Raw genomic sequence first — 487,587 nt, forward strand, 5'->3', positions numbered from 1 at the left:
GGCTAAATGGTTTAAGAACAAGGAGTTCTATGTTGTTATTGCAGCATAACTTGACTGATACATCTTCTATTCAGGAGCTTACTCTAATCAAAGAGGCAGCAGTTGCAAATCTCTGAGGCCTGGCGTAAGTGCGATGGGTCCTTAGATTTGACTGTGGACTGGAACAGTACGAAAGGGAGGAGAGAGTTCAACAGTTATGCATGTGTAATCTGTTTCTTGTTCTGGTACATCATATAAATACATTTTATTCAGTTCTTACCCCCATTTTGCTGATGTAGAAACTGAGGCTCAGAGAGATGAAGTGACTTGCTCAAAGTCACAATTATAATAAATGGTAAAAAAAAATCTTAAGAGCTGCATAATTTCTCAAACCTTTGTCACTTTGACATCAAGCTCATCTGTGACCAGTTTTCTATCCTCTCTGGTATCATTTTAAACTTAGAAAAAGTTCTCAGAATAAAGTTAGGCAGCAAATATCTGGTTTCCTTCCAATTTCTGCAAAGCCTTTGGTTTTATTCTGGCCTCAGGGGTGCTTGCCAACATCTCTGAGTCAGTCAAACCATCCCTTAAAAAAAAGAATGCAACCAATCCAGCCCTAAATGATTCATGGGACCCGGCATACATATTTATAGGTTATATCCAAGAGTGAAGTCCACTTGATACCCTCTTGTTCAACCCCCACCCATCTGTATGCCTGTATTAGGCACTTAGAAGAACCGAAGACCCTGCCACTTATTCACCCACACGTGTTTGTGATGGGGCNAAGTTCTCAGAATAAAGTTAGGCAGCAAATATCTGGTTTCCTTCCAATTTCTGCAAAGCCTTTGGTTTTATTCTGGCCTCAGGGGTGCTTGCCAACATCTCTGAGTCAGTCAAACCATCCCTTAAAAAAAAGAATGCAACCAATCCAGCCCTAAATGATTCATGGGACCCAGCATACATATTTATAGGTTATATCCAAGAGTGAAGTCCACTTGATACCCTCTTGTTCAACCCCCACCCATCTGTATGCCTGTATTAGGCACTTAGAAGAACCAAAGACCCTGCCACTTATTCACCCACACGTGTTTGTGATGGGGCTTGAACTCTCAATGAACCACCACTAACTCATGGAGCCAAACTCTTAAGTGCCCATCTGTGGAAGCAGAATTCCAAAATGAGAATTCAGCCCTTGCCCCCACCCCCAAACATTCTCTAGTCAGTTTTTCTGTGAGTTACATCTCAAGCTTGAGGCATCAGCCACTCTCTTTCCTTGGAACTGTGGGTGAGGAGGCATTGGCATTAGAACTAGATCTAGGTTTGAGAATCTGCTCCTACTTGCTCTGACCTTGGACATTTCTCCTAATCTCTTTGAGACTTACTGTCCTCTCTTTAAAATAGAGCTATTAATAACCTTCACCAAGGGGCTACTGTCATGACGAAAGTGTGAACATGGTTTAAGGAAATTCACAAGGCATAGTGAATGCCCTTGGGGCAGTAACAGAAAGAAAGTGATGCCATCCTGAAGCCTGAAACAACAAGAGGAAGAGGTGGTTGGTGGCACCTGGAGAAGATAGTAACATGGAGAAGGATGCAAGATAGCAACTGTGGTCTTCAGCAGAATGATGCAGCCAGCTCACTTATGGTGTCCGGGCAGGGAGGAAGCCAGGGGACTAAATATCTTGAACATACTCTACTCCTTCGCCCTGACTTATTCCGGTGCCTTCTGTTGGTTGAATTCATCTAGAAGCTGGGGGATGACAGGATCCAGACAATCTATACAGGTTGCATGCCAGCACACGGAGCAGGACAGAGATGGGTAGAGGGTACAACTGGAGGGGCCAATGAAGACATCCCGTTCAAGTACCAAACCCGGAGGGCAGTGTAGATAGAGTGCTTAGTGCCCATCTCTTAGATAGTGCACTTAGTGCCTTAGTGCTTAGTGTACTTAGCACGTGATATGTGTTTAATAGCAAAGTAGTTCTAGTTATTTAATCAAAGTGTGCAGAACTAATGATCTACCTTTTTGTGATTCTTTTCTGTTTCAATGTCCCATTTTATAGAAAATTTGAGGAAGTTAGTTGCCATTCTCAATGTTGTTTTCCTTGTAGATTTACAGATCCTCTTCACTCCAGTAATGACCTCTGGCCCTTTCTACCTTTCCTCTTGGGGACAGCATTCATTCATTCGTTAGCTTTCTCAACAATGATTTGCTCAGCACCTTTTGTGTGTCATGCACGGTTACAGTGTACTGAATCCGTGGTGGTGGACACATCCTGGTCTCAGAGTTTGAAGGTTGGCAGAGGGCAGTGGCACATCAATTACAAAAGAATGTCTCAGCCTGTCAGAATGGTTGTCATCAATACATCAACAAACAACAAGTATTGGCAAGGTCATAGAGAAAGGAAACCTTTGTGCACTGTTGGTGAAAATGCAGACTGGTGCAGCCACTGTGGAAAGCAGTATGAAGGTACCTCAAAAATGAAAAATGGAACTGCCTTATGATTCAGAGATTCCACTTCTGGAAATATATCTGAAGAAACCCAATACACTAATTCAAAAGAATATAAACACCCCTATGTTCATTGCAGCATTATTTACAATAGCCAAGATTTGGAAGCAGTTCCAGTGTCCATTAGTAGATGAGTGGATTAAAAAGTTGTGGCATAATTATGCAATGGAATACTATACTGCTGTAAAAAAGGAAAATATTACCCTTGTGACAGCACAAATGGACCCAGAGAATATTATGCTGAGAACAAATGAAATAAGCCAGTCAGAGAAAGACAAATACCATATAATTTTACTCATATGTAAAATCTGATGAGCAAAATAAACTAACAAACAGACTCATGGGTACAGAGAACAGACTAAAAGCCATCAGAAAGGAGGGGAGTTTCAGAACGTGGTAAAAAAAAGCTGAAGGGATTAAGCACAACAAAAAAAGTAAACAACTCATGGACACAGACAATAGTATACTGATTACCAGAGATAAATGGGGACAGGGGAGGAAGAAAAGGGTATAAAGGGAATAAATGGTGTTTGAAGGAGACTTGACTTAGGGTGAACACACAATGCAATATACAGATGATGTATTCTAGAATTGTACACCTGAAACCTATATAACTTTATTAACAAATGTCACCCCGATAAATTCAATCAAATATAAAAATTAAATTAAGTAATTAAATTAAAAAAAAACAGTGTGTGAGATACAAGATGGGGAAAGGGCAGGAGGTTGTGGCGAAGGTATGTGGTCTGGTGCTGTTACTGCTAAACCCTTGAACACTCAAGGATTAGCAAAGAAGAGATGCTTTTTGGAAAGGAAGATCAATTTTAATGCAAAGCCTTGTGGATTAGCCAAAGCAGTCGTCAGCCCCAACATTGGTGTCTTTCCAGCTCTTTGGTGTATTTCCAACTTTGTGATGGGGCATGTGTTTAAATGAATAAGATTAGGGTCATTTCTAATTGCTTATAGAAAAAAGACTCTTGTTTATGTGCTGAGCACATTCTTTTCCAACTAATTAGCTTGACAAAGCTGAACAAAGAGTCATTTCTGATCCTCCCTTGGCAATTGAGCATAAGTGTTTTATACTGTCTACAACCCTTCCACCGCCTCTGAATTTCTGCTGCCAAGGAGTGATGTGCAAGGAATGGGCACACATTTAGCTCCTGTTCTAGCAAAGGAATCATGGTGGCCTCCGGACCTCTCGTTGTGATAGCTGCCCCGCCCCATTCTCAGCCTCTTAGCTTTGCCTGTCTACAGTAGAAAGCAATTGGAATGAGAGTCTGACCTGGTTTTCTCCAGAAGATACCCAGCAGATTGTAGTAGAAAAAGTACACCTCAAAAATGGCAAGACCCTAGAATTCCCTCAGAGGATAAATGGACGTGTACGAAAGGAGGCACTAAAATCTCCAAGAGTCTGAGTGATGGGCAAAGTGTAGAGAGCAGGGGATGCTGACAGAACGGCCCTGGGTGTCTCCCTGTTCCCCAAGCCCTGAGAGAGAGTGGTCAGATGTTCCCCATGCTCAGGGGAGTTAAAAAGAGTGCTTTCACCAGAAGGCACAGGACAATTCTTAGGGAGTGCTGGCATAGACTGGTAATGACGGAAAAATATGACACTTTCTCCTTTAGCACAGTGTCATTCTAGAAATCCCAGAATTTAACTACAACCCCTTGAGAAAAAGAGGAGAAGAATCCTTAACAATCTAAGACTTAGTTTTCTCTGCTTGATGGAATTGAGCCTCAAAACAAAAATGAGGATGTATTATAGAAAAGGAAAGTCTCCTTTCTTGATATTGTTCCTCTGCCACACACATACTAAGCAAAGCACAGGTCCAGGAGTCAGAATCTCTGGGCGTAGGGCTCTCACGCTAATCGCCAAATAGTAGCTTGAAAACTCATTTTGCAGATGAGAAAACTGAGGGATAGAAAGGTTACATAACATGTGGCTAGTAAATAACAGAGGCAGGATACTGACTCAGGTCAGTCTGGCCCCTTAACTGGCTTGTTTGAAATAGGACACAACTCTGTCCTCTGAGAAGAATATATTTGAATTCATGAAATGGGGGTCGGGTATGGTTTGAAGTGACATCATGCAGCAGTTGCTGATTTCTGGGGGGTGGGGTGGGGGTAAAGATTATTACTGTCAAGTGTTTTTGTGGCATCTTCTATAGTCAGTTCATTGGTTTTTAGAAGGGAAAAAAATGCAGCAACAAATTCTGAGACCATTATATAAGCCCCAGCAAAACCGAGGAGGCACATGTTTGATGAATAATGGTCCCAAGGCCATCTACATCCTAATGCCCAAAACCTGTGACTGTTACTTCCTGTGGCCAAAGGGACTTTGCAGATGTCATTCAGTTAAGGACCTCAAGGTGGGGAGATTGTCCTGAATTATCTAAATGGGCACAAGCGTCTTTAAAAGAGGAAGGCAAGAGGGTCAGAGTTTGAGTCTGAGAAGGAGAGGTGGCAAAAGAAACAATAGGAGTGATGCAAGGTCATGAGTCAAGGAATTAGAGCAGCTGTGAGAAGCAGGGACAAGCAAGGAACTGAATTCTTCCAGAAGGAGGCCCTGCCAACACCTTGATTTGTAGCTCAAAGTAATTTAGGACTTGTAAACCTCCAGAACTATAAGATATTAAATTTGTGTTGTTTCAAGTCACTAAGTTTATGGTAATTTCTCAAAGCAGCAATAGAAAACTAATGTAGGGTGTTACCTATGGAAACATCAGCTGCCCAGATGGTACATCACCATCACCTCAGCAGCTTGTTAAATGCTTATGCCCAAGCACAGCCACAGACTTTCTGAGTCGTCAGACCCAAGTCTAGCCAGTGAGTTTGCCCTGTTAACAGCCCGACCCCTGGGCTTCTCTAGGGGCTTCTGATACAAGAAATACGTAGGGAAGTGGAGACTGAGAAGATCTAGAAGGTTGTTTTTCAGGAAATGATGATGGTTTTTGAACTATGTTTGGGAAAATCACTAAATCATAAGTAAGTTATTTATAAAACCCCAGACTACTAGAACGGGAACAGACCTTTGAGGGATGATCTAGTTCAGTGCCTATTTTTACAGGCATAGGATCAAATGCAACAGGAGGTCTAGGGTTTCTGGGGGCAAAGTCTGGAGTCCAAGTCTGGCCCAGAATCCAGAGCTGCAGGAGGAGTCCTTTTGATCAAAGCAGGAGAGAAACACTGTTTCCTCCTCAGATGTGAACTTTTGTTTGGGGAAGGCAGCATTGATTTGAAAGTGTATTTTTTTTTTAGGTCTAAGTGATTTTTCTTCAGTCTCAAGACCAATCAAAAGCAAATTAAAAGCCCAGTTTTCATGTTCATAATTAATTTTATGAACTATATGTTTGTATAGTATCTTTTCTCTTTGTCTTACTTTCTTATTGTCTATTTACCTATCTACCTAGTTCTCTGGCTTTTAAAAAAGTTTTCAATCACTTGAATTTTATGAATTCTTATAGGCCATCTTGGGTTCCTAGTGTAATGAAAAGAAAGATGTATTTTTTAAGTTCTCTAAGCAGCTTCCTCAAAAGTGGGACGAAAGGCATTAAAATCAACCATGAACATAAAATAACTGTGGGGGTCCTCCCTGAAGCAGACAGAATTGAGCAGACAGAATTCTCCTGTAAGTTGTAGTTCAGACTCTGGTTGACCAGAACCCTGAAACGGGCCACTGTTCTCAGAGATTTCTGCAGAGGTGCATTTTTTTAATAAAACAATTTTTGAAAATGTGTGTGTGTGTCTAAGTGTGTATGTATGTCTATGTATGTATGTGTATGTGTACGCTGATGTATGTTGTGTGTGCTTTTGTGTACAAATGTGTCTTGAAGAGCTAAAAGAATAATGAGAGCATGCAGGAGAAGAATTAAATATGTTTGTCCCTCCAAGGGAGTTCCCTAAATATTACTTTCTAATACATAAAGAAACCCTAAGACTCTTAACAGTGATGGGGGGACTTTGGCACCTGAAACAGAAATACAAGGAACAAGGGAGGCCCCTAAATGACTCAGGATCCCTTTTATGGTTTTAAAACATACACTGACAACATATTATGTCAAGATCCTGACATGTTGCACCTACCAGATCCCTTTATAGTTAGAGAAATAACCTGATAGCCCTGGCTGGTATGGCTCAGTGGATTGAGCACTCACCTGCAAACCAAAAGTTTGTCAGTTCAATTCTCAGTCAGGGCACATGCCTGGGTTGTGGGCCAGGTCCTCAATAGGAAATGTGCGAGATGCAACCACACATTGATGTTTCTCATCCTTTCTCCCTCCCTTTTCCTCTCTCCAAAAATAAATAAATAAAATCTTAAAAAAATTAAATGAAAAAAAGAAGTGACCCGATAGAGAGGAACAAATAGAATTTCAGATAAAACACTGAGCAGTCTCCCACACAGAAGAGGTTACATAATCAGAAAACAGCAAGTCCCCCCGAGGAGGCAGAAAATAAGATGGGGAAAAACCAACAAAATCTATTATTTTAAAATGCAGATTCCAGTTTGCATTGGGAAGTCCTTCTCCTCTTTTTCTTTTTTAGTAGAAGAAAAGGAGGAAGGGAGAAAGGTTGGGGGGAAGGGGAGTATGGGAAAGAGAGGCTTTGTAATGAATTCCACGTCTTTTTCTTCTTCCATTCCTTCTTTCACTATATGACACATAATAGTTGATTTATTGTTTACCCCAAATTTATTGCAGGTCAATCAGCTTACGTTGGTAGTCCCTTCCACGGTCATTCATGGTGCTGTCTGCTTTCTTCTGGTGGCTTATCTCGGCAGGTATATTCAGAGTTGCCACTGTGAGGAAAGAAAAAGATAGATAGAGACTGTTACTGCCTCTGCTTGAAAGTGACATATGCAACTTCACTCTTAATCTATTGAACAGTATTAGTCACAGCAGGAGGCTGGAAATGTGTTTAATGTTAGAGGGGAGGGAGAACTAAATATAGATAAACACAAATAGTGTCAAACAGAGCAGTGTTTTATGAACTATATAGGTATTTTAGATGCCAATAACTTAAAATTCTAATTTTATAAATATTATATAAATAGCAGGTACTTGTAATCACCATGCTGAACCCCTTTGACCCTCATGATTTCAGCACTGCTGTGGCAGACAGCGCCATGTCTCATTGCCAGTATTTCATACTGAGTGTCTCCAATCTGTTTTTCCAAAACTGAGGAAGGCTTATCAACTGATGAATTTAGTGGTGCACACAGATTAAAGTTCTTTCGAGCACCTCCCCAACAAAAGGGATGTGAGTCAGTGGATAAATGCCCAAGCCATTCTGTATTCCAGTAGGACAATCCTGTGATACATTTTGCATGAGTCTTTAAACAGTTCTCAGCAAAGCTACACACGGATTGTTTATAGCTGCAATAAGTTCATTAATGCACTCTTGATCATCTCTTTTCCCTACCTTGCCTCACTTTTTCCCATCCCCTTACTTCTGTTTCTGAAATTTTCTCTCAATAAAATAACTGCACTCGAGTTCTTCCCTTAGGGTTATCTTTTGGGGAAAAAACATAAAACATATAGTAAAATAAATTTGGAAAATATTGGCTTAACTGTAGTTAAACATGTTTTCTTTGTTACAGGAGTTTAAGAGCTTTAACATGCTAATGTTTATCATGATTCTTCAGGAGGGGAATAAAGAAATTCAAGCTTCACAAACTTGAATTTTAAACTTTTATCCCCAGGGAACTTGCAGAATTAGCATTCCCTGAAACACATGTTTTTGCAACTTCTCTTTTATTTGAATAAGACAAATATTTAAAATTTTAAAGGTGTTTAAGGGTACATAGGGGAAGTAAAATAATTTTAAGATGCATCAAAATATAAGTACCTGATTTTGTACCACCACCAAGAAAAAAAATTGGCTACATTGCTGACACCTAGCCCCAGGCAGGTCTGAAGAGGGGAAATTAGTGGCTAGACGGGCCATGGAAAACTTCTGCAACTTCCATTGGAAAACTGAACAATGTGCTCTTTAGTTGAAAAGAGCAAACTTCTCTTGCCGTACCACCCCCATCGCCCCTCTAATTACTGTGCTGGATGGTGAAATTAAACCCAGCAGGTAGGCAGCTCCTATACAGATTTCTGGAGCTATCTTGTGCTCTGGTTAATTGTGTCAGCTTGCAGAGGCTGATTAGCATAATTAATCTTATCTTGTGATTACCCTGAGGAGGAAGTTCTGAATGCACAGGTGGGATGTGGTGAATGAGTGACTGTGCCTACCTCCAAGTAACAAAGAAGCATGGGCTGGAGAAGGTTCCAGAAGCAGAGCTAGAGTCATTGGGGTGAGCATGGAACTAGGCTTCCTGGAATAGAAGAAAAGAGGAGAAGAGAGGCAGTTCGCACAGGTCAAGGCCCATGGGCCGGATGTGTCCACATATTTTTACAGAGCTGTGGAGTTCAAGGTCTCCTGTCTTTGCTAGATGGTTCCTGAAAGCCAGGTCTTTGTCTTCCACATTTCCTAGAGTTTTCTAATCACTGGGTGCAGTGATGGACCTTCTATTAATCTGGGGTAGAGTAAGATATTTAGGATAAGATTGGAAAACCAAATAAAAAAGATGAATAGGATGGAATTAGAGGGAGAAATGAAAGTACTATATTAGAGAAGATGGCATGTGGCACTGACCATGTGTCAGGCTCTGTGCTATAATGCACCTCCAAACTGCTTTCTACAGAGCATCTTTGTTTAATCATCACAACTCACTAGACCCACTGGTTCTCAACTTAAAGGTGCATAAGAATTATCATTAATACTGATTAAAAGACAAATGGCTGAGTTGCACACAAAGATATTATAGTTCTACAAGCTTCACACAGTAATTGATGTTCTTCATCATTAATTAGTGGCTTAGGTGGTTCCCATACAGTTGGTCCTAAGATCTCACTTGGACAAGTGCTCTTTACTGAATGAATGAGTGAATTAATGGATGAATTTGCACTTTGAAGAAGTTGTTCTAGTAATTATTTTGGAAAGGTAGAGACTGAGGGGCAGAGCAAGTGAATAGCTTGTTCAGCTCTCACTGTTCATAATGGAAGGTGTTTATATTTGCCCTCCCTACTGTAGGAGACATTTAGAAAAGAGTCTCTCCATGCTCTTCAATCCACTGTCTTAGAGTAGGAAAGGGGTCAGAGGCTCAAGGTGGATGTACCCAATTTAAAGAATTTCTTCTTTCATTCATTCGACCAGTATTTTAAGCACATACTCTGTGCCGGACATAGAGGTTATTATAATGAGCAAAAACAACAACGAACAAGACATGATTCCAGCCTTTTTGGAATTTAAAGCCTAGAATAGATGGACATTAATTAGAACAATCTCATAAATAAAACCTTATAAACTGCTCCAAATGTTTTTTTTTTAATTCTGTGTTTATGGTGTTAATAGAAGATATAACAGGGGTGCCTAATCTGACCTTGAAAGTCAAGGAAGGGTCTTTATTTTAGTTGGTGTCTTAAGAATGAGTCTGAGTTAACCAAGTGTACAGAGTAGAAAGGAGAGCACTTCGGACAGTGGGAAAAACATGGGCAAAATTCTGGGGATTGAGGGAGCCAAGGACTTGAGAAATGGAGAGGCTATGACTTAGGCTGCAATATCCATGAAGCTGCATTTGGGGGAACCAGAATATGGTCTGGGCAACTGGACCGGGTACATCTTCAGCTAAGAGGGAGCTCCCACCATGGTTTGGGGTGGAGAAAGGCAAAACTATCTGGAGGCAGATTTATATGTAGAAGATATGAAACCAGAGAAGGAGGATCTCATAGGTCAGAAGCTGGTCTGAAGCATAAGAAGGGTCTAAGGAATATGGTTTCGATGATAAGCTTGTGCATGGAGTGAGGGTATTACATACCTGCTTTATTTGATGTCCGCTGCAAAATCTAGGGAGTTAAAGGAGCCTGATGGGATTAAACAAGCCTTTTGAAAAGCCCACCATAAAGGAGCATGGAAAGGCCAATTCCCACCAGTCCCATTGTCTTTTATAATGAAAGCACCTGCTTTTGCTCCTCCACCCCAGAGCCTGGGGGCCATGTTGGCTAGTTCATCAACACATGATTCTTATATGGTGGTGAACAAACTGACTAGATCAGTTCCCATCTTCATGAAATTTACAGAGAAATGGAAGAGACTCTCAAAAATGTATCAGTATAATGAACAAATAGTTCAGGGATCTGTGTCTTAGTTAATCGGAGAAGTCAGTGGTTGCCATGGACACCTTGGGGGCATTTAAAATAAAAGCTAACAAGTGAGGGAGGGTTAGTTGGGTGTAAAGGGGATGGTAAGATGGGCTAGAATGATTGTATGTGGGAAATGTATACTTGCACAGATCTGTGATCATAGGTACTATAAACAGTACAAGGAATGGACACAGGGTATGTGTGGCAACAGGGAAAAGGTCCATTGAAAGAATAACCTAAACAGATCACCAAGGTTTGGACTATGTTGGGGCTTGTACACATGGTCCTGAGAGATTTACACCAGACAATGACAAGAGCTGAAAAATTTTAATTCTCTAGGTTACTACATCTCAGAAGAGCATAGGAGTGTAGTTCTTATTCCAACCAGAGTCTGTGCCTCATCTTGAGGGAAGGGACAGTACCTAACAGCTATGAGAAGGAAGAAAGTACACAGGGGTCACACAAGCTTAGATGTGTGACTCTGAGCAAATCACGTCCCCTTTATGAACCTCATCTCCTCTAGTCACTAAGAATTCAGGCCCATGACTCAGTATTTGTTAAATCATTGGAGATAAACATACTTGCTTTTGAGCCATAAGCTTTCTCTAGAGTGGAACTTTTATTTTCCCCTTTAAAAAGTCCCTTGAAATACAAGAATACCGTTTAAAAGCGAGATTTCACTGTAGATCAATATATTCCAATATTAGATATAAAGGGGGATGGAACCACATCCATTTAAAATCTGACAGAGGAACAGGGAGAATAAAGACCTCCCTATCTAATGGTGGGGCTGAGATAGGTTCTGTTATAATGAGTCACCACTGAGTCTCTCAGTTCTTTTGAAGGGAGATAAAACAATCTCAAAAAGAGCCATGTGCATTAATGGATTAATTTCAGAAGCATTCATAGGTGCAGTTTGTGTTGCAAGGCTTCCTTCCTGAATTGTTTTCATTTTTCAATTGAGGAGCTCTTCTAGTGGAAATAGATTAATCTGGTGTTAGATGAATAGAGAAGAAAGCAAGAAACACAGCCAACAACCCAAGCTTCCTCATGGGAATGAAGGAGTGAAATCAGACAAGCCCAGCATTTTATCTGTTCCCACAAGTTAATAGTGCTGAGGCATAGAAACCCTGCTATAACGTTAATGACTAATAGTAAAATTCTCTGTGATAAATGGTTACATTGTAGAATGGGGCCTCCATTATTCTTTATATCAAAATCTTCGATTGTCCTAGATCCCTGAATATCAACATTAGAAGGACATTATTCACCTGTTTGAGGGTTTATGAAAATCTTTATCTAGACATAGGACTTAATGAATTTCTCAAATCCTTATTTTTTTCAACTCTAAATGGAAAAAGGAATAGAACCTACTTCAGAAATTTTATGAGGACCAAAGGACATTATAAACATAAATCCCATAGTAGAATGCTTAATATATAATAAGCACTTAATCTCAACCATGATTATACTATTATTTATACTATTATTGTCATCATCATAATTATTATTTACTGCAAAAATTTCCCAGCCACTCTACTCAGGGGAAATGGATCAGCAGTTTGGGGAATAAGCTTGAGCCAAAACAAAATATAAATGATGACCCAATAAGTAATCTTTAGCTTAAGACAAGGAAGTCTGGGTCAGACTTCAGTTTTAAAGTGAATCTAGTAGCTAAAGCATCAGAACACTTAGACTGAGATAGAAAAATCAGAGTAGGGAAAATGCAGACTTCACTGGGCTTGCAGACTGGTGAATTTGGGACCAATCTTGGACTAAGCTTGGCAGCTGTCCATGAGAAAGTCATGGTGAGATAGACCAATGCAGGGTGATGAAATCCACCTAGTGCAATTCTGGAACTTTGGATTCATACAATAGATGGTGGGGAGGTGGAGTGGGGAGGGCTTTGCTAACATCCTCCTGAAAATGGGGTAAAATAACAATAAATAATAATATAGCTAATAATTATTAAACCCTCATTAAGTGTTAGGCAGTACACTCAGCTAAAAAACTTCCTATATTCCTCACAGTTACTCGACAAAGGAAATAATAGAGCTAATATTATCCCATTTTACAGGTAAGCTAACCAAGGCACATAAAATTTGAGTGATGAATATGCTGTGTAATTCTCAGAACACACATGAGTGAGGAGAAAAAAAATACGTACTTTGAATTGGGGAAGCCTGGACTTCTCTATCAGTTACCATTCCCTTAGGGCATAGGTAACTAGGAAAAAAAAAAACAACACTGAAAACTAAATACTGAAGTAATTAGATGAAAATCAATATTAACAAGCTTCTGTGATTCCAGGGACCCAAAGGCAAGGATTCAGAAGCCTCTGCCACTTAGCAATTTTGTAGACTTGTGGCCTAGAGAGAAGGATGTGACATCAGAATTAATTCTTGACCAGCTAACTAGTTGCTCCATATTTTCCCAGCAGCTAACAGTCCTGTTCCAGCCAGAACCATGAGGATGTTTCAGACAGTCATTGGCTAAATACAGAATCTGCTAAGGAAGCTCATTCTTTTAGGAAACCGAGCCCCCGGCCCTACACATATATACAAACTGTAGAAGGTGTTTTTCCTACTTTGACCTTGGCTACTCAAAGCACCAAGCTAAGGACTGATCATGACACTCAACATAGCTGACATTAAATACCCTCATTTTTGCAACTGGAGAGGGTAATGGAGCTCAAGGGAAGTTCTTCAGAGAGTAGGTTAAGCCCTCCAGCCAGAACAGGCCTGGAAGTCTTCCCAAACTTTCCTCCCTGTTCCACGACTGTTAAGCAGTGTGTCTCAAGTACCGGTGGCTCTGCTCGTGCGCCCTTTCTCTCACCCAGCCTGTCCCCTCTCTCCCCATGCAAACAGTGTTTGTTTCCACGCTCAGCTTTCTAGGACTACTGCAGCAGCTTTTTAACTAGACACCCAGCTTCATGCTCATTCTTTCCAATTTGTTCATTCATTATACAAAGCCACAGTGAACTTTAAACACTGCAGTTTTGATTTTGTCATCATCCCATTTAGAGTGTCTCGTACAATTGGGTAAAACCATGCCATGTCAAGCTTCTTCTTCTTTTTAAAATATATTTTATTGATTATGCTATTACAATTGTCCCATTTTCCCCCCTTTGCTCCCTTCCACCCTGCTTCTCAACATGATATAATATCCTCTGCAATCTAGACCATACCTACCACTCCACCCTCATTTTTCACCCTTACTTCTTACAGTTCCCCATTATATTGAATAATTTTTGGTTCTCCAAACTTCTTTACCTTAATACATGCTATTATTACCTTTTCCTACCTTCTCCAAGCTTAATAGGATTAAACAAATGGTTTAATTTTGTTCATTTTCTACAGACTCAAATCAAGGGTTAAAAATCTGAACTGAGCCCAGCACTCGTCCTTCCACATTTCTGGGGTCTCTTCTTCTTCCCTCTTGGGGTGGTTCAAACCTATGTGCACAAATTCTTTGAGGACATTTCCTTTCAAAATGTAGACACTAAATTCCTACCCATTGAATGCAGACCAAAATTAGTGAGCTGCTTCTAACAAATACCATGCAGCAGAATTGGTGATGTGTGGCTCCTGAGGCCAGATCATAAAAGACATAGCTGCACTCCACCCCCTGCTCCTTTGTGGACCATCCACTCTGGAGGAGGCCAGCTGCCATGTTGTGAGGGCACTCAAGCAGCCTGCAGAGAGGCCCAAGGAGGGAGTAATTGTGGACTCCAGCCAACAACAGCAACAAGTGTGTAGGCTGACTTAGAGTGCCAGTAACACCTTCAGATGATCTCAGCCCCCAGCCAATATCTTGATTATACACTCATCAGACTGTGAGCCAAGCTGCTCCTGAATTTCTGACTCAAAGAAATGGTAAGCATAATACATTGTGGGTTTAATGCACTAACTTTTGGGGTCATTTGTCATGCAGCAATAGATAAGGTATAACACCTCGAGAATAAGACTGTTGTTATAAATACAGCCAACCCAGAACAGATCATACCAAAGATAGGAAGTTAGTTTATGTCCTGTTATGGAGGGTTTATGGACCTTGACCTTACTTACCTCAGGCCTCGTTAGTGTTAGAACCATTAGTTCTCATGAGCTTCCCTTGTTCTAAGACACTTCCCTGATAAGCTCTGCCACATTCTTTTATGTGTCCAATGAGTCTACTGGAACTTAAACCATGTGAAAAACACCATGCTTATCCCCAAAATACTAACTACTAAAAAGACTTGGGCTTTGGAGGAAGTAAACTTTCTTGAGTGCCAGCTCCGATCCTGGGATTTACCAATTGAGTGACATTGGACAATGCACGTAACTTCTAAACTTGAGCTTTCTCATATGTAAAATGGGAATAATGTAATAGACCTTGGGTGCTTGTTGTCAAGATGTGGGAAGTGAGCATAAACTTTATGGCATACAGTAAAAAATCAATGAAAGCGAAGTCTTCATACAGGGGTGGACAAGACTAAGTTAATAATCATAATAAACAATACAATGATTAATAAATAAATGATGATACAGGAATAAATTCTGTGTTTTGCATATTTACACTGTAAATCTACTTTTCCTATTGTTATCTGTTATTATTCCCATTCCTGTCCTCCAGGCACTCACAGAGCTGACTCCTTTCGAGGTTTCTTTTAATGTGTGTTCTGCTTATGTACCAATAGACTCCCTCTTCAGGAGGGCAGGGTCTACATCTCTCCTCTGGTGTCTCCCGTGAATCCAGTGTTGCTTGATATGCAGTAGACACTCAATTACTGCCTGTTGAATATGCAAAGATACATGTTTAGGGATCATATAAATAATCATAGGGCCCTGGCTGGTATGGCTCAGTGGTTGAGTGCTGGCCTACACATCAAAGACTCATTGGTTTGAGTCCCAGTAAGGGCACATGCCTGGGTTGCAGGCCAGGTCCCCAGTAGGGGGCGCATGAGAGGCAACCACACATTGATGTTTCTCTCTTTCTTTTTCTCCCTCCCATTTCCTCTCTGAAAAATAAATAAAATCTTTGAAAAAATTATAGGAAACTTGATGCTGACCTAAGGATATCTAAGTATTCATGCAAACGCGTTACTTCTCAATATCCATTATCTTAAGGCAGAATAGCTTTTAATGCCTTTTGTGGTCCCTTTGCTTCTAAGTTAGTTGCTTTAGGACACCTCCATTGTCTCCAGACATGATATGTGTGGTCAAATGCAACCTAATGTTAGTAAACACCTGGTTAGAAAATGTAAAAATAATTTTTTAAAAAGGTACATTTTCCTCTCCTTTGAAATATAAACTTTCCCTATCTGATATATAAACTCCGGTGAGTTCAGATTTTGATGTATGGCCTGGGTTACCAAGTAATCTGGTTATGGCTTATTTGGAAAAACAAAAATAAGACACGCTGGAAAAAAAGAATAAAAAAAAATCAATATGCTGGAACATCTCCAGACAAAAGGTGAAGGTTATACACCAATTTATCTTGTTTCTCATGATGTTCCCTTTGTATTCCACTCCTCTTGTCATATGCGTGGTAACACAAGGAAAGGGGGGTAAAGTTGAGGGAGGGATAGTGGAAGTTTGCTTTATTAAGTGTTTATGAAATTCCTTTTCCCTGAGGCATGCCTAGACCAAGACTGTGCTTGACTCATAAGGCATGGGCGCATGCTAAGAATACCTAAGATCCTTTCAGTCAAAGAATCTCTATAACTTTTATAATATCCCATGACCCCAAAAGAGCCACAGTTGTTGGAAGAAGAGAGTGAACTATAACAGACTAAGTGTCTTCAAGAGGTTATTCTTATAACTCCTTGTTGTTCCCTCTAGAGACTTCCTGATTCAACATTAAAGTTAGAACATGTCTTTATTAACCATCACTGTATTTCTAGTGCCTAGAACAGTGTACACAATGTGATAGGTACCCAGTAAGTTAGTTCATCCATTCATTGAACAAATACTGAAAGTATTTGTTGAGCTTCTAGTGAGATGTCAGATATTACCCTTGACATAAATGAAGTGGAAGAAAGGAAAGAAGGAAGGAAGGAAGGAAGGACAGTAACAAGTGAGAAATTCTCCCTAAGGACTTGACCTAGAGAGGTCCTGGTCATGTTTCTTATTTCTTATCTGGAATCACTACTAGATTCCATTTTCTTCTTGTTGCTCAGGTAACAAGGATGTTAACTGGCCCCAAGTTCATATTTGGGGGCTGTCTTAAATACAGAGTGACAAAGGGAAGTTCTGGAGACTCTGTTTATTGATGGCTCAGTAGCCAATACAAAAAATCTCAGTTTAAGAGAAATTATAGTATAGATGGTAAAATGTTCAAGGTAAAAAAAAAGGACAAAAGAGAACAAACAGATGCTGGAAGGGTGAAAAGCCCTGTAGCACTGATATCTGTAGAGAGAAGCAGCCAAAGGAGGCAAGTGGAACTTGGGCTGTGAGCTGCAGGTACGTGCAGGATTTTCCTTTTTATGTGGTGACATGGGGCAGGCTTGTGGCTACAAGGGTTAGGCAGCTGTGTAGTTAGAGGGAAAAAAAGTCCCCATAGGATGCCCTCATTTCTGACACCAATTGCAAGTTCAAAGGATCCCCCCGAAACATCCTTAGTTTTGATAATTTGCTAGAAGGATTCATGGGACTCCCTGATAGCTGTTATACTCGTGGTCACAGTTTATTACAGGGAAAGGGTGCAGATTAAAGTCAGTCAAGGGAAAAAGTGTACAGGCAGAGTCCAGGAAAGGTTTCAAAAGCAAAGCTTCAATTGCCCTGTCTGCATGGAGTAATGGACAGTGTGACTTACCCAGGACGGATGCATGACCAAGGCACATAGTATTGTCAACCAGAGAAGCTCACTTGAGTTTCTGCGGGTTCTCCTGGGGCTTGATCACATAATGCTCATATGACAGCTCTTCTGGAGTTAGTTAATAACATAGGCTGATCACTAGTCTTACTTCCTTCATAGGTGGAACTGATACTCTATGGCCCAACACCTCCATAATAAATCACATATTTAGACTACCTGGTGGCCAGGTCCCCAGGTAAACAAAAGCATTGCTATAAGGCATAATATTTCAAGGGTGTAGGGATTACATCCCAGGCACCAAGGTCAACAGCTATACTTCTCTTTAGGTAGGGTTAATTTTTACTGCACATTGGGCCTTAAAAAATAGATACTGGTGTCCCAGAATTGCCCTGGTGAATCATTTATTCATTCATTTCTATGTGAAAAATGCTGTGTTAGATATTGTAGGGGAAATGGTGGTGAAAAAAGACATGATTCTTGAGCTGACTCAGACATGAGCAATAATGGGTGCCATGGGGCAGGTGGAGGTTTGAAAGTGATCTATCTAGCTAAGAAAACAGCACTGGAAAAGGAAATAGTAAAGTTCAAGCACACAGTCTAAGGGGTAACATCAGGCCCAGTTCTTATTCCAGAAAGGTGCGAATGAGGAAGTCCAATTAAGTGGCCAAGGAATGGAGCAAGTCATTCAAATCCATGAGAAACAAACAAAGAGGAGTCATCAACCAGATCTTCATCCTATTTTATTAAAAAGGAGTTTTAAGTTTTTTCCTAGAACTTACTACATCTGAAATGATCTTGTCATGTATTTGTTTGTGCATTTGTTAGGTAATTATCTCTACCAGTAGTATAAAGGGAGAATGTCTGTCTTTCTCATCACTATATTCCTAGGTCTTTACCTGGCACAAGGTAGACACTCATTCATGTGCTGATTGTATTTTGTTCCAACTCCATGTCACAGGAAGGATCTCTGAATGTTCCACCTACAGGGCTTTATTGTCTCCACATAAATCAAAGAGAAACTCATAGCCAGCAACAGAGTGTCTAGCTCCATCTCAACTCCTGCTCATTTTTTTTTCCAGCAGGAGAGTCATGCATTGTGTCAGGGGGAACAGGAAGCTGCTGGTAGTGTGGTTCATTTGTCCATTTAGTTCTGCCTGAAAGTTGAGGGGGAGTTGTAGATGCAAACCTGCTGCCTTTAGCTGTAAACACCCAAACTGAGTTAATAAAGAACTGGGCCCTTAGCTTTACAATTTTGTATCTTAACAGATGAAGGCATTTTGTAAAAGGTTGAATGAACATAATTATACATTTCCACATGCATATTATGATTGAGGTAGGGTCAGGCAAATGCTTCCTAAACACAGGTTGTTGACAATGGCAACGAGCACTTTTACTCATGTCTGTTATCCACCACATTCAAAATTATGTCACTTCCTTTTGACTCCATTTTATCAATTTTCACATAAACCCTGATGAATACAAAACATGAAAGTGCTCCAGAAATCAGTTCAGAGGGGGTTGAGGACTTTATTTTCTGTGGAGGAAATTATAGGTACCTCATGATTGAATGGGTATATAATGGGCAGAGAAAGACTTGGGAGCCATGCAAAGGAAGACAAGAAATTCAGACCAAAGTTGGGGCAGGGGATGATGCAAAATATTAAAAAGGAGGGGAATCTTTTGTTTTGGAAAGGGAAGATGTACTAAACTAAGAATATAAAGTAAATTTGGATTTAATAAATTTATAAAATTAACTTAATAAATTTAATTTATTTTTATTTCAAATTTAAATTTATTTAAATTTGGCTTACAGAGATATAATGATGTGGTGATATATATATTTGGCAACATTCTTGTGTAGAAATCGAATGGACTAAAATAGTAGAGTTAGAATATGACTCAGGCAGTAAGATTAAAAGAAAAAAAGGCACCTGGTTACATTTCTGTGACAGCAATAGGAAGGTGAGCCAAGAACACAGGTAGAATTCAACCAAGTAGAGTGGAGTGTCCTACTGAGGGTGAAAAATAAGCAAAACTCCAAGGCTGCCTTAGTAGTGAAGAAAGCCACATACCCAGAAGTACAAGGATACAGCAATCAGGAACAGAACAGCATGGGTCTAGCAGCTCCAATTTTGAAGGACAAAGATAGGGTGATAAAAAAGGTCATTTCCCTTCCTTCTGTCCATTCCTATTGATGCACATCCAATGTCTAATGCCACATAGCAGGCTACAAAAGCACAGCGTGACTCCTGTTGTCAATGCAGTGTACACACAGGCATCAGAGCAAGTCTGTCTGAATTTGAATCCTAATTCCATCCCTTTCTACCTGTGTGACTTTGAGTAAGTGACTATCTGACGGCTTTCTTCTCGTCTGCAAAAGGAGGATGACAACCCACATCTAGAATTATTGTGAGCATTAAATGAGTGACACAACACCTGGCATCTAGCAAGCATTTATCAAACATTTTTTTATTAGGATAGTTAATACTTTAAAGAGAAGACCCATGAATGTGAGTCTTGGGTGTCATGAAGGCAAAATCCCTTCCTGAAATGTCTTTCATACTCTGCCTGTATCTCTTAGTCCTTTTTTCCTTCTGCGTGAATCTTTCTCCTCTATTCCCTCCTTAGTGGTCTACATTGACTGTTTCTCCTTCACTTCCCAAAACAAGCAAGTAAACTACACACAGAGGAAAAGGAGATGTGTGCTGATTCTGGAGACTGCAACTTTTCTAACTGTGCATGGTTGGTCAAATATGTCCTGTAGGGGGAGCCATTTCCTTTCCCTCTTTCTACAACATGCAAAAGAATATTCTGTCCTTTCAAAAGGATCAGGTAGCTATCTCCTTACCTCTCACTGGTACCCTTTGAAGGGGGAAGAGTTCTTTATTTAATTTATGAGATGAGGGGATTATATCATAAGGTGGACCAGTGTTCTCTATTGGAAAAATTAACGTGTGATGGCAGTGGACCCCTCTTTTTCTCACATTCCTACTTCTGATGAGAGTGAAATATGGTCTTTCTTGCAGCTGGGTGGACAATGACCAACCAGACATAAACCTTCCCCAATGTGGGCCTCTATGCCATGTAGCCATTGGCATAAAACAAAGTACCTTAAAACTTAGTGGCTTAGCCCTGGCTGGGTGACTCTGTTGGTCTGAGCTTTAGCCCACACACCAAAAGGTTGCAGGTTCGATTCCCAGTCAGGGAACATACCTAGGTTTCGGGTTCAATCAATCCCTGGTCAGGGCATGTACAGGAGGCAGCCGATCAATGCATCTCTCTCTTTCCCTTCCTCTCTCTCTAAAATCAGTAAACATATCCTTAGGTGAGGATTAAGAACAAACAAATAAATTAACAAAAAAACTTAATGGCTTAAAACAACAACCTTTTTCTTTTTTTACAAGTCTCTGGACTATCAGTGCAGTTTTACCCATTTGAGTGGGCTCACTAATGCATCTTCAATCAGCTGGAGGGTTGGCTAGAGGCTGGTTGTTCTATGATGGCCTTGTTCTGTCATGTGTCTCTTGTCTTCCACAGGCTGGTCCAGACTTGTTTCTGTGGTGGTAGCAAGATTCAAGAGTAAACCTAGTAGTATGAGAGAACAAGAAGAGACGCATACATGCTTTCAAGCCTCAGACTTCCTGACGCTATAATTCATCTTATAAAACAAGTTGCACATCTGAGCAAGGGTTCTACGGGATGACGGGCAAAGGGTGTGGATACAAGCAAGACATTAATTGAGACCCTTAATGCAATCATTCTACACTAGTCCCAAAGTCTGCAATATGGGGATTGCAGTCGGAACATAGTTTGCAAAGTCTGAACATAGGTTGCCAAGGTGAAAACAGTCTTACCTGGGTAGGCTAGGAGAGTCTTGAGCCAACCTTTGGATGATGAGTATGCATTCTTTAAGAGGAGGGGCCACCATGAGGAAAGCACAGCTCACAGAAAGCTCAGATGTGTGACATGGCTTGGTGCATTGGAGGGACTGGCAGTAGCTAAGCAGAGTGAGAATAAAGGTGCGTCCTAAAAGCTGAAGTTGACAAGATTGAGCTAAATAGCTTAGGTTTTATCTTATAGCCTACTGAAAAACCAGCAAAGGTTTTTATACTGTTGAATGATGTGATCTGCCTTCCTTTGAAAAGATCACCCTGTCCAAGAGGTATGGTGATGAGGAAGAGCTTTAACTTCCCCTCCATCTGTAGACTTTTGTTGTCAAATGATGCTCCTTCCTCCACCCACCCCACTTCGTCTAGCTTGATTGTTCCCCACAGGAACACAGCTAAGTGGTTCTAATTCACTAACCTGGAAGCCAGTTCTTTTCATAGCTGCCAGACAATAACATATCCAGACTCTGGCCACACGCACAAAAAGAAGACCAGAAATAATGGTAGGAATAAGAAGCGAGACCCTACTTTGAGGCTCTTTCTTGCCTTTTCATCCTGAAGTATCTGTAATTAGACTGGGGAGAAATGATTTGTGTAATTCATGTTATTTCATGCACCATCACTAGTGCCATTCAGTCGTGTCTTTATTACTCCTGTGCACACTACCTCTACAACAGTTGAGAGCAACAATGAGGCTTTACTTAATCTTCAGGAAGTCAGCTTGTTCTTTTGGTGAATGGGAAATGGCCCTAGCCCCAGGTTGCCATAGACACTTGAGAAGGCTGTCACCGAGCTGCAGCACACCTATTTCCTGGTGACACACAGAATTAGAGGTATTGGGGAATCAAAGCAAAACTAGCCCAAAACAAAAGGTCCCTTCAGCTTCTCCTGACATACTTCTTTGTGGAAGCAGCCCCCCATGCTCCTTCTCCCTCTCCCTTCCTTCCTGAGGCCAGGAGAATAGATTAGAATCCTAAAAATGGAGGCAGTAACCTTGTGAATGGCTTAAATTCACGTAAAGAGCAAAGACCTCCCTTAAACTACATCAGTGGCTTCCTGCAGTTCCAAACTTCCTAATGTGCCCACAGCCCAGCCTGTATGTCATCTGCCTGTGTCTCTACATTCCTCAGTCACTCTGCTACTTCTATACTGTCCTCTTTTGAGTTGGTAAATGTGCAATGCATTTTCCCACCTCAGAGACCTTTGTCCTTGCTGTCCCTCCTTCCTACAGTGTCTCCCTCTAGCCCTTTGTATGGCTGGCTCCTTCTTGTTCCCCAGGTCTCAGTGAGGGTCGCTCTCCTCATTACCATGCCTAACCACTGTGTCTAAAATAGCTCTTCCACTCAGTTATTCTGTATCATACCATCTTGGTTCTTGCCTGGTAATTTTCATGATCTATAATTATCTTTTATTTACTGTTTGCTTATTTATGGCTGATCTCCCCCACTAGGGTGCAAGCTGCATAGAGGCAGGTGTCTGATTGATGTGTGTGCTTATCTCTGCTTGGTTTTCTCCCAAAGCAGACGCTGAGGATTCAAGTGCAGGTGGTTTATTTGGGAGATGGAGGAAATGCAGTAAGGAGTTGGGAGTCAATGAGACAAGGAAGGGAAGGCAGCCAATAATCAGGGCTGTGAAAACCAGATACCATAGACTGGGCGGTTTATAAACAACAGAAATTTTTATTTCTTACAGTTCTAGAGGGTGGAAGTCTGAGGTCCAGGTCCCAGTATGGTCAGGTCCTGGTGAGAGCCCTCTTCCAGTTATAGATAATCCACTTCTTAAGTTCTTTCATGATGGAAGGATAAGGGAACTCTACCGGATCTTTTCTTTAAAGATTTTATTTATTTATCTTTAGAGAGGAAGGGAAGGAGAGAGGGAGAGAAATATCACTGTATGGTTGCCTCTCGTGGGTCCCCTGCTGGGAACTGGCCTGCAACCCAGGCATGTGCCCTGACTGGGAATCAAACTGCAAACATCTGGTTTGCAGGCCCGAGCTCAATGCACTGAGCTACACCAGCCAGGGCTCTACGGGATCTTTTATAAGGGCACTAATACCAGTCAGGAGAGCTCCACCCACCCCCATGATGAGTCACTCTCCCAAACCTCCAAATATCATCACACTGGAGATTATGTTTTAACATATAAACTGTGCAGGACACAGACATTCAGTCTACAACAAATGTGTTATGAAGTTAGTTACCATTGGGCAACTGGAGTATAAGCCTCCCCAGGGACAGTCTAAGGCCCAGTGTAAAACACACTCAGAATTGCCCCATCTGAGAAGTGATGAAGGTGGGGTAGTCAAACACCAGCTCCCAGCAGTCACTGGAGGCTATTCCCAAGGAATGGAAAGTCCCCAGTCCCGTCAGCCTGCCATGTCCTGGGCCGAGTGAGCTCTGGAGGCCAGAGAAAATCTTCAAGTGGATGAGAGCACTGAGAGTGGGTTGTGTATACTGTTTTACAAGGAAATAGAGAAGAAGCTGATAACAGCTATTACAGTGATCCATAGACATTCATTTATTAAATGAATGCATGATAGCTATGCTTTATGTCGCGGCTAATATCTGGCTCCCAGGAAAGGTTCAACTTCATAGGGCAGACAACTAGAACACATTAAAAAACACACACAGATTTGGGGCTCAAGCAGAGCCCAAATACAGCTGTGTGATCTAAAACAAATTATATAACCTCTCTGAGGCTCAATTTCCTCACCTGCAAAATGGGGGTAATAATTCCCACCACACTAGCAGAGTAGCTCAGTTGGTTGGAGCATCATCCTGATATACCATGTTTGCCGGTTTGATACCCAAGTCGGGGCATATACAAGAATCAACCAATAATGCATAAACAAGTGGAACAGCAAAGGGAGTGATGTTTCTCTCTCTCTCCCTCTATTAAATCAATTAAAAGGTTATCAATTCATGCAGGATTTTTGCAAAAGGACTGTAGATAGTCCAAACCATGTACATAAATATATCTGGCATATAGTAGCTGACCAATAAATCTTATTTCTCTTTGTCATGAAAAGCTATACATTGTGGTAAGTGATTAAGGGATAAACTGAGCAACAAGAGTTAGGAGAACCATGAAAGCTTGAGTGGCCATGAATGACTTCTACAGGAGATAGATACGTTTTGAAGAATAGGTGCAGTTAACATGGATCCATGCAAAATGGAAAACTAGTGTGGCTAAGAATAATATTCACCTCTACTTATCAGATGTTTACCATGTCTTACACCCTGTGAGAGGCACTTGGTATATGTAATTTCTAAACTGCAAAATATAATCCTATATTACCACCTGAGGTTAATACGACCTGAGGTAGGTAGTATTAACTCCTTGCCCTCAACTCTGATGATGTAAAAAAACTAAAAGATAAGCTACTTACCTAAGGTTGCTCAGGAATTAAGTAGCAGAACATGAATTGAAAGTAAGAATTGTCTTTGGAGAGCTTGGTAGCAAAGGGACAATGTGGTTATTCCCAGAAAATGCCTACAGTATTGAGGTAGGGGTAGGACACGTGGGTGAGAACAACAGAATGGAAGTGATGGGAGCCATGGGGAAATAAGAGGCTGGGTAAAAGTACCATGAAAGAAAAACAAGTGGTGGCTTTACAGAATTAAAGGGATAAAAGGGTCAACATGCTGTTTTTTTCAAATTGAGGTAAAATTTACATACAGTGGAGTACACATATATTACCAGTACAACCCAATGAGTTTGTACTTCCACATACACCCATGTAATCACTACCCAGATGGAGATACAGAATGTCTTTATCACTCCAGAAAGTTCCGTCATGCCCTTTCCAATCAATAGCTCCATCCTCCCCCCAGGAAATCATTCTTTTGACTTTTATCACCAAAGATTAGACTTTCAAAATAATATTCCTTTGATGTACAAAAGAAAAACATGCTTGCTGTAGAAAATTCAGATAATGATCAAAAGATTGATGAGATTAGTTACATCACCCGTCATCCTACATCCTGGAAGTAACCACCTTGAACATTGTAGTCTAATCTTTGCTTTCTTTAGTGTACACTTTTTATTTTAATGTGAGGCCATACTGTATAGCCAATTTTACATTCTTACTTTTAAAGTGATCATTAGGACGCAAGTATTTTCCCAGGTTAATTCCCAATTCTTTGTAAACTTCATTTTACATGGCTTTAAATATTCCATTGACGAATTCATCGGAAAGTACTCACCAAGCCCTAAGTGTAGGCTTTTTCATTTGTTTCCAGTGTTTCACAGTAATAAAAGCCATTTTTCATCAAACTCTGTCTGGATTTGATACTGTTATTAAAATGGGGATGGAAATACTGGGTTAAAATAATATATATTTCTCAAGCCATTAGTACATCTTGCCATACTGCTTCCCCAAATCGATAGATTTACATCCCTATTATCTGGGTACACAGACTGCCCCCGTATGCTCCCCACTCGCTGGCATTGAATACCATTGGTTATTTTGAAACTTGAAGAACGATCTGGGAAACCTCAGAAAAGCTCTCAAATTAAATGCTTTGTTTAGTATCCACTCTGAAGAACAAACTTCATTTTTCCTTTCATGTTCTGTAATGTTGAGATATTTAGGATAGGTGACCTCAGAAATCACTTTGGTTCAACATCTGGACACATCAATGGGCAATGAGTAGGGAGGGCAGACAGGGGACATTTACCAGTTGCCTTGGAGCAGGGTCACAGATGGTCTCCCATTACGTAACCTCCTTCAGAAAAGCACATTCTGTTCACCTCTCATTTTGTCATGGCATGGAGGAGGAAGAAGTTGACAGACCCTGTCTGTGAACTGGGCAGCTTCAGAGGGTGCCTTTGTGAGGATAGGAGCAGTGTGAGAGCTGACAGTTACAGTGCGGGGCACAGCTGAGAGGCAGAATGATTGTGGCCAACCTAACATTTAGGCCAGGCTTGGAAATGGACTTTGAAGGCCTGTTCTGTTATTTAAAAATTACCCTCCCATCTCCAGGAAATCTGGCCTTTTGCACTGGAATAAAAGCCAGGTTATGTGTGCCTAATCTCCGTAGGACTCTTCCAAACTTGCTTTCAGGAAAACCACTTCAAGAAAAGTACTCCGCCATGAGCAGAAAAACTCACGTCTCACACTTTTAAAAAGCCCAAAGGAATGAATCTAATGATGGTCATGTCTAGGATAAAGAGGCTCATGTGACTGGGTAATCTCCATTGATTTGAAGGCACTGCTTCCTGGCCTGATGTCAGATACCCCTGACGTTAGATACCCCTGAACCTGTGCTTATTGAACACAGCTTCCCTCTCTTGGTTCTTCTGTAAGTGACTTTGGATCACACAATGCTCGCCATCATCCAATTACTTCGTACTTCTATTCTTAAATACATCCTGCATTAAAACGATGGGCACAATGAGTTTTGTTGTACATACGTGTGTTTCCCAACCCCCCAGGATACATTATTAGATACTGTAACATTTGCCCAAAATAGTAGTTAATGGCATTATTGTGATTAACTTTCACTACCTAGCAACAAAACAAAACAAAATGAAACATTTTTGTGTATGAACAGTGTGCAACTGGTGAGTTTATAGTCTCTAGGTCTCCTGAACCCTGACACTCACTTCCTTTGTGTTTCTTCTGTGTTTATAATGCATGTTCACCCCCACAAAAAGTGATTCTGATTTCTATGGATGCCTGGGTGCTGGAACTCCAGGTAGCCCAGGCCTACCCATAGTGCAACAGCTGTGGTGGGGCTGTCAGGTGTTCTTTTGCCCCATTGCTGGGTTAGCTGCCTCATGGTGCAGCCATGCTGTGAGGCCAGAGACTGGGCAGCAAGTGACCAACCTTCCTACACATCTCTTTCATTCCCCCGTGAAGTCCTGCTGCGTCCTTGGGGCACAGTGAATGTGTAGAGTACAAGTCACAAATACATTTGTAACACCCATCCACCACTTTTTTAGACTTAGGGACCCTCCTGTTGCTCCAGCAGCTTCTGAATAGAGGTACTTGGAAATATCCTTCTCCCCTAATTCACTTACTCTGTAAATGGATTTTGGAGAATAAGACTCTGAAAGGGGTGTTGTGACTGAACACACCCAAGACAGGAGGTTCACAAAAGCCAGGCTGCCTTTATCAAATGAGAGTACGGAGAGAACACAAATCACAAAACAAAACACATAAGGATTCTGTCCTTTCTGATTCTGTCCTTTCTGTCCACAGCCACACACACATGTAATCTCAACAAATCGTCCTGCCATACATATGTGTTCTTCTGCTTAACTCCTATTTATCCTTTAACCAGATCAGAATCTCATTCTCTGGGACATCTTATTTGTCCCATTCCACCAATTCAAAACAGACACCTGTCCTTTCTGCTGACCTTATTTTATTTGCCTCACTGAACTCATAACACCAAATTCGATTTGTGTTTTTTATAGACTATGAATGACTTGCAGGTAAGGACCAACTTGTTCCTCTGTAAATGCCTCCATAAAGTTTAATTCCATCTCAGGCATATAGGTGCTCAGTGATATTTTTAATTATATTAAATATTATAGTAAATATGCCTCCTAGTTTATAGAAATAACAATAATACTTACAGTGAGTATTCATTATGTGCTAGGCATTGTTCCAAGTCTCTCTCTTTCCCACTGAATACTTGTTGGTCCAGCAGGTAATATTCTATTCCCCATTTTACAGATGAGGAAATAGAGGCCCAGAGAGGTTCAGCAACTTGCCCAAAGTCACATAGATGGTAGGTGGTAGAGGCAGTGTTTGAGTCTAAATTGTCTGGCCTCGAGTAGAATCTATAAGTTTATTCTACCATTATTTTATATTGTTCCCGAATAACTCCATTGTACTGTAAATGAAGATTGAAGGATTCAATCACAGGAAAAGGGTAGAATAAAATTACTGTATTTTACCTAAAAATAACACGTCCTTTCCATCATCACTACTATGTAAACCAATTTATGTTCATTCATTTGTCCCTCCCTTTATTCCTTCTACGGATATGTACTGACTGACTATGATGTTCCAGGGATTGTTTTAGGAATTAGCTTTCACTAATACAGAAAAGGATGCAGGCTTCATCTTCACTAAACTTAGAATCTAAATTCATTTCCACTTCACTCTCTCTCTCAACAAACATCTGACAACCTCCTTTGTGCCAAGATTAGGCTGGGTTCTGGAGATAGGAAAATGAATCAAGAAGAGCCTGAGTTCCTTGAAGAACTCGTAAGGGATAGAGGAGACAGACACAACATCAATAATTGAGATGGAAAGGGTACAAAGGAACAGAAATCTGTGTGACGGAGACTGAGCCCAACAGCAGGGATCTCTAGAAGGCCTCCTGGAGGAGATATGGCTGCACCTGAATCTTGAGGGATCCACAAATGTCAACCAGATGAAGAAAGTTGGGAGAGCTCCAGCAAAAGCAGAGAAATAAGGAATTACTCTCTATGCATTATTTCTCTACAAGTACTTTGCTAGAGCAAAGTAAGAAGCAATGACAAGATAAAGTTGCAGAGTATAGGAACATGGGCAATCAGGACACGCTGGAGAAGTAACAAAAATATTTCCATAAGATCTATTTCTATTTTCTATATTATATTCAACAAAAAATGAAGAGGAAACAGATTGGCCTTTATAAAAGGGGGAGGTGTGCTTCCTTCTAAGGTGGTTGTATAAAACATGGATCTCAGGAGATAACTGTTACAGACAATTACTGCTTCAGCAGGCCAAGAAGTACTTCCAAGGCATGCCACCAGACTTCTAAGTCCAAGAAGGAAACTTCCCTCAAACAGGACTGATGTTCAGATTATTCTGTAAGTGACCAAAAATAATTTCAAGGGAGAGAGAAAGGAATAAAGAGAAACCTGAGAAGAATAATAAAGAGGCCTTAGTGGGTAGTTTATGATGCATGGCATTTTATTAATGCTAAGCTTCCCCAGGTGTGTCATATAAGTTGCAGAAGAAGGCAATGGATAAAAGTTTTCCTTTCTTGTTGAAAACAGTGAGCCCCCATGAACTAAATAAAAATACAGGGCTTGGGAGCATGGGGAATTGATTACGAGAGCACAAAAGTGACCACAGGGATATGCCCCACCAGGTAACAACAAAAACAGCCACCACCATCTTAGGTTTGTATGCTACTTTGAAGACTATCAAGTGCTTTCACGATGCATTATTTCATGGGATCTCATTTCAGCCCTGGGAAGTGGAAATTATATCATCCCTTGTTTTACGGGTAACAGAGAATGAAATGTACAAGTTTTGTTCAAGGTCTTTCAGCCAGTAAAGCCAAACTGAAATTCAAACTCAAGTTCACTAACTCTTCAATAAATCCATGTTCTCCGTATAACACCCTTCCCAAAACACCCCTTTCTGGCAAATGTCCTCTAAAGAAGGTTAGTTAGAACTTCTCCAAAATTCTAGTGACTAGTCCCCAAATCACATTTAATGGAGAACTTTGATAAAGTCTCTTCAATGTAGTGGAATTCATATATTTTGAATAGTTAGAATTTCAGTAATATTGTTCACTACCATCCTCTAGTAACCTTTGCCACAATAAATTACCACTGTCTCAAAAGATAAGCATAATGAAAGTCCTCTGGTGGGCAGCCTCAGGTAGGACTGTCCTCTCTTGCCTTTTGGTGAGTTATGACTCTGGAGGCATAAAGCAACGTCTCAAAACCGGAGGAGGATAGAATAAACTGAGCTGCCCGACCTAGTCTTATTTGATTCACAGTGTTTTGTTCAGGGTCATTTCTTTCTTTCACTTTTAACTTTTTATTTTGAAATAGTTTTAGATTCACTGGGAGTTGTAAGAATAGTAGAGAGCCCTGCGTACCCTTCACCCAATGGTAATATCTAACGTATCTATGGTAAAAGACTGTTTTAAATTTGTTTAATTTTCTCTGAATTAACAAAACTAAAGCAAAACAAGCAAACAAGCATCGGCAACAAAACTAGATCTAACATAAAAGTTAGATTCTGGTCTTGGAAATGTGTAAGACTTGGCAATGTGCTTCTGCATGGGCACTAACAAGAGACTGTCCCTTGTCAACTGGAAAGCACCCTCCACCTCCACGAAGCCTTCTTTACTTGTGTTACTGGCCTGACCTCTGAAGGCAGATGAATTTGAATTGTGTTTTTCAGAAGGAAAAGTTTTGAATGAACTTGGGGTACCCCTTCAGCATTTCCCTTATGTACTGCAATTTTATAGCTTCCGGCTCCAAGCCAGAAGACCTCTGAGACTGGGACTTCTTGACCTGGTGTGCACAGATCCTTATTGCAATTTGGTGATTCCAGGAGCCTCTGTAACATATTTTGTGTCCCTATGACCCTCAAGGGCTGAAGCATTTTTAGTTTAACAGGATTCTTTATTTTTGCTTCCATTATCTCCTATGCTTCAGCTTACTCCTTTCTTATAGACAAGCATGGGTTCCAAGCACACCTCAGAAATGGTTTGCTTCAACTGCCTTTATCTTTCCGCAGATCACTGTGAGGTAAAATCTATTCCTTCTCTGCCATCTACTGTTCCCGTCTACTCTTTTCCCAATCCTTATCACTTGATCTAATTATTGCTGTTGTGAGTTAGATTAATCTCAGGAGTAGGAACAAACCCATACCCCTTCTTTAAACAAAACATATGCAGATTTTAGAGGCTAGAAAAAAAAAAACATTCGGAAAGGAAACTTGAAGCTGAAAAAAGGAGACTGTTAACAGAATAACTAGGAGACAGGCTAAGGGATGGTCTTACACCTGCAAGTGTTCATGTCTTGCATTTGCTCCGTTTTAAAGCCAGGCAATGGAAAAGATTTCCTTTTCCCTCTCCTTCTCCAACAAAGGGGTTTAAACTCTTCCTAATCTCCAATCCAACAGGAAACTGGATAGGTAGAATTGAATGACTGATAACATTCACCGAAAGCGGAATGGAGGAAGAGAGGCAAGTTAGTGGGGAAATCAAATGCATTAAAGAGATAAGAATGCCCTGGATTAGGAATGGGAAGTAGAGGAGATACAAAGGAGGGATATTTCCCTCTGAAAAAATGGATCCCCAGATATTTAAAATGAACCCCGTCCCTCCCCACACACAATAAAGAATCCATTTGTGAATTCATAAACTATGTGGGGGTGTTTGATGGGATAATAGTAAGACTGCTTATTTACCAGGTCTCCCATTCTCCATTAAGGAGATATACTTACCAATAAGTGTAAGAATACGATGACCTTAGCAGAACTCCCATCCTCCTCTGTTCTGCCTATGTGTTAACTTAGTCCTTTAATAGCATTTCATCTAATCATAGTCACAGCTGCCCACGCTAGTAAATCGCTGAGATCACTGCCCTTCTAATGGAAAGTTTGGAAGGTCAAAAGAAGCAGAGCTGGCTCCCAACTGGGCTTTTGAGGGCTGACCTTTTATTTCCTCCATGGCTCTGTAGCAGAAGAAAGTCCTCCTATCACAAGAAGGTGCCTGTAATTGGGTTTAACACAGTGGTAGCTACCGGGAGGCTTGAGGAGGTGGAGACTCAAACTCAAATTCAAGGAATTAAGGATTTGAGAACTCGAGGGGTGACCAAAAGCCATTTGGTTCAGCTTCTTCTTTTGATTTGGACCATTCTTTTATTAAGATGTTCCAAGTCCTCCCCCTTAGCCCTCACATTTCAGCATGTCCCACCTGCAAGACAGGATTTCCTGGATAGACAATTTTAGGGTCACTTCAGGTAACCTTTTCAGTGTTCACTTTATTAAATAAAAGTGTCCCAAGAACTGTGCCTCCTTTTTCTCTGCTTTCATTTCAAGGTCAGCTTTTCTAGTTTTCTTGTTAGCTGAGATAGAAGTGATAGAGGGCGCCTCATTGTGCAAAGGGATGAAGACAGTAATTAAGTTGCTGTGTAGTCTTTTCTTTTCTGGGCTAACTAATTCCAATTATTTTTAACCTTTACACGTGGGCCCTTTTTTCTGACCTTTTAATAAATGTTCACTGTTTACCTCTGGTCCTCCCTCAGACGTTACGTATTTTTCAGTTTGCCAAAGCTTTTCAATAGTAATAATGAAATGATTACTATTCCCCTGTGCTAATTGTACTAGCAGACTCTCATATTTGAGAAATATCTAAAAACAATGAGATGCCTAATTTTCAGCTACAGTTCTGCAATGACATTTCCACCAAATGCATCAGCTATGCTCCCTTCTTTTGCAGTTTAATCTTTTATCTACAAGAATAAAACTATTGTTTAATTTTTTTCACACTGTTATTGAGACCCTACAAGGGATGCATGAGTGTGGTAGGTACTGTGAGAGATAGAAAGCAGGTAGCTATCATGAAGTCCTTTTAATATAAGCACCACAATGATGAGCATGGGAAAGTGGTACCTCTTAAGCACCAGGATGTACACAATACATGCTTAATCTCTTAACCCTCCTTGGATTCCTGCAAAAATGGATGATAATATCATTGCTACTTTCCAGATGAGCAAACTAATGCTCAAAGAATTCAAATGACTTGCACAAGTTCTCCAGGATCATTACTTGGTAGAAAAGTACTATAAACCCAGGCCTGCCCTGCCCTAAAGCCAATATGTGAAATTTTCCAGGTTTTTGTCAGTTTTGCTATGTCCACAGTTGTGACTCTTGGATTCCTTTCCCTACAAGTCAAGGGTCATCTTGAAAAGACAAATCTGATATTGGTAACTGCTATATATGACAAATGCTGTTATTCCCAAGAAGTCAAGAGGAAGTTTACAGCAGAGAGAATTAACACCCATCAGGATCTTCTCAGTGGGACCACCCTGACTCTGTTCTTTAGAGATAGCACAGAGTAGAGAACCAAAAATGCATAGACCCTGGGACCAGGCTGGTTTTGATCCCAGCCTCTCCACTGTGTAGGTTTGGGCAAAATGCTTCACCTGTTTCTGCTTCCAACTTCTTATCTGTAAAATAGAATTATTGTCAACAACCACTCATTGTGCTGTTGGGTGTACAGTAACTGATTATAGGTGAGTAGAACTAAGACTGGATTAGTAAATGTTAAGTAATTAGCAATCATCACTATCACAGAAATCTCTTCTCCCCAAGGGTGTAACAGCCTTTAATGTCCTTTTTTCTTTTTTAGTCATTTTATCTTTATGGTAACCATGGCAAACAGATGTTTCCATGACATTTTTTTTTTCTTAAGCAAAAACTTAAGTCGCATTTGAGAACCAAAGATAGCTAATTTTTCCAGGCCAGAGGGAATCTGGGTTTCTATCAGAGCCATAAAAGGCTTTCAACAAGGATATGGGAGATTAGACAAGGATGTCTCCAAGCAATTAACCACACAAATGAATGAGGCAAAAAAATTAAGTCTATCTGAAATACAAGGTCATTATGTTTAAAGATAACCTTGGAAATTTCAGCAGGAATGGTAGAGAATTCTAAAGTTTATGTCTTTCTGTTTTCTCAAATTTAAAATTTATACTGGTGTATAACATATATGTGGGAGAGGACAAAAATCTTAAATGAACTTTTACAAAGTGAGCACATAGATGTAACCAGCACCCAGATCAGAAAACAGAATAATAATAATACAAAAAGAAAAAAGAGAAAAAATGAGACAGAATATTGCCAGACTTCTTCCACTTTACTTCACTAAGTTCCCTTCATGCATACAACCCTAATGAGGAATGACAGTATCCAAAGTTGAGAAGTAAACCACTTGGCTTGAATTGTCAGATCTCTGTGATAAACCTTTTTTTCCTCAGATTTTGGCCAAGGTTGAGTCCACTGGAAATAGTTTTTCAAAGGTGTGTATAGCTGCTCATTGAAAACTACCTTTTCCCAGCTCTACTCCAATGAATATAAAATTGTTTTAAAAAATCCCACTAGAATAGATGTCCTTTTCTACCTAGTTGGGCTTAGTCAAGCAGGGTTCTGTCCTTTCTTGTGGTATAGTTTACAGTCATTTTCCTGAGGTTTTGTTATTTAACTCTGTAGTGGATATCTGTCTTCTCTTTTCAACCACATTTCATATTCCTTTTTAAAAAAATTTATTTTAACTGTTATTCACATACAGTTTTCTGTCTTTTACTCCCATTCCAGCCTCCCCACTCTCGTGCTCCCCACCTCCCTCCCCTTTCCACCTCCCCCCTTAGTTTTTGTTCATGTGTCCTTTACACTTGTCCCTGTAAACCCTTCCCTTTTTCCCCTGAAATCCCCTCCCCTCTCCCCTCTGGTCACTGTCAGCCTGTTCTCAATTTGAGTGTCTTTGGTTATGTTTTGCTATTTGTTTGTTTTGTTGTTTAGCTTCCTGTTAAAGGTGAGGTCATATGGTATTTGTCTTTCACTGCCTGGCTTATTTCACTCAGCATAATGCTTTCCAGTTCATATTCCTTGAGGGGAGAATTGTTTTTGAACTTATTCTAAGTCTTTGCAGTTCTGTGTACTTGTGACATACACTTATCTCACTATAGTTACTAAAGCAATGAGTCGAGGAATGGGTGCATCCATCCTCTCAGGTAATCTGTTTTGTTTAAATAATGCACGTTTTACTGAACAAAAATAAAACCTTGGTACATTCCTGAAAACTGGTGTTTTCATTAATTAGCATAATGGATCAAGAAATTAGGTTTGAGAAAAGAACACATTACCTACCAGGCTGAAATCTTGTCATACAGTACATTAGCTGTGTCAGTGTATTTTTCACTCTAAAGAGGGATTATTAATTAAGCCTAAAGACCTTCTTTGTTTGCAGCATATTCTGAAAAGCACCAATCCCTTCCCAAAATAAAAGAGAACCCAATTACTTTGTAATAAGAAGACCAGATAGTAAGATGGTTGAATATAACTGAGGTACTTAACTAAAGTTAAGCTAAAACCCTGAAAAGCCAATGTCCCTTAACTAATTCATTCATTCATTCCTCATTCCAGTTAGAATTATTGAATACCAATTGTATACCAAGCACAGCTTGTCTAACACAGAAATGTCACCAAGCTGAAAAAAAAAAAATCAGACATAGAGAGGCTGTCTATCCTGGGGATATATGAATAAGGCAGGTTGGCAAATTCTTTCTCCATGCGCTGCTCAAATGCTACCTCCTCTGTAAATCTATCCATGTAGTTCCCCCTGAAATCTCAAAGATTTTACCTAGTACCTTCATTTTCACTGATTTCCTTTTGTGTTATATTGTTACCTTGGACGCAGTGACTTTTAGAGCCAGATTGAGATTTGCATCCTCGCTTTAACCCTGACTTGCTTTGTGTCCTCCAACATAGGAATGAACTCTTCGGGACCTCAGTTTCTGCATCTGTGAAATAGGGATAATGACAGGTTGCCATGAGATAATAAATGCAATGTGTTTCACACACTTAAAGATGATAGCAATGATTGCTAACGCATATAGCACTAATGAAATTTTTCTAAATACTCCAGGTATATTAATTCATTTAATTCTCACAATAAGCCCATGAAGCAAGCACTTTGGTTATTTCAGATGAAAATCTAAGATGCAGAAAGTTTAAGGAACTCTCTCAATATCACACAGCGAGTTAAGTAGTGTGTCTGAGTTTTGAATTGAGGTATATATATTATCTCCAGCGTTCATGATCTTGCCACTCTGTTATACAGATTTTTCTAGAACAAGGTAGAAATTAGTAAGTGGTAGCTATCATTATCCTTATAATAAACACAATTTTAATTGTGTTTTCCCATCACTTTGTTAATAATATCTAGAAATAAAAACCATGTCATATACATCTATCTTTCTTCATCTGTGCTTTGCACATAGTAGGTCCACAACACAGGGTGGGGCAAAAGCAAGTTTACAGCTGTGAGTACCCCAAACATGGAATTTCCTCTTATATTACTATTTGTTTATTATTGCATTATTTTCCATATGAACAATTTTAAACCTACTTTGCCCCATCCTTATTTGTTTGTTGAATTACATTGAAACAAAAAGCTGAGAAGTATACTCTGTTAAATTATAATTCTGTCAATTTTTTTGATAAATGTTTTTTCAGGATCCTAGAGACATGTAGACACATAAAATGCAAATTTTTGAACCCTTTAGAATGTCACTCTCCATTTCAATCATTTCATAGCTAATTGGCTCCCAAAATTCCTTTCTTTCACTCAACTCCTCACCATAAACCATTATTAGAACATAACTCTCACCTTCCATTCCAGATTTGCAACTTCTATTTATTTGTAACCTTGCAAATAGTCACCTGCCCACTGGTCCAGGAGAATAGGCATCTATGCCAAGAAGCAAAGAGATTACGGATATTATCTAGTTTCTGAACTTGGAAGTATAGAAAGAGGAATGAAGGCCAACTGTCTATATCAATTGATTGTGTAGAGACTATGGGATAAAAATTCATAACATGAGACTTTATAGGCATGGTTACAACCTGAAGGCAAGTTATTTTTATTTTGTTATTTAAATTGAGTACATATTTTCTTACAAGTCTTAATTACCCAATAAATCTTTGACCACAAACTAATTCTCTGTTAGAAGGCAGGAAGCTGAGTCAGTCCAGAATCAGCTCCTTAAGCCAATTGATTCCCTGATTGGCAAAAACCATGCCTACTGCAAAATGGACCACTGGGCATAGTGTTGTAAAACACAGCAACAAAACAGTGAACTGAATGTTTTTTGCCCCTTTCATGCTTCAAGTTGTTGTTCTATTGCTAAATATTCAGCCCGATAAGGCATTGGTAAAAATAAGTTAGACATTTGAAAATATAACCAAGATATCATCACACATTTGAGTTGGATGGAAATTTATAGGTTATCAACTTTGACCCCTTCCCTAAATCAGAAGTCTCTTCTGGGTGTTCTGTTATTTTTTTTATTTGATATCCTCTGAGTATCTTCTCAGTTCCAGGCATTATCATGGACACTGTGGCTAAAGAAGTGAACAACAGAGTTCTTGTCCCAAATGACCTCACCATGTAGATTTGGAAAAGAGATAGGTAAACAGCTAACTATTATAAAATCTTAGGGGTTAAGTTCAGGATGCTGAATTCTGGCTGGATCATAAAGGTGATCTGGGCAGGCTTCTTAGATAGGGACCTCTGAGTTGGGTCTTAAAGGATGTGTAGGAATTTTTGCTTAAACAGCTGAACAGGTTTTCCAAACAACCCCTGCTCAATCATTTCTTACAAGGAGAGTATGTCTCCTTTTCTAGTAGTTAGACATGTTATAGTTGTTCAAAAACTTCTTGATCTGACATATGCCTTCCTGTAACACCTCTCTTGTCTTTCTTTAGTTCTGTTTTAGAAAAATTCTTCTTTTCACAGGGTCCCATCCCTTATGGCCCCCTTAACTCTCTTATCAAAGCAGACATCTTTTAATCACTCCTCATGCAATTTAATATCCAGTTCCTTCATCTTTCTAATCACTCTTTGCTGATAAAACTAAAAATTAAATCTTTATTGAGTCCTTCTCAAGGACTGTACTAAGCCCTTTTCATTTATCATCTCCACCCTCACAACAAATCCTTTGAGATACTATTTTTATCCCATGTTAAAAATGAGAAAATGAAGATTCAGAATAGTAAACTGCCCAAAGTAACACACCAGAGCTCTTGCTTTTAGCAATTAATGATATTGCTCCTGGATGCCCACTGATTTCGTTAAGATGATCAGACAAAGACTGGAGATACCCTTTGTCACCATTTAGCTGAGAAAAGCATTATATCAGAGAAGTGGGATGCATTGCAACCAATGAGGAAAAAGGAGTGAACCACCTCCCTATAATTGTGTTTGGCTTGGCAGACCATATTTGGAGCAGAAAGAATATTTTTGGTAGAAGAAATGTGATGTAACTCTAACAAGTACATGAATCCATTGTCTAAATTGTGCAGCACCAGTCACAGTTATATTTGTGCCTGATAAACACAGCACATCAGGTGCAAAATCCTCCACCCAATCCATGCAACCTAACACTCTGAAATCAAGGGACTCTGTAGGGACCATGCCTACATCCCTGTCCTCCTATCTTTATATGTTTATATGTGTTTTTTCACCTTCTGCCCTTTGTTTTAGAAAACTAAAATGACCTCTCTCCCTGGCTGGTGTGGCTCAGTGGATTGAGCAGACCAAAGGGTCTCCGGTTTGATACCCAGTCAGGGCACATGCCTGAGTTGCAGGCCAGGTCCCCAGTAGGGGGCACATGAGAGGCAACCACACATTGATGTTTCTTTCCCTCTCTTTCTCTCTCCTTTCCCCTCTGTCTAAAAATAAATAAATCTAATCTTAAAAAAAGAAAACTAAAATGACTTCTTATATATTTTATGGGAAATCGTACCGTAGACCTCAGGTGATTTTGCCCAAAAGGGGACATTTGGCAGTATCTGCAAACATTTTTGGTTGTCACACATGGGGATGTTGGGGCAGGTGAAAGCCCTGGGTGCTGTTAAATATCCTACAGCGCAGAGGCCAGCCCTAGGGAACATAGGATAACCCAGCTTCAAATGTCAGTAGTGCTGAGGCTGAGAAAACTTCTGGTGTCTACATTCACTCAATTGTCTATCATTCTCCATTCCCTTTTCTTCTTCTCCTATTTATCTTTTTTCCTTCTTCCCTTTTATTTTTATTTTTTATTTTCTCTTCCCTCTCTATTCTCTCTTCCATTCAACTTCTTTTTCCTTCCCAATGACAGTTAAATAAAACACAATTTTTCCTCACTGAGCGGACTTTACAGATAAAAACCCAAATGGTAATAATGGACACCCAAGGTAAACAACTGGTAGCATTTAAGATGCCAGGACTTGTTAGAATGGGGAGCCTTATAAATATTTCTTCCTCAAGCTTCAGGACTGCCAGTTTGCAAACCATCAGAGTGCCAAAAGGCAGCACTAAGCTTGTGCCTTGATGGATAAGAATCCAGTCACCTTGAAAGACTCATTGTTTCCCATCTCCAAGTGTTATTCCCTGCACTGGTGAGGCACAATATCTTAAATAATAATCATTACATTATAAACAACTTTATTAATTTTCTTGGGCAGCTGTCACAAAGTACCTCAGACTGGTTGGCTTAAACAATAGAAGTGTACTTTCTCAGAGTTCTAAGTGCGAGGAATCTGAGATCAAAGTGTCTGCAGGGTAATTTGTTCTGAGACTTCTCTCCCAGGCTACAGATGGCTGTTGTCTCTTTGCATTCTCACATCTTCTTTCTTCTATGCTTATCTGTGCTCTAACCTCTTTTTCTTTTTATCTAAACATGTTTTTCCAGCTTTATTGAGGTATACTTGACAAATAAAAATTGCACATATTTAAGGCATACAACATGCCATTTTGATATATGTGTACATTGTGAAATGATTACCACAATCAAGTTAATTTACATATCTGTCACCTCTTATAAGGATGCTAGTCATATCAGATTGGGGCTCATCCTAATGATTTCATTGGGGCGTTAGGAGTTCTAAAGATAGATATAACAGTTTCTGGTGGACAGCTCTTGGTCAGTGTACTTGACAATTCAGTGCTTGTCACCTCCCTGGTGGTTCATTCGTCCAGGAGGGTCCTCACTGATGGAATTCAGCCAGGAGAGGAGCTTGGTCATGAAAGTATTTGACTGCATCTCTCTCTCTTTCCCTCTCCCTCCCTCCCCGCCCCCTCACTCCGGCTGGTGATCCTAAGCAGGAGTAATTGGCTTCATTATGCTGGGTTAAGAGGATGCTCTTCCACAGAAAATTACTCACAGCAAATAAAAACAATCCCATATGGCAGCCCCATTCACTGCAAGACTAGTTAAACCTTGACCACAAAGTTTGCACTAGCATTTCATCTTTTTTATTGTCTTGGCTGTTTGCCAACATATTGGTGTTCTGTGTCATCAGTGACAAATTCAATCCAAAAAATTCCTTTTAGGGTTTCCTTTATCTCTAGGTTTCCAGAGTTCTTTCTGTTTTGTCCTCAGGGCACACTCTAGACCTCAAATACATGTCTTCTCCTGGAAATCATTAAATGTCCAATAAATACTTATTAAATACCTACAATGTGATGTACCAAGCACTCTATACCATGCTAGAAATGCTACACTCCTGTAAAGATGAGGCTTTAGACTCAGTATTCAGTGTGCTTTCAATGCTTTATCTAGTTGTGAGTTTGAGTTGCTCTAGAATAGTAGTACCATATTTTCATCTCCTTACAGCTAGGAGAACCAAACCTACAGTCTTTCTCCAGTCTGCTTTTTTACCCCATCTTTTCTGCATATCCACCTACCTTTTCTCAAGGTCCCTCTCCCACTCTAGCCACACTGCACTACAAGCCCTGATGTACCCTGTGCTCTCCTTTCTCCCTGCATTTACTTGCCCTCTGTGGTGTACCTGGAATGCAACTTTCCATCTCTCAAGATTCAGCTAAATTCCCATCTTCTCCACAAGGCTTTGTCTCCTCTATCTCAGTTCTTCTACCTCCCCATTAGAATTACTCATTCCCTACAATTTCTTCCAAGTTTCTTTTTTTGTATAAACTGTGATTGCACCTTAATCCATTTTGTATTATAGTAACCTGCTTATACTTCTCCTCTATCAGAGAGAGTGAAGAGTGAATCAGAAAGCCAAATCTGGGCTCAACTATTTATCAAGCTGCATAATTATGATAGGTTCTTTAGCTTCTCTTCCCTTTCTTTATAAAAGGTAGCATAAGAATAACACTTGCCTCCAAGCAAATATTTAATGTCTTTGTCTTTGTTATGTGACTCTAGCTGATGAGTTTATATAAAAGGGACATATGACGTGTGTAGGCTTAAACACTGAATTGTGAAGTGAGATGCTCCAGAGCTCTTTTCTCTCTACAGTGCTAGCCAGTAAAGTTCCAGATACCAACCAGGATTGTCCCGGATAGCTCCTGCTCTGCCACCTGATCTGAAAGTAGCAGAGTCTCCAGCTGACTGTAATAGGCATGTAGCAGGAGCAAGAAATATACCTTTGTTCATAAGCCTCTGAGATTTGGGGGTTGCCTATTACTTCAGCATACCCTAGACCATCCTGTTGGAGGACGAGGGTTACTATGAGAATTAAATATGATAATGTAAGTAGAATGCTTGATGATACTTGGCAGACATGAAGTACTTGATCATTAACACCATTCAAAAGGCACACAGTAGGACTTTTGCCAAGATGGAGGCATAGGTGGAAACACTGTGCCTTCTCCCACAACCAAGTATGAATACAGCTAAGGTTTGGAGAACAAAGACACAGCCAAAGAACAGAAAATTGAATTATATGGAAGTCTGACAACAACGAACCCTTCACCTGGGATGGTAAGAGGGCGGAGCCAGCAGCGGAGCAGGGTGGGGCAAGAAAGATCCCCCCACCCAGGCTTGCAGGCAGCCTGGAACCAGTTGGGGTGTGGGGCAGACTGACTGTGGTCGAACATCCATGCACAGTGAGATGGACCGTGCAGGCCCCAGCAGGCAAACCCAGTGGTGGAGGGCTGACAGCGGTGGCACACTCGAGTGCAGTGGGACGAAACACGTGGGCCTGGTCGTAGTGGCAGCTGTGGCACCTGTGGCTGCAGCACGGGAGGTGGCAGACGAGATGCCATTGTTCCTCTTTGACCCCACCCCCACGGACAGCGTCACAACCCAGCAACTGAGTTGCCCTGCTCTGGTGAACACCTAGGGCTCTGATCCTGATACGTAACAGACACGAACAGTCCAAAAGATGGCTCAAGAAGAATTCAAAGCCCCAGAGCCGATAACTCTAAGCGACCAAGAAATAGCCAGCCTCTCAGATGCACAGTTCAAAACACTGGTCATCAGGATGCTCACAGAACTGGTTGATTATAGTCACAAATTAGAGGAACATATGAAGGCTAAACTAATTGAAATGAAGGGAAATGCACAGGAAACCAACAGTGATGGAAAGGAAACAGGGACTCAAATCAAGGGGGTGGACCAGAAGGAAGAAAGAAATGACCAAACAGGAAAAAGTGAAGTTACAAGAATTCAAAAAAATGAGGAGAGGCTTAGGAACCCCCAGGACATCTTTAAATGTTCCAACATCCAAATTATAGGGATATCAGAAGGGGGAAAGAAACAGCCACGAGTGGAAAACTTATTTGAACAAATAATAAAGGACAACTTCCCCAATCTGGCAAAGGAAATAGACTTCCAGGAAATCCAGGAAGCTCAGAGAGTGCCAAAGAAGTTGGACCCAAGAAGGAACACACCAAGACACATCATAATTACATTAGCCAAGACTAAAATGAAGGAGAGAATCCTAGAAGCAGCAAGGGATAAGGGGACAGTCACCTACAAAGGAGTACCCATCAGACTGTCAGCTGATTTCTCAAAAGACACCTTACAGGCAAGAAGGGGCTGGAAAGAAGTATTCCAAGTCATGAAATCCAAAGACCTACAGCCAAGATTGCTTTATCCAGCAAAACTTTCATTTAGAATGGAAGGACAGATAAAGTGCTTCTCAGATAAGGTCAAGTTCAAGGAGTTCATCATCACCAAGCCCTTATTATATGAAATGCTAAAGGTACTTATATAAGAAAAACAAGATGAAAAATATGAACAGTGAAAGGACAGCAAACTCACAGTTATTAATAACCACACCTAAAACAAAAGCAAACCAAGAGGACAGCTAGATCAGGAGTGGAACCATAGAAATGAAGAACATATGGAGGGTTAGAAACAGGGGGGTGGGAGGAGGAGAAGGGGGGAGAAGGCACAGAAAATAGCATAGATGGTAGGTAGAAAATAGGGGGGAGGGCAAGAATAGTAGGGGAAATGTAGAATCTAAAGAACTTGAGACACGTGGTTATAAACTAAGGGGGGGAGAAGGGAGGGGGAGGGAGTGTATGGGTGGAGGGGAATGAAGGGGGGTAATAGAACAACTGTAATGGTATAATCAATAAAATATATATATTTAAAAAAACACAAAAGGCACACAGTAAAGTAGAGATGCCAATTCTACATTATCCATATACAGCTAGATATTCAATTTCAGTATTATATTTTGATGTGGGCTGTAAGATCCCACAAGTAGAGAAGTTTTATTAAATTAGCTCTGTGGTACTTGCTTCCTCCTAAAATATTGTTCTGTCTGAAATTAAGCCCTCTAGCCTGTCTTGAACTTATTTACTAGAACACCAATAGAAGTACTTTATTAAATGGCCTTGGTTATAAGAGAATGTCAAGACTCTCTGTGGTGCCCTTTATGAGAGCAGTCATTTCCTTCCATCACTTTGGGGAGAGAGAAAAGCACACCGGTGTGTCACAAGGGGACAGCCACCTAGGTGCAGAGGCTCCTTGTGGGTAGTAGCCAGAGGAACTAGTTTGGAAATCAGATAGACCTGTGTTCAGAAGTTTACTCTAGCACTATCCAGCTCTGTAACCATAGGGGAGTTGATTAACTTCTTGATACTACCATTACCTTGCATAAAATGGAAGAAGGAATAGTGCCTCTCTCACAGAACCTTTTTGACAATTAAATGAGATAACATATAAAACACTTGGCAAAGTGCTTGGCATGTATAAGCTCCCAATAAATAGTAGCTGTTATTATTATTATAGCAAGTTGCAGCTCAAACTACATTTTCTGCCAAATATTCTACAGAACCCATTGAATTGTGAAGTTCCTATTATAACAGGAAGGCAAAAACAAAAGAAAGCAGGGACCTTTGATGTCATCAAGGGAAAGGGGAGATAACTCTTCTATTGTCTGCTCCCTGCCCATTAGTGTCCCCTTACAGAGAGGCTGTAGTAAGAGAAACACAAGTCACTTGACCTTGAACAGTGCCTAAGAACTCTATCTACATCTATAGGATACACAAAACAACAGCTCTAATTTCATAGTTTCCTCTTGGTCTTTGGATTGCTTAAGAATTCTTCGCAGGGAGGAAATGAATGAATAAATAAACAATCACTCTCTTATTGGATTGTCCAAAATAATGTTAATCCAGAATGAAAATCAGGACAGTGGGAAACTAAAATTATTTTTCATGTTAATGTAAATAAGTGGATCTCTTTCTCAGAAGACTTTATATGGATGTTACAAAGTTTTTCCATTCTTCTGGTGGCCTGAGACAAGAATTTCCTTCACCTTGGAAGAATAAAGAAGTTAATCTTCAGTCCTCCTTCCAGAGGTCAGTGGGTGCAGTTGAAACTTCGAACTCTAATCATTTGCTCCTTCTGATGGCCAGCCCTATCCTGAGGTTCACAAGGATCCCACCCTAGTCATCTCACTAGCTTAAACTCAGTCATACTTAAGAGAAGCTCCAATGAATGACAAGATATTCCTACCACTCAGGAAATTCCAATGGTTTTATTCCCGTATTCCAGGAGCTGGAAACAAGACCAAACATATTTCTTATTATACCACAGCCTAGACCTAATGCAAGAGATTACCAGTGAGGGACATCTTCTGATGGAGTGTGACTTGAACTAAAGGAGCAGTAATGCCTATTACCCAGTTTCATGTTATTTGATTATTTCCTATTTTGGAATTACCCCCACTGGTTTTTGCTACTGCTGCCTTGGAGGGATGAGGTCTGTGGGGTTGATACAGAAGCGACAGGCAGAGAAACATAAAAATCAGTGACGATATGGCTAGCGGTAACCAAAGAGAGGGCAACGCCTGAGTAGCAAATGAGAATATGCTGGCTACAACAAGGTAATTAAATTCTGGGAAACTTTGAGTCACTTAAACATATTCATTGAGTGGCAGTTATGTGATGGACAATGTGACAGATAACTTTCTACTGAAATATTCAGATGTCAATGGACTTCTTGTAGCTAGAAAAAAATGAGGGATTCCTGCCCTCCCATGACATGTTTTACATAATCCTCTCGTTTTGAGAGTGGTGAGACCAATGAATGTGACTGGATATAACTCCTTTGATTTGGTTACTACTCAGCTGATTTCAAGTTAACCAAAAGGAAGATTATCTGGGTGCACCTGATCAAATCAGAAAAGTCCTGAAAAGGGACATGGTTCTTCCTATAAAGAAGGGGAGACAGACATGTGGTGAAAAATGCAGGTGACCTTCTGGAGCTGAGAGCAGCTGTTAAGGACAACAAGGAAATAGGGACCTCAGTATTACATTTGCAAACAATTGAACGGAGCCAACAGTCTGAATGAGTTTGACAGTGAGCAAATTCACTCTCAGAGACTCTGGAATAGAACATGCCCCACCAACACTTTCATTTTTGACCCTGAGCAGAGGACTCAGCCATACAGTGCCTGGACTTTGTTGTCTACCCTAAATTTGTGATGTTTTGTTATGTAGAACCAACACAAGAAAAATGAAGTATTTTATTTGAATAGTAAATGAAAAACTGGTCCCAGAAAACTGAAGAACTTAGAGATAATTTGGGTAAATGATGACTCTCACTTGGACATTGAAAGCAGATCAAGGGGGTATAAAACAAAATTTAACTCTGGGCACATCTGGGGGATTACACGAGTTATTTCTTCTTGCTTTTCTCTTCCTTTGAACACATCTCACTTTTGTAACAAGACAAAAATAGAGACAAACAGTAGAGGTAAACACAGGGCAGAAATCGGACAGCAGAGGCTTGTGGTCTTTGTGGAACAAAGACCCATTTCGACACTGTCTGGCAGGTCAAAGCCTCCATTCATCTCAGGCAAACACTTGGATATCTGACCCCATGAGCTCATGTGTGTTGTTCAGAGGAGGCACTCAGAGCAAGCCCTTTGTGTCATTGACTCATAAAACTTGGAGCTGATAAAACCCGTCTCTCTCTTCTTTACCGATTAAGGGAACTGAGTCCCAGAGGGACTAAATTATTTACCCAAGGCCATGCAACAGATTTGTAGTAAAGTTGGGCCAAAAATCGTAATTTCCTAACTTTAAGTCCATGCTTTTTCTTCTTTCCTCCAAAGTTGCCACAGAAATGCTTGACTTCAGAGCTGCAGGAACCTTCGCTCTTATCTAGAGTGAACCCTTGTTAGAAAGATGAGGACATAGAGGTACAGAATTGGTGAAATGCTAGCACTAAGGTTACTCATCAGATAGTGGAAACGACAGGATAAGAATTCAGATTTCACCACGCAACCTGTCTTCTATCCACCATTTCAAATGTAGTTTTCTCCAGTCTATTAGAATGTTAGTGGTATTAAGAAACAATATTTTTTTAAAGGCAAAGCTTGTAGCAACGAGAGGAACATATTTGCCACTTGCTTTGTGCTTTAGCCGGGGGGCATAAGTCAGATCCCTCCACCCCATATCTTTGGCACTTCCCTGAACTTCTGGACTGATTCTGGGGGTATGTTTGCATCGGATATCAAGAGCCACATTTCACTGTTGGGTGGATCCAGATTCTTGAGAGTGGTCTTTCCTATGACTTTCCTTTTCTTGTGGCCACACAAGAAAGGGAAACTTAGCAACCCTACCTTGGATTCGGCTTTGCAAACTCAGCTCTGTAGTAGTGAATGGGGAGTGAAAAGCTACATGTAGGGGTTATAGACCCAAATAGGCATTCCCCATGCTGTCACCAGGTATTTAGCTTTTCCTCTGCATCTTGCCCATCAGATATTTCTTTCGGTGAGCCTGGAAACACTGCTCATGTTAGTGGTGGAAAAACAGCACCAGGTGTTAACTTCAATTCAGCAACCTCAGTTCTTAAATTCTGGCTAAGAAAGAATTCAGAGCCAAGACTCAAATTATGTGAGAAAGTTTATTTAGAAAGTCACAGAGGTAGAAAAAGTAAGCCATGTAAGAAATGGCTCACTTCAGGAAACAAGTTACAGGAAAGAGAGAGAGAGAGAGGAGACTTGCCTTGAGAGGCAAAAGAGGGAGTAGATGTTCTGGTGTGCTTTGAGGAGGAAGAATGGGAGAGGGACCCATAGAGAACTGTGCTGGGTCATCTATTCTGAGAGCTTTTATCAGGAGGTCACAGGGAGGATCACAATAGAATATTCATTAGCTCACCAGGTGTGTCTCCTCAGGGTTGTTGTCTCCACTGATTGGTCAGTGCTAGGGAGGGTGGTCATTAGTTATTGCAGCTGGTCCTGATATTAGCCATGGTGTCACTCCCCCTGGTTTTGTTGCTTCTCTGGGACTGGAGCTGAAATACAGCTGAGGCTTAGATGTCATCTCTACCCTGGTGACCCTCTGCACTTGGCCCATTGTTCCTACTCTACTCATGGCTATCCAACTGCCTACTACACTCTGATTTGGTATTTGTTTATAAAGATGCCCCCATGGAATCATATGTAGTCAAAAATGTGGTTTATAAGAGGTTTTACGAGATTTCAGGCAAGACTTGTACAGTAGAATGGCCTGGAAGAAAGGGAGGAGAACTGATATTTACTGTTACCCGCTGTGTTTCAAGCATTGTGTTCAGTCTTTTTACACACAACACAGTAATAGCAATTAAAATTTACCAAGTGTGTTCTGTGTTCCATTGGATGGAGGTCATGTTTCTGTTTATCAGAGCCCAAGGACAGCATATTGGAATTACATGGAACACTGACTGTGCCTGTTGCTGGAAATGACACAGAAGGTATGACACTGCCTCTAGGAAATCTGAGTGCTGTGGACTCTCTCTTATCTGGCATGGACAAGGGACAAGAAGTTCCAGCCAATTCCATGTTGTTGAATGGAAAGCTCACTTCCACATGTTCTCTGGGGCTGCATTAATTGGTGCCTGTTTAATCAGTGTTGAAGATGATGTGAAAATTGACTCATTGCCTGTTGTGTGGAAAGAGTAGAATTTAGATTATTGCTCTTCCCTGAAGCAAATTTTAGCTGATTGGCTAGGGATAGCTACAACACCACCTTCCCAGGAGCAGAATTGGGTCTGGGTGAGAGGGTTTCAAGGTGTTTGTCACCTGCAGAATCTAAGCTGTTTCCAAACAAGGCTGATGAATAAACAGCCTGATGCTGGAAAGGAAATGGGAATGTACTGGGGTCAGAGGCATTTTCACACCATTTATTTCTTGGGTAATTCCAGTTTCTTGAGTCCTCTGATTTCATCATTTCCCCTTCCCTTTTTCTGTTGTAGCCATACTGAACTTTTGTTAGTTTCTCCAATGAAACACACTTTCTCTCACCTCCATGGGATTGAAACAGCTTTTTCTTCTGCATGGAACACTTCTCCTGTCCCCTTAACATGCCTCCTTCTGAAGACCATCTGACATGTGTTAAGAACCCCATTCTTCGAGTCCCAGGTTAAATGTCACTTCCTCAGAGAAGTCATATCTTCTCCCTCCTCTAAAATCAAGTTGGATCCTGTTATATCTCCGCTCCCCACCTCCAGGCTTCCCTCCCAGGCTGGGAGCTCTGAGCGGAGGATCACAACTACCTGTTCAGCTTTATATGCCATTTGATGAGCATAGTGATAAGCATACCATGGACCTAGAGTAAATACCCACAGAGTGAACAACATTTGCATCGCATCTATATCTACGATGGTAAGCTTAATGTAGACTTCAGTAAACATTCACAGGTTGGAATAGAGTGTCTAGAGCCAAGGTTAGCAAGCTGTGGCTCAATGGCCAAATCTGGCCTGCCATTAAGTTTTTATTGGAGCTGGTTTTATTGGAATAGTCAAGTCCTCTTGTTTATGGATCATCTACTGCTGATTTTGTGCTGTTACAATAAAGGCCCACAGAGCAGAGTAATTCCATAAAGGCCCACGAAGTCAAAAATATTTACTATCTGGCCAACCCCTGGTCTAGATTCTTTCCTTTCAAGTCCAGAAAGAGATACACATAAATAACCACTTCAGAATCCCTCCTTTGGCTCTGTCTGGGTAGCTGTTGGGTAGGGGGGCGGTTAGGGGATAGAGGGATCAAGCAAAAAGGCAAAAGGAATGGACATGGACAACAGTATAGGAGGAGAAGGCATAAAAGGATTAAATTGTAACAAATAAAATACAATTAAAAAAAGAAAAACATTAAACATATTTAGGAGAAAATATTGTGTCTTGCCCCAAAAGTCATTCAAAGCCATTTCTAGTTTTGAGAGTTCTTCCATTCTCTGCCTCTTCTCCGCCTAATTAAATTTTACACACTTTCAAAGCAGAGATCAAATTTCCCTCTTCCAGGAGGGCCTGCTGTTTATTCCAGCTCTTAGATTGTCTTTTTTCTCTGAGGTATTCCTATAAAACTTAATGTGTGAGCCATTTATTTGGGTCTCCCTGGTGACAGCTCTTATGTTGTCTTAGGCCAGTACTTAATATATATTAATTTTATTTTCTCAATTAGATGCTAACCCCCTGAAGGTAAGGTCATTAAGTACAAAGCTTGAACTAAAAATGTTATCCAGTGTAATTTGTATCTTTACAATCCAGTTTGTTCAAATGGGCTTATGTAAGATTGAATAGCCACATTTCACTAGTTTCACTTCAAGTACTTATGAAGAATCTTCAAGTCCCTATAAAGTGTCCCTAGTTTATGTCTGGGACTTTCCCAAGAATTGTCTAATTTGTACTTATTACCCTGGCTGTTAACCTGGCCACTGTGTTGTATGCAACATATTCTTCCTCTACTGCTCTGCCCTTTGCTGTTTATTTTGCCTCTTGGGATGGCTGGAGTCATCTCAATGTGACTATGACAAGCATACTGTCTCCTGTGCCACTAAGGTTAGATTGTGATTTGCAAGACTTAAGATGTTAGGGTCACATTGTGTGGTTGTGAAGTCATTCATAAGGTGAATAGAATCATTCCACACATGTGCTACATTGCCTTCTGAACCACAGAGCACCAGTGCTGGGTCCCACATCATAAGAACTCCTGCTGGTAGGAGTCTCTGGGTCTGATTATGGGATACATACAGGCCCCTTGTGATGTAGTTTATTTCCTCTGTGATAATAAGTCTCCAAGTATGCCTTATCCCCAAGAACCTCACTTTCTGGTATCCATGATCTTACATTGTCTCATTCCATAGCCAATCTGGACTGGCTCTGCATAACTAATAGAATGCACCAGAAAGGATGCATGACTTCCAAAGCTAGGTTCTAAGAGGCCTTGCGACTTTTACCTTGGTCTCTTTGAGCTTTTGATCTGAGGAAAGTCAGCTATCACATGACTCGGTTGAGTATCTGGAGGCCACCATATTGTAAGGAAGCCCAAGCTAATCATATGAAGAGGAAACAGTGCAGTGTGCAGTCAACCCCAAATGTCAGCCCAGAGAGCAGGCATGCCAATGGAGTAGTCATCTTGGACATTTCAGTTCTGGCAGATGCCAGTGGTAAAGAATAGAGATCCCAGACGCAGAGTTTCAGCTGAGCCATTCCAGCACTCTCCAGCCATTCACATTACCCCAGATATTGGAGAACATAGACTTGCATGGAAACACCAGCTATCCTTCTATGTGCTTTCAAATTCCTGACCCATAGAATCCCAAGCATGTGAAAATGGTTGTTTTTTTAATGCAACTAAGTTTGGGGCTGTCTTGCTATGCAGCAATAAATGACTGGAAGACCTCTGCTTTCTTCGTGAGAAATCATGCTAATAAATGTGTGTAGGTCAACCACTCTAACAGCAATTCAGACATGCCTATTCTCAGTGATGAACACAACCTAGTTTCTGGCTAGGTCCTCCACTCTAAAATATGCCAGATATCTGTTGAATGAAGGAGTAAAAAAGAAAAGAAGGAAGGATTAAATGAAGGAAGTAAGGGACAAAGAAAATAAGAAACTCATGGATTCAGTGAGAAAAGTACAAGATGGGATTCACTTAGTGTAATTTTGGCATAAACCTTCTAAAGTGATTTTCAAGTTTCTTTCAGTTTCACCACACCAGTGTTTCAAGAACCCTCTGACTCCAAGGGTTGGTAGGTAAGTCATAATGACCATGTTAATGGGACAATCTACTCTGTTCTCTCTGCTCTGCTCATTGGAATTATTTTGCCCATTTTCTCCACTTACAGAGCTGCAATGGGCTGCTTCTTAAGCAGGGGTGGCCACACATCTTCCCACCACACATGCACAGGTGCCTGAGATAGCCCGTGATGGTGAGGTATGACCAATGTGTATGATGCCCCTGAATATGCCATTTAGTCAAGCTACTTCTGGTTTAGAAATGAGGGACCCAGTGGTAGTTAGTAGGTCAACAAAACACAACAAGACTAAACTAACAGTGAAGACTTGAAGAAAGCAGGAAAGACATTATGACAGAAACCCAATGACTGACAAAAGAAAAAGTAAGTTGAGCAAGTAGCTGGTCATCCAACCTCCTGATGTTTCTGACCACTTTCTGGTTCCAATTTAGTGTTTAGGCTTCTCCCCTAGTGGACAGTTAGTCTCTGATGTTTTCTTTTTCAACTTAAAACCCAAATCACACAAGTGACAACAAGAAAAAGTTGGCTTCCATTTTCACTTTATAAGCGCCTCCACCTCTGAATTCCCCACGAGTGACAAAACATATCATAAAACATGAAACATGCGTCATTCTGTCCTTTGGGTGCCAACCACCCTTCAACACATCATCACGGATCCTGTGCTGATGTTAACAATTCTCTAACTTTCTGAAAACGACTGCATCCATCCATGTCATTTTCAGTGGCCACAGAGGGATATAAACAGTGATTTATTTAAAGGGAGGCATTGGCAAGCAGAAAGTTATACCTTTCACAATTTTTTTTCTGTGGCTGCCCTAAATTTCTGATAAACAGCCATTTTCCATCTCAGTTAATGCTGTATTTTGATTCAAACATTTTCTTTTCTTCCAGAGGTAACTTAAGGGCATTTCTCCCAATTTATTAGGTTTTCTGGGTGGTTTTCACAGGAATAAACTTGTGAATCAAAGTGCTGCTGGGTGTCCCAGGTCCTTCCAGTGTGTGAGAGGTGATGTCAACAGGATGGTTAAGATGTGGACGCTGGAGGCAGGATGCTTTGGTTTCAATACCTGTTTTATTGCTAATTTGTTGTATGGTCTGTGGTAAGCTAATTACACTTTGAGTCTTGTATTACCTTCTAAGAACTGGGTAACAATTGTATTTGCATTGTGATGTTGAAAGAATTCAATAAACTAATGTATGAAAATGCAAGACTTTAGGTGAGCCTATGACAGATTGTCAGTTACTGTCAACATTTATAAGTATTGCTCATAACCTTTGTCTTGCTTCTTAACTTTGAGTGCATTTGCCTTTTGAGATTTTATTCATGTATAATAATATATGCACAAAAGCATACACATGCCACAGGAATACAGATCGTGAATTTTGGCAAATTGATCACAGTCATGGAATCAACCCCTGATCAAGAAGGAAATATCACCAGGACACAAGAAGCATCCCCCTGGTGCCCTTCCAGTCACGCCTCCCAAGGAGAACTGCTAGTCTAATTCCTAACACCATAATACATTTTTGCTTATTTTTTAATTTTGTATAATTTTCCAGTACAGTCTCTTTTGTGTTTGGCTTAGTTTGCCCAATATTATATTCATGTGGTTCACCTCTGTTGTTGCATGTATATCCCGTTATATAATATCCCACCATGTGAATATATCCTGTTTATTTATCTATTCTCCTGGTGGTGGGAATTTGGGTACCTCCCAGTTTGGAGATTTACAAATGATGCTACAAACATTCTTGAACATTTTTTAGCATATTACTGTTGGCAACAGTAGTTCATAGAAGTAGTCTATTTCATAAGTAAATGAAATGTTATCCAGTGTAATTTGTACCTTCACAATCCAGTTTGTACAGATGGGTTTATGTAAGATTGAATATCCACATTTCACTAGTTTTGCTTCAATCATGGTAGTCCATTACTGGTGGTTCCTAGAAGCTGCATCTGTGTGGTTTCAGTAGACAGTGCCAAACCTATTTTCAAAGCCCTTGCGCCACCTCGCACTCCCACCAGTTCTGTATGAGAGCTGCAGCTGCCCCTCATCCCTGGCACTGGGAGTCTCTGTCTTTTCTTTCCATTTTAGCCACTTTGATAGGTGTGTTGGGTTTGCTTTTGAAAATCAATCTGGCAAAGAACAATGGAAAGAACACTACAGCCAAAAAAAATCTTATTTGAGCCCCTAATTCTAATTTACATGTCCACTTCCTCTTACTTCTCTGAGACTATTTCCTGGCATTTAAAATGAGGCCAACGATGTCCCCAGGGAATCCAAAGCCCTTGAAAAAATACTGTGTGGGCCTTTGTGAACTTCTACTTCATCCTGTTTTCAAGTCCATTTTCTCCCTGTGAACTAGAACTCACCTTCTGGGGCTGTAAAGCAATAACAGACTGTAATCGTTAGATCAAGGTAAGTTGGAAAATCAGGGATTAACGGGTCATGCTGCTCTCTCAACAGGACTTTTGAATACAAGATTACAACACAAGTTGTACAGGGTTTATTTTTCTCCTATTTACTAAATTAAGAAGTGAAAACAGAACTTGGTGATAATTTAAAACTAAACACATATTTTAGGACACCTAACTCTATCTCATTTGTTGGCCAAGTGTGATATCTTAGCCATAAAGAAAGCAAAATTTAACTCATGGGGAAAAAGCCACAAAAAAAACTTACCATATTCTTTCATGTATAAGGCACAATTTTTTGCCCAAATTTTTGAGGGAAAAATAAGGATGTGCATTATACATGGGTATATGCCTGAAACACCTTGTATCTGTTCTTGTGTTTTGTAATTGTTCATTACACAAAATTTCTTGTACCATATGCTCAAAAATAAATGCTAAAATTCCTTCATCATACAAACACAAGTATCTACATATAAATGAATACAAAATTGAATTAAAAATTGAAATCAAAGATTTTTTCCCAAAGATTAGGCCAAATATGTGGGTGTGCATTATACATGGCAAAATACAGGTACAAAGATGATTCTTAAATGAAGAAAATGAGAGAGAACAGGTTAATCTGGTCACAGAAATCCCCTATTGTCTCTGCAATTGCCTTCAATTCCAGCAATTGCTACAATTCCAGAGTGACTTCAGACAATATGATGAAATAACCCAGGTTCAGCTTAGAGAAGTCTTGTTTCCTCTTTTCTTAATATCCTACTAAGTCCTGGATGGTGTAGCTCAGTGGATTGAGTGTGGGCCTATGAATCAAATGGTTGCTGGTTCAATTCCCAGTCAGGGCACATGCCTGGGTTGTGGGTCAGGTCCCCAGTGGGGGACAGGTGAGAGGCAACCAGACACTGATGTTTCTCTCTCTCTCCTTTCTTTCTCTTCTCTCTAAAAATAAATAAAATATTTTTAAAAAGAAATCCCATTTTTCTAAAAAATATATCTCACTAAATATATACAAATAAGCATTCAGAGTATCCAGAATATCAACTGACTGATTCAGACATCTGGTAAACCAAATTTCCCTCACATGTATACTCACAGACTCCACAAAACAACAATTTAACTAGAATCTCAGCACGAAAGCCTCTTCCATTCATTCTACAAGCCAAGAGTCCTCAATATTTTCAAAAAAGATTCCTCATTCTTAGATCTGTAAGGAGCCTCAGAAATAGTTCCATCTGTTTGTTTTACAAATGATAAAAAGCCAATGATAAGAGAAAATAAGTGACTTCTACAAGGTTAAACTTAGTGACAAGCTGTGTTTGTCTAAATTTTCTGATTTTTGATCATGGGGTTCTCTTCAAGTTTTATGAGGAAATTTGGAGGTCGGTATGCAACTGATAGTTAAAAACCCTAATTATGACTGCATGAGGCCTCCTTCTGCTGCAGAATGTTACAACCTATTCCTCCTTCTTCAGAGTCAGAATAAATGTCTCCATTGAGAAAATTTCCTTTAGGTTTGACTTGATCCAGATGAAATTAATCCCTTCTTTTTCTATGTACCTAGAGTAATTTTGCATATTTCTCTTATACTATCTTTCTTCCTCTCTTTTTCTTTCCTTCCTTCCTTCCTTCCTTCCTTCCTTCCTTCCTTCCTTCCTTCCTTCCTTCTTTCTTTCTTTCTTTCTTTCTTTCTTTCTTTCTTTCTTTCTTTCTTTCTTTCTTTCTTTTTCTCTGTGAATCCAATTCCTAAGCATATCCCATATTTGAGTTTGTTATCCAACTATCCCTCTTATTCTTAAATCTGAGAGGTGCCTAAAGTCAGGGACCACAAGAGGTTCATCTTTGCATCTTGCATAATGACTATTACACTGAGAGAAAGAGANTTCCTTACTTCCTTCTTTCTTTCTTTCTTTCTTTCTTTCTTTCTTTCTTTCTTTCTTTCTTTCTTTCTTTCTTTCTTTCTTTCTTTCTCTGTGAATCCAATTCCTAAGCATATCTCATATTTGAGTTTGTTATCCAACTATCCCTCTTATTCTTAAATCTGAGAGGTGCCTAAAGTCAGGGACCACAAGAGGTTCATCTTTGCATCTTGCATAATGACTATTACACTGAGAGAAAGAGATGCAGAGAGATACAGAGAGAGAGAGAGAGAGAGAAGAGAGGAGGGTGGGAGAGAATATAAGGAAGAGAGAGGAAAGAAAAGAGAAAGCAGGGAATTTAGATATTATGACATCTACTGTTTTTGCTTACTGACCATCCATATTCCTTTATTCTGTCTTTAGCATCTACATCTTTAACTGGAACACTAGTCCTCTCTACTCTTTCCCAGCCTCTGTATTATATGTGGGGCTAGTCTCACAGTCTCCTACTCCAGGGATGACCATACAAGTCAGGCTGCCCATCAGTGGGTTCTACCCTTTCACCATAAAGATGGACAGGTGTAGCCAAGCCAGACCAGTGTAATTCAGTTCTGGGACTTTTGTTACAACTATTGAAAAGAGAAACTCTCTTCCCACTGTTCAAGGGAGTGGATTGTTGTTGCCAGCAACAATTTGAAACCATGAGAAGAAAAATCTGGCAGTAAATCAAACTTTATTCTAGATAAAATAAAGATGGAAACCAATTCCTGATGCTGTGAATTCAGCTCCTGTAACCAGCTGTGTTTGAAGCCTACATAGTTATTCAACTAGCTACATAAGCCAATTTATAATTTCCTTTTTCCTGCTGAAAGTAGTTTTTAAAATTTAATTTAATTTTTAAATTAAATTTATTGGTGTAACATTGGTCAATGAGATTATATAGGTTTCAAGTGTACATTTCTATGATATATGATCTGTATATTGCATTGTGTGCCCACCACCCAATGTCAAATCATCTTCTGTCACCATATATTTGCCCCCCTTTACCTTGCATTACCCACCCAAACCCTTCCCTCTGAATACCACTATACTGTTGAAACCAGTTTGCATTAAGTTTCTTTCATCCATAACGAACAGAACTCCAATTAATATAAGAATTATAAAAGAGAAGATAGAAAAAAACAAAAGGAGAGGCACTCTTTAGTTCTACTCCCCTTCACCAATTGGGTATTTCAGTTCTAACACCTCAGTGGAGCCAGTGAATGGGGCTTTTCATTAAGCAGAAGAGAAGGCAATGCCAGGACAGACCCATGGTGAAGGTATGCTTGGAGAATAGCATCCTTCAAACCCTCTGCAAATTGCTATGTTATACTCAAGAAATTGCATAACCATGAGTAAATATACTTCCCTTTCTAATATATAACAATTTTAACCACAAATTGAGGATTTCACCTATAGTTTCAAGTCCACTTCTATTTCTAACATTCCAGGTGTCTCCATTGGTTCTCCTGAAGCTTCTACTCAGCCTCATCCCTAAAGGACTCTCTGGAGCCCACTACCATCTCAGTGTCCCCAGGACTAAGGGGCATCCTGGGGCATGGGACTATTAATGATAAACCTTTTTTAGCATTTGTCACCTCAGACTAGCATGTTCCCCTTAGCTATCACAGCTCAAGTGTAAGGCTTCCTCTGACAGATCCTATATTAAGAGCCTAAAATGACTGAGACCCATCTCTGAGCACTTCAGAACTTTACAGCAGGGAGTGCCTTATAATAACATTTTCTTAAGTCTTATAATGATAAAAGTCAAACATGTTCTTTGTATAAAAGTAGATAGACATAGATAAATAGACATTAGAGAGATAGATAAATAGTAAGATAGATACATGATGGATAGGTGCATAGATAGCAAGGGTCAAATATTTCAGCTGGGAAGACAATCTAATAAGGTTTCCCAGAACTGATATTGCTTCTAATTGACTAGAGGGTGAGGGGCTTCATAAATGATAACCCAGAAAATTATTTAATGGAGTCCATTTGTAGATCTTAATTAGAAAATTACCCCTTTCTGCACTTACAGCAGAGAAGTGGCCTTATGTGTGCTAGGGTGAAACTATTCAGAAAGGTAAAACACTGTACCAGACCAGAATTAAACAGAAATGATTAATTAGGATATTCATCTCAAATATTTTTCACACTTAATGACCCTAAATAATAATAGATAATAGCAACTACTGTAGTGACCACTCATATGTGTTAAGTTGGGATATTGTGACAGAGACAGCTCTGTATCTCCCCATGTGAGTCTTTCTTCTTTCTGGCAAAGAACCCCCTGCGTTTTAGGCAGGCTCGTAGCCTCCGAGAATAAAGTCTACATGATCCAGTGTCTCTAGAAGATACAGGAAGTTTCCATATTTCATTGTCTGANGATTAATTAGGATATTCATCTCAAATATTTTTCACACTTAATGACCCTAAATAATAATAGATAATAGCAACTACTGTAGTGACCACTCATATGTGTTAAGTTGGGGTATTGTGACAGAGACAGCTCTGTATCTCCCCATGTGAGTCTTTCTTCTTTCTGGCAAAGAACCCCCTGCATTTTAGGCAGGCTCGTAGCCTCCGAGAATAAAGTCTACATGATCCAGTGTCTCTAGAAGATACAGGAAGTTTCCATATTTCATTGTCTGAAATATGTTTCAAGGAATGAAACATTTCTTTTTTTCAGACAATGAAATACGAGTAGCAGTGTCATGTGCAATTCATGAGTTGTACCCTTAAAGAAAGGGGGCATGCCTTAACTCCCCGTACTTTGCCTTCATTTGTCTTGCTGCTTGAAATCCAAATATTCTGTCAAGCCATCTTTATTGATGCATATAATAATAGCCAGAGCAACAAGGAAAGAGGATCTTGAATCCTTGGATGACCTTGTGGAGCAGAGAGACCATACTAGCCTGGACTGCTTGTCATGGGTCTCATCTTCTTTATGTTTAAGTCACTATTGTTCTGGGCTGCCAATGCACACTGGTGAACTAACCAGTTACACATGTTATTTCACTTGACCATTGCTACAACTGTTTCTGAAGAAGAGCAGTTAACTTCTCTGCCCTTGATTGTCACCTGTTTAGTTGCTGAGCTAGCAATCTAGTGCTGATAGACATACAATCTGGGCTCCAAATCACCACACTCTACAGGCATTGCCACCTTCCCTTTGATGTAGGGCCTTCTACCTTTCAAAGTGTTCTAAAATGATGCTTGAGTTAAGGGGCAGAAATTATAATTGTCCTTATTAGCCATATCAGTTCGGTAACTTTGACTAAAATCATCCAGTGAATTAGTGATGAGTCTGGGGAAAAAATACCAGTTTCCAGATTTTGAAACTTTGCCCTTTCTACAAAACTCCATCTTTTCACTCAACTCTCTCCTAGAAGAACACTAACACCTGGGTAAGCCCACCAGCTTCTCTTAGTATTTTTTAACACTGTAAACAGCTCATTCAGATTTTAATTCAAGAATACTAATGATTATTGCTTTCTTTGAATTAAGATGTACTTGACAGAAAGAAATAGTCAAACACAAATAAGTTTGTGGTTAATTTCACTCTCCTTCCTACAGATAGAATCTTTTTCCACTAGGTTTATTCATAATTTTTTATCAGTGAAAGGGAATTTAAACACCAGCTTGTTGAGAAGACAAATGATCTAATTCAGGCATAACCTGACAAGCTTTGTTTATTGAAATTTAACAGTATGTAATTCTCTTATCATCAATTTCGTATCCTTGAAACAGCAAGCTTAGCTTTTCATTACTAAAGTTTCTAACAAACACTCTATTTTTCTTGCATATTTTCTGAACTGTAGGCTCTAATTCTGTGTTCCAGTTAATTAGCACTGTCTGTAATTTTAGACAACTCCTATTTGTTAAGCACCCAAAATTCCATCTTTGTTTCCAAAGGTGGCTGTTTGTTGTGCCAGAAGGTGTTTAACTACTGAAATAAATAGATGACGTATCACTTAGGAAAAGTGCTGTTGCCTCATTGCGCAGATGTCTCTTGGTGATAGTGACTAAATATAGCATGCTGATTTTAGGGCAAAGATGTCATTTTAAAAAGTACTTAAACTATTGATTAGAAAGATGTCACTTTGATATCCTGGTCACTGTAATTATAGAGACAGTTACTCTTTTCGGGTATTGTTATCCCCTGAAAACTAAAACTCTATCATAACAAATTTCACATTGGAAAACCACCTTTAAAATGTGTACACCCAGAGGTAGAAAAGTGTGAGTCAAAAGTTTGTTTAAGTCCTTGATGACAACAATGAAGACATGTTCAGGAGGAACAACAAGAAAGCACTGTGGGAGGCACCATCTTAAATGACACCAATACTACCAAAAATATAATAGTGGCTACTGTATTTCCAAGTTCATTGTGTGCACAACATTGTGCATGGCACTTTATTTATATTATGGGTTCACATTCTCACAACATGCCTCTGATCAGAGGAGGAGGCATTTAATGTGAAGCAAAAAAAGCTGAAGTTTTAGGGCCCCCTCACTTACATGAACCTTTTCTAAGGCCCTAGCTATGTGTTGACATGATCACATATTTTTTGAAAATTTGAAAAAGTAAGACATGTTAAAATGCAATGGAATAAGTCTGCTAACTCTTTCTACTGAAAGTCATCTTTTGTTACACATTCCTTCATGTTGATTGGTGTTAGAGAGGCTGAGAGCATTTGGGAATTTGGGATTTGCAATCCAGCTATGGTAATACATTAGGATGGGGATAGGTTTATGTGGTTCTCAGTCATTTCTATGTGAAGTTGAGTTCCTCCAAACTGCCCAGGATAGGGGTGGCTTCCAGGAATATTTCTGCCACCACTGTGCATAATCACCTTGTCTCTTGGTAGAAAACAGCAGGGCCAGAGGTCATATTGCAATGAGAACAGAAGGAATGTAGATACCAGAGGAGAAATTAGGTTTGAATATTTGGAGCCAGAAGCTAGTCTGTGGGAAATTTTTCTAGGCATACAACTCATATATATAGAACAAACTCATTAGAACCTTCCCCAGATTTGGTAACAATCCTAAATATTTACATGACATTACTGATACTAATTACTAATACTAATGAGATGTGAAACTAATTTTTTATCAACCATGCTAAAAAAAGTCAGAATTATTTATTCTCTGTTAGAATAATTTTAAAAAATTATTGTCATGTAAAATTATTTTTTTTAAATAATTTTAAAAATTATTTAAAAAAATTATTAGCAGCCTGAACATATAAGGATAAAATATTATCAATGTTTATTATTTGGTTATTAATAAAAACTTATTTTAAAACATTTTTTGATGTTTGGGCATCTATCAGCTATTAAAATTTAGAATCTTCTCTGACTACCTTTTTAATTCTAAATAAACATTCATTTTTAAACCTAATTTTTGTACTTTAAATTATGTATTCTTTTACTTAGAGTGTATACAAAATAGTGTAACACTGGGATTCCACAAAAGTGTAAAAATTAGTTAATCAATAGAGATTATTATTTCTCATAAAATAAAATATCTAGAGATAGATGGTTTTAGGTAGAGTAGATTTAGCATATAAACACTCTCAGGGATGTGTATGGTTTTTACGTTATTTTCTTCGCTTTGCCCTCATTAGTGCAAGATGGCTGCTATAGTGCCAACCATCACAAAATCATACAATAACACCTAAAGTCATGAAGAAAAGAAGATGGACTTGCTCTCTTCTCAAGCCTCTTTTTTGTTAGGGAGAGAAATCTAGCCCCAGTACTCTCCAGCAGATTTTCCTTTACATCCCATAGTCCAAAAGTGGTCACATGGCCTAAACTAAAGCAATAATTGACAAATAGAATTGTTATGACTACTCTAGAGATTAAAATTCATCCCAAAGATAAGACACCTGGCTCCAAACACCTGAACAAAGACAGAATTCTGCAGACAGCAAAGATGAAATGACTGTTGTTTAGGCAACCAGCAGTACCCATAATAGCACCAATGTCTCCTTTCTGTATAAAAATAAATTAAGGCTCAATGATATAAAATGATATGTGCAAAGTCACATACCTAGAGAGAGATGAAGTTAGAAAACCCATATGTGTTTGACTGTGAAACCAAACTCATGCCTTTTACTAAGTCACATAGCCTTTCCAACACACAAGGCCATGTCCCTGGTCTATTCTAGGATGTTGTAGAACTTTGGGGATTGTGGTTAGGCACTGAGATAGAAGTATAGAGCATCAGAATACTGCCCAGAGAGTCTCACAGGATCAGGGAGGGAGAGGGTGCTCTGGGACTGAGTCTGGAGAGCAAATTTCAATAGGGACCATTACAGGTACCCAAGATACATTTACAGTTACTTTTAAGTAAAGAAGGGAATTTCAGATGGTGTGGGAATGACTTAAATAAAACAATAGTAGAAAGTGCATGGGTTGAGGGTAAGGAAAGATTGGGTTTGAATCTTAAATCTATCATTTACAAGATGTCCTTCTCTGATGAGTTATTTGTTCAAAATACCTCACATTTTCAGAGAAGGGATATCTAGCTCTGACTTGATGAAGTCAAAGATAAATCAGAAGAACCACCACCATTTTTGCACCTTCTTTTACAGGGTAGGAAACTGAGGCACATAGAGGTAAAGTGACTTGCCCAAGAATGCCCAGCCAGTTGGTACCAAAATCCTCATCTACAAAATTGGGTTTCTTATTTCTCAATCCATCTTTTCAAGACTCTGAACTGGGAAAGCATCGTTCTGTCCATAGTTCCTTATACAGCCTACTCAGAAGACAATTTAATGTTAATTACATGTTAATAACATTGTTAATGTTAATAACAATAAATGCTGATTTTTTTTCCTGGTGGAAAGTGTTATGATAATTCTTAGCTGCATCATCTAATACTGTGATTAAATTCTGATTTTTAATTACTGCCTCCTCTTCCAACATGGTGTTTCGAAAGTGCCAACCCAATGGTGATCAGGGATAAAATTCCACATGAGATTAGCATGATTGTTACTAATGGTGTATTTCACAGGGCGCAGACTCTTTCTTCAGGTCCTGCAGTGTCACTCATTCATCCAATCATCTATTCATTCATTGCACAAAGATATACCACATGCCTATGCTGAGCTCAAGCAACGACTGTAATCAGAAAGAAAAACAATAATTTTAAAGGTTAGGTCCTGAAAAGTAGTTGAAATGTATTTTAATTTCCTTCTGGTCACATAGCAGAGTTGGGAGAGAATGGACATACGGCCAATTTTGATAGGGGGAATCTAGAAAAGCACATGGAGCACTATGGGTCAGAGTCTATATTAGTCTGCTGGAGTTGATATTACAAAATCCACAGATTGTGGGTTATACACCAGAAATTTATTTCCTCACAGTTCCAGATGTTGGGAAGTCCGAAATAAGGTGCCATCAGTTCAATTTCTGATAAGAGCTCTTCCTGGTTTGCAGTTGGCCTCCTTCTCGCTGTGTTCTGATGTGGTTGAGATAGATATCTCTGATGTCTCTTCCTCTTCTTATAAGCGTACAGACCCTCTGGGGTTAAGACCCAACCCTTATGATGTCATTTTGCCTTCATCATCTCTTAATAGGCCCTAGCAGAGTCTTTATACAGAAAGGAGGTAACATGTGTGGGGCCTGCTCAGTCTTTCAGCTCCAGTGGGGTGGGAAGTGTATAACTTTGGAGCCAGATTGGCAGTTCCAATCCTGGTTCCTTTGTGTCTAGCTGTGTGACCTTGGGAAAGATTCTTAACCTATCTGTGCCTTAGTTTTCTCATCTGTAAAATAAAGCTGATAACTCTATCTAATTCATAAGATTATAAAGAAGTTAATGCATGCAAAGAGCTCAAAGAGTAACTGGCACAGGCACTCAATAAATTCTCTTTAATTTTTAGGAGATTCAGTGAGATGCCAATTACTCTGGCAACTTATGAGGTCTGTCCAGAAAAAGTCCAACTGTTGTTAATATAACGAGAACAGTTTGCATGACATTGATGTAACCTAGCAGATGAAGAGACTGGACTGGAATGTGCATATGTGCATATGATGACTTCACTGTACTCATCAGTGGGGGCAGTAAGACATCATTGAGTAAGCTTGTGCGCTGTGTAGCTTATCACATTCAAAATGACTGAGCAAGTAGAGCAACGAATCTGCATCAAATTTTGCATTAAGCTTGAATATTCCTTATGGAAACTGGTTGCACCTGCTTAAGCACCATGCTTCATGCAGAGTTTTTGCTGAAGCATCAAATCACCCAGGTGACTCAGCCCTCGACAGCCCAGATTTAACACCCTGTGGTTTCTGGCTTTTCCCAAAACTAAAATCACCTTGGAAAGGGAAGAGACTTCAGACTATTGATAAGACCCAGGAAAATACAACAGGCAGCTAGTGGCAACTGGAAGAACTGTGTGAGGTCCCAAGGTACCTACTTTGAAGGGAACTAAGTCATCATTGTCCTATGTACAACATTTCTTGTACCTTGTCTCTTCTTCAATAAATGTCTCTATTTTTCATAGGTCATGGCTGGATACTTTCTGGACAGACCTCATAGAGCAGTGTTTTCCAAAATGTGGTCAAACTCTCTCTGTCTGGGCTGAAAATAATGCATTTTTATAGCACACCCTCTAAGTGACTTGGTTGCAGGCTTAACTTGGAGAATCACCGGCTTATCTGCCAGGAAAAGTTAGTAAAGTTTGTCTGGTTTACCTGCACTCTCCATTTTGGTCTCAAACACAATGATTTTTTCTTCAGTGGGTAGAAGGAAGTCAATGTTAAGAGAGTGACTCCCTCCCTGCTTTGTACTGGTGATACCTAGTGCCTCCCAGCTGGCTCACTGGGGATCAGTGGGATCTGACAGTTGGTCACCTGCATGAAATGGAAACAAGCAAACTGATGCAGTTAGACACGGAGTGAGAATTATCAGAATAAGGGTTATTCTCATTTGCCATCTGATTGAGACAGAATTATGGGGACCTGACAGCTACTATCTCCTGTATTTGAGATGAAGCCATTTAGAAGGCAAGCAGAGCTGTGGCTGAAGTCCCCCTGAAAGACTGGTGGGTAGAGTCTGAATGTGGCCTCCATGGTCACACTTGATCTTTCTGAAAAAGAAGTGATTTTAGGCTGTGATGATTTGGCCCTGTCAAAAATCCAGAAAAAGCAAAATTAAAACAATCAAATCAATAAACAGTATTTAGTAAGAGTTTATTGTGCATATAAAAACAGTTCTGGGAGCTTTAAAATTTAAAACTGATAGAAAGCTCAGAGGTGTGACATAATAGGATGGCTTACAAAGTGAAAAAGAGGAAGTGGTTTAGACTCTACAATGATTGCTTACTGCTCTGGGGCAGCATGGGTGGGGGTAGGGGGTGGCTAGGGGATCCAGACTGCAAGAGATTGGTTAAAAGTGATTATCTCAGTCCCTCACCAAAGGAGAGATGTTGCTAAAGAGACAAACTTGCAACTAGTAAATAAATAAGTCCTGGGAATCTAATTCACAGCATAGTAATTATAGACAACAATATTGTAATATAGGGTTTAAGCTTGCTAAAAGACTAGAACTTAATTATTCCCATCACAAAAAAAGAAATGATAAGCCCTGGCTGGTGTGGCTCAATGGATTGAGCATGGGCCTGCAAACCAAAGGGTCGCCAGTTCGATTCCCAGTCAGGGCACATGCCTGGGTTATTGGCCAGGTCCCCAGCAGGGGGTACTCGAGAGGGAACCACATACTGATGTTTCTCTTCCTCTCTTTCTCCTTCTCCTTCCTCTCTGTCTAAAAATAAATAAATAAATAATTTTAAAAAAGAAATGGTAATTATATGACATGAAAGAGGTATTGGGTACTGCTACAGTGGCAATCATATTGCAAAATAAAAATGTGTCAAATCAACACATTGTACACCTTACAGAATGTTATATGTCAAATATAGTTCAATAAAAAAGTGATTATTTTATAACATTCTTAGGAAGATGAATAAAGATTTGTTTACATTTATCAGAGGCTTTAATGAGAAATAACCTAAGTTTCACTATGTTCATGAAATAAACTAGATTTAGTTTTGCTTATGTGACTATATGGTTTTGTCTACTTATGGAATTTTCAAGTCCAGTTTTCATTTTGTATTTGACAGTACCAAAGACATTGAACCTTTAGTCTCAGTTTGGATTCCTTCCAGAAGCCAGCCCAGAGGCAAGGGTTTTAGTGAAAAGAGTTTACTTGGGAGGTAGGTGCTGGTAACAGCCAGGTTGGGGAAGGACAGCAGAGAGGAGTGAGATGGGGAAGAGAAAAGAGCCAACTAATGTGGTGTCATCAAGCAAATCACTAGTGTGGGTGACTGGTCCTCTTTTCTCTGGGGAACTCTGGGAGCCCATGTAAAACACGTGTGGCAGAGTGATTCTACCAGGGGGCAAAGGAGACGGAATGTTGAGCTCATCAACATTCAATGTTTATCACTGGCTGATGTTTATTTTAGGGAACGTTTGCTATCCTGCATCTCCAGGCTTCCTCACACGATGGCCAATCTTGCTCCCATGGGTGAAAAAATTATGGGTATTTGCAGCTGGAAGTGTGGGGCATGTAGAGGTGAGTTCTAATACAAGTGGGTAGGTTACTGACAGTGTCTGCTATACTTCAAAGCATTGGCAAAATCACAGTCCCTGTGCCAGGTTCCTTGTAGGTATAAAAATCGTAACAGCCAAAATTGACTGAGAATGTACTGTGTCACTGTATCACAAATATCCTCTACATGTCACTACTCAAAGTGTGGGCCATGGACTAGCAGAGTCACCATCACCTGGAGGCTTGATAGAAATGCATAGTCACAGGTCCTACCCCAGACGCACTGAGTCAGTACCTGAATTTTGACCAGATCTCCAGGGGATTCCAATGTACACAGGCGCCCTCTTCCTTTCCATGCTGGAAGACCACACACAGCTGGTCTGTTGTGCAGCAGGGAAGTAGGGAGCTCCAAAAGAAGGCCAGAAAGACACACACCCGTAAAAGGAACCAGAAGCAGCAGTACCGAGACTGATGTGGCTACGTATCCAGGAGGCTGGGGTAAGAACATGAGTGGACTAGTCTTGGAGCACATGTATAGCATTGCTGAGGACTCACAGGAAATAATTGAGGGAAATCTTAGGGGAGGGTAATGTCATGTAGTTCCTTGGTAGGGGCAAAGAGTCACTTCAATTTAGGTATTTGTGCTAATTCGGTTCCATTCATGGTTAAGTCAGATGAATCCTGATCCATTTAAGGCATATCTGTGCATGTTTCTTCACTGGATTGTGAGCACCTAGAAAGAAAGAACCAGGTCTTGTATAACTTAGTTTTCCTAGTATCTGGTGTTCAATTGATGCTTGCTGAATGGCCCAATGAACTCCCTTCATTTGTTCATTTAACAAATCAGTGTCTGTTGTAGTTCAGGCATTGTTTTAGAGCTAACACTGGTAAATAAATCACATTGGTAGTTACCCATATGAAGCCGGTAACTTAGTGGGGGGATGAACAAACAAACAAATTAATTATATAATTAAAACTTATAAAAAGTGTGTCTACAGTATGGAATGATAGGGATTAATGGGAGCTATGCCTTCAGGCACGGTATCAGGAAAGATTCTTTTGGGGATTGATATTTAAGCAAGAACTGAAGAATGGTAAAGATGGAACCATGGGATGGTAGAAAAACATTCCAAGCCAACAACACAGCATGTGCAAAGGCCCTGAGGCAAGAATTAATAGTGTAGTTATGTGATTTACAAGAAATATAACCCACACTTAAGATTTCCGCATGCTGAACAATCACCTTATTGGGGCAACAGAAAACCTAAAAGAGGAGTTAAGTCCATCTGAGGAAAACCAGAGTATGTGGTGAGCCCTTGGGATGGATTTAATTGCTACTCCTGATAAAAGGGGAACCATCATTTGGAAGATCTGGGAGCTGCTGAGTTTGAAATTCTTCAAGACTTAAGCATCTTGGACCTCAACGTATCCTGTCTTATAAAGGCTTCTAATTCGTTATACTTGCCCCCACTCTTAATCATAGAAGATGAAAAGCATGAGTCATGAGATTTAGGATGTGTCATAGTCTTACATTTCAGAGCCATCTTCCAAATAAAAGGGATAGTTTTTTTTTCTATTATGAAAAAGTTCTAGCTCTGCTGCCCCTACTTATGTGACTCTGAACATGTTACCTAAACTTCCCACACCTGGTTTCTTCCTCTATAAAATGGTCATAGTGACATCTACCCCCAAGTAGATCATATGGTGTTTGCGAGAATTGGTTCAGTTTTGTTCAACAATAATTTATTGAGCACTTAATGGGCAATCAGTCATTTATTGATCCCCTCTGTGTGTTTTGCAGACTCTGTGCTAGGCTCTGGAGAGCTGTTAGTTCCCTAGGCTCTGGAGGCTCTGGGCTGTTAGTTCCCTTCATTGTTGGGCTGTTAACAATAAGCAAGACGGGAACATCCCGGCTTCTAAGAGCTTATGGTTTACCAGGAAAGATAGAGGATTCAAGTGTAGTGGATGTGCATTTAAAACCTAAATATGGGAATGCAAGAAATAGCAAGATATTTGTTTTCTTTTAAAAAAAGTGAAATTCTGCCCTGGCTTGCGTAGCTCAGTGGATTGAGCGCGGGCCTGTGAACCACATGATCGCGGTTCGATTCCCAGTCAGGGCACATGCCTGGGTTGCAGGCCAGTTCCCAGCAGGGGACTCACGAGAGGCAACCATACATTGATATTTCTCTCCTTCTTCCCTTTCTCTCTAAAGATAAATAAATAAAAAATCTTTAAAAAAACATATATTTAAAAAAAAGTGAAATTCTATCCTCAGTCCCAGTCATATCTGGTTGGCAGATAATTCTGTTTTAGGTATCATTAGGGCTCACTCCTTTAATGTGGAGCTTTGCAAAAACCTTGATTTCAGCCTTGGCAACCTGAGCAGAGAACTTGGTTATGCCCTGTCTGGACTCCTGGAAAATGTGAGATAATATACTTGTGTTGTTTTAAGCTCCTAAATTTGTGGTAATTTGTTATGCAGCAATAGAAAATGAACATGCTCTTGATAACTATTAGGACCAACCCACAGCCTCTCTCACTCAGCCTGTATCAAACCACCCACGAAATTCTTCAGGCCCATGCCCAACCCCATACTATTTAGGGAGCAGTTCTATCAAGAAGCAGACCATAGTCAGAGACTGGTTTGCAAATCTCATTGCTATAGACTAATTCATCCAAGACTAGAAAGGGAGGTGCACAAGCCAACATTCTGTGCCCACTGAGTGGGGGTGCAGAAGGGTTCTGAATCACCATGGACACATTACAGAAGGATGGTGTGGAATAACAATGTCATGGTCCAAATGGACAAGGGATCTTGCCTTCATAAAATACAGAAATCAGATTCACTCTGAGTCCAGGAATTAAGTGGCATTCCCCAGGTCGACGTGGAACCTAAAAAAAAAAATGAATACACATTTTCCTTCATTTTTTCTTGGTTTCTGCTGAGTGCCCTGTTGTGTGAGACTTCATTGTTCCTGCTCTCGTTTCCTTGCCACCTAGGAAACAGGCATTCCTGCTGGCTGGGAGCCCAGAGGCTGGGGCTCAACCCCTCTGAGATGCAGCAGACCTCCCAGGTCTTGTGCTGAGCACACGTCCCATTCGTGGGGCCTCTGTCCATCCTCACTCTTTCTTTCACAGCTGGATCCCAAAGGCACCTCTTCTCTCACCATTCCCTTTCTGGATGACACCAGAATGATTTTGAATTTTTATAAGAGGCAGAGAAAGAGATTCTGATATTGCTTTATGACACAGAAACAAAGGGCCCTGTAGACTTTTTGGGATTGGCGGGGAGAAGGGAGAGGAGTAGGGAGTGACAATGGAAAGGAAAGGGTTTCTATTTGTTGTTATTCATATTTTTTTCTGGTCCTTCCATAGCAGTGAAAATGAAATACTAATAAACATCTCAATATATTTTCCTACAATACTAGTAATGACATTATACTGTGACAAATGTTCTGATAGCAGAAGAACATGGTGCGACGGGAGCATGTAAGAGGCCATTAGCATTTCCTAGTGAGACTTAAGGAAGATTTACTGGTATAAGTGACATTTAGATAGAGAGCTGAAGAATGAGAAGAAGGTAGCCAGGTGAAAATGTAGTAGCAGGCAGGGAGTGGAGGTACAGAATGTGTTGTTGGCTCAAGGCCAGACAAGAACATGGCACATGTGGGATGTGAGGGTGATCTGGCTGTGAGATCTGTCAACCCATTGATCATCAGAGTTGATTCAGCTGATCTGGCTTGTTTGGTGGGAGTCCTCTTCCTCCCTCACTGACCAAATTATGTGTGTCCTCCCAAAGCTGGGCACTCGGTCAAAGAGAACAACCTTCCCTGCTAAAGGAGAGAACTGGTCAAGGGTATACAAGTAGCTGCACTCCCCTGCTAGAACCTACAAACAAGCTCTCAAGAGCAGGGCCCACTTAAAGAATAAAAGAACTCAGCATGTAGCGGCAAAGGAAGGGGATAGAGGTCAGGGAAGATGTGCTGAATAAACAAGGAGCAGCCAAGCCAAGAAAGGCCACATTAGCCCAGTTAAATAAATTATATCATTTTGTATCCGTCAGCTTTTGCTATACTAATTCTGCATAACAAAGACCTCCCCAACTCACTGAGCCATGGACACAAGCATTTAAGTTTTGTTTCTGGTTCTCTGGAGAGGCTGTGACGATTCTGGGCTTGGTTGGGATCAGCTAGGCTGGAATCTAGGCTGGGCATTGGGTCTGTTCCACCTGTTCCATTCTCTTTGGACCAGTGTGTTTTTCTCACAGCAGATGGCAGATAGGCAAGAAGATGAGAGGAAACACATAATGTTTCTTAACGCCTCAGCTGGGAACTGGCACTTTGACAGTTCCATTAGCCAAGGAAAGTCACCTGGCCTACCCAATATCAATGGGCTGGGGAAGGTCACTTTGCTCAAAATGGGATGCACTGAAGAGGCCCATGGCAAAGGGCATGGACATACAATTTCTAATTCAAGGAGCGGGGAGAGTAGTGGGAACAACAGCGTAACTTGTCACAGCATCCTAAGGACAACAGAAATCCATGCCAGGGTTTCAAGGAGAGCTGTGAATAAAATGATCAGATAACAAAACATTATGCAAATAGGAACTGGACACCGACAGCCACCCTCCAGAGTCCCAAGGGGCTCAATATACCCTCCATGCTTCTTGGTCATACTTGGTCACCTGAGCCCTGAAGCTGGACTGCCAGTTTCCAGAGAGTGAAATAGTCTTCCATAAACTGTTACTTCTTCCTTTAGCCACTCCTTCCTAATAGGACTAACAGCTTAATAAAGAGGAGTGTCCTATTTGAATTGGAATGTTCGATTCGGATGGCCAGAATAGCGCCCTTCTTCTATCCCCTCCCGCCCCAAATTCCTACAAATGATGCAAAGAATGTTATTAAAAGCGGTTCATAACATAATCGGGAAATCAAAAGGGGTGACATCAGTGAACCATAAGCTGTGAGAAATTTTCATAAGGAGGTAGATGAGATTTGGCTGAAGGAGGGAAAGTTGGTGGGAGATTTGGAGGCAGGGTTGGCTACATAACTTTCAGCGACCAATGCAAAGTGAAAATGTTGGGCCCTTGTTAAAAAATTATTAAGAATTTCAAGATGGTGACACCAGACACAAGCAGAGAAGTCTTCTAAGTGTGGGGTCCTGTGTCACATGTCCCTGAAGCTGACCCCACTTGGAGCATTTGAATCCCTCTGACATGGATACGGTGAGCACTAGCATGGCTGGTTCGGAACTGGGACAGCTGATCAGTTGGAGGCCCATCCTCTCCCAGCCCTAAAGCCACTTGGTCCAGTCTGGGCAGAGTTGTTCTCCCAGGATGGGCTATGGTATCACACTAGGGCTGCTGTAATAGTAAGCCACACACTGGGCGAATTAACAGAATTTATTGTCTCCCAGTTCTGGAGGCCAGAAGTCTGAAAACCTGGTGTCAGCAGGGTCCGTGCCTTCTGAGGGCTGTCAGGGCAGGATCTGTTCCATGCTTCCCCTCTAGCTTCTGGCAGTTTGTTGGCAACCTCTGGTGTTCCTTGACTTGTGGATTCATCATCCCGATCTTAGCCTTCAGCTTTGCACATTGTTCTCTCTGTGTGCAAATCTGTGCATCCAAATTTCTCCCTTTTACAAGACATCAGTCATACTGAATTAGGGGCCCATCCTACTCCAATATGACCTCATCTTAGCTAATTACTACAATGGCTTTATTTCCAACTAAGGTCATATTCTAAATAACTAGGGGTTAGGATGCCAACACACGAATTTGAGGGGGGCACAACTCAACCCACAAGTGTATTGTGGGTGGTTGAGCCAGAGGTGCAGAGTTATGTGCTAACATAGGCCCTTTCACTCCTAGGAGACTGGCAGGTAGCACAGCTGTCCTGTGCAAATCTCTCCTGCTAGCGCACTGCTCCTTTCCCCACAAGCACAGGTAGCAGATGGCCTTCAACAGACACCAGCCAACCAGGACCCCTAAATACTTGGGGCAAACCAAATGTAGAGGGATGAGGTAGTTGTTTTTGAAGAATATTATTTGATTAAACTGTATTACTTATTTAAAACAGAAGGACTTTAAATCATCCTCTGACAATCCTTGAATTGTTATCTTAATTACCCAGCAGGTGCAGTTTTTTCTTGAACTATCTTACTTGTAGCCAGGTTACGCTGCTCAAAAATACTGATTCAACTCACTTAGTTATGGAAGGTCGGAGGTTGTCAACCTTGGCTACAGGCTAGAATCACCCAGAGGGCTTTCAAAGTACTGATGCCCAGGTCTCTCCATTTAATCAGTCTGGGGTACCACCTGGACACTGAGATTCTGCTTTTTAAAGCTCTCAGGTGATTACCATGTGCAGCTAAGCTTGAGAACCACTGGCTTGTAACTCTCCCAGAACACAGCCATCTGGGTAACTATAATGATGCATATTGATTGCAGATGGCATGGCATGGGTTTGTTGGGGTTGTTTGGTTTGTTGCTTCCAAATGAAATGTTTCAATATCTCTATGCTTTAACTCTGTAACACCATGTGCTCTGTTTGTTTTTCTTTAGCCTAACTTCTTTCAGTTACTAAGGAGCCAGATAGTTGCTATATGGAGTTTCACTTTTGCTTGCAAAGGCAGCACCTGAACTGGAGACTGAGGCTGTGGCCGCACAATGAATAGTACTAAAAACAGAGAGAAGGATTGCATTTGATATTTAGAAGGAGGAATAATGGGGCCAGATCATCTTTTTTTGCCAAAAAATGCAGGTTGATTTTACTCTATTCAGCAGAAAACACTGGGACATATCTTCAGTGAATCTCAAACATTCTCTCTCTCTCTCTCTTTCCTTCTCTTCCATTTATCGTCTCTCTCACTGACTCTTTCTATCATCTCTTTTATTATCATGCACTCTCTCTTTCTCTGTTGTATTCTATTTTATGTTGTCTTCTGAGATATTTTATATTGTCTCTTGCAAAAAATGCGAGGGGAAACCATACAGCCAGGAGAACTAAACTGGGTCTTCAGCTCTGGTTTCCTCAGCCCACGAAGTCTCTCTCCCAAAGTCTTCTTTCTCCAATCTGCCATCACTCTGTTTGCTGCTCCCAGAAACTGCCTGGGAAGCTGGCTACACAAATGTGGAAATAATAATAGTGAATGGCTCTAACAAGCCTATTACATGACAGGCACTCTTCTAAGCACGTTTGACAGGTAAGGAGACTGACACAAAGGGACAGGAGGTGATCTCAAGCCAGGCTGTCTGCTCCAGAATCTGAGCTCATAAATGTAACTTTTTATTGCAAGATTTCAGAAGGAGGCAGCAGGACAGGGAGAATGATCACAGACAGACACACATAGAGAGAAAGGAAGGAAAAAGCAGACAAAAGACAGAGACACTGAGGGAGGCAGAGAGTCAGCCACCAAGATTCAGAAAAGCAAATACGAAGTGGAACCATAGAAACAACCACCACCACCACAACAGTGGAGCCGAGCGAGAGAAAGACCCAGTGAACACACCGCATACTGCCCTTCGGAATTGGGTAGAGCAATTTCATGTCTGGGGCCTACTTTAAACAAGAAACTCTAATTGTATGAAATGTAGCTTCGGTTCAGGTATGGTTTGGAAAACATTCTGATGGCATGGTTCACTGGCTTTGGAAAATTCATGTTTGCTTCTGGCTTATCTGATGTCGTCTGAGAAGGCAGAGAAAAGAAAAATCCCCTTTCGTTTGAGGCTCCGTCCAGAAAAAATAAATAAAAACAAAAATAGTATTTCAGTCCTGTTGAATTCAGCCTTCAACTAAGCAAGGCAAAGCATTCTGATTTTTTTCAAGTCTTACAATTTGCACTTGCCAACCCCATTAAATCAAATGCCTAATCCACTACTGTCCTTAGAAGTAGGTGGGAATAAGGAAGCCTGATGGAAGTGCATTTTCCAGATTTGATCTTCCAAGAGCACCCATACTAGGGAAGTGGGTCAGCTCTTTGGGGGTGAATGGAACTCATCAGCAATTATAGTCAGGAGAGATCTTGCATGGGTATTTTCAGGCCATTCCCAGCATCCCTAGCATGTCGGTTTCATTTCTTTAATGTCTTACTTAATACAGTGGGTGTTGTGATGTTGAAGACCTAAGACCTGCCCTTTCTGGTACATAAGGGGGACCCTGGATCATTGGGAGGACCTACTTCACTTCCAAGAGATTTTTTTTTAAACAGATATTTTCATTTTTTAAAATATTTTATTTATTTATCTTTAGAGGGGAAGGGAAGGAGAGAAGGAGAGAAATATCAAAGTATGGTTGCCTCTCGTGAGTCCCCTCCTGGGAACTGGCCTGCAACCCAGGCATGTGCCCTGACTGGGAATCGAACCATGATCGTGTGGTTCGCAGGCCCGCGCTCAGTTCGCTGAGCTACACCAGCCAGGGCCCAAGAGATTTTTTTTTAAAGATTTTATTTATTTATTTATTTTAGAGAGATGGGGAAGGAAGGGAGAAAGAGAGGAAGTGAAACATCAATGTACAGTTGCCTCTAGCACATCCCATACTGGGGATATGGCCTGCAACCCAGGCATGTGCCAGGAATCAAACCAGCGATGCTTTGTTTTGCAGGCCTTTGCTCAATCCACTGAACTACACCAGCCAGGGCCCTGGGAGATTTTTTTTTTAATTTATTGTTGTTCAGTTATAGTTGTCCTGCATTTTCCACATTGCCCATCCCCCCCACTCTCACAGTCAATCTCCCCTCCACCAACATCTGTGCCCAAGATTCTCTATTCATGTTCCCTTGCTTGCCCCTTCCACTTCTTTCCCCTGTTATTCCCCTCCTCCTCCCCTCTGGTCAGTGTTAGTTTGTTCTTTACTTCCAAGTTTCTGGTTCTATTTTGCTCATTTTTTTTTGCTTTGTTGATTATGTTTCAGTTAAAGGTGAGATCATATGGTATTCATCCCTCACTGCCTGGCTTATTTCACTTAGCATAATGCTCTCCAGTCCCATCCATGCTGTTGCAAAGGGTAGGAGCTCGTTCTTTCTTTCTGCTGAGTAGTATTCCATTGTGTAAATGTACCACAGTTTTTGATCTGTTCATTTATTGATGGGTACTTAGGTTGCTTCCAGCACTTGGCTATTGTAAATAGCGCTGCTATGAACATTGGGGTGCATACGTTCTTTTGAACTGGGGTTTCAGGATTCTTAGGATAGAATCCCCAGCAGCGGAACTGCCAGGTCAAAAATCAGTTCCATCTTTAGTTTTTTAAAGAAATTCCATACTGTTTTCCACAGTGGCTGCACCAATTCTCACTTACAGTGTACTAGGGTTCACAGCTTTGCCAGCACTTTTTTGTTGATTAACCAAGGATGCTCATTCTGACTCACTGTGGTTTTAATTTGCATCTCTCTAATGGCTACTGGTGTTGAGTATTTTTTGTCTCTGGGCCCTCTGTATATCCTCGTTGGAGACGTGTCTGCTCAGGTGCTTAGCCCATTTTTAAAAATTGAATTGCTTGTCTTTCTGATGTGGAATCATGTGAGTTCTTTATATATTTTGGTGATCAAACCCTTGTCCAAGGTATCATTGGCAAATACATTTACCCATATAGTTGGTTCTCTTTTCATTTTAATGCTGTTTTCTTTAGCCATGAAGAAGCTTTTTAATTTGATGAGGTCCCATTTGTTTATTTTTTTATGTCCCTTGCTTTAGGACACATATCAGTGAAGATGTTGCTACATGGAATGTCTGAGATTTTCCTGCCTATGTTTTCCTCTAGGACTTTTATGGTGTCACAAGTATATTTAAGTCTTCTATTCATCTTGAGTTCATTTTAGTATATGGTATAATTTGGTGGTCTAGTTTCATTTTTTTGCATGTACTTGTCCAAATTTCTCCATACCATTAATTGAAGAAGCTCTTTTTCCTCCATTTTTTGTTCCTGCTCCCTTTGTCAAATATTAACTGATCATATTGACATGGCTTTATTTCTGGGTTCTCTATTCGGTTCCATCAGTCTACGTGTCTGTTCTTATGCTAGTACCAGACTGTTTTGATTACAGTGGCCTTGTAGTATAGTTTGATATCAGGTATTGTGATCCTTCCTACTTTGTTCTTTTTTCTCAAAATTACTCAGGCTACTCAGGGTCATTATTATTCCATATAAATTTTTGACATATTTGTTTTATATCCGTGAAATATGTCTTTAGTATTTTGATAGGAATTGCATTGACACGCTCACATGGATTTAGATAGCACAAAAAATTAGAAGGGAAAGGGTCACAGAGGAGCATGTATAAGGGACCTGTGGACAAAGCCAAATGGGGGAAGAATTGAGGGTTGGAGATGGGGGGTGGGTGGGGAAGGGTAAAGTCGTGGCAGGAAAATTAAAAAAGTTAGAAACAACCTAATTTCCATCAATATAGGGCCATGATAAATTTAAATACAGCCAACCGTGGAATACTATGCAACAATCACAAAGAATAAGATAGTTTGATACTTGGAAAGGAATCTAAGACATTGTTGTGGGGGGAAAAAGCAAATAAAAGACTGATACAGAGAGTGTGATTCCACATATATTAAAACAAATAATAGTCAATGTGGAAGAAAATTATGCTGCATGTTTTCTGAGGATACATGTGTAATACAAGTAATATGTACCATTTACTACATGCCAGGCACTATTCTAACAGACTGACACGTATTAACTTATTAAATTCTCAGAACAGCCCTGGCTGCTATAGCTTGATAGATTGAGCATGGGCTGCAGGCCAAAGGGTTGCCAGTTCAATTCCCAGTCAGGGCACATGCCTGGGTTGCAGGCCAGGTCCCCAGTACAGGGAGTGCAAGAGGCAACCACACATTGATATTTCTCTCCTTCTCTTTCTCCTCTTCCCCTCTCTCTAAAAATGAATAAACAAAATCTTTTTAAAAATTCTCAGAACAATTTACGTACTATTGCTATATCCTATTTCATGATGAGGAAGCTAAGGTTACAAAGAAGTTACTCCTCCAGGACTACTGAGAGGTGTAATCAGAATTTGAATTCAGGCTTGTCTGAATTCAAAGGGCCATTCCTTATGCTGTTCTATGTATTCTAGAAGAATACACACAAACTTAATGAATAGTTATTTACCTTTGGGTGAAACAGGGTGGAGTCCATGACTCCAGATCATAACCAACAGGATTTTAGCCTTTAACTATTTGACGAATACAGAAAATAATCCATAGATCTTCCTCAGTTTTTTCCAATGACAGTGGCTCACAAACCTGTAGTAAAATATTGCAATTAGAACAATGACATAGATATAATCCAGTGTCTGGTTTGCATTTACTCACTTTCACTTGTACTCATTTGCATGTATGTAGCTCTATGCCTTTTTTTAAGCAGGACTTACTACTGCTATCTTGTTCATTATTTCCTGATTATAGAATCTTTCCCAGCCCTTCTAATAGAATCATATCTCAAATTTAATTAAGCATTCAATGCTTACAATTTAACTACTTACTCACTGATAGGTCATGACCTAGTCGATACATGTAAGTTAATGGCTGAGTCAAGCAGTGCATTTTATCTTTTCTCAGTCATATAAATGTATTGTTTCCTGGAGTTGATAATTACTTTACTTTTTTACTTGCTTAGTTTTTTATATAGAAATGACTTCATGCTCTCCATAAAACTGAAATTGTTTCACTACTATTTTTCTCACAAATGAATCAGTTATTCCATTGGTTGCACTGTTTGCCTGGAGTTTGTATATTGATATTTCTCAGATCCCTGCTCTCTTTTTGTGGCCTGTCTTTGTTGCTCTCTAGGCTTCATTCACAGCTGTCATCTGGGCGTTTTCCTTCAAAACCATTCTTGAAATAATTTTTGCCTCTACTCTCTGCTTGACTGCTTCCTTAGGAAACCTATTTTTTCTTTTGATTTATTATACTTCTTTTAGGTTGAACACATTGTCTAAGAGCTTTCTGAGAAATTACAAATTAAAAAAAAATAAGTTCTCACTTATATTTGGTCTATAGTTTGAATGGGTATAAAATTAGTATCTGGAAATCATTATTAATCAGAATTTTGAAATATGTGCTCTATTTTTTCCTAGTTTCCAAGGCCATTGTTAGGAAATCTAATACTATACTGGTTTCTAATGCTTTGTACCTTAAGGCATCGCAATTTTTTTCTTCACTTCTCTTGTTTTAAAACCTAATTATGATATGTCTTGGTTGCCATTTTTTTCACTTTTTTGTTCTGGCCATAGGGTTAGGAAGAGAGTGTATTTCAAACCTGGGACAATTTTTTGTACTTTTTAAAATCTGTCACTCTCTGTAATACTTGTTCTATTTTTTTAGAACTCTTTTTAAAAGTGAAATATTGTACCTCTTGGATTGACACTCAAATTAAAAGTATGTTTATATGGGACTGTGGGTGTTTTTATTGTTTGGTCTTATTTCCTCTGAGATGTCCTTAATTTTATGTTCTAATGCTCAGGATTATGAAGTTCTTTCATGAGATGTTTTCTTTTAAAAGAGTTCTTTCATACACTTTGAGAGTTCCTTTATTTATGGTATCCTGTTTCAAGGGTATTTCATGAGTTATACTATAATATCAGCTATAATACTAATTAAGCCAGGCAAAATTTTAAGAATTAGCTCCTTTAATCCCTAAGTGAGGTAAGGCTGTCGTTCTCCAAAAGAAAAGGAAGGCATTGATCACAGAAGGAGAGAAAACGGGTGTGGAACACCAACAACGACAGGACAGTTCAAAGAATTACATGTGTACCAGGCCCCAGGCACCATTGCAGGCTCAGAGGCTGGGAAGAGGGCGAAGGCAATGAGGCACCATGCCTGCTTCGTTCACATCCTTTAACATAGGTGGAAGATAATATCATTTGCCACTTCTCAGTCCCTGATGAATTCCTCCCCCAGTGCCTTGAAGCAGCCAGAAGCTCTGCAGGAAAGGCAGGCTGGAGCCGGAGGAGAGAAAGGAGGGGACCCAGGAGTTGCTCCTTCTTTGTGAAAAACTCTGATGGGAAAATTGTCAGCTGTACTCCCACTCTCCGTAAGCCAGTGTGATGCTGCATCCATCTTAATCACCGTCAGAGAGAGCAGGCATTTTAATAAGCAGCATTATTCATGAAAACTTTGTTCTCCTTTCCCACTTCCTTCCAAAATAAGAGAGACATGAACTTGGAATGAACTTATCATTTGTCTCATTGTGCTTGTCTTCATTTTAAAACCCACTACCTTCTTTCCAGGGCCCCCATCCTCTGAACAACTTCTGGGCAGTAGGTGAGGAGCAGCTGTCCCCCTGGACAGAGCTAGGTTGTGGCTGGAAGTCCCTGGGTCCCTAGAGGGTAGGGCTCACTTGACCTGCCACTGGGGATTAAGAGATGGGGGAGATGGGATCTCTGCTGTGATGGAACTTAGAGCTCATTCTCTCAGCCAATTGCTTATTTAACAAGTATTAATTGGCCACTTAATGTGTACTTTGCTGAGAATACAAACACTGAATCGGATATGATTTCCCACCGCAGAGGAACTATTGATTCATTCAGCAAATGTTTTTGAACTTTGGGACAGACCCCAGACTTTATCATTAGAATGCACATGGTCCCCGTAAATTCACTGCACTCTAGGAACAGTAATTGATCACACATATGTTTCGGGCTTTGTACTAGACACTGAGATTACAGAGCCTGCCTGAGAAAAAAACGGACACAGAACAAAATGGAACAAGGAGATGGGAGGAGACAAAGCCCTTATGACATCATTTGAGTGTCTGGAACCAGCCATACCTGAAGTAGCCACATCTGAATAATTCCTTACCTGTTCCCATATGTGGGTCACTAAATCTTTCTCTTGACCTAAAGCAGTTTGGGTTTTGTCACAAAATAATATAAGTCCGAGACACCATCTGTCTCAACTCTGCAGGCTTTTTAGAGTCAGGGAGGGACACATGTCAGGTATCTCCAATTTCCACGATGGTTTTCACAAGGAAAGAATTTACAAAACTGAGGCTCAGAGAAATTAATTAATACTTAATTTTCTATAGGTCACACATCCACCATGTTACAGAGCTGAGATTTGGAATAGGTATGTTTGATTCCGAAGACAAACTTTTAATCATCATGGTTGAGCCCCCTTATAACACCACTCGGAAAGGTGGTGTTATAATATCTTACCTGCAGATATTCTTACCTGCAAGTCACCAAACATTTTATGATGAATTGTGTGTGAGTGTTTGTGTGTGTGTGTGTGTGTGTGTTATGCAATGCTCACAAAATGTGTGTGAATGGAATAATTTTATGCTCACTTTGCAAATGAAGAGACTGAGGCTCAGAGAGGTAATCTGGAGACGTCACTTACCTTTAAAAGGCAAATCTTGAATTAAAACCTAAACCCTTTAGGTCCAAAGGTCCATTAATGATCTTTCCAGCAAATCAGTTTCCCAAACTCATTCAATAGTAGCTACAGGGGATCTATTTATATTCCAAAGAATGTGTACTTTGTGGTTCACAGCTGCAGCCTGTCTTGCCTCTGTCCCATAACTCTTCACCCTGTGCATACACCAAACCGCAGGGGGAAGCAGGTGATAAGTCTTTGGTCAAAATGGCATTTCAAAAAATGTCCCTTCTACCTCCACCCTCAAAAGTCATGGGGATATCATTTACTTTTAATCTGTTTTAAAATAGCACACGTGGTAAGTCAAACGATCCAAAGTATTTACAGTGAAACCTGAGTCTGTCTCTCATCTAAGATCCCAGTCCCACCCTACAGAGGCAGCCACTGCTAATGAGTCACACAGTGATTTCAGAAATGATCTGTGCACTCGGACGCCCATAGCTGGTAAGCATCATGCATCTAGAGCAGTAGTTCTCTACCAGGAATGTTTCTACACCCCTGCCTCCCCCACTCAGGTGACATGTGGCAACGGCTGCAGAACTTTTTTATCCTCACATCTTGAGAGTTGTGGGCATTGCTGCTGGCATCCAGTGGGTAGAGGTCATGGATGCTGCTAAACGGCCTGTAATGCACGGGACAGTCTCCACAGCATAGAATCCCTTGGCCCAAGATGTCAATAATGCTGAAGCTGAGAAATCTTCATGTAAAAGAATAATTTTCTAACTTGCTTGTAACACTTGTTGGACACGTTTTTTTATCAGCTTACACTGATATGTGTCAGTGCTTTAAACAGTTTCCTGGTGTTCTATTATATGGATCTGCCTTAATTAATTTAATTAGTCTGCTATTGGTAAGCATTTACATTATTTACTGTTTAGGGCAGTTACAAGGCAGCAAAGGGAAAGCTGGTCTAAACACATCTTTGTGCACAAATTAATGTATCTGTAAGATCTACTCAACCAGGGTCTATCACTGAACCAAAAGGAAAACATTTTTTGCTCTGACAGGTGTTTCCCAATTGCTCTTACAAGAAGCTAGCCTGGTTTACACACCCACATCAGTGAATGAGAGTACCCATTTCCTCACACTCTCACCCAGATTGAGTTCTATCAAACATTTGACTTTTTCTCAATTTGATAGATAAATAACTCAATCTCATAGCTACTTAAAACAGCATTTCTTTAATCATGAGCATCGTTGAACATCTTGCATGTGCCTACGTTATCTGAAGTTCCTAGAAATGCTCACTTATTGCTACAGGAGCAGGAGATGTGCCTTCTCAGAAGGAGGCTTTATTTTAACACCTTTCTTCCACTCCTGGAGCCCCACAGATTCTCTGGCAGAGATATCAGAAAGTGCAAAGATGGTGTCAACATACTCATGACTTCATGCTTTTCAGAAGCCTATGTATTAAGGCCAGGTAGGGCACCCTGGCTGGTGTAGCTCAGCGGATTGAGCACGGGCCTGCAAACCAAAGGACCAAGGTTCGATTCCCAGTCAGGGCACGTGCCTGGGTTACAGGCCAGTTCCCAGCAGGGGACACATGAGAGGCAACAATGTATTGATATTTCTTTCCCTCTCTCCTTCCCTTCCCCTCTAAAGATAAATAAATAAACAATCTCAAAAAAATAATAAAGCCAGGCAGAATCCCAAGTCAGCCCACCTACTCCCAGATGAGTCCTTATCTCTATGACCAGAAGTGATTTTCCTAGACTACCCAAGAGATGAAAGTTGCGGAAAATCAGAAGATGGACTCTGGCTGTGAGTCAGCAGATTAATTTGTCTGAGGTTAATTTAAAAACTACATTTCTGTTTCTAAGAGTGGAGCCAAGAGAATATTCTTTATTCTGTGGATGCTGAGGTCTTTACATCAAGAAGGCAGATACCCAAAGGGTAAGTACTTATAAATCAAACGAAAGCTGTAATTCCACCTTCATCCTCCCAGGAGACAGGGGAGAGGACAGGGGCACAGCATCCCACCACCCAGCGAGGGCACCATGTGCACCAGTGGTGAAGAGTAGGGTAACTGCACCTGGAATAGTCAGGGAATGAAAAGCTCTTCTTCCAGAATGGACAACACTAGAAGTCTGTCACAAGTGTATCTGTGCTGTTACTCAGGCTGCCCAGGGACAGAAAGTGGTGGGCTGGATTTGGTACAGGGCAAGTTGAGTATTGAGAGCAACAAGGTGCTCAAGGGGATGGACTTCCCAGGTGCTGGTCACTCATCAATCAATTTTCAATGTGTTGCCAGATATCAATCATTCATTTATACTTTAAACTCCATATTTGTTCTTAATTATAATGCTTCATAAACTTGCCCAAAGGAAAGGGTAAAGAGGGTTGTCCCAATATAACACCAAATTATTACGGCTTCAGTCTATCCAAAATATTATATTCTATATTCTAAGTTATTTATTTATTTATATTTTTATTGTGTTTTGATAAGCCAGTCAGAGAAAGACAAACACCATATGATTTCACTCATCCATGGAATCTAATGAGCAAACTGAACTAACAAGCAAAATAGAGACAGATTCATAGAGGGAGAGCAGGATGACAGCTCTGGGTGGGGCAGGGCAGTTGGGGGGTGAAGAGATCAAGCAAAAAAGAAAAAGGACTCTATATTTTATATTCTATATCCACTGCCCCAACCTAAGAGAGGGTTATACATTTTGCTCATTGATAGCAGGCATGGCTATCTGACTTGTTTTGGCAAATGGTATGTGAGCCAGTGATGTGAGCCAATTGTGAGAAGGCGTTTGAATAGTCACGCCATGGGTATTCCACTTCCTCTTTTTCCCCTGCAACACCAGCAGTGATGCCCCAGGGAGACTTCTTCTATGAACCTGGATACTTGTTTTAGCTGTAGTAACTTTTGAAATCAGAATGTATGAGTCCTCCAGCTTTGCTGTTTTTCAAAATTGTTTTGGCTGCTTGAGATTCCCTTGCATTTCCATGAGTTTTAGGATCAGCTTGTCTAATGTTGCAAAAATGGAAGAAGGGTTTTAATAGACATTGTGTTAAGTTTGTAGGTTAGTTTGGGGAGAATTGTCATCTTAACCTGAAGCCTCCTGATCCACGAACACAGGCTATCTTTCCTTTTATTTAGGTTGTCTTTAGTTGCTTGCAATGATGTTTTGTAGTTTTCAGTGGACAAGGGTTACACTTTTAAAACTAAATTCCCTGAGTATTTTTATTATTTTTGATGCTATTGTTAATGGAAATATTTTTAATTTCTTTTTAGAGTGTTCATTGCTAATGTATAGAAACACAACTGATTTTTATATATTGATACTGTATCCAGTTACTTTGCTGAAATAGATTATTAGCTTTAGGAGGTTCCACCTCCCTTTAGATTTTTTGTATACAAGATTATGTTATCTGCAAACAGATGCCAAGATGTCAGTTTTTCATCTTTCCAATCTGGATGGCTTTCCCCCCCTAATTTCCATGGCTGAAAACTCTAGTACAATGGTGAATAAAAGTGGCAAAAGTGGACATCCTAGTCTTGTTCCTGATCTTAAGAGAAAAGTCCTTTGCCATTAAACACATTATTACCTGTGGATTTTTTATAGGTACTCTTTATCCAGTGAGATGAAGAGGTTTCTAGTTCTAGTTTATTGAGTATATTTTTATCAGGAAAGACTGTTGAATTCTTCCAAATGCTTTTTCTGTTTCTAGTAAAATGATCATGTAATTTTTTTCTTAATTCTATTAATGTGACATATTATATTAATTGATTTTCATACATTCGGCCAACTTTATATTCCTGAAATAAATCCTACTTGGTCATGGTATATAATCCTTTTTGTATTTTGCTGGATATGTTATTTTGTTGAAGGTTTTATGACTATATTTATAAGAAATTTTGGCATGTAGTTTTCTTTTCTTGTGATATCTTTGTCTGGTTTTTGGTATCAAGGTAATTAGGGCCTAACAGAATGAGTTGGAAAGTTTATCCTCCTCTCCTTTTTAGAAAGAAGATTTTGTGAAAATTGTTGTTGTATCTTCTTTAAACATGTGGTAGAATTCACAAGTGAAGTCACCTGGGTCTGTTATTCGTTTTGTGTGAAGTTTTTCCTGAACTTGATATTCAGATTTCTTTGAGGCAGTGTTGGTAATGTGTCTTTATAGAAACTTATTGATTTGATGTAGATTTTATAATTTGGGGGTATACACTTATTCATAATATTGTTAGATTTTTTTTGGTTTCTGTGAGATTGGAAGAATGACACCACTTTCATTCCCGATTTTACTAATTTGAGTCTTTCTCTTTTCTTGGTCAATCTATCAATTTTGTTTATTTTCAAAGAAACAAAGTTTGGTTTCATTGATTTTCTTTATTGTTTTTCTTTTCTCTATTTCATGAATTTTTTTTCTGATTTTTATTATTTCCTTCCTTCCATTTGCTTTGGGTTTATTTTGTACTTCTTTTTCTGGTTTGTTCATGTAAGGGGCTAAGTTATTGACCTGAGATCTTTCTGATTGTCCCACACCCACCAGTCTGTTGTTCTGTGTTGCTGCTACTACCATGTGTTTAGTGGTTTTCCTTATCCAATTTTTTAAAAGCTGTGTTTCTTGTTATGTGTAGACATAGGAGTAGAACCAGTAAATCACCCATCCTTTGTGTACGATCTCTTTTGTATTTTGGAGCGGCCCTTCGATCCTCAGGCAGGCAGTTACAACTTTTCCTTAGCCTTCACCTTCTACTTGTGTAAAGACTCAAAGTCAGAAGCGAGAACTCAGGATCTTATCCATTCTCTCCTGAGGATGTGCATAGCCCCGGGCATGCAGTTTTATCCATATGTGTGACATCCTGGATTCTCAGGACATTTTCAGAATCATCGATGGACATCTCATCTTTCACCATTTCTTTTAAAAATATTTGGTCAGCTTTTTTGTTTGCTCAAATGTATATGGCTAACTCAAGACAGCTGTTATGTTTAACAATTGCCACTGATTGTTTTTGCCAAGTGCCTCCAGGGAAAATGTTCACAGAGAGAATGCTCTAAGTCAGGTCAAGCAAATCCAAGCTTTGTTGATGGGTGTTCCCAGGGATTGTCAGACAGGTCAATAATGACAATTACCTGAGAATGGTGCTTCTGGCGAGCTCCAGTCCTTTTCTTTCCCTTCCAATTGCTGCTAATTTGCTGGTTTTCACTATGGTTGACAGCCGCTGGTTTTGAAGACTATCCTGGGGCTAAGGAGGGAGATTTGAAGGGGGTGAGTTAAAATGCCACAAAGCTCTCCCTCTGTTCACAGCAATATTGAACTGTTTTTCTTAAATAAATGTTATTCAGATTGTTGCAAACCTTTGGTTAATTTCCAGAATTCTGAAAAAGTTGGTCTTGACCATTTTTACTGCGCTGTTTATATGGAAGAACGTATTATTGGAAGTTTCCACAATTCCATTCCCACTGATGTCCATCTGATAGATATTAAATCTGAGTCTAAAAGCTTTATTCTTATAATAATTTTTAAAGATGTCTCCCTTGTTAAACTGAAGTTTCCACAAAGGCATTAATCCAGTTTTTCTTGTTTACCATTATACCTCTCTGCTTACTACAATGCAATGTAGCAAGCATGCACTACAGTTGATGACTCAAAGAATGAATGAATATTCCCTGTAACCAGCCAAGACTTAAACCCAATGAAATCTGAAACTTTGCAGTTATGTTAATAGGTTATGTCTTCTGCTTCATTTCCTCTATTCTAAAATGCTGTAAATTGTAAGATACACCATCAGTTTAGAAACTAAGGACAAGAAAATTAACATTTTAAGTGTCTAAATTAATTGGATGTCATGTCCCAATTTGAGAAATGTTTTAAAAATGTGAAAAAAAAATGTGTATCTTAAATTTAGAAATGTGTCAGCATTCCTTGTCTTATAGAAATAGAAACTGATGTTAAGAAATTTGTGGCAATTTCCCCAAGATCACATAACCATTATGTAGCAGAGTCAGATGTTAACTAAGGTCTGATTGCAAAAAACAGTATCCTTAGCCATGAATTTATGCAGGAGGCAGTACAGGATAGTAGCGGACACCAAACCATAGAGTCAGACCAACTCAACTACCTTAGGTTTGCTCCATGAATGCTAAGGACTGGGGTCAATGGCTGACCAGAGCCTGCTTCAGGAGATCACAGTCCAAAGTTTCAATCGTCCCAAATCTCAGCAGTGTGAACTCATTCCTAACACTGAGATGATACTACCAAGATGGTGTCAGAGTAGGAGTTATGTTGGAACCATTGAGATTATGTGGCATGTGGAACATGCCATGGCCCCTTTTGCCTTAGAATGGGCTGCAATCAGGCCTAAGATTCTATGCCTGCACCATATTTACTAGAAGAAAGCTCTCATTCAGTATAATCTAAGACATAGTGGACACAAGCCCCATGGGGATGGGGCTCTTGTCTGTCTTGATCACACTTATTTTCCCAGCACTCAGCAGATATTTGTTAAATGAACAAAAAACATTGGGTATTAAGAATTCTAAGGATTCTAAAAAAGTTTTTGATAAAAATAAATAAATAAATAAATAAATAAATAAATAAAAGAAATATAATCAGTAAACAAAGCAAAAAATAACTAAATAAACAAGAACTCTGAGGTTTCCATCAGCCATCTCTAGCTTAGCGTGCCCTACCTACCGACCTGGAGACTTTCAGAAGCTGGCTGAGGGGTACAAAATTCTAGAAGTCCACATAGGAATGTAGGAACATGATAACCTCCTAATGCAGCTCTCCTCCCTAAGGACAAACTTTTCAGCAGTGGTGATATATTAAGCCACAGTCAGGTGTTCGTTCGTATAGTCTTTGACCCTGTATATTGCCTCACCAAGCTCACAGTAGGTGCTCAGTATATATATGAAATGGGCTGATGCAAAAATGAATATACAGATGTCAAGTGAGGAGCCTATCTTTTATCATGAAGGTGTATCACTGATCTTACTCCCTTTTTTCTCTCACCTCACTTTGTAAAAGTGGTTCTACCATGGGTATTCACTTGCCATCATACCAAGTGAGAGCTGGGAGGACTATAGCAGTGATTCTCAACCTTGGCTCCCACAACGGAATCATCCAGATGGTTCCACTTTACATCCAATGAACCATGACCTCCCCAGGTGATTCTAATGTGCAACTAAGGTTGAGAATCACAAAGAATGGAGATGATTTCCATTGGAGGGTCTCAAAGACTCATCAGTTTCAAATGAAGAACTTGCTAAAAAAATATGGATTTAGAGAATCCACTCCTAAACCTACCATCTCAGAATCTGGATTTTAGCCACTTCCCCAGCTGACCAACCAAGTTGAGAACTGATCTGGCTTTACTCTTCCATTGAACACAGAAGCAATAGCCCAAAGAGGAATATGGCTTCCAAATCTGTATCTCTCAAGTTTTAGTTTCCCTCACTCAATACAGGCCTTAACCACAGGAGATGCAGAATAAATGTTTGCTGGCTGAATAGTTGTTGAACAACTTTTACCTTATTCCTTAAGAGAGGTAGTATCTCATTGTGATTAAATTAAAAGGCCCTGGATCCAGACTCCCTGGGTTCAAATCTCAACTCTGCCATGTACTAGCTTTGTCACTTTGGGCAAGTCACCTAACACTCTGCCTCTGTTTTCTCATCTATATCATGGGAATTATAATAGAAGCTACCTCATATGGTTGCAAAGATTAAATGGAGCTAGTTCACTTAGTTCAGTTGACAGAATCAATAAGGAAAAATAAAAGGACTTACTCCTACTAAAAAAATTATTGTTTATCTGAAATCCAATTTCAACTTGGTGTCCTATATATTTATTTGCTAACTCTGGCAACCCTATCACCAAGAAAAGTGCTTGCCCAGCAAGTACTAATAAGTGTTTGCTGTTACTTTTCAAAATTTGTATTATTGTGCCCATTCTATTCCAAGCCTTTCCTTCAGAGTAAAGAGCCCTTCAGTACCCTACTAATTTGCTTTCCAATAACATTAATGTATGACCCTTCAGAGAGTAGATTAGAGCTTTTTATTACTAAGCAAACATTCCCTGAAAAAGCAAATAAACTTGTTAAAAATGAGATTATAGTGGGAACACTTAAAATGATAAATTAAACAAGATATTTTTATGAACACTCACATGAGTGAAAAATTCCTTTTCATATAATTACGGTAATTATAAATTATTTTCTGCTTCAGAGGAGGTCCATTCAGCACCACCTTCTCAAGCCATTTCAGGTCAACAATATTGCCACAGGAAAATAAACTCTTATTAATAGATCTTCCTTTTACTTTATTTTCAAGATGGTGTCAGAAAATCCTGAATTTTTTAATTCTGGATCTTCTACTAGTTAATTGTTTGCCTTTGGATAAAGGCATTTTGAATTTCATTTCCTCATTTTGAAAATGGGGCCACCACACTAGATGGTCTCAGAGATCCCCTGAGGGTGATTGACTCGACTCCCCATTTCCCTTGAGGTCTGTGTTCAGAGCAGAAATGGCCATAAGCAGGAGAGGCAAGAAAAGTAAATACAAGTGAGTTACTTTGGTTGTTACTAGCCCAAGAGTAAAAGCAGACAGAATGGTGGTCATGGAGCCCTAGGCTGCACTTTGGAATCAGCAAGGCAACTTTACACGCTCATGCCCGGTCTCCACTCCCAGAGCTGCTGACCCAGTTGGTACGACAAGGGTTCAGACATACTTCAGCTGCCTAGGTGTTGCTGTAGCTGAGCACCATTAGCCTAGCTGGCCCCTATGAGCTCGGTTCTTGTCCTTCTTCCATATTCCTTTCAAATGAACTCAAAATCTTCCAAGATGGGGCTCACAGGATCACATGTCACATTGCTCCAGATCACTAATTTTCCCTGGTACATATCTCTGCTTATTATGACTTAATTAGCATGAAGAGCGAATCCCAGCCAGGACCCACCCAGAGTGGCAGCAGCACAGTTTGGGCTCATCTGCACACTCTGCTTCCCTTGGCCGAGCATCTGTTTTGGCTCATCTCACTCCTGAAGTCTCTGTAGCCTCCCCACATCATGACTCACAGATCTCACTGTCCAGGATACACTCTCCTCAACCCAGCAATTTAGCACATGTCATTTCTTTGATTACTATGAAATATTCTGAACATACAAAAAAGCATAGACTCTTTTAATAAACTAGCAAGCAGCCACTTCCATCTCCTAGAGTGAACAAATGCCAATGCTTTGTTCAGACTTCCCTCTGTGGTCTTCTCCAACCTTGTGCCTTTAATTTTCTCCCAGGTGTTACCATATGCTGCAATTAGTGAGCGCTCCTCTTATTCTTGATGTTATGGCCTTTTTGTATACACAAATGTTAATATACAACATACGACATTGTTTTGCATGTTTTTAAAACTATATGCAAATGGAATCACACTGAACACATTATGCTGCAGCTTGCTTTTTCATTCCACATTTTGTTTGAGATTTATCTAAATTCAGTTTATTGATTTTAACAGCTAATATTCTACTATGTAAATACCTAACCCTGTATTTATCTGTTCTGGTACATTTTATTTTTACCAACATAACATTTAGACTATTTCCAAACACACATATTCACATATAAATGATCTTACTTGCTAGAGAGTCTCTTCACTAGCAGGAAAATGTTTGATTATACACCCAAATTATTGCATATTCATTTATACACTGTGCACTTATTCCACTGTCAATCATGTGTTAGATATCCATACAGCTTAATTTCTTTCTTAATTTCAAGGAAAAGTAAACATTATTGAAAGTTCTAATATCTTCTTCCAACTGTTCTAATCAAAAGCATTTTATGTATTTATAAGTTAACCTAATGTTTTTCCAATATTAGAGAGAATCCTCTGATCTCTAATAGTGATAGGTTTTATAAATATCTCTAATAGTGAAACCTATCGCTTTCCCACCAGCTTCAATTGTCTTTGAAAAGTCTTCCCTCAATGTTACAAGCTTACACATTCTTTTCTCTTCACCTACACTGCCTTTACCCCCCTCATCAGGCTTTAAAAACTATATAATCCAGTCTGGTCCAATTCCCATTGGTTTTTCTCCCAATAGTTATGTCATATTTTCTCCACTTGTCATGTTTCTGTATATTGTGCTGATTCTGATATAGTGTCATGGTGGCTGTCACAACTCTTGGCTAATAGTTCCATGTAAGAGCCTACCTGTGTGACCAAATTTTCTTAAAATTTTCCCTTTCCCATCTCACTGTGTCAGAAGCCACCTCTGGCTCCCCAAAGGCTAGAAAAGCAATTGCAAAATCAACCCCGTAATTCCATGTATTATGTGCACTGCTCAGAGATGGCTGATTAGAAATGCCTTTACAGGTGATCTCAACTCAGTTTTAAGGACTTGTTGATTGAGTCGGTTAATTGATCATTTGAAGCACAGGAGGGAATTGACTGTCTGTGAGCTTTTTTGGAGAAGGCTTTTTTGAATTATAGATGATTGCAGCATTTGACAGCACAGATTTGGATTGTAATTGATGCCTAATGGCCTGAAAGACTGTGGGACACCCAGGGACAAACAAGGGCTCGTTAGCAGGTTCATGTTCTCAGTTCAGATTTTAGGGAAGAAGACCAAGACCACCAACTCAGTTAGGTGTGTATATCTGTGTACATGCCTGCCTATTGGGGAGGGAGCTTCATTTTCTCAGCCCATCCTCCTAGCTGATCATTTGTGTTAGGATTGGGAGCCATGCTTTCATTCCAAGTGATGCAAATTTGATAGAAGCTGGATAATGAGTCAGCAGACTCAGGGTTCAAGATCTCAGTTTCCTACTTGATACAAATTTGTCCTGAAAAATGAGGAGAAAATAATACTATTTTCCTCTTATCTCTGTGAGGATCGAATGGGGGAATGTCTGTAAAGTACCTGTGTAATGCAGGAGCTTCACACTGGGAGCTACACTGCATTTATGTTCATGATATTCCAGAAAAAAACACCCGGAGGACCAGCAGATGCAGACATGTGGCGGACATACTATTTATTTACTCACATTACAGAGGGGTGCAGTGATGATAGCAGATGGGAACAAGAAAGACCACACCTTGTCTGCAGCCTTGGTGCTACTTACTGGGTCGGGGGAGCAGTGGCAGAAGGGAGGGAGCTGCAGGAATATGTGAAAATGCTACAGGGTTGTGATAAATATAGGGACCTGGAGAAGGCTGGGACTCCAGATACAGGCTGTTTTCATCACTCCCTATTGGTGCTGGTCAGACAGCCACCTGTTCTCTGAGGTGCTAAAGGGGCCATATCTTGAGCTACCCCACAGCCTGGCCCATAAGAGCTTAATAAATGATACCTATGGGTGGCATCTTCCCTTCCTCTGTTTTATGTACCCAGGCTGCCTAAATTCAGACCTCAGCATGATTGGGTTCCACAGAGTAAACTCTGCATGGCGTCTGGCACTCAATCAGTGCTCAACCCATGGTAGCTGCAAAAGGTGTGATCTCTGAGTGGTTGTGGCAATTATTACCGGACATTTATTTAGATGTTCACCCTAGTAGTCAGTTTAATTCTTCAAGTTTAAGTTTTCTTGATTGGAACTCCTTGTTGTTCTAGTGACAGATGATTTTTGAGGCTTTTAAAATCTTTTAGAGAGGAAAGGAATTGTTTATAACTAGTAACTCAGATTTTTACAATGTAGATTTTTGCTATATTATCACATTGGCATGACATCAAAATCAGTGTAATGTGGGCTTGATATGAGCAGAATGCAAGCCAAAGTGAAATTTATGTTTGAATATATTTAGTATTATCACTGCATAAAAGAAAAGGAAAATGTCCTAAAGATTGTAGGCAATTCAGAGAAGAATTATTAGAGATGAAAAGAGAAAGAGTCAAATTATTCTACTATATTATGAGACAGAAATGTGTCATTGTTATTTATTATTTTAGTTAATAGCACTAGCATATTTGTGGTCCCCTTTTAAAACATCTTACACTTATGTGTCTTAAATATAGCCCACCATATTTAAATATCAAAAAACATTTAAAAAAGAGTAAAAGTAACTGCTTTATGAGAGAGAACAGAAAGAAAACGTATTAAAATATTGTTATATTTTAATCACACATATTATTTGTTTAATTAGCACTACTATCAGTCATAGCAATTTGACGGTTAAATAGTCCTTTTGTTTTATTTAAATAATAGTATTTTGTAATAGTGAATGAATAATGCAACATGGTATATCACTTCAAATAAACGTCTACTTTCATGTTTTTATGTCAAAGTAATAACACACATAGATAATTATTTATCACACATTATATATATTTTAAAATGTGGTCTAGGGACTAGTGACATTGCCATTACCTGGAAGCTGTTTACACATTCGAATCTCAGCACTCCCAGACCTACAGAATCAAAATCTGTATTTTAACAAGTTCCTCAGGTAATTTGTGCAATAAAGTCTGAAATGTACTTACCTAAATATTTATATGACATGTAAAAACACACTTCTGCTCTCCTTAGACAGATGTGTCCTCTGTTTGTGCATAACGTCTCTGTCTGTAGCAGATGCTACATGAAAGTGACTGGGCCAAAGATGCAATGTTCCGTGAAAGCACTGCCCATTTAGTAATCCGCAAGATCTCTTCAAATGACATGAGACACTTAAACAAGATCCTGGATATTTTTGCCAGTAGGTGAGCAGCTGATGGCATTTCTGTACACACATTTTCACATGGCCCTTAAACAATCCATTTGCTGATAGGGGCTCTAGGCATTTCAATTCAAGGCAACATAGTAGATTTCAGGGGAGCTTCTATGTTTTATGAGATAAAGTTCTCCTTGGCAGAAATGTTTTGAGCTATGGAGTCATTCCACTGCTATCCTTGATTTTTCCAGAGGTTTAAATACATAGGTAGTTCGTGAGGCCCAACAAACACATAAGCTGAGTCATTCCTGACATCATCATCATCGTCATCATCGCCATCCTCATCCTGTTTGGAACATTGTTGTGATATCCCAAGGTCCTTGTTGCTGTCCACTTCTGCCCCCTCCTTGTTCCTTACCCCAAGTTGTTCTCTTCCTCATTCTTACCACCCACACGAGGACTGAACCCCGTGATGCTCCAACCAAAGAAATCAACCAGATACCGATGCTTTTGATGTAATTGTTACTTGCTTTTGATATAATAGTCAATCAAAAAGTGATTAATTTCTAGGGAAGGAACCCCTTCAGAGAGCCCAATTCTTTAGATATTGGGAATCAAGCCTCTTCCAGAGGTTGATCAAGAAATAATTGAAATAGAAAATAATCTTTCAGGAGCTTATTATCATTAAATTGTCTATTTAATAAAAATAGTCTCTGCTGATCATTATAATTTGGTATTGTCTGTTTAATATTGTCTATATGTATATTATCTATTGAATAAAAATGCTGAATGATGTTAACTGTATTTGGATGAAAAGAATCACCTTGCATATTCACTGAAATAGATAAACCACTCATACTCCAAAAATTGAATGAATGCCGACTGGAAAAACATCTCTTGTTGCTTGCTCTAAATTTGCTTCCCATTGTTTTCTCAGGGAATCTCCTGTCTTTGTGTGGTTCCATGTCTTCAGCAAAGAGACAACTGCTTTTCTCTCCTCCTTGGAGCATATGAACATCAGGGACTTGCTTCTCCTTCCTCCCCAGATGCTGGTCTATTTCATATTTTTGTTAAGGATCTAGTGGACACAAGTGTTTTGGAGGAATCTCAACTTAGTTCTAAAAGGCAGGGCACACTTGTCAGTGTGGTGCTTAGGCAATGGTAATAAATAAAAGAGATGTCTAGAGTAGAGGCTCTCAAACTGGGCAGATCATCAAAAATATGTTTTTATTTTTATTTTTGTTTTTTTTTTAGTATAGAATTTTACCCCCACACTTTAGAACAGGGGGTAAAATTCCCCTAACTTGAGAATGCATTAGAAACCACAAGGAATGTTTGTGAAAATACCAATCACAGAGTCCTAGCCCCTGAGTTTCTCATCCAAAAGGTGTGGGAGGGCCTGAGAATGGGCATTTTTAACAAGTTCCCAGGATATGCTAGTTTTACTGGTCTCTGGACAGCTGTTTGAGAGCTTCTGCCCCAGAAGTCCTGAATCAGAATATTCTGAGACTTGAGGATGCACATGTCTCTCACGCATGCTGTGCCACCATGCAGCCAGAAGTTTAAGAACAGCAATGCCAGCCCTGGCTGGCGTAGCTCAGTGGATTGAGCGCGGGCCTGCGAACCAGACGATTGCGGTTCGATTCCCAGTCAGGGCACATGCCTGGGTTGCAGGCCGGTTCTTTGCAGGCTAACTCCCAGCAGGGGACGCACAAAAGGCAACCATACATTGATGTTTCTCTCCCTCTCTCCTCCCCCTCTAAAAGGTAAATAAATAAATAAATCTTTAAAAAAAAAAAAAAGAACACCAATGCCATATGTATTAAATCTAAAGCCAGCACTGTGCTAGATTCAGCACAGAGGGTGCAGTGAAGGCTGGACTCTGCTTGCCTCTGGAAGTCCTAGCCTCCAGGATCTCCCAGCCCTGCTTTCTGTCTGAGCTTCACCAAACCACTTACAGCCCCCCAATTCAAAACTGTTCTGCACCTTTATGACTCTCCACGTGGTTCTTCATCTGTTCGGACTACTCTTCCCTACTTCTCTGTTTCATTCTTCAAAGTTTAATTCAAATGCCATAATCCTTAGTTTTTCTTCAGAAAAAAAAAGCTTCCTCTCTAGAAAATTACAGTCTGGCAGGAGAGCCATAAAACGAGCAACTCTCAATTGTGATACTGCCTCTCTATTTTGCTGGATCTTATGCATATGTCGTTGTTGGGCTGATCCCCTAACATGAAAATTGTTGTTTTCTGTGCCTGGTTCTCCTCTTAGACTGTGACCCTTTGGAGGGCCAAATCTACATCATATCACCTCTGAGTACCCAGGTCCCACAGAGAGGCAGTCACATGGTTGAGTACTTTCTAAACGTTTTCTGAGTTCAATACACCATAGCTCTTTTTCCCAAAGGGATAACAATCTTATGCTAACACAAGTGTAGCAGACACAAAAACTTTAATTATGTTATTAGTTGACATCAAAATTTCTTTTATACGTGGGGGTGTTTTTGCTGAGAGAAATCTCTCGAGAAGTCACTGGGGTTTGAAGAAAGACTCTCAGTGCCTGGACTTTGGGGGGAAACATAAGGCAATGAAAGAAAAGGCTATGTGGTTGTATGTGGGAAGATGAAAGGAAGGCAGCTTTGCTCCTGGGCTGGAGAAACAAGGAATATAGAAGAAAGAAAACTGGAGTGGGAAAAATAAAGAGTAAAAGGGGCTGAGAAGCAGAATAAACGGCAGGTCAGTGACAGTGGATTTTTTTTTATTACTTTGATTGGGGCCTTTCCTATGCCTGCTCTGGTACATCAACTCTCCATAAAATTCACCAATTCACAAATGCCTTCTGAGCCCTTTTGTTAGCATTTGCTTTGGGGAAATAAAGGATGAAGCAGAGTGCCTGGGTCAGATGTGGAGGACTGAAGCCAGGATTCATGGAACAAGATGATCTGTGACGTAAAGCAATTTAGTTGAATTAGGACACTGCTCAGTCAGGAAACACTTGCTGAGTGTAATTAAATAATGGGCAGTCTTCTAGAACTGGGGGTACTCTAGTGAACAAAATGGAAAAGCCCTTGATCCCATTGGGTTTATGTGCTATGGACATTTAATATAATTGGTGTGGGGGCGGCTTCACGCGAGTCCCCCCGGGGACCACGGACAAAAGTGAATATGACAGAAATATGACATGATCTGCTTGGAGAGGAGGGATGGCCAGTTTCTCAGGGGAGACAAAGGCCTGCAGCAGCCAGTTTCTCTGAGGGAAAAAGGCCCCGAGCCCCCTGCTCCATAGCCTTTTATTGGGTTGTAATACACAGGAATACAGGGCGGCAAGAATCAAACAGCAGATAACATTTCAAAGGTATCTGAAGGCTTCAGAGTCTGAGTCAGTGTCTGTCAGGAAGAGTTGCAGAAACTTTGGGAGACATACACATTTCCTCTAGCACCCTTATCATATGAAGGAAAGCACTCTTAGCAGAGCAGATTTCACAGGTTTATCAGCAAGTCTTTGTGATGCCAGATTTTTCCCCAGGACACGCTCTAGCAAGGCCACAAGGAGCTGCACCTCTCCCCAACAGGTATTCAGGCTTAAGGGGATTAGAGCCAGGAAGCTCTTCTCCCAGAGGACATGGGAACTCCGGCTATCTCAAAGCGGGGGTGTGGGGGGAGGGGGTGCGGAGAGTCCATTGCTCCCTCTTTCTTGCAGCCCCTGAGTCCTTCCATGAAGGCCTCCCAAGTGATTGAGCCTGGCTTAGTTTGCCGCTGTGAGAAGTCTTACCCGTCATTGACTTCCGACCAAGCTTTGGGGGCAGGGAGAGGAACTGAGGCAGCGTTTGCTACCAGAGACAGGCTTTGTCTCCTGTGGCTCGCATTCCAGAGGTAGTGGCTCACTCCTCCTTAAGCCACAAGGGGCAGGGAGTTACAATTCCTGAAACCGGGCAGAGTGGTCCGCAACAAATTGGCATGCTGAGTATTAACAAAGAAAATATAGTAGGGCAAGATGATGGTTTGGTGATGGTACATGATGATCCAGGAAAGCTTTTTTGAGGAAAAGATATAGAAGTAGAGAGCTGAATAAAATGAGAAGTGAGTGGTATGCTCTCTGGGGTAAGAGACTACTAGGCACAGAGAACAAGTAAAAAAGGCCAAAGATGGGGAATGCGTGGACTGATTGAGGGTAGCAAGGATGCCAACATATCTGGAACGGCATGAGCACAGGGAGGAGTGGAAGGAGAAAGGGTCAGCCAGACAGCAGGGAGCAGATCATATGGGGTGTTGAAAGGCAAGGAACCTGGATTCTACCCTGACTGGGGTGGGATGTGGGATAGGAAGCCAATGGAGGGTTGGGAGTAGAGAAGTGACAGGATCTTTTCTGAGTTTTCATAGGCCTTTTCCCACCGCTGTGTGGAGCATAGACTGCAAGTGGCAAGGGTAGAGGGGAGGAAACCAAATGACCTCAAGAATTAATGGGTATCTTGAGGAAGCCTCCGAACCTCCCCTGGATGTGGAATTGAGGTTTATGTCCATCTTTTGTAAATTAAATGGAGTTGGGGACTCTCTTGACCCCTGGATTTAGTTAGTGATACTTGTACTATTATTTACTGTTACTACTATTACTATTACTAATAATATTATACTGCTACTACTACTACTGCCATTATTGCTGCTAGTACTACAGAGTAATGAACATTTATTACGTGTCAGAAACACTGAAGAGTGATTTGTATATATAAATGATCTCATCCACTCCTCTCAACAAACCTACAGGGAAGAGTTATTTGTAATCCATATTTTATGTATAAGGAAGCTCATGCTAGGACATGTTCAAGGAGTCAAAGTCACATAACAATAAGTGATGGCAATGGGCCCTGACCTTAGGCTTTTCTGATTCCAAAGTCTCAAATTCTTTACCACTATTTGCTAATGACAAACAATAGTAAACAAGTGTTAATGCAAACAATACATATGGGAAGAATAGCCAGTTAAATGAAGGCTCATTCATTCTATAAATCATCTGTGTGAGACTACTTCATAAAACAGGAGACATCAGCATAGGTGAAGAAGCCCTGTGAGAAGGAGAGAGTGGAGATGATGGAGTGGAAAGGAACAGTGGGGGTGTGATGCCCTGGGAGATGGCCAGGTGGACAAGCAAAGTGGCTAAGAACGTGCGCTCTGCAATTAGGAACTGGATCAATACTCCAGGTCTTCCACTTTCACACTTGAACAGCCCTGGGCAAGCAAGTTCCTTGGCTGCCTATGTCTTGATTTTGCCATCTGGAAATGGGGATAAAAATAGTACCATCCCCACAGGGATGTAAATGAGATAAGGCATGTGAAGCTCAGAAGATGCTTAGCATATAACAAATACTTAGCAAAGGTTAGCCATTGTAAATTTAGAAAAATGGACAAAATTGGAGAGACATATAGGATTTGGTAATTGATTAGAGGATGAGAAGAGGATGATCCCCAGATTGCTGGGTCAGGCAGAGGAAATATTGGTACCATTAATTTAAAAGAATGACTTTGGTTGAGAACCACACTTTTTCATGACTTTCATGTATAAGTGTTAGCTCTAGAGAGTAGTCCTATTTCCCTAAGAACAAAAGAAAAAAAATATGGGCAGAAAGATGTAAAAGAAGATGGCAAATTTTCTTAGTCTTTAAGGAATAAGCTGAATCATTCATGACTGTGAAAAATGAAGGAGAAAGAGTGAATTTTAGGAAAAGGTAGAATATTTAACATAGATGGGCTTTTCGTTTGAATCTTCCCAAAACAGGACCTAAGATAAAGACTTGTGTGCACGTATTTTTTTTTGAGGTTACCTCTGAAATTAGGAATGAAGGACTAGGGCAAGTGAGATGTGCAAGGAAGGAAATCTGATAAAGGAGGCATCAACTGAGCTGATTACCAGTATATAGAAAGAGCAGTCCTCCGGGCCTCCCCTAGTAACTGCATAAAATGCACCTGAGTTCCCCCTCTGCTGGCTGGGTGGCCCTGGCACTTACCCCCGATTCTCATCTCCATGTCTGAGGGTTGGCATTAACTCCCCTGTGCTTCTTGGCTCTGCTTATGTGTGGCCTGAGTGAGCTGCCACCATTTTGCAAACAACTCTGAGACACAAAAGTGGAGAGACGCAGTGGGGACTCGAGGTGGGACAACAGTGACCACTCAGCTGCTGCTAAAGCTAGAGGCTGGTCAAGAGAAAGTGACACTGTGAGTAATAAATGTCAGATCTTGCAAAAATCCTGAAATGTCTCAGTGCCTTCAGTGCCATTTAATACATGAAGACCCAAGGCTCAGAAAGTGAAAGTTAATTGGTAAATTGGAGCTCACATTTGTATCAGGTGGAATCCAAAACTTACACACTTTACCACTCTCCACATTGCCCATTTTCAGCAAAGAATTCTATTAAGATGAAAATGACAGTAGTATCAATGGGTCAGTCTTCCCCAGTACTACTGTTGGAATTTTGCTGAATTATTGTTCTCCAGACCAGGACCTAAAAATACCCATTTCTTGAGAGACTGGATGCATAGAATCAAGAGAGGAAAATGAGAGCCACAGAGAATCTGAAACTGGATATTATTTTCTAGTTGAAATCCAATGGATGGAAATTGTGTTTCTCAGCCCAATTAAGCAATTCCTCCAGGAATACGTAGCTATTAAAATTCTAGGTTTCTAGCCTTGGAGGAAGAAGTGCAAAAATTCCACGTGTAATCTATTTAGCTCAGCATTGTGCCCAGCGAATTGAGGTATTTGTCTGTTTCCCTCATTCTGACAGGTCTTTCTAATGCTGTTAGAAAGAAGCACCTTGTCCTCTAGGCCTGCCAATCAAGCCATGTTCATCTTCATAGGGATGTTCAGAAATCAGCAAAGAGAAAAGTGTTACAGATTCTGTTGACATCTTAACTCATAGCCCTCCACGTTCTGATGTAGACCGGGCAGGTGAGGGAGAGAGTTCCAATCTTCTCTAACCCGGGACATTCCACTGGCTGGTCAAAGCACTTAGAATTATGCTGAATTTGTGAAAGTTCTGAAAATAGAATAAATTTTTCTTATGATCTTTGTGTCCTGCAGGGTGAAAAGGAAAGGAAAGGGGACAGGAGGTAATAGAAAAATTTATTGAGCATTTACTTATGCCACTTACATCACTATAAATTACTTCATTTAATTCCCCCATGTTGGTAACAAATCCAAGAAAACTAGGGTGGCTTTTTAAGGTTCAAAAACTCATACTTAAAGCCATGGCTTGAATTTGGGTAGCTGACTTCAAGCCCAGGTGGCAAATATCGGCATCTTCCCCTGCCACTTCCTTTCCTGCCCCTGAGTAGATACTACTGATCAATTAGGCCTTTTGTTCTACTGATTTCAGAATCCTTCTCACTTCAGTGTTCCAGATGGTCACTACCAACTGAGCAGAGTAGTAAGAGTCCATTGATGTCCTCTCCATTCACCAAAGATTTACTGGCAGGGAGAAGATTCTCCCTCTTGAAGGTTGGCCATGCCCTTCACAGACGCACAACATTCCTGCCCAGACCAGTCTGAAAGCTCATCCCAAAACAACACAGTCGCCCCTACATTCCCACCAGGATCCTCTGTTTATAGTAACAAGGAGTACTACATGTAACTAACCTCCCATCACCCAACAGCAGCCATTGATGATAACATGCTAATACATTTATTGTCAGTCTTTTCTCACTCCAGACATTATGCTGTTGACTTGAACTTAATTGTGATTGTACTGCAGCTGCATTTCAGATTCTGCCTTTTTCATGTAATGTTACAACTAATGCATTAAACAAACTCCTTTATCACAATAAACTCCCCATTTGTTAATTTTGACTTCTGCCCCAAGTATATGAAATTAAAGAAATCAGACCATGCTTCTGCAAGCACCCTGTGGCTTAGAATGCCTTTTAAAGGACATATAAGAAATGGCCATTGCTACTTGGTTTATGCAAGGCTGCGGGTTTGGGATGGTGGAAAATGCTTTGGTGTTAGAATCCGGAGAAAATCTCCTTCAGCCTTCATTTCCTCCCCTCCACACTCACAATTGGTCTTTATCTCTCCAGCCTCCATTGGTATCAGTAAAACCATTGTATTTAGGAAGTAACCAGAAAAACTGTGGCTAGTTCATCACTTATTGTCTCACCGTCTCCCCTTCTTCCAGCACTGAATTCAGGAAAACTCTCCACAGGATAGCAGTGTGTGGTACGGTGCTGCAGTTCCCATGTTTGATCTCATTTTTTTTTTGGGGGGGGGGCGCCTGGAGCTTGTACTTCAGACTAGAGTAAGTTATTTACTGGTGTTAGAAACCAAGTCGTGTGTTATTCAAAATATATACCTGAAATATCAGAGCAATCAGGACTCACCAGCTGACACTATTTATACTTTGCAGATATAAAGACAGCTCAAAGGATGAATCATAATTATTCCATTTTTCCAAATGAAGGAGGGGGAGATGGTTTTCTCTGGTGACTATGAACTTCAGGGAATATACAGTAACTTTGGTAAGTGTCAACTTCTCCCCAGACCCACCACAGCCTGGAGAGAGGAGGGCAAGGGTAGGTGAGCAGTCAGAACCTGGGGCTGACTTAAAAACTCTCCTGGCTTCCTTCCTTTGCACCTTCAAGCCCTTTTGCATAGCACTTAGCTCTTACTCCTGCTCATCACTCTGCATTGTACTCGTTTTCTGTCTCCTTTCTCTTCTCTGCCACCCACAAGTCCACCAGCTCCTGAAGAGCAGGAAACACAAAGAATGTGTTTATAATGAAGCAGCTACCATTTACTTTCCTGGTAGCTTTGACACTGTCTGAGTAGAGGTTCTGTTTTTTCTCCTTTGGAATGGAGAAAAATAAGTGACTAGGGGCAGGTAGTGTGGGTAGGTGGCCAAGACTTGGGTTTGAGTCCTGGCCCTGTGTCTTTTTGGTGTGTGACCTTGAAATAATTACTTAATCTCTCTGATTCCCAAATACCTCATCTGTATGATGGGGCTTTTATAAAAATTGATTGGAAAATTTTGTATAAAAATTTACTCCTCTAGAGAATGTAGCATAGTGCCTTCACATCAGGGCTCAATAAGTGCTAGTTATTATTACTACTGGGGACACCTACAAGCCTTCATAGGTCCATAAAGCACTATTGGTGGGAAATACTGTGGATATCATGTTCCCTGAAACAGCTTGTTCTGTGTAAGATTGTCTTCCTCAGTCCAACTTCACCAAATCCTCTTTTAGAAAATAAAGGGGGATTGATTCTATGCAATAAGGAACAACAGCTTAAAACCAGCCACTTGGGGATTTGCCTTTCCCCCCATTCATTCATTCATTCATTCATTCATTCTCTCTCTCTCTCTCTCTCTCTCTCTGCAAAAGTGAACATGAATAGTTTAGGCGGGTCTTGGAGTGACTTGTATCTCTGGGACCCAAAGGACAGCTGGAAAGAACTCATTTGTGCAAATGCATCTCTGCCTTAAAGATGCAGAGTTATAGACCTGAAGCTCCCAAGATGGCTCTCAAACCCTGAGGCTACATGGGTTCCAGGCTTAGCTCAGTGGACATACATGTGCATTCATCAGTTTAGAGGTCTGTCTTCACTCTCTTGTCATATCATGCCTGAGAGTCTGACCATCATGTGCTTTAAAAAACTGTAGGGGTCTTCATTGTGTGAAGATCTGATGGCATCACCTCTAGCTGGTTTAAACTGTCACCTCATTTACTGTGGCTTTAAGTCTACAAGAGCAATGAGCTCAGGGATCTACTGAATGACCCACAGCAGAGTCACTCAGAAGCTATGAAATTACTCTAAGTTGACCACCCTCCACTTCTTTGTGCATTCTATATACATCAGGATATTATAGTCCTCTGGGGACTCTGCTTTCCATATCTGTAGAATGGACAGAATGCCTTAGCTCTTTTCTGCTTGGGGAAGCCAAGAGGGCACATATCTCCTTTGAGATCCTTACTATAGTATGATGACCAAGAGCTGAGGGATTAGGGTTAGGTTTCACAGGTTTGAACTCAGGCTCTGTCATTTATTGATTGTGTAATTTGAAACCCATAAATTCACCTTTCTGTGCCTTCAGATTCTTCATCAATAAAATAATAACTATAATAGAATCTGTACTATACATGCTTAGCACCATGCCTGGCAAATGGCAAAAACTTAATAAAGTTACTTGCCATTGTGTTATTATGGTCGCAATTATGGTAATTTCTACTATTATCATTATTGTCAACATCATCACTGTATTGCCCTATTTGGAGGCAGATGGATATGATGTTTAGAAAATAATATTGAAATTTGCAATAAATCCAGAGTCCTCAGAAGAAAGGAAGGACATGGAAAAAGAAAAAGGGAAAAAATGAAAGAATAATGGGAAAAGACAAATTTGCAGCATTTGAAACCAGGTCTAGCCAGTACATAGTAACTTCTCTTTCTGTATATATATTTACATCTATATGTATATTTATTTTTTCTATATTCACATATAAACCCCTAGGAGATGAATTATTATAAAACCAACATCTAAATGGTGACTAAATGTAGATCTATTGGCTAGGTCTCCAATTCCATCACTTCCCTCCTTTGTTATCCATCCATGAAGGCAGTGACTGCTCTGTAATTCACACTGAGCAAGTATCTTGGATGATATCATTAAGTGTAATAATTTCAGGGTTTTCCTGTGAATGGAAAAGTACATACTGGTAACGGAATTGTCATTTGTCTCTGCCAACAGTAATATTTTGAAGGCGATGGCTGTGAGTGACACTATGGCCGTGGCAGAGAAGGGCATGGTCTTCAACGCCCTGGACTCATTTTACAAGTTTATTTTTGCTTTTGTACAATGACGACAATGATTAATTTCATCCAAATTATCCTTTCGCTCATGGCTAATTTACTGTGCTTTTTTGAACACTTTCCTACGGATTAGTATTGATGGTGGGAACCCATGGAGAGCCCAGCCAATACATCAAAAGCTTCCCAAGATGTGTACTGATGCTCTTCTCCTATTGATCTAATTAAATATCATAATGCCTATATAATTAGTTCAATTGGCCTTTCTGTCAGGGTAGTTCTTACACTTTTAGACATGTAAGCAGCACAGCTAAACTGCTCTGGGTAATGTACTGCAATTCTGAAGGTAATGGCTTTCAGGGTACAAATTTATAAATAAACTAGGATTTTATAGGGTTTTCCCTTATTTTTTTTTAGCAATTTATGCTTAATTTCCCTACCAAGCACCATTTTGTGGAGGATGCTTTAAATTCTTGGCCTGATTGTCCATTACGTAGTATAGAAGCTGGCAGCTTACCAGATTTTGTCATGTATAATGGGCACTTTTTGCCCAAATTTTTTAGGGAAAATAAGGATGTGCATTGTATACAGGTAGTACTAATTCCATATCTATATAAATGTTTTAAATTATTTTATTTATACTTAATATGTGTACCTCTAGAAAGCAATAACAATATCCATATGCAACATATACTCCAGAATGTGATAATTGGTTTTGTTTCTAAATACAAATAAATAAATAATTGAATTAAAAAATTAAAACAAAAGATATTTTCCTGAAAATTTGGGCTAAAAATGTTGGTGTTCATTATACACAGAAAAATATGGTAATACTTTAGTTAGGATGATGACAAGTACTTTTTTTTATGGTACAAGAGAGAAAAAGGAAAACTTGGAAAATGTAAAGGTGTTAAGAAAGCAAAAGTATTTAAGATCTAGATCGGTGTTCAGGGGTTGACTTTGGGAAGAGAACAATGACATCAGTAGAGCTATTAGGAGGTTTGAAGATTTGGTGATGGCAAGATTAGGAAGTTGTCATCTGAAGTTCTCTAGCTTCTCAATTAAGCATGAAGTCAGGTCATTGTATGAAAGGAGGGTGGACTAATGATAATGATAACAATAACAACAATAATAACATTAACAACAATAATAGCCAACATTCACTGAGTATGAATATTAATCATTCACTGAGTATATTGATATTAACTCTCAATCTTCACTACAACCTTAAAAGTTTATATTGGATCTTGGAGAGCAAAAAAGCAAACTCAGTAGAAAAATATCATAGAATGTAAAACCAGTATCCTTTTTTATTTTCTATCTAATGTTTTCTAGCCTCTCAGAGAAGGCAGATGGCTTATTGCATGTATGGTTGGATTTTGCTAGGCAAATATGGTGGAAAGAGAAAAGAAATTAAGGATATTGAGTAAGCCGGCATTTGGAAGCAGGTAATTGTCAGCAAAGAGCCAAGGAATCAGAATAAGAATACGAGTGAAAAGAAGTGGAGCTAATGGGTGTGGAGAAAGTGGTGGTATCAATGGCTTCGGGTCACAGTGAACTTGCAGAATTCATGTATTAGAGTTAGTTGCTTTCAAGCTGGAAAAAGAGGAGTTTTCAGCCACAAAGTAGGAAGCTGGCCTTTGCAATGTTTATAGATGGAGCAATGTTCAGCGATGATGAGTTCTATGTGTGACCGTGAGGTGGAAGCTGAAGTAGAGGAGGTGAAATTATAGACGTGATTGTATTTGTATTTGGAAAGATCAGCAGTATGGAAGGGGCAGGCTTGGAAGCAGAAAGATGTTTGGAAAAGAACTTGAATCATCCTGGAGAAAGATCAAAATGGCTTGGCTAGTGTGGTGGCAGTGATGGTACAGGAGAGGCAGCAGGGAATTGAGGAGATACTGAGCAGGTATGATGGTGAATGAACTCAGTGGGATTGATTGGGTGAGGGTCAGGGGAAGCAAGGAAGCAGAGAGATGGCCCACTTCTAAGTCCTGGTGTAGACAACTGAGTGAATGTTCACTTCATCCAATCACCAAAACAAAAACAAAAACAAAAAAAGACTAAGGATAGAAACAGTAAGTCCAGAGTGGGCAGGCAGAATTGGAGAGACTTTAGAAGGTTTATGATAAACCAAGATTTCTCTGTGGTGTACAGACAGGATTCTTAGATGTAGCTTTCATTTTATAAAACAATACTTTTTAACTTTTCAGTTACAGTTGACATTCAATATTATATTAGTTTCAGGTGTACAACATAGTTATTAAACATTCCTATAACATCTGACGTGATCCTCCCGATAAGTTTAATATCCATCTGACACCGTACATAGTTCTTAAAATATTATTGACTATATTCCCTGTTCTGTACTTAGATGTTGCTTTTAATGTTTGATCTTCTGAAAGGAGAGTTGTACATTTGACTAGGTTACTAATTAACTCTGATAGGGTCTGTGAGAGGAAAGGGTGAAAAATGGAGAAACGAATACAAAAGTTAGGGAAGATGTTACAAGGACTAAAGCTAAGACCCCACCAGGACTAGAAATAACTGCACCAGGGAGTGGTACTCCTTGGCTGGGCTGGGTATGTGTTGATCCAGAGTACAAATAAACAGCAGGTAACAACTACAAGCATCTTTTATGTTTTTTGGAGCCATGGTCATTGTCATTGCTTGTGTTGTATATCCTGTGTTGTGAATACAAAAAACCCACTTCTTATGTAAAACAAAAACAACAACGAAAGCATGGTGAGATGACAATTGATGCCTGACTCTAGAGTTTGGGAGACAATACAATGGGGAAAGGATGGTCACAAACTGGAGTGTGCATGCCCTGTTTCAAGAGAAAACCTCGAAGGAGCCAGCCCATGGTTACCATTAACCAATGAAGGCCCTACATTGCCAGAACATCTGACTTTTCTTTTTTTAAAATATATTTTATTGATTATACCATTACAGTTGTTCTATTCCCCCCCTTCATTCCCCTCCACCCACACACCCCCTCCCCCACCATTCTCCCTCTCTTAGTTTATAACCACGTGTCCCAAGTTCTTTAGATTCTATATTTCCCCCACTATTCTCGCCCTCCCCCCTATTTTCTACCTACCATCTATGCTATTTTCTGTACCTTCTCCCCCCTTCTCCCCCTCCCACCCCCCTGTTTCTAACCCTCCATGTGTTCTTCATTTCTATGGTTCCACTCCTGATCTAGCTGTCCTCTTGCTTTGCTTTTGTTTTAGGTGTGGTTGTTAATAACTGTGTGTTTGCTGTCCTTTCACTGTTAATCTTTCTCATCTTCTTTTTCTTATATAAGTCCCTTTAGCATTTCATATAATAAGGGCTTGGTGATGATGAACTCCTTGAACTTGACCTTATCTGAGAAGCACTTTATCTGTCCTTCCATTCTAAATGAAAGCTTTGCTGGATAAAGCAATCTTGGCTGTAGGTCTTTGGATTTCATGACTTGGAATACTTCTTTCCAGCCCCTTCTTGCCTGTAAGGTCTCTTTTGAGAAATCCGCTGACAGTCTGATGGGTACTCCTTTGTAGGTGACTGTCCCCTTATCCCTTGCTGCTTCTAGGATTCTCTCCTTCATTTTAGTCTTGGCTAATGTAATTATGATGTGCCTTGGTGTGTTCCTTCTTGGGTCCAACTTCTTTGGGACTCTCTGAGCTTCCTGGATTTCCTGGAAGTCTATTTCCTTTGCCAGACTGGGGAAGTTCTCCTTTATTATTTGTTCAAATAAGTTTTCCACTCGTGGCTGTTTCTTTCCCCCTTCTGGTACCCCTATAATCCGGATGTTGGAACGTTTAAAGATGTCCTGGAGGTTCCTAAGCCTCTCCTCATTTTTTTGAATTCTCATTTCTTCATTCCTTTCTGGTGGGATGTTTTGTTCTTCCTTCTGGTCCATTCCATTGATTTGAGTCCCAGTTTCCTTTCCATCACTATTGGTTTCCTGTGCATCTCCCTTCATTTCAATTAGTTTAGCCTTCATATGTTCCTCTAATTTGTGACTATGTTCCTCTAATTTGTGACTATAATCTACCAGTTCTGTGAGCATCCTGATAAATAGTGTCTTGAATTGTGCTTCTGAGAAGCTGGCAATATCTCGATCACTTAGAGTTATTGGCTCTGGGACTTTGAGTTCTTCTTGCACCATCTTTTGGGTTGTTCGTACCTGTTCCATAGCAGGATCAGAGCCCTAAAGTGTTCACTAGAACAGGGCAACTAAGTCGCTGGGTTGTGACGTTGTATGTGGGGGCGGGGTCAAAGAGGGACAATGGCTTCCCATCTGCCGCCTGCTGCTGCGTCCCCGGTGCCGCAGCCACCACCGTCACCAGGCCCACGTGTTTCGTTCCACTGCACGCGAGCGTGCCACCGCCGTCAGCCCTCCACCACTGGGTTAGCCCCCTGGGGCCTGTGTGGTCCGTCTCACTGTGCGTAAATGTGCGACCTTGGTCAGTCTGCCCCACACCCCGACTGGTTCCGGGCTGCCTGCAGGCCTAGGTTGGGGGATCTGTCCTGCCCGACCCAGCTCCGCTGCTGGCTCTGCCTCTCTTACCATCCCTGTTGAACGGTTCGTAGTTTTCGGACTCCCGTATAATTCCGTTTTCTGGTCTTTGGGTGTGTCCTAGTTCTCCAAACCTTTGTTGTGTTCAAACTTGGTTGTGGGAGAAGGCACAGTGTTTCCACCTATGCCTCCATCTTGGTGGAAGTCTGACTTTTCTAGAAATACTCTCAACTAGGTTATTCATGTGAGACATACTGATTTTTTTCCTTGACACAAGCTTTTAGAAAATATTTGAAGGTTTTCTATTATTTTTTAAATAAGCATGATCTTTTTTCTGTATTGGTTAAAGTGAGAGAGTGTGAGGCAAGCGCTCTCAGGAAAGCTTCTTGTCACCTAAGGAAGATAGCTTATCTAAAATGACAACACAGGAATGTAGAGCTGAGAGATGATTAAAGCTGAGTCCTGGTAATGTTATTTGAAGCCCTAGATACAGCCACACCTGAAGCTTCTTTCTAATATCTCTGAACTTCCCATCTGCATAGCCTAACAATTTCTTCTTCTTGCCTAAGTCAGTTTGAGTTATGGTTTATTTACTTGCAACTAAAAAAAATCTTAATCAATACAAAGACCTCAGGGTCATTCATAGCTGATAACAGGATTGCTCAGTGAACATGCCACAGATCAGCAGTTGTTTGACATGGCTGGAAAAGAGAGCGTGTTGAGGTGAGAGCGATGTGTGCAGATCAAAAGAAGCTGGATCATGAAGAACCTAGGATGCTTCCCCCCCAAATTTGTTTCTTCACCTATGGGAAATAGTAAGCCAGGGAAGGTTTGTGAAGTAGCCCCCTCTTTTTCTGCCTTTGGATTTTTATACAGAAGCTTGGCTTCTTGACTGCAGGTCCCATCTTTTTCCACCAGTCATTCCAGGGTAGTGGATAGGCTTCATCCTGTGTGATGGGGTGAAATGATGGAGCCTGTGTTTTCTGGGTTTCTAACATGTCCAAGCTATGGTACAGGCTTATTTGACTGGTTTGTAATCCCCAGGAGAACATCTAGTATGCAGAAGTTCCTGACACTTTGAATACAAGATACAATAAAGCCAAAGGCATTATTAGAGAAGAACAAATGACACAATATTTTCCTAAGCGTGTTTGGATTAGATTTATCTTAGATTTGGGAACCTGGAAATTTAATAGGTGGAAGAACTTTCATTACACTTTAGAAAGTACATGTGTAATTCATGGCTGCTTGGTACATGGAACTGTAGGAAGGACACAAAACTAGAGAGAGAGAGAGACAGTATTGCAGAGAGCAAAACAGTGTCACCTGTCACCCTGCTGAACCTCCTCTTGCAAGTTATGGGGACTGTTGGCTACTAACAACCTAAATAACTAATTTCCATGCCAGAGATGATAACTAATGCAGAAAATACTGGAGATCAATTCCATGTTGTAACCTTTTTTTTGAAAATGAGGACATAGCTTGTAGATGGGTGTCACAGACTGGGAGCTGGCATGACTTAAGGGCTAATAGGTAATTTTTAACATATTGATTTTTTGTTTTATTTTTTCACAAGGGTCCCGAAGTTCATCGAAGAGAGGCTGAGATAGAACCGGTGGAGAGAGGACGATGGGACATTTTCTTCATGTCCTTGTATCAATAGGGCTTTAGGGTCAAACAGGCCTGGATTTGAATCCTGATTCTTCCATTTGCAATCAGTTATCTTGAATGAGGAACTCATCTTTCTAAGCCTCAGTTTCTTATTTAATAAAATGGAGAAAATAGTAATAGCAAAAACATTACACAGTTGTTGCACAAAGTGTATGTTTCCATTTTGTTTCATTTAAAAAAATGTATTCAGATAAAAGTTCAAAAATAATAGGAATAGTAGATTCCCCCCTTTGGGGGGTGTGTGTGTGTGCCTGTGTGTGTAGAGAGAGAGAGCATAAGAACACCATGATGTTTAACTGCCTGGGCTCGAAGGCCAGCCTAGTAGTGTTTAAGTTATGGCTATGCTACTTATGTGACCTGGTCAAATTAATTTCTCAGTGTTTTTGTTACCCATACATAAAGTGTTGCTGATAATACTACTTTATCTCATAGGTTGTTAGGAGGGTTGAATGAATAAATGTATGGATAGTGATTACAAAAGTACCTGGCACATAGTGTACAATATGTCTTAGCTTATTAATTGAGCACTCCTATTATTTCTGTTAGGAATGATTATCATAATAATTACTCATTTGGTGTAGATTATGACATTTGGGGAAGAAAACAATGAAGAGTATATAGACATTGAAGTATATAGACATGAAGAGTATATAGACATGAAGTTATTCCTGGTTTAAAATATGCTCTACCTTTATTTTTATTTTTATGAAGTGGAGATGACTTCTACTACTTGGGTTTAAATGACATTAATATGTTTGTGGTGGGCCAGCCTAGGATCCAATGGCTGTTGTGGTGACCTCTCATTATACAGAGGGGGAAGCACAGAGGAAGCCATCTGCCCAAACACATGAATGGTTTGGTCAAGTGTCTTTCCTGAAATCTCTTTCCCCTTTCATTCCCCACATGCCACTTTTTCTGAAGGATGTTGGAAGCATTTAAGGGCCAGTGGTAGTCTTTGGGCTATCATGTCATGTAAAGTGATGGCACCATGAGAATTGGTGTTAAAGTTATTTGGGGGATCTTCCCAGTTCATTTTTTCTGAAAATTCTCCGTGGGTGGACCCTCAGCAGCTGGTTTCCTGGCATGTGACTCCGCCTCTTGTTACCCGATTGGACTAAAGTTGGCTCTTGCTTCAGACACACTTGTGCTTCCTTATTGCTCTTGGAATAAGGACATGGTTAGTCTGGTCTTAGCCATCATGGACCTATAGGGTCTCATCTCACCTGTCCTTTAGTGTTGCATTCATGCTGGCCCTCATTGAACCTTGAGCCCACCATGTACCCTCTTGCTATAGGGCTTTTGCACATGCTGTTCCCTCTGCCTGGAACACCAGAGTCTCTACTCTCCTCATCTTTCTAGTATCATTTCCATGATTACTTTCTCAAAGTAACTTTCCCTCACATTCCTGACAGGGTCAAATTTGTCTAATGTGGGTTTTATTGCATGCTGTGCCTTTCTGTCCTAACACTGGCCATTATATATCGGTATGTGTAAACTGTTTGACTTATGGTCACATCTCCCAACAGAGTCAAGGCTCCACTGAGCCTGGAAGTGAAGCCATGTTTACTTTTTCTCACTTTTGTATTCCCAGTACCTAGAAGGTTCCCGGGACACATAATAGATGCTCAATAAATACTTGCTAAGTGAATGAATAAGTACCAGAGCTGGGTAGACTACAGGATAAAAGTCCACATACCATAACTGCTGAGATGGGAGAGTTGTACTGGTATCCACCCCATTCTTCTTAAGGCCTACTTTTTAAATTTCATTTTTAGTTGTTTCTTTGGATTCCATGGAAGCCCCTCACCACCAGCCTTTCATTGAATTTCTATGTTTTGTTTAATCTCTTGTTAGTAGGACTCTCTTACCCGCAACTCAATGAGATCCTTCATACTGGTATAAGAAAAAATCCCAAGGGTTTTCTTCTTCCAAGGTGATTCACATCTTTACAAAAAGATGTGAATTAATGAACAGTGAAAGAGCCTTGTGATTTTTCTTACACCTGTTCTACTTTAGTTATTTATATTGCTTACCTGACTTCTGAGGGCATGGAAGTGTGAGCTACCATGGGAAAGTAGTCCTAATTTGATGATGTGTGTGAAAGAACTAGTGATGCTTGGAGAACTAGGGTCAAGTGTGGACAAAGCAATGCAGTCAGAATGAAAGCACATATTCATCCACAAGTTCAATATTCCACCTCCCCCTTCACCCAAAACTGAATCCCCCACTGAACATTTGGTCCAAAGCTAAATTGACAGCTTTACTTTAGGAAATGCATCCTCATCTCCCAAGTCATTTGTCCTCTTGGGATGGAGAGAAAGTGATCTCCAACTAATTTAAGAAAGCAATATCTAGGTTGCCACATTCTTTCAACAAGGCAGCTTCCTTTCTGGCATCAAAATGATTCATTGGGTGTTTCTGTCCTGGGACTAGCAAAAAAAAAAATCTTTGCATCTTTTGTATAAATTCTGATCCACTTAAACAAGGACTTTGGGTTCATAATAGGAACCACCAAATGTGTATTTCTGAAACTGTTGATTGTTTCCTTGGATTCCCCCATGATCGAGGCTCTTGATTGATCCTTTACTTGTTATAGAGGCCATTGTTGTTAACTCTTTTTAACATTCAGAGGGAAGAGTATTATTCTTCCACTTCCAGGGTGGAGAAAGTTAATTCTCCAGGAATTAAGGTTGGATGGCATGCCTGAATGTGCCTGGGCAAGTGTGAGCAAAGTAAGTTCACAACTTTTCGGCTGAATTCCTGGAAAAGGGGAACCCAGGGATTTCTGATCTGACAAGGCTCCATACTGGAACCGCCCCCCCCCTTTTGGTATTTAACTATAATTAGTAGTGAGGACCATCCATAGGGCAACTCTTCTCAGGCCAGATGGGTGGTTGTCAGGTGGCACATGATCTTTGCTTCACTTTGAAGAAGACATGGTAATTCTGGGGATATTAATCCAACTAGGGCTACATTTATCTCCCTTTCCTGGGTGGTGATATATCTCTATTTCTTTTCTAGGCATCAGTGGTACAGGGCCAAACCACCAAGATAGTCCTGCCCAGTCCAAGGAAACAGGACACCTCCACTTTGTGGTTCCTACTTGATTCCAAAGACTCATCCTCTAGTGGCCTCAACCACAATTAGAGGAGCACCAGAATCTTGTTGGATGTCCAGGCCTTGGAGTTTGACAGATGAAAAGACTGAGACTCAGAGAGGGTGTGCGGCTTGTCCAAGGAAAATTAAAGATGGGCTGAAGTGACATTCACATGACTTCTCTTTGGTTTTATGTGGGGGTGACATCCCATTTTGCATCTGCTGAGGAAAAACAGGAAAAATTAAATGATTACTCTAGAAGTGGAAGTAGAAAAGCTGTCAGGATTTAAGGTAGTTCTAGGGAAAAAAACTTGTGTCATCCATCTCTCTCCTGGTCCAGAAGATTTCTCCCTAATAATGGCTCTGCATCTCTCTTCTCTCAACTCCATTACCGTCTCCCTCTCACATAACTTATCCTCTTCTTTTTTTTATAGATTATATCCCAGAGGAAGCTAGTCTAACTAGCTGTGCTAATAGCCATCAGCTTAACTGGCCTTTGTGTCAGGTGACCTTATAGATCATTGGCCAGCCAGTGGAGCTACAGAGCCCATAGCCAATCAGAAGTGCCCCCATGGACAAAGCAGACTACCTGAGTAGGAACTGAGGGTGAGGTCAATTTAGCTAGAATAGAGTGTTGGCCATGGCAAAATCTTGGTTGTAAAAAGCCCAGTCCTTTTTAGGACTTTCATAATGACTTTCTTAATAACATCCTTTTTAAAAATAAACACTTACATTGAGCTCTTCCTGGTACCAGCTAAGTGCTTTACTTTTATTTTCATATTTAATCTTCACACAATCCTATGAAGTATATACGGTTACCCCTGTTTTGCAGATAAGAAAATGTAGGGCCCAGAGATTTTATCATTTTAAAGCTAGTCCACTATAGCTTTTAAAATGTCTTGATCCATCTTGAGACCCTGACTAGAAGATGATTAGCTCTCTTTCTTGAGCAGACAATTAAGTCCACATAACAAATACCTCCAGGCTAATATATCCTCCTTAGTTGCCCCAGGTCCAGGTAACCTGCAACAGCACCTATATCCCAGAGCTAATCCTAGAATTAGCTAATTCTACACTGCTTATTCTGTGTCTCCCTTCTTTTCCTAAAGAAGCCACAGTAAGAACACGTGCCTACAGCTTCCCCCTTCCTCTGCCTAATGGGACCCAGGGGCTTCCCCTGACGGACTGTGCATGACATGCTATTTCTCCCCAGGGAACCCTTTCTTTTTCTGTCTCTTGGTTTGCATCTGGCCACTTCATACCTCACCCAAGGTAATACGGTTAAAAAGTGACATAGCTGGGAAGAGGTGGAGCTGAGGCTCAGATCAAAGCAGCCTGACACCAGGAAGCACACTTGTGATTGTAATGCACTGTCTGTCACTCACCAAGGAGTGCACCTTCCAGGGACAGGGGCACTGCCAGCTTGTTATTCTGGGTTGTCCCTGACCTTGGCACAGACAGAGTTGCTGCAAACAACTTCAGCCCCTTCTTTCAAGAGTTGTCTTTGGTGTCTTCTACTTCCTTTTCTGCTCTTTTCCCAGTTTGGGTATCTGTTACATCCTACCATGAAGGTCCACAATATCAACTGAAAATTTTAGCCAAAGTGACCTGGCAGAGTTCATGATATCTTTATTATTCCTATTGTTGTTGTTATTTTGCGTTTTATTAGTAGTCTGGAAAGCTTTCAATATCTAAAAGTATGAACCTTAGCTGTGATATAAAAGAAAAAAGAAAAGACTCAAAACACAGATAGCATACAAGTATGTCTTAGGAAAGTTACTTAGTTTTTCTGAATCTCAGTGTCTTCATTTGTGCAAAGGTGACAATACTTCCTCCCTTACAGAGTTATTATGAGGACTGAATGAGAAAATGTCCATGGAAGTGCCCAGGAGAGTCCCTGGGACCTAGCACTTGCTCATTAAGTATCTACATCCCAGCCTTAATTATCTCTTAGGCTCACCACTGTGCTATTTTGCATGGACCACCAATGTCATGCAGCATTCTTTGTCCTGGAGTCTTTGTCATTAGTTCTTTCTTTCTCCAGAGTATCTGACTTAACTATCTAGGGTCTGATTCATTATGTGCCTTTTTAAAAAAATATTTTTTATTGATTATGCTATTACAGTTGTCTGATTTCCCCCCTTTTATTCCCTCTTCCCTGCATACCCTCTCCCACCCGAATTCCCCCCTTTAGTTCATGTCCATGGGTTGTATAAGTTTTATGGCTTCTACTTTTTCTATACTATTCTTAACCTCCCCCTGTCTATTTTCTACCTGCCATTTATGCTTCTTATTCTCTATACATTTTCCCCCTCTCTCGCCCTCCCACTCCCCCACTGATAACCCTCCATGTGTTCTCCATTTCTGTGATTCTGTTCCTGTTATAGTTGTTTGCTTAGTTCTTTTTTGTTTTTGTTTTTGTTTTTAGGTTCAGTTGTTAATAGCTGTGAGTTTGTTGTCATTTTACTGTTCATATTTTTTATCTTCTTTTTCTTAGATAAGTCCCTCTAACATTTCATATAAGAACTGGGTGATGATGAACTTCTTTAACTTGACCTTATCTGGGAAGCACTTTATCTGTCCTTCAATCATAAATGATAGCTTTGCTGGATAGAGTAATCTTGGATGTAGGTCCCTGCCCTTCCTGACTTCAAATACCTCTTTCCAGCCCCTTCTTGTTTGCAAGGTTTCTGTTGAGAAATTAGCTGATAGTCTTATGAGAACTCCTTTGTAGGTAACTCTCCTCTTCTCTTGCTGCTTTTAAGATTGGCTCCTTATCTTTAATTTTGGGTAACTTAATTTTGATGTGCCTTGGTGTGTTCCTCTTTGGGTCCAACTTCTTTGGTACTCTCTGAGCTTTCTGGACTTCCTGAAAGTCTATTTCCTTTGCCAGATTGGGGAAGTTTTCCTTCGTTATTTGTCCAAATAAGTTTTTAAACTCTTGGTCTTCCTCTTCTCATTCTGGCACCCCTATGATTCGGATGTTGGAATGTTTAAAGATGTCCTGAAGGTTCCTAAGCCTCTCCTCATTTTTTTGAATTCTTGTTTCTTCATTCTGTTCTGCTTGAATGTTTCTTTCTACCTTCTGCTCCAAACCATTTATTTAAGTCCTGGTTTCCTTCTCATCATTGTTGGTTTACTGTAGATTTTTCTTTATTTCACATAATGCAACCTTCATTGCTGCCTGGGTCTCTATTTTTTTAATGCTGTTGAAGTACCCAGTGAGTTCTTGGAGCATCCTGATAACCAGTATTTTGAACTGTGCATCTGATAGGTTGGCTATCTCTTCATCGCTTAGTTGTATTTTTTCTGGAGCTTTGATCTGTTCTTTCATTTGGGCCATTTTTTTTTTGTCTCAGCCCACCTGTTATGTATTAAGGAGTGGAGCCTTAGGTGTTCACCAGGGCGGGAAACTCAAATTACTTGTTGTGACACTATATGTGGGGGAGGGGTCTGAGAGGCAACAATGCCACTTGCTCCGCTCTTTGCTTATTTCCAGTCACTTCCCCAGCTACTCACAATCAAATTGGACCTTTCTGGTGCTGATTCCCAGGTGGGTGGGCTTAGGTACATTTAGGACCCCATTGGTCTCTCCAACAAACTCTCCTGTGAGGCTGGGAGCTTGTCCTGCTGCCACCTCAACCCCTACAGGTGTTTTCAGTCAGAGGTTTTGAGGCTTTATTTCCCTGTGCTGGAACCATGGGTTGTGCAGTCTATCTTACTCCCCAGTTGTTCCTCCTGGTTTATCTGCACATGAATGTGGGACTGCCCAGTCTTCAAGCCACCGCCTCTCCTGGTCCACCAGCTGCTGTCTCGCCACGAGTCCTCTCCACCCCGTTCCCCACCTCTGCCCCTCCTACCAGTCTGGATGAATGTTTCTTCTTTAACTCTTTGGTTGTTGGATTCCATACATTTTGATTTTCTGTCATTTCTGTTTGTTTTTTTAAAATTTGTTGTTGTCCTTCTTTTTGTTGTGTGAGGAGGCACAGTGTGTCTACCAAGGTGCCTCTATCTTAGCTGGAAATCCATCTGCTTTGTATTCTCCCATTTCTGACCTCAACTAACTCTTCACATCCAAAGCCTTATTCTTCATCTCCACTATGGCTATCAGATTTTGTGCTTGGGTGATTTGCCTTATCTATCCTGCCAAAAGGACTTACATCGGTTATGGTCTTCACTTTTTTCCTGAGCTAGAGATAGCAGCATCTTTCAAAATAAAGGTTGACTGTGATAGTGTAATCGTGGCAGTTCTTAAGATTCTATGAGTAAATCTGTGAGTAGATTCAGTGGGAAGGAATTCCATGATTGATTAGCAATGTCTGCCTGGACACAGAATGAAGAGCAATAACCTATATTCCTTTTCTGATTATTACACAGATTTGCTCCTAGAATCATTTCCACATCATACTGATGGTCAGGGTGGAGGAGAGGTCGAAGGGGATATGCACAAACCTAAATGCATAAACCTCCACTGTCAGTTGACAGACTACTGCAATGTGTTTCCTCCTGGTTCTTCAGAAGCTGCATTGTCATATGCAGAAACACAGTTTGTGTTATTCACTCACTCGGTACTGCATAAGGAAACAGACCCACTGAGCCACCCTTCCTGGGTAGTTGAGGAAATTAGACAATTATGTCTTCTCAGTTTTTTCAAATGTTTTAAAGAACCATGCAATTAGGATTTAAAAAAACCCATAGAAAAGTGTGTGGCTGTTTTATTCTCTAGGACACAACAGCAGCTGTGTTACTAATAATTAGTTTTAAGGGGATACCCACTATGGTGCTAGGTAGCACTGTGATAGATACAATGTTAATGCTTCTCATTCGACTTTATAACAACTGAATGAAGTATTACTATCAGTATTTTCATCTCACAAGTGAGGGACTTGTCCACAATTATACTGCAGTTGAGTAACAGAGGTGGCTTTTTCCCTGGATGATGCTGCTACCCAAAATCTGAGTTCTTTCCAAAGTATCATGTTGTTTCTGAGCAAGAGTCTGGAAGATATCATCTACAGGTCAACCCTTCTGATCTACAAATGCCCTTTTCTTATTTTCTGTTTATTTGGCATTTGAGATGGAGACTTGATGTGTGTGTGTGCATGTGTGTGTGTGTTTCTGCAAGCAACTTGGTTTCCTGCAAGAGACTGAATTTAGAAGATCTGGGATCCAAAGGCCGGGATGGGTCATAAAACAGAAGCCAAGAAAGAAGTGTGAATTGGGCCTCGCTCTCAAGCCAGAAAGCTCTGCATGAGCCCATTTTTAACTCCTGTGTATTTGTTTCCTAGGGCTGTTGTACAAAACATTGGGAATTTATTATCTCACAGTTCTGGAGGCCAGAAGTCCAAATTCAAGGTGGAGCAGGTCCATGCTCCCTTGGAAAACACAAGGAAAGAACTGCCCCAGCCTCTCTCGTAGGCTCTGGAAGCCTCAGGCTTTCCTTTATTTATAGATGCATCACTCTAGTCACATGACCATCTTTTCCTTCCCTGTCTACACATCAATTTCCCTCTCTGTGTGTTTATTTCTGTGTCCAAATTTCCCCTTTTTATAAGGACATCAGTCATAAGTCATGTCAGATTAGGGACCACATTAATGACCTCATCTTAACTTGATTACCTCTGTAATGACCCTGTCTCCAAATGTTACATTCTGAGGTACTTGTGGGTTTGGTGAGACACAATTTGACCCATAATTTTTGGATTCTCTGTATGAGAATCAGAATTCAAGAATGAGCTTTTCACATGGAAAGAATCAACGGATAAGAGTAAGGAAGCAAGAGAATTGACCAGAATCAGCCTTGACCAGTGTGGCTCAGGTGGTTGGGCATTGTTCTGCAAAGCAAAAAGTCACCAGTTCCGATCCTGGTCAGGGCACATGCCTGGGCTACAGATTTGGACCCCAACAGAAAAGAGGCAACTGATCAATGTTTCTCTCCCTCCTTCTCTCCCTCCCTTCCCTTCTTTCTAAAAATAAATAAAATCTTAATTTAAAAAGTTATCAGAACTGGAGGTGGGATTCATAAAGCCTTAAAATACTTAGGTCCCTGGCAGATGTGGAATATCCTGCTTTATAAAAGGTAAACATGTAAAATTTGCTGAGCACCTACTATGTTTCTGGCTCCCTATTAATTGCTTTACAGTTGTTACCCTATTTTCATGAGCAAGCAAATATTCATATTGTTTCGTTGATTCTTCACAACAAACCCAGGGGGTAGGGACTCCTATTGTCTTCATTTTAAAGAGGACAACATTGAAGCCAAGAGCAGTGAAGATGCCTCAGCCAGCAGGACTAGAATCCCAAAGCAGGAGCAGTGAGTTGCTTCTTCCCACCATCAGCAGCATGTGTCTGTGAAGGCTGTCTGGTGACCAGCACTGGACCAGCACTGGCTCCGATTGCAAACGATTGGCCCAATGGCCACCAGAGGCAGATTCTTCTTCTTAGGGGTGGGTGGTGAAAACACAGAGCTTGTTCACTAGTGACAATTGCCTATCCCCAATGACCAGAGAAAAGGGATTTCTATTCGTGATGTTAAATATAGACATTAAACTTTGACACATGGCCTTGTTAAATAACAACAATTCAATCGAGTAAGTGTAAAAATCAAATGAGCTGTATTCGAAGACTTGCAAATTGTGCAGCAACCCATCTAGAAACAGAAAGGAATACATGTTTTTAAAAGTGGGGAGGGGGAAGAAAAAGGGAAATTATTAGCAAAGAATGCGTTGTTTTGGTCAGGGTTGCTCTCTTCGGGGGATGGAAAGGGCCTGTGGGGTGGATTATCTCTCTAGTGCTGACCAGACAATTCCATGGTGAAGTTCATTTCTGGGAAGCTGAAACTACTATTAGGTTAAATCTTAATTCTCAGTTTGCTGACGCTAGGTCTAGCACAAGTGACTCCATTTGGGGCCTGTTGTCACTTTTTTAATAGCTGCAAAGTGCAAAGATCACCAAACCTCAGTTTTCTCATCTGAAAACTGGGAATGTGAACACAGATGGGGAAATCAAATGGAATAAGTATGAAAACAGGAAAACATGATGCAAATGTTGATCTTAAAAGTTTTTGTGGTTTTAGTTAGAGCAAAGACAGCTTGGAACTAGGCAAGACAACTTTTTCTGAGAGAGAAGGCCTTCTTATTCTTTGTAGCCAGGTGGTAGAAGTTTTAACAAGGAAGTATATAGCAGAAATTATGTCAGCAAGCTGGGGCGTGGCGAAACTCCATGACCCTCACATCATTTTCTGCTGAGGACTGGATGGTTACTCGAAGACAAGCTAGTTTATGCACTGGCTAGTTTCACAGTGATTTTCCTTCTGTTTGGGACTGTTTGGGGACATCTCTGCTAACCTTCCTCTTCCTTCTCTCCTAAACCTTTTAGTGTTGAATGGAGACCTGAGTTATTATCTCTCAAAGTTAGACAACTTGTCCTCCAAATGCGTGCTATGGCTCTTGGCTCCAGAAAGTCTGAGATTGTTGGAAGATGTCCAGAAGATCCATTCACCTTGAATGCTGTAAAACACTCATGCCACCAAAAGAGGCAGACTTGAAAACCTCTGTCCCTCCTGGGCGTCGGGAGGGCAGTGTTTGTCATCCACATGCATCTCTGTCAAATGTATGTCTGAGGAGGATCGTGAGGCTGATCAATGATTCCATCAGGGTGATCACATTTCCCATGTTACCTGAACCAGCTTCCTCCTTTCTAGATTGCCATGTTGCTGTCACAATGTAGGTCGGATCATTATTTCCATTTTCCAGATAGGAAGCCGAGGATTAGAGAAATTCAGTGACTCATTGGCAGTTGCACTGTGACACATAGTGGGCCTGGAAAAATAGTGGAGTCCAGATCTTGTCTGGAGAAGCGAGAGGTCATCCTGGAAAGGATATTTGAGGTAAGGTTATAAAATTCCCTGCAATGTTGAAGCCAAAAGGAAAACAATTCACTGTAACAGAGGAAAGCCGACGAAGCAGCAATGTAGGAAAGCTGAAATTCATGCATTCCTCTTAAAAAAAAAACTTTAACATTCTTCATGGAATTTAAGTCACTTTGTAAATGCATTATGTATGATGCGGTTTTATCATAAAATTATAATGTTTGGTGTATTTAAAGATGTGTGAATATGGGAAGAAGAGGAGTTTGGGCAAAATAGTTTTTGTTTGAGAAAAGTTAAAACATTTTGGAAAAAAATCATATTAAAAAGAAGGTTTTCATTTTTTCACCAGATATTTGCAATTTTATTTGCAGCCATTAACTTTTATCTTTCTCTGTTAACTTTCAGGAACCTTCACATTACCCTCTGGGGTTCCCCCTCTTGCCCAGGGACCAATGCTTAGCACCCCTACCCCCTCCCCTTCCACATTCCCCCTTTCTGTCTAGTTGCGGGGCACTTGATGGTCCTGGCACCCTTGAGTTTTTCTGGGTGAGCCCCGGCCTTTTAACTCTGGGTTCTTAATGGTGTCCCAGCCTTCCATCCAGCTCCCTATTCAGTAGCTCTAACTTGACTCTTTATAATTAATTACTCCTTGTGAGTAATTAGTGTCTGTGGTATTTCATGGGGATTACTTATTATCTTATTCAGGTGACTTATGATTTCTGGGATATGCTGGATGCTAGATTCAGAAAATGCTTCTTTAAGGCCTGTGGTCAGGGAGCTGCCGTCTTACCACACCTGCACATCTGGTAAATACAAACAGGTTTGAATGTCATTCCTTCTTAGCCTCTAAGTGTATAATCCTGCTGGTTCCAGATGAGGCCAAGATTTTCCAAAGAGTTTGGCCCAAAGGTTGAAGTGACCTAGATGCCCACAATAGCAAATTCTTAAATTATGATGTACCCATAAAATGGGATACTGTGCAGCTCTTAAAATATCAAGATAGAGATCTGTCTACCAAATATCATAATATCCTTATGGAAATTTAAATGACAAAGATAAAAATGCAAAATAATGTGAAAATATGTCCCATTCACATGAAAAAGAGACTATAAATGGAAATAATAGGTACATACTTGCCTGTGTGGTCATAAAATATCTTTACAACCTTTATAATATCCAAGAAACTCTGACAGAGAGATGAGCTGAGGGACTGAAGACAAAAGGCAAGAGAGACTCAATTTGGATTAGACAGCCTTCTACAGTACTTATGTTTTTCATCATTTGTATGTATTACTTTTTGATAGTTGGTTAAACAGATAGCTAGATATATAAGTAGATAAATGCAAACTTACAGGTTGGTTGATTTATTGTGTACACTTAATAAGTATACTGTAAAAAACTTAAATAAAAAATCAGATAAAGGAGAGCGAGCATATAATCCAGTGAGTTGGAAAATGCTTGGTTGTTGTCTCGTAGGAAGGAAGGTAATTGAACTTGCTGCCCATCTGAATGTGCCTCTGGATGGTCCCTCAGACATTCAGTCATTACTACAACCAACAGGAACTGGAAACTTACTGTGTCCCAGCACTAAGGTGGACATGGTGCTGCAGAGATCTCACAGTGAGTGGGAGAGGCAGACACTCCAGTAAATCACATAATACCGTGTCAGAAATGCTCCACCCAAAGACACTTCGGGGATGATTCACTGATGGGATCACTGGGGGGTCTGGAAAGACAGAGAGTAATTTTAGAGTTAAAAAGACCCTTAAGAATTGTCTAGGTCAACCCTTCCATGCAAAAGTTGAGGAAGCATACATGACCAAGGCCACACAAGGATAAAGTGGCAGAACAAGGTGTATAAGCCAAACACAAAGTTTCAATTGTTCTGTGTAACAAACATTCCCAGCGTCTCAACAGCATGCTACACTCAGCATTTATTTAGCTTCAAATTTTATGGGTTGACTGGGGATGAGCCAGGGGTTGGATGGGGTGGCCCTGTCCCACTCTGCTCCATGTGTCATTCATCCAGGGGGTTCTCCTGGGCAAGTTCTCCTGGCATGGCACAGATCCAAGAAAGCAAAGAGAAGCACACAAGGCCTCAGAAGGCACAGTCTCAGAAAGGGCACAGTGTCACTTCTGCTTCCTTTTTACTGGCTAAATAAAGTCACAGACCTGAACCTGAATTTAAGGAGTAGGACATTATTTTCCATGTCTTTAGTAGAAGAAAACAAAAGTCCTGAGACACAAGACATGGATAGAGGAGAGGGTGAATAATTAGAGCGAACAGTACAGTTTACCACAATGGATTTTAACTCATGACGTTCCATCACAAGCTCAGTGCACTAGGCTTGCCTTTGAGAAAAGAAAGTTACCTATGTGGGGTATTTCAAATACCCCTATGGGTCAGGGGTACTTGTAATCAAGCTGGTATTGTCAAGGAAGAAAAGGCCCTTTCTAAAAAGCTGGTGTTTAGAAGTTGATCTTTTCTTCTCTCTCAACGCTATTCAGACCTGCCCAAGATTCTGCAGAGGTGTGCAAGGGCTAGAGGGGGTGATGGCACGAGGCACCTGCTCCTGGCACAATTTCAAATTAAGGGGAGGGATAAGGGGACAGAAGTGTATTTAGGAATGCAGACAAGGCAGTTTCTCTCCCCTTTGCATAACTTTTCAAAAGTGGAAATTTTTCAGTTATTTGTTCAAAGCTTATACATGAACATGATGATAAGCTTATGATGAGAAGTTGTAAGATGTAATGAGTGTCAAAATGCAACAGTGAGGCCCAAAGAAAGACAGAACTAGTGCCTTTTTATGAGCTCACTGATCTATCTGCCAACCCAAAACTACAGGCTCAGGCCCCACCCCTCTCAGGCCCTGCCCCCAGGCTCCCTTTCTCCCTGGTTAGGACCTAGTTTTGCCTCCAGTGGGATGGGCAGGGAGAAGGGCTGGTAGGATGCTGGCTTGTGTATTAGGAAGAGTGACTTGGAGTATTACTTTCACAGAGTAATAATGCCTGGGATTTCCTGGAGGCAAGACTTCTAAACATTGGTAAGCACTATGGCAAGAACTGAATAATTGTTATCACACTATTTAACACCTAACTTGTATATACTGTTGCTGGAAAGAAGCAAATTTGGCTGTGGGTGTTGAGGAGGTTGTTTTCAGGATAACCAGGTTGCAAAGATATTCTGAGATGATTCACCGAGTTACTGATTTTCAGGCACAGAGAGAGAGATGAAAATAGTAACAATAGCTACCCATATATGAATCATACATTATGTGCTAGATATTATGACCAGATCATTTTTCTCAATACCTCAATATAGTAGGGGCAGGCATGTAACCTAATATCAACCAATCAGACTCTTCCCTGGGACTTTGACTCAAGTGAAGTGATGCAAGTTCCATGGGAACTTCAAGGTTTATTTCACCCACTGCTGGAACCTGGATGAAACCCGTGATGGTTAATTTTATGTGTCAATTTGATTGCGCCACTGGGTACCCAGATACTTGGTCAAACATTAGTCTGGGTGAGTTTGTGAGGGTGTTTCTGGATAAGATTTACATTTGAATGGGTAGACTATGTAAAACAGATGGCCTTCCCCAATGTGGACAGGTTTCATCCAATCTATTGGAAGTCTGCAGAGAAAAGAGGGAGAATTTGCTCTTTTTTCCTAGCTGATTTCAAGATTAGACATTGGACTGGAACTTACAGCATCGGGCCTCTTTGTTCTAAAAACAATGGACTCAGACTGAAACCATACCACAAGCTTTCCTGGCCTCCAGCTTGCCGATGACAGATCATCGGACTTCTCAGCCTCCATAAGTGTGTGAGTCAATTCCTTGTAATAAATGATAGATGATAGATAGGTAGATAGATAGATAGATAGATCGATCGATAGATAGAAGACAGACCAACCCTATTGGTTCTATTTCTCTGGAGAACCCTCATGAATATAACCATCAAGGCCTTTTGAAGATGTCCAGGTACTTTGTACTGTCCCACTCATTCTATCCTGGAAGCTATTTTTTTTAATTGATCCCTTTTTGCTAATATTTTTCTAATTGATCCCTTTTTGCTTAAGCAGTTCAGAACCAGATTCTCTTGCTTTTAACTGAAGAATCGTAGCTAATTATGTAACCCTAATAGATGGGTAAATACTATTCTTATTTAAAGGTAAAAAGAAAAATAAACAAAAAAAAAACCAGAAATCCTGCAATTCATAGAGGTGAAATACTGTCACATTGCTAGTGAGTGGCAGAGTTGGGCTTTGAACCCAGTCTGCTTAACCAAGAGCTTGTGCTCATGCACATGTTTCCTTTGGGTTGATGATCAAAAGATGGCTGGGAACTGGGCTGAAGCCTTGGAGGTAGCCTTTCACCAACTGTTGAGCTGCAGACACTCCCAGAGGCAGTTGACTAGGTTCAGTGGAGCAAGAAAGATGCTAAGAGGTCAGAGATCTACGGACCAAAGAACATCAATCCCAATTCAGAGCCAATTGCCAAACTTGAGGTTTGTTGCTAAATGACAGGATTCTGCCTCCCAAGGGACATGGAAAACAAAGTATATGTGTTGGCCTCACTCTGGGTGCAGACTTTGTGACAGGACATTGTCAGTTTGACTCCTGGCCATGAAACTAATCACATTTCATTTCCAAAAGGGTGTTTGCTACAAATGGAATGACAATGAGAGCCAGCATTTATTGAACACTTATTTTGTGCTAGGCACTGTCCTAAATGTTTCCTTTAATTAATGTCTTAAATGTTTCCATGGGTTATCTCATTTAATTATCACATTAATATTGGCATTATTTTTATCCCCATTTAGAAAGGAGAAAACAGACAGAAAGTTAAAAGACCTTACAAAGGTCTTGAGCTAGGATTTAACCCTAACTAATTTAATTGCATAATGCACACTTTTAAACAAACATAGCAGTACAGTCCTGGGATTCTCAGATGCCTCATCTACCAGGGAACACCTTTCCCATACACCTTGTCTACCAGGAACACCTCCCAGTGCACCTATGTCTGACAGTTGTGGCCTAGCTCCTGGGACAACGTGAATCAAGACCCAAACTGGCTGGCAACTTCTTAAATTGTATTGACCATATAGTATCACTCATGACATTGGGAGTGAACAACTTTTCAGGCCAGATTTGAGTCAGAAAATTTGCAGCCCTGCACATCCATAGGATGAGAAGGCAATGAGGAAATGGGTAGAGAAAAGCTCATCTGGAGGGAAAGCTATTGTTATTTACTTATTCTCCGACCTGAACTGCTTTATTTCAGCCTTTGACATTCAGAGGAGGCCTTGACTAGCTTCCTTGGCACTTTTGCTAAACTTCATAAGTCAAACAGTCTAGGTTTTGTATGCAAAAAAAGGTTACAGACCACTCCCCACTTACCCATCCATCTACAGGCATTGGGGAAAGGCTTCAGATCAGAACTTCAGTCTATGCTTATTTCCAATTATCTTTTCATGTTAGGCCACTATATGGCCATTAATATTATTCTTCAACATTGTCTAATTTGCTCTTCTAACTGACTGAACTGAGTTAAGACACTCAGCTTCTTTGAGACCATTACCATCAATAAAATAAGGATAATATACTACTCAGCTGGCAACATGTTTATAAGAATTAAAGAAGAAAATATTTGTAATGCACTTAATATAATCACAAAGACCTATACAATATATAGACATATACAATATATAATCACAATTCTATTATGTGACTTATCAAGCATTTGTTGAGTACCTATTGTCTTTCAGGTATTATATTAGGTACTTTAAAAAATATTTCATTTAATTACTAAAGACCAATACTATATCATTTTTTATTATCCTTATTTCACAGCTAGAAATTTCCAAAAAGTTAAGGTCACATTGACTACTAATTGGTGGAAATTATTACTATTGTGGCTATAATAATAATAATTATTGTTATTTTTGTCCTGTGAAGCCCAACTTTCTAACAATTAATAAATCCCATCTACGAACTGCACACATCTACATACAAACAAAACCAGAGGTTCTCAGACAGACACATCTAAATGTACAAGGGAATGTAGACATTATACCATACACAGTCTCCTTAAATTATAGACTTCCCCTGTACTATCAGAATGTCCTTCTCTCTTGTACTACTTTCTCTAGTGCTCCACTAACCCGATGGATTAATGCAGGCAGGATGCTAATAATGACTTTTTTGCAATACCTTTCCCAGGGTAGCTACATTTTAACAGATGAATTGTGGGCACTGCAGCGCAAAAGCTGCCAGAATTATTTGCTCTCAGGGGAATTTCAAGCCTATGTTAGGAAAAGAAAAGAGAATCTCAGGAAGAGATCATTTCTTTCTTCATTCACTGGGTGAGATATCATTCATCACCAGCTATGAGCCACACCCTGTGCAAGGCTCTAGAGGGAAAGTCCTAATAAGAGGGACATGATCCTAGACCTCACAGGTGTTAGAATCTGCTGGTGTTAGGACTGCTGCGAACCACGCCCTCCCAGGGCCGCCTCTAGATTAACAGAGATGGTCACATCTGGGCATTATAGTTCCATTTAGAATCCTCATTGTGGATTCTCAGAATTCTGGAGGTGTGCTATCCAGTATGGTAGCCACTAGCCACATGGGCTATTTATAATACACTTGCATTTCAATGTATTAAAATTAAATAAGGTTAAACATTCAGTTCCTGACTGTGATAGCTACACTGTAAGTACTCATTATCGCCATCTGGAAAACGGTTGCATCTCGGGCAGCAGAGACAGAACGTTTCCATCATAGCAGAGTTTCACTGAACAGAGCCAGACCAGGGTATCAGAAAATGAAGATAGTTTACAAACATTCAAATTCTACCCTCCTCATTGTGCAAGTGGTAAACTGAGACCTAGAGAGGGGTGGCCAGAGAATGAGCCATTGTCTCTGTGGGACAGAGAATGGCTCATTCCTGCTGTAACAGGAATCTTTCAGTGCCCTGGCTAAACAGTACCCCTGCCCCTGCCCCTCCCCCTCCCGCTGGTCAGCCTCCCATCCACAAATCAAGGCTAAGAAGTCATTGACTTCAGATTATACGTCTCTGTGCCTGTTCCAGGGCTGCAGCTTGGCCTTCAGAAGAAGGCCTTCTCCAGAGGTGACCCTGCTCTCTCCCCAGGAGTCATGTGCATCAATAACTATGAAAAAAACCCACAACGACAAAGAAAGCTTCCAACAATGACAAAGAAACTTTCCGTGTACTGAACTTTCCATGAATTATCTCTCTTAAACTTCCCCAGTAACCTAAAGAGTTTGGTGCCATTATTACAGAGAGTGAAACCAAGACTCAGAAAGGTGAGTACCTGGCCTGAGGCCCCCCAGCTACAAAGAGAGGAACCTGAATTGGAACCTGGTCTCTTGACCTCATAGCCCATTGCTGTTTGCCTCCATTCTAACTAACCATTTCATTTTAAAACTTCACCCTAACAGGATAAGAAGCAATTACAATTGCAGAGTTTCCCATTTCCTGGCCTTATTTCAAATTCAAGGATCAAAACAAATGAAAAACTAAAGTTTAAATGAGAACCATCCCCACAGGAAAACTAAAAAAGCCACCTGTGTTGTTTCTTGCTCCGTTTTTTTTGTTGTTGTTGTTGTTGCTGTTTAAATCACTGCTGTACACATCTCTGGAGTGCAGGCAGTGCAGGCTCAGGAAGCTTTCTGCGGGACCTGGAAGGGCCCAAAAGAAGCCACAGCCAAGACCACTGCTGAGAGCCCAGGCCTCCTGCGGTAAATGCAGGACTGCACCTAGTGGATGGCTATGCAGGTTAAACTCAGATCTCACATTGGAGAGCGAGCCTCCCCCAATACACAGCACACACACTCTCATGCCCACCCTGGAAGTCAGGAAGGAAGAAACAAGTGACAGGAAGGCTCACTTGAACTTGGGCTCTTCATAATCCCAGCCTCAGCGGTGCCATTTCAAATCTGGGTCAGGCAAGGAGAGTCCGCTTTATTCTTGTGCAGTAACGCATTATCATCATTTATTCATGGAGGGTTTGCCTCTTAGTATCATTTTGACAACTAAAATGTTTGTTTGAGAGTTCTCCCAACCGGTCTTTTAGGGTGACAGAAATGCAGCTGGCTGGAGAGTTTTCTCACCAAACTGTTGAGTTTGTTTTGCAAGCATAAATATGATGAAATGAGTCCATGGGGACTTCCCAACTTCTCTTGGGAGCACGAGACCGAGAATTCGGACTGCTCCCATCTCTTGTGGGGTTCTGGGTGTCAGCTAAGGAATTTGGATTTGATTTTAAAAGTGGTAGGAGATGCTGGATATTTTTTTGCTTGTTGTTTTATTTCTAGCAGAAGATGACCATGATCTGGGTTTATTTGATTATTTTGCAAATATTAAGTACCTCTTAGGTGACAGATACTCTTCTAGCCCTTGGGAATTTGTGAATGCACTGGACAGACAAAGGCAGGTTCTCATGGAATTTATATACAGGGTGGGCAAAAGTAGGTTTACAGTTATGAGTATATAAAACACAGAAGTTTATTCTTGTATTATTATTTATTCATTATCGTATTATTGTTATGTGAAAAACTGTAAACTTTTTGCCTTATCCTGTATTTATCTAGAATAGTGGTTCTCAACCAGGAGCAATAACGTCCTCCAAGGAGACATCTGGTAAATCTGGAAATGCCTGAAGCAGGAGGAGTATTCACTACTGGCTTCTAGGAGTAGAGGCCCACGATGCTGCTAAACATCTTACAGGCAGGGGACAGCCCCTACGACAGAACTGACAATATATCAATGGTACAGAGGTTGGAAATCCTTGAGTTAGTAAGTCAGGAACTCATGAATGATACAATTCTTTTCTCCTTGCATGTAAACCATAGACATTAGCACAGTGCTAGACACAGAGTCTGTAAGTAGCGGATCAAGTAGAGTAAGGCATATGTGAGATGGCTTTGGAAACTATTCACTTATATACCAATGTCAGATGGAAAATTTGATCACCTGGAGTTTTTGTTTCCAAGTGGGAGCTCCAGAAAATCAAACTTGAGGCATTTCCAATTTTAGGAAGTCCAGGTACTTCTGGACGTATCCAGAAGTATATGTAGGTATCCAGAAGATTCTGCAGCAAACAGCCATAGCCCTCAGTGTTTGCCTTGTGAGGGGAGGAGCAGTAGCTACCATTTATTCAGCACTTAATGTGCGCAGGACACGTTATCTCATGCGTCCCCCCAACAATCCTATGAAGTAAGGCTGTTGTGATCTTAATCCTACAGATAAAGGAACAGAAGTGCAGAGAGCTTAAGTAACTTGTCCTAGGTCACCCAGCTGGTAGGCAGAGCCAGACTGGGAGAAAGGGCAGTTGGACCCCAGAGCCTGCCCTTCTCATTTGAATTTCCTTTTGGGAAATTCTTGCTGAGTGTGGTATTGGGGAACTATCAGTGAGCATCTCCTGGCATAACCCATACCAGGCCAGCTGGAGTCTCTGTCTATTAGAATGTTGACACTTTGTGGAAAAAAAATTTAGAAAAATTAAACAAATGGTTGAAACAGATCCCTGTAAGCAGATGTTTCGAGACTCCCTGGCATCCAGATCCCTGGTGCCCTGACTGGTGTCGCTCAGTTGGTGAGGCATTGTCCCACAAAGTGAAAGGTCACCAGGTCAATTCCCAGTCAGTGCACGTGCCTTGTTTGTGGAGCTCATCCCTGGTTTGGACATGTGCAAGAGGCAACCCATCGATATTTCTCTCGCACATCGATATTTCTCTCTCTCTCTGTCTTCCTCCCTTCCCCTTTCTCTCTAAAAATAAATAAATAAATCTTTCAAAATTAAAAAAAAGTAGACTCCTGGTATTGTCATGGGCCCCCTTTCCTGACCATTCTGTAAACTGCCTCTTTTCTAACCAACCAACTCCCCGCTCTGCTTATGTTTATCATTGTTAGTTTCTGATGTTTGCTAGCAGAGAATTCTAGCACAGGAGAGATCCAAAAAGGGGATTATGGACCCCCTGGGCCCTGCTGGCCTCTGAAAGCAGTTTGGGAGTCAGTCTGCAGAGCAGGGGAGGCTAGAAGGTGTGAAGACAGGCCTGAAGCTCAGCTGAGGCATGGAGAAGAAGGATGGGAGCCGGCAGGCCTTCTGCCTTAAGTGCCTGGAGAACAGATGACTTGTAGGTTCCCAGAAGCCCTACGTCAAGCTACATCAAGCCACCTAGATTAAAGCTTGGCTCTCTCTTCAGCTGCGTGACTTTGACCAAATTATTTAATGTCTCTGAACCAGCTTCTTCTTCTTGACTGGGGTGTATATTAATATCTGCTTTCTGTTGTTGATGAAAGGACAGAAGATTTAACAGTGTATTTCATCACTATCACTTCTGGGGTACACATGTCCCATGTTTTATCATCTCTGAAAATTGGAATGTGGCTTACAGTTGATGGTATATCATAGGTAATTGAATGGAGTGCTTTTTGTCTTAGTGGTGCATAAAATAAAAGTACAAGTTATTGATTCATTGATACAGTAAATCTGGATTCTTGTATGGGCTTAAGATATCAGGACTTGTCCTTATTTATATCACTAGTTCCAAGCACATTAAAAATACATAGAAATTGTGGGCTCAAAGAAAATTCCTCATGTGCATAAGCCTGATCTGAAGGTGTGTTTGTACACTTGAACCCAGTAAAGATGAAGCAGAGGTCACACTCCCATGTTCCTTCTTAGAGACAGAACAACACAAACCTACAAACACAATCCCCTAGACAGGAAGAAATGATGAGACTCACATTGCTACAAATTGCTGTGGACAGGTTCTCTGTGACTTCAGAGAACTTTTCCGATCATGTTTCTTCTTTGTTCCACAGTTTGAGGATCAAGACCACTGACCCCTCCACTTCTGCTTCCAGGCTCACCAACAAGCCACCCAGACTATGGGTGGCAACCAGGAACTCAGCCAACAGGGAGTAGTGATTGCTTCATGCCAAGTCCGCCTGACCAGTGCTAGCACTTTCCAAATGTCATCACTTGCCTTTAGCTTGGCCACAAAACTTTCTGGCATTGTTATCCTTGTAATGGTTCAGATCATAATGCTTTTTATCAGAGTTTATTTACTCTGAGCTACATAAGTGGGTGTGCAGTCCATCTGGGAATTTTTGCCAATATTCCCTCATGTGAAAGAGTGGACCAGGGAGAGAGAAAATATAGCATGATGATTAAGAAAGCAAGTGCTGTCTTACAGCTGCCTGGATTCATGTCTTCACTCCTAACTATGTGACCTTCAACCATAGGAAAGCTAATCCACTGCTTTTAGTCTCCGTGATCTCATCTGTATTGAGAATAAGAAAAGCTACCAATATGACATACCAGGCATGACTCCACGCAGTTACTGTAAAGTAACTTATTCAATCCTCACAACCATCTAGGAGCTCAGTGTCTTATTAGCCTCCCCATTTTACAGATGAGGAAAGGCCTTAAGAGGTTTCATAACTTGCCCGATTATACAACTAGATGGTAGCAGCTGTCCCCAGAGTCCGTACTCTTAACTACAGCTCTGTGTTGCATCCCAAACCTGACAGAAATGCCTCCCTGATGACAAGAGTGTGGTGAGACTAAATGAGATAATGGATAAGAAGCATATAGCTCAGTGCTGGGCTTTGTAAACACAACCACAGGGGTTGGCTACTGTGCAACAGCCTCGTTAACCAAGCACTTACCACGTGCAACACACTGTGCTATGTCCCTGAACAAGCAATCCCTCTCATCCTCACAATGACCCTAAGAAATAGAAATTATTAAATAGGAATTATTATTACCTCCCTCCCTTTTAGAGACAAGGAGCCAGGTTCAGAAAGTTTTTTTTCTTTACAAATTACTATGTTCCAGGCACTGTCGCAGGTGCTGTGCTGGAGATGACTTGGCCCAGGGCACACAACTATGGAGTAGATGTGGCTCCCTGATTCCAAGACCATTCTCTCTTCATTAAACCCATGGCTCCATCAACAGGTTCTACCTGACAAGGGTGCATAGATCATTTCAAGGGGACCAGGCAAGGCTAGGGTACCACGTGGACTATGATGAGCAAAGAATAAGTTGTTCCCAGATCATAGTGAATTGCCCTAGAACTGACCCTAAGATGCAAGAAGGGAGTTTGGTGATCAATTAATTCTAGCCTTCTCTCCACAGCAGAAGGGAAGCTTGGAGATCCGCCCAAGGGGTGCAGCTCATTAGCAGAACCGGAGAAGAATCCCCATGGCTCCTGACTTCCAGCCAAAAGATCTTTTTTTGCAAGCCAATCAACACAAATAGAGGATAGTAAAATGCACCAAAGAGCTTCTGTTCAAGTCCTTTAATATATAGTTTATTATGGCAATATGAAAGCTGTGCATGTTTGCTAGACAAAAGTGGGAAGATATAGGAATAAAAAAAGTAGTAGCAAAAATAAACTGATCCTGTTTCCCACCACCCAGAGAGCTGTAGATAATTTGGCATGCTTCCTTCTAGGCCTTCCTCTAGGCAGAGCTTTTTTGTTTTGTCTTGTTTTAGTTTTTATATACTTATGAATGTACTATGTATACAACTTTTCACCATCCTTCCCACTTGTAAATACGATGTCATTACAGACTCTTCATAAATGTTTTTTTTTTTTTCGGTAATGAGACAAAGCAGTTCCCTCCCTTTTCCTCCCTGTCCTTCCACACACACACACACACACACATACACCTAATGAGATCCTCTTGGGAACCACTTTAACCATTTACAGGTAGAGTTTTTCTGACTGTTACTCCATATGGCTAAATATTATGGGACTTCTAGGTGTCTCCACTTCAGAAATTACCTGTTGGTTTTCTGCTATGATGAATGAGAATTGAGTTCATTTCCCCTGCCACCTACAGACATATCCTTTCCTCTGCCTCTTCCAAAGAGCTATGCCATTACTTTAAAAAAAATTCCTTTCTTGGTTACCATTATACTTATACATAACATCTCTAAACTTCACTTTCTCTTTCTATAAGTTACTTTGGTTTTGTTTTTTAAAGATTTTATTTATTTATCTTTAGAGGGGAAGGGAAGGAGAGAGGGAGAGAAATATCAATGTGTGGTTGCCTCTCATGTGTCCCCTGCTGGGAACTGGCCTGCAACCCAGGCGTGTGCCCTGGCTGGGAATCAAACCGCAATCCCCTGGTTTGCAGGCCCGCACTCAATCCACTGAGCTACACCAGCCAGGGCTACTTTGGTTTTTTTATTCAACATTTTTAAACATTAGAATCTTATTGTCTTCCTTGACACTTTCAACTTCTATTACAGATAGTTTTACTTTTAATTTGTCAGTATTCCTAATGCTTATAATCTCTCCTGAATCCATAATTTCTCTATAGGTTGATTCTGAAACTTGAAAACTAGTAAACAACATTTTCATTATTATGAAGAATGGGAATCTGTTAATGATTGCATAACAGTCATTAACCGATTCCTATAATATTATGGTTGTATCATATTTTCTTAATCATTATAAATATTTAGGTTGGATTTAAAGAGTTTCTCCCTAAGGGACTCACACAAATAAGTATAAAGGACACATGGACAATAACTAAGGTGGGGGGCAGGAATGGGAGGGAGGTCAAGGGCCATAGCAAGGGTGAGGAAACCATAGTCCACCAGCCAAATCCAGCCTACAGCCTGTTTTTGTAAATAAAGTTTTATTGGAACACAGCCATGTCCATTTGTTTATAAATTGTCAATGGCTGCTACAGCTGCTAGCAGCTCATTTCAGTCATTGTAACAAAAACTGCATGACTGATGAAGCCTGAACTTTTTAGTCTGGCCCTTTAGAGAAATATCAGCAGTCTTCTGAGCTAGAAGTCCTTGAAGAATAAAGCTGAAGGTTTCAGAAACTGAGGGACTTAATTAGTTCCTTAACCTTCTTCCTGGACACCTTTCCTGAAAAATAACAGTTGTATATTATTTCTGTATTTCAAGCAAGGTACTAAGGTCTTTACACATAGTAACTCGTTTGATTTTCATAGCAATCTATGAAGTAGTAACTGTTATTATCATAATCTCCTTTTTATAGATGAAGAATGTGACTCGATCAACTTCCACAGGATCGTAACTCTGGTTACAAGCAGAGGGAGGAGTTTCTCCCCGCAGGCAGATTTCAGAGCCTGTCTCTCTAACTGCCCTGTTATGCTACTGTCTCAGAAGAAATGAAAGGAGCAGGGACCAAAGAGAGCAGTCTTCACTCACTAAAAACTGAAGCTAATACAGGTTTTCTGAAGTGGACATTTTATGTGCTCCTAGATCACAGTGCCCTTCCCCATTAGCTGTCCCCTTCCAGTGAGGTCACCTTATGGTGAAACTGCTTAATCAACCTGACTCCAGAGCTGATTAAAACCTACCAAGGCACCTGACCTAAATGAGGCCTATCACAGTCCTTTCCCTCCCAGGAACTGAGAGGAAGAGAAAGCCAATCTCTTCATGGGGCTGGGCTTCAAACATGGATTTGTAAAACCCCTTTAAGGCTGCCAGATAAAATATAGGATTCAAAGTCAAATTTAAATTTTTGATAAATAATGAAGAATTTTTATTTTTATTTTTTTAAAATATTTTATTGATTATACCATTACAGTTGTTCTATTCCCCCCTTCAATCCCCTCCACCCGCACCCTCCCTCCCCCACCATTCTCCCCCCCCCTTAGTTTATAACCACGTGTCTCAAGTTCTTTGGATTCTATATTTCCCCCACTATTCTCGCCCTCCCCCCTATCTATTTTCTGCCTACCATCTATGCTACTTTCTGTGCTTTCTCCCCCCTTCTCCCCCTCCCACCCCCCTGTTTCTAACCCTCCAAGTGTTCTTCATTTCTATGGTTCCACTCCTGATCTAGCTGTCCTCTTGGTTTGCTTTTGTTTTAGGTGTGGTTGTTAATAACTGTGTGTTTGCTGTCCTTTCACTGTTCATATTTTTCATCTTCTTTTTCTTATATAAGTCCCTTTAGCATTTCATATAATAAGGGCTTGGTGATGATGAACTCCTTGAACTTGACCTTATCTGAGAAGCACTTTATCTGTCCTTCCATTCTAAATGAAAGTTTTGCTGGATAAAGCAATCTTGGCTGTAGGTCTTTGGATTTCATGACTTGGAATACTTCTTTCCAGCCCCTTCTTGCCTGTAAGGTCTCTTTTGAGAAATCCGCTGACAGTCTGATGGGTACTCCTTTGTAGGTGACTGTCCCCTTATCCCTTGATGCTTCTAGGATTCTCTCCTTCATTTTGGTCTTGGCTAATGTAATTATGATGTGCCTTGGTGTGTTCCTTCTTGGGTCCAACTTCTTTGGCACTCTCTGAGCTTCCTGGATTTCCTGGAAGTCTATTTCCTTTGCCAGACTGGGGAAGTTCTCCTTTATTATTTGTTCAAATACGTTTTCCACTCGTGGCTGTTTCTTTCCCCCTTCTGGTACCCCTATAATTCGGATGTTGGAACGTTTAAAGATGTCCTGGAGGTTCCTAAGCCTCTCCTCATTTTTTTGAATTCTCATTTCTTCATTCCTTTCTGGTGGGATGTTTTGTTCTTCCTTCTGGTCCATTCCATTGATTTGAGTCCCAGTTTCCTTTCCATCACTATTGGTTTCCTGTGCATCTCCCTTCATTTCAATTAGTTTAGCCTTCATATGTTCCTCTAATTTGTGACTTTGTTCCTCTAATTTGTGACTATAATCTACCAGTTCTGTGAGCATCCTGATAAATAGTGTCCTGAATTGTGCTTCTGAGAGGCTGGCAATTTCTCGGTCGCTTAGAGTTATTGGCTCTGGGACTTTGAGTTCTTCTTGCGCCATCTTTTGGGTTGTTCGTGCCTGTTCCATAGCAGGATCAGAGCCCTAAAGTGTTCACTACAACAGGGCAACTCAGTCGCTGGGGTGTGATGTTGTATGTGGGGGCGGGGTCAAAGAGGGACTATGGCGTCCTGTCCGCCGCCTGCCGCCACGGCCCTCACCGGTGCCACAGTTGCTGCCGTCACCGGGCCCACGTGTTTCGTCCCACTGCACGAGAGTGTGCCACCACCATCAGCCCTCACCCCCTGGGGCCTGCGTGGTCTGTCTCCCTGTGCGCGAATATGCGCCCGCGGTCTGCCCCGCACCCCAACTGGTTCCCGTCTGCCTGCGCGCCTGGGTCGGGGGCCCTGTCCTGCCCGACCCTGCTAGCTGCTGGCTCCGCTCCTCTTACCGTCCCCGTTGAATGGTTAGATGTAGTCGGACTTCCGTATAATTCAATTTTCTGTCCTTTGGTTGTGTCTTTGTTTCTCCAAACCTTTGTTGTATTCAAACTTGGTTGTGGGAGAAGGCACAGTGTTTCCACCTATGCCTCCATCTTGGCGGAAGTCTAATGAAGAATTTTTAAGTGCAAATATGTCCAAATATTGCCTGGGATACATCCTAAGAAATTCTTTGATTTTTATCTGTAATTCAAATTTAACCGTCATACATACTCATATAGAGTATACACACATAATACATAAAGTACTATATATAATAAAAAACACATACTATATAAAATATATATGAATGTATGATATTTTGCTAAATCCAATGGCCCTAGGAATACCCTTGTTTTGGAGAAAGTCTGCATGCAGAGCAGGAAAGATCAAGCAGCACACAGAGAGAAGCAGAGATGAGCGAGGAAGTGCCTCCCAGACCCTGAGTCAGTCCTTTCCTGGATTCTCATCCTTGTATTCCACATAGGCTCCCTCCATTTACACCCAAAGCATGCACAGAAGATAACACTTCAGCGGAAAATGTGAATGTTGAAGTGTAAAATCAGTGGCATTAATGATAATGCAGTGGAGAATTTAGATCAAACACTCAAATCCATCTCTCATTTCTTTCTAGAATTCTTCAAGGTGATCTGATTTAAATGGGCACACGATTCCACCAAACGGTTTTTCTTTCATCCCCACCTTCCTGAGTTAGAAGACTTGTATTCAACAAACATGCCTCGGGGAATGCTAACATTAGATCAAGCTAGTAGACTTGTGGGTTGAGCGGGCAGGATGAAACTGAGGAGGGACACACAGAGGACTTCAATGGAATTGATGGTGTTTGATTTCTTAAACTATATGATAAATGCCTGAGTGTTTGCTACATTTTTTCTTTATATACATTTTATGTCCCAAATATTTCATAGTAGAAAAGTCATACTTTCTTTGTTAAGCCTGACTTCAGTTCTAGAACTTAGTTACAACTGTCAAAACATGGGTTGAATGGAAATGCTGTATAAACTCTGCTCTCTACTTGATATTTAAAATATAAAACTTGTGTTTTTTGAGATTAGGCCCTGAGTTCCCAGGAATATGTAATATGATCATGGCCCCTTTGGGATCTTGGCTTTCCCAGCACAAAGGTTTTAGCACCTGGAACAGCATCTGACAAATAGTACATGTTCACTCAATGTATATGAAATAAATGGATAGGGAAAACACTACATTCTTCATTCTTTCCCCCCTTTTAAGTAGGGTTTCTGACCCCTCTTACCACGTACCTCATCTTCCAAAGTGTGCTTACACTACGAGTTGTGCTGGGAGTGGAACAGGATTGGCAGCAGAGAATGTGAAAGAGTTACTGTCTTTGGGATACTTGGGATATCTTTGACCCAGATGTATGCCTGAGACCTATGCTCAGGGTGGCAGAATGTGGCTGGTATTGTCTCTGCCGGTTTTCCTGCCCAAGTCATCTACCTTGAATAACATTGCCTGTGGGCTCTTGAGGCTATGGCTACAGGCAATGGATAAGGACCAGTGGTCATCACAGTGGGCGCCAGTCCCTTTTCCTGCCATTCCACCTTAAAAGTCAATGACATCTGAACTTTATATGGTGTTTCTGCTTCACAACCTCACTTAGAAGCACCAGAACAAGATTGTCCCACAAGAAGATTGGCCCGAAATAAAGACTACGTTGATAAGTCGAACAGTTTATACAATGTGCAGTTTGGGGGGTTAAAAACATTCCCAAACATTTTGTTCCCTTTCTTCACTATACTATTTTTTTAGATGATCTTAGCATCCCAGATGCATTTTGAATGTCGTGAAGGAGCAGAGGAAATGAGCATTAGATGTGGAATGAGGCAAGAACAGAAAACAAATTGCCCCTGGCCTGTGATATATGACATCCATAATAAACACAGTTAGGTTCACAAAAGCAAGTTTATTTTGTGTACAGTGAAATTCAACTTTAATTGCTGGAAATACCATTAATCATCCTCACCTAATCATGGAAATAAGCCCATTTAAACTTTTCTGAAAATCCTAACCCACTGGGCAGATGAAAGAGATGATCTTTTTTAAAGGTAAAACATTTAACAGTCACTTTCATGAAGTGACAAAACCTGCTTTCTGTTCATTTCCTCTGTATCAAAGGTGTCTAACCAACTTACCGATTCTTGTAAAGAGAGAGAGAAAGCAGAAACAAAGATTATGAACAAATTGAATAAAGACTTAGGGGTTTATTATATTAGGGCTATAATTCAAATAAGCTTCAGGAAGAACTTCTGTCTAATTAGTCATTTTAATCAGGTATCTATGGGAATAAGTGTTAATGCTTGGAAGAGACAACCATTAATCACATCTGCAGTCAGTATAATGGCTGGCATTAGGCTCCAAACTTTTTAGACTCCTAGACAGCAAGTACAAATCAGGCAGCTATCCTGTGCTTCTACTGGAACAGAAGGCATATCCATTTCTGTACTGTGAGGTCCCAGTGTTATCTCATCTCTTGATGTTTGCCTCCCTAAAGCCTCACCTATGAGCAGCAGAAAATAGAGAGAGAGCACATGAAAAGCACTCCATTCAGGAATGCATGATATTTACCATAAATGCCATTTTAAAAGTAATTAAACTACTTGCCAAGCAAGGAATTAAGTCCTGTGCAAATAATAGACTATTTAGTCCTCATAACAACTCTGATATATAGGTGCTATTACTCCCACTTTACAGACAATAAAACTGAGCTTCAGTGTAGTTAAATGACTTGTTCAAGTTTGCGGAGATGGAGCTGGAATCCAAACCCAAGCCAGTCTAACTGCAAAGTCTGTGAGATATGTATTTCTTAATACCATAGAACCATGTTTGTACTATGTTAAGTGAAATAGAATAAAACTTCTTCATGCAGTACAATTATTTCATTCAAAAATATTTATTGAGTACCTACTATGAGCTAGACATTGGCAAATAGACATACATATGTATGTATACCTATACATGTATATGTGTACACTAATTTAAGACACCTCCACAAATTCCTTGGCGTTCCTCACTTCTAATGACCAGAAAAAGCAGAAGTGACAGTGTATGACTTTGGGTTATTAAAAAACCGTCTTGCTTCCTGATCATTCTCTCACTCTTGGACTGCTTTGCTCTGGAGGAAGTGTGCTGCCGTGTGGAGAGTCCCTATGCAGGAGCTCACGTGCAGAAGAATTGAGGCCCCCAACCAGCAGCCACGCGGATGAGCCATCTGGCGGTGTGACCTCCAGCCCCATTTAAGCCTTCGGATGACCACAAATATGGCCCACGTCAGGACGGCCATTTCATCAGAGATCCTGAGCATCTAAGCCACTTCGGAACTCTGACCTTCAGGAATTTAACACGTTTGGTGTTTAAATCACTACGTTTCAGGGTAATTTGTTGCACAGCAATAGATAACTAAGTCCGTGTGTTTGTGATATAAAATAGTAATCAAAGAAAGCTAAACTACATCAGTATGGAACATATCTGGGGCCCGTTCCAAAGTCTCACCACTTTTTCAATCCTCCTGTGGTCTCCGTTTTAGTTTGTGACACAATCACCTATTTGTTCAATCAATCAAATGAACAAACAAACAAAGAAAAAAAAAACAAGCCAGCTTTGGTTCTTCCCTGTGTCTATTTCTCACTTTCTCCAGATTAGTCAACCAATAATGATTCCATTTCTTCTACGCTAAATGGTCTTGCTTTCTGTCTTTTACCTAACTCTAGTGTATTCATTTCTTTGAAAACCATAATTTTTACAGCATCTTCTTAGTGAACTCCTACTCATATGTCAAAGCCCTGGAACTCTTCACTAATGCTGGATCCCCTCCACCAGCTCTGTTCCTTGGACATATTTCCAGCATTCTATTCCGAATTGTCTTTTTATCCTACTAGCCCATGAGCTCCTGGTGGGTGAGACCGTGTCTCGTTCCTCTGAATCTCCCTGACTGTAGTAAAAACAGTACTTTGAAAATACTACTGTACTGATGGCATATTGCTGTATAGCAAATTTTTCTAAAACTTATCAGCTTAAAACAGCACACAATTATTATCTCAGTTTTGGAGGATCAGAAATTTTGTGTGGTTTACTTGGGTCATTTGGCTCAGGGACCCTTATGAGGCTGCAGTCTTTATCTGAGGGATCAGCTGGGGGACAACTCACATCCAGAATCACACTTGTGGCTGTTAGCAGCCCACAGGTTCTCACTGCCGTGTGGACTGCTCCCGACCCCACCCAGCCCATGGCAACCACCAATCTCTGGTCTGTCTGCATGGATTTACCTCTTCTGGATACTTCACATTAATGAAATCATACAATAGGAGTTTTTTTGTGTGTGCCTGGCTTCTTCCACTTATTGTTTTCATAAAATGTATTTGAGGTTCATCCACATTGTAGCATGTATTCCTACTGCATTTCTTTTTATGGCTGAATAATATTCTGTTGCATGGATATAGCACAATTTGTTTATCCACTCATTCTTCAATGGCTACTTGGACTGCATCCATCCACCTTTGGGATATTGTGAATAATATTGCTATGAACATGTCATGTGTACAAATATCTGAATACCTGTTTTTAGGTCTTTGGGGTATGATAGGGTCATGCAGTATTTCTTTATTTAACTTCTGAGGAACGGCTTCATATTCCCTTTTTTACAGGTGGGAAAAATAACATAAATGCTTTAAAATGCTTTAAGTTAGAGTAATCGGGGCTTTCAGACAGAAAAGTTGTTGCCATTTTCACTGGGTCATGGCCCCATGAGGGAAGGCTTCCTGGAGGAAGCAAGACTGTTTAAAGGAGGAGAAAGTCACTCCTGGGAAATATACCAGAGCAGGCAGAGTTTAGATGCCAGGGTAACATGAAAAGAGGCAGGGAGGATAGTCTGGTTGCAATCAAGTGTCTCTTGGAAAGAACACAGGCCAGAGAGGCTCCATTCATTCTTGCTAAGGTATCTGGCTGCCAGTAGCATTATTTACCATTCTGAGTTAGAGAAGCTGATCCATGTCAGGTTTACTTTTAGTAAAAACTGCTTATTTCAGGACAGGCTTTGAAGCTCTGTCTAGCTGACTTACACACACATGTACACCAGTAATGGGCTTTTCTGCTTTTCAAAAAAATAGGTTGATTTTCTGCCCACACACCTCAGTTCCATGAGGCAGAAAGGAAAGTTTGTTCCAATATATTGCTGGCTCTCATATTTCTGCATTAATAATCGTAACTCAGCTGGACTAAGATTTAAAAAAAATGTAGGTCCTATTGTGTGAAGCAAAAGGAAATGACCAGCCTAGATCACTTGAATCCGTTCTCTAAAGCCTTCCAGGGCTGCTCAGTAGCCTTGAACATGAGTGTGTACTTCTCACTCCAGGCCCTCTAACCCTTCTGCAATAGCAAAACCACCACTTTTGTCAACATCAGCTCAGTTCACCCCTTGCGTCAGGCATGGTCCACAAAGTATCTTGTTGGCCTTCACAATAATTCTGTGAGGTAGACAAGATTATCTTCATTTTACAATGAGAACAGTGTGAAGTTCAATGAGAATAAGTTTGGTAGGATCAGGGCTTGAGCTCAGGTCTTGGCCAAATTTCAAACCTCGAGCTCCTGTTGTGCTGTCTCCCCAACTCCATTCACTGGGTAACTTATTCACCCTGAGTGACTGAAACGTTGCAGCCTCTGACCAACATCCCCCCCTTTCCCTTCCTCCCAGCCTCTGGCGACCAGCTCTCTGCTCAGCTCTCTGAGTTTGGTGATTTCAACAGCATTTTTGAAGGCAGGAAAGGAGAGTTCGAGATTGAAAGAAAGAAAGAGAGAAGGAACGATGGAAGGAAGGAAGGAAGGAAGGAAGGAAGGAAGGAAGGAGAAACCACAGACAGAATCCAGGCAAAGAAAGAGAGCTGACCCTAGGGGAGAGACAGACATGGGGTGGGGGGCATATATAGGGAGCAAGGGACAGCATGAGGAGCAGACAGAGAAAGGGAAAGAGAGAGAGATTGAGAGAGATCACAGGGCTGAGCAGTGCCCCCTTTTGTGCATTTGACAGAACCCACATTTCTCCTAAATGAAACCTGGTCCCTTTGAATGATTTCCCCCTGGCGAGGGGGCGGGGGGGGGTGCCAGAGGGGAGAGTAGAAACAGAAGCCACAACACAGTCACATTTATTGATTCCAAATAGACTTCCCTGGGGGAACATCAGACTGATTTTCAGGATTCAATTGAACCGACTCATTCTTTAAATTAAATTCTTTCAGTGCAGTTTAGCTCCTCAACAATTACCTGATTTTGTCCTAAAGGGGCTCTGATTCTCAATGAATAAATGATACCTTGAGTAATCTGATTCTGCATTTTGTCAAAGGCACAACAGACCAGAGGACACACAGGTCTGGGAAATGCAGGAAGGCGCATCTCTCTTCAGAATTTTCTCCTGGAAGGCCCACTTGGTTGAGCTACTTTCTGGGATAGGGAGAAACACGGTTCCATTTACAGGGAAGCTCAAAAAACAGGTCCTTGTTTCAGGGGAGCTGGCTTTGCTCTGCAGCTCATTACATCATGAGATCCCACTCAGGAAAAAGATATGGGGGTGGATTGGGTCTAGGAAGTCAGCACATCTTGAAATGCAGGATTATCAATGGGAAAGGTGGGCAAGAGCCCACCTTCCAGGGCTCTGTTCGCCCTCCCTCTGTAAGTTTGAATTCTTTCTCTTCTGTGGATCAAGGTGAAGTTTCACATCCTGGGGGAGGGCAATGGCTGGGCTGCTTTGAAATAGAGGTGTCGAGGTAGAAGAACATAATAAACCTTATGGGAAACCACATTCCTACCTGGAGCTTCATGTACACCCTCTTATTTAATCTTCCCAATAATCCTACAGAGTAGTGAGAACGAGCATCTGCGAGTCACAGATGGAAAAACTGAGGCACAGAGGAATTAAAGGACTTGTCCCCGTGAGCAAGGAGTGGGGAGGTGAACATAGGCAGGATTTGAACATGAGTCTGTTTATCTCCAGGTCTACAGAACAGTTAAGGACATGGATTCCAGAGCCAGCCAGTCTGCATTCGAATCTGAGCTCTTCCTTCTACCAGCTGTGTGACCTTGAGTAAATCACATAAGGACTCTGTGCCTCTTCAGGTCATCTGCAAAAGGCAGATAAGTCTACCCACTTTGTAGGGTGGTAAAGAGTGAATGAGTATTTACATGTAAAAGTCTAAATGGTCAATTGTGTAGAACAGTGGCTTCTAGTACAAGGTAAGTGCAAGAAGTTTGACAAATACATTTTTACATTTTTAGCCACGAAACAATATTCAGTGTGATAAAGGAGAGAGTGTTCATCTGTTGGACAGTGTGGTTTCAGTAAGGGGAGGATAGCTCAACCCGATTTAACTAGATGAGCAAAAAGTCTCCGGCTGCCATTGCGACCATCCTTCTGTAGGTCCTCTCCAGGACTATGTTGGCCTTGATCTTGCTGCTCATTTCAGCCTAGTGGACATGGGGACAGGCCTCCTGGCATCCACACAGGGAGCCTCCCACTCTATCTGTGACCAGAACTCCGATGCACAGGAGGGAGCTGCACTTGCCCTTCTGACAAGCTGAGCCTTTTCTGTCGCTCTGAAAACCACAATTAGGTCAGTCCCTTCCCTTAGATATACGAGAGATGTATGTGGCTCTTTCTCATCCCATTCAGGCACGACCCTAGTCTGTTCAGGCGGCTATAACAGAATATCATAGGCCAGGTGGCTGAGGAACAACAGAAATTTATTTCTTGTGTTTCTGGAGGCTGGAAGTCTGAGATCGGGGTGCCAGCAGGCCGGGTTCTAGGGAGAGCCCACTTCCGGGTTTCAGACTGTTGATGTCTTGCTGTATTCTCACGGGCCAGAGAACGGGGAGAGAGAGAGCCAGCGTTCTTGTGACCCTTGTAAGGGCACTCATTCCATCCATGAGGGCTCATGACCTTAACTAATCTTAATTACCTCTCAAAGGCCCTACCTTCTAACACCATCACATTTGGAGGTAGGGTTTCAACATACGAGTTTGCGGGGGACACAAACATTCAGTCCATAGCAGTCACCTTACAGATACCCTCCCTGACCTCTATTTCACATCGCAACTCCACCCAGACACTTTTCATTCCCTAATCTGCTTTTTTTTTTTTTTTTTTTTTTGCCAGTTTGTGCTTTATTGACCCTGTGATGCTCAGGCCTTGACCCCATACTTCCGCAGTGGGTAGAGCCGCTCCTTCCGCTCCTGCTTCTTGGTCTTCAAGTTCTCTTCATGCTTCCTAATCTGCTTTTAAAAAAACTTTTCCAGGGACAAAGGGAAGCTCCATGAAGAGGCTACCATTGGCCTGGTCCCAGACAACCCCACCATTAATCTGACCAATTTCAGTAAAATTATCAAGAGCCTTGAAAATATTCACTCCCTCTGACTCAGCAATTTGACTCACAGAAATAGCCTAATGCATTGATTTTTAACCAGTGTGCTGCAAGAATTTTTAAAACATGTGGTACCTGACTATTTATCAGGGATACTGACCTCTTTTCCCTTAGACTGTCAAATTCTAAAAAATGACAACAGCTAACACAACAACAGCCATCTAGTGTACATGAATCAAAATTATACCTATTTTTTAAAATCCTCACCTGAAGGTATGTTTATTGATTTTTTAGAGGGGAGGAGAGATAAACATCAATGTGAGAGACTAGCATCCATCAGTTGCCTCTCGTACGCACCTTGACTGGATATCGAACCTGGAACGCAGCTGTCTGCCTCAATCAAACCTGCAACGTTTCGGTGTATGGGGTGATACTCCATCCAACTGAGCCACCTGGTAAGCACTACTTTTTTGGGTCAGGTTGGCATAAAATACATTTTCTAGTGTGCCAAAGAATTTCAGTAATTGGTGTGTCAAAAATCGCTGGCCAAAAGTAATAATATGAAATCTATTTTTTAAATGGTGAGAAACAACATTCATCCAGGAAGTATTTATAGGAGTAAAACAGTACAAAATCACCTATGTATCTATTGTTCTTGTTTTTTTTTGTTTTGTTTTGTTTTGTTTTAAATATAATTTTTATTTAATTCTTGTTCAAGTACAGGTTTCTGTCTTATATTCCCAACCCTGCCCGCCCCCCACCCCATGCTCCCCGCCTCCCTCCCATTTCCTCCCCCCACCTTAGTTATTGTCCATGTGTCTTTTATACTTGTTCATGTGAGTCCATCCCCTTTTCCCCTATGATTCTCTCCCCTCTCCCCTCTGGGCCCTGACAGCCTGTTCCATATTTGAGTGTCATTGGTCGTATTTTGCTTGCTTGTTTGGTTTGTTTAGATTCCTGTTAACGGTGAGATCATATGATATTTGTCACCTATGTATCTAAACATAAGATAACATTTTATTTTCATGGATTCAAATGTTGTCAAATATCAGTGCGTTAAAAACTCATGCAGGCATTTCAAATCTTTAATACTGTGGGGTTGCCATTATAGTACAAAATGAATCTGGATATTAATATTTATTTACAGTGTAATTCTGAGTGGGTGCATGTAAGATTATATTTCAAACTGTTAGGTTTATCATGGATGGAAAGAAATACCAGTGATTAGTCTCCTTTTGTGCTTTCTAAGATATGTTGTCAACAAATATGCATGATATTTATATTAAGGAAAGAATATTATAATCTACATGAAGGTTTTTTACAAGTACAGTCTTGTGCCTCATTGCCATGGATGCATTTATCAGTCTCCCCCACATTGGGGTGACTGATAATGGCCCCTCCAGTAGAATGTTTTCAACCACATTCCAGCATTCCTGGACACAGAGGGGCAGAAATCTTTCTTTTTTCCTTCCTTCCTTCCTTCCTTCCTTCCTTCCTGTGTGCTGTTCAGAAAACAGCAGGCACAGCAAACAATAATCCTCTAGATAATTCAAATGGGTAAATATCACAAGGATTTGTTATATAAAGTGCTTAAAATACGTAACTTGAGGATGTAACCACTTATTTTTCCACCATCAGAAATCTCAGAATGTGTTCCCAAAAAGATGAAGGGTGGGGAATTTTTCAGGGCAAAAAAAAATCATTAAGTCTTTTCTTTCAAACTTACAAAGGGGGAGGTGGGGTTGATAATGGAGGAAAATGCTACATCAAACAAAATAAAAGATTTGGCTATTATCACTACTGAAATCAAAAGTGAGCTGAATTTTGCAGCATGAGAGTAACAGGTGAGACCTACAGATGAACTGGGGAAATAAAGGACAGTTTTCAGATTTTCAAGGAAGGTGGAGGAATACTGGCTCTTCTTTAACTAACAGACACACAGAGTCTGATACGGGCTCAAGAGAGGTGGGCTTATCCCACCAGGACTTGCCTTGTGATTTAGGGGAACTTCAGGAAAAGCTATAACTCTTCTGCTGGTTTTAAACCAGTAGAAGAGACAGAACATTAGTTACAACAAGGATTGTGTATATAAGTACTTCGCAAGGAATCTAAATAAGCATGAGGTCAGGAAAGTCTAAAAGGAGTTATATACTGTCCACTGATGGTCACTGGGGCCAATTCAATGCTCAAATGAACCTCCAATTTGGGGGGCAGTGAAGGAAACTTACTCAGTGCAAACAGCTCAACAGTGATACGGCACAGCTGTGAAAATAGCAGGCTGTGTGTGGGGTGGCCCCGGGGCCAGGGCCCTCTCCAGCTGGACCACTCGGCTCTTCTCCTCTATTCCATGCCTGTCTGCTCCGCTCTGCTCTGGAGAGACATCTTCAGTGTTTCAGCTCAGCCAGGGAGAAACAGTCTTCAGTATTCTATGGAAAGAGAAAGTGTTCGCTCCCTTCTGCATTTTCAGACTCTATTTGGCACACCACAGGCATTGTTTCTCTATCTGTGCACAGTGCAATAAATCTTTGATCATTGGTTTTCACATGCTCTTGCCCTTCTAGCTGTTTTCTCTTCTCTAACCACCTCCACTCTGCCACCAGTTCTTGACAACAATGCTAAATCACACTTGCTTGGACCAGAGACCTCTCTCACCTGCCCAAGCCCCTATAGGAAGGTGAACCACCCAAGATCAAAGGGCTCACTGCTGGCCCCAAGCCTGCAATGCAAAGCAAGGCCAGTTTCTGCTTTGGGCTCCAGTTCTGATTTCCAATGCCCTTTAGAGGACTGGCCAATGCCAGTATAGGAGAATTAGCCAGAGTTTTATGAAGGTGGATTTTTGAAGCTTTTATTGAGTTCAGTACTTCTCCAGAAAAGTAAGAGGCCTCAAGTGACTGGGCAGCTGCCCTGAATTCAGGCTAATAAAATTCTGATCAGACCAAGCCTGTTGGATAATGCGTTGGATAATAATCTGCAACCAGACATTCACAGTCAAGTTCAGCCTATCAATGTATTTTCAGTGGCCTGCACAATGATTTTTATTTATTTCAATGACTTATCTACATGTAAAACTTGAATGATTCCATGTGCAAGCCTGCATTTCTGATACTGTTTTTCAAAATAAAATGATCTGGTTGTAGAGGGTGATGTTTAAGAGCATGAACTCTGGAGTCAGATTTCCTGGTTTAGAACCCCAGGTCTGTGATTGGGGGTCCAAACCCCTCTGAACCCCAACATTCTCATCTGTGAAATATAAATAACAATAATATACCTCCCTCAAATGCTGTTGTAAAGATAAAATGCACTAATGTAAGCAATGCGTTCAGAACGGTGCCTACAATATGTAAGTGTTAAAACAGCTACTACACTATGTTGCTATTAACACCGGGCTGGCATCACAACAGTCATCTCCCTTGCTCAAGATAGGGCACAGCATTTCCATTTAATTATGCTTCCTACTCCACTCAGTTCACTCATTATATTAACAGACCCCTGGCCTCTAATACAGATAGAGTATTTGCCAATGTAGGACTTTTGTAAACCCATGAGGCTAATACTGCCCTGGGCAAAAGCATGGAGATCCCATAGTTGCAAATTTCCGGGCACCAGGAAATCTATGAGCATAAAAATGGAACACTATTTCCTGGTCTTGATTTGGCCATGTGATCTGGTTCTGAGCCTAAATCTCACACATTCCCTTTCTCATTTTCACCATTACTCTTTAGAAGGAAAAGTGCAGGCAAATGCTGGTCCCAAGAAGGTGAGAACTGATACATGATGCAGGACTCCCCCAGTTAAGGTGACCTATCCAAATCCAACATAGAGTAGGGTCCCAGCTGACCTGCAGACATGTGAGTAAACCCAGCAGAGTTTTGTTGAAACCAGTCTAGATCAGCCAATCCATAGTGAACCCACACTCATATGAGATATCATAAATAGTTATTGTTTAAGCCTCTTAGTTTTGGGGTGGGTTGTTGTACAACAGCTTCCACTAGCTGATAAACTGTCTGGTGGAAGCCCTTAGCATCCCTCAGTGGCTAAATGGGATGTTGCACATTTTTCCAAACTACAATGGTGATGCCATTTGTGTTGGGTAAGGCTTGAAACTCTCTGAGAATGGGGCTGTTTGCTAACTCACATGAAGAGACAAACATTCAAAGGTTGTAGTCGTGGATAGCCAGCTGTCAATTTAGTCCAGACCCTTCATACCACCTTGGGCAAAACCCCAGGACACAGCAGGATACAACCCAAAGCCCTTCATGAATTTTCTCTATTTCCATAGCTCACCTTCTCATGGTTCTTGTCATCTCTACATTCTCACACATCCACACAATATTGCTCAGTTTTAGTATTAGTTTGTTTGTCTTGATGGTATATTCTGGCTACACAATGTAAGAATGAACTGAGGGAGACAGAGTCAGGAAGAAAAGTTAAGATGCTATTGGAGATGTCTGGCTTGAAGATAGTGTTCGCTTGAACAAAGAATATAAGAGTAAGAAAGGAAATAAGAAAGCAGATTCAATAATAAAATAATGTTATAACAACCCTAATCAGGTGCTTGTTATGAGTCAGCTGCTATTCTGAGAGTATTACACACATTTAATCAACAATCTCATTAATTAGGTACTATTACTTCCTCCACTTTATATGTGATGATGTGGAGGCCAAAATGACCCAGACTGCAAATGGTAGTTGAAACCCAAGAAATCCAAATTCTAAGTCTAGTTTCTTAACCACTGCAGGATTCTGCTACTGCCTGATGTAAGAGATTTGCAGGTGGTAGAATAAACAAGACTTCATAGTAGATTAGTCATATAAAGTAAGGTACAGAGAGTTCAAAACAGTCTTCTCATTTGTTCTAGGGAAGTCTGTGTGTATGTGTGTGTGTGTTGGTAGTTAGGTAAAGAGATTATTTTAAAACAATTGTATGAAATAACTTGTTCTGAATTTTTTATCACAGTTGGATATTCGTTTAAATCTGCAGAATGAGTGGGGACCATTGAAAACATGTTTTCTTTGTTGATTTTTCCAGTTAATATAGTAGCCAAGACTCAACAAGGTAAACAGCCATTTGGAAGGAGAAAAATCCTGGTTATTCTTGACTTTGTCTTGTTCTTAAAAATGAAGTCCTTGTTTGATGAAGAGCTCCATCTCTTCTCTGGAGAATAGAGATCAATACTGGCTTTTCTGCAAGTATATTTTCTTTACTTCTAAGAGATAAGCGCTAGAAGCAAGGAGGAGAAAGTTCTCATTCAACTGGATGTCCTAGAACTCTTGCTCTTTGACAAAATTTTTCCCAAGTGCTTTGGAAGAGGCTACTTTCCAGACAGCCCCTCAAGGCACAGTATACCAGATAGCTTCAGAGTCCTTCACCTCCTCCCTTCTCCTGTCTTGGCTTGAAATTAATATTTCTTTCTGTATAACTTCCCCTCATCTAAGTGACTGGTGCTATCTGATATGGGCCAGATGATCAATTCTAGGATGATGAATGGATTTCTGGGACTTGAACTTATCTATATGATGGAGGCTATCAGAAAGAGATAGACCAGTGCAAACTGGATATTTGAGGCAGAATTCAAAAGATAAAAAAGTAATTCAGATAACCTACCATTTGGTGTGAACACAGAACTAGGTGACAGAGTATAAATAAAAAGATGAAGGAAATTGTAAGCACAGGAACATTCCAAGACGTGAGGTACAAAGGTAGGAACAAAGAGGGAAACATAGCCTTTATTAATGAGCTGGACAGGAACATGCAACTCCTCTTTTGTAGCAACTGTTTGATATGAAAAACAGTGGGCTAGGAGTGGGCTAGGAGTAGAAGCAGCAGTCAGGACAAACACTCATATATTTTGAGTTGTAACTGACTGTTGTCAGTCCCACTGCACAGACTCTGGGAGATCAAGTCACTGTTGGCTTTCTACCTAGTTCAGCTCCATGAAAAGAACACAGGGACCATGATGACTCCATATTTGCTCTTTTTTTTCATTAAGATCACATTTTAAAAACAAAATAAAAATTATACAGGGAACCCCATTCAAGCTACAAAAATAGGGAAATTTTATATGAGTAGGCCACAAAATCCAAGGGAGGGAATGCAATCTTGACCAGAGGCTCTATGACCAAGAGATAAAAAAAATTACTACTTTCACCACCTCTCTCTGCAGTATCCACGTGTTTTGCTCTTACTAATTTCTCCGAGGAAGCTCAGAGTCAGGTTTATAGTTTGTCTATCACAGGTGGTTAAGGACATAGTTCTATGCATCTTAAGTTAGTTTTGGCTCCATGTGATTGCTCTTCTCTTCTGTTACCTTACACTCATTTAATTACCTTACACTCATTCTATTTGTATATAACATACTCTTTTGTGTTGCATGACATCTTTTCTGAAAACTAAATCAGTCAAACATTAAATTAAAACACACACTTGAACATAAAGTGACATGAATGCATATACAGAATCATATGATCTAGACACACATGCTTATATATTCTTTTCATGGCACCACCCGCCTACACCACCACCTAAACAAAATAATTGAGAGCAATTCATAAGCAATATGATCTAGAGAATACATGTAAAGTGCATTTGGGTAATGGTGTCAATGGGGTTATTTTGGTATTTTCTGGGGACTTAAAGTTTCTAGAGTTTAGAGGTGAAAGATACAACTTGCAAAATTTACTAAAAAATACATTATTTCACTTGTGGCTCTTGGTGATGTACTTTGCCACTCCTCCCATCAAGAGCTGGAGTCTTTTTCCCACACCTGGAGTTTGGGTTGGCCTAGTAACTTTCTTTGGCAAATGGAAAGTGCTGGAAGTGATATTGTGCAAGTTGTGAGGTGCAGGTTTCCAAAGGTCTCTCAGTGTCCACCCTCACCGTCTCAGAATGCTTCTCTGACACCATCACAGCAGGAATTAGATCTGGCCTAATGAAGAATGAAAAGCCACATGTGAAACAACCAAGGCACCTCATCAGCAGCCAGCCTCTCTTTCCTTAGCAGATTCAGTTCACAGAGTAAACTGATGTCAGAGGCTGGACGAGAACCCAGATCTCCAGGCCTCTAATCTCATGTCATTTAAGCATGTGCTCAACACTGCAAACCTCCTCTGTAGGAGAGGGCAGCTGCTGTGAGAGCAGAACTCTGTGGTACAGTAGGAAAAGGACAAAACTGTGTGACAAAGACAGAGCTGTAGTTCAGCTCCGTCAACAACTTACTGGGTATCTATAAGAAAGTAAAATGATTTGACTTCTCTGGACCTCAACCCCCTCATCTGTGGGGTGAGCAGGTTGGAGAAGTGAATCCCTAAGGCCTTTTAAATTCTGATAGTCCCCGATCATGTGACTATAAAGCATGCCTTCTCAGCTTTTAGTCACAGCAGGAGCTTGGGGATTTTGCTGTGACAGGCTGGAAACCAGAGAGGGGGTGGCAGGGGGTTGCATTTCATTCTGTCTACTCCCCTTCTTCTAAAGGGCAACATTGTCACTCACAGCTTATCTTGCTGTGAACTTTCAGTAATGGTTTAGTTGGATTCAGGCTCAGATTAATCATCCTGGGCAACAGGCAACACAACAAACTCATCACTAATTAATTGTTAGCGACCTAAGATACCACGTTTCCTGGGGCAGAAGGTTTATTTCTATATCAACCTCTATCCTCTTAGGTCCTAACAAAGGTGTGCCATTTCATTCCCTGCATGCTCATCTTGGCTAAAAGCATAAGTGAATGCTGACCATTGGGAAGAATAACAAGAAGAGGACTCAGTTCAGGAAAGTGTTTTTGTTTATGTCTTCCTTCCCCAAACTGATGTTGTACTTAAGAGAGACGTTCTATCTGCCTTCCTATATCTTTCCTATCTTCCACAATAAAAATGTTTAGCCTTGCAGTGTTAAGTAAAAATTTAATATTATTGCTACCTATGTAACACTGTACAAGTGAAGGTTCAGTCATACCACAAATAGATTCTGAATTCTGATTTGCAACAGAATTTTTTATCAAAGAGATTTATTCACACTCAGCTATGTATGTACCATACCTGCTATGTTCAATGCTGAATTGCCAGTGCACAGAACAGAATATGTTTGTTGAAGGAATCAGTGACTCTCTCTCACAAATGATAACACTTTTCTCTACTTTCTCTCAATTTATTAATTGTTCAAATCACAATATTCTTGCTTTCATTTCCACACCAGCAATGTCAGTATTGGTCAGGATTCTTCCAAAATTATAGAAGCTTAAACACAACTCTGACTAATTTAGACAAAAGAGAAAATTGTTGGATGATGTGCTTGAAAAGAAGTTGGGTAGCTCAGAGTACTCAAAGGAAAAGGTTTGGGATTTGGGACTTGGAGATTCATTTGGAAACTCAATGCTGACAGAAATAATCAATAACTCACCAGACCAATCCCCTCTCTTTCTTTCCCCTCTCCCCTCCCCCTGACACTTACCCTGTGTAAGGCTGTAGCAAGAACACAGTGTCTGCAAGCCAGGAAGCAGGAGGAGGGCTCTCATCAGAACCCAAACATTCTGGCATTCTCATCTGGGACTTTCAGCCTCCATAGAACCGTGAGAACATACATTGCTATTGTTTAGGCCACTCAGTTTGTGGTATGTTTGTATGGCAGCACGAGCTAACTAATATAGCAGCTTAGTTTAGTTTTCCTCTTCTTTCTGGTAGTCTTTCCTTCTGGTCTTTTCTTGGTTGATTTTTACCTAGTCCCGTGTTTTCAATGATCATTATCACTTAGGCCACCCAGATTTAATACTGAGCTCAGAAATCTCATGTAAGCCACCTATGAACATGGCTTGTGACCTTCTATATAGTTCCACTGGAACTTTGCACTCAGGTGTCCAAAAATGAACACCTTATCCTCCCAAATCTCTCCCCAAATCATTCATCCCATCCACCTCTTCATCTCTGTAAACAGATGCACATTCACCCATTAGAGAAAGGGGGCGACACTCAGGCTTCCTTCTCCTCCCTGACAGGTGCAAACATGCACCAGATTCTATTTATTGTCATTAGCAAGTAGTTCCAGAACTCCTCCATTTATCTTCACTTTTGCTGACACCACCCTAGCGAGAGTGACCACCATTCCTCAGCTGTATTTCTACAACACTCTCCTAAGTGGTATCCATGACTCTGGTTCTGATCTCTGTGATCTATTTTACACTCAAATTGATGAGTGTTTGCAATCAAACTGATGGTGCTAATCCTCTGCACAAAACTCAGCACATATCAAGGATCCTGCATGTTTTGACTCCTACTGAACCTTTCCAGCATTATTTCTTGCTCTTTGCTCCCTCACAGTCTTTACTTCCGCCATGTGTATCGACTTCCTATTCTTTTGGGCCATATTATTCTCAACAATGACTCTGAATGTTTGAATATCTATTCTCTCTATCCAAGAAGTCATTTCCATTGCTCTTTGCCTGATTAACTCCTACCAGTCCTTCTGAGGTCAGCTTAGTTGGTCTTCCTTTGAGAAGCCTTCTCTTCCCCCCAGATTTAATTAGGTTCTTATAGAATCTCATTGACCATGTTATTAATCTTTTTGTAGGACCACTTCATAGTACTATAAATAATGGGCTTATTTGTTCCCTCTTCTACTAGACCATGAGTTCCTTAATTGTAAGTGTAGTGTTTGATGTCTATTTTGGATACTTAATTGATTTGTTTAATGAGTGAATCAATAAAGTAACTAGTGAAAAATACACAAAAATATACTAACACATACCCATACTCCAGTGGCAGTGACCATAATTCCCTCAGCTCTTACTGACACGCACAACCCCCACTGCATCACCTTTTTAGGGAGAGTATGTTTATAAGGTCTTTAATAAGTATTTTGGGGGTTTTATATATTACAAGGTCAGAAGTTGGTTTGTCCTCTCTGCTAATTCCATTACCTTCTTGAAAATCTATGCCATCCATCAATGCCTGCTGTTGTGAGGTACTTAGAATGAAGATCTGTTTTTATCAATACTCTCCCACTAATGATAAATACACTCACATTAACATTTTCTGATGGACTTTGCAAATTATGTGTTCCCTATTGTTTCTCTTTTCCCTAATATTGATTTAAGTGTTATTTCATCACTGCGAAGCAAACACTGGCTGTTTTATTTTGCCCAGACAAGTGGCTCATGTATGTGTTTTCCTGTTTTATTTGGGCTATTAACTTTGGTTTTACATGATTGTAAATAAATTTAGTGACAAGGAAAATGCTTGGATATAAGTAAATGGTTTATAAAATTGTAAGTGGAGATTTCTGGTTAATGTGCATGACGAAAACAACAGAAAATAAGGTATACATATACTTTAAAAATCCATAGCAGAACTGGAAAGATGGGAAGGGTGCCACTGACACACTCTAATGGAAGAGAAAAGAACTGACATTGCAGGTAGAAGCGGTAAAATATGAATGGTCGTGGGTTGTCAGCAGGGTGAGGAGTTAAAGGGTAGAACAATTAAGCCAGACATTAAATACCAGAGTGGCTTGATTGACATTTGTCTATAGGATAATGTTTTGTGTTTAGATCCTTTACCCAGAAACATTCCCAGAGTGAGATCTGTGGCCAATGGAGTAGGGCTGTGCCTCAGACAGCCTTAGCTTCCAGAAAAGACAGGGAGATCGCACATTCAAAATGAAAAATCCTCCACTTACACACCTCAAGGAAAAGCCCACTTAAGTCTCCCTTCCCCTTCCCTATTCCCTTCTCTTATAAAAACACCAGCATTAAGGCCCTTATTCTCTAAATCTGCATTCATTGCCTAAAAAACATGAAATTTCACTTGGACTAAATAGTTATATGCCAGCTGCCCACATCACTCAATTTAAATTTAATCCATCATTATAAACAACCAATAAAAACCATACATCTGAAGAAGTCTAACAGGGTGAAAGAGAACTTCAAAATACAATACACAGCAAATTAGTGTGAAGGAAAAGAAACAACAAGAACTCTCAAAAAACAAAAATTTAAAACCATTACTTCCTAAGTAAAACTAAGTAGATGGATGGTCTGCGTAGAAAAATCAATACCAATGAATACTGAAATCTGGAGTAGGATATTAAACCAGGACTTTCCCCAAAACTGGTGAGAAAAGGCTAAACATAATGGGGATGTTAAGATATATGCAGAAGGTCAACAAACATCTGTTTAGTAAATGTGCTAGAAAAAAATGAAAGAGGAGAAATCATCAAGTAAATAAAAAAGAAAAATGTTTTCTGAGCTGAAGACAGGACTGACCAGGTGATCAGCCAGGATATATCATCTGTTCAACACGTTTTTATTAACCACCTGAGTGTCAAGTACTATTTTAAATGCAGTGATAAGGAAGATAAACATCACATCTAAGTATATTCTGAAGGAGTTATCTGAATTATAAATATTAAAACAACTTACAATGTTCAACCTTTCTCTGCTGGTTATAATAGAATAACTGCTCCTGGGTGAGTCTCCTAATGTAAATAATTATAAAACTAGGCAAAATATGTAAATCAACAGATTTTTAGGTAGTGTGAAACAAAACTGTTGTTATACCTGACTGACAGAAGGGACAGTCCTACGTGAGCCCCGAGATCACACAGCCTTCTGCCTGAGAAGTTTCCCCAGCATGAGGCAGAACATGAGAGTCTGAGAACAAGAGTTCTGCTAAGTGGAGGAGGCACAGGTCAGAGTTTATGACATGTGAAAGCTTGGAATCTGTTTAATGAGTGAAACAATGAATTATTGATGTAATGTTTAGTAAAGGTATTAAGGAGATTTACTCTTTATAGAGAGGAAACTCCAAAAGTTCATGCCGGTGGTCCTTTGCAAGTTTTACAGAGGAGAGCTAGGTTGTCCTCTCTCAAAGAAACCTCCGAAGGTTTACCAGACAGAAGCCACTATGGGTTGAACATGAAATTAGACTCCAGAGGTCAAGAGTGCTGGAGGAAGGATGCCAAGAGAGGCTGGTGTCCTGGCCCTAAAGTGGAGGGATCTTGTGTACATATTCCTCACAAACCTGAAGTCCAGCTGAGATGCAAGCGTGCCTGCAGGTTAGAATAAAGACACACCCTAGAGTAAGACCTACCTTGGCTCGCCTCAACAAAGTCTAAAAACAAGCCCAATACAATTCTAAGGGGAAACAGATTTTAGAGGTTGAAGTTAGAGAGGTTTAATAAACACCTTGTCATAGATTTGTGCTAGCAAAATAAAAAAAACTTTCACCAGTTCATGGTGATCAGCCAGTAGTTGAGCTGCCTCCTAAAACAAGAATCAATATTCTTCAGAAAAACAGAATCCAAAGTCTCCATAAAATATTATGTACCATACCCAGAATTCAATGAAAACACTAGTTATACAAAGAAACAGGAAAAGGTAATCCATAGACCAGAAAAATATAGTTGTCATAAACTAGTTCCAAGATGGTACAAATGTGGGATTCAGCAGATAAAGATTTTCAAGCAGCTATGATAAATAGTATGAATGATTAAAGGAAAGATTTCAAGAAAAATATAGTCTCAATGGGTGAAATATGGTATTAATGGAAACTATAAGAAATAACCAAATGAAAAAGCTAGAAATTAAAAATATAATAATTAAAATAAAATACCTAGAATTTAAAGACTCACTGGATAAGCAAAAGAAAAAGTCAATTTTAAGACTTATAATTAAAATTTATCTAATATAAAATACAAAGAGAAAAAGACTAAAGAAAAATTAATAGGGCCCCATCATCCTGTGAGATAATACCAAATGATCCAGTATATATAAAGTCCCCAAAAGAAAAGAGAGTGAGATTTGAGCAGGAAAGGCATGATATTGATGACCTAATATTGCCTCTAAAGAAAGTAGAAAAAGGCCCTGGCTGGTGTAGCTCAGTGGATTGAGCTCGGGCCTGCGAACCACACAATTGCAGTTCAATTCCCAGTCAGAGCACACACCTGGGTTGCAGGCCAGTTCCCACCAGGGGACTCACGAGAGGCAACCATACATTGATATTTCTCTCCTTCTCTCCTTCCCTTCCCCTCTAAAGATAAATATAAATAAAATCATTTTAAAAAGGGAAAAAAGAAAGTAGAAAAAGAAGAGCAAAGTAAGTAAAAAATAAAGACCACAGGTCAATGAAATGGCTAAAAGGAAAAAAAGATTGAAAGTTACTTCTTTAAAAATATTAACAAAATTGATAAAACTCTATCCAGACTGATCAATAAAAAGGGGAAATAATGTGAATTAACAAAATCATGAATGAAAGAGAGGCTCTTAGCTCCATTGATCCTAGAGGCATTAGAAGATAATAAGGGATATTGGTAAAAAAATTGAAATCATCAAAACCTTCCCACAAAGAAAATTTGAAGTCAGAGTAGTTTCACTGGTGAATTTTGTTGAACATTCAGGGAAGAAGTCACACCAAATGTAAATAAGCTCTTGACAGACAGAGAAGGAGGAGGTACCTCTTCATATGTTTTGTGCAGCAAATGCAATACTGACATTTAAATTGAACAAAGGCATCCCCCAAATGAATAAAACTACAGACCAAAATTACTCCTGAACATGGATGTAAATATCCTGAAAATATTGCTAAATCAAATTCATATATATGACCATACACGTGATCACACAAATTAAAAATAAAGTGCTATAAGAGCGAAGAGGAAGGGAAAATGTTTATGCAAAAAACTCAGAACTATACTGATTTATCATTTCAGAGAACAATGGAGCAATGTCCTAAGTCCTGACAGTGCCACCTCAATTGTGTAAAAATATGCATAGAAAATATCATAAAAGAAATGTGTGTTGAGCACCTAGCCAGTCACAAGATTAAGGTTTTACAAACATTATCACACTTGATGGTCCCGGCAACCCTGTGAGCTAAGGATTATTTTCTTCTCCACTGACGAAGCTCACACCGCTGGTAGGGTATAGAGCTGCACTCCAATCCATGCCTTCTGAGTAAGAGGACGTTTAACTGCAATGCATTGCCGTCAAATTTGAGGAATTCACACTCCATGCTGAGTAACAGATATCCATACTACATCACAGTACCCATTGCCCCGACTCTAAGTGGATCAAACCACCTGCACCTGGGCCAGACTAACAGATGACTTTGGGAATTTCTGCTTGACCAGAGAACTGACTGAATTCCCAGTGTTGGCTGACGTCTTTCTGCTGAAGGGAATTAGCAAGCTCTCCCTGAAACCTGTTTGATTCCATTGGGTTTCTTCCAAAGGGATGGTTCTTATGGATAAGTAGCTTTTCCAGCTTCAAGGCAACATAAATGATTTTTTCAAGCATTCTGATTCCACACAGAGTCGGCATGCCATGGAATTCAGGCCACTTGACATAATCGGGAGCTTTCTCCTCCCTCCTTTCAGGGTCAGCCAGCAGTAATTTGGCTCCCTTCTGTCTGCCCACATTATCTCTACCATTGGGATTTAACAACCACTTCACTGCACAGCTGCTAGAGGCTGGAATAATTAATTAAAATTTAAAATAAAACCATTTTTAAGCCCTTGCATTCAAAACCACGGGAGTGAGTACCCTCTTCAAGGCATTTAACTGATTGCCAGGAGAAAGAAAAATTTTCCCAAGGGAATATTAGTAGCATAAAGTATATTTCTTAAGCATATAGGTAAGTAATCAAACCATAAAAGCTGACATTAAAGCAGAACGATCTTGTTGTGTGTAACAATTGAAAGTTTATCCAGAGGATCAAAATGGATTCACGTGGAGAGACGGAGAACTAGGATACTAAATTAAAAACATCAGTGAATAAAAGTGGCAGTTCCCAGTGATGACCAGCCACCTTTCCCTTACATCGGGTGCTCCCACAACCCTGGAATGATTCAATAACTGATGGGCAGAAGTACATTTTTATGTTTTTGTTTTATGAGGTTTCATATGAGAAGTAAGCAAGCTAATGGCAAGCTAAATACTTGTCTAGTCAAAGATGGTACTTTTGCCTCGATGAGAAAGCTAAGGTATTTTTTCAAGTGAATAAAGGGATTTTCTCAAGGTCACACAGCGGGTGATTCATTCCTGAAAACAACCTGGTTCGAAGAGCCCAGATTCACCTTCAACATTTGTATTTTCGGATCTAACTCGCTCAGAATGGATGCTCTGATTGATGACCCCGAGTCTGCACAATTTGCACGTGTTTTCTGTTCTCAGAGAATAGACAGTTGCAGATTTCAACAATTCATGACAATCCAGAGGTTTCTTAATTTTCTATATCTTAGGGGAAAGACAAGAAGTCATTGAACCTCTACTCTGGACCTAGACCTGTGGTCTCTTAGTATAAATAATCTCATTGAATTTTATAACTGCCTCGTGCAAGAGTCGTTCCCATTTAACAGATAAAGGAAACGTTGAGAGAATTAAGTAGCATGCCCACAGTCACACAGTTGCTTAAACGCACACCTGAGATTTCAAAATGCCTAGATTAGGCCACATCCCTGAGATGTCTCAACTCAACACTACACTGAGGTCTCTTTGCCTCCCTGGCATGAGAAGGCTCATAGTCAGAAATTGGGCTTTTAATAATACTTCCATAGACTGCTCACAGCTGATGATGGGGTGAGTCAGCGTGATGCCGTAAAAATGACCAATTCTGTTGTTAATCCACCGAGGGCTTAGCCAAGTCACCACAACTTCTGTGATTCCATGGCTTTCCCAATTCATAAAGTGGAAGAGAAGGTAATAGCTTCAGTTCCCCTGAGAGTTTAAAATCCCAAATAAAAATAGAGTAAGACAGAGAGAAAGACCGTCCCAGTGAGCCAATCAGGAAAGTCTTTAGTATTGACAAAAGACATGGGTGATTCTGAGAATTGTGGAGAAAATGACAATACTATTAGCTATACATATAGTTCTGGTGGTAAACAATGGGATGGAAGTAGATCATAAGACAGAAAGACAATAGGCTTTTCTTGAGATAGAGGAGACAGGGACTAGTATTTATTGTGCATCTCCCACCTGCTAAGGCACTTTACCTAGACATGCGTATATCATTTCACTTAATCCTCACATAGCTGGTATCAACTGCTCTGTAAAAATAGTGTGCGAGTATGGTGGTACTTCTATTTTTCCAAGGAATCTTAGAGTCCCCACCTAGTATACTAGCCAAAACTCTCATACCTTTTCATGGGTCTCACCATCAACCTCACACACACTTGAAAGAACTAGGGTTTTATGCAGCTTCCATGTGGCAGACAGTCAGGGGAGTGGGATAGTCATCCAACTTGCACTCATTAGGAAAATCCAAGGCTTTTAAATAGCCCACTACCTCCGTTTCTGCTTGCTGCCTCACTGAATGGTTTATATAAACAACTTGATTGAGATACAGCTTACCTGTCATGAAATTTGTCCATTTCAATTTTACACTTCAGTGATTTTTAGTAAGTTTACCTAGAGGTGCAACCACCACCGTGAAGCAGTTTGAGAACATTTTCACACACACACACACAAATGCCCATTTGGAGATATTGTTACTCCCAACCCCAGCTCCAGGCAACCACTTATCTACTTGGTTTTCTATCTCTTCTGGAAATTTCACATAAATAATATTATACAATCTGTGGTCTCTGTGTCTGTTTTCTCTTTTTCATTTCACACAATGTATTTGAGCCTCATCCATGATGTGGTATGTGTTCACAGTTCATTCCTTTTTATTGTTAAAAATTATCCCATTGATGAATAGACCACATTTTTCAATTCATCTACCAGTGTCTACACAGCATTGCACACAAATGTTTATAGCAGTACTAATTTTTAAGCCCCAAACTGAAAACAACCCGAGTGCTTATTAAAATCAGTCTACAAGTTACGCCCATAAAGTATCCAGACACATATTATGAAAAAAAGACATTTATTGAGGACACAAGATACAAGAAACATCATATGTAGGACAATGATGCCTCAGTCCCCTTCAAAGTAGGCACCTTGGGACCTCACACAATTCCAACCACCATCAGCTGCCCTGTTTTATCTTCCAGAACCTCATCAACGGTCTGAAATCTCTTCCCTCTTTAAGCTGATTTTAGTTTTGGGAAAACCCAGAAGTCTCAGGGCACCAAATCTTGGAATTAGGGGGGGCTGAGTCACCTGGGTGATTTGATATTTTGCCAAAAAAAACTCTGCATGAGATATGGTACACGAGCAGGCACATTGTTGTGAGGAAACTGCCAATCACCAGTTGCTCATAGTGGCAGCCTTCTGAATCACCTGAATAGTTTCCACAGAGGAATATTCAAATTTAAGGCAAAATTTGGTGAAGATTGGTTGCTCTTACTCACTCAATCATTCTGAATGTGATGGCCAAACATGCCCACTCAACAGTGTCTATCACCCCACTGACTGGTAAGTAGAGTAAAGTTGTCATTATTCATGCATATGCATTCTGGTCCACCCTCCTTGGCTGCCAGGTTATGTGATGTCATGCCAACCATTTTTGTTATAGTAACAATGGTTGGGTTTTTTTCTGGACAGACCTTGTGTACCTGTGGTTCCAAAGTCTGGCTACAAATGATCATTTGATTTATGGGTTTTGGGTAGAGCGCATGACCCATGTCAATTTTCAGAGCTTTCCAGACGACTCTATGGACTGAGAGAATCACTGCACTTTTGAGTCTAACAGGTAACTTTTGTCTTCTGTTTACCTTGATGCTACAGGTCTTGGATCACTATTGTGTGTGTGTGTGTGTGTGTGTGTGTGTGTGTGTGTGTGTGTTTCAATTTCATTTCTTCTGAACTAAACTTGACTGATGATGCCCAAATGCTACCTAAATGTTACAGTATTTCATTCAAGTGTCAGACTTGGATTATATACCTGCTACCCACACAACCCGAAAGCCCCATCTATTTCCTGTGTCAGGGTTTAAAGTCATAGTCAGTTCCTTTTTTCTCTTTAATGCTCAGAAACCATATGCCTTACATATTTTTCTTTTCGAGGAGAATGGGGCCACTTGGTCTACATCCCAGCTGTGGCTGCAGACCCTACTCCCCTCTCCAAGGGATGCTACTTTTAATGACTCAAAAGTGATTTCCTCTCAAAGGGAAACTCCAAGTGATTTCAAGGAGCCAACTACTATACTTCTAATTAGATCCTACTTTTATGACTCCAGGGTGTTCTGTCCCTCCCCATTTCCTGTGTATTATGCATATTTCTTGATTACTAGGACAGAGAAAAAATACTTTCAGTGACTGCAGGATCACAGCCTTCATAATCACTCCATTGTGTATGCATATCATTATCCTTATTTTCCAACATTGGTTCCCAGCTAGGTTAATTGATCAAGGTCATACAACTGATAATTGCCGATCAACCTTTCAACTCAAATCTTCTTGAGATTCTAAAATCTGTGTCACTTTCTAACTTCCTACTACAGTTTGCTGATTTCTCTCCACCTTGCTTCTTTGCAGAGTGAGGATTTCCACATTCCCTTTAAAATGTAATTTAATTGTAAATATGTTCTTGCAAAGCTGTTCAATCTCCCTCATTTTCTCCTTTCCTACTTCACTATCCTAAAAGAGAGTCATTAGGAAGGTACATTCTGTTTCTAAGTCTGCTTTGCCTTACACAAAAAAAGGTCTCTTTCCAAAAACCTGGCGGAGGTGCCTAGAGAATTGCAATAGTGTACTCACACCCTCCAAGCTGGGTCTGTAGAATCACATCAGCCCAATGTTATAAAGCCCTACTCTCTGTTGCAGCCAGGCTGCAGCCCACAGACCCTCACCATCAGGGGAAATGTAAACTAAAGACAAAGAGAAGTTTTCATCAAATAAACAGTTGGATTCTGTCAGAGTATTGTGAGCAAGGCAGGGGCATTGCTCCATTGAAGCCCTTATCAGAGCCCAGCAAACACTTTCTCCCAGTGTGGTTGGTTTTAAATTTTCATTGGCAAGTAGGGTGATGATAATTGGGTCAGCCTCTCAGGGTCTCATTCCAAGGGCCTTGCATTTAACCATAGCTAACTTTTGGCAAATGTCAACCCTGCTATTGGAGGAAATATAGCTTTCTAGATGCCAAGTCTTATCAGGTCTATGGTGATTGCAAGGGGCATGGGTTTTTGTTACCTGGACCTATGATCCACTTCAGACCCTCCATTTGCCTTGGGCAAATTACATCACCTCTCTGATCACACATTCCCACCTACCTCTACAGATTTATTTCAGCCATTTCCTCTTTATTCTTTCTCTTTATCTATTCTGCCTTGAGTATATCACTCCTGGAGCCTTTCATATATTATTCCTCTGCCTAGATTACTCACAGAACATTATATTATAGATGAAAGGGGCCACTTTGCCAACCTCCCTTATTTTATAAATGAGAAAAGGGAGGTACAGAAAAGGGAAGTGACTTTTCTAAGATAATACAGGGAATCAGTCAACAGAGGCTCACTGTTCATAGAGCAAACAGAGACAGGTAGGCAGGGAGCAGAGGGAACTTAAATGTTTATCTTAGGAGAAGTACATCCTAATTATGATCACTGGGAGTCTGAGCATTCCTGCATAAGTGGAGAAAGATTCATTCCTGCATATGCCCCACAGACTAAATATTGCATTGCCCATTTTACACATGAGGAAAGTGAAACTTAGAGAGATTAAGTAGATTTTTCACATACAGAGCTAGTTGGTAATTGACGTGGGATTTAATCCAGTGCTCTCTGGCTTCAAAGCCATATTTATACAGCCTAGATGATGGGAAGTGTGCTACAACACCCTTACATAGCTCCACTTTCAAACGTCCAGAAGTCTATTCCTCTCTCAAGGACCAACTCAAATTCACCACCTCCTGAAAGCCTTCCTTGATTCCTCTTCCCGATCAGACTCTCTTCTTTCTCCTCTGCCACCAAGGAACTTTGCAGTATGATTGTGGAGTTCTTCCAAGTTATAGTTCTTTCTTAACCTGGATTTTTCCACCATTTGAGGGGTGCTCGTTGAGGACCAAGACCATGTTTTAGCTTCTACACCTGTCCATTACAGACACATAATAGCCACACCAATAATTGGTAGTAACAATATAGGTATAACTGGTATTATGTGTCTAGTGGGCATGTTACTGCTGCCCGACATGGGTGGAAGCCATAGTTACTGCATACTTCTGATTTTTTAAAAAAAGCTTTTAGTTTATTTATTGGTGAGGAGATAGGAGACAAGGCTCAAATCTGTTTTCCCAGCTGAGGTTTTTTAGGTTACGTTTAAAGGAAGAGGTGGGGGAAGTTATGTGTATTGTACAGAGTTGCATTATTTCAGCATAATGAAAGCCTAGTGTGCAGGTGCTAGGGAATCACAGCTTTTCAGGCACTGCCTGTTTAAATTCAGGGGGATTTATTATGTCGTATGCCCTGGGTTTGGACTGGGTGGCATTGAAACGTTACTCTAGGGTGAAATCTTCCTCTAGTGTGCGCATCTGGCTGTTTGACTGCATGATCCGTGGCCTTGTTTTGTTATCTCAGAAAAACAACTCAGTATCTCGTTAAAACAGGACAAGGCAAGTCTGGGCTAGTTTTGTGATTTCAGGCACATAATAGGTATTCAGTGAATACATGCTGAATATGCCACAAAGCTGGTGATGGTGGTTTTTTCCAAGAATTGCCATTTATTACGACTGCAGGCTGATTCTTTTTTTTTTTAAATTAAAGAATTCCAAGGATTAATATGAAGGCATTTGAGCTCATTAGAAGTGAAATATCACAAGGAATTTTGTCCACCATGGGGAAAAGGAAACCATGCTGGCACTGAGAATGAAAGTAAGGCAGGATAGGAAGACCTAGGAAAATCCCTGGGCAAATGGAATGGGAAATTGAGACATGAAAACCCAACAAGGTCAAAGAGTTTGAGCAACTTACAGCCAGCTAGTGAATCACAAGAACTTCTCTCCCTTAACCAAGGACACTTGAGAGCAAATGGGTCATAACTATTCTCCCTAACCAGAGAACACAGGGCTTCAATCTCCCTGGCCTGGAAAATAAAGAACAAAGACCCAACTAATGTTATTTGTGCCAAGGAACACTGAAGTCAGGGAAACAAATAACAAAAATCTATTAAAAGCTGGACAGACCCAAGATAAAAGTAAAACAGTTTAACAGACCACGGAATATCCCCCAAACCCATATGTGCTCATTTTGATGCATCAACATATTAAAAAATGCAACTAGGAAAGTAGTGTATACTCTGCTAAAACCCTCCTCTAAGATTCTCACCTGCAGACAGAAGATAAAAAGCCCCCAGAACAAAGACACAGCACAGGCTCACCCTAGAGCATGTCCATGCCCCTTCCCTGGTATAAACTTTTCACTTTCTAAATTCTGAGGGACCCCAGGAGACTTGCAGCCAGGGGAGCAGTGGAGTCAACTTTCTCTGATTTCCAGGTGAGCTAACAGCAGCCCTGCCCTGGCTCAGTCCTTTCCTATAACTCTTCTAGGGAGCCGAAGCAGGCCCTGCCTAGGTGCTCTCTTGGTACTTCTTACACCCCAAGTCCTTCCTTTGTTTCACTGTCCCCAGCCTTAATAAAAATATTCTCAAAATCACCTGGATTCGTGTTGTGAAATGTTTCCTACATGGAGTGGAGAACCCACATGCTATAGGCTGGCCTGAGGCAGACCTGCTCCTGGCCTGTGCCTGTCTGGTGACAAAAGCAGGATCATGAACACTACCGAGAGGGGTCCCTTCACTTTCTCCTCCACATGGAGAACACTACATGCTGCTAAGCATCTTGCAAAGCATGAGTGTTTCAAAGAGAAAAATCTTCATTGAACACAAGACATGGCTGTTCATCTTGGCATCTCAAACATCTCCCCAATTTTTACCTAGCCCCACCGGCAGTATCTTGCACAGAATCATTCATTCAATCCCATCGGAATCAGGGGCGTTTCAGGAGAGGAGCGAGGTGTGGTGTGTGAGATCCTTGAAGCCTTCTCCAGGCATTTGTGCCGCCGTGGCATCCATCTCGCCTGCACTGGCCCCCGCATCCTCCAGTCCTTTTTCCTCCCTGATGATGCTTTCCTAGTGAAGTCCTTTGACCACGGGAATCCCGAGTCGCAGAAAGAATAATGCCAGGCTTTAAATTAAGAAAAGACTGAGAAACAAAAAAGGCACCCCCAGTCACTGTACCAAATATGGAGCCAAATTCTCACATCCACCCTGCAGGAGCCCCTTAGTTCGATTTTACAGATAAGGAAGCATGAGCAGAAACTTCAGCAGCACTCCCGGGAATGCAGAGAGAAGCGAGGAACAGACCCAGGCTCGTCTGACTCGTCGCTAAAGGTTTGACGTAATCCAACAAATGGATGCCCTAATTTACCTAAGCATTCTCCATCTTGTTATACATTTGGATTGGAAATCTTTTCACCATTGCAGAAAACATTGCAATGAAGTTCTCTAATACAAAAGCTTTGGCTGCATTTAGGATTGCCAACTTGAAGGTAGAATTGTTAAAAAGTATGAATATTTTTTAGTATCTTCCTAACACATTGCCCAATTGCCTTCCAAAAAGGTTGCACAAACTTTAATTTAAACTTTTTATCTACTAATTGTCTTTTCTGTTTCAGCAACTCAATCAATGTTCAACTCTATTTTTCTTCTGGTGCATATTTTTGTTAAAAATTATAGACCTTTTAACTGTATCTGAAAGTTGTATTGTTTTCCTTTTTTCAGTGTTCAATCTGATGTAAGAACAACCTGAGTTTCTTCCAAATCATTAACTAACATTTGTCCCAGCAGTTCGTACTGAGTAATCCTTCAGCTACCCCGTGGCTTGTTATCATATATTAAGGTCTCATTCCTGAGAGTGACTGTTTTTCATTGTCTCCTCTGAACTGTGCAAGGAGCTGTTCCACCACCACCACCTACTCAGTTCCTCCTCCAGTAGGGTCCCCTGAGCTATCCTTGGACTTCCAGCCAAATAGTTTCCCATCTTGTAAGGTTTTTTTTTCTTTTGCATTTGCGGTGCAGGCCTACATTCCAGGAGGCTTGGGCCTCCCTGAGCAATTCCAACTGGGAAACAGCAGGCCCAGTGCCTGTGGGAAGGCTGCTTGTGTGTTTGAACTTGCCGACATTGCCCGCATCAAAGCAATCTCTCTGAAGTCTGGAAAAGCCTCAAGGTGGGACCAGTGTGTATAGGATTCCAGAGAAGCACTGCAGGCTCTGAGAACCACAGGTCCCTCACTGCAGTCCAAGGCTGAGGCAAGAACTCACCCGGATAAGAGAATAAAATCCTTATCTTCCCAAATAGGGAAATCAATAAGTAATGTATGGGGAAGAATTAATCAAGAAATAGCAATATGTGCACATTAAGTAATAAAGAGCTAACTTTCTGGAAGAAAGAGTCAACCATTAAAAATCCTTGCCTTTGGAAAGATATCCAAGAAGGAAGGTAAAAGAGACATGGGGGAAGAGGACCTCTGCTTTTTCTTTGAAAGCTGATTGATATTTCTAACTCTGTGCATGCAATTGCTTTGATATAAAAATAACATATCTTAAAAAGCATCCACTGAACATGACAATGCCCCCAAAATAAAATGAACCTATTTTCTTATCTGCTGTTTAGTGAGCAGAAGTGAATCTTTATTTTTCTGAGCCCATATCTTAAAAACAAAAATTCTTACCATCCAAGCCTGCAGATGGAGTTGAATTAGAGTTTAAAAGATTACTTACAAGGTGAATCAATGGCCAAAACACTCTGGATGTTGGCAATTATCCTTTTAAAAATGAAATCCCCTAAAACTGCTTGTTTTTCTTTGATTACCTTTTTGCCTCTTTTCCTAGAAAGGAGTAATTTCTGTCTCCCATGGTAAACTCTCCGCTCTTGGAGAGAAGGGACAGTGTCTAATTGGTTCCCACATCCTCAGCATAGATCAGGTACTTTGATGCTCTGTGTATGCTTGGTGAGTATTTATTTGTCAAAAGAATAGATAGGGTAGGATAGGTCAGGATAGAATTCCTTTGGGTCTCAAGAAGTCAATGTGTCCACTCTCCTCTGTTTGAGAACACGTTAAAACCTCAACGAGAGATATATTGTATCCTACCTCTGCTTGGGTCTGTGACTCTGGCAGTCAGTGTTTTTAATTTGGGTAACATTTGTAAACGTGTAGCACAGGTTTGGCTTTTATCCAGGTCATTTCTTTTCCCATCTTTCTCCTTGATGATGACAATCTCTCAGATTTGTGTCTTACTTTGGAGTTTTCAAAGGCTTACACATGCCCATTTTATGCAATTCTCATGCTCTATCATGAGGGTAATATTTTCCTTCTCAGTGGGCAGATAGGAAGCTGAGGCCTGGAAAGACTACATGGCTTGTCCAAAGTCCCACAGCCGATACCGGTATAGCCAGAACTCAGACTCAGTTCTTCTGTGTCCAGGTTCAGCCAATTTATGAATCTAATAGGTACCATGTTGTCTCTTTCCTGGAGCAGGAGACATGGGCTTTTCCATTTCGAGTTGGAAGAGGAAAGCTGGGCACTCTGGGAGGCTCTGATGTTGAACACCATGGCTTGATTACGAGTTGTCCAGAGCTCTGGAACCCAGAGCCCCTGAGACTCAAAGCTTGGAAAGGCCGATACCAAAAGTACTCATTGCACTCAACTTCTATTATCACTCGTAAACCAGGGCTTTGTATCAACTCAAAAATAAAGTTTTTGAAGAAGGATCTTCTGAAATGCAACTGAAGGCTAGAAACAAGAGTGACATTCTGCTCAGCATAATAAAGTAGAAGAGAAATACCAGCATGGGAATAATCTTTGCAGTACAAAAGATTTCACTGCATTTCATTTTGTTTTTTGGTTTCATTTTTTTAATGTGGAATTTTAAAAAAATGTGTATACTACAAATCCATCCAAAATGATAATGCAAAAAGTTACAAAGCAACAGTCTCTTGGGCGAATGCAGTGTAGGCTATACAGAACCAGCCGCGATGAAACACACCCGTCAGGTGTGCTGAATCCCAAGGAACCAACGAGAAGGTTAATATTTTAACCCACAGTGTGTGTTTTGGATCCTCCCTCTCAAATTTCCACACAACAAACAGACATCTAGATCCATCGAGCAAGCAACAGTGAAAGCATGTAGTCCACAAGAGACCATGGAGAAACACATCTCCTGAAGCCATGAAGTTCCACAACAGGCCGAGTGAGGGCAGCTCTTGGTACAGAGCCATGTTCTGCGGTGGAGGATGTGGGTCTCTCCAGACTGCTCAGATTACTGGCACCTCCTTATCACATCCCAGCCTGCAAGTTTTTCACTGAACGCATCCTTACATCTTATATGAGGGTGCCTGTCCGTATTAACACTGACTAAAAAACACAAGTACACAAATCTGTCTCCTTCATTGCTGGCATATAGATGACTCATCCTGAGGTCAGGAAACCAAGAGGAACTCTGCTGTTGTTTTTCTCCATTCTCAAGATTTAAAACAACCCCTCCTTTCCCTGCTCCCCTATTTAGTGTGCTGTAGACAGAAGTGATGGCAAATGACAACCCACAGGGAGGATGGATGTACAGGAGTGGGGAACAAAGACACCAAGGCTCAGAACTATGTAAGTACTTATGTCAGTGTTTACAAAATGGTGTAGATCAAACTCCACTTAGATAATGGAAGGAAGATACGAAGCTCCTCTGAGAAAAGTAAACAGGCACGTGCACGAGACTTTTGTTTTCTATTTTACTGCTTCACAAGATTTTTAGACACTTTGTATGTTGATGTATTTATAGACTCATGAGAAACTTTTGAAATAGTATAGACAAGTCCCAAGCACTCTCTATCAAGCTTCCCCAGATGGTGGCATCTCGCCTAAGTGTGGTACATTATCCAAACCCAGAGAAAGATACTGGCCCAGTCTCATACAAGATTTTGTATTCAGTTCCTGAGGAATTATGGGTCTCTCAACATTATCCATAGACTGCATGACCATGGACTCACCAAGTTTAAGGCCCTTACCTCAGTTTATAACAACTTCCCTCATGAGAGGAAATAGCTAAGACAGATATTCTCGAGAAAGTGGAGTTCAGTTGGATTGATGTGAAGGCCCAGAAATTTTAAGGCATAAGAAAATGATGAATCCAAGGGAAGATTAGTCATGTTGAAGGTAATTCAAGGAGAGTAAATAGAGGCTTTTGGGTATTTAGTTTGGGATGAGGAATAAAGAAGGTACCCTCATGGCTATGCCATGGGGTAAGGGGTCGGGGAGAAAGGCATGGGTGTACGTAATGATTTAGAAGGAACAGAGTAGAGAGATAGTTAATGTCTGCTTCTATAACTTACAGCTGAGTGAGCAAGGATTGGCTTTACATATCTAAATTAGGCGATCATAGTAAATGTAGTACATCCCAATCACCATGCTCCGTGCTGGGGTGGCCCATTGCGTGGGTGGAATTACTAGAATCTCCTTTTTTCTTCCTTCCTCCATTCAACATAAAACAAGCTTTGAGAATCGACTACTTGGGCCAGAATAAGAAAGCTCTGTTGGTCCTACTATGGGCAAAGTTAAAAAGATAAATAAGATAGCATATCTACCTTTAAGGATCTTCCAGGCAGATGGGCAAGACAGCAGGTCAATAGTATGATACAATCTGCTAAGTCCTGGAATATAGACGAACTGCCCCCAAGGGCCTAATGTGTTTGGCGAAGGAAAGAGCTGAGAAATGAGGCTGAAATTCACCAGATGGCTGTGGATTCCAGGATCAGGGATTTAGACTTTTGAGGATATTGTATGAAAACCAATCTGGCTGTGATCACCTGTGTAAGTGCTCAAGCTGCCTCACATCACTTTATAGCTGGCACCAACCTATTCTTTTTAGCCACCGAGCATATTAAGACCAGTTTTCCTCACTGGATGACTGACAGCTTGTTGTTTTGCCAGACTGTGTGAGGGCAGTCGAGGGTGGTGGGGGTGTTGGTTTTCTCTTTGTCTGAACCTCGAAGGGAACTTCTGGCTCTTATCTCTATGTTCTGAGTCTCAGCAGAGGGAGCCCACCTGGGCTGGCTGATTTAATTAATGTCTGTGTTATCTATCTGCCACATTTGGAGCTGTTGTCATGTAGTACATATTAAAGCTGCACAATGACAGGCTGTGGGCTACACCTGCCAACATACTGTACTGTCATCCTCTGCCACGGAACTTAGAGGCAAAGCAAGAGGTGTTTTGATTCCGGAGGATGTACATATCTGATTGAGAGAGAGTTGGCCACAGATGAGTTTGAATCTCATTAACTCCCATCTCACAATATTCTTTGTCAAAGTCCTCTGTGGCTCGTGAGAGCTGCGGTCACAAGCCCAGATGCATTCCAGGTCACAGAAAGTGTTCATGATCACACGGTCTCAGCACATGGTGTTTGGTGGACAAGTGACACCATTATCCCAACAGCTTCTTCCTATATAAAGTTATAAAATATTGAAAACAGTGGGTTTGGACTATAAGAAAGGGTATAGTGGATGGCATCACAGTGCAAGGATATACATGCCCCAAATATCATTTCTTGTCCACTTCAGAGTAAATTCTTCAGCTCTGTGAGCCTGGAGAGAGCTGGAGAGTCTTGAACTCTGCAGCTGGGAAGAGCCTCAGTTTGACTTGGACTCCAACACTGCTCAGCTGTGTGGCTTTGGTCAGGTCAATGTCAGTGCTCAGCACAAAATGTGAGTGCTGTTATCATCATCATCATCATTTATATCCATCTATAATCTATAAATGAACTCAGCCTGGGTAAGATTTCTCTCCTATGAACTCCCAGAGCACCCTAAACATCCCCATCTTAGAATATATCACATTTTAACTGTACTGACCCAAGGACATGGGCAATAGGGTTTTGTTTGACATATGCCCATTTACTAGAAATGTGCTTGGCATCCTGTAACTATTCAATACATTGTTAAATGGCCCTGGCTGGTGTAGCTCAGTGGACTGAGCACGGGCCTGCAAACCAAAAGATTTCGGTTTGATTCCCAGTCAGAGCACATGCCTGGGTTGCAGGCCAGTTCCCAGCAGGGGACCCACAACCATACATTGAGGTTTCTCTCCCTCTCTCCTTCCCTTCCCCTCTACAGATAAATAAACAAAATCTTAAAAAATACATTGTTAAATGAATGAATGAAAAAGCAGAAGGGAAGCGAACCAACTCTTTCTGAATACATATAATATGCCGTATGCTTTTCAAATTTATTTCTAATCGTCAAAGTAACCCTGAAACCTTGGCTGTGGTAATAAAGACCCTGGGAAGTTAAGTGACTTCACCAAAGACACACAGCTAATGAGTGGCACTGATAATACGCATAGCCCTGCCCAATGCTCTTTTCCTACTGAGATGATTCTATAATGAACCAGAAATATTATTTATTGAGATTCTTCCTTATTCTGGCTACTCCATGTAATCAGAGTTTAACTGCTCCAGATAAGGTTTTAGGGGCAGGGCACTAATGTTGGGGAATCAAATGGCTGAATGGTGTCAGAAACACTAAATTACATGGCCTCGGGGCCACTATGATTTTCTAGTAAAATTCCAGCCACCTGTAATCAAGAAAACACATAACATTTTCCACTTGCAAACTATTCATCCACACATGGCATGCTGAGAAGTCTGGTCAGGACGTTTTTATTTGCAGAGGGCCACTTTCAAAATCTCAGAGTTCTCTGCAAAGAAAATGGCAAATGCAGGTGTTAGTCACCAATAAAATTAAACGTTTAAACTGGGTATTCCTCCAAAAAGCACATAATGGGCAGATTTCAGGTTTCATCATTTTTTAAGCAGCACCAAAGGGAGTCCCCAACACTGAGAAGAAAGAGCATTCCAACTCTAAAAGTCAAGGTAAGGGCTTTTACATAAGTGTTTGATCCCAGGCGGACACTCATAAAGAGGTGGTAACATCTGCAAAGATGTCTCAATTGTTCCTTAGAACCACAATATTTAAATTGGTGAAAATAATATCCAGAGGAAGTTATATCTGCCAGCATCCTTGCTGCTTATGAAAAGGAGTAATCCAAATAAGATGCTATTGAACAGGCATTACACAGTCAGATCAAGAGACCTGAGTCCTAGAGATGATGGTGATGATGGTGATGATGACAATGATGATGGCGTGATGGTTCAGCACGTGCCATAGACCAGATGTTGTTCTATTCAACACCCTTGAATGTTATTTATGTAACACATTATGGGTTTGCTATTATTAGCCCATCGTTAGCAATGAGGAAAGAGACTCCCAGAAGTTAAATAACTTGCCATGTAATTAATAAGAACTAAGCCAGATAAAACTCAGACCAGCTTAACTACATTCAATTACCCTACACAGCACCTCCAAGAATCAACCAAGTCACTTTCCAAGGTTATAACAAAGCTTTTCATATCAGTAGAAACAAAGCAAAAAACACCATCCAGGGAAGGTTTCCATACTGATGGCCAAACCCTCAGCCAAGAGGAAACATGATGTTATAGGGAAAACAAAAAGAGAAGGTAGAGTTCTAAGCACATTTCTGCTCCTACAAAACTTCCAGATTCTCTGGAAGGTCCTAGTATCCTTGCTTCATTTCTAGAGATGCAGTTCTTAATATTGGCTTTAAGGGAAGCAGAGGTCAATATATACGGACATTGGAAATCCATGAAAACCCGATGACTATATTAAACATATTCTTTTTGCGTATTTTTTTTTTCTGGTGAAATGGTCACATCAGACCCTCAGAGGAATCTGATGCCCCCACCCACACCAAAGAAAGGTTTTTATATCTTTCCAACCACAAATTGTCCCCGGTGCTAAGTAATCCCTAGACAATCAATGCTCAGAAAAGAAACAAGTTGTAGTCAAAAAAGCATTCTTTCATTTATTCATTCATTCATTCAGTTATTCATTCAATATTTATCACTTGGCTTACTTCACACCCCATTCTAGGCAATGGCAGTTCAGAGACAAATTAATCTTTAGGAGTTCCCAGTCTAGTAAGAAAAAAGACTCTGAAGTGGAATATTATGAAACAATATGTTATCATTTTAATCATGGATATTTAGAGGCCATGAAAAACAGCAGCTAATACAGACTGAGAGAATTGGGAGGATGCTGACCTGAGTCTCAGAGATAGAGTACAGTTGACCAGATGTAGAAAGAAGGTCATTCTGGGCAGAGGAAAGGACCAGGCCTGGTGCAAGGAAAATAGCTGATGCTTTACGGGGAAACTTTCAACACCCTAATTTCTTTAGAACATGAATGATAGAGACTGATTAAAGATGAACTGGAGAAGCTACAGAAAGGTAATGGAGAGTGTTATATAACGCCTCTTTATTCTACAGGGGAGGAATTATATTAAAGGGATTAACCAAAGCTTTAGGTAATCCAACTGCACTGTGGAGAGGGGGGGTTATAAAATTTGTTATACTAACCCAGGCACGAAATGGAGAAAATGTATATAAACAGAGTGGTCATCTCTTTTTCCTGTGGACTGGGATCATGTCTTATTCTGTCTTTTCTGTCACTTGTCCAAAACCTTCTAGTACAGATAGCAGGTGATTAGGACATGTTGAATGGATAAATGGGAAGGTGGATGTCATGTTGGAGAAATATTTAGAATATTAACTTGGCAGCAAATGGAAATAGACTGGGTGTGGAAGATGGAAACTAAAGCAGCTTCAGTGTAAACTTTGGTCAGCCATATCTGGATTTTACTCTGCCTTCTGAACATGAAGGGTTCTTGCTTAGGACAACAAATGTAGAAATGGAAAATGATGGTGATGCTTTAGTGTAGATTAACCTCAAAATAGAATTAGTCCTTTGCTGCACATGAAAAATAGAGTGAAACAAAAAGTCAGAGAAGAAACACAGAGCCCCACAGATGGAGAAGAGAGGAGAAAGAGAGAGAGAGAGTCAGAAAGAGAGAATATGTCTGCAGTGGGGCCAGGCTTTAGAGGCTGGGGAGGGACTGAAATAAAAAGGAAGAAATAGATCAAAAAAGAAGTAGAATGAGAGCAAGAGAACAGAAGAGGGGAGGAGGAAGTGTGAGAAGGCAGTGGAGGGTGAGGAACTATAGACCACATCAATGATGCTCTTGACCTGGTAAAGTCAGGTCAGGTGCACAAGTGTGTGGTGTTATTAAGTAGATGCTCGGGGGGGGATGGCTAAAATAGAGAGAAAAGAGACAGAAAGAAGATAAAAATCAAAAGGAAAGAGGTCCTTGCACAAAGGGGAGAGGAACAGACCCAGCTTCCTCCTGTGCGGATGATGCAGCTCGCACCTGATCCTCCGTTGCCTCTGGGCACACCTTCTCAACAAGACAATTGGCACTTAACAAGGCAGGAAGGGATTGTTTCTTCTTTTGCAGCAGTCCAGTTCTCTTATTTTGCCCCTAAGGGGTTCGCTGAAGATTCACTGGGAAGCCCCAGAGACAGCAGAAGTTTGATGTCACATCAGGAAGATTTGCCCCAAGACTCTGTTCAATTCAGGGAGAGATGATTAACCAGGCCAAGAGATCCCTTTCTGGAAAGAACATGGTGGTAATTGCTGACAGCTTTCTGTAGAATGGATGGAAGAATTTAGACGTAACAAGAACAATGAATAAGCAATCAGTCTACCTGGGTCTGATATTATTGTCCTTCTAATTGGGTGTCTCAGAGTCTCCTGGGATTCCCTACCCTGTAGCACTGTTCCCAGAGAGACCAAGGAACCAACGCTGGAGACACCGTAACTCATAGCAAATACTCTAGTTGGAAGTGATCATTTTCCCAGAAGTAGTGACAAGTTATCCCTTTGTCTTGTCTCTCTCTCCCCAATATCCTCTGCTCCAGCTGGACATTAGTTCTTGACCAGAGAACAAACTTGAGTTTAAATCCCAGGTCTGCCAATTCCTAGCTGCATAATTTCAGGCCAATCATTTCACCAGCTTGAGCTTCACTTTCCACATGCAAAATTAGGGTTAATGGTTCCTACCTCATATGACTTTTGCAAAGATGAGTGCCAATGTATGCAAATTGCCTGGCACATAGTAGACTTTCAATAAATGATAGCTATTAGTATTATTATTATTACAGAGGGCATCTTTGGCGAGGATGCAAAAGACTGGCAGCCTGACAAACAAGAAGCCAGAGCTACATTTTTATAAAATACCATCAAAGTGTGCAGTATCCCTAATTAGAATTCTCATTAACTTCTGATAATGAGAAATGTGTGAGAAGACACTTTTCAATCTCCCAAGAGAAAACAGGAAGTGGGAGGATTATTAAAAAAGTGAAGAAAAGTAACTTTCAATGGCATCTCATTTTTGTCTTCTTAATCTTAGTGAGCATTAAGAGAAATTAGATAAAACATTTCTTCTGTACTCACCTTTTCACCTAATGGGGGAGTTTCATAATACTCTTGTCCAGGGATAATTAGTGCTCGAGTACATGTCTATCCCCTCCAGCTCAAGAACTGGTGGGCCCTTGGAATAACTGAGTGCACTCATTATGGGATGGAGCACAGTGTATGTGGGTGGGTTTAGATAAAAGGTTCAGGACCAAGGTTGTAATTGGCCGAATCATTCTAGATAACAACTTTATATGAGGCTTTCTATGTGACACAGGTACAAAGTAGAGGCTTTCAGACAGTTATTTGTGGAAGAGATTCCAATAAAAAGGTGGAGGGACTGGGAAGAGTAGGACAGGGGAAAAGGAAATGTCAACCTCAGAGACCTTTATGAACCTGATAACCACTGTGGGTAAGTGGGCTCCAGCCCATCACAGCCTCTGAGGAGCTGATAGAATGCACTCAGATCTCTCTGTCAGGAGGAAGTTGGGAAAAGGCACCACTAGGCCTCATTACCCACTGGCCAAGGTTTGGCTCATGTCATGTTGACCCCTTCACCCTTCAGCATTAGACTTGCTTAGAATTGTTGAACAGGTTCCTGACATTATCCTACATGATGGAGGCAGGCAGGAAGGCACTGAAGCAGAAAGTAAGAGCTCTAAAGCACACCTGGACCAGAGGCTATCTGGGTATACCTGCTCAACTGGTTGCCACAGCCATGACTAACAAAAGTTGGTCGAGAGGAAGGGAAGTGGGGAAAGAGGTGTGTGATATACAAGGTGGGATGAAAAGCTCTCAGCTATTCTGGCTGAGGTCTCTCTGTTTCTGAGAATATTGGTGGTAAGCTTGAGGTGGTGCAACTTCACACACAAAGGCCATCATCTTTGATCCTGTGCAATCTCTTAGAGTTTTCCCATCTGCCATTGCACCTGTTCCTTACAGAAATCCTGCAGGAAGACAGGGCAGGAGTGAAGAGTCCTACTGTGAAGACAAGAAAAGATGCTCAGAGACCTTCCACAATTAGATGAGCATATTGAGAGCAAAGCCAAGCACAGGTGTCTAGAAGTAATTCTCAGTCCAGCTCCCTGGTACGGTTCTCAAAATTCTGATTATTTCAGGGTCCTCTAGAGAGAATGCATGATATTCTAGTCTGAGTGCTATTTTATATGAGTCACCAGAGTTCCCCTCTCCAGCTTCAGCAGCTGCTCTTGACTTCACAATAAAAATGGCAACTGGGTTCCAGCAACAGAGCCTGCTTCCAGGGCCTTGGGTTTAGCTCTATCTCAAACCCAAAGCTTATCATTCCCCGGAATCTTGGAATGAACAAAAAAGTGTTGATTGCTATTATAGGATCACCTAGTGGGTGCCATTTTAAAACTGGCACACAATAAGGGCAGGAATCAGAAAGATTTGAAGGCAGAGTTACTGGCCAAGAGGAGCAGTCCAAAAAGATCACAGCCACTATATCATAGGGACAAGGCAAGCAAAGTCCCAGATCATGCCGCTAGTTCCAGAGCTAGAACTGAAACTAGGAATCTCCTGACTCCTATCCCAGTGGACTTGGTCATCCACACAGCTCCAAAATAGCAGGAGATCAGCTCTGTTGTTCAGAACCTCTTCCAACCCACCACTGTCCTCAAACAATTAGCCATGCATTCTATCTGCCCCAACGCAGGGCTCAGGACTGCTAGCTGCTCTTGTCCTCCTCACATTCCACCCCATCCTAATGTACCCTGATCCCTAAGCTCTCACTGACAGGATGGATGGCTTTCTGAGGTCTCCAAGTCACCTTCTGTCACACCTGAAGTCTGGGTTAAATTGAATTCCCCAGAACTTCATAGACTTTGCAGCCTTCCAAGGACCCTTGGAAAACAGCAGCAGAAGCAGGAAATGGACAGGGCAGAAGGTTGGATGTTTTCCAGTTGATATAAAAATGAGGACTGACGTGAGCGTAGAAGGATGTAAGACAGAAATGTAGAGAGCAAGTGAAGGAGGAAGTGGGGCAGAAGGAAGGAGAGGAAAAACGGCTGGTGTCAAAAATAAGACATAGATAGAAAGGGAGACAGAGAAAGAGAGAACGTATAGAGAAGGACACACAGTCTGTAATTTATACATCTTCCTCCTCTAAAAGATGCCAACGTCTTGGAAGGCAGGACTGGGTCTGATTCATTTCAGTGTACCAATGCTTAGCCCTGAGCCTGACATATAGCAGCTGCTCAGTATATATTTGTCAAATAAATCAGTGAGTAGAAAGACATCTTTGTAGAGCAAGCCTACAAAAGAAGTGCATCATTATTCCTATTTTATAAAAGAAAATTTGAGTCAGAGAGGGTGAATCAGTTACTCAAAGTGACACTAGCTATAAAAGGGTTGGGGCTGAGATTTTGTCTTAAATCAGACAGACCCCAAGGCTATGGCCCCATGCTTCCCATTAGCCATATTTGGACAGGTAAGTTCTCCAAACTTACCTTGCTTATGAACCAAGAAAAACTCCCCTTACTTATCGGGCTAATTGAGCCAGGGCTAATGTATCCCAGAAGTCAGAAAAAGGAGGTATGATGGGCATGATTGGCACCCGGATGCCCTCATATCCCTTTCCTATTTTTATGCACCTTTCCCAGATCCTGTGTGCCTGTGAGTCTAACCACCAGTACCTGAGACACTTTGCAAGTCTTCCCTAAGACGATTGACATGTTTCCCCCCACATGCAAGGAGCCAGAGTTCTTGGGGGCTCCCATCTTCTTGGCTAATGATTGGTGGTTGTGTAAGAACGGAAGCTCCACTTACTTGTTTGCGGTAGGTGCAGATTCTAAGGTCCACTACACACAAGGCTACATTCTGTGGGATGCTGCCTGAAAATGCACCCTTGTCTGGCTTTTTCTCCTTCTGTCTAATTCTCACCATTTCCTCACCAGTTTCTTCTGGGATCCCTTTCTTCCTTGCACATGAATCCTTCTGGGGAAAATAAACAGAGGAAGAAAACAAGCTATCCCACTAGCCTTCTTTCAATAGTAGAAATCATGGATAAGCAAATGCTTCATATTAATAACTCCTATTTATTAAATATTCACCATGAGTAAATATCTTACGCACCTTATCTTAAATGATCAAGCAACATTACAAGGTAAGTTCGATTGTGTCCATTCTAGAGGTGAGAAAACCTAGGCTCTGAAAGAGCTCAGTAATATCTCCAAAGCCACAGAGCTAGAAGTGGTAGGGAGGGAATTTGAATCCAAGACTGTATTACATTATGGCTTTCCTCTACCTGTTATGTCTCTCTTTATGGTACTGGCTTATACATTTGCCCATCTTCCATTTTCCTTCAGTTTTTGGTGGGAAAGGGAGGAATCCTTGTATCCTCAAGGATTCAAGTACACTCTGCCTGAAGCATAGTAGGTGTCTATTTGTTGAGCAAGTAACTAAATGAGGCATTTTGAGAAGAACTAAACACTTAGAAATGTCTTTAAATTTTCTTCAAAATTCTGTTGACTCAATTTGAGGAAGTATTGAATATCCACGAGGCATATCTCCATGGCAAATAATGAGACCCAGAACAAATGCTTTTTAAGGTCACAACCTATGTGGTGTTAATTTTTATTAATCTGAATCTGAGGATTCAACTGACAGATTCAACTTCTACTCAACTTGTAGAAGTTGTATGTGGGAAGCAACTGATCAATGTTACTTTCTCACATCAATGCTTCGATGTTTCTCTCTCTATCTCTCTCTCTCTTTCTCTCCCTTCCTTCCTCTCTCTCTCTCTCTGGCTCTTGCTTTCTCTTCCTTCCTCCCTCTCTCTCTCTCAAATCAGTGAACATACCCTAGGGTGAGTATTTTAAAAAATAGCTTCCAATTACCAAAAATAAGGCAACTGCAATAAGGCAACTGCGCACTATAAATTGCCTCTGTAGAATCTTCCCATTTTATACCTTTTAACAAGAAGACAGTGAAGTGTTCTATTTGGATGCTGAAATTTCTTTAAGATGAGGTGTCCTTTTATAATGTTTTAAAATGAGGCATTGTAAGATTTGAAACTAACTGAAACCTCAGAACTTGTGAAGAGGAAAAATTCAAGAGGATGTGACAAAATTATTTCTAGCAACCATGACATTTCTTGATGTGAAATGCTTTCTTTGAACTGTACAACACAGTATGAGTTGGAATTTGGAATCTGACAAGAAAATAAGTGAGATGCCAAGCTGACGACATAGACGATTCTTTTCCTCCAGAGGTTTTACCTCCAAAACTGGATCTAGATTGTACCAGAATGTTTGAGATGGCTAAGCGGCATGACGAAAATGGTGGGACCAGGGTTGAAGTCAGGTGTAGATTTCTACTGCAGCACTTGCTCTGTGACCTTAAGTAAGTAGTTAGACTTCTCAGTTTTCTTATCGATTAAATGGGGTTACTAATACTTTCAGAGTAGCTGGGGGGGTTAAAGATCAGGTATGAATTTTTTTTAACACAGAGAAGTATAGAAGTTTAGTTAAGATGATGATGATGGGCCCTGACTCATGTGGCTCAGTGGACTGGGTGTCATCACACAAAGTGAAAGGTCCCCAGTTCGATTCCTGGTCAGGGCACATGCCTGGGATGTGCCCTGGGCATGTGCCTGGTTGGGGCATGGAAGGGGCAACCAATCGATGTTTCTCTCACACATCAATGTTTCTCTTCCTCTCTTTCCTCTTCCCTTCCCCCTCTCTAAAAATAAATAAATAAAAAATTTAAAAAATATGGTGATGATGGTAACAGATGACCTTTATTGTTTTTATGTGCCAGATACTGTTCAAAATGTGTCATCTGTTGTATTTGTGAAGGAATTAACTACTTTAACAGATAAACCCTCAGGGATGCATACAACAGAAGATTATTTCTCACTCACATCAAATTCAATTAATGGTGGGAATGGTGGCCAGAAAAGTCATTGCTTCACAAAATCACTCGAAGGCTTGGGCTAGCCAAGGCTCTGCCATCTCCAATGTGTGATTTTCAAGGCTGCACTGGGCATGGGCATAGATCCAGCAGGTTGGGGAGAGGGTTGGGAGGGTTATGCCAGAGGTTTTCATTGACCTGGCCTGAATGTGGCCTACATAACTTCCACTCACATCATACAAAACCTAGCACATGACCCCATCCAGATGCAAGAGGAAAGGGCTAGGAAACAAAGCAAAGTTCTTGTTGGGGCAGCCATCATTCTACATTATGTCTTCGTTGGGTAATATCTGTGCTGATCACACATTCCATAGAAATGACATACACAATAAAACTGAGGAGTTGGAGCTAAATTATCTCTGTTGTTGAACATGGAGAAACTGAGGTATCAAAGATGGTGGAGCTAAGATTCAATCAATCCCAGGAAGTTAGTTATCTCTCTGAAAGTGACAGTGATGTCATAATTGTGCCCAGATACTCACTACTCACGAAAGACACAACAGCTCAGCCTCTTGCACTGGAGGAGCCTTAGTTACCAACTGTGGAAGGCAGCCCCTAACATGGCCCCAGATGATCCCCATGATCTGGTCTTCACAGCCATAACTAATCTTTTCCCCTTGAGCAACTGGTTTCTAACCAATGGAATATGGTGGTGTTGAGAGATTGTCACTTCTGTTACTATATGAGAAGAGATTGTGACTTCTGTCTTGTTAGCAGACACTCTGTCTTGCCATCTTAAATGAAGCAAGCTGCTGTATTGGAGAGGTCCACATGGCAGGAAACTGAGGATGGCCTGAGGCCAAGAGCCAGGTAGGAACCAAGGCCCTCAGTCCAATAATCCTGGAGGAAGTGAATCCTACCAACAGCTACATAAGTGAGCTTGCAAGCAGATCTTTTCCCATCTGAGGCTTCAGATAAGACTCCAACCCTGGCTAATAACCTAGATTGCAGGATCCTGAGAGACTGCTGCAACTTATGACCCAGCTAAGCCAGGCATAGACTCCAGACCCTGATAGTAAATACATGTTATATTCAGCTGCTAAGTTTTAGAGTAATTATGGAGTTAAGCAGCAATAGATAACTAACAAACCATCTGAAACCAGGATTTTACAACCTATCTTATTACCATGAATTTCATTAATTAGGATTTTATCCCCTATAAATCTCTAGATCTGAAAAATTCCTTCCATCAAGAAAACCACACTCCTTGAGCGAGAATATATTTTCTTTTCCATTTTTAAAATTCATTGAGACTGTATCCAAAAGGATTTGCAATAAAATCAGATCTCTAACATGCCTGTAACATCACCAACAGCCAAAGCACTGGGAAAAAAAACGGCAGCATACCAAGTTCAGACACATCTTACCCATTGCGAGGAAACTCGGTATTTCTTCTAATCCCTTCTGCAGATCCTGGGGGGTATAGGATGATTTCCAAATGAAGTTTTAAAATCTTGAAAATAATATTGTCTGGGAGCTCTTTGGGGGGACTTACGTAGATTGCCTTCTATCATTCTCATAACGGCCCTCTGACAGGCGCCAGGATAATGCCCACTCGAATTCAGACACGGATGCCCTGACTCCAGAGGTCTCACTTTTACCCAAAAGATTACACTGCTTCCTATGGAGGGGAGCGACTTTCCCATGGTCATACAAAGTTATGGCACACAATTGCAATTTCTAGTTTCCTGTCTGCTCGCCCGAGGCCACTTCTGGTCCTGCTGCCCCTCTGTACCAGAAACACCAAGGCATCCTGAGCATCAAGTCTGTTTTGTTGAAGAACAGACCTGAAGTACAGAAACATCAACTGAGGCATCATCAGGCTGGGTCGATGCCTCCAGGTCAGTGGCAGCTGCTAGGAGTGGATACTGGCGATTGATACCATCTGATCTAGACGAATACACTTTCCCCTGGACCTAACTATATCTCCTTGGAATAGTTTTAGTACACACTATAGTTTCTAGCCCAAAGGAAGCAAGCATAGGAATGGATCATGAACGACTGAAATGAATCACTCTGATGGGATCAGCTTTGGAATCATGTAAATCTGGATTTGAATTCTAACCCTGCCACTAACTAGATGTATGATCTTGGATGAGTCATTTGATCTCTCTAAGCCTCAGTTTTCCCTACCTAGAAAATGGGAATAATACCTTTTTCTCAGAGCATTATTGAGAGAAGAAAATGAGGCAATGTATGAACAGTGCCTACCCCAGTGCCTGGCACATAATAAAAATTCAATAATTGGTAACAGAAGGAATTGTTGCTATTATTATCATTATGAAGATTGCTGTCTGCTGTCTTTCAAGGCTAAGACTGTCTGAATATGTGAGAAAGACTTATTTCAGTTTTAGGGGATGGCTATATTTCTATGGGGACTGATTTAAAAGAAACAGAATCTGAAAATTTCTGGGACAGTGAGTTTCTTTTAATTGGGATTTTCTAAGCTCTGGGCTGGGAAAAGTTGTTTTGAATAGGAGGACATTATTATTAACTGTTTCCAACATGCCTTTAAATAAATCATCCCAAGACAAGTTTGGCAAGAGCTTCTGGAACCTCTGATATCTGCCTTTCTCCTTGGGGAGGGGTAAAGAACTGGGGTTATTACCATGATCTATCCCAGTGCCTGGCTTGCCTCATCCCAGAGAGCTGTGAGGACATTTAATATAATTACAGAAAAATAATTATACAACATGCTATGTGGGCAAGACCTTGAGGCAGTGTCAGAAAGATCTGGCTTTCAATCAGCTCTGTTGCTCATTGGCTTGCTGTGTTACTTGGTGCAAGTTTAGCCGCTCTGAACCTCAGTTTCTTCTTCTGGAAGTGGGGGATAATATAAGTGCTACTTCATAGAATTATCATAAGGATTCACTGAAATAATAATTATAACAAAAGCTAACTCCCAAGTGTTTACTAGGTGTTAATTACTGTCTTTTAGTCTATTTAGTTTTATTTCTCATGACAACCAATGATGGAAATACTATTATTATCCCCATTTTAGAGATGAGAAAGTAGAACCATGGAGAGCATAGGTAAGTAGCTTTAAGTCCTACTAGTCCATGTGTCCTTAACCAAGGCTCACTGACCCTCAGGGGAGCCTCTGGATAAAATTCAGTGGGTTTGAGAATGTGCGTGATAAAAAAAGTCCTTATTTTCTCTAGCCTCTAATTAAAATTTAGTATGTCTCTCAATTATAAATGTATGCAACAAACCATCATATTAACACTGACCTGGGACTATGTCACCAAAAGAATCACAGATACTGTTGCATTAAATGGCATTTGTAGGAGGTAGCTCAAAGAATTGTTGATGTTCTTCACCACATTAAAACCTGTTATTAGATTTTGTTATTTAATGCATTACTTAGAAAAATCACATGTTACTTTATCACAAAGGTAGATTTTAAAAGTATTTTCACCACTGTATTTCAAGATACTGTGATGTTTAGTTTGTAATCCTATGTATCTTATGTATTTAAAATGATCATTCTGAGAAAGGATCCACAGACTTCACAGGACTGTCAAAGGGGTTCATGGTACACGGGCCTTAAGAACATCACTGTTAGAGCCACACAAGGCCATGAGCACAAAGCTAGGTGCCTTGCAAGTGCTCAGTGCACAGAGCCTTTACAATAATGATTAATAATACAGACAGCAAAATCCTTGTCCTCCGGGAGCAAAATTATGGAAGTGATAAGGGACTTGACCGGTTGACTATCCAAATGTCACAGTGATGATGAGGAGAAACAATCGAGCAAGACAGCGGGATTGGAGATTAGCTATCCCAGACCCCTTCTTGGGATGAAGAAATAGTCTCAAAGAGGGCTTGTTTCAGGCCCTAGGGCACATAGCAAATTAGTGTTGGAATCAACACCAGCAACCAGTTCTTCCAGTGTCATTGTCTCCCCATTATAAAACAGCATCCTACAGCACTGGGCACGAAACCAGAGAGGTAAATGTAAGTCCCTCTCTCTGCAAGCACACACCTCCATCCTGTTTCCTTCTGCATCCCGGGGCCCTGAGGTCAAGCCCATAGATGTTGGAAGATCAGGGAATGTGGCGTTGTGCTAGGCTTCTCAGGGTGAGGTCCAGGAGCGACTGCATGGTGATGATGGAGTATCTGTTACAAACACTGAATCCTGGGCTCCCATTCAGACCTGCCTTGCCTGATTCTCTATGGAATAAGCATGAAAATCAGCATTTTTGTCATGTTTCCACGCCGATTCACATGTTCATCCAAATGAGAACTACTGGTATAGATAGTAGTTACTATGAGCTCTAGAGTTCAAACCCCAGTTCCACCACTTACTCATTAAATCACTTTGGGCAGAATTACCCAAGTTTTAGATTTCCCGCCTCCGAAGCCAATAATGCCTACCTATACATTTTGGAGAGTTAAATGTGACAATGTGTGTAGTCTTCAGCAGTGTTTGGCACATAGTGGAAGCTCTACAAGCATACCTTATATGATTGTTGTGTATGAGTTGTAACCCATGTGGCTTCTCTAGTGACTTTTTAGTGTTTAAACCCCACCTCAATCCCAACAGCAAGGCTCCCTGTCCTACTGCATCTCTGGGGTTGGGATGTGTGCTGATCAGTGACTCTCCCCTTGGACAGTTCCCAAGTACCGGAAGAGCATTGCCTGCTGTCCAGACTTCTCCAATAACCAGAATTGGAGAGGGAGAGAGAGAGCAAGCCCATAGTTTCTCCTTTGGGAGACACTAAGTGACCGTCTGGCCAATGAAGGGTCTCTCAATCCCAGGGAAAGAACCCCCACTCTGACTGCAGACTGAGGTCCACTATCCTCTTTGCTTGACATCAACAAACCTCTCTAAGTATCTGGTGAGTGGAAGCTTCTTTCCCAGGACACCTTGGACTTCTGGCTTTGAGCAGCCCCTGTGGACCTGTGCCTCTATCCCTTGGGTCTTTAGGACTTCAGTGCATGATGGCTGACTTCCAATTGCCAGCAGTGCATCTCTGTGCCTGGGGCTTTCCCTGATGCCATGGAAATACTTTCACCTTTGCACATGACAGGCTGGGATTGTTTGAATATTAACATTCCCTGAAGGCAATCCGCGAATGATGGCTGATGGGAGTTGGTGTATAGACACCCCAGCTCTATCTCCACTTGGGTGCAGTAATTCTTAGGGTATGATAGTTCCACACACTTTTCCAAGTCTCCCTGCAGCACTGAACTCCAGGCACGCACAGCAGGTGATGGCATGATAAAGTATCCATCACTGACTGCTTTCCTTTCTTTGCCTTACTCCCCCACCACCTCCTATCAGCATTCCCTTCACTTCTCAAACTACTTGCAGTCAAATCTGTGTCTTGGGCCCCTTTCGAGGGAATTGTACTAAGGCAGATTTCTATCTGAAAATTTCAAACTTAATGCTAACAGAAGCCAGGCAAGAAATAAAATTTAGTAAGTAGGGAAAGAATCCAAAATCCCATCTTTTTAATATTTGTATGTTTTACAACCCTGGTCACTGGTAAAACAAACAGACAAACACAAAACTAAAGTGCAAATCTTAGCAAGATTTACTAAGAAGAAACTTAATTATGATATGGAGACCTAGCAATGGGACATTTTTTAAAGACAGGGAGTGACCTAGTAGACATAACACAGAGTTATCAGAAAAGCTTCAAGCAAAAAAGTGTCCTGGAAAATTTGTGTAAGTTGCTATTAACTAAAATTTTCTTTTACTGATAAAGATTTCCCACACATTTCAAGTATTAAAAATGTAGCTCTCCATGCTAATATTGGTGTGTCCTGATGAAAACTCAGGTTAGAATACGGAACCTTAGAAAGATCCATGGCAACCCCAACAGCATCACATATAATCAGTTTTATTGCCAGGTAAGAAATTCATATTAATATAGTGAATACATATGTTTACAAATAAACATTCTTAAAAAACAAACAAATGTTTTTTCTTCATTGTAGGAAGTGTTACTGGTATCATAAACTCTGCAGTTGTTGACAAGTATTAACACAGGTTTACTTGCAGAACATACGGTTACTAAAATATTTGCACATAAAATATGCTCCATTTGCACAAAAAACTGGGGAGCGTTAGATGGGGAGGCCAGGCAGAGCCCAAGGCGGATGGAGGCTGGGACGCTCTGGGAGGGCCAAGGGAAGTCAGACTCTGGTCCCATGGGGTTGGAAGTTGGGACAGGTAAAAGCAAGTAGAGGCTAGTGTCAGGGCATGGGATGGGGAAAGAACAGTCTCTCTGCTTCATTCTGCTTTCTCTTCTATGTCTCCCTTCTCTAGCTGTTGGGCCCTTGTGGATCCATGGCAGTCACAGTTCCCTAGGTCATCTCTTGTGATCCTCTTTCAACATCATGAGGTCTATCCACCCTTCCCCAAGGAGGCCAAAGAATATACTTCCCTGGCTACACTCCCCCACCCAGGTTTGGTTCCCAAATCCAATTGGAAGGTCATGAGACTCATCACTGCTACATCCTTTTGACCATGCCGCAACTTTGCTGCCCAAATTGTGGCTGCAGACCCCCAATTAATAAAGTCACTGCATGATGTTGACTCAGAAGAGAAGGAACATGGAGGATAAATAAAATCCTGTAGACTTAGAGACCAAACCTTAATCAGGGTTGGGATATCAGTGAGATGAAGTGAACCGAGGGCAAGGAGCAGAGTTGAGCTAAGAGGGAGCCAAGAACTACAGAACATTTGAGCTAGAGCGGACCTCCCAGATAAGGCAGCCCAGTGTTTCCTGAAGCATGGGCTGTGCACCGCTAGCATACGCAAAATGGTTTTCAGTAGTATATGGACATAGCACTAATTAAAATAAGTCACATAGGAGATGATTTCCTTTGTGATTTTGTCAGTCCATCTGGTTACTTCAAGGAGAAAAAATTGTCATTAGATGCTGGCATATCTTTAACAGTTCTTTAGTATCTGCTAATCTTGTTTGAATAAAGAAAAGGAGAGATGAGGAAGATGGAGGAGGGGAGAAAAGGAGGGTGGGAGAGAGAGAGAATGAGAGCAAACCAGACTCTAGGTTCAGACCCTTCCACAGGCAATAGCATCTGGCTGGAACTTGACAACTGCTGCTTTGTTGCCTTTGTACTTATTTTTATGCTTACTTTCTATTTAGAGTGACTGATACTGGTTTTCTATTTGTGACAATGGCAGGAATTTTTTCTTTTAAAAGTCAAATGTATTAAAAGTGAATCGAGTTAGGTACAAATACAGGACCAGTGATACAGAGATGCCAAAAGTGTGTTGCAAGTACACAGATAACTGAGTCAAGGAAACCAAGCCCAGGGGTGTTTACTCCACTCTGGGGAGCCCTGGGGTCCTGCAAAGAGGCTGAGAAAGTGGCCACTAAATCTCCCACCCGTTTCGTCCTATACAGAGCCTTGTCCATTATGAAATGAGATCCTATATAGGGACTTCTGTGTGCAATTTCATTTTTAAAGTGGGCTGAAGTTTTGCTATTTCAAAAAGCTTAAAAAGCTTGACCAGGCCTCCATTTCTCATGCGTCAGGTAGGAGACTAAAGCCCAGAGAAATACAAGAATTATCAACATCCCCAGGTCAGCTGGGAGTGGATAGGAGAAGACCCATCAAGTTTCCCTGTTTCCATGATGTTAGAGGGAGAGCTCAGTGAGGCACAACCTGGAGTTCAGCATCCCAGGAAATGCTCAGAGTCTTTTGGGGACCACACCCAGCCTCTAACACCAGAACAGCTAGGGGGCTCTCACAGATTCCTGTCACCTGGCTAAGACCTTTAGGGACTAGTTGAAAATTTCTCACATTAAATGCAAATCCGTTATCTCTCAACAACCCTCTTTGGTCTTTCACAAAAGAAATAGAACTAGCATGAAACTTGCCTTGGTTGGGACACCCAAGGTCTGTTGGCCACGAGAACCAACCTGAAAACAACCTCAGGGAATTCTGGACAGGAGATGAACGCACTTGAGTATCTGGAGAGGTGGTCCAGAGGGTCCCTGGGAATAACGGGATGCAGAAAAGCTTGACAGGTTTGGGGAGGTGTAAAATGGTAGAACTCATGGAGTTTTGACAGCATGGGAGGTAGGGAGAGCTCAGTGTTTAGATGCCCCTGACACTGCAGCAGCCTCTCAGAGGGTGTGACGGGGTGGGCTCACCAAAAAAGGGAAGATGAAAACATCTACCACTGCAGAAAAACAGGAGGGAGGGAGGCTAAAAGAACACAGGTTGCACTTGGGAAATATGACTGTCATTAAACAGTAACACATTGAAGGCACCACCCACGCTTATGACATTTTCAGTCCAAAGCAGTTGAAATTTGGCAGCGGCGGCGGCAACGGGCTGAAGGGAAGGGAGCTGGAGATTGACAGTGGAGGACTGGTTAGTGTCTGTGTCTCGTCTCAGAGGCAAGGGGGATACGCCAGAAATCGGACACTCTGGGTCCCCTGCTCGCCTCTTGTTGACTTTTCAGCTGTGATATTTCTTTCAATTGTTCTTGATGTCATTGTTGATTTCCTAAGTCTTGAAGATTTGGAATAAAAACTGAATTTGTTGTTCTTGTCTGTTTTATAGTAGGCTTATATTTCATTTTTCTTTTTCTTTTTTTCTAAAAAATGTTATTTAATACTCTCTGGACCCCCCCTGCCTGCCATAAAAGCCCATCCCTCCCATTTCCATGGTCATGGTCTTAATGGGAGTCCTAAAGTCATCCTTCTTTCCCATCGCTGTCGGTGGGTTCAGGGTCATTTACACTTTGTGAGTCTGAGTATGTGTTGTTTTTTGCTTCCAACGTTAATGATATGAAAAGGACTATAAATGGTTAGGGTCCAGTCACTGTCTCACGCTCATCAAAATTATGTGTCCACGTCACCACTTTTTGGGATTAGAAAATGCTTATAATGTGCATAGGTTCCCCCCAAATGACTCCTCTTTTCAAGTACACTCATCTTGAGTGTCCACCCTCATTTTCTACCTCACCACTGCACCCTGGCTCATTCACCCAGAAACAGACAGCTCCTGGCAAATGGTATATGTGCTCAAATGGACAATTTCTCTAAATTGTGCTACTGTTATGTTTCATCATGGATTTTAGTTTCAAGTTAAGAGGAAAAGAAAAAATTAGCCCCACAGCTTTGGGCAGGTGAGTCGGCAACCTCGGGCCTGAAGTCGAAAGAACGTGCTTCAGTGTTCCCCTTGCTGTATTGCTGGATGTCCATGCTTCATTCCTGCTCAGCTGCCCGCCAACGCGCGTTCGGTATGACCTAAGAAAAACGGGATTCCGTTGTCATCAGTAGGTTTCTGGTCAGTTGGTGTGGAGAGTGAGTGTGTAGGGGCCTGTGTCGGGGGAGGCCAGGGAGGGTGTGGGCCGGACTATTTTCTGCCTCTCGGTTGACTGTGCTCTCCAGGATGCACCGTGCAGCAAAAGCTCACACAGTCACTTCTGTTTTGCTGTTGGTGATGAAGTATGGCTGTGGGGGCGGGTAGTGCTGGGGGCGAGTTCCCAAGGGGTCGCTGGAGCCTGACTCAGCCGTGCCGAGCTTGCCTTTGTTGCCGTAAGCCTGCCGCCGCAGAGACTGATCGTTGGTGTCCCAGCCCTTGAAGTTGGTGGTGGAATTGTAGGCCAGGGGATGTGGGGGCGTCTTGTTGGTGCGAGACTTTTGTCCGTTCTGCTTGGTGGGGCCGTGCTCGGGGCTGAAGGCCCGCGGTTCATCCTCCACTCTCACAGGGTGCAGAGGTAGGTTCCCCTTGGCGGCCAGCTCGGCCAGGTGCCGGCGCTTGGAGTAGAAGTCGTCATTTACCTTGTCCGCTGGACAGTGGGACAGGTGGACGGAGAAGAGGAGGAGAGAATAGAGAGAGGGGGAGAGAGAGAGAGAGAGAGAGAGAGAGAGTGAGTTAGGGACTGGCAAGTCAACCTGAAAACCTCATCCAAGTGGGCCAGAAGTTCAAACGAGACACACACCAGAAACTCCACCTGGAACAGACAGAAGGAAGGACGGGGGCATGTCCTTCTCACAAACAAGAGCAGGACCATAGGGTGGGGCATCCTCAACAGCATCTCCAGACCGTCTCAAATAAACACTTCTCCCACCAGTCACACCTAACACTCTGCCGTCCTTGGCTTTCTTATCAAATGCAAGAGTTTTTCTGTGTTATTAAAAGAAAAAGAAAAAAGCAAACAAAATATAGCCAGAGTCATTGAAATTAAGAACAATCTAACAATAGCCAGAGGGGAGAGTGGGAGGAAGAGTTTCCAGGAACTACTAGAAAGGCCAGGTGGACAAAACCAAGGGAGAGGGTGGAAGCAGGGGAGGGGGTGCGGGGGAAGGGTGGGGAGAAAATACAACTGCAATTGAAAAACAATAAAATAATTTAAAATTTAAAAAGTAAATAAAGAACATGACACCTTCTTGTTAGAGAAAATATTGAGCTTGTGGAGAAATTGCTAGCCTCACCATTTAAGAGAGCTGATATAAAAAAAAAAATTTTGAGTGTGTCTTTTTTCTGGTCTTCTCAATAAACAGAATGAATGGGGGATTTTTTATTAGTGTTTTTGCTTGCTTTTAGCAGTTAAGCAGACCTGTATTCAAACTTCTACTCTTCCAACTACTAGCAGTGTAAATCCAACTACTACTCTGGCTAAATTACTTCTACCATCATTGGCTTCTGCGTAAGGCAAATATTCACAATAAAGCATATATTTCATAGAGCTGTTTGTACTGTTAAATGACACGATGTGTGTAAGGAACTTAGATATGAGCTAGCACATTATCATAATTATCATTATAAGTAGCTGATTTCTCATGTAATATTCTATCAAGCATTCCCCCGGTTGTTATAAACTATTAATAAACAGATTTGAATGCCTACAGAATAAATGAAACTATTAAAATTAATCAATCTCCCTATTGATGAACATTCAAGTTGTGCCAATATTTTGCTAATATAAATAAAGCTGAGATGAGAATCTTCTAGACCAAAGCTCTCTTTGCACTTAGAATTTTGAATTTAGAATAGCATTAAAAATATTTTCCTAATCTGCACCAGAGGATGGCAAACTATCGCCCATGGCCCAAATCCAGTCACCGCTGATTTTTCAAAGTAAAGTTTTTCTGGAACACAGCCCCACCTATTCATTTTCCTATTGCCTGTGGCTGCTTTTGCTTTGCAGTGGTTGATTTGAGTCCCCATGACAGAGGCTGCCTGGCCCACAAGCCTGAAATATTTATTATCTGGCCCTGAAATGAATTATATGAAGTGAAATTACTTTTAAAGGGTGTGAATATTATTAAGGCCCTTGATAGGTATTGCCAACTGTGCTACAAAACATACCAATTTCCACTCCATTTCACCACACTCTCCAGCACTGATTTCTTTTCTTTTTCTTTCTTTCTTTCTTTCTTTCTTTCTTTCTTTCTTTCTTTCTTTCTTTCTTTCTTTCTTTCTTTCTTTCTTTCTTTCTTCCTTCCTTCCTTCCTTCCTTCCTTCCTTCCTTCCTTCCTTCCTTCCTCCCTCCCTCCCTCCCTCCCTCCCTCCCTCCTTCCCTTCCCTTCTTTCTTTCTTTCTTTCCCTTTCTCTCCACTCCCTTCCTTCTTTCCTTCTTTTCTTCTTCCCTCCCTCCCTCCCTCCCTCCCTTTCCTTACTTATTTGATAAAGTTGTGAGACCTCCTTTTATTGTTTTTGTCTTACAATTATTTCCTTAAAAGATCCTCTATACTTCTTTAAATCAATTCCTTACCAATACATCTTTGAATTCACATCTCTAGGAAGACCAGAAATATTTGCTGCTCTTTCATCCACACTCACAACATCCCGTTTCACTACACATGTGCATTTATGTGACTTCATAGAGGTTATCACAGTTCCATGTTTCTTTTCTCATTTGATCCTTTCAAGTACCATGACTTTAGCCCCTCCTTGATAGAATACAAAACTGTCAAACTCAGGCATGTGAAATGATTCAATGAAGGCTAACCACTACTAGTGGCTGAGCCAGGGTAGAACCTAAGTCCAACAGTCATTAATTTGATGCCTTTGAAAGGCCGTGGAGGGAAAACTTTGTTTCAGAACTGAGTGGGCAAAAATATACTGCATCCCTCTGTGTCCATAGCAGACACCATTCATTCATCTCAGGGCTCTCTCCTGGCAAGTGTGGCCTCTGCTCAGGCTCACTCTCACACAAGACCCCAGGCAGTCACATGCTTACTTTCCTGGCTTCATTTGGGTCACAGGCAGTTTAAGTTGGGTGTCTGTTCCTGTTAATGTAAATCACCTTGAGAGATACAGTCTTTCAAGGGAACATCCTCCTTATAAATCCTAGAGCTGTCTGAAGATACAGAATGTCAAAGCCGACAGGAACCTGAGAGTCTGCCACTGAAGATACTAAGAGCACATGTCCTTGAAATACCGTGCACTGTTTAAACTGGCGTGAGTGAGATTACATCCCCATCTTTCTGCCTTCCAGAGGAAGTTCCAAGTTTCTAATGCCATGAAGTTTCTATAAAACGATGTTCTGATATCCCCCTTGAATTTCAAAGTTTATGTATCCAGTTAGTTACACACAAGACAGATTCACTGGCATCTCCCACTCCATGTGGCCAAGACTGCACCCTTCAACATCACTCAGATCCCCTCTTCAGGCTTGTCCTTCTCTCTGGCATGGGATCACCAACTCCCTAGCAACTCCAGGCACAAGCATGGGAGCAGTTGATGGCTTCATCCTCTTCTTCTCTCCCAGCTGCTAAATTACCAAGTCCTTCAAGCCTTGCCTAACAAATACTTCTCTCACCTATTCCATTCCCCCACCCCACTTTGAGTAGTGCTCCAATCCCTGCCTCAAGTTTCACCTCCCCCCATCCAGTCTCCACACTGCACTCAAAGGCATATTTCTAAAATGCGAAACTGACCATGTCACTCATCTACCCAGACCTCTTCATGCAATTTGTTCAGTGATTTGGTCATTCATCAAGTAGGCATGGGGCGGTGCTAGACACTAAAAATCCACGGCAGAATCTGAAACAGACTTTGTCCCTGCCCTCAAGGTATGGACATTCTACTAGGGAAGAACAGATAGTGCCCAAATAGTCTCCCACATTACATAAAATGATAAATGTGATGAGTGCTATGAAGAATATCTGGTCTTACGGGTACAATGAGGTCTCTGAGTTGCTACGAGAACCTGATGCTGGAGATGAGCTGTCCCACCCCTTTACTTGTGTGAGACTCTGTTACTCATCTTTCAAGACTTTAGCTAAGGTGTTTCCTCCTGATTCCCTGAGGCTCCCTCAGGTACCCCGGCTCTCTCTATCTTAGTACTGACCGTGCTGTTTTATAATAATGTTCCATATTCACACCTATGTCCTCCTACTGGACCCCTAGTTCTTCAAGAGCAGGGGACTGTATCTTTCCATCTGTACAACTTAGTGACTCTCACCTGGGCAGTACACAGGAATCACATAGGGGAGCTTTTAAAGATTTCAGATTCCTGGGCCCCTTCTCCAATTTAATCAGAATCTCTGAGGGTCTGGCTCAGGCACTGATTTTTATAAAGCCCCACCCCCAGGTGATTCTGATGTGCAGATAGCAATGAAAGCTGCAGTCTGAGCTCCAGCATCTAATATTTTTGTAAAGAACTAAAAGACAGTGAGCTCCCATCTCACTCCTGGTATTCCCAGGTGGCTCTCATGTCAGATTTTCCTCCTAGGAAGTCTGACAAGGTCAGATCCCACCACAGTAAGCTCTTGTCCATGGCATGTATCATGCTTGCCTGTTGCAGTTCATTCATTATTGTTTCTCTCTCCCAGTAGAGTTTCAAGAGGACAAGGCCAGGTCTGATTTTTGCTCACCATTGCCTAAGTAACGTCTAGACTAGTTTCTGGAAGATATTAGATACTCAATAAATACACATTCAGTGAATGAATGTGTGAGCAAAATACCATCACAGAGTAGAGAATATCAGCGCAATAGTTGGAGCGGATACTCCTTTCCCCCTTTCCTCCTAGTGATCTCTTATTAAAAGTCTCACTCAGTGTCACTAGGTCCCCAGGTATGATCCAGAATCATTCATCCCCATGTTTCTCTTTCCAGACAATGGACTAGTCTGCTCAGAGTGAGGAATGCCTTCAAGCATTCTTGTTTCTGACAATCTGAGAAAATTGATTATGAAGTAGATGTTCCAACAGCTGAGATGGGTAATGTCTTCTCAAAAAGTTCTAATGAAAAATAGTCAGAAAGGCATTACACTCTTGCCACATCAATGCAGGTATGGGAAAGCTTAACTCCACTAAGAGAACTCATCTCTTGGTGAACCTGGCATTGGGTACTCCTTGAACACAAAGTGTTTAGTCTGTGATATGAGAGTGGAGTGGTCGGGAAAGTCTGTGGGCTCTGTGACCAGACACATCTGAATTTATGAGACCTTAGGAATGTCATTTAACTTCTTAAAACTCTATTTTCTTAGGTGTGAAACAGGAATAATATAAACTACTCTCAGGTTTAGAGCGAGGAACAAATTTGGAGATATATAAGCTGCATGGCACAATTCTAAAATATAGTAACTATTCAGTACACACATTTTGTTTCCTGGCCTCTGGAAGAATTGGGTTAAATCCAACAGACATTTATTGAGCAGTCACACTGTGCCAGGCAACCTGCTCAACACAAAGAAGGCCCATTTCCAAACCAATCATTCTTCTCCCGTTTCTTCCTTTCCTCTTTGCTTCCCACCTCCCACCATGTACATTGAGGATCTACTTTGCCCTATGAAATGGCATAAGAAGGGGCATCGACCTGCCTGTGCTGAAGAGCTGATTAGGGATGAAAATGTGCTATGTAGCTGCAATCTGGAGGTAAAGAGTCACAGAAGCAGCATTGCAGGTGAAGGAACATGATATACAGCAAATATGGCCATACATTTTTGCAATTTGTTCAATAAAGAGGTGGAATCTGGCCCTGGCTGGCGTAGCTCAGTGGATTGAGCGTGGGCCTGCGAACCACACGATCGTGGTTCGATTCCCAGTCAGGGCACATGCCTGGGTTGCGGGCCAGTTCCCAGCGGGGGACTCACGAGAAGCAACCATACATTGATATTTCTCTCTTTCTCTCCTTCCCTTCGTCTCTAAAGATAAATAAATAAAATATTTTTTAAAAAAATAGGTGGAATCTGTTCCTCTATCCCTTGAATCTGGCCTGGCCTTATTACTCGCTTTGATGTCAGGCATGCCCTGACTCTGGCCTTTTAGAAGTTCTACAACTTCTGCTCTCAGGGTCTTGGAATTCTGCCTCCACATGAAGAAGGAAGCCCAGGTTAGCCTCCTGCAAGATGAGACACCTGTATGCCAGTTGCCCATGTTCACCACAATCAACAGCCTGCTCATAGCCAGATACTTAGCAAGGCCATCTAAAACCATGCAGCTATCAGATGACCTGCCAGCTGACTCCAGATCCTAAGTAAGCCTGGCAAAGACCAACCAATCCAGCCCAAAGCAGAAAACCTGACCCAGAAGCAGAAGCTCAATAACTAGTTGCTATGTTAAGTCACTAAGCTTTGGGTAGTTGGTAATGCAGAAATAAATAACTGATACAGAACAGCATTTTCAAAAGCACTCAGGTGGGAAGGAACATGGTGTCTTCAAGAAACTGAAACAATATTCATGTGGTAGAGTAAAGAAATCAAGGGTCACCAGACCATCTAACATCCTGGAGGCAAGACTGTATCATTCACATCTGTTTGTCTAACCATCCTCCGTTTACTAGACTCTGAGATGTTTTAGAGAAGTGAGGAGCAGGCATAGATGTGTTGCTTGGGGCACAAAACTGTCCTTCAAAGAGTTATTTCTAAGACTGTTTCAGCAAGACCGTGGTTGATGATGGGTGAGCTGTTCCCATAACTGGGAAATGCAATTTTCCTGAAATCTTCTCTCCAGTATTTCTGGTCATCTCTGCTCTAGCCCCAGGGGAGTGGAAGAAGTGCTGACGTGAACACTCTTGGCTCTGTGCAGCGTGGTCCCTGTCTTAGTGTATTAAAAAAACTCACTGTGGAAGAAAACAACAGATTCATTGAACAGCCTTGTAAGCCCCATTAATAAATGCATTAACCTAATCAGCTCTGGTACCTCGTGGGCAGAGGGCTGACAAGCTGACCAGGAAACAGATGTGTGAGCCTTTCAACCACACTGGTTCTCTCCAGTTTGATTTTTCTTCATTTAAAAAGAGGAAGAAAGAATGAAAAAGGTGCTTTCCTTCCAATGAGCCTAATTGCCTTGAAGGAATCAAGGGTATAAAATTAAACTGTACCTTCCTCCATCTGTCTCTCTCTTAATTAGCAGCAGACACTTGTACAGGTGTGAGGTGGGATGGAGCCTTGCTTCTGTGGAAATGAAAGAGTCAAGGTAATAACCAGTTTTCGAAACAAGTTGCACATCTGAGGGTCTTGGCAGGTGGCCTCCCACCTACATTCTTTCTCTGGGCCAAAGATATCTTAAGGAGGGGTTCCTACAGCTCATTCTCACATGGTGATATTCTTGGGCCTCAGTTGATGGATTTCACCTGGTAAGCAAACCAAAGTGTTTGCCATTCCTCATTTGTCCCTGTCTTTGGCCCAAGAATATGTGGAAAGTAAGTAGTTAATCTTCCCATCACCCCTATGGATAAAACCCAAGTTATGTGCAGTGGCCCCTAAAGTCTACATGACCTTGCCTCTGGCTACTTGTCCACTTCCGTCTCTTCCACGCCTATGAACCCATCAGAGTGGCATGGGGCCAGCCCCACTAGTTTCAGGGGGCTGGCATAACAAAGCACCACAAACAAGATGGTTTTAAACAACAGAAATGTCTTCTTTCACAGTTCTTGAGGACAGAAGTCTGAAATTAAGGTGTCAGCAGGGCCAGGCTCCCTCTACAGGCTCTGTGGAAGGGTCTTTCCTTGTTTCTCCCAGCTTCTGGTGGATGCAGCCATCCTTGGCATTCTGCACCTTGTAGCTGCATCACTCCAGTCTGTCTCTGACTTCACATAGCGGTCCTCTGTGCATGTGTCCATGTGTCCAAATTTTCCTCTTTTTATTAGGATACCGGACATTGGATTAGGATCCACATTTATCCAGTGTGACCTAATTTTAACTTGATTACATCTGCAAAGACCTTATTTCTAAATGTGGTCAACATTCTGAGGTTCCAAGGAGACAGACTGGAGGGGACACTATTCAACACAGTTCATACAAGAGTCCTGTCTGCTCCTGAACACGCCAAGCTAGCTTTTCGCCTCATTGCCATTGGACTCTGTCCCTGCTGTTTTCTCTGCCCAATGCTCTTCTTTTTGCTTGTATATCTGGATACTTCTTGTCATTTGTTTCTCTGATGAAAAGTCACTTCCTCAGAAAATTCCTCCTGATGACCCAGTCAAAACAGAGCTCCTCATCCCTAGTTGCTCTTATCACTTCTCCGTACTTTAATATGTTCTTAACTTGTATCATTATGTGAAATCATCTTTCTTAATTACTTGTGTATTATCTTGACTAGAATATAAACTCCAATCAGGAAAGGATCATATCCGCTCTGCTCACTCTTGTATCCCCAACACCAAACCTAGCACTTGGCACAGAGTAGGGGTACCATAATTTGCATTTGGTGAAGGGAGAAAAAGCACTGGATATATTTCAATTCCAATGACATTCTCTAAAATATTAGAAATGGGTAGGGTGCTTCATCTTCTGATCATCTGGTCTGTGCTAATTTTATATGTCAATTTGGCTGGTCTATGGGTTGTCCAGATTAAACATTATTTCTCAGTGTGTCTGCAAAGGTTTTTCTAGGTGAGGTTAGCATTTGAATGGAGGACTCAGTAGACTGCCCTTTTCAATGTAGATGGGCATCAGCTACTCTTTTGAGGGACTGAATACAACAAAAAGCAGAGGAAGGAGAATGCATATCCTTCCTGTCTGCCTGTTTGAGCTGGGACATTGGTTTTGTCCAGCCTTCTGGAATAGGATTTATAGCATCAGCTCCCCTGGTCCTCAGCTCTTCAGATGCAGACTAGAATTATACCACCAGTTTTCCTGGGTTTCTAACTTACAGACAATAGATCATGGGGCTTTCTCCACCTCCATAACTGCATGAACCAATTCCCCATAATGAGTCTCCTTTTGCATATGTATCCTATGACTCATATGTATATGAATATTCATATAGGATATATATGCATTTACATTTAACATACATACACAGTAGGAGATTCATTATGGAAAATTGATTCAACCAAAACAATAGTGTCCATCTCCTATTATTCATATATGATATATATGAATATAATACAAATGAACTGTGTTTGTGTGTATATATGTGTATGTGTACATATGACGTGTGCACTGACAAGCAGTGCCCACGGCGTCATGGATGAGACATGAGACAAATTCACACGAACTACCAAGTCCTGTGAAGGAAAAGGGCCAGCAAGGCTACTTCCTCAAGGGAGGAGAGCCTCAGAATGGCCTCACCACCTTCTCAAGGGGAGAGCGGCCAGGCAAGTCCCTCAAAGGGAGAGAGAGCACTCCAACCCTTGCCTAGTCAAGCTTTTATTGGGATTTTTGCATAGGAGTTCAGCTACAGCTTATTAATCATTGCCAAGCAGTAAACAGTAGATAGTATGCAAAGAACCACTAGGGCTTCTTCTAAATCAGGGCCTGTCAGCTAAAAGGCTACAGAATTTGGGGAACATAAACTCTTTTTCTGCTTAGCCCTTATCATCTAACTAAAAGCATTTTTAAACAAAGCAGGTCTCACAGGGTTTCACATATTCCTTCTCAGGCCTAATTACCCAGGGAGCCCGTCATTCCCAGCACAAGGCTTGCACCACCTTCCCCATCATAGGTTTTTAGGCTTAAGTGGATTAGAGCCAGGAAGCGCTTCTCCCAGAGGACATGGGGACTCAGGCTTCATCACAGCCGGAGGTGGGGTGGGGCGGGAGGGTCCATTCCTCCCTCTTTGTTGCAGCCCCACCCCCACCCCCGAGTCCTTCCATGATGGCCTCCCAAGTGATCGTGTCTGGCCTAGGTTGCCCCTCCTCTGAGGGGTCTCACCTGTCTCTGACCATCCGACCATACTTTGGGGGTAGGGAGATGAAGCAGGGGCAGCATCTGCTGCCAGCGACAAGCCTTGTCTCCTCAGTGGCTCGCATTCTGGAGGTCCCTCACAGCTTTAGACATGGGAGACAGTTTACAATTCCTGAAACCAAGCAGGGTGGTCCCCAACATATGTATATACAATTTACCTTTTTTCTTGGATGCATGGCCACTTAGCTACAAAAGAAATTTCTCCAGCCTTTTCAGAAGCTAAATTTGGCAGGTGGCTAACCCTTCACCAATGAAATGTTAGTAAAAGTGATGCATCCGATTTTCATTTCACCTTCCTTGTTTAAAACTGCTTGCCTTGGGTGTTCTCTCTTCACTGTTTTCACAAGCTACACCAACAACCAGCTCTAACAATGCAGAAAAGGATAACATGGTAAAGGTAAGTAGAGCAACAATGTTGAAGGATCCTGGGTCCCTGAGTGATGACCTGGAGCAGAGCTTCCCCACCAACCTGGACCCTTGAGGCTACAGCATGAAAGGAAAATAGACTTCTTTCTTTTAGGCCACTGTATTTGGGTGCCTTTTGGTATAGTAGGGCAGTATTTACTTTTTATTTACATAGGAATATTTTCCGGGTCTCATTTTTTGCTCCTTCACAAGCTGAATTAAAAAGTGAAAATGGGAACAGTTCATGTTGTTAAAATATACCCAGGTATTTCTCTTCTTTTGAAGTATATTCTATAAAGTTGTGCAGGTTCCTGAGGCTGTCTCAGCAGGCAGAAACAAGAAAGGCAGGGAGAAAGCCTAGCTTCCCAGGAAGAAGAGGGCTGGGGAGGAGATGAGAAGGTTTGTATTTGTGGGAAATTAGCCCTGTTTTACTTGCTCCTGGGCCTTGCTGAAGAGAGACAAGTAGGGAAAAAAAAATCACACTTGAACCAGGTCCAAATGAAGCTCAGGGCTCTGGGCTCTTCCCACAGGGCCCCATCCATACCTTTCTTGAAGCCATAGCTCTCTAAGAGAGAAAACTAATAATCAGAGTCCAGAAACCTGGCCCTTTTTCATCTTAACCCTGAGGTCTCCCAACAGCAGGTATTGCTGCCTTCGTTGGAGAGGATTTTGAAACAGTGCCTGGCTGGAGCTTTGTACTGAAGCTGTCCAGGCTGTACCATGAGCCCTTCTGTTGTGGCTGCAGGGAGCCCTCTCTCAATGTCTTGCTGCTGACAGACCTCTGAGACCTCAAGCCCTTCGTCTTTCCCCTTAGGCAGTCCTGCTATGCAGTCACCACTTTTGGAGACACTGTTGGACAAAGGTGGATGAGCTCATGCTCCAGCTATGGCTGACCACAGCGCCCTCTGTACAGAAGGGCTTGGATGGAAACCATGCACTCATCCATTGCCTTTGCATGCATCCTACATTGTTGTTCCATAGATAGAGATATTCCTTTTCAGGAACTCAGTGTGTGGTTTGTCTTCTGATCATCTTCCCAGCTGATAAAATTTTATCCAACTGGTAGTTTTTTAATGAAGCAGAAGAGGTTAAGCCCTGGCTGCTGTAGCTCAGTGGATTGAGCACAGGCCTGAGAATTAAAGAGTTGCTGCTTTGAATCCCAGTCAGGGCACATGCCTGGGTTGCAGGCCAGGTCCCCAGTAGAAGGCAGGTGAGAGGCAACCACACATTGATGTTTCTCTCCCTCTTTCACCTTCCCTTCCCCTCTCTCTAAAAATAAATAAATAAAATATTTTTTAAAAAGTTCTTAAAAAAGAAAAGAAAAGTTTAGCTATCCTTAATCCTATGTACCTCCTTCCAGTTTGCTGGAGCACAGGACCATCTCTAAGCAGATAATTTTAATATTTGGGACCCTGTGTTAGGTTAATGCATGAACAACCTCAACTTTTGACCCTTTTCTGTACCCACACTCCTTTTATGTACCTTTGAAACTTACCTCCCCCCAAAAGGAGGATCTTGTTTGCCCACCACTGGATTCTGAATTCATCCCTGTGACTAATGAATGTAAGTAGACGTGACTGAAAAAGCAGATGTTTGAAAAAGTGCTTGCTGATTTGGGGTTGCTCTCCTCCACATCATGAGAACATGTCTGGGCTACCCTCTCTGACAAGAAAAGACACCTGGAGTAGAGTCAAGTCATCTTGGTCATTCCAGTTAAATCCAGTCTAGATCAGTCAATATCCAACCATCCCCAGATACATGGACAAACTCAGCTGAGACTAGAAGAACCTCCCACATCAGCATGTATCACAGGCACAAAGATGCCTGGTCTCAATACATGCTGAGCTTAAAAAGAATTTTTAAGCCATGAGGTTTGAGGTCATTTGTTACATAGCACTATTGTAGCAAGGGATAACTGATACAAATACCAGTCATTTACTCGCCCTATTTCCAGGAAGATCCCTGATTTCTAAGGTAGGGGTCCACCTCTCCACTCTTCCTGGCCTATGTGGCCTGGATGCAGAGCCCCTCAACTCCTCTGCCTCCTAGTTATTTCTCAGTGACTACCAAAGAACGATCAAAATTCCTCTTATCACAACGATTTGTTCAGAGGTGGGCACCCAACAAGGCAAGCCAATCAGAGCAAGACTTGGGATTTTTACTTGGAGAGAAAGAAAGGGTTATTGAGAGCTATGATCCAAATCTTCCATTTTATAGTGGAGGCAACTGAAGCTATGGTTCAAGGACACCAATAGTGTACAAGCAGCATTGGGTCTAGAATACAGTTCTCTTGACTTCTATCTGGTTGATTTTGCTGCTATATCCCAGTGCCTCTTCAGAAAAGACAACAGGATGCCCAACTTCACTTCCTAATTTACTCATCGAGTGTACGTTGGGTGTCTACAATGTGCTGTGGGCACTATGCAAGATGTTGGGGAAGTTTGAAATGAATGAGATTTAGCTGGCTTAGCTTCAGAGAGTCATACTTTCAAGTGACTCAAATGCTTGTTTCAGTTTTGCTATAATGGAATTTTCTGCAAAGCAAAGAATCTCCTTCACTGACTGACTTCATGCCCTGTAGGTTCCCAAGGAAGTTCATCAAAATTTCAGTGCTTGCTGTGTGGTTTTCAAAAGAGGCTGAACTCAGGAGCTGATGGGATTTGATTTTTATTTTAAAAAATCACCTTCTTATCCCCCACCTGCTCTGTATTGGCTCACCAGCAAACCAATAACTCAAATTAGAAAATGTCTAAAGACTGAATTTCATGAAATCATGTTTTAGGGCTGCTTTTAGATGAGTTCTTCCCCTAGAGGTCTGTGCTCCAACGGAACTGTAGCCCAATTTACACATTTTCTTTGCCTTGTATCTTCTGTAGCATCTCTTGGGTGAACATTTATCTCTAAACTATATCACTTTTTTTTAGAAAAAAGGAATAACTAAGATTTATTGAGTACCTACTATGTACTAGACATTGTTTTAGCCATTTTACCAACATTATCTCATTTGACCCCAATTAAGACAGGTGACAAGGCAATATCACTTTTCCTTGAAGTGATTTGGCTGCTACATTATTCTGCCACAGATAATAGGTAGTCGAGTAAGACAGCTAATCCAATACTGTTCACCTCCACTGCCTTATCTTTCAGCTGTAGCCCCAGCTCAAATCCCAATAAGAAAACAGTTTCATTTCAGCAAACAACAAAAAATCATGTCTGGAGGAATGCTGGCATGTAAAAATTTGTGTTCAAGGGCGAATTATGTTTGTATCTAGGATTGGGTCTTAGAAAAAAGTAGGTTCAAACTTTAGTGTCCATAAAATTATCCAGAGGTGCATTCTAAAAATTAGTGAAAAAATTGTGGAGATCCCTCACCCAGTGGTTCCAGTTCCTTAGGGCTGAGTGGGCCTAAGATTTACACTTTGAGCAAGCATTTCCAGTAATTTTGGGTCAAGTCTTTAAGCCACTCTTTGAAGCCTGGGTCCTGGTTCTGGGTGTAATGTAATTCTCCCATGTGACTTTGAGCAACATCATTTACCTCAGGGGGACTCAGTTCCTTTATCTGCAAAAGCAGAAAAGCTGAGTGAAGTGTATTTTCTTTATTGTCTTCATTGAAATGCAATACTTGCATTGTTTCATAACATTACTCCCCCAAACCCGATGGAGAATGGATATTATCATTGCTTCTGCTTTGGAAATGGTAGAAATGGATGTGCTGAGCATACGAGTGGCTTGCATACAGCCTGATTCCAATCAGAGCCAGAGCGATTAAATCACAGTACCGTGCTGGCAGTTTTCCCTAAGTTCAGTGTTGCAATGCAGCAGAGCTAGACTAAAGGACAGGTCGGGTTCAAAGATTCATTTTGCAAAATAAACAGATTTTGAAAGACATTCCTCCATATTGATTAAGAGAGTCCAATGGGCTTGAGGTGGTGGTGCCTTCTGTCCTGGGTTTCCAACAAATATGCCAGGAGTTCCCCAGGTTGGGCACGGGTGGAGCAACAGCACTGACCACTAGGGGGCGACCTGCATGGCAAACCTTCAGGAGTGATCACAGGAGAGTGCAAACCGGTACTATTCTATAATCACTCCTGAAGGTTTGCCATTTCCTGTCCTGGCTGATGGAGTTACTTCCAAAATGACTTACAGTCAATGTGGGTAAAAGCAGAAACCTTATATCTTGAGGACGTTGTCCTTTCTTCTTCACAGCTACCCCTTCCTTATCCAGCCTCCCCCAGTAACACTGCCCATTTCTCTGCTCATTCCCCATGTTCCCAAGGTGGGTTCCTAGCAACATTCCTGCCACAGGATGTTAAGATACTAACTGGTTTTCCTGAAGAAATCAGACATCAAATGTGTTTGAAAAATGATGGTTTATAAAGAGTTTGAGTTTTTGTTACCATGAGATTTTTCAGAGCCCTTCATTAGCTCTCCTGATAATAGTAATAATATCAGAAATGGCCTTCATGTATATATACCTTCCATATGCCAGGCACTGTGACATGTGTTATACACAGTGTCTCATCTCATTCTTACATGGTGTTGTCTCCATTTTACAGATCAAAAAACTAGGGGCTCAGATCAGTTGAGTGACTTGGAGAAGGTAACAAGAATACCAAATGATGGGGTTACAACCCAGGTGTGTATGGGGCTAAGCCCATCACATCCTGCTTATGTCTCTCATTCAAGAAGGTGGTAGGGTGTGGGAGGTGGGAGCCGTACAAACTCTCCAGCTTTGTTATCATGCCTCATGGAGATTCAGGACTCGGGGTCTACAGGCTAGAGGAGATCAGCGACTCCCCGGGAGCTTGGCCTGGCCCTCTGCCGGCCCCCTGCCCTCTTCTCCAGCAGGCAGGATTAAATAAAGGTGCATTTAGCAGTACAGGTGAAATTAGCCCAGTTTGGGTAGAAAAACAGCTTCCAAGACCTTGCTTTTGACCTGCCTTGAACTATTTTCTAAATGAACCAGACAACAACAGGCTGATATAAGGACAGGGATGATGACTGCCTCCAAATGCTGTCACGGGAATCATAATGGCTTTGTTTTCCACAGGGGAGGGAAAAAAAGTTTGTGCCTCAAATTAGTAGGTCTGTCATGTTCCAAATTGTTTGCATTTCTAAAAATGGACATTGACATGTGAACAGTTATTATTTAATGCAAGACCCAAAAATCTGCCTCCTCAAGGCAACAACTGAGTAGTCAAGAGATTCTCATTAGACACCTGGATCTAAAGCTCTGTCTTCTGATACGGGAATGCAGTATAGCTCCTTTCCCTCCTCCCTCACCCCCCAAGAGCTCAGGCTGTTTCTGAGCCTCTGGGGCTGTGGTCAAAGTCCCTTCTTCAGAACCCTCAGCCCACAGTAAGATACCTGGAGACCTAATCAACGGGTTTTAGTTTCCAAACAAAATTTCTCTACTGCAGTGATTTTCGAAGTGTGGTCCCCAGACCTGCAGCATCAGTATCACCCCAGTATCAACCCAGAACGAGTTAGCAATTCAACCCACTGGGGTACCGTCCAAGGCCCAGTGAATCAGCATCTCTGGTGGGGCCCAGGGATCTGGGTTTTAACAGCCCTCCAGGGTACGCTGAGATGTGCTCAAATGGCTCAGATGAGTGAGCCTCTGGTGGGCCCATTGCTCCCTCCTCCTCACCCACACACAGTTATTCACTATACTCCACAATTTCTTAATTATCCCTCCACTCTATTTTCTTCTCTCCCTCCTTTACCCACCCGGGTTCAGGTTACTGTCCACCTGGATGACTGCGAGGGCCTCCCGGTGGGTGTCAGCAGTGTCCGTCCACTCTTTCCTAATTCAGTCTCTACTTGGAAACCAGAACTATCTTTTGAGAATACAAAATGGGCCATGCCAGTATCCATGCTAGGGCCCTGCAATGTCTTCTAATTTCCCCCTGTTCAAGTCACTAAAGGGTTTTTTAGTGACTACCTCCACCTCCTTGGGTCAGCTACAGCCTCCCCACCACCAATCCAACAAAGCACCAGGACTGAAAAAGAAGAGACACGTCTGTTCAGGTCTGTTCTGAAAGAGCTGCTTCCATCACACCCCAGTGGGAAAAAACTTAGGCATTACCCTCAGGCAGACAGACACAGGTTCAAACTACAGCACTAGCACTTAGCAGCCCTGTGACTTTAGGCAAGTGAGACATTCTTGCTCAGATACCCAAGTCCTTATCTCCACACGGGAATGAACCCTATGTTCATCGGGTTCATGAACCCAATGTTACCACTGGGTCATCGGAGAATTAAATGATAACATAGCACTCCGGTGCACAGTAGGGCAGTAACAAGCTATAGCTACCTCCTCCTGCTTGCCCAGCTGGTTAACAGGCTCAAGTCAACCAACTCGTTAACTTTTGATGCTACCTCAGGAAAGTTGAAAATAGCATTCTGTTCCCTAAAAGCTTAGTCATTCCCAAGACCCTGGGAACGGTTTGTCTTTCTGTTTATCTCTCCCTCAGAAGTTATGTTTTTTCCCTGCATTAATTTACTTCTGTTTTGCCATTTTCCCTAAGTAGCTTTCTGAGAAAAAGCAACATTTCCTGGAGGTCTTATCTGGGATGATTTCTGGGAGTAACATTTTCCGTCAGGCAACATATACTGGGAAATGCAAAGTAGTAATTCTTCAACAATGCGCTCATAGCACACCAGGCTCCCCCTCAACACACACATGCACACACACAAACACACACAACACCTATACACTGGAACTTAGACAGACTTGCAGGTCCACTCAACATGGACACACATGTGCACTGGGTCGTTGACAGACACCAGGACTCTCTGTGCCTTCACTGATTAATATCAAATCCGACAACACCTGTAACAAAAGAGCTAGAAAAAGCCATACGATACCTTTTGGTGACTTAAGTGTCGCCACTGCCCAGTCACCATCAGAACTTCCTAAAAAATAATAATCGAGAGATGCTGGTCTGTTTCAAGCTTCCCGGTTTTGCCTTGTCCTCACACCCAGGTGCTGCTGGAGGCCCCAGCTGGAACCTCCAAGGGGGGCAGGCCTCAGGGGACACAGGGAACAGGGCAAAAGACCAAATGTGCAAATCAAATAGTGTGAGCACCTCTTTCTGCAAGGCCTTGAAGCAGTTGCAAGACAAAGCCTTCAGAGGTTCAAAAGAAGCACCCCCCCACCCCACAAAAGGCCTAGATATTTTCAGCAATGCAAAGAGAGAGAATTCTTAGGCAGTGACTAGTCCTAAATCTCAACTATCTAAGAAGCAGAGAAAAATCTGAGTTACTTGAGGTGACTTTGGTTAATGACAACACTGTTGAAAATAGATAAATTTTGATCCTGTTTTACCATAATCCCCCTCCTGAAAAGGTGAGGAGATGCATTATTAGTGTCAAATTCAAGGTAGGGGCAGGCTCTGCTGACTGCAACTTTAAACGCTGGGAGGCAGCTGTGTTTGAAAAATGCTGTTGAATGAATGAATGCATTCAAGTTTCTCCAAGGTGTCACTTTTCCTAAGATACACCAATTACCGTAAAAGCTAAGCTGGTCATCTGAGAATCTATAATGCCTGGAATTTGGGTTATATATCAGTTTCTCCAAATTGAATTCCATTTCAGAGGTTCTGAATGTGCACTGAGGGACTCTCACATTATTAGCAGAACCCCACGGGGACCATTTTCATAAAGTAAAAGATGGCTATTGGTATGCACCCTATGCTTGTCCTTGGTAGGCTTTCTCTGTAATATTGGGTTTTACTCAAAGCAGGGCAAACCTGCCCACCTATCTTTGTAGCAGCTTCTGCTCATTGGCTGCAGGTCTGACCAATCAGTGTCTACCACCAGCTCCCCTTTTCTTTCTTCGGAATCTACCTGGAAAAATGAAGTTCTCAACATTGCTGCGTAGTTTCCAGAGATACATTAGGCTGCCAGCTGAGAGTAGACACAGGGAACAGTGTGTGATCTGGATGATTACAGGGCACAAATCTGGCCCCATTTAAACATTTCCGGTTGGCCTCTCAGGCATGCCAAAGGAGGCTCAAATTGCCACATTCCCCCTGCGGATATGAACTCTACACTCTCATCACTCACAGCAGAGGGGAAATTGGAGTGACAGAAAAAGAGTGACAAAGTTAAAATTAAGTGGGACCCGCCTGAGATGACTTCATGTTTCTTATTCCTCTGAGTCGACGTCATTGACATCTGGAAATAGTTATGTGACCCCAGATCTTCCTGTGTGGGTGGACACAAGCTTGACCATCACTGAGTCACTGACCTCAGAGAAGCCATTGCACCCCCCAAGTCAAATCCATTAGTTTGCCTTGAAGGCAGGAGCCATACTGTAGTCACCCCTGTTCCCACTGCTTAAGCCAGGTCTTAGCTCCAGCAAGGCAATGACAAGTTTTATTTCATGAATCGGTTGCTAATAAGGGCACTTAATCAGACAGCGTATAGGCTCTCAAAACATATAGTTAAGGTTTCACTGTGTACTTGGTGGCACCACTACACATTAGATACGTACTTTGGGGGTGACAAATTAAATTCTTATTTAAAAAGGGATGGGCCTAAGGCATTGAGAAGAAGGGGGCATGAGGGAAATTTCTGTGAGAGCAAAATATTTCTTACCCTTACTGGGATGCTGGTTACCCTAGGGTATGTATATTTCAGTAGTCACACTACTATAAAATTATGAAATCATGATCGGTGTACTTTCACTACATATAAATTATACTTCAACCAGAGTATACTTTAAATATGTTATATCTCAATTATATGCATCAGCATGGGAAAACTTTTGCCATCAAACAATGAAAAACAGTTAATACTTTACTAAGTCTTCCCTTACAAAAAGAGGAAAATGGACCTCTTCTATCTTGTTGTTGTTGTTGTTATGTCCTTTTGATGCCAGAAATTGCTGTCTTTCTACGAAATGACAGCATCATTTTTTTAAAAGAACATAGGATTCTGAATCAGGCAATCCTGAATATGACTCTCATCTCTGCCATCTAGTAAAAGCGTGACTCTGGGAAAGTTACTCAACTATACGGAGCCTCACCTTCCCAATTTGCAAAATGTTGATACTAATACAGAGGTGTATTGTTTGGGAGTTCAGTGGTTCTAGCTCCCTTTCTGCCACATCTTAAAATAAAAAGTAACTAGCAGAGGTCAGTACATGGTTGATGTCCTTATGCATCATTTAGGGTTTTCACACCAAACAGAAGAGTGATGAGAGAAGTTCTACCATGTTTTAGTGTGCTGTTGCTGTGGTTTTAAAAAGTGCTATTGGAAAAATGTAACAGGATTCCAGCAAAATAGTCCATCACCTGTCAAATCGTAAAAAAGAAAATATTTTCTTATTATAATTTTGAATTAAAAACAAAGGCCCCACAGCATTTATCAATCATGCTGGCTCATCCTGTCTCTCTCACCAGGTAACCAAAGTTGCACTGAAGCATCTAAAGGGCTCGTCCTCAGGTACCTTTGGTGGCCAAGGATTTAAACTCTCAGACACCTAGAGGAAAAACTGGACTTGGGGCCAATGGGAGAGAAATGGAAATGTGGGAACAATTTTCTGTTTGCAAAGCCCATTAGGAATGATAATTTAAACAAGGTAGTATTTCACCAGTTCTGGAGGCAGGATTCACCCCTCTCTGAACTACCAGGTGACACTTAGGGATATTTTGACGAACACCTCTGTCTTGTAAACACTAACTTATGAGGAACCACAAAGTAGGTCTTCACATTGGAACCACCCCTCACATGGGTGGCTCAGGCCAGAGAAGTCATGTGCTTCACTAAAATTTTGGTGACATTTTGGCTCAGTCTATCACAAGAAACACTTCTCAACTTCAATCTTGGGGGAAAACATTTCTAAAATATTTGAACCCACATTTCTGATCTAGTAAAGAGGTTTAACTGAGTGAAAAAGAATCTTCCTTTAAGAGACCGTAGACATCCATCTGGGCATGGGTCCTTGCTGTCCAGGAGAGAGAACAAAGAGGTGTGGGCTGCCTCTTTGCTGGCCCTCCGAAAAGTCGTATGCTGTTGGCTTACTTGCTTATCTACTTTATGAGATTCCTGAAGTGAGTTTGCTTTCATGCATGTCTTTGCCTTCCAACTGGAGTGAAAGATATGAATCTAACTACTTCCTTCAAAGTGCAATCCAGGCCATTGTATATTAATCAAGGTACCATTTCATCTTAGAGACTCAAAAAAATGTGAGAAACAAACAACTCTGGTCTAGAGATTTAAATATGTGGCAGAATTTACTAAGGATTGACTGTAGACCACATCAAGCACTTTCCATGCACTACATCATTAAATCTTTCCAACAAACAATTAGCTGTGTACTTTATTATCTCCATTCTACAGATGGGGAAACTGAGACTTCAGGAGGTTAAATAATTTCTTCAATTACTTGAAAATACCTGAACTAGATCTTAAACTCAGTCCTGATCAGTTGCAGAGGCCATGTGACATTCTGCCACCTAGCTGATCCTCTCGTGCACCTGATTTGATGTGGCGCCTATCACATGGTATTATTTACTGGTTTTACAAATATGTATTGGGATCACTTGTCCAGTTCCCCACATGGTGCTAGATGCTGGGGATACAGTGATGAGTGGGGAAGACCTGGTTTATGCCTCAGTGAGACCTACAGTAAAGGGACACCATATGAAATGTTTGTGGATTGAATAAACGGTTGACTGAATGAATGAATGAACTGAACAAATGACAAGTCAATCCCATTGCTCATTCTTGTACAGAGTCCAGTGAGGTTTAGCCTCTAACATTTCCCTAGGGTTTGGTAATCTTTTACCAATAACTGGCGGTGAAGCCCTTGGAAACAGAGATGACTCTGTAGTCACATGCTATGTATAAGCAGATGTTACATGCCCAAATCCCTGAACTGTAGAGAGAAAAGAGCTCTCTTTGAATGTAAATGAATGTAATTTCAACAAGCAAACAAAAAAATTAAATAAAAGGAACAACCAACAGTTACTTCCCTCTTCTCCCTAGGGTTCAAAGTGAATGAGTGCGACAATTTAAAGGCCCAAGGTATTCTAATAACTAGAATGAGTGGAAATTGCTAAATCTTCTAATTTAAAATTCAGAATGGAGGGAGCTTAGAGACCATATAATTCAGCTTCTTCATTTTTCAAATTAAGAAAGTTGCATCAGAGAGCACTGGCCTGCGAACCAAAGGGTCACTGGTTTGATTCCCAGTCAGGGAACATGCCTGGGTTGTGGGCCAGGTCCCCAGTGGAGGACACATAAGAGGCAACCACACATTGATGTTTCTCTCTCACTCTTTCTCCTGTCCCCTCTCTCTAATAAATAAAATAAAATAAAATAATAAATAAATTTGCGTCAGAGAGTTTCAGTGACCACCACAAACCTACCCGATGTTCTTGACATTAAAGCCACCAAGAGAAATTTACTTTTCGGAGGGTTTTTTTTTTTAATTTAATTTTTTTCAGAGGTATTTTTAAACTTGGTGGTTCACTCTAAAAGCTGTCCAAGCCTCAGTCTCCTCTTATTTAATGAATTGAAATTTGTATAAAATGAGTCTGGTTACTAGAGGTTGCTGAGTTTTTAACAGCAAGCCATTTATAAACAACTTCTCTCCTGGGTAGTAATGATTTCATTAATGAAATGCATTTCATCATTCACGCCACGGTCCCATTGTGACTTAATAAAGAACCCTTGAAAGAACATTCATTATAGGATTTGCATGTCATTTGTACAGGCAAACACTGGAGTCCTAGTAACCCATTGAGTTGGGCAGTCCCTCAGTCAGCTCCTCACTGGACCTCCACTCACTAGAGACTCACAAGACCATCTGTGACTCAGCTAAGGACTGTGGACTCCCAAAATAGTTAGAAAAAAAGGATGGAGTAGAAGAGGGTCATACCAACCGTATACAGGATTGGGGAGTGTTCCCCAAGTGAGATCCTTTACAGTTTCTAGAAGACATAGAGGTGCTGCTTCCTTCCTACTATGCTATTGTTGGATTCTTGTCAAAGACAAGTTCATTCATTAATTCAACATACATTTCAGGAGTTCTTCCTTTGTAGAAGAAAGGATTATTCAAAGAGTGTTAAATAAATTTTCATACTGCAAATTTAATTCCAAATTCACTGCAGACATTTGCTCTGCACTGAGGCCCTGCATAAATCCTGAACTCAGAAATCAAAGAGCTCTATGCTGATATCCATCCATTATTTACCCCAGGAGATATTGGACTTTGAGGGGGTGGGGATGAAAGACTGAGCCTAAATTGAACAAATGAATTTTTTAAGATAATGTGACCAGTTCAAACAGAAAAAGACATCTGGAGTGATTTTTTTTAGTGCCAAAAGAGGAATCAAATATAAGAGCAGACACTATTTATTACCTAAATGCAAGGCTCAGAAAGGGAGGCAGGCCACCAAATAGTGTATGAGGTTTCCACAGTTACATCGGCACAGATGCCCTGACTTTTTTCTCCTAGGCAACAGCACTCATCCCTTCCTAGTAAAGTCTATTTGAACATGCTTAAGATGCATATGCTATGCAAACACACAATATGGAACAGAGGAATCTCTGGTCATAGGGTGTAGATGAGGGTTGAATTGAATGTAGAAATTCAACATGAAATATAGAGAATTGGTGTGTCAGATCTTATGAAGCTTCAGATTTACAAAAGCCTGTGTTGGTCTGCACAACCCCTATCCTTGGTATCATAAATTTGGCGCAACCCCTCTTTGAATGGTTCCATCCAGAAGTCCTAGGAGATCTGGGAACATAAATTTCCAAAGATAGAGTTCTGGTTCAAATACTTACTAAGCTCCTAGTATGTGCCAGGCTCTTTGCTGGGCACCACCATGGTCGTTTTGTGAGTCTGGTGTTTGTGGACCATGGCAACCACAAGCATCATAGACACGTGACAGTGTCTGCACTTTGGTTTCTGGTGTGAGTGTATAACACCATTAGATATTTTAATACTGGCATCAGTCAGCTAGTGTCTCTCATTGCATTTCTAATGAGGGGCTTGGCAGTGGGGATAGAAAAGAAAATAAGACGCTGACAATAAAAGCAAGCACATAGTCTTGTGTTTGCCCAAAGTCTGACTTAGCTGTGGCTGTTGCTTTCATCCAGTAGAAGTCTGCTGAGCACATTCTTGAGGGTCCTGGGTCACTGACAGACTTCCTCATGTACAAGTGAGGGGAAAAAACTGAAGGAGCACTAGGGCTGTGGGCGGGGGTGGGGTGGGGTGGGTAGTGGCAGGAACATAGGCTCCAGAATAGTAAAAATACAGAGTCAAGTCTCAGCTCTGTAGCCCTCTGGCTGCTTGCTTTGGGGCAATTTAAAGTAACCTCCTTGGGTCTTAGTTTCCTAATCTGAAAATTGGGACAATAATTGTGCCTTCATCTTTGGATCACTGTGAGAATGAAACAGTGTATAAAATGCCTAATGCAAGGTCTTACGCTTGATAAGAGCTCAGTTAGTAGTAGCTCCAGGATGCTTACCCCAGTAAATATTTATATCTTGAAAAGCAGAAGCTTCCTGGGATAGGGATGTTATACTTCTCAGAGATAGGATGACTGTGTGGATAATAAATGCTACCCACTAAAGGAGAAGGTATTTAGATACCCAATGTCCCAGATTCTGTCTAGATTCCCTGAGGGTTCACCAGGGCAGATGGTAGATGATGGAGAAGCTGCAGTGTCAGTGGGACCAAACGAGTGTATAGACCCTCCTCCCCAGGAAATAGTCCCAACATGTCCCCTTGCCCACCCATCTTGCCCCACACAGCAAGGTAGGTCTTGACCTGGTCCTTGGTAAACTGTATCCCAGGTAGACATACCCAGAATGTATAGATAGGCAGAATGCCAGATAGATAGATAGATAGATTTTTTTAAAAAGACAGAAAAAGAAATGAAGAGACAGATTTCGAGAGATAGATGAAGAAAGAGAGAAATTAGAAAGACAGAAAAAAAGCACAACAAAGTTGGAGAGAGAGATCTGAAAAGAACAGAAAAGTAGGGGAGGGAGAGGAGAGACAAAGTGGCACTTACCGACAGCCTTCAAGGAGGCATACTTGTTGAGCTCTTTGCCAGGAGGCTGCTGTTCATAGGGGTTGGAGATCTGGCCCAGGTTGGGGTAAGAATGTGGATGGCCCATCTGCTGCAGCAAAGGGGAGGTGGGCACTGCGTTGTTCATCTGGGTAGCATCTGGAAATGAAGAAACAGAGGAAGTGGTCACAGGCAGTGCAGATCCTTCTGCCCATGTCTACCACATCGCCATAGTCATTGAGACAAAAACACAAGACCCTTTGGAGATGTGAGAGAAACAACAGCAGAGGATATGCAGACACCTCAGGATTAATCATTGTAGGAACTATTTGTTATCAAAACAATATATGAATAAAAACGTAAGCAACTTCAGTAATAGCCAAGGAGATGCAAGTCAAGACAAACATGAGAATCTATTCCTTTGCCCAGAGATTGGCAAAAATTAAAAAGATTGAAAGACATCAACACTGGCAAAGATATTGGGCAGCCCCATAAACTGATGGTGGATGTGTGATTTGCTGTATTTGCAGAAGGGAACCTGGGAGTGGGTGTTGAAATTTAAAGTGTATGTGTATGTTTTTTTTAATATATTTTATTGATTATACCATTACAGTTGTTCTATTCCCCCCTTCATTCCCCTCCACCCGCACACTCCCTCCACCTCCATTCTCCCCCCCCTAGTTTATAACCACGTGTCCCAAGTTCTTTAGATTCTATATTTCCCCCACTATTCTCGCCCTCCCCCCATCTATTCTCTACCTACCATCTATGCTATTTTCTGTGCCTTCTCCCCCCTTCTCCTCCTCCCACTCCCCTGTTGCCAACCCTCCATGTGTTCTTCATTTCTATGGTTCCACTCCTGATCTAGCTGTCCTCTTGGTTTGCTTTTGTTTTAGGTGTGGTTGTTAATAACTGTGAGTTTGCTGTCCTTTCACTGTTCATATTTTTCATCTTCTTTTTCTTATATAAGTCCCTTTAGCATTTCATATAATAAGGGCTTGGTGATGATGAACTCCTTGAACTTGACCTTATCTGAGAAGCACTTTATCTGTCCTTCCATTCTAAATGAAAGTTTTGCTGGATAAAGCAATCTTGGCTGTAGGTCTTTGGATTTCATGACTTGGAATACTTCTTTCCAGCCCCTTCTTGCCTGTAAGGTCTCTTTTGAGAAATCCGCTGACAGTCTGATGGGTACTCCTTTGTAGGTGACTGTCCCCTTATCCCTTGCTGCTTCTAGGATTCTCTCCTTCATTTTAGTCTTGGCTAATGTAATTATGATGTGCCTTGGTGTGTTCCTTCTTGGGTCCAACTTCTTTGGCACTCTCTGAGCTTCCTGGACTTCCTGGAAGTCTATTTCCTTTGCCAGACTGGGGAAATTCTCCTTTATTATTTGTTCAAATAAGTTTTCCACTCGTGGATGTTTCTTTCCCCCTTCTGGTACCCCTATAATTCGGATGTTGGAACGTTTTAAGATGTCCTGGAGGTTCCTAAGCCTCTCCTCATTTTTTTGAATTCTCATTTCTTCATTCCTTTCTGGTGGGATGTTTTGTTCTTCCTTCTGGTCCATTCCATTGATTTGAGTCCTAGTTTCCTTTCCATCACTATTGGTTTCCTGTGCATCTCCCTTCATTTCAATTAGTTTAGCCTTCATATGTTCCTCTAATTTGTGACTATGTTCCTCTAATTTGTGACTATAATCTACCAGTTCTGTGAGCATCCTGATAAATAGTGTCTTGAACTGTGCTTCTGAGAGGCTGGCAATTTCTCGGTTGCTTAGAGTTATTGGCTCTGGGACTTTGAGTTCTTCTTGCACCATCTTTTGGGCTGTTCGTGCCTGTTCCATAGCAGGATCAGAGCCCTAAAGTGTTCACTAGAACAGGGCAACTAAGTCGCTGGGTTGTGACGTTTATGTGGGGGCGGGGTCAAAGAGGAACAATGGCTTCCTGTCTGCCGTCTGCCGCCTGCCCGCCGTGGCCCCCGGCGCCACAGCCACCACCGTCACCAGGTCCACGTGTTTCGTTCCACTGCATGTGAGTGTGCCACCGCCATCAGCCCTCCACCACTGGGTCCGCCCCCTGGGGCCTGTGTGGTCCGTCTCACTGTGCGCGAATATGCAACCACGGTCAGTCTGCCCCACACCCCGACTGGTTCCGGGCTGCCTGCGCGCCTAGGTCGAGGGATCTGTCCTGCCCGACCCTGCTCCGCTGCTGGCTCCGCCTCTCTTACCGTCCGGCTGAACGGTTTGTAGTAGTCGGACTTCCGTACAATTCCGTATTCTGGTCTTTGGGTGTGTCCTAGTTCTCCAAACCTTTGTTGTGTTCAAACTTGGTTGTGGGAGAAGGCACAGTGTTTCTACCTATGCCTCCATCTTGGCGGAAGTCTAAAGTGCATGTGTATGTTGACCAACTAATACCATTCTAGGGACTGAGCATTCAGAAATATAAGCACATAATATAAGGATACTTGTTCAGAAATGTTCTGTGCACCATTGTTTGTAAAGTGAAAAAACACACAGAGAAATAACCTGAACTCCTATTAGTATGGGAATTTTTTTTAATTTTAATATCCATTTATTTTATTTTACTACTTTTGATCTTGTTCATTCTCTTATTCTCCTTCATTGTTTCATTTTAAATTATGTAATAATCGTCATATACCAAATATACATACACATATATGTAAGTTATTAACCCATTGTCCAACTTAGGAACTAGAACATAATCCACGCTCACAAAATTCTTAAATAAATTATTGTATATCCACATTGTGCATATAGCATATACATGCATATTGTTGTACATATAGCATATACATGCATATGATGAAATATCATTCATTCATTAGAAAAAATGAGTTGAAGATCTGTTAACTCTATTCATGTCAAATTGGATAGCTTCTTATGGTTTTATGTTGTTAAAAGGAAGAAAGAAAATGTCAAAGCAAAGAAAATAGTATAGCATTTTGGTTAAATAAAAGAAAATTTATGCATATTTTTGTGTGCTATGGTTTGCAAAGACAGAAAACATATGTCAAGACACAAAAACTGAATACTGGCTACTTTTGGAAAATGAGATTTGTGGGGAGAGAGTTTCAAGAAGGTTTCTCCGAGAAAGTGTTCTTTGAGTTGAGATCAGGTGATACGGATGTCAGTTAAGTGTGGTAGGAAGTAGAAGGTGCTGGGGAGGCTATTGCAGGCAGAGGAAACAGCATGGACAGGATCCATGAGGAGCTGGAGAAAACACTTCATTCTCAGATACTGAAAAAACTCTCCCTGACCTTTAGCCAGGCATGGCTGGAGGGCAGAATGTGAGGGAGATAGGACAAGCTGAGGCTAGAGAGGCTGGCAGGCCCCAGTAGATCCTGGTAAGGGTTTCCATCTTCGCCCTGATAGCAATAGGATGGAAGCAGGAGTAAAATGGGAGACAGGGGTCAAGGTGACATAATCATAGCTCTATCTCAGGCAGGAAATGTGGATTCTTTCCAACTTCATGAAGCACATGTGCAAATCCCAATAAACGGCACTACCAGCTGGTGGTGCCTTGAACGATTCCCAGCACATGTGCCCATTTCCTAGTTTCTGGGAACAGCTCATAGCTGCTCCTAGTATCCAGAGAATCACTCTCTAGGCAGATAGGAGCCACCACCCAAGGCTTAGTTTGCTTAATGCACCTCACCCTCAGCACCTGGGGTGGTTAGCAGCAAATGGATGGCCGACACTAAGGTAAGAAGACCAGCCCTTTGCCTCAAGGTGGGTATGAATTATGCAGCAATGGATATCACAGAGCTCCCAAGGATTGGGACAAGTGTAGAGCAGGAGTTGGCAACTTTTTCTGTAAATGGCCAGATTGTAAATAGTGTAGGCTTTGCCATCCAGTTACAACAGTCTCTGTTGTAACTACTCAACTCTGCCCTTGTAGTAAGAAAGCAGCAGAATAAACATTATGTAAATAATGGGTGTGGCTGATGCCAATAAAACTTAATTTAGAAACTTAGGTGGTGGTTGGATTTGGTGCAAGGGCTATGGTTTGACAGCCTCAGTCTAGACTTTATCTGAGACTGAGGTCCTTAAGTGTGGCTCCTTTATCCTTAAGGTTTTGTTTTCCTCACAACCTTAGAGGTGTGCATGTATGTGTTTGTGTGTTTTACCTGAAGGGCACTCCCTCAAGTCTCTTGCCCTAAACCTCTCTCTTAAGTGCTGCTTCTAAACAATTGAACCCATGACATGCATGGATTAGCTGGGATTTAGAAAGCAATAAACATAAATGAAAAGAAGTAGGGATTCCACAGCTGAGGCACAGAGATAAGGAGAGTATTTTTATTACTGCACATGCATGGGCCATCACACAAGGCCAATTGTCTAATGGAAAGGTCATCAAACATAAGCCAAGCACTCAGCCTGTGGCCAGCATCTCAGAAGGCAGGCATAGCATTCTCCCACAATAGCTTTTTGGCTAAGACTCAGCAGGGGCATGGGAGCCTGAATATTAATGAAGTAATGGTGGAAAAGGAATTGTATAAGGCACAGCTTTCACTGTACCAGGGTCCCCAGGATACTGTGACATTTCCTTTCCAGAGCAACCTGCCAGAGAGGTCTGTCTGCGTCCTTTGGGCATGTCAGGCCAGACATATTTTGTGTCCAAATGTTGGTCCATTTGGAAGTGGCTTACTGTAAGTTCTCATTGTTTTCTGTCCTGTGCTTTTTCTCATGATATACATTTTCTAGTGGACAGCTACTGTTTTTGTGTGTTCAGAACCACCACTTCCTTTGGCCCACTGCTTCATTCCCATTTGAGTCATGAGACAAGCTGCCAATCATGGTAACTGCCTTAGTTTGGGTTTCCCCAAAAGAAGTCACTGAGATAAGGACTCAAGTGCAAGCAAGCATAAATGGAAGGTGATCTCAGGAAATACTAGTAAAGGGGTAGGCGAAGGGAAACAGGAAAGAAAAAGCAGCACATAAGGAGTGCAGTGCCAACCAAGAGGCAACTGTGGTGAACTGAAGTTTAATCCCACTCTGAATTCTAGTATGTTGGTGTGGAATGCATGTCTCAGAATTCTGTCACTGCAGGGCAAAGGAGCACCTTACTATTTATACTCTAACTCCTATTAGTCATTGGTTGAGGGCTGGGAGAGAGTAACTCCTCAGCACTTGCAACCTGCCATGGTCATGGGCAAAGTGAGCTAGCCGTTGGAAATCAGGGCAATACCTCACCCTTTTGGCCACAGAAGTGAGCACGTGGCCCAAATCAGGCCAATCACGATACCTCCTTCTTCTCAGTGATTGAGCCAGAAGTGAGTGCATGATCTAGGCTGGGCCAGAGTTCTTCCCTGAATTTTTCCGTTTGGAACCTTTGATGTCCGGGAGCTAGGAGGCCATGAAGTCAAGTGAGTTTGAATCTGTCACATGGAAAAAACCTTTTTACATTGTGAAGAAATAGGGGCAATGGAAGAGAAGCAGAGTAGACAGGGAAGCCCCTTTCTAAATAAGCTGGTATGCTTTGGGATTGCTGTCACTTGCAAGGTAGACTTCTGACCAGTTGATTGTTACCTGGAACTGATCAGAAGGGCTATAAGGCAAGGCCAGAGGGGCTATACCCCTGGGGCTATAAGGCAAGACCAGAGGATTGTGTCAGATGGAAAAGGCATTATCCCTGGGTTTTCCACAGAGCTTCAGCAGATACATCAAACAGCAAATTTCTTCAGCGGTGCATAAAGAATGCTCAAGGATATTCATAAGCTAATTAACTAATGTCTTAATGGTAGGTCTTCCCCTTTTTTTCTGGAAATAGATCCCAAACACTAGCTTGTCTAGTTACAGAGTTGACACCTCCTCAGCCCATTAGCCAGTGGGAGTTTCTTCTCCCCTCTTTGCTCCCTCGGTCCCAGACCCCACCCACCAGGCTCAAATCCTACTTCCAGGTGGGTCAGAAGAAATGCTAAACACTTCATTAAAAAAATCTGTAGAAATATTCCTCACCACGTGGGACAGGCTTTTATATTATTGAACAGAATATTTAATATTGCATTACAAAGTATTTGCTTTTGAATGATTCTCCCAAGTCTTGAGCTACCTCAAGGGCATGACAAAGATGGCCGACAACACGATCCCTCACAAAGGAAGAGACGAGGCTGCCCCAAAGTCCCTGCTTTCACATTCAGAACCACAGGAAGCAAATTTCTGGCAGTTTTAGATAGTCATTTTGCACTAGCTTCCAGGCATTGAATATTCAGAAATATTGAAAGTAGTCTCAGGGCAGCAATCAAGAATTATTAAACAGACATTTGTGACTGGGTCTTTTAAATGCTATTTTCATTTTACTGAACAGGAAAATGGGCCAGACCTCTCAACTCAGTTTCTCAGTGAGTTTTCCACAAATATGTCCAGCTAAGGAGGAGAAACCAAAGTGTAGATGGGAAGTAAGCCCATGTTGGCATCCAAGAAAATAGAACAATAGAGTGAGTGAAGAGTGGATAAGATCAGGGTTATAATCTGCAAATCCTGCCCTTGCCAATTGAAATAGAGAGATAGGAATGTATACCTATTCTTTTGCGTAGTCATGACCATGAAGGGAATCCAGCAGGACCCAACAGTGTCTTGTCCTCAGCAGTATCACTTTTCCTCTAGACACACTTTGGGCTCGCCTCACCTCTTTAGAAAGGTATTTCCTACCCAATGCCACAAGGCTTTTCCTGCCACATTATAATTTTGCAACTCATTCTGAGGCTTAAAAATAATTAAGAAGTTGATGTTCTGTGATGCTGCCTTCTGTCAAGACCCCCTGTCAGCAAACAAAAAGTTGGTGGCATCCCTGTGCTCTGCTTCCTGAGAGAAAAGAGGGGCCTCATGTATTTAATGATCCTTTTTTGTTTTCCCAAAGAATAATTCAGTTTACTCTAATTGGAAGTATCTGGCAGACTTACACCAAGGTAACCACCATGTAAGTGTCATTATGCTGTGGTACATCTTAGTCACCAGAGGAATGGAAAAAATGCAATTCAGATAGGGTCAGTTAAGGCGAAAATGATCAATTACAAACACTGGGATGGTGCTCCGGGGTTTTCAGTGCAGAGGAGACAAATAACTATCGAACACTTGACCGATTTGGCTCATCTTGGAAGAAAGACAACAATCATGTCTTTCAAGACATATCACAAGGAAGAATAACACAGAAAGTAATGACATAGTGAGATATTATTGTTTTGTGGAGCATATATTTTGTGTCAATCACTTGATAGAGAATTTCTTTGTATCTGTAAGTATGTTTCATTTACTCATTTATTTTGTTTTAGATTCCACATATAAATAAAATCATATGGTATTTGTTCTTCTCTGTCTGGCTTATTTCACTCAGCATGATGTCCTTTAGGTCCATCCATATTGTTGCAAATGGTAAGAGTTCACTCATTTTTATTGCTGAGTAATATTCCATCACATANTTCAAGACATATCACAAGGAAGAATAACACAGAAAGTAATGACATAGTGAGATATTATTGTTTTGTGGAGCATATATTTTGTGTCAATCACTTGATAGAGAATTTCTTTGTATCTGTAAGTATGTTTCATTTACTCATTTATTTTGTTTTAGATTCCACATATAAATAAAATCATATGGTATCTGTCCTTCTCTGTCTGGCTTATTTCACTTAGCATGATGTCCTCTAGGTCCATCCGTGTTGTTGCAAATGGTAAGATTTCACTCAGTTTTATTGCTGAGTAATATTCCATCACATATGTCAACTAATGGTCAATGGTGCCAATTCAACATCAATAGGAATCCCCCATTTGGGATGCTGTAAAGAAGAAAACTTTATTCATTGCAAAGCAGCTCAGTTGTGACACAGCATGGCTGTGAAAACAGCACAACTGTTTGGTGGCCTTAGGTCCAGACCCCTTTACATCTAGATAGTTAGTTATGTTCTCCATGCTGCTCTGCTTTGCTCTGGTAAGAAATCTCCTGTGTTTCAGCTCAGTCAGGGAGACACGGGTCTTTGGTAGAAAGGGAAAGTGTGCTGCCATAGACAGAGAAAAACTGGCTTATATGGACAGAAGTCCCTGCCCCTGGTCCCTGATTGGTTCACCCTCATGCAAATAAGGACTCCAAATCCTCACAGTTTCATTGGTCCAAAAGTCGCTGTCTCGACTGGTCAGATAAAACCACTCTAATTGTTCTGAGCTGCACAGCTCTGATTGAATGGGGAGAGCCTCAGTCCTATTGGTTGAAATAGGATTCCAGGAACTCCTTTAAAAGTGTGGTGCACATGGGAGAAAGACAGTGCAGGCAGGCAGTTCAGTACAGAGGCAGGCAGTTCCCTGCTCAGGCAGGTAGTTCAGTGTGGCTTCTCTGTGAAGTGCAGCTTGCATGAGAAGCCTCTGTGCATAAAGAGCTGCTAGGCTTTGTCTTTAAAAATTTGAGCCCAGTTAGCCACCAGGAGCCCTTCTTAGTAGGTGTCTTTTTTTCTGTCACAGTTAACATACATATGTATTGATTCCACATCTTCTTTATCTACTGTCTGTTGATGGGCACTTGAGTTGCTTCCATATTTTGGCTATTGTAAATAATGCTGCAATGAACAGAGAGGTGCATGTATCTTCTCAAGTTAGTGTTTTGAATTGCTTTGGATAAACATCCAGAAGTGAAATTGCTGGGTTTTACAGTAGTTTTATTTTTAATTTTTTGAGGAAACTCCATATAGTTTGATGGTTGCCAGATTTGGTGGTTGGGGTGGGAGAATGGGTGAAATGGAGAAGGGATTAAGATTTACAGATTTCCAGACATAAAAATAGTCATGGGGATATAAAGTACAGCATAGAAAAGATAATCAATAATATTGTAATAACTACATATGGTATCAAGTGGCTACTAGATTTATTGGGGTGATCACTTCATAAGTTATATAAATGTCTCATCACTGTTGTATGCCTGAAACTTATATAATGTTGTNTTGAGGAAACTCCATATAGTTTGATGGTTGCCAGATTTGGTGGTTGGGGTGGGAGAATGGGTGAAATGGAGAAGGGATTAAGATTTACAGATTTCCAGACATAAAAATAGTCATGGGGATATAAAGCACAGCATAGAAAAGATAATCAATAATATTGTAATAACTACATATGGTATCAAGTGGCTACTAGATTTATTGGGGTGATCACTTCATAAGTTATATAAGTGTCTCATCACTGTTGTATGCCTGAAACTAATATAATGTTGTATGCCAACTAAAATTATTTTTTAATTTAAAAATAAATAAATAATTTTATAAAAGAACTTCTTATGCATTATCTCCCCATATCAACCCTATGAGATAGTGATATAGGGGCAATATCTTTTATGAAAAAGGATATGTTTAATTTACTTTATAAATTAAAATGGTTATACTACTGATATGAAATAAGCAAAGGTCAAATAAAGTCATGAACCTTCAATTTACTCCCCAAACAGAACCAAAACTATTTATACTTGACTAAAATAACTCCATGAGAGCAAAGTAGATAGACATTTCTTAATGGGAGAAAATGACAAGGTAGGTTAGATTCATATAACAAACAATACATGCTCCATAAAGTCTCAGGAATACCCAAATGTGTTTTGGTTTGGATATGAAAGAAAGGACCGCCTCTAGCTGGTGTGGATAAGCAAGTCAATGAGGTGTGTAGCAAACGAAAACTGTCACCAAAGACAACTCAACAGCAGACCATTCTGAATACAGCCCATCAAGGTCAAAATCTGCAACTGTGACTCGCAAGACCAGCAGGGGTGCTGAGAGTGTTCTCTCCGGCAATGTAAAGTGAGGCAACACCATGGGAGGGAAAGGAGCCAGTGGGTGAAGAGTGCCTGTTCTTCAGCTTTGCTGTTTCAGATGCATTGCTAATGCCAGACCCCTCTCTGCCCTTGACACACTATTGTCACCCCTAAGCTGGGCTCTCTTCTTTTGGTTCTTTTCTTCCTACAAAACCTTTTAGCCTTTCTGATTTATGGGGAAACCCTTTAAGTAAACATTTTACTAGACAGTACAAGAAAAAAAAAAGGACCAAAAAGCAGGACTTCAGGTAATTTAGGGAAGCAGTAACTTAGGGAGATGCCAGAGTGAAAGAGTCAAAGTATTTGAAACCAAAAGCAAACCCATCACCACCTTCCTCTAAGAGCTGAGATGTGGCAGGTGAGGCTTAATTACAGCTGAACACAAGTCACAAGTTGGAGAAGTTAAGACAATTTACAAATAAAAATCTCAAATTAACCCTGAATAATAGGCTTCTGAGGCCCTTCTTAAAGCAATGAATCTGCTCAACTTCAAACAAAGGAGTTCAAGATGCCTCGTTCTGCCAGGGAAATAAGGCACTTCCCCAGGCAGTGTGTCAAGGGTATTCATAATCTGAGAGTGTAGCAAGAGTGCCTCTGCCAAATTTGGTAGGGGGAGAGGATAGTACTATGGATTGGGGACTCAAGACTTGGAAAATTTTAGCTTAAGGTAAAAAGTTGTAAGTCTATTAAGTAATGTGTATGTTAAAGCTTTTGTTTCAGAAACTACAGATAAGGCCCATCCTGGCTCCTAGGAAACAGCTGGCCTCCTGGGGCACTGCTAGAGATTACTACCTGGGGACAACTGGAGGCATCTGGGCCTTTGTGTTCAGGGAGAGCAGACAACCACTGTCCCCTGAGAACAGCTAACTGCCCCAAAACAGGAATGCTGCAGCTTCGCTCACCTAATCCTCCCTGAATTTCAAAGCCCTCACCACACCTTGTTTATTCCCCTCCCCCACCTTATAAAAGGTCTAGCCTGGAAAGAAAAGAGAAGATGGTCTGTTAGGATATGAACCCACCACCTTCTCAGATCCCCAGCCATCTGAATAAAGCTCCCATAAAAGACTCAATCTCTGTTGCTTATTGGGTTTGGTAGTGACAGGCAGCGTGAATGCCAGTGTCTTTTCCAGTTAAACTATGTCTGGTTCAGGGACGATGCTAGTCAGAGAAGCTTGAGGTAAGAACAGATGATAAATTTAAAAAACTGAGTCTTCTACTGATAGCCATCTGATACAAAGGAAGAGTACATGCAACAAAGAGTTAAGGTGTCCTCAAAGCTTCTGCCCATGAATAAGAATCTGAAACTAAAAAGGACAAGGTACATTACCCTCAAGCATATTTCATATAAATCAGTTCACCAAAAAAAAAATGCCTTCCAGGTATAGACATACTATTTATGCCACAGTATATACAAATATAGAAGTATCGTTCAATTTATTGCTAGAATGTTTAGTTGTTATAAAATCAGTCAGGATAAATATATTAAAAGGGGAAGGGGCATGGAAGGCAGCCAGAAGAGTAATCTTCAAGTTTCCTAAAGTGCCAGGATAATTTTATACTATATTTTAACCTTCCCAAAAAGTGAAATAGCTAAGATGGGCAAGGAAAAAATTCAAAGACAGAGAGGTATAAGCCATAATGAGGTATGCAAACACATTAATGGGAAAATACTTCATCTTGCTTTAACTAAATTTTAATATTTCCATTAAAAAATCTAGGTTAGCCAACACCAAGCTGGATAACATAATGAAAGAAAACTAACCCTTAAATAGCTAAGGATGTCCAGCTGCATCCATGGCTACTTGGACAAAGTTAAAATGGAAATGAGCTCCACTAAAGAAGTCTGTGCCAGGGTACCCTGTCTAGTTTCTCCCTGACTTGGCCTACAGCACAGTTAAGTTTTGCAGAAACTTTGCTATTGTTTGCTATCTTCTGGACATAAAGCTTCTAGCTACTTCTGACCTAATAATTATAAAGAAACCTAATATGTTCATAACCTTTTTGGCCTTAGCCCCCAGGGGAATATATTAGGTTCTTGGCTAACCCTCATGTAAAATCTCAAAGAGTTTCCTGGGTCGAAATTAGAAGCATAGCTCTCCTCTAACACTTCTGGGCAGCCAGGCCGAGAAACAGTGGCCAAGGGAGGTTAGCCTTGCCATTCAATGGAGATGGCACCAGACGTGGAAGTCAGCTACAGCTTTAAGATAGATTTGGGTGTGTGTCTGGGGTAGGGGGAGATAATCTAGCTCACTGAGGGAGGAAAGTATAGCTCCACACTGGACAATTTTTTATGCGCATAAACCTTGAAACACGATTGAAAATGAGAAAATTCCCCAATAAGAATTTTCTCCTGACTGTTGGGGCTCAGTGTGCTGGGCACAGTCCCACAAACAGAAAGGTTGCTGCTTTGATCCCCAGTCAGAGACATTCCTGGGTTACAGGACAGGTTCCCAGTTGGGGCTGTGCAACAGACAACCAACTGATGTTTCTCTTCCCCTCTTTCTCCTCCCTTCCCTTCTCTCTAAAAATAAATAAATAAATTCTTCAAAACAGAAAAAAATCTGACTTCTCTAGTTCACACACTGGGATAGCCAGGGGCACAGAAACCAAGAGCCAGCTCTTATTTTCCTGATCCTGGAGGCTACACTGTCCCCATAGGGTCCACTTCCTAAATGCAGTCCTCTAGCCACCAGACCAAACCCATGGCAGCACCTAAATGAGAGACATGGACCTGGTTTCAGACACTATCACTTCAGATTAGTGATTTTTAGTAAGTCATTTGTTCACATCCTATTTCAAACCATTCCTCCTACTTCCTACAAACTACAAAAAATGCAGAATTCTTTCATTCTAAAGATTTGTACACAGAAAAATTATATTTTTTAAAGGAAAGAGATTTTCTGAGTCTGTATAAAGTATAGCTAGTTGAAGGTAAATTTATGTGAACTGTAAAAGGGGTTTATTCTCCCTGTATACACATTTTCCAGTTCTAAAAGATAAGGTCTCCTTCCCTCAGAAAAAGGCAAAACAAAGAAAGAGGGCTTGACTTTCATTCTGGCAATTTAAAAATTAACATCTTGCTGATTTCAGGAAACCATAGATATCCTGAATATCATAAGTAAAACTGTCTTTTTTTTTAAAAAAAATCATAACTTTAATATAGCTTTTCCAAACAATTGAAAAGCTGGCAATGTGTCTGTTACAGTAGTTTTGGGGACTGGAGGACTGACAGGTAAATAGAAGGGTTGTTTTTGTTAGAAAACAACCTCTTAATAGAAGGGTGAGTGGATATTAGGTAGCCTGGGGTATATATTTGTGTCTAAATATGACCAATGAGCCAAGACACCCAAAGCTACTCTTAGCTCCAGGAATGAGTATCATCCATTTCTATCAGCATCACACTCTCCCAAACTCTCTGGGTGTTGGCATCTCAGAACCCAAGCAGTTCCAAATTCCCTGGTAGATCAGCTTCCCATCCATGTTCTACTCAGTCTTATGGAATGAATCCTGAAGATCTCGGATGCTAGAAGTTGCTAGCAGGGAGATAGGTCTTAACTGGGCCGCTTTCTCAATGTAGTCTTCAAGAGATGGATGAAATTTTGGCAGTGCTGATGGCTTTGATGTGAAACTCTGTACTTGCTCCTCATGGGTGGTCTCAGGAAGCCTGTTGCTCTTAGGTTTGTTGGTGAGAGCGCTGATGAGCTTGCAGTTTCTCTCTTAGCTTGGATACCTCAGCATCTGAACTATCTTCTTTCTTTATGTTTTAGGTTTTAACTATATCTGATCTGCTGGTCTTCTGATGCAAAAACTCTACTTTCAGACTGGCAGCTCTATCACCTATCATGCTGGACCATTTGCTTGTTTACTACCTTGCTCATAGCAACCAGATCTCTTCCTACCACATAAGTAAGATTATTGACTGTCTCATTTATCCATACAAGTTTAAGATCATTCTGTCTCTGGTACCCCCCTAGGGCACTGTTCACTTCCTCTTAAGAGTTTTAAAGGTTCAGGATATCCTGCTTCAATTTTGCACTGTAGATTTTGGTGTCAAGTTCTGTTGGAGCTGAAGGTGATGGAATAATCACCTCTGGTCTCTTTCAGAGAGTGCTGATTCATATCACCCTGTAGTAATTCCATGACTTTCTTGTGTTTGTCCCATAGTTTGCTGTATTGCCTCCACAGCAAGATGGACACTGTTTAAAGTATTGCCAATGGAAGCTACGTTCTTCTGAAGTCTCTCTACAGTGGCAGACAGGCTAATTAAGTCTGCCACTGACTTCACATTGGCTTTGAGGTGTCTTGCTGCAGAATTCAACAAAGAAATGTGCTTATTCATTTCTGTGATGTTTATTCAGACTTTGTTCAAGCCCAGCTCTCCAGATTCAATCTTCTCAAGTTGTTTTTGTTTGCTAAGTAGTTCTCTTCATCAAGTTTGAGAATTTCTGAAAACGAACTTTTCTGATTAGATTCCATATTCTAAGTTTTTCCTTGAGGGCATCCAGATTGTCCTTCAGAGCCACTTGCACCCATACCAAGCCAGCCCAGGCCAGGACATAGGTGGCGAGGATGACAAAAGCACAGAGGGGATACGAGATCTTGCAGTACCGTAAATAGTCTCTCTTGACAAAATGAGAGTGATTTCCAACTACACCAAGTTCCTCTTCCTCCTTGAAGCTGGATTTGGAGTCTGAGTCAGGAGGCTCAGTGAAAAGCAAGCGGTGGTGGCCTGAGCATTGCTTGGGCTTCCTTCTCCAGCTGTCTCCTGACAAGCCAGTCAAGGCATTGAGCTCTTTCACTTTTTCATCTTCTTGGGTGGGGTGAGTAGAGTACCCACTCCTTAGCTATCAAGTTCATACTGGATGCGTCAATTCTCTTGCTACCTTGGAGTGGCCTTCCAGGGTGGCAGATCCTGGGCCAGAGCTCCCTGGTCACTCCCACCCAGAATGGGACTGACCAGATCTGCTGGGAGCTGGAGACTGGAGCCCAGAGGCAACTGGAACTCAGAAGGTTGGGGAGAAGTCACATAGATATGGCCAGGGAGCTGGTGATCCAAATGAATGTGGTTCTGGGCATGAGGTGTCAGTTAAGAGGATGTTAAGGGGACAACTTTTGTCTCCCAAAGGGCATAAAAGTCAAGTCAAGAATGATTTATTGTCAGCCCTGATAAGCAGATAATACTTGTAAGGCACTCCAGGAGCTGGGGAAGGACACATTGGTGGCTGTTTTTCACTTCTGAGATAGGATTTCCAATGGAGAGGGAAAAGAAATTTGTTCTTGAATAGAAGGAGAATGAAACACCAGGAACATGCCAGTCCCTCCTTAGCTGAAGAAGTGGCACTGGAGGGGGTCTCCCAGTTGCTACAACCCATGCACAGCCTGGGCACCAAGAAAATGCCCGTGTCAAGGGTACTCCCTATCCTCTGGCCTTCATCCTGAGTATGAAGGAAGCCCAAGACAGAGAAGGACCCAGATCCCAGCTCAGTTCAGAGGGCTTGGCCTGAGAGGAGCTTGTCCAGTGCCTGGGGAGACCCCAGCCCAGCTGTCTGAACCTGGGGAGCACTGTGCAGAGTGGAGTAACAGCAGCTCAGCCCACCCAAAGAGCTCCTTCCCAGACTCTGAGGTTTTTAGGCATGGGGGACTCCAGGCAACTCACATGGCCCTCCTCCATGAGGGCCGGGACTGCCCTCTCACCCAGCTGCGGCTGCTCCCCACACGCTGGTGGCAGCAGAAGCAGCAGCGGGCTGCAGCCCCTAGCCATCACTGAACAATATCTCCTTTAAAATAAACTGCTTATTGTAGAACAGTTTTAGATTTATGGAAATACAGCAAAGATGGCACACAGAGCTCCCACACACCCCAAAGTCCCCTGTTACTGTATTAACATTGTCTATTGGTAAAATACATTTAGCATAATTAATGAACAAATATTGATCACTAAAGCTCCAGTTCATTCAGGTTACCTTAGTTTTTACCTACTGTCCTTTTTCTGTTCCCAAATCTCATCCTGATACCACATTAAATTCAATCATCATGTTTCCTTAGGTTCCTCTGGGCTGTGAGCTCCTCAGACTGTCCTTGTGTTTTGATGCCTTTAATGGTTTTGAGCAGTACTGGCCAGGTATTTTGAGGAATGGCCCTCAATTGAAATTTGTCTTATACTTTTCTCATGACTAAACTCAGATTATGGGTTTGAGGGAAGAAAATCACAAAGAGAAAGTGACATTCTTGTCTTAACATGTCAAGGATATGGACTGTGACGACTTATCACTATTGATGTCAACCTGAATCACCTGCCTCAGGGAGTGTTTATCAAGTCTCTCCACTAAAGTTACACTATTTTCACAACACACTCCTTCAAAAAAGGTAACTATATACAACCCACACTTAAGGAATGGGGAGTTATGCTCCACCTCCTTGAGTATAGAATAGCTACATAAATTATTTAAAATTCCTCATGGGTGATTTGTTTCTTCATCCCCATTTAATTATTTATTTATTCATTCATATCACTATGGGCATATCACTATGAATAATTTATTTTATACTTTGGGTTATAATCCAATACTAATTATTTTATTTTGTTGCTTAAATTATTTCACGTTTGGCAACTGTAAGCTCTTTCAGTTGGCTCTTATGTCTCCTTGACATACATATATCTTTTTTTTGAGAACTTCCTTGCCTTTATGTCCTGAAAGATGGTCCAGACTCACCTTGCATATTTCCTATCTGGGAAATCAAGACAACCTGATGGGGGACCATGAGAAGAAGAGGGCATTAGGTTTCCATCAGGTTCCCTCTGGACTCAGAGTTCCTGGACACATTCCAGATTATCCAGTTGTCTCAGAACCGGACAAATGAGAGAAAATAGGCAGGAGATGTTCTTTCAGGACCAACTGCAGTAGTAAGAGAATAGACCTTCAGAAATTATAACAGAGCTCTGGTTTTTAGCTCTGTTTTCCTTTCTATCCTTTCCAACCTTTTATGCCCAGCATCTCTTTAAGAGAAAACCTGAAAATTATAGCTTGAAACACCATGGGGATTTTTCTCTGGCCACAGGCAAGACAAAAAAAAAAAGTCAAATGCACCTCAAAATTATCCTGAATTTGTCAAAGGAGAACATAACAGGCTCGGCTCTCACCAGAAAAGGTTTATGTAGAAAAAGAATTAAATCCATCTTATTGAATCTCAGTGGCAGAGGGACCAGGAGGGATTTGCAACGAAGGAAAAAATGTACATGTATTATAGAAATACCTTTGACAAATGAAGCATTTGTTTTACCCAAGGGTTTATACATCTAAGCATGCAAAAAAACTATTTTTATTTTTACCACCTAATATGGGATTATTTTAAAACTGGGATTGTTAAACAAATACTTATTTAATGTTCACTTTTGATCCGTTTTTATGCAGGCTCTGGGGGCCGGAAACACATTTCAAGTCTCAGGTTGTGCTCCAAGGAAATGATAATCTAGGAGACGAGGCAAACCAGAAATGAGGCAGGTGACATGGAGGATGTTAAAATCAGCGTGGTTAGTGTTCCGATACAACAAAACACAGAGTTCTGTGAAAGCACAAAGGAGAGGGTACCAAACCCACTTTTAGACGATATTCTTATCCACATTTTAAAAAAAGACTATCCAAGGCAGTAAGAAGAAGAGGAGGACCATTCTAATTTAGAGTAGTGTCATGTGCATGTTCAAGAAACTACAATTTGGGGGGCTCAGTTCTGAAGCAGGACATGGCGCATGTGGCTAAACTCACCGTTGATGGCTCAGGCATCTCCATTATAAATCCAAAAGGTTGTTTTAAGCTCACAGTAGCCATTTTATAGGAAGTCAATTTTATCCAATCATGTAACAGCGATGGTTTCCCCTTCACTCAATAGCTCCAGATTGGTGTGCTGTGTTAGTCTCTTCCCTGTGTCCTCTTCCCCCTAATTCCATTTATTTAAGTTTTCTTTTTCTCTTCCATCATAGTTTGTTTTACCAGCTATCTGATGAGCAGAAGCCAGTCTTCTTGGACTTCATTGCTTCAAGTCCTAATGTGTTATGCGATTAAAAACAAGACACCCAAGTGTGTCAGAATAAATTGTGAAGTAGCAATTAGCCTGTGTAAACATACTATTTTCTTTGCCAAATGCTCTCCCTTTTTTCCTACATTTTCCCCAAGCTAACTCTGAATCACATTGCCAGTGTCAGCCTAACATCATGCTTCTAAGGGACCTCCTAACCCCATCCTACCCTAAATACTCCTGTAGTTCTCTGCATTATCTTGCCAGGGCTGCCAAACAATAGCACAGACTGGGGGGCTTTAGCAACATTTATTTTCTCACAGTTCTGGAGGCTGGAAGACCAAGGTATTGGTAGAGTTGGCTCCTTATGCGAATAATGAAGGGGAATCTGTTCCTTGCTTCTTGTCTAACTTCTGGTGGTTTGCTGGCAATCTTTGGTGTTCCTTGGCTTATAGATGCATCACCCCAATCTCTGCCTTTATCTTCACATTGTGCTCTTCCTGTGTGCAAGTGTGTCTAAATTTCCCCTTTTAGTAAGGACATCAGTTATATTGGATTAGGAGCCCAATTTACTCCGGTATGACCTCATCTTAACTAATTATAATAGTACCCCCTTAACTATAGAGATATATTCTAAGCCCCCAGTGGATGCCTGGAACTGCAGATAATACCAAACTCTACATATACTATGGTTTTTCTACACATGCAGACCTATAATAAGGTTTAATTTATAAATTAGGCACAGTGAGAGATTAATAACAATAACTACTAATAAAATAGAATTATTGTAACAATATTCTATAATAAAAGTCATGTAAATGTGGTCTCTCTGTTTCTCTCTCCAAGTATGTAACTGTACTGTACTCACTTTTTCACTTGAAGGAAGCACTTTCTGGCTTCCCTTTGACACATCCAAATCGCCAGCATCCCTACTCTTGCATTTGAGGTCATTATTGAGTGAAATGAAGGTGACTTGAACACAGCACTGCGATACCATAACAGATTTGATAACCAGGATGGCTATTCAGTGACTAAATAAATTGGGGAGCAGTTTCACATCTGGGGCGAGACAGGATTCACATCTGGGGCGAGACAGTGCAAGATTGGCCACACTCACAGAAGAGCCACAATTTAAAACTCATGAATTGTTTATTTCTGGAATTTTCCTTTTATTATTTTCAGACCACAGTTGGCCATGGAAAACTGAGACCACAGAAAGCAAACACACGGATAAGGTGGGGCTACTGTACCTGTAAATCTTCAACTACCTGTTCCCAAGTAAGGCCACATTCTGAGGTACAGGGGGCTAGGACTTCAACATACCAATTTGAGGGGGACACAATTCAACCTGTAACACTCCTTAACTTCCCTTCTTCGTCCACAGGAATACTTTAGTTTATTTTCGATGCCTGTTTTCCCACACCTCTGACGTTGGAATTTGTTTATCTGGGCCATTCCTCCATTTCAGTGCCTAGCCTAACTCCTTGTCTGAAACTGAATTCTAATGCAGGATAGGATAAAAAAAAAATAACACTTTTTCAGGCACCTATGATGTGACAGGCAGTCACATAGCAAAATACATTGAATTACTGGCTTACGAACAGCCATTGTAGTAGCTCTGAAATTCATTTTTTTCTTTTTTGAAACTACATGCAATGTTTATGGACCATTTGATGCCTGGGACAGTGAAAAATAACAACAGAAAGCAAAGTAATCGAACAAATGAGAAAACTGTGCTTCTCCTAACTGTAAGGGTGCTACACTGCCCAGGTGTGTATCCTTCAAATGAGAACTCAACACACATGCTCATGGGTGGAAGATGAAATATGTCCTACACCAAGTCTCTAGTAAAGATGAGTTTCCACAGGATTTGGAGGACCCTACAGACAGTCCCACGTCAGGGGCTGTTTGAAGAATTTTTCACTACACACAAAAAGGCCTTTTGCTCATGCTTTTGTTGAAACTTCACACAGCCAGTGCATGGAGCCATCTTACTCTTTGATTGCCCTATCACCTCTCCATTTTGTCTATTAAAGGACCCACTCAATTGGGCGGCAAATCTCCCTCACTTAGCTTTGAAATTCCACTTTTAAGGGCCTGTCACAAGATGTATAAGGGAATGGTTATGAGATTTATAGCAATGGACACTACTATCTCTCTTTCCCTTTTCCAGACCTTCTGAAGTTCCACAAATAGCTTCCTTTGTCACTCAAGATGCCAATCCTTCTTCTTAAGAACCATCTGGGAATAAAGTGAGGTTATTGAGATAGAATGGAATTTGTGCTCAAATTCCTACTCCAACAATCTATCAGCTATGAGATGTCAGGCAAATTAACAGACCTCTGGCACTTCTATTCTATTGCATGTATAATGGGAAAATAGGAAACTAAGTATCATTGTATACAACACACATGCAAACAAAAGAATTAAAAACAGAATTTTGAAGAGACATTTGCATACTTATGTATATCTAAGATGTAGAAGCAACCCAAGTGTATGCTGATGGATGAATAGATATACAAAATGTGGGATATGCATACAATAGAATGTTATTCAGCGTTAAAAATGAAAGAAATTCTGACACATGCTCAAATGAAACTTAAGGACATTATTCTAAGTGAAATAAGCCAGTTACAAAAACTCTCATATTGGATGATTCTATTCATATGAGGTACATAGAGTAGTCAAATTCATAGAAAAAGAACGTAGAATGATAGTTGCCAGGGGCTGGGGGGAAAAAAGAGGGAGTTCGTGTTTAATAGGTAGAGAGTTTCAGTTTTGCAAGATGAAAGCGTTGTGGAAATTGGTTGCATAACAATGTGAAAATACTTAATGTTACCGAACTATACATTTAGATGGTAATTTTATGTTATGTATTCTTTACCAAAATTTGAGGAAAAACCACACATGTCAAGTGCTTTACACACATGCCCTTCATTATACCAAATCCCATTCCATAAACTAGGCATTATTGTGCTCATTTTGTAGACAAGGAAGCTGAGACAAAGGGAGGCTTTGAACTGCTTATTTAAGGTCACAAGAAGCAGAGACCATTTCTAACGCCAGTGCTTTTTTCCCCATACTGTCCGATTACCTATGACAGAATTTAAGACAGGATAGGATAACACAAGACACGTCCTGGAAACACTGACCTTAGCAGTGGATAAGTGTCTATAATGTTAAATGCTTTTTCCCATAACTTTACTATTGTTAAAAATAAGCCCAATAAAAACAACTTAACCATTTATTTCTCTAGGAACTCTCAGACTGTTGAATAAACCAAATCCTTTCTAACTACAGATTCAGCAAATTGATTCACTGAATAACCCACTTACCAAATAATCCACACGGGCCAATCCTACACCAGGTATCTTTCTGGAGACCAGGGGAAAAGAGATGAATAAAACCTACCCTTGCCTTTGAGAAGCTCACAGTCCAATGGGGGCAGCAGACAAGAAGACAACTTCTCTATAACACATGTGATACTAGAACAGGTGCAAAGATCAGAGGCAACCTCACTTTCAAGACAGGGCACACCTTAGAGTAATCTTCCCTATCCAAAATTCCTAAAGACGATCACCAAAATATTTTTAAAAGCAAAATGAAACCACAATGAAATGTCCTTATGTATCTATAAGAATAACAAAAACAAAATAAAAACTCTGACAAATGTTAAGTCCTGGTGAGGATGTAGAGCAACTAAAATTCTCAGTCGCTGTGGGTTGGAATGAAAATGGTACACTCTTTTTCGAAAACCAGCTTAGCAGTTTTTAAAAAAGTTAAACACATACTTCCAATAAGGTCCAACAATCCTACTCCTAGATATTTAACCAAGGGAAATTAAAATTTACACTCCTACAAAAACATGTATGATATTTAAAGTGGATTTATTTACAACAACCAAAAATGGAGAGCAAACTAAATGTCCTTCAGTTGCTGAACTGATAAAAAACAACCTGCGGAATATCCTCACAATGGAATACACTCAGAAAAAAAAAGGATGGGCTATTAATATAGTCATTATGCTAAGTGAAAGGAGGCAGATGCAAAATGCTAGATACTATATGATTCCATTCATGTGACATTCTGGGAAAAACAAACTTACAGAGAGAGAAGGCAGATCTGTGCCTGCTAGGTGTTTGGATGAGGAGGGTTAATTACAAAGGGGCAGCCTTTGTAGAAAATTTGGGGGTGAGCTGGGGGGTTGAAACCACTATGTGTCTTGACTGTGGTGGTAGTCACATGACTCCATGCACTTGTCCAAACTCACATAACTGTTTAGCAAAAAGAATGAATTTTACTGAATATAAATTTAAAGTAATTTTTTTAAAGTTTTAAAAATAGGTGAAGACATCACCCTGCTTATAAACAATGAGTACTGTGGGCAGACCTGAAATTGTAAAGAATCTCTGAAACATGGTGTAAAAATGGGATTGGATTTGAACCAGAGAGGAGAGCTGCAGAAGTTGGATTCAAACATCCCAGAGGCGGTGCACCAGGGAAATGGGAAGGGGTGACGTTATCTGTGTTATTCGTTTTGTGCAGCCATGGAAGTAGCTCTCGGTAAACAGATCCCAAGCCATCCTTCCTTTCCCCAAACGCTCTATCTCTTCAGATTTCTGTGACCTGGACAAGGGTAGAGTCATGTAGAATTCAACATGGCAATTATCTTTTAACAGAGCTGTGGGTAGTAAATTTATCTTAAAAGTTAGAAAGGAAGGAAACACCCATAATATATCATATACTTCTTTCTGGGAGCCAAGAGTTAAAACTGTAAAAGTATTTTTAAAAAGTCTACATTCAGTCAACAAACTTTCAGGGACACTGTAGATATCTAGACCCACTGTAATAGCCCCTCAGAGCTGTAAGTCAAAGGTTCCTGGCAATCTAAGTTAACAAACTATGTTAGCCAGAGGCCATTTGCCTCACAGGCTCAGGAAAGTTTCCTAACTGTCCACTAACTCCCTCACATAACAAAGCCATCAATGTCCTTGGCCAATATCAACCTGAAGAAAGAGATGGAAACAAATATTTCATGCTCTCAACACTATATTTTAACACCCACATTCTTCTGCCAGGAAGAAGTAGCAGAGGGAGGTTTGGGCTATGACTGGTTTTCTTCACAGTAAGAGGACTCCATTTTCATCCACTGGCCTGTTTCATTCTTTAATTTTCCATTTGGGCCAAGAATTGTTGAACCTCAAAATTATTCATTCATAGAAAGGAGAGAACTTTCACTTTCCCCTGCCCCACCCTCCTTATCACAGGGCTGAGCCAGGAGGCACGCTTATTGAACAATTACTTGAGGGGAAAAAAAGGAGGAGAAATATGGGTTTGCTTGGGTGTGGGTCCTGGCTCTGCCTTTTCATAGCTGTATGACGTTGAGTAATCTTTTTAAAGAATATTTTACTGCTGTTCTGTTACAGTTGTCCCAACCCCCCCACCCCCGCCGCCGTTTGCCTTCCTCTGCCCAGTCCACCCCTCCTCCCACAGTCAGTCCTCACATTGTTTCCATGTCCATGAGTCATTCATTCATGTTCTTTGACTAGTTCCTTCCCCTTCTTTCCACCATTATCCCCTTCCTCCCTCCCCTCTGCTCACTGTCAGACTGTTCATATTTCCATGCCTCTTGTCCTAGTGTGCTTGTCTGTTTTTGTTCATTCAGTTCTTCTTATAGGTGAGATCATATGGTATTTGTCTTTCACCACCTAGTTTATTTCACTTGGCATAATATTCTCCAGTTCCACCCATGGTGTCACGAAAGGTATGTATTCCTTCTTTTTTTCTGTTGCATAGTATTCTATTGTGTAAATGTTCCAGTTTTTTGATCCACTCATACACTGATGGACACTTTGGCTGTTTCCAGCACTTGGTTATTGTAAACAACTCTGATATGAGCGTAGGGGTGTACAGGCTCTTTTGAATCAGTGCTTCAGGATTCTTAGGGTATAATCCCAGCATTGGAATCACTGGGTGAAAAGGCAGTTCCATTTACAGTTTTTTGAGGAAATTCCATACTGCTTTCCACAGTGGCTGCACCAGTCTGCATTCCCACCCACAGTGCACTAGGGTTCCCTTTCCTCCACATCTTTGCCAGCACTTGTTGTTTGTTGATTTGTTAATGATGGCCATTCTGACCAGCGTGAATTTCTAATGTCTCTGATTCTCTGTTTCCTCAGCTATAAAATAGTGGTTATCATAGTACCTCTCCTGTAATGATATTGTGGTGATAAAATAAGATAAAGCTTGTAAAGATGTTTATGCCTAGCACATGGTCAACACTTACCAGATATTAGGAAATTGTTATTGTCATGGAAATACCTGGCCACTCAAAGCCTTAAATGCCAACAAATCAGATAGAAATAAAGTTTGCTTCAATTTTCAGGCTACCTTATATTCAATACCAGGACTTTCTAGAATTATTCATATTGTTACTGAATAGGGCAACAAAGATAACCAGCTGGCCTCTGAGGAACTGAACCTGGAATTGGACCAAGCTAGCTAATGTTTTCTTTCTGAAGATGGGCAATATTGCTGGGTTCAAACATGGCTGCTCTCTAAGGCCTCATGAACCCATGGCTGGAGGCTAGCTCTTTGATTCCACAATCTGATCCCAGGTCTCTGGCATGGGCACAGGCTTGAGGGTGGGAAGTTGTCTGTGTTGCTGGGGACAGGAGGGCTCCTCCAGCACATCAGAGCTAAACGATTCTGCCAAATAGCTAAGTGGTTAAATGCTGGGGGCTGTAAATGAGGCTCATCTGTCAGCCGTGGGCGCACCATGCCCATCTGCTGTGTCAGAAGCCTGGAGTGATTGGAGGAAGCAACTCATAAAGTGTGAGGCCCTAGATGGGAGGCAGAAGCTTCCTCAGGAGATTGTAGAACTATGTACCTTGAAACCTCTCCCAATCTTTTCAAAAATTTTACAGACAGGGGAGAAAAAAGCCCCAAGACCTCCAGAGGAAGTGAGCTTGCCCATGGTCGCTCAGGAAATGTGCATCAGTGCTGGGGTGAGTGTAGAGTTAACTCTCCAGGATTCTAGATTACTTCTCTCTCCACACTGATACACCTGACCCAACTCATACCTAACCCATGTCTGAAGAAGATTCTCTGAGAACTTCAGAATTAAACATCCCAGTTTTCTTCTCTCTATTCATATTGTTCTTCAAGTCCAAGCACCTCTTTCTCTCTACAGAACCTTACAATAGACCTGACTGTCCATTTGTTCATTCATTTGTTTGTTCATTCAGTGGATATTTTTGGAGTGTCTCTGTGTGCAAGACATCATCCCAAGCACTGGAAATATTTTGCTGAAAACATGTACCAAGTTCCTACCTCTGGGAGTTCATAATTTAGTGGGCAAGATGGATATTAGGCAAAAAGAAAATCACATGAATGAATATATACTTACAAATTACATTCTTTTTTTAAGAAAAAGTATTGGGCACTAGTTGTGCCTAATTCATGTGTTGTGAGGTGTTATGAGGAGCTGGCTTCTTTTTAAGTAGTGACCCTTCCTCATTGGGTCACTACAGGGCAGCCAGAGTCCCCAAAGGGCAGCCAGAGTCTCATGGAGAGTTTGCACAACCAAAACGGATAAGGAAAGAGTCCACTTCCAGGGTTTTGATTTTCAAAACACAGCATTGATGTGGATAGAGGAGCATTTGCTCAGTTAGTTTTTTTGTTTCTGGTCCAGAAGATAAGAGGAATTCTGGGTTATTGGAGAGGGAAGAGTTAGATAAGAGAGCAACTGAGGGAGCTGTGGTGTGTATTCTCTGAGACAGGGTGTTATATGATGCCTGTGGTAGAAATGAAACGTGGATCTCCACAACTCAGACACCAAACCTGAGAGTTCGGCCCTGAATAAGAAATAGTCCTGGCTGGTGGGCTTAGCTGGAAAAAGAAGATTCAGAGAGAATCAGGTTTTCCCCAGTCAGCAAACAAGAAGTCTCCCTACCCCTGGGTCCTCAAAGATCAAAGCCAGCCAAACAGCCTATTATTGGAGTCCTGAGTCCTCCCCAGCTTTAGAGCAACCACATGGGCAAATAACGCCAAGTCAACATCATGGCTTAGTTATTGTCTCAACAAGAGATTAAAAACAGGAAGAAGAGGAGATGTGGGAGATTTAAGAGCTGCAGCCCTATAAGGCTGTTATCTGCCTTGAGTTTCGGCCCACCCTACTACCCACTCCTCCATCTGAGGTTATAATATAACAATAAGCCTGCAATTATATTTTACTTGTGAAAAAAATACTGGTGAGTCAAAAGCCAGCTCACAGATATAACTGGCACCACTAGTTACGTAAGTGGGAGGGGGCCAAGTCTTGGGCTGAATGCAGACCCACCACTGTGAGTCCTTGTTCTTGGGTCTGTCTGGCTGACCTGGGCCAGGTCTCCCAGTAGCACTTGGCCCTGGCTGGTCTAGGACCATCAGACCCAAGAGAGGTAGTGGTTAAGATCTCACCTCTGAAGGGAGACTCCAGGACTTGGACAGACCCTGGGGTCAAGACGAAGAGGCACAGCAGCAGGCATGGTGTAGACCGACGCCCAGGGACTGAAAAGGAGAATGAGCACCTTTTCAGGTGCAGGGATGGATGCCTCATGCTGCATAAGGACCAGATGGGAATATGTATCCACCAGTAGAAGCCACTCTAGAGACTGATGACCAAAGGCCACACCTGTACCCCAAATATGCCTGGACACTGTGTAAGCCCCTCTGAATCTATATGCAATCTTGGGGACAAGGGAGAAGGTAAACTAAACTGAGCAAGGAAATCTTAATTGACTGATCTGACTTTTTAACATTAGGAAAAATAAGAACCTAAAGCAGAGATTAATCTAAATTATAAATATAACTATAGGTATATATGTAAATATATATATGCATTTATTTATGTATATATACATCTATAAAAATATATATTTATTTAGATTTACATCTTAGCATAATCTTTGTTTATATAATTATATGTATATTTATATAAGTAAATACATTCATATATTATGTACTATTTACATATTCAAATATATTTTATAGTTTTATATAATTTCCTTAGTTTACATATATAAATAGATATAGGTGTATATATATATTTACATTTCAGAGAGAATGAGATTGTACTAGGTTGAATCCCAATTTTGCCATATGGCTTTAGCTCCAACCAGGTGCTCTCTCTTGCTTGGTTTTCTTATGTGACATTCTAATCAGAGTGACTCTAACCCCCACTCATCCTTTGAAGCATGTGGACACGTGGGAGAGGCCATTTTTTTAATTATCAAAATAATAAAGGTGAGGCTACGGGCATTGTGAATTGAGGCTGTGAAATGTGTGAGGTCCCACAACGGGATTCATCACACCAAAAATGCTGACAGTGCCCTTGCTGAAAAACACCAGACGTAATCCCAAGTGCCTTTCAGACTGACTGGAGAATGACTGTTAACCAGCCCTGCCTCTCTTACGGGTTCCACATAATCCTGATCTTTTGCCTGAGTATATGCCTACCTCAGAACCCTGCCACTGGGCATGTCTTACCCAAATCCCAGAACTTTCCAGCCTCCAGGGAACTCCTCTCATCCATCCTCTCAGTTATTCCTTACAGCATCTCTGGGACATAGGAAATGTCATCCTTCCACCCTTTTTAAAAGAGGGAAGGTGAAGCCCTCTGAGCAAACACTCCACACACAGGTCTGGGACTCAAGCTCAGATTAATCCATTCCAAATTCAAGTCCCTTTTGATGCCCCATGCTGAGGAACGGGACCCAGCCATAGATTTCTCATGTCTTGGTCTTGGTCTGTTACAAGTGGTCAGGAAGTGATTGGGAGATTGAAACACAATGTGGCTTTTTCCCCACAGGAGGAGTCCTCCTTTCCCTAACTCAGAGCTGCCTCCTTCTTGATATAGTACAGGAATCTGCTTGACCCCTTTGGACCTCTCTCACTTCCACAGGCTTCCTTGGCCCCATTACTGGGAGGAAATAACCTAGAGCATCATCTTTCCATAAAACCAGCTTCTTCCTTTTATGCCTCCACTTTTCTAAGAGAAGAGCACACCACTCACACCACTTGGACGAGTCCAAGTCAAAACCTCGGGCCTTGTCCTGGACTTTACCACCTCACCCCAAACGCCAGTGACAGACTGACTCCTATTTATTCACCCTTTCTCATTAACACTCTTTAAAATTCATGATCCCTATCCGTCCCCCAGTTCTGCTTTCACTTTTCATCCCCTCTAGGACCCTACACAGGAGAGAGGAAAGGCACCCACAGTGTTTCCACCCACAGGAGATGCTCAGAGCCATTACAATGATGAGGGGAAGCTTCTATGAGCAGATTGTAGGGCCAGGCTTTCAGTGGCACTGAGAAGGAGAAATGTCTGTGTTCTCAGAACCCAGCATGAGGCTGGGCCCAGAGGCTAAGTTGTTTGTTATTGGGTAAACAAACAGAAGGCTGGAAGTTGTCTTATGAGAAGGCCCTACAAGGAAAAAAAAACAAAAGTAAAAACAAGCAAAAATTGAATAATGTATTTTATAAATGGATGCAAACTAGAAGCATAGAATGATAATTGTGGAGTTGGAAAGGACTTTGGAAATCACCTAGTCCAATTTCTCACTTTTATGGTGGAGGAAAGACCTGGGAAACTGAGGCTGGGTGAGGTGATATCACCACGAGCTGGCCTATGGGCTCTGCCACAGCTCTGGCTCCGCAATCAGTGTGATGTTTCCCAGAGTATCTTTTCCCCCATTTCTTTTCCTAGTGACTATCTTCTCACTCTTCAAGACTCAATACAGCCACCATTTCTTGCAGGAAGTTCTGTTCTCTTTGCCCTGACAGCCTTCTGGGCCTCCTCTGGCCTAAAATGTACTTACCAGACTCTATGGCAACTGCTGGGTTTTTGTTTATCTTTTCCACTAGACTACAGTTTCTTAATTTTGGCACAATTGGCTTCTTGAGCTGGATTGTTCTTTGTTGTGGGAGCTGCCTTGTGTGTTGTGGAATGTTTAACAGCATTCCTAGTCTCTATCTACTAGATTCCCATAGCACCCCCCATCCCACAACTAAAAGTTGTGGCAACCAAAGATAGCTCCAGGCATTGCCAAATGTCACTGGGGTGACAGGGAGGGGCAGGGGAGCAAAAACGCCCCCAGCTGATAACTGCCAATCTAGACTGTGAGGTCTGTGGGAGCAGAAACAGTGTCTTCTTGTTCTGTGTACTGTGTTCCACAGCACAGTACCTCTAACATGGTAAACACACAATAAACTCAATCTATACTTATGAAAAATGTGTGTGGGTTGTGTGCAGGGTATGCATGTACACACACCGCACACGCCATTCTCACACTACAGTTTCAAAACAATTTCTCAAAGAATGTAAGGCCGTTTTTAATTCTGGCATGCATTCCACATTTGTGTGTGTTTATGTTGTATTGTTAAACCAAGAGGAACAGAAAATGTTGGTGTTAGCTGATCAGAATTTAACAAGCCTTTGTTTCTGGATTGCTGAGTATGTGTGTGTGTGTGTGTGTTCATCTCTTTTGACTGATAACAGTTCCCTTTTAAACAATATTCACTTGAAGAAGAAAATAAATGTTCAGTGAAATAAGAAAACCCTTTCCATAAAAGAGATATTATCAGGTCATTAAAGCATCATTATATGTTGAGCTCCTAATGCATTGGTCTTTACTCGGGAGCACATGGCAATCACAAGGAAGGATTTTTATTGCCAGATGAACAGATCAGGAAGTAAGATATTATGAAATGTGCTATTAAGCGGAAGATAAGTAATTAGTTGACAAGCAAAATACATTATTTGGTATTTCAAAACATTTCCACTTCATCACCAGTTCATTAAAATCCTGCCTCTTCTCTCATAGCCCACCAGGAATTTACATCAAGATTATTTACAAAAAAAAAAAAAATCGTCAGGGTAAGTGAATGGTGATTAAGTCATATGATTGGTTTTCTTAAAACACTTTTCTATGAGCTTAACCAGACAGGCAAAAACAGTTGCTGGAAGGCTGGATGATTGCTGTTGATGGTGAAATGGTGTTTTCATTACATTTCACCAAAAAACAAACTAAGGGGCCATAGGCAGTGCTATAAGAAGGACGAACAGTCCACACCCGAATCAAGAAGACTGTGCATCTTTGAAAAGGGTCTGCTTGTTGATATTGATGCCAGGACTAATGACTGGACTCAAATAGCCATGAGGGAGAACAATAGAGTTACCGGGTTTCTGTGCAGTCTTGTATTCCTAATGCCACTTGTTTGTTTATGCAAGGACTGCATGAGTACTTGGTGCTATAAAGATGCACAGGTGTTATAACTAGGGATCTGTCCAATGCCCCGGCCATCTCTGCAGAACTAAGTCATACTCACTGACCGATCAATTCAAACATCAACTGATTTAATAACAGCAATGAGCAATGCAGAGTCCCTAGTTTTATTTTGTTCTGTTTTGAAACAGCCTTGAATCCTAAAAGTTAAAAAAAGCAAAATATATTCTTTGGTTAGTTGGGTTTTTTTTCTCACTGGGAATATTAGCTTCATAAAGGCAGAAGAAATGAGGGACAGTGGGAGGGAGTAAGGGAGAGAAAGAGAGAGAGAAGGAAAGAGAGGGAGGAAGAGAGGGGGAAGAATGAAGGGAGGAAGAAAGGAAATAGGGAAGGAGGAAGGAAGGGAGAACATATTCTTACATACGTACAGCATACCAACACTAAGTGAACTTAGATTATTTCATATAATTGCCAAACAGTTGAGAAGTAAGTCCTATTACACATATCATGTAATACAGTATTATATAGAGAAAGCAATTCATTCAACATCACATAGTTAATGTTGCATCTCTATCATACGTATATGTGTCTGTGTGTGCACATATTTGTAAAATGACCATGTCACCTCCTAAAACGCTCCAGTGGTTTTCCATTCTCTTAAAATAAGATGACAATCCTTAATCAGCCTGGACAGCCTCTACCCTCCTCTCCAGCCTCAACTCACACTTTCTCTCACTCACACTTTCTGCCACCTGGCCTCCTTTCAGTTTCCCAAATGTCCTGTGTTCCTTCTCCTTGAGGGCAGGACTTTTGCAAATACTGTCTCCATGGCCTGAAATTTTCTCACGCATCTACTCAGCCCTACCTAGTTAACTCCCTCCCTTCCTTCATGTCAGCTTTAGGAGGAGCCTGACCTCACCCTCCCTAACAACATCAATGGCCTCAGCACCTCATATCTTCCTCATGTATTACATCTATCCCACTTGCAATGTTATACCAGTCTCTGTGACTTATTAATGTAGAGCTCCTCTACTATACTTGGAACATCTAACTTCAGGGACTACTCCATTCACCACTATAACCCCTACACCTAGCACAGCATATGGCACACAGAAGATATTTACCATAGGGATAAATACGCAAACAAATTATCATATATTTTAAATGCCTATATTTTTAAGTACCTGTGCAAAAATTCAGAACTAAATCGTGATGCCAACCAGAGACACAGTGGAAGCCAGGAAAACCCCAAGAAAAGAGAGTGACTGAGGGTTGAGATACAGCTTCAGTTTCCACCCAGAGGGATCATCCGTCATCATTAGTTTTGGAGGAGGCTACAGAATGTACTACAAAGACTGCATTATTCTCTGACTTCTGGCCCAGGCTGCTTGTAACTGTTTTAGAAATCCAACGCCAAGAATCTGACAAAATGTTTTGTTTTTGTCTCTCCCTTAAAAATGATAGATCAGCTGCTTGTTGTTTTTCATAAATCCTTGCATTTTTCCATCCAGATTTCACAGTAAGGATTCCTTATGAAAATAACAATAAGACAGAAATTTAACGAGATTATGATATTTCTTAAGCTCTATCTCTCTAATTAGTACCCCAGGGGGGGAATTTTTTTCTGACATAATGGCCTTTCAGTGTTAAAAGGGCTCAGTGTTATGGTAAAATATGTTAACTTTCCCAGCACTCTGACCTAACTGATAAAATGAAAAGAGAGCACATTTGTCTTCCCAGAGCTTCTGCCACAGAAAATGGTGTTGTTCTTGGTATTTTTCATAATGAACTAATCAACTGTTTGTTCACTAATTGCATCTACATTAAAAACTGATTACCCTGGAAAAGGGCTGTGTTGCAGTTGACTTTCCAACTAGAGTTGAGAGGGGTGAGGATCATGTGGCAACTTAAGGCAGAGGAAATGGCCCAAACCAGGGCAGTGTACTTCTCTTCTCTGAGGTGCGAGTTCTCTCAGGGTCTCACCATATGAAAGTAGTTGGAAATCCAAAGGCTGGGAGCTGCTTCCTCTTTGCTAGGTAGGGGCCATGTCTCAGTGGATTTGACTATCATTATCAAGAAGATAAAAACAACTACAACGATGATAATCACTCACTGAGCAAAGTGTTTGTGGCAGGCAGAATGGATGAATAACCTCCAATTCTCATGTCAACTCTATGAGGCAAATATAAATGCCACTCTTAAGATAAAGAAACTAACAGGCAAAGTGACTTGCTCAAAGCCACACAGCTGGTCAATGGCAGAAGTGAACGTGAATCATGCCCTTCTAACTTCACATCCAGGGCTCCTAGCCTGTCAGGGGATGATGAAAAGAGAGAGACAGAGAGAGACAGAGAGAGAGAGAGACAGAAATTAGGCACTAATGAGATTTAGAGCAAATCCAAGATCTCTAGCTACTCCAAAGCTCTCACTGCTTCCTGGCCAGCTCTCCCCAGGGCAGCAGTTCACAGCCTCTTCAAAGTCTCCCTCCTCCCTTTCATGATATGAGAAAGAGAGACAATGCTTTGCATTTTACCACACCTGGGCATATAGAAGACTACATTCCCAGTCAGTCTCCTCTGCTGATAGACTGGGAGCATGTGATCAAATGTTGGCTAATTGAATGTGGCCAGAAGTGACTTAAGCCACCTCCAGACCACTACTCTGTCCATTTGGAGGCCCTATGCTTGGATGGATTGCTACAAGATGGAGGTGGACTGCTCAATATGCAGCAGAGTTTGCGTAAATAAGAAATAGAGGTTTATTATATTAAGCTCCTGAGTCTCCAGATTTATTTCTCTCTGATGCATAGCCTAGCCTCACCTAACTAGACTACACTCTCAAAAAAATAATCATATGTTTCTATTCTGCATTTAATCAACAGACATTATTGAGCATCTCCTGTGTGCAAGGCACCAGAGGTACAATGGCAGACAACATGGTCCTAGATCTCCGTGATGCTTAATTTCATGTGTCTACTTGACCAGGCCACCAGATGCCCAGAGCCAAACATTATTCTTGGTGTGTCTATGAGGGTGTTTCTGAATGAGATTAACATCTGAATCCATAAACTGAGTAAACTAGATCACCCTCCCCATTGAGTGGGCCTTACTCAATCAACGGAAGAACAAAAGGCTGAGTAAGCAGGAACTTTGCCTACCTGACTACTTGAGCTGGGACACTGGTACTTTTCTACTTTTGGACTCAAATGGAAACATCAGCTCTTCTGGGCCTCAAGACTGCTAGCTTTTGAACTGGAACTTCCACCAGATATAGACAGAGATGGGTGTAGATATTGATGCAGTTCTTGATGTAGATGAGGACATAGATATATCTCCTATTGGTTCTGGTTCTCTAATATAAGGAGTCTGGTAGAGGTAGAGAGATTAGTAGACAAATGAACATACAAATTAAATAATTACAACCTATGGTATTCCTATGAAGAAAACCAACAGTATGCCAAGATTGAGTATAAAAGGTAACCAGGAAAAGGCTCTCCAGGGAAATGGCATTATTTTTAAATGCAGGTTTTATTATTTTTCAGGTATGGCAAGGCCAATAGATCAGGAGATCAAGAAACTACAATTACCATTGAAAAAATAACTTGTTATATTCCCAGATCCCAAGAGAAGGGAGACAGTTTTTATTAGAGGAAGTGGCTGGGAAAGGCCTCTCCTGCCAGTTGTGGGAAGGGCTGGGGCATGGAGGGCCACATGGGGAAGTCCCAGGGTCAGTCAGGAGACAGAGGGAGAATCAAGGGGGAAACATGCAAGAACCTTTATTGTGGTTCTTCCTGAAGAAAGAAATGGGAGAGGTAGGGTGGGTAGAAGTAGGTAAGTGAATAATTTTGCTGAGCTCTGTGGCATAGAAGCTATTCCTAGCTACCTAGACCTGGGTGATTAAGGTAGGAGAGTAGGAAGTGGACTGGAGTGGGGTTGTGGGTTCTGGATTTGTTGGTTTGCATGAGAAAAGAAGGCTTGAGGAAAGTTCTTTATCATCTCCAGGAACTGGCTTATCCTGGGGTAGGCAGTCCCACCAGGGTCCAGCAGTGCCTCAAGATGTCACACAATCAAATACAAAAACTAGAAAACATGGTTATTATACGGAAATGTGAGCTGAACTGACTAAGAAGCCATCGACTATGGGAAGAGCGAGAATATATACTTTCAAAGCAAACAGAGGAGCATAAAAATCTAGGAAATGAGACAGAAAAGGAGCCAGAAATTAAGGGCGTGGGCAACTATCACATGCCACTAAGAAGTGTAGTAAAATAAAAATGCAAAAGCACTATCCTAATGAAAAGAAAAAAACCTCGACAGACTATTCTACCCACTGTCTTCTCTAAGGCCTTGCTTCTTCCCTCGTGGTCTGGCTTCTTTGCTCAGAATCACCTCATGAAGGTCACCGGTGACTTCCCACTCATCATATCCCATGACCTTTCCTTTGCCCTCATTTTTGACAGTTTCTCTGCATCATTTGGGGTATTACCAGGGAGATTGCACTAGACAAGAGAGACAAAAATACCTGCCTTTATGGTGGTTACAGTCTACTGGGGGAGAAAGGCAACAAAATATACAAATGTGTAATGTCAGGTAACTCTGAGTCTGTGGAGAAAAGTAAAGTGGGAAATCAGATAGAGTATGGAGGGAGAAGGAAGTGAGCTTTTATTAGAAGTGGTTGGGAAAGGCCTCTCCAATCTGGCCTGGTCAGCCATGATGAGTGTACTCTTGACTTTAAAGCAAAGGGGATGTCCTAAGACTGGTTGACATGGGAGTGCGATGACCAGGTGGCTGAGGAGGAAAAAGGGCTGAGATGTAAAAAACAAGTTGGCCAGTATTGTATGAAGAGGGAGCGAGAGGCTGTTCCAGACAAAAGTAACAATGAGAGCAAAAGCCTGGAAGCATGAAAGAACTATAAATAGTCTGACACAGTTGCAGTTGAGAGAGGGGGACGTGCCACAACCTTGGGCGAGTCCCTTCACTTCTCAGGATTATCACATCTATTAAATGGGAGAAAATGAAATGAACCTTTTCAGGATCAAGGAGAGCCTATGTGAAATCCTGAGCACAAGCTCTTGCAAACCAAGGGCATTAACAAATGATAGCTATTATGAGAATGGCTTCCTACTGAGCTGTCTGTGGCTGGAGAATCACAGGCTCCACGCTGAGTGGCTGACAATACCTGCCATTTTTTTTAAAGGCTGTACTGAGTCCACCTTGTGGAACGAGCCAAGTCTGCTTCTTGGGCCCATTTGAAAAGCTCCCTGCTGTTTTTATAAAGATCTGTTGACATGATTTATTGGACACTGTGTCCATTAACATTTTTAAGTGCTCAATAAATCCACCAACTGCCTTAGTAAATTAATCTTAATGAATTCACAGTAGAAAGAACTTTACTCACTGATCAGCATGTGATAGCGAATCCACTTTCTTGCCTGTTTGAGGGAAAGACTGGTTGGTGTGTGGCCCTCTGAACCTCCTGAAGACGGAAAGGAAATGCCTTCTCCACTCGTGGTAGGAGGAATCTCACCCACTTCAACCTCAGTTTCCCCATCTATCCAATGGGATACAGGATGCAATGGAAATTTTTCTAAGCTTGTGACACTTCACAGGTTTGGCCAAATTTGCCAACTACCTACTTATTTAAAAATTAATTAATTAATTAACTAACTACTGTTTGTTAAAATAACTCTTCTTAAACTCAGGCCTAATATCACTACCTTTGCTTAATTCTAAGCAAGAATACCTATAGAATTGCATATTTTATATGCTAGTTAATATTTTTCTAGTAGGTTGTAATCAAAATGATAATAAATCTATTATATACTCCCTAAAGTCTTACAGGCAACTAGGCACACATATATTACACTGAGCTGATGCACTGGAGGGGCACTGAGTTGCAGAGGTAAGGACTCCAGGCTGTGAAGTCTGACTGCCTGAACTCCCCTCCTGGTTCTGTTACTTTCTGGATGATTTGGAGCAAGTCACTTAATCTCTCTCAATAATACATTATGGCTAAGTGGTAATGATCCCATAAGTCCAAAGTTAGTTTACCATTGTAAAATTAATACATATAATACATAATGATAACGGTCTAAAAAAATAAGTCACATGATCATTTCAATGGATGAAAGAAAATCATTTAATAAAATTTAACATCTTCCAGCAAAGTAGGAATAGAAAAGCATTCTTCAAACTGATAATGGGCGCCTATGAAAAAATGTACACATAATATCAGACTCAGTGGTAGGATACCCAATATTGCTCCCGTAAAGCCAGGAACAAGGCAAAAATATATCCATTTTCACCATTTCTATTCAATATTTTACTGGTGATTCTAGTAAGCAAACTAAAGCAGGAAAAGAAAAGGAATCCATGTTGAAAAATATTAAAACTATCTTTATTTTCAGGTAAGACAATCACTTATTAAGAAATTCTTTGGGCCCTGGCTGGTGTAGTGCAGTGGATTGAGTGTGGGCTTGTGAACCAAAGGACTGTGGTTCAATTCCCAGTCAGGGCACATGCCTGGGTTGCAGGCCAGTTTCCAGCAGGGGACGCACAAGAGGCAACCATACATTGATATTTCTCTTCCTCTCTCCTTCTCTTCCTCTCTAAAGATAAATAAATAAAATCTTTAAAAAAAGAAGGAAATTCTTTGGGATATACAAAAAAACCTATTACAGCTAAACAAGGTTGAAGAATACAAGATCAATACTCAAAACTCAATTGTATTTTGATAGAATAGTAATAGACTGTAAGAATTGAAAAGTAAAAACAATGCCATTTGCAGTAGCTACAAAGTAGTAAATACTTAGAGATAAATCTGACAAAAGCTATGCAAGGCCTGTACACTGAAAAGTGCAAGGCTAACCTTACTGAGAGAAATTTAAGAAGATCTAGATAAATGAATTAATACTGTGTTCATGGTTTAGAAGACTCTCTTTTGTTAAGATGTCAATTCTCCTTAAAATATAGACTCAGTCCAAACCCAATCAAGATCCAAGCAGATTTTTTTTGTAGAAATGACAAGCTGATTCTAAAATTTATACCAAAATTCAAAAGATCTGTAATAGCCAAAGCAACTTTGAAAAGTTGAATAAAGTTGGTTTAGAGATGTTAAATAATTTTCCCAAAGTCAGATGAAGATCATGCCTCTTCTCCCCTCTTAAATGACATTTGGGACTTACTGAGTGCTCATCTTACCCCTCTCCCTAGGATCTGTTCTTGATAGGTGCTTCCAAACACATCTTCTAATTTCATCTTTGTTAGAAGTTTAACATCCATCATGACCCTAGAAGTTGAACGTTATTACCTTCCATTACAGACAAGGACACTGAGACACAGGTAAGTTAGGAGACTTGTTTAAGGTCACTTACATTCTGTTCATGTTCTTTAACAACATGGTTTTTAAGAAAAAGAACAGGATACGGCTGACTTAAAATTTCATCTATCTATTATCTATCTATCTATCTATCTTTTTCTTCTTGACAAATAGAAACATTATATATAACACATTCATCTTAAGAATTAGGATTGAGAAGGACTGTCCTTTGGCGGGTAGAAAAACTACTCCAAGGTGATAAGAGAAGTCCAAAACCACTTCTTCTTACATCAGGATTTTTTTTTTCATGTAAATGACTAACTTCACATGTGTTCCTTTCCAGAGTACTTGCAATTGACATCTTTTTCAAATGTCCTGACATCTGTGCTGAGATTCTTTCCCATTTTCTCTTATGACAGTGATCATATAACTACATGATAATAGCCACCTACTATGTCAAGTAGAATTATAACAAAATATTATATGTAATGTACCATCAAGGCTCAGTATAGTGGCCTACTTATTTCTAAGTCCATTTGCTATACCCCAGTCCTATCACAGAAAAGATTTTGAACAAGCCTTGATTTTGTTTTAAGGGAATTTTGTTTATCATTCTAGCAATCAGTTTCATGCATTAAAGACATGCTCTTCACCCAGCATAGGGATTGATGTTAGTGAAAGGTATAAAACAAAAATCCTTTCCTCTCTGTTTTTCCTTGACAACCCTTTAAGAATCACCTGAAAATCTTGTTTAATTTGTATATTATTGACTTCCACAACCAAACACCCTTTTCCCCATTTTCCAAAAACAATCATACCATTCTACACTCATAAATCTTAAAAATTCATACTTCTGCTCATTTCTTCTACACCAGCTAGGCCCCTGAAGAACCCAAGACCTATATACACATTTCCTATCTCCAAGAGAAATCTTTCCTTTACTTCCTTCTAAACACTCACCCTCTGGCTTATACTAAACACTGTTGCCCACATGAGATGATTGGAGCCATATGAGCTAATAGATCTTTTCTTAACAATCATACCTGAGGGTCACCTCTGCCATCACATTTTCCCCCTGCATAATAGAAAGTCCCCAAACAAATTTTTAGAAACTCCCCATTTCTAGCATTGATAGGAAAAAGAACCAGAAATGGGTTTTTCCTATAGGACAGAGTCCAAACTTTCCAACTCCAGCCTATCTATAAATTTATCTTCAATGTGGTAGGTACCCAAAGGACCCACTATCTATAAAAGAGGCTGGAAGAGTCAGGGGGTGAAAGGCATAGAATGCAGAAACAAGGAAGAGAGATTGGTTCATTACTGCCTGGGTTCTGGCCATGGGTCTTGGCCAATATGGGATACTCAAGATGGTGGGGACAGAAAAATGCCTTTAAGTTCATGTGGACATGTCATGTTAGCTGTAGGGGGACATCTGAGGTTGAGACAGAAAGACCAATGTGATAGACAAGTATTAACTTGTTCAGAAGCTGGTCAGGAAAAAAATGTTACAGGACAGATTAAGAGAAGTTGTTCAGAAAGAAAGCTAAGAGGTTGTGAGGGTCCAGGTCTGAAGTGGAACTTTCTACACTGGCAGCTGAGTCTGATGACATAAAGGCCTGGGAGACTGGGGAAGATATCCTCAGTGATGTCATGAAGAATGACCCATCAATGTACCAGAAGCCCTTCCTCCCTTGGCCTTTGCCCATCTTGGGAGGGTCTCCTTTTCCACAGATCCCAGAAAAGCCCTGGATAGCCTGGAGCTCCCCACAGTCTATAATTTCTCTGCTTCAGATCCTGAAGCCAGCTAGGGCACAAAATTCTGAGAATTTCTATGGCTCCTTTGAAATACATTTGTCTTTGCCTGTAACCAGGGTTTACCTTTTTCAGCAAATTATTTGTATTGTAAAGCTTTGGTTAAAATGCCAACCTTTTAACTTCTCTTGCCAAGGGAAATGGGACTAGGGAAAGAAACCAGGCTTGTTTCAACACCATTGTCTACCCCAAGACTGAGAATCTACTTGTTTCCTTGAAGCCATCCAGTCTGAAAAAGAGAATGTTGATTTCTCACCCACCCTGCCTCAGCCAGAGGCAGCAAATTTAGGAGGTTTAGGGAGACACCATCATCTCCCTCCTGTTGGAATGTTCCTAGCAGGAATATTCTAATGGGTCTGTGTACATATTTGACAAGAAGGATTGATAACTGTTAGGTTCAGAGGGCCATACCTTTAAAGTGAGCCAAAATACATATAAAAACTGTCCCCCGAGAGCACATACTAGAATTTTCTCCATAAGACTTTGATTCTCATATTTGATGTTTGGGTTTGGGCCTCCGGATTTGATTGCATTGGCAAAACATGACCCAACTTTCATTAGTTGCCCCCCTCCACTTCAGCCATGTAGGAACTTATGCATGATATTCTGGTTTTGACCTCACTATTTTGTAGCATACAACAATTTAAAGGGACCAAAGCCATTATGCAAGATAATATACAACTGGGCGAGGGACTAATGTCAATCAACCAGTGTCAATTTAAGTACCGCTAGTCACAGTAACAGGAAGAGACTAAGAGGTAGAAGACGGGTTTAATTGCAGAAAACCCAATTAAATAAGCAAAGATAACAAATCGTTATCTAAATGTATTTATTAAAATTATCACCTAAATAACTTGTTTATTAAAGTTATCTAAATAACTTGTTAATTTGTTTTATATAGGTTTAATTACCTCATCGTTCTCTAGTTTTGCCAACTCCCTTGCTATACTTGGAACATACCGCTGACACCTGTGTCAGGGTCTTTGCTGTGCTTCCCTCTGGCTGGAATTCTTTCCCCAACGTCTCCTCATGGCTCAGTCTTCCTTGGAAGGGACCTCATTGACATCCACACAAAAAATTTCCCAACCTTCCCTGATGTCACTGTTTCAGAGTCTTCCTAACACCTATCACAATGACATTATTTTATATCTTCATTTGTTTATTTTCTCTCTCTTCTATTAAAATGAACATTCTCTGAGAACAGATTGCTTGTTTATTATTCACTTTATCTCTAGTGCCTAGTACATAATAGGCCCTCAACAAGTATGTATAAAAGGAAGAACAAGATTGAGGAAAAGGGCTAAGCAATGTTAGCTACTGGAGCATTCATAGACGGGAGAAATTTCTGGAGACTGAATGGTCACAGAGAGCTTCACCCAGGAGATGGACTTGAATCTGGAGGATGAGAAGTGATTTGGACCATCTCCATGAGTCTATGTTCTTCTCCAAGAGAGGTCACTTACAAGTACCTAATGCAAGAAAGGTGTTAGTGGCATAGACATGTAACAAAGGGTTATCAAGAGAGGAAAATATGCTCAAAGATCGCTTTGATTAATGAGCAAGACCTACTCATATCCATTTCTGTCAATTTCCTGAATGAAATTTCACTTATTCTAGACAAAGGAATATGATCATTTTCAATCCTGAGTGCCTATTCAGAACTGGATAGCACTAGGCTCCCTGTTCTCATGTCTCAAGCACAGTCATTATTAGGAACCTCCATGAACCACTGAGGGTATGGCAACAAATCAGCATCACAAACCAAAGCAGCTTCTACCACTTAACACAGCTAGGAAAGGTAGTCCTCTGGAAACTGCCTCTGAAACTGAGGTCCTGAAGTAGCATCTAAGAAACTGGGTCAGGAAATAAGCATCCATTGAGTGCATACAATGTACTCTGTCCTTTACCTAAGCACTTCATGAGTGTTAACTCATGTACCCCCCACAAAAATTCTTTGAGATGAGTCTTTTCTCCAATTTAACAGAGGAGGAATCAATATTGTATTTAATGATGTTAGTTTAGTGGTGCTTGTTTTTTTTTCAAGTTCAACTGCTTTGTTGTTGTTTTAATCATCTTAAGCATCTCTTCCTATGTCTGTGGAGCTCCACATCTTATGAGTTTTAGAGAGAGATGAGGTCTACTCCCAGAAGCTGGAAAGACCAGATACTTGCTTTCCCATCCTCCCTTGCTGTTCAGGAGTACGTGGCCTGGGTTGGCCAATCAGATACATCAGTCATAAACTTTGAATTGGGAGCTGATGATGCAAGAAACAGAGATATCCAGCGTCCTGTGGAGGCATCAGCAGGGTCCTTATAAGATGGCTTCTGTGTCCTGGCTTTGGTGGTGGTTCTGGCTACTGTGTCTTTCTTTGTCTCTGCTTGTTTTCCAAGCTACTTTCCCAGATACCCTGGAAATTCTTTGAGCTCCCTAATATCTTATCCATAAATTCATTTTCTGCTAGAATCATTCGGAATTGGGTCCTTTCACTTTTAACTAAGAAGTCTGGCTGATTTAGCTTTAGAAAGACAAGCAAGTCCCAAGTAAGGGTGAGGCAGACTGGGACAGAATGCTGGTCATTTTGAAGGCAAAATCCATGCTTTCTACACTGCCATGATGGGCAACTCCGGCAAAAACTCTGATCCCTTTTTACCTATGAGGCAAAGAGAGGACAGGTAACCACCTAGCCTGGAAGTGACTTGGACCCTCATTCTTTCTAATACACCATAATTTACCCCCTACCCCACCACTCTCCACCAATACTTCTCAACATAAAAATCTTGTTTCAAACTAACTGAGGAATTCGTGTTAGAGGGAATGAGACCCTGGAGATGAATAAAAGCAGGAGAGTCATGAGACCAGACCAACAGGGAGGTGGGTGCTCACTGGACCTTACACAGCTATTTCTGATGCTCTCTTCTCAGAGCAAGATTCAAATTTGTGTTCAACCACCAGTTCCTGGGAAACTGGGAGAGAGGGTGAATGACTGGGGAATGGGAGATGGTTTCCCTCCTGGGAGCAGGCAGGGAGGACAGCTGAGAGGCAGTGACAGTCATTCCGCAGTAACACTGAGCTGCTCCAGTCCTGTTTTTGGAGCAGAGTGAGATAACACCATTAACTGTACAGGTTTGCTGAGGGGATGGTCAGTACCAATTTTAGCAACAACCAGTAGTGCTCAGTTTGTGCCACACACTGTTTTAAGGAGTTTTTGTATACGAATTATTTCACTCCCCACCAAAATTTTATGAAATGAGTACTTTATGATCTCTGTTTTATAATGAGAAAGTGGGGAACAGAAAGGTGAAACTGTCCACTTACAGCAATTAATTGGTACAGCTAAGATCTGAGTCTAGTTATAATAGTTTCAAAATCAAAAACCTTCAGTGATGTGGTAACCAAGTATGACAATATGCACATTAGGGCTTTGTGACTGTAAATTGCTTCACACATATTAGCAAACAATTTACCTGATGCCAAGATAGATTAGTAGTTCTAAGAAGGAAGACACATGTCTGTTTTTTAGCCCAGCACCTGGCACTGCGTTTTACCTACAATGGGTATAGAAAGCACATTAGTGGAATGAATGAATGGGTGAACAAATGAACACATAAGATCAGGATTCAGATGGTATCAAGACTATGGAGAGGAAAGAGCCGTTTGGAACCAAGAAAGAGTAGAATATAGAAATAAGGTTCTAAATGGGGATCTTCTCATGCATGCTTGAAAAGCCTTGAGCCACATTTCCAAAGGAAATTTGCAAATCATTTCTGCAAATCTGTTGTTTTTTTAAAAAAACCCATAAATGTTCAGTTCCTTCTTTCATGCCTTCACATTCTGATGGTGCTCAATGTGGAGTCCTATACATGGACAAGAGCACTTCTGGTTGTATATACATGTCATTAGAAGTGTGCATACATGTCTATGTATAAACAGAATCCCACAGGTGTGCTCAGGTTTTGTGCACAAGGATGTAATTTTATCTTGCACCTGTCAGTGAACATTTGCAGGATCAGGTGCCTATGCACATGTGCTTACAGCTAATAATGGGCCAACACTAATTTGAGCTTACTGTGTGCCAAGGTCTGTCCTGAACACGTTACAAATATCACCACATGTAATCCCCACAGTGGTTATGGATGCCCCTGGTTATGCACATGCACTCTAAGCTGCACACACACAGATTGCTGTTAGATAAGCACAGGCTCAGACTGGCTGTCAATTTTCTGCCACTTAACCCAACTGACATGAATAATGCCAGGAAGGCACACTTTCTGGGGCTGGAAGGAGTAACAATGAATTAAGGATAGCTCATAAAAGCTTTTCAAAATACCATCCACTTAAGAAACAGCAGACACCCAGCCTGAGTTTTCTTGCTGTATAAACAGATTCCCACCACCCCACTTCCTTAAATAAGGCTCACTCTACTTTGGCATCCCAACAAACACCTTTTTTATAGTTTCTTTTTCAAAAACAAGATTGCTCCCTCGGCAACTGTTTCCAAGCACATTCCCTCATTCTGGCAGAGGAAAGGAAAGAGCAGGGAAAGGCTCTGTTACTGTAGAAGGATCACAGAACAGGGGCAGAGGCAGAAAAGTAGGGAAGGGGCAGAGAAGCTGATGGAATAGTAAGACGCACATCTCCAAAATGAACCTGGCCAAATGCCCCCTGATCCAGCAATACTTCTGCCATACCCAGTAATTGCTAGTTGGTCAAAAACTGTGGTCTGGGTATCCCAACTGGGAATGTCCTCCATCTCACTACATGCATAGGCATATGCCTATTATTAAAGGCCACAGGCCATCCCTGAAACAACCAGATAGACCTAATGAGAAGATAGAAATTATTACCTTTAAAAGAAAATTTATTTCCCCCAGATAGGAGCATCTTTTTAACAATGGTGTTTTTTCAACCATATATTAACTATTTACCTGCTATGGCAGGGGATGGAGAGAGGAGATTAGAGGAAAAGAACTCTTTCCAACCTGATCCATTCCTTTACTGCAATATATAATTCTGTTCTATCGAATTCATTCCATTCCATCCTACCTGAATATTTTGCTCCACATCATTCCATACATTCCACTCCAAGCTATTCTATTCTCAGCCTTTCCACCCCTTCAAATTCCTCCTCAGTCCATTCCATTTCAGTTCAATCCATTCTGTCCTAATCTACTTCCATTTCATCTCACTCCATTGCCACTCAAGCTCTTCCATTTCAAGCCACTGTGTCCCAGTTATTCCATTCCATCCCACCCCATTCCATTATTTCATTGTCTTCTTAACCATTTCAATAGGCTTTGACAATTCCTGCCAGAAATATTTCATCACCATCTCAATGTGAGCAGACCTGCCGGCCATGAGAGACATAGAGAGTGGGAGAAGTCCCATCTTTGAACTCTTCCTGGAGAGACAGAAACACCTTTAAAAAAACAACAACATAAGAGCCATATAACCCTGCCTGTCTTCACAGACCCAGGTGAATCAAGAATCATGGGCAAACCATCTGAAGTTCTAACTCGCTGCACAGATCATGAATAAGAAACCATGATGAGTGAAATCCACACTAACAAGTGGTTGAATTCCAGATCTTTGCCTTAACAGATGTAGTAGCAGCGTTAGGTACCAAACTGCTTTGACAACCTCAGTGGCATAAAACAAAGTTTTATTTCTCACTTATGAGTCGTGGCTCTCATGCCCTCGCTGGGGCCCTGCTCCATAGCACCCTCACTGCTAAGACCCTGCTCACAGAGCAGCCTCCATCTGGAACACTGCTGTCACCGCACTGGAAAGAAAGGGCACGTGGCAAGCAATATAGTGGCTCTTACATCTTCCACCCAGAAGAGATCCACCGCATGTCTGCTCACGTTTCACTGCCCCTAAACAAGTTGCATGCTTTTCTCTACATTGGAAGGTCTCGGAAGAGAAACTGCACTTCAGGGAAAACAAAGACCAGAGAATTTCTCATGTGCATGGGAGGGGGACTGGAAATATTTGGTGGGCAACACTAATGACTACCACATCAGCTGGGTATCTATATATGTGCTCCTAACTCACCTGCCTTGAGCCTCAGTTTCCTCATTTAAAAAAAATAGGGAAAATTGAGGCCTACTCTTCAGCTCCATTGTAAAAGTTCAACGAGCTAGGTATGGAGAAACTCCAGCACATAGTAGGTGTTTACTAAATATGAATTCCCTCCCCCAAGCCTCTGCATTGATCTCCTTGCCAACCTCTTTACAAAAACATCACAGACACCAACCAATTAATTGGCTCTTATCTGGGAACAGAGAGAAGCTTTCAACCTCCCCACCCCCAGCCCAGCCCTCAGAGCTGTTGCCTCTATTAGCAACAGGAGCTTCAGCCACTTGCTCATTGATGATCCATCTGTTTCATAAATGTAATTATATCACAACACTGATTTCTGATGAGCATAAACCAATGCCCAGAGATGCTTTGTTCCCAGATCTTGCAGAAAAAAAGAATCATACACCCTGGAGCAGAAGTGTAATCAAAATGAATGATTATCAAGTACAATATTTTCTCAAGCTCCAGAGAAGACTGGCAAACATCCTGGAACACCAGGTTTGGTCCCTCCAGAGGGCCACATCTCTTTGCTTGCCTGACCTAGTAATGGGTGAAATTCATACTCTGGGGCACATTTTTGCCTTATCTAAACACCTTGTAGGAAGCAGGGCCTGAGCACCCTCTCCCCTCCCCTTGTGGGAAGTCACACAATGGAGTGCCACCAGGAGGCCCTAGAAAAATGATCACAGAATACCTCTATAATCCTCTGAACACCACAATGGGGAGAACCAAAAGAAAGATAATTCTGCTGTATATCAATTTAGGAGGCCAACATTCTTTAAGCACCTCCTCTTAAAATAAAACTAGGTCTTGAAACAAAACTCTAATTCTCCATCCATGAGTGGATTGCAGCCACCACATTGAAAGCCAACATAGAAATAGACATTTAGAGGTGGATCCGGTTTTTGACGTGTGTTGTTTTCTATGATTGAGATCCATATTCATTTCCTATGCTGCTGTGACAAACTACCACAAACTTGGTGGTTTCAAATAATACAAAATTATTATTTTGAGGTCAAAGTCCAAAATGGGTTTCATGGGGCCAAAGTCAAGGTGTCAGCAGAGTTGCAGTCCTTTCTGGATACTATAGAGGGAAATAATTTCATTACTTTTTTTTTGTTCTCTAGAGACTTCCCTCGTTCTTTGGCTCATGGTCTTTCATCCTCTAAGTCAGCACAGGCTGGTTGAGTTTTTCTCATCATGCACTACTCGGACACTTGTCTGCCTACTTCATCCACCTTTAAAGAGCCCCTATGATTATATTAGCCTACCTGGATAACTCATGATAGACTCCTTCTCTTTAAGGCAACCTTAATTCCATCTGTAGCCTTAATGCTCCCTTGTATGTTGCATAGCATATTCTCAGTTTCTGGAATTAGAATACGGGACATCTTTGGGGAACCATTCTTCTGCCTCCAATGTTATCTATCTACTTCTGATGCAGTCTTGATCAATCCATTGAACTGGTGTTCTGTCCTTGCCCATCCAAGAACTGAACTTGGGACCCAAGGTAGGTTATCACACACTGGAAGGTGAATCTCGGTTTGAGTGACCCAACCATGGAAATGGATGAAGTTCAATCATCTCAGTGACAGAGTGCACTGAAAAGACACCTTTACTTCCAGTTCTCTGAAAGCTCCCTGGTCTCTTTCTTTCCTAAAGCAAGATTCTCCAACGTTTGCCCCAATTCTGTAAGTTATCTCATTTCTTCCCTAATACAACATTTATTTGTTTAAGTCATCTAAAATGGGTTTCTGTTGCTGGTCACCCACAAGTCATGGGAGATTCAGACTCATAGACAGACACACAGAGAAAAGTAGAGAAAACTCACACAGCCTAGGGATAAAGCAGACACACAGACAACCTCTCCTGACTCATATGGAAGACAGCATATTTATTTTGGAGAAAAAGAAGACAGTCTGAAATAAACAGCTTGGCCAGATTAATTTAATTCTAGGGAGTTGTAGGCTTGTTATATGCATATCTGAGTATTTTCACAGTTCCATTGTTGTAAGTAGCCCCTTTTGTTTATTTACACTGAATGAAAAGGAGTATAATAATAAGCATGAAATAAGGTTCCTGCTTTGTTTTCTTCTTTAATCTTTTTCTCACATAATTTTATCTAGAAAGCCAAACTGATTCATTTTCTTTCTTATTTTCTGATTGCTGTTTCTGTCCATTCACTTGCTCAAACTAGATTATGACACCTACTTTGTGTCAGGAACCTTGGGGATACAGAAATGAGGAAGTCAGATTCCCTGGGTTCAAGGGTCCTATTTATTCATTCATTTAAGAAAAATTTGCTGAGCATATTTACTAGTGGCCAGCTGCTCCATGGTCCTGCTTTCATGGAGATTAGAATCTAGAGGTAAAGGCTACAAAGAAGGCATGTGATGATGTGCAGAATGATAAGCAGGGACATCTATTTTTTTCTGAATTAAAAATGTGTATTGGCTAATTAATAAGCATACAAACACATTTATTTTTTTAAGACTTGAACATTCTTTTTTTATTTTAATTGTTGTTAAAGTACAGTTTTCTGCCTTTTACTCCCATATTTAGTTCAAGAGTTTGGAAAGGTTTAATTATGCAGTCACATAAATTTGAAAATGTTCTTATAAAACAACAGAAGAGACAGAGACTAGTTAAGAAGATTTGAGGGAATATGTCTTGGTGGATAAGACATATAAAGAGGATACAGCAAAAGAGTCTTTATATTCTCGTGACAATAAGAGGAAGCTGCACTGTCTTGTTCAGCTAAAGGGAGAAAAGGTGCAACCCATTGAAACTCAAAGCAAGTGGGTAACATTCTTGGTTATCCCATCCATGGAGCTTCCTTCTCACATTAGTGATAATATACAAAAATACTTAGCAAGCAAAGTAAATAATAAGTAGGGGCCCTAGCTGGTGTAGCTCAGTGAATTGAGCACGGGTCTACGAACCACACGATCGCGGTTCGATTCCCAGTCAGGGCACATGCCTGGGTTGCAGGCCAGTTCCTGTCAGGGGACTCACGAGAGGCAACCATACATTGATACTTCTCTCCTTCTCTCCTTCCCTTCCCCTCTAAAGATAAATAAATAAAATATTTAAAAATAATAATAATAATTAGGAGAAGGGTAAACCCTAGTGTGCTGGTTTGACCTTGGAAATATTGGGATAGGGCTTGGGAGAGGTGGTAGAAGGAGACTTAACTTTGGGTGATGAATACACAATATAATATACAAATGATATATTACAGAATTGTACACTCCAATAAATTCAAAATATAAAAGCTAACAAAGATGAAGGCAATGATGAAAATAGCATAGAGAAAGGTTCAGAGATTTAATAAAAGGGAGAGACCAGCATTGTATTCTTGATTGCATCTTGCATACATATGATATCTACCTGGGTTTCTTCCATGGTCTTGGTTGAAACAAAACTAGATAAGCCAAGTGTTCATGGATACACATGACTTCACTTGTTTTGCTTGTCACCTTCACTGCTTGATGGAAGCTCTAGACAGTGCTTCTTAAACTTTTTCATACAAGTAAATTACCTCATTGTTAAAGTTATGTTCTGTTTCAGTATGTATATGGTAGGATTGAATTGCTATATCTCTAACAAGCTCCTCGGTGATAAGGATGACTCCACAGAACACACATTGAATAGTAAGGCTTGATGTAGACTGATCTAATTTTCTTGAAGACTGTGATGAGTCTTCTTTCCTAGCTACTCTCCCTGTCCCTTGCTGCTACCAAAGAGGACCACACTTGTCACAAGGGGAAAAACGTGGGGCATCATGTAGAGTGAGAGGTCAGAAGAAACCTAAGACTGCCATAGGTATCTGGGAAGGCCATATAAGACAAGTGACATTTGAGCCTGCTCAAGAAGGGTGAGTAAAAGTTTGCCAAGCCAATAAGGGGAACGGTGGCAGCATATGGCAATGAGACAACATGAGAAGAGAAACAGCTGTGAGCAAATGTAGTATATTTGGGGAACTACCAAAAGGTCAATGGGTGAAGAGTAAAGCGTTGTCTTCAGAGGAAAAATAAAAAAGCTGGGATTCCTGAGAATGCAGTCCTGGCCGGAACTGACACATACACCCATAAAATAGGCTTGGTTTCTTAAGAAAGGAAGATGATAATAATTATTGTTTCCTATGTGTTGTGTACTACACTCAGCTCTTTTCATGATTATCTCTTTTGAATATCACAACAATCCCCATTTTAGAGTTGGGAAAAGTGGGGCTCAAAGAAGCGAAAAAACTTGCCCAGAGTCAAGGACTTAAGAGATAAGGGAACTAGAATTTGACCCAAGGTAACCTGGCTCCAGGTACTATGTGCTTAACCATTATGCTACCCTAGCCATTATTCTACAGTAATCCCACCTGGTGCTACACTGGCCATTCCATCTCTGCCAGTAGGTGGATTCTGGAATCCCTCTGTGAGTATGAGGAATGCATTAACCATAGTCTGTTGACATGGTCCCCTCATCTGTCTTCCTAGCTGCCCTTCAACAATCAGACTCAGAAGTTGAGCCTGGTCAACTACAAGTTTCAGCTCTTTTTTCCAGACATTTGTCTCACACCAAGAGAGCTTGGGGAAAAAGGGTACATGGGATTGGTCTGGGCCTCAGCCAACAAGCCAGGCTTGCTATGTATGATCAAGGAATCTCATCGAACTGTCCCAAATATTCCACCCCTTAACCAGATCATGAAATATCCCTTTGCCTAGAACACCTGCTGCTGCTGCTGGTGGATGAAAGAGCCTTGTTCTCCCATCACCGAGGGTAGAGCAGGCACTGACGTCAGGAGTTAGAGCTGTTGAAGTTACATAATGCCAGAAGCTGCTTGAGCATGGAATAAGGCCATATTTAACCTCAGGGGAGCTAAAAATAGGTAAATAGAATTTCATTTCCTTATAAAAATTTTAAGCTTTCAATAACATTTTTATTAGTGGTCCTAGGTGAGGATTGTGTTTGGCCCCAGGCAATTTTTTCACCGTGGAATTATGATCCCTAGGAAATAAATATGGTGTATATATGTATGGGTTTATTGTGGCTGTTTGTGTTTTCATATATGTCTGTGGTGAGACTGTGTATGTGTATATACAGGCTATGTGTGTGGATAGATAGATAGATAAAGGTATGGATATAGATATAAATATAGAATGTGGCCTGTGGCTTGCCATGATGAAGTACAAAAGAATGTCATTGTAACTTGGGTGGGTAGGTGAGCATGAGGTGTGTGCACTTTGTGGGTGGGAAGGTTTTGACACAGGTGTGTGGTACATTTCTGAGGCCGAGAGCATGAGTTATATGGTGTGCCATGGAAACTGTGCATGGCATGTACATTCCTGTTGTGTTTGCAGGTGTGTGTAAGAGAGTGTGAACTTGAGTCATTGCATCTGCTCTTGCTTCTGTGAGTGTGTAGAGCATGTTTTTCACTGAGTGCGGGTTCTATGGGTTTGTATGTATTCAGATTGTGTGAGGATGTGTGGGAAACATAGGTTGAGAATGTGCATGTGTGGGTATGGCCAGAAGTATGAGGTGAACATTTAGGTGTGTGTTGGAAGAGGTTTATGCTCATCTCTGTGTGTGTGAGTACGTGTGTGCACATGCACACACCATGACTGATGATACCAGGAAAGGTAGCCACAGAGTCCTAACCACCCCTCCCCAATGTTTAAAACATCCTAGATCCTCCTCCAACATATTCCCAGAAGCAAATTTAAAAATGTCCTCCAGAATGCTGACCCACAACCCTCCTTTGGCCCTCTGGGGTCCCTGCCCCTAATTATCTCTTTGACCTGGCACACAATGTTGGAGCAGTTAGCACTTGTTGGTACATAGGGATGTCTCTCAAACTCTGCTCTATAGGCAGAGCTTTTCCCTGCTGATGGAGATGAACAAAAACAAAAACAAAAACAAAATCCTGTCTTGGGCAGAAATAGCCTAGAGTTAAAGCTCACTTCACATTTTCCCATCAGAATTAAAAAAACAGTGTGGCTTAGAAGAAAATTCTCTGGCTTCAGGGTTTCTAGTTTTTTCTCTGTTACTATTCTGTGCTCTGGCCTTGGGCAACCCTTTCCTCTTCATGGTTCTGGAATTTGTGTCTTAATGACTATGTATTTGAGCATTTAACAACTTTTCATTGGATCCCTATAGTCCTTGGATTAAGTCCAATCACTTTGGTATGCCATCCAAGACCCTCCATGACCTTACCTTACTAGTTTCTTATTTCTTGCCATTTTTCTATGCCATCGCACCTCTGAGTTCACCAATCTACTGACTGTTCATCAAAGGCAATGCCAGCTCAGCAAAGAAACATGTGTCACTATCCTTCATGCTGAATAAGTATAACTTGTCTGTCTTCCTTTCTACAGAAAGGATACATCCCATTCATTGATTGAGTCACTCATTTGTTCAAATTATTTTTGGAAAATTAGTAAGTTGCAAGAACTCATTTAGCCTCTAGGATGCAGTCACTAGTCAAAGAGACATGTTCCCTGCCCTTGTAAAGCTTATATATTAAAATTAACTAAAATCAGATTTTTCTCCAGAAACCTAACCCCAGGACCTGTACCTGAATCTGGAGTGAAGGAGAGTTTGAATAAAAGATCCCATCCATCAAGCTGGTGTCTCAGGGCATGAGCTCAGGATTAGGTACAGCTGGGTTTGAAACCTGAATCTGCCAACATTAAGTTGTGTGCCCTCAGGCAAGTTTCCTAAATTCTCTGTGTCTCAATTGTTTCCTGCAGAAAATCTACCTCAAAAGGTTAATGAGATGTTGCTTCATTTTAAGGGCTCAATAAACGTTGGCTTTTAGAAGTGGCACCCCCAACTTCCTCCCAACAGGCTTAGATCATGCCCCTTTCATTTTCCAAATACAGGAATGAGGCTTCAGTTGAGAGCCTTGTCCATGAGCTCAGACATCCTGCATCTTCTCAACTCAAATAATAATTTTCACTGTGAATTTTCAGTGAGGTACTAAGATGTAAGCTCCAAGAGGTCAGGGATATTTTTGTCTGTTTTGTTCACTGATACAACTTCAGTGTCTAGAATAGTTTCTGGCACACAGAAGGTTCTTAGTAAGTATTTGTTAGGATAAAAAATACTGCACCTGTCAGCAGATTGCAGAAATTAATCTGTCCAATCATTACTATTATTAACAACTGCCACTTTCCTCGTGAACTGTGAAATTTGGTCCTTAGCCCAGCTATAATTCTCTGAACAAAATCATTAGGCAAGTCTGCTTATTCCATTTTTCTAGGTGAGCAAGCTAGGTATTCTAAGACCCAGTGAGGTTAAAAACTTGCCCAAGGCCATATAACTGCTAAATGACACAATTGCCATTTGAGTCCAAAGCAGGTCCCAACACTGTATTAGGCAGCAATCCAGGCACTCCTGTGCTTTCCTGGGGAGCAGCAGAGCATCTTCTTTCCCTCTCATCCCTTGAAAGAAACCCCAGATGAGATGGCGTGGAGCACAGGAAAAAAGGCTGGCATTAAGGAAACAGTAGGGCTGAAGAAACTGCCTTGTCAATAACTGCTGAAAATCCTGACACTAATTAAGAAAGATGCTGCTTGTTCTGTCAAAAGCTCTATCTTTATGTAAGAATCAATAAATCAAAAATAATTGTTTACTTTGTCTGGGCTCCTTCCCTTTCTTATTGCCTTATTTTTCCCCTTCTTTTTTTGTATAATGTGCAAGATGATGAAGGAGCCTCATTTTCACTAATGAAAGAAATTTAATTTTTTGGCACTATCGCCCTCATTAGGAAGAGCAAAATCCACTTAGTGGTGGCTTCTGCTGCCTTCCATTTGTCCAAACCAAGGCCTGAGATCAGCAGAAGGCCAGTTTGGGCATAAAATCTAAATTTCCATTAAATTTATTTCTATTGTTTTAGGAAAGACATTGAATGGTAGATGGTAACTGTCACTAAATATGACAACGGCCCTGTCTTCACTGTTGTTTTTGTTTTATCCCTTCAATCCCTCCCCAGTAGTGAGGTAGCTCCATCTAGAAACCATATTACCCACAGAATACAAGATGGACAGCAAATTAGGAATAAGTAATAAGAACTTAAAAGAGCTGAAAAGAAAAAATATCTCCCAGGCTAGGATTTAACAGTTGATCCATCCATCAGATGAGTTCTTGCCCAACCACACACACAATGAGAACAATAAAAAAAGAAGACACAGGCCATGCCCTCCCAGGACAGCTGAGAATGTGTATAGACTATCTTACCAACTTGAACACACATTATAGCAGATGTAATAGAACAAGAGGTATGATGGTAAGTGTTTAACAATCAGATTCCTGGGGGGCAGGGGGGAGCTGTAGTGTGTAACCTCTGCCAATTGTCATGGTGTGGATATTCGCATCATGGCCTATTGCAAGCAACCAACCTGAATGTCGGATTTGGGAAGATATGTGTGTAATTCTGGGTACAGATGTGTACAATTCATTGAATGTGGATTTGAAAAGAGATGTTATTAGTCAAAACAAGCAGGTTCTGCCATCCCTAATGGGAACGGCTGAGGAATCCTTTGATTGTAACTTAGCTTTCCATGTGGTTTGGCCCATGAGGGAAAACTCATTTATCTACCTCTACCTGCTTGGTGGCTGCTGACTTTTCTTCAGTGGCAATAGATACATTTTCCTGATGGTTTATATGTCAATCCAGTGGGGGTCCATCACGGAGCCAGATCATTCCAAGATAGATGGCTAACAAGGTGGGCAGCACAGCTGAAGCACAGTGACCAGACCACTGTGTGGCTTCCCTCCAGGAAGTGCAGTGCACTTGTTGGTACATAGGGATGTACCAGTGCAGCTGCTCAGTGGCCTTCCCTTTGTCTCATGTGAAATTCTTATTACCACTGTTGTAACAGTTTGCCCCCTTCCTTACCAGTCTCTTCCAGTAGGCTCTGACTTCCAGAAGGATAGGTAAGGGCATATTCATCCTTGGTACACTGTGGTATTGGGCTGAAAACTTACACTAATACGTTCTGTGAGCAAACTAATCAGAGCAAAGGTAATATCTACTGGGGACCTTTGCCCACCCCTACATGCTAAGTTCATCCCCACTAACTTGAATATAAACATATATAAAACATACAAAAGGAGGAATTAGAAAGAGCCTTATAACTATCCCCTGATACAAAGTCCATAGCATCCTAAATCATGTCCCCAGTAAAAAAATTCTGAATGGGGGCTAATGTGCTTTAACTTGGTTCAAAGTAGTAAAGTCTCTGCGTCACCATAGAAACATCTTCCCTTCAGTAAAATAATAAGATGATAATAAAATAATAAGCTTGAGGCAAATAAGAAGCAGAGATATTTTGAGTCAGAATATAGACAATCAAAAGAACTGTTTGGTGATACAGACATCATGGGGGAGAGAAAGATAATTATGTACAACTCTAATATCAAGATTTGGAGTTTGTGTATTGTGGCTACTCGTTCCTACTTGAAGCCTCCCACTGCAGCTGACCATAAGGGTATCCAATAAACTAGGTCCTGATTACCTGCATTTAAGCCAGAGTGCAAAAACCAAGTGGAGCCTGAGAAACTCAGAAGCTGCAAAGAACTAAACAGCCTGGCTCAGGTGGTATAGTCTGGGGGACTCATATTGCTTAGGTACAGAAAGAAACATGTGAGCTGTTAAATGATTTGGAGATGGAGAAGACCTAGTCAGTAGGGTGGCTACACCCTTCAGCCTTATCATTCTAGACACTCTGTTTCTAGTACAGTATAATAAGCAAAGTATAGCCAAAGATATTGAAATTAGGAACAAACTGACAGTAATCAGAGGGGATAGGGAAGAGAAATAAAGGGGGAAAGAAGGGAAAAGGTCATCAAAGTACATGTACAAAGGACCCATGGACAAAGCCAAAGGGAAGAGGAATTGAGGGTAGGAGGTGGGGGTGGGTGGAATGGGGGAAAGTGGTGGTGGGAAAATGAAGACAACTATAATCAAACATTAATTAAAAATGAACTTCTGGCCAAGATGGAGGCATAGGCAGACATACTGTACCTCCTTGCACAATCAAAAGAAAGACAACAACAATTTAAAAATAAAGAACAACAAGAACTGACAGAACATCTAACTGAATGGAAGTCCAACAACCAAGGAGTTAAAGAAGACACATTCATCCAAACTGATAGGGGGGCAGAGAGAACTCACAGCAAGGCAGCAGTGGATTGTGGAACAGGGCACTCAAGGCTGCAACTGGCCAGCAAGGCAGTGGCTGGCAGACCAGGTGGTCCCACATTCATGCACAGATAAACCAGGCAAAACAAAGGAGGATCAGGACAGACCCACAGCCTCCTAGAATGTACATAAACCCACTCACATGGGAATCAGCACCAGAGGGGCCCAATTTGGTTGTGAGAAGCAGGGGAAATGACTGAAATCTGGCAGAGAGCAGAGCAAGCGCCATTGTTCCCTCTCAGACCCCTCCCCCACAAACAGTGTCACAACACAGCAACGTGGGTTACCCCACCCTGGTACATAACAGGCATGCTGAGACAAAAAAGAAAAAATGGCCCAAAAGAAAGAACAGATCAATGCTCCAGAAAAAATACAACTAAGTGATGAAGAGGTAGGCAACCTTTCAAATGCACAGTTCAAAACACTAGTAATCAGTATGCTCACAGAATTGGTTGAATACAGTCACAAATTAGATGAAGAAATGAGGGCTGCACTAAGTAAAATAAAGGAAAATGTACAGGGAGTCAATAGTGATGGAAAGGAAACTGGGACTCAAATCAACAGTGTGGTCCAAAGGAAGAAAGAAATATCCAATCAGAAAAAAATGAAGAAACAAGAATTCAAAAAAATGAGGAAAGGCTTAGGAACCTCCAGGACATCTTTAAATGTTCCAACACCCGAATTATAGGGTCTCCAGAAGGAGAGAAGAAAGAGCAACAAGTGAAAGAGTTATTTTAACAAATAATAAAGGAGAACTTCCCCAATCTGGCAAAGGAAATAGACTTCCAGGAAGTCCAGGAAGCTCAGAGAGTCCTAAAGAAGTTGGACCCGAGGAAAAACACACCAAGACACAACATAATTACATTACCCAAGATTAAAATAAAGGAGAGAATCCTAGAAGCAGCAAGAGAAATGGAGAGAGTTTCCTACAAAGGAGTTCCCATCAGACTGTCAGCTGATTTCTCAAAAGAGACCTTACAGGCAAGAAGGGGCTGGAAAGAAATATTCTGAGTCATGAAAGAAGAACCTACATCCAAGATTGCTCTATCCCGCAAAGTTTTCATTTAGAATGGAAGGGCAGATAAAGTGCTTCTCAGATAAGGTTCATCATCACCAAGCCCTTATTATATGAAATGTTAAAGGGATTTATCTAAGAAAAAGGAGATAAAAAATATGAACAGTAAAATGACAGCAAACTCAGTTATTAATAACCACACCTAAAACAAAAACCAACTAAGCAAACAACTAGAATAGGAACAGAACCACAGAAATGGAAATCACATGGGGGGTTATCAACAGGAGAGTGGGAGTGGGAGAGAGGGGGAAATGGTACAGAGAATAAGTAGCATAGATGGTAGGTAGAAAGTAGATAGGGGGAGGGTAAGAATAGTTTGGGAAATGTGGAAGCCAAAGAACTTATATGCATGACACATGGACATGAACTAAAGTGGGGAAAGGAGGGTGGGAGGGGTTGTGCAGGGTGGAGGGGAGTGAAAGGGGGGAAATGGGACAACTGTAATAGCATAATCAATAAAATATATTTTAAAATAAAATAAAATTACAGTTAAAGTTTAAAAATGATAAAAAACAATAATTTCTGGGCTCCTACTTCACCCAGTTCACACCCACACAAGAAAGACCTAGATAGAGTCAAACCCATCAGAGCTGTGAGTTTGAACCCAACAAGCTATGAATCCATGAGCCTCAGAGAAGTTCCTAGGATGGGGATACTGTGACTTTATTTTAAGTAGAATTGAAAGTCATGTTTATTTCAGCTTGTGTGGTGAAGAATCTCTCTACCATCTGAGTTAATTTCCTGCTTCAGTAAAAGATCCACCAATGTGTTTATTAATGTGAGCTCTCAGTGTCCAGCATTATGGCTGTCAGGGCTATGGGAGGTACAGGGGAGCAACAACCAGCCATTATGTTTTTACACAAAGCCCATGACTTGCCTATTTTCTTATTTGATTAGCAAGTAATGGCAGTAAACCTTCATTAATTAAAAGACTATTAAAAGGGAAGATAGGGTGAGGGGTACACAAAAACTCTCTGGACTATGTTTGAAACTTTCCTGTAAATCTAAATTATTCTAAAATAAAGCATTTAAAAACAAAGGACTTTTAAGTCATTTCTAGTTCATCAAGATTTTGTATAGGGTTCAAGCTATCATTCAGCCCATAATGTGACTGCTTTAGTAGGCAAGTCTGAATATAGCTCTCTTGTTTAAAAGTATCCATTACTATTACTTCCACTATGTAAGAACTGCATTTAAAAAGCGCTAGAAAAAACTAACCAAGAATGATAATTATTGGAGGATGAGTGTCCACAGGTAAGGTGGAGGGTTTGTTTTTTTTTACTTCTCTAATCTTTGTTTGTTTTCTAAATTTTCCACCATTACCCTTAAGAAAAAAGAGATTTGCAAAAAGGTTTCATTGTTGCCCTACCATCTACGACATAAAGCTCCTTAGCTTAAAATACTATGACTTTCATAATCTGCCCTTGTCTCTCTAACTTCATCATTCACCAGTTACCACCCTCCTTTAAACAGCAGTATTTATGCATACTTCTAATAGCAAATAGTTGTCCCAGAATGCTCTATGGTTTGACGGTTCTGAGTCTTTGTACTTCTAGTCTACAGCTTCAAATGCCTTACCTCCTTCCCAGTCTAATTTTTGGATGTTTCCTTCAAAACCTAGCCAAAATTTTCTTGGGAAACCCTCGATACCCCCAATCCTCTCTAGAGAATTGACACTCTCCCTTCACTGCCATACACAAGTTTCTATCATTGGACTTAACACACTGTTTGGTATTGATGTGTTTACATGTTTAGCCTGACTACAAAATCATTGAGGACAACACAGTGTCTGATGTATTACCGTGTCCCAGTGACCATTACAGTGCCTGGCATATGGAACTTGATGGAATCAATTTTTGTTGAGAGTGGATTTTGTGAATGGACATATGAAGGGCCACTATCTATATACTTATAAAAGAAGGCTTGACCAAGAGCCAAAGCAGAGAACCAGAGCCAAGCTAGAAAGTTAGGCAAGTGGTAGGTAGGACCATGACAAGGGCCTATGGATACAGATGACCAGGAACCTCATCTGAGTCAGAAATAGTGTGTGTGACTCTGAGAAGCAAGGACTGCCTTTTCTGAGGCCCAGGGTGACAGCTTTAAATTTGCCTTGCTGTGAGATGCCAAATAAAAGTTTCTTATTTGACTTGCCTTATTTACTCCTATGTGTCTTAGTTTAAATTATTGTAAACAAAATACCTTCAGAGATCATCAAACCCAGTGGCAACAAATTGCATGTCATGGAAATCTGGGATTCTCTGGAGTTGTTTCAAAGACAGGAACGTGGGGAAGGCTGGTGCTACAGAGCACATCATGAGCACTTTGGCTAGGAAGTTTTATTTGTAACTGCCTGATGTGTTGGCACCCCACAGGAAATTCTTGAAGAAAATAATCTGCTGAAAAAAAGGGGATGGAGGAAAGGGATGGAGGGAAGGAGAAAAAGGGAAATAAAAAAGAGGAATACTGGGGGGAAAAGAAAGGGATAGGGAGGGGGGGGAAAAAGAAATTTTAAAAAAGAGACAGGAAAGCCCCAGTCGGGTGGTTCAGTTGGTTGGATCATCATTCTATACACCAAAAGGTAGCCAGTTCGATTATTGGTCAAGGCACATACCCGGGTTATGGGTCTAATATGTGGTCAGGGCTAGTATGGAAGGCAACGTATTGATGTCTCTCTCTTTCTCATCAATAAACATATCCTCAGATGAGGATGAAAAAAAGAAAGAGAGGAAAGGAGGGGTGGAGGAGGGAGAAAAAGGAATGAGTAGGAAGAAAAGGAGAGAAGGAGAGAGAAAAAGAGGAAACTTTTGGAGTTTCCTCTAAAAAGGGAAGAAATATGGAGGGAGGAAAGAGCAAAAAAGAAAGGGGGAGGAGAGAGAGAAAAGAGGAAACTAGGAAGGGAGGAGGGAAGGAAGGAAGGAAAGAAGGGAGGAGAGCAAGAGGGAAGGGAATGATGACGAGAGGAAGGTTAAGGAAGAGAAACCAAGAATGGTAGTAAAACTACTAATAAAACCCAAATCTGTCATGAGAAAACAGAGGAAAGAGGTGATATTTCTGAGGTCACAAAGGAGACGGCACTGTCATGATGACAACCTTACTCCTCTTATTCCCAACATAGTACACCATGTTTAAGGACAGAAGTTCCATTAGCTACACCTTCCTCCCCTCCATCACACAATTGCAATAGGGTGCCCTTACAAAGGCACCAAGCCAAGGATGCCTAATGAAGCAAAATACAAAGGTGGTATTGTAGAAATTAAAAACTTCAAATAGGAGCTAAGATATTCTGGTCTTCTCATGAGCCATGAATCCTGCAAAATATGTTGCCAAAATAGAGAATCTTCATCTCTTGCTCACATGAATAGAGAGAAATGATTCATAATTAGGGCAGCAACTGTTTGCATGTAAGTAAGAGCTGGTGTGCCTGGAAATCCCTTGTCCTCCTAAATGGCTCAAACATTGCCTTTGTGAGGCATCCATAATCCTAAAGCAATGAGAAAAATATTTCTTCAAAGACTGAAGAAAAGAGAACTTGAACATGACTTAGGTGGGGGTGGTCAATGGAGTTTAAGGTCTGGGGGATGCCATATTTGTTCATTTAACATGCATTTTCTGAGGGCCCCATGCATTCCAGGCACTGTCTTAGGAGATGGATACACAATCATGAAAATGTGGCTCCTGTTCCTAAAAGCTCAAAGTCTAATAGGTAGATCATTCTGATTATAGTAATGTGTGGTAAGGGCTATCAGTGAAATAGGAAAGGGATGGTGGGAAGAAAGTGCTAGCATCTGTCCCAGCAAAGGAGAGGTCTCAGTCCAGTGGTTCTCAAGTTTGAATCTCATTTGAATTTCCTGGGGATCTTGTTAAATGCAGGTTTTGATTCAGGGACCCTAGGGTGGGGCTCAGAGTCTGCTTGTCCAACAGCTTCTCCAATGATGTTGATGTTGCTGGCTCACAGATCATACATGGAAACAAGGTCTGAAAATGGAGCCACTCAACCCAGGGTCCATGAGCAGCATCACTATGAGTACACATAAATGCAAATTCCCAGGCTTTACTCCAGACTTACTGAATCAGGATCTCTGGGCATCAAGCCCAGAAATCTGTGTGTTGTACCACATTCTCCAGGTGACTTACTCATGCTAACACTTGAGAAGCAGCATGGTTGGGGATCCATTTGAACTGCATCCTAAAGAAAGAGGTGACACTACCATATTAAGAACCTCATACAACAGCATGTATCAGAAACTCCACTGTCTGCCTCCTATTTCAGCTGCAACTAATGTTTTTATTCACTTGGCCAGACACAGTCAGTCAACGTTATTGACAAGGCAAAACTGGATCTAATTTCCCATGAGCTGACACAGGCCTGAAAACTACCAGGGAAGAGAAGAATCCACCCTGTTGAAATGCCACAAAGGTGGTAAGTGTGTGGCATGTGTGTCACCATTTCCTCATGTTCCAGAGGCAAACATCAGCATTTGATCCTTGTTCCCTTTCCTGCATAGCCCAGACACTGTAACAGAAACCATCTCCAACCATCCCTGACCAACTGAGGACATCAGTCAAAAATAGATGTTTCACCAGGCACAGGAGAAAAGGTACCATTATCATTTTTCTTCATGGTGTGCATTTCTCAATAAGAAGAATCATTTTTTGAGGGTGATCAGGTCAAGTGACCAAACTACCTATTCAGAAGGTGATGTTTGCATCCTGGCCAGGTGGCTTAGTTGGTTGGAGTGTCATCCTATACACCAAAATCTCTCTCCCACAGGGCACATACCTAAGTTTCTGGTTCAATTCCCAGTCAAGGCATGCATGGGAGGCAACCAATTGATATTTCTCTCTCACATCGATGTTTCTCTTTCTCCTTCTCCCCCACCCTTTTTCTCTCTCTCCCATTTTCCTCCCTCTTCCCCTCCCCCCTCCCTTCCTCTCTCTATAAAATCAATAAAACATATCCCTGGTTGAGGATTGAAGAAAAAAAGAAAAGAAAGTGATATTTTCATGTTTTATCCAAGGGGAAGAAATGTACATTAAATGAGCCCCTACTAGGTGCCATGCACATTCCTAAAAACTTTACATACAGAATAGTTCATCTATTCCTCACTGTACAGTAACCATATGGGGTAAATGTCATCCACCCTCTATAGAGGAGTTTTAGAGCCATTAAGTGACTTGCCTGCTGTCAAACAGCTGGTAGAGAGCTTGAATTCAAGCCCAGGTCTCTGGCTTGAAATATGGGTCCTTTTAGAGTACACTTTAATAAGCAAAGGAATCACAGATAGGGTATTGATGACGAACAAGACCACAGGCTAGCAAGGGCTTCAGGGTGGTTTTTCCTAGAGAGCTCCAGCAGTTATAAGAGCCAGTGGGTTGTCTTAAAGTGCCCCGTGGGCACAGAACCTCTGAGTTTCAGATGGCTTGGGTCCCAAATTTCAGCTTCTGCTTGATCCCGAAAGAACCTGATAGTGACCTTGAAATATTCATCCTAAGAGTACAAAATCCTTAAAGACCAAAATGGTGGTTTTATCAGATAAAACTCAAATGAATAACCTGTTGTTTTAATGACTAATTCTGTAACCTCATTTATGAGTATTTCTCTTTGTTGGCTCTTAATGGGGAGTATAATAAAATAAATACATTAATCTTTTTATATTATTATATATTATAATAACAATCACATTATTATCATTATTGCTATTATAACAAAATCACAGGTTGGGTTCTCCAGAAGCAGATGCTGAAATGAAATTTAAGGTACAAGATGGTTATTGGGGATCAACATCTGTGAATGGAAGGAAACAAGATTGTGCAGAGGGAGAGGTTGAACTGCAATCATGCTGGAAAAGCCTAGGACATCCCAGCAAGGAGCTCTGGAACAAATATTATCCATCAGAGTTGTTCCCCTTTGGCCAAAATGATTGAACCTTTATATATCTGCCTCATTCAATCACTGGGAAGAAGGTGATGATGAAGCTCTCTACAGCTGAGACAGGCCTGAAAGGGCTGGTAGCCATAGGGTAACTACTGACCACACTCCTCGTCCTGGACAGCAAGTCCTTCTTTGAAAAAGGATCCATGTGGTGCATCTCAATTTACCAAAACTAATGGTAACTACTGATATTTGAATGGGGCTTTGTAATTTATAACATTTTCGTATCTGTTCGCACACTTGCTCCTCACAATCCAGATCTGATCATGGTGTGCTGTAGTAGATTTTATTACTGTTCAAAATATTTGCTGTTCTTCCCTATGGAAGAATTATTTCCCGCCACACTGACAGCAGGCTTAGTCGTGTGACTTGCACTGGCCAATAGGATATGAGTAAAAGCGATGTGTACCATTCCTGAGTAGAAGCTTTAAGAACCATTGCATGTGTGCTATATTCTCTTTTTTCACCCTTTGCTAAGAGTCCAGGATGTCTCACACAGGGGCTGCTTCCTCAGATTGGGTTCCTGAGTAGAGGCATATGGGGCAAAAGTTGTAGCCTCTACACCATGGACGTGTATATGAGTGAAGTAGAGACCTGTGTTCTTTTAAGCCACTTAGCCTAGTCTGACTGAAACATCCTCCATCACCTACAAACATAAAGCCAAGGTCCTCAGCATGGCTTTATGTATCCAGCCTCTGTCCATCTCTCCAGTGTCTCTCACCATGCCTCACCTCCTGCTTTGCTGCAACCACATCCAACCCATTCCTCCTCTTAAAATCCCATTCCCCTTCTCTGAGATTGAGCTCCAATGTTCTCTACTCTATGCAATTTTCCTACACCCTTTCTCCCTAGGCAGGAAGAACTCCAATCTTTCCCATTGGCCTGGGTAGAACCTATTTTGTTCATCTCTGCCCAGTGCCTAGCCTGTCATCAAGCACTCAGCAAGTGGTCAATAAATATTTGTTGGAATAAATCATAGTTAACATATACTGTGTGCCAGACATTGCATAAGTGGTTGATATAGATCATCTAATTTAATTAACTTAAATTAAATTGAGGTAGGTATTACTATTGTTTCCCAGTTTACAAATAGAAAAAACTGAGGCCTGAGAGGTTAAGTAACTTAGTTGGCACTTGACAATGACAGAACCAGGCAACTTGGTTCTAATACCTACTTCTTAACCACTGTGCTAACCTGTAGCAATTCGCGAGTGCTCAGGTTCTAACAAAGTTTCTTACACATAGTGAACATACTATAAATAGCAGCAGTGATATCTTGGGTCAGGGTATATGGAGGGATCTGTCCCTATTACAGGGATAGAGGGAGTACAGTGACCATGAAAATGTATAAACAAAACCAACTAAAAGTTGGTCTGCTTTGTATTACCACCATGTCCTAGCAACTCTAAACAATGTCAGTAACAAAATAATATTCCCATCCAAGATGGATCCTTTCCATCTCCCACCCCCTTGATGAAACCTGAGTGGTTGCTAAATAAATGAATGAACTAGTTGATACAATCAATGACAATGAGGATCATGAAGATGCAGCAATTGACAGAGAACAAACCAATTACACCCCTGACTTTCAATTAATGCAAGCCCATCAACTAGCTTGACATGTTGCCTACCTTGGGTAATGTGGGCAAAATTAGGGAGAAACCAACCAACCCAGCTTCCTGGACCTGGCATTCAGGAAAGAATGAAAACCATCTGCTTTGCAAATCCAAGTGGCATGGAATCACCCAGCCACATTACATGTGGGGACAAAGAATTATATGCCCTTGCTGCCCGTGTCTATGCCAGGGACCAGAGCTACGGAGATACAAGCAAAACTCAGGAAAAGATCTGGAACCTGAAGTTATACAGACACTATTGGGCAATGACTCAATTTTCCACAGTTAGTGGAAGGTCATCCAGCTAGTGAGTAGCAGAGCTGCTATTACAGTCTCAACTGTTTGGCTCCACCTCTGTATTCTTAACCACTTTGGTGTACTGGAAATCAGGGAGGGTTCTTGTTCTGCTTCTAGATTCATTTCTTTAGGAAAGAGACACAGCATCTTGTGCTCATGGCTGAGTCTTGAATGAGACAAAGCAGAGTTTGCACTTCTGTGGGTTTTGGTGGAAGGGAGATACCAGGGCTGAAGATGGAACAGTGACTAATGTTTGCAGTTGGAGGAAACAAATAGAATATCCATGAGTTCAAGATTGCTTTCTATTTCCACTACAGTGGTTGATGTAGTGGAAAAAACATTACTTCAGGAAGAAAGAAGCCACATTCGGGACAGAGTTCTGTCACTAACATGTATGTGTTGTGGAACTCTGGGCAAGTTACTCAAGCTCCCAAGCCTGAGTTTTCTTTTCTTTTCTTTTCTTTTCTAAAATGGTATTTTCCATTTTAGCTCTTCTGGTGGTTGTATAGAGCAGGAGTTGACAAACTATAGTTTATAGGACAAATATGGCTGTCATTTGTTTTTGTCAATCAAGTTACATTGGGACACACCCAGCTATTACATACTGTCTACACCTGCTTTTGTGCTCCCATAGCAGAGTTGAGTAGATGCAGTGAAGATTAGGTGGTCCACAAAGCCTAAAATATTTACTACCTAGCCCTTCACAGAAAAAGTTGGTTGAGCCCTAGTACAGAGGTAGCCTGTTGTAGACATTCTTTTCAAATCTATGAAGTATGGAAATAAAACTCATACACATGCTGCACACTGCACTGAAATATCATGATGCTCTAAGGAAATGATATATGTGAAAATACTTTGGAAAAGTACTAAGAAACATATGGATTGTGGTATTAATTTTAAATGATGAGGATGTAATGGGACATAGTCAAAAAGAAACAAACAAATAAAAACAGCATGAGACTTAGAACCAAGCACACCTGAATTTGAATCCAACTCTAACCCATTATTACTGTTATGATTCCGGGGTAGTTACTAAATTCCTTGAGTCTGAGTTTTCTCAGTTGAGGTTAACATTATTAAACCAGGGAGGGAGAATAATGCATAATGAGGATAATTATACATAACTTCTAATATTGCTGGGAGTATTAAATAAAATATACTCAACATACTTCTGGTTGTTTATTGAGTATGTCATATGGATGCCCCACTGTGTACCTGAAGCTATGGCAATCATCAGATGTCCAGCTGTGCCCAGACAGCCCTGGTCTCTGTCATCTTAGCACTTAAGGTTTAGTGGAATAGACAGACCCTGAGCAAGAAATTTCAGCACGTGAAAATTCTTTCAAAACTGTGAAGGCCACTCAGATTAAGTGGTAGAATTACTATGACTGTAACTAATAGCTGTGAAGTTTTTCAAAGGTCTAAAGCATTACCTGGGTTCCCAGTTTTGACAAGACTTTGAGGAGTGATGACAAGGATTCACAAGAGTGGAAGAGATTAACTCAGGGAAAGAAGAAAAGAAGGCAAACAAGCAGAGCACTGGATGGGCCAGAGGATAAGAGATGGCAAAGGGAGGGAAAGGAGTATGTGAAAAAGACAGACCTAGAAGCAAAATTTATCCTAGAGAGCACATACACAAACCAAGGGTGCCTCCTCCTCTTACAGACAGCAGCCCCTCTGAGTTTCTCCAAAGAAATCCATGCAACTTCAAACATACAATAGAGCACACATGTATACTATAGGAAAGGGTGTGTGCATTTTTACTAAACTGGTTCCCTCTTTGTCCTGGGAAACCTGCTATACCATATTTACCAGGCTCCCTGGTATTTAGGTATAGCCATACAATAGTTCTAGCCAAAGGAACCTAGGTAGATGTTATTTTGCCCCTCAAACCCTATCCTAGTAAGAGCTTCCCATCTATTTCCCAGGGTTTCACTTTCTCCTAGTCTGCTGGCCTAGTGCAGGGGACCCAGTGGAGAACTGCAAGGCCCTAAGAAAATGGTGGAGCCAGAAGATAGAAGGATCCCAGGTCCCTGAGCAACTGCATGGAGCAGAGCTAACTGTGATGTGAACAAGAAATAAACACTGATTATATTAATGCACCGAGAGTCTGGGGTTTTTCTTTAGAGTCCTATTTAATACATAAAATATTATTTTCTCTTTATACATTTACTGCCACCAGATGAAAGCTTCATAAGGACAAGAACTTGTTCATATTCACTCCTCTGTCTCTAGAACAGTCTGACATAAAGAAGATACTCCACAAACATTTGTAGACAAAAATATTAGCAAGTTGGGGGCAAGATAAATAGCAATTGATGACCTAGACTCATTGGAAAGAGGATAGAAAAGCACACATACAAACTGCTCTTCTGTAAACAGCAAAGTTCTATGCAGATATTAATGTTTGCCATTACATCAGAAGTGGGTTTGCACACACACAGGACAGACACAGAGCAGGTATACAAGTACGGCCATACCAAGTCCTTACAGCATCACAGTGTAGACGTGGGTACAAACCCAGTGCAGCTGAATTCTTCCAGCCTAATGGGGACCAAAAGTGCTTGTGTCCTAGGACAGAATATGGGACTTTCAGACCCCATGTCCATGTAGGACCCATATCCATGTCCCAGTGGGACACAGCTGGGCTCAGGGTCATGACCCAAGCTTAGGCTTTCCAAGCCGATAATCTGGGAATTAATAAGAATGTTAACTCATATTAAGTTCTTTGTAGCTGCTCAGAACTGTGATAAGAGTGTTATCTATGTCCTATCTTACTTAATTCTCTTATCAACCCTACCTGATGGATATTATTATCTTCATTTTATACATTAGCAAATTCAGGCTGAGAGAGCTGAAGGAAAGTGCTCAAGGCCACCTGGCCAGCAGCCTCCTAGATGCTTGACCCCAAGCACTTGGTTTGCCCTCCCCACCACTCTGTGTCTTCACCTGGGAAATGAGAGCAACGACACACCTAATAAGTTTATTAGGAGGATGGAATCAATCAGACATTGCAGGTAGGATTCCTTGCAGAGCACCTGGCACTTAGAAGCTCAGTAATATGCTCCTTCCCTTTCCTTCCCTTCCTGTACTTTGCCCAGGAGAGCCATTTTGTCCTAGCCAAAGTCCTGAGCTCCAATCACCATCAGCAAAGGCAGGCTCTGTCCCCAAATGACTTTGTCACCAGGGCCAGCCAGTATGCAAACCCTTAATAGTATTGAAACTCTGTCTGGGCACCTAATTATCTTAATCATGCAGAATTCCAAATAGCACAGTCTGAGTGCATCCCAGGAAAGGGCCCATTCTCAGACATGGGCCTACTAAGCCAGAGAAAAGTATCTATTGAAAGATTTTAACAACAGCAGTACTTAGAAAAGGAAAGGCCAACACGTCCTCATGAGGATCGGGCTCTCCCAGAAGGATATGTTCCTTCCTGTCTGAACTTCTCAGGACACTTCCACTCCAAAGTGCTTCATCTCTGCTTCAGTCTCCCATGTTTTGGGGACTGTGACTCTTGCCTTAGAGAAAGTTGGGTCTTTTGGAACAAAATTTCTAAGCTCACCCTGCAGCCCAGTGTGCTGGGAAATGACACATTTACAGCTTAAAGTTCATGTCTTGAAAAAGGGTCAAAGAAACCCTGCAAGAGTTGCCCTATAGACTCAGATCTCCCTTCCCCTCTCTACCTGCTTTCTCTTCCTTCTCCCTTCATTCCTTCCTCCTTTTTCTCTATAACTTTCTTCCTTTATTTTCTATCTTTCTTTTGTTTTCTTCCTTCCTTCCTTTTTTTGTTTCTCTCTCCCTCCTTCAGTCTCAATCTTTCTCTCTCCCCTTCCCCCTTCCTCAGTCTTTCCTGCACACTTACTCTCTCTGTGTTAATTAACTACCTACTCTTTGCCTGGCTTTATGTAATATATTGCAAACAGGCATATCAATTATACAATGTCTCTGTTCTGAGGGGACTCACACTCAGTGGGTGGATGGGCAAAAAGCAAAACAGACAAGAGCAGCAGTGGCTAAGCATTATGATGGAGGATTGGAGGGGCTTTGGAGGATGGAGGAGAGCCCAGGAAAGGCTTTCTTTTCAAGGCAACCTCTGCATCACTGTTGAAACTATTGTCCAAACTCAAGATGTCACCATCTGTGCACGTGGGGCTGTCAAGGCTTTGTCAGCATCTGTAGATCACTGACTTATCAACTTGTGTAATACCACACTTAAGGGCTTTACACTACCAAGAATGTCATGGAATTGGACCCTTTCTCACATCCTGTCAGTTTCAAGTAGGACTGGCTATGGCTGAAGTAGCTATAGTCATTGTTAAGAGAGAGAGAAAAAGATGGTCTATGGTCTGTTGTCTGCCTGTCTGCTCTCTGTCCCAGGTAATGGTCACTAGTCAGATAATATCAGATATAAATCAGCTGATGTATAACATCAACCTTAGAGTTAACCAATGCTCAGTGTCCATGAGAACAGATCAACAAAAAACAAACCCATAATATTTCTTGAGCAACTATTATGATCTTGCATCAGACTGGGTGATTTTGCAATCAGCAAGCATCTCATATTGAGGTAGTCTTGTATAGATGGAACTAAGTATCATATTTGGAGACAAAGAAATTTGGATTCCTAACTGTGAGGTCTTGGATGAGAAGCCTCAAATCTGCAAGGCTCAATGACACATTTTCACAGTGTGGATAATAATTCCTTCATTGCAGTAATGTTGATCAAAATGAAGACTAACACAGGATTTCCTCCATCAGAAAGTAAAAATGATGCTTATAATTTCTAAATATCATGACTATAGTTCATCATAATGGTTCTGTGAGACAGGCATATCATCAACCCTGCACTTCAGGAAAGAAGTGGTGACTCAGAGAAGTGAGGTCACATACTCAAAGCTGCTAATAATACAGAAAGCCAGAATTTGAAACACAATCCTTCTACTCAGGCTATGTCATCCTGTTAGGGAGGTTACTATCAGGAAACCAATGCTGAATTCACATGCCGAGTTGGTCCTGATTGTGATGGACAAAAATCAGTTCACAGTTTTATGAACCTGTCTGCAGCTGAGAGACCAAGGTGTCCCTGTCACTCTCATCCCAGCATTCCTGGAAAGTTACCAGGTAAATTGTCTATAGTGACAGGCTCCAAATGTGTCATGCTTAGGCAGCTGCAATATCTCTTGAGTTTGGGAGAATGGATGCCATCTCCCCCACCTCACCATGGCTAATAACTTGGGTCATGTGGCAACACTCCAAATCCTTTCTTTCCTCTCAGTTTGAGAAAGTTCCAATTTGGTGATTGTTTACTACACACACCACGTGTGTGCCACCCCCCCCCCCCGCCAATTTAGCAATTTTCAACACACAGTGGAACCTTTTAACAGTGTGAACAAGGTTGTCAATCTTTCTGCTTGCTGTTTCTGCTAGGCATTAAGAGGTAAATTGATTGCACAGTGAGAAGGGAATTAGGAACACAGTTTTCATTAGTAGTAACAGGGTAAGCCAAGTGGCCTGAAGTTAGGTCATGGAAAGGGACGTTAGAGACACCTGTATACCAACAGCTGGACTAAGTCTGGGTCAGGCTTTGTTGTCCCCCCAATGAGGATTTCCTTCAGCCAGGAGAGCATTCCCAATGGCAGGGCATGATGGAGTGGGGAACAATTTTACACTGAGTGCTTACTGTATGCAAAGCACTTTAATAATGTTATTTTGCCTCATCCTCAGAATAGCACCAAAAGTCACAAGTAGCATTCAAATTTTGTGAATGAGAATATAGAGGTAAAAACCCAAAGTCACACAGCTCATGAGCACATGAGTGATGAAGCCAACATTTAAAATGTGACCTTTTGAGCTCTCAAGTCCCATCACTAATAACTATTTTACCATTAGAAGGGCTCATACTCCTGAATTTTTTCTAAAGTTTCTTGTTTGCTCAGACTGGACTGTTTCACTTGGATTCAGTGGAAGAGTTAGAAGTGCACCATCTTTTGTTATAACAGAAAATGAGACCTTTGCTCATACACACTAGATTCTCAGTATCTGCCAGTCTGTGCTTACCATCCACCTCGTTCCTTTGTTCTTACAAGAGTATGATCCACTGCCCGTATGTGTGGTCAACAAGGTATGTCTCTCTGTGTTACTCAGAACAGCTATTTCTCTGTTTCATGAGTAGGTATCCAAGAAATAGCAAATGGCCACTGATTCCCCCATCCTACATTCATAACAGGCATCATTAATCAATTTCCCACTGAGAAGCCACTATCAACAGATCAGATTAGACACTCAAGATTTATCTACTCACCACCCATGGCCCAAGCCAATCACAGCTCTTAAGTAAATGAGTGCATTTATCATGTTTATCCCCTTTGAATAAGAAAAAAACACTTCTTTCCTGACCCATTTCCTAAGAAAGTGGGAAACCAACTTGACTGTATTCCTATGTATGCATTTAGTACCATGTTTAAAATTTTTTTCCATCCCCTGCACACTCTTCCAAAAATCTGGAAGACAGGCAGATATTCTAGTTGTAAGCTCTGAGTCCTATCACATTTGTCTGAGTTACATGAACTTAGGTAGATTGGCTTCTTCTTCTATAAAACACACATGATGCTATCATCCCTACAGCTTTGTTTAAAAATTAAGTGAGAACACATACACAGGGCATCAAGCACAGTTCCTGGACAATGGAACGTCAACACTCTTCTCCCTTCCCCCCCTAACCACCAATCATTATACTTGCCTATTTGCTCCTCATAGAAAACTAGTGCTGAATGCCACTATTCAGAAAACCTACAAACCCAGGTGACAAACTTCTTTTCCAACTTCTTCTTGAGAAAAGTCCCAAACATCTCAGGGGCATCTCCATCCTTCTCCACCACCACTTCTTGGATGGATTCCTATGTCATAGAGAGTTTTCAGTTCCATTCCCTCCAGCATTTAAAGAGAACAGTATTTTCAAGACAACCTGAGGATAACCACTTGCCAGAGGCAGAAACAAACACTGGTGGCTTGGCAGGAAATGGCCATGCCCTAAAGCGACAGCAGAAGAGGTCCTCTGGCTGAAAAACAAAATCCTGACAGCACCTCCAGCTGCATTGCACACAGAGGCTGCACTTCCTTATTTCAAAACTGCTGACAGTCCCATGCATTTCTTTTTTTCTGCAGCAACAAAAGCATTGAGCTCCTTCTATGGGCAGAGCATGTGCTACATCACCAACCACAACTCCATGGACTTCTTCAATGAGCTGGAAAAAAAAATGGTATTGACACCTGACATGGATTAACAGTTTCCTATGTGCCAGGCACAGAGGTACATATGTGTACCTCTTTTATGTGGACTACCAGTACTCAAAGAATCCCATGAAATAGAACTTTCATTATCATCACCTTTACTGAAGAGGAAACTGAGGGTGAGAAAGAAGGATATGCCTGTTATATAGACCTGTCACACATGTGTGTGTATGTTTAATTTAGTGATCTATAATAAAAGTCATAATATTCATTGTAAAATTTTAAACAAGAATGGACAAAATGAGACATTAAAGTTGACGATTCTCCTCCCTGCCCCCTCCTAAAATTAACACCAACACCACTTTGTGTAAACACTTGACGACATTGTCTATGCCAGAAAAGGCATATTAAATATAATTCTTCATGTATTAGACCTCTCTTCTATTATGGTTTTTGCATTACTGCCTTAATTTTATATTTTGGTTAAGAAAGTGATAACTTATAGGAAATACACAGAATGCTGGTACTGATTCTCTTTGCCCATCACACTGCTACCCAGGTCTGCACAGGATCAGGCACAGTGGCAGTACAGTGGCAGAAAGACCACAGGGACGGCAATAGTTTGATGTGAATGGAATCCCAGGTCTCTCCCTTACTAGCTGTGTAAACTGAAAAAGGTCCCTTAATTGCTTTGACTATTAGTTTTCATATCTGTAGAATGGGTTATTAATGCCTATTTCAAAACATTAGATGTGCTTAAGCAAAGTGACTGGCATATAGATGGATTAAAAACACAAAAATAATGCCAATTTTTCCCTTTCTAAAAGCCATATTATTTAATTATCCCTGCCCCCTAGTCCTTCTCCTTTTAAGAAGGCAGCCTTCCCACAGCTCAGGCCATTCTTAATATTTCTCTTCACTTCTTTGCCAACCATTTGAGGGCTATTCCTCTCTCTCAGCCTTGTTGTCTCTTATAAGCATTTGCAAAAAGGCTGTTCTATTTCATTGTTTTCACGCCTTGTTTCACCACCTTCTTAGCTGAGCTAGTTTGACATAAATATTTATGTGTACAAATATGTTTTCCCCAGCTCCCAGTGTTCTCCTCCCTACATATGACCACAGGGAGCCCCTGGGGCCTCCATGCAGCCTGGTGGAACACCAGGGCCACCAACTTCATCCGGAGTCATGGGGAAGAACAGATGTTTGACATGTAATCCCCTGTTGTCAAATCCCCTGGTACAAGTCCTTGCTGATACACCAAAGGTTCCAAAGCTGTAGAATGAAATTTATCAGCTTTCACAGCGTAGTTATAACTCCACACTCAAACCAGCTTGACCAAATCTAAGACATGTATATATTTGCATATATGCACACTTCCTTCCTTTAATTCATTCTCAGTGCTGCCTACAGACATATCTGCCCCCTCTTGTGGTCAACTATAATCATGCCATTGTTACGGCCATGTTGGCTGTAGTCATCCCACTCCCACCTGACCACTAAGATCAGACTGCCTTCATTCCTTTATGGCTCTCGTCATGTACTTATCCTCCCTGGAGTCTATTTTCCTTTTCCTGAGGTCATCCACTGTCCTTGCAAAAACATGAACCTCTTGCTTTATTGCTGCTGTTGTAGGTGGACGTGCAATGGTAGCTCAAATCTCGTGCTATCCTGAACAACAAAACATTAGCCTCTCCTTTAATATTCAGTACTTAACTGTTCTAACTAGTTGGCCAAAAACTCAGTAACAGCAGGTTTGCCTGTGGGTAAGCCTGAGTCACACTATAGTCCTCTGAGGCTCTGATCAGAGGGAAAACTTGCTTTGGGTATAACTTAGCCCAGCTTCCAACCCCACTGGGTCACTTTCCCAGAAGGAAACAGCAAATACAGAGATTGCTGCCCATGCCTTGTGAGACACTATGGAGAGAGGTCGCTTAATGATCATCCGTATAATAATTAATCGATGATGATAATTAAATTCATTAGTTAATAATTACCATTTGCTAATCATATAATGTAATTATTAATAACAAACATGCATGCTATATCAGTATGTGGAAATAGGGTATAAACAATCTATTAAAGGGAAAAGATTATTAGACCAAGTCAAAAAATTAACTCTAGCCCTTATTTGTATGTTGTAATGAAACTGCATGATGAATTATTAAAAACAGTACTTATATTCAAAGTCAGAAAATGTGGGTTTTTAAATCAAAGGTACCATTTGAGGTTGTGTGACCTTGGGTAAAGCACCTCACCTCTTCAAGCTTCCAGTTTCACAGCTGCACATCGAAGCCCTGGCCATATCCAGAGAGGCTCCGATGTGGGGAGGAATGGGGGAAAGTACTGTAAAGTTCAGAATGCTCAGGCCTTGCTTCCTAAACTATGGGCCACAAACAAGCAGGCTATGAAGGTACAGCTGATGTAGGCTGGACTCTAAGCTCAGGAAATGTGATCTAGAACCCTGGCATTAGCACTTACTAGCTGTATGGCTGGCCCTGAGTAAGTCACTGAAGTTCTCTCAGGCTCAATGTCCTTATTTGTAAAATGATAATAACGCATGGTATTTGCCTCATAAAGTCACTATGAGGGCTGAATGATACATTCTAAGAAAACCATGTGAGAAATAATAGATATTATAGCTACAGACACAAATTAAATTAGAAAAATGGTAAGAGATATTATTTAAATGTTTTGCTATACATAAGAATTCTACATGAGATGGTCAATTTTTCAAGAAAAAATTTACATTACCCAAGTGGCCCAAGTAAAAATAGGAAACCACAGTAGGCCAAAAGCCATTTAAAAATTGAAGTAGTTTCTATTGTACTTCTCTTTCAATTTTTCTGTAAGTTGAACATTTGTCAAAATTTCAAAATAAAAAGTCGAGGTAAAACAATACACTCAGATACAGGCACTACCCCAAAACCGTTCTACACCCAAATTCTAGCAAGCCTTCAGGAAACAGATAAGTCCCATTTCAGTCAGGCTGTTCTAGAACATGGAAAAGGATGAACGGGTGCCCTTGTCACTTTATGACCCCAGTATAATCTTGGTACCAAGACTCGACAAAGACCATAAGAAATGAATCTTAACACCATCTCTCTCACTGAACAAAAACCACACAAGAAAACCAATCTGCATTATACACACAGATATAAAACAAAAATCCCAACTTATCCAAGGCAATTAAATGATCTGGCACCTGATCAGTAATTGGCCCCAATTAGTAAGACATCATGATTTATAGATAATGATGGTAACATGACCTGGTACATGGTATTATTATTATTATTATTATTAATCATAAAACTAATAATAATTGTTTCCATCCCTCTAGCACTTTCGGCTCCCTCAGAGTGCTCTAACAAAGGATACCACTGAAACGTAAAACTAAAGCTGAACAATCTTGGGGAAAACAATGTAAATCTTACAGTGTTAAAGGAAAAGTCAAATAACACAAAACAAACAACACCAAACAAAGTGAAAGAAGCCTACGGGCCTTGGATACACACGCACACTCACACACACATATTAACAAACCATGGCTTACTAATTAAACTGAAAGTGATAAAATATTACTCCACCATAAAAACAGAGTGAAATCTTACCATTTGCAACAACATGGACGGCCATACAGGGTATTAGGCTAAATAAAGTAAGTTAGACAGAAAAATACCATACAATTTCACTTCTATGTGGAATCTAAATAAAATTAACAGACAATACAGAAACAAACTCAGAGACACAGAGAACAAACTGATGGTTGCCAGATGAGAGTCGGGGTAGGACACTGGATGAAAAAGGGGAGGGGTTAAGTCCAAACTGGCGGTTACAGAATAGTCACAGGGGGGTCAAGTACAGCAAAGGGAACATTAGTCAGTCACATTGTCATCATTACGGATGGTGCCAGGGCGGGTACTAGACTTGAGGGGTGAAACACTTTGTAAGTTACATAAATGTCTAACCAGTATGCTGTGCACCTGAAACTACTAAAAAATAATATTGACTGTTAATGTTAACTGAAAAATAAATAAACAAACTGAAAGCGAGACTCACTGGAGTAGGAGGGACAATGGAGAGATGGATATGCAAGTGAATATCCACATTTTTAAATTGTTTTTCATAATAAAGAATTAAAGGATTCCACTGCAGCTTTATTGCCAACTGGTGAATAAAAAGAATTGAATCTACTAGTTAAAAACGTAATGGTAAACAACAAAAGAACTTTAGAAAAATAACTATAGAAATCCTAGTAATAGTAAGAAAGGAGGAAGAAAATGGAGGCTAAAAGAAATACCCAGTTCAGTGATTCCCAGCCTCGGTTGCTCATTAGAATACCTGGGAAAGATTTTCGAAATCCTGATGCCTGAGCCACATGCCAGAGCAAATAAATCTGAATCTCAGGTAGGAGCCAGACGTCAGAATTTGTTAAAGCTCTGCACTACCTGATTCCAGTGTTTGGCTTACACTGCAAAGCATCATTTTATAGCAAAAGATACGAGAGGGAAAGGAAATTGCAAGAATGTGCAAAGCACAAGAACACCACCAAAATACAAAGACAATTAATAACAAACATGCATGTGACATCTATAAGTGGAAATAGGATTAAACAATCTATTAACAAAAAAAGACTCTCAGACTGGGTCAAAAAAAAAAATCGAGCCCATGTTTGCAAGTCATAAAAAATTGCAGGATGAGTTATTTAAAAGAGCACCTGTCTTCAAAGCCAGAAAACCTGAGATCTAAAATCAAAGATATCATTTGAGGCTGTGTGACCTTGACCATGGCACCACCCCTCTTCAAGCTTCTGGTTTTGCAGCTGCAAATCTAGGCCTTGGCTATCTCCAGGGGAGGCTCAACTATGGAAAGGAAGGAGGGAAAGTGTTGTAAAATTCCGGATACTCAGGCCTTGCTCCTCAAAGTGTGGGTCACAGACCAGCAGCATCAGGATCTTTTAAGAGCTTGTAAAAAAAAAATTCAGAATCTCTGACATCCCCCAGACCCACTGAATGAGAATCTGCATTTTAACAAGATCCCCCAGGTGAGCCCTGTGAACCTTAATGTTTGAGAAGTATTACTCTAGATGGTATGTGACCTTCCCAAAAGTAAGGGAGACAAGAATAACTGCCTGCTCTTGCTGTCTCATGCCTCCGCATGAGGCTCTCTCTAATGAAATGCTCACCCTGCTTCCTTGTTCAAATAACTCCTCCTTGATCTCTGGGGCACAGCTTAGATAAGCTTCAGGAAATATTCCTGGTAACACCTACACACCTCCCTCCCTGCTGGGTTACCTGCCCTTTCTGTGCTTCCCTCTGTCACAACTTCACCTACTCTATTGTGTAATTGTTGGTTTATGTGTCACCTCCCAGTCCTAGATCGTGGGCTCCTTAAGGGTGTTTCAGTATGCACCTACAGAGTGCAAAAGGTTCTTGTACGACCAGAACTTAGTGCAGACACTGTCTGTATTAGTTTCCCATTGCTGCTGTAACAAATCACCAAAAACTTGGTGGCTTAAAACAACAGAAACCTGTTTCCTCACAGTCCTGAAGGCCAGAACTCTGAAATCAAGAGACCACTCTTCCTCTAAAGGCTCTAGGGGAGGACCCGTTCTTGCCTCTTCCAGTTTCTGCGGTTCCAGGGCTCAGCCACCATGCTCACATTGCCTCCTCTGAGTGTCCTTTACAAGGACACTTGCCACTGGATTTGGGGCTCATGCAGATACTCTGAGATCATCCCCTTATCTCAAGAACCTTAACTTTGTTACATCTGCAAAAACCTTTTCTTCCAAGTAAGGTCAGATTCACAGGTTCCGGAAGTTAGGTCTTGGTTATATCATCTTGAGGGCCACCATTCAGCCCATTACACATCTCATAGTAGGTATCAAAAGGAGTCTGTCGTTTTAATGCCTACCCACTTTATAGATGCAGAACCTGAGGCTGAGGGTGTTTAAAAACAAATAAACAACAAAAACCTTCCCAGTGTCACACAACTAAAATAGCATTGGAAGAAATGCATATACATGTGTCTATGCATATACAGTTGTTTGTCCCTAATATACGTAAGAGCCCTACACTAAGTGCAGTGTATTCATTACAAGGACAGTATGTGACAGTGGTTGTGTTAAGCACTATACATCAATGAAATCTCCTTTGTCCAACAACACTGAAGAGTACACATTATCCTCACCATTTTTCAGACAGGGAAACTGAGATTCATTTCAGATAAAAAATGTGTCCATGGGTTCTTTTGAATTGGTGTTTCAGAATTCTTAGTATATAATCCCAGCAGTGGAATTGCTGGTCAAAAGGCAGTTCCATCTTTAGTTTTTTGAGGAAATTCCATACTGTTTTCCACAGTGACTGCACCACTTCGCATTCCCACCAGTGGCATGGGGTTCCCTTTTCTCCACAACCTTGCAGCACTTCTTGTTTGTTGATTTGTTTATGATAGCCATTCTGACCAATGGGAAGTGGTATCTCATTGTAGACAACTGTACTTGAGCAATGATTAAAAAAAAAGAAATGGGTCCAAAATCTCACAGGTGGCAGCAAGGATCAGAGCCAGGGTTGTAACATGGGGCTTTCTGGCTCTATTCACACGCTCAGCAAATGTTTACTGAGTGCTTACAATGTGCCAGGAATGAATGGGTTCAAAATGCACAATTTCTAAGACTCTTTTCTAGGCACAGGCTCACAGAGGTTTGGATCTAGCTCCAAAGCCAGTGCTCTGTTCACTGCTCCACACCACTTTGCTCTTGAACAATGTCTCTGCTCCACCTTCTCAAAGCATCTGAAATTTCCCATCTGAAATTTCAGCTCCTTCCTGAGGCCTTCAGCAATGACAGACCATAAACCATGATGCTTTGACAAGCTTTCTTAGAGTCAAGGACCACATAGCTAGGACTACCTTGAAAAGTTCCAATGAATGAGAATTGGAGAACTTGGCATTTACATGTTATCCCCCAAAATACTCCTAATACTCAAAGCCAAGTAAATTCTACCATTAATTCATTCCCAACCTAACAAGGGTTTGGGACAGGCTGGGATACATGATTATGGGAGAATTGATACAAAATAAGGTCAGATAGGTGAGTAACAAAGGTACAGTCCCAAATTCACGAAACTTATAGTCCCTGGAACATTCAGCCCTAGAAAATACCACAGATGTAACGCCAATAATAAGGCAGGGTGGAGAATCAAAACAAGAATTTGTCTGGGAGTTCCTAGAGTTACCCATGTATGAAGTGCTATTAGCACTTGGCCTAAAACGTTGCTTGGATTTCTACAAGCAGAGATTAGGAAGTAATGTCAGTATTTAAAGAAGGGGGTATTCTTAAAGCAGAAAGTCAGAAAATTTTTTTTCATAGAAATGTCAGCATTGGAAGAAATTGCTAGTATTTCTTCAAACACAAGTGTCTACAGGCAGGGCTATTGGTAAGCTAGTGTGAACCAGATTGATGTATTTATCAGCTATTCTGGGCCAAATTTAGGATGATTGGGCTATTACAAGTGTTTATTATTTGGTATCTGGGACATAGGGGCCATTAAATATTTTGAGTGTTACCCTCGCTACATGAACAAGGCAAGAAAAATGGGTGAATAAGTAACTGATTGAAATAGGACAGGTGTAAAACAGATAGCCAACCAGAAAGATATAATAAATAAGTAGCAAAATACATCGATGATGATTATGGCGATGATGATGGTGATTGGGATGGCAGAGGAGGAAAAGGAAGATTAGATAGATAGATATAGGACTAGATGGATGGAGCTAGATGTAATACCTAGCTAAACAGCAACAAATATAATGCCCCAGAACATAATGTTGACAGCTGGCAAAAAAAAGCAAGATGTAGAATGAAATGTAAACTATGATAAAATGCACATGAATTAAAACATATAAAAATACTATATGTTGCTTGTTGAAATATAAATCTATATGTAAAAGTAAAAAAGGCACATATACATAAGCGCTAAGGCTATAAGACTCTTAGAAAACAACACAGGAGAAAAGCTTCTTGACATTGGATTTGACACTGGGTTTGTCAAAGATTTCTTGGATATGACACCAAAAGCACAGTCCGACAAAAGAAAATAAACTGGACTATGTATAAATCAAAAACTTTGGTATATCAAATAATACTTCAACAAAGTAAAAGGGCAACCAAGGAATAAAAAAATATTTTGAAACCATATATTTGATAAGGGGTTAATTACCAGGATATATAAAAAACTCCTAAAACACAACAAAAAAAGTTAACAACCAAATTCAAAAACAAAGGACTTGAATATAAATACACATTTTTTCCAAGGAAGAGATACAAATGGCCAATAAGTATATAAAAAGATGCTCAGAATCACCCATCATCAGGAAAATGCAAACAAAAACCACAAGATGCCATACCCATTAAGATGGATACTCTCAAAATGAGAGAGGAAGAAATGAACAAAAAATAAGATTGGGTGAGGCTGTGGGGAAATTAGAACCCTTGTGCATGGCTGATGGGAATGTAAAACATACAGCTCCTTTGAAAAACACTAAGGTAGGTCCTCAAAAAATTCATCATAGAATGACCGTATGATCCAGCAATTCTACTTCTAGGTATATACCAGCCCCCAAATTAAAGCAGAGACTCAACCAGATACTTGTATACAAGGTTCATGGGCATGTTATTAACAATAAAAGATAGAAGCAGCCCAAGTGTCCATGAATGGATGGATGAATGGATAAACCAAATGTGGTTTATCCATACAATGAAATACTATACTAAAAAGGAAGAAGATTCTGACCCATGCTACATGGATGAACCTTTAAGATGTTACGCTAAATGAAATAAGTCTGTCACAAAAGGACAAATACTGTATGATTCCACCTATATGAGGTACTTCACAGAGCTAGAATTCATAGAGCTAGAGAGTAGAGTAATGACTGTAAGGGGTAGTGGGAGAGAGGGAATGCAGAGTTAGTGTTTAATGGGGACAGAGTTCCAGTTTTGCAAGTTAGAAAGAGTTCTGAAGATAAATGGGGGTGATGGTCACACAACGATGTCGAGGTACTCCATGCCCCAGAACTGTGCACTTAAAAATGGTAAAATGGACTTCCGCCAAGATGGAGGCATAGGTGGAAACACTGCGCCTTCTCCCACAACCAAGTTTGAATACAACAAAGGTTTAGTAAACAAAGACACAGCCAAAGAACAGAAAATTGAACTATACGGAAGTCCCACAACCACGAACCGATCAACTGGACCGGGAAGAGGGGCGGAGCCAGCAGCGGAGCAGGATTGGGCAGGAAAGATCCCCCCACCCAGGCACGCAGGCAGCTGGGGTATCAGAGGGGTAGCAGCTCGGACCCAGTGAGGGTGCAAGACAGACTGACCGTGGTCGCACATTCGCCCACAGTGAGACGGACCGCACAGGCCCCAGCGGGCAAACCCAGTGGCACAGGGCTCACTGTGGTCGCACATTCTCATACAGTGAGACGAAATGCTCGGGCCCCGGTGAGGGTGGCAGCTGTGGCGGCAGCGGCACAGGTGGCAGACAAGACTGCCATTGCTCCTCTCTGACCCCACCCCCCATGTACAGCGTCACAACCCAGGGACTGAGTTGCCCTGCTCTGGTGAACACCTAGGGCTCCGATCCTGATATGTAACAGGCACAAACAGGCCAAAAGATGGCTCAAGAAGAACTCAAAGCCCCAGAGCCGATAACTCTAAGCGACCAAGAAATAACCAGCCTCTCAGATGCACAGTTCAAAACACTGGTCATCAGGATGCTCACAGAACTGGTTGATTATAGTCACAAATTAGAGGAACATATGAAGGCTAAACTAATTCAAATGAAGGGAAATGCACAGGAAACCAATAGTGATGGAAAGGAAACTGGGACTCAAATCAATGGAATGGACCAGAAGGAAGAACAAAACATCCCACCAGAAAGGAATGAAGAAATGAGAATTCAAAAAAATGAGGAGAGGCTTAGGAACTTCCAGGACATCTTTAAACATTCCAACATCTGAATTATAGGGGTACTAGAAGGGGGAAAGAAACAGCCATGGGTGGAAAACTTATTTGAACAAATAATAAAGGAGAATTTCCCCAGTCTGGCAAAGGAAATAGACTTCCAGGAAATCCAGGAAGCTCAGAGAGTGCCAAAGAAGTTGGACCCAAGAAGGAACACACCAAGGCACATNTCGATTTTTCTCGCTATCAGGAGTGGAAACATAGAAATGAAGAACACATGGAGGGTTAGCAACAGGGGAGTAGGAGGAGGAAAAGGGGGGAGAAGGTACAGAAAATAGCATAGACAGTAGATAGAAAATAGATAGGGGGAGGGCAAGAATAGTAGGGGAAATATAGAATCTAAAGAACTTGAGACACGTGATTATAAACTAAGGGGGGGGAGAATGGTGGGGGAGGGGGTGTGTGGGTGGAGGGGAATGAAGGGGGGAATAGAACAACTGTAATGGTATAATCAATAAAATACATATATTTTTAAAAATGATAAAATGGTACGTTTTATTATGCAAATTTTACCATAATTAACAATGAATAATTTTGAAAGATTTACAGTTAAAAACTATTAGGATTAGGTATAAAAAAGAAACACACAAAATTCATGACTCTAACGGCCTGGTTGGGAGAGGATGGGATGTAGATGGCACCAGAAAAGGGGCAGTTTCAGCATCATCTATCATACATTCCAGTGCCAGAAATATATCTGAAGCAATGTGACCCAAAGTTAACAACTGTTGATTCTGGGTGGTGAAAAGCTGGACGACTGTTACCTAGTTCTTTGTACTTTTCTGTATCATTTTTAACTCCCTCAAAATAAAAATTATAATTTAAGAAGACAATTGGGAATGGGGGAGACTTCCATCTTATGACTTTACTAATTAAGTCTCTGTGCTCTGGGAAAAACAGTCATTTATTTCTAGGAATATTTTAACCAATGCAGGTAACCTTCCCAATTTTTCCAGGCAAAATTCCAGGCTTAGAGCAGGTTCTCCATAAGTGTTTGAGGAAGGAAGGAAGGGAATAAGGAAAGGAGGGAGGGAAGGAGGGAGGGAGGGAGGGAGGGAGGGAGGAAAACTGCTAGGTAGTTTAGGGAAGAGGCTTACACTGACTTGGAATCAGATTAAATGACCTCTTTACTATAGCCACAAAATTTTTTTCCTCCTAAGATACTGACCTGGACCTCTTTCCAGCTTCCATTGTGTTCAGCCCTCCCTCCACTATGAGTTCCAAAAAACATAGCCAGAGAACGCAAACAAATGAGCCAGTAATTTTCAGGACAGTCTCAATTCCTTGTCTGGGTCCCTCCAGCAAGTGAATATTAAACACATTAACTCTGACCTTTCTGCCCAAATTCCTTTGTATTGGACACAGTAATGAGTCTCTCAGGCAAGACAATTTTCCCAGGGCTTTAATGTTTATTCCTGTCCAATGGGTAACACCTATAAGTCCTGACAAAGGAAGCCAATTAATTGAAATATGTGGTACCAAGCAGGATAACCACCCTCCACTCTGGGTGATGGGGAATTTGGATCAGGCAACAACATTCAGGCTTGGTCAGGATAAGTACTGCCCGGACAAACACATCTGCCTTAACCCTAACCCTCATCCTAACCTCAAACAGGCTGTGAGAGCTCCCTGACCCAAACACACAGCAGCTGCTGTATTATTGGTGCCTTGGGGGACCACCAGAGGCATCATCTCTACAACTAGTGAAAACATTTTTGGTTTAGATCAACTTAGACCTGAAAATCAGGAAGGGGTATTCAAATTTGTTGTTCTACAATCAGGGAGCTTAAACAGCATGAAAGTGTAAAATTACCCTGGTGCCAAGAAGCACAGAGTTTGGTTAAAGGGAAAATGTCTAGGGCACACATTCCTTGACCCTCACAAAGGTAAACTGGAGCCATGACCCAGGAGGCACCCTTTAATGCCCTCTGAAGGTCATCACTGTGAACCTTCTCCCAACATGGAAGTAACTGGGAAACCTCCAAGTAAAAAAGAGAGCCACAACCTTCCCAGACCCAGACCCTAAACAAATTATTTGCTAAGCCTCAATCCTAAATTTATCCAATACTTAACAACAACCAACCAAAGAGAAAACCTACAAACTCAGTTCTCAATGACAGGTACTATTTAGAATCCCCCCTATTTATTTGCCCACCAGTAGCCCCCAGGAATTCCAACTCAGTGGGTGGGGGTGTGGCTCTGGAACACATATTTTGAAGCCCCACCAATTTAATATATTTCAAAAGTGTGCCTCATGAATGAAAACTAAAACCTTTCTTTCTTCCTCCCCTTTGCCCCTCCCTTTTTCCTTTCTTCTTCCCCTCTCACATTCCTTTCTTTTTTTTCATGCTTTCTTCCCTTTGTATCGCCTTTTCCTTCTCCCCTCCCAGCTTCCTTCAGTTTCACAAATATGCATTGAACATAGCTTGTTAAGCAAAATCCCAGATTGTTTTCCAAACTTAGCGAAATGTTTTATTTGGCTGCTGATTCAGGTAAGTCCTCAGGCATTTCTCTACCCAGTCATGAGCAATCATGTTGTCCACTCCTCAAAGAAAAAAAAACAACTTTTTGTTGCTTTGTTTTTCAATTGGTGAGTACCTGGACTTAAGATGGAGAGGTCTTTGCCGTCATTTTTAGAAGACAATTGGTGAAGAGCAAGGGCCCTGAAGTCAGACAGACATGATTTTGAATATCAGGCCCATTTCTTAGCTGTGTGTCTTTAGGCAAGTTTTCTAACCTCTGTGAGCTTCATTTCCTAAACCTGCAATACGTGATTAAGTGGCCCTCAGTAGGCATCTGCCTGGACAGATGATAATTGAAGACCAGCCAGTGATTAATTCTACTCTCCCAACCTGCTTAAGATACAAGCCATGTACAGAATCAAAATCTTTGGGGAGAGGCAAAACTGAATTGCCTGAGATTACTTAGAATAGACCAAAACTCAATTTTACCCACCTGGCAGAACAGAGAATCAAATGAGAAAATTACCTTAGTAACAAAGCATGAGTTTAGAAGTAGCAGTAATGATAGTAAATGTTTACTATGATCTTACTATATATCCACCACTGTTTTAAATATTTTGCATGAATTATCTCAATTAACCCTCAAAACAGGGAGGTATCATTTTCAGTCCCATTATACAGATGAGAAAACCAAGGCAAAAAAAAGGTGAAATAAATTATCTAATGATCTTCTACAACTAGGATTTGAACTCCAGCAGTCTGATGCCTGAAATCTCCTTCCTAACAAGCAAAGGAGGTACCTCTTTACACCCCTGAACTCATAGCCTCAGCTACAGTTAAATCTTGGGAACGCAATTTTGAATATTTTGTTATCACCTTCAGTGTCATTAGCACCCTCTCTTCATCATAGCTCCTTGGCTGGTTGACAGGCCTCATTGACCTGACATACTATCAGAACACCATCTCCAGCAACCTTAGATTCTTGCTAAAGGTTCGAGTCCCCCATCTGTGTTTTGGATGTTAAAACAGATCCAAGCAGTAGCTAAGGCTGAAAAAAGACTGCTTCTCTAACATAACTGATTCCCCCCAGAGCAACAAAGAGCAAACATTGTACGCTTTTCATACCAGCTACTGAGGTTCACCTTTCCAGTATAATATTCATCTCTTTTTTTTTTGGTCTCTTTCATGAAAAGGCCTTTTCAGCAGTGAAATATTGCAGCTGGTTTTATACAACTGCACCAGTCTGATCTGGAGAAACAGCTGAGTTCAGACAGCCAGAGCCATATTTGTGTTCCCTCTGCCTCTGGGTGGGCTGGGGCAGCAAGGGGATGCTTGGAGGGGCTACTGGGTGGGGGGTAGGAAGCTCAAGCAAACATGAGGAAGGGGCACAGAAGGTCCTGAAAATGCCATTGCAAGTTCAGTGGCAGTCACATGCTGAGAGAATCCAGGGTCACAAAGGACACTCAGACACCGCCCTTTTAATGTGGCTGGGAGAACTTTTTAATGTGGCTTAGAAACCAAGCCATCTGTTTCTTGAAAACTTAAATATAACCTACTGTATGACCCAACAATTCCCCTTCCCCATTTCCACCCAGAACAAGAAAAAACTTATATCCACACAAACACTTACATGAGAATATTTATAGCAGCATTATTTATAATCTTCCTCCCCCCACCCCCTCAAAAATGAGACCAAATGTCCACCAATGGATAACTGAAGTGATCTCTCCATGCAATGGAATATTATTCATCAATAAAGAGATATGAAGCATTGATACCCACTACAGCATAGATGAACCTCAAAAACAATATGCTAAGTGGAAGAAGCCAGCCACCCAAGGCCACACATTGCATGATTTCATTGATACTAAATAGCCAGATTAGGCAAATTCATAAAAAAAGGAAAATAGATTAGTGATTGTCTTGGGTTAGAAATGAGAACAAGAACAAATATTTTACTGGGTTGATGCACACATTCTGCAACTGGATAGTGGTCACAGTGGCACAACTCGCTAAATTTACTGAATATCTCTGAATTATCCACTTAAAATGGGTGAATATACATTATACCTCCCTAAGGTATAGGGGCTTTTTAAAGTCATCAAACATTTCAATTTTTTAAAATAACCAAATGATGTGAGTGTCAGACCACTCGCAAGGCTGCCACTGCCCATGGCCCCATCCCTGAGCAGGAGGAGAAGCTCAGTAAGGAAAGGCCAGTGTCAGGCTGCCCCCCAAAGGCTGGAAGTGGGTATGGTGTCTGGTGACCACAATACCTGGTAACTCAAAAAAAGAAGAAAAAGGATAAAGACTTGATTGCAGCATCGTGAAAAGCTGGGAAATAACAAACGACTCTGGAGCAAGGTCACAACGGTCAGCCTGACTCCTGGCATACCCTGTCACAGGCGGGGTGACAACGGTCTCATCGGCCCCATTTGGCATGACCCTGCTCAGAGCCCCTGGGAGGTTTGAGGAGAAATGTTGAAAAGCAGACTCTACCTGGAGAAGGCATTCTCCATCTCAGGCCCATGATATTTGCTTATGTTATAATCAGTTGTAATTTGAGTCCTTGTGACTCATGAAAAAATTTCAAAGTTTGGATGTAATTTGCTTTAAAATTCAAGATTCAAGATTTCCTCAATGGTGAAAGCAGTCTCACTCCGTCCCAACTTGCTTTCTCATTCCTACATTGATTTTCCCCCCAAAGTTCAATAATGGCATCCTCCCATGTGTCTTGAATTTAAGGTAGACTTCCTTATCAGCATTCCTTTCCCACCCTCCTTAAACAGTACCTCTTCCCCCATTCCCTGTCCTCCCACCCAAATTTCTTTTCTTCTTAGCTCTGATCACCACCTAATATATTACATTACCTAATATATTACATAAAAGTACATAAGTGAAACCTTATCAACAAAACAAACAAGCAAGCAAAACATAACCCGAGACATTGAATTAAAGAACAAACTGACAGTAACCAGAGGACAGGGCGGGAGGGGGATGACAGAGAAAGAAGGGAAAGGGTCTTCAAGGAACATCTATAAAGGACCCATGGACAAAGACAAAGGAGGGTGGAAGGTAGGGGTGGGGTGGGTGGGGTGAAGTGGTGGTGGGAAAATGGAAACAACTGCACTTGAATAATAATAATAATAATAATAATAATAATAAGTGAACCTAAAAAATAAAATAAAAATAAATAAATAAAATGAAGTGCATGCTAAGATATTTGAAACACTCTCTTTTTTACCAGCTGAATCCCAAGTGCCTAGTGCAGTGCTTGGCCTGTGATAAGTGCTCTATAAATATCTGATGCATGAATGGGGAAAGTGAATGAAACTTTGGATACTGTTAAACTGCAGCTGACAAGCTCAGTTCCTTTAAAAAATCAAATTAAACATACAACTGTAGGATTTACTTTGTGCAGAGTTTGTGCTAAACAAGACGAGACCCCTAATCATCTCCTCTCCCCAATCTTATTTATGCTGATTTAAAATTAAGGACTATCTTTGTGCCTCAAACCCACTGCCACTGTTCCTATTCATTTCCAGTCAGGGTCCCAGATGATCTACTGGCCTTTTATTTTACCGTCTCCTATTTATCCTCCAATTGAATGTCATGGCATTTTAGGTTCATGGTGATCTGACCCCAACCTATCTGATCAGCCTCACCTGCCATCATTAATCCCCAATGCCACTGTGGCTCTCTACAAGAAAATACGTGCTCATGCATAACACTCCGCTTTCTACGGATGACCTTTCACCTGGTGAGTTCTGGACCTAGTTATCTGTCTTTACCCTGCTTGCCTCGCTGATATTTGATTTTTGCTAAATTTAAAGTTCAACTCTGGTAATGTTAGAAGCATAAATTAGTTCATTCACTGAACATTTTCATGGAAACGAGACTGGCCATTTTTAAATGCCTACTATGTGAAACAGAAATTTCACTTGTAAGTGACAAAAGCCCACTTAAGCTAGAGAGAGAGAGAGAGGGAGAGAGAGAAGAAGAAAGTTGAGTGGGGAGAGAAAGGATTTACGGGTTTATGTAGCTGGAAAAGTCCAAGCATGATTGGGATCTAGAAACTCTAACAATAGGATGAAAACTCCCACTTTCACTCTCCTTCTCACCGTTCTGTTTCCTCTGAGTTGTCTCTATCCTCAGTTTATTATTAGGAAAGTGCTTTCCTACCTGGTGGCAACGATATCTCAATATATATATGACCCTTAGCATCCATTATCTCAGAAGGATGAATGTGTTCCTTCCTGATATTTCTAGCCAAAGTCCCAGGGACACAATGGGTTGGCTCATCTAAGTTACATGTCCACCTTTGCACCAATGCCTGTGGCCAGAGTAACTCAGCACTATGGCTAAGCCAGCCAGGGCCAGACCATCATTCCTGGAACTGGGGATTTACCTCATCTGACCTGGGCTGCAAATGAACAGATTAAGGCCCCCACCCCCCAAAAAAACCCTGCCTGCCACCTCTAAGTAGCATGCAACACCTTATATACATCACCATACCAAGTCTTCACAAACCCCTGGGTAAATACTATTGTTATCTCCTAATGGGGAAGCTGAAGCTCAGAGAGCTCAAATGAGTCACCAAATCCATAATGCTAGAAAGTGATGAAAGCAGGTTCTGACTCAGAAACTTAAACACACACCAACCTTGCTCCTGTATGTCAGGGTCTCTGCTGGGCCCAGAAAATACAGAGATGAAAAATACACAACCTGTGCACAGGGAAAGCAGATGCTCCAGCATACAATTATGATCTAATGTGACAACATGTGCTATAAGTCACACCAAAACTGGGGAGATAATAAGGTTTGGTAGCCAAGATCTTGGGCTCTTGAGTCATAGAAATCTGGGTTCTAATTCCATCTCTGCCATTTACTAGTCATATGACCTTGGACAAGCTGTTTGATCTCTCTCAGGCTTGATTTCCTCATTTGCAAAAAGAAGGGGCACAGGGCTGCTAGGACAAAGGCAAAGAGGCAGATGGAGAAGAGTACCTATGGAAACAGGGAGATCAGAGCACACAGTGGAAGTCAAATGGGTGAGATGCAAGAGTGAAGACTATCCTGGAAAGCAACTGATGAAAACTCTGAAAGCCACTGAATCATGTGAGATGGTGCATGCTCTCAGCTTCAGTTCAACATTCCCCAGCCTCGAAGCTCTGCATCCCCAGCCAGGCAGTGCCAAGTCTTCGGTAAGCCCAAGAGGATCCAGGGAACCTGTAAGGTTGGAGCGTCTCAGCCCCTGGCAGCTCTCCTCAGCAGATGAGCTTGATTCCTCCTGACAGCACAAGCAATTGCCATGCCCAGAATGAAAGTGGCTGCAGAGAAAGTTCAGCTCCCTTTCCGTGCTCTATTTTCGCTCTCCCCAGACTTGCAGCCACCCTGCTGGCAGGAGCCCAGACCTCCCTCCTCCAGCATCTCCCCACAACTAGTCTAATTGGAAGGCAGCAGGAAGCCCCATGGGGACACCCTGCCCATCCTCCTTCTAAGCATCCCTGCAAGATCCTTTGCAAAAATAGGAAGCGGGAGCCCAGGGAGGCCGAAAGACCTGTTGTGGTGAGCAATGAGGAAGGAGGTTGGTGGCCTGAAACAGAGTTCGGAGAAGAGCCACTGGGCACTGAATGCGACAGGCAATAATGATAACGCTACATTTCCTCTAATCTTGACACCTTCCATCCCCAGACGCCCTGTGCATTCAGAAACGCTTTCCAAGAAAAAGAAACCCAGTCGCTTTGCTGTACACGCTTAAGGCCCATTTCAAAAATGTCAACCTAAACAATAACACAAAGAGAAGCATTTTAAAATGGAGCTGGGGCTGCCATCCCAAATGAACTGCTTTGCACATTTTATACCTCAAAACTTGGAATGTTAAAACAGGGCAAAGTACCCTTTGGACTGGGCCAAAGAACTGTCTGCAAATGATAACAAGAAAGCAGGTATTATGACTACTGGACTGATGACTACTAAACTGAAAATTAACAACATTATTTAGAACAAATATCACTATGTTATATTATCTACGCCAATAGAAATGCCTTCCTTCTACTGATGTAATTGTTCCCCTTCCCATTCTCAAAAATACCCCTTGCCTTTGCCTCCTAACTAGAACACTATTTGGGCTTCTGCCTGAATTAATGTTTCCCAAATAGCTATTCTTATTGATGTCAAATAAATGATTGCCTCTTACTTTAAAATGTCCTTTTATTTTCTGGTTGGTATTAATAATATAAAAAATGTCTCAGCATCAAGAAAAGACAACAACAATAAAAATAACTATAATTAAGTTCACAATATAGAAAAGTTTATTTTTATGTTTTAATTTTATTGTTATTATATTTTGTTGATGCTGAGCACTTCTCACTCTAACCAATTTTTATCCTTACAAAAGCCTAATGAAGTAGTATTTATGCCTATTTTATGGATATGAAAACTGAGGCTCAATTAAGTAATCCAAGATGGTACAAACAGGAACCAATGGAGTGGGAACTCAATTTAAAGTCTCTCTGAATCTGAGCTCATACATTTTTAAATAGCCTTATTGAGATATAACTTACATACCATAAAATTCACTTATTATAAGAATACAATTCTGTGATTTTTAAGTAAATATATAGAATTTCAGTCATTACTGCCCTCTGATTTTAGACATGTCCAGCATCCCCAAAAAGTTCTCTTATGCCTATATACTGTTAATCTCTGCTCCCACCTCCAGCCTCAACCACTAATCTACTTTCTCTTTCTACAGAATTGCTTTTTCTGAACATTTCATAATAAAATCACACAAAATGTAGCCCAAATCTGGCTTCTTTCATTTAGCACTATGTTTTTGAGAATCATCCATGCTATAGCACTTACCAGTATTTTATTCCTTTTTGTTGCTGAATTGTATTTCACTGTATGGATATACCACATTTTGTATATGCACTCACTGATTGATAGCTATTTGGATTGTTTCTATTTTGGCAGTATTATAAATAATGCTTGTATAAATATTCATAGCCATGTCTTTGTGTGAACATATGTTTTCATTTCTCTTGGGTAGATTCCTAGGACTGAAATTGCTAAGTCGTATAGTAAGTTTATATTTAACTTTTTAAGAAACTGCCAGGCTATTTTTCCAAAGCTGCTGCATTATTTTATATTCCCATCCAAGCACATACTATTAAATATTAACATATTCTGCCTTGAAGCCAAACTGAAAGCTGGCCATGCCTAAGAGAATGGAGAACTAGTGAGCTGCTCCCCCAGGATAATGCTTTCTTTACACGAGTCCATTCTCTGATGACACCGGTTGGGCGTGGAAGAAGAAAGCAAGCAGCTTTGATATCCTAGGAGAGAGGGGTGGGGATGGAGCAGGAAGTAGGTGCAGGTCCCCTGGAGCAATCTAGTGAGGAGATAAATAGAGAGCTGTAGGCTCTGTCTTCATGAGACACTTTCGTGCAAAGCACAATCAGGATGGCTTTTTTTTTCCTTTTTGAGAGAGAAGGGCTGGGGAAGGGAGGGAGAATAAGAGTAAGAGAAACATCGATTCAAGAGAAACACTGATTGGCTGCCTCCTGTATGCACCCCAACTGGGGACTGAACCCACGACCTAGGCATGTGCCCTGACTGGGAATCGAACTGGCTACCTTTGCGAGATAATGCCCAACCAATTGAGCCATACCAGTCAGGGCAATCAGGATGGCTTTGGAGCTTGGAGAGTAGAGTCTACCTCAGAGTTGGAGAAGTGAGATAGTTTCTCACTGCTCTGGAAACTTTACAGTTGACACTTTTGTGAACATGGTGAGACAGAGCCTGTGGATTGGTTACACACAGGTACCAACTCCAGGAAGCACCTTCAAGAGCTTCTCAAGCTTCAAACCCTGACAAGGAGGTCGAAGGAGAACAAACATGGTGGAAATTGTAAAATGAAGGCAGCTGGGCCAAAGCAAAGACACAGTGAACCTGCCACAGGAATTCTCAGACATAACAGAAGAAAATGTCACATGGGCATAAGCCCTGTGTGTGTAATGATGACAAGAGCTGGAATATGGGCAATCCCTGCTCCTGTGTCTCCATCTTCCCCACAGGCTGAGAAGGCTGGAAAGACTGGCTTACAATATTCAAGAGCAGATCTGATTCTCACCTAAGACTCTTCTTGCTCTGCAGATGCATCTTTGGCTTCCTTCCCATCAGCTCTTACTTCTCTCACTCACCTGCTCATGACACATTAATGACTCTCTGTGACCTTGAATGTGCAATAATTCATCCCAGAAATATTATCACATCCCCCATGAAGAACCAAAACTCTATAAATCAGGTTTGAGGAAGAAAGATAAATCATCAAACTCGTACCAGGAGAAAAGCTTTGTAACATGGGCTTTCAGCCTAACTCAGGGGAAGGACAATGATGAAAGGCAGAAGAATGTCGGTCCCAGGGGACGTCTTCCTCAAAGTATAGTGTGGGCTTTGGAGTCTTACACACCTGAGTTCCCATCCAAGCTCTGCCACCAACGAGTTATATGACCTTGGATAAGCCATGCAAGCTCCTTGCCTTAGTTTCCGTAGAGATAATGTAGTCAAAGAGACGTGCGTGCTGTAGACCCCCAATAAAAGTAGGAATAAAGAAAGAATATGAATAGACGATCCGGAACGGTTACCTCCTCTGCCAACCCATGACCTATCTCCTTTAATAACGAATGTCTGGAAGTTGACTTAGCAATTCATCCTTTAAATGAAGATGACTTTTGGCCCAGGAAGAACAATAATTATTTTTCCCTGAATACTAACTGTACTGAATGACACATATTAATTGGGGATTAGCAGGGCCAAAACAAGTCATGGGGAGCGGATTCTCCCCGAATGTCAAGGGGGAGAAGTGAAGCATCACAGCGTCAGAGAGGACGAAAGGAGGAAAATCAATTAAAATATCATAGACGAAATGTTTCCCAAGGCCCAGCCATAACCCTGACTTGGACATATGATCAACTGGCCCAAGAGCTACACTGGGGCATCAGATGGATTGGAGGGGAAAGCCGTCCTCTCTCTTGCCCCTAAGTATTTCAGAGGAGCAGCAATGGCTCCCATGGTCACACTCAGAGAAGTGAAGCACCTTGGCCACCAGGTGATGATAGGAAGACCTGGCAGAGGTAAAGAAACTCTACTTTGGGACACACAAGGCAGGAGAGAATTCTGCCAAAATAGCAGCCCCTTACCTGCCTGCAATTCCTTCTGTAGGGAACTCTGCCCTAGAAGTTGAACCTGGAGCACTGGTCTGGGTGTTTGGGGATCACAACTGGTCACTGAAGGCACATGAGGTTCTGAGTCCTGGGAACAAGTATGGAAGTTCTTGCAGACGGGACACAGTCCCAGGTGAGCCTCACTCAGGTCTGTAGTCCCAACTTCAAGAGATTCAAAATCAAAAGCCTGTGGAAGAACAGGAACAGGCAGGGAACTTATGGGAGTAAAGTGGACCTGAACGAGGGGTGAGCTGGGAGAACACACCCCACCTGAAGGAGGCAGCCATTCGCAGCATCACTAGATTGTCCACACAGGAATTGAGGCCTGATGGGGCCAGGTTGTCCTGATGTTCTAAGAGAAGCCCAAATCAGGAATTTACCGTAAAATCTTTTGCCTTTTCAAATGCCAGAAGCTAGTTTAAAAGTGTTATCCAGATATATAAAACTGCAGTCCAAACAAAACATGATTGTTGGCCAGCTCTGCCCGAGGGCTCCAGTTTGCAACCGGCACTAGCTAGTATTTCCCTGTTTTTAAGGAAAATCATGCTATCCTTTCTCCTCAGGGAACTTTGGGAGGGCAAAAGCAAGGCTGCACCCTCTCAGTCTCTCAGACAGTCCTGAGCACAGGGCCAAGCCTAGAAGATGGATGAGCTGGACCAGCATCCATCACTGCTGTACGAGTTACACCCTCAAGGAAGCAGACGCCAAAAAGGGGACCTTCAGACCCTAATCCTGGTGCCTCAGGTCACACCAACTCACATGGCATGCCACCCCACTGTGTATCTGTGTTCTGGGTTGGGCACATTATTCGAAGCAATAATTTACTAATGCCAGGTCCCAAATGGTCCATTCTGGGGGGCCAGGGAATCAGGCCTACACCCAAATCCTCATGAATCTTCAAGGAGACCCAGTAAAATGGGAAGTATTTAGTTTTTGTTTTTGTGCTGGAAAGGTACAGCAGATACATTTTGTCATGCATGGTGTTTAAAAAGCCAAGTTGATTTAGCAAACTAGCAAACATTAAGAACTGAAAGATTTGATATCAAAATCTGCATTTCTGAGTTCTCTTACTCAGCTCTGGAGACACTGAGCTCACATTCCCACAAAAGGACACCACCAGGAGTTCACCAGCAGCCATCCTTTAAAGGGCCATGTGTCTCTGCTTCCTGTTGAACCACACCAGGCCTGGCCCGGTGAGTGTCCAGATTCTTGACAGCTTTAGGTGTCCAAAAGAATGATGTTCAGGCGTGAAAGGCTCAGAGGTCCATATGGAGACCCCAGGCTCTCCAATCTCCTGGATTTTGCCCCAGCTCTAATATGGTAGCTTGAGTGAGACTTGCAAAGTTCAAGTCTGATCATGTCACTTCTTGGCTCAACACCACCCAGTGCTCCCAGTTCACTCAGGGGGAAAAGCAGAGTCCTTAGAAGAACCCACGAAGTCTGACACAACAGCCCCCATCCAAGTCGAGTATTCTCCGTCTTCTGCTTCTCCCCACCCCTCTCCCCCTAACCATTCTGCTGCAGCCACATTGAACTCACTGTTTTTAAGATGCACCATGCACAGTCCTGCCTCAGGGCCTTTGCACTTGTCATTCCCTCAACCTAGGGCACTCTTCCCCCAGATGCCTTGCTCATTCCTTCACCTCCTTCAAGTCAGGGCTAAAATGCCACCTTCTCAGGGAAGCTGGCTCCAGCCCGCCTACTCGAAATCATAGCTCTCTTCCCTCCTCCGCAGACCCTGTCACCTATCTGTTTTTATTTTTCTCCATTGTTCTTACCTCCTCTGAATATATTTAAAAAGTTAGTTATGCATCAGTGTATTATCTGTCTCTCCTCTTCTGGAACATCCGATTACATTAAGGAGGAAATATATGTGTGTTTTATTTACTCTCTCTGCGTCATTACCTAGATCAGCCTTTGTGGGACCTATCATCTCTGTCACAACTAAACTCTGCCCTGGTAGCACCAAATCAGCCATAGATGATACATAAATGAATAGATGTAGGGGTGTTCCGGTAATGCTTTACTTACAAAAACAGGCAGCAGCTGGAGTTGACCTGTGGGCCCCAACTTGCTAACCCTGAGTCTAGAACTGCACCTATAGACACTAACTATGCACTCAATGAATATTTGTTAAATAAATGCAGCAACTTTCACATCAGTCCCTTACATATATATAACAGCTTATTTTTGCTAACTACTTGTTCCTTCATTTACTCTTCACAGCCATCCCATTTTTCAGATGAAGAAATCAAGGCTCAGAGAGGCAAAGGGAACTGTCCAATACCACAGAGCCTAGAAGGAGCAGAGCCAGGCATCTGTCTGGCTTCAGAACAACCCCAGCCTCTTGCAATTCCAGCTGACCCAGTGCTCAGTCAGCTCAGTTCCCCAGGCAGCAACCCCCACCGGCACAGAGAAAAAGGGATTCTGCCGGGGGTCCTTATGGAGAATCTGGACATCCCGCCCTGTGCATCCTCCAGAAACCACTCGACTCTGGTGTAAGTCCAGATCTCACTTTCTCTGCACCACCTTCCTTTCTCTCTGTAGAGTGAAAATGGCCCCTTTGCTCCACAAAGAGAAAAGCCCCTTTTCACTTGCAGATAACAGGGTTCCAAAATTTAGGAGGCTGAAGGCACCGGGTCAGCAAGTAAGAGGGAAACAGTGACCCCCCTGCCTTGCTGGAACTGTAATGGATACACGGCAAGACAGAACAGCTAATCCTGAATTAGTTAAGGAAAAGAGTGACAGTCATTAATTTAAGAGCTGGCAGTTCTACGTGCCAATTATGCACCAGGGACTCATTCGGCGCTTCATATATATCATGTCTAATTCAAACAACAATCTGAACGGGAAGTGTATTTTTACTGCATCTCTACAGATGGGGAAACCCAGGTCCAGAGAGGCTGTCACTTGCCCAAGATCCAACCCCCGTGTCACAGTTAGGATTTGAGCCCGGGTTTTATGCCACTTCAGCATCAACATTAAGAGCACATGCTTCAGCCTTGACTCCCATAGCTAAGTCGGTTGAGCATCATCCTGCAAAGCAAAAGGTTGTCAGTTTGATTTCTGGTCGGTGCACATGCTTGGGATGCGGTCTGGTGCCCCACTGGGGTGTGTGCAAGAGGCAACCAATCAATGTTTCTCTCCTTCTCTTCCCCTGTCTCTAAATAAATAAATAAATAAAACCTTTAAGACACAAAAAGCATGTGCTCTGGAGTCAGCCAGTCCTTGTTCACAGCCTTCCATTCTCTGGGCCTCATTTTCTTCTGTGCAAGTACTTAATCCACAGGTTGTTGAGAAGATTCTCTATGTAAAGCACTAAGCACAGTGTTTGACGCATAACAAGCGCTCGTTAGTGATGACTGCAGTTACCATTAGAACTATATACTAGCACTGAGACTAGAACTAGTATGTACGGCCATCATGAGCGGCTTCTTTGCTCTGACTCTGCGAATCACAAGGTTCCCACCACTGGCGGGGGGCAAGTTGGATGTTGTCTACCGTGATATTCTACCGCACCCACTTCAACCCTCTGTCTCACCCCACCTCCCCCAGTGTCACGAAGCTATACTCTGTACAGGGAGGACACTCCCACAAAAGTCAAAGCCCCTGAAAACTATATGACCAGACAATGCCATCATAGTGTAAGACTTCCCAACATCCAGTGGCCCATCCCAGAAAGTACCTGCTTGCTGTCTGGGCTAGAAGAGATAAGAGTCCTCCAGGACTCAAGGGTCAAGGCCAGACCTCATATCAACTCACTGCGTGGCATTGGGCAACTCTCCTCCACTCCCTGGGTCTTAGTTTCTCCCAATGTGACATAGAAGAGACCGTCTCTAAGGCCCTTGTAGGGTTGGTTCTCTACAGGGATTCATTCACTCATCCATTGTTTTCATTTTTCATACATTCATTCAATACATACTTCTCAACTACTTAGCAGTAAGCATTTAGGGTAAAAAACAGACAGAGTCCCTGTCTTTTGGAGCCAAACTTCTAGTGAGAGAGACAGAATATATATGAGAAAACATATATATAATTTTAGGGAGTGATATGAGCCTTGGAGAAAAATAAAGCAGGGTGAGAATATAGTGAAGAGTTAGAGGGGTTACTTCCAGACAGCTGTCAAGAAAGGCCTCTCTGTGCCAGTGACATGCAGGGGGAAAGTCACCCATGAGAAGGTCTGGTGGAAGAGAGTTCTAGATAGAAGGAACAGCCTGTGCAAAAGCCTATGTTGAGAACAAGCCTGGAGTCTGCATAGAATGTCAGAAGGTCAAGGAGTCAGTAAAACTGGGCAAATGAAAGGGTGCCTACACCTGATAAGGGTTCACTAAAATAAACTTCCAAAAAAGGACTTGCCTTGACCCCATGAAATCAGATCCAAGCATCGTGAAAGGCTTTTGGATACCTATTCAATATAAAAACACCAAATGGGTGATTCCAACTCAACCCGAACATTGTTTCTGCCTAGGACAACCTTCCCCACATTCTCTACATTTCCTACAGTTCAGCCTGGTACCAGCCTTGCCCAGGGATCCCCCTTTGAACTCCAATCCCAGCTGCACTGGGCGTCTTTCTCTGTGCTCCTATAGAAGCCTACATCTGTCACTTGTGGCTGTGGTAGATAATTATAGGTTTAACCATTTTCTTCCCTCAGTCATCTACAAGCTTCTTGATGGCTGGGACCATGTTTGGTTTGTCTCTGCATTCCCCATCGTGTAAATCAGGCACTTGCATGTAGTAGGTGCTCAGTATGTAATCCAACTGGTTTCCATTGATTGAATGTCTACTATGAACTGGACCCACACTAATTTTAAGTGCAGTCTCTCATTGAATCCTCTCAACCACCCTAAGACCCATGTGTTATTTTTTCCATTGTATAGATATGGAAACTGAGGCTCAGAGAAGTTAAGTGACTTGCTCAAAGTTGCCCAGTTAATGCCTAGTGAAGTGGGGATTATGCAAGTGTTCCTGACCCCAAAGCTTTTGCTCTCAACCACCTGAGCAGTTGTTCTCAAAATGTGGTCCCTGGGCCAGTAGCATCTGTATCTTGTTAGGGATGTAAATTCTCAGGCCCCTACCTCAGACCTTATGAATCAGACACTCTACCCATACGGCTCAGCGATTTGTGTTTTCACAGGCCCTCCAGGGGAGTCTGATGCCCACTCCAGTTTAAGAACCACTGTGCTAGAGTTTATTGTCTAGCAGTATAATGGCATGTAAGGTGTTGACACTGAGACAAAATAAAATTAAAGTTGGCTTTCTCTCTGACTTCGAGAAAATATTCTGAGTATGTTTTCCTATTTTAGACATAGTTACAACCTGAGCAGTCAAAGTAAATTAGTTTGGGGGACTTTATTTTTTTTTCATTTTTACCAAGATACAGGGACCACTCACTACTTATTGAGTATTTACTGGGTGCCAAAGAGTATGTTGAATGCTGGAAATACAGTTGTCAGAAAAGACCATTACCAGCTCCTGCCTTTGTGTGTATAATGGTCCAGCTGTTTGTGTAATGAATGTTATACTCTATCATATTTGTAACCCTAAGGCTAGGACTCTGTAAAATAAAGACTGCCTGGACCACAGTCCTTTGCCTTGATACATGGAGAGTATTGCCAAAAGTGCAGACAAGCTGGAACAATCCTGCAGAGGATGCTGGCAGCCCCCATCACTTTCTTTTTGGGTTTCCCTTCCCTAGACCCCATCACTTTCTTTTTGGGTTTCCCTTCCCTAGACCAGTGAGGTAGCCATACTCATATTTGAGAAACTGTAATTTGCCTTTTTCACCCATTGTCCCATTCTCCCCATTTAATTAAGATGTGTAACTTCTGTAGAATATAGGGGAGCAACCAATGCAGAAATGAAACAGTGAAGTTGACCACTTCCTAGTATCCTTAGTTTATTTTGATAGCACAAAGACAAATTGTGAGCTAATAGGTTAGATGGTCTCCAAAGTAGAAATACGAATGGAAAACATTTTAAGTAGATGCCTGCCAGTCTCCTGAGAAACATGTCCCAAATATAAGGTGCTTGCAAGTATGGCCACAAACAACGATCACTCAGAAAATTCTGCTCTTACTCTCACAGTTATCCCTGGGACCCAGGAAGTATTTCACAAACCACTGAACCTAGCAAGTTTCCTCTACCAAGGAGGGGGAAAATCTGATTACATCTAAAGAGAAAAGGAGACAAGAATAAGGAAGGAATGTGTATTTACTGCACACTTTTTGCATACCAGGCACTATACTAGCTGCTTTACATGCTATTGTTAATATTTCTGGCACTCTTACACAGCTAAATTAATCTCTATTTTAGAAGAGGAAACCAAGACTCAGAGAGGTTGAGTAACTTAGCCAAGGACACATAGCTATTAGGGAGCAAAACTGAGATCCAACCCTAGTCATGCTGTTAACCACAAAAACCATGACACTGTTGGTGATGCAAAATATTACTTCTTATTACACCCAAAGCAAAGTCTGCAAGCCAATTAGAAGACAGGTCCAGAAAAGTCCCTCACCAGGGCAAATATATTTCATCCCCAATTTCAAAAGTATGAATCTTATTTAATAGGAAAAATGGCATGTAAGGTGTTGACACTGAGACAAAATAAAATTAAAGTTGGCTTTCTCTCTGACTTTGAGAAAATATTCTGAGTATGTTTTCCTATTTTAGACATAGTTACAACCTGAGCAGTCAAAGTAAATTAGTTTGGGGGACTTTATTTTTTTTCATTTTTGCCTAGTCATCTGTAAACAAGATCTATTAAAATAATTAAATGCAAATTTGGTAATTTCCGCAACATTTAACTCAAAAATAGCGGATTTTATAAGAATGGGTATATTTAGCACTAAATTGGCTCTTAGCTTACTTTTGTCTAATGGCCTATTTTAAAGTCGTCTTCCGAGGATGGGAAGTTTGGTTGCATGTTTTTTTCAACTGTTTCCTGCAGTTCGGAGGAGGAACTGCATCTCCTTACCCTCATCCCAAAAGAGAGGAGCTCTTTGGGGAATCTGTCACATTTTTCCTTTTCTCCTTTCTTGAGACAATGACAATCTTTTCTTTCCCAGAGTCCCTTCTGCTGACACCTTGGCAAAGGACAAAGACAGAATGGAAAAGTACCAAGATACAGGGACCTGGGCAGCTTCCTCGTAATGAGAGACTTATGAATGGGCATGCCTTTAATGGGTGTGGCCTGGAGCTGAGCAGGGGGAAGGCAAAAGTCAGACAGAAGAGGCAGGCAGAAGGAGGAGGTGCCTTGGTGCCTGCCTCTTCTGCTAGAAGAAGAAATATCCGAGTCAGCGACAATTTCATCTGAACTCATTTGCCCTCACACTATATATATCCCCTACAGTGCCATGCTGTGTATGTATATGGAGAGGCCTGTCACAGTAGAGATACAAAGGGATAGAAAGGCTGCAGGAAGGGAAGGCAGAAAAATGCCAAACTCCCAAGGAAATTGTCAAAGCACACCTTAGCCCCTGGGGAAAAAAATCATGGGTTGAATTGGAGCAATAGATACCCAAAGGGAAATTGGATTTACCCAGAGGCCAAGCCTTTTCTGATTTATAATGTGCCTGCTCCCCCATCTCCCACATGCACAAGCCATACTTTGGATTTTAATAGTTAAGTCACTCTTTTCCACCCTCACCTGGAAATTGTGACAGCTAGTGCTCCCAGATCACTTCATATGTGGACCCTTTCCATCCCAAGTTACGAACTGTAGCCAGAAATAGTCACGAGTAACCAGGTTCTGCTAACATTTATTATAAATGTCACTACCAGCATGCCATTGTAGGCAGTACTTGGCTAATATGGTCTAAAACCCTGCACGGCGAGTTTTATTAGCACCCCCACTTTACAGGTGAAAAAACAGAGGCCTAGAGGCAGAAAGCAGCTGGATTGAGAGCACACAGCTCGTGGCAGGGTTGGGCTTTTCTGAACCCCTTTCTTCGAGAGAGGCAGGCTCCGCAACAGAAGCTCCTCCTGTTCATGTCGTCTTGTCACCTGAGGTGCAGCCCAAGTCCCAGGCCAAGACCCAGAAAAAGGGGGATCCAGCCCCCTGCACTGGCTGACCCATGTCCCCCACCCCCTCCAGCTCCACTGTTGTCAAGCAGAGGCAGGACTTGATGTCCCCAGGGAAACCTCAAAGTGGCATCCCTTTCATTCCCAGTTCTGTATTTCCACAAATAGCGTTTGGTGTTACAAAGAGCTAGGTTCATATTCCCATCTCTAGAATTCATGGTAATTCATAATCTCTCCAAACCTCATTCTTAGAAAAGTAAAATCTTCTTTATATTGCGTGAAAAGCAGCTTTTCTCCAGCTTCCACCCATTGGTCTTTGTTTTCCTCTCAGAGGACAAGCATGCTTCTCTCTTGAGATACTCTTTTTTCTTTTTCTCAATCCTGAACTACAAAGTATTCGAAATTTCATTCTAATCCATGCCCTTTCTCTGTCTCCACTGGCACCACTTTGGCCCAGGACAACACAACCACCTCTTATCTATGTAACACGAGTGTCCTCTGAAACTATTCTTGATTTCCTCCAGTCCAGCCTCAACTCCATTTTTCTGCACTCCGGATAATTTCTTCTGATTTGTCTTTGAATCCATCACCTCTCTCTGAAGCTAGGTCTAATCTCCTGTTTAACTCTGATATCAAGTATTTCACTTCCACGACAATATTCTTGATTCCTACAAATTTTGGTTGGCCTTTTAAAAATATTCCTCTTTTTTATCATATCCTGTGCTTTCATTTTTGTCTTTCATCCTTCTTTTATCTCTTTGATCATTTTCAACAAACTTATTTTATAGTCTCTTCCAAATGGTTCTATGACTTCAGGTTCTTACAGTGCTTCTTCTACTTACTATGCCTGCTGATTTTTCTTTATGTGAAATGACTAATCATGTGGCCCATAATTTTTTTAAATTATGAGCTCATCTTTAACAGAGGTTCTTTATTCTGTTAAGTCTTGTGAGCCAGGGGATGTAGAAGTTACCCTGCAAAGGGGTCTTGCTGTTCAGTTATTTCTTTGGCCCTAGATTAGTTTACATCTTAATTCTTCACATAAGAATCTCTACCACTGGCGGCTATACCCACACATGACACAGATTTGGTCTTCCACTTTCTCCCTAGAGGTTTTCTCTTTTCAACCTTGAATCCTGGGAGGCAACAACCTTGCTTGGACATGTGAACAGAGATTTTCTAGCTCTATAATAAAGGAGGCAGGATTCTAGCCTTATGTGGGAGTGTCAGTTGCACCTATGTATTGATATTGACATTAATAATATATCTATTTACATAACATATACTATATATTATAAATATCTCCAATAACTCTATATGTTTTTTAAAAAGCTGAGGGCTATGTGAGTAGAGTTTGCCATATTGCTAAGTATATTCCCCCTATATAAAAACTACCAAAATAATAAAACACAAATCTTATCTTGTTACCCTATACACACACACACACACACACACACACACACACACACACCCTCCTTCCTCACGCCCTCCCTGCGTACTTTTATTTAATGTCTTCCTCTTGACTAAGGAGCCAAATATCCACCCTCGTCTCTCAGCAAACCCATTCTCACTCATCTCTCTAGCCACCCTGGCCTTTCTCAAACAAACAGGTTTCAAACAGACCTTCCCACCTTGGAGATCATGCAACTGTTCCCTCTGCCTGGAGTATTCTTTCATCCCCTCCTCAAACCTCATTTCTAGTTCATTTTTCTTCATTCTTTAGATCTCAATTTAAACCTCACTCACACAGAGAAAGGCTTTCTAGTCCCAAACTAGGTCAGGTCATGTGGTTATATGTTCACACAGTACCCTGAACACCTTCATAGCACTTCACACAACTGTCACTTTAATTGCATAAAGAGTAGTTTATTTTTTTGTCTTTGCCATTGGAATGCAAATCCCAGAAGGAAGAACCCATCTGCACTGGGCACTGCAGCTCCGCACTGTCCAGCACAATAAATATTTGTCAAATAAGAGCAAGTGCCCTGGCACCAGTCCTCTCTGTCGCCCATATGAACATGCACCTGAGCTCCCTTCGTTTTCCCACCAGCCTCTTTGAAGCAAGAGCACCGTTTTCAGGGAGGCTTATTTGCCACACAATCCAAATTTGTTTCTAAGCAGCGGGGGGGTCATTGAGTTCATGGGAACCTATTTCTACAAAGCAACAGCAGCTTCCCGAGTTGCCTGTTTTCCGCAAGAAGCAGCAGGATGAGAATTGCTCGTTTGAAGATGGATATGTTTGTGTAGTCTTGGATTTTAGGCCTGTCCTACTCTCTGTATGAATTTTCATCCCTTGGTCTTTTCTGGCCTCGGTTTCCTTGTTTTTCAAAAAAAAAAGGACTGGTCCAGATAACCTATAAGAAACTGTTCTGCTTTTTTGAGAAAGCAGATGGTGGGAATAACCTCACTGTAGGATGCAAGAAGTTTCTGTCTGTTTCTCCTCTAATGCCTACCGGCAGTGGGGGCTTGAGTAAGTCACCTGATCTCTACACTTCAGTGACCGTATCTATAAATTAAAGTTATTCACAAGCTCTATCCCCCAACCTTTGTCACAATATTTATCCAGCATGATGGAGTGGTTGCCATTGGTGCCCTGCCCAGATCACCTTTTACCAGGAAGGGTCCCCACCCCTCAGATGCTGTGAATGATAGCCACTAATGACTCACACTCACCCTCCTCTATGGAAAATTGACTCCAGCTCAATGGAGCTATCTCACCTGTAAGGTTATACAAGGTCTAGCAGGAAAATGTCCAGCCATTGTTAATATAGTGAGAACAGTTTGCACGATATTGATGTAACCTGGCAGCCAAGGAGAGTGAACTAGAATGTGCATGTGTGAACAATGACAACTTCACTGTACTAGTCAGTGGGAGTGGTAGACTCCACTGAGTGAGCATGTGTACCTTGTGGCCATCACATTGAAAATGACTGAGTGAGCAGAGCAATGAATCTGCATCAAATTTTGAACATTCCTCCATGGAAACTATTTGGATGATTCAGAAGGCCACAGCTATGGGCAACTGGGGATTGGCAGTTTCATCCCAACAACATGCCCACTCATACATCACATCTCATGCACAGTTTTTTGGTGAAATATCAAGTCACCCAGGTGACTCAGCCCCACTAAAGTCCAGATTTGGCACCCTGCAACTTCTGGCTTTTCCCAAAACTAAAATCACCTTGGAAAGTGAAGAGATTTCAGACCATCGATGAGATTCAGGAAAATATGATGGGGCAGCTGGTGATGATTGGGAGAACTGTGTGAGGCCCCAAGGTGCCTACTTTGAAAGGGACTGAGATGTCATTGTTTTATCCACATGTTTCTTGTATCTTGTATCTTCTCCAATAAATATCTCTATTGTTCATATTACATGGCTGGATACCTTCTGGACAGACTTCATACCACCTCTCCCCTTGGAGCAGCCTATAGTTAATGACTAAACAACATAGGAGCACAGCAAGCCAGACCCCTGCCTCAAAAGTGGAATCAGCTATGTGACTGCATTGATCCCCATGATCAGGATGAAGACCAGCTGACACAACCATATCCTTGCTGAGCTCTTCCCTCTGCACCCTTTCTGCGCACATGCTTCTCTGGAAAGCACTGCTGGAAATCACCTGCATGAAAACCCCCACCTCAGACTCTGCTTCTAGGGAACCCAACCTAAGAAACAAAGGAAGACACTGCTGTTTTGCATACATCATTGCATGTAATGTGTACAGCAGTCTTCAAAATAACCCAGTTATATGATCACTGCAGAGATGAGGCACGAGACCAAGAGAGAATGAGCAACGTATCCACGTCCGGGTCTTGGCATATCCCTAACCTGTTCTGTCACCAGTCCCATGGAGTAGCTACCCTGGAAGCTAGAAAAGCCAGAAAAGGAGAAATAGTGTCTACTTCTCAGGTTACGGCCTTGCCAGCCAACAAGTGACCCACTGTCAGCTGCCTGACCCTGAACCCTTCAGCACTGAGAAAGCTCAGGCCCTCCTGGCACATTAGTACATATACCTGCACCCCTGCCAGAGTTGTTAAGGAGGTGAATCTCCAAACAAAGCTGGTAGAGTAATCCGTGGAAAAGTTGACCCAAACCAATTTCCACATCCAGAGGTGATGAAAGAGGTGATGAACTCCTTTTGGAAGTGAAGGATTTTTGTCTAAAACTTGTACCTTCATAACCTGTATATGATGGACTTTCCATCTTTTCCTTATTCCCATTTTATTTAAGGAATGGTTTTGGGGAAATAAACTTTAGCCCCTCACCTATCCACCCATGCATGTACAAACTGACTTTGCAGAGAATATTTTTTAATTCTCTCGTCATTATCCATTCTTCCTTCTCCTTTCAATCATATCCTTGTTCTCATTTGGGAAATTTACCTCCACTCCAATTCAACCATGTCATTTGGGCGGGTCTGATCATTCCCTCTGCTCTAAGGATTGGTCTTCACATCATCCCCCAACCAGTAATTGGTTCAGAGATGAGCGCCCCATGACCCAGTTCTGGCCAATGAGAAAAAGCAAACCCCAGGACTTGAGTAGGAAGTCTCTGCTCTTTGAATAGTGTGGGCTGAAGATGAAAAGTCTGCAGCTGCTGCAGATGATCCACAAAGAGGTGCCTGAGGAAGAAGCTATTGTTGTGAAATGCAAAGTGAGAGAAAATTAGGTCTTTCACCTTCCATATCAAGCCCCACCTAAATTATTATGAGACTGACGTGCTACCTACTGCGCTAATGAGGCACCTCCACCTAAATTATTGCTTGAGCCAAATAAGTGGCAGAAGTTGTTTAAGCCAGTGTAGTGTGTGGCCTCTTTTTGTATACAATGCAGAAAATCTGAAATGATGTGTATCTACTCTGTGTTCTCAAGGGAGTTAAGTTAAACACTTCTGGCTAATACCTCATCCCTGCTTTGAAGAAATCACCCCTGCAAATACCCTATCCTTTTTTCTCCCCCTTGCAGTTTTCTGTTGTTGTTGTCCTTGGAAATTACCAATAAGTTGTCAGTCACTCCTCAAAACAGCAAAGTATTGAAAAAACATTTAGTGCAATCCCTGTTTCCATTGATAATCGCCATTCTGAATCTAAATGATGGGCAGTAAATGGTGTCACCCCAACCCCTTTCTAATCTAGTTGATCACTGGAGGGATCTTGAGTGCCAGGTTAAGAAATACTGTGATGCCATGGCTGGTGTGGCACAGTTCGTTGGGGGTCATCCCATAAATAAAAAGATCGCTGGTTCAATTCCCAGTCAGGGCACATGCCTGGGTTGCAGGACATGAGAAGCAACTGATGTTTCTCTCATACATCAATGTTTCTCTCTCTCTCTTTCTTCCTTCCCCACTCTCTGAAAACAAATAAATAAAATCTTTAAGAAAGTAAAAGAAATACTTTGAAATCCCATCCTGCCCAGGAGAAATGCTGTGATTACCTGATGCTACTCATCAAACATAGAGTAATTGGGGGCTGAGGGGTGAAATCAGCTCTAACTGGCCACTTTGGATCAAAACCACACCTAGAAGGCCTGTTGCAATGTCTAACTTTCCTTGCAGCCAGAAAATCCTTCCTCATGTTCTGCTTAATAATTCATGTTGCAATTTCAATCCAGCTTTCCTCAGCCTGTTCACAGTAGCCATGAGGACTGGCTTGTCAGCCTCATCTGACCCTATTATATTCATGATAAAAGTGCTGTAAAGTTGTCTTTCCTCTCTCTTCTTCCTTTGCTAAATGATCTCTTCCCCCAGCTTTGGATCTAAATTTAGATGAGGCACTCCCTCCCCATATACAACGATTCCCAAGCCCGGATCACTAAGAAGATCCACCTCTGGGGATCACATTTTCCATCCAGTCTTGGGGGGCAGCAAACGTTCCCTGAATTAAACAAAATCAGACCAGGAATGGCCTTGAAAATCCTCATCCTCCAAAATCTAGTGACTCCCTTCTCCCACAGCATGTCTATTTTACATCTCCAGTGATAGTCAATACATGGATAAATCGGACGTTAATTAATCACTGAGAGGCACTGACTGGAATTCTGGTAAATGACAACTGAAGAAAAAGAGGTTCCACTCCTACAAATGAGAACAGAGCTATTATTGTGAAAAGGTAAAGTGAGAGGAAATCAGAACATTAAGCCTCCAGATCATACTCCACCTGAATTAAGCATCATCTTTGACGTTCCTGGATTTAGTCAGTAAGTGGCACACATTGTTTAAGCCAGAATGATTTGTGTTTTCTTTTGTGTGCAATGTAAAAAAAAAATTCTTTAAAAAGCATTTTTACTAAATGTATTGGGGTTACAGTTGTTAATAAAGTTATGTAGGTTTCAAATGTACAATTCTATAACACATCGTCTGTACCAAAAATCTTAGGTGATAGTTATCTACTCTGGGTTTTCGCATCCCCACCATTTCTGCTCTTCTTTTAGGAAATTTCTTTTCCCTTGATGGCTGAGCTCTTGGTGAAACTGTAAATGATCATGTGTCATTTTCTTCTGTTCAGCCAAGGGGCAGACACAAGAGCCAAGCTAAACCAATGAGATTCTTTCTGGGACCTCAGCCCTCAAATGGAACAAAACAAGGTTGAGATAAAGGTTGAAGCTGATCAAGTGTTGCTGTCTAGCTAAGATTGTCCAATTGTCCTGTTTCCTTCACATCTGGATTCCCGGGGTCCTGGTTCCCTCGCCTTCCCTTCTCTTATCCATTTCATGTGCTCTCATTTCCCTTACATTAGCCGAGGCCGGTTTCTGCTGTTTGCATTAGGGAACACTAATATGTAGTGTTTACACTCCAAAAAGGTGTTTTCTGGATTTTTAAAACCTTAATTGTATATTAAAATAACCATTTCACACTTGTGCTGGCAGGACATAACAGTTTGGGCCTGGAAATCAATGGCAAAGTTTCACTGTGTATAAACCAAATAACAGGCTGACAATGGAATTTTTGTCTAGGAATCAGAGTCATCTGAAATTACTTTTGTAATGTTGATCTAAAGTCTCATAAATAACTGGGGAAACCAAGGGGAATGCAGATGCCATCAAACTGAGTGAGCACTGTTAGGAGAAAGTGGATCTTTCAGAAGAAATGAATCATTTATGGGGTGGTGTGACTGGCGCAAGAGTCCTCCTGTTGGTAAAGCAGTTTTGCAAACAATCAAGTGGAATTTACTATTTGCACAGTGCCAATCACTTAACAGAAGAACGAGTTTCATGTTGTCTTTTTAAATGACCCACCTTTTTCTCTGTTACTTTAGTGCATCATCCTTGAATGCTAATAAAAATAAAATGCACCTTACCTCTAAACATGATGAACTTCCCATCTTTTTCTTATCCCCATTTTATTTAAGGGATGACTTTTAGGAAACAGACTTCAGCACCTCATCTATCCACCCACATATGTACAGACTACTAAAGCAGAGAATAATTTTTATTGACTCCTCATTTTTCATTCTTCCTTCTCCTTTCAATCATACCCTCCTTTCTATTGGGGAAATTTACCTCACTCCATTCTCAGCCACATCATTTAGGCAGATCTGCTCTTTCCCTCTTCTCTAAGAATTGACCTTAATAGTATCCCACAGCCAGTGATTGGTTTAGAAATGAGTATGTATCCAGTTCTGGCCAATGAGAAAGAGTGAATCACAGGACTTGAGTAGGGAGTACCTGAAGAGATACAGTATTTCCTTTGAATAGTATGGGCTAAAGACAAAACGTCTGCAGCTGCTATAGCTGCTCTTTGGACCAAAAGAAAAGAGCATAGAGCTATTGGTAACCCACAAAGAGGTGACTGAGGATGGAGCTGTTACTATGGAAAGGCAAAAGGAAACACCATCCTCAGTACTCTACCTGGATTACCTGAATTATTTCTCACAAGACTCCACAAGGTAGGATCTATATCATCAGCCATGGTTTCCAGATGAAAACATGGAAGCTTTGTGAGAAGTAATTCCAAGTATACCAATCTTATAAGGTACACAGCTGGAATCCAGACCCTATATCCTCAACCCCGTCTCCTCAATAGCATGGCATTTGTGAAGTGTCTTCTATGTGCCAGGAGCTATGCTGGGCATTTCACAAAGGTTCTATGTCACATTGAATCCCCACCACCATCATCTAAGGTAGGTTTTATTACCCGCACTGTACAGAAGAGGAAGCTGAGGCTCAGAGAGATGAAGTAACTTGCACAAAGTCATTTCATTCAGCTGGATTCACAGTCAGGCTATCTGCTTCTCCAGAGTGGCATACAGATGGCCAATAGACATATGAACAGATGCTCAATGTTGCTAATCATCAGAGAAAAGCAAATTAAAACCATAATGAAATATCACCTCATACTTATCAGAATGGCTATCATGAATAACTCAATAAACAGCAAGTGTTGGTGAGGATGTGGGGAAAGGGGAACCCTCATGTACTGTTGGTGGGAATGCACAGTGGTGCAGCCACTGTGGAAAGCAGTATGGAGTTACCTCAAAAGATTAAAAATGGAACTGCCTTATGACCCAGTGATTCCACTTCTAGATAGTTATCTAAAGAAACCAAAACACTAATTTGAGAGAATATATACACCCTGTCTTCGCTGCAGTATTATTTACAATAGCCAAGATATGGGATAACCCAAGTTCTCATCAATAGACAAGTGGATAAAAAAGCTGTGGTACATTTACACAAAGGAACACTACTTTGCCACAAAAAAGAATGAAGTGTTGCAGACCTAGAGGGTATTGTGCTAAGTGAAATAAGTCAGGCAGAGGAAGACAAATACTTTATTATTTCACTTATATGTAGAATCTAAAGAACAAAGTAAACAAAATTGAAACACATTTATAGACAAAGAGACCAAACTGATGGTTGCCAGAGAGGAGGAGGTTTGGGGGTTGGGTGAAAGTGGTGAAGGGAATAAGAAGAACAAATTGGCAGTTACAGAATAGTCACAGGGAGGTAAAATACAGCACAGGAAATATAGTCAGTAATATTGTAATAACTACATATGGTGTCAGGTGAGTGCTGCAAATACCAGGTGGAAACTTTGTAAAGGAGCTGATTGTCTAATCACTATGCTGCACACCTGAAACTAATACAAAACAATACTGAAGGTAAACTGTAATTGAAAAGTGAACAAATAAATTTAAAAATAAAAGCAAACAAACCTCAGACTATCTGGTTACTGTGGATCCCCAGCTCTTAACCACACTGTTATGCTTCCTCTAGAGAAAGTTAGACATGCCCTACCCCTTTATCCTCCTAATTAATTTCAAAAGTGTTTTTGAAGACTTTGCACACCCACCCCCAACCTCCAGTGTCTAGTACCAAGTTTCCCATCCTTTAGAATCCCCATCACCGAGATGCTGCGGGATTAAATGAGTTGCTATACAATCTATTACCCACTTAGAACAGTGCCTGACAGTAAATGCTCTGTACACATTTGCTATTTTTCTTTCTTACCATTATTATTACTTAAGAGAATCAAAGAAGCTCCTATTTTCATTCCAATTTTTTATGTGTTCACTACAACCACTACTATTTTATTCAATAAAGCAGGTCCCCTGGGATTTCTGTTGTTATGCTTCTATTTATCCTCCTTGGTTTCTACTCATTTTGCCACATTTTCTATGATTGTATTATAATTTGTTGTGTGTCCTTATTGGTAATCAAAACAAGAAATATATATGTATATGTATATGTACATGTACATGTACATGTATGTGTATATGCACACACATATCAGATACTCATGTATATTTGAGTATACACACACACACATCAGATTTTCTTTCCTCTAAACTGGACTTTCTGCCCTCATTTGACCCAAACTGACCAAGACCAGCTGTAATCAGAAGTGGCAGCAGTGGGAAGGAGAAAGGTGAGATACTCAGACTTCCCCCAGCAAGGCCTTCTGCCAATCTTTCTGTTTGGTGCCTACCCAAAGCTGATATGCCAGCACCCCGTTCTCCTACCCTCAAAAAATTCTTCTTGAATAGCTTGAATAGCTGCCTTTTGTCAGGCTGGTTGGGGGAGAGAGACAGAGGGGAACTCCTACTTCTCTGGTGGATAAAGGACGTATAGTAGAGTCCTTTGGGAGTGTTTCCCCATTACCTGCCTTCCTAAGCACTCATTTCCCCACACATGAAAAACAGGTCTCTGATGCCATTTTTATGTTACACAGGCCCTACCTACTTTCTGGCCATTCCTGATTGAACCAGAGTAATCACCTGACTCAAGTTGGACCAATCAGATTCCTTCTTTTGAAAATTTTAAATTGGTGGTTCAAATTTTGAAATCTGAAATTTTCATTTAGATTGGTGTTGGAACTAAGGTCAAGTAACGTGAGGCATGGGGTTGAAGGGGTCACGATTTCAATTTTGAGGGGGTTATCTCTTGCCATGTGGATAAAGTAGAAAAAGCAGGTATAGGCGTAGAAGAAGAAAAAATTTTAAAGATTTTTAAAAGAGGGAGGAAGCTAAAATAGGGGGAACAGAGAGAAATGAAGTCAACTACTGAACAAACCTATTCATACAAAGAGAAAGACAGAATAACAGCCTGGGTTCTGAGGGGTCTCCAGCTCCTGGCCCTGGACCTCAGGATGCTGGGCTGTAATTCTGCCCTGAGAGTCTGCAACACTCCCTGAGTCTTTCCAATCAATAAGCCCTATTTGCTTGAGTTGGTTTCTGCTTCTTGCCTCAAAACCAGTAGCAGCTAAGAATTACTGTCACCATTACTAAGAGCTAGTAAATGTTTTCATGATTTAGTTCATGGAAATGACCCTAAATATGACTTATTCATTAATTTGACAAATATTTACTGAGGGCCTACTATGTGCCAAGCACCATGACAGGCATTTAGGGTACAGTGTCAAATGCACTAGAGATAGCCATTCATCTGTGGAAATGACAATCAAGTATATTTTTCAAAAAGAGTGGAGGGAAAGGAAGGAAACCATGAGCACAAGACATTATTGCTAATGCCACGTAATGAATTCTCAAGAAGCCCATTCAGTCTTCTAAATAGAAGCAAGAGACAAGCCTTGGAGCTGCAGAGATGTAGGTGGGAGAGAATGGATACATGAGAAAAGAATTGGATGAAGGCATGCAGAACTGGGCTTTAGTCTTGATTTAACTATTTACAAGCCGTTTGACCTTAAAACAAGTCGGCAAACCTCAACGTTGCTTTACACCCCTAGAACGGTAGAGGTAGGGGTGCATGTGTTAGGAAGAGGGTTCGATTAGAAGGCAATGATATCAACAGGGTATATCGTGCATAACTTTATACTCTGGTGCCTGAAACAGAGGTGCTCAGATTCACAATGTTTGCTGAGACCCAGTAGCACCTTAGAAAGAACACAAGATCCAAAGTCAGACCAGCAGTTCTCAAATGAGGGGGTGGGAGAGGTGATTTTGCTCCCAAGGGACTACTGGCAATATCTGGAGACATTCTGGGCTGTCACAACTGGCAGGGAGGGGAGACGGAGTGCTATGAAATTTAACGGGTAGGGGCCAGAGTCGTTGCTATCATCCTACAACACACAGGACAGCCTCCACAACACAGAATAATCTGGCCCAAAATATCAATAGTACTGAGGAATGCCGAGTTAAACAAATCCCGGTTCTGCCTTACCAGCTGTGTGACCTTTGGCAGGCTACATTTTCCTTGGGCCTTATTTCATCCTCTATAGAATGGGGTTCACTAGGATAATATACACCTTGCATAGAGGAGACAATCAAAGCTAGCAACTAAAAGGGCTGTTCCTGCTCAGCATCTCCAGGAACTCCCAGCCTGTTTTCAGAACCAAAAGGATCCCTGGGGAGCCCACAGCCGTAGCTGATTCTTCTCCCAGCCCAGCCCAGCAAGTTTCCCCATCTTCCTGTTTCTTCTGTGCAGCTGAGCACCATGAATTCAAAACACCTTCCCAAGGGTTTAAGCCATGAAGACAAACACGCTCAGGATCCTTGGTTGCCACCTGGAGGGCCAGGAATGAATGTCTTACCATGCAGTCCCTCTCTCTCCAGAGGGGCTGACACCCAGTGCTGGAGACCAGAACATAGCGAATAACGGCAACTTCTCCAGTGTATAATTAGGTGTCATGTTGACTTCATGCCACCATCCAAGCACAAGATTAGAAAATTTCCACACCCCTGCTCTGCTTCCTCAGTGGTCCTGCCCCAAGACATGGATCAGACAGTGGATTCTCATGCCTGACAGCCTTGTTATCCTCTCATCCAGGCCCTGAAGCTTTGTGGCCAGAGCGCACTATGCTACAGGACAGAGGTGGGGTCCTAAATGGGTGCATGGCTCTCTACCATAAACCCGGTTCGCTTTCTTCACCTGCCAAGTCAGAGAAGCAGAGAAAACTCGCCACAAAAACAAAAGTGATGATGATAACAATAGAAAGAACAATGTTCCTGCAAGTGTAGCAAGCTGGCTATAGAAGGATGGCTCTCATTTGGCTTGACACGGCCAGGCAGAAAAGAAAATACAAAAGGTATTTACTCACAAAATAACACTCCCCAAGGCTAAATGCTCTCAATTTTTTGTGTGCATAAAAATCACCATAGAAGCTTGTTAAAAAATATGCACCCTTGGGCTGACCTTGACTGGGTGGACAAGGGATGAGGCTTATGTAATTGCACATGTGGAGAGGCACAGTTCTGAGCGAGGGGTTCTCAAGTTCACTGTGCACCAGAATCACCTGGAAGCCTTTGTGTTAGTCTCCTGTGGCTAACAGGTCATCGCAACAGATGACCACAAACTGGGCAGTTTAAAACGGAAACTTAATTCCTCCTAGTCCTGGAGGCCAGAAGTCTGAAATCAAGGTGCCTGCAGCCTTGGGTCCTCCTGCAGGCTCCCAGGGAGAATCCACCCCATGCTTCCCTCCAAACAGGAGGTTGCAGGTTCCTGGGCAATGCCAAGAATCCTTGACATCCTCGGTTTATCCATCCAATCTAAGCCTGTATTCATACGACCTTTTTCTCTGTTCTTTCTTTTTCTCTCCTCTTATAAAAACAAATGTCACTGGATTTGGGGCTCATCATAACGCAGGATAATCTCACTTCACAAACTTTACCTTAATTACATCTGCAACTGCCTTTTTCAAAATAAGATCGCATTCACAGTTTCCACCTGGACATATCTTCCAAAGGGCCACCAGTCAATACAGATTGCTGGACCTCAACCCCAGAATTTACATTTCTAACAATTTCCCAAGTGATGCTCATGCTCCTGGTCCAGTGATCGCAGTTCAAGGACCACTACCTTTGGCAAAAACTTCACATCCAAGTGATCTGATATTCTGATTTAACAAGTCAGGTGTCTACATAAAACAGAACTATGGAAGATGGCAGACATGTTGCCCCTGTCTTTCACCTTTCCCACCTAATAAGTCCCTGCCTTGATTCCCCAGTAACCCCAATCAATCTTCAGGTAGCAATAAGGCCGACTATATAAAAAGGAGGGGTTGAGCTTAGCCAGACCTGGCTTTGCATCTTGCCAGCTATATGAGTTTGGATAAACCATTTTATCTTTCTGACCTTTAGTTTCCTCCTCTGTAAAATGGGAATAAGAATCTTGACTGGCCTAGTCATAGTTTTCAAGAGAATTGAATAGACTGTGTATGTAAATGTAGCTGTTAGGAGAGGCAGCTAGTCGTTAAGGAAGGAGAAGGGAGCTAAACTGACTGGGCCTGACTGAGTCTGGAAGTTAAACGTAATCAGGCTTAAACTGGTACATTACAGCTTCAGACATCCCAGGGGATAGCTGAATCCCCACCAAGAAGATTAACACTTCTCTGTCCCCTCCTGTAGGGAGGAAAGGCCAGCTTTCCAATTTCTTCAGGCTATAAACAATCCATTCCCCCAGACTATGGTAGGGGAGGAATAAACAATAAAGGGGAATGTCCTCTGCTGGAGGCACATGTGGTAGGAGCCAAGATGATGTCTCGCCTGGGAAAAGAATTGGATTGGATAAGGAATGAAACCCTGGAAGATCTAGGAAAGGGATTGGGTAGGAACCAACACGTGCCCACAAAGATCCAGGAAAAAGATTGGTCAGTTCGAAAGAAAGCTTACCCCTTTCCAAGCCTAAGGTGATACAATCAAAGCTTAACAGAGGCCCGTCTGAGTGGCACGAGTTGACCGGTTCCCTCGTTCATGTGCCCTCTCTCTCTCTCTCACAGTGCTGTGGGCCTGGTGGGCACAAGGCCCCAAGCACCGTTCCAAGTGTGGACCTGGGCGCAGCAGCACAGCGTGGGGTGGAGTGCAGCTGGGAACAGAGGCTACGCTGGCCTAAACTTTGGCATGGACTAAACTGAACTCTGGCAGCTTCAGATGCCCTGCCAATGCTGGGCGACCACACAACATCTGTGGACCCCGGCCGCTCCGAGCTTGGTGAAGACAAGCTTCTTCCACAGTAGCACAGAGCTAAGTCACCTGGCCATGGGTCAGACACTGGGCGTCTCGAGACAGTCCTTTGTTTTCACCTCAGTAAACCTGACCACTACAACTCCTCCTCCCATGTGCGGGACCCCAGAATGCTTTTCTTGTGACTCCAAGAGAGAGCCCTGTTTTCACTGGCTACATAGCTATTGCTGCAGCTTAAAATCTCGACAAGCTAGCAGTGCTGAGAAGTGTCCCAGATGCTGATGTGTGATGGGCACATGGGAGCAAAAAGGACCCTGCTTCTCATTTTGTCCTATGATGAATAGGACAGTATGTCCTGCCCCATTACTTCCTCTCCCAGCCTGGCAGAGCCCCCTGAATTGCTCCCCTCCCAGAAAGCCCAGCCATGTTCTCAGAAGTGATGAGGACATGATTCATTAGCTTTGATTTGACTGGCTTACCTGCATTGGGTCCTGGCTTTCCTTCTAGCCACCACTTTGCAACTTCATTGAACCAGCTTTGACACTTTTAGGACACTGGGGAGACGGCTGGGCCATTCAACTGCCTGCTAGGAGACTGACGGGCACTTAAGCCTTCAGAAGGAACTGAGCTGGAACCAGGGATGAGAATCATCTAATGTCCAGGGACTACAGAGAAGCAGGACTCTCGTTGGTGTCCCTCCCCAAGCAGTTAAGCAGTGGGGAGGCCTCGTGAAATTCAGGAGGCTTTCTGGTGTCAGGCAGGCCTGGGTTCAAACCAGGGCTACCTGTGTCAACTCCAGCAATTCCTCAACTGGGTGGAGTTTCTAGTACTTCATTTATAAATATAGATATCACAGAAACTGCCTCCTAAGATACTGGCAGGATTCATGAAATAATCCACATTTGAGTGTTTATCGAAGTGCTAAAGCAGCAGAGAAGGTGCTCAGAAGTACCGTGCTAGCTGATCTTCCCCTTCTACGGGAAAAGCACTGGGCCAGAAGCACAGGTTCGCAAGACCCATCTGAGCATATGTAGGACCCTTGTCACTCTCATTTTTTTAATGTGCGTAATATAAAATGTACCACTTTGCCATTTTAAGTGCACACTTCTGTAGCATTAAGAACATTCCGATTGCTGTGCAGCCATCATCACCATCCATTTCCAGAACCCCTTGTCTTTCTTCAACGATGAGGAAGCAGGTGTGAGGCACTAGGCTAGTTAGTGAAGAGAGAGAAGAACCAGATCAAAGGATGGGGTTAGGAGTGGACAGGAGCGACCTTGAGAAGCTATCGCATCTATCCCTGGAAGATGTGGGATCAGCACTCCCACATCTTCCATCCCTGCTCTGGGGTCCCCAGGAAAGGTGGCTGTGCAGATTTCTGAGATACAAGACCCACCTGGGTTCAAATCCTAGCTCTGCATTACCAGTCGTGCAGCCTTAGCCAAGTTCTTTCTGTCAGCCTCCCTCTCCTAATCTGTATAATGCAGGTAAAGATTACCTTCTGCAGAGATTTGCTGATGAGCTAACATACATACAAAGCTTATAAAATAGTGATAAGTAGGTATCATTTATTGTTACTATTATTATCATCCCCATCTTCATCATAGTTGCCCTCTTTCCCCAGTCTTCTGCATGCATGCTTTTTTGGAAATGTGTTAGTGTGGCCTCATTCTGCAATTCCGAATCCTCGTTAGGACAGGAACTCCTTCCCCAGCTAAGGAGCTCTGCTCACCATGGCACACTCCAGTTCCCTTCTTGTTACAGAAAATACCCCTCCCCTAAAGGGGATTGAGGACAAGAATCACCCCCAAAATCTGCCTGCCAACCCAGAGTCAGGTCCCAGCCTGGCCAATCACATGTGATCACCCTGCAGTGGTTTCCTAGGTAACCAGTACTCCTGTGCAAACAGAGAGACTGGGTGCTGGGTGAGGGGGCCACCAAGGGGAAGACACAGAGAAAGACCCAGGGAGTGGCAGCCCTGCAGAGTGAGTGTCAGAAGAGGGGGACAGAGGAAAGGGACAGTGGCAAAGACAAAATGACACAGGCAGGGGCACAGTGGGAAGAAACAAAGAATGGAAAGAGAGATAAAAGGAAACTAGAAGAATGGAAGGAGAAATAAAAGGAAATCTCTTCTTTTGTAGTTTTTGCACACACACCCACACACATGCACATGTATGCATACACACATACATGCATACATATATACACATAAAAATACAACACACACATACACAGATGCACATGTATACACACATATACAAAAATACACACACACCTAGGATCCTTTTCCCTTTCCAAGTTACAGGGAACACCGGGCTTCCTTGAGGCCCCACAGTGGTACTAGCTGGCATTCAGGAAATCTTTCCAAGCCATATCTCCAAATCAATTTATTTCTGGAAGTCTAGGATAGGGTAGAAGGAGAGTGTGGGAGGACTACCAGTCCTGTTCTTCATCTAAAAGTCAGGCCACTCCTAAACTAGCCTAACTGCTATACAAGGTGTAGTACTTTAAGGGAACTATCCTCAATGTCCCTTCGTTACAGGGAGAGTGAGAATGAGTATATGGGTGTCCGCATGTGTGCTTACACACCCTCTTATTTCCAAATCCACAAAACATCTGGTTAGTGGTGAAAATAACAACTGTAAAGCATTTCCTGTGCACCAGGCCCCATTTACAGGCATTGTCTTATTTCACCTGCATGATGGTAGGGTGACACTTTCTATGGATGGGAGAACTGAGGCATAAGACGGTGAAGTGTGTGGCCTGAGGGCTGCCACCTCTCACCTGTGGACCTATTATTCAAGCCCGAAGTGCCTAATCTGAGAGCCTATGTGCTGAACAACTCAGCTGTTCAGCTCTCCCAGAATAATGGCCCCACCCCAGACACCTGAAACTTACTGTGTCAGAGGCTGTGCATAGTTAGTTAATGCTGGTGTCTCGGGCTTTGAGGAAATGACATCGAAAGCAAGATCGGAAGGCTGGGGAAGAATCAGTTGGAAGGTGGATGTTGGGCTGGAGAGCTGGAATATGGGGCATGCCAAGCTGGGTAAGAAATGGCAAGAAGGCTTATCACAAAGCCTGATTGGCATTAGGCTGCGGCAGGAGCAGCAGGGGCAGATGGAATTGCAAAAGGTGGGTGAAGGCAGGAAAAGGCAGGGTCCAAACTGGAACACAGAGTTTAGACCCTACCCCGAGGATATTGCCAAGCCATGGAAGAGTCTCTTTAGAAGAAGAATCACAAGATCAGATTGGCCTGTTATAAGACATTGGCTTTGGCCACGAGAACAGACTGAAGGAGGTAAACCCAGCTGGAAAGAGATTCAGAATCTCATCTGATTCTCCCCAGGCTGGCAGGTGAGGAAACCAAGGCACGGGAAGGAGCAGCCGTTTGCCCAAGGTCACTCGGTTGGGAAGTGAAAGAGTCCCGATTTGAACTGGAGTTCACCCACCCACCTCCAGAGCCCAGCCCTTTGGCTCATCCACCAGCCCTGCCCATCTGGCTGTTACTTGGCTCCTGGATCTCCTGGCCAACGAGAATCTGTGAAGAATGGATTCCACACCCAGCACTGAGAAAGAAAATCAGTATGAGCACCTCATCTGTCTCTTCTGGGTGTTTTCTTTTTTTTTTTTTTTAAAGATTATTTATTTATTTATCTTTAGAGAGGAAGGAGAGAGAGAGAGAAACATCAATGTATGGTTGCCTTTTGTGCGTCCCCTGCTGGGAGTTGGCCTGCAGGNTTGGCTCATCCACCAGCCCTGCCCATCTGGCTGTTACTTGGCTCCTGGATCTCCTGGCCAACGAGAATCTGTGAAGAATGGATTCCACACCCAGCACTGAGAAAGAAAATAAGTATGAGCACCTCATCTGTCTCTTCTGGGTGTTTTCCACTTGGAAAGTTTAATTCTCCATGCAGTGTCCTACCTGTGTCCCTGGACAGTCTACAGGCACTAGCTATTGCTTCCTATTTGGACATCCATCCTAAGGCCCAAAGCTCTTAAAGTTCTAAGAGGCCTGGGTGGTGCTCCAGCCCAATGTGGAGGATATACTGCCCCAAAGTCCTCGTTTAGCCTGTGAACTAAAAGCAAACACATAAAACAAGCCTTCTAGAGTCTCTACAAGTGAGAATCCTGAATCCTATGTAAGAATGCCACCTATTTGCCCAGGGGCTTTGATAAGTCTGGGGAACAGCGTAAGATATATCTGCCAAGGGCAACTGACAACAGAGACACCATTTTTTGTTTACTGGATCGACAATTGTTACAAAAACCACAGCACACATGGACTGCACACCTACTATGTGCCAGGCATGGCACAGGTGCTTTATGTTCATTACTGTTTAATTCTCAAAACAACCCTATGAAGCAGTTATGGTTAGTATTCCCATTTTACAGATGAAGAAAGTGAAGGCTCATGGAAAAGAAATAGCCTGCCCTGTTAACTAAATTAATAATCCATTCATTCAGCACGTATATTAATTAAGCACCTACTAGGTAGGTACTAGGCACTCTTTAAGATACTGTAGTTACTCCATTAAACACCAACAAACCAAAAAATGGTTTTATTTAAATTTATATTCTAAATGAAAGAGACATGAAGTAAGTAAGCATACAAAACCTAAATAAGCTTCATGATGATAATAAGCTCTAGAAAGGAAAGAGAAAAACTTAAAAGGTGATATTGTATGAGTCAGGCTCTGTTAGATCATGCTGCAGTAACAAACAATATGAAGGTCCCGGTGGCAGATCCATCTCTCACTCACACTACATGGCAAGTGCACATAGGCAGAGAGATGTGTCCACTGAACTCATTCACCAACTCAGGCTGATGCAGGCCTCATCTCAGTGCATGTTCCATCTCAGTGTGGTCTCCATAGCAAGAGGAAGAGGACACAGAAAACCACACACTGGCTATTAACATTTCCACTGAATCGTGACGCATTCCACTCATATTTCATTGGCCAAAAGTAAGCCACATGGCCACTCCTAACTGCAAAGTGGGTGCAGAAGAGGGATCCTGGCCTGTCCCTGGGAGGAGAAAGGGAGGACTGTGAGCAGCCTCCTGTGTCTCCCTCAGTAAAGGGTGAAGAGTAACTAAGTGGGCTGCTTTGAGTAGAGATCAGAGAGGGCCCTTTTGATGGCAAATTGCAGGAGTAGGATTTAAACCCTGAGCTTTCACAAGCCCACACCTTCTCACTGGGCCATGACTCTAGAATGAATTATTAGCGGGCCCTGGAACAAAAGATAGTTCATGCACCACAAGTACACAGAACAAGACTTGCAGATTGAGCTGTGGAAGTCAGTGCATTGTCAAGGTCTAGTTCAGAGTGATGAGAGACCTGCAAAGCCATACTGACAAGCAGAGGATGAGCTTCAGACAACAGTCATGGCTTCCATCTTTCTTGGAAAATTCAAAGGACTTACACTTCAGAAACTTTTCTTGTCCTTTCCCTATTCATCTCTACAGAAGATCTGAAGTGTGGAAAACATGGCAGGCTTTCTAACCCTTCCATAGCAACAGAATTGTTAAATTAAGCAAAGAACATTAAAAGTGTTTAAGAAGAAGGGAAATATCACCTGAGAGCTAGAAACATATATAAAAGGCCACCTGGATGCCCGAAGTTATTATTTTTACATCAAATAGCTCAACAAATGTGTCCTTTTCATGTGATCACAGTTAGCTTCAGTTGGTTGTTCCCTGGATATCATCTAAATCTTGAATTCTATTCTCTTTATAAGATCCACTAGTCCATTGCTTATATGTCAAAGCATCATCTTTCCCCATAAGATTTATCTGAACACCTTGCTGCCTTCCCGGTCTGCATGAAGTTGTTGATAACACCAGCTAGGGTTGCCAGATTTAGCTAATAAAAATACAGGACACCCAGTAAATTTCAATTTCAAATAAACAATGGCTAATTTGTACAATAAGTTCCATGCAGTACTTGGGACATACTTATACTAAAAAGTCGTCTGTTGTTTATCTGTGATTCAAATTTATCTGGATGTCCTGTATTTTATTCGGCAACCCTAGTTGCATCACACTTGTAATAATAAAAAGAATCAGATAATAAAAATAATCACTTACTTGGGCACTTCCATGCCATCCCTTGCTCCCTCCCTCCCTCCCTCAAGTCCAGCCCTCTTTTCCTTCTCTTTGTTCGTCAAGGACACTGACCTCTTTCCAACCAGAAGGACCTTATATAGGTGCTTCTGTCTGCTTGAAAAGTTCCTTCTCTCACTATTCAATGCCACAGGCTGTCCTGTCCTTTGAGTCAGGCTTACATGCTTCCTCTTCAGAGAAGCGTTCCCATCACCTTGTGTCCCCCCTCTCTCGCTCTCTGCTTCCTGCTTCTTTTACAGAAGGAGTCACAGCTTGCAACGGTTTCATCATACTGCCAGTTACTTGGTTTGGGGCTGCCTTTCCTCAGTGGATGTTGTGCCCATCTATTCCCATCTTCATCCCAGCACCTAGCATAGCACCCAATGCATAGTAGGTGCTCAATAAATGTGCTAAGTCAAAGTAACCATTGAGCATCTCCATTTCAGCAGCATCTTGCTTGTCCCCAAAGTTACCTCATACCCACATTCCCTTTACCCCAGACATTGCATAAACATGCAAGTTCAAAAGCTTTGCCAATATCAAACACTCCTAGACCTCCAAACTCACCAACCTTTAGATTACTTCCCTGAACAACAATAACAACCAAAAAAAGTATTATATAATTCTAGATGGGGGAATAGTCATCAGAAATATTTCCTTGCCTAACATCATCCTGTTATTATTTTGACATCTGTGTAGGCTGCAGAACGATTCTTTTAATGCTGTGTGTGAGGCATATTTATATCTCTGGCTGCAGCATGGAGCATATGCAAAGGCTTCGAGAGCCTATTCTAGTAGGTCTTGTTGTAACCACATCAGGCCCCATGTGAAGGGCCTGAAAAAACATCTCTGCTGTTTACTATGTCTAATGGAAACTAGCCTCCAAGTGGCAGGGTGAAAGCAAGCCCTGCTTTTCCAGTATGCCGGTTGTTTGGGTCCTGGTGGAGTTAGGAATTGTACCAAAGGCCCCCAGGCCCCTTAACAACCACCTTGATTTGAATGGGCCACCATCCAAATCCAGGTAATCACAGCGCAGCTCCCACCCACCAAAGGCCTGGTATGCCCAGTGCTGTGTTAGGCTGTTTCTAGCATTATTTCTACCAATCTTGACCATCACCCTCTCTGATCAGTTCCCTTCTCCCCACTTCTCAGAGAAAGAAACTGAGGCCCAGAGAGAGGTTAAGACAACCTGCCTCATGTTCTCCAGTTAGCAAGACACAGAGCAGGGGATTTCAACTTCAGTCTGCACCTTCCAGAGGCAGACATGATAGTCTGATCAATATCATCGTCATCCTCACCAGCAGCTCCTGTCACAAGAAGGAGGGAAGAGAAATCTGACTGGTTTTCACAGGGATAATGTCCATCACTATAAATAATGTGGCACAGTGGGGCACAGGTGAAGAACACTTGGACTTTGGAGTTGTGCCCATTCAGGGTTCAGTGGACTCACATGCATTTGACTGTCGCGTGACCCTGGGTCAGGCTCATGACCTTTCTGAATCCCGTTACCTCACTTGTAAAATGGGAGTAAAAATAGTAATTACCTCTTGCATTAGTTTTCTAGGTCTGTAGTAAGAAAGTACCACAAATAGCAGAACTTTATTCTCTCACAATCCTAGAGGCTGGAAATTCAAAATTAAGGTGACTACAGGGTAGGTCCCTTCTGAGGGCTGTGAGGGAAGGAGGTGTCTTGTAGATGACTGTCTTCTCCCTGTGTCTCTTCACATCCTCTCTCTCTCTCTGTGTATATATAATCTCTGTGTCCAAATTTTCCTTGTTATAAGGACACCAAACAGATTAGGACCCACCCTCATGACCTCACTTTAACTTGATTGCCTCTGTAAAGACCCGGTCTCCAAACAGGGTCACAGTTAGAGGTCCTGTGGGTTAGAACTGCAACACGTGAATTTTTTTTTGGGGGGGGGGCGGGGATACAAATCAACCCATCACATGACTTCATAATAATGTTTTTTTGATTCATCCAGATAATATACATGGAAACAATCTTCCTTTTATTTGTTTATTCTCACCATAGTACATGCTTATTGATTTTAGAGAGGGGGAAAGAGAGAAGCACTGATGTGAGAAAGAAATATTGATTGGTTGCCTCCTGTATACACACTGGCCAGGGATCAGACTCACAACCTAGGCATGTTCCCTGACCAGGAATCAAATCCATGACCCTTTGGTTTACAGGATGACACTCCAATGAAGTAACTGAGCCATAGCAGCCAGGGGGACACACCCTCCCTTTAAATGTCTATCCCCAAACACACATCCATTACACACCTTGGCCTAGGATTATGTATTGCCTTCTGGTGAGCTGCTTGATTAGTTGGCCATGGTACTGGTTTGTAGTGGTCCTGACCTGCATTCCTACCAGCAGGAAACCTCTCTCTCTCTCTCTCTCTTACACACACACACACACACACACACTAGCCAATGGCAGGCCAATGTCATAAAGCCAGCATGGTAAATGGCAGCTAAACATGTGTAAAATGACCCATCTCTGCAAGCTTATACCTACAGCTATATTGGGCTTGGGGAGAAGATCTTTGTGGCTCTGGAATGTTCCTCCCGGCATGATGGCTTCCCTCACTAGGCCTCACTTTGCTCATCTGCAAAATGGGAGTGATACGAACACCTATTATGATGGTTATGAAAATTAAAAAAGGAAGGAACCTCAAGTGCTAAACACAGCAGTATTTGTCAAAATAAATTCCCTTTGCTGTAACCTCAGTTTGTCCCTGAACAATTGACTCAGGGCAGTACCTTGCATCCCAAAAATTCACAAGTGTTAAGAATCACCCCTTCCTGTAGAGTCAAACTCAGTAACTTTAGGGCAAGGCCTGAGAACCTACATTTAAAAAAAACTTTCAGATATTATTAGCACCAGACAATAAGCCAGTCAAGTTGGTATTCACCCAACCATTGACAAAGCATTTTACCCCAAAATTCGTGTGTCTAGTCCCTGCCTGATCGACAGCCTTACTGCATCAGAACCTCCAGGGAGTGAAACCTGCATATTTATATGTGGAAACAGGTCCCCAGGCAATTTTGAGGTACACTCAATTAAGAATCACTGTTCAATGAGCAATGACAAGATCTCTCATGCAGCTCCTCAACACACTCCAAAATTCTACACTGACCTCCATGCCCACTCAGTGTTTCTCAGGGTGCTTCCTTTACAGCACCCTGAGAAATGCTGAAATACACTCCTAGGCAACAGAGAAGTCACCAGAGGGTACAACAAAGCTAATATTCTGTTATCTGTTATCCAACTAAAGTATTTTAGAATAACCTTTTTTGGTTGACAGTAGTGGTTCTCAAACTGTGTTCTATATCAAATCCCCCTGGGAATGTATTTAAAATGCAGACTCTTAGGCCCTTCACCTCCAAAATTTGATTCATGGGTCTATGGTGAAGCCCAAGTATCTACATTTTTAACAAGCCTTCCAGGTAATCAGGATAAAGGGAATCGGTGACTCCTGGTTTGAAAGCATTACCTCCTAAACTTGCCAGACTCTGCGAAAGACCGGAGAGTCTTTCGCTTACCTTCCATAAGTGAGAGCCCAGTTCCATGCAGGCTGCCTTGTGGAAGGCAAGGACCACTGAGGCTCATGAATATTCCTCTTCTCTGCACTCTGGGAGCCTTGGCTGAGTGCAAGCCCTCAGCCTCAGGAAGGGTATCACCTACTCATTTTCAGCAGTGCCCTTTGCTGGCAGGGCCATACCACCATGGCCAATTCCTTGGACTTTTAGGTTTGTAGTTTCCTTTCCAAACTTGTTTTTCTTCATGTTCCACCCCCCAAAATTCATACTCTTGTTCAATAGTCTCATAGCAAATGTACCACAGAGCCTGTCTCCAACCAAACTTACCAACCTGCCAGACTCTATCTCCTCAAGCCTCTCTGTGTCTACTTTCTCTCACTTTTTCTTGATAATACTGGAGGCTTAACCAGCCACAAATAAAATAAGCCTTTGTTGCATTAATCCAAGTACCCCTTTCCCACCCTAATAAGCTACTGTCTATGTAGCACTCACAGCTACAGGGATAGCTGTAGTGCAGCTATGCATGGCAGTCTTCTAAGCACTTCTGTATATATGGATTCACCTAACCCTCAACCATAACACTGTGAGCCAGAGGTACAATTTATAATGGAGGAAACTGAGGCACAGAGAGGTAACTTAGTGGCTAAGACCACTGAGCTCGTTAAGGAGCAGACCCTAGAACTGAGCTCAGGCAATCTGGTTCCAAAGTCATATTATTTGGTTACCCACTAAATTTTGCCATCACATAATTGATTTTGATCTAGTCTTCTCTTTACTCACTGAATACAAATCCCTCCCCCTACCCAACGGTATCTACCTATTTGACCTTGATGTCAATAGGTGATGTCAGCATAGACAGGCCAACACCAATCCCATGGACCAGGAGAAGTCAATTTAGGAGATGGGCTTGTACTTCCCTGCTCCTATGAAGTGATTAGATCCTTCCGTAGACAAACCCTGGTTTGCCTCCATTTCTGTCCTTCTCCTGCCACCACCTCTTGCATCAGAGTGAGCATCCCCCAGCACACTTCCTGTCATTTAGTGCTGAAGAATGCTTTCCCTGCCCTTCTGCTGCCCTGGTATAAGGAATTCAGAGCTCATTCCATTTAAACATATGACCCATCTATCTCATACATCCATTCTGTCAGAGTTTCCTGGTCACCTGTCACATGCCAGGCCCTGACATGTGCCCTAGGGAGGCCATGCCAAGTCCTTGCCCTCTTTGAGCTCACAGTTTACTGGGGGAGACAGATCTGCTACCCAGTAAGCACATTGTGTCCCAAGCATCATGAAAACCACGTGTTATGACCTCAGCAAGAGTCTGCAACTCCTGTGTCCTCCACTCAGCAAAGGCTCTCAATGGCTGTTACCAAGAATAGCTGGTAGTTTTTCCGCTCTCAGCTGAGCCCCCAAAGAGGTTTTTTTCTAAAATACCTTAGTTGAATAACAAATAACAGAACATTAACTTTGCTGTACCTCTGGTGACTTCTCTGTTGCCTAAGAGTGTATTTCAGTGTTTCTCTGGGTACCAGCCACACAGCCTCCAGGGTGCTGTAAAGGAAGTAGGGTGGGTGGGCATGGAAGTGAATTTAGAATTATGCTCAACTTTTGTTGATCAGAGTGGGATGTTGACTCATTTTTTCAATGGGTTCAACAAAGTCACATTATAGTTCTCACAAAACTGAGAGTCAAGAGACCTTCCAGTGATCATCAGCAAGACTAAAAAAATAGGAGCCCCCAGATACAAAAGTGAGTGAGAGAGAAAGAGAGAGATTCATTCATCCCCCAAAGTAGGTGGAACTTAGTGTGTGTTAGGTGCTGTGCTAAAACTGGACAGGCAGGAGGCATGGAAAACATCAATAAGGACACTCCTCCCAGTGAGCTCAAACAAAAGAGAACGGCACAATAGTGACCAGCACAGACTCTAAAACAAAGATGCCTGACTTTGGATCCCAGTTCTACTTATTTCAAGCATGGTCTGAGGAAGTCACTAACCTTCTCTATGTGGTTCAGTTTCCTCATCTATTCAACAGGCATAGACATAAAGCCTGCTCATGAGGTTATTGTGTGGATTATATAAACTAACATGAGTGCAATGTCTTAAACAGTGCCTGCCAGAGCAAAGGAATTCTGAAGTGTGAGCTATGGTGATGGTGATGATGGTGATGATGGTGATGATGATGAGAGCCAAAGTGGTGGGGAGGGGCTATTAATTTAACAATGATAAATACAGAGGTCTTCAACTTACATTTTTGACGTTATGATGGTGTAAAAGCCATACACATTCAGTAGAAACCATACTTTGGATTTTGAATGTTTATCTTTTCCCAGGCCTGCGATATGCTGTACAACACTCTCCCGTGATGCTGGACAGTGGCAGCATGCCAGAGCCCTCAGAGGGTCACATGATCGTAAGGGTGAATAGCCAATACTCTACAGTATAATATGTTGCCAGTATTTTTTAGATACTGTGTTTTGTGTTTTTGCATCCCATCAAGTCTACAAGACACATATCTGTGTCTTCTGCTTCTGCTGAGAAGAGGAAGGTGATTACTTTTGAGATAAAACTCAAGAGAATTGCCCAGCTATAGTATTTAAGGTAGGCTTGGCTAAGCTATGATGGTCAGTAGATAAAGTATAATAAATGCATTTTTGACTGATGATATTTTCAACTTCTGATGGATTTATTGGGATGTAAGCCCCACCACAAGCTCAAGAGCATCTTTGTAAGTGTAAACTTGTATCTGTGACCATTGAGACACTGAGAGTATAGAATAAAGGGATATGACTTGGAGACATCAGGGAAAATTTCCCTAAGAAAGAGCTATCTGAGTGGAAATCGGAAGGACAAGTAAAAGCTGACTTGGGTTAGACTAGAGAGAACAGTGACCAGCAGCATGTGCAAACTCCCTGTGGCAGCAGAAAGCATGGGAATTTCCAAGCACTGGAAGGAGGTTGGCCAACTGAAAAGCAAAGAATGAGAGAAACATAGGTCAAGATGGGGTTGAAGAGGCTAGCAGAGGCAAGACAGAAGTAGCCCTTACTAAAGATTTCTCTCTTATCTAAGCATTTGCCTTGAGGCGTACCTAAACCTACTCCTTATCATCTAAATTCCTTTTGTGCCTTTTAATCAACCATCTATGGAGGAGTTTCACAAAGCCTTCTTAACAAAATACAACTGTTAACCTGAAAATAAATCAAATTTGTCAGCTATTTTTAAAAGGGAGTTGTGAAGGAAAGTAAAGGCATTCTCCTTGATTCTCCAATAAGAATTTCCATGACTGTGCATGTGGTCGAATGACTTACAAGGCTCCTTGGTTCCCAGAAATATCAAGGAATTTTAAATAGAACACTTACTATTTGCTGCTTAGGAAAGTTCAGTGTTGAACAAAAAGGCAAAAGGATCAAAAGGGAGTAACATTCATTGAGGTTCAACAGTGCATCCAGTACTGAGCTGGCAGTGGGCTCTGCAAACGTATTTCTTATCTTGTCTTTACACTCAACCTGTAAGGTAAAGATCATTATTATGCCTATTTTTACAGATGTCAAAGCTGAGGATCCTTAAATGTTTTGTCTAAGGTCAGTTTTTAAACCAAAAGCTTGAATTGATAGTACTTCTACTACCCTTTATTCGTGGACAAGATTAGGAAGAAAGACAAAGTAATGGTGAAAGGTTGGATTGTCCGGTTAGCTGGTCCCCTCTCACTGTGGTGACCAGTCTTGCAGGTTTGCCTGGGACTATCCCAGTTTTAACCCAGAAAGTCCCGCATCTGAGGAAACCCCCTAGTCCCAGCAGAGTTGCTCACCCTGTCTCCTATGCCAAAGCACCTCACAAGGCAAATCTGAGCAAATTTCAGAATGAAAAACATTACTGAGTATGGAGGCACCTTGTTTGATGGCAAATTTGTTCATACTCCTAACCCCCAATAAACTTAAATAAAATCAAGTGACAGTAAAGAATTTACAAGCTAATGAGTATTATTCTAAGTGAAATAAGCCTGTCAGAGACAGACAAGTACCATGGGATTTCACATATATGTAAAATCTAATAAGCAAATTAGAAACAGACTCATAGATGCAGAAAACAGACTGACAGCTGGCAGGGTAGAGGCATTGGGCACCCGGCTAAAAAGATGAAGGGATTAAGCAAAAAAGAAAACAAAAAACCTCATAGACATAGACAACTTATGGTAATTACCAGAGGGAAAGGGAGTAAAGGTAGATGGAAGAGGGTAAAGGGAGATAAATACTGATAAAAAAAGGATACTTGACTTGGGGTGGTGAACACACAATACAATATAGAGATAATGTGTTATAGAAACCAATGTCACCCCAATAAATTTTGTTGTTATAGCTATGCTGCATTAAGCATTTATTCTATAGCAATATACAAGACAATATTTCAAAATCCTAGGAGCTAGCACCCCAATCTTGCTTTGAAATGCCATTCTCCAATAAAAGGAACTAGGGTTCCTTGGAGAAATGGTTGGTTTGAGGACTAGGACAGACACCAGATAAGGCTGTAGAGCTAAGGAACTACTCAAAATGCAACCCTGTATTGGTGGGGGTATGTCAATGGAACAGAAGAGTCAGCCCCAAGAACACCCAGTGGCCAAAGTTGGAACAATATGACCAATAAAAAATGTAAAGTAATATTGGATTATAACTCAATATATAAAATGAATACCTGTGAGTTCACACTGATATAAATAAATTATTGAAGGAATAAAAAAAATGGGAGAGAATAGACAAATCTCCCATGCAACAGAATTTCAAGTAATAATGTAAATACTTTCCCTCAACAGGGAGATCATAACTCTTCATCCTTAAGTGTGGGTCATGCCTAATGACTTCCTTCCAGAACCATTGTATGGAAAGGGGAGAAGCCTGACAACATTCCCTCAGCCAGGAGATCAAGGTCAATTACAGCGCTGAATCATATTGATAGCATGTACCCTTGATATGATGCTATGAGAATGGCATTTTACCTCTGTGTACTTTTTACCAATAATTTATAACCCCAGTCTAATCATGAGAAAAAAAATCAAACAAATCCCAGTTGAAAATTCTGTAGAATACTTGACTAGTTCTCCCCAGAAGTTTCAAGACCATCAAAAGCAAGGAAGGTCTGAGAAGCTGCAATAACCAAAAGGAGTCTAGGCTGACATGACAACTAAATATACTGTGGTGCCTTGAATGGAGTCCTAGAACAGAACAAGGACATTGTGGAAAAAATGAGAAAACCTGAATAAAATGAAGACTTTAGTTAATAATAATGTATTAATATTGGTTCACTAATTGTGATGAATGTACCATACTAATATAAGATGTTGATAATAGGTAGGTAAAACTGAGTGCAAGGTACATGAGAACTCTTTGTACTACCTCCATAGTAATTCTGTAAATCTAAGACTGTTCTAAAATTAAAAGTGCATTTAAAAAAAAAGAGTTGCTGACACAGAATGGCCATGTTTTCCAAACCCAAGAATGGAATCACTTCTTCAGTCATCAAAAGACTGTTGAATTCAGATTAAGTGCCAGGCATTGTTCTATATGTGAGAAACACGCAGCTCTAATTTCTGTCCTCATGGAAGTTACATGCTAATAGGGATGACATAAAATTAAGCCTATATATAAACAAAATATTAATAATGTCAGGGATCGATATGAGCTGTAAAGAACATAAAGTAGGTTATGTGAAAGAGAATGACTAAGAGTGGAGAGGTGAGACTTATCTGGCTGGCATTGAAATGAAAGATCTGTTGGTGAGGTGATATGTAACCAAAGACTTCGATGGTGAAGCCACATCCAACATCTAGAGGCAGAGTATTCCAGGAAGAAAAAAGAGAAAGTACAAATGGGAAGTGACTGAAGCAGAAAGGAACTTGGTGGGTTTCAGATCTATGAAGAAATACGAGGGAGGCTGAACACAATGAGGAAAGACAGAATCAGCCAAGGTTAAGTAAAAAAACAGGTGACGGGGAGGAGTTCACATTTAATCCTGGTGGATGGAAAACTTTTGGAAGCATGCCACAATGGAATGATATAGTCTAATTTATGTATTAAAAATGAACACATGGAGAATGGACTATAATGGGCTAGAATGGTAGCAGAGAGACCTACCTGTTGTTGGAGGTGCTGGCTATATAGCTCAGGTGACACGTGATGGAGATGAACTGGGTGGAAGTAGAGATGAAAGGAAGCAACAGGTATAAACTATATCATGGAGATGAGTTGTCAGTACCTGAAAGAGGACTGCATGCAGGGAGTAGACAGGGAAAGAACTGCTAAAGGATTTCTTGATTTCTTATAGCTGTAATAACTTGAGTAACTCAAATTCTCTGAGCCTCGGTTTCCCTAGTCATGAATGAGAATCACCAGACCCACACTGAGCAGGGCTGGAAGGACCAAATACATATGTAGCACAGGGCCTGGTTCAGGTAGCATTTTTTTTAATCTGTTTTTCCATTAGTATGTTTGAGGCTTGGCTGCCACTGGAAAAGAGCAGCATATGGTTAAAGGAATTTAACTTAATCCAGGCAAACAGAAATGACTCTCCAGCAACTTGGTGCCATATGGATTTCTTGGTTTGGTGAAGTCATCTGAGTAGGGTTTTTAGCCCATGTGTGTCAGTCAGTTGTATTTTTGCCATAGATTGGATTCAAGACTCAATTATGTCAGTGCAGTTGGCAGCCTCGAATATTTAAGAGATGTGATTGAGTCACTACTCATCCACCAGGGTGGGGTAAGGGAGGAAGGAATCTCCCTTCATAATGACTGTAGAGCTCTCAGAAGACACAGCTTGACAAAAGGACTCCTTGGCCTTATTTTTTTCACTCCCTCACACATAATCTTTAATCATCCTTAGAGCGACCCAGTTTGGGTGACGTGTTCACCAAGAGTTATTACAGAAGAACTATTTCATTTCCACAGCCCAGAATTATATTCAGAAGGAAGAGGAAAAATATCTAAATCACTAATGGAAGCATAAAACTCTTCAGAGTTTGGGTTCCAATTTGGAGTTTTATATAATATTGCTCATTTCTTCTTTTCTTCGTTTATTATCACTTTTTAATGACTAGGGATTTCTAGCATCAGCGGGCAAGCTAGATTTACTTGGTGCTTCCTCAGGTCTTTAAGGTTTGCAGTGAGAAGTATTAAAAATCTAAAAATGCTTTAATGACACAGAAATGGAAGGGGCATGACCAAGGGTAAATTGGGCTCTAATTCAGAGTAGCCCTCCCTCTGAAAATAGGGATGAGCTTCCAACATTTACTTTGATTTGCTCCCTTGTTAGTTTAAAGCATGTTGCTCCAGCACAATCACTGCTCATGCCACTAAAAGCAGAAGAAGGAAGAGGAAGAAAAGGAGGCAGCAGAGGAGGAGGAAGAGGAAGAGGGAAAAAAGCACACAGATAAAATAAGGTGGGTAGTAAGAGACAATGGCATAGAGAGTAAGATTTTCGGAACCTCAGACTGGAGGGTGTTAAGCACTGTTCAGAAGGATCATCTCATGGAATCCTCCTTTGTGATAATAATTACTATTAACTCCATTTTTTCAGGTAAAATTGATACTCAAAGTCACAGAGCTAAGGAATAGTAAAACAACTCCAGAGCACACTAAATTATTATTACTTCTACATTTAGAGACTTACTTATGAGACAGACGTGGCAAAATATTTGGGGTTTCTCCGGGGCATTCTTCTTGATAGATCTTTACAAGACAGGATGTCACATGGAAGCAGAAAGACTGAACCCTCATCTATTATCAGTTTGTTAAGACACTAAAGAAAGACAGATAAGCCCTGGCTGGTATAGCTCAGTGGATTGAGGGCGGGCCTGCGAACCACACGATCGCGGTTCGATTCCCAGTCAAGGGCACATGCCTGGGTTGCAGGCCAGTTCCCAGTTCCCGGCAGGGGACGCACGAGAGGCAACCATACATTGATATTTCTCTCCCTCTCTCCTTCCCTTCCCCTCTAAAGATAAATAAATAAAATCTTAAAAATAAATAAATAAATTATGTTTTAAAAAAAGATAGATAATGTCTCTATGCTCTGGTTTCCCCATTTACATTCTATGATAATATTTACACATTTTTTACTACAAATACAAAATATGATGACTATAGAAAATTAAAAATTATGAACAAGCCTAGAAGGAAAAAATAAAATGTACCCATAATATCCCCACTCAGAGATTTAACTTTAATATGTTGTTATATCAGTATATCTACACATTTATCCATACCTCTCTCCAAATCACAAGTAGGATCATATTATTCTTCCAATTTTGTAACCATACTTTTCAAAAACTTAACAATACATTATTGATATCTTTCCATGTCAGTAGTTATTCTAAATCATGATATGGTGACATAATATTTTATTTATGTAATATTCCCTTTTTGAGACATTTAGTTTGACACCGCCTGGCTGATTTCTTCAGAATAAATTCCTAGAAGTTGTTTCTCTATTTGAGAAGATGCATAAGATAGGTGTAGGGACAAATGATAAAACAAATATCAAAGAAAAATATCAAGAGTGTGATTCCAAGTGCTGTACCAAACCACAGAGAGGGATGATCTGACCCCATGTAATCTTCCTACCAAAATGAACATTGCCCAAGGTGACAATCAGCTGGCCGCATGAGCTGAGCTGGGGTAGGAGAGTAAAGCCAGGACATTTGGACTGCACCAGTCCTGGGAAGAAGAGCAGCAGAAAGAAGTCTAATTATCCTTTCTGAATGTTTCCTTTGTCTAATTGTTCCCTCTTGACAGGGAAGATTTAAGCTATGGACACAGAAGAAATTCCTGCTGCCAAGAGCTATTCCTGTTTTAGTTATCACACCTGCAGCTAGTCCCACAATCTCCTGGCTCCCTCACCACTATCAGTAATCAAGTGGGGGAAAACAACAGAGAAGACACAGTTTCCTCCCCAGTGTGTCCCAAGCAAACCAAACTGGGTCGTTTTTGGTGAATTCTCATTTCAAGCCTGGAGGAAGAGAAGCAAAGGAAGTGATTATCTACGGAGGGCTAACCACATGCCAGGGCTGGGCACATATCTGTTTATTTTACAGACGGGGAAGGTGAGACTTAAAGACGTCCCTCAACTCACCAGAAAAGGCACAGTTGTTAAGGAGCAGGGCCGTCCTGTAGCCCAGGTATGCCAGCTTCTAACTTCTAACCCAGAGCAGTCTGGGGCTGTTCATCAATGTTGTTTTCTTTCCCTGAGCCATGAAACACTTCCATAATTCTTAGAAACTCATCTGGCAAAACACCAAGAGAAAGCCTGCGAACCTAACACACCCACACAAACTGCTAACCAAAAATTCTAATGGCTGCTCAAGCCTATGGATTTGCCAATAATTCCTGGCTAGTGCCTGCTGAGCCTGGAATGAAGAGTAGACTTCTTTTAAGGGGACATGGTTTCTAGTACTTGACAGGACAAACACCATCTTAAGAAATAAGTTGCTTTCACTGACCACCCGTTCAGCCATGAGGGACAAGCCCAAATCACCTGAAAGAAATTTTTTTTTACATAGCTAAGGAGGCCCACTAAGCTGTTTACTGCTCTGGAATATACCACTGGACAAGCCACCTGTGTTCATGCCGACTGTATCTATCAAGCCCCACTCCCATGTGGGTGTGGAAATCCACTATCCTGCTGCTGCCCAAGGCTCAGCTTCAGTCGATAAGTTCCCTTAAGAACCTTTTTGTTGAAATCTGGAGTTGTCTGCCTCTTTTTTATGTCTCTGGGCCCTGAATTCTAGTACATGTTGGAATATTTCCCCAACAAAGAGCACTCAGCACCTCACAGACTAGACCAGAAACATCTGTTGAATGACTAATGGGTTAAAGAGTTAAATGACAGAGTCAGTCAATAAATAATAGGAAAAACAAACTATTAAGTGAATAAGTGAATGTATTTGATAATTGAATAACTCCTCATGTTTGAATGATCTACTCAGTTAAACCCACACATAGTTGGTCAATTAGTTCTCATTATCTCCAATGGCTATGATGTTCTCTTAAAGTCCAAAGCTTGTCTCCAACAAAGCTTCCTTGCTAAACTCCTAGACCCATAAAGCACTTTTTCAAAATGCTGTAAGTCCATCAGCTATTTTTAATGACTCACAAAGCTAATTAGGAATTGCACGCTCAAAAGATGCCTGAATGTGCTTTGGGTGACGTAAATGTTTGCCCTCTTTATCAGAAGAGGTGATCAGAAGTTCTGATAATTCCATCTGATTTTGAGTTATACAAAATCAAAGAAATCACTTGTTACTCCACCATTATATTGTATATTGAGATAGGCCATTTATCAACACAACAGAGTGTGTATGGGGAAACAAGTAAGAAATTAGTTATTTAGCTTGCACGTGTTATAGAGATGCTACCTTAAAGCTGAGACTTCTCAATCCATCTCAAGAAATTCCTGGTGTGCAGGCTTGTTTCCTGGGATGATATCCTTCAGCCTTAAACAGCTAACCATTAAACAGGAGTGCAGGACGCTGAAAATAACATGGGCCTTAGAGTGTGCTGGACAGAGTTTAAATCCCACTTATAGATGATGTAAAACTGTTCGTGTTTCCTAGCTTTTCTACATTTCTATGTCTCTCTACATGAAGGGACATTAATAACTTTCACTTTACAGGGAGGTGGTAACGGCCCAATGAGAGGATGCATTTTAAGCACCCAACATTAGGTCTGGGACATGGCAAGTGCTCAGTATGCTTTAGTGATTTTATTATTGAATAGTATTAGTTGTATTAAGCCCACAGGACTGTGTGAGTCTCAAGTGAAATAAGGAATGTTAATAATCTAGCACAGATTCTGGCACTTGGGAGGTACTTAATATATGTTTATTTCTTGTCACATTTCTCAGATGGCTCTACTAGGGATAGTCTGTGTTTATTCTTTTTCTGAAGGAAAGAACTATTATGCAGCAACATCCTGGCACCCTCCAGAAAGCTACAAACACAAAGCTAATTCCCACACACTGGGTAAGCAGACAGACTACAAATTTCCCTCTGTTGCCTAAGAAAAAATGTCTGAAATAAGAGCGGCAAATGCACCACATTCTGGGGCTGGATATGTCCCACCATTGGAAGTCACAGCCGGTGGTCCTGTCCTTGTCCCCAAAGACTCCACAAAATTTTGTTGATTTTTCTGCACAATGGATGAAGCATCATAGACTGATGGTCTGCCTGATGGAGGGACAGGAAGAATTCCAGCCAGTGGCAGGGAGTGAGCTGGCTTCCTTATTTCCATGGTGGGCAGAAGGGGCAGAGAAAGCTGTATGAGAAAATTGCCAGAGTAAGTCTCAAAACCCTACCCCAGAGACATTAAATCAAGGCAAGGATTAAGAGCTGGAAGCTGGAGGAATCCTCCTGGGATAAAGCCTTCCTCAGTTTATTTTTCCAGAAAATTCCAAATCAGACCCACTAGAGAGAGAACCTCACACTAGCCATGATCTTCAACACTAATACTGTTTGTTTGGTTTCTTTTCTGTGTCCAGTACTGGCAGAAGAATATGTGAGGGGAGTATATGGTATAAGAAGACAGAGCAGAAGAGGCTAGTCTAACCCAGAGGTGCCAGGAAGACATCCCAGAAGGAACAATGTTGCAACTGAAGCATGAAGGATGAGTGGAAATTAGTCAGGTGTAGAGATAGTGTGTTTTCGATAGAAGAAATAATACTACCAAAGGTGGAAGAGAGCCTAAAATGTCTAAGGAATTTAAAGAAGTTCCCAGTGGCTGCCTTAGAAACTATGAGGGATGAGAGAAGTGAAAAATCAAAATAGACCAGGGCCAGATCACACAGGGTATTATAGGCTAGAGTTAGGAGTCTAACCATCCTTGTGGGAGCAATGGGGAGCCAGGGAGGGCTTTAGGTAGAAGGATGCTCAGTTAAATTCCCTTTTATAAGACATTACCTGACTGCTTTGTCAGGAATATTAGTTTGCTCAATAACTCACTGCGTGATTATTGGCTAGTCATGTCTTCTCTGAGCTCTGTTTTCTGGAAGATGAGAAAAGAGAATTGATGATTCAAAATCAGAGCAAGAATCCATCCTGGCTCCCCCAAGGGCAGGTGCAGGAAACCCTCTCTATCACACAGCCCCCAAACCACTTAGAAACTCTGCTCACTGGGAGTCTGGATTCCATATCCAGAATGCCTCTCGCTCTTAGAGGGAGCTCAAAAATCTTTTGTCGTCCCAGATAAGGCCTGAATTTAGGTTCAGAAGATACAGCCTCCATCAATAAACTCCCCTCTGGCTCAAATACACTGTGATTCTGCGTTTATCTTCAACACGAGACTGTGTACAATAGACAGCCACAGAGGAAAACTTGACTCTCCCAGAAAAGGGGCAGGAGGTGGAGAAGATATCTGTCTTAGATCAGCATCACCCCTGAATCTCAGCTTCTTGGTGATGTCCGATGAACATGCTATTACACTCGGAGAAAATGAATGGGCTTTGATGATTATTTGGAGACTGCCTCCTCAATTCCACTGTGAGAGAGTTACAAAGTTAAACAAACATTGACATATAATAAATCTGTGGTCTGCACACTCGTCGGAAGGTCTGACTTAATAGGCATGACTGTCTTGAAATCTGGATTGAATTCATAACAGTGACGTGGCCTGGCTTCTCGGGAAAGACAAGCTGTAGCAGGGGAGACAAAACAAAAACCTTCCTTCCCAGGCACCGAGGCACCGTGTGGCCTCTCCCACAGGGGCAGCCAAACAAAGCTCTCCAGTCACTCTCTATCCCATTATCAGGCTTTATTTGCTTCACAGGACTTATCTGGGTCTGAAATTATCTGGTTTGTGTCTTTGTTTACTGATTTATCACCTGTAGACTGAAGCTCTGCCGGGGACTTACAGTCACCATTGTAAACCCAGCATTTGCAATGGAGCCAGGCACACAGTAGATGCTTAATAAATAGTCCTTGAGTGAATACCTGAGTGAACAGCCATTCATGACACATATTGTGTCCATGGACCATCTGTACTATTTAATCCAAGATAGTATGGTGAAATGGTGAGTGGTGTGGGAGCTGGAGGCCAAATGCCAGCATTGAAAACCTTATTCTGCTATTCACTGCATGACCCAGAGCAAGCCATTTATCTGTCTCACCTGTAAACTGGGTTAGTAACACCCATGTCATGGTACATATTCAGCGAGACGTGTGAAATATATAGAACAATACCTAGTGAGTACTCAAGCAAACTTATTTTTATACTGACTCACATTTGACTTAAATGCATTTTAAAAGTTTCATTTATTTCCATTAATAATAACAAACATCTTGAATTTCTGTAAGAATCATTGAAGGTAGTAAGTGCTATAATACAGATCAGGAAACCGAGGCATAAGGAACTGGCACAAGGTCACAGAGCTAAGAATCAAGGAGCAGGGACTCAAACAGGCACCAGGGATACAAAGTCTATGTGCTTGACTACCCCATGCAACATTCACATGGCTTTTCAACTGGAGACAATATTCATTCTCTCTTGACATTTTATGATGGAAAAGTTGAAACATGCCAAAAGTAAAGAGAATACTATTAAAATAAGACTTTAAGTGATCACTCACCTACCACCCTAGAATCCTGTTGGGAGCCACCAGTGTACCAGTCACCACATGCTGTGACATCATAGCATATCCCCTTTAATCCCCCCAACTCCCTAACCACCTCTGGGCCTTCACACACACTGTCGCCTCTGCCTGAAATCATTCTGTAACCCCTTCCTCTGCCATTTATACTTACCTTCCCGTCTCAGCCCCACAGCTTCCTGGGGACACCTTCCCTTGAAGTCCACTCCCTGCATTGAAACCATAAACCTAATTGTTAAAGTCACTGGCTTGGGGTCCTTAGTCCCTAAGGTCTATGTCCACTTCATTCATTTCCAATACAACCAACACCTACTTCAGTGCTGACACTTAGGAGGTACTCAGTAAACATTTGTTTTGTTAAAGCAATCATTTTATGTGTGAGAAAACCAAGGTTTAGGGAGGTTCGGCAACTTACCTAAGGTCAGACAGCCAGTAAACAGCAGAGCTGAGATTCAAACCCATATCTTTCTGAATCTAAGTTCTTCCTGCCACACAGATATCCATAAGCACCATGCGGATTTGACAGGTGGCTGTCAGAAACTGGGGAACTGAATTAGACTTCCTCTAGGGCCCTTACCCTCAACAGGATTTTCAGATTCCATCTAGTAAGGTAGATCACAGGTAGAGTCTGCAAAACCCCGTAAGTCAGTTCCCAAGCAAGCCCCAAACGGGGTCCTCTCATTCAAGATCCATAAACACACATTTTTTTAGCCAGCTAAGTTCTGGAGCATGACACAAAACTTTGTATAGTCTCATAGGAAACAAGGTAGGTAAACAAGTAAGGATGGGGGGCAGGCACGATGAAGTGAAACAGAGAAGCAAGCCATGTGCTGCTGGAGCCAGAGGAACAGAGATTGATTCTGCTGGAAGGAATATCAAGAGGACTTTCTGATGCAGAAGAACTGAAGGTTGTGCCTTGAAGGGGCAGTCAGCAAAACTTCAACAAGCTTAAGCAATTCTTAGCAAAGAGAAGAGCAAGAGTCCTGAGGTGTAAGTGCAAGCCTCTAGACTACAAAGTATGGGTTCAAAGAGGAATGCAGTGTTGGAGGAGGCAATTGGGGTAGTGAGTTCAGCCAATGGAAGGCTAAGGAGTTTGGGCTTTATGCCGCAGGAAGAGAAATGTCAAGTTTGGGTGCACAAAGAAACAGAAGCATCTTACAGTCCAATTCAGGAGGAGAGAAGATGCTCCAAGACCTTGATGACTGGATGGTGTGCATGTCTTAACTTCTGTTAAATGTTCTTGATATTAATGCCTGGACCTATATCAGAATTCCTGAGGAGTTTGTGAAAGTTGCAGATTCTCAGGTCCCATCAAACACATACTGAATTGGAATCCATGAAGGGGAAGCCCAGGAACTGATATTTTTATCAAGTTTCCTCAACAAGCCTCGTGTACTCTGTGAGAACTGTCAGCCTAAGCACTGCTTTGACATTGTGCTGAAATGAGGAGAATCTGGCTTGTGCATTCATTCCATCTTATCAGTGGTTTTGAAACTTCATCAGAGCCCCAGAACCTTACATTAAAACAAACTCTGGGTAAGGATATTTTTTATTGTTGACACTTTTACAAATGTCCACCATTTTCGCCACTTTTGCCCCTTCCACCCATGAGTTGCATGCACCACACACCCCTCCACCCTGCCTTCACCACATTGATGCCTGTGCCCATGAGCTATGCATACATGCATATATATTCTTTGGCTAATCTCTTCTAGTGATCCCCACCCTCCACCCCTCTGAGATCTCGCAGTCTATTTCATGTGTTCACACCTCTGGTCCTATTTTTTTTGTCAGTTTATTTTGTTCTTTAGGTTTTACATATAGGTGACTTCATATGGTATTTGTCTTTCTCTCACTAGCTTATTTCACTTAGCATAATACTCTCACCTATACTCTTAACTGAAATACTCTTTGCTGAAATACTCAGATGAAAGCATAAGAGTTCCTTCTTTTTTATAGTTGAGTAGTATTCCATTGTGTAAATGTGCCACATCTTTTTTATCGACTCATCTACTGATGGATACTTAGGCTGACCTGTTGATTCCACTTCTTGGGAATATATTCTAAGAGTCCCAAAGTACCAATCAGAAAGAATATATGCACCCCTATGTTCATAGCAGCATTATTTATAATATCCAAGATCTTCATGAAGATTTCAAAGCACAGATTCAGAGTAGAGCTGCATACAGCTCCTTGTTTGCAAGTCCAGGCCTCAGGATGGAGGGTGGAGTGTGTATTACAGAAGCCCTATCTGGGGCTGCCTGACTCTAACAGGAAAGAGAACAACTGAACAGAGAACAGGGTCTGGCATTGGACATGGGGGAGAAGCCAGGCAGGCTGTGAAGCCTGATAATGACAGAGGGAGATCAAAGAAAGGCAAACTAGACATCAGGTTGGCTGAATAAGAAGGTTTCGTTTGGCCAGGGTGGAGAGGATAATGAAAGGAAACTACGTTGGGGTGCAAGCACTGTTCCTGTGAACAGCTACACCACTCTGAAAAAGTGCCATCACCAAGACAGCTCACCTGGCTGTGTGCTTTTGGGAGAAAAAGTTGTGTTCTGCATCCTGGGTACCTCATCCAGTACTCACACAGAGTCTGGTCTCAACAACACAATATTTAGTGGGTGGATAGATGGATGACGGATGGATGGATGGATGGATGGATGGATGAATAGATGAAGGGCTTTGTATCTTCTACAGGATGCCTGTTACCTCTGAAGCAGAGGTACACATTTCCAAGTTGGAAGTAACTGGGATGAGATGAAGGATCTTATACTTGTTCCCCACTCCAAGTGCCAGAAAAGTCAGGCTGACTCTAGAAAAGGGGCTTGCAAAGCTCAGTAGGGCAGCTTAAGACAAGGAGTGTTTGCTTATAACTCTTAAAACCATATGTTTGCTATTTACCTGCCCCCAAAAATCTACCTCTAAGAGTTTTCAGACTTTAGTCTGATAGGAAGAAAGAAAATAAGCTTTATTCACTGAGTGACTTTTCAATATTTTTAATTCAAAAATTCTGTTGGGATGTCTTATGCATCAGACACTGCATAAGGCACTGATGGTAAAGCAGGGAAAAAATAGGCCAGATCCCTCTCTCTTGAAGTTTATATTCTAATGAGGGAGTCAGGGCATAAACATGAAAACATGCAAATGAATGAGATCATTTGGAATGTGATCAATGCTATAAAAAATTTAAACAGGGAGATGCAAAAGAAAGAGACTAGAAGGGCAAAAGCTTTTTTACAAAAGGAGACCATTTGTAGAAGTGGCATTTGAGCTGAAATCTGAATGACAAGAAGAAGATGGTCATGCAAACACTACAGAGAGTAGCAAGCACACTAGGTAGTGGTAACAAGTACAAAGGCCTGGGGGTGGGGACAAGTGTCATGTGTTTTAAGGTATATAAAGGAGGCCAGTGTGGTTGGAACAAAGTAATAAAGGCAGAGGAAGAGGTACAGGAACAAGAAAGGAAGACAGAGACCGGATCAAGACCACCTTGTGATGCACAGTGAGGAGTTTGCAAGTGGATGATTTGAAGATGATTTAATTTGTTGTAAAGGACCATCCTGGCTGCTGTGTGGACAATAAACTGTAAAGGGAGCAAGAATTAGGTAGACCTGGTAAGAGACTATGGCAGTCCACCAACAGAGAGATGATGGTGGCTTGGACCTAAATGGTGCCAGGAAGCAGAGAGATTCAGGACACATTATATAGATGGAGTTGACAAGACTCAGAAGAGAAGAAAATCAAGCAGACCAAAAACCAGTGGGGATAATGAGAAATGGCTTTGTCATCCCCAATTTTCAGATAAGAAAACCGAGGCCCAGATCCCACAGCTGTAAACTGTCAGAACCAGGATCTGAAGCCAGGTCTGTATGGCTCCAGAGCCCCTATGTTCTCTCAATTCTGCATTCTTTCTATGAAGCTTTTGTTCTTGTAGTCATTGCCAAGGAACAGGTGTGTGGGGCTTGTGCATTCCCCGTACACCAACTGCTCCTCATTTGGGAAGGAAAAATAAACCTCGCACTAGTTAATGCCATGCTGCTTATTGATTTAGGCAAATGCTTGGCAGCTCCAATTCATCTTCTGAAGGGTAATGTAATAAGGGCCTGAATTATACTGTAGCTTTCTCTGGGCTCTGAATATGCCACCTTCCCTCGTCTCACAATCTGCTCTATGAGTTATGAAAATAAACAAACCACGGCATTGACATATCATCGAGGCATGTCTTTCTCCAAACAATGAAGCTGGGGGTGGGAGAGTGCAGAGAGCTGGAGGTGGAGGTTCTTGAACAGCTGTATGATCTTGTGCAAGTCACTGAGCCTCTCTGAACCTTAAATTCCTCATCTGAAAAATGGACTCATTTCCCTGTCAGAAAGTTCAAGTAAAATATAAGACAGTGCACCCCAAAATCATCTGCAGAGTGAAACACGTGGGGTTATGGTTAATATTATGAATTTTCTGGTATTAATAAGGGAATGAGGTAGAAAGAGCCATTCAGTCATTCAACCGATATTTATTGAGCCTCTACAATGTGCCAGACACTCGTAATTAAGTGGTGAGTAAAACAGACATGACATATGGTCTCTGCATCCATGTTGTTTATACTCTAGAAAGGGAGAGAATTAACAAGTGATCACATCAGCAAATACATAATTTCAATGGTCAGTACATGTATTTAAAGAAACACGCAGTGTAACAGTAGATCTCAGAGAACTTGTCCCAGGGAAAATGATTGAGCTGCAATCCAAAGGATGTATATGAATTAACCATGAGATGGGCAACTCTGGGGAAAGATGAGGGCATTCCAGTCACTAGGAACAGCACATACAAAGGCCCTGAGGCAGGAAGGAGTATAGCACACATTGGAAGACCTGAAAAAAATCCAGGTTTGTTCGAACAGACTGATCAGGAGTAGGAAGACTAGGATAAGATGAGGTTAAAGCAGGGGCAAGGGCTAGATTGTACAGGACCTTGTGGGCCTCAGTATAATCATCCTAGTTGCTCTGAAGGAAACGGAGGAAAGGCAGAGAATGGAAAAAAGAAGGTAAACTACAGAATGATTGAACAGACCAGAATATTCTCTTGTGAAAGTTTTAATAGAGGATTGAAATAAGGATACTATAGAAGCACAGAGAAAGGAACTCTGATACAGCTGGAAGTGTAATGGGCAGGAAAGCTGAGGAAGACTCTAAGAGAGGCTGACACCTGAGTTCTTGATTTGAGGCTATTTGGAAGTTAGAAAGGTAGTTAAGGCAGGAAAGGGCATTTAGGTACAAGGAACAGCATAGGCAACATTCAGCACAGCATGGTGCATTCAGGGACCTGCAAATATTTCTGTGGAGTACACAGAAGCAAGGAAAGAGACAGGTAATGTAGCAAAGCCAAGATTTTGATTGACAATTGATGTTTATGAAGCAAGTTCAATTTGAGAGCATGTTTAGTACATTTGATAGGAAACAGTGAAAGAATCAGATATATGTCTACAAAGCCCTAGGGTCAACAGAGGGAAAGGCTGAAAGAAGGAAGACCAGTTAAAAGGATACTTCTGGAATTCAGGCAAGAGAAGGGGGCTGGAACCATGGTGATGATAATGTGGATGGGAAGAGATGCTGGCAAGTGAGGATCCCAGAGTTTGAGCTCCAAGGAGTTTGAGCTCCCAGCTTGGACCTTTGCCCAATCTCCTATAAGAAGAGTCCATCTGTGGCCCATTTTCTTACCCAGCCTCCTGTGCTGAACCTCAGCCTCTAAGGCTCTTTTAGCTATAACTTTTATCCTCTCTTGCTGCTGCCCACCCCCCAACCTTGGTCAGATGCTCTTGCAAAACCAACACTGCTGATGAGTGTTATGTAATACTCTTGTTTCTACCCTATGAGAACTATGGGAGAAAAATTCTGCCTGACAAGTAATTTTGTATGTAAAAAATCATCTGCCAGAGGCTTGGAAAAATGTACCTGTAGCTCCTCCACACACCGGCACATACATCTGCTTGCCTGGAGACTACTCCGCCTTCAGACTCCCTGGAAGAATGCCCTCCCCCACTTTAGGACCCAGAATCAACATTTTCAAGTTTAACCTGTGTGTGCATGCTTCATTGTTTCCTGCTTTTTTTTTTCTTTGCCTCATAAAATGGCACTGAGGAAATGCTTGATTTCTCAACTGCAAAGTGAAGATAATAATAGTGACTGGTGAGAATAAAATGAAATAATGCATATAAATAGGGCCTTGCGTGATACTTGGCACATAGTAGGCATTCATTACAAGGATTTTGAACTGTCTTGTAGTGAGTGCTTACTCTGTTGCCAAGCTCTGAGCTAACTGCTCTCCCTGCATTTTACCATTGAATGCTGAGGTACTGTCCTTGGTTCTGAATTGTCTTGGGCAGCTGGGGGCTTTTTTCTCCTACTTTCAGGGACCTGATTAGGCCACACCATCTACCCTCTCCCAGGAATTTCTAACCATATGACTTTCAAAAGACATAATTCTGAGTTTCTTTGAAAATCAAGTTTACTGGGTATAACTTATTACTTAAATGCACCTATTTTAATGATATATTTTGGTGGCTTTTAACAAATCTATACATCAGTTTAACCACCAGTACCACCATTCAAATATAGATAGAATATTCCCAACACCTTCAAAAGTCTCCTTGTGTTCCAGCTTTATATATGCCCCACTCTCTGCCACAGAAAAACCACTTATTTGCCCTCAGTCACTATAGGTTTGATTTGTCAGTTCATGTCTTCATATAAATGGAATTACATAGTAAGAACCCATTTATATCTACCTCCTTCATCTCACTGTAATTTTTCAGAATTTATACATATTAATGCATGGATCAGTCACTTATTCATTTTTAATATTAAGTAACATCTTACAAGTAGTTTGCCCATTCACCTAAGATTGATTTGAGAAGGTTTCCAGTTTAAAACTATTCTGAATAAAGCTGTGACAACATTAGTGTGCAAGTCTGTGAATGGACATGTTTACCTGTATCATGAGTGATATAGTAAATATAGATTTAACTTCATAAAAGAAACTGCCAAACTGGTTAGGTTGTACCATTAACACCTGCAATGTATGGGAATTCTAGTTGGTCCACATTTTGCCATCACTTGAAATTGTCACTCTTTTTAGCCATTTTAATGGGTGATGTCTCATTAGGTGTCTAATGGGTAATATGGTTTTAATTTGCATTTCCCCGATAACTAACAATGCTGAGCATATCTTTTCATGTGTGTATCAGCCGTTTATACGTCATCTTTGAAGAACTGTCTATTCAAATCTTTACCCTTTTAAAAATGTCTTTTAATGCTATAAACAAATTCAAAGTTCAGAGTAGAAGCTATCAAAACTGAGAGTTATAGTAAAATGTAATCAACCTCAGGATAACACAAGCCATGAAAATACCTCCCCTTTACTCTGAATCATTGAGATCTTTGGACTAACAGCTATTGACAACATGGGATTCTGGGTGTGGGTACACCACAGAGAGGTAGGCAGATTGGTATAGAGATAAATGTCTGTCTTGCTATCTCAAATCAACCCTTTGCTAGCTGGGTGGCCCTATGAAAGTCACTTAACCTCTATAATTCTTATCTCAGTTACCTACAAAATGCAACCAATCTAAATGTGTTGGGAAGACCAAAGGCAGTGTGCATAGGTATCTGTCACCTATTAGATACTCAATAGGTGGATCTCTATTAGCTCTATCCCAAACAAACCAGTTATATGTTGCCACAATGATGCTACTTTAAACAGCATCCCCTCCCACCAAAAATACGGTTTAAAACAAAACAAGCATTTATTTTGCTTCCCTATCTTTGATTAGTGACTTAGCCTAGGATCATCAAGGTAGAACTCCCACTATCAGCTCAGCTCATTCACACATCTGGGACTAGCCGACGGTTGACTAATCTATGATAACCTCATATGGGGTTACTGGGTATCCCAACTCTGTTTCACATCTCTCATATTCCAGCAAACTAGCCTGAACATATTCTCTGAGCAATGGTGGAGGTGTAAGAGAGTAAGGGGAAAAACACACAAGGGCTCTTCAGCTCCAAGGTCAGAACCAGCAATAACCACTTCTATCATATTCAACTGGTTGTTAGAAAATCACAGGCCAGATCAAACTTAACAGGCAAGAAAATAGCCCCACATCTTTGGTGACAGAAACTGCAAAGTCACATGGAAAAGAGTGCATACAGGGAGGAATGAAGAATTGGGTCTATCATGACAATCTGCCTCACAAAACAATCACCAAATGGACCAAAACGATAAACTTAAATTACTTCCTGCTCTCATATCTCACAAAATCTGGACTGAGGCGGAATATCTATGATCCAATTTTCCTCATCTCAGAAAAAAGAACATTCCAATGACCTGACTTCTATAAGATATGAGTCAGCATCACTGTTCATTAGCAAGTCTAGCAGGGCCAGGAGGTGAAACAGAAGCTGAGAAGTTGGGTCGCGTGTAGAAGATGCTGATTGTGCTGACTGCCTCTACCCACCACCAATTCCACTCCTCTGTGTTCCCTTCTATCCTTCTAAATGGGCTCCAAGGAGCCAAGCACACTACTTCTCTGATTGGAGAAGATGAAGACTTTAGCCTCAGATAGATGTATCTTCACACGCCTCCTTTAGTTAATTAACTACCCATGAGCTAAGCCATCTTGGAGTACTTGAATCCTGAAAGCAGTAGACGTAGATTAGAACAAGCTGAAAAGGCCGGTCTTGTTATGGACACCTACTAGGTAGTCTACCTCACTCACAATGACCATCCTGTTGTTCTCCCCACCTGTAGGCATGACAGTGGGCTCCTGGCAGTCTATTTATAAAACAAACAGCAACACCTCCATGTCTGACTCAGGTCATGTGAATGTAAGTGGGCCCCGAGCCTAGCTGGGTCAGAATCTTTCTTTTAGACTTTTGAATTGAGGTATTCACTCTCTCCTGGTGGCTGGCTGTACAATAATTTGGGAAGTGTGAGGTTGGCAGATTCTGCCCATTATGAAGATTGTGTGGTTCAGAAAAGCTGAGAAATGAAGTAGCAGAGGAAATCTAAATGGTTTCCATATCCCTGGTTTGAGATACTTTTTATAGTGGAATTTTGTTGGTTTTGTCCGTCCGATATTCATTCTTCCTTATTCAGGTACTAACACTTTGAATTTCCTTTGGAGAACCTCCCCTCTTCCCACTCTCAGTCCTAGCCATTTGCATAAGATCTGACCATCCCCTCTGCCCCATTCTAGGGGACAGTATGACACCCAAGCCTAGCCAAATGAGGACAGGCATCCCTCTGGCCACAATTATAATTTTAGGAATAGGAATGTGAACCACTTACAGCCAGTAAATCTCAGAATTCAGGCAGATGAGATTAGAAGAAAGAAGCCCTCTCTCTTTTTCACCAGACTTGAAGTTGCATGGACATGACCCAGGAATTGCTGGCCACCATCTTGCCACCATGAGGATAAAGAATAGAGCCAACACAGCAGAAGGCAGGGCAGAAAGATGGAAGCACATCGCAGTGATGTAGTATGGCTTTAGTTTCTTGATCCAGCTGTGACAAAAGCAACTCTTCGAAGAACTTTTTAGTTACAAACCAATAAACCTTCTTTTATCTTAACATGTGTGAATTGGGTTTTCTGTTTCTTACAACTAAAGGTCATAACTATGCCTTCCTGAAGCCAAGTTGTATTCCTATTCATGAGAGATCCCTATAGAATTCTGATAAATTCCTTTTCTAACTAATAACAATCCAGAGTCACAATTCAGGTATTTTACTTGTTATCATATAAGGATAAAGTGTGAAGGATGGAGAGCACTTGAACATTTACTCTATACTATGCACTGTGCTAAGCACCTTACTTCATCAGACAGTCGGCAGTGCTATAGTACAATGCACGTGTTCCTAAAATCTACTGCACATGCGATCCTATGGAAAAAAAACCTACAAAGCTAATGGGTAAATGAGGCTGAGGCGCAACACTCAAAAACTTCATCAGTGACACATTAAAAAAACAGCAACCTAATAAAAAAGATAGCACAGTTTTACATGCGTTAGGTGCTTTTAAAATACATAAATGCTACAATAAATATGAAACATCATCTCAGAAAGGAGCTGAAGTTGGTCTGTGGAGCTGGGTGTTGAAAGGACTGAAGCTTAAGAGTTGTGACGTGATGGAACTGATAGATGTGAAATCAGATGGAAAGTTTTAATACCCAGTATGAATGGGTATGGCTCATACTTTAGGTACCTGGTAGATGTTTTGTGGGCAAGTGTTTATAGCAGTACTATCACATGTGACCCTAACCTCAGCCTTCTGACATGAATATTATTTCTCCTGTTTTAAAAGTGGAGACAGTGAAGGCCCTGGCTGGCGTAGCTCAGTGGATTGAGCGCGGGCCTGTGAACCAGACGATCACGGTTCGATTCCCAGTCAGGGCACATGCCTGGGTTGCAGGCTGGTTCCTTGCAGGCTAACTACCAGCAGGGGATGCACAAAAGGCAACCATACATTGATGTTTCTCTCCCTCTCTCCTTCCCCTCTAAAGATAAATAAATAAATAAAATCTTAAAAAAAAAAAGTGAAGACAGTGAGGTTCAGAGAGCCAGTAAGTAGCCACGCTCAGACTTGAACCCATTTCTATTAGACTCTAGTGCTCACAAGCTTCCCCTACTGGCATGCTCTACTTGAACACCAGTGTTCCCTTTGTACACATATAAGTTGCCTTACCCTTGGCTGTCTTCCTGTCAAGTCTCAGAAATTACATTCTGTATTTTAAAACTTGGCACAATAAGTATTGATATCATATTGCTCACTCTACCTCAGTTATTCCGTCTATAAAACGGAGCTGTGTCCATTTGCTACCCAGCCAAGTCATGGAGAAGGTGCAATGGCCAAGTACACTACTGACAAGGCAATAGTGCTCATGTGGCTTACAAAGCACAAATGACTGAGGCTTTTCATCCAACACACTCCATCTCACAAAAAGAAAATTAAGGGGCAAACAGAGTTGGGGGACTTACCAAGGCTACACAAGAAGGCAATGACAAGAGAGGGGTTAAAATCAAACTGTGGATCTCTAGTTAAGTCATTTCCAATATGCCCAAAGTAAGATCCATTGTAACCATGGTGTCCAGTGGGATCTGGTTTAGCTACTGTTAACTCAAACAAGTCCCTACCCACCAACACATGAGCTACAAGAGTGGCCAGGAGGTGTGTGCTCAGCCTTCTAAGCCCTGCATTTATGCAGTCATTTGGCTGCACATAAACCCACAGCCCATTATTCTGACAGTAAGTAATAGCCAGGATAGGAGCCAGACTAATCAATCACTCATCCAGTATTTACTGAGAACTCCCCTGTCATTGACTCTCCCCCTTTTTGCAATGAAAGTGTCTTTGGGGATTCATTTCCCCCCGATGCATTTTTCTCTTATAATTTTTTTAGAGTTTGCCTACCCAGCAAGCTGCATTCATTAAGAAATAATTAATTCTTTTCTACCATATTTTATTCATCAAAGACTTAAAGAATTGCCAGTCGATGCTTCTGACCTGAAGGAGCTGACTACCATGACACTACACAATATAGTGATTCCAGCCAAGAGCAGAAGAACATTTTGTTTCAATTTGCTTATGGGGTTTGGGTCTGAGGTCGGGTTTCCTCAGAAGCAAGTTCTGAAATGAATTTTGGATGCAAACAGTTGATGTGGTAGGTAGAAAGGAGCAGGCAAGTGAGGCAGAGTAAGGGTGTAAGCCAATCCAGTGATAAAGGGCATGTTACAGCAGGGGGCAACTGATGCTCAATCTGGAGATGAGGATGATGCAGGGATAACCCTGGGAGATGCTGTGGAATGTGTCCCAGAGTTTACAAAGCTGGAGATTATAAAGCTGGGTATCCACCACTGTCTGAGGGCTATTCCCAGGATTTCTAGCCCTGCCCCGTACATGCAGGTGACTGTGCCAGAGAAAGCCCTCAGACAGAATGAATGGAAGGTTCTGGTAGTAGGATGCCATCAGTGTATATGGGAATAAAAGTACCTAGGACATACTGCAGGGCACTAATATGTCTGTTACACTTGATCATAGGTAAATACTCAGGTCTTAAAGGAAACCTAAAGTATTAACAAAAGTAATACTACATGACATTGATTAAGTGCATACTCTGTGCCAGGAGTTATGTAAATACTTATAGGAATTATCTCAGTTAATACTCACAGCTGTATCATGGGGTAAGTCTTACAATTATCCTCATTTCATAGATGAGGAAACTAACTCTTGGAGAGCTTAAATACATCAGCTAGGACCAAGAGGCTAGGAAGAAGCAGAACTGAGATTTGAACCCAAATATATCTGACTCTAATGTCTTTGTCTTTCTACTACTCATGCTGGCAGATACCTCAAAAGAATGAGACAGAAGTGTATCTAATTTTGGAGGGTGAGAGGTCTGAAAGGGAGATGGATGCTGGCTGGTGTGGTTCAGTGGATTCAGTACTGACCTGGTTCGATTCCCAGTCAGGGCACATGCCTGGGTTGTGGGCCAGGTCCTCAGTAGGGAGCACATAAGAGGCAATCAGACATTGATATTTCTCTCCCTCTCTTTCTCCCTCCCTTCACTTCTCTAAGAAATAAATAAAATCTTTTTTTAAAATAAGGTTATATACAGGGAAGGTCTATGGAGAAGATGGAGAAGATTTCTATTGCATTTACATCCATTCTTTCATCTTCTAGTAAGAGCATCTCTACTTTTATTTGGGGGAGGGGGTGATGTGGTGTGGGGGGGCATGGATGACCTGGGATGGGGCGGACTCCTCCCACATTCTGTAGTTTGGGAGGCTGAATCCACCTCCTGGCTCTAACACACGACCAATCAGAAAATTCAACTACTATCCCCAGACAGTGATTGGTTCAAAGAAGGTCATATGACCACAAATAGTCTAATGACAATAAGAAGAAGCTCCCCGTGCTTTGGGGTTCCTGAAGAGAGGGCCATAAACTGCCCAGGGCTATCTTTGCCACCACCTGGGGGAAGATGGCTTTAGAATCAAGACACATAGAGGCAAGCAGAAACTAGAGATAGATGCAGATTTTTAAAGATAAAATTCTTGAGGTATAATTTACCTGCAATAAAATGCACCCATGTTAAGTGTACAGTTTGATACATTTTGACACATATGTACAGTCAAGTAACCACAATGACAATTGAGAGAGAACATATTCATCTCAGAGAGCTCTCTCACACTTATTTGCAGTTAATTATTCCATCCCAACCCCAGGCAACCACCGGTCCACTTTCTATCATAATAGTTTTACCTCTATAGAATCTCATATAATAAAATAATACAATATGTGCCTGGCTTCTTTCACTCAACTAATGATTTTGAGATTCAACCATGTTTTTGCATGTATAAATATTCATTTTTTAGTTGATGAGAATGTTTCCATTGTGTAGATGCAACACAGTTTGTTTACTCGTTCTCCTGTTGATGGACATTTGGGTTGTTTCCAGTTTGGAGCCATTATGAATAAAGCTTTTATGTATATTAGTATAGATTTCTTTGTGTGGACGTCATTTTTAATTTTCAATTATCTTGGGCAAATACACAGGAATTAAATGTCCAAGTTGCATGCTAAGTGTATGTTGAATTTCGTCTCATTTTATAAAAGAAAAAGGCAGAGTTTTAACAATCTCTTTTAAGTTCTTGTACCTAGCTGGATTCCTGGAATTTTTGTTACATGACCCAAAACATACTATCAACTGCTTAAGCAAGTTTGACATGGGTTTTTACTGCTATTTATAAGTGAAAGAATATTGAAGGAGTCCATCTTTCGGTTAATAACACCCATAAGTGTTGGCCAGTTTCTAAAGAAAGCTGGGAATTCTTCACCCAACACTCGACAACCAATAGTACAACTCAATACTGAGGACAGAAACCTTGGGGATGTTTAAATGTTTTACTGTTCAATAGATGAGCTATAGCCCCAAAGATTTGGGTACGGTTGTTGAGGTGGGAATGGGGAGTGTCTTTAAGTCTCTTCCAGACCACAGAACTCCAGATAACCATGGTACCCTGAAGGCAAAGCCAATGACATTCAATCCTAAAATGTGAAGTCTGACTCTGAGCCTAGAGGGGAACTGATTTTCCTTCCTTGGCCAAAGTCTCTGAGTTTCACAGTCTTCTCCTACAAAAATGGAGTTAACACTAATTATCATAGATAATTGGAAGTTGCCCATTGTACCAAATGTTTTGTCTATAATATATAGGTAATTTATATAAATTCTGTGAGCAAATTCTCATTATTACTCATATTTACAGGTGGAGAAATTAAGACCTAAGAAGTTAAGAACTGACTTACAGTTCATGTAAAACAATATAGTCACTAGGGAAAACACAGAGTTTCCTCAAAAATATTAAAAATAGAATTACCATATGATCTAATAACCCTACTTCTGGATATTACACCAAAATAATTGAAATTGGGATTTCAAAGAGATATGTGCCCCTCATGCCCATTGTAGCATTATTTACAATAGCCACAATATAGAAACAACTTAAGTGTCCACTGACAGATGAATAAAGAAAATATGGTATATGCATGCAATGGAATATTATCCAGCCTTTAAAAGGAAGGAAATTCTGCCATTTGCAACAACATGGATGAACTTGGAGGACATTACGCTGAGTGAAATGTCAGTCACAAAAGGCAAACACTGCCTGACTCCACTTGTATGAGGCATCTTAAGTAGTCAAACTCAGAGTACAGAGAGTCGAATGATAGAATGATGGTTGTCAGGGGCTGAGGAGAGGAGAATGGGGAGTTGCTATTCAAAGAATATGAACTTTCAGCCATGCAAAATGAATATGCTCTAGAGATCTGCTATAAAACATAGTGCTGACAATTAATAATACTATATAAAAATTGTAAAACTTTGCTAACAGGGTAGATCTTGTGTTAGGTATTCTTAGCACATTTCTTTTTAATATAAAAAATAAAAGAACTGGTCCACAGTGAGAAAGAAGAAGGTCAGGATGTCATCCAGGTCTGTCTGACTCCCAGGAGGGCACTGAAGCACCTCCTCCTAGTCAGCAAGTGCATGGTAAGTGCCTATTATGAGTGAGGGTCCACGTTGCTGGTTCTCACCCCTGAATGAACATCAGAATCCTCCAGAGACTTTAAAGACTCCCAATACCCAAGTCACACCTCTAACTAATAAGTCAGAATCTCTGCAAATGAGACCACCAAGACATCGCTATTGTCTAAACCTCCCCAGGGGCTCCAGAGCATAGCCAACTTTGAAGACCAAAGGTCAGGGCAGCAGTTTTCCAATTTCAGTGCATCAAAGCCACATGGACGGCTCATTAAAAACAGATGTACAGCCCCACGTCCAGATTCAGTATGTCTGGGCTATGCCCTGAGAATTCACATTTCTAACAAGTTTCCAGGTGGTGCTGCTACTGGTCTTGGGACAAATTTTGAAAAATATTTGTCTGAGAAAATTTAGGAAAAAAAAGAATAATTAGCCCTTTCCTTTAAGCTTTTTCCTGTCCTATTATAAATGAACAATTACAATACAATGTTATAAGTATTGTGATAAACGAAGTATTCTAGAAACTCAGAGGAGGACATCACATATACTTATAGGTTCAGAGAAAATTCCAAGAAGAGATGATGTTCTGCTGAATTTTAAAGATTTCTCTTAAGCCCTGACTTGTGTGGCTCAGTTGGTTGAGCATTGTCCCACAAAGTGGAAGGTCGCCAGTTTGATTCGCAGTCAGGGTATATGCCTAGGTTGCAAATTCAATACCCAGTCAGGGCATGTATGAGAGGCAACCAATCAATGTTTCTCTCACTCTCTTTACCCATCCCTTCCCCTCTCTCAAAAAAACAAATACATAAAATCTTTTAAAAATCCTCTTAAAAATATTGATATCAATCCCTAAGTGACTATGAGCATAAATGATATAAGTAATCCAGCACCAGCACAGGGCCTGGCTTGGAGTCAGTATTCAATGAAAGCCCTTCCAGGTCAAGTAACACAGGATCTCACTCACAGTTTTCCATCCAGACATCCCTCCCCCAAGGTCTGCCTCCTTTCATTAGCAGCGATGCTCACCACATTGGTATTTGACAGAAGGTCCCTGGCAGTGAGAGGCCAGCTCCACAAAGACCTGTCCCTACAGACAGATGCTAACCAAGCATAGAGAAGCATCTCAGGAACCTGCAGCTTCAGCCAACTCAGAAACTTTCAGGGTCTGCCATGCAGCAGGCATCATCCACGATGCTTTACGTGCATGCCCTGAGAAGATGGGTATTATCATCCCCAAGTTAGAGTGGAAGAAACGAAGGCTCAGAGCACTGAAATAGCTCCTGTGGCCACACAGCCTTTAAGTGACAAAGATGATGTTTGAACACAGCTCTGTCGGATTCCAACCTTCTCTTTCTAGCACCGCCTTTCACAGGGAATCCGGCCTGGCTTGCTCCAATCCCAGCACTAGTGGGAGCAGAGAATCCAAACCTTTCATATTTATCTATGTAACTAGCTTCTCTGCAGTGCCAAGTGGGCAAGGGTTCCAAAAAGGGCGTTGACTCTAAATCAGCCAGACTCTTACTCTGTATACCCCAACAGGAAGCTCGGGCCAGCTGGGCTGTCCAGCACCTGGGTTCTGGCTGCCAAAGGCAGGCAGGTGAACGCCAGGCTGCAAGAGGCCCAAAATGAGCAATGACAGCTTCTTTACTGCAAAATAGATGTTCTGGACTTGGCCTCTGTCTGCAGCTGCTAGTGAGAGGCCAGGCAAATCCTTTGTCCTAGAAAGAGCACAGGCTCTGGAATCAGCAGACTGGGATTCAGTTTCTATACGTGCTTGGGCTACCTGTTTACTTTCTCTGAGCTTACATTTCCATCTTTTAAATGAAAATAACCAGTCCTCCAAGGGTTGGGATTAATGGAGAGCTTTGGCCAGTCTCTGGTACGTGGTAGATGGCCTATTACTCCTACTCCCTTCTTTTTCTCTGAATCTTAGGTGGTAAATCATATTCCATGATGTGCTTTTATCCTGTTCCACCTACATGTTTTATGCCCTTGTCATAGATTGTCATCTCCCCAAAAGATTGTCCCAAGTCCTAACCCCCAAAACCTGTGAATGTGATCTTATTTAGAAAGAGGATCACTGCAAATGTGATCAAGTTAAGGATCTCCAGATGACATTATCCTGGATCACCCAGGTGGGTCCAAAATTTGGTAACAGGTGTCCTTATAAGAGAAAGGCAGAGGAAGACTTGAAACACACAGACACAGAGGGAAGAAGGCCATGTGAAGACAGAGGGAGAGAGGTTAGAGGGGTGTAGCCACAAGCCCAGGAATACCTGGAACCACCTGAAGCCGGAAGAGGCAAGAAACATCTTTTCCTAGAAACTTGAGAAAGAGCACGTTCTCACCAACACTCTGGTTTCAGATATATGACCAACAAAACTGTAATAAAAAGAAATTTCTGTTTTAAAGTCATGCAGTGTGTGATAAGTTGCCATGGCAGCCACAAGACCCTAACACACCTTCTTTCCCCACATATCCACCTCAGCCCGCAGAGCAGAAAAACGATGAGCTGCTCAAGTTTCCAGCCTCTTCCTCATCTCAGCTCCCGGTCTTCCTATCTCTTACAGGATGAGAAGTTGCTCAGCTGAATGTTGGAAATTGGTTACACGGATTCACCTACGCTTTCCTACTGGGCATGACAACCCTCATGCCCACGAGGGTGATAACGATGGTAAAGAGTGGAGGCCCCACTCCGCCTCCCTACTTCACTTCCTGCCCTCAAACAGGGAAGACTGTTTTGCAAACACACCCTCAGCAGGCTCTCTAGAACAGAATGTCTCAACCTCATCACTGCTGTTTAGACCAAATAATTCACTGTTACATGTGTATGGAGGGGGTGGTGTTCTGTTTATTATAGGATACTGACCAGTGTCCTAGGCCTTTACTTACTAGATACCAAACGCATTGCCCGTCACCAAACTTGGGATCTTTCTAGATATTGTCAGATGCACAGAGGGGAGAAGGGGGAAAGGCAAACCATCCCTGGTTCAGAGCCACTGCTCTAGAGGACAGTCTAGCACACATGATCCTTGTCATGTGGAAGGTAAGAACACACCATCATCTTTGTCCGTGAGGTTGAATGAGGAAGTGCAGTCCTTGTAGATACAAGAGAACCAGGGGTAGAAACCCCTAGATGAGGCTTCTGGGTCTGATCTTCTTGTCCTGTACCAATCACCAGATACACCCAAGACTGGGAAGATATTAGGTGTTTGCAGCCAAAAATAACAACCAATTTTTTTGTCCTCATGTCTAATTCCTTTAAAGAGAAGTGAGTGATAGGGTATCAAATGCACACTGAATGCCTGACAATTGGAAGTGCAAAGGTCTGAGAACCGATCCCTCTAAAATACCAGCATCTAATACAGTTTGATATCTTTAGAGCACATTATGCAAAAGAGAAAGGATGGTAGAGATGCAAAGGACATGTAAGGATCAGGTCCTAAAGAGTTGAGAGCCGTACTGTTATGGACTGAACATTTGTGCCCCCTCCCACTGCCACACACACACACACACACACACACATGCAAACCCTCATATTTTGAAGCCTTAACCACCTGGTGTGGCTATGTTTAGAGATGGAGCCTCTAAAGGAAGTAATTAAAATTAAATGAGGTCAGAAGGGTGGGGCCCTGATACAACAGGATTGCTATCCTTGTAAGAAGAGACGGCAAAGAATGCACAAACTACAAGGAAAGGCCAAGTGAGGACATAGTGAGAAGGTGCCCCCTGCAAGCCAGGGGAGCCCTCGCCAGAAACTGAATGAGCTTCAACCTTGATCTTGGACTTCCCACTACCAGAACTGTGAGAAAATGAATTTCTGTTGCTTAAGCCACCCAGTCTGAGGTATTTTGTCATGGCAGCCCAAGCTAAGACACCTACTACAGAGTTTGGATTCTGTCCTATAGGCCAAAGTTTCCAAAGTTTTTTTCCTGGACCATCTGCATTGGAATCTCCCAGGGGTGTTTGCAAACACAGATAACCCCCATCAACTCAGTGTGGCCTAGGGACCTGCATTTTCACAAACCCATCAGGTGATATTTATGCACATTAAAATTGTATAACCAAAGCTGATAGGCAACTACAACTCAATAAAGGATTTTAAGGAGATTTAAGGTTTGGAAATATTACCAGTTCAATGCTTCTCCTTGGCTGCAAATGACAGTGACAGAGTCAGGGAAAGCACTGAAACCCCTCCACACATTCTAGCTGGAACTCCTCTCTGCCACCCTGCTAATTGCCTTCATCCCTGTGGGCAATCTCCATGGATTCTTCCCTCACCTTGCTCAAAGGTATAGCTTATAAAGCTCATAAAAACGAAGGATTTGAGTGTCGGCCAAATGCTAGGAGTTTGGATAGACAGACAAAAGCTGGGAGAAAAGACCCAGAAGGAAACAGAAAATGCTGAGAAACTAGTTTTATCTGACCATTGTTGATGTCTTCTCAGACAGTGGGACCAACTGGCATGAGACTAAATTCAAACTGGAGACCAGATCCCTCTTGTCAGAGTTGGGGTCAGTGTTTTGGGTGCAGGGCATCAGTGATAAGGGGAAGCCAAGCCAAGCCAGGAGTAGTTGAATAAACCCTCCCAACAATGGAGGTCTACTAATGGTGACTCGTTCCAAGATAGACCTAAAGCATGGAAAGCAAAGGCTGGCTGGGCAGGGGTCCAGCTGAGGCTGCCTCTCTACACCCAAGGATTGTAGATCTGAGCTAGCCCCTCAGTGGGGGACGACTTGCAGAACAGTGAATGGTCTTGGCCAGTATAAGAATGAAGGCCAAGACTAGGGCTTTCTCCTTTAAATAGACAAAAACCTCTCCTTTATAAGGAAAGTAGTGGCACAAATGGACTTCAGTAAGTCCCATTTGATCCTTTGTTGGATGAGGGGATTGGATGAGGTGGCCCCTAAGGCAAAGACATTCTGGGCTGAATGCATGAATTGGTTTGACTTGAGTCGGGGAAGAAATCAGCAGAGTTCATGTCCTTGCACCACTGACATCACACACGGATATATTCAAGCTCAGTCTCTGGTATTTCCAATCTGGGGTGACTTGAGACAGTTACCTAATTGCCATGAACCTCAGTTTCTTTTATCTGTAAAATGGGGATAATAAATAATGTATAACCTACCTCATAAGGCTATTTTACGGATTAAATGAGATAATTCATAGACAGTGCCTGGCATGTAGTTGGCCGTCTATACCATCACTATTCTTATTGTTGATGATGACGATACCATTCTTTTCAAAGATAAGGACTTTCAATATGACAGACCTAAATGGGACTCCCAACTTAGCCAGCTTAGACTCAACAAATTGCTTGACATTTGTGAATTTCAGTTCCCTTTTTTACAAAATAAGGATAATGATGCTGAGATGGAAAGCTGTATTTGTATGCAGCTTCAAGGAGATAATGTATATAGAAAAGTGTCTTACACAGAATCCAAGATCCTTTTATTTCAGAAGGGCAAAGTTCCTATTGGTCAGGGACCCACAACACATGTACTTTGAAATTCCTGTTACCATAGAATACTCACTAGGTCAAAACAGCCTTTCTTGGGGACTATATTTCTAAATGCCCCTGAGAAATACCTTGAAATTGCCTTAAAAGTACTTTTAAAAATGTGTCCCTGGTTTTCCAAGATAATCTTGGACTTCATGTAGGGATTTGTGGTGCAAAGATAGGGAAGACTTTTCAGCTGAAAGAACTAACAGTGTGTGTGTTGAAACCACCATCAGGTCAGAAGCTAAAGAAATTAATTTGTCTTTGTTAAACTGGCAGCATACTTCAAAGGTGTTGATGAATCAGCTGCTCCAGACACCTTTGATCTCCATGAGAGAATCTGTGTATCCATGTGGAGATTAACAGTCCCCTCCAGCTACGAACTAGCCAGGCATCCTGCCTGCCTTCTCAGGCAATTTTAGGCTGGCAGTGGCCCCAGTGCAATCAACCCCAGATACTCAGAAGGCTTGGTTGAAAAATAAGGTGAAAAAAATCAGTCTGTTCTCAATTTTTTGTGGTATTACAAAATGGGAAGCATAGAGGTGGCTCTAGAGAGCCAGACCCAAGTCCAAACCCTGGACCTACCACTTATCAGAGTGGCAAAGTGGCAAACTCTTTAACCTCCTTGAGCCAAAATCTTCTCACTTGTGAACTGGGCAAACTTCTTTTCAAAGTTACCACAAGCATGAAAAGACCTTGTGCATATGTATAAAGCAAGAGTCAGGAAGCTTTTTCTGAAAAGGGCCAGATAGGAAAGATTTTAGGCTTTTCAGAGCCAGAGCCCCCATCCCAACTACTGAACTCTGCCATTGCAGCACTCAAGCCGCCACAGACAATACAAGCAGGAACGGACATGACTGTGTTCACTAACACTTTATTTACAAAACAGGCAGCCAGATGCAATTGGCCCCTGTGTGCGGACTCTTGGCTCTATAGCATGAAGCCCTATGTCTACACATGGAAGACAATCCATGTGGTAGCCATGAGGATAATGATGGATGCAGTGTTGATGAATGCAGAAGATCCACCAACCAGTCATCTGCTGAGCACTTCTGCACCCAACCACTGCTGCATACTGAAGGAGAGAAGGCGCAGGCCGATAGGCGAAGCCCCCACCTTCGAGGCATTTTCACACACCAAGTCAGTTGTGGGTGAAAGCAAAGGTATCAGAAGGATGACTTTGGAGTCCTGTGACTCCATACTATTTTCAACGAAAGGGCAAATTCCCGTGGTAAGGTCTGATTCATCAGAGCGAGTGAGTGTGTGTGTCTCTCTGTGTGTGCAGCAGCCTGGGCTCAAAATTCATGCCAAGCCTCTGCTGTGTCAGACAGCAGCACATCTCGGATTGGTGCAAAGCAGTAACTCAAAATCAGATTCTCTTTGAAAATGCCCCTTTTGGTGTTGATGCTGTTTCTGGAGTCAAGAGGAGTAACCAGGGATTTGACTGTTAGAGACCTCCTGTTGAAGCTATTGCCAATATAAGGAAATAAGCACAAATGAAAGAGAGTGAATTGGATTAATTAAGGACATTATCACTTGCTCTGTTTAATTATCTCCGAACAGCCATTCCCTAACTGCTGTCAGGAGATGTTAACAAGCGTGCCCAGAAAACAAAACGGGAGGGTCAAATGATTTTAGGAAACACCCCTTCTTCGTGACTCACAACTGATAGTAGCCTGTTCAAGACTGCTCTGAATCTTGAATCCGGGAATCCTATTTAAAGTTATTATTACCTTGGGAGGCTGGGTCTGAGGTCAGGCAAACTTGAGTTTTAATCCCAAACCTGATGCCAGCTATGTCATCGTGGACATGCTCCTTTAACCACTCTGTGCCTCAGTTTTCATCATCCATGAAATGGGGATAATAAAAATAAATACCTACTTCACTAAGTGGTTATGAGGGTTAAATTAGATGATGCATGTAGTTCACCTGGCACACTTCCCATCTAGAGTGAGGACTTTAAAGGTATTGATTATTTTCCAACCTCATTGGACCACATTAGCATCTCAAGTCAGCAGATTTGGGCAGAGTTTGAGCAAAGCAGGAGCAATTAGGGAGAGGTGAAAAGTGGTGACTTAAAGAAGAAAGTCCTTTAGAGCCAGTATTCTTACAGGCTTGTAGCAGAATATTTGGTGAGTAAATGTTTAGCACCTAATAGGTGCTAGATGCTGGGTCATGGGGTCAGCAAGCTGGATGTGATCCCTGCCCATTTGGAGCTTAGAGTTGAGAGGGTTTCCTTTGACTTTATAGCCCATGAGTCACTTCTAGGAGCCACTGGCCCCTTGTGCTCCAGGCAAATGGAAACCAGCTTTCTTCCAAGTCTCTGAATATCACAGGCAAAAGCCTTGAAGGCCAACACAAGCCTCAGGCTAAGAAACAAAGAGCTGCCAGCATCCTTGTCTCTGGGCTCATCAGTCCAGAGGAAGCTGGTGGCAGCCAGTCCCAGCAGAGGACAAACAGCCTGCAGGGGACGTGTTTCTGGTCAAAGCTGTAGGCTTCAGAGCTCATTAGCACCAGGCACCTGGAAGCCTGCCAGTTCCAGGGTCCCTGGTGTGGCCCAATGCATTGCCAGAAAGCCTCCTCTGATCCCAGCCCAGAGCGTGGAAAGGTCCTGCCTCCTTGGCCCCTGACCGCTTAATCAATAATAACTTCAGAGAGGGAGAGAGAGAGAGACAGGCAGCTGGAAAGGCAGGTCCTCTTCTCCTTCTCTCTCTCCCCCTCCACTCCCCCTCCCTCTGGGATGCTGAAAATAGCCTAATTAGATTGTCCCCCTGCTTGGGTACCATGGAGATAGCAGCACAGAGGCTGTGACAGCTTTCACACACCCTGATGGAGACACAGGACCCCAGCGCTGCAGTACCAGAGAAAAGGGGATGCCACAAGGCAGCCATGACAGACAAGTGGTTTAAGTATAAAAGAAGATGCTTGCAAAAGCACTGAAGAAATACAACAGTGGACTCTTGCATGGTGTTGAGGACAAGTGCAGTGCTAACCTCCACCTCACTCCCTGTGACCTGGATTCTGCATCCAACAAACACCCAGCAAGCACTTACATAAGATGTGTGTAGTGGTGGTGGGGGGGGGGGGGAACCAGCAGGCTAAACACAAGTGCGTCAAAAGTTTTCTCATTATTTATTTGAAATGAATAAATGTCATTTCAAGGGTCTCATCTCCCAGTGTTCCTCCCACTCACTGTGCTGTGGCTATACCAGTGTTCTGCCTACACCTTAATCACACAAGCCTGTCCCAACCTCAGGGCCTTTGCACTTGCTCTTCACCCTCCCTAGAACTCTCTTTTCCCAGATCTTCCCATGGCTGAGTCTTCTTCATCATTTGGGTCTCCTCTCAAAGGTCACCTCCATAGTGAAGACCACCCTGAACACCTGTCCAAGGTGCCCCGTCTTTTTACTCCCCCACGACACATTCTGTAATATTATTACACTACTTCTTAGAAATGATCACCAACAATTGAATCTTGTGTTTACTGCCTGCCCACCTGCACAAGAATGTAAGTTGCACTACAGCAGTCACCTTGCCTTTCTAGATTTACTGATGCCCATATTAGGTGTTTGATAAAAAATATTTTTGGAAGAAATGAACAAGAATACTTAGGAAGGGGGAATTCATTCAAGCAGAAGCTTAACAAGTATATTTATTCAACTAGCATTTCTTAAAGGCCAGATACTTGATGAAGAAGGTGTCTGATTCCAATAATTCTGGATTCTGAGATTTTACAGGTTAATAGGCAAAGATTCAGACCCCCCCAAAAAAACCCCAAAACAATAATGATTTTCTGGTTATATGACTCTATGTAACTGAGATCTCAGCTAAAATTCTCTCATTCTAATGATTCCATGTGCTGAGTAGCCTGTCTAAGAGACAGTTCTAAGAATTTATAATACTAATGATTCTGAAGCTAATATTCTGTGAATTTAGGACTCGATCATCCAAGTATAATATTCTATTGTCTACCATAGGGGATCTTAACATGGAAGCTTGTGAGCCAAATGTGACCCATTAACACACTTTTTTGACCTCCTCAATATCACCACAAAGTGTTTCTTTAATATTAACTTACTACCAATATTTGAAACTTGAGATGCTTCACCTTTTAAAAATTGGATTTCTGGCCTCTCCTTTGTCATAGAAGGAAAAAAAACAGCCATGCTGAGCCTTCTCTCCCACCAGACAATGATGGGTGCTGCCTGCCTCTTCTAGGCAAGACCCAAAGTTTTCCACTTACCATCTTACATCCAGGTGTTCTACTGTATACCCTGTCTGTGTGGCCCTTGCAGGCATTCAAGCTTTCAATCTTGGATCTGAGGATCCAGATCCTGCCATTTTGAACCTATATCCCGGTGTGTATTTGAGATTCTTGCAAACTCAGTACCAGTAAGTAAAAGTACAGAAGAGAATCTGCTGCTGCATTGCAGCCGGATTTCCCAGAGCCTTCTGATTCCAGCTTTGGCCCTTTCAGCCTTCCCCACATCCTCTGGTGTTGGAGAACATCAGCATAATCTAGCAGATAGGGACAATGGAGGAGAAAATGAGATCTTTGCAGCATGAACCTTCCTGCAAATAAAGACTCACCCCCAACTCTGCCTCCCACAAGGGTATAACCCGATCAGGGCCTGTGCATTCTCATCTCCTTGCCTTTGCTCCCCTTGACTTACCTCCTAGAATGTCCTTTTCAATCTCTTCCAGACATTCAAGACCCAGATCAAATCTCACTCCTCAACAAGGCCCAGGGGTTCAGAACCCAGCTGAAAACCAGACCACCTAGAGTCTACAACTCACGGATCCTCCACCTGCAGCTGGGAAGTCGTGAGCTTAACCTTTCTGTTTCCCAGTTTAATTTATTTGTGAAGCAGGATTATAAATAGTACCTACCATGAGTTGCTCAGACATTTAAATGAGAAAAAAACACACAGAGGCACACACCCTTGGAACAGAGCCTGGGACATAGTAAATGCCCACTAAGTGTTGTTTAAAGGCTTCCCATCTACACTGGGCATCTTCTCTGATTTACAAAGGCTTTGAACTACTGATTGTCGGTTATAAGCTGTCTTGTGTTACTCACCTACTGTTTTATAGATATCCAATAGTCATTGTGTTACATTTGTTTAGTCAGTCATCAGACAATTCTTAAGGCACTATCTTAGCTGGGGTCCCACAGAAGATTTGGGTGCAATGGTTTATTTAGGGAATGATTCCAGAAAGTCTCTATAGAGGAGCGGAGATGTGATACGGGGGAAAGATGGGTTAAAGAGCAGGTTACCACGGACACAACTGGCACATATTCACAATGGGGATCCTCCAGGAAAGGGTAAAAAAATAATGTCTAGTGCTAGAGCCAAGGAGTAAGGAAGCTACACTATGAATCCTGCAATGCCTGTCTTTATTCAACATATAACTTGAGTATTATTATTTATTCACTAATGCTGCCTACAGCGTTAAGTCCCTGGTGCCTCCATCCCACCCCAGTCACATCCCAGGCATGCTCCTGTGGCCAGAGAAAGCTGGTAGGAGGAGAGTCACAGGTCCTTGAAAGTAGAAATTATACAGCTTGTGTGGGAAAAGGAAAGCAAAGGACCAAGGTCAGGGCACCGACAGTGTCTGCTATGGTCATCTCCAAGTGCCAGACATTGGGAATACTAAGACACTGCTCCTTTCATTGTGGAATTAAAAAAAGAAAGACATGTCAGCAAGTATGTGCAATAAGAATCACAGGAGCAGAGAGAATACAGGGCTCAAGAGAGGTGTGAGGGATGGAGACACAGGTTCTGTGGGAGGACAGGGCAAAAACAGCTACAGAGAAGAAAGATAAACGTGGGCAAACATGGGTTGCAGACTGACATGCAAGGAACAGGGATCAGATCGGCATGGGCCACGTGAGTGCTGAGGCTAGGGAAATGTACAGGAGGCAGGCCATGTTTAAAAGCTTGGATTCTCCCCTGGCTGGTGTGGCTCAGTGGTTGAGCACCAGCCTACTAACCAAAGGGTTGCCAGCTCAATTCCCAATGTAGGGCACAGGCCTGGGTTACGGGCCAGGTCCCAGTGGGGGGCATGCAAGAGGCAACCACACACTGATGTTTCTCTCCCTCTCTTTCTCTCTCCCTTTCCCTCTGTAAAAAATAAAATAAATAAAATGAAAATTGAAAGAAATAAAAGCTTGGGTTCTTGTGTGGACTTTGCTACTGCAACAGGCTTCTGTGTCTAGCGTCTTACCACCAGAATGCATGAGGTGGGAAGCTTCCTTTACTTGAACTTTTGCTAATAAGATACTTTTTTCTCCTCTCACAGAAAGGAAAGGAAATAAAGACACAAAAGCTTAATTTCTCACCCCAGGGCCATGGAAGGCCCTTATATTTTTGAGCAATGGAGATATGTGATATTATTGGGACCCTAGGTATCTCTGGGTGCAGTGTGGAGATAAGCTGAAAGAGGCCAGAACAAAGGCCCAGAAACCAATGTGGTGGCCATGGCAATACACACAAGCAAGAGATAAAGAGCACTGTGCTGGGACAGAGGAGAAGAGGAGGCCAATATGGGAGATGTGCAGGATACAGGAACTGCAGGACTGAAACCTATTGGGTGTGGGGGTGTGGGAAGATGGCAGAGTCTAGGATAAGTCCTCATTCCCTGACTTGGGGAACTAGGTAGTGGTAGGAGCCATATGCTAAGATCCATAAAAGAGGAAGACAGGCTGGTGTGAGAGAAATGATGAATTTTCTCTTAGATGCCTAATGGACTCTTAAGCACATATTTGGCTACATGAGTCTAGAGCTCATGAGAGAGAATTCAGAGTAGTAGACAGAGGTTCTTTGAAGGCAAGGACTCGGTCTATGTTGTCTGTTGTATTATCTCTAGCATCTAGAATAGACTGGCACATGAATAGTACCCCATTAATATCTGTTTATTGAATGAGGGAATGACTTGGGGGATTCTTCAGCATGGAGTTGGCCCTGAGGGAGCAAGTATGCAGAAGGAATGCAGGGTGACAAGAAGAGAGCTATAGACACCCACATTTAGGGACAGGCGGGAAAAGTATATCTTGAGCTAGACAGTCTGAGAGGTTGGACAGAAGCAGAAGAGAAAGAAGAACATGAGAACTGAGGGAGGGGTGCATTTCAAAGATCAGAGGGTTGCCAATGGAGTCAAACCTGAGGCGTAGCTGAGTAAACGGGATGGAGAGTCCATTTGACCATGGGTAGTTATGTCCCCCTTATGCATAGGTTCTCAGTCCTTCCATCACAGAGTCTAATACTCTTCATTTTCTTATTTCTTGCCTCACTGAGCATCCAACAAATATTTACTAAGCACCTACTGTGAGCCAGTATTGCAGAAGGTACTGGCAACAGATGCATCAAAGAACAAGACGTGTAAAAATGTCTGATGAATGAATGAATGAATGAATGAATGAATGAATACATCAAGTCTCTAAGCGACTTGCAAAGTCCTTGAGGACCAAACTCTGACTCATGCTTCATTGGCATCCTCTCTGTCCTCAGACACAAGTCGGAAAGACAGAGAAAGTACTCGATAAATATTGACCAAGTGTCACAGGGCTGACTGCTATGTTGATAGTTAGTGGGGAGAGGGAATGGAGTAGGACCCTTCTCCTCCCCCCAGTCTCTCTCCTTGTTGACGGTTGATGGTTTGACCTCTCCCCTTCCAGGTTTAGAGAGGAAGCCAAGAGTCAGGTGCTCAGAGCAAAATATACCCACCCAGGTTGCTGAGGTCACTCTGGCCCCTCCCTTGGGGGTGTGGGGAGGAAGTAGACAGTCTGGCAGGCTTATTTTCTTCCCTTCAAATGATGCAAATGCTCAAATGTGAGTCTCTTCTTTGCACAGATGATACGCTAGCTAATAAAAGCTTGTCTGAAATCAGTCTCTCAGAGCGTGTGCGTGTGTGTGGCTTCACTGCCCATCTGTAGCCTGAGCTTCAGGAAGACATATGCCTTTGTGGGTGACTTTGCAATCTAAAAGGACTCCAACATTCTGGGCTCAAGTCTGAAATAAGAGCCTCCCACTGCTTCAGACCTTCCCCTGCTCACAAACCGAGGTCATCCAAGAACTGACATGTGGTGGCAATGCTTTCCAAAACAGGCAGTAGTCCCTGGGATGCTGGTGCCCAAGGGGCAAAGTATCTGTTTGCTCTGAACAACCTGTTCTTTGTCCTTCTCCTTCTTCTGGTAACATCTCCTCCACTCTCCAGCCATGGGGTCATGACCCATACCCATGCCCTTGGGCAAATGGCCTAACTTCTTTGACCCTCATTTTTCTCATTGGCAAAATTGGCATCTATCAATTTTGTGCTTGCATAGTGCAAGATGACCTAGCAAAAGTAGGTGCTTCATAAATGGTGGTTATCCTTCATCCACACCCCTAGCCACTTCTCCCTCTACATTCCCCCTGCATCTAACCTCATTTGTATTGTAACCTTCTAAAACTCCCAAATGTACATAAATCTCCAACACTGATCTTTCTTTTGAACTCCAGTTTTATCTACCCAACAGCTGACTTGGAATCTCTGTCTGGATGTCTCTCAAACATCCCAAACTTAGCTGTGCTTCAAACAGAGCAGACCTTCCCCCCAGCAACTCCACAAACCAGTCACCCTCATTTTAAGAGTGGTGACTTCATTCATCTCAATGACCCAACCCAACCCAAAAATCCAGGAGGCATCCTCAATATCTCTCTCTCTCTCCCATCATCATAACTAAAACATCACCAGGTTCTGTTGATTGTATTTCTTGAGACTATTNTCCACACCCCTAGCCACTTCTCCCTCTACATTCCCCCTGCATCTAATCTCATTTGTATTGTAACCTTCTAAAACTCCCAAATGTACATAAATCTCCAACACTGATCTTTCTTTTGAACTCCAGTTTTATCTACCCAACAGCTGACTTGGAATCTCTGTCTGGATGTCACTCAAACATTGCAAACTTAGCTGTGCTTCAAACAGAGCAGACCTTCCCCCCACCAACTCCACAAACCAGTCACCCTCATTTTAAGAGTGGTGACTTCATTCATCTCAATGACCCAACCCAACCCAAAAATCCAGGAGGCATCTTCAATATCTCTCTCTCCCATCATCATAACTAAAACATCACCAGGTTCTGTTGATTGTATTTCTTGAGACTATTCCATTTTCAACAACTCTTCCATCCTGCCCTAGGTTCAGTTTCTATCATTTCCCACCTGGATGACTGTCTGTCCACTCTAGACCAAGCCTCTAGAGATATCTTTACAAAATGTAAATCTGGTCAAATCATTCCCCCTGCATAGAGCCTTCCAATGTCTTCCCAGGGCTCTTGGAATAAAATCAAAATCTTTATTTTAGTCCTCTCCCCCCAAAAAGCATGACCTTGTCCAGCCCAGCCCTCTGGCCTCACCATTGAGCATGTCTTTGACCCTAAATTTGGAAATATGGAACACACTGACTTAGTCAGTAGACAACCTAGCTTCTGGCTCCTGAACTACCATGGGCTCCCTGTTAAGCCTTGAACCCATGACATCCCTCCTCTGGGTCTCTTCAAAATGGACAAGTTGGTCACTAGGGACTCTTCAAGATCTGTCAAAAGCTAGGCTTTTCCCTATAGCCCATTTGATGTGGGCTTAAGGAAGAGACCCACAGTCCTCTTCTCAGATACCTTATGAATATTATAAAGCAGAGAGCACGTGAAACACCTGACCTCTCTGCTTTATTTCTTGCTGGTTCCAATACTGTGTTCCCCCAGGACACCTATGTAATAGAAGTCATGAAGAACACATGGCCAGCACATGGCTCTTCCAACAACCATTCATTTGTCTTGCCGCGGAAAACATTACAAATGTGGTAACTTCCGATTTTTGTTTGTTGTAGTTAGTGGTGTTTTCGAGTTGCTTTTGTGCCCTCTGCCTCATAGTAGAGTTTTTCTTGTCTTTGAGGAGGTTGGGTTTTTGTACATGGCCAAAGCAACTAATTTCCTGAAATAACAGCATTCGAAGAGTTTGGAATCCCATTAAGCTTAGGGAGTAGAACAAAGGCTTTGAGGGCTGAAAGATTCAAGTCTAAATCTGGATTTGGCCATTTTGTAACTTATATAACAGGGAGCAAAAATGGGTCATGTTCTCCTCATGTGTGAAACCCTTCTACTGTTGTGTAGTGACTTTGGGCTGAAGTTGCAAGATATTCCCATGGTTTTTAAGATGCTGCCTGATCTGGCTGCCCACTACTAATCTTACACCACACCCCTCCCAACTCTGTCTGCTTCAGCCACACTGGCCTTCTTGCTCCTGAACTCTTTCCCATTTGAACGTTCTTGCACATTCTGTTCCCTCCAACTGGAATGGCATCCCCTTGCCAATACCAATGAGTCCTTTAGATTTCACTAAATGTCATTCTCTTAGGGACACTTTCTTTGATGGTTTCCCCATCCCCAAAACTCGATCTAGTTTCCCTTTTACATGCACTCATAGCACCCTCTAATTCAATGCCTTTAGCCTTAATAGCCTTACTGTCATGAAGTACTTAATCAAGAATGCATTTTTTAGCCCACCTTCCCACTAGAGTATCAGCTCCATGAAGATAAGAACCAGCTGATGGTCTCCCAGGCCATTGCCAGTTTCTAGCACAGTGTCTAATGTACAGACTTTTATCAACAGCATAAATAAATGGTTTGATCACTTTAAACCTCTGCTTTAACACAATTAGGATAATCATAATAAATTCCTTCGATGATTGTAGAGAGAAGCAGTGAAATTCTGCCGGGTTATTTTCATGACTAGAATGTGTTCGGGGGGCTAATAAAAGGTCACAGTTTAGGGATATGGAGCACTGTGCTGCCAAACTGTGTGACAATGAACGGGTGACACCTCTCTGATCACCCAGGGCTGTTGTGAGGATTAAATGAGATCTTGTATGTTGAGGTCCTGGTGTTTGGAGGGCAGACACTTTTTACAGCACAAGTGCTATTACTCTGAGTCACGTCAGTGGTTCTCCATCACAGGGAGCTTTATAAAGCACTGACGATGAGGCCCTAGCCCAGCCCAGGTAAACCCATTTATCTCGGAGCAGGTCCTAGGCCTTGGCACTTGTCCAAACATTTTTATCATGAAAACTTTCAAGCATATATAATAGTGGAAATATTTTTACAATGAACATTCATATACCCACAGCCTAGTTTCTGTATTTAACATATCACTGTTCTTGCTTTATCATGTATTTATCCATTCATCTTTCCCTTTTATTCATCCATCAATCCACACTAATTGTTTAGGTAATGTCAAAGTAAATTACAGATATCAGCATATTTTCCCTTAAATACTTTAGCATCCATGTCATGTCATTAACTAAAGTTCAATAGCTATTTATGTTCTTTTTTTCTTTTGAGCTAAAATTTATTTAGAATGTAACATAGAAATCTGAAGTATACCATTTCATGAGCTTCACATTGCAGATACCCATGTTACCCCAACCTCCATCAAGATATAGAACATTATCATTACCCCAAGAAGTTCCTGCAGACCACTTCTCAGTCAATCCATCCCTCTACTCCTCAGAATCAACTCCAGTTATGGTTTTTTTTTCTGCCATAGATTAATTTGGGGCATTGCAACTTTAAATCCTTTAGAGGAGATTCTTTGTGAAGTCAAGATTCATAACCAAAGGCCTAGGTAAATGATCTGCCTTAGGGACCTCTGGAGAGGGGGGGAAACCCAAGGAGTAGCAGAAAGTCTTCCCAACCCTTGGTCAATGGGCCCTTGGCATTGGCCAGGCAGAGGAGAAGGAGCAGAAGCAAACGCAAAGGACTACATGTGCTGTCATTCCATTCACATATGTTCAGGAGCATGAGAAACTACTCCACGGTGGAAGAAATCAGGACAGGGGTTTGCTCTAGGGATGGGTGGGACAACTAAGAAAGGGGCATAAGGGAATTTGGGGAGTGATGGAAAGATTCTTCATCTTGATAGGGAAGATGGTTACACGGGTAGATGCATCTGTCAAAACTCATTGAATTGTTCACTTAAGCTATGTGCAGTTCACTGTATGTAAATTATACTGATTAAAACAAATTGTAGGCTAAGGATTTGGCAGTTGGGGACCACAGAAGCCAACTGCACACATGCTGAATGGCTTTATCTCCAGAGCACTCAGCACTGGGTGCTTTATATAAACCTAATTTTGGCAGTCATCTTTTTCAAATTTTCTGAGCCACAAATCTTTTTTTTTTCCAAAATAAAAATATTATTCAGCATTCCAAAATAATAGACCAAAGGGAAGCTTTTCTGTTTGAAGTGAAAATAAGCAATTGAAGATCCCCCACAGGTCTTACCCTCAGGGCTCCCCCTCCCACCCTTCAAAGTCCTGAAACACAACCATAGACACTTAGGGCCCACAGATCACTGGCTGTAAACCCCTGATGCATGGGAGCCGGCAGGGCTGCTGAGTTCAGTTGCACAGATGAACACTGCACAATTCCAGAATGTCATGATATGAATGTCATCACTTGAAGAGGCACAGCGCAGTGGCTCTCAGGGCCGTGCTGGTAACACAAGCAAATCAAGTAGGCCTGGAAAAGATGACAAATAGTAACTAGCTCTTAGCTCAGCAGGGTGTGGTGGGACTTGTGGCAAACTGGTGAACACAGCCTTGTTAAAAGAGGAGACAGCTGCTACTCACCCTCAACTGATTGTTGCTATGTGAGAAAATGGGCTCAGCACTGCCAGATCTGAATTTTTTCAAGAGAGCCAAAAATCTAGGTCTTATATGCAGCTTCCCATATGCTGAGAATTAAATTAATTTTTAAAATATTGTGTAGCCCAAATTAAACATATCTGCAAGATAAATCCACCCTTCTAAGTCACCAATTTGCAAATTTTGGTTCAAGACTTTAACCAAAAAGCATCTGAGTTCTGGGCAACAAATGCAAAAGAGCATGTATGTATCACCCCTTTGTGTCCTGGGTACATCCAAGAATTTGAGCTGTCTGACTTCTGAGAGTCAGGAGATTGCCCTTACACCTTCCTACAACTTCTAAGGAATTCCACAATTGACATTATCAGGGAAATGGACACAAACCACAGCTCAAGAAGCACAGTGAAAGCTGTGGGTACTGCTTCCTACATGCCTGTCCACCTCTTAGCCAGCGATGCTCCTGAGTGACCATCATCACAAAAACAGAAATTATAAGGCAATCGTATCAAATCTCAACCTCAAGCAGCTCAGCTGAGACACTATTTAAATGAATAAACAATATACTGCTTAATTAAAATGCTTATTAGATCATCTTAAGGCAGATTTTACTTTATAAAAAATAAATAAATAGAAATGAATGCAAAAATCTTATTTCCCTTTAAGCCCTCTTCCATATGATTACCTTGAGAAATCTGCTGAGGCTTAGGAACTCTAATGGTGTCAAAGTGGAAGAGCCAGCAAGATTCAGAAACAAAGCACATCGTTTTTGTTGGGCTGAATGTTAGATGGACATTAAAAATGCACACTCATTTGGGTTTTAGACAGCCCTCCTCAGGCCAATGATTCTCAGATGTTGCCCACAGACCTCCCACCATAGAATCACCTGGGGAGATTCCTAAAAATGCAAACCCCTGGGTCCTGCCCAATGCCTTAGTCAGACTCTCCATGGGTGTTACCAAGGCACCTGCTTTCTCAGCAAGCATCCTCATGAGATCCAGACACACACCGAAGTCCAAGAAACACTAGCCAAATGATCTTATTTTCTCCTGTGGCTCTGAATATTATTTACTCACTGGTACAGAAGGAAAAGCATATCCTTATCCTAGAACTCTCTTGTGAGCCCAAAACTTGATATCTCTACTTGGGCACCTCACAGGCATCTTGAATTAACAAGAACAAGACCGAACTCTTAACCTTCTTAATCTTAGTAAACAGCACCTCCATCCAACCAGCTGCCTATGCCAGAAATGTGGACATCATAATTGACACCTCTGTTTTCCTCACCCTGACCACGATCCACATCATATCCCTGACCACGATCCACACCAGTTCTACCTCTGTAAGGGTCTGTTTTTGCTGCAGTAACAAATAACTGCAAAATCTTAGTGGTTGAAGACCACAGGGGTCAGCTAGAGCTCTGCTGGTTCTGCTTGGCTTATTCTCAAGGTGCAGGTCAAGTTCATGTCTGTGGCATGTATCTCATCATTCCAAACCAGAACGATGGAGCACCACCAATCACCGATCTACTGCCACCACCAATCTGAGGCTTGCCACTCTCATGGCAAATGGCAGAAACACAAGAGCCTCATACATACATATGAGTCCTCTTAATGCCTCTTCTCTGACTCTACATGTCATGTGGTGAAGGCCAAAAACAGTGAAGTTTGGAAGTACATTATTCCAATGGCAGGAGAAAGTGAATATTTGCTAACCAATGATACAATTTTCCATGACCTCCAAAATGTATCCCACATACATCTACTTCTCTGAATCACCACTGCTCCCACACTGGTTTAAGTCACCATCATCTCTTGCTTTCCAACTAGTCTCCCTGCTTCCTGTGACCCCTATGATCAGCTCATTCTGAACTCTCCAATAGCTTCCCATTGCACTCGGGAAAAATCAAAATTCTATACCCCAGTCTTTAAGATCCTACAAAAGCTGTCCCCTGACTACTTCTGCAGCCTAGGGACATTTAGCCTTGTGTATGTGGACCCCCAAAGGGTATCAGGCTTCATTTCCTCCACCCTCTGGTCCTCATTCATGCTGCGGCCACCCTGGCCTTGCTTCAGGCCCTGCTAACTCACCATTGCCTTTTCTTTTTTTAAAAAATGATCTTTTTTTTAATTTTTATTTTTTTATCTTTAGAGGGGACGGGAAGGAGAGAAGGAGAGAAATATCAATGTATGGTTGCCTCTCCTGAGTCCCCTGCTGGGAACTGGCCTACAACCCAAGCATGTGCCCTGACTGGGAATCGAACCGCGATCGTGTGGTTCGAAGGCTCGCGCTCAATCTACTGAGCTACACCAGCCAGGGCTCACCACTGTCTTTTTTATCTACCAGTCATTCTAGATGCCATTCCCTTCACTTGAAATCTACCTCGTCCCCATTCCCCTTGCTACCTAGACTTCCTTCTATTCTCATTGCAGATCTAAGCTAAAACACCTTTGCTCAGGGTGGCAAAGGATTGCCTAGTATAAATGGACCTCTCATACTAATTCCTTAAATAACCTATGTTTATGAGAAATTGAAATTATAGGTGGGCAATTATCAGCTTGATGTCTGCCCCTCTGCTAGCAGGTAAAGCCCACGTGGGCAGGGGCTGTATCTCTTTTGCCCATGACCAAGTCACCAGCATTGGACACAGCACACATAGCAGACGCTTGACAGTTGGTTGTTGAACAAATACCAAATTGCCTTTTACTGAACACCTAAGTGCTCCCTATGTTGTTTTAGATCATCCTCATGCCTTACCCATGGATATTAATCCAAGGAAACTGGAACTCAGAAAGGTAATGTGCCTAAAATCACATAACTAGGAAAAATCAGAGCTCAGATACAAATCACTCCTGTCTATTTCAAGAGCCCACACAATTAACTATTACGCTATGTTGCTTTCTCAAGAAGAAACCCAAAGGTAATTTCTCAGGTCCTGAGACAACCTATCACACTCTGCTCTTTGCAACATAACCCACCCCCACAAGGAGAAAATCAACTCCTTCCTCCTGCACAAAAGAAAAAAAAAACATCTGAGGGTAGGCACAGTGTGGGGCTCATGGAAGGACTGAGGCTGTTCAATTCTCCCTTCCACCAACCCCCACCACAAAGCATATAATCTCTTTAAGGAATTTGATGAAGTCCTTAAGAATTCAAGATGGAAATGAGGATTATGCGGTGCCTGCATACGGGCCAAACAGATGGTACAGAAAATGTTACACTAGAAGCATGATGTAATGCTCCTGCACCTCAGTTTTCCCAGTTGTGAAATGAGATGATAATGCTAACATCTGCCTCATAGTGGTGTGGGGAGAAAACGTGTGAAGTGCTCAATTATTACCTAGTACATGGGGAGCTCTCGGTAAATGCTGGCTATCCCTGAAAGGCACGCCCTTTGCAGAAGGCAAGACACCACTTGTATTTTCCAAAACAAAAATGACAGAGTGACTGACGCCTGCAGATACTACCACAACAGAAGTGAAGAAGGAAATTCCTTGATAAAATTACTGTAAACAACCTTGTATTATGGTTGAAGAAATACTAGTCTCTGAGACAGAAAATCTGGGATCTTGACCAAATTCTGGGTCTGACTATATTGAACTTGGGCAATCTTTTCCCCTCTGTGAGGCTGTTTTCTTGTCTACAGTGAAGGGTATTAGAAGCACTATTTCTCAAACTTTTCATTCTCTTAACATTTTGGCAGTTTTTATTGTGAAGTATCTATATACCACCCATAATGTTACTTATTGAATAATTTTATTTATACCCATTTATTCAACAAATATTTCTTGAGCACCTACAATATCCCAGACACTCCTTTAAGCACTGAGTCACTGTTCTAGATGACTTTTCTTTTTTTCACTTAATATCTACTTTACTTATAACCTAACCAATAACATCCATGGATTGATAAGATAATGATAGGCAATTTTTTCCTAATGATACAGGGTGCAGCCAAGAGGGGGGCCCTCAAAAAGGGATTTGGAATGGGGTCCAGAAATCAAGGTGTCTAGGAAATATTGGAGAGACATATAAGATGTCCTCACCCTTTCCCCCACAGGTGTGAGTTGGGGGAAGAGACACATGAAGCAGGAACATGCAGGGCTATTTTGTACAACCACAGCCTTGTAGCTAATCCATGGCATGGTCATTTAACATATCTATAGCCTTTGGTGGGTCACTTGGATATGTTAAATGGCTGTGGCCAGGCTTGGAGCTAGAGGAATGAAGTCACTTCCCCCCAAGATGTGACTGGGGGGCAGATCCCCTGAGTTACAGCACCTGCGTGGGAGCTTGAAGAAGACTGGCTCCAGGAAATGGGGTCATACCTGTCCAGACTCACAATGGCAGCCCAGTAAACTTGAAATAATACAGAAATACTGGCAGGTGTAACTGATTGTGGGAGGAGTCGGAAATGGGGGTACAGAGGAAGATTGGTGCGGGGATTTAAACCCAGACACCACAGCCACTGAGGGGAAGAACCACACACTTTTGGCCAGAATGGGGACTCCCACTGCCATGTGAGAGAGAATCACCATGTAGCTTTAGCAGAGAGAGCCACGTGGTTTTAGCAGAGTGAGGACCCCCTCTTGCCCAGGTGAAGGAGAAAACCGTGTGGCTTTGCCAGAATGGGGACCTCTGCAGCCAGGTGAAGAAGAAAGCCACATACTTTTGGAAGAGTGGGGACCCCTGCAGCTTTGGTAGAAGAGGCCCACACAGCTTTGGGGTGCTCCCTTTGGCTGCGTGACCTGGGAAGCAGGAGAGACTTTGCCTGGAAAAGTGGGTACAAAGAACTCTTGCCAGTGGACCGTGAGAAGGTGCCACATGACTTTGGATTAATTGGAGATCCTGCCTGGATGGTGACACAGCTGACAGTGCCAGCCAGCGGCCTGGAAAAACGGACGTGTGCTCTTTTCCTGAGTTACGATACCCTGAATTAGGGCAGGGAGAGAAGGGAGCACTGTGTGCATAAGTGGATATCCTAAAGGACGTTAATATTTTAATGAAAACATTAGGTTACTACATTAAGTCTATATAGCATTTTTCCTTTCATTTTCACAAATCTCTGGCATTGAGAGATGTCTAATTGGCGATGGACAATCAGGCCCAGTAGGTGGTCCGGATGGTGTCAGTATACCATCCTCTAGAGTCCAGGCCCCAGTGTACCTGTTCTGTAACACTAATGTGCATTAAAATAAATGCATGAATGTTCAGAGGAAATGGGTCCATTATTGTTCACCTATAATCTCAGGTACTACTATAATCTCAGTGATGTAAAGTGTGTGCTTTCAAGGCCTTGGATAATATCTAAGACTCCTTATAACTCTCAAACTTGCACTGTTCTGAATTCCTCCAAAGAGAAGATTGACACAACTTACCTTTCTCTCTTCTAACCCACTCTGGTAGAGCAATGAACAAAGTGACGTTGACTAAGGAACTGTTCAGCATCTATAGTAACTTCTTTTTCTGAACCAGAGACTAGGGCCCTGTCACTCAGCTTGAGAACATTCTTGAACCTCCTGGTTCTCTGTTTTCAATTCACACTCCAAACTTCAGGCACTTTTCATCTCCTCTTCAGTTAAAAAGGACATTCATTTACACCCAGGTGAAGACGTTTTTATCTTCAAAGAATATTATCAACTTTCAATGCCTTCTCTATATCTGACGGAGAAAAGGCTCCCAAGAAACCACAATCATCTCACTAGACAGCTCTTACCAAACAAGATTTCATAAGTTATGCATAATGAGTCAAAAATATATGTTCTGAGTTGCCTTTGAAATCCAAAAAGAAGGTTTGAAAAGGAAAACTTCCCCACCAATCAATTAAAAATGCCTAAAACTTCAGTAGAAAAATGGGTGAAGGACATAAACTGATAATTCACAGGAGAAAAAACACAAACAACTAATAAGCATATGAAAAGGTACTCACTCTTCAACAGTCAAAGAAAATGGAAATTAAAACAATCAGAGAACACCTTCTTTTGGTTTCAAATTAATAAAGGGTTATGGCATAATAAGTTTCCATGCTTGGGTAGAGTGGGGTGAAATAAGTTCTAGTGTTGAACAAATGATATTTCTACATTTCTGGAAAGCAATTTGATACTGTGTTTCAACACCTTTCAAAGAGGTTATAATCTCTGACACAGCAATTCCCCTTCTAGGAGCCAATTATAAGGAAACCATCAACGCAATAAAACGACAACCCACAGAACGGGAAAACACGTTCGCCAACACATCTGATAAGGGGCCCAAAATTTATAAAGAACTTATAAAACTCAACACCAAAAAAGAAGCCCATTAAAAAATGGACAAAGGACCTGAATAGACACTTCTCCAAAGAGGACATAGAGATGGTCAATAGACTTATGAAAAGATGCTCAGCATCACTAATCATCAGAGAAATGCAAATTAAAACCATAATGAGATACCATTTCATGCCAGTCAGAATGGCTGTCATCAACAAACAACAAGTGCTGGTGACGATGTGGAGAAAGGGGAACCCTTTTGTTCTGTTGGTGAGAATGCAGACTGGTGCAGCCGCTGTGGAAAACAATTTGAAGTTATTTCAAAAACTTAAAAGTAGACTGCCTTCTGACCCAGTGATCCCACTTCTTGGAATATATCAGAAGAAACCCTAAACACTAATTCAGAAGAATATATACACCCCTATGTTCCTTGAAGGATTATTTACAATCACCAAGATATGGAAGCAGCCCAAGTGTTCATTTGTACATGAGTGGATAGAACAACTATGAGACACTTACACAGTGGAATACTACTCAGCCATAAAAAAAGAAAAAATCTTATCCTTTAAGACAGCATGGATGGACCTAGAGAACATTATGCTAAGTAAGCCAGTAAGAGAAAGACAAATACCATATAATTTCACTCATATGTGGAATCTAATGAACAAACTGAACTAACAAGCAAAATAGAGACAGACTTGTAGATGGAGAGCAGGATGACAGCTATGAGGGGTTGGCTTAGGGGGTGGAGGGATCAAGCGAAAAAGAAAAAGGACTCATGGACATGGAAAACATGTCCATGTGTGGCGAATGCAGGGAGATGAGGTATAAGGGAGATAAATGGTAATGGAGAAAATACAATAAAAATAAAGAAAATAATAGTTCTGCCTGTCAAATATGTTTGGTTTAATGGACAAGGATGTCCATCATGATGGTACATCTAGGATCACAGTTTCTCAACTATATTCACATTTGGGGCCAAACGATTAATTCTCTGTTTAGGGGTATAGGGGCTATCTTGCGCATTGTAGGATGTTTGATAGAATCCCTACACTCTGCCCACAAGAGGTCAAGAGCACACCCACCCACCCCAGTAATAACAATCAAAATTACCCCCAGACATTGCCAAACGTTCCCTCAGTATTGCAACGACATTGCAAAATCCCCATTGAGAACACCTGATACAAAAATAAAAAATTTAAAAGCTCCTAAATGTCCAAGTATAATAAAATGTTACAACAAAATTTATTTTGATAAAAAGTAATATATGGTCTGTTCATATGACAGAGTACTATGTATTCATTTTAAATGTTATTTTTAACATTCATTTAATGAAATGGAAACCTAATCATAATAAAATGATAAGTGAAAGAAAACAAAGAACACAATTATTTAATTAGCCAGATATTTTTAGAAAAACAGACTGAGCAGAAATAAAACAAGTGCCCACTGTGATTATCTTTAGATAGTAGAATAAAAACCAGTTTTAGATTACTTTTTTCAAAACATCCATTAGTTCTATAAGCTCAGAGAATAGATTTCTAGTCTGAAAACCTGACTTTAAATCCCAGCCCTGCTACTTCCTAGCTCTAACTTGCTAACTCTTAACTTTGCTAACTCTTCATCTACAAACTGGGAATAACTGTGTGCCTGTTGAAAAGAGTGGTAAAAAGCCGATGAAATAATACACGTAAAGTGCTTAGCAAGGAGCTAAGTATAGGCTGTAGGTGTTCATTTCAAGGTTAGTTCACATTAATAGGTACTACCTTTTTAATTTAAAAATCTTCTTCTTAAAAAGAAAACAAAAGCATGACACCAAGCCAGAAGGAGCTTGTCTAATTTCTCTGGAGAGAGGCACTACCTGAGAAGGAGTGATGACTGATGGCTGAGGACCTGGCATTGGGAAGAACTGTTAGTGACAAAATGAAGACAGTAAAGAAAAAGTCATCTGGCAGAAGGGGACGACTTGCTGGGAAACATTATGTGAGTTGGACAGAATGTTGAGAGAGCTTCAAGGCAAGAGTGCTGAAGTGCCAACCACCATGAAGAGTTCAACTGCCTAACAGTGTAAACTGCCAGTGAAGGCCCTCGGAAAGAGCCGTGGGGAGTTGGGTCTAGAAATGTTACTGTTTGTGTTGTGGTCCATTTGGACTGGAGCCTGGAGAGTCTGTGAGTCCTGGGTCATTCAAGGAGAATCTAAGAGAACTGTGGGTACTGCCATTGTGATGTACTGAAAGGACCTGGAGACTCAGCTTCAAGACCTTGCCACCTTGTTCTGCCACTTCCCTTTTGTTTGGGGGTCTCTGAGTATTGATTTATTTAGACAAGTAGAATAGCTCATTGTATAAGAATAGAAAAACTGTGGACCGATACCCCACCCCGAGATGAATCCTGCATTCCCTGTGTACATGCTATTGTAACTCTGGGCAAGTTACTTATTTTATGGGTCAAAGCCTTCACTTCCGCATCTACAAGAGGTGCATGGTAGTATCTGTGCTATGTAAACTACTTATCCTGGTGCCAGGTAGCACCTAGCAACTATTAGACAAAATGGCAGCTCTAATTGCTTTTGTAAACAGTTACTCCAAACATAGATCCTTCCTCAAAGTGGAATCAGTCCTTCTGAAACTTTGAATAAGCAGCTGATCTGTGAACAGATGCACAGAGGATGAAAGACAAGTCTTCAGCCCCATCAAGATTTCTTGGGTGTTCCAGAGCTCATCCCAACACTTCTGACCATGATTCTCTCCTCCCTTCAGCACTGATTTATCCTTACTACCTACTAGGTAGGTAGTAAGGATACTGTAATGGCCAAGAAACAGTCCCTTGGCCTCAAGTTGCTCAGAGTCCAGTGGAGAAAATAGATATGGAAGACACAGATACACTGCATTTAAGTGTCATACCATGCAGTAAGACAAGGAAGCAGGGTCAGGCTTAGTGCTGGTTAGTGCCCTGGCACTGAAACCACACTTCCTGGTTTTAACTGCAGATCTCACCAGCCATGTGAACCTGGACAGATCATTTCACCTCTCTAATCCTCAGTATTTTCATCTGTAAAATGGGGATAATAATAGTAATTTTCTTTTATCTCTCATAGGGTTGTTGGCAGGACAAAATAAGGAGAAACCTTTAGAACCATGGCAGGAACAAGTTAGTGTTTAATAAATGTTAACTATTATCACTATTAAAATCTGGCTGATGAGATGTATGGATCCTGGAAAGAAAGTTTGATTTTCTAACCTGCTGATGAAAGAGGTCCTTCCAGTGGGACTCAGCCATCCCCTCCAATACTAAGTCTGGGGAGACATCAGGGCTCACAATATCACAAGATCTGAATTCCCCCTCAACATAACAGCCCAGATATAGCAGAATCAAGATAAATACTTTCATTGTTTTTTAACACTTCCCCCAAAAACATTTTTTAAAAACCGTGTGGCTTTAAAGAGTAATTCATTCATTTTCTAAATGGAAAGGAAACTCTAAATCACTTCTAAAAGCAATACCCCACTTTCCCCATTTCCCCACCAAAAACAAAAAAAAAAAAAAAGGAAGGAGAGAAGGAGGGAGGGAAGGAAGGGGAGGAGGAAAGGGGGCATGGGGAGAGCAGGGGAAGAGAGGAAGGTAGCCTTTTAGCAGGAGCAGGTGATGAGGAAATCACTGTGGTATAGACAGGACTGTCTGAGGATAAACACTGAGGATGAGAGCTGGGCACCTGAACACACGCTCTCCCAGCCTCACCTGACACAGCAGACAGGGGATAGGTGTCTTCCCTGTGACTATTGTGCCTGGACACCTGCTCACCCAGAAGCCGCCTTGGGTCATCCTGAGTGATCTTCCAGCTGAATGGACTCACGGTCTTGTACTGATTTCCCACAGAGACCAATTCTTCCTCTTTCCTGGTGTGAGCCTGGACATTTGTGCAGACTAAAATGCTTGAGGTTTTTGTTGAACAAGGGAGGCATTGTGATGTCTGGGAGAAACGCCACCATAAAAATGATAAATTTGGGCCAGCCTGCCTGTTTTTCTCAATTCCTGGTAAACACACATGCACGCATGCACACACACACTACTGAGTGACCCCATTTTGTGCCCACTTGACAGAATGAGAGGAATAATATGTAACAACCCTAACAGTGCATCTACTGACCAATCGGAATAGACATTGATTGTAGCTTTGGAGAAGGTTCTGGAAGTCCCCTTCTGATATCCTTTTAGTTAAAAAGTCTTGGGAAGGTTAAGGAAACCAAGGGAAGAACCAGGGTGTCAGGCAGGCACTTGGGACACCACAGTGGAGGCCATTTCTCAATTGGCATGGAACTGTTTCCATATTTTAGGATCCATCATGGTCACTCTGGTGCACGTCAGCTGTCTACAACTGGGTTCCCTAGAAGTAGAGTGAGGTGAGGAATTGTATGCGGGTGATTTATTAAGAAATGGTTCCTAGGGGAAAACAAAAACAAACAAAACAGTAAAGAAGCAACTGAATCAGAACAAAGAATGGAAAGGAGACCAGCCAGGATGAGGACTTTAATCAGAGGCCCACAGATGGCAACCCCAACCCAATCCCACAGGGGAGCCTGGACTAGAAATCTTGGTCCCACTGTTGGTCGGATCTGAAGCAAGAGAGTGGGGCTTTCCTGGACCCAGAAGTCACCAGTTAAGACTGTTCTGAACACAGGATAAAAAGCAAAACAAAGAAGCCTCCCGGTAGCAGCCTGGGAAGTCCTCCGAACTAGAGCCATTGGTACTGCCTATTGGAAGCAAAGGCATGGGAAAGTCAAAGATTGGAGCCCATTAAAACCAGTATGAATAAGTGAATGAATAAAAAATTTTAAAACTTCAGTGAAGCACTGGCACTGTTCTCAACACCAGCTGAATGTGAGCCCAAATCCTCAGTTGGGGAAGAACTATGTACCAACAATGGGCACAGTGCATAATGTGGCAGTGGTACCTACCTGCTCAGGTGCTCAACATTCTCTTAGTAAGCAATTCATTTCTGGATGAATCCCTTACCTCCAATCTCACTCCCTTCAACCCCAAATAGCAGTAAGAGCTAAAATGTATAGAGGGCTCACAATGGACTAGGGACCAATGCAGATGACATGTCCAACCTCACAACAATTTAGCAAGGGGATCGTGTTCTTTCCATTTTACAGATGAGCAAACTGGGGCTTGGGGAGTTTAAGAAGCTTAGAGAAAACTTCACAACAAATAACTGGTAACAGAGAAATTCCAATAAATCTCAAGTCTTCCAGACTCCAAAGCTTACGTTCTTTCCAACCCCCATCCCCATTCAACACCATCTCCTTTTGACACTAACATGACTCAGAAACAGACCCCAAGATGAGGATTTATGTGCAATTCAAGTCATGTGCAAGACATTACCAAGGAAGTACTCCCAGATGACACGGGTAAGGGAGTGCAAAAAGTAGGACAAGGAAGGGGAATAAAGAGAGCAAGGGGTGATTTTAGGGAAAGTGCCAGTCTCAGCCTGATCCCATATGAATCTCTGGATTAGACATTAGACATCAGGCTTTAGGGTTAGTTTCAACCTGAGGCAAAGAACTGAGCTCCCACATGCATGCACCACTCAGGCACTCGGGGCATGTAGATGCCCAGGTGGAGTGAATTTAGTAGCCCAAAGGAGTTGTTCAAAGAGAGTCAGAGGAGCAGACCTTGAGAAGCAGAGCCCACAGAAACAAGCCCAGGGAATCAAAGGCAATCTAGGCAATGCACAGCATCCATCATTCTTATCCAAGTCAGTAGCACCTTCCAGAATACTAGCCTTCAGACCCTAAGAACCAATTTCCCCACTATCCAGGGCCGGGGCAGGTGGAGAATGTCTCCTTTCCTGACATCCTAAAGATCATCTCAAAAGCTCAAAAGATCGTTTCAAAAGCTGATTATCTGAGCACAGCTCCAATTTTAAGGAAAGTATACCATTCCCACTTCTATTGAGTGAGGGAGACATAATTGTGTAATGTGTCCCTTGATCTTCAGCTTTATTCACACGGGTATCAGTCAATAAGAGAGAATTTGACTATTCACAGAACTCTGGCAAATTGAGCTCATATTTTGGGGCAAAATAAAAGGTTGCTGAGATTTCATATGAAATCCTCTTACAAGGAAGATGATTGAATACATTACAGGGCTTCGATTTTTGCCATGTCAGATATTGAATGTGCCTTTCATTTCTTTCTGCCACTCAGTACCTCTGCTCATGTCCTTGATGTTTGAGGCTCTGATATTGAGGAAGCTTAAAGAGATGGGAATCAGTGTATTGGCAATGGAGCGGCAAGAGCACATTGATAGGAAGATCAGGGGCCCCAGGGCTAGAAAGGCTGGGATTACATGAATGCCATGTCCCATATGGATGTTCTGGAGCTTCAAAATCAATGTTACTTACCAATACTTAAATAAAACACCAATAGCCTAGTGGAATGGGTGCCAATATGGGAGTCATGAACAGGAGTTGATGTCAAGAGCCAACAGACACTCATCGTACTCAGGTACCATTTGGTTACAAGAAACGGAAACCCACTCAAACTAGGTTGAACAAAAAGAAACTTTAACTGAAAGAATCAGGGGCAGAAAACAAATCAAAAGGATAAATAACCAGAAAGTTAAAAACCAAAACTACTCTTTCCTGACACCATAGTATTTTTTTTAAACGTCTACTGAGGTCCTATTATGTGTCACACATATGCTGAATGACTTTACCTGCATTATCTCAAAGTTAACCCACACAGAAATTCCCTTAGGTATCAATGTCCCCATCCCATTTTTCAGTCGGGTAAATCAAGACTCCAAGAGGTTAAGGACATTTCTCAAGGTTTCACGGCTGGAAAGTGGCAGAATTAGAATTCACACCCTGTCCTCCAAACATCTGTCCCCTGGTAGCAACCACATGACCTCTGTCTCAGCCTCTCTCTCTCTGGGTCTACTATATTCTGAATACATCTTCCTGCAGGCTGGCTCTTTCTGTCTCATCAAGCTTGCAGGAGGGAAAAAGGTCATCTCAAATCTTGTTCTAAATGGCACCTGGAAGAAAATACCAGGATGGGAGACTTGAGCCTACCTATATCAATAATTACATTCAATGGTACCTATTACAACCCATTGAGAATGTCTGTGTCTTTTGGTTCAAAACCTTAAATAAAAAGTCAAATTTGCTTTTTTCTCTTCAGATGAGATGACGGCATGGGCAGAATATCACCTTATAAAATAAGGGCAACTAGTGCATGGGGTAGCAACCTCTCTGTGAAGTGGGTATGTAAGTAGGAAAAATGGTAGATACCATAACACCCACATTTACTCACTCAATGCTTCTTGAGTGAGCATCTCATTCCTCCCAGTACTTAACCAGGTACCAGTTTCCCAGAGAAAGAAATGATCATACCTGCCTTAGGAGGCTCACAATGTCTGAAATAGACATATAAGTAATCCATTGCCATCCAGTGGGATAAGTGCTATGGCTGAAAGAAACAAAGAGTAATGCCATTTTGCAGAGGAAATGTACCTTTCTGGCCCAGCAAATCAGTGAGAAGGTCCTGTGAAAGGTAGTGCATGAACCCAGTCTGCGTGGATAAGTAGGCATGACCCACTGTACAACAGAATAGTACATACCTGAAAAGCATCCCTCACTGGGAGCTTTTGGGAAATGGATGCAATGGAAAGGCAGAGATTGTGAAAGACTATCGGCAAATGCTGTTAAAAAGGCAGGCAAGGGTCAGTTCCCGAGTGACCTCCTGTGCTAAGAATGTAATCATCTTCTCAAGAAGCAATATAATCTAGTGCAATGGAGAACTTATGGCTGGTATGACTGAGGAACTGAATTTTGAATTCTACTTAATTTTCATTAATTTAAATTGAAATGGCCACATGTGGCTAGCAGCTGTCACATTGGACAACAGAACCTAGCACTTCAGCTGTGGGCTCTAGAGGCAGACTTGATGCTGGCTCCAACTCAAACTAGCTGTGTGCCTCTGAGGAAGCACCCTGACTTCTCTACACCTCAGTTTTCCCATTCATAAAATGGGGATAATAACATATCTCCTAGGAGTGCTGTGAGGATTACCGGTAAGTGAATAGAGACGTGTAAAGCTGTTGAAATGGTGCCTGGTATGCAATAATCACTCAGCAAGCATCTGTGTAGTTCAGAAGGTGATGGGAAGCTTTGAGAGGTATTAAGGAGCATGCTGGACTATGCAGAGTTCCCCTAGAGAAACAATGTATTAGTTTTCTAGGGCTGCCTAGCAAAGAACCACAGGCTGGGTGGCTTAAACAACAGACATTTATTGTCTCACAATTATGGAACATAATAGTCCAAGAACAAAATGTCAGCAGAGTTGGTATCTTCTGAGGCCTGTCTCCTTGGCTTGTCAATGGCCACCTTCCCCCTGTGTCCTAACATGGCCTTTCCTCTGTATGGCTCCTCTTCTTATAAAGACACCAGTCAGACTGAGTTAGAGCCCACCCAATATGACCTCATTTTAACACAATTAGCCCTTTAAAAAACCTATTTCCAAATGCAGTCACATTGTGAGGTGCTGGGGGTTAGAACTTATACATATCAATTGGGGGCTGGCACAACTGATCCCATAAAGAAGACACAACAGACTGCAAATCAAGATTGTCAATTCCATTCCTGACCAATATTCTGAGCTAGCTCGACTGCTGGGTCCTTCCATCATGATCCACCCTGGAGGAACCAAAGAAAAAAGCAGAGGACCTAGGAGGAGCTGCTGGAGTGGCTGGGGGCTGCTTTGGACTGGGGTGGGCAGGAATAGCTGGAATCTGAAGCTGAAGCTGCCCAGTGCGGATGTGGGAGGATACACTGGAAGGTGGGGATAGGAGTTTGACCATGGTGGCTCCCCAGTCATTGCCCTGGGGCAAACAGCGCCTACCCCCACAGCTCAGCTTATACATCAGGTCCAGACGCTGTCAGCATAAAATCAGAGCAGGGCAAAGCTGTGAGGTACTGAGGAGAGCAAATGGAGACTCACTGACCTCAAGGACATTTCTTCCTTAAACAGAGGTAAGAACCATTTCTTGGTGACACCAAAGTATTTCCTCCTAATGTTTTTGCTTCCCTTGGAGGCAAAAAGTGATGTCTGAAAAGTTGTTTTGAATGATGAGCAGTGATTGACTGTGGGTTACTGGTATTTGGAGTGCTCCATCCTAAAGCTCTTCCACCCCTACCCTGTGAACCCATTGGAGTTGACCGGGGCTCTAGCTTCCACCCACCCACATTGCCCATCAGCGTACTCCAATACTTGCAGAGCATACTGAGCTCACAACCACAAAATAACAAGATATTTGAGGAACACAACCATTTCAAAATAAAAACATACTTTTTTGGTTCAGATTTCAACAGAAGCAAAATATCAGATCAGATGAACTTAGAATTTAAAATTAGCCTTTTATTAAATATATTAAGGAGATAGAAGAAGACATTAACAATATGCAACAAAACCAAGAAAATATTTAAAAGAACCAAGCTGAAATATCAAATATGAAAAATATAATGGCTTAAATAGAGAACACAATGGATGGATAAATGGATACTGAATGGATAAATGGATGCTGAAGAATATATTAATCAACTGGAGGACAAGATTGAAAAAATCTTCTAGAAGAAAAAAGACAAGACAAAAATAACTCCTTTAAAGCTAAGTGTTATGGAGGAGAGAAGAAATTACTAACATAAAAATAAGAAGATTCCAAAAAAAGAGAAATAAAAATAGAGATGAGGAAGTATTTGAAAAAGTTCTGGAAACAATTTTTTCAGAACTTTTTAAAAAAGGGATCTATGTCCTGGCTGGTGTAGCTCACTGGATTGAGTACAGCCCTGTGAACTAAGGGATTGCGGTTCGATTCCCAGTCAGGGCACATGCCTGGGTTGCAGGCCAGTTCCCAGCAGGGGACGCATAAGAAGCAACTGTACATTGATGTTTCTCTTCCTCTCTCCTTCCCTTCCCCTCTAAAGATAAATAAACAAAATATTTAAAAAATAATAAAATAAAAATCATTGAAACTATTTAAAAAATTTAAAAAATTAAAAGAGATCTAAAAAGTTCAAGAGAGGAGAAACAAGAAAAAACACATCTACATACATTATAGAAAAGTTTAAAAATTACCAAAAACAAAGAAGAAATTCTTAAAGCACCCAAGGAGAAAGAGAAGATCACATTTTTTAAAGAAAGGATCAAATGGACATTGGAATTTTTTCATCAGCAACTTTGGATGCAATAAAGCACAAAGTAATATTTTCTTTTTAAAATTTATTTTTTAATTAAATTTTCAAGAAATTTAATGAAAAAGCATAGACTTAATATGTTATATCCAATGAAGCTGTCATTAAAATATGAAAATATGATAAAAATATTTGGGGGTATAAAAGATTTCAAAGATTTGGGACTTCTGCCAAGATGGAGGCATAGGTGGAAACACTGTGCCTTCTCCCACAACCAAGTCTGAATACAACAAAGGTTTGGAGAACAAAGACAAAGCCAAAGAACAGAAAATTGAATTATACGGAAGCCCGACAACAATGAACCATTCAACCGGGATGGTAAGAGGGGTGGAGCCAGCAGCGGAGCAGGGTCGGGCAGGAAAGATCCTTAGACCTAGGTGCGCAAGTGACCAGGACCCAGTCAGGGTTAAGGGCAGACTGACCGCTGTCCCACATTCGCACACAGTGAGACGGACCACTCAGGCCCCAGGGAGCGAGGGCTGACGGCGGTGGCATATTCGCGTGCAGTGGGACGAGACGCATGGACCCGGTGGCAGTAGCAGCTGCCGCACCTATGGGGGCTGCGGCAGGGGATGGCAGACGGGACGCCATTGCTCCTCGTTGACCCCACCCCCACATACAGCGTCACAACCCAGCGACTGACTTGCCCTGCTCTGGTGAAGACCTAGGGCTCTGATCCGGCTATGGAACAGGCACGAACAGCCCAAAAGATGGTGCAAGAAGAACTCAAAGTCCCAGAGCCAAACTCTCAGTGACCAAGAAATTGCCAGCCTCTCAGAAGCACAATCCAAGACACTGTTTATCAGGATGCTCACAGAACCGGTTGATTATAGTCACAAATTAGAGGAACATATGAAGGCTAAACTAATTGAAATGAAGGGAGATGTCCAGGAAACCAATAGCGATGGAAAGGAAACTGGGACTCAAATCAATGGAATGGACCAGAAGGAAGAACAAAACATCCAACCAGAAAGGAATGAAGAAATGAGAATTCAAAAAAATGAGGAGAGGCTTAGGAACCTCCAGGACATCTTTAAACATTCCAACATCCAGATTATAGGGGTACCAGAAGGGGGAAAGAAACAGCCACGAGTGGAAAACGTATTTGAACAAATAATAAAGGAGAACTTCCCCAGTCTGGCAAAGGAAATAGACTTCCAGGAAATCCAGGAAGCTCAGAGAGTCCCAAAGAAGTTGGACCCAAGAAGGAACACACCAAGGCACATCATAATTACATTAGCCAAGACTAAAATGAAGGAGAGAATCCTAGAAGCAGCAAGGGATAAGGGGACAGTCACCTACAAAGGAGTACCCATCAGACTGTCAGCGGATTTCTCAAAAGAGACCTTACAGGCAAGAAGGGGCTGGAAAGAAGTATTCCAAGTCATGAAATCCAAAGACCTACAGCCAAGATTGCTTTATCCAGCAAAACTTTCATTTAGAATGGAAGGACAGATAAAGTGCTTCTCAGATAAGGTCAATTTCAAGGAGTTCGTCATCACCAAGCCTTTATTATAGGAAATGTTAAAGGGACTTATATAAAAAAAGAAGATGAAAAATATGAACACTGAAAGGACAGCAAACTCACAGTTATTAACAACCACACCTAAAACAAAAGCAAACCTAGAGGACAGCTAGATCAGGAGTGGAACCATAGAAATGAAGAACACATGGAGGGTTAGCAACAGGGGAGTGGGAGGAGGGGAAGGGGGGAGAAGGTACAGAAAATAGCATAGACAGTAGGTAGAAAATAGATGGGGGGAGGGCAAGAATAGTGGGGGAAATATAGAATCTAAAGAACTTGAGACACGTGGTTATAAACTAAGGGGGGAGAATGGTGGGGGAGGGAGTGTGCAGGTAGAGGGGAATGAAGGCGGGGGAATAGAACAACTGTAATGGTATAATCAATAAAATATATTTTAAAAAAGATTTCAAAGATTTGCCACCCAATGCTCCACATGGAAAACAATTTTGGATGAATTACCTAAATAAAAGGCAAGACATCCAGGAGACGGTAACAGACAGAAAGATATAGATGATCAAATGCCTTGGTAATGTTTGATACTGTCTTTAAAGAATTGGCCAAGTGAAATGAGAAATTATATCCATAAAATCACAGAGTCAGAGCCCCCAGATCCTATTCAAAGTGTGGTCCCTGAAACCAGCAGCATCAGCATCTCCTGAGCAGTCACTGAGGCCCCACCCACAGCCTATTGAAACAAACTCTGAATTTTAACAAGATCCCTAGATGATTTTAACATGCTTTAACATTTAAGAAGTACTAATCCAGATAATATAATTGTAGCAGGGAGGGGGAAAAGGCAAAGAAATGGGAAAACATGTTAAGTTTTATTTTATTAGAAGAGAGATAGAGGTATCCATTTTTGAAAAAGAGAGTAAGAAGATAAAAATGTGAGGCATATTAAAGTAAATTAAAATCGATAAACAGCAGTCAAGACAAATAAAACTATAATGACATATAACATTATGGATAAATCTTAGTAAGTGGAGAAAAGCAAGTTGCAAGAGATTATATACAGCATAATAAACATTTACAAAATTAAAAGCAACATAATTAAAAACATAAACATTTAGAAATATAAATCGAAGCAATAAATATATCAAAGAAAGAGAGAAAATGAATGAACCAGGACTGAGAACGGTGGTTGGCTTGGATAGAGCAAGAGCAGGCAGAGGGGTAAGGAAAGGCCAGAATAGGACCCTCTAATTAAAAGCACGTATTGTCAGTACCCTCGCTTTTGTTTGGGACATGAGTTCAGAAGTGCTTATTACACTATTTAAAATTATTAACTGTACTATTAAATATAATTAACTAAACAAAAGCAAGTCCTACATGGAACAATAAGCATGTGCTATAAACCAAAGATTATAATCAGTCCAGGTTTGTGTACCTGAGGTCCAATCACCTGGCACAGTGTCTTCGTTATAGCGGATACTCAAAAGGTGCTTAATGAAGGATTACTCAGCAGTGTAAAGGATCAGAGAGAGATCAGATAAAGACCAGCAAAGAGGATGTGGCTGTATAAGCCAGGCAAGACTTAACAGAGGAAGTAATGGACACAGGAGAGGAGAGGATGTATCTGAATATTTAATGCAATGTAGAATCCACAGAGTACAGTGGCTTATTAGACATGGAGATTGGGAGGGGAGAGGAATCAAGTTGGCAACCGGGTTCTGGGATCCCAAAACAGATCACAAATGATACCATAATTCAAAGACATTATTTTATCCCCCCAATATTTTATCACAGAAACTTTACCTTATACAGAAAATTTGAAAGAACTGCATGGGGAATACCTACATACACCTAGAATCTACAAGTAACACTTGGGTATATTTTCTTTCACACACACCTATTCTTTTATCTATCTCTCTAGCCACCCATCAACCCATCTTTTCTTCTTTTATCCTCACCAGAGGTTATGCTTATTGATTTTTTTAAGAGAGGGAAAATGGAGGGAGAAAGAGAAGGAGAGGAACATCAATTGGTTGCCTTCCCTACCCACAGCTACAAGGTGGTAGGTCCCACACCTACCAGGGACCTAACCAGAAACCTGGCCAGGCAACTTAGCCAGAAATGCACCTTCCAGTTTGCAGGATGATGCCCAACCAATCGAGCCACAGCAGCCAGGGTTCTTTTCATTTGTTAAAGCCCCCGGGGGTTCACATACAGGTTGTGTCAAACTGCAATGGGAAGAAAACAAATTCAACAGAAAATGTCTCATTCCTTAAACATAGAAACCAAATGTTCTGCAGTGATATCATACCACCACCCCCACCCCCACTCAAGGTAGCTGCTCTCCTTTGAGGCTGTTTGTAATGTCAGTCACATTAGGTATTGAGCAGATTACTCTGGAAACAAATACTGTTGTCTTTAATTGTTCTTTATGGGAGTTTCATGAAGGTGGCAATTTACTTCNCTAACCAGAAACCTGGCCAGGCAACTTAGCCAGAAATGCACCTTCCAGTTTGCAGGATGATGCCCAACCAATCGAGCCACAGCAGCCAGGGTTCTTTTCATTTGTTAAAGCAGGGGGTTCACATACAGGTTGTATCAAACTGCAATGGGAAGAAAACAAATTCAACAGAAAATGTCTCATTCCTTAAACATAGAAACCAAATGTTCTGCAGTGATATCATACCACCACCACCACCCCCACTCAAGGTAGCTGCTCTCCTTTGAGGCTGTTTTTAATGTCAGTCACATTAGGTATTGAGCAGATTACTCTGGAAACAAATACTGTTGTCTTTAATTGTTCTTTATGGGAGTTTCATGAAGGTGGCAATTTACTTCAGTGGCATTTGGTCTGGAGTTTGCAAATATACTCATTGCCTAACATTTCAAATCATTTACCATTTACATGGAGCATAATGAAATTCTGAGTACACCAAATAATGCTCACGTCACATAATCAAAACTGGCTCCTTGAGTTATGACATTCACTTCCTTCTCTACATAAATCAGCAATCATAATTTGATGGAATAGGGTGCATTGATGAAAATTCTTCCCCCAAGGGGGAATAGAAGTTAGGCTTGTTTCTTCCAGAATAAACAGTGAGCCGTCCAATTACCCTATAGCAAGTTCAAAAGTAATATCTAGATGTAAGACAAATTCATGCTTGCGTTTTATTTTCTAGAGAACGATATCTTATCACTGTGTCATCTGCCCATTCCCAAGCACTCTCTCTTTCCCATTCCCTGCTCCTCTGTCTCTTCACGACCTAGTCCCTCTTCAAGCTTCCTCTCCCTTTATTCACTTAAGATGAATCACTCCCTCTCATTCTTCACAACTTTTTTCAGGTGTGAGTTCTCAAGATGCTCTATCTGATTCCCTCACCTTGGACTGTGTTCTGTACCATATGCTTTCTTCTATCATGAGCTCCCGGGGGTGAGGGGCTACTTCTTTCATTTCTGTGCCCAGGGCCTAGTATAGGACCATTCACATGATCTTCCCCTTCTCATCCATTCATAAGATATTTGTTGGGCCTCTACTAAAAACTATTCAGGCATTTGGGACACAGTGGTCAATGGGAAAGGAAATGTCCTACCTTCAGGGAGCTTACAGTCCAGTGGGAACATCATCCTCCCACGCACCCATGACAGGAGTTGCTATGTTCCTGTAAGGATCCCACCTCCCTTTCAACTGAAAAGATAGAGCTTGAGCTTTGATGCCTGAGAAACGGAGATTCGAGTCATGAATCTAAAACTTACTAAACATGTGGCCTCAGGAAAATTTAGATTAAACTTTTGGGACCTCAGTTTCTTCATACATTAAATGGCCATGATAAAAATCTACCATACAGGTAGGTTGTAAAGACTCAATTTTTAATGCATATAAAACATGTAGCCAGTGCCTACTATACAGTACAGGCACAATGATTTGTAGCTATAATTATCACTATTATCAGTCAACTGGCACAAAAATCTTCAACATCTTCTCATCATAAAGAATACAAAACCGCCCTGGCTGGTGTAGCTCAGTGGATTGGACGCGGGCCTGTGAAGCAAACAATCACGGTTCGATTCCCAGTCAGGGCACATGCCTGGGTTGCAGGCCAGTTCCCGGCAGGGGACACACCAGAGGCAACCATACATTAATATTTCTCTCCCTCTCTCCTTCCCTTCCCCTCTAAAGATAAATAAATAAAAATTTTTAAAAAAGAATACAAAACCAAAGGATTCTAAACCAATGTTAGAACTCTGCTTGTGGTTGCTCCTTCTGGACCCTGATATTTCCCATGCACCTCCTTCCAGGTAGAACCAGACTGTATAAACTTCTCAAAGTTAGGCATAACCATGGATTAGCTTTTGCCCGTGACGTGTATGTAGAAGTCTTCAAGAGCCACTGCATGACTTGCCAAATTCTCTTTCCATGCCTTGGAGACTGACAACATTCTAGATAATGGAGGCCCTGATAAGCTGGGGTTTTGAGAGGGTACAACTTGGAGCAGAACCTGCATGCAACAGACTTGTATCATAAATAATAAACCTCTTTTGTTTTAGACCACTGAGATTTGGGGATTGCTTGTTACTGTGGCACATCGTGACTAACACATAATCCTTCTACCAAGTTCTGATCCCAGATAAATATTCAACATGTTCCCTGTTCTTACTTCTCCCTCTCTTCCCATGTCACTTAAGCTCCTCCCGAGAAACAATGCAACATTAGATGTCCTTTGGGATCATTGTAGGTAGTACCTCTTTCTAAAAGCCTTCACCGGCTTGCTTACCTTCAGACTTTCTCCTCTGAGGTCCTGATGTTTCTACCCATTTCCACCACACAATTTTATTTTCTCTGCTTAGGGTGACATTCCAGGCAAAGTTATGTCACCATTGACATTCCAGGGGAGCTTCAAAACATAACCCCACTATGTTTTGAGTGTCACCATAACTTAGGGTGACATTCCAGGCAATGTCAATGGTGACATTCCAGTTGCCAGACCTGGAAGCAGGGACATCAAACTCTCAGCCACAAGGTTTTACTGTCTCCCACTGTAATGCTCACCTCCCTGAAGACCACTTGCCACTCAATCCTTGAAAAGGCACTGTTCANAAAAGCCTTCACCGGCTTGCTTACCTTCAGACTTTCTCCTCTGAGGTCCTGATGTTTCTACCCATTTCCACCACACAATTTTATTTTCTCTGCTTAGGGTGACATTCCAGGCAAAGTTATGTCACCATTGACACTCCAGGGGAGCTTCAAAACATAACCCCACTATGTTTTGAGTGTCACCATAACTTAGGGTGACATTCTAGTCAATGTCAATGGTGACATTCCAGTTGCCAGACCTGGAAGCAGGGACATCAAACTCTCAGCCACAAGGTTTTACTATCTCCCACTGTAATGCTCGCCTCCCTGAAAACCACTTGCCACGCAATCCTTGAAAAGGCACTGTTCAGGAGAAAGCCATAGCCACAGTTTAGAACACCTGGAATGATTCAGAGATATTCTGAGAATGAGGAAGATAGCTTTGGTCCAAACATAGAGGACAACTGAATTTTGGAAGAATTAAGAAACTTTCCAAATCTCTGTGAGCCAGTTGAGAGGACAGAGGAATAAGTTGCTGAATCTTAAACCTTTCAGGCTAAGAGGCAATGCATACGTGGTAATGGCCACAAAAAGACAGAAGAAATCTAAAGGCCACACTCTCCAAAAATTAATGAGTCTTTCCCTAGAGCAATCAGTGAGGAAGACAATTGGTTCAGACATGTTTGTTACCAAGTGGAATTACTTGAGCAACACAGTAAAACTTGTATTAATCAGGATGCTCTGGGTCATTAGATTTTTCTGATGAATTAAAGTTTAACTGGAAATTTCCATTGGCTTAATGTTCCCTGCCCAAAATGCTGCTCAAATAAATAAAGCTATTATCCTTTATAAGGCAGTCCAGTGAGTTTAAATTCAAGTTCCTTGAGGATGACCAAGAATCTTGTCAAATATCTGGATTATCATCCATCTCCTTCCAGACCCCTCACCCCAAATTCCATCTTAAACTCACCAATTCATGACTAAGTAGGGCTTATCCATAATGCCATGCCTTTGCCCTTCAGTTACCACTGCCTCAGTGATCTCTCCTAGTCATCACTACCTAAATATTTCTAATTATCCTTAAACACCCAATTTCCATAAACCCCAACTATTCTGACAGAGCTACCAGCTCTAATTTCTGATCTTCTCACAATAGTTTGTTATGTGATCGTAATAGCTTTCACCACAGTATTTGACAATTCATTTGTTGGTTTATCTATCTCTCCACCTCCCCAAAACAACCCACACTTAACCAAAAACTCAAGAGCAGGGACTGTATCTTATACAATTTTGTGTTTGCAGCACTAAACAAGGTTCAGCCACAACAGGTGCTCCGAAAATACTTGTTGGATGGATGGATGATGGAATGAATGAGTAAACGAATCAGAGTATTGTACATATAGGTTAAAAATGTAGAGTCTGAATCTCAGCCAATTCTGTAGCAACCCCCAAAGTCTGCATAATAAAAGAGAGACATATAAATACAGAAAATATAGGTATCAATGTAAATAGAGATAGAGAGATATAGATAATTCTTGGTTCCAAATAATTCTCACACTGAGTAACCTAAAAATGCCATAACATAAAGTAAACTCAAGAGAAATTTTTGGGGAATCAACAGATAAATATAATGCAAAACAGGCCAGAATTCATGGGGCAATCTTCTAAAGAGAAAGCTAATATGAATAACGCCGTGGGTACCACTAAAATTGAGCTGAACACTAAGCTGAAAAGGAGCTAGGAAAGTCTGCCAAATACTGGCTTTCTCCACTTTTATAGGATTTTCTTTACTTAGGCTGCTTTGATTAATTGCCTCACAGATCCACCCTAAGAACAACAGTGATGGCATTCATAATAATGGCGATCACAGAAATAATTGGGTACAGCACATGGCTCTTAGTGCTCAACCTAAAGAGAGATGATCCACACAACAGCACAGGGTGAATAAGGAGATTCATGAATTTTTTAAATGATAGCATCCCCAGAGCACAGGGAGAATGCTTGTCTCCACAATTATGCACCAAATTAGGCCACCGTCCTCCCCCCCCCCTCCCCCAGCCCCCAGCCCTTCCCCAAGATTCAGAGGCTGACTCATGCTTCATGGGAAGACCTGTTACCCATTCAAGACCAGGCAGCCAGCCAAGAGACAAGTGGGCTTCTGCCCGCCCCTCCAGCAGTCTGGGCACAGCCTCCACCTCCCCCATTCACCTTCTTCCCACCAACAATCAGAGGTGGCCTGAGGGGCCCAGCTCCCAACAAAGACTTCAAGGATTGTCTAAACAGCCTGCAAAGCAGGCAAGCTAAGGAGTCCACCCAGTCTTTCCTGCACAAACTCAGAATTTGGAGGGGGAACAAGGTCAGCAGGTGTCATCTTTTAAATATTTGTTCCAAGGATTTGGCCTTGGCATTTAGGATGGAAAATTAGTACCTTTGAAGACTGGACAGAGGGGGAACCCCTGGCAGGACCCTTCTTACTCTCAGTTCCCAGGTGGGGCCTAAGACTCTCTGGTTCCCCTTCTCTCCAAATTCTCATGATAATCCCAAAGGGTGTCCTTCCATCAATTCCTGTCTCATGTGATGAATTGCTTGACTCATTCATTCATTCAATGGATGTTTTGTGAGTGTTTAATCTATATCAGGCCCTGTTCTAGGCACTAGAGGTAAATAAATGAGTTAAATAGATAAAAACCACTGCCATCCTGGGCTCATATTCTTCTGACTTCACTTTAAAACACTTTGTAAGTTAGACAGCCCTGGCTGGTATAGCTCAGTGGATTGGGCACAGGCCTGCGAACCAAAAGACCACAGTTTGATTCCCAGTCAGGGCACATGTCTGGGTTGCAGGCCAGTCCCCAGCAGGGGACCCACGAGAGGCAACCATACATTGATATTTCTCTCCCTCTCTCCTTTCTTCCCCCCTCTCAAGATAAATAAATTTTATAAATAAATAAATAAACAAACAAACAAATAAATAAATAAATCACTTTGTAAGTTAAATGTCTCATAACTATACTTTACATCTGAAACAAATATAATATCATATGTTAACAGTACTTAAAACTTCTTTTAATTTAAGAAAAACATATCCCCTTGGAAATAGGTATATTATTTGTTATTCTTTTTACTATTATTTTTTAATATTTAAGCACATAAAAGGAAATAATAACATGATAAAGCCATTTATTCACCACTGAGGTCAACAAATAAGAAATTAAAACTACACACAAAGTCCCCTTTGTTCCTCTCCCCATCCCATTTTCCCTCATCCTGACTCCTCCCACCCTAAGGTATCCACTATCCTGAATTTAGTGGCTATCGTTCCCCAAAACGTCTTTTTAATCTTAATCTAGTGCATGGTCCCTAAACAGTTTACTGTATTTTTTGCCTATATTTTATATTTGGTATATATTTTCCAAATGTAATGTTTTTGCATATTATGATTTAATGCATAGCATTTTTTCTTTTATTTTTTGTTTCTAATGCAAACTCAGCATTAAAGAATAATGTCATACAGAAAAGGGTACACATCGTAAGTGCACAGCAACCAACTAAAAGGGAAAAAAATCATTTCCTGAATCCCACCAGCTGCCTTTCCTTCCACTCACTACTCTCCACCTAAGACAACAAGTTCCATGACAGTTTCACCACAAATTAATGTTGCTTGCTGGAGAATAGGAATCATCAAACTATGACAAAATATGAATGGTTGGCCAAATCCAGCCCACTGCCTATTTTTATAAATAAAGTTTTGCTGAAACACAGCCACACTCTATAGATATCGTGCATGGCTGTTTCTGCACTACAATGGCAGAGCTTGCTTCTCCCACAAGCTTAAAATATTTACTGCTGTCCCTTTACAGAAAAGTCTGCTGACCCCTATTCTAGAATATGACATAAATAGAATCCGTCTGTACACTCTTGGGTCTGGCTTCTTTACCTCAACAGTCTGTGGGACTCACACGTGTAATTACAGTTTGTTCATTCTCACTGAATAGCATACTGATGTATGCTAATCATTTTATGATGACATCATGGTTTATTTATCCATTCTACTGTTGAAGGTTGGTTGGGTTACTTTCAGTCTGGGGCTATTATGAATAGTGCTGCTATAAACATTCTTGTACATGTTTTTGGTGTCACTCATTCGATTACAGCAAGGTACTCCATTATGTGAGTATGCCATGATTTATTTATTCATTTGCCTGCTAACAGATACTGAGACCCATGGTTCCCAGACTAGTCTGTACATTAGAATTTCCTGGGAGCTTCAAAACATAGTGGGGTTATGTCCCAACCCAGAGCTTGTGATTTTCTTAATATGGGGTGTGGGTTGAACTTTGGAATTTTTTAAAGATCTCCAGGTGATTCTTGCATGCAGACAAGTTTGGGAACTAGTACAATAGGTAGTTTTCAATGTTTTCACAATTATTAAACACACTGCAATAATTGGTCTTTGCATGTCTCTCTGTGCCCATGACCAACAGTTTTTTGGGGATCTATACCTAAGAGAGAGAAGATATAAGCACCTTCAATGCCCTAGAAGTTTCCAAATTGGTCTCCAAAATAGTTTTACCAATGAGATGATCTTACTCATTTCTGAACCCCAAGAGACAATCACAAGTCCTGGCACACAGAAGACATGAAGGAAACTTCTGCTGAATGACTAGAATCAGGCAAGAATTCAAGAGATAAGCCAGACAACAGCTTTCCTTCAGGAAGATTAATACTTTGCCATCCTGGATAGATCTGAGACTTTCCTCCTCTAAGACTTCTTCTTTTTATTTATTCATTCAATCAATATCTTTTAGCCTTTACTATGTGCCAAACATTGTGCTAGAAATGAATGAGACAGGGACTTCCTGGTCTGCAAAGGAACTAAGTTATACATACAGATCTTTCCAGTGCAAGGGAAAAAGGGATGTTTACAGACTGTGTGGAGCAGAAGAAGAAACATAGAAACTGGTGTGCACAAATAGGTCCTGATTCCATCACTTACCAGCTATGTGACTTTAGAAGTTACAGATTCTCCAAACCTTTGTTTCTAATGTGTACGTGAAAAGAGATGCCTTCCTTGTGGAATAATTATGGGCTGTGTAAAGTCTGGCATGCAGTTGGCACTCCCTGTTATCATACAAGAGGTAGAGGTAAAGTGCTTTAAAATTTGATATTGGAGAAGCTCTTTCAACAGGGAAGATACTGGAAGAAGGTGGTATTGGAGTTTGGCCTAAAGGTCAATGGTGGGATGGGACATTGTGGATCTAGGGAAGTGGGATGCCCTGAGGTGAGCAAAATCACAGAGGCAGGAAAGCAAAGCGTTCTTCTGAGAATACTTGAGTATTACATTTTGATCTGAGGTTCTCAAGTAGGGGCTATTTTTTCCCTCCAGGACATGTTTGCAATGTCTGAGGCAATTGCGGTTGTTACAACTTGGAACATGCCAGTGGCATCCAGCAAACAGGACCAAAAGATGCTGCTGAACAGCCTACAAAAGGCAAGAAACCCCCAAAACAGAGAATTCTCCAGACCAAAATGGTAATAGTGCCAAGGTCAAGAAAGCCCAGTTTCAGTGCAGCGGTTGGCAAGAAAAACTTCCCCATTCTTCAGTTCCTGAGATAAGCACTCACCTCCTTTTACCATTTTCTCAATAAAAACCATTTGTTTTCATTATTCAGGCATAACATTGTAACAATTTATTGAGCACTTACTCTGTGCTAATTGCTGTGCTAAGCATTTTACATGTATCATCTCATTTTATCCTCAGGACAGCCCTAGGAGGCATGTGCCATTTTACAGACAAGAAAACTGAGGTGCAAAGAAACCAACACCGCATAGCTGCCAAGTCATGGCACAGGATGTAAACTCTGTTCCACCCTATACTGCATCACCTTGAAAATGCAGTCACCCCCTAAGTGACATTGGCAATCAGCCAGGTCCCTTCATTTTTACAGTTTGTTCATCTAATTCCAAATCAGGTGGAGCATTTTTTCATTATCATATCTCCAGGATCTGGTACAGTGGATCACACAGAGTTGGTGCTCAATAAAAGAGACATGAAAAGATTAGTGGTTGCCAGGGGCTGGGGGAAGAGACAATGGGGAGTGACTGCTAATGAGTATGAGGCTTATTTCTGAGGTTATAAAAGTGTTGTAGAAGTAAAGTGGTAAAGGTCCCATAACTTTGTGATTATACTGACAATCACTGAATTGTATACCTTAAAAAGCTGAAATTTTATGATGTGCGGATTATATCTCAAATATATATACACAACTGCACACACACACACATACTTCAGACTGCAAACAAGGCTTTAGTTTAACCACAGCACCTCTTATATTTTGCAGGCTAGTGCTGAGATGGAATCTGAGATTCCATCAACCTGGCTAATACTGTTTCCCCTGCCAAGCAGATCCCCAGAGATTACATCCCACCCAATTTATGGGCCCACCTAAGCTGCTTTTCCATAGGAATGGCTGATCTTGGCTCATGCTTCACAACTTTCTAAATCCTCTCAAACCAACAATAGCCAGCCTCAGTGAGCCCCCAGGCCCCATGTCTATTGTTCAGTGGTCCCAGGCCTGACACCAGCAGCAACCAGCCTAGATTCACAGTTCAGTTTAACCTGGGAATCTCCTACCCCAGCACAAGTAGCAGCCATCTCAGACTGCTCATAGCTCAGGCAGAGTGCCTTGGGCACAACACAGGTGGGGGCCTGCACACCTAGTAGATAGCTATAGACCACAATGGAGCACCACCACCCTGCCCCCACATAGCGGATCCTCCATGGACGGCAGATGTAGTGGTCAGTAGTCACAACCAGTCCTTGCAGCTGACTAGCCGTATAAATACCTCCAACTGACCTACCAACAACAATCAAGCCTCAGCTATAAGAGGAGGGTGTACCCAGCCCACATGATGAAAGGTGTATCTCGAGTACACAGCTTAGGTGATAGGGGAGGCTGTGTCACTGGACTTTACAAGATAACTACTACATTAGGTCACACTACCAAGACAGGGAGTCATAGAAGCTCTACCTAAGATGTAGAAACAAACAGGGAGGCTTCCAAAATGAGCAGAAAAAGAAATATGGCCCAAATGAAAGAACAGATCAAAACTCCCCAAAAAAGAATGAAACAAAATGGAGATGAGTACTCTATCAGATGCAGAGTTCAAAACACTGGTTACAAGGGTGCTCAGGAAACTTAGTGAGGAACTCAAGAGCATAAAAAAGATCCAGTCTGAAACACAGGATACACTAATTGAAATAAAGAACAATTTACAGGGAAACAACAGTAGAGTGGATGAAGCCAAGAATCAAACGAATGATCTGAAACAGAAGGAAGCAAAACCAACCAACCTGAACAACAAGAAGAAAAAGGAATCCAAAAAAATGAGGATAGTATAAGCAGTCTCTGGGACAACTTCAAGTGTTCCACCATTTGCATCATTTGGGTGCCAGGGGAAGAGAAAAATCAAGAAATTGGAAATCTATTTGAAAAAATAACGAAACAAAACTTCCCTAATTTCATGAAGTAAAGAGATATGCAAGTCCAGGAAGCACAGAGTGTCCCAAACAAGATGGATGCAAAGAGGCCCATGCCAAGACACATCATAATTAAAATGCCAATGGTTAAAGATAAAGAGAGAATCTTAAAAGCACCAAGAGATAAGCAGTTAGTTACCTACAGGGGAGTTCCCACGAGAATGTCAGCTGATCTATTAAAAAGAAATTTTGCAGAAAACTTTAAAGAGATTGGCAAGAAATATTCAAAGTCATGAAAAGCAGGGGCCTACAGCTAAGTTTCCTCTACCCAGAGAAGATATCATTTAGAATCAAAAGGCAGATGAAGAGCTTCCCAGACAAGAAAAAAACTAAAGGAGTTTATCATCAACAAATCATTATTGCTTCTGCCAAGATGGAGGCATAGGTGGAAACACTGTACCTTCTCTCACAACCAAGTTTGAAGTCAACAAAGTTTCAGTACCAAAAACACAGCCAAAACACAGAAAATTGAACTATACAGAAGTCCAACAACAATGAACCATTCATCTGGACCAGTAAGAGGGGCAGAGCCAGCAGCAGAGTGGGTCAGGCAGGAAAACTCTCCCGACCCAGGCGTGCAGTGGATCCCAGGTGTGGGGTGACAACAGGCAGACCCAGTGAGGGCGCAAGGTGGCAGGCTGACCGTGGTCACACATCTGCGTGCAGATAAACCAGTGAAGGAGTGAGCAGTAAGACAGACCGCACAGGCCCCAGTGGTGGGAAGCAGCAGAGGGGACCACCATTGCCCCTCTTGGACCCCACACCTACATACAGGGTCACAACCCAGAGACTGAGTTGCCCCACCCTGGTGAACACCTAGGGCTCCACTCCTCATAAGTAACAGGTGCGAACAGACCAAAATATGGCTCAAGAAGAACTTAAAGCCCAAGAGCCAATACCTCTAAGTGAACAAGAAATAACCAACCTCTCGGATGCACAGTTCAAAATACTGGTGATCAGGATGCTCACAGAACTGGTTGATTTTAGTCACAAATTAGAGGAACAAATGAAGGCTAAACTAATTGAAAGGAAGGAAAATGCACAGGAAACCAATAGTGATGGAAAGGAAACTGGGACTCATATCAAGGGAGTGGACCAGAAGGAAGAAAGAAATGACCAAACAGAAAAATATGAAGAAACAAGAATTCAAAAAAACAAAGAGAGGCTTAGGAACCTCCAGGGCATCTTTAAACACTCCAACATCCAAATTATAGGGATACCAGAAGGGGAAGAGAAAGAGCAAGCAGAAAACTTACTTGAACAAATAATAAAAGAGAACTTCCCCAATCTGGCAAAGGAAATAGACTTCCAGGAAGTCCAGGAAGCTCAGAGTCCCAAAGAAGTTGGACCCAAGAAGGAACACACCAAGGCACATCATAATTACATTGCCCAAGATGAAAATGAAGGAGAGAATTCTAGAAGCAGCAAGAGATAAGAGGACAGTCATCTACAAAGGAATTTCCATCAGACTGTCAGTTGATTTCTCAAAAGAGACCTTATAGGCAAGAAGGAGCTGGAAAGAAGTATTCCAAGTCATGAAATCCAAAGACCTACAACCAAGATTTCTTTATCCAGCAAAACTTTCATTTAGAATGGAAGGACAGATAAAGTGCTTCACAGATAAGGTCAAATTCAAGGAGTTCATCATCACCAAGCCCTTATTATATGAAATGTTAAAGGGACTTAAGAAAAATAAGTTCAAAACTATGAACAATAAAATGGCAATAAATACATATCTCTCAACAATCAAATATAAAAAAAACAAATTAAGCAAACAAGAAGAACAGAGACAGAATCATGGATACAGAGAGCATTTTGATGTTTACCAGATGGGAGGGGGCTGTGGGGGAATGGGTGAAGAGGTTAGAGGATTAAGAAGTACAAACAGGCACCCTAGCTGGTGTAGCTCAGTGGATTAAGCACAGACCTGTGAACCAAAGGGTTGCTGGTAGGATTCCCAGTCAGGGCACATGCCTGGGTTGTGGGCCAGGTACCTAGTAGGAGGGTGCGCAAGAGGCAACCATACATTAACGTTTCTCTCCCTCTCTCCTTCCCTTCCCCTCTCTCTAAAAATAAATAAAATCTTTAAAAAAAGAAGTACAAATAGGTAGTTACAGAATTGTCTTGGGGATCTAAATTACAGTATAGGAAATGGAGTAGCCAAAGAACCTATGCATGGCCCATGGACATGAAAAATGGTTTGGGGATTACCATTATCAATAATCAGTTAATTCCCATAATCAGAATTATAGTTTCTCATTTATGTGGAATTCTAACGGATATATTTTCTCAATTGAGCCATTTGATAACCCCAAGAAGTAAATAGGGAAGAAGTTTCTATTGATGTTTATTGCAGGGAAATAAGGCTCAGGGACCTTTAAACAATTTTTCTGAGGTTAGTACAACCAGGATTCCCTTCATTTTCTGTCACATTCTTAAATTCTATTGATCTGCTCCAGTATAATTCACAGAAACTTGACAATCTAGTGAATTATTTCTATCACAGAGCAGATGGTGTCTGTAAAATACAGAATGGAGCAAAAGTAGGTTTACAGTTGTGAATATGCAAAACACAGGGTTTATTCTTATATTATCATTTATTAATTATTGCATTATTTTCCATACAAACAACTGTAAACCTACTTCTGCTTCACCCTGCATTGCCCTTGACCATACCATAACACAAGACTTCAAACAAGTCTTTAATATAAGTACATCCTTTCTTAAATTTCCAAGGAGCTGAGCTTTCACAACAAAAACAACTTAGTGACACTGACATCTCTGGAGCAGACCTTTCTGGAAGGCCACCAGACCTTTGGACATTTTAGTTACGTAGCCAATGAAGTCTCTCTACTATTTCAGTCAGTTTAAATTTCTGTTGCAGAAAACCCCAAAGTCTTGACTGATACACCACTGCCCCTTTGCTTCATGTTATGCCTATCATGTCCCACGGAATTTATCTTGAACCTTCTTTATTTGGCTGGGCACATTCATTGAGTACATGTTGTATGCCAAGGTGTTGGGCCTGAGGACAGTGAACGCACTCGTTTCCTTCAAAATCAGTTCTGTCTGTATGTTGGCTCCAAGCTCTTTTGAAACTCAGCATCTCAAGCCAGGTCTGGAAATAGACTGATTCTCAACATATCTGGAGCAGACCTGAAGCCTGGTCCAACTTTAGCCATAGTTTGTTCTTAAGAAAGCCATGATTTACCACTGTTATGAGTTTGCAAGCAGCAGTCCTTTGAAGATTCTTTGTGTGCAGGGAACTTTTCACTTAGTTAATTATGAGACTCTGACTTGAAAGGCCCCAGAAGCCTCCTGGTGAGGACTAGAAGGAAGAGATTATATGAATGATTTTCTCTCCAGAACATGTAAATAAGCCTATTTGAATGCCTTCTGCCTGAGGTGAATATTATCTGACTCTGGACTAAGTATTCTCGGCCTACTTTTAACAACTGACTCAAAAGTTTCCAGCTATGCAACACCTCGTGAAACCATGGGCTGTGGAGCCAGAAAGGGGAAGGTTTAAATGCCATCCCAATAATATCCACACTCTGTAACCATAAGCCAGTTACATAACCTTTTTATGCCTCAGTCTCCCCACATGAAAAATGAGAGAAGTAACAGTAGCTACCTTCTAGAGTTATGAGAATTAAGTGATGTAAACCTATAAAGCATTAAGGTACCTGGCACATAATAAAGGTTTAATAAATGTCACCTATTATCACTATTGTTGTTATTGTTGTTATTATTAATTGTTCTACATCTGAACAACCTCTTTCTGCTCTGAATCCACCCCCCACCACCAGTCTTCTCTCCCTCATGTTCTTTTACATTCACCCTGGTATTGTAGTTATTTATGGCCCTGTCACATCTCTCCTGCTACACTTTAAGACTCTGAAGGAGCACAGGCCTGCGAACCAGAGGATCACGGTTCGATTCCCAGTCAGGGCACATGCCTGGGTTGAAGGCCGGTTCCCTGCAGGCCAACTCCCAGCAGGAGACGCACGAAAGGCAACCATACATTGATGTTTCTCTCCCTCTCTCCTTCCCCTCTAAAGATACATAAATAAATCATTTTAAAAAAAGACTCTGAAGGACAAGGCTGTGTTGCTTTGTTGCATGCAACTTTGACACCTGGCACTAGCGTGTGCAGGAGGACTGGGCCCAGACTGGCGCCTTATACTGTCTCCTTCTGCCCCCAATGTTGTGTCCCACAGAGGCACACTGCATCGTCTTCTACTTTCCCACCCACCTTGCTCACAACATGCACACATGCTCTCATGACACAGTTTTAGCTGACCACTAAAGAATGGCATTTAATGTGTGCAAAGTCTCAGTCATGTTAGATGGAAAAGTCCTAGAAATTCACTGTGCAACATAATGCCAATAGTTAACCATGCGTTCTAGAGCTCTGCTGTACCATCACATTACATTAACAGTAAGGGAGTGTACACCTAATAATTTGTTAAGAGGGTAGAGCACATGCTCCGTGTTTTTCTTAACCACAGTAAAAGGGGCGGGGGAACAATGAAGACTGATACCNTGTCCCACAGAGGCACACTGCATCGTCTTCTACTTTCCCACCCACCTTGCTCACAACATGCTCTCATGCTCTCATGACACAGTTTTAGCTGACCACTAAAGAATGGCATTTAATGTGTACAAAGTCTCAGTCATGTTAGATGGAAAAGTCCTAGAAATTCACTGTGCAACATAATGCCAATAGTTAACCATGCGTTCTAGAGCTCTGCTGTACCATCACATTGCATTAACAGTAAGGGAGTGTACACCTAATAATTTGTTAAGAGGGTAGAGCACATGCTCCATGTTTTTCTTAACCACAGTAAAAGGGGCGGGGGGAACAATGAAGACTGATACCTGTACAAGATGAATGAACCTTGAAAACCCCATAAGTTTAAGAAGCCAGACCCAAAGGCAACGTATTATGTAATTTCATTTATACAAAGTATCTCTAATGAGAAAATCTATAGAGATGGAAAGCAGATTAGTAATTTCCAGGACTGAGGGGAGGAAGAAATGAGGAGTAACTGCTCATGGGAAGGGGTTTCTTTTGGAGTGATCAGAACGTTCTAACACATAAAAATGGAGATGAACACACTTCTCTGAGAATTTACTAAAGCCAGTGAATTGTACACTTAATAAGGGCAAATTTTATGGTAAGTTATATATCAATAAAGCCATTTTAAACACAAAACAAAACAAAAAATAAATGGCACTGAAGTGCCCAGAACCAGGCTAACCACCGTCCTTGGGCACCTCTGGGTGCAACCAACAGAAACAGCTGTGGAGGACCCAAGCAGAAAGGGATGTGGCCGCACAGACCGGGCAACTGACAGAGCTGAAGGCTGAGCACACGACTTGGAAACCTATTGGGATCAGATGTCAGGACCCTTGCTCCCTCTTTATCTCCCTAAGCACCTAAGCACCCCTGGAGGAGGAATATGCTGGACTATAAGAATCAACTGCAGAGGCCAGGCCTTGGGAGAAGAATTCTGATTGGCCTAGTGTGGTCACATGGCCATCCCTTGGTCAGTTCCAACAAAATGCAACTGGTGAGGGGAACATAATTCTCCAAATGGAGATCGAGGTGCTTTAAGAGAGTGGGAGAGATGCAAGCTGTCCTAGTCAGCTCAGGCTGCTGTAACAGAATACCGCAGGCTTAAACAATAGACATTTATTTCTCAAAGTTATGGAGGCTGGAAGTCCAAGATCAAGGCACTGGCCAATTCAGTTCTCGGTGAGAGCTTCCTTAACTTGCAGACTAATGCCTTCTTGCTGTGTCTTCTTTCACATGGTAGCGAGAGAGTTCTGATGCCCCACCATCTTTTTATAAGGCATTATTACTAGCTTGTAGTCCCTACCCTCATGACCTCATCTAATCCTAATCACCTCCCAAAGGTCTTACCTCTTAATACCATCACATTGGGGAATGGGCTGGATCTGAGGGGGCACACAAACACTCAGACCATAACACAGTGAACATGGTAAGCATCATCCTCACAACCAGGGCCTGAAAAGCGATGGTGAGGAAGGTCAGAAAACCCAGAACTGACAGCGACCCAAAGACCTGGGGGTCACATCCTGACTCTGGCTGCCACTGTCTTTGGGCAAGTCCTTGAACCTCTCTGAGCCTCAGTTTCATGTGTATGGAATGAGGACAGCAGAGCACCGACATAGCATGGCCAGGCGGCTGGGGTGAGACTGGCCAGAATGAGCAAGACGGGCTAGGTGCCAGTCCTCAGAAAGTAAGTCCAGTCATGGCCAGAAGCCTCCATGCTGAGAGTGCTGATGTTGCCATCACAACAGGGACCACTGATCCCATTTTAATTACTCTTACCAGGCTGAGGTGCTGGCCCCTTGGTTTGCAGTGTCAGCCATGCTGCCAGATGAAACTCCCCAGCAGGGAAAGGCCAGCTCTGCAGCAAATACGTGTGATCACACTTGACAGCCACCCGATGTGAAGGGCTCAGCTGAAACCTGACCTGTGGTGAGGAATTCACTGTGCCCCAGGGGAAAGTTCTAGAGCAACTTGCTCCGGGGCTCCTGGGGCTGATTTACAGGTTGCTCTTGGCAACCACTCTCCAGAACACACCTTGGTTTCACTAGCATTTTGGAATATGACAGTGTTACCATTCTTCCCTTCTTTTTCCTCCATCCCTCTTCACCTGGAAAACTCCCTATTAGCCCTTCAGGGCTTAGTTCCTGGGGCTTCCATGATCTCTTCAGCCTCATTTGTGGTCATTCGACTGGCCCCACATACACATGTTATTGCACCACGCCTCTCGAACTTTGTCCCTTCTGTTGCCTCTACTCTGAGGCCATACCAGCTCTTCCCCCCAGCCAATTCCTCTTCATCCACCAAAACTTAGCTCAAGGGCCACCTCCTCCATGAAACCCACCTCCTTTCTCTAATTATATGACCTTTCTCTGGGTCTTGTATTATGCCTTGTACTATGCCACTTACCAAATGGAAGCTGTCTGTTTTCATGCCTGACTCACCCAAGGTACCACCCCATCATTCTTACCATTGAGCCCCCTAACTCAGAGGCTGACACTGAGCAACTGCTCAGCTAAGTAGGTAATGAACCTTGGGAGCTGACTACAGGTAAATTATAAAGGCAATGTGACATACTGGTAGCAGGGAAAGGTGCACATCAGAAGCAGGTTGGCTGGAGGACACTAACATAAACCTCAAGCACAGCACTCAAGGCCCTGTCTCGCCCCACCCATCTCTCTAGCTCCTCTCCCATGTCAGTCCCAGAGCACTTACATTCCTGCCCTCATGATCCACCAATTCCTGCCTCTGCGACTTTGCATACACTGTGTCCTCTCTCAGGAATAGCCTCCCTTAAAATGTTCTCCACTCTCCATCTGCTTGTCAGACTCCTCCATATATCACAGCACTCTGCTAAACCATCTCCTCCTCCCAGGAAGCCTTCCCCGATTCCTTTCTCCCATTCCTTTGTACTTTGTTTGGGCCTTGCACACATCTGGCTTGAAGCCTCTGTCACACTGGGTAATAATGATGTGTGAAGTTTTATCCATCCCTTTTGCACTCTGTGAGAGCAGAACGGCTTTTTATTCACCAGCATATTCCTAGCACCTAACCCAGAGTCCAGCACATAGTCTGCCCTCTGCAAATAGCCACCATATTTGGAAATGACCTGACTTGCCCTCCCGAAGCTGACCTTGAACAGCTCACCTCCCCTGTCCTATGCCGCAGTCTTCTTGTCCACAAAATGATGGGGACAGGTTGTCATGAGAATTAAATGTGACAATACATGTGGAGCACTGTGTGTCTGACACACAGCACGTGCTTAATGCAAATTCAACAAACTGGGGCAAACTGAAGAGTTACCCTATAACTGGGACAACTCTTCAACAATGACTAATGGTAAAATGTTAAAGAATTATTCTTATTAAGAGTCTCGATGTAGCAGGAGGTATGAGATCAAGGGGCTGTTTGTTCAATAAATGATTAAAACACCAAGAGCAGGCTAAGAAGCTCCTGCACTGAGAAAGTGCCATGAGCGTAAACCATCAACAACCAATAAGCCCACAACCCCTTCCTCGTGCCCCACCCCCAAACTTGACAACAATTGCTGTCAGAGCCCACCCTGTGCCTCATCTTGTTTTTATTCAAATGTGAATAATAAGCCATCCACACTGTTCAAAAGCCACAACAATATAAAAAGGCACACATGGAGAAGTCTGCTGCCCCCACTCCCGTCCTCATCCGTCTGGTCCCGACACACACAATAAACAGGCATTTGGAGTACTTTTTCTGTATCCTTCCAGCGTTCCTTCATGCAAATAGATGTAAATTTGAATTGGCCTATTCCCCTCATTCTGACACTGCACTGCACCTTGGTTTATTTAACCTACTCCTTACCAGTGGGGCCACCTACACTTCTGGCCTAGAATGACCCAGAAATGAAATTCTGGCTGTTTGTCTCTCGCCTAAACCCTTTGCACAAATTCCCACTGCTCTCGAGAAAAATGCCAAAATCTCTTCTATGGCCTCTGAGACCTTGTGTGATTTGCAGGCTCAACTCTCCAGGCCACCACCGACTTTCTCTGCTCCAGCCCCACAGGTCTCCTGTTTATTTCTCCCAAGACCCAGGCCACCCCCCACCTCAAGGTTTTCTCAGAACCATGCAGTTCTCTCTGCCTGGATTATTGTTCTACCCTCTCCCTTCCCTTGACTGGACACTCCTCCTTATCCTCCAGGTCTCAGCTCAAGCACCGATCCCTGGGGAAAGCGGTCCCTAGACCCCAGACCAAATACCCCAGTTTCATGCTTGCCTGTGGTCCATTCTTTACTTCATATGTTACAAATTTAATTTAACAAGTCATTGAACTTCTAGCTGTCTAGTGTCTGGGTGTCCACAACCAAACTCAGCTCCTCAAGAGCAGGAAACTTTTTCACCTTATTCATCACTGAATCCCCAATTCCTATAAAGTGTTTGGCACCATTTTGCTCTAGAAGTGTCTGTGTAAGGAAAGGAAAAGAGTAGTGAGAAAGGGGGAATGAAGAAGGCAGGGGTTAGGACCAGTAGGGAGGGAAGAGAGGGGAGAGACAAGAAGGGAGGGAAAGAGGGAGGAAGAGGTTTAAAGAAAAAGAGGGTAAAGGAAATGAAGAGGAGGGGAAGGGAACGAATTTATTATTAAGCAAACTCCCTGTACCTGGCACTATGCTAGACACTGTGATAGGGATTAAGGGAATAATGAATAGAAAGGGGGAAAAAGTCCTGTTTGCAGTCTAGCTGGAGATGATTCATTTCCACAAGAAGTTTTAACTAGAGTTCAAGACGACACAAGATCAGAGCCAAACACCAAATGAGCACACGGGGCAGATAAACACATAAGGACTGTGAGATCTATTTTGACCTATTTTTAAGCAATTTATTCAAAGGTTCCCTAACGATGTAGTCCCAAATACTGTGTAATTAGAAACCATAATTCCTATTCCTAGAGGAGACCATTGCACTTTCACATTTCATTTAAATGTAAACTATCTTTGTGGGCTGGTTTTTAATCACAAAAGCATTTTAGTTCAAAATAAGCACCCTTATATTCTTTCTCAAACTTGTATTTGGGGAGTTTAAATTGTTGAGTTAAAGGTGAGTGTCGGGAAACAGCATGGCGCCCAAACCCAAGAGATTCTGGGGTCACCTGGACATGGGCTGATTGTCTTGAGCAGTTACGTCACCCCGCACCAGGGCCTCAGCTTCCTCTTCCACACAATGGAGCTGAATGAAATGATGAATAAAGGGTGCTCCAGCCCTAACGATTGTTGTTTCCCACTGTCCTGGTTATTTGACTCCAATAAAAAGGACCCTGTCTCTAAAGAGTGAACCCCTGTTACTCCCCAGCTGCTTGGAGTTTTTATTCCCTAGAAGAAAAGGACAGTGGAGGCAATGAGGCCAGGATTTCACAAGGTCTCTAGAGAGTTTGCAAAGTCACAGTCTTTCCTCTGCTGGTGTGGACACCCCAGAGGAAACCTACTAAACATTTTCTGGATTAGTGAAATGAAAGAATATATGAATAAACAAGCTAATAAATGGGTCTTGTCCAGAGAAGCCAATCAACTAACCAGCACATTGCACAAAATGGGACTATACTCAATTTCTCAGGTCTTGCACTGCATTGTTTTTTCTGGGAAACAGGTTCATTAATAATCCAATTAAATATTTATGGAGCATCTATCATGAACCAGGCACTGAAAAATCTAACATTGAATACATAAGTCCAAATAATCCTTTAAAACATAACTGAGATCACATCACTCTCCTACTTAAAATCCTTCAGTATTTTCCAGCTGCAATAAATACAAGATTCAAAGCCCTCACTATGGCCTTTAAAGTCTTGCCCAAGGCTTCCTCTATGACATTCTGTTTTCATTATCTCATTTGCTCTCTATGCCCAGCTACACCAGCCCAGCGAGATCAGCCAAACTATGGCCAACACTCAGACCCAACTATTGTGGGAGAAAGAAAAAAAACTGTAGATATAAGGTGTCAAGGGGGTTGGGGGGGTAGTATTTCTTATGCAGCATTATTGCAGGAATAGCTAACTAATACAGAGTGTCACCATTTACCAGAAACATAATCTTAGGAAACTCACTTAATCTCCTTAAACCTTGGTAAGCTTTAAATTTTTTAACATATATTTATCTCTTCCCCCATTTACTTCATGGAGTGACTGTGGCACAACAGATGAAAAGAGGTTTGAAAACCGTAAAAGTCTACTGTAAATAGAAGATGGCATTATCAGCACCGATCTTGCCAGCCCAGACCCAGGGGAAAGTCTGCTGCTGTCCTGACAACACAACATGACTCAGCAGGCCAACACCAGCTGTCTATTATGAAGACATATTGTGTCCAGCACATACATACTCTGAACCAAGGCCCTCACTCCTGCTCTGTCAAACAAAGATTTGTGCCTCAAAGGGAAATTTCCACAAGCCACATATCAAAAGGCATCTTTACTTCTAAGACTTTATCTGAGGGAAATGATCCTGGGTATGCACAAGCTTGAAAGTACAAGTATCTTCATTATAATTTTGTTCATAATGATGAAAAATGGAAAGCAAATAGCTAAATGTCTGATGATAGGGAACTAGATACAAGCATACAATGAAATACAATACAACCATTTAAAGTAATGGCAAGTGAGGAACATTTTTGCAAACAAAATGCTCCTTGGAAACATAGGAGACCCAAGAAGTAATTCAGGAGTCAATTTGGGCAAGAAAATAAAGGAACAAGGCAGAATTTCAGCCCCTTGACTTCTACTTTGATCAAAGAATCTCAGCTTTTATCTGTGCTATAGGCAGGATATTTTCATTTTGCCCCACCCCACCAAAACTCCTTTGTTAAAGCCCTAACTTCCAGTGTGATGATATTAAGAGGTGGAACTTTTGGAAGGTGGTTAGGTTTAGATGAGGCCATATGAGAGGAGTCTCATGATGGGATTAGTGCCAGGAAAAGAGAAAGAGAAGAAGAAGGAGGATGAGGAGAGAAAGAAGAAGAAGAAGAGAATAAGAAGGAGGAAGAGGAAGTGGAGGAGGAGGAGGAGAAGGAGATGAAGAAACACCAGAGAGCTTGCTCTCAGAATCAATATCTCTCTCTCTCTCTTTCTCCCTCTCCCTCCCTCCCTCTCTCTCTCTCTCTCTCTCTCTTGCCTCTCTCTCTCTTTCTCCCTCTCCCTCTCTCTCTCTCTCTCTCTCTCTCGCTGAAGACACAGCAAGATGGTGGCCATCCTCAAACAGGGAAGTGGCTCTTCTCAGGAAACAAATAGGTTGGCACCTTGACCTTGGACTTCCCAGGCTCCAGAACTAGCAGAAATAAACGTCTTTGTTTAAGCCGTCCAGCCTATGGTTTTTATTGTAGCAACCTCAGCACACTAAGACTATCTCAGTCTTTTAAATTTCCTTTCCAATAACTGTGCTTGTAGAAAGGGTCAGGAGCTCCCCAAAACAAGTTTGAAAACCATCACTGAAGAAGACTGTCTAGGTGCCTCTGCTTAGTTGTGAAAGAAAAATGACTGATCACAAAACTGCATTTACCGTATGACTTTATTTTTTAAAAAGAGAGAGCAAGAGAAAAAAGAAAAAGGGTTGGATGAATATGTTCCAAAGTATTAATAGTGTTTATCTCTAGGTGGTAAAGTTAAAGGTCACTTTTGATTTCTTACATTTGTTTATCTGAACATTTTAAATGTTTATAATGAATTGGTATTACTTAGAAAATAAAAAGAAATATAGAAATACACACTTTTCTTTATAATAATAAGTCATGCCATCACGAGGAATGTGAACTCAGGGTCTTTGGGACCTGCATTAGTTTCCTGGAATGCAATCCTTCCTCCCTTCCCCAACACACCAGTGGGAACAGACAGTGGAGGCAACCATCAGCCCAAAGGATGGGCTGGCTATTCTCAGGGTTGTCATGAGCACCATCCAGGAGCAAAGGCTGCTGGCAGGGAAACCTGGCAGAGTAAACCATGAAGGCATGACCATGGAATGAACCAAACAGAAGAGAAAAGACTTGTGTCCCAGGATTGGTGATAACCCAGCCACTCCTGATGTGGCCGTTGGATAGAGTCCTCATCATGAAGAATGTTGGCAATCCCACAGGAAGTAGAGGTAGTTTAAGATGCAGAAGACTTGAGCATGCAGCTTCCAAAGCCCTCTGGGAGAAACCACTGGAAACACTGGGCAACCCACAACTCCTGGCTTCCACTTTCAATGGCTATAAAGAAATACATGGCACCAAGCTATTGTGAGAAAAATACACAAATAATATGTACAAAGCTGTCTACCACACATAGAGAGCATAGTCAATGCTCAGTAAATGTATCTATGCACTCCCTGCCCTCTAGGTGTGGACATAAGACATTGTACATAAGACAAAATGGGTGACAAGAGCGTAATGCATTCTGCTGTGGCCTTTCTAATTACTACACCTGGGCTGTAATTGCTGCTTTGCCCATTAATGGCTCTATAATTCCAGATATGCCATTTAATCTCTGCAACCTTCAGTTTCTTCATCTGTGAAATAGAAATGATAGTGACCTCTGTTTCATAGAATGTTTTTAGGATTATACAAGATAAAAAATATGACATACTCAACATAGAACCTACTCTGCTCCTAGTATGTGCCCAATAGGAATTAGCCACTATCACTATACATTAAAACATATAAGAATTAAGGAGGAAGTTTTATTTCTAGTGGGTTCACAAGAAGGTATCAGGAAGAACTAAGGTGACAATGGGTTCTCATCAAACTGACAAACAAACACACCACCACCCATATGACCCAGCAGCACAAATCCAACCACATCACCCTTTATTAAGATTCATTCAATGGCTCCCCATGACCCTCAGGAGGAAACCCAAATCTGTCCACATTTCCTGTTTCACGAGCTGTTCTTTCCCCATCTATACCCTCTGCCACCTTTAAGTACTTCTACTTCTTGAGCACGCCGTGATTCCACTTATACACAAGCTGTCTCTTCTGCCTGCTATGCACTTTTTGACTCCTCTTTTCCCGCCTTCTACATTTCTGGTCCAATTCTATCTTCCTGCAAACCCATCCTTCATGTCTCAATTAATTTTGTCACTTCTGAATGGTCTTCCATGACCATTCCTCCACCATCTCAAACTGAGACAAGATGATACTCTCATCACTAAGTCCCCAGGCCTCCTCTACCCCCAGACAGTAAGGGAGGAACAGGTCTTAATTTACATAATCAATTTAGCCCATATTTAGTCCTCTGTGAGTGAGAAATTAGAACAAATCAATGAATCAAATACTCATTAAATCAATGTCCTAATGCCTCCTGATGGTTAAGAGAACTCAGAGCCTGGAACCTGGGTTCAAACCCCATCCCACCACTGATGAACTTGGCATCAGTGGGCCAGTGACTTCACCTTTTTATGTTTCGGGGCCTCATATACCAATTGATTTTTGTCATAATTCTACCTCATTGCATTGTCATGAAATTAAGCAGTCAATGTCTGTGAAGCACTCCAAACAGTGTCTAGCACAGAGTAGGCACTAAGTAAACACTGACTGTTTTTATTCTCTTTTTTAGACCTCTCCTTTTCAAGAACCACCTTCTCAAAAAGACCTCCCCTGACCACCCTGAGACACCCCATGCATATTACTTTGCTCTTCTTTATTTGTTTCGCAGCCCCTATCAATTTCTGAAGTTGTGACATTTACTTATTAATTTACATGTTTATGATTATTCTTCTCATTAGCATACTAAGCCTGACTTAGAACAGGATGCCTAAAACAGGCTTGGCACACAAGAGGTTTTCAATAAACATTGTGAAAGAAAAAAAGGATAAGAAAGAAGATGTAGATTTTGCCTGGAAGGAACAAGATTCTTTTTTTTAATATTTTACTTATTTATCTTTAGAGGGGAAGGGAAGGAGAGAGGAAGAGAAATATCAATGTACGGTTGCCTCTGCCGAGGACACACAATGTATCGTGTGTCCCCTGCTGGGAACTGGCCTGCAACCCAGGCAGGTGCCCTGACTGGTGATCGAACTGTCATCCTCTGGCTCACAGGCCCATGCTCAGTCCACTGAGCTACACCAGCCAGGGCCCCAGGAACAAGATTCTGATAGGAGGAGACTGAAGGTGAGGAGACCATCCTAACATATAAATAAATGGGTTTTTTTTAAAGCATGCTAAGAATCTATTACAAATCACCTGCAGGGGCCTCTGGGAAATCCTCAGCATTTACAAGGAGGGGCAGGGCCATGGGGCTGCCAGAGGAAATGCACAGAGCCAGTGGACACGCTCAAGTCCAGTCTAAACAGGTCACAGAAAATTTTCTGGAGGCCAAAAAATCCTTTTAATTGAGCAATTCTACCTTGGAGAAGCATGAGTTGCAGAGCTGCTGGTTCCCCAGAATTTTGTGTTAATTATTTCCTGGCCTAAGGCATTCGATGTTAATTGCTCTCAAAATTGAAAATCTCCAAGTTTATGTTTGCACTGGCAAAAGCTGGGGATGGAAGAGAGGATGTGTCCTTTTAAAAAAAAAATACACTTCAATTCCCAGGATGACAGACACTGCCTCTACCTTCCAGAGCAGACCAGTTACACAAACCTTCTGAATACCAAGTAGCACCTTCAAATGCCATATTGACATGCATATGTTCCTCTTTCCCAATTCTGAGAAGGAAATCAATGTTTGCCCTTGTTTTCCTTCTTTCTGCATATTTCTCCATCTTTAGCCTCTGTTGAGGAAGTTGCACAGTCTAAGATCCCTAAAATCAAGTTTGTCCCAAAACTTCCTCTTTTAGAGACCAAATATCTAGAGCTCAGGAGCAAAGGCAGAGGAGAATCATTTGGAAAAAGAATTCCTTCCTAACAGGTGGGACCTGAGAGTATAGAGGACACACTACTGGTGTCTCACCCTGAGCCCCTCTACCAACTAGTATACACCCCTCCACCTCCATCACCACCACTTCCAGCTGGTGTGAGCACTAACTGCTAACAGCTCACACCTGACATTTTTTTTCTGGAGCAGGGGTCAACACACTCCAGTGCCTGGACCAAGTCCAGCCCACCACCTGTTTTTATTAATCAAGTCTTACTGAAACACAGTCATACCCATTCACTATTTATGTTTTGTCTATGGCTGCTTCTTTCTATAACTGCCATGTTGCATAGTTTACACAAAGACCATATGGCTTACAAAGTCCAAAATACTTATTTACGGCCTTTTACAGAAAAAGTTGGCCACCCCCTACAACAGAAATGTTGTCCCATAGATAGATGATGAGAGACACAAAGACAAGCCACATTTGTAATTTCAAATTTTCTAGCAGCCACATTGAAAAAAATGAACACAAGTAATATTAATTTTAATATTCCTTTAACCCAGTGTATTCAAAATAGTATCCTTTCAATACATAATACATTTTTAAAATTGCTAATGATGTAGATATCTATTTTTCATAGTAAGTCTTCAAAATCCGGAGTGTACTTTAAACTTATAACACCCCCACACGCAATAAAGACCAGCCACATTTCAAGTGCATAGTAGACACATGTGGCTACAGACTACCACACTGTTAAGGGCTGCTCCCGAGAGTCTCCCTTGGTTGAATAGGAGGTGTCCTGCCTAGAGGCAGGAAATCATTTATGACTATGAAACAATATAAAATACATACATTGGTCTCTGCCTCTGATTCCAGGCGCAGAGCTCTCAAGACCCTTGTAATTTCCTAAATAAGAAAAGCACTAGATGCACCTTGTATTCTAATATTTGCTCTTTGACCCCAGTTCCTGACACAGAACTCCAAAATCCCTTTGAAGTTCCTGGATGATGGGAGTGTCTTTTGTGCGAACGAGGTGATGCTTGATGGGCTCCTAGATGGAGGCTGCTCACCAGAACCCCAAGCCATTATTAGAAGCTTACAACCATCAGCCCCCTATCCACCAGGAAGGGAAAAGGGACTGGAACTGGACTTAATGGTAGATCATGCTTATGTGATACAGCCTCCATACAAATCCCAAATGGACAAGATTCAGAGAGCTTCCGGGTTGCTGAACACACGGAGGTGCAGGAAGAGTGGTGCCCCCGGGGAGGGCACGGAGGCTCTGTGTCCTACCCCATATATGTATGTATCTCTCTGTCTGAATGTTGGTTTGTATCCTTTATCATAACCTTTAATAGTAAAATGATAAGCACAAGTAAGTATTCCCCTGAGTTCTGTAAGCCAGTCTAGAAAATTATCAAACCCAAGCATAGGGAATCCTGATTTATAGCCAGTTGGTCAGAAGTGCAGGTGACAACCTGGGGCTTGCAATTAGCGTCTGCAGTGGGGACAGGGGTGGGAGCACAGTCTTAAGCTCCCTAACCTGGGCATCTGAGCTAACTCTGCAAGTGTCACCAATGAATTGAATTGTAGGACAACCAGCCAGAATCACACAGAATTGCTTGATATGGGAAAATAAGTCCACACATCGGGTCAGAGTGTGAGTGTGGTAGTAGTGCAAGAATAAAGGACAAATACATAAGAGGAAGAATGTTTTTGCTACCCAAAAGTGTAGTGTTTGGGTACACCACAGCCAAGGGGGACTGCTAACATGGAGATATAAAAGGTCAACCAACCCCATTGCCTCAAGGTAAGACCAGCTCGGGGGTGCAAGCCATGCTCCAGAGCTTTCCAAGGGATCAGGCTTTTGCTGGGCTCCAGTGCACACCACATCGTTGCCTCACTTGCTCTCCTACTCACTCCTGACACTTTTCCAGATCTCTCTGAAGAGCACTCCCACAGTAAGTGACTGTGCAAGAATCCCCATCTCAGGCTCTGCTTCTAGGGAACTTGTCCTAATGCAGGGAGAGAAAAGTATAGATATTGACCTATCACTGGAAACAATAACTGTTCTCTCACGTCATCACAAAGTAATAATGAGGAAAATATTAGCCACATTTTAAAAATAAGGAAGCTAACATAAGTGTGTATATCTAGCCATAACATATTATGAAGTTATTTAAAATTATATTTACAAAGGTATGTGATAACACTAAAACACTTATGGTATCATATTGGTTAGGCAAAAACAAAAATGCATATAAGTGTTGTTAAAAATATGTGTTGTTGAAATATAAATAATTTTTTAAGCCTAAAGAAAAATATACTAAAAAATGTTTTCAATAACTTTGGGTAATTAGAATTAATGGTTATTCTTTTTCTTTTTTAACATTTTTTCTTTTTATTAAAATTATTGGGGTGATGTTGGTTGATAAAATTATATAGGTTTCAGGTGTATAATTCTATAACATATCACTTCTATATTGTATTGTGTGTTCACCACAATACAGTAGGCCAAGTCTCCTTCCATTACTGTTTACCCCCTATGCCCTCTTCTACCTCCACAGACCACCCCTCCCAGCCCTCTTTAGCTCGGGTAATCACCATACTGTTATCTGTGTCTGTGAGGGTTATTTTTTGTTTGTTTGTCTTTCTTTCGCTTACTCCCCTCACTTTTTTCACCCAGCCCCACAATGCCCCCTTCCCTCTGACAGCTGTCACTCTGTTCTCTATGAGTCTGTTTCTATTTCATGTGTTAGTTTATTTTGTTCATTAGATTCCACACATAAGTGAAATCAACCATTTGGTATTTGTCTTTCTCTCACTGGCTTACTTCACTTACTTATATTCTCCAGTCCATCCATGCTGTCACAAACGGTTAAGATTTCCTTTTTTTTTTTTACAGCCAAGTGGTATTCCATTGTGTAAATGTACCACGGCTTTAAAAAAAAATGATTTAATTAATTTGAGAGAGAGAGAGAACCTGATTTGTTGTTCCACTTATTTATGCATTCATTGGTTGATTCTTGTATGTGTCCTGACCGGGGATCAAACCCACAACTTTGATGTATGTGGACAACACTCTAACCAACTGAACTAACTGTACTACACAGCCAGGGCTGTAGCACAGCTTTTCTAGCCAGTCATCTACTGATGGACACTTGGGCTGCTTCCAAATCTTGGCTATTGTAAATAAGGCTATTTACTGTGATAAACATGGAGGTGCATATATTCTTTCAAATTAGTGTTTCAGGTTTCTTCAGATATATTCCCAGAAGAAGAATTGCTGGGTCATAAGGCAGTTCTATTCTTAATTTTTTGAGGTAAATGCATACTGCTCTCCAGAGTGGCTGTACCAATCCACGTTCTCACCAAAGGTGCGTGAGGGTTCCCTTTTTCTCCACATCCAACAATTTTTTATTATTGCTTGTCGATTTATTGATGATGGCCATTCTGAGAACTTTGAAGTGATATCTCATTATGGTTTTAATTTGTATTTCTCTGATGATTACTGATGTTGAGCATCTTTTTATATGTCTATTGGCCACCTGTATGTCCTCTTTGGAGTAGTGTCTATTCAGATTTTTTGCCCACTTTTTAATTGGATTTTAAATTAAAAAATTTTGGTGTTGTGTCTTAGAAGTTCTTTATAAATTTTGGATATTAACCCCTTATCAGTTGTATCATTGGCAAATGTGTTCTTCCAGTCAGTGAAAGAACTGTCTTTTCATTTTGTAGACGGTTTTCTTTGCTGTGCAAAAACTTTTTAGTTTAACATCGTGGTTCCATTTGTTTATTTTTTTCTTGTTTCCCTTGCCCAAGGTAATATATAAAAAAATTGCTATGAGAAATATCTAAGATTTAACCACCTATGTTTTCTTCTAGAATTTTTATGGTTTTGACTCTAACATTTAAGTTTTTAATCCATCTTGAGTCTCTTCTTGTGTATGGTGTAAGAAGGTGGTCTGTTTCCATTTTTTGTATGCATCTATCTAATTTTTCCAACACCATTCATTAAATAGGTTATCTTTACCCCATTGTATGTTTTTGCCTCCTTTGTCAAATATTAATTAACCATAAAGATGTCAGTTTATTTCTGGGTTCTGTACTCTGTTTCTTTGATCTATGTCTGTTTTTATACCAGTACCATGCTGTTTTGATTATTGTGGCCTTGCAGTATAGTTTGATATCAAGTAGCATGACTCTCCCAACTTTCTTCTTCTTTCTCAAGATTGCTGTGCCTATTCAGGGTCTTTTGTGGTTCCATATAAATTTTTGGAATATTTGTTTTAGTTCTGTGAAATACACCATTGGTATCTTGGTAGGAATTGTGTTGAATCTATAGATTGCTTTGGGTAGTAAGGATATTTTAATGATGTTAATTCTTCCTATTCATGAACACAATATATGCTTCTACTTATTTGTATTTTTGTCAATTTCTTTCCTAGTGTCTTATAATTTTATGCATACAAGTCTTTTGCATCCTTGGTTAAATTTATTCCTAGGTTTTAAATTTTTGATGCAATTTTAAATGGAATTGTTTTTAGATTCCATTTCTTATAGTTCATTATTGGTATATAGAAATGCAACTGATTTCTGGATATCTAATTTGTATCCTGCTACTTTACTAAATTCACTTATCAGTTCTAGCAGTGGTTTGCTAAAATCTTTAGGGTTCTTAACATACAGGACCATGCTGCTCATCAGGACTGGCTTTTCCCAGGGGCAGTTCAGCAGAAGTTCCAAAGCATCCCAAGATTTACTTCTTTCCTAATTATGTCTGTCGGCTGCCTCTTAGACTTAGTCGCTGAAAGAGCTTCTGGTGGTACTTGGGTTGCATGAGGTAGGTTCTCAGTGAGTCACCGGATAGGGGCAAGTAGTGTCCACCAGACTGATTATGTTTAAACTCAGTGCCAGGGCTGGGTCTGATGCCACTTAGCAATGTTCCAGGGTATATACCAAATTTAGCTGCCACCCATCGGGTGATTGCACACCTTTGTAATGGGGTGGGGTCTCAGGGTGAAACCAGCGAAGTTTATCAGACCCAAACAGACGAAGATTTTACCGAGTAAAGGGAGCGCTCTGCTCTAGTGGGGTGTGCAAGGGATAAATTGCCCCTGTGTTAGAGTCACACAACTCAGTCTATCCCAGATTCTGCTGGGAGGAGATGGAGCTCAGAGGGTAGGCCACTACAAGTCACAAGGATGGGGCTAGTGGATCTCCTGTGAAAAAGAGCTGCTGGTCAGACTTGGGGGAATATGAGGGTTGTGGCCACCACACCAGAGCCACGTAACTCAGCCCATAGTGAATTTTGGTTCAACCTCAGCAGGGAGGCGCCACTAGGAGCTGGGTGGTTGGGGCTGCCTGATCCTGGAGGATGGAGCTGCCAGAAGATTGGGGAGTGGCTCTAGTGGATCTCACATGAGGGACAGCCACCAGTCAGGTTCACAGGAAAGTGGGGGGAATGCCCCTGCCCCAAAGCCGCACAATTGAGTCACTGATACTCCTTGAGTCTACTCAGATGTCTACACTTTCAACCCAGGCAACTGACTCCTCAGCAGAGTGTAAGTGCCACAGGTGGGGCAACAGAAAGCTCAGAGGGTGGGGCTATTACTTCTCCCCAGACTAATACTGTATGGAAGGGAGTGCTCCACCTAAGAAAGATGGCACCTATAGTATGGGAGAGTGACTTAGCACTCGAGTGCTACCAGGATCTACCAGGATCCCTGGTAGCTATATCCTTCAGCTCTCTCCCAAGAGACACAAACTCCAGACTCTCCCCACCTGACTCTAGTGCACTCTGCCCTCCTTCCACTGGAGCCCAAGATAAGTGACTGCAAATGAGATTTTGTGTGTTGGCCCTTGAAGAGGGCACCTGTGTCTCTGGCAACAGAAACCCCACTGCTTTTCACAGCTCTGATGCTCTGGGCTGAGGAACCTGGCTTGGGGTTGAAACCCCATACTTCTCAGGAGGAACCCACCCCCCACAACTGAGATATCCCTCTGGAACCTGGGCTACCAGCCATGGGAGCAGAGCCAGCCCCTTCCACATCTCCACTCTTCCTACCAGTCTCAATGTGGCTTCCTCCATAAATCCTTGCTTATAAGACTTCTATTAATCTCATCTTCAATTGGTTACGCAGGGTGATTGTTGTACAATTCAGTTGTAATTCCAGTTGGGTCCTGGAAGGAGGTGAGTATAGTTTCCACCTACTCTGCCACCATCTTTGCTTTCCCCGAGATTGCTATCTTTTTATGAGTTTTATTTTTCTTCTATTTCCTATTATTCTGTGTTCACCAGTTTTTCCAAGGTGAGCAAGGTCAGAATCTCCTTTTCTGATGAGATTTGTCTTGCCCTGAGTGCCGTATAAGCATGATAGTTAAAGAGCTTGGTTTGCTTGGAGATAGACCAGGATTCAAATCCCAGCTCCACCACTCTCAAGCTCTATGACTCTGGGCAAATGAGTTCATGTTTCTAAACCTCAATTTTCGCATTTGTAAAAGGGAGACAATGACATACATATCAAAAGAGCTGTTGTAAGGATTAAACAAGGATTTACATTAAAAGTACTCAGTACACTGCCTGGCACATTTTAGGTTTTCAGTAGATGGTAGATCCATAAATGGAGACTACCTAGCTCCAAAAGCCATGGTCTTTATCCTGTTCCATGTTTCCTAAAGTGTAACCTGCAGATCCCATCATAACCATCCAGATCCTTTCAATTCGGGTTGCCTCAGGCTCGGCAGCAGAACCCACAATTGGCAATTCTGAGTCAAGGAAGAGCTCCCACTCAGGGGGATTACTCTCGCTCCCATTGCTGCATAATTATGCCAATGGAGTCCCATTTCTCAAGTGAGCCAGGCCTCCATTTCACAGCTGTACACTAATAGATTCACAGGGCAGGGAGTTCTCTCCCCTTCTCCTTTGTATGATTAATGAGACTTAAATTGGCCCAGTGATAGATGAGTTATCCTAAAGGCATCAAATATTTAAAACTGAATTCTCCTTTGCCAAAAATAGCCTGTGGGTTTCAAGAGCTGCTGTCCCAATGTCCCTGATAGCGAGCACATGATGTCTGCCGGTGCTGAATGAATCCCTGCTCAGCATCCACCAATATCAAGGTCTGAGATACCCTTTTCTCCTTTTGCTGTTCCTAAGAAGGCAAGTGTATGTTTTACCTCTTTATCTTAAGTGACCAGACTTGTTTATAGCTGCTCTAAATAATTATGTTTGAATGTATTTGCATTTAGCACACCCCAGACCATGCACTTTTCTGATTAAGAGTTTCTAAATGGAATTCTTCCCTGGAAATGAGCCTTAAGTGGATTTTTTTCACTTAAACAAGCTCCTGTCCCAGACAGCCACGTGATCCTTGGGGAGAAGTTTCTGTGCCGTATCGTGCTCCCTTGGTACAGACTTCCACCTTTTTCTGAGGGTATGTCCTTCCTCAGTACCCACCTGAACCTTATAGTCCTTAAAGGTCTTCCTGATTCCTCACCACTAACCCAAACCTTCCACCACCCCAGATTACTCTGAATTCCTTTCTCTCCGCTGATCCCTCAGGCTAGTTGCTGGGAATAGTAAATATTTTAAGTTTTGAAAGCCATATGGTCTCACACCTACCCAGTTCTGACATGTAGCACATATTGCCATAGACAGTACATGAACAAATGAACGTGGCTGTTAGCTAATAACAGTGTATTAATATTTTTATTTTTAAAAGATGGATTTATGTAAGCCATATATGATGAGTGCTTACTCTAAGTCCAATATCCTACCTACATTATCTCATGTAATTCTGAAAACAACCCTATAAGACCATACTATTCCCATTTTCAGTTGGGAAAACTGGGCCTCAGAAAGATTAACTAACTTGTTCAAGGCCACACATATCTAGTAAGTGGTGGCATTTGCTCTGAACCCAGCACTATCTGACTTTCAACCTTGTTTTTCTAACTATTACTTCTACTGCCTATGCACAAAATAAAATGGAAATGCATTTTTTTCTGGTACTTTTCACATTTTCTGTAAGAAGCACCTGTTACATTTATAACCAGAAAAAATAACTATTATTGGATTTATAAATAATAATAAAACACACAAAAAGGGTTCTCTGTTCCAAGAATCCAAAGGAGAAAGGAAATGGGCGTATCTCATGTATCACATGCCTCAAAGAAGCTTCTATTGGCACTCAGGCAGGATAATTCTTTCTTGTGAGGGTGTGCCTTGTGTGCGATAGGATATCTAGCCCCAGTGGTCTCTGTCCGCCAAATGTCCCATAGCAGACACTGTCAGTGCCCTACCAGCATCCCTTCAGCACTCACCTCTACACTCAGCACTGCCAGCTGCAAACACCTGAAACGTTCTGCCTGATCACCTTCCTTCTGGCTAGAAGACACATTTGATCCCCACATATGGCAAACCAGAAGTGCCAGAGTGTTCATGCCTCTGGGAGCAGCCCTCAAACAACCTTGGATGAGGATTTGGTGACTCAAGCTCCCAGCTCCTTTGTCCCTCAGTTGCAACGACTCTACACTTTCTCCTAGAGTTGCCAACAGGACTGAGTTCCAGTTACTTCAGGGTTAAGTGGCCTGATAAGAAGGCCTTCATTGGCTTCCCCATCTCTGTTACACTCACCTAACAGAGTTCTAGGACCATCTCCCAAATACATGACTTGCCCTCAAATCCTTGCCTCAGGGTCTGCTCCTGGGAGAATCAGACCAAGACAGCTCCCAAGGCACATTGACAGGTTTCCAAACATCCACACTGGTACCTGCAGGTGAGAAAACATTCAGCCCAGAGATACTTTTTATCTAGAGATCTCTGGCTCTAAGGAAAGTCCATAGCCAAGTATGTCATCAGAGAACTATTTCCAGAAATCCTTCCAAAAAACCTATGTGCCAGTTGTTACTCTTCCATTCTCCAGGTATTTCAGTCCAATTCCTCTCTGAAGTTCAAGACAGAGCAATGATTCTTGGTAAAAAAAAAATAATAATAACTATGTGGTTTTAATTTTAGCTCTGGTCCATGAAGAAAACAATTATAATAAAAGTCAGGAGCTATCATTTATTGAGTGTTTGTCATGGGCCTGAAAGAAGGTAAGACTTTACATAAATTATTTATCTGACTTCTCCTAACAAGGAAACTGGCTGCTTGGAGGTCAAGAGCATCTAAAAATAAGTTCAAAGTGGGCCAGTACATTTAATCAACAAAGGTTTAATGAGCATCTACAAAGTTCCAGACAATGGAACTACATAAAAAGAGTAAACAAGGACCAAGTCATATGAGGTCCCTATTCTTTCAGAAGCCACATTCTAATAGAACAGTGGTTTTCTGGCAGTATGCTTCTGTCCTTCCCTCACCCCCACCCAGGGGGCATTTGGCGATCTCTGGAGGAGACATTCCATGTTGTCAAAACTGAAGGAGGAGGTTTATACTACTGGCACATGTGGTTAGGGCCCAGGGATGCTGCTAAACATTCTATAGTGCACAGGAGAGCCACCCCTGGCAAAGAATTATCTGGTCCAAGCTGTCAAAAGTGTCAAGATTGAGAAGCCCTGTAATAAAGGAAAGAGCACACAGAATGACAAAAAAACAAATCAAGTAATACTTTCAATATGTGAACCCTGAGCTAATGCCTTCCTATTAGCTTTGTTACCAACCTGTGAAATGATATTTACATTATATGAGCTCCTTAGCAACATCTACAAATGGAGGCGAGGTCATTTTTTAAGAGGCATGCCTGTAACAGAATGGGGATCTTGGCCATGCACTGTGGGATATCAGAGACAAGTTTTCCACCTCCAGCTTATTCCAGAGCTCAACCTGGTGCTGAGTTTGCTGTCACTGTGAATCAACCCCACCCTCTTTTTGTAAGGAGGGATTCACTGATTTGTCTATTCAGTCAGTTTACATGTCTCATCATTTATTTATTCTGCTTCACTTCACAAAGGGTTTGATGCAGTGAAGTAAAATATAAATAAACAATCATACATCAAAAACAGAGACACTGTAAATTAGAATAAGGAATGTGTAGGGTGTTTTGTTGTGGTGGTTGTTTGAAATTCCTTCTCTGCAGAACTCTCCCTCAAATCTGCCACGTGAACACACACACACACACCCATTTCCATAGCAATCCTGTTCAGTTTGTGAGATTTGGATGGAGTCGACTCCAGCCACACCCAATAGTGAACGCATATTCCCAGACTGACTAATCGGAGAATCACATCCCCTGGTCAAAGTGGTTGGCCCAGGGATGGGCATGTGACCTATCAGAGACTAACTGCAGTCCTCTACAAAGTTTTTGCCAAACAAATTTTCAGGGAGCTACTTGCTCTCTACTTCTCAGGAGTCTGGACAACTAAGGACAATGCTGAGTTAAGACTGCCAGTAGCCATCTTGCTACCCCATGGAAACAGCCCACCTGAAAATTTAGCCAAGAGTCAAGAAAGGCACACAAAACCTAGAGATAGAGAGATAGTGAGAGCCCTGAAAACATTTGTTGAGACCTGGCTATGCCTCAAGGACAGTGACATGGCCCACTAAATTCCTCTTTTTGTTTGTATTAGGTTTCTGTCACTTGAATGTAAAGACCCAGACTTAGTGCACAGCATACACCAAGATGAGAGCAAAATGGAGACCAAGGAGCAGAACACGGGGATCAATGCAGTTTTGAAAACAAAAATGTGATTCTGAGTAAAGAAAAAAGAAAAGGGAAAGCTTGTCTGTTATATTGTTCTCATTATGTGTGCAATGAGAACATCAAGATTCTTAGGAGATACAAAGTTTTTTCCCCAGGACTGACTTCTCAGAACACAAGAGGCTTTGTAGAAAGAAAGACTGAGATATGGAAGATGTTATCTTCATTGACTGACAACCATCAGCAAAGGCAATAATGGGGTTTATTAAGCTGCTATTTACAGATTCTGTTGGGGCTGCAGACAGACCACCAGTACGTGGTTGGTCAACTTGATTGGATGGGTACGTAGACAGGGAGAGAGACCATGTGCTCTGACTATTCATGTGAACATTCTTATGACTGGTTCCAAAACACTTCAGTCACTACTAATTTTCAGCCCATTTCTGCCTTTACCTTCTCAGAAATAAGCTCATTGGTCTCAACTTCTGATGATGCCTACCAAGGGTGGAAGTACAAAATAATTAGAAACTCTTGCCTTGCGACCCTGAGAAGAATTGCACTGAATTACCTGCAGAGTCGGGAGCTGTCCTCAAGAGCTGCCCTCTTCTTCCCCTCCTGTTTCCATGATTATTTGAGGTGGGATGATCCCTGATGGGATCTCATGGTACCATCAGGCTGTCATGGCACGGAGGACCTTAGATGGCTCCAACCAAAGTAAGAGATTGTTCCAGACTCCCTGTCCTTACAAAGGTTAAAAAAAAAAAACCCTGCCACTGTGCCCCCAAACTTGTCTTGGAGTGGTGATGCTTTGACGAGGCACATTCCAACCACGTGTCTCACTCCAGCACCATGGACAAATGGACTAAGGCAGGTTTGTAGCAAAGTATGGTAACTGTGACACTAGGGAAGACCAGTTTTGATTATTTTGTCCATTTGTTTGTTTGTTTTTACTACCCTAGAAATTCCACCAAGAGTTTTACACACATTATTTTATTTCCTCTTCACAACTATCCAACAAACTGCATAGTAACACCATGATTTCCAAAGGGAGAAAAAAGAGATTAGGTACTTTGTCCAAATTCACACTATTTGTAAGAGGCAGAGCCCATGAATATAAATCCATATCTAAAGAACCCTTGAGCTCATGCTCTTGCCTCTGCCTCAGATCCTGGAAGGTGGGTAACATGGAATCACAAGTGGGCAGAGAAACGCTTTCCTTCCCCCCAGAGCCACATGTGAATCACATTATTAAAATATATCTTGGAGGATACAAACTTCAACTGAGTACCAACCATCTACATCAGGTTAAAAATTCATTAGCTGGATAATTAGAGCCTTGAAGGCAGTATGTCTCAAACTGTGGCCCCAGAATCATCCACGACAGAATTACCTGGGAGGAAGGTGAGGCTGTTAAATGGGTAACTATCCCAGTGCCAAGCCTCGACTTGTCTCCTCAGCATATCTTCCCTAAGAGAATGAAGCTCAGCAATGGGATCTGGCATCAACAAGCAGAGAACCTGCTCTATGCGAGGAGCCTTATCATATCTACCATTTCTGTGAGGTTCCACTAAATAGCACAATCAGGGCAGGAAGAGGCTGAGAAGGAGGAGCAAGGCTGAGAAAAGGTGATGGAGTTACAAGTCAGACAGATTTAGGGATTCAAACCCTCAAAGAGCCACTTGGATAAGTGACAATCTCCCTGAGCCTCCGTTTCCAATGGGGTTGACTTAACTAGTCAATGAGAACTATGGTAGGTGCTCAATAAATGATAGCTCTCAGTCAATCACAGGCTCCCATCCTGGATGAGTGAAAGATAACTCTATGTCTAACTATACCAATAGGGAAAAATCTCCAATATCCATTGGTCACGGACTGAATGTCCATTTCTCCCCAAAGTTCACATGTGAAAGCCCTAAATCCAAGGTGACTACATTTGGAGATAGGACTTGGGAAGAGGTGATAAAAGTTAAATGAGGTCATTAGGGTGGGGCCCTAATGATAGAGCTGATGCCTTTTTTATTAAATTTATTGTAGTAACATTGGTTAATAACATTATATAATTTTCAGGTCCACAAGGTTATAATTCAACGTCCGTGTACTCTATCCCATGCTCACCACCCAAACTCTAGTTTCCCTCTGTTACCACATGTAGACCTCCTTCTTCCTCCGGTGAGCACTATTCTGTTGTCTGTATCTATGTGTTTGTTTTTATTTGTTTTGTTACCTTGTTGCTTTTGTTTATATTTCACATGTGAGTGAAATCATAGTTTTCTGTCTTTTTCTGACTCAGCTTACTTAGCATAATGCTCTCAAGATCTACCCATGTTACTGCAAATGACAAAGTTTTATCTTTTTTGTGTATGAGTAGTATTCCACTGTCTGTACGGGCCACATCTTCTTTGCCTCATCCTCTGTCAATGGACACTGAGGTGGTTTCCATGCCACTGTAATGCTGCAATGAACATAGAGGCCCTTTTAGAAAGAGGAAGGAACAGCAGAGCTTGCTCTCTCTGGTGTGTGAAGACATAATGAGAAGTTGGCTGTGTTTACAAGCCAGGATGACAGCTCTCACTGAGAACCAACTTGGATGGCACCTTGATCTTGGACTTCCCAGCTTCCACAATTGTGAAAAAATGCATTTATGTTATATAAGTCATCCAGTCAGTGGTATTTTCTTATGGCAGTCCAAGCAGACTACTATATCTACTATTAAATAAGCAAGTGCAAAAGTGTTTGTAAATGTAAATAAGCACATAGAGTATCTCTTGGAGAACAGACAGTAAACCATTTACAGTGGCTGCATCTAAGGAGTGAAGCTGGGAACTGGAGGACAGGGACACCTAATGTTTACTTTAAACCCTTTTGCAACCCTTGATTTTTTTTCTACTACGTACATATTGGCCTATCCAAATAAGTAATTTTTTTTTAAGATGTACTATGCGTAAGTAGTAAAAGACACTGCTCGAGGCCTGAATAAGCTATCCTTTTTGGAAATCCTAGCTCCACAAACCATCTCAAAATAATAAAAAATTAAAACAAATATGCAACACTAGGACAGTAGTGGGCTTGCACAACACAGGGTGAGGTATATTGCACAACCTGGGTATTTTCTGCTCCAGATTATAATTGTGATTTCAAAAGGAACATCCCTGGGGTGAGAAAAAAATAAATCATCCCCGCCTCCTCCATCCCCCAGCCAGTCCACACTGTGCCAAGGGGTGGACAAGTCAGTAAACAGGGATTAAATGGCATGACTCATGGTCACCAAGTAAGGGGTTCACAGAACTAGACATCGCAGTCCTGAGTTGTACAGGGATCTGTGGTCAGAGAGAGAGGCTAAAATCATGTTCAGCCAAAATTACCCACGAATTCTCTGATTGAACATCAAGTGAAGTATCAATAACTGGCTTGAATTTAGAGGCCAAGTTATACAAAAGAATGCGTATGTATAAATGCTAGAATCACACTCAAGAGAAGCTTGTGGGAAGTGAGTCTGTCTGAAGCAAAAGCAGAGTCATGTCTCTTGTCTCATTTTCAGTACATGCTCATTGTGTGGAATGGTGAACAGAAATACGTACATTATTTATGTTGTTCTCTCTCTTGCTCTCCCCCCCCCTTTCTTCTCTCTCTCCATGCCCCCCTCCCCGCACCTCCCATTCGCTCCTCCCCATCCCTGACCTGAGCATTGCCTTCACATATCCCAAAGGCATTGGCCTCACTGGAGTTCATTGTAAGGTAAGAGATTCTGGCATTGAAGGGATCTGGCTCCTCCTCCAACCCTGAAAACTTAGAGGATTATTATAATCAGATCCCAACAGCTCAAGCATCTCTGGTTTCTTAGCAACCCTGAAAAATGCTTTGGTGAAGCGTTGGAACAAGGACTTTGTGGATAAGGTAGTGGCAGCTGTATTTTGAGATTGCTGAGAGCTTCCCCAAATTGTCTTAAAGGCCCTTCTGGTCCATCATCTCACAATCCCAACAAGACATCTGAGTCAGAGAAATGATGGAAGGAGGCACATCTGCTCCAGGACTCACAGAGGCTCAGTTCTAAGTTCCTTAACCTGGATTTCAAGGCCTTTCAAAGCCAGTCAGCTTCATCACTCCTCACTCCCTGTGGCAGCCACTCGGCCCCAGCAAGGCTAGTTCCTTTCCACCTGCTTTAACGGCCTTCCGCCAACACGCTCTGCACATGCTTCTTTTTCCATTCACATCTGCTTCCTCTCCAACCATATTGTCCTCCCCTCAATGCAGCACACATCTCATACCTCCCTTCTAATCTCTTGATTCCCCCCCCCATGAATGATCTCCCCATAATCACTTATTCTTGTTGGTGACATTCTACAGCTTTTATTATTAGGCCTAATTAGAGACACAAGGCCAACACACCTCCCCAGTTCAAGAGCACAGCAAGAGCTAAGCCACAGAGCAGGAAAACCATGCATGGAAGATGGTCAAGCAGCATCCAGGTGCTGGTAGAACTCTGGGGTCTTGAAGGGATTTGGACAAACAGCAGAGCACCCAGAAGAGAGTTTGGGCAGAAGACAAGCTGTGTCCAGATCTTTTGAGATTTAGGTGTTTCTCTTTTTGAACACTCAGCACCCACTTTCCACTTCTTGTAATCAGTATCTCCACGTCCTTTTAGATATTTTCCTCTTCCTTACTCTACACAATCTTGACAAGACTGTCAAAGACATGCCCTTCCTGGCCAAGGGTCATGTGTGACTCAATGTGAACCCATCAGACTCTCTCTTAGTCCCGTAAACTTAGTGCCGTGGGCACAAAGAGAGACAGAGTCACAGTCATTCCTATCAGCAGGGGAGCTTTTATAAGACCACTATTAGCTCATGCCACCAGCCCTGGTCAGAGCTGCCCTGGTTCCTACTATCCCAAGCTTTGTTCTATCGATATTCCTCCAGTTCTATGAACCAACCCATATTCTTCAAAAGAATTCCCTTTCGGCTTAAGTCGCACAGCCCTGATTTCCATTGCTTGTAACCAAAACACCTTGATGTGGACTACTTACCCTGAGGCTTGAAGGATGACAGAGATTAAAGCCCATAGAAGGGAGGAAGGAAAGGTATTGATAGCTTTGGTCTTCACTTCATTAGCCCCTTCTAAGGGGCTTAGCTGATAACTTCAGAACAAGTACCAGGTAAACTCCCTATCAATGGTGACCACCTGAAAGCAGGTGGATTGCCTTGAGATGTAAGGTATTTATCACCAGAGAAGATGATTAAGAAGAGCCAGATCAACACTAATCCAGCAGCATTCTTTAAAGTCAGCTTTCCAGAATCTAATTGACTCTGTATATCATCTCACAACCCCAACAAGGAATCTATATATCAATAATTGCTGCATAAAAAGATATTTAATAAATAGTATATCAGTTTGAAAAACATTGAAATGAACACAATTGTCGATGGCTTTGCTGCATTTTTTCCTGTCTTTAATGTGCTCATATATATTGAAAATCTCCCAGAGGTAAAGAAAACATGGAGGTATTCCCAAATACTTCTGGCCAAGAAACTCTAATCTTGCAGAACATCTCAACGGACTAGTGTCCAGTGGAACACCTACTGGGAAGCATTATCAGAGAGGCAGATCAATTGTTGAAACATAATATAATAGATGGAAAGCATCTAACATAGTGTCTAGTATGTACTAGATGCTCATAAATTATGGGTATAGTCTTTCATGGGTACATCACTTGGTTCTCATTTCTCAATAGTATTTCCCTCATTTATTTCTATAAACTCTCCCTCTCCCTCACCAGATTCTAGTCCCACTAAGCTTTCTTTGTTTCCACAATCATAATGAAATATTTTCCTGCCTCAGTGCCTTTGTATATTTTATTATGTTTCTGCCTAGAATGCCAGTTTCCCCCACCCTTGATTTGAATGGTTCTATCTCATTCTCCCTTGGCTCTCACCTTAGTCATTTACTCAGTAATATCAGCTTTGTTATTCTTTATCCCATCACCTTGGCTGATAACTTTGGAACAAGCACCAGGCAAACTTCCTATCAGTGAGGACCACCTTGTTTCTTCCCCTACTTATCAGAGCTAATAAGTCTCAGACTTTTTAATCTATTGGCTATGTGAACAGTCTTCCCCCACTCAAATGTAAACTCTAGAGGTCAGAGACCTAGCGTGTTTTTTGCTCCATCAGAACAGCGCCTGACTAGATAATGCATGAAAAAACCCACCGAATGTGTGTGTAATACAGTCATTCTCTATATAAAGGATAGTGAACAACATCATGTGCCCCATTCTCACCAGATGTACAGAATCCAGATGCATTCTTCATGTTGCCCTTTGTTACACTGACCAGGATGTTTTTTTAAAAAATCAAGGATACAAAAAGCACCTCCAAAACACAGAATTTATTTATTAAAAAATTGTGTATTTATTCTTACATGTTTCAATTTCAGTCACTTTCAAAGTATTCTCCATTTGATGCAATACACTTATTGAGAGGTTTTTCCCACTGCTCTAAACAGTTTTTGAATTTGGCAATTCTGGTGCTTTTTAGTAGTTCTGCCATTTTTTGTTTCACCTCTTCCACATCAGCAAAACGTTTCCTTCAAGGACTTTTTTTCATCCGGGGAAATAAAAATAAGTCACCTTGGACAAGAAAGGGTGAACAGAGAGGGTGGGACATGGGCATCATTCTATTTTTGGTCAAAAACTTCTAAACACTCAGCATGGTGTGGGCAGGTGCACTAGTAAACCACCCATCATGAAATGGGCAAACGCATTGAAAGAGTCTTAAAAAAAATTAATTGAAGTCGAAGGCAGCCTCTCACAAATACACCAACTAGTACACTGGTACAGAAGAAGGTTTCCTAGAATACTCACCTATCGGGGGAAGCCTGTATTACAAGGGGTCTGCCCTCTAGAAGATAATTCTGGGGTGTCTAGGGGGCCCCCCTTGTATACTATTTATATACAGTTCTAGGTAGGCATTTCTATAGGAAACAAAGGAAAGCAGTTCTGATATGTAGTTTCATGGTAGTCTGACTTGGTACACGTTAATAGCTTAGAGAACCTAGGAGAACAAAAGGGTATAATATGCCTCAAACTCTCCATCCATGTATTCATTTGTTCATTAAACAAAGATATGCTAATCACCTACTATACATCCAAACACCATATGTTAGGCCCTCTGCACTGGAGGCCTTCCCCCTCCATCAATTTGATTTATATTTCTTTATTTCATAGTACATTTATCTTCCTTCATTTACAAAATCATAAGTCCTTTGAGGGGCTTTTATCACATGTGTATAAATATTAGTAGATGTGATTGAGATTAAAAGGTCTTCAGAGATATAACTGAGAAGGTATAGATAACATCACTAATTTAAAAAATTAGTGTACATCCACATGTACTAAGTAATTGGCCTCTGTTCTGAAAAAAGAAAAAAACCCACAGCTCTCAGATCATTATATTAAGGACAGGAACATCCTCAAATGTTTGTCATATGTATTTAGACAAATACAGTGGGTTTGTCATGCTTTATTTAGGCTGTGTTTGAACTTATATTATTTTTATTAACAAGGCTGAATGGATTTGAAAAGACAGGGGTGTAAATATATGGCACAAACACTGCCCTCCTAACTGGCTCTCACACTCTCACACCAGATATAGCTAATCCATCTCAGCACTCATGTCCACTGAGTGTCTGAAGATGGCCTCAAAAGCCCTTCCAACACTCTACTTCAGGCAGCCACTACCAGCTGGCAGTGACAGCACCCACAATGGACCCTGTGTGCCTACTCTGGGTGCAAGGAGAAAACCCAGACTTTAGAGCCATGCATACTCGGTCTGAATCCAAGTACCGGATGAACATCCTAAGCCTGTTTACTATGTCAAATATAGGTACTCCTACTCATTTTGCTAGGTTGTAAAGAGAATTAAATGAGAAAATACATTTGAAACACCTGGCACACTGCAGGTGTCCAATAAACGCTAACTATTGGTGTTATTACCTTACCCTGAGTAAGCCTCGTAGAGTGTTTCACATGCAGTGATTGCTCAATGCAATGGGCCGGCAGGAACAGAAACCTTGCCCAAGCAACTGCAGTGGGTCGCAGAAATCGACAGAGAGGAACCGGTAGCCGAGACTGACTTCCTCCCTCCATCCCCCTTATCCACCGCACTATGTATCCCATTTTCCTCTTGCACATTTCCTAAAAAGTATCCTGGAGGCAGGGGGTGCTCAGAGCGTTAGTGCCTGAATGCCCGGAGACTACATCTTTTGTTCTTAAGTGCTTTTCTTAGCTCGACCTGATTTTGCTCCAGGATGAGGATTATAAAATCCCATGGCATATTTGGGGCATTTGGGGATTCAGAGTCAAAGGGTAGGTAAGTACTTGATCTTAACCACAGATAAGCAAGGGCTCACGGTGCACCATTGAACGATTGACCAATTATGGGATATAAAATAGATCTGCAGATCTGTCCTATTTTTTTCTTTGTACCCACTACTTCCTCCCTCTAGGTTTTAAGGCTTCCTTTTAAATATAATAATTAAATGTAAAACATATCTGTTGGAGATTTAATAGTCTGCTGGGCAATACATTAAAATCAATATTGTGATCCTAAGCAGGAGAGTATTAAGGTTATTTTGCATCATCAGAGTTAAGTTTTTTATTATGCATATCAACACCACAGTCATTTCATAAATATTAAACACACCCAATTCCCTCCTTATTTTGCCTTCATGCTAATGAAATTGAGAGTCAGCATGGACAAGGACATTATAAGGGAATCTATGATAAAGAGAAGTTGAAAGAAATGAAATGGGAGGAAATGCTATTGAAAAAATCAACTGTGATTAAATTGGTGGACTTGATCTTGCAAACATTGCCTTTGTGTGATATTTCATAACTTTCAGGTAGTGCGGAATATGTATTCACGATCTTCTAATTGTATGCAACTTCTGTTGACAGCTAATTCAGCATTTGCTAAACTCTGGTAACAACATTGAAGACTTACTTGTACACAAGAAATAAAACCCCAATGAATCGCAAAAGGAAAGTAATAGGAGTAATCACTTGAGAAAAATATGCACATTATTGTATTTTTCTTTTTTTCTTAAGATTTTATTTATTTATCTTTTAGAGGGGAAGGGAAGGAGAGAAGGAGAGAAATATCAATGTATTGTTGCTTCTCGTGCATCCCCCGCTGGGAACTGGCCTGCAACCCAGGCATGTGCCCTGACTGGGAATCGAACNGAGTAATCACTTGAGAAAAATATGCACATTATTGTATTTTTCTTTTTTTCTTAAGATTTTATTTATTTATCTTTTAGAGGGGAAGGGAAGGAGGGAAGGAGAGAAATATCAATGTATTGTTGCCTCTCATGTGTCCCCCGCTGGGAACTGGCCTGCAACCCAGGCATGTGCCCTGACTGGGAATCGAACCGCGATTGCCTGGTTCACAGGCCCGCACTCAATCCACTGAGCTACACCAGCCAGGGCCCATTATTGTATTTTGATAGCATTAATTCAACAAATTGTTATACAGCACCTACTAAGTGCCAGGCATCATGCTAGGCACTGGCAATAAACAGGCAACAAGAGAGACAAGGCCCCCATTCTCACGAAACTGACATTCTGTTGGGGAACATACCACAGAAACGAGATCATTTTAGGTAGTGATAAGAGCTATGATGAAAATAAAATGTAACCTAATTCAGAGGGATGATGGTGGCTACTTATTATTGGGAAGGCTTCCCCGAAGAGGTAACAGTATATCCAAGACCTAAATGCTGGTCGGGAGGAGCATGCTTTGAAAAGATGGGGGGAAGAGTATTGCACGTAGAGGGAAAGCAAAACTCAGGCTCCTAAGGTGAAAGACATACTGGTGTGTGCAAATAAGACAAAAGAAAACTTACTTGGCAAGGGAGTGAGATAGAGTAGAAGCACAAGAGCTCAGGCAGGTGATGGAGGACATTGTAAACATGTGAGTTAAATGTTTTAATCATTGCAATGGAAATGAGCGATGAAAAGCCCAACTGGATGGTTTTAATCAAGTAATATAATGAAGTGATGTAATGAAGTTGAGGTAAAGAGCCGAATGCCACTGTGCCCCAAACTGTCCAATGACCAAATGCAAGGTGGGGAAGCAGGAGCACTCACTGCTCTTTACTGCACCTGGAGTGTGGGGAGTGGAGTTCTAGTCCCTGTTATGCCACTTCTGTCTATGTTAGCTTAGACCAATCACAACCAGTTAAGTGGCTTCATGAGTCTATTTACCTAACGTGTACTAATTGCCGGCTGTGAGCTCAGGTCTAAATGCTGAGAACTTTGATACACAGAAAGTGCCATAATCCCAGACCTCAAAGAGATCAGAGACTAAAACGATTAAAGTAACAACTGAGTCAACACATTTATGGATGGATTTGGGTATTCCTGGCTAAAAGTATACAGTCCAGGTTATTTTTTGTAAGATTTATATGAGATACATGCTTTTTTAAAAAAAATCCTCGCCTGAGAATATGTTTTTATTGATTTTACACACAGAGAGAGAGAGAAACATTCATCGGTTACCTCCCATATGCACCCAGACAAGGGGTCAAACCCACAACATTTTGGTGTATAAAACAATGATCCAACCAACTGACCAACCCAGCCGGGATGAGATACACTTCGAAAACTGTGGGTAATTTATAAACAGCAGCTTTTGCTTATAGAAATCACTACTGTTTCCACTGCAAATGTTGGAACCCTAACTCAAGATGATTAAGTTTGAAAGAAATTTATTCTGTCTTTTAAAAAATTGTATTGAATTTACTGGAATAACATTGGTTAATAAACGAGCTTCAGGTGTACAATTCTATAATACATCATTTGTATATTGTACTGTGTCATTGTACTGTGTCAATACATCATTTGTATATTGTACTGTGTCACACCAAGTCAGTCTTCCTTCCTTTACCCTCCTCTACATCCCCCCAACCCCATTTACCTCTGGTAATCACCATACCATTGTCTATGTCTATGATTTTTGTTTTTTCTTAATCCCTTCACCTTTATAATCCAACCTTCCAACTCACTTCCCCTCTGACAACTGTCAATTTGTTCTCTGTATCCATGAGTCTGCTTATACATTATTAGTTTATTTTGTTCACTAAATTCCACATGTAAAGGAAATCACATGGTATTTGACTTTCTCTAACTGGCTTATTTCACTTAGCATATCTCCAGGTCTATCCATGCTGTTGCAGAAGGTAAGATTTTGTTCTTTTTTATAGCCAAGTAGTATTCCGTTGGATAAATGTACCACAGCTTTTTTATCCACTCACCTTCTGATGGACACTTGGGCTACTTCTAAGTCCTGGCTATTGTAAATAATGCTAAAATGAACATAGAAGTGCTTATGTTCTTTCCAATCAGTGTCTCAGATTTCTTTGGTTATATTCCCAAAAATGGAGTCGCCGGGTCAAAAGGCAGTTCCGTTCTTAATTTTCTGACACGAATCCATACAGCTTTCCACAGTGACGGCATCAATCTGCATCCCCACCAACAGTGCACAAGAGTTCCCTTTTCTTCACATCCTCACTAACACTTATTTGTTGATTTATTAGTGATAGCCATTCTGAGAAGATTGAGGTGCTATTTCACTGCAGTTTTAATTTGTATTTCTCTGATGATTAATGACACTGAGCAACTTCATACATCTATTGGCCATCTGTATGTCCTCTTTGGAGAAGTGTTTATTTAGGTCCTTTGCCCATTTTTCAATTGGATTGTTTGAAATTTTGCTGTTAAATTTTACAAGCTTTTTTAGGATAAATTTTACATATTAACCCCTTCTCAGATGTATCATTGTGGAATATGTTCTCCCACTCAGTGGGTTGTCTTTTCATTTTGTTATGGTTTCCTTTGCTATGCAAAACTTTTTACTTTGATGCATTTTTATATGTTTATTTTTTCTTTTGTTTTCCTTGTTTAAGGCAATATATCTGAAAAAGTACTGCTACAAAAAAAGTCCAAGATTTTACTGCCTACATTTTCTTCTAGGATTCTTATGGTTTCAAGTCTATCATTTAAGTCATTCATTCATGCTGAGTTCCTTCTTGTGTATGGTCTAAGAAAGTGGACAAGTTTCACTTTTTGCCACATGTCTGTCCAATCTCCCAACACCATTTATTGAGTAGACTATCTTTACCCCATTGTATGTTATTTGTCAAATATAAATTGACCATAAAAGTGTGTGTTTGTTTCTGGGCTCTATTCTGTTTCAGTCAACTATATGCCTGTTTTTATGCCAGTATCATGCTGTTTCCATTACTATGGCCTTGTAGTACAGTTTGATATCAGGTAGCATGACTCCTCCAATTTTGTTCTTTTTCCTCAAGATTGCTATGGCCATTTGAGATCTATTGTGGTTCCACATAAATTTTTGAAATATTTTTCTATTTCTGTGAAATACACCTTTGGCATCTTGATAGGATTTGTGTTGAATCTGTAGAGTGCTTTGTGTAGTAGAGACCTTTTAATTATGTTAATTCTTCCTATCCATGAACACACTATATGCTTCTATTTATTTGTATCTTCTTCAACCTTTCTTCAGTGTTTTATAATTTTACAAGTACAGGTCTCATACACCCTTGGTTGAATTTATTCCTAGGTATTTTCTGATGTAATTTTAAATATAATTGTTTTCTTAGTTTTCCTTTCTTATGGTTTATTATTATAAACCATAAGTATATGGTTTATTATTATAAACCATAAGTATATGGTTTATAAACCAGTGTATAAAAATGCAACTGATTTCTGGATATTTATTTCATATCCTGCTACTTTACTAAATTCATTTATCAATTCTAGTAGTTTTGGGTCAAATCTTTAGGGGTCTCTATATGCAGTATCATGTTATCTGCAAATAATGACAGTTTTACTTCTTCCTTTCCAATTTATTGCCTTTTATTTTTCTTCGTATCTGATTGCTATGGCTAGAACTCCAGTATTATGTTAAATAAGAGTGGTTAAAGTAGATATCCCTGTCTTGTTGTTAAGGAAAATGTTTTAGTTTTTGCTCACTGACTGTATGATATTGGCTATGGGTTTGTCATATATGGCCTTTATTACACTGAAATATGTTCCCTGTATTACCACTTTACTAAAAGTTTTTATCATAAAGGGGTGCTGGATTTTATCAGATGTTTTTTCTGCATCTACTAATATGGTCACGTGTTTTTATCCTTCATTTTATTTATGTGATGTATCACATTTATTGATTTGCAGATATTGTACCGACCTTGTATCCCTGGAATAATACCACTTGATCATAGTGTATAATCCTTTTAATGTATTGCTAGATCTGGTTTGTTAATATTGTGTTGGGGAGTTTATTATTTACATTTATCAGGGATATTGGCCTATAATTTCCTTTCTTTGTAGTGTCTTTATCTTGTTTTGGAATTAGAATAATGCTGGCTTCATAAAATGAGCTTGGGAGTCTTCCATCCTCTTGAATTTTTTTGAATAGTTTGAAAAGGATAGGTATTAGTTCTTCTTTGAATATTAGGTAAAATTCACCTGTGAAGCCATCCAGTCCAGGACTTTTATTTCCTGGGAGGTTTTTTGTTATTATTATTACTGCTTCAGTTTCACTAGTTGTAATCTGTCTGTCTGGATTCTCTGATTCTCCCTGATTCAGTTTTGGAAGACTGTATATTTCTAGAAATGTATCCATTTCCTCCAGATTGTCCAATGTGTTGGCATACAGTTGTTTGTAATATATTCTTACAATCCTTTGTATTTCTTTGGTGTCAGTTGTTACTTCCCTTTCCTTTTTATTTTACTTGTTTGAGTCCTCTCTCTTTTTTTCTTAATAAGTCTGGTTAAGGGTTTGTCGATCTTATTTATCTTTAAAAAAGCAGTTCTTTATTCCATTGATCTTTTTTATCTATTTTATTGAATTGACAGAGAGTTAGAGAAACATCAATCTGTTTTTCCACTTATTTATGCATTCATTGGTTGATATTTGTATGAATCCTGACAGAGAATCAAACCCACAGCCTTGGCATATCAAAACAACACTCTAACCAACTCAGCTCTCTGGCCAGGGCATCTTTTCTATTTTTATCAGACTCTATTTTGCTTATTTCTACTCTGATATTCATTACTTCCTTTATTCTACTCACTTTGGTCTGTTGTTCTTTTTCCAGTTTCTTTAAGTGTAAAGTTAGATGATTTATTTGAGGCTTTCTTGTTTCATGAGGTAGACCTGTAATGCTATGAACAACACTCCTAGGGCTGTTTTTGCTGTTTTCTGTCGATTTGGGGTTGTTGTGTTCTCATTTTATTTTGTTTCAAGGTATCTTTTGATTTCTTTTTTGATCACTTTGTTAACCCATTCATTATTTAGTAGCGTCATTTAATCTCCACGTTCCTTGTGTGTTTTTCAGTTTTTTCTTGTGATTGATTTCTACTTTTATACCATTATAGTCACAGAAGATGCTTGATATAATTTCAGTTTTCTTATATTTATTGAGGCTTGTTTTATGGCCTAACATGTGGTCTATCCTAGAAAATGTTCCATGTGCATTTGAAAACAATACATATTCTACTGCTTTGGTGTGAAATACTCTGAATATATCAATTAAGTTCATCTGTTCTAGTGTGTCATTTGAGGTTGCTCTTTCCTTGTTGATTTTCTGTCTGGACGATCTATCCATTGATTTAAATGGAGTGTCAAAATCCCCAACTATAACTGTTATTGCTATCAATCTCTCCCTTTATGTCCATCAATATTTGCTTTATATATTTAGGTGCTCTATGTTGACTGCATGCATAAGTGTTTAGAAGACTTATATCCTGCTGTTGGATTGCTCCCTTTATCATTATGTAGTGCCTTTCTTTGTCTCTTACCATAGCCTATGTTTTAAAGTCTATTTTGTCAGATATAAGTATTGCTAGCCCAGCTTTCTTCATTTCCATTTGCATGAAATATCTTTTTCCATCCCTTTACTTTTAGTCTGTGTGTATATTTTGTTCTCAGGTGGGTCTCTTGTAGACAGCATATATATGGGTCTTGTTTTCTTATTCATTCAGCTATCCTATGTCTTTTTTTTATCCTATGTCTTTTGATTAGCATTTAAGTTGTTTACATCTAAAGATAGATACTTATTTATTGCCATTTTATTATTTTAACTATGTGCCTCTCCCCCTCCTCTTTCTTCTCTTCCTTCTCCTCCTCCTTCTTCTTACCGTTTTTCCTCCTTCTTTCTCCTTCTCCTTCTTTATCCTTTAACATTTATTTGTTGTAGTAATAATTCCTTTAGCGTTTTTCTAGTCTGGAAAGCTCTTTGTTTCTCCTTTAATTTTAAGTGACAGCCTTGCTGGGTAAACAAGTCTTGATTTCAGGTCCTTCCTTATCACCTTGAATATTTCATGTAAATCCCTTCTGGACTGAAATCTATCTGTTCAGAAACCAGCTGCTGGTCTTCTGAGAGCTCTCTTATAGGTAATTGTCTCTCTTTTGTGGCTTTTAAGATTTGCTCTTTGTCTTTAACTTTGCAGTTTCAATTATGATGTGTCTTGGGGTGGGCCTCTTTGGGTTCATCTTTTTTGGGACTCTCTGTGCTTCCTGAACTTGTATGTCTTTTTCCTTCACCAGGGTAGTGAAGTGTTAGCTCATTATTTCTTCAAATAGGTTCTTGATCCCTTGCCTCTCTCTTCTCTTTCTGGTATACCTATGATGCAGATGTTGTTACACTTCATGTTGTCCTAAAGATCCCTTAAACTATCCTCATATTTTTTATTCTTTTTCCTTTTTGATATTATAACTGGGTATTGTCAGCTACCTCATCTTCCAAATCACTGATTCAATCCTCTGCTTCATCCAACCTACTGTTTATTCTTTCTAGTGTATTCTTCATTTCAGATATTGTATTCCTCATTTCTGAATGGTTCTTTTATATGGTTTCTATTTCCTTTTTCATGCTGTCATAGTTCTCACTAACTTTTTTGAGATTCTTATAACCATTTCTTAACTCTACATCTGATAGATTGCTTGCCTCCACTTTATGTAGCTCTTTTTCTGAAGACTTTTCCCAAAGTCCCATAAGTTGAGTATTATTAAAACTATCTGCATGTTATAGATTAAAGTATTATAGGCCCAAGGCTCCTGAGCCCAAGGTGGGAAAAGTGGCTCATGCCCTAGAGACACACGACTTAGTCTGTCCCAGGTTCTGCCTGGGCACTGGCAGGGTGAAGACGCCAGGAATAGAAAAGGTGGCTACCGGGAGCCCACAAAATAGAGCTAGCAAATATCTCATAAAGGGGAGGTGCCAGTCAGGTTTTTAGGAAAGTGGGAGGAATGAATGGCCCCTGGCCCAAGGCCACATAGCTCAGTCACTGATACCCCCTGAGTCTACCAAGACCTCTACCCACCAGCCTTAGCACCTGACTCCTCAGCAGGGCACAACAAAGTTCAGAAGGTGGGGCTACTGCATTCCTCCAGGCTGAAGCTATAAGAATGAGAGTGCTTCACTCAAGAAAGACAGTGTCTCCAGTGCAGGAGAGTTAATTAGCACAGGGATCCTGGCACTGTCTCTTCAGCTTCCTCACCAGAGCCACAAATCCTAGTCTCTCCTCATGCAAATCTTGTCCACTTTGTCCATTCTCTGCCAGAGTCCAGAATAAATGGCTGCAAATGAAATTTTTGTGCATTGGCTCTTTAAGAGGGTGTCTGTGTCTCTAGCAGACTCCTGTCTTTCCCTGGTAGATAGAATTCCTGCCAGTTTTCATAGCCAGATGTTATACGGGCACAATTTCCCAGTTCTGGTGCTGTATGCTGGGGGTTCTGGATTGGGGTTGAGACCCCACTCTTTTCAGTGAGAACCTTTGCAGCTGAGATATTCCTCTAGAATCTCAGCCAGTGCCTGTGGGAGTGAAGCTAGTCCTTTTCACACTTCTGTACTTCCTATCAGTCTGGATGTGGCTTCTTCCATAAATTTTCAGTTATAAGGCTTCTCTTCAACCAGTCCTCAGTTGACCATTAAGGTCTATTGCTCTACGTATTTTAGTTTTAATTCCAGTTTGGTACTGGGTAGAGGTGAGTGTAGCTTCCACCTACTCTGTCACCATCTTGGATTCCCCAGAAATTCATTCTCTTATGTGAGTGAAAAACCTATGGCTTCAGATATGGCTGGATCTAGGAACTCAAAACAATATTATCAAAACTAAACTCACTTGACCTTTCCCTTTTGCCTTTCTCAGCAATGTCTTTATTCCATGGCAAATTCTTTTTTCGGTAGTGAGATGGCTTCCAGAAGCTCCAGGTTGCTTCCTAGCAACCCTAGTAGTAAGTGATTTCTCTCTCCAACAATTCAACAACAAAGTTATGAACTTAGTTCATGTTCAAATAAATGAAATATTCTATTTTACACAGAATTAATAATTATATGCTGGAAGATCATATTTGTATCTATAAAGAGGTCATTATCAATGACAGGAGCAAGATTTTCAGTACCATATTATGTGAAATTTTTATAATTTTGCGTATGAATACTCATGTAATTAAAATCATAATAAATGCATGTTTTAAAGAAGCAGTACCAGGATCTGAATATGTGATTTTATAATTATATGTATGTATTAATACATAATACTTATGTAATTAAAATAATAATTCATGTTTTAAAGAAGCAGTACCAGAATCTGAGCTAAATCTGAGTCACCTCTAAGTTGATTAGCAGAACAAAAATGTTCACAAGAAATAATTTTTTAAAACATACTTATACAATGTTTTTGATAATGAAGAATTGTTTGATTGATGACCTCCTTTGACCTTGAATACATGCACTAAAATTTTTCAAATAATGCCTCTGAAAAGTGAGGTGCTTTCTCCATTCCCTGTTACTACCCAGTAAAAGAAATCAAATACCACACTCTGCCCTTGCACAATTTCCCATTGATGGGCTTCAGGAAATTCAATATTTTGTTAAAATGCCAAGCATATATGAATATTACAAAGGGCTTCCTTTGGATAATTGGTGAGGCATGCAAATAAAGCAGTGCTGCTCCAGTAGCTATGAGATCTACCCCTTCTTTCACATCCTTAAGTCCATTTCAGAGAACTGCCAAGACAAAAGGTATCTGTGATTAGTAATTGCATCCTAACTATTCAATACTATTTTTAAAATAGTATTAACCTGACAAGTTTCATGATTGTGTAACTTTAAGAAAATCATACATTTTCCTGATCAGTTTTATTATTTGTACAATGCACAAAATGGACTACAATCTCTAGAAAGTCATATGTACCCATATACATACATGCATAAATACAGGTTGCTAATCTCTGTACCCCTAGCACCAACCCCCTGTGCCTAGCATGTAGTAGGTACTCAATAAATACTCACTCAATGACAAAACTACTTAAGACATGATCAGTGATCACCAAAAATAAAATTCATGTTCTCATTTTCCACTGATTGGAGGCCAAAACATAAATTTTAAAAAAAAGAATGGTGAAATGAGTTTTTCGTGAAACTATTTTTATTTTATTTAAGAATTGTGTTTTATAAGTGTTTGGTCTTAAAATGTACATATCATTTATGACATGATGGTGCCAAAATTTAGTACTTATTTTTTACATAATTACCTTTCTTTTACATTAGCACACTATGTTGATCCCCTAGTTTTTCAATTATTTTTTATTTTTAATCATCTTGGAAACCAAAAGGTGGTAAGCCAAAGGTAAGATGATTCCTGAAGTTCCTTCCAGCTCCGAATTTTTATGAGATAAACTTATCTTTTTATCACTTTTATGGTTATTCCATTACATTTGTCCCAATTTTTCCCTTCTTAAGCCGGGGTGGGATGGGCAGAGGAGATAAATTTTTCTCACTGATTTGAATACTCTCCAGGGTGGGGTTCAGCACCATGGACAGATCTTCAAGGGGCAGGTCCAAATCCCTGGAAAAGGGACTATATTGAAATAAATAGGACTTCCGCCAAGATGGAGGCATAGGTGGAAACACTGTGCCTTCTCCCACAACCAAGTTTGAATAAAACAAAGGTTTGGAGAAACAAAGACACAACCAAAGGACAGAAAATTGAATTATACGGAAGTCCGACTCCATCTAACCATTCAACTGGACGGTAAGAGGGACGGAGCCAGTAGCGAGCAGGGTCGGGCAGGACAGGGCCCCCGACCCAGGCGCGCAGGCAGACGAGAACCAGTTGGGGTGCGGGGCAGACCGCGGGCGCATATTCACGCACAGTGAGACAGACCACGCAGGCCCCAGGGGGCGAGGGCTGACGGCGGTGGCACACTCGCGTGCAGTGGGACGAAGCACATGGGCCCGGTGACGGCAGCAACTGCGGCACCGGTGAGGGCCGTGGCGGCAGGCAGCGGACTGGACGCCATAGTCCCTCTTTGACCCCGCCCCCACATACAACGTCACAACCCAGCGACTTAGTTGCCCTGCAATACCGGTGATAGCCATTGTCGCTCTTTGACCCCGCCCCCACATACAACGTCACAACCCAGCGACTTAGTTGCCCCGTTCTAGTGAACATTTTAGGGCTCTGATCCTGCTATGGAACAGGCACGAACAGCCCAAAAGATGGTGCAAGAAGAACTCAAAGTCCCAGAGCCAATAACTCTAAGCGACCGAGAAATTGCCAGCCTCTCAGAAGCACAATTCAAGACACTATTTATCAGGATGCTCACAGAACTGGTAGATTATAGTCACAAATTAGAGGAACATAGTCACAAATTAGAGGAACATATGAAGGCTAAACTAATTGAAATGAAGGGAGATGCACAGGAAACCAATAGTGATGGAAAGGAAACTGGGACTCAAATCAATGGAATGGACCAGAAGGAAGAACAAAACATCCCACCAGAAAGGAATGAAGAAATGAGAATTCAAAAAAATGAGGAGAGGCTTAGGAACCTCCAGGACATCTTTAAACGTTCCAACATCCGGATTATAGGGGTACCAGAAGGGGGAAAGAAACAGCCACGAGTGGAAAACGTATTTGAACAAATAATAAAGGAGAACTTCCCCAGTCTGGCAAAGGAAATAGACTTCCAGGAAATCCAGGAAGCTCAGAGAGTGCCAAAGAAGTTGGACCCAAGAAGGAACACACCAAGGCACATCATAATTACATTAGCCAAGACCAAAATGAAGGAGAGAATCCTAGAAGCAGCAAGGGATAAGGGGACAGTCACCTACAAAGGAGTACCCATCAGACTGTCAGCGGATTTCTCAAAAGAGACCTTACAGGCAAGAAGGGGCTGGAAAGAAGTATTCCAAGTCATGAAATCCAAAGACCTACAGCCAAGATTGCTTTATCCAGCAAAACTTTCATTTAGAATGGAAGGACAGATAAAGTGCTTCTCAGATAAGGTCAAGTTCAAGGAGTTCATCATCACCAAGCCCTTATTATATGAAATGCTAAAGGGACTTATATAAGAAAAAGAAGATGAAAAATATGAACAGTGAAAGGACAGCAAACACACAGTTATTAACAACCACACCTAAAACAAAAGCAAACCAAGAGGACAGCTAGATCAGGAGTGGAACCATAGAAATGAAGAACACATGGAGGGTTAGAAACAGGGGGGTGGGAGGAGGAGAAGGGGGGAGAAGGCACAGAAAATAGCATAGATGGTAGGTAGAAAATAGATAGGGGGAGGGCGAGAATAGTGGGGGAAATATAGAATCCAAAGAACTTGAGACACGTGGTTATAAACTAAGGGGGGCAGAATGGTGGGGGAGGGAGGGTGCGGGTGGAAGGGATTGAAGGGGGGAATAGAAGAACTGTAATGGTATAATCAATAAAATATATTTTTTAAAAAAGAAATAAATAAAATACAGGCTCTTCTTTGAGCATGATAGTCTTCATGAAAACACAACTCCAGGCATAATACCTAAAGTAATGAGTTTAAGTCTCCATTTAATGAAATACTCAGATTATGATTACACTTAGTTTCATTAACTGTATTCTCAGGCTAACGAAATGGGATTTCCTTTTCAATTTGTAATTAACTTTATTGAGAATTCTTAAATATTGTATTGGGAGTTTTTAGGCAGTTTCCTCAAACCTTATTATAAATTATTTTAATATATGACTACAGTATTACACTATGTTGCTTAAATTTATTTTGGCTGTTATTTTTCAGAAGAAAAAACTCAACACTAATCTTGAGCAGCAAGCTAACTAAATAAAATAGTTCTGTAAAAAGAAACTGCATTCAATTCCTGATAGCTGTCCCTGAAGTTCTGATCTTCCCAGGTCAGACACAGTGTTTTTATTTTCCCACCGAAAGCAAGAGTGATCTTAACCCAACAAAAGCATCTTCTCCCTTTATACAACTTGTGTAAAACTAATTATATCTTCAAGAGAGATCTATAGTCTAACACTGATTGTTCTCCCTTCCATCAACGACGAGAAAAGGCAGGACAGGAGAATTTTTTGCTCTCTTATACTCAGATCCTTGGAGATTTGGGGGGAGTATTTCTCTTCCAGAATAAAATATCAATTTCTAAGTAAAATCTATCCTGATCTCTCTTCCCTCTCCTTCAGCCTCAGGTGTTTCTGAGGAAGCCTCCTGCATGCTCCCATAGCATCCTACACTTATTCCCATCCTGCCGCTCCGCAATAAATCACACATTTATTCTTCCATCCCCCAATCTATCACAACCTCCAACAGGACATTTCCTATTTTTGTCTCACTCATCTTCATACCTCCAACTCCTTGCACTTTTCCTGACACATAGGAAGATTTTAACAGATATTGGTTGAATGTTGATTGATTAAATAGAAATATTATTGACAAGATAGCAAATAATTAGCTAAAATTATCTGAGTCCTCCAGGGCAGAAATGGTGACTTTATCTCAGTCAGCCTATTTTCAAGGATAAGTGTAATCTAATGCAGTGATTCTTAGTGGAAATCAATAAATAAGAAGAAGAAGAGACATAATCTGGTACATCACCCAGTGCGGGTCCTTGGGAAAGGCAAGAGAAAGGTCATGAATAGAGTACAAGTTTTAAAGCCAGAAAGAGTCTAAACTCTTTATCAAATATCTCTGTGGCCTTGGGCAAGTTACTTAAACTCTCTGAGCTAGAGTTTTCTCATCTATAACATGTGGGTACAGGTTATCTATTTCAATGATTTTATGAAGTTGGGAGAAGTAAAATGCATGCATGTAATATGAGCGAACAATATCATTGTTTCATTTATTACTCTTTTTTATCCACAGTAAGTGCCAATCACATCATAGGCATGTTGCATCATTTAATCCTGATATATAAATAAAAATGCTCTCCCGAAGGAATTCTATCCAAGGATAGGCTTTCCCTAGTGTGGAAGGAACAGAACTTGGCATCTTTTAAAGTAAACCAGACACTGTGATGAGCACTTAGGCTTTCTTTACAAATAGTCCTACAGCTGGTGGCAGGCACTTTGGAAAGGGAATGCAAATCTAATTAGGAAATGCCATGTGGCCAGCCTTAGTAACAATTTTTGAAAAGAGCCCAGGAGATGGCTTATGGAAACAGGTGATTTTTTTTTACATTTAAGGGCTCTATTTCTGTTGTTTGCATGTGTACATACCCACAACTCATTTTCTGGGTAGAAAGAAAAAACATGTATGAGGCCATCATCAAAGCCATACAGATTCCTACTGGCCTATTCTGCCAGGGTAAATAAAATATTAAAATCAATATTCCTAGCAGAACAAAAGCTCATGGGTTTTTAATGGGAATAAAGAAAAGCAGATGAGAAGAACAAATGGCTAAGGATGAGACAGCTGCTCCATTAGAGCTATTTCCTTGGGAAGGAATTGACAGTTTCTTCAGATCTCATTTGCATCAAAAACATTAGTAGTAACAAATACACATACCACACACACACAAATTGTGTTATCAGCTGGCACAGAGAATGAAAACATTTTCACTATGACGACAACTGCACAGTGAATGCATGCTGACATGTCACTGAGCCCTGATGGACAGACCACTCTAGCACTAATGTTCATTCATTCCACAAATAATAATAGCAACCACCAACATTCGTGTTACCAGGCATTATGCTTAGGTCTTTCTATGTGTCCACTCATTTAATCCCCACAACAATACTGTAAGGGAAATAATACTTCACTTCTTTTATAGAATGGGAGACTGAGGTTCAGAAAATTAAACGAATTTTTCCATGACTATGCAACTAACAGGTGATAGGGCAGATACCCAGTCCAATTATATCTACCTTCCAAGCCCCTGTCCCCCACTCCTTTGTTGCACTATCTCAAAGACATATTGGACATGTTTAGCAAGCACTGTCTACATATCGCCGAAGCACTTATAACTAAATACTTCAAGAGAAAAACAGAGCTCTTGATCTAAAACCACACAAAGTCAATTCAGGTAACATGCCCTGAACCTACAAATGTATTTAGCTGATCCAGCACAGATCCACCCACTAACTCTTATTTACCTTATAATTTACTGACCCATGGGCCAAAACCATTACAGTCACAGGTCTTCAGACAGAACAGCTAGCCTGCACAACTGTGGAAAAATGTTATGGTTTCAGAAACAAGAGTGTTGGTTGCTGAGACTCCACAGAAAAGAGTTAAAGCCTTACATGAGCTAGAATTAGCCAACTTCCCTCAAAACTCAAAATCCCAAGGTTTTTGAGTCCCACCAGGCTTCATATAGATCTTGGTCTAGAGATCCATTCATGCATACATGCATTTGTTCATTCAATGAGCATCTATTGAACATTGTAATTTCTAGACACTGGAGATACAGGAGTGAATAAAGCAAATGCAACCTCTGTCCCCATCCCACTCTTCAAGCAAGACCTTCTTGGAGAACCTTCCCCACTGCAGCCCTGAGAGGAGTGCACTCCACCAACTGACTGAATAGATCTTTCAGATCACTTAACATATCCTTTAACAACTTCAACCCCTGCTGGAAGCTTTTCCCATTCTGCAAGCACCTGTACCACAAGGAAAGGTCATGCAGTACAGTGGTTACAAACAGCAACCTTAGGTCTTCCTGCTCTGCTTAAATCCCAGCTTCACCATTTAGTAGCTGAATGAACTTTGGACAGGCCACCTAACCCTCTGAACCTCAGTTTCTCATCCTTATGATGGTAAAAGTAATAGTACTAACTTAATAAGGTTTGGAAGATTCAATGTGTTAGGGGTTTAGAAAGCTGTCTAAGTTACTGTTAATATTATACTATCTTACATTAATTTCTACTCTTACACACTCTTATATCTATATTTGCCCCCTTTTCCTTCCCTGATTAAGAAATTCCTAATTTTAAAAACATATTTTAAAATATCTCTACCAATATCTCCAAAAGTCAAGTATAAGATATCTGAGTGCTTGGCAAATACAGGCAAATAAATGGAAACCCATGTGGCCCTAGATATGAGCTATGTAACATCCTCAGAGACTTAACCTGATCAGCTTTACATCTGGTTCCTTGTAAATCCATTTGGAAATGGTCCTGGTGGAGCAAGGGTGGGGTGAGGCTGAAATTACAGCCTGGTCTTCCTGGTGGATTCTGTGTCCTAAAACACCAAGTCAGCATTTCTCCTCAGTTTAGGGTGAGATATCATTTGCTCAGATTATGCTGTAAAATCAACAATGTCACATCAACCCTATTTCCAAGGAGGGTTGTATGTATGCATGGAGCCTGCCCCATGAGTATATACGTGGGAGCACAGTCAGGACATCCACCAGTTCCATCCCAACACTGACCAGGCGCACAGTTTTATCTGGAAGTTTTTATAGACACTAGGAGACATTCCTTTTATACTGTGGCAATAAAGGCTTTGTAATTGCTGCTGCCTTGTTTAGTATTGTTTCTAGTTCTCACTATATCATTAAACAATACAGCACAACCAAAATTCTACTACCAAGTATGCTGTACTAAATATAATGTAGTATGCTGGATGAGATCCTGGAACAGCAAAATGACATTAGTGAAGAAACTAGTGAAATTCAAGCATCTCCAGTCTAGCTAAAAATAATGTACTAATGTTGATTTTTTAGTTTTCCCAAGTGCACCACAGTAATGTAAGATGTTCACATTGGGGGAGAGTGGGTGAGGAGTATACAGAACTCTGTGTACTCTCTTTGTATCTTTTCTGTCAATACAAAATTATTTCAAAATTAAAATTTTATCTCAAAAAAAAGGTATGCTGTTCACACAAAGGAGTTGAGAAATGATGATCCCGGTCGTATTCTTGTATCCATAGCCCCTCACTCACATCCCTCACATTTAAGACTGAAGGGAACCCATCTTCACTCTGCACCCCCAAAAGGGGTGAGGGCTATTACTAGCAGGCGGGGAGACTGGGGTGGGGGTGACAGAGTACATTCACAGCACTTGAGGACAGAATGTGCCTTCAAAAGCAAGCTTTAATTATACAGAAGTCAAGGAGCATTTGCAGAAAATCACTATCTCATCTGAATCTACATCCTGTTAATCAAAGAGGTCAAAGCCCTTTTGATTATCAGACTAAATATTTTTAGGCAATATCACTGAATGCCTGGAAAGAACATGAACAGCATCAGCTGAAGAAAAATCCATCTTCAGATAAAGAGGCAAGTACTCTCTGTCACAAGGAAAATCAACTATATAGAAAATTTGTAAAGAAAGGTTAGCAAAAATGTCCCCAAATTGAAGCTTTCTCCTCCCTACTTGACTCCACGCTAGTCCTCCATTCCCCCCTTCGAAATACCCAGACTTGCATGCTGACTTCTGATTCTCTCAGCATTTGACCCAAGCACAAGGGAAAGATCAGAAAGTGGTCTAGCATTAGTATTAAGAAGATGAGGAGAGAGAAATAGATGGAGATGATTACACATTCTCTTAAAGCAATGTCTAGTGGGTCACTGAACAGAAATGAAGATGATATTTAAGTCGAGACTGTTGAGCTCCCAGTCAAATCTGGTAACTTGGATGTTAAGTAAAGAGCACCATGAAAGTACAATGATGTGCCTCCTTCTTGGCATATCGCAAGCAGATACATCTTTCTTTCCATTTCCTATAATGTTCATAAAAGGCTTTTCTATCCAATAGGCGCATTCTAATTCCGGCACTTTCCAGTTATCAGAATACATTCCTTCTCTGCTGTTTCTCAATTGGTCAAAGTGAGCTCTGGCGACTGGTTGGCTTCTCAAACACCTAGTAGCGGATAAATATAAATCACATAGTCCTATCCTCTTAAGGAACTCCAAAATCACTCCTTCTTCTGAACATGCAAATTTTCCATGTGTCTCTAATATATAAATGGCTCTTATAAATCAATAAAAAGATAGTCATTACAAGAAAATCTATCATTACTACCAACTATTGAATTAGTTATATAAATTAAACCTAATAATGGAAATCTGTAGAAAAGCTACATGTGTCTTATTTTCCAAATATTCCCCGGAATTCTAGGAAATAAGGACTGGATCAATTAGCAGGGTTATATGAAATTAATATCTGTCATAACTCTTGTGAGAAGGCAATGTTTGTGCCATTACACCTGAAATTCTCCCCTATGTAGAACGCTACAAGACACTTTTTTTTTTCTTGGTGTAAAAGATCAATGATTACTGAGACACAAATACTGACTAAATGCAAAAATGATAAATAAGCCAAGTCAGTCTGTGGCAAGAGACTTCTGATTTACTCAGTGCCAGGACTCCCATTTCTAAGCAGTCATTTATTTCCCTACAATTTTTTTAAGTCTCTTATTAAGCAAGATTCATTAATGTATCCTGCCATTCACCTAATGGAATGATGAAGCTTAGATGACTTTAATAAGTTTGTTATTCCATTTGATTGAAACATTATATGAGAAACCTATTCATAGTCACCTTCTATAGCCAGGGACCCAGCACCACTGCAGTTTTGTCCACTCTGTGACCACGTGTGCCCACTTATGATGATCAGGAGCCACATACATGCAGGTTCTCATTTCCCAGTGCTATCTAAAAGAGAATGCTCCCATCTCCATAGAGCTGGGACTGGACACAGCTATTGCCACGTCAGAGCTGGTGCAATATAGCGTATCTTTTACGGCTGTGAGATGTGGTCATAAAACTTGCAATTGCTGCTGTACATGGCTCTAAAATGTGGCTTTTCTCATACCATTTTATGACCTGGTCATAAATAAATAATGTTGAATTAGTTAAAACAATGAAACCTAAGACATTCTATTTGGTACCCATTTTCAAATCACGTAAACATTGACTTTGTGGACGGACTGTAACATTTCCGAGGCCATGAAAAATTATCACCACGCAGAATCAGAGGACTCATGTCACCTCTGTCAAATTCCACAGACACAGCCCTCTACCCATCAAGCATAAAAATTTGTAACCAAACAGCCCAAAACTATGATTCAACAACTAAAACAGCAATGCAACTCCTAGTGGGGCTTCGGCAAAGGTGAACCAGGCTATAAATTGTTCAATGCCAGAACTTTTTTCTGTTTTTAAGAACTTTCAGCCATGACCAAATGCATCCTTTAATTCTCTAGCTTTTGTTATTTTAAACCAAACCCTCTCCATTACTTTAACTTGGGGGTTATTAGAAAACACAATTGCTAGGAATAACCACGGTGGTACACTATCGTCAAAAATTAAACAATCTTGTTTTTCCCCACTCCCATTAGTCAGTGTATCAAATCCATAATGTATGTTGTACATACAGACCTTTGAAAAAAGGAAAATTTGGGGGAGCGTACCAAGATCCCCAAGTAGGCATCAGCTAAAGACTGAAACACAACAACAAATGCAGGGTTTTCTTTTTTTTTCCTGAAAGAACAACAGAATGAATTTGCTATTGTTGAATCCCACATACACACCCCAACACAACATTGCCACCCAACTCCTAACACACAAAGGTGTGGGAGCGCACACACATGCACACGCAAAAAGTAATTTGTGTATTATTTTTATGAAACTCTAGTTTTATGAAAAATAGATCTAATTCTTCTGAACTAGTATCTTTCCACTGAAAACAGTATAAAGCCTAAAAGTCACAACCGGTCTACCTCGGGAGGCAGACAAATAAGCAAATGGGCCATTGGTTAACCAATTACCCAATCAAGATGAACCAACAAAATGGGTCATTGGCTAAGAGATTAACTAAGATGAACCAACCGAGTAATCCATTGGCTAACTAAGTACCCAACCAAGATGAGCCAGCCAAGAGGTCTGTTACTTAACAGAAGAACCAACCCTGAGAAATCAACCAAGTGTATCAGACTCTCACAGAGAAACAAACCAAGTGGACTCTGACAATGGTAAATAAAGCTTCATCCAGGAGAGATGAAATAGAACTTCTAACTAGTCAGCAAGAAGAAGCTCTTAATGGACCCAAACACACACCAGGAGATCTGGAAGTATGACCACTGCCTTGGTCACCACGTGGGACTGGAAATGGACCATGCACCTCTACTTACGAAGATTATTTATGGGGGTTCTGGTATCCATGTTCTCGTAATGCTGCACATGGACCACAATGTTCAGGTCTCTCTCCATGTGGTCAGTGTTGCAGTGGCCCTGTGGCCTCATGACATCTGCAAGGGCCCTAAAAGGAAAAAGAATTTAAATCTGTTCATTCAAACCACAATGACTGGCATTTGCTGTGCTGTGAGCACTGTGCTTGTGAACCAAAAGCTAAGACCCCTTTACTGCATGGAGCCACCATTCTAGTCAGGGATGGGGGGGGGGCGGGTGGGAGACACAAGTAAGTGATGTCAGTGTGATTGGGGGTTACATAAGGACTTCGTGCAGAACAGCTCACGTGCTTTCCACAATAGCTGTGTAATGGCAGTATTAGCTAGTTTATAGAACTGTTGACAAGAATAAATAATGGATGTATGTCTTACATCTACATCCCATTAATTTGGACCCCCTTATATTTAATACTAGATACCAACACTTCATATATAGCAATGTTATTAGTAACAAATAACATTTACTGGGTATTTTCTATAGGCAGGCACTACGCCAATCGCCTTACATGCCTTAATTCAATGAAGCAGCCTATAAATACCTTATTAGGATTATTACTCCTTCTTTGCAGATAAAGCTCAGAGAGGTGAATTAACATGCTCAAGGTCACACAGCAAGTAAGTTGTAGCACAGAGATTTCAACAAAAGTCGGTATTCACAGCCCTGTACACTGAGTATGGGGGGCTTCGTATAGCTATGGAGGATGTGGTGTGATCCTTACGCCCCCATGTTGGTGTCCCTTTTAATCAGTAGCTGGAGGTGGAGGGAAAGTGTAGAACCTGGGGGTCCTAGAAGTGTTGCAGGTGCCTTCCATTTATCATCATGTGAAATCTCCTTGACATTCACCCAAGGGTCAATATTCTTATCACTATTATTTTATAAATAAGGAAACAAGTTGAGGGGGCGTTAAAGTGACTGTATGAGTTTCCTAGGGCTGCCGTAACAAAGTACCACGAACCAAGTGGTTTAAAACAGCAGAAATGTATCATTTCGCAGTTCTAGAGGCTAGAAGTCCAAGAACAAGATGTTAGCAGGGCTGTGCTCCCTCCGAACCCTAAAAGTTTTCTTACCTCTTCCTAGCTTCTGGTGGTTTGCTGGAAATCTTTGGTATTCACTGGCTTAAAGCTGCATCACTTCAAACTCTGCCCCCGCCCTCACAGAGCATTCTCCCTGTGCCTCGTCTTCAATGGGCATTTTTAAGGACACCAGTCTTATTGTATTAAGGGCCCGCCCTACCCCAGTATGACCTCATCTTAACTAACTACATCTGGTCATATTCAGAGGACCAGGGGTGTTAGGACCTTGGTGTCTTTCTTTTGGGGGCGGTCATGACTCCACCCATAACAGTAACCTTCACAATGAAATGCAAGCTTAGGAAAGCTCAGTGTGGGCATCTAACAGAGCACAGACAACTGTCAAACACATCACACCTAGGTCACACCTCCCCAATACACTTTTTTCTCTGTACCAACCCTCAATCATTTGTTGACTTAGATATAGGAATATCCTCAAAAGATTTTTAATATTGAAGTTATCTATGTGTATGTCTTTTACTCACTTGTAGAATTACTACCTGTGCAGCCACCATGGTTTACTGACTGCAGGAATAATAGTCTCAATGTACAGCCAGCCTGGCAGGGGAGCCAACCAATCACAATGGACGCCAGCTTTAAACATCATTGTTTTATTGAGGACCAGCAGAATATCCACCCTGCTTATCCATTTCCCTAATTATGGACTCTTCAATGGACTCTTCGATGGTCCCCAACCCCCTGCCTCTGTAATCAACACAGCAGTACACATTCACATACATGCCCCCCTGGAGTAGGGAGAGCTTCTCCAGAGTGCACACCCACAAGTGATACTACCTTGTGTTACGGTCTCCCCAGATGTTCTTAACTAACTAGAACCCTCTGAGTCCAAATCAAGGGGGGAGAGAAGAAGGATGAGCTGTTTGGGTGAGGCCCACACATGCCACCTATGAACTCAGTGAGCCCAACCTGTCTGCTGAAACTCACCCCGCCTTAGTAGAGATTCTCAAACACTGGTCTGCCGACCAAGAGCAAGAGCATCACCTTAGACCTTGTTAAAATGTAAATTTTCAGATCCACCCAGACCTACTGACTCAGAAAATCCAGAGACTGAGCTCCGCTCTCTGTGTTTTATAAGTCCTCCATGGAGTGTCCTGCACAGTGAGGTTTGATACCAGATTAGGGTAGAGAGGCCCGAGTTTGGGGGAATGGGTGCTCATGGGGCAATGGGGCAATAGGCCAAGAACCATAGCTGGTGAAAAGTGTCGGATGTGAGACACACAGGTCAACACAGCAAGGGTTCCACATGAATTAGGGAAAAGACTGAGTCTGCTAACAGACAAGACAATAACAAGAGCTCCCAGTCATTCATTCATTCACTCACCCAAGAAACATTTATTGCCTACTATGTGCCAGGCACTCTTCATGCCCCTGAGGATACAGCAATGTGCATGATGAACAAGATGACTGCTTATTCTCTAGGGTAGAGAATAAAAAATATACGTGTTCGATAAAAAGACAAGGGCTGCAAAACTGAAGTAAGTAAAAGTGTAACATGGGCAGGAGAGACTGGTGCACGGCAGAATTATTCACAGGAGCACAGAAGCAGAAACAACCCAAGTCAACTGGTACATGCATAAGCAAAATGGGTTCTATGGAATGAAGTATTATTCAGCCATAAAGAGAAATGAAGCACTGATATCTGCAACCACATGAATAAAACTTGGAAACATTATGCTCAGTGGGAGAAGCCAGACATAAAATACCACTTGTTGTATGAGTTCATTTATGCGAAATGTTCAGCAAGGGCAAACCTAGAGACAGACAGTAGATTAGAAGATTGCCAGGGGCTGGGGGAGGGAGGACTGGGAAGTGACTGTTTCACGTATATGGAGTTTCTCTTTGGGATAATGAAAATGTTCTGGAATCAGATGGCTGTGATGGTGATATACCAAAAAGCACTGACTTGTAGGAAAGTCAGTGGTTAAAATGGTTAGAATGGTAGATTCGTTTTTAATACTCACCCATGGATATGTTTATTGATTTTAAAGAGAGAGGAAGTGAGAGAGAAACATCGATGTGAGAGAGAAAGGTGGATTAGTTACCTCCCGTACACCGCTCAACCAGAGATCAAACCCACAACCTAGATGCCCTGACCAAGAATGGAACCACAACTTTTTGGTGTTCAGAACAGCACTTCAACCAACTGAGCCACCTGGCCAGGGAAAGATGATGGATTTTTATAGGACATGGGAAGTGACTGCTAATAAATGAGACAGTTTTTTTTAAGGCAATGAAAATATTCTGGATTAGATAGTAGTGATGGTTGCTCAACTTTCTGAATATGCTAAACACCACTGAACAGTACACTTTCAAAAATTCTAAATAAAGAAAGAGAGACAGGTTGATCAAGAAAAGACTTTCTGAGGTGACAATTGAATTGAGCCTTGAATGGTGAGGAGTCGGTCACAAAAAGGTTATGGAAAGAACATTGAAGGCAGAGAGAGCAGCAAGTGCAAAGGCCCTGAGGCAGGCAAGAGTTCAGGTATCTGAGGAACAAACAAGAAGGTCAACGTAGCTGAAAGGTGGCAAAGGAGAAGAGGATTACAAGGTGAGGATTATTATACCCATTTTACAGAGTAAACAATTGCCCAAGTTAACCCAGCTAATCATCAGAGGACTCAGATGCAAAGCTGAATGTCTTTGGAATCAGAGTTCTGGCCCCTTCTCACCTCTGTGCAATAACCAGGATATAAAACTGAAAGGGGCTATAAGGTAGGGACATTTGAAACAAAGAGCAGATGCCTCCCAAACCTAATTTGCCCTTTCCAATTCTAAACAGGTTCTTCATCATGCGCTTCAGGGGAATTCTGAGCCTCTGAAATTGAACGGAAGTTTTATGTGTGCATTTTTTCTCAAACAAGAAGCTATAGCTTTCACCAGATTCTCTAGGGTCACTCCAAAATTCCAAAGTACTCAGGTTTTCAAGAGGATAGCAAAGTAAAGTAATCAGGACAAGGTACCATGAACTCGGTGAGCACTGCCATCTGCAGATCCCCTGGGCTTATCCTGAATGCCGAAATTAGTGAAAACCCAGCCCCAAAGCCAAGGACACCCCCTCCCAGAGCATGCAGCAGAGCCAAGGATTCTTAGAGACCTCCGTATTTTGGACCGGGAGTCTTCAAGACGTGGTTCACTCACTCCAAGGACTGCAGGAAATGACCCGGCATGGGGGAAGGCTACATGAGAACTTCTGTATCATGGTCTTCAGTTATTTAACACGAGGGAGCGATTTAGTATGTGTTGAGGGCGGTGCAGCTGGAACACCCATACTGCAGCTAGTGTGCACGCTGAAGGGGATATACAGATGAATTTATCTAGTTTTAACTAAGCCAACCATCGCTAAGGAGACATGTGGCTTTAAAATATCCCCCATAACAAAACCAAAGCATGGAAAAAATACTGATGAAGCAAACCCAAGAAAACGAGAATGGACTCTCCTGTTTTCAACAGCTTCTCACGGGGTTAAAATAATGATGGTCTATTCAAATCAAAATGAAGTCAGTCTGAAATAATCAAAACTCCCATGAGGAATAATCAAAATATGGGTTTATTTATTGGTGGTAAACTTCATTCTGTTTGTATATCACGCTTTGAGATTGTGGCTATTGATTGTATGAAGTCATCATGATGAGTGACAAATTTAAAAGTATTTATTTCACCTTCAGCTCAGCTTTAAATTTCTATCCTTATGCATGTTTTATAATGCACCTAATAGTTGTTCACTAGTATTCATATATATATATATATATATATATATATATATATATATATATATTCTTACTAGTAAAACAAATGTGCATATATGGAGACGCATGCTAAAAAACATGTTACAAATAGGAATGTGTCAAAAATGTTAATTAGACAATGGAAACAAACAACCATGTGCTGCAAGCCAAAGGACCAAACATTTGGCATTTATTTGTGGCATACAGTTTGGGGGCTTCTCAAACTTTAATATGCATTAGTATTACTTAGGGAGCTTGTTAAAATGCAGATTCTATTCCAGTAAGTCTGAGGCAGAACCAGAGATTCTCCTCAGGCTCCCAGGTGACCCACAGGCAACACTCTGCCTAGCAAGATCCTGAAGGTACATGCCATGATGGTAAATTTTATGTGTCAATGTCTGGGTCACGGGGTGCCCAAACGTTTGGTCAAACATCATTCTGGATGTTTCTGAGAGTATGCCTTTAAATGAGATTAAGATTTAAACCGATAGACTGAGGCAGGCAGATCACCCTCCGTAGTGCAGGTGGGCCTTGTCCAGTCAGTTGAAGGCATGAATAGAAAAAAAGTCTTACCCTCCTGAGTGAAAGAAAATGTTCCTGCCAGATGACCTTCACATTGAGACACAGGCTCTTCCTGGGACTATATAGCAGCTTTCTGGCTTTCAGACTCAAACCATTTGGGATCTTGACTCTGCAGATTTGGGGCTTGTCAATGGTAGCTCCATATAAGAAATCTCTTTACATATATACACACACACACTCACACACACACACATACACAAATCTCTTCACATACACACACACAAAATAAGTCCTGTTTTTCTGGAGAACCCTGACTAATGCACCATATGGTACCATATGGAAAAAACTTCAAAACAACAATTATATTGAAATATTGCCATTTTGGAGGTCAACGCTTGATTGAATAATGGCAATTTCATAAGGCTTAACTTAGTATCAATTTATCTGCAGATTTCTGTGTTAGCTGTTTCCCCCACCATTTGACTGTTAGCTCTGTGGGGGCGGGCAGAGATTGTGTCTGTACCATTAACTATTCCACGGTAGCTCTCAACACAGGGCTGTGTGTATACCATGGGTACTCAGTAAATACCTACTGAACATATGAATGAGCAAAAGAATAAATGAATGGGAAGATACTTTCCATGGCATGTAAACCAGGACATGAGAAACCAGAACCCTTATGTGCCAGATACTGTTCTAGGCACTTGGGATGGAAGAGTGGAAAAGACTGTCAGCATCCTTGCACTCCTTACTGTGGACAGTGACGGAAGGAGACAGGTAGTGAACTAGTAAAACAGTAAATTAGTAAGCTCATTTTGGACGGTAATGTGAAATGAAGCAAATAATATTGAGTGATGGGCAGGAGGGCGCAAGGGCCAGCAGTAAGTAAGCCTCGGTGGTCGGGGACAGCTTCTCAAAGGTGACATTTGAGCTGAGACCTAAATGACAAGGAGAGACCAGCCTCGTTAAGTCCAAAAATGAGAATTTGAGCCAAGCCAACACAATGAGCTCCAAGGTGGCAATGAGCTTGGCCTAATTAAGGAACAAAAGAAGAAAGGCTGTATCCCTTTCTTTCCAATGTCAGTGAGCAAATGAAGGACCTCAACACTTCCGAGCAGAGCTCAGTCCTGACTTCTTGCTTCAAAGTGTCCAGGGGGGGTCCAGGGTCTAAATTTTGTTCTGAATCTTAAACAATGGAATGGAACTCCTGAGCACTCCCTCTTACCATGGAAGCATCATTTATTCTGTAAGAATGTAAGAGTCATGGGCACGAGATAACATTCTGGAGTAGTGGTTACATGCTGCAGATACTGGACAAAGCTCATCACACTGTACACTTAAAATGTATGCATTTTCTCGTGTAAACTATACCCCAAAGAAGGTGATTTTATAAAATGGAAGGACTTAGTGCCCAGAAAGAAACAACCATATCCTGAAAGGAAAAATAATTAGGAGACTCTTCCTTGGCCAACAGTATATGTGTGTGTGGCCTTCTCCAGCCTGGGGAGCGAGTTGAAGCTGTAGGATAGCCCCAGAAGTAGGAAGAAGGGAAAGCAGAAGGGATGTTGGGAGAGAAAAGTCAAGGGACGGAGGGACATTTATCACTTGATACCATTTCTTTGCAAGGGGAACCCAGATCTTCGGAAGCACATTTGAAATACACACAGGGCGCTGTGCTATGTAATTTGCCACCTGGATTTCTGATTCTGTCTGAAGGTGGGCAAAATAATGCCACGTGCTCCCTACTGGCGTCAAGTGTAGAGAGCTCCAAATACACATTCCTGTCCCCAAGTCCATTTTTCATCAGTGCCTTCTGCAAAAGGGCAGGCCCTGCCAAGGGCAGACACAGAATACACTGCTAGTCTTGATCTTACAAGGCCTCCTTGAACTGACTTGAAAGCATGTGTTGGTGTTAGCAGGGCATCAAGCACATCTTTGTGATGTGAGAAGCCTGGAGCCCTGTGCTGAGGCTCTAAATGAAGTGCAGCCTAATGATCAAGGACCTGTGTGCTGTCTGAGTCTGAAGTCCAGTTCAACTCCTTCACTCACCAGGGTCTTGTTCAACCTCTTGGAAAGCTGTCTGTGCCTCTTCAAAGACAGATTATCATAGGGCCTACCTCTCTGGGGAGTGACATGAAATTAAATGAGAATGTACATACAAGCTTATGGCAAAATTGAAAAACCAGGTTCTTCAAAATAGCAAGGGTTCTTCAACATTACCTCTGGCAACGATTTGCAATGCATTTTTTGTAGTCATATGTAAATCTTCTCTCCTATTCTGAGCCCGCCCCCTCCTGCTAAGATTGAATGCAAGTCTGGAGAAGTTACGAGACTTGGCCAATGTCCCACAACTAAATATATATAACAGAGCAAAGGCTAGAACTGAGTTCCAGACTACAACATTACCCTCTTCAGTAGACAAGAAGTAAAAAAAAAAATTCCTAACAAGGATGATAAAAAGGGAATGGTTGCTGAGCAACCATATGATAGGTCCTGTGCTAAAAGCTTTCCAAGCTTAATCCAATGAACCTTCACACAAACCTATGACATAGGGGTCATCATTACCTCATTTTACAGTCAATAGCCTGAGGCTCAGAGAGGCCAAGTAACTTTCCCAAGGTCACACAGCTAGTAAGTAAGTGGCTGAGCTGGGATCAAATCTGGGCCATGACTTGTGCCCATGCCATTAAGGTCAACCTGACTGCCTCTCCAGGGACTACACGTCACATCACTAAGTGAATTGGGTGGGGTGGCCACTGAGGTGAACCTGAGAGCTTCCTAGATGGGGCAGGCATCACTCAGCAGCAACCAATCCCTGCCATATGAAAATGCATGTCCAGTGTTGCCAAACCTACCAATTTCTCAAGAGAAATCAGAAATCTGGATTTCTGTGTGAAATCTCCCAGATTTTAAACATTGGCAATTGGTTCTGAGTTGGTTTTAAAACACCACATATTACAGAGACTAAAGGGATTTCACAGCCAGATGCAATGAGCCCTGACTGGATTCTGGTTTGAAACACCAAACTTTTTTTTAAAAGATCTTATTTATTTATTTTCAGAGAGAGGGTGCGGGAGCAAGCAAGAGAGGGAGAGAAACATCCATGTGCGGTTGCCTCTCAGGCCCCCAACATGGGACCTGGCCCGCAACCCAGGCATGTGCCCGGACTGGAATCAAACCAGCAGCCTCTTGGTTTGCAGGCTCAGTCCACTGAGACACACCAGCCAGGGGCTGAAAAACACGACACTTTTAAAAGACACTTTTTCTATGACTGGGAAATGTTTAATATGATCGGACTTTTGATGATATGGATTTTTTTGTTGTCTTTCTTGGATGTGATACCAGAATTGTGTTATGGGAGAATGTGCTCAGAAGATCCATGCTGCAGTATTTAGGGACAAAGTGTCATGTCTGCAACTTATTTTCAAATGCTTCAACCATAAAGCAACGAAGAGGGTGGGGCTGGGAGAAAGGGAAGACGAAAGGAATATTTGGAGAGAGCAATAAAGCAAATATGACAAAATACGAATGAATAACTGTTCAATCTATATTAGTAGTTCTCAGCTGGGGATGATTCTGCCCCTAGATGACATTTGGCTATGTCTGAGGACATTTTTTACTGTCATGCCTGGGCTGTGGGGTGGGTGCTACTGGCACCTAGTGGGTAGAGTCCAAGGACACTGCCGAACATCCTGCAGCACGCAGAGCAGGCCCCACAGCAGGATTCTCAAGCCCCAGACGTCAGTTGTACCGAGAGTGAGAAACCCTGGCCTATAAAAAGAATCTACTGGTGTTCATTGTGATTATTATTTCAAGTTTTTAGATGTTTAAAATGTTTTACAATAAAAAAATTAAGAGGAACTTAAAAATAAAACTATGTCACTATTAGAAATAACTCGCAGACCGAACATAGTATGTCTGCGTGGTTGGGTAACTATAGCCGGCCACTCGCAGGCACTTTTCCCAATAGTAGTTGAATGTAACTGCTGCTACAGCTGCTGAACGGACATCTGTATAGTTCTTACAACATCAAGGGCAACGTGCCCCCCTCCTGAAATTACTGTCTTTTTCCTGTTTTCAGTCCTAATCAGTGCAGAAGGGAACAGGTCATATGCCCAGGACTATGAGCCTAAAAACTGACATCACAGAGGCCTCTTCTGGGGACGCGCGTACACACACACAGGTCACCAGGAGCAGCAGTCTGTGACATGGGAGCAGCGACGACATGCTTTACATCTCTGAGTGGGAGCTGCTTTCAGATAAGAGAACAAACCCCCCATCTCAGTGACCCTCACAGCCCAAGACAGAACAAATTAAGAGGCTGTGGCCAGCACATTCATTTCACCTGGAAGACACCTGACAGCCTTGGAACGTCTGCCACACCCAAGCATCCCTAAGCCACTGCAGACTAATGAGCCCCTTGCTATGTGGGGACTGAAAATGATTTCCTGCACAAACAGCCAAAGGTGCACTTGGTGGGGACTTGGGGTAGCCCCAGCAGCACAGAAATGCACACCAAGGCTATATAAGTACAGAAAACAAGCACCAGAATGTAAACGAGAGTCACCTTGGATTGATTCATCCATCCCCCAGCCCTGCAAAACATTCCCAAACCCAAGGACAGTCTTTTTCCAACTGTGGGCCACTTATTATCAGCTGTTGGGCAGGGGGTGCGGTTGTTAAATACGGTCTGGGTGGTCCATCCCAGACCCCTTGATTCAGAATTCCTCTGGATAGAACTCAAGAATGTGCATTTTAGGAAGCTCCCCCAAACTCTAACACTCACTGCATCTGAAAACATTTGTCCCAGACACAGAGGAAACCAAGGGACTCAATAGTGCACGAGTTGCTAACTGTGTGACCTTGGGCAAGCCACCCGACCTTGTAAGTGGGAATTAAAATAGCACCTGTTTCATTGAGTAGTTGTGAGAAATAAAAGAGAGAATGTTTATACACACACACTCTACTGCAGTGTCTGACACCAAGAACTGTGCTGAGCAAATGTTACTTCCTTTTCCTCAGCAGTGTTTGACTGAATATTGTAAGCCTGGAGAGTTTTACAAATAGATAGACATTCAGGCCCTTCCCTTAAAGATTTTTATTTATCTAGGGTGAAGTCCAGGGTGGGGATTTTTTTTTAATAGCATTCCTAGTGATTCTAAACAGCGGCCAGGGTTGAAAACCACAGTTAGGAAGCTGCCAGGAAAAAAAAATCAACTCTTCTTTCTCTTTAGGTGTATGCACTTGCACTCCATTCTGGAATTCCCAAAATGTATACAAGGAGATCCTGTGTTGAGGTTGTTACAGAGGATTGGGTATCCCTAGATTCCACCTCCCGCAGACCTTGGCTGTTACCAGCAGAAGAATGTGGCAGCAACCTGCTGAGCTGGAGTGACTCTTTTTTCCCCTAACAGAGCTGCGAGGGGGCAGGACCAGCAAGTTGAATCCCTGCTGGGCCCCAAGGTGCCTGGTGGTGTGCTGTGTCAACAGGAAAACCCATATGAAAGAGGGTCCTCGATCATCACTTTTTCCCATAGGTGTGCAAAGGTTGGTTTTTCTCCCACTTTCCCTCCTCCTTGCTCCCTTCTCCACCAACCCCTCTCCCCCAAAACCCAACACTGAGGAGGTCTCCTTTACGCGTTGGTTTGCAAGGACAGTGCTCAGTGAAGGTTTCGGGGGAGGAATTAACCCAACCTGCAAGGCAGTCTACCCATTCCTAGGCCAGTCTCTCCCTGCCAAGGCGACACCGGCTGGGCTGCCGCAGTCCTGCTTGTGTATCTCACCCCCACAGACCCCGGGAATCCATAGCGATGGGCGAAGTCCAGCACTGGGCGAAGCGAAACCACCAGCCCAGTGTGGTTGGTAACCCAGCATCTTGGGGGTTGCAGGAGGTGGGCGTGGCCAGCTCTTTACTCTTAGAGTAGATCAGCATGTCCTCGGGGCTCACTTCTGTGCTTCAAGACTTCACCATCATCCACACCTCCCCGCTTACCCAAAGTAAAAGGAACTTCCTCACCGCTTCCCCCCTCATAGCCCTCCCCTGTGGAAGAAAAAAAGTCATCGGATACTCTATGTGTAAATTTAAAAAGTACTAGTGAGGTGGTGATGTACCTTCGCCTATTTTTGCTGGAGCTCTTTGTTCAGATTTTTTAGACAGGCTTCCAGAGCTCATACATACACAGGCCCCGGAGGAGGTGTGGGGTGTGCGGGCGCGCGCGCGCGCGCGTATGTGTGTGTAGGGGGGACACATGGCCACTCCGTTACCAGTACTCAAAAAGAGGATAAAGTGTGCACCCCAGCCATCCAGCAGTTCGCAAGTCGCCTGACGCTCCTCAAACCCCACCTGGACCTCACCCGGACCTCACACCCCCTGGCCTCTCCGGGGAGGGGGCTGAGTCCTTGCCGCTGCATCCTCGCCTCCAAAGTTACTGGGTTGTGCGAATCAATTTAGACACTTAAAGGGAAAAAAAGAAGAAAGCAAAAGGCAAATAGCTCCATTAATCCCCAAATGCCTTCTTCCATCTGCTGCCACTTCCTCGTGCTGGGACTTGCATAATGAATGAGGCAAACGGAAAAGTTGACGAATCAGGGTGTTGGGGGGGGCGGTTGGCGGCACGCGCGGCGGGGGCTCAGGCCTTTGAAGTCCGCGCCAGCTTGGGCATGGGGTGCAGGGAGAGGTGGCGACAGAGGAAAGAAGCCAGGGAGTCGGCGGCGGGGCGAGGGGAGCAGGGAGTGTGTATTGTGGGGGGCAGAGACAGCCGAGTTCCTGAATCCAAGGACCAGGCAGCTCCGGGAAAGCGAGGCGGCCGCTCCAAACAAGGCTTTTGTTCTAGCCCTCCCCGGCTCTCCACCTCCCTCGCCTCCTTTTCGCAAGCCTTACGAGTTGCAGGCGGCACACACTTCTTTCCCTCCCTCCATGCATCACACACGCGCGCTCGGACTCACACACACCCCCTTCCCTTTCTGGCCCGCCCGCTGGTCCCTGTTAACCTAAACTACTATCTGGAATCCGAGGGGTGGACCCCCCCCAAACCCAAGACTTCAGGGCCATGGTCTCCCAGCTGCGTGCCTCAAGTCCGCTTCAATCTTCGGCTCGGGGAGAAGGAACGCCAAGAGGGCAAGAGAAGAGAAAGACCCCCCCCAACACACACACACACACACACACACTCATATCCACACTTGTGCAGAGCCCAGCACGCCCTCTTTGAACCTAAGTTGGGCTCCCGGTGACATCCCCCAGCAGAGACACTGCGGGGGGAGGGGGGATGCCATTGCCTGGGGAAGGTGGAGAGAGGAGAGAAGGGAGAGCAGCGCCCTGAGAGGGAGGACGAGGGGGGGAAGCAGCCCACCTGGACATGTGCTCCCTCTGGGGCCGGTGCGCTTTCTCCAGTCCCAGCTTGGTGAAGATGCCTACGAGCACCATGACGGCCACCACCCCGCAAATGATGTAAACGATCAGGTTGGTCTTGTCCTTGGTGGGGTCGTGCAGGGGGTCGTCCTTGCGCGCAGGGGGCTTGCCGGTGTTCAACCAGAGTGGAGTGTCGTAGTTGGTGCAGGTGCTCTGGTTCAGACGCCGCTTCTTAAACGTGCAGCAGAACCGGAAGCCACAAGTCCCGCAGCAGAAGATGAAGTCGCCCGAGCTGCAGTTGAACGGCGGGTCCCACTGGCCCATAACATCGAAGTAGCCCCGGCAGAAGTCTGGCGTGGGCGCCCGGGTCGGGGGCTCGTCCGAGACCCCTGCGCCTTCGCCGGCCTCCCCGGAGGCGGCCCCAGAGCGGTTCCCCCCAGTAAGCACCACCACGCCGCCCAGCTGCGCCAGCTGCTCGTGCCCCGCTCGCTCCTGCGCCCGGCACACGCGGGCGCAGAGCTCGGTGAGAAAGCAGCCGAGCAGCAGCCGGAGGACGCGGCGCATCGTGTCTCCCAGCCCGGGCTCGGCTGCTCTGCCGCCTCTGGAGCCTCTGCAGCCGCCTCTCGAAGCGCGGCCGAAGCTGCCGAGGCTGCTGCCGGAGGCTGCGAGCCGCCGCGGGCCGCACATGCAGGGAGCGGCACGGGGCGCTCGGTGGTCGGCGGCCACAGCGCTCGACTCAGCCCGCGTTCGCCTCCAGTGCGCCGCGCGCGGAGGGGCTGGCCGGGGAGGAGCGCGCGGGGCTGGGCGGGGGGAGGGTGAGTGGGGGCAAGCGGGGTGCAGGTCCGGCTGGCTACAAGGCGAAGCGGGGGCCGGAAAGCAAGGGAGAGTCGGGATGTCCGCCCCACTCCTCGGCTGTGGGCTCTGGACTCAGAGCCCCGCGCCCGCTCGCAGCATCCCTCTCACCTCTTCAGCTTGCCAAGTGCGCTGGAGAGAGCGGATCGACACTTGTGGAATGAAGGGAGGGCAAGAGAGAAGGGGGAGGGGGAGGAGGGCGGGCAGAGGAGGCGCTGGGTTTGGGGGGGGTGGGGTGCGGGCGCGAGCTCGCGGGGCGGGGGCGCGGGAGAGGTGACTCCGCGGGCGGGTGGGAGGGAGTTGGGGGGCGTGCACTACAGAGCCAGCCTGGCAAGCTGGAAGGAAGGAGGTTTGCAGCCACAGAAGGAACAGCTCGGATTTCCCGGCAGGTGGAGGACGGCGGGAGGACCTCCCGCACCCTCTCTGAGCTGGAGGCGCGGCTCAGACCTGTTCACCGCGCAGAGGCGGCTCCGCCCGTTGCT

At 41.6% G+C, this 487,587-nt stretch overlaps 1 protein-coding gene and 1 pseudogene across 1 annotated transcript; both read right to left on the minus strand.

Moving 5' to 3' along the window:
* Window positions 1-188,499: 188,499 nt before the first annotated feature.
* On the minus strand, window positions 188,500-487,237 carry SHISA9 (shisa family member 9). The gene is made up of 4 exons (XM_037069019.1): window positions 486,255-487,237; window positions 473,510-473,637; window positions 216,189-216,344; window positions 188,500-192,450 (listed from the first exon to the last, which is right to left on the minus strand). Exons 1-4 carry the CDS (start codon window positions 486,938-486,940, stop codon window positions 192,071-192,073), a joined length of 1,350 nt encoding a protein of 449 aa, XP_036924914.1. The 5' UTR covers window positions 486,941-487,237; the 3' UTR covers window positions 188,500-192,070.
* On the minus strand, window positions 229,330-231,749 carry LOC119002925 (EF-hand calcium-binding domain-containing protein 14-like; annotated as a pseudogene).
* Window positions 487,238-487,587: the final 350 nt, after the last annotated feature.

The sequence above is a fragment of the Sturnira hondurensis genome, unplaced genomic scaffold, assembly GCF_014824575.4.
Source record: "Sturnira hondurensis isolate 20B ecotype Veracruz unplaced genomic scaffold, ASM1482457v3 Scaffold0018337, whole genome shotgun sequence".
Classification (NCBI taxonomy): Eukaryota; Metazoa; Chordata; class Mammalia; order Chiroptera; family Phyllostomidae; genus Sturnira; species Sturnira hondurensis.

What these genes read in the sequence shown, in the direction of transcription:
- SHISA9 (XM_037069019.1), bottom strand. Translation starts at nt 486,940, where the DNA reads ATGTGCGGCCCGCGGCGGCTCGCAGCCTCCGGCAGCAGCCTCGGCAGC. An exon ending in AACCCCCATAAATAATCTTC is followed by an intron (nt 216,345 to 473,509) that starts GTAAGTAGAGGT and finishes CTTCATTTCCAG; the next exon opens with ATGCTACCCAGATGAACAAC. An exon ending in TGCCTCCTTGAAGGCTGTCG is followed by an intron (nt 192,451 to 216,188) that starts GTAAGTGCCACT and finishes CCCACTGTCCAG; the next exon opens with CGGACAAGGTAAATGACGAC.